The sequence below is a fragment of the Pogoniulus pusillus genome, chromosome 25 (genome assembly GCF_015220805.1).
Source record: "Pogoniulus pusillus isolate bPogPus1 chromosome 25, bPogPus1.pri, whole genome shotgun sequence".
In the NCBI taxonomy this organism is placed as follows: Eukaryota; Metazoa; Chordata; class Aves; order Piciformes; family Lybiidae; genus Pogoniulus; species Pogoniulus pusillus.
In genome coordinates, this window is record NC_087288.1 from 14,005,661 (window position 1) to 14,571,792 (window position 566,132).

General features: G+C 40.6%; 3 protein-coding genes and 2 long non-coding RNA genes across 20 annotated transcripts in view; 2 read left to right on the plus strand and 3 right to left on the minus strand.

Annotated features, from left to right (window-relative positions):
- Positions 1-85,123, minus strand: part of ESRRG (estrogen related receptor gamma) — a 414,670-nt gene extending 329,547 nt beyond the window's left edge. For 2 of the 4 annotated variants that reach the window (XM_064164517.1, XM_064164515.1), the window contains exon 1: positions 84,401-84,535. The gene's annotated coding sequence lies outside the window, so the exon portion shown is untranslated. Of the gene's footprint in view, positions 1-49,720; positions 49,767-84,400; positions 84,536-85,093 lie in introns of those variants that run through there. The other 2 variants (XM_064164516.1, XM_064164518.1) reach the window with 2 other exon arrangements.
- LOC135186628 (uncharacterized) lies at positions 84,675-89,720 on the plus strand. Of its 2 annotated transcripts, XR_010307065.1 has the most exons (3): positions 84,675-84,865; positions 85,100-85,842; positions 86,486-89,720. It is a non-coding gene; the product is annotated as an uncharacterized LOC135186628 (long non-coding RNA). The 2 variants fall into 2 exon arrangements; XR_010307064.1 differs by having other exon boundaries at positions 85,100-89,720.
- A 14,637-nt stretch (positions 89,721-104,357) lies between these two features.
- Positions 104,358-225,131, minus strand: LOC135186629 (uncharacterized). 4 transcript variants are annotated; one of them, XR_010307068.1, is made up of 5 exons: positions 224,953-225,131; positions 182,516-182,617; positions 176,422-176,525; positions 104,599-104,652; positions 104,358-104,493 (listed from the first exon to the last, which is right to left on the minus strand). It is a non-coding gene; the product is annotated as an uncharacterized LOC135186629 (long non-coding RNA). The 4 variants fall into 4 exon arrangements; XR_010307067.1 differs by lacking the exons at positions 104,358-104,493; positions 104,599-104,652 and adding exons at positions 108,651-109,046; positions 109,973-110,042; XR_010307069.1 differs by lacking the exons at positions 104,358-104,493; positions 104,599-104,652 and adding an exon at positions 108,651-109,046.
- A 14,910-nt stretch (positions 225,132-240,041) lies between these two features.
- Positions 240,042-378,296, minus strand: GPATCH2 (G-patch domain containing 2). 7 transcript variants are annotated; one of them, XM_064164520.1, is made up of 10 exons: positions 377,847-378,102; positions 368,006-368,719; positions 363,665-363,726; positions 356,357-356,539; positions 355,202-355,281; positions 285,581-285,645; positions 283,873-283,912; positions 280,681-280,751; positions 262,097-262,179; positions 240,042-243,828 (listed from the first exon to the last, which is right to left on the minus strand). In XM_064164520.1, the coding sequence occupies exons 1-10, from the start codon at positions 377,900-377,902 to the stop codon at positions 243,659-243,661; spliced, it is 1,524 nt and encodes a 507-aa protein (XP_064020590.1). In that variant the 5' UTR covers positions 377,903-378,102; the 3' UTR covers positions 240,042-243,658. The 7 variants fall into 7 exon arrangements, 6 of the variants coding, with proteins under 6 accessions (XP_064020590.1, XP_064020591.1, XP_064020594.1 ...); XM_064164521.1 differs by lacking the exons at positions 240,042-243,828; positions 262,097-262,179 and adding an exon at positions 274,783-275,353 and having other exon boundaries at positions 377,847-378,296; XR_010307070.1 differs by lacking the exons at positions 240,042-243,828; positions 262,097-262,179; positions 280,681-280,751; positions 283,873-283,912; positions 285,581-285,645 and adding exons at positions 348,935-349,060; positions 350,936-350,975; positions 351,082-351,161 and having other exon boundaries at positions 377,847-378,296.
- On the plus strand, positions 378,003-470,050 carry SPATA17 (spermatogenesis associated 17). Of its 3 annotated transcripts, none has more exons than XM_064164526.1 (10): positions 378,003-378,415; positions 383,214-383,303; positions 385,372-385,453; positions 390,636-390,686; positions 395,097-395,200; positions 414,065-414,188; positions 431,501-431,704; positions 437,063-437,214; positions 446,764-446,899; positions 469,553-470,050. In XM_064164526.1, the coding sequence occupies exons 1-10, from the start codon at positions 378,348-378,350 to the stop codon at positions 469,631-469,633; spliced, it is 1,092 nt and encodes a 363-aa protein (XP_064020596.1). In that variant the 5' UTR covers positions 378,003-378,347; the 3' UTR covers positions 469,634-470,050. The 3 variants fall into 3 exon arrangements, with proteins under 3 accessions (XP_064020596.1, XP_064020599.1, XP_064020597.1); XM_064164529.1 differs by lacking the exon at positions 469,553-470,050 and adding an exon at positions 450,277-451,109; XM_064164527.1 differs by lacking the exon at positions 469,553-470,050 and adding an exon at positions 447,216-447,285.
- The last annotated feature ends 96,082 nt before the right edge of the window (positions 470,051-566,132 follow it).

Here is a 566,132-nt window from a genome sequence, read left to right on the forward strand (position 1 = left end):
TGTTCAGGTGGGTATCAATCAGCACCCCCAGATTCCTTTCTGTTTGGCTGCTCTCCAGCTACTCCGACCCCAGCCTGTATCTCTTCATGGGGTTGTTGTGGCCAAAGTGCAACAAACCTGGCTATAACTCCCAGGAGTTTCAGAGACAGGAGGAGACCACTTCAGAAAATCCAGAAGACTCCAAAAAAAAGCCAACCAAGTAAAGAACAAAGCCAAAGACCACTGTGAATGATCACCCTCAACAACAGGTAACAAGCATTATGTATGCCTGTTTAACATTCTTATGCATAAAGCTAGCACTGGTATAACTAATAACATGTATCTAATAATGCATGCAAACGTTGGTTGTTAAATTGGAATATCTGGCAATGCCACTAAATATTTAAATACTCTTTAGCACAGGGGAATCTCAGCAATGAGAACTATGAAGTATTATTTGTATTCCCTGGTATGTATAAATACACTGTCAGCTCCCTGCATTTTCATTTAGCATCAGAAACAGCTTTCCAGGGAGTTAGATGTTGCTGTAAGTGTCAATATCAATGTTACTATTTATAGCACTATAAACTACGTTTTGAGTTATATTGGTAAAGTTAAGCTTAGGTAGCACTTCTGGCATTAACACCTTAATACAGAAATATTGCTCTAAACGTAGTTTACAATTTGGAACATAAACACAAATTCAGAGTTACTAATAAATCACCTTCTACATTGCATGGAAACACACTGCCAAAGTGTGTTTTATGCAATACACAATGGAGCAAAGTGCAATGATATAGATGTACTTCAGTTTCCCATTTTTATACTGTCACTCAAAAACTTTTCTTCTTCCTTTTTTTTCCCCCCTAGCTTATCGATCTCACTAGCTTGTGATAGCATTTCAGCTGCTTGGCTGAGCCATTTTTAGCTTTTGCTGCTTTTTTAAAAAGCTAAATCAGGGCTCAAATGCTTCAATCAATTTAGCTTCTTCAATTAGAAAAGAAAGTTAAAAGAAAGCTCTAGGACATGATAAACTACCAAATTTCACCCTCTGGGCTTTTTTTTCACTTAGGTTTTTTTTATTTGTTTGTTTGGGTTTTTTTTTTCTTAATATCAATAGCATCCTTTTACATAATGCTATCCCTGATGTCTATGGTTAGAATTTTACTCAGAGCAAAATGACTCCATTCATTTTTACCAAGAGCCACAGTATGAACTTACCAGAGATGATTCATCAGAAAGCAACATGCATGGATAGGCAGTAACTCTTTGCACCCTCATAGCTGTCAACTTTGGCACCACTCTGCAGCAGCTCTGAGATTGCAGTGGAGAAAGGTATGAAATGTATGACCTTTTGCAACACTGCATGATACAGAAGGTGTCCAAGACCTATGTGAGATCCAAGTAAGTCCAACCACAAAAAATAATGCCAGTCACAGTCCCAAATTAAGACTGATGTCCAGTATTTGAACAGACTAACGCTTTTAAAAGGGCACTTCAAAAAAGGCAGAAGCTGCTCCAATGCAAAGTCAGCAGCAACAGAAATGAATGAATGAATGAATGTCCCTCATCTAAGTGACTCAGATCACTTGCATCCTACTTAGCTATATAGACTACACACCTGGAAAAATTCAGAATACCCTTTGGATGATTTGATTAGTCAATGGTTCAGACACATTTGAGTGGTGCTTATCACATTGGGTTTAAGAAGATAAGCGGGCCCAGGCTGCTCCCTAGATGTTCTAGATGTTGCTCCAAGTGCACTAAAGGGTTACAGAGGAGCTTGGGAGAATTTAAGTCTGTGTCTTCACCTCCTGTTCTGATAATTCAGGCATTTTGCTTGGCTTCCTTTTTAGGTATTTTTTGGTACTTCAGGGGAAAAGAAGGCCTTCTTACTTTGGGCCAAATAACCTGAGGTAGCTAATGAGAGAAAATTGAGAAGTGAAACTAGCAGTGTGTGCTTCATTTTAGTCTTCTCTTCAGGTTTAATCCCAGTTGTTAATTTGATCAGCCATCCTCCAGATCATAGGATCATATTTAACCTGACTTAACTACATGTTTTGGTTTGAGTGTAGAAATAAACTGCACTTGAGTGTAGCCATCTGTAAAATAGGTATAAAAGAATACGTAAGTCCAAGGGAAATGTTTCACAATGATTAATATACTCATGCAAGAAAAGTATTTGGAGAATGTGACAGAAGATACTAAAACGTAGTGAAAACTCATTCTCTTAAATGCATTTTTTTTATTACCTTTTACTTGCTTTTCTTCAAATTTAAGCTATCTACATATATGTCTTTTGGTCCACAATAGGCAGTTGCTGCTAAAACAACTGGCAAGAGATAATCAGACCTGAATAGTTGGGGTGATACTCTAATTATTTAATCAAAACAGTTTTTAGGTACTTCATTAGGGTTTAAATGGCAAATGGCATCAAGAGATTAATTAGAAAAACCTGCAGACACTGGAAACCTTGTCCTGAAATACCTGTACCACCCTGTGCACAAGCAACTCTTCCAATCACACACCAAGAGGAAGCACAGGCTGTTGTGTTCTACTTGTGGCTATGAGGAAGCTCAACCTGCATCCTTTAGGAACTAGTGGATGCCATGACCAATTGTCAATGTTGCAAAGGATTGCACAGAAAGTAAGCAACAGTTACACCCAAGCATGATTTAATGTAGATATTCAGGTGATGAATGAGCAGCGTGGTCATGATCATGGATCTCAGAGTGGTTCTGAACCTTACCATCACATTTTTCTTTCAGTGCAGGGGTGAGTGGGGAGTCATCTTTTCAATACCACAGAGACTTAGTGTTAACAATAAGATTTTTCTTAACCTCTTTACTGCTACTCCTGTCATTGTAGTATTAACCAGCAATAGAGACAAAGGTAGGCAGCATGTGAGCTTTTTGAAACTGCTAGAAAGGAAAAAGATGACAATTCACTTCTGAAGAGAGGCCAAAACTAATTTGGGGTACCTTTGTATGTGCTTATTTTATTAGAAACTCATCTGCCATCTTTATATAGTCACAGAGATCCACATGAATGCAAAGCTAATGCAAGCTCTTTAGAAACAGGGTAAAGCACTTAAGGTTTGCACCCAGCAATAATTGGGTCTCTCAACTATTCCTCAAAACACTGAGGTTTTGCATAACCCATTCCTGTGCAGGTATGAGCGCTTATTATTATAAACATATATTTCAAGAACAATAAGAAAGTGATGAATTGGCCACTTGCAGTTTTCTTGACAGCAAGGTGAAATGGTATCTGCAGTGGCCAGGGGATGTCCTGGTTCCTCCTTGCAGAAAGGTATTCAGCGCACGTAATAATTATTCATCCATCTCGTTCACACTAAAGGCATCAGCAATGCAATTTTAGCCTGATAATCAAGACCATATGACAAAAACCAAGGCCATTAGGGACCAATTTCAAGTATTCTCTGCAAGACAATGATTTTCCAACTGCACTTACATATGCTGAATAGTTACTTCCGCACGACCGCACCTGCTCTCTTTTATGTAACCCTCCATCCTCTCCCCATTTTTCTACCTCTTCTCGTAATGCAAAGAATGAAAGTTTCAAAGGATTGCTGGATTCTTCCTAGAAACAGGTTTGATTTTATTTATATTTCTGGCCAGCCACATGCTGTGAACAAATAAGAATCCGGCAAATGTAAAAGTTAGTTTGTGCTAATGTCAGATCAAATTCTCCTCTCGACAGACTTTATGGAGCTGCAACAATGTAAACGAGGGCAGGATTTGGCCCACCACTTTCACTCACTCCCCATACATATTCAAATTAAATGCATATTTTTGAGAATCTCTTCCTCCCTCTACATACACATGCATAATTCTGTCGCAGATTCTAATCTCAGTTACAATGGTGACTTCATGTGAGCTTTTTTTCAGGGTTTATGCTTGGACTGCACATTTGAATGAGATGCAATAGGACTATTTTGTTCGAGTAAAGCAAGCAGGATATGGCCCTTGGTCTCTGGGTTAAGTCTGCTCTACTGTAATAATCTCATCCCTTAATTATTTTCTGCTTATTTCTTACATTACCATTTCAGTATCAGTGACATAATAATGTTGTCTTTGAAAAGACTGTGGTGTCACTTTAAATCAGAGTCCCATAAGGTTAAAGGCTTCAGTTGCCAGAGGGGAAAAATGCCAAAATTATTTTAAAATTATACAGAGTATATAACTCCAAGACTCAAGCATCTTTTAACTTCAACCCTCCTAAGGAAATGGATACATTTTCACATTTTTCAGATATAAATCAAATATTAAAAGCAATAATAACCTTCATTATTAATGATGGAACAACCTCTTCTGGCAAAATAATAAAACCTATCAAATTAGTGAGTAAGAAGCAAAAAAAAAAAAAACCAACCAAACCAAGACCATATAAGGAAATGGCCCTTTAATATCATATCCTAGATCCTCCTCCTGTGAAACCTTTATTTGCATGAGTGATCCTGTCTCACATAAGAAGTGCTATGGACAATTCGTACAAGTGAAAATTATTCATGAATTTGAATAAGAGACTACAGGATCAGCTCCCAGCCTTCTCTTCTCTGTCAGTGATCAATCTTCTTGCTACAGTCCCTCCCCTTCAGATTAAAAATAAATAAATAAATAGAATAAGAATCTTGCAAAACCCAAAATACAGTTGGATTTCTCAAAAGTGAAGATATGGTCTGCTTACTCATTATTAGAATGAGAAGACATACTCCTGGATCGTGTCCTTGCTCATATGTATTCTAGACTTGTTTTTTAGTTGCATCCTATAATAATTTAGGGCATGACATCAGAAAGATCAATGCAGCTGCATCCTAGTATTGAATTAATCTCACAGTACTACTGGTGTCTTCTGGAAACTACAGTACTGAATCCAAAGGAGGAGAATCTTGGTTTGCTAGAAATAGTCCCTAATTCTTGTTGGGCAGTTTTCATGGTGTCCAGAAAACAATGTCTGATTTTTCTTAAATGCTTAGCTACTGGCATGCCCTTCTTCTCTGCTGCTCATGCATGCTATCACTCAGCTCTTAGACTTTGCTGATACTCAGGAATAACACGAGAGCTGAGCAGCAAAAGAAAATTCAAGAGAAGGAATGCTACTGCTGTTTTTCACCCCCTGTACGAGTCCTCATAGACACACAAAACAACCAGCCATGTCTCAAAGCATCAAAAACTAGAAGATACTGAGGATTAACCAGAATAAGATCTAGCTTTCCAAATTTCAAGGGCCTTACTCAAATGCTAAAAACCCCTCTACCATTTGATTTCTAGCACTGCCTTCAAAACAAATTTTATGTAGGCAGCATTTCTGCAATATGTTTCACAACTTTCTACCTCCCAGCAAATACCAATATTGCTTAAACTTCATTTAAATGTCTTAATTCAATTGAACCCAGAGGTCATCGACACCTCAGTAATTTCTATTTAAAGCCATTCAGCCAAAAACAAACAAACAAAACCAAAACTGGAGCAGCATCTCCTCTGGAGATTATCCTCATTTTAAAAGAAATTACCCAGCCTGACTTTGTATAAGATAATTATTGCAATTGTTTTACCTAATTAATATTGTTTGAGTATTATAATGCCATTCTATGCATCTTGAATGAGGAACAATTAACAGAGCTTTGTTCTCTTGGCATTCCAGGACAAAGCTGAAAGGAAAGCTTGGCCCTAAAGATTTGTTTTTCTCACTAAAGAATGTCTCAGACATAGCAGAGGTAGGACTCAAAGACATTACTTGAAACGGTTAGAACCAGGGCTGTACTGCTCATAGATGAGCAGTGCCTTCCAGATGCATCTGACAGCTTCGCTCCCTAACGTCCTACAAGTCCAAAAGACACTGGTACAAAAGCTTTCACTGCCAAAGTTTTTGGGGCTTGATCAGAAAACAAGAGTTTTACATATGTCATTCTCCAGCCTTCAGTGCAATTACTCAATGTTTCTATCAGTGTAAGCAAGAAGAGATCAATTTGTGGTATTTCAGTTTTCAGTGAGGTAACAAAATTGATCTCTATCCGTTTTGATGTAGACTGCTGGGGCACAGTATTAATTGTAATTACACTGATGTATGTGGAAGGAAAATGCCCTTCTCTCATATTAAGGAAGCATCTATAACAAATGGGAACATCTTATCTTATTCTTCCTCTATCTCCATCCTTTGGAAACCTTGCTCCCGCTTATGGGCAGAGACAGCCATTTGCCTGACTGAGAAATAAAGGATGCCTGAAGAACTCAGATCAGTTTGCATTGTAATGACCACCTTCTGAAAGTTGTTACAGTTAAGGATGAGAGTATCCCTCAGCTACACCTCTAAAGCTTAAGCTCATTGCCAGGTCACAGGCACACGGCTGGGGGCACCATGGTGCTTTCCAACAGGGACGTTTATCTCCAGGTGTCCTACACTGGAAGGTGGAAGTTCTCAGCCAGCAGTAGAGACAGTAGGCCTCTGAAAAATCTCCTCACAAATTTCACTGTTGGCTCTTCATTATTACTTTAAATCAAGAATAATGTGATCTTTGGTGAACATCTGTCCACGACCACGTCTCACCTTACCACAATTTATGCCAACAGATCTGTCAGATTTACCCTTTCTAGGCTAGAAAATAATAGAAAGCTAAACCTGTCACTTTGTCACCATTTTCCAGCTCTACATTTGTAAAAGAAATAACATTGGCAGGGAAATAATACAAAAATGTATCACACACAGAGGCTGTAGGAAGATATAATGTTCCTTTACATATTTGATATAGAGCCTAAATTAAGCTGCAGAAAAGGGGCCATGAATCTTCACAGCCTCATTATCAAGCCTCCCTAAGCCTCAAACACAGGAAAATACATTTCATAAACAAAGATCCAATAGGATTTTAATAGTACAATAAATTTCACTGACATTCACCACTAATCACACTTCAAAATATATTTTTTAAAACTAAGTTCAGTCAACACAAAACCAGAACCAGAAAAGAGAGTAATGCCAGCATACATTGTCTCTATTACACTTAACTTCAGCCCATTTGGACCAAAATCACTGTCAATGCAGTCGGTTGTAATTCTGTAGCAGCAAACACAAACACTCTCCCTTGTCTCTCTTTTACTTTCTTGGGACATGGACTCTGACCATGACCCTATTCAAAGACACAATTTTTCTGTTTCCACAGTAAGCTGAGACAGAAAAGGAGATCAAATCCCATCACTACACAACAAAGCTATCTCCATGATCTTCCTCACTGTTGCCCCTCTTCTCACCAGCAACCAGGTGCTGCCTTTCCCATCTGAACACAATTCACTCATTGTCCACAGCCGAGAAAACCAGAGCTCCTTCACTCGTTCATGCATCTCCTAACAGAGAAAAGGTTTTAAGCAATGGTAGAGATTGTCAAAGTACTTTTAAAAGTGGATTTCTTTTCATGATTTGAGCAGTCTTTGAGATGGTGAACTTCTATGGTATTTCTAAGACCTGAAAGGAGTGGCAGTTTTGTCAGGCTTTCTGTTCTCTTCTTTTTTTTTAGGTTTCGAGGTAACTGAAACTTTGTGGAGGTGAAAGGCTGTCAGCCAGCCATGAAGGATGGAGTGCTTTGGAAGGAAACTAAAAACACGGATGGGACTCGGGTTTTGCCATACACATGGTGACCTCAAACTAACGAGCCTTAGCTCAGATCACTTCAAAGACTAGCAACGTAGTAAGGTTTTCATACAAAGCCTCAGTTGTGCCTTGCTAAAGGTACCTTTTCACTGCAATTCTTCCATCTGCTTTAACTGTTATACTGGCATCTGACATCAGAGCATCTAAGTGCTGTCAAAATTGGAATAAACTCACCAGCTCATCTGACTAAACCCATTGAGGGCCTTCAGACAGTAATACCATTATTGACCTGGGTTGAATTCAAATGCATTTGGAGTGCTTGATATTTATCCAAATTATGCCCATTGAAAAATTCCTGGCAGAATACAGATAACATCAGATTAAAATGTATCATTATAATTACTTCAAAGAGATGTCTGGTAGAGAAATAATTAGGTTAGTAAATATTTTTAATTATATTATGATTTTTTAAATCGTGTTAAAACTACAACTTGCATCTATGAACACTGCAACAAAACTAGGAATCCAAAGAATTTGGTGTCTGAATATGAGTATTTGCATTAATCTAATACAGTTATTATACCATTAACTTCAGTGATGTAATTCCAAATTTACACAAGCATAATTAGAGCCAGGTCCAAGATTCAACAGATCAATAAAAATCTTTCCATGGGCTGCAATAAAGCCCTGAGAAACATACTGGAGTTCTAGTACCATAACACCTCCTAAGACTTCTTCCAGCTTGACTTTTCCATCTCTAAAATAACATTTCTGCTAAGAACTGTAATTCACCTAGCAGTAAATATGAAAATGTGGCTATGGAGACAACTAAACATGAGAAAATAAAATTAACAATAGGCACAAATTCTAATGCCTTTGGTCAGAAATATTCAAAGAATTGAAGAGAATCTCCTGAAGTCTGTACCACTTCTGCCTGGCACTGAGATTTCATTGTCATTCGGCTGTGTAATACACAGACAAGGCAAAAAGTAAATAAACAGAAAAAAATTATGCTAGTAGTGTCTGGGATTTTTAAAACAACACATTCCTTGCTGATTAATTGAATGGAAGCTTTCTGCTAACATTGAAAAAGAAAAGTGCCTTAAATACCACACTGCTTTAGATTGTAATGTACTTTTATAATCCTCTGTTCTTTAAACAGTTTGACACACTGAACATAAAACTATGTTTTACAGATGCTCTCCTCTTTTAATTGAAATCACATCTCTGGTCAAGATCACCACTTTCCTTCTGCTTCTCTAACCTCTTCTTGCCCAAAGGCCTGTAACTTGTGAATTATTTAACAATCATATTTTCTGCTGAAAATTGATTTCTGAGAGAATCCATATTGATTGAGATATGTGAGACTAATGAGTTTGAGGTTAAGGTGTTTAGGTATCATTATCTCTGAGAGTCCTGAATTAGAATCTTCCTATTTTTGTGTCTGATGTCAATACTCAATTTTATTTTATGTATCTCATTTGAGCTGTGCTTATGTATTAAAATGAAGAGCTGGGATAAGCAAACATTTTATGCAGTGTCTGAAGTGTCTAGAGTAGTCTCCCAGACACATCTCTCCTGTCAAATGCCACTGTATGAAGAGGATGTAGGCAAAGCTTTGCCAGACTTTCATTTTACCCAGCAGCAAAACTAAATAGCTGGTATGAACATCACTTGAGCAAAAAAAATGCGTTATGTGAATTGAAGATCTGTCTCAATGGGTGAGACTTCTGCAAATGACAGAATGCTTATATTGCAGCAGATAACTTTAAACTAGTTAGGTCAGACCTAAAGCTCTTTTCAGGCTTCCAAGAGATGGGACACAGCTCTGCAGAGTGGCAGGAAGTGTACATAGCACCTTGCTTGCAGCTGTATGCACATGCACATCCACAGGTAATCCTCACCTACATCATCCCCCTTTCATTTTTTCTCCATTTGCAATCAAGGAGTGGCTGGTGAAACCCTGTTGGCAGCCCTGCCATCCTTCTGCTCCTCAGCCCGTTTTTGACTTCCTGAGTGATAATGAGCTGTGATGTGTACCTACACAGCATCCTAGGAACTTTGCTGCTAGCCTCCAGTTGACTTGCTGCCCTTGCCCAGCTTAAAAAAACACTTTCTCAATGCCCTCTCCACCCACACAAGAAAGAGGTACTTTTAAACTGTCATACTCCACAGAGCAAGGGAAAATAAACATAATCTAGAGAAACAAAACATTTCTGTGACTTCCTACTATATATCTATCTACGTATATATATGTGTGTGCATACATATATAAAAATATATATATAAATTTAAACAAAAAACCCTACCCTGATATAATAAAATCTGACTTCAATTGCAGTATCTCCAAAGGCAAATTTCAGGCAGCTTGAAGCTCAATGAATAGTTGAGTGTTTTCATGTCTCCCTCAAAATAAGCTAAAAAAAATAACTTGCCATACTATTGACCTGTGTCTTTATGATGACACTAAATTAGGTGCATAGTTTTACCATTCAGTTCCCCAAAGCCTTTAGTTTTCTTCTGTGAATGCAACTACTAACAAGTTTTGTTAAGTTAAGATATATGGGCCCCACACATCTGGATTTCTGTGCCAAATCAGTGCAGAGCCAGGTGGGGGTTGGTCTCTTCTGCCAGGCAAACAGCAGCAGAACAAGGAGACACAGTCTCAAGTTGTGCCAGGGGAGGTCTAGGCTGGATGTTTGGAGGAAGTTCTTGCCAGAGAGAGTGATTGGCATTGGAATGGGCTGCCCAGGGAGGTGGTGGAGTCACTGTCCCTGGAGGTGTTGAAGAAAAGCCTGGCAGAGGCACTTAGTACCGTGGTCTAGCTGATTGTCTAGGGCTGGGTGCTAGGCTGGACTGCATGACCTTGGAGGTCTCTTCCAACCTGGTTGATTCTATGATTCTATTCTATGATCATCGAGTCTGACTATTTTTTTAAGAGGTTTGCATTTGTGATTTTTAGTTAACCCAAAGAAATATCTGCTCATAAGAGGGCAACATTTCAAATTCAAATTTCATGTCATTGCAAAATTTGGTTTGAAAAAACCTTCCCTTTTCTCCCTCTTTAAGTGGAGTTTCTTGCAGAGGTGAATCTCAGAAAACACACTACAGCTGATTTACTGTTGGAAATTACCAGAGTGTGTTGGGTTTGGAAGTGACATGGCAGACACAGATGTGGCCAGGTGCTGGTCACAGCTTGATGAAAGCATGCTTGTGTACCTGACTTAAAGACTTTATTCCAGGATTTACATTTTCACAGATTGCTGTTGTTCACCCCATTCTTGCTCTCAAAAAAACCCAGGGAAAGCAAACAACAACAAAACCCTACAGAGTATATGACCTTAGAGTTAGACTCCTTTGTGGGGTAGTTTTGGATCCAGCTGTATGCATGATGGAAACAGAAAAAACAAACCAACATCAAAAAAAAAAAAAAGAAGATAGTTCTTTAAATGACCTAGCTGGAAAAGGATATTTTTGGTCAATGATCTATTTTTATTTCTGCTCTGCTGTTCCTCATGAAGCTTGATGACAAAGATCTGTCCTTCAAAGCTATGCTATGGTTTGTGAATTACCATTTTCAGTTACTGTCTCTAGGTGAAGTCCACTAAACTTTTGTTGTCAGGTTTATTTTTGCAGACGGGGGGCTCTACCACTCTAGTAGAGGAAGTTAAATACTTTCTAACTGAGTTTTGCTTTTCTTTTTGTGAGGAGAAAACTGCAACACAGATTTTCAGAAGTTCTTTTAAAAAAAAATTATCAATAAAGTTAAAATAAGAACTATGAACTACATTACAGCATTTAAGACACGTGTTTAAACTGTTGACTACATCCATTTTAGTTAACAAATTTATTTTATGTCACTCTTAATCAGTGGAGGTATATTTTTGTTACTATTATTGATTTTGCAACCATGCCAGTTAATGCTATTATCTTGGATAGTACACTCTGAACAGTTACCCTTACAGACATTTTAAATAAAAACAAACATCAATTGGAGACTCAAAATGAAATCAGATCACTTTATGAACCTGAAAGAACAACCTTCATATTCCACCACGGAGTCTTCTTTGAACGACCTACCTTTTTACCCAAGTTTGGTGACACGTAGAATAAGCTTGACAAACTACAGGGGAAGAGGGTTATGTATTCTTTTTTAGTCAGATAAAATTGGCATAAAGAATTATTTAATTATTCCTTTTTAAGTGAGAAGTTCTCACGATAGATAGTCAAAGACTCTCAGACATCACGACGCAAAACTCAATCTAAACTTGATGGGTTTACAGTTTTTTGTATATGTTAAGATAAATTAGCTATGCCTGGCCTAAATTCAACCCCTTTTCCCTCATCAAGATGAAACAATAAACAGATCCTCAGATAGAGCTTGTAGTCACTAAAGAGATGTTGAATAACTGATATCATAATGCTAGTCTTGTGGAAACACAGGGACTATGCAGGACCACATTTTTCTGGAGGGTGGGTATCGCTGCAATCGCCTACCTGCACTTGGATGCCATGCCATCAATCCCTACTTGTCCAGCTCCTCCAAACTGCTCTGTTCTCAGTGCAGACTCACAACAAGGTGGTCTGCATTCTCCTGGTGGTAGAAAACATTTAGGTAGTAGGAAAGTCCATCACTTTGATTTAATCCCTGCAACTCGGAGAGTGTTCACAAAAACTAAAGCCACTGATGACAGAAATTTTGATACTAGGTTAAACAGGTTTTACATGACTAGAAAATATCCAAATTATTATGTATTACTCTGGCCACTCAGAAAGCCTATCAGCATGAGTGATACCCTTTAAAAACCTCATCTTTAACAGGCCAGCACCCTCAAGATATTATAATTTTAAGGTACTTGGGGCCCTAGATGTTAGAAGCCTGTTAATTATGGGTTCAGATAACAAGCTTACACACAAGCCTTATCAGAAAAAGGGCTTATCTTATCTGAATAAGGACTAGAATAGCAATGGTAACTTGGTAGGTGAATCTGCTAGCTATCCAGACTCAATTTTAACTCAAGGAATTTTGAGTGTTTTTCTTGAAGAGTCCAATTTAGTGTTTCTTTCTTCATTATAGTTTTTCCTTCTTTTGACCAGAGAAAGAAGAATAATAAAATTTGCCAGCAATTTATTTTTGCCTTAAGTGCAGGAAATTTTATTTTACTATTTTTAAAATTAGCTTCCAGTCTTCTAATCTATTTTTTCCCCTAATATCAGTTTGATCACAGAGAAACACTATAGAGTAAATCACAGTTTAGTATTCTGGATTTACTAATTTTGTGTGAAAATATACATGTATGTATAGAATTATAGAATCAGTCAGGATTGGAAAGGACCGCAAAGACCATCTAGTTCCAAACCCCCTGCTGTGCCCAGGAACACCCTAACCCAGAGTAGGCTGGCCACAGCCTCATCCAGCCTGGCCTTAAACACCTCCAGGGATGGGGCCTCAACCACCTCCCTGGGCAACCCATTCCAGGCTCTCACCACTCTCATGCTGAACAACTTCCTCCTCACGTTCAGTCTGAACCTACGCACCTCCAGCTTTACTCCATTCCCCCCTAGTCCTGTCACATGTATGTGCACATGTCAATTCTTTCTTATATAGAAATAGAATCATCATAGAATCATAGAATCAACCAGGTTGGAAGAGACCTCCAAGATCATCCAGTCCAACCTATCACCCAGCCCTAACCAATCAACTAGACCATAATGTAAATCTGTAAATTCAGGAGCCTTACATGACAGCCATGCTCTCATAAAGAGCATAAGGAGTCTTCCTTTCTCCTAAGGTCAGAAAGAAAGTAACATCCTGCACTGTAGCACAAAGAACAAAGAATGGCTACTTTTTCAGTGCTCATTTCATAGTACTGTGGCACTAATTAACAGAGAGGAAAGCGAAAGTAGGCAGTGTTATATCTGTGGAGTTAATTAAGCTATGTTGCAGGGGAAAAAGAAAAACCCATGGACAGGCAATTTCTTGATTTTAAAGGTTCGTACAGCTAGACAGTTTTATTAGTCAACACTACGCCTTTTTTTATAGTCATCAGCTACATTTTTTGTGAGATATGGCTCCTCAATTAATCTTTCAAAGCCTGATTTTGATTTATCTCAGAGGGAGGTTGGGGGAAAAAACAGATGTGTATTTGAGAAAAAAAAACCCAAAACAAACAACACTACCAAAAAAAAAAAAACCCAAACCCAAACAACAAGCCAACAGCTTGTTCCCTTTAGGTTCTGGTTACAAAATAAGTGCATTGATTTTATCTTTTAAACATGCTTCTGTACCCTCTCCATTTTGTCTATTACTGAAGGAGGGGGGGAAGTGAATCTAAATGTCTGTTCCATTTGATTCCCCGCAGATTTAAAATGCAAAGGAATTCTCACAAAGAAAAAGCGTTGGTCTAAAAGATTTGCTCAGCAGCACGCAGGAAGTCTGTGGCAGGAGCCAAGAATAGAACTCAGCTCTTCCAAGCTCCTGTCCACTACATTAATCAGTGAGCACAACTACAACAAAACTTACCTACTCCGAGGAGACTTTCCTCAGTGTGATGATAGCAGGTTCCCAGAGACTGTTACTTTTACTTTCCCAGCCTAGCATCACTCAATTCAGCATCTTTCACAGAATGGTTTAGGTTGGAAGGGACCTCAAGGATCATCCAGTTCCAACCCCCTGCCATAGGCAGGGACACCTCCCACTAGAACAGGCCGCGCAAGGCCTCATCCAGCCTGGCCTACAACACCTCCAGGGAGGGAGCAGCCACAACCTCCCTGGGCAACCTGTGCCAGTGTCTCACCACCCTCACTGCAAAGAATCCTTGCCTAACATCTACTTTGAATCTCCCCTCTGCCACTTTAAACCCATTACCTCTTGTCCTGTCATTACAAGGCCTTGTCAATAGTCCCTTCCTAGCCTTCCTGTAGGCCTCATTCAGACCCTGGAAGGCCACTGCAAGGTCTCCTCAAAGCCTTCTCCTCTCCAGACTCAAGAGCCTCAACTTTCCTTTTTATATTAAAAAAAACCCAAACCAAACTAAACCAAACCACCAAATCCCACATGAACCAAAACCAAGCACCCCTAACCCAACCCACCAACCCAACCCAGGGGTTACATCTCAAACAAAAGCAGTGCCAAGACGTTTATGAATTTCCCAGCTAGTAAGGAGCATAAATTTCTTTAAAAGGCTGACACATTTCCTAAGACAGACTGCTCCAGATCTTGAAAAAACACTACTTGATCCCTGTATCTACAAAAATCAGCTCAAGACTCAAATGCCCAAGAAGCCTCTTAGATGTATCACAGTATCACAGTATCATCTGGGTTGGAAGAGACCTCGCAGACCATCAAGCCCAACCCTTTACCACAGAGCTCAAGGCTAGACCATGGCACCAAGTGCCACGTCCAATCCTGCCTTGAACAGCTCCAGGGACAGCGACTCCACCACCTCCCCGGGCAGCCCATTCCAGTGTCCAATGACTCTCTCAGTGAAGAACTTTCTCCTCACCTCCAGCCTAAATCTCCCCTGGCGCAGCCTGAGGCTGTGTCCTCTTGTTCTGGTGCTGGCCACCTGAGAGAAGAGAGCAACCTCCTCCTGGCCACAGCCACCCCTCAGGTAGTTGTAGATAGCAATAAGGTCACCCCTGAGCCTCCTCTTCTCCAGGCTAAACAATCCCAGCTCCCTCAGCCTCTCCTCGTAGGGCTGTGCTCAAGGCCTCTCCCCAGCCTCGTTGCCCTTCTCTGGACATGCTCAAGCATCTCAATGTCCCTCCCAAACTGGGGGGCCCAGAACTGAACACAGTACTCAAGGTGAGGTCTAACCAGTGCAGAGTACAGGGGCAGAATAACCTCCCTGCTCCTGCTGACCACACCATTCCTGATGCAGGCCAGGATGCCACTGGCTCTCTTGGCCACCTGGGCACACTGCTGGCTCATGTTCAGGTGGGTATCAATCAGCACCCCCAGATTCCTTTCTGTTTGGCTGCTCTCCAGCCACTCCGACCCCAGCCTGTATCTCTGCATGGGGTTGTTGTGGCCAAAGTGCAGTCTGTACACCCATGAGGTGACAAGTATTTCAAGAGCTGCTTGATGTAAATCTCGATCTATATGACAGAGAGGAATTTTATTAGCGTGGCTACAATACATCTAGCTGCTCATCTGGCAGGACAGTGTTGTGAAAGGACAGAAAGCTTTGCTAAAGCAGCCCACAATACAGTTTGTAAGAACACCTGAAGCAGAGGACAAACATCCAGCAATTTACTTCAATACTACCCTGCTCATTTTCATGTTCCTGCTACCTTGTGCTAAAATTAGTAAGTCCTGGTGCACAAACACACCTGAACTGCACAGCTCATTCCACCAAGACCACAACAGCACCACCTCTCATTATAAGCACCTGTCTAATTGCCACTACAGCTCAGTTTTGTCTGTCACCACCTCAGTCACATCCTACCAAAATCATTCCTTCATTGTTATGAGCCACTCTGGTCTACTCTGCAGCAGAAGCTTGACCATGCTGCCCGGCAGGCTCTTCCCCTGCTGAGAGAGCTGCTCTGGGCACAGGAATGCAAGGGAAAAGAGGGGAATGATCTCGGCTGTGGATGTTAAATAAACAATTTTTTCTTACAACAGACCCTGGCACCTGTTCTCACCATGTCATGGCCTGTGATGACTTACTGTCTACCAAGCATGACCAAACGATTAGTGGAGCCGTGTCAGTGTATCTCAACAGTAATGGGGGCTCTCTTTCCATTTGCCTTCTATTGAAATCTGAGCGCTCCATTGGCTTGTGCATTTTCAGCTTGATAAATTCATTATTCTCCACCTTTTTTTTCCTTCTTCTTCTTTTTTTTTTAATTTCCTTTCTGAGGCCAGAGTTTTTCCAAAAAGCCAAGAGACTATTTCTGGTTTTTTTTGCCTCTTTGTGAGGGTTTGTTTTTTTTTCTCTTTCTAGGCAGATGTCAGAAAATGTCTCACTGACTCATCTGTTTCAAACAACATTTCAGTATACATTTGGATCTACATGTATTAGACAGCAAACAATCATGACACTTGGCTTATTTATTTATTTATGTGGAGGGGGAAACATGCAGTTGTCTAACATCCTTCAGCTAATGATATCCAGGAAAATACATTTTCAAATTCAGTGGCAAGGAAAGCATTCAATTCGCATTCCACAGCAAACAAATGACACCACATAAATAAAATACAAAACTATTCAACTACCATTAAAAATGTGACACTCATTCAAAGCAGAAAATTCAACAATGTGGTTGCTGCATTTTGTCTTTAAATATTTACACAGTATGGAGACAGGATTAGGCTACCCTAAGTTTGAATATTCTTGGAGATGTTCTCTTTTACTCCTCAAAGTCGTGCCTAGCAAAACAGAAAGGACCTCAGCCATTTGTCTGCAATTTATAGACATTCAGAGCCTTTTAAAGAGCACAATAGGTCCAATGCACTCATGATAGCTATTGTCATAAATCCCATGAAGAATAAAGGCACATTATATATGAATCAAAGAATTAATTATTTTTAACATCCACAAGTTTAAGAATGCCTCTGCACTTCAGTCCGGTAGTCAAAGCAGCAAAGCAACATCTGTTCTACCTAGTTCTACTTCGGTGACACATTTTGCCTTTCTGCCTCCACTTCCTATGTAAAACAAGGATAAACTTTATCTATCTTAAAATAAAGCTATCATTATGTGTTTGAACTGTAGAAGAGCCTACAAAAGTCTCCTGGATGAGGTCCCTATTACAGTAGATACTCTACAAACACCGAAACACATGCTATTATAATGTGGGAGTGGCCTGCTTGCATCCAGTAGGAGATTTTGAAGCTATTAAGCAGAAGAATTATTTTTAAATGCCTATTCATTTCATCCATTTTTTTTTTCAACAAATAGGAAAGGAAGCTATTTGCAGAATGTTAAAACATTCTTCTGGCTCTGTGAATACACAAATGTTGTGTTGGTTGCTCTGCAGAGTGAAGGAGAAGTAACCTAACATCACGTTCTTTTACCTATTGTGCCACTTACTGACTTTAACCCTTTTCAAACCTGTTAATTCACTGTTAAACTTATTTATCACTCAGGTGGACACAGTGTATCATGGGGACATAATGTGGTTCAATTAAGAGAGACCCAGCCAAGACAGATTTTAACTGGGTTTGAGAGCAGGAGAGGTTATTGCACTTGATAGACTTGGGAATTGGGGGGGGGATTTATTATTTATGTGTAAATTTGACATTATTGTTAACATATAGTTAATATATATTCCCCTAGAGCCTTGGATGGACATATTTTGGAAAAATCAAATCAATAAGTGATTTAGTATCTGTCAAGTGCTTTGAGATCTTTATTTGAAGTAAGTGGTAGAAGAGCAATATCTTACTCCAACTCCTTAATGTGCAAGCATGCCTTCTATTAATACTAGAACCCTTTGGAACCATTAGAGTTTATCAGCTAAATACATATTTTGGCACATTAACTAATTTTTGATTACCCAATTAGACTTTAACAGCTCCATCTATCATGTAAATTTTTCTTAATGTGCAGATTATGGACCCAATAGAACTTAATGGAGCTCCTTACAGTGTTCTGAGTCAATGCAGCTGGCACATGGACACTGAAGGAAAGTATTTTCCTCCAAAGTCAGGATTGCACACCTGTCTTCCCACGTTGCTATAAGGTGTTACAGCCTAAATCATCCCCGGGCATTGAGACAACAAGCTGTGATTCAATTTATACCATTTTGTATGTTGGCTCTCATATACCTTCACTTCTGCCATTCCATATCAGAAGTCAATTCAGTCACGACTACTCAAATCAAAAACCAAAGCCATTCAATCTATGCCCACCCAGTAGTGAGCCATGATACAAATGGGTTGCCCAGTGGATGGGCACAGATGCAGGGAGCTGCTAGCAAGGTCTGCTTCCCCACAGCTACTGTTGGCATGCAGAGACATACTGGAGACAGTGCCTCCATGCCATGTGCTGCTGGGGCATGTTCTCTCATCTCACTGTCTCTTAGAAGATAATATGTGGGCTGAACTCGTGCTGGGTCAAGGCTTTCCCTCTCCCTCTTGCATAAGTACTATGCCTTTTATCTGGTTGGGTCTTTCTCAATATAGTGTCCCAGCTCATATCATGCTCCTCATGCTCTTTTCCGCTACCTGCCTATGGCATAGAATGAACTTCACATTTCCTGATGAAAACATGGATGCTTAAGAGCCACTGCAAGGCAGAAGATTACTCAGACCACAGGGACAATAGCCAGAACAAAGCAGTAGGCAAGCAGAATAAAACATATATGTAGTAAACCTGCATCACTTAGCCCAGAGGTTTAATTCGTGGTACATATTTAATGCTAACCATGTTTGGCACAAAACTAATACAGAACCTTTGCTCAGAACCAGCTGTTAGAAATGACATGCAGAGCTATAGTAGACATAGTGCTCTGCTGACTTTACACCTACATCTGCCAAATCCCCAGCGATGAATGTAACAAACATGGGTTCTTGGTGGGCTGTTTCCTCTGCTTAAAGCAGGTCAGATTACTGCCATCAGAAGGCAAGAAAAACTGAATTAAAAATAAAGGCAGGCTGCATTCACACACACAGAAACAAATATTCTCCATGTTAAAGTAAACACAGAGTTATCTAATGCACCATTAATTCAATTATTTACCTTTTTAATCTCTCCTTTTTCTTAGCCTGTACAGTGAGGACAGCTGGATTCGTTTTGTTAGTTTCACTTTCCCTCTCCTTCACAGGCTGCAAATGCAAGATTGGAATGCTTTTGTCTCACTAAAATCCTTCAGTTAGCATTCCTTTCCTACCAGAAGTGCATTTTCTATTGCTTCTGCAAGAAGTCAATTTCAAAAATCCTATTTGTTTCCTTACAATGCTCTCTTAATAAAGCCTGATCGCGCCTCTAAGCTTTCCTTTTTTTCTGCATGTGGTCTCACCCTGTCGGTGCTTTCATTATTTTCCTAAACAAAGTCCTTCCCTGATGTCTTACTTGGAGCAGCACTTATTGCTCAAAGGCAGTGCGTGTTCAGCCCTTCCTGCGGCGACCAACCTCTTTCATACGATCTCTCTTCTCTGTCTGGAATGGATTTTGGGAGACATCTACTTGGAAGATGGTAAAACATCTCTTTAAATAAACAAACTGAGGTACAGGCTAAGCACTGCCTGGCAAAATATTAATATTGCTGCTAAATGCAGAGACAGGCTTAATTTGTTTCTATACTCCACATCCTACCAAGTAGCCTACTGACTGTTGCTCAGAGAAGTTTTACTTCTTTTGAGAAGAGACAGTAAGCAATTCTCTCCTTAAGAAAAAGATTTACCCTGCACCATGGTTCTCAAATGAGGTCCTTTATCCTTGAGTACCAAATCTCGTTTCCTGTGACAGAGCTCAGCGAGATCGACATGAAGGTGGCCAGTCCCCACACCCTGGCATCAAGAGCTGCTGACCTACTCAAGGAGATCAGAGCTCTGCATGCTCTGCCTCCCTGAGGAACAGGCCTTGAGCAGGCATATTTACATCATCAACAACGTCAGTAGAGGGAGAAAAATGTGATTTTTGTGTAAACAATGCTTGCAAGAAGTCGTAACAACAAAAACCACACAGCAGCTACTGTTGAGAGAAGAAAATGAAACCATTTAAAATGATCTTTCTACACATTTAAACAGTGTCCTCTGCTGTGGTAACAACTTACTGCTTGTTGAATCCTGTGCTGAAAAAAAAGATCTCAGATGTTGATATCTCATTCTTGGCATTTTGTTACAAAGTTCATGGTTGGGTTTTTTTTTCCCCTTTCTATTTATTTGCACACACTGCAGGCTGTGCTAGGATCCTCTCTGTTATTCTTCCAGCTACAATTTGTGCCTATAAAATATGTGTGCGCTAACTTATCGGCCACAAATTGGACATCCATGCTGCCAGCTCTTGTTCTGCACAGCCAGACATCCAGCTCCAGGGACAAAACTAAGACTGAGCTTGCAGTTTTGCCAAACTGCCAGCACCAATTGTTACACATCAGTTGTCCCACAAAAAGGATGTTCCTCCTGAATATTCCATGTCCTGGAAATCCATTCCACTGTTACTTCAGCTCTAAAAGCAGCTGGAATATCTTTGGTGTACAGAAACTGTTAAGTTAAAATGACAGGAAACATTTCTGAAAGTTGCCTAATGCTTTAAGATTTGGTAATGAGCACTTCTCGGTCAACAGGTTAAATGCAGTTTCAGGGGAGATAACCAAAGATATGATGTCCTCTGGTAATTATGCCCACTTCAAAATATTCCCGCTCATCTAATGGAATCAAAAAGGAAAAACAAACAAAACACAAATACAGGCTGGGCAGTGACTGGCTGAAAAGCAACCCTGAGGAGAGGGACTTGGGGGAGCTGGTGGACGAGAAGCTCAACATGAGCCAGCAGTGTGCACTTGCAGTCCAGAAAGCCAACCAGAGTCTGGGCTGCATCAGAAGTGTGGCCAGCAGGTCGAGAGAGGTGATTCTCCCCCTCTCTGCTCTGGTGAGACCCTACCTGGAGTACTTCATCCAGTTCTGAAGCCCCTATTACAAGGATGTGGACACACTGGAGCATGTCCAGAGAAGGGTCACAAGGATGATCAGAGGGCTGGAGCAGCTCTGCTATGAGGACAGACTGAAAGAGTTGGGGCTGTTCACTGGAGAAGAGGAGGCTCCCAGGTGACCTTCTTGTGGATTTCAGTATCTGAAGGGGGCCTACAAAAAAGCTGGGGAGCGACTTTTTAGGCTCTCAGGGAGTGACAGGAGTGGGGGGAATGGAGCAAAGCTGGAGGTGGGGAGATTTAGACTGGACATGAGGAGGAAGTTGTTGAGCATGAGAGTGGCGAGAGGCTGGAATGGGTTGCCCAGGGAAGTGGTAGAAGCCCCATTCCTGGAGATGTTTAAGGCCAGGCTGGATGGGGCTCTGGCCAGCCTGATCTAGAGTAGGGCATCCCTACTCATGGCAGGGGGGTTGGAAATGAATGATCCTTGTGGCCCCTTCCAACCCTGACTGATTCTGTGATTCTAATTGTAATTTCAGTGTCTAAAGACTGAAACTTTTCAGTTGTAAGCATTATAGTATAAGTAACAGTATTTTTATTAATGAACTCAGAGCACCATCAACTGTACACCATCAACTAGTACCATTATTTCTGTTTGACAAGTAGCAAAATGAGACAGAGGAGAAGAAATAACTCTCAACACGGATACGGCCACTGTATAATTATAAGAATCAGATGTGAATAGACAGCAGGAATTTGTACTGAACAAGAAATGTAAAAAATGCTAGAGAATCCAGGAATCGAAATGTAATTCCCACAGAAATTAATATCATGCTTTTCTAATGATTCTGTCGGAAACAACATTTACCAAATTGCCTTTTCGGCCCTTTGGGAAAAGCCTTCAGGGGTTTTGTTTATTTAACAGCAAGGAAAACATTAAATGCAGAAATAGTAGTTGACACTGCTTCATCTAGAGGAGCTCCCAGAGGACTGGAAGAACATCTCATAGAATCATAGAATCAAGCAGGTTGGAAGAGACATCCAAGATCATGCAGTCCAACCTAGCACCAGCCCTAGCCAGTCAACTAGACCATGGCACTAAGTGCCTCATCCAGTCCTTTCTTCAACACCTCCAGGGACAGGGATGGTGACTCCACCACCTCCCTGCACAGCCCATTCCAATGCCAATCACTCTCTGGGAAGAACTTTCTCCTAACACCCAGCCTATACTTCTCCCAGCACAACTTGAGGCTGTGTCCCCTTGTTCTGTTGCTGGTTGCCTGGCAGAAGAGACCAACCCCCACCTGGCTACAACCTCCCTTCAGGTAGTTGTAGACAGCAATGAGGTCACCCCTGAGTCTCCTCTTCTCCAGGCTAAACAACCCCAGCTCCCTCAGCCTCTCCTCATAGGGTTTGTGTTCCAGGCCCTTCATCAGCCCTGTTGCCCTTCTCTGGACACATTCCAGCACCTCAGCAGAGGACCTCAGTGTCTCACTGTAACACATGCTCAATTCAAAGACAATGGCAAATCACAGAAAATGCCAAACTCACACAAAGTAACTCATTACATGCATTAGCAGCCAAACACTAGATGCAGAAATTCCGTTTTCCAGACTCTGCCTTGAGGTCCTAAAACACATTTTGCCTACCATCACCTCTAACAGAGTCCCATTCAAGGCTGACTTCACCAAAAAGGAGTACATACTTTTTAGAGTTCCTGCAAACATACACAAGACACCACTAACAAAAAAGGCAAAGAAGCACACAGAAGTGCTTCAAAAACACCCTGCTTAGGCGCCCTAGGGAGAGGGATGCACACATCTGTGGGCTATGCTGGGCTGCTCTGGCTTGGCTGACTCTTGCTACCCTTGGCTTTACAGAGCTTGGCTCCTCCTTTCCAGGCTTTGGAACGCACCCTGGGTTTTGCACTCTCCGTGGCCTTTGTCTTTTATCAGTATAATGAATGTGCATGGATGCAATTCCCACTTCTCCCCTCTTTGTGGTGAAATTGGTTGTTGCTTGTGTTGGACTTTGCAGCTTTTCATGAAGAGCTCTGCACTCTCTTCTCTCTCCTTTTATACATATAGTCATCCACACAATATTAGCAACTAAATGCTTAGTACTGAGTAGGAAATGTGACATGCATTTAGATGAAGAGGAGCAGCAGCAACTTTCCAAAACCATATCTTAGACTACACCAAGTAACCTAAAATATGCAGATGAGCTGCATCTCTACTCACAGCCCAGGTTGTATCTCTGCAAAGGACTGCAACACGGAGCATGCTATGTGCACCAAACCCCATCTAGGGGCCATAAACTACTTTTGCCTAAGTCCTTAAGCAGCAGTGTTCATAGTGCCAGGCCAAGGCGAGCACTGACAGAAGCATCAGAATTTGCACCCATGCAGAAAAGAACTCAGTACTGCTAGTGTCCAAAGGCATCCTCTTGTTCCTCCTGTGAGAACTTGTTTCAAGTAAAACAAAATTCACAAACAGTATCTTTCATCAGCCTGTCTTTTCCCCAAGGCAGGTGGGTGCTCCAGAGTCAGCACAGTCTGTTCCTAGATACCTGAATGCTCCTCTGTGAAATGCCAAACACGCACATAAATGCTAAGCACCATCACTGGTCTGACCTGTAAGGTCTTTACTACCTCTGGAGTAAGGGAGTTGGTCTAGTATTTCTGGGTGGCCCATAATTACTTTGGAAGTTATTCTCGTTACTGCAGCATCTGCTGTACTGTTTAAAATAAGTTTATGGGTAAAACACATAGAATGTCAATCTGAGTTTGATACTTTTCCATCTCATTTAAATATCTTCCAGCCTACCACATATCAGATATGATCCTCTTCAGATACACCTTTTATTTCTTGGCTTATCATGCAAAATTCTCAAGCAGTCAACATCTCCTTCACTTTTGTCACAGGACACCATACAGTCCTCAGGACATGAGGTGCTAACTACCGCACCGTGTACAATCACAGGCTCAGTGTGGAATGTCTTACTTTAATAGAGAAATAAAATGATATAAGGTCGTAAGCTAAGACTACCATAAAGTGCATTGCAGGCACCCTATACTTAAATACTCCCAAGCTACCTCTTAACTCCAAGTGAGGCAATTTGCCTAGTGCCCATAGAAGTGACACAATTAATTCTCCTCCCTTAAATAATCCTAACCTTTCCTCTCTAATGTGTCTCTGTGAAAAGAATGTTTTCTAAACCAAAAATCATTTAAAAATAAAACACCATACTCTTAAAATCCTTTAACAGTTGAAAAAACAGGAGTCTGAAAAGAAATTTAGAAAGTCCTTCTTTCATTGTGTTCTACAGTCACTGGAGACCCCTTCCTCTCTGAAATGGAAACCAAACCCCACAGCAGTATAATGAGCACTGTAAATATACTCAGTGGACTCCATGAAAGTGGCTTCAATCATAAACAGCAATCTCAGCATGTTTCCTGCTAAATACTTGCAAAGGAACCAACAACCTCCAAATTAGTCCTTAAGATCTAAACCTTTCTGCCCTGATAATGCAGCTCTTCATGATGAGTATTACTCATTTTGCACATCATTTGATAATAGGCTAGGTACAAGAAAAATCATGAGCATCACCTGCACCTAACAGGGAGTTATAATTTCAACACAACTCAGCTTGAAGCATTTCCCAGAGGCAAATCATCTGCAGGTTTAGAACTATCACTTAATGCAATATACTTTCCATGGTTCTCTGGTAGTACAGTTAGAAAGTTGCAAATACAGTACTGACTAGTCATATCTTTAAAAAAGAACCAAAGAAGGAAAACAAAAAGCTAGCTCTCTGTATGGAATCACACAAACCCAGCCTAAAAGAAACAGTACCATCATCTGCAGAGTGAAATGTGTTGTGTCAAGCAAATTGCTCTCCAAATGGATCATTGCTTCTCAGTGTTCTCTACAAATGTCAGCTATCATACAGTTAAACCCTGCATTTATTCTAGAAAACTAGATAGGAAAGCATTATATAGGTTACATGGGTAGCTCAGTGAGGGTTGTTCACTCATGAAAAACAAATCTGAGTTATTTCACCTGAAAATTAATTATGGAGTCCTCTAATCAACAAGTGTTGGGCACTGTATATTACCCAATGTTTTAGTCAAAAGAATTAGAGAAGGAAATTAAGAGCATGTGAAGTGAAAGCATTATACAAGTTATATGGGTAGCTCAAGCGAGGGTTGTTCACTCATGAAAAACAAATCTGAGTTATTTCACCTGAAAATTAATTATGGAGTCCTCTAATCAACAAGTATTGGGCACTGTATATATTACCCAAGGTTTTAGTCAAAAGAATGAGAAAAAGAAATTAAGAGCATGTGAAGTGTACATTCACACTTGCTATTTAGCTTCAGATATGGGAGCTTCATGGTAGCTACAAACAGTAACATGGTAGTTAACAGTAGGTTCACAGCTTTTCTCGGTGTGCAATTTATTATTCAAGTGTATAAACTATGCCTAGAAATCACAACCTCAAAAAGATGAGCAAAATACGAGGATCTTGCAACATAAATTAAAATTGGTTCCACCACTACCAGGGGTAGTTTTGCTTCCAGCTTCAGCTAGTGTACTGTCTGCCCTCAAATTCTGATAGAAACAAAATTTCTGTAGTTTACCAAACCCATGTAGATGCTGATTCTTTCCAAGGCCTTTTACTAGACTGTACTACACTGAAATAAAAACTAGAGTTTTCATTTCATATGAGCAATCTATCTGTTTTGCTTTTGACCTACTGTTTGGAAAACTGAGAACACACCAATATATCACAGCCACGATCCTTAAATAGGTGGTTACCAAGACACAGAAAATAGGGCTAGGAGTGCCTTTTGTCCTCTTCTGTATCTTCAGACAGAATCATCGAAATGCCACAACACCTCAAGTTGGCTTATTCTGGGGTTTTGTTTTATCCACCTTAGAAGGTCATTCCCAATATCTAATCTGAATTTTGTTTGCTCTTGTATAACTAATTACTCCTCATATCCTCCCATTTCTCAACATTGTGATAGAGAACATTACTTTCTTTTCCATCAGCCTTTTGCATTCTTACAGCTGGTTGCCACGTCCTCCCTCAGACATTTCTTTTTCAGGTCAAGCATGCCCCCCCCATATCATCTGTAATTACTGACAGGTCACATTTCTTCACTCTCTCATCACCTTCATTACTTTTCCTTTGGAATTTCTCCAAATCTCTGTACTTTATTTGGGGGGTGCTGCCCAAATCTGTGCTTAGAGGTAGAGCTGAGCTCCTATCAAAACTGTGAAGTTGCCCCACACTGCTTTTTATTACATTCTCAGCACTTGCTATCAAGAAAAGCTCTTCATTTCAATGTGAACATTTCTTCTGCCAGCTTCAGAACCATTCTTAATTAACTGGAACCTTTAACATTGTAAACAGCATTAAATTAGAAGAAGTCATACTTAATTAGCTATCTTCACTTAGCCTACACCCCAAAATCACAGAATATTTCAGGGTTACTACCAGAAATACATAAATGCAGGCATGCACACACAGCTCAAGTACAATTAACAGAGAATCTAATCTGTATTCTGATGCGGATGTACAGAGATAAATAATCTACAGATATAATATAAACACCCACACACTGAGTAGGTCTGTAACTGAGAGGTTTATCTAAGTGATTAAGAACCCCACAACTTTTCCAATGCCAAAAAGAGGGGGAAAAAATAAATTGGGTAGCTAAATATAACCACAGCTAAAATCTGACTTCCTTCTTTTATAATAGATAAATGCACATGTGGAGGAGCTCGTATTTATTTTGGCACATCACACTGCCTCTTCCTCCTCCTCTATGTAAACAGGTTCAACTCCTCTTAAGTCAGTCAAAATACATATATAATGTAAGTATGTATTTGCACGTGTGTGTGTGTGCACGTGTGTGTCAAACCAGAGTAAATGGGAGTAGAATAAGGCCCCTTTTTGACTCAGGTCTCACAGGTAGTTGTGATAATGGAAACTCAAGGAAACTAATACACAGTAGTTACCTACTATATAATAATTATAATGTAATTATATTGTAATTACAGTACCTGATTATTGATGTACTGTAAAATAAACTGTTATCAAGTTTTTTTACTGTTCACTTCTATTTACAGTCATCTCCGATAAAGACTAAGCCTCCCCAAAAATGCATGATAAAGCTTCTTATCACAGGTTTTAATGCCTCTAATAACTACTGTAATTCTGTGTGATTTAGTGCTTTGAATAATCCACCAGGATTTTTCTCTAGATCTTTAAAAGGATTGTAATGTGTACAGAGGTGTCATAGTGATTAAATTTACAGGACACTTACCAAAACAGTGATAAGAAGGAATGTTTAATTAACACATGTACACGTTGTTCAACTGTACTATCATGCAAAAATGGAAAGACCTGAATGAGACCCCTATTTTCCTTTCAAAATGCTAAAAAAAATTAAACAAAGGATTATCTATGCTATACAATACAGGAGCAGACATTCTGAGGGCAACAGCAAATCTAGGCAGCATCTGAGAGTGGTATCAGCCTAGTGCCGCATACTGGGTAGAGTAAAGGTTCTGTTACTAGTTGGACGCCCTAGAAAGAAAAGGAAAAGTCATTCCCATGTGCATGGGAATTTACCAGCTGAGTTTGGAGATGTTTCTCCTTTGACTAGTGGATAGTTCAAGGACATTGTAGTTCCCTTCAACAATAGTGCCTGGAAATATCAGTGCTTTTAGGACTCGTTGCTAAAAGGCATCGCACAAAGCCAGCTCAAGGTTACCTTATCAGATGTTATTGAACTCTGTGTCTCAGAAAGGCACACAAACTCTCTAGAAAATCCTTTCTCCTTCCATCAGTAGATTTACTTAATGGCTAAGGCTATCCCTTATTTATGTAACAGGTAAGTAAATTTAAGTTAGGCAGCAAATTGTCCCAGCTGATTAAACCCCAAGAGGAAAGATCACCAGAGTCAACCAAGTAGCAGGCTGCGGAAGACAACCTTTATCTTCTCTAAGGGTACTTTCCACTTTAACTTCTACTGACATTTTGTCCACTGTGATGCTGACAAAGCAAGTGATAGCAAGATCTAAAGGTGCTATCATATACAATCAAAAGACAGAAAAGGAAAGTCAAGAAGCTCATGCAACCCAGATTCCCACTGGGAAAAGAGTGTTTTTAATATTAGAATTGTTTGTGCTTTGAAATGGAAATCCTACCATTTGCAAGTGCATACAGCAGAAGCAGAGTTCACATCTGGATGGGCAAGTGCCAGATAGTAACAAGGCATGAGAACAGACTTTGGCTCCATGAACAGAAACATAAACCTCTCCTTTGTAAAAATTATTCTTAATCATCTCAAAGGTCTCCTGGTTTAGTATGGAAGAGGACTGAAAGAATGACAGTCTTTTCTTTAGAATGAATCCCACGTATTTTGTATCATAGTCCTGGCAGAGGGCTGCAAAGATGAAGTCATTCCTTGACCATCATTGTGGGCATGGCTGCTCTGATCTGCAGTGCTATGCAGGGGCCCACAAATACTGGAAATGGTGTAACTGCATTATTAGTGTGCTCTGCACAGGCTTTTATATGCTGGTTCTCAGCAAGACTAATTATTCTAAAAGGAGCCTCACACTACTGCAATTATCCTGCTCCCAAAACCTGAGTTAGATCATTTAGGACACTGTGCTTTGCTATTCAGGCACATTCGTGCAGATTTATTTTTTGCAACAAAGACCTTTACTGGGGGGTGGGGAAGGAAGTTAACAGGAATAAGCTCAGGTATCATGAAGAAGGCAGAACACTTAAATATTACAGGAAATGAGAGTAGCCACTAAGGGTTTCAAAAATCACAGGCTCCTGAGACTGACTCTATATATGTGGCATGCAGGACCGCTTATCTGCATACTTCTTTATCTGCAACAGGTGAAGGAACCTCCTTCTTCCTTTTCTGGTAGTTTTAACTGAGCAGTAAGGGGAGGGAGACTATGAGAGGAATTTATTTCTCATCTCTGCCATCAATATGTTAGGAAGGCAGCTTTCAGGACTTGCAGAAGGTGTCTGAAAAATACACCCCCTTAGTGGACTACTCACTGGATAGGCTTGCCCACACTTTGCTGTCCTGCATAAGGCTGCAGTCTTTCTACAGGAAAGAAGTGTTACCCGTCCCCCCCCCACACACACACGCACTTTGGAAATCACCCAGACTAGACTCAGCTGGCTCTGGAAATTGAATGAAGCTTATTCCTTACAGAGTAGCACCATATACAAGCAGGTATTTACAGTATAGACACTGATATACAGAAATATACAAGGTAAAAGGTAGTACAGAAACACAACAGCCCTCCCAGAAACCTGAGTACCCAGAGGGGCTCCCAACCACCCATCTACCTTGTCCCACCCCTCAACCTTACCCCAGACATTGCCTTGTGCCCAAGGAAGAATGGAGGGTTGGCCAGGGGGGTTAGGAAGCAAATGGATTAATCAGAGAGACAGAGGGTTAGGTTAGAGAGAAATGCAGCCCAGAGCCCAGGCAGTGCCTGAATGCCTTATCTATATTTTCACTCGTTCTTGTACATCTCAGCAAGCCTATAAGTGAAGTAGACATCACCACTGTTTCCCTTTCACACCCTGTAATCTAGTTCTTCTCACATAAACATTCTAGATAGTTCAAACTAGCACAGGGAGGAATTTATTTCTCATCTCTGCCATCAATACATTAGTAAGGCAACTTTCAGGACTTGCAGAATGTGTCTGAAAAATACACCTTCTTGGTGGACCACTCATTGGACAGGCTTGAACACACTTTGCTGTCCTGTATAAGGCTGCAGTCTTTCTACAGGAAAGAAGTGACTTGTCAAATCAATTATGTTAAGTTTCTTCTGTCATGCAGCCACTTATAGTGAACTCCAAAAAAAAAAGCAGCACACTATTTTACAGTCCAGAAGAAAAACTGTGGGTGTAAGAACACTTTCAATAACAGGATTATTACAAGCATAGAGCTTGTAGAGAGAGGCCAGAACTCCCAAAGAAATTAACTTATCAACCCCATTACACTTTGTGCTAAACATCTGAAGTAGATCGATAATGCATATAAAACTTGCTTGACCATAGGTCTGGCAATGAATCTGGAAATAAGTGAAAGTTCAAATATTTGGTGCATCATCCAGACCAACTTGTGCATGAAACTGAAATGGATTTAAATCCAATTCTTCACTTCCTGGGGAAAAAAAAATTACAGTAGCAAACATTATTTTATGTCCCTATTAATGGAGATATTGACAAATTCTAACAAAAACCAGCATCTGCTCAGTGACACAGAGATTAGCAGAGCAGCCTTAGTCATTCTCAGTATCTCTCGTGAGTTAATCAGATGTATTTCCAACATTTCCACATATGCCTGCTCTTTTCCTCTGCACCCAGCAAAATTACAAGCTACTTCTGAATGTGATGGTTAATCACGTTTTTGTTACATTCCAGCACTAGACAGAGAACAATTAGATTTGCAGCTGAGAAAAAGGAGGAGGGGGAGGAAGAAAAAGAGAGAAAGGGAGAGAGAGAGAAAGAAAAGCTGTCACCTCTTCAGACAGATGACTCAGAGATGGTGCATCATCATCTTCAGATCTCAGAAACCAAATTATTTGTGAAATCTTCAGAAACATTGATAATGTAGCTAACTGCATTGACAGTGGGTTTTATCTTGGGTGAAATGATTGGGTTTAACTACCCCTGAGTAATAAGTCATCCACCAGCTTGAAGTTTATAATTTAAAAAATCCAGTATTCATGTAAGCATATCCAGCTTGCTTTTCCCTAAAGAAACTTGCCTTAGCTTTCTAATCCTCTCTCTGGTCTTCACCTTGGTACACAGACAGATGTTAAAGAAGGCAATGGAACCTACTTCACTGGGATATGCAGGCCATACACTTCATTATTAAAGAAAACATGCTTGTTTTTTGAGATAACTACATGTGTTCAACGAATTGCCAGCAGAACAGAAAACAAAGCAGAGAGGTCTATATAAGATCTAGGTGTTCAGCTATTTTTACTGAAGATGCCATAGATTTCAATGTTAGTGCTGCATGCAGAATGGTGAAAGGAATAATAGAATCAGTCAGGGTTGGAAGGGACCACAAGGATCATCTAGTTCCAAACCCCTGCCATGGGCAGGGACACCCTACCCTAGATCACATTGGCCAGAGCCTCATCCAGCCTGGCCTTAAACATCTCCAGGGATGGGGCCTCAACCACATCCCTGGGCAACCCATTCCAGCCTCTCGCCACTCTCATAGTGAAGAACCCCTTCCTAACATCCAGTCTGAATTTACCCATTTCTAGCTTTGTTCCATTCCCCCTAGTCCTATCACTACCTGACAGCCTAAAAAGTCCCTTCCAAGCTTTCTTGTAGGCCCCCATAAGATACCAAAAGGTCACAATGAGGTCACCTTGGAGCCTTCTCCTCTCCAGACTGAACAGCCCCAACTCCCTCAGTCTCTCCTCACAGGAAAGGTCCTCCTCATGACCCTTCTCTGGACACGCTCCAGCACATCCATATCCCTCTTGTAATAGGGGCCCCAGAACTGGATGCAGTACTCCAGATGGGGTCTCACCAGTGCAGAGCAGAGGGGAAGGATCAGTTCCCTCACTCTGCTGGCCACAGTTCTCTTGATGCAGCCCAGGCTCTGGTTGGCTCACTGGGCTGCAAGAGCACACTGGTGGCTTATAATGAACTTCTTGTCCACCAACTGAATTGATGTTAACCTGGATTTGTGTACAAAGGCAAAGATGCTCACCCTGTGGAAGGCATATGCAAGCTGAATTGCGTATGTTAAATTAAAGACATTTGCACTTTGGCAGAATTTGGACAATGACTCACTTATATTTAATTATGTAAAAATTTCTAGCGGGGCAAACTCCACTGTAGTGACTCATATTAGTGCTACCACATGATCTTCTGATAACTACATCAGTATATAACTCATGTCTCTGCTGCACAGAGTTTCTACAGAGAGGATGACATATTACCTGACTAGCATTAAAAGGACTCCATGTTCCCAGCAATGACTGGTACATTAAGTAATGCTTCAGAAAGTAGCACATAGTACACTAAGGATTTTTTTTTCCCCTGGACACAAAACTACATATTCTCTACTGATGATAATTCACTGTCATTCAAAAAATCAATTTTCTGTTTGTGTTTTATATCTTTAAATTTATAGAGTCATGGGGAAAGATTCCAGAAGTAGAAACTTAGATCATTTCCGTTTCTCAAGAAGAATTATGGTGCTGCAGGCCTCCTTAGGCTTCCAGTCCGAGATGCTCGCATACTGTGTGGCAAACACCTCCTCAGTACTTTCAAGCACAAAAACTTCTCCTAGATCTGGCAAGTGAGGGTACCAGTCAGCTTCTCATGCTTTGCTTCGCAGTTGTACTTGAACTGTTCCCACATTTTTCAACACAGGTTTGGTTTGCTTGGTTTTGGTGTGGAAGGTCCTGCATCTGAGTCGAGGCAATCCCAGGCACAAACACAGGCTGGGCAGTGACTGGCTGAAAAGCAACCCTGAGGAGAGGGACTTGGGGGAGCTGGTGGACGAGAAGCTCAACAGGAGCCAGCAGTGTGCACTTGCAGCCCAGAAAGCCAACCAGATCCTGGGCTGCATCACAGGTGTGGCCAGAAGGTCGATGGAGGCAATTCTCCCTCTCTACTCTGCTCTGGTGAGACCCCACCTGGAGTACTGCATCCAGTTTTGGAGCCCCTATTACAAGAGGGATGTGGGGATGCTGGAGCATGTCCAGAGAAGGGTCACAAGGATGATCAGAGGGCTAGAGCAGTTTTCCTATGAGGACAGACTGAAAGAGTTGGGGCTGTTCAGTCTGGACAGGAGAAGGCTCCAAGATGACCTTATTGTGACCTTTCAATACCTTATGGGGACCTACAAGAAAGCTCAGAAGGGACTTTTTATGCTCTCAGTAAGTGACAGGAATAGGGGGAATGGAACAAAGCTGGAGATGGGTAGGGTCAGGCTGGACATGCGGAGGAAGTTGTTGAGCATGAGAGTAGTGAGAGCCTGGAATGGGTTGCCCAGGGAGGTGGTGGAAGCCCCATTCCTGGAGGTGTTTAAGGCCAGGTTGGATGAGGATCTGGTGAGCCTGATGTAGGGTTAGGTGTCCCTTCCCATGGCAGGGTAGTTGGAGCTAGATGATCCCTGTAGCCCCTTCCAACCCTGATTGATTCTATGATTCTATGACTATCAGAACGAACTGATATGCATCTTATGTCAGGCTAACAGGATTGATGACCTTGAAATGTCCACTGTGAAGAAAAGCTGTACTGCATTGCTTGCCTTTGATTTTAAAAGCATCAAAACACTGTATATACTTCAACATTGTTAAGAAAAGGGGGCGGGGGTGGGAGAGTGTCCTTTGCTCATTTATATCAGGTCCCTTTCCTGAGCTCAGAGATTTGCATTACACTCCCATTAAACATATGAAAAAAGGATGCCTGCCGTAAGGCTTTCTAAACACCACTTTCAGGCTTACTGAACATGCTGACAGGACCCTTAAGTAAAAAAGGGATATAGAAAAGGTGTTTTCACTACAAAAGGAATGTATTCATGTGACAAACACAGCCCTTGTTAATGCCAGATGCTGACTATAGGTGTGAATGAAGAGTATGATGAATGGGGTGATGAGGAGGAAGCAATCTTAATTGTGCAATTAGTTATATTATGTTTGTGCAATGTTTTGCATAACAATTATAGGCTAGTGATCCAAAATGACATCTTTCCAAAGGAGTTCAAACAGCTAGGAAAACCACAGTACCTTCTGAGCAACTACTTGAGAAGGCTAATGAAAAATGTAAATGATCTCAACTGACCTTTGTATGGCTTGAGTGTGATGTTGGGTTTGGACGATCAAGCACATTGTGCTTTCTCCAGCTGAGAGTGGCAAGAAGTAGCAAGTGTAGAGAATGCCCCATGGGAGGGAATGCCCTGAGCCAGTGCAGTGCTAAAAGGTATGAGAGTGGAGTCTGGCCTCTGAGTGACAGAGCTGGTGGGAAATGATTGAAGGTGTTGGCACTAAGTGTGTGCAATGGGATGGATCACAAAATAATGAGCAAAAGGAGAGGATCCATTGTATGTTCATTTCCCTTCTTAGCCTCTACCAATGAGAAAAAACACCAAAATATCTTCATCATTCTACACTCTCTCATTCTACCTTTCAGTTATTTTCTTTTTCAATGTAAAATATTTTTCCCCCTAGGGGTTCACACAAATCTTAGATTTAAAATTGCAATCTAGATTAAATCTTACTGTTACAATTGTTACTGGGGGTAAAGGTAAACTGCCCAGAAGGTGATAACAACATGGGTGTTGAGTGCTGATCTGCACATAATCAACACATCCATGCACACAAGAGTTCATTTCATCCTTGGTATCACCCCAGGGATCCATACCAGTCAGAGCTGGTGCAGAGAGGTATAAGACATACTGCCCTATTGGATCCATGATTATTCAATGTAAGGGTTGGCACTTCTGGGAAGCAAGAGAGATGCCCTCACATGCCCCTCAAAAGTGTTAAACTGGCACATGTCCTTAGAACACACTATTAACTAAGACAAAGTTTGCTACTGACATCTGAATAGTAGGCAAATGAACATGAAGGAAAAAAGATTGGCGAGACAAGACTTGTGCCTAAATTTACTTACACAAGACACCCTTAAGTCAGACTCTCTATTGCCTTTCAAACGTGACACCATGTTTTTAAAGAGTTCTCTCATTCCCAATAAATAGTAAGCATATAGTTTCAAGCTCTGCACAGAACCCTCTGCATAGAACCTCAGGGCATGAAGAAGATGGGGTAGAGACCATTTTCACCATGTCCCAGCAGACACATCCACCCAGTTCATTGGCTTTAATGTTTTGACTGGAAGTGGAAATAGTTTTTTAAAAGTTGTTTTATCCAATAAGAGAAGAAAAAAAGAGCACCACATGACTTTGTGCCCTGGATGCTGTTTGTAGAGAATCCCTAAGCCATAGCTGGACTTCCACAAATTATTTACTATTGCAGACTGATATTGATTATACAACTTGAGGCAGAATCACAGAAAGCTGGACTGCATTGTATGTACACAAAACTAAGCTTCGTGTTCAGCCACATCTCTTCCAACTGACTGCAAACATCTCCACAGCAAATAGCCAAGGCTGAAACACCCCTTGGAAATTCATTAGCAAGCACAGCAAACAGCAGTCCTGAAAATAGCATCTTCCCATTCAGTGCAACGAGACATACCCCACTATATTATATGTTCAAAGAAGGAAGGGCAATACTCTTCTAAACCTAGCTTCTCATGCACCTGAATCCAATTACACATTCCCTTTATAACAGACATCTCTCTTGGTGCTGCTCTACAAAATCTGCATTGTGTCATCACCACCTTAAAGGTCAGCTGTTATATTTCAATAAATAGAGAAACTGTGATTTCCTTAAGCCACCTGTATTCCTCTTGCCGCAGTCATTTTGGCTCTCTTCTCTTGCTTAGCTCACTTTCATATGAATGTCAGATTTTGCATTTGCTGTGTGCTGTCATACAGACTCCCGCTGTAAAACAGTTTGTTTTTCACCCAGTTGGTGCACCAGATTAGCATTCCCCATCTCTCCCCCCTCCAGAATAGAATGTAATTAAGATCATGGGAAAATAACACATACACTAGTCATAAAGTTAGAGAATTTCAGGTTTGGTTCTGCTTTACAATTTTACATGCTCTACTTCACTTCGGTATATCTAAAGAAATATAAATGCCTTTGGTCACTGGATATCTATTAACTCCTTATGCATCAGATCCTGTGAGGCAGAGACAACAGCAAGATCCACAGCAGCTTATGAGAAGAGGCTCATGCCTTGCAGAATCACACCCAGTTCACCAAAACCAAAGCCTTTTGTCTAAGTGGTTCTCTCTCCCCTTAGTGTGCAGTGGTTGTGAAACAGAAGCCAGAATTATCTTTATGTTCAGTGTACAGGAAATGTTCCACAATCTAGGTGGAATTTTTCATCTGAGAAGCCTGCCAGGATGCTTCCTGTGATAGCCTGGAAGCAGAAGAATCACTTCAGTCTGCAAAGGCCACCTCTGGAAGGGCAGTGGCAGAGCTGGCACAGTGGCAGAGGCTTTGTACAACTCTACCTCCGCAATGGCACCTCCACTTTGGGTTTTCTGGTGGAAGGACAGAAACAACTGAGACCTTACATTGTTTGGCTGTGAAACTGAATGTCACCAGATGAGAAATTGACTGCTTCTTAACTAATAAAAAAACAAAAACAAAAACAAAAACAAACTAACAACCAAAAAAACCTAACCCATCAAAACAACCACCCAAACAAAAACTTTAACTGCTTCTACAGCAGGAATAAAAATATCATCACAAGAGTAAGCATGAGGTTTGTCTTCAATGTCTCTTGACAGGTTATGGAAAGGAAAAAAAAACCAACCAGGTGGTCTTCCACCATGAACGTGGTGGAGAGGCAACTCAGGACCCCTATTTCATGCTTACCATGGCTAAATCATATTCCAGTTTGTCTCCTTTAAAAGAGGGGAGAAGGTAACAGTTGTCCCCAAGAAAGAAGACATTCACAGTGCATCATTTGACACACAGTATCACACAGACAGAATTTATGACTTGCCCAACCTGTACAACATTGTCTGTGGTGGGTTTCTAGGAAATAAAATGAGATACTGTGGTGCTTCTGTAACTGCAAAATTCCTTAGATAAGGAAGAAAGTAGATTTTCACCTTCACTGATGTGCCACTGTAATTATTTTTTATGGCAATTCTCCTCCATTAGTGAGAGATTCATAATGGAATAAATAGAGAAATGAGATGAAGCCTGAGTATTCTTCATTGGAATCTAAATTAAACTAGCGTTACAGATTTGTTTACATATCTCAGTTGAGCTATGCAGTTTCAAAAGTTACTTTCTGAACATAAACATGTCTTCTGATGCTACATTACCCACTGTATACAGTAAAATATATTCTAATGTAATACAATAAAACTGGAAAACCAATAAATGCTCCTTTTTTATTGAGAAATTGGACAAAAAATAGCTTATTGTCAGTTTTTAAAGACTGAAAATCAATAGATGATGAAAGGTTGTATTTTCTGTTACCATTAGACTGTTGACTCTAGCAATAAGATATGGATTACAACTGAGGGAGGAAAGAACATGCAAGACACATAATTTGGAGCTTCTTGGGGTTTTTAGAAACTTCATTTCCAGTATTTGAGCAGCAGCAGCCATCTTGGCACTGCTGTTAATGGGCCCCAAGAGCAAAGCTTCTCCATTCTATAGACAAAGACAGCTTCAAGTATCTTCCTGTCTCTAAGACAATTTCTAACTTAAGGAGACTCTTAATCAGACTTGTGTCTGCTAAGAATCATGAGTAAAGATCAGAGAATCACAGAGTCAACCAGGTTGGAAGAGACTTCCAAGATCATCCAGTCAAACCTAGCACCCAAATCTGTCCAATCAACTAGATCATGGCACTAAGTGCCTCAGCCAGGCTTTTCTTGAATACCTGCAGGAATGGCAACTCCATCACCTCCCAGGGCAGCCCATTCCAATGCCAACAACTTCCTCCTAACATCCAGCCTATACCTCCCCTGGCACAACTTGAGACTATGTCCCCTTGTTTTGTTGCTGGTTGCCTGGCAGAAGAGACCAACTTCCCCCACACTTGACTACAACCTCCCTTCAGGTAGTAGTAGACAGCAACGAGGTCAGCCCTGAGCCTCCTCTTCTCCAGGCTAAACACCCTGAGCCTCTCTTCACAGGGCTGTGCTCCTAGCTCCTCACCAGCTTCATCACCCTTCTCTGGACACATTCCAGTACCTCAACATCTCTCTTGAATTGTGGAGCCCAGAACTGGACACAGTAGCCAAGGTGTGGCCTGACCAGGGGAAGAATAACCTAGAGTTCACATAGATTTGCATCCAGCCAATAAAAAAATCAAAAACCCTAACATATCTTCAAACAACATAATGAAGCTATTGCATGTGCCTGGATGAAGTCCACCTAACTGAGCTCCAGAGTGGGTTCTCCATGTCTAGCTCCAATACCCTGCACAATTCTCACATAATAACAAACATAGTCCAATGCTGGATGCGAATGAGGTTAAGTCAACTGTTCAGCTTGAAAAGACCTTTGGCTCTCATGCGTGTCTGAGCCTGCTGTCCTTCCTCACACATGTAAGCTTTTCATCATCTCTGCCCTGAATACAGAGGTCCAATTGAGTCTGTCATCTATATGTGGTTCAGTTTTACCCTAAAGATATGGGTGGAGAGAGAGAGAGGTCTGGAAAACACAGATTTTAAGCATCTGTTTTCCCAATAGAATTTATGCGTGGGAATCAGTTTAAAACCTGAATTTCTGTATTTATTAAACAAAAAGTGCACAACCACACTGAGCCTGGGAAGGCATTCTTGTCTCACAGTGCAAATACATTGGAATGGAAAACAAAAAATATGGAGTGATTAAAAACAGTGAGTGAAACACAAACACTGCATCCAGAGTCCTTAAATAGTGCTCTATAGCAATGCTTTTTGAAGTGAACTAGTAGGTATGACCATCATGTATAAACCCAAATATAGCTGTTCTACCCTGACTATGTTTCTAAACTCTGGAATGGAGTTTGAAAGGATGCCAATTATAATAGGGAGATAGGTCTGCTTTTAGGATTTATATTCTCTTCATACATTTCATAATAATACAGCAGCTCAAAGCTTGCTAGATGGAGGGTAACACAGTAAAAGCCCATACTGCCTTCAGATGTACTTTCCTGTCAAAGGGAACAATCACCACAGGGCCTGAAATTGACAGAGAATGAGTAAAGCTGGCTGATGTGCTTGTGCAGTACCTGATTTTACACGTGCACAGAGATGTGTAATTGTAAATCTATGGGGAAAAAAACTGCCCCAAGACCTCAGATGAGCTGCTGGCATGCAGACACAGCCACCCTGTTGTTTGCCTTAGCCACGCACTTCCACAAGGTTCTTTACTATGAGGGTTGTGGAACACTGGAACAGGTTGCCCAGGGATGTGGTTGAGGCCTTATTCCCGGAGATACTCAGGCTTGACAGGGCTCTAGGCAGCCTGATCTAGTTGAGGATGCCCCTGCTTGCTGCAGAGGGGATTGGACTAGATGACCTTTGGAGGTCCCTTCCAACCCAGACCATTCTATGAAAATTGCTTCAAACTGAGTGTACTGGATTTGGCTGGGATAAAACTGATTTTCTTCACAGCAGTTAGTATAGGTCTATGTTTTGGACCTCTGATGAAAACAGTGAAGGTAACAGAGGGATGTTTTAGTTACTGCTTAGTAGTGCTTACACAGAGTCAAGGCCCTTTCTGCTTCTCACCCCACCCCACCAGTGTGTAGGCTGGGAATGCACAAGAAGTTGTGAGCGGACACAGCTGGAACGGCTGACTCCAACTAATCAAAGGGATATTCCATAACATATGACATCACATTCAGCATATAAAACTGAGGGAAGAACAAACAGGTGTGGAAAATCTGGAGTGGTGGCACATGTCTTCCCAAGTAACCATGAGTGACAGAGCTGAACACTTGCCTGCCAATGAGAAGTGGGATACTGATTCTTTGCTTTGTTTGTGCATATGTTTTTTACTTTACCTCTTAAACTGTCTTCATCTCAACCCACAAGCTGTCTCATGTTTACTCTTCTGATTCTCTCCACCAACCCACCAGGCAGGAGCAAGTGAGCAGCTCTGTGGGGCTTGGTTGCTGGCTGGGGTTAAACTAAGACAATGTGGAAAACACAAAGAACAGTGATTTCCATATCATGGTTTCTTCTGCTTTCCCAGGTAGACAGCTAGCTATTTGTATAAAGGAGGCTGCTAAAACATATGCATAATCACATACCAAAAAATGATTCATGTTGTTCCTGTAAGCTTTTGCTTGAGTTTACCATGGAAAGTAACTTTGATGAAATAATTTGCCCAGAGCGCTGCTTGTCTAGAAGATTTCTGTAATTTAACTGCAGTTCTGTAAATAATTTAGTGATAGACAGGCCTTCAGTGTAATTTGGTGCTAAACCTAGGCAACATTAAGGAAATGGCCACCAGGCCAGAACTTAACTCTGCTGGGTCCTAGAATGTACATTAAAATCCAGTTCAAAACTATTCTGTTTTGGAATCTTCATTCAGTTTAAAGAAAGACAATTAGTTTTGCTTTGGAAATGAACACACAGAAATGTCATGCTTCTCTTGCTAAGGAAACCCTGCAGACCTCCATTAAGAGGTACAGTATTTTTGCACAATAATATAGAATCATAGAATCATGGAGTCAACCAGGTTGGAAGAGACCTCCAAGATCATCCAGTCCAACCTACTGCCCAGCCCTGTCCAATCAATTAGACCAGACCACAGCTGTAGTAATTCCACAGCATGGCATTTTGTACTGCTGCTGAATTATCAGTGACTTTCACCAGTCTCTCAGATCTTCTGTGCTGTTACACTGTGAAATAGCAAAAGCTATTGCCTTGATTTTTAGTCAAGCCTTAACTTGACTCAAGTCAGAGACTTCAAGATAAGAGGTACAAAATTGTATGCATGGTACATTGCACCTTTAATCATCTACCTACCTGAAATACTCAAGCAAGTAGTTAGACATCTAAATGTTCCAACTACAGGCTTAAAATAAATGAGTTTTGCAGTACATGACTGTGTCCACATAATTTGAAAATTGGTGTTCACATCACCTCTCAATCTAACTATCATTTCAGCCACAGGCAGATTGGAAACTCAAAGTCAGCAGCAGAGCCAAGACCAGGTCTAAAATTTAGCACTTCAGCTGAAAAAAGAGAACCAATAACTGTAGGATGCTTCTCACCCATGCCTGGAAAAACATTTTTCTATCACAAACATCCACCATCAGCATCACCTTCCTGCATCATCAGACTGTAAATCAAGTTATCTTCTGGAAGCCTCTTATGATTGTTACCAAATGAGAAGGCAATGGCAGGGAATTATAATAAACAAGGCAACAAAACCATCCCTCTCAGCTCTGCTGAAAACGTGCCTTAAGAAGCAGACACATTTATACTTCTTTTTCAACAGAAAAACAGAGAAGGGGGTGAAGTAGATGGGTTAAAAGCCAGTAAAAAGTAATAGAGAAAAAGCCCACCAGGTAGTGTGGCAAGAACCTCTAGATAAGTATCTTAAATCAGGGTAAATTACACACCTCATGCTGGTGACTCGGTCATGGGAAATTATGAAGCTACGTGATGTCTCATTTGTTGTGCTGAAAACAAATGTAAATAAATTACTGAGAGAATCTCATTTACATTTAGAAATTCATCCCGATGCATGACATGACTGCTGATGTTTTTTCAAATGACACTTTGAGAAGTGCCACTATTAAAACCAGATCATAGCCACCTTAACGAGAGCCAGGGCACGTGTGCATGCACGTGCGTGTGCCTATGTGCATGAGCGTGTAAAGACTGATGTTCTAGAGAAATCTCTAGGACCACAGGGGAAAAAGGCTTTCTTTTACTGTTTCAGAACCAAAGTGGTGGTATCAGAAGATCAAACCATCAATCTGTATGCTTCTGTGCATTCTTCCTCCCTCCAGAGCGGGAAAGAGAAAGACAACATTATGGATTGGCTGTTGCCAGTACAACAGGAAGTGCAAATACTAAAAATCATAGGACAGAAAATAGTGTGGCATGTCTCTCCATCATCAAGTGTAATAAAACTTCCCCTTAAATACACACACAAAAAGCCTTTTGATAAGCTTTTATCTCCCCCCCCCTCCAAGCCTCACATTTTAAGCTGTCACTAAAACAATTGGAAAGGATATCCAGGAAGCTGTAAGATGGAGAGCAAGCTAAACCGTGGTTAGCTAAGCAGCATACATTCAGGCAAATATCCAAATGCTTTAGGAGCTGTCACTCTCCATCCCGCGTGGGAAGGCTGTGAAGAGACGGACTTGTTCGTATCATGATTGCTCTTATTATTACAGCAGTGAAAACACTGCATACTAATGGATGTGTTTTCAGAAAGACTGTTAGATGGCTTTTTAGACTCTCTGCCTGGCTGTCTGGGCTTCTGTATCCCATACCTTCTGTCCCTTTCTTTGCTTCCCAAACAAAACTCTAAAAAAAAAAAAAAGTGTTTGCAACATGAGAGTGAACTAAAACATATTTCCAAACGTGGACACGACAGTGTTCTACAACCCCACATACGGCAGCATATTTATATAAGCCTGCATAGGTCAGAGAGTTTATTTGTTAAGGGACAAATAAGCAGGCCATGAAATAATTATTTTTCATTGTGCCCTGCCAAACCTATCCAGCCAAAGGCTAAATTGAGCTGCTATTGTGATTATTTGAACTGTGGAGCCAAAAGTCTTCACTGCAAAGCATCCCAGCTGTCCTAAATTTTATTCTGATGGCTAGTTTTCACGCTAGCTTGAAACTTGCCAAAAATGCTCCACAAAATAGGCAGGCGGAAGGTTTGCTTTATCCAGACCTACATCAATTTCTGATTTAGAGCTGCTCTGAGAACTTGATTATTAACAAATCACTTCCCCAAATTGTTATGACAAGATTCACATATGCAAATGGCAAGCTGCTCATATGTACACAGCAAAAGAAATTAATACAAAGGTTCCTAGATTTATTTATGGTTATTTCCTGTTGTGCTTTACTGCAAATGAGCCACGTTGACATGGGAACACCCAGGCCATAACTGCTCAACATGCTTCTGCCTTCTCCTACCTCCCTGTGGAAATGACATTACCTTCTGGCATTAGAGAAAGCAAAACTACCACAGCAGTTCTCAAGCTGCAAATTTGGGAGGATTACCCCCAGAACAGCTCAGATCACAGGCTTGGGAGGATATTTCATACTTTAAACAAGATTGATGGCGGAGGAGGGGGACCAACAAATATATATTTTTTAAAAACCTCATGCTTCAAAGCTTAGATTAATCCCTAATAATGAAAGATTAGGATGAGATCGCGTAGGGAGAAGATTATCCCATGTCTGCCAATTGTGAGGCTCACAACTTTCCTTGAGGCGTCTGGGGTTGGTCATTGTTAGAGACAGAACAGGAGGCTAGAAGGATCTCAGGATTGATTCATTTCATACCTTCTACATTTCTCTTGAAATAACCAAGACACAAACAAAAGACAATAAAGCTAATTGTTTTGAAAGCAGCAGTCTTCTACCTAAATGAAACGCCCATCATTTGGTATCAGGCTCTATGCACCACAACCCTGACAAGACAACTGCGCCTCGCTGCAACTGCCCTCCTTCTCCTCCATGTCTCCTACTATTTTTTATCATGGTTGTAATTTCACTGTAATTTCCTCAGGGCAGCAACCACTCCACATTTACACATGAATTAAAACAACACCTCGCACAATAGCATACCAGTCCTGATTGGAACTTGGACTGCTCCTGGGAATGCTGCTAGGAACACTGCTATAAAAAGAGCTCATAAATGTCTAGAGTATGGCACAGTAACACACACATACCTTTTATCACAGTTAGCATTACCAAGTGTTCATTCTTTTTTTTCCCAGTAAAACTGTGGATGGCCTTGTTTATTTCCTAGCTCCAAGATGGCTGCATGGTGTGTAGCTAAGATCCAGCACACCTTCACCAGCATTCTCTGTCAAGTTAGGCATGTACTATGTATGTCTGTATTTATTCTTCAACAGAATGATAGAAATGTTACAATGTCTCACTACAGATACTGAATCTTGCTTAAAATTTGCATGGAAGCTGGTAACAAGCTGGGGACACTCAGGATAAGGAATCAAAGGAACCCCACATCAGTCTCAGCCACATAATCCCTGTGCACCTGTTACAGACCTACTGAGTCTTGACCTGATTAGCACAAATTCCCTTCAAATTTCTTTCCTTCACTCTGAGAGGCTTTTGACCTTTGAACTAATATTTTAATATATTCTGGAATTTGTAATGTTGCATATAGTAAATTAGTTATTTTCTGGTACTTCAAATATAGAGTTGGAAAGGACCTTAAAGACCATCTAGTTCCAACCTCCCTGCCATGGGCAGGGACATCTTCCAATAGACCATACTGCTCAAGACCCTGTTCAATCTGGTCTTGAACACATTCAGGGAGGGGACATCCACAACCTTCCTTGGCAACCTGTTACTGTGTCTCACCACTCTCACTGTAAAGATTTTCTTCCTAAAATTCAGTCTGAAACTAGCCTCTTCCAGCCAAAAAAACATTCTCCCTTGCCCGATCACTACAAGCCCTTGTAAAAAGTCCCTCCCCAGCTTTCTGGTAGGCCCCTTTAAGGTACTGGAAAGCTGCTCTAAGGTGTCCCTGAACCCTTCTCCAGGCTGAACAACCCCAACTCTTGCAGCCTGTCCCTGTAGGGGAGGTGCTCCAGACATATAAAAGACAAAATTCTAACTTAGTCTGATATTCAGTCACTTTATCTGGGAGTGGGTGCAGAGGAGGTGGCAAATAAATAAATTACTTGAGAATAGGCACTCTTTAAGGTCAAGTTCCATGTTGGAATCACTCATTCCAATATTTAACATCTAGGAAAAAAATGAAGAAATGGCCAAAAGGTAAAATATATTGAAAATCTTAATGAGAATAAGAGAGCCATTTTGCTAGGTTTGTATTCTATGTTTGCATGGCACCAGAAGTTCACCTTAAAAAATCTACCATGCAGCAGTTGTTAGCAATTGTGTTAATATCTCTCAAAGTAAAATTAAACATGTTCAAATGACTTTTTTGTCAACTACCAGTTGATGGACCTCTTATTTATTATATATATGAAAAATTTTACACAAGCAAATTTTGTGGCAAATCCAAGGTCAGGATTTCTTTTCCTCTGGCTCCTGATGGGTTAGAAGAATTACAAGGCCTTCATGCGTTTTTCCACACAAACTTACATTCAGTGAAAGTATCATCCATGACATAAATATGGAGAGTTGCCATCTCCCAGAAACATCACATTGTTGGACATTGCCAGTCTGAGCACTTCAGCTTCTCTATGAACTTCCCACAGCTTGCAACTTAACTCCTGTTTCTTTTGCCCAGTGCCCCCCACAGCTTTAACCAAAGCAAACTCTACCCAGCGTAACACTTCCACTCCAGGCAAAGCTCATTCAGGAATCAACTTCTCACGCCTACAAACAGAGTGAGACCATGGTCTATATGGAAGAGGCTACTGATAAACCTGCACACACTCAGATATGCAACAAAGTCCAATGGAATCCTATTAGGGAATAATACAAATGACAGAGCTTAAAGAATACAGTTAGCTCCTAATTAAACAGCCCATAAATCTGTTACAGAACTTGCAGAATTTATCACCAGAACAGGAATCTCAAGACCTTTCACAAAGTCTCATTTTAACAGACCTGTTGTCCACTGAACCAACAACTTTGTTGCTCACAGACAAGATATCTCACCAACTTAAGTACTATTAAAAGATGATTATGCAGTGAGCTTTCCTGAAATTGTATAACATTTGCATGGTATAACACATACTCTTACTTGTTCGCTGCAGTCTGATTCAAAGTGCTATAAATATGTTTGCCCTTTCTGCTAAGCCTGCCTAGGGGATTAGCAACCCCCCAAAAGTTCAGTTGAATATTAACTGCATTAACTTTGCAGACTGTAACATACTGTTACACTCAAACAGCCTACGGTGCAGTATGGATGACTTGCTTAATAAAAAAATGTTTTCATGCAAAGCCCTACTGCTAGGGAAAAAAAATTTTTGCTCTCCCAAAAGAGATGACCTCTTCCATTTAACTTCATAAAGCAAATAAATAAAAGGAAGATCTTTACAGGGATGTCCAGGAGAAATGCTTATCATTTTGTCTGTCAAACCAGATGGACTTCCCTTGTCAACACAACACTAGCGCCACTCTGTTAGCAGTTGAGTCAGTTTGCCACAAAACCCCAACAACCTACTGTGAAATACAGTAGCAAAGTGTCATTTACTGTAGTAGTGTGAAGTTAAAAGCTAGAAAAGAAGTATGACTGTTTGCTTACTTATTTTCTTAAGTAGTTCTTTGTGTGCCAACTCCCATAAAAAACACGTGCCAAAAGACTTTCCAGCACAAAGTTATACAGTGGCAAAGACAAACAAAAGGAACAAGAAATATTTAGAAGTTGGAAGAGAAAGAGTTGACAGGAGCGTAAAAAGGGAGCTGACTTGATAGCTAATGGCAAGAGTAAAGAAAGAATAAGTTCTTAAACTTCCTCAGTGAAGAGCTCCCAGGCAGAGGGTAACTGACAGTATGTGTTCAAAGGGAAAGAAAGGTAAGGGGAAAGAGGAGAACAAGAATGGCTGCATCAAGTTTCTGAAGGTTACATGGTATGAAGGGGACTAGTAGAATTGCTGGAAGTATCAAATGAATTGTTAAAATACCTTTAAGGATGAAAAAAAAATCTCCCTTATTATAATCACAGTAATACAAAAATGCAGAACATGTCTAATACTTGATGAGATAGAAATCACTTAATACATTTTCTTTGCCTTCATAAAACTAAACACATGAAACAAACCTTCTTTATGTTCCTGTGGGAACATGCAACGACTCTCACAGACCTTAACACTGAACACTTCAATGAAACCTTCTTCATTCAGTCTCAATTCATACAAACACACTGTCCCATACCAAAGTCTTGGGTGTAATCAGAAATTAAATCAAAAAAGTTAGAAAACATGTTTCTCCATAACGCTGTGCACTTGCTTGCTTATGCCATTCACCATCACAATTAGGTTCTCTACAAATGGAGACCAACAATAGATATTGGTAGTTAACACAAGAACTTAAATAGCAGAGAGCCTCAGACAATAGCATTAAACTGGAATGAAAGCTTTACAGAAAAAGAGAAATGCTGTGCTGCCTGCAATCACCTCCCTCCCTTACACACACACAGACTGCACACCTGCTACCCACCGGCCAGATGGGACTGAATTCTCCTGAATCAGATCTTGGATTTTTAAACTCAGCTTGAGTTCAATTGGATTTCAAGACATCCAAATATACTATCACTTCACATTTAAAAAGTAACATCAGTGTCCAGGAACTCCTCGTTTCAGTATCGTTCCCACAATGAGGTAAGTATCAAAGTGGGATTGTTGACCCAAATGTACTAATACAAATAACTGAAACATAGCCTTGCAGCAGCATTTAATTCAATTGCATATGCTCACTTCCTGCATGAAACCCCAAAACAACCTGATTTTATATTATCAGCATGTTAAAAGAGATCGAGAATTTAGCTAATCTGTAGTGACCGGCAGTGGTTTTTTCAGAAGTCCGTGAAGGCAATTTAGCAGCCCAAACTCACTTACAGCCTTGTAGGAACCAGCCTTTAATGCACAAGCATCATAAAATATTAACACATGTTAAGAAAAAAGCTGGGAAACATTATATTCCTAGAGAATTTGCTAAGCTTGCAAAATGCGACACTTATCATCAATAAAACTTTCTTTGGTTAAGAGACCCCTAGCCTGCTCTTCAGAAAAAGGTCCCTTTCATCCTCCCTCCACCAACTCTCTCTTTCCTGCACTTTAATGGGCTGCTCACAATGGGTAAAGCCACATTTTCAATTGGGACTGGCCTCCAAACTACTCTTGCTTCACCTTTTCCATTGATCCTGAAACCGATTTGAGACTTGCAGGGGGTTAAACAAGTCATTGGCCAGCAGTGAGGTGTTCTCTGCGGGGACCATGGGCATCTGGAAGCTACTGCCAGTGGTGTTCCGCCAGAGCCACGTCTGGCAAGCACCGAGGCACAGAAATGCAAGTCCTGCTTGCTTGGCCAGCCTTGGACTGACCTTTAGTCATAACAGAGAAGAGGAGTTTTGTTAGTGAACACCGAGTTCTGGTCTACACATTTTTTAAATTGATTGTTTTATTGATGTAAAGTGCCCAGGTGCCCTCATGACAGTCACTAATATAGATTTTCAAAATAAAATTAATTAAGGGCCAGTCTGGACCACCTTTACTGTCACCATGCAGTACCCTTTTCTACAAGTAACAATGCTATCAAGCAGCAAGCACAAGTACAGTGTTCATAGAGTATTTCATTACATCTCAAAACACTTGACTATGGAGGTCAAGATCGCTGTCACCTATCTACGCGCGCGCACACACACACACACAGATACACACACTCTCACTCACTCTTCTCTCCTACCTTCTGAAAGGGGAACTGAAGCACAGAAAACTTAACCAAAAAAAGTCCGTGCTGGGATGACAGCTGTATTGCAGAGAGCTCTGTCCCTCCAGACCGCAGTGAGAGCATGGCTCGGCGTGAGCCTGAGCAGAAGCAGAGCAGCCTGGCACGCAGGCTAATCTGAATTACACTCATCCAACCCTTGAAATGGTTCGTCATTAGCTCTGGGTTAATGGAGTCCCAATGAGTAGTGTTATTTTCATCCCCTGCCTACTGAACACAAAATTCATTTGCAAATATCCTGTAAAATACTGCAAAGCAAGCCAAAGAGATATGACAACATAAGAGGCATACTATTTATGGAATGCACTTACCGTCATTTAGAAAAGGAAGCTGACATGAGCAACAGCCTAAATTTAGCAGCACATTTAGTTTTTATTCACCAGTCACAATGACAACATTTTAGAAGGCTACCACACACCTTGTGCGCCAAAAGGTTCAAGTGAAATCAAGACAGACTTTGATCTGAAAGGAATTCAGGATCAGCTCCTTAATGAATACAACACTGAGTTAAATTAAGGCAATCACCATCTTGACTTTCTATTCCAAGTAGATATAAAATTACATTGATTGCAGGAAATGGTGGCATTCAAACAATATTGCAACGGCCAAAGCCTGAAAGCTAAATTCATTGTCGAGCTAAACTAGGCTTTCAGAGGGCACCATTTGATTTGAGGGAAAAAAGCTTCTACGAACCACATGTTTCCAATTAATAGTTTAAAAGGCAGAGTAAAAAAAGGGAAAAACATTAGTCAATATGCCACATGCCACTCAAACAACCAGAGTCTCTGCATGTAGGTACTGTACAAATACATATATAGAGAGAGGTAGATGTGTTATGAGTGTGTTGGGTTTTTTTAAGGCAGGCTGTGCTACAAAGGCCAAATTTGAGATTTAGAAAGACAAATGTATTTCAGAACAGCCTGAGAAAGCTTTCACCCACACTTCCTTTAATTCAACAGTAATTTTAAATCAACAGTGTGCAAAGTTAAACCCAGTTCTCTCGAAAACTCAGATAAAGAATTAATTCGAACCCTTACCTTTGGCACCTTAAAGACTTTTGGCCATGACTTACCTGTATAAATAGAAAGAACTAATTTACTACAGAAATGCCCATGGGCAAACATGTTCTGGCTAATGAAGTGTTCAGCTTTTGCATGATTAACCAGCTGGTGGGGGTGGTGTAAAAATCACAGGGCATAAAATAATAAGAAAAATTGATTAGCAGCTCTTTTTTAAAGCAGTCTATGAAAAAATTACGTATTTTTGCACAGCAGTTTGGAAAAGGACTGTACAGAAAGATAGAGTCAAATGACTTACCAAGGAGTCAGGCAGAGACTGTACCAGGAACTCACTCCTCCAAGACCTGCATCGCAGAGAGGTTCAAGTGAAAAGTGCGAAACCAACCAGCACCATGGCCGGACTACTTACACAACTGGTCCTGCCACTAGTCATAAAGGTAATTTTCTACTATATTGCAAAAGACATCACAGAAAGTTAAAAAAATATGACTGTGCTTTTGAGTCAGTTCAGTTTCTTCCCCAGTGCTCTATACTCACAAGTGCCTTAGCTGGCTACAGGTATTCCACAAGCCAACTCAAGAAGTGCCTCTGTATGAGCCAAGGGATTCATATGCTACGTAGAAATAATGCTCACATTCAGGTGGTGCTACATAAAGAAGATGGGGTTTGTACTCACGAGGGACAAAACTCCCCTTGCCCTTCCCATCTTGTATATGGGACTTCTTACAAGCTCACATGCTCTGCCCTCAAAATAGGACCCAATTAGTGTACAAATACTTGGCAGACAGGTCACGAAAATAAATGTATCATTAACTGTCCCCTGAACCAATGCAGGCTATGCTGAAGCAGTTTTACTTCATACAGATTTGCTCAAGGTCTCTTCAACTAGAGTACAAGTGGCACGTTACAGTTTCTTTAAAAAGGAAAACCAGATATTTTTATAGCCTTGGATTACTTCAGAAATACCAAGCAGCTGCTTATGTAAAGCATATGCACCAGTAACAAGAAACTGCAAAAAAATTAAGCTACAGATAATTTGCTCTAGGCCCCAGTAATAGTCACAGTCCTCTATCTCCCTTACTTCTATGGAAAATGCATGTTTTATGTCTATTTATGGACTTTTACTGGCTTACAGCTACGTACCATGGGAGAAACAGGCAAACGATTGGCATCTCAGGGATCTGCAATGTGTTCCAGCCTGGGGGATGCAGCTCTAACTTTAATGCTGGGACTTCATGGGTTGGGAACCTACTTTAAGTCCTTTTGGCAATATACAAGCAGTCACCTTACAGCCATGGCTAATTTCTAACTGTAACCAGACAACGAGTTTCCCCTCTCATGGTATATGATGTATCTTCATGTGCTCTGCTACCTGGATATGAATTCAATTCTTAAATCATGCTGGTATACTGTGCATCTGTGGCTCAAACTGTTCAATCATAACATGGGAGTTTTTGCAAGGAGTAACAATTTTACCTGAAACAGGAGCTAATGTAAGAAGCAAAGCAGGAGTTAACGCAAGAAGTAAAGCAGAACTCTGAAACCCTTTTGCCTTCTTTCTATAGCTCCTTCATTTATCTTTATTTCCACTTTTCTGAGGAAGAAAGTACCCCTTTAAATGCACCAAAAGTGAGATTTTCCCATGCTGTTTCTATATACAAGCCATGCAGGTTATCCTGAGAATGGTTCACTTCATGTAGACAACATACACTCTGCTTCACCCAAAGATTCACACCAAAGACCTGGTAGGGCTTGTGCAGGTTAGATAACTCTACAAATACTCCATGGTGGCTTTCCTTAGTTCTCACGTGCCTCTAGCAGTCACTTGACACTTCTGACATCAAAGAGGTTTCCGCATGTTCTCATGCATTTGCTGGATAGATGGCTCTTTCTACATAGTTCTTGCATTTGAGCCTCCTCTAACCTTGAGGAGACATTTCTACATATTAACACCTGTGAAAGTGGGCGCAGAACAGGCATAAACCAAAAGGAATAGAGGGAAAATTAAAAAGCTGCTATGCAGCAACATTTCCCTTAGTACATCAGATGAGGAAGACCTCTATCTCTAGATACAATTCACAATAAACCAGAAGTTTCCAGTTAAGCAAGAAGTGGCATTAAATTCCATTTGAGTCTAATTTCTATGGTCAAATTGAATCTTGAGCAAATTTTTAAATGTTAGGTATTTCTAACTCTGATCAACTGGGATCCTGACAACACTGGAGCTGGTAAACTGTGTTTGAAGCTATTTTCAAAGATGGTAACAGCTTAATATAGTTCCGACACAACATTTATTAACTGCAGCCATACTTGCTAAGAAATTATACAGTAGACTAAATAACATCATAATTTTGGCTAGCCCACTTGTCTTAAAAGTTGGGTTTTTTTTAATGCCATTTTTCACTACAGAAACTGAATGCTTGTTAAAATCACAGGGCTTTAAAGGAATTCAGAAATATGAGGCACAGCTGTTTTACAGATGGAAAAAATAATTCTTCAGACCTGTACATTGGACTGCATCAGCTTATTTATCTGTTTACTTAAAAGCAATTGTTTTGGAAGAGTCCCCCAATGAGCACGTGCTCTGTGCTTTGCAGAGGGGTCAAGCACAAGATACAGACTGCAGACTACAGGTTTAACTTCCAAGAACATGCATATACAAAGGTATTTGGGTGCCTAATTCCACCCATAACTCTCAGTGAAATAGATAGAGGGTAAGCACCTCTGAGGACACAATCCTTTGACACTACCACAGATTTTTCATCTGGATCCAGGTTCATGCTATTTTTGACAGCAAAACAGCAGAAAATTAAAAAACATTTTGCTTCATGGCCTCCTTATTCCCTCCTGTATTGGAGTTTCTCTAATTTTTAACACGGCTCCCAGTAGAGGACACAACAACCAAATGGGCTGGTCTTGTTACCAGTGTTTTGCACACTAATTAGTAACAATGAGAGCTTAAAGCAACCAGTAGGACATTTCATGCCACTACTGCTTAAGTCTGCGTTGACTACCTCTGCTTCAGCCATACCCATGAAGAATATTTGGAGGGTTCTTCCTGCCCATCAATTTTTAGCAAGGATATGGTTTCCTATAGTATTAGAAATTGATAAGTAATATTGTTAACCTATGTGTCACAGCTAAATATCAGGTGTTGAGAGTATATGAAAGAGCCAAAGGCCTTTTTTTTTCCAATAAAGTATTTTGATTACCTATAATGTGATTATATAGTTGACCAATGAGTAACACAGTATGAGATTCATCCTATAGCAAACAAGTTGGATACAGACTTTTACAGTGCACACACACATCCCACTCAGGCTGGAAGAGAACCATGCTCTGTTGCTTCACTGCATGTTCAGCAATTTACTTCTAACTTGGATGAAAAAAACAATGATTTATTCAAAAGTCATTTAAAACTCTTTCTGAATAACTTCTGAAGGACAGCTGTCAAGAAAGCAGCACATCTGAAGAAGAGATACATACAGAAAACCTGTAAACCATCTTCTCCAACTGAGAGACCAAACTGCTAAAATTAGTTCTTGGAATTTCTCCTTTAGGTGCCAGTTTGAGTCTTGTTCCAAATGATCATGACCTAACAATCCTTCTGACAATAATCCACAACTAGTCAATGAGATCTATTTGCTGATTAGATGCATGGAATCCCCGCACAAAACATCACATTTGAAACCTCACTTTTAAAACTACACTTTTGTTCTAGCACCCTGAAAGTAACTGTAGAAACACAAAGAACTCAGATGGCCTCTCAACCCCCATTGGAAGTGACAAGGGAGTCATTCTAAAATTGCAGGCATGCTGTCAAGTGCAGGTGTTTGTAAACAAGTTTGGAAATGTTTCTAATTATAAATTACAAGAGTTAAAATTAGAAGTCAAATCCTTTAGCTTTAAAAAAAGAACTTCCAAAAGGGTTCACCTAAATGAGAGCAACTAGTGATGTTTTAGTCACGAGAGCAGAATTTCTGTCCAGAGTGACATACTGCTCTTCATCAAACTTTCCACTATGACTTACAGTACATTTCTTTAAGAAAAGAAGTATTCAATAAGAATTTTAATTTGCTATCATACTATGACACTGAATATATGAATATGCTATCTAAAAATACTCTATGCACAGGTCTTCTGCATGTCATATAATTAAAAAGATGAGGGGGAAAAAGAATTATGTTCCCAAAAATTCTGAACCTGTCCTGCCTGCCAACAGAGTGGGGAACTTCCCACGCTGATCTTCTGAGAACTCAAACCAAACTCTCCTTGAAGCCTTACTCTTCTGCATAAAGTTCTCTCATAACCTCCCCTACTGAAGAAATAGGACTTTACCTCTGCAGAAGCTCTAGGAAAAAGCAAAGCTTTTACCAGACTCCAGGGAAGGTGTTTCTCTTTTTAGGGAAAAGAAAATAAAGGCTAATGCTGGAATCTCTTAGTCTTGACATTATTTCTTAAGGGAAATATAACAGCACATCTCAACACATTACAGAATCACAGAAGCAGCCACGGTTGGGAGGGGCCACAAGGATCATCTAGTTCCAACCTCCCTGCCATGCCCAGGGACACCCTACCCTAGATCAGGCTGCCCACAGCCTCATCCCGCCTGGCCTTAAACACCTCCAGGGACCGGGCCTCAACCACCTCCCTGGGCAACCCATTCCAGGCTCTCACCACTCTAGTGGCAAAGAACTTCCTCCACACGTCCAGCCTGACTCTCCCCATCTCCAGCTTTGCTCCATTCCCACCAGTCCTGTCACTCCCTGAGAGCCTAAAAAGTCCCTCCCCAGCTTTTTTGTAGGCCTCTTTCAGATACTGGAAGGCCACAAGAAGGTCACCTGGGAGCCTCCTCTTCTCCAGACTGCACAGCCCCAACTCTGCCCTCATAGGAGAACTTCTCCAGGCCTCTGATCATCCTCGTGGCCCTTCTCTGGACACACTCCAGCATGTCCACATCCCTCTTGTAACAGAGGCTCCAGAACTGGAAGCAGTACTCCTGGTGGAGTAGAATAGCTCTGACTGATTACAAGTGAACAAAAAAGAAACTATTTCAGAGAAACCTGACTGCAGCCTCACCTCAAGCAAGCAGCAGTCTTCTTCCTGCATGGTCCTGAAAAATCAATGGGAAATGGATAAAATAGTAAGGACTTGCTCCAGCACCAAAGTGGGATTGATCCTGTCCAGCAGACATCCCTCTACTGCCCACCTGAAGCACAGGCAGGTGCAGTGAGAAGAAAAGGAACAACAGCTCTTCAGCTTCTCCACAGACAGCTTCCTCCTCCCTCTTCACCATGACAGAGGAAAAGCTCAAACTCGTCCTCCTCAAAAACCATGACAGAGGTTGCCCTTGGCCTGTCAGACAGAGAGAGCTATTTCATGTAACAACCACTACTAAGCCCTTCCTTTTTCTTCCCTGCTTTTTCTTTATAGTATTTGCTGTACCAAAATAGCAGTTTCCATATTTTTTTCTGGACAGCATTTTGGAACTCGCTACCTTCCACAAACACAACTGTACCAGTTTAGTGCCTGTCTTGGAGTTAACAAGTACGGTGCTGCATCAGGATGAGAATACAAATGTGCTTTCAAACTGGGAGCCTTGCAGGTGGCACTTCCCTTGCTGCAAGCCATGGATATAACTCGGAATTGCTTATCACTTGAGCCAAACCTTTATCTTTTGCATTACTGATGCAAGTATGGGATGGAGAAGCCTAGTTTTCCACTTAGGTGAAGAGACCACAGCAGAATCAGAGAAGAGACCTCCGAGATCAGTCAGTCAAACCTATCACCCAGCCCTCTCCAATCAACTAGACCATGGCACCAAGCACCTCATCCGATCTTTTCTTGAACACCTCCAGGGATGGTGACTCCGCCACCTCCCTGGGCAGCCACTCGAATGCCAGTCACTCTCTCTGTGGAGAACTTTCTCCTAACATTCAGACTAGACCTTCCCTGGTGCAACTTGAGCCTGTGTCCCCTTGTTCTGTTGCTGGTTGTCTGGGAGAAGAGGCCAACCCCACCTGGCTACAGCCTCCCTTCAGGTAGTTGCAGACAGCAATGAGTTCTGCCCTGAGCCTCCTCTTCTGCAGGCCGCACCCCCCCAGCTCCCTCGGCCTTTCCTCACAGGGCTGTGCTCCAGGCCCCTCACCAGCTTTGGCGCCCTCCTGTGGACACCTTCCAGTATCTCAACATCTCTCTTGAATTGAGGAGCCCAGAACTGGACACAGTAAGTGGAAGCAGAGGGAGGACACATCTCACCTGCAGCTGGAGGTTGCTCCCCGACTTTTCCTTGGCTCGAGTACCTCGCTCTCCCCTTTCCTGGCTGGTGCAGTGAGAGCTCCCCCTCCTGTTCCAGTCTAACCAATGTTAGACTTTGCCCTACTGGAAGGGTGGCCTGGTTCAAAGAAGGTTCAAAAGCAGGCTCAGTCAGCTAGGTTTCCTCCTGGAAACTGACATCAAAATTAATTCCCAGAAGAGGAAATATTATAATCCTCCAATTAAAATCTAGGTAAAATGACTTATTTATTAAACATAGATATATGTGCACATGCACAGCTTTGAACATGTACTCTGACACACGCTGTGTGTGCATATCTGCTATATACATGTGCACACAGACACACAGCACTGCAGATTTTTAATGCCACTAATCTCATTACTCTTCTCACTCAACATAAGTATTTATCAGTTTCTACAAGCCCACCTAACTTCTGAAGCACCTATGCTTTTGCATGTACCTGCACTGTGTTCCTCTGGAACATTTTCTTCCTAAATTACTATATATTGGAGCTGTGTTTGAAAGTTAATAAAAACCCCATCCAACCCAAAAGCTTTTCACTGAGGGCATAAATATTTTAACAATATCTTTGTATTTAGGAGACTTTGCATCAAAGTCAAGATCAGATAGGGCAATTAACCCATTACAGGGTTTGGGTTTTTTTTAAGATGCTAGATAAAAGAAAACACATTTAGGAAATGCTTAATCAGACTTAAATTATGCATTTGAGAACTAAAATAATCTCTGAGATTTATTTCTAATATTTTCTGCATGCTGAAATGAAAGCATGAAGAGCTGCACAATTGAATATATCTTCTACCAAAAATAGCTGAAAAAAATACTATAGAAGAGTGCCTGCTGGGTTGGTTATAAAAGTAAAGTATAATCCATTAACTGCTAATTAGAAGCATCAGAAGCAGGCTTTGCTGCAACGAGAGCTGGCCCCTAAGTAGATGTTTCTGTAACCATTTAAAGGCACAGGGTTTCTCCAGTTGCTGAGAATGGAGCTTGGATGGTTTCAGCATAAAGGCCATGTGAAAAGAGACTGTGGCACTTGGCCATGTTACCCAGCTGTTTTCTAAATATGATGACAGGTGCCATTTTTTCCATTTGATCGTGGAACGTAATACATCTTCAAACAAATTTTCCCCAAATAGTCTGGTGCAGTTACATTTCAGAGATTCAAATAGAAGAATGTGTTTTTTCTCTCTGACAGACACACACTGCAGTCTTTGGCAGATAATGAAATAGCTGCTTTTTCCTCAAAGCTGATTTTTGTTATGTGTATTATTTTGCTTTTAACTGTTATTGTAGAAGGGAGAGAATAGGATTTGGGCAGAGGATTTAAAGCTGAAGGAATATGAAGAAAAATAAATAAAAAAGGGGAAAAAAGAAAACTAAAAAGCCATTCTTTATAACTAAACTTAATAAATTTGCCTTGCAGCAGGGAAGGAGTCTCCTTCTCTCTGTCCACTGCTCCATAATTTCTCCTATTCTTTATCTAACCACCTGGTCAAATCAAGCTCCTTTTCAACTACTGAAGGCCAAAAAGGTCTCTCGATCCAGGTGCTTATCCAAAGGCTTTAAGGTGTGAGAACAAAAAAAGATGAAGCTCAAAGAAATGCCAGTGCCACAACTCCCTGCAGAAGCAACAAAGACACAGAAAACAAATTATGGACACGTGCAACAAAGAGATGATGGCTTGAAATGGATGACAGGCTCCAAACCCAGCCATGCTAGATGTGAAGCCAAAACGGAGCTTGGCTTCCTCCAGGGCTTGAGTGGCTTCAAGCAGTGGATGATGACAGGACACAAGTCAGGCTGCATAACTTGAAGAATCAGGAAAAAAACAAGCAGATAGCTAACTTCCCTTGTTAAGAAAAGGGAAATAGCCAACACAAGGGGAAATAGTTCAGGTCAGTGTTTTGGGCTTTTAATCTACATGGATTGATAAAGGAAGAAAGTTTGTGTGGGACAGTAAAGTGAGGTTATTTAGGGTTGTTTTTTTCTCTCTGTTTCCTTTTTTAAATGGTCTTTCATTAAGAAAAACTAAGATGGCAAAGAATCATTTTCTGAAGTTAAACATGTACGAAAGAATAAAGCTATGACTGCGGTAGAAATAACAAAATGAAATTTAGCTTAAATCAAGGTCTTAAATATTTGTTGACCCTGGCAGCAGCTTCCACAAGGCAGATGGGTATATCTGTTTTTATTTTGCATGTAAGAAAACAAGCATAAAACGCCCCAATGCCGTGGAGGGAATCAGTGTCAAAGCCATGATTAGTAGTTCAGAAGTTATCTGATTCGGGTCACATGGTGTTCCAAAAACCATACCTAAATATAGCATGCAAGAGATCTGCACAAAGAGCAATCCCATCATGGAAGCAAACTAAACTCTCCACAAAATTAATTAGGGTTATTTTGAGTCAACCAAAAGAAAGCGTGAAGGAAAAATAATCAGCCCTTGCCCTGCCCAGTCCTGCAAGAGCAGATGTCGCTGGTGCAGGCAAGTCCCAGTTTCCAGCCTGGGCACATAGGGGGATGCTTCTCGAGGCAGAATTGGAAGAAGATTCTCTGCTGGAAGTTGTTACCTTGAAAAACCTTCATTAGGGTTGCCCCTCGTCAGGGCAGTGTATAACATGCAGCCTATAAAGCTAATTCTAAAAACCTTCTCTATCAACCTCCCTTTAGGCATCAGAAGTGCCCACACAGAAAAGTCTACAAAGATCCTCAAAAGGCAGTAAGAGCAGAAGAAAGGGAGGGGTACTTAGAGGCTCTCTTGAACTTTTCTTGGCCCTTCTCCTTCAAGTGGAAATGCCATTTCCTACCTTCCCTGCACATCCAATCACCAGTCACCACTGACTTAGAAGCTGATTTCAGCAAGTTCTCCCAAGTCACAATTTCCCTTTAAATCCTTTTAAAAAGTAAATAAAGTCTGATCGTGAATGCTATGGGTGCTCACAATGACTGATTTACCTTTGTATCACCTTCGTTCCCAGGTACCGAGGGAAACACCCTTCTTCACTCAAGCATTAGAACAAGCAAGACAGCATCGATGTTACCTCGAAGGCCAAGCTGAAGTATAGGCTGTGGTGAGCAGGAAAGAGAGCAGGACAAAGCTGAAGCGAGGCAGCGCTGTGAGGAGGGCTGCCGTCAGCAGACACAGAACAGACTTTCAAGCCCAAACCATGTAGCAGGTGCTCCAGAAGGCAGGTAACGAACAGTCTGAGTGCGTGCGGGACGAGAACTGCAGATTTCGGCTTAAACGCTTCGGGCCATTAGCAGGTGCTTCAGGCAGTCATCCAAATCAAAGTAAGGAAGTGGAAAGAGCCAAATGCTGGTTAAAGAGGTTTGCAAACGCGAAAATCCCAACGCGAGCAGATAAAACGTTCCCCTGGTCTAGGAGCAGGCTAGTAAGAAAAAAAGCATATGCATTTTTTGTTAAAAAAGGCTGTGTTGGGGATTTTACTACCACGTACTCAAGTCCCAAGATGCAAATGTTGGCTGGGATGCTGAGATCAGCAGTTATATGTCCTCAGGTGGTTAGAGACAAGACAGAAAAGAGCTGGCATTTGGGGAAAAGAGAGGGCCCATTTGATAACGGTTCACTTGAGCGTAAGATGGTTTCCCCTGTGGGTATTGTCCCAAAGAAAGCTCCAGGCAAGTTTAGACTGGTTCATTACTTGTCACATCCAGAAGGTGAGTCAGTTAATGATTATACTGACTCCCTTTTGACTTTGGTTTCACGTGTTTTCAACCCAAGAACTGTGCTCTCATCAACTCAAAACATCACTCACAACAAACAGAAACAGGGAGGATCTCTGCTATTCCGTTGCTCACAGCACATCTGGAGTTATTGGTCAGGATTTCACCGGCAGCTTGCAAACCACATTTTTGGTAGCTCACAGAGCACTTACAACTAGTGTGTGTGTGTGCCACTTTTGTACAGGAAAGTGCTGACCAGAGACCTGGCACTTCTTTTATTAGGACTAGCCTCCTAATCTTTGAAGGATTCCTCATAAAAGCTTACTTCTGCAAGGGTTCATTGCCCAGGGTCTCCTCAAGCTGGAACAACACTACTTGGTTTAATTTACCTTACACAAACAGAACTAAGAGGCCTGGCTACTCCAAACAGGTCAGTGATAATATATTTAAATCAGATGGTCACTTAACACTATTGGTAAAGTTCTCCTTGCTGAGGGTTGCATCTTTTGCCAGAGGCTAGCAGGCTTGACAGAAGGAGAGAAACAAATTCCTTTCATCAGAGTAACGTGAGTCAGTATGTGGAAAGATACTTCCATCTGCTCTGTTTCTGGTGACATGACATTACCATATCATTTGGTACATGTTTGTTACAGAATAGATAAAACAAGACATCGTGGCAAGCATTGTTTCTGTCCCACATCTATGGGAAGTTCTCTCAAACCATTTCCAACGTATGGCACTATAGGCACAGCTAAGACTTGCAGTAGAAACGCTGGAGGGAAAAACTCTTTGCTGATTACTTCAGAGTTAGGGCACACATAGACATCTATGGTGCACTTCTAAAAAGAAAACCTGCTGTATTTCTCCAAGTGCTCTCCAAAGAGGCACATTTGGCCAGATCTAGAAATCACCAAAGGAACCTGCTGTGTCCAGCAGCTCCCGGACACACACAACTTACTAGACATAACCCATCAGCAGCATGGCCTGTGCTGCTTCCACATTAATTTTGTGTTCCTGTATGTAAGCAGAGCCCTGGGACTTTCATGGTCTGTGGGCAGCAAATCAGCTGAGCCAAAAGGGAAGGTTCCACCTGACTAGGCCACTAGGAGCTATATTAAGCTTGTCTCAGCTGGAGGTCATTCTGCATATTTTAAGGGCTGCTTTCTTGGTAGTTGGTCAAGCAATTGGTGTCCAGATACTAAGAACCTGAGTTTTGTAACACCTGTAATATGAAGAACACTTTTGAAGCCCAGACCCTACATATGTTAAGGTTTTAACTTCTAAATTGTTCAACCAAAGTAATTTCTTTCAGGGTTATACAAGCTCTTGGGTTTGTTAAATTGTTGCTTCATGTCTCATTCCTAGTAGGCTGCTGGTAGCCCTGAAGCCAAGAATTCATTTTCACAATTTCAAAACCTTTTTTGATACTTCCTGACCAAATGGCTTTGCCACAGAAATTGGTTTGTGCCACCATTTGCTGTTAACATAGTTTGGAAGTGCTAGCACTTTCCTTTCAGAGGGATGAAGTCGGGGAGAACGTATGGCAAATCCCAATGGAACTGATATTCTTTTCCTTACTGTCACTTTATAGGGAAAGCTTGGCCTATTTCTCAGCAGCTGTGAAACTGTCATCAGCAGGATTCTCTACAAAGCTTGGTGGCATATGGAATATATTGCTCACTTCTTAATACTGTAAAAACAACCTTGCTACATAACTGAGCTAGGCAAAGAAAGCAGGTGCTTGATTAAAAAAAAAAGAAAATTATCAAGCACCAAGCTCCTATAGGCTTTCCAGAAACTCTAGACAAGGATATTCTGGAGATGACATGGGGTTTAAATTAAGTAAATATTGTTAAGAAGGTCCTAAGTTTCAGAGGTGGGACAGTCCCTTAAAAACGAGGAGGTGAAATCCCTGTGTCACAGGATAACATCATATTCTGCCATTTCACAAAGGCAACATTCACATTCCATACCAGAGATGTTATCTCCTCTCAGACACTGAAACTCTGAGGATTCAGACACCATTTATGATGCAAAAGGAGACTACTTGTTCAACTACAGTTTTGGATCATCTCTTTTAGTCACAGCCTAGCCTTATTTTTACAGCTGTGAATTAGGCAAGAAGTAAACTGAACAAAATAATGATAACAATGCAAATTTAATTCTGGTGACCATGCACATTGGATTACAAATAATACAGGGCCTGAATTGCAGGAGTTCAAGTTCTTGCTAAAGAAGAAACCCACAGAGCAACAAGAGAGAAACAAGCTTGTTGAACTTGCTAGACTCTTAAGCACAAAGTATGACAGCATTTTCATACACTGCCAGAAAAGTCAAAAAGTACCTGTCAAAAGTGGATTACAAAGAGCTGCAGTTAATGTCCCCACTGTATATAAGCCACAGTGAGTGTCCACTAAGATATTATCTACATGCATACACACACATACATACAAGTGGTGATCTGTGTTCTGCTGTATCTAGAGCAATGGTCACAGCAGGTGAAACCAAAGGGCCACTCATATGTATAGGCCTGTTTGGGACAACAGCTGCTTAGTGAAGGTCCTGAGGCAGGCATATAGTGACAGTTCTCCAGACTGCTCTTCCTGATAGCCACGTATTTGTGGCTCAGAGACTTCCTTTAACACAACACATGCAACTTTTCCAAGATAGTGAGCCACTTCTAGAAATCTTCACTTGCTGTTACAGACATGTTCTTAGAGCAAGGATCTCCAGCTACATTGGATGTTTCTTGTACTAAGTGAGCTATTATATTCCAATGTGGAGAAATCCAGCCTGCTGTCCTCACGCAGAGGAAAGAGTAAAATGAGTATCTGGGCAGCATGTGCTGCTAGAACTGCTGCTATACAGGTCTTTCTGTGCACAGTCCTGCAGACAAGAGGGGCCTAGTACAGCCATTACATGGTGCAGCAGAGAAGATTCTTCTCAGATGGTGGCTGTTTTGAAGTCCTGCCCTAGAGGTTATGTTTTTAAGTGTCACATAGATTAATAAATCCAGAAGTACAGTTCTATTGATGGCGGGGGTCAAAAGCCACCCATTAGTCCCTCGTTGCTGTTTAGAGAAGACTAGAGTGGCTTTTTAGCAGCACAGAATAGGGAGTGCAATGCAAGACACTGAAGAAATACCAGTTAGATGGACAATCACGGGACACTGTGTATATGTCATCTCCCCACAGTCACACACTGAGAGGACCAGTGCTCTTCCAGAAACATAAAAACAACAACAAACAAACAAAACAAACTAGTTGGTGATCATAATTCAGCATGTTTGCTATTTATGCACCTCCTTGTTGCACCAGTAGCTGCTGTATGCTCTACCACCCAATAACGTGATTAAACTGGAATAAGAGGATGAACACCCAGAGAGCAAGAACAAAAGGCTCTCCTTGTGGTTTGCATGCGACACACAATGCAGAAAATAACACAAACTAAAGCCCACTGTCTGTCTAAGTAGGCTTAAGTAACACTTAGCTCTTTTATAACACTTTTCATCCAGATATCTCAAAGTATTTTACATAATTGTGCAGACTAAGGAAGAGCTAGAATGCAACCCACCTCCAGACCCCCAGTCTCTTGCTCTTTTCATTAGACTACATTGCTATCTCCAGGTATGAACACACACAGGTGACATGCAACAATGCATGTATGCATTGAAGGAACAGTTTTCTCTTCATTTTCCAGACACTGCTTGGTACACTATGTTACTATTACACACATGAAGTACATCTCCATGTAGGATGCAATCCTTCTTTCAGTCATAGTAGTTCAGCAGTCAAAAATCAAACTATAAATGCCTCTTCTCAAAGCTTTTGTTCTCTTCTATTTATAAAAGAAAAAATCAGGTTGACTGATTTTCAAGACAAAGTAAATATGATGATGGGGGAAGGAGAGAAAACCACAAAGAGTTTGACAGAAATTGGGAAAAATCAGTGTTTTTCCTCCAAAAGAGTCAAGCATCCAAAAATTCTCTCATAAGCAGGGTTTTGTAAGAAAATTTAAATGGCCAACATGGATCAAGCACAAGTTTTATTTTGACTATGACCTGTAAAAACCCACATGGAGAGCAAAGTGAGTCAATAAAACATACCAACGTTCACCTGCATTCTCAAGTCAGAAAACTACTCTGTCAACGACTATCTTTTGACACTTGCTACAAAAACAGGAATCCACAATAACACTTTGAAAGGAAGTTCCAAGTTTACACCTAAGAAAAAACAATTCAGATGTCTTTGATAAACAAATTACGCTGGGCTACATCAATGCCAATGAGCTTCTGAGCAGAAGTAGCTAACACAAACTGTGTGTACAAAAGTACATGGCACACCTATTTATTTTTGTTTAAAGTTTGCAATGAAAACAGGACTGTTCAGAACAAAAATATATCAACAGTTTATCTCCATTCTCTACAGCTAGAATTGCTGACTAAGGAGTTTGTGTAAACTTGGTTCAAAGGAGACATAAATAGTATCTTTTAAAGCCATCAAAAAGAGGCATTAAGAGTGGCCCTAAAACAGATCTCCTCTGTGTTCACCTCAGTTCATTTATTTTTGTTTTGCTCCATTTTAGTGTATGTATACATCCTGTGTTTTCAGCTCCTTTTTTCAGCCCACTCCCATCCTCCACACTCCCAATCTGTCAGTTAGGCTCCAGGGACAGGAATTAAAAACGACCACATTTAGAAGCTCTACTTGCCTGCATAACAGGCTTTACAGAAGAAGAAAGACTAAAAAGCTGAGAAGTTTCCCACAGTCTTGGCCTACTAAAGCCCACAGCTTGCCAACAGCAGGCCATGTTTGAGTGTCAAGGAACAGGGCACTGGCTTGTGCTTCTGTGTGATGGGAAGTGCTGCGGTAATCCTGCCTCTTTACATTTCAGATCACACTGTTTGTGGAGAAAGTCAACACTGTACTGTGTCCAGTTCCTCAATTCAAGAGAGATGTTGAGATACTGGAATGTGTCCAGAGAAGGGTGATGAAGCTGGTGAGGGGCCTAGAACACAGCCCTGTGAGGAGAGGCTGAGGGAGCTGGGGGTGTTTAGCCTGGAGAAGAGAAGGCTCAGGGGAGACCTCATTGCTGTCTACATTCTACAACTACCTGAAGGGAGGCTGTAGCAAGGTAGGGGTTGATCTCTTCTGCCAGGCAACCAGCAACACAACAAGGGGACATAGTCTCAAGTTGTGCCAGGGGAGGTCTAGGCTGGATGCTAGGAGGAAGTTCTTCACAGAGAGAGTGACTGGCATTTGAGTGGGTTGCCCAGGGAGGTGGTGGAGTCGCCATCCCTGGAGGTGTTGAAGAAAAGACTGGATGAGGCACCTAGTACCATGGTCTAGTTGACTGGCTAGGGCTGGGTGCTAGGTTGGACTGGATGATCTTGGAGGTCTCTTCCAACCTGGTTGATTCTATGATTCTATGCCCAAAAACACCCTGTTGTAGTATTGCACGGAGGATACAACACGCTTGCTGAGAAATAGTGCTGACATTAGAATACATTTGATTCAGAATGAATGATAAAAGCTTATTTTTGGCTGGTTAAGGTAGTATTTGATTAAAATAGGATTAAATCCTCATCAGACTTGCTTTAAAATAGTTTTGCATCCATCTCATTAGTCTGAATCATTCCCATCTTACAATATTTTCCAGTATTAAAAAGAAAGAGGCAAGTTTCTGTTCATCAAATGAGCAAACAGGCCTGGAAAGTCCTTGAAAAGAGTAATGCAAGGAAGTAGAAGGAAGGATTCAGTCAACTGGCAACCAAACAGAATCCTTCTGCTATTTCCCACTGAGAAGTAACAGTATCTGGGCTATGGATATGTTTGTCAAACATATCTATAGCAGGGATAATTAGGTTAGTGCAGCAAACTAGGTGCATGCTTTGATGTGTTCATGCAGTTGCTATACTAACCTTTCTTTCACCTGGTAGGTTAAGCTCACCATCTCCTCACACGTATTTGCAGACTTATGATGTACCCTCTGTCCTCATTATCACGTAGTTTGATAGCTAAACATCTTGGAAATTATATTCAAAGGTGTTGTTATAAATAAAGGAGACTAAATTAAGACTATATACAGACTTCTCTCACAGAGAAATAGCCACCTCGAATTTCTCATGGCTCTTTTCTGTCAAGGAGTTTACATACTTTATAAACAAACAAATATTCCTACAAGGTAGCTATTGCTCCTTTACCAAGGCTGTTTATGAATACTATCCAAAATATAGCATCCTATAAGTGGAAAAACTGGTGAAAAAAAGAACACTCTTGCTCTGCTTTGCAAAACGCCTCAGAGACATTTCAATTTCTGTGCTGGCATCACTCACAATAACAGGTTTGAAATATAAAATAGAAAGCTTTAAACTCCCTGTCTTGGGCAGTATTTTTTAAATTATTATTCCACACTATTACCAGTGGTGATACCCTTCCTGTAAAGATAGAATCATGGAATCAGTCTGGGTTGGAAGGGACCACAAGGATCATCTAGTTCCAACCCCCCTGCCATGGGCAGGGACACCCTACCCTAGACCAGGCTGGCCACAGCCTCATCCAGCCTGGCCTTAAACACCTCCAGGGATGGGGCTTCCACCACCTCTCTGGGCAACACGTTCCAAAGTCTCCCCACCCTCATGCTGAAGAACTTGTTCCTAACATCCAGTCTGAGTCTACTGATTTCTAGATTTGTTCCGTTCCCCATAGTCCTATCACTACTTGACATCCTGAAAAGTCCCTCCCCAGCTTTCTTGTAGGGCTCCTTAAGATACTGAAAGGCCACAATAAGGTCACCTCAGAGCCTTCTCCTCTCCAGACTGAACAGCCTCAACTTCCTCAGTCTCTCCACATAGGAGAGATCAAACCCAAATCAATGGTAAGGATTCTGCTGAAGTCTGTACCAGAGTTTCTGTCACCAGAAAGAAGACCACTGCAGAGCATAAAGAATCTACTACAGTATTGAGACTGATTCCCACTGATCTCAGTGAAGCCATGACTTTACTCTGTATGACTTTTCATACAGCTAGAGAAAGATTTCATATGCAAAGATCCTTGCATGCCTACATCCTCCTATAAATCAGAGTTCTCTGCTGCCTGTTCTTCACTAAACTTGACAGGGGCCTATTAGTCTCACTTTTTCTACATCAGGTTTCTGCGGCAAAAAATTACTACCACCTTTACTTAAATTGGTGCATTTATAACTAGGGCAGGGCCCTGCACACACAAGACAGCTCCAAGACTGTGCCTTGTACCCACTGGAGTGGAGTGGAACCTACGCTCCTGAATTTCCCTGCGTACAGACGTAACTGGCACTTACTTCTGAGCAAGGGACACAACGATGACAAAGGCAGCATACTCCCTTGTGCCTCCTCTAGCACACAATTCCTACTTACTATGTCAGAAACCTCTGCATCTTGGGTATTTATGGATCTGAAACATTCTAGCTCAGATGAGAGCACTGTTGACAAGGCAAGACACTGCTCTAATTGTCCTTGTAGTGTCCGTCCTGTGGGACACGTGGGCCTTAATTTTCCAGCCATGTTAGCCAGACACATACATATTAACTAATTCATTCAGCAAAAAGAAAAAAATACCAAACAAACCAACACAACACTCTTGCTGCATTTGGTTGTTGTACCTTTGCCTTTACTTCCAAGATAATCCTCAGTTATGACATATTCATTTTGCAGGATGCTATCTGGCTGGCTGAAGTCATACCTCTGTTTTATACAAGGGCAAAAAATCCTCTCATCTGTAGTCCTTTACCTGTATCCACAAAACAACCCATAAGAATGCCTTAAAAGAGTCAAGCAGCAGACTTACCTCCTCTACCCCAGCTCTAAGCCCATCTCAGCAGCAGCATGTCAGCAGGGCTGATGTGAAGCCTGCTGCCTGAAGGTAGCCAGGAACCCCAGCTCACAGAGCCACTGTCAGTACTGGGAAACAATAGTGAGCAAGGGAGACCAAACTTCCTCCTATGTGCAAACTCAAGATTCAATTTTCTGCAAGGTTGCCCCCAGTAATTAAAAGGTTCTGTAATTTATCCTGAAAAGCCAGTCATGATGGGATCCATCAGAATTGATGTTATCTTTTACCTCTGCATGTACCAGGCATGTGGATTTCATATGGAATACGGTTTACAAGATGAATGCTGGCAAGACTTTCCACTAATTGCAAGAGTTACTAAACTGAACCTTCACTAAAATTAAGTTGACTATTAAAAGCTCAGTGAGTAACTCAGCAAATGGAAGCACTGTATATAGGATTTAGCAAGCACACAAGTGATCTGACAACCACCAAGACACAAGTCTTTACTGAACTTCCTTTACCTAAAATGGGTTCCATACAGCAGTCATAAATTCACTGCATCTAATGATTTAACATACACAACACCAGGTCCTTCCTGCAATCAGTCAGCAATGGGTTATTTTGTATACTTAGTATCTAAGTATTATATTAGGTACAAGTACATAAGCCTAACACACATGGTTATACATAATACTGTTCAGTTCTGTCACTGTATAAAATGTTAGTGTCTCCATGGAGGTCTAGGAGTCCATAGAGTCAGCCAGGTTGGAAGAGACATCTAAGATCATCCAGTCCAAGCTATCATCAGCCCTATCCAGTAAACTAGACCATGGCACTAGGTGCCTCAGTCAGGCTTTTACTCAACACCTCCAGGGGCGGCGACTCCACCACCTCCCTGGGCAGCCCATTCCAATGCCAGTCACCCTCTCTAGGAAGAGCTTCCTCCTAACATCCAGCCTAGACCTCCCCGGCACAACTTGAGAATGTGTCCCCTTGTTGTGTTGCTGGTTTCCTGGCAGAAGAGATCGACCCCCTCCTGGCTACAACCTCCCTTCAGGTAGTTGTAGACAGTAATCTTCCACAGTAAGAGGTAAAACATCAAGACAGGAACACTCACAAAACTGCCCCTAGCAGATTTTACAAAACTGTGCCTGAAATGCTCAGTGAGATTATTAAACACATAACTGAAACAAACAAAACTAGGAAGATGTGCTTAGGCGCCAATGTTTGTAGGTATTACAATACCAAAATAACTGTGTAATAATTTAAGCATGCTAGTCTGAAAACCTGAAGTTAGTGGATTGAAAGTTACAGCTTAATGTATAACACGTAGTCTCACTTAAAATAACAGATCTCCTAGCAGTGTTAAAAATACACAAATAACATTTTCAGCTGCTAAGATGTCACTATCGTAGACAGTTCTGCAAATTTTAGCTGCCTCAGTATAAACACAACCAGGCTTTGTAAGAAACACACATAGCATTTGTTATTATATATTAAATTTATTCACTGTATAAGAGTATCTCTTTTTTTTCCTGTGGGTTTATATAATTTCTGGGTTATGTCTCTATACAAACATGCTTTATGCTTTGAATTGTTGTCAAGATTGCACATGTATATAAATCAAAAGAAGCCATAAATAATATTCAGGTTGCACAGTCTAACTATCTTTGGCAAATCAGAAAACCAGGAATTCCCTGAGAAAAAGATCCCTCTTTCAGGGAAAGAAACAAAACAAAAAAGGAAAAAGGAAGGGGGGGGAAAAAAAGCTCAGTCTAAGAATGTGGAGGAAAAGTACAAACAAAGGTAGTCTTGCAAAAAAAGCAGATGATTCAGGAAAAAATCTAAGAGATTTCCTAAACACTCATGTATTTATATATATTTCTAAATACTAAAAACCAGAAGGTCAAATTGAATATATGCAGAGTTGTGTGAAAGAGTTAAAGTTATTGATGAAAGACTATTTGCTGATAAGGATGCATCTATTTGAAATAGGATAGCATTTGGGACTACTCGAACAAAAGTCTACAGAAAACTGATAAATCAAGGAACTGAGCAGGATTTAAACAAACAACAGACATGGCTGAGAACACACAAAATGTCACGAGTACAGCTGAGAAATAAGTGATGGCACAGGACCACTTACTCAGCTACTAACAAGACATTATTTGCTTTGGCCTCTGCAGAGTGAGACAACTATCAATCCAGCCACAGCTCCAGAAAGTCTTGAATGTGAAGCCCTAAAAAAGCCATTATAATTTCTGGTTATGCACAAAAACACCTCTCAAAAAAACAAAGTATCAGCTATATACAAGATAATCACAGGTAAAAGCCTAAGTGACTTCTTACAGAAAAGGGTTCTTCTCCACAAAACTGCTGTCACAAAACAGCAGGGTCTGGATTCTGCAAGAAAAAGCCTGGATGTGATAATAATTCTGCATGCTCTGCTCATGTCTACAACTACCTGACGGGAGGTTGTAGCCAGGTGGGGTTGATCTCTTCTGCCAGGCAACCAGCAGTGGAACAAGGGGACACAGTCTCAAGCTGTGCCAGGGTAGGTCTAGGCTGGATGTTAGGAGGAAGTTCTTGCCAGAGAGAGTGATTGGCATTGGAATGGGCTGCCCAGGGAGGTGGTGGAGTCACCATCCCTGTCCCTGACGGTGTTGAAGAATAGACTGGATGGGGCACTTAGTGCCCTGGTCTGGTTGATTGTCTAGGGCTGGGTGCTAGGTTGGACTGGATGATGTTGGAGGTCTCTTCCAACCTGGCTAATTCTATGCTTCTATGATAAAGCCTTCAGCCTTATTAGTTATCCCCATGTTTTGTGCAGTGACAGCAAATTCACAAGTGTCCATCACTAAGCAGACAGCAGATCAAGACAGCCAATAGGAGATGTCAAAGGCTACACACATCCACACTCCCACTTCTCAGCTAGGACCTATATATGTTTCAGCAATGAAACTCAAATTTCTTCATATTGCTATCTTTTTCTAGATCCCCAGGCTGCTTCTGAAAGAAACCTACCAGAGGGTCCTTTCCTTCAAGGACACAGATGGAGAAATCAAGATGCATCAAACATACAAATCCACCATTCTCCGAGATGAGCTTGTGCTCTCTGAGGTCTGTCAGGACATGAGGGGAAAGATGGGAGCATAGAGGCTCAGCCTTGTCAAGATGGAAGTGCTTGGGAATATCCAAAGCAGTTGGCCACCTGGGAAAGCTGGCTATTGAAAACGTAGGTACTCACACAGGTTAGGCAACTTCTAAGGTTAGGTGGCAGTTCAGTGGGGATATTGAGGATCTCAGTTTGGGCTTTCACTGCCTAAATCCCACTTAAGTCCCACTTAAACCATCTAATCCTTTTGTGGATCTGGGCCTAAAGCCTTGCCAGGAAGGAGAGAGTCTATGCATGCAAAAGCTGATGGTCAGTGACAGTCTGGTTCTGTTAAAACTAAAATACACAGAAAATGACCTTATTTTGAACAAAGGAATAATGCAGAATAATCAAAGACAAGTTCTAGCCACGGAAAGTTAATGGAAAGTTAATCCAGCTGATACAGATCACAGTTCCCATCCTTAGACCACATGACAGTTTTGCTGACCTGAAGAACATTATAACCCATAAATCACAGGTCTTCAATAGCCCATGGGAAGAAATACATTTTGAAATATTTAAAAGGCAAAATTACTAGAGGAGTACTCAAAAAAAATCCGTCACTGACCCACACCATCTAAGAGGTAAAACCAGAAAGGAGAAGAAATTTGTAAAACACTGTAATGCTTACATAGAGTTAATAATTCAAAGAACAATATCCTGTGACTCAGTGACCAACTAGTTTGCCATGCTCCATGAAATTAAGTAGTTTCAGTCCAGTTTATGACACCCAGGAGTCCACCTGACAAAAGCCACCGATTTATTTTTCACTTACCTGCAGTCCTGTTGGCTGTCTCACCCATGATGTACAGTGTGAGTAGATATGGGTGTCAGTTTACCCTATAGCTCCTGGTACTTCCATATCAAGATTGCTTTGGCTTTGTTTTTTGGGTTTTGGTTTTTTTTTCAAGGTGCCTGTGCTTACATCAGTTGAATTTTGTTGACAGGACTGCTGAGACAATGTTTTCATATACAAAACCTATGTAATTGACTGAAACAGTCTTTGCATAAAACTAGTAGATTAGAACCACAATAATAAAATACTATTTTTGTTATTATTCTATATATTATTGTGTTTCCAAGGGAAATATCACTAATTATTACTAGCTGTCTTAATGGTAAATATTTTTGCCAGTCCCCAAGTATACACTGCTTCATTTACCTGACTGAAATCTCTCCATAGGTAAAACAGTGAGGTTTCCATTTTGAGGATTCAAATACACCCTCAAAGAACATTCCTTGATGAGAATTCTTGCCTTAGTCACCTTCAGCTGCCCATCAGCCAGCACCTGAACTTTACAAACTAGGAGAGAAACAAAGGGATTTGCCTCCCAATTCCTGCCTGCAGAGAGGCAAAGGGTTCTAACAGCTCATTCACTAACTCCTGCATGCTTGGCATTACAAATTCACTATTTGGTGCAAAACATACCAGAGTAGGTAAGTATGTATGTCACTGATCATAATGATGCCAAAGATACTTTGAGGAAAGGAAAATTGCCCATTGTCCCATGGGATCATGCTGCACTCCTTCCTTAACACTGCAGGCTCTCTCCAGATTGAAACTTGGGTCTCTTTGACCAGGCATGACTCTTCAGATGTCCCCCACATGGTTTTCAAGGGGTGCAGGAGTTACTAACACTTCATGAAGAGCATGATGTCATGCTAAGGAGGCCAGTGTGGTTTCCTCAATTTACTTGGATATTTGCCTTGAGTCTCAGTGTGGTTTCACCTGCATTTTATTTGCAGTTCAGGATTTATCCCAGGATATGTACACAAAGTCAAGGAAGTATCTTTTCTGTCCAGCTACCTCCTCCCTTTTAGTAAACTGTTAATATATTTACAGGTCTGATTTACAGAAGTACCCCAATACACTCTTAACACTGACACAGATGAACAACAGAAAACATTTTGCAATTTGGCTTTTTTTTTCCCTTTTCCAAACACTCCTTTTTAAATGATTTCCTTTGACTTCTCCAAAGCATTTATTATCATTAGAAATCAGTCCTTCCAGCTGTTAAAGTATGCAAAAGCCAAATCTTACCTTCCCAACTTATAAAAGCAATCACCCCCCTTCATCTGGCAAGGCAGCTCAGAAGGACTGAGAAAGCAGAATTTATCCTGTATCTACCTAGACATTTTAGCTGCACCCTGTACTTGAGAGAGCCTGGTCAGCTCTAACAGATTGATGAGAAATTCTTTTAAATACCTCTGGATGAATAATATGTAAATCATAATTACTAATAAAGCCACACAGATGTACAAGACATCTATAGACTATAGAAATAATCTAGAAATCACCAAAATTCCAGTCTAGGACTCTTAAGATTTCCAGATAATAAAACCATCAAGACAAGTAAATGCACAAGACAGTAAGTCAGCATACTGCAATGGAGATAGTGCTGTCTATAGAACAGTAAGGGTTAATTTTTTTTAGACAGGTTTAGAGAGCCATGAAAGTTGTGAATTTCAACTCACGCTAATTGAATTGTTACATTAAATAATGCCAAAAGCTATCTTTGTTTGCATTTCTTACTGACTACTATTTCCATCCCAGGTTCCTCCTTACATAGCACAGACGCAGCAGCAAAGTAGCAACCAGGAACAAATTGAGGGAGAAACATTAGTGGAATGCAGCAGGCTTGGGGGAGAGACCCATTTATGCAAAGAAAGTGCTGAAGCAGGGACATTTGTGCCTGTGTCTCCATCTACATATGTAAGAGGTTTGGTAAGCGCATGCCCAGGGAGGAGGATTTGGTTATGGTTAGAATTTGTGAGTGACAGCCATGTGACAGCTGGGAGTCAGCAAAGATTTTGTAGGGATGGAAATTCCTGAGATAGGACACACAACTGCTCATGTGATCTGCATGTGCCTATCATCGTGCTGTATTATAACAGCTGACACTATGGTTTACCAGTTCTCCCAAAGAGAGGCTATAAACTGGAAGAGGATTTGTGGAATGGTGGATGAGAAATGAAAGTCATAACATTTAAAAAGGAACAGATAAATATAACTTGTTTTCACATTATCAAAACAAGCAAACAAAAATCTCCAACCAAACCACACCACAGTACTAAAACTTGCATTCCCATGATTTATCCTTAGTGACAGGTTATTGTTTCCTTAAAATATACTTTTTCCCCTGCTAACTTATCTAGAAAGTCCTCGATCCCACAAACGCTTCCAAATACTAAATTTTAAACACACGAATAATCCCACTGATTAGAGTTATTCCTACATCCTTGGGATCAGGGCCTAAGTCACAACATGCAATTAAGCAAAGGCATTTCCAAAGAACCGCTTCATTTTCCCCTCTGGGGGTCTTACACAAACATGAAGCCAGTGGAGATGTGCACTTTAAATCAAATCTGAAACACTGAAATACTTTCCCTTTAACACTGAATCCAAGCTGATCCAGTATCACATGACCTTTACCGTAATTTCTATTAAAATCATTTCATGTCTGGTTGCTTCTGCTATCCTGGCTCATTTGTATTGTTTACAACAAGTCATTGCTCTCGACAGTTAGTGGTGGCTGAATCCATGGTTACCAGTTTTTACATTCACTGGTTAAATGGAATGCAGCTCTTCGGTGGGGTTTCATGGAGAAAGCTCTTAAGAAACCACAATCCAGCTATCAATCAGGCTAACCTGGGAGAAATTAATCTGATCAACAGAAGTATTGTTGTGTATGAAAAATTTATTGAAAGGGAGCTCAAAGCTTGTATTAGTCGCAGTTGCAAAACCTGACACGTTCGGATCAGACTTGGTGCACAGAAGACTTAGGTTATGTGGTCTATGTCTGACATTGATCCATGTTGTGCCTTCTCTGATGCTCACTGCTAATAAAACCATACTCTTTTTAAAAAAAATTAAATCTCAAACACTTATTTTACCACAAATGTGCTTAGGATATAAATAGTGCTTAAATACAGGTTTAACCAGACTGCAGTCCCGGCAAAGTAACTTAAACAGACACAGACAAGATAGTAAAACACAAAACAGACAGCCTTGAGTAGAATTCAATTAAGACAAACAACACCCCAAACAGTGCAGCATTGTTAACAACTAAATTAAGCCTGCAAACAAATATATTTTATTGCTACCTAAGGACAATACACACTAATTCCATTTGTCCTCTTATTTATAGTTTGGCATAGGGTGGGGTTACCAAAAGCAAAAAGCAAAGCAAAAACTTATTTGCAAGGTGGACCCCCAAATCCTTTAAAATGCTTAAAAACGTAAGAGAAGTTCTCTACAGTTTGATGGCTACAATAATCGTCCCATAGGCTACATAAGAGCAACAAATAGTTAAATCAAACATATTACTACCAGCTCATCTACTGCAAAGTCACTGTATCAGAAGCCCGAATTGATTTGTTTCCTTAGAACAAACTGAAAATGAATGTAACAGAACATTAAAAAAATAAAAATCCCTTCTGCCCTGCTAATCAGACATTGTATAATGCTTGATCGCAGCTTTGCACCGTGCTATTGTTGCCTATATCATACATACTTACAGGTTCTGGGTTCTTCCAAGAGTTTGGTGCAGTTTCAAGGACAAATGTCTTAAGGAAGTCTTTCTACTGTGCAGCAGTGATCCTAGCTCTGATCTCATTACATGAGCAAAGTGCTACAGCTGACAATATAAAGGAAACTTCCTGCGTGAAGAAGAAATCTTGGAAAGTCTCAGGGTTAAAAAGGCTGCTTAAATGTGCTGCTTGATTTGCTCCCTAGTTGTGTATACACAGTAGCAGCTGATCTCTGTTTGCAGCCCTGCAGAAAGAAACCTTTGCTGAAAACCAATGGCATCACATTTCAGTGGAGCTACTGCCAGGCTCTGGAGAGCAAAGTAACCTTTGACAACTTCACCCAGTTCGAATCACCGGCGTTTTGCAGCATGTCCTGCAGGACTTTTGAAACTGTGTATTTTACTGTATTCTTTTTATTAATGCCACTCTGAAATCCTGCATCCCAGGCAGCTGTGACACAAGCAGAAGTCTCTCTCACTGTAATAGGAGGCTTTGACTGTGTCACGACTGTGGACTGCAGAATTCGCCACAATATATTTTGCTTTGTCTTGATGATGGCATTTGCAGATGAGAAGCTGCTAGCTGCACTCAAAAGCATTTTCTGCCTAAGAATTGCTAAATTAAGTGCAATAGGCATCCTGTTTATCCTAAATTCATCCCAAGCCTGCCTTGCATCACTCACACACTTCTCAGCATTTTTTTTTTCTGATACAAATCAAGATTTTGGAAGTGGGGGTGGGGGGAGGGCAGTGGTTCTTTCATTTAATATCTCATCTAGAGCCTTTTAGCATGGACATTGTTGCACTAAAACCGTGGAGCACAACATCTCAAATTTGGCAAAGTTTGATATTCTGACTGAAGTCCCAGTGTGACTAAATATCTGTTAGCTCCTACCTTGGCCCTCTAGAACCAACCAGGGATGGGCAGAACCTGCATCAGCTCCTGCAGTTCTTACAGCTGTCCAAGTAAACTAATTAGACTAGAAAAGCAACATTTAAACATAATCCTGCTGCTAGCATTATTTCAACTCTTAAACAGGGAAGCAATACTCAGAACACAATCTCACATTTGATGTTAAAGAATTATCAATAATTAATTTGGATTTAGTTGCTTCACCATTTAGCCTAGGGTGATTCTCTGATGGCTAATGGGGCCTATACATTCCTCTGGCACTCGGTCAGAATGTGACTGTAGAGCTTGCACCCTGCTTTCCAAACAGGACCTACTTCTCTCTCCAGGATAACCAGCAAATTTCAGAAACAAAATCTAGAAGAGTCCCTTATAAAAGTGCACCACTGCAGAGTTTGGTCAGGAGGAGTTAAAGGTTTTTTCCCCAAGCATTTGTAGGATAGATTATTCACCACCCTCTTCTCCCCTCAGGCACTATGACTATTCTAGCTACTAGTATATTGCGTGTTATTTCTTTAATATTTTGAACTTTATTTCAAAGGGCAGAAACCAAAACTGACAGTACATCAAGACAGCATGCTCTGTGATTCAAACAGCAAAATAATTGAGGTCCCGTGCACACACAACATCTGAGTGTGTGTATGCACGTTGCACACGCACACACACTCCGACTCATAAGCACAAGCAAGTATAGGGGTGTGTGGTTCAGAGGTATTCATAGTTCATGTTCTCATCTCCATTCAATTAAAAGCAGTAAGAAGCAGCAAAATCCGATTAGCACAACATCTGAAATAATTTTTATAACAGGTAGGCACCTTTTATAGCAAGGTAACCATACTGACTCAACGTGCACTTCCACCCATCTTTGACCAAATTTGCCTCTGTCCTCTGGAAGAAGGATCCTGCCCGCCCCTTGACAATGTCACATTAGAGAAATGAAAGCATGCGGTGGCACCAGCAGGATTAATCTCACTCTCATCCCTAGAGAGACAGTAGAAGGGAGAGAAATGAAATCCTGGCTAAGAGACTGGGCTCATTGACTGGCTCCATCACCTCCAACACTTCACCTCACCTTTCTGTGCCTCAACTGACACCATCACATTTCAGGTGTGTTGCAAAAGCACAGTCCCTGTGCCTCCATTGCTCAAGCTGCAGGGCCAGGATTGCATGTCAGAGAAAGGTAAAGGGCTAAAACCTCAGGTTGTGCATCCAGCTCCCAGCTCTGCCACAGAAAGGGCTGTGACCTTGGACTGCCTGCTCTCTGTGCTCCAGTGCCCAGCCTGCTGCCCAGACTCCACATACCTCCTTCTCAATGCTTGCCCACCTGGTCTCCTTTGACTGAAATATGGCAGGTGATGTTTTTTTTCTGTTCAGAATTCGGTGCACAGTAAAACAAGCTCTTTTTGTCTAGTGGAACTCAAGACATTAATTTAAGACAAGTAAAAAACAAATCCCAGTGGAAGCAGGAATTTCAGTGAATGAAGTTTCCTCCTCAGGAGCCTCTAAATACCCTAGTGTCTGTGTTGAAAGGCTGACTTCTGAATGCAGCACATGAGCAGTGTTCAGCAGCCCTACCTCACAAAGTCCAACTGGCACTTGCCAAAGCTGGAGGTAGACTCCATTTCCTCCTTACGTCCCCTCTATAATCATGTCCATTCATTACAGGGTCAGTATGAATCCAAGGACATAGCTCCTTCATCTCCCTTCTTTTGTGAAAGTACATGCAGATTTTGATGATGGGATACACAAGAATTGTCAAATCTTTCTCCTCCCAGTCTTCCCAACTATACCTCAGCATGTGACACACCACATTCCCTTTTACCTTCTTTCTCATTTTCTAATAGAATTTTGGTTTTGCAGGATTGCATCTGGCAGGGAGCATACTAACAATTCAAAGTCCATTTTCCAAACTTCAGAAGGCAGGGTAAAGTAGCCTGGCTACTAAGAAGATGCAAAAAAAAAAAAATGCTTGGAGAGGATGAAAGCAAGAGCTGGGTAGAAATTAAGAAGGCAAAGCCAATTTTGACCTTACCTGATATCAGAAGAAATGCGTCTCCATCCCTCCTCCACCTGGCCCTTAGAAGACTATACCATTGCCTGCTCTTCTGAAGTCTAAACTACTACTAGGTGGTCAAGATGGGCCATGCTCTGCCTTCCTGACATCCACCAGTCGTAACAATTTAGAAAGCTTCTTGTTTAATTCATGCAGGTCTTAAAATTCAAAGACATCATCAAGAGGAAGTAATTTAGTGCTAATACTATGAACAAGTAAAAGCAAGCAAAGTCTCAGCTTTAGCATCAGTCTCAGGGTATTTGATGCATATTTTAAAACCCTGTTGAGTAATAAAAGACCAGCTTTCTCTTTTAGAAAGATATTCCTGGCTCTTGTAATAATGGAGGAAACTAACCACAATAAAACAGAAGACCAGAAAAAGCACAGAGACACTTTTAAGAATCACACCCTTTTAGCTAGTCTCAACATTTTCCATAAGCAGTATCAGTTTTAATTAGCAATCTCTGACCCCAAGAGGAGTACAGAAAGTAACGAGAGCCACACCTGAAAGCACCTGGAAGGTCAGACTCCAAGAAACACATCCTATCTGTTTTGTTCATACACTTAAGATTTGCTAAAGTCTGAAACTCTTCATCGAGATCTCCCTGTATTCTACACAGATTGTACACGTGTCCTATCCCCAGTTCACACATATACACATTAACTGTGACTACTGGATCTTCTTTTTAGCATTTTAATACATTTGAACCCACACCAACGTATGGAACACCTTCCTCATCCTCCCACACTGAGTACCTATGCTGTCCCCATTAAAATTCCTCCCTAAGAGTCATTTCTCCTTTTTAATCTATTAACACTTTAAACCAAAACTAATACAATCATCAAGAAATTTATATGCCTAAGCTAGTTGTTGCTCCCATTAGCAGCTCCATACTACCCAATCACTCAGAATTCTCTTTCCTGTTGTATTTACTGTGCTTGCATTTTGTGCTATGTGTGCAAATGAAACTGTTTGGGTTTTCATAACGTTCTGGTCTTTTGTTTGTTCTCTGAAGTATCCAGAGTGTTTTGAAACCTATGTTGGTAAGTAATAACATAGATGTAAATATCACCGTGGAGGCATCAAAAGAAATTTGGAGTTTGGAATAATTCCTTCAAGGTGTCTAGGTCCAATTTAAATTCGCTTCCAATTTTAACTGAGGCTTCATAACCAGATGAACTTAAATGAAGGTGTACCACTTCATGCTACACTGGTAATCCACGCTAACTAGGAAATAAATTTTCAGTGATTAAGTCGGATTGTTCATACAAAATGCCAGCTTCAGCTTTTCACCGATACAAAATAGCTTGGAAAATATATACTGCATGTGTTTATTATAGCTACAGTTGCTATGAACATCTATAACTCTCCAACAATTTCTTTGATTTATGTTCAAAACCATACAGGGCATGAAATGATGCCTGCAACCTTACATTTCCCTCAAGAACATTGTGGGGAGAAGATGTATTCCGAAACATCATGTTAGATTCCTTGTTATGTCTCCTTTTTAAAATAAATGTATGATAATCAATTACACATGCTTCAAAGCAACTGCCACTAGATTCCCCAACAGAAAAGCTGTTGGAGGAAAGTTCCATTTTCTTTCCCCTAATGGTTCAGTTATAATAAGAGATCTTGCTCGGATATTTAAAAGGGAAAAAAATGTATTATAAAGGATAGGCTCTGCTCAACTTGTATATGCAGGCACAGGTCTGTGCTTGCCTAGACTTGACTCATAACAAGGTTTTCAGAGAAGTAGCATCTCCACTATCAACATGCTAACAACAGCATGTGCGTGTGAAGATCTTGCACCTAATCTCCTTGTCATGTATGCTTGTAGTAATCCAACCGATGTCAAGAGAATGACGCAGATGATAAACTAATGTATCAACCTCGACTTTTCTTTCAACCTCAATATGCAAAACACTCATTTAAGTAGTCCACTAAGCTGTAGCTTCCACTAGAAACAGAAACCTGCAGACGTTTACAGGAATATCAATTAAGCTGAATGGGAGCTCTGCCATTAACATTGGTGCATGTAAGTTCGGACTTTGCAAGTCTGCCTGAGTTCCATGAGGAGGAAGTTTTCTCCAAGGTACTGAGGACAATGGATTAATATGCCATTAATAGGTGAGCATAATATGGACAATGTCCCCACAATTTCATGGCTTTGGCACAGGCACATGGGCATCCTTGGGCAGCACCCTTGCCCACAGTGAGGAGACTGAAGTATCTGGGAATGCTTGCAGCATGCAAGTATCCAGCGTAGAAAAGGTCTATTGCTAGACTAGAAATATTTTGTTTCCCCTGCACCAGGAAATTCTGCCTGCATTCCAAACTTGGAACTCCTGTTCCTCTCATTCTCAGCTTTTAATACCTTGAATTATATCATAAGCTGGCATACCATATAGGAAATTGGATCAGATTGGACAAGCCCCTCTAAGGAGGACTGACACCTACTGGCACTGAGTTTCAAGTGAATAGGAAGTTATCTCGATCTCGAGCCTTGTTCCAAATAAAGCATATCCCTGTTCATCCCTCCAAGTGTGCGAAATTTGTGTGCCAGATTTGGAAACAGAAATAAATTCACTCATTCTGCCTGGTTGTGTCTTGCTTTGAATCAAACTCTCAAAGAGCAAAAATTCACAGGAAAGAAAATGTTGGCTTGCACCCTTTTTGAACTGCAGTGCTATTTTATCCATTACTAATGAAGCCTTGGAGGAGGAGGGGAGATTACAGGACATGCATGCCTATTGCCCAAGCAGTCCCAGCTAGATAGCATCAACAGTTGTTCTCCTATTTTCACAGTGGGAAATGAGCAGGTACTAGCTGTATAGGAATAATCAAGAGGAATCTAGGTCAAAAATCAAAGCAAGACTGCTTTGTCCATTTGACAAAACTCACATGCAAACACAATACCTATGTAAAAACAAGGATCTTACTGGTAACAGTTACCTCTCACAAGCTTGTTAAACGAGCATGCAAACATTGGCCTACCTTGAGTAAAAGACACAATTCCTTTCCTGCGACTTTTGAAATGGCATTCAAAATCAATATAAAATTGCAATATTAGGAAATTTTATAATCATTTTTTTCCAAAAGGCAGACTTGAAAGGGTCTATTGTTCATGGGTAAATCTTCAGTTAGTTTTTCTAGTACTGGTGGTTCAATCGAAAGATTTGCCAACTGCCCCCTGGAGAAAACTGAAGATCTGCATTTAAATGGAGATATAGTATTTCCAAATGCACAGTACCTGCAAGGCAGATACTGTCAAGGTGTCTTAGTGAGTGGATCTCAAATTGTATTAGATACATTTCAGTGCTGTAACTATCCTCATTTCATAGGACTAGGGCTATTTCCATATAATTTTTCTGTCTGCATGCTTTATAATGTTTGTCCTGCTATGTCAAAATTAAACTCCCATCCACAACGAAGCTCTCACAGACCAACAATAAGGAATTAGAACCTTCCATATAATTTTCTGATATGGACAATGAAGACTGTATTAGATAGCTTGACTAGAAATCTTAAATAATTGAAAACTCTGATGACTTAATAGAGTAGTAAGCTTGGTTTACAATGCAGTCAATTTAGAGCCATAAAAACACTGTGTAAAAATTTTATCTTGTGGTTGACCATTACGTCTCCTATTCATTATTCCAAAGTATTTCAACGGCATTTTTCTTCATCAGTGTGGCTGCTGGCATTTAGCACCCACTCACTAAATGCACGTGATTTTCCTGGAACAGCTTTAGGAAAAAAAAAAATAAATCAGTAGATCACTACAAAACTGTTCCTTGTTACAATATGCATCTTTTCACATTCTGACTTGAACTGACTTCATGTGCAGCAAAATACCTTCTAAACTGCCGAGACATAACTACAATAAATCAAAGCCATATATGTGAAGTTGAAAAGACCGGTGTAACTACTGATCCTGACACATCAGAGCACCAAAAGGAAAGAAATAAAAATCAAACCTCATGAATACTTCGTTGCTAATGTGCAGGAGTTCAAAGAGCAGTGTTCCTCTTAGGAAAACATCTCAATTTTCATATCAGAAAAATCATCCTAACCTTCCAGAAAACTTTGTGTGAGTATCCAAGGAAGGCAGAGAGAAGGTTCAGAGTGCTAAAGACACTCGTGATGGGTTTCAGACACGTAGGCGTTAGTCCAGGCAGCCTCTCACTGAAATGCATGTTGCAATTGAAATGTCCCTGTAAACAAGGTTACTGCGAACGGCCCAAGATATCCTTCTCAGCAACACCTTCACCAGGAGCCCTTCAGCTGTCTACTTAGTTTGTTATACCTTATCTCACAGCTCTGACATCCTAATGCTGATTCAAATTCAGGATTCAAAATGAAAGATGAAATATCTCTAAGATCACTTAATATTGAAATACCGTTGCAGTAATAAGTGGTGCCAGGCTTGAGATAGGGATATAGTGCTCTAGTGGTAACCTTTTAATTTCTGACAAAATACCATGGAATAACTGTGATGCTGCACACACAGTTAATGCAATTGATTTGTTTTCCTTATTTTGATAATGAGCACACTGAAATGTCATGTTTACCTTTTCCTGCCCGCAGCGCACTTTAAACTAAGTCCTCTAAAAGGAGACTTGCCAGATTCCTGCACAGGCATGAAATGCCTCACACAACAGACAACCTCCCCCTCCACCCAGCACACAGAACCATGGCTACTTTGATGGTATGAAGACAAGGAAGAGCATAGCCAAATGAGTCGCTTCGTCATTCTAAGTCTTCACATATTTTCAGTGGAAATGCAACCCATGCTCCTATGTATAATTTCACGTAGGTGATACTGTAAACTACTCCCATTCTGAAAGTGAGGGTAGGTATGCTACACCAGAACATTATGTCATCGGAAACAAAGCAGGGAAGTTAACACCAAAATGTACTGGACAAGTTTTACACTTTGTATTTGAGACAGGGTGGCTAATAAATGCCTAAAACTTTGGTGGCTTTACCCAAAGGGCATTCAGACTTCCCTCCAGGCCATAAATAAAGATAGGTTGAAGTATGAGTGTCATCTGTTTTTTTCTGTTGGTTTGTTTGCTGTTAAGACTCTCCTTAAGAGCAGAAAAAGAAAAGATGGGATGGGAGGGTAAATAGGGGAGGGAATTACAGGAGAAAAACCCAAGCTGCTCAGCGTCTACCTTCCCACACTACCATTCACCTTCATTTTCCTCTCTTTTATATTCTACTCATTTTCACTTGCCTCACCCATTATTTAGTCATCTCCTAAAATGCAGTCCTCTCCTCTTTGCCATCATGAGAAACATATTAACCAGAAGTACTCAGGAGCGCTTCCTCAGCAGCCCTTCAAAATGTACCTCCAGACCACTCTCTCCTTCACAGCATTAATGCCCATGGGAAAACAAAAATTATTTAAGGGGGGGGGGGGGGGGGGAAAGAGGGAAAAAAATATAAAAATCCTAGCACCTGGGGCCCATTCAGACTCCCATATGCACCCACTTCTCTAGCCCCCACCCCCGCCCTTTCGCCGGGTCTGGGAGGCTGAAGTGCCAGAATAAGCAGGCAGCACGCTGACTTTCCGCACTTTCCTTCACCCCTCCTGATTCTGGGTGCGAGCAGCTCCGCTGCTTTTGTGCGTGTGTCCCCGGCGTCAGCCCGCCCGGACATGGGTCCGGCCACCGGGGCAGGGGCAGAGCACAGTCCGGCTCGTCCCGCCGCCGCTCCGGCCCGCCGGGCATAGCCACAGGGAAACAGTCCGCAGCAGCGATGCCCTCCTGTCCGCTTCCAGCCGGGCCTGCTCGGCTCCCGCAAACCGCTCGCATAAGTGTTTCAGGCAGGAGAGAGATGCGAGGAAACGACGGGGGCGAGGACGGGCTCCTCCAACCCCCCAACCTCTTCCTGCCGGGGCGGGCGGGCCCCGCCGCTGCCCGGGCCGCGCCGCAACCGGGACACTTGGGGGCTACCGAAAGGGCAGCGCGGCGTGGGGGCGGGTGGGGAGGAGAGGGGGGGAAGGAGAAGGAGGGGTGCAGCGCGACACGGGCAGCCGTCACGACATTCTCACGCGCCCCGGCACCGGCTTTGAGTCTAGTCCCCGCTCCCAGCCGCCAAAGTCACCCCGGGACCCCGGCCCCAAACTCTTGCTGCCTTGTCACTTCCCCGGCACTCCTGACCCTGGGCAAGGGGGAGAAAGGCAAAACCCTACTGGGGTAAGATCTGCCAGCAGGGATTAAAAAAAAAAAAACAAACCAAACACAAATTAAAAAATTCATCTCCTCCCCCACCAAGGGCCAATAATTTTAGCTAATTGTCCGAGAGGCGAGAACCACAGAGCCGCGGGTGGCCGGTGCTGTTGTGCGGCTTTTCACGGAGCTGTTTTTCTTTAGGAGAATGACTCTGAGCAAGTGCAATTGGCAAGGTCTGAAGGTGGAATGGGGGGGTGGGGGGAACGCTTCTGGCAGCGGCTCGTCTCCAAGCAAAAACATGCCCCCGATGCAATGTCAGCTCGCAGAGGCGCGGGGTGGGGAGGGGGGGCTCGCTTTACCTGGTCAGCTCAGAACCGCAGGCAGGTTAATCAGGTGAGTCGTCGGGGATTTTAAAGAAGCCGAAGCCGGTTTCTTTGCTAGGAAAGTCTACAACACCATGCAGGGACATTGCAAAATCTTTACACACGCCTCCTTTAACTGGGCTCCCGCGACCTCCGCCGGCGAGGGGGGAGCCGCCAGCGGGCGGCAGGCCGCACGGCGCCGCGGCGGTGGGGCGGGGGGCGTAGGGGGCAGCGGTGGCGGCGGTCCCGGCCCGGCGGGCGGTGAGTGGCGGCGGGCGGGCGGTGGTGGCCCTGCCACCCGCGGCCCCGGCCTCGGCGGCGTACCCGGGCCTCCCTGCCGCCTTGGTAGCGCCGGTCCGCACTCGGCCTGACCCGGGACGTCACGCCGCCTGTCTGTTTTCTCAATGATAACTTGGCAGGAGAAGGGGGAAGCGGCCGGGTTTTTCCTGGGCTCGTTACCGGGTACGTGCACGTTTCTTTTGCATGCGGATTTTTCTCCCCCCACACCCCCCACCCTTTTTTTTTTTTTTCCTCCAAAGCCAAATAATCAAAAACCCGGGACAGGAAATCCGGGGCGCGGCGGGGGCTGCCGCCCCGCGATGGTGGCGGCCGCTTTGCCGGCGGGCGCGGGGGAGCGTCGGCGCGGCGAGGGGAGCAGGCATGCGTTCATCTTTGTGTCTTTCATTTTACCTTCAGGGTGACATTCAGTGCCAGGCGAGCCTCGCCGGTCACCGCCAAGTCCCACCTGGAAAAAAAAAAAAGAACCAACCAAAAAACCCCCACCAAACCTAACGGAATAAAGCCCCCACCCCAGCTACCGAAAACGGGAGTGCCACCCCCCTCGGCAGCCCCGATGCGGGTGGCCCAGGCTTGCCGGCGGCGGACGGGACAGCTCGCCCAGGGGACGCGGGGACACACACAGAGGCACGCAACACGCCGCCAACCGCCAGCAGGCCATTTGCCGGGCCTCCGCGGGCCAGTTCTGGGGGAGGGGGGCACCACAGAGATTTAAAATCAATTAAAAAAAAAAAGAGGGGGGGAGGGGAAGTCAGCAGCCGAAATGCAGGCGGAAAGCAGGCGAGGAGCAACGCTGCTGGCGGTTGCAGCCGCCGCACCGCCGCTGCCGTGCAGGCCCGGCGCCGCGCCCACCCCCCATCTGCTGCCAGCCTCTGCAGGGGAAGGCGGCGACGGGGGGCACCCCACATGCACAGGCTGTTGTGGCACCAAGATGAACTTGGGGTGCTCCCGGGGGCTGTGGGGCAGGAGTGAGACACGGCGGCAGTGTGACAGATCGCTAAACACAATGGCGTCCCTGCCGAGGAGAGCGCAAGAGTCCCGCAGACCCTGGCAGGATGTAATCACCGGTGTTTGAACCATCTTGCCCTGCCTCTGCTGCTAGGGCTGTGGAGCAGCTATTTCTGAAAGCTGGACGTTTTGAGGTAAAACAGACCGAGCTTAGTTCTACAGCATGCCCGAAGTCAGTGTGACCAATATGCGCACTATGAGCAACATTAGTAGTGGTAAGGGCTGGCAAACCACCTGCCTTTCTCTTTCCTTCATTTTTGTAATTCAAGGTAAAATCCCGAATGTCTGTATGAATAGTCCCCTGCCATTCAGGGGACTTTTTACATGTTGCACTTAACGCACGTGCCCAAGAGTTTCCAGGAATAGGCCTCGCTTTAAAAGAAACTACCCGTGGTAGCTCATACTGAAACACCTCTGTAGCTGAAGATCAGCTGTTACACACACACACACTGATAACATCGCACAACACCTTCACAGTGACCACAGAGCATCCCAGCAGTGCCCAAAGTCAAGTTTACCTCTTCTGCGTTGCTGTTCTGCACCACTTCTTACAATGTTACAACACAGTTCAAACACATGCAACTAACTACTGCAGTAGAGCTCCTGAAGGGACACATGTAGCAGGGCTGAAACTAAATTAGTTTCTGCAACTGCCTCTGTTCGGTCTTAATATTAGCATTAACGCATTCATTTTCCTCATTTAAATACAATACAAGGGAAAATTGCCTTTGCTTAATATTGCTACTAATCAGGTTTTGCTATTCCTGTTTTTATAAGGGAGAAGTTAGTGCACACCTTTTGTGTTGCTGGAGGACTCTGCTCTCATCAGCATCTTATTTTAAATGGTGAAGTCATCTGTTGCAACTGGAAAAAGGGAACAAAGGAAATCCTCAGAATATAATACTGTCCAAGCACCACTCTAAGGAGTCTTTGGTGGGTTTTGGTTTGGTTTGGGGATGTTTGTTTTTTGTTTGTTTGTCTGTTGGTTGGTTTGGTTTGGTTAGTTGGTTTGTTTGGGGATTTTTTTTGGTTGGTTGGTTTTGTTTTGGTTTTAACTCAAAAGCTACTCAAGATGCTTTCTGGCATGGCTAGAAAGATAAGTTTGTTTCATGTTCCTGTATTGGAATTGTTTTGATCTGCATTTATGCTAAAGTCTTACCTGTCTTTACTGTCTCAGCAGAGCATAGAGCTTACTGAAGCAGCTTTTTGGTAGACTTGAAAAGCACTGTGTACAGCTTGATTGTTGTCTGTATTTTGTCATTCATTTTTAAGTGAGGCTCTTCTGATTGATGTGGGGAATTTTTTTGACAGGATGAAGTGTATGACATAGCTACCTGAGATGCCACTTGTAATTATTCCGTACCTCAGCTAACAGGAAGATTTTTACTTGTGATTGTTACACTTTTCAAAGTGAATTAGTTAATCAAATTGCTATTTTTGGAATGCACTTAAAGGAACATTAAAATGTATTAATTTCATTAAAATAAATGAGCAAATAGGCAACAAAACAAGTATTAGTCAAATAAGCAACATCTCACCAATGGAGCCAGATTCAGCCCTAGTGAAATCAACCAACTTGCACATGTCTACAGCATGTTTAATTTGGCTTCCACAGCCACACACCTGACACTTTTATTTGGTTGTTGAAGGTGTGTGTATTGAAAATGTGTGTGAGCCATGCTGCTTCTTCACTGTGATGCACCTCTGAAGTTAAATTCTCCTGTTTTCCATTTAGCTCAGCTGCACAGTCCTGTCTCATACGCAGTTTTTGGTGTTGAATGTACACCACAGACAAGGGGAGGCATTCCCAACCCCAGTGTTTAGTCTAAGGGACATGACGTGTATCTGAAGTGAGGGTACAAAGAAAGGGATTTCAGCAAAGACTGTTCACAACCAATTGCATATATTCTTCAATTAATAGGCTGTACTGAAGTCTCTGCTACTATCTTTCATTACTGCTGTTACTCATGCCAGTGAGGGTAGAGGAAAGGTTGGTACGTCTATAATCACACATTAATTTGCTATGTAGATATATCCTAAGAGCCTCTCAGCTCAAGGAAATTATGCTGAAATAAGGTCAGATGTGAATGTAAAGCAGAACTGTGTTCAGATATCTTATTCATTCTGGAATGACCAAGTTGTTTCCTGGTTTCACTTAATCCACTTTCAAAGTGGATTAAGATAATTCAAGAAAGTGAATTCTGATGCTGGCATGAGATTTGTCTACACATGGTTTTAGTTGAATATAATTACTGCAGTGTACCTAAGTAAGTGTTTTGAAGTAATTTGATGTGTAGACAAATCCAAAGTCCCACAGGTGAAAACAAACATCTAGTCTTTCTGTATAACGTGAGGTTAACTTAGCCTAATGTTTGTCCTACTTCTTCTCTTGTGAAGCATATTTAATTCATTAAACCACAACAGCTACATGTTTATGGTCAATTTCAGGACAGCAATGCCACACACACTCCACTAAAAGAAACAATGTAACCAGGTTATACTCTGAGTACTCCTCAACTGCCTTAGAGTGGACAGTAGTTTCTTTACTGGATGAGATATCTGGTTTTCAACCATACAAATTCTGAGTAAGTTTTATAAACAAGAGGGAAACAAACACCAAAGTTCTTCTCTGTCTTCTTTAAACTCTCATGATCCATTTGAACTTTGTCTGTGTACCATTCAAAGCAATAGCACCCATGCTAATTCAGCAATATTAGTTCCTGAGTAAGAAACCTCTCAGATTTGCACAGAAGGGTTTGTAGAACAACGGGGCCTTCAGAAGGCACTTTAAAAACAGGGAGCTAATTTATAGTTTGCTTTCCAAGATCCAAGTTAGTAAGAACCTCCCTGAAACTCAGGCAGCTACAGTGCTTTGAATCAAGTGTGTTGTATCACTACTGGCCTACAAGAAACTTACCAAAATGATCAAAAGACACAATTTTCTTTGCAGCTTTATGCCAAGCAGAAAGTTTGTCAAATGTCATTTGGTCTCTTTCTGTGCTACAGATCTCCCTTAGAAGAGAGGTGACTCTGTCAGGAATTAATACTCCTAAACTTTAAGGTTATTTGTTGGGGATTCTTTTAGGACAAAACACACAACTAGATGAGAGAGAAATTATGTAAGCTCAGCTAGTGAAGCAGTCAGGTTTTCTGAAAGAACCACAAAACATAAAAGCTAGATGGTCCAAACTGCTGACCCTTTAAACACTAACAATGGAGAAGCCAGTAACAGCTCTATAGCAAAAAAATACCTGACTCCTACTTTGTGGGAAAGGCAGAGAGTACCCAGAGGACTTTCCTTGTGCAGATGAAGTATTCTTACTACTCCATGGAACATGGCAGTGATGCCTCATGTAGCATTCTCATCCCTAAGCTTGATTTGTGATTATGAGCATGGTTTTGCTCTCCTGTGCTGGTCTGGGTTGAGGGTATAGGGAATGGATTTCATACAAGTCTTATAAGTCTCTTTCACATCAACCTGCCTATTTTAAGAATGACAAAAAAAGTTAAAACATGGATAAACATCAAACAAAAAACCATGTTCTTGAATTCTGCCATGCTGGGTAACTTTGACCATGGGTTTAGACTTGATATTAAAGTTCAAACTAGACTAGATTAGAAAGCAGTGATTGTTTTGGACCTCAGAAAAACATGCTTCTTCTGAAATCCCACTCTTGTAAACAGTTCGAATAGATTGTTTTATACTCTGCTTCCACTGAGAGGTCTCTGAACATTGGAGGCACCTGCAGTGGTAGGATATCCCAGGTTTTCCCCACTCCTGGCATTACAGGGGAATTACTCATCCAGTGAGAAAGGTGTTTTTAAATGTCTGAGATGATGGCACAACAGGCACAAGAGGAAGTCTCAGCACACAGCCAATGCAATGAAATGAAGGATCCTCTATGGGAATTGGTTACTAGTGCCAGTGTTTTATATTTGTCATAACAACCACTGTCTGTTTTGTTTTTTGTTCTAACAATGTGAATTATGCATTAAACATTAATACAAGCAAGTGTACTTTTCTTTTGATCTTCAAGCATAATCATTTCTAATGAGAGTTTATACATGAGCATTGAAACAAATCCCTGAGTCATGTGAATTTACATTGGTTTTACTCTGTGGGAAAGATATCCCACATGGGTTACTCATGTCTGCAAACCATAGCATACTTGTAAATCAGAAGGAAAAAATGAGCGTGCATTTGGCTGTTGGAACAGAAGTACCTGCATGTAGACATTTGGCTTGTATGCTCATTGTAATGCAATGTTAAAAAGTTAATTTATCAGAGATCAGGATTTGGGGTGGGGCCCTCACCTAATATGAGATCCAAGTCTACTCAGAATTAGAAGGTTGCCTCTTAGCTTCTGCAGTCCGGCTTCTCGTAAGAACTGAGCCTAGCATCAGAGGAATTTCAACTAACTGAGAAGTAGTAAACCAATTAGAATTTGGCTCTCTTGATATAGACAAAAGTTGCCAAACTGCCATCAGCAAGTAATAATATCGCAAGTACATAGCAGACAAACTGTACAGTGCTAAGTGGCACCTTTCCAGGTGCCCTTGACAACCAGCTGCAGTGCAAGGCCGGCCCAGTCTGGACCAACTCTAGAACCTGCTTTGCCATATCTGATATCTGCTGCTGTCATTTTAACATCAGTCACAAACACTGCATTCCATGAAAATATAAACACTCTGGATTGTGTAACTCCCAAGACAGTTATTTAAAACACAAACAATTTAAGTCCTTACACAGATATGAAAATAACCAGCCATTAACAGCCTACACTTAAGCAACTGTGCTGTATGTGCAAAGTACATGCAACATACTTGGAAAAGCACAGGCAGAAAACAATGCGTGATGTGCCTGATTCCTGTGCATATGGGCACTGATGGGCATTTCCAAAATGCCTCTTGCCTTGCCAAAGGAGATCTCAAAGCCAAAGATTGTGGAAGAGGAATAGCTGCCAAGAACGTATTATGTTTAATGGCAGATCGTCTCTATCTATGATTCAGGTCATATCTCAGGAATTCTCAAAAGCCCATTAATGTGTTTTATTCTTAATGTATGTGCTAAAGTACTCCTGGAAGGCAGACATCCACAAGTACCCCACATAATTCAGTGTTCTCACAGGAGACTACAGTCACACGCCCTTTTCTCTGGCTTGACTAACCTTAAATGCTGATGGTAGACTTTCAAAAGAAGGAGTGGAAGAAGCCTTCATATAGAACAGTTTATAGATGGAAGAAGAGGAAACATGAAACCCTTTACCCCAAAACTTGAATTCTCTAATGGTGGTGTTTGATACAACAACTGACAAACTGATACAACTGCAGTTGAGAGCTGCTGTGAATCTTTGTTACAGAATCTCAATACCCTTTGGAATTTGAGTCTTCCCTGAAGTTGTAGAACTTGTGCATACTAAGTCAAAAACTGAAGAGGTCAATATCAAATCATAAAAAAGATTAATAGGTCAACATCAGATCTTAAATAATTTTGGACGGAAAGACATCAACTCCGTCCTTCCCCTTCTTGAAGCACATTGTCATTATCCAGCTCTAAAAGTTCAGTGAGTCGTCTGTCTTTTTGAAATGCATAAGTACATCCCTAGTCACACGCAGAAGGCTGTACTTGCAAAGATGTGATAGATAGAGGTAGAAAATGGTGTATGGAAGCGTGTAGGAAGGACTTTCTTAGCATCGGTAAGGGTGACAAAGCCTGTTGGACCATGAGTTCCCACATTGTGATCTCACTCTGGAATGCTTGTTAAAACACTCCTCTGCACTTTGGCTCATTTGGTGCCCAGTAAAGATGCTGGTTTCTAGAGCCCTAATTGAAATGTGCTGGTATGAATTCATCTCTCCTCTTATACCAGTGGGCCTCTAGCAGGAGGCCAAGAGGCCAATGGGAAGGAGAGGACATCCATTTTAATCCAGTTCATGATGGAAAGTTATGAGAAAAATGAAAATATCCCAGAGACTTATATTGAACTGCTTAATCTGAGTCAGAACCTTGAATTCCCTTACTATACATGAATGTCATGGTATGAGAAGTCTTCTTCAGTAATTAGCTGGTCAGAGCCACAAACTAGAAACAGGCAGATAGACAGGATCTCATGAAATCTGTGGATTTATACCAGTTTATACTATCTGGGGATCAGACCTTCTATTTCTAATTAAAAAATGGGAAATTGCCTTTTTTTTCCATGATACTTTGGTCATACTATACAGCAGTAGCAATAAACCAAGAAACTGTAAATATTTATGTAACTAAGAAGCAGAACCAATGTGAAATCTTTAGCAAGGAATTCCTACAGCCACATTATTATGTATTTCAGCATTGGAGCCATCTGGATTGCTGCTTAATTTCATGACAGCAATGTAAGCTCATTTTTTTGCTTCCATCTTTTCAGTTGCCATTAAGGCTGCAACCTTCCCATCCTCCTCATGAGCTAATCTCCCAGTACCACCCCAGGAAGAGTGAGTGAAATTACACCATGAGTGTTTTTCCATGGGCGGATATCTACATGTGAAGGGAAACAATTGAATTATAATTACAATTTTGAGACTCTTGAAGTTAATTTCTAGGCAGTGCAGAAATTAGTGGGACTTGTTGCTGCCAGGAGCTGTGTGCTCTCCTCTCCTTCTGATCTTAGCAGGATTATAGGATTACAGGTGCTCAACTTTTTGCAGAACTAAGTCCCAAAATACCAGGTCCTTCTCTTGTTCCATAGAAGGCAGCGTAAAAGACCTGCTGCCTTCAGGCCCAAGTGAGTTGTGCCTGTGTTGATGCAAAGCAATTTCTACAAAAATTAGGGTAACTGCTTTGGATTTGCACTAACAGAGATGTGTTCTCATTAGGTATTTATAGCATAATAGCATTGTTCAGGGTATGAAGGTAAATTTGTTAAGTGCTGTACAAAACATTTCATCTGATAAATTTCCTGCATCCAGAAGCTGTACAAAAATGATTGCGGAGGGAGGGTGGCAAACAACAGGATATCCTGGGAAGAAAGTACACCAGTAATTGCAGCAAAGGCAGCCAGCTACAGAGGCTTTTCCTTTGTGCAGGGTAATGCTAATTCTGCTAAGGAGGTGAGTTGTTTATTTCATTTTTAGCTATGATCTTTCCACTTCATTACTGAATCACAATTTGTTAATAGCTTACAAATAGCAACTTTATAAAGCTTTAGAAACCTTGTTGTATCTAAGACAGTATGTACCAATTTATCTAAATATCTATACAATAAATATCTATAAATCTAAACCTATAAAATCTAAATCTATAAATCTAAATAGTTATAAAATAAATATCTATAAATCTAAATATAAAATAAATGTCTATAAATCTCAAGGGATTTCCCATTGGAATGGGCTGCTCAGGGAGGTGGTGGAGGCACCGTCCCTGGAGGTCTTCAAGAAAAGACTGGATGAGGCACTTAGTGCCATGGTCTAGTTGACTGGATAGGGATAGGGGATAGGTTGGACTGGATCATCTTGGAGGTCTCTTCCAACCTGGTTGATTCTGTGATTCTATGAAATATAATAGTACATCATCTAGTAGGTTGGGGGGGGTTCTTTTGTGTTCAATTTTGCTGGGTTTTGTAAAAGAAGTTTAGTAAAGGAGGGATAATTTTTGTTTTTGCTTTTGTTTTCTTCAAAGATGCAGGAAGGGATATAAAGGATAGTCCCCAAGTATGTATATATCTACTTGTAGATAATGAAATAGAAAATAAAAGATGCTTCCAAATAGTGCCACTCATTTAATCTGCTGTGTAGTTGGATGTCAGAGTTTCAATCATCTACACCAAAACAAGGAGACCCACTGCAGAGTACCTGTCTTTTCAGTTTTGGGCTAGACAATCATAGCCCCAAAGAGATGAGGAGAACGATCAGACTTCCCTGTGTTGCCCCTCTGGTCAGATGGCAGCTCTACTCCAAAGAAGAAACAAAAAAAAAAAAAAAAAGACAAGGGAAAAATACAGACGTAGCCACCTGGTGTTGTCTTCTTGCACAGAAAGAAGGAGGCAGGGGAGGAGGGAGCCGGTGTCCAGCCAGGTGTGACAGGACTCACAAGCCAGGCTGTTGTGCTGTGTGTCCTCCAAACAGGCTTTTGTGAGGGAAGGCATGGGGAAACTAATATTAGGGAAATGTTTCTCTTGCAAACACCTCTGCATTCCCATTCGCCTTCTCCCATGAGAAGGCTAAGGATGCCTCCTATTTGGATGAAAGTTTTCAGCCTGGTGTTTAGGTTGGTGTCTGTGTCCACCACCATAACACAAGGCATATGTAAAACATCATTAGTGGACATGTTCTTGAAGTTCTCCTTCACTGAAGGCAGTTCTCATTTTAGTTACAGGAGAATTAAAGGAAATCAGTCAGAGAGGCTGATATTACTGGCTTGGTTATCAAACCAACATTTCCTAATACTGTTCTTTCTATGTTACCCAGAGTTTAATTGTACCCCCAATTTTCTCTAATCACTTATTTCAACACAGGTAATAATACTAGTATTGGATATCATTACATGAGAGCAATTTTACAAGCTGGAAGACTCCACCGTAATGTTTTGCTGCTAGGTATCTCCTGAGTAGTAGAGCCATTAGCTCATGAACACCCCTCCAAGTCCTTCTGGAGTCATTCTGAGAATTTCAGTGACCTCTGTTCTAGGCCTCCTAAGTTGATCAGGCTTGAAAGCAATTTGAACAGCCACAGTCAGCCCCTGCTCTGAGCCTCTGGGACATGGGTGATAGCTAAGACTACAGAAAAAACTTGTCCACAATCAGCAATCAATTATTTTAACAGATATAAAAGCATATTCCCAACCCTTATTTGTTGCAGCCATATGCACAGTAAGATACTGGATTTTGCCTAAACATTCCTCCTCCCTTCTTTTGTCAAATAGTGACTTTTAAAGAGACTAGTGTATTCATTTCTAGTTGTTAGAAGACTGCTACTCTACATGCCTACCTGTGTGGACAGGTTGTCTAAGTTACCAGGGCAGTATAATACCCAGGAACATCCAGGAACACTTTCTTCTGTTCCAGAAGTATATGCTGCTAGTTGGGACAATTCTTTAGGAAAAAGCCAAATGAAAAGGGCTTTTCACTATTTTCTACTGCACCTCATTTTTCCTCTCTTGACTTTGTGTTACTTCAGAGGATGTACAATGTGGGATGCCAGTTTTCCTCTCCGTGACTTCAGTGCTACAAACTGCCACACAAGAGCAATTCCAATTGGTTTCCAGTAATTCTACTGTTCTACTCACAAATACAAGAGTTAACATTCAAAAAGTTATTTAGGTGCTGAAAAGACAAACAGGTCTCATACAGGGGGAGGAGCTGTAGAGACATTTTAGGAGCTAAGTGTTGCTGCTAAATGGAACAGTGTCACAAAGCTCCTACCTAGTTTGTAACACTAAGTTTTAGTACTTTGTGAAGGCATCACACAGTGCATGCATTTTATGAGGCTACCACGTGTAGGTAGCAAGTGTCTGCATCCTTCATATTCCTAAATCCATCACCAACATATCACTGGGAACTCAGGGACTTCTCTCTCCGTGCCTCAGTTTCCTTATATCGAAGTAAGGGCTATGTCTTTGATACATCCCAGATGAATGGATCAAATTCACTCATTAAATATCAAGCATTACAATCAATCACAGGTTTACCCTGTCTGTTTTACCTAAATATCTTAAATTGTAATATCAAAATAAACCACTCCTAAAATTAGGTGTGGTTGCAGAAATTTCAGACCATGTAACATCAATCTTCGTAATTTCAATGGATCTGATGCCAAGATATTAGAATTCCAAATTATATGATATATGTTTTTTACTAGTTCAGGAAAGTCTCATTGTAGGCCCTCAATTATTTTCCCCCCACTTTGAATACTTTTGATATGAAAGCTGATAGCTACCAAGAAAACAAACAACCACAACTAAAACTCCAATCCCATAGCACTTAAAGGTTGAAAGTTCCACAATTTTTTTTCTCTTGAAAGATTTTGACTTTGACATATTGATGAAAATTTATTTCCTAGGTAATGAGTAAAGGAACTGAGGAATAATTCCATGACCATGGTTGCTCTCACTTATGTGGATCTGTTACTGGTGGTCCTTACGTAAAGAGGATTGTGTCTAAGAAAGGTAGGATGCTACACTTTTAATGATTTCTTCTTTCTGTGAAGACAGACAACTTCAGACCCATGAAGTTCCCCTTTTATGTGGCACTTCCTTTAAAGCAAGTTTGTCTTCTTGAGTAAAATTTTCCCTGTCTGTGAAGCAAGATAGCAAGATATATATATACACACACACATACACACGTCTATCTATATCTTCAACTATCTCACTTATTCCATTGGATAGATGTTATTACAGCTTAGAAGAATAAAAAGTACAGGTTTATCTGCTGAGTATATAAGAAATGTTGCTATCACCCAAGTCAGAAATGTAAGTTCACTTATTTCTGTTTTAACCTGAATACACCACCTACCCTATAAGTACCTGATGTTAGTAGCAGTGTATGTACCTGTACAGCTGCAAAGTCTGTCCATGTGTCAGTGGAAGACATCACTGAATCACTGGGGTTTTTTTGCTATATTTAGAAGATTCAATCAACATAAAAATATTTAACTCTTTCTACTGATGCAGAGATGCCATATGAACAGCTCCAAGTATATTTTGAACCTGAAGGAGTCTATTCTGTGTCCTACTAGCTGCTTCCAACATTTTTCACTTAGACAAGACAAATAGGGAGGGAGGAGGGAAGAGAAGTATTCAGCAAAAGCATAAATTAGAAACAGAAAAAAATTCTAATTTATCTCTAATTAAAAAATCTGCACTCATTTCTTTCATAGAATCATAGAATCAGTCAGAATTGGAAGGGACCACAAGGATCATCTAGTTCAAATCCCCCTGCCATGGGCAGGGACACCCTACCCTAGATCAAGATGCCCACAGCCTCATCCAGCCTGGCTTTAAACACCTCCAGAGATGGGACTTCCACCATCTCCCTGGGCAACCCATTCCAGGCTCTCACCACTCTCATGCTCAACAACTTCCTCCTCACATCCAATCTGAATATACCCACCTCCAGCTTTGCTCCATTCCCCCTAGTTCTGTCACTACCTGATAGCAAGTCCCTCCCCAGATACTGTGGCCCCCTTCAGATACTGGAAGGACACAATAAGGTCAACTTGGAGCCTTCTCCTCTCCAAACTGAACACCCCCAACTCCCTCAGTCTATCCTTATAGGAGAGGATAGACTCCAGCCCTCTGGTCATCCTCACGGCTCCAGGAGGATCTGCTCCATGATCTTAGAGGTAAGACTGACTAGCCTGTAGTTCCCCAGCTCCTCCTTCCTACCCTTTTTGAAAATGGGAGTTGTGTTTCCCTTTTTCCAGTCAGTGGGGACTTCAGCAGACTGCCATGACTTTTGGAATATAATAGAGAGAGGTTTAGCAACCTCATCTGCCAGTTCCCTCAGCACCCATAGGTATATCCCATTGGGTCCTGTGGACTTGAACACTTTCATGTTCTAAAGGTGATCACGAACCTGATCTTCACTGATGATGGACAGTATGATTCCTTGTTTAAAGATCTATATTATAAATTTCAAGCATATTTTAGATGCCTCATTCTTTTCTTGTGAATATAAAATTATTAAACCATAAGGTTAAAAAATAGTGATATGATTTGTTCAGAAAACATTGGCTGATAAACCTATGTATGAGAATACCTAGCTCACTTCCATTCAAATATTATCCTAACTAGAAGAAAATGTGTGAGTTCCTCACCCATTCTAACAGTCATCATTAAGAGATGTTAAACTTAGCAACAGTTCATAGGCAGCTTCTGAAGACTGGCACCAATGTAAGGATTTGGAATTGATAAATGTGAAATAAAGTAATTTAAAAATAAAGCATTGTTATCCTGTATTTGGATGGAGGTTTGAAATAGTTAAGCACAAAATACCAAGTATGCTGCTCAAGGATATGATAACAGTTTCTGGGTAGGAAGGGGAAGAGAGAGGAAGGCAAACTTTCTACTCCATTGTAAGAAATACAAAAATATTAAGTAGAAGCCTGTGAAAACATTGAGGTCTGGAAGCACAGATTTCAGCAAAGAAACTTATGTTACTTCTATGTATTTCTGCACAACAGAGCCAAAATACTGTCTGGCATTTCTGAGCATTTCCTCAACCCAAACAGTAAGAGGAAGCTATTCAAAGTCACGAGAGTTTTGGTGTGAACTGCAGTGGAAACAGAACAGAGTCTTAATCAGTTATTTAGAATGAACTTACTCATTTACTATCTTTTCTCCATATTTCGAGCCCTAGCCACTTATGCATTATTGATATGCATTCAACAAAAAAATACTATTCTTGCAAATACTTTGAGGGAAGGACATTGCATCTGTGATGCTAGTGCTGGATCTTGGAGCCATGAGTCACCAAGAAAATACAGATAAATACTTATTTTTGTGCTTTGACTAAAAAGTGGTTTGCGACAGAATATAAATATGGAGAAGTAACATCTAAGTTTGTTACTAGTACTCTATTTATTAGGAATGGCAGATTAAATATTTAGATGGAAACACCACATTAGCACCACTTGTGCCAGTTTGAAGTTAGCTGGAATGTTTTGGTGAGAAGAATTAGATTACAGGCTGCAAAAAGGAAACAATGGTGGTGTCTATTTCATTCATAGGCTTGCTGAGATGGCTAAGAACAAGAACATAAATATAGATAACAGAATAGCTCTCTGTCTCTCTGGAGCTGAACTCTCTCTAACCTAAGATGCCATCTGTGTGGCTAATCCATCTGCTTCCTAACCCCCCTGGACGACCTTCCAATCTACCTTGGACATAAGGCAAAGTCTTGGGTAAGGTAGAGGAGTGGGAGAAAGGTGGAAAGGTGGTTGAGAGCCACTCCTGAGGACTCAGGTTTCTGGGAGAGCTGTTGTGCTTCTGTATTACTTTGTAACTTGTATATTTCTGTATATATTGTGAATATCTGTTTGTATATTGCGCTAAGCTGTAAATATCAAGCTTCATTCAATTTCCAGAGCCACTGGGTCTGAGTGATTTTCCAAAGTGGGGGGGGTGGGGGGATGGGGGGGTGGGGGGAGGTGGGCCCGTGGGTAGAGCCCAAACCATCACACCACTTTTTTCTTGCAAGTGTATTTACTACATTCAGTCAATATCTCAAGCGTACTCCTGCACCTGCCTGGTGAAATGAGCTTCAGGTCTCTTCATACACATCATAACAGTAAAAAAAAAAAAAGAAAGAAAGTATAAATTACTATATAATCAGCAACTTAATCCTAGCTACCCTGCACTACTATCTGCCAGGTTAGTGGCAATTTTACACATGTGGTTAAGCACATAAGGCCCTTGAAACCTTTGAAAGCCTGAGATTTGCATTATTCCGAAGACTTAGTTTTACTGATAGAATAACACAAGGGCAATTACAAGAAAAACAAATAAATAATGTCTATTTTTGTTAAAACTGAAATAAACTAAGAAAACAAAAGAAATAAATTATTAAGATGGTTAACCCTGCATTCTCAATATGACACATATAGTCACATGCTCATCTTTCCTTTCTGTCAAGATCTCATTTTCTGCAGGAATATCAAGGAGATTGCTGCTCTCCATTTCCCTAAAGTTAGCACGGCAGCATCTGCTAAATGCAGTAAGACACCCTGTTTACCTTTGTTGTAAACTTAAGGCTTTTCCATTTAAGAACTGTATGAATGAATCAGAATTCATTCACAGCTATACCTAGAGGTATCTACTATAAAGCAGAGCATTCGTTGTTATTCTGATTTCATGCCATGTTCCTCTGCACTGACGGTGTTTGGAATGTCTTAGACATAATCGCAAGCGTAAGTGAAACAAAAGTGAAAGCAATGTATTTTTCCTCTCATGTACTGCAAGTATTTATCAACAGACAATGGTGATAAAAATTCAGATGTGAAAGGTCTTGCCTGATACCTCATTTAAACAACACAGTAGTTTAGCAAGCTACTACAATGAAGTGTCTTTCTCACCTGCTCCACAAACAAAAGCAAAAAAATCCCCAAAGCCTCTGTAAGTATTTAGGATTGCCCCCGAAATCCAGTGCAGTACTTAGTAACTTATATCAGAGATTCCAAGGGAAGTAGTAAGGATTTGGTTTGCTGGGGTTTTTGGGGGGTTATATATATATACGTATATATAAATTTCTCATCTATCAAAATGAAATTTACATATGTCAGTAAAAAAGTGTGAGCAAAAAGGGAAGATGAATTAACACGTGTATGAATGTGATCAGTCTTCCTTCAGTTGGCACTTCTGAGTCAGAAAATACTTTTTCTCACACTGCAGAAACACACTGTTCGAACAAGTACCCACTAACACCACGTGGCCCTCTAATCACCGTCATTACCAAGGCAGAAGCAACTGCTGTTGATCACCTACAGCATCCAGTAAGATCCATTTTTCCAATTAAATGTATATTCTCCTTCTTGAATGGCTGTTTTTATTTTGTTTTGAACACAATTACAGCTGTATCTTTGTTAACCCCCGTGGCAGTAAGTCATTTGCAGAAACTGTTGCTCTCAGTAGCAGTAGCTATTACTGATTATAGTATTGCTTAAGGCAGATTCCTTGTTGTAAATGGCATCGAACATTTTTACCTGCATATTGCAACAACACATTATGTTCATTGGAATATAAATAGAATAGAAAGTAATGCATCTGGTCTAGCAATAAACTAGTAGACTTGCATCCAGAGACATACTCTGATAGAAAGCCCAAGTATCATCAAAGCATCCAATACGAAGCCTCTCTCTCTCTCTCTCTCTCTCTCTCTCTCTCTCTATTTGCTAGTGACCAAAGATTACATTCAACTGTGAACTGTGGTCCTAATGAATAAAGGACAAAGTTTTCAAGGACAGCTTCTGAGTTTGAATGCCCAGCTTGAAATACCTGAAGCTGGATTTTCCTATTGCTAGGTTCCCAGATTTTTTTTACTGGGCTTGTATCCCACGCAATGTCAGGGAAAAAAACAAATCCAGAGGAACAGGCCCTGCATCACTTCAAATCAAAACCCATTTCATTTAAGAAATTGATCCTGGGGTTTAACATCTGCCAGAAGGATGGTATGATCCCTATTTGCATAGACAGATCAAAAATACAAATATAAACTGTTCATTTGGTCAGTTCTATTCTTAGCTCACCTCATTTCTAAAGTTTGATTTATTTGGCATCAGAATTCTGGAAATTTGACTCACTATAATATTAGCCTTCTTATTTGATACAAAAATACTGTGAAAACTACCTTTTTTTAAAAGATAGTTTTATAGAATCTCTACACATATGAAAATACCAAGTTTACACTATGCTACTATAAATATTTATGGACTTTCTTTTGTTACAAGAAATTATATTCCAGTAGCTTTTCAACAAATGTCAAAGTGCTGTGTTCAGCCATTATAGCCTTGCTTATAAAGGCAGGAGAACATTAAGGCTGTTAGGGAAGTCTGCTGGAGTTTGGGACTCAAATCTGGTTCTGTCCATAATCTGTCAGTGACCTAAACCAATGCACCAGATTAGAACTTCCCCTTAACATCAGCTTGTCCAATACTTAACTCACCCATGTAAAGTGTTTTTCAGCTCTAGTATGTCAGGGGGAGAAGGGAGGAATCCTGCCATAACTGATATTTGTAAAGTTATTGGTGAGTTCCTAGTGCAAGGGGAAAGAAGCTTGTGGTTCTCTGGCACATAATTATGATTAATAAAGACAAGGTAAGGCTATAACTGTACTGTACTTTGCAAAGATATTTTCCTCTTCCAAAGAAGTTCTATCATTATGGTCTGTACCAAACCACACTGTGTGATCTCCCAACAACCATGCTGAATCTACCTTCTCAGCTGCAATGTTGCTGTATGAGGCTGTTCCATCTGCTTCAAAAGTAAGTACCAGCCTATCTGACTCCTGGCAACACCCCACCATAGCCCTGCCAAGCAAGCAGAGACAACTAGCAAAACAGAGCCATGAGGCCAAATCCATCCTGGGCTTGTGCAGCTCAAACCAATGCACGTCCCCTAAAATTCAGTAATCAGAAATCCTTCTCAGTGACCTGCCAACTCATCTCATTACAGTATGTTCCACGCTTACTATTTTCCCCCTTTCACTAGGGTGGACAGTTGCCTACCAGAATACTTTCAAATGGAGAGAAAGAGGTGCCTGGTCCATAAAGACTGTGCTGTGGCCATGGCTGCCCCAGCTCTCCCTTCAGCCCCACTGTCAGGGCAAGAGCGGCCTGTCTCGGTGCGACACATAGATCCCTTGGGCCTGCCACACAAAGCGACAGAATTTAAGGAGTACCTTGTAGCCCCGGAAGGGAATTCCGCCTCTTTTCTCTGATCTGGCATCCACTTAGCATTGTAATTCTTCAGCTTTCACCAACTTTCGTCCGTGCCTCCAGCCCCCTGGAAGCTTCGGCCAAACGCCGAGGAGAGGGAGAACAAAGGGGCGAAGAACAAAGAGCCGGGGAGGGGAAGGGAGCAGAGGGAAGAGTACAACTACCCCCTTCCAGGTCAGTCCTAGGAGCCAGGGCTCAGGCCGCAGCCCCAGGGGGCACCCCTGCTCGCTCGGCCCGGAGCCCCAGCTTGGCGGTATCCTCGGCGGCTGCCGCCACATCGAGGGAGCCCTGCCGGTCGTCCTGCCCTCCCCCTGCTCGGGCTGCGAACCCCCACCGCGCATACACTAACACCCTGAGAGGGCGTACTTGGGGTCTGGCTCGTGCCCGACCGCGAAGGGCCCGCTCCTGCCGTGCCCTCAAGAGGGACGGTGAGAGACGTAGGTGGGAGGCTGTTCGGGTCCCCGCGGCGCGCAGCCATGCCTTTCTGCCTGCTCCTCAGCGACACTGCGGGGAGAGACCCCGGCAGAGCAACAAGTGTCAGGTCCCAAAACCACGGTCACCGCTTCCCAGAGCTGGAGCTACTTTGCTGGGGGAGAGAGAGCTGTCGGGGCTTTTAGGGACCCCAAGAAACCAGAGAGAAAGAGATCAAGGCGAAATAGCTTCTCCCTTCTGCTACGAAGGTCTTGTTCGCCTGACAGCAACGTTAAACTTTTGTTTAAGTGTCACTAAGCACCACTTCCAGAAGGCCCTCTCCTCCTGCACGCTCCCTTACCCGGTGAGACCCGTTCGCAAGCCTCTGCTCCCTCCAACAGCGGCTAAGCACGGTGCAAATCTGCAAGTGCCCTCGCTACCTGTTGCTACGAGACCCCTGCCCTCCGCTTCGGAGAGAGCAATTTTTTTCCTCTTTTTTTTCTGTAACTACGCGAAGTGTCGCCGCAGAAGACACCGCGATGTGAGAGCTCAGCCGAGGTGTAAACCTCCGGTGGCTGTGGGCGGGCAACGAGCCGAAGGGGTAAGGTTTGAACAGGACGGGCAGTAGCGATCGACAGCCCCTCGAAGCGGCGGCGTGCGCTCTGCGTTGTTGCCCTACTTCAGAGCGAAACGAAGAGGGTAGGGAGAGACAAACGACGGCTGCGAGGAGGCAGGGGAGTAGTTTTGTCATCAGGGGAATGCATGTCCTAAAAGCCATCCTGCAACTACCTCTTAGGAGTTATCATTATTCTTCTTGGGCAGGAATTTCCAAATTAAAGAGTTGATTGGCGCCGTTCTTCATTTGAGTAATAACTAAAGGGAATCCGAGCTTTAACTAAGAAACTTTTAAGAGAGTAGACTTTCCCCCACCGCGCTTTTTTTTTTTTTTTTTTTTTTTTTTTTTTTTTTTTAACTAGAAATGAGGTAACAGAACCTCACTGTCCTGAAAGCGAAATGAATCTAGTCCTTAGTTGGGAGCGGCAGCGAGCGCGACCGGGGTGCGGATTCCCACGGGAAGCGCTCCCGCAGCGGCTCGGGGTCCAGAGTGGGGCTGCACTCTCCCTCCACCGGCCCCTTCGCGACACTCTCATCCCCTCGGGGGAAGATCCCCCTCGTCCGACAAGCTTCTGTCATGAGCAACCCCCGTTAGTGAAATCGGAGGAAGATGGAGAACGAGACAAGCAATTAAAAAAGCTGCGATTTGGAGATGACGAGCGTGGGGTGCAGCTGTAACATGGTGCCCTGGGAACGGTAGTAAAACTTCAGCCCAGCTTGTGCCCTTAGTTAACTAAAGTCAATTACCTGCTCCCATATGAAAGGTTTCGCGTATGGTTACGTGTGAGGAAATACAAGAAGGTGATGAGTATGTTTTTGTTATGATTTAATCATATAAATTAAAGGAGAAGTGTAAGGATACGCCCAATTCAGGACTTAAAAACAAAAAAAAAAAAAAAACAAAAAAAAAAAAAAAAAAAAAGAAGGGGGAAAAAAAAAATAAAGCATTAATTTTGAAGGAGCTCTCTGTCCAAAGCCTTTTCTGCTGCATAGAGCAAATCGAGGCTCTCGGAGTCCACTCATCTCATTAGTGCTGGTTGTTTGGGGTTTCTCTTTTCTCTCTTTACTCTAATGGAGTAACCTTTCATATGCGACTGCAATTTCGAGGGGATAAAGGGTGAGTAGGTGCCAAAACAAGCTGGGAGTGGGTCAGAATTTTGCGTTTCAAGCAATTCTGCACAGAGCAATTCTGCTTACAGAGAGACACCGGGGTGTCCTACTTTAGTAATTCTAATTAAAACAAGGCTTAAAAGATGCAAAGAAAGAGAAGAAAGAGCAAGGTTCTTGCTTTATTTCCAATGGGCGTGGGGGATACCGTCAGGAACAAAGTGCTTCTAGCTTGTTCTAACGTGCACCTTTGTTTAACAGGGGAAAAAAAAAAGTCAAGCTAGTCCTCTGATTTCAACTAATGTATTTTTAACTGGATTTATTTTCCCTGCTTTGTGTGATCTGATACCTACCGTGTAGCCCTGGCCCACTTTCAGCCCTGCGGGTGCCCTGTATTGTGTGCGTGTCTGAAAAAAAAGGAAAAGTCTTCCATCTCGCACTCTTGTGCCGTGTACTTGTGCTTAGGAATTGAATCGTGTCCAAGCTAATGGTCAGCAAAATACGGATCCTATCTCTCTTCTCGCTGTCTAACAACGAGAGAAGCTGTGACTTTGCTGGGTCCAGCCTAGCTAGCACGACTGTGACCGTCCGGCACCTCGAATCAATAACGCAGCCAGTTTTCTGACGCTTCTTGTCCACGCTGCTTATTGAAAAGGAGGCTTTACTGCCACCTATAAATAGCGTTGAATCCAATCACTGATTTCCCCCCCCAAACCCCTACGTAAAGCAGCAAAGTTATAACCGAAGCTACTACAAGTTCTTGCTGTTTTGCGAGAGCTGCCGTGAGGGAGGTCCTGGCACCAAACGCGGCTGCACTGCAGCCTCTGAAGGGAGCAAGGGGCTCCCCGAACTCAGACACGCAGCAGCTGCCTTTGAACTTTGTTCACAAGCATGTGAGGGAGAGGAACAAATACCAATACTCACCGTGCTCTTTGGCTTTCCAGGTGTAACTCCGTCTCTCCCTCTTCTTTGTGTATAAATGAGCAGAGGTTACAGCCCGGGCACACGGTATAATGCCTTGGATAACCCCGACCCTGTTAATTTAATGCTACGCTAACCTGAGAGTGTGTGATTGGAGCTCAAGTATTGCTTCAGAAAAGCGCCTCTCCACGCTGGGAGCAAATTTACCTCCTCTGTCCACACCCCTCCTTTCCACGCGAAGTCTCCCAGCCCCGCATTCCTCTACAAACCAGGACACCTACCTTTCCGAGAGGCGTATTTGCTTACACAGATTGATTTTTTTTCTCCCTTCTCGAATCAACTATGCAATTTCTTAAGCCCACGTGCCAAGCCCTGCCTGCTGCGTGGGACTCGGTTCCACGCATTCTGCCACGCCGTGGTCTGGGGCTGCCTGGATAGCAGCCGAAATCCGGCGTGGAGGAAGGCAGAGCAGCACAGTGGTGCGGGGACGCGCTGAAGCTTCCCGCGAAGTCCGCACCGCGTTGCGGCCCCCGCCGGGAAAGGGACTGCGGGAGAGAGTGGCCAGGGGGCATCTCATCTCCCCAAAATCTCAGGCGCAGCCCCTGGGACAGGACACTCTACCTGCCTGCACAGGAGGGTGGGAGCTGGCAGACAGTGGTCACTGTACGCGGAGCGATCAAGCCCTCTTCTCTCCGCACTCTCTCTTCCCTCCCTCCCTCCCCCCTTTTTAAAAAAAAATACATTTATTTCCCTTTTAATTCCCTCTACATGGAGGTTGATGAATACAGCTCGTTACCCGCGCTGATGCCAGGGTAATAATTGTCAGGGGGTCTGAGCGCTCCAGGGAAAGGAAAGCGGAGGAATAGAGAGGGATACAACCTCCGTTATCTCGCTATTACTAATTCCCAGCCGACTCGGACTCAGGGGACACAGTGATCGCTTAACAAACCCTCCTCCTCTCCCTCCACCACTCCTTCCTTCCTTCCTTTTCCCCAGCACATTTTTCTCCCCCGCGCTCGCCCACGTTTTGTTCCTCCACTTCAGGAGGAATAAGCCGTGAAAACTCAAACTTAAAAGAAAAAGGAGAAAAAAAGAAAAAAGAAAAAAAGGCAAAAAATAAAGAAGAAAGGGTAGGTGAGAGACAGACATGAGGAAAATAAAAAAAAAGGAGAGGAGGGAGGAAGAAAAGGACAGAAAGTGTCTGTGCCTGATCGCTGACCATCTGTGCAAAAGGTGATCATTGTTAGGTACTCACATGGCTGGTGGCAGAGCAGCTCTTAGCAATTAATAAGTCTCTCAGCTTGAGCTCTTCTTTCCCCTTTTTGATGGCAGCGCTCTCTGTGTGTCTCTCTCACTCACTCACGCACACACACACACACACAAACCCGATCAGATGCTTCAAGACCGGCCACTTTGCGAGGGGAACAACACGGGAGGGTTTGTATTACTCCAGGTTCGTGTGTGTAGCCTATAAATAGCGAACTTTTTGATGGAATCAGCTAACAAATGAGAGGAGAAGGCGTAATTTTGCGCAGGGAGCCCCCCTTTCTCTTTGCAAGATTAAAACCCCCCAGGCAGCAGACAGAGCTAAAGTTGTGGGTGTGTAGAAAGGAATTTCGCTTTACTGTGATCGTGTGCGAAATTTTTGTTTGTTTGTTTATTTTGGGGGTTGTTTTTGTTCCTCCCCCTCTCTCCCAATCTATATGTTACATTCTCCCTCCCTGCTTTCCCATCCAGGGGCAGGAACTGACCCGGATTAGCACCGAAATACAAGTTGGAAATATGGTGCGTTTGCGTGGTTGTTGCTGTTTTGATTTTTGGTTTTGTTTTGGCTATTTTTTTGGGGGGGAGGGGGAGGGGGGGGGAGCGGGGCGGGGGATGGTGGGGGTGTGCGCACACGACTGTGGGGAGCTCCGTGAGATACCGGATAGAAGTGAAGCAGGCGGGCAGCCAGGCTTTCTTTCCATCCTGAGCCCTCACTTTGATAGCAAGTGGGGATCAGAAAGAAAACGGGTGGGAATCACTGGGCGGGGGTGTTACTTTGATGGGGTTGAAGTGTTTGCTCACAGCTTTGGGTCAGCCACGGACCGACCAGATAGACCCACTCGAGAGAAAGCCTCGTGAAACACCTATCCGTGGAGTTTCCGCGTTCCCGTGGCGCGCCCGCCCGGCCCATCCCAGCTCCTCTCTCCGAGGGGCGCAGTGCGGCCCCGGACACAGGTGGGCGCCGGGTCCATGGCTGGGCACGCGTGGATGTCAGGCCAGAGACTTGAGCGCGCCCGGCTGTGTGGAGACGAACAGGGGGGTCAAGTGTCCCCCACCCCAGCGCTCTCCTCGCCTCGGAGGGCAGCGCCTGGCCTGACCTTTTCAGGGTGCGCAGCAATCCCCCTCTCTGTGGGAGGCGGCGGCGGGGCCGGCCCGACGGCTCGACGGGGAGAGCAGCCCCCAGGTATGGGGCCGCACGGGGGCCAGCAGAGGGAAGCAGCCGGCTCCAGCGTCCAGCCTGGACTAACGCGAGCAGTACTTGGGAAAGTGACGGCCGGGTCGCCTCTGCCCTCCCCCTCTTGCTAACGGGCTGAGCGGTACCGGTGGTTTTGGCCTTCCCTCGTAACGACAGTCACCTGTCTCTGGAGGACAGTGATTTGCGGGAAGCTGAAGGCTGAGTCCCTGTCAGGGGCTTAGACCTGCCGCTGATAAGGATCCTACCACGGCAGCTATGAAGAGGTTTTCTCTCCTGACAGGTACCTGACAGGGCTGGCCGGGGAAGAACTGCTGACCTGTCTAAAGAAATATATCTGTGTCTGCCAGAATGGCAGGACAGATGGTACCAGTTCTCTCCGAGGCGACTTTTCTCGACGGCATACACTGAGCGGAGTTGACGAGTGTTTTGGGTTTTTTTTTTAGGGCAGGGAGGCAGCGATGCCGTTAGAGATCCTGTAGCACGGACTTTCTGTGAAATGTCCGCTGCCGTGAGCCCTTCCCCGTCCACGCACCCGTGACCTGCCGCAAAAGCGCCGAGAGGAAAGCGGCTCTCGGCACGTTGGCTAAAGCCAATGGCGGCAGCGTGCTCCTAGCAGCTCCCAAACCGGCCCTAACGGTCGTACCGAGCTCGCCTCCATTCCCCCTGCAGAGAAGCGGCCGTTGCTGAGCCCCTTCGCGGCGATGGGACGTTGCCAGGACCCCGGCTCAGCCCCGTGCACGACGCTCTGCTGCGGGAACGCGCACGGACCCCGGAGGGTGCAGGCAGGGGCGCTGCGGGCAGCGTGCGCACGCTTCGTGCGGTCTCTAAGCGCTGCTGTTCCTACACCTCCACCGAGGGAGACGTGTAGCTGCCATACGCGCGGCCGGGCGCCACCGCACCCGCCCCGTCCCCTCTGAGGGCTCCCGCTGCCGGGAGGAAGCAGCGAGAAGCGACCCTCTTTTACCCGTGGCGGGCGTGCAGTAGCCCTCAATACGCTCTCAAATGATGTTTAGTCTGGCGCACTTCTCTATCCATATACATTTTCAATCTCATGGGTCATAAACTATTAGCAAAGGGATTTCATTGTTCACCTTCGCTATCTTACAAAGGAGAAGGAGAAAGATACAATGCACGCTCCTAGGAAGAAGGAGACCCCGACAGGGTTTCAATCGCAGCCTTTTCCGCCGCCTCGGCGCGCAGCGCGGCGGGATGGCCGGTTCGGGGAGCCTACCGGAGCGACTCTGCTCGGGGCTGGCGCCTGGGTGGGGATCCAGTCAACCTCTCTGTGGGTGCTGCTCTCGGCGAGGTTGCTCTCTGCCCCAGGCGCTTGGCTCCGGCTCAGCTGCTGATTGTCCCATAGGGACCTGGGAGGTCAGCGGCGCACGGAGCAGCAGCAGCAACATCGCGAGTTGTGCTCTACTGGAAGCGGAGAAAATATTGCGGAGGAAAGAGTAAAATCTTGGGGCTGAAAGGATGAGGGGACGCCTGACGCAGTCTGATTTTCTCCCCCCCCTCCAAAAAAAAACAACAACCAAACCAAACAAAAACATTAGGAGTTTAGTTCTTCACTGAAACCTAACAAACGACACTCCAGGGGGTGAAGCATAAGCTCCCCGGTGCAATGCGGCGGGGGGGAATATATTACGACAAACTGAGGGTCGGAGCTCCGAGGAAGGGACCAGCCAGCCGAGGAGAGCAGCGGCAACGAGCCGCCGCACTAAGGCCTGCAAAGAGCCAGTGTCGAGCCGGCAGGCCGACGGGCAGGGTAGGTAGGCAGAGGCAAACTCACGCCTTGGCAGTTCGACTAGAGAAACGTAGGACCCAACCCCGGCAAAGCTGCTGAAAGCCTGGGCTTGAGACAAACACCAGTGTTATTATGGTGACAGCTAAGTTAGTTTCCTTCTTACTTCCCCCCCCCCCCCCACCTTCTTTAAGGAATGTAGTGCGACAAAATTTAGACCAAGAGGTGATTATAAAAACCAATATAGTGACTTTTAAAGAGAGACCCACTTTGCAATTTTACACCGAGGAGGAAAACGTTCCAGCAAAGTCTGGGGTCATCACCAACAATATAGCAGTGTTCCCTCCCTGTTTAATATACATGGTATGGGAAATGAAGGGAAAACGTAGCTAGCACTTGTAGTGCCAAAGGAAAAAAAAATCAAATTACTACATCATATTTTTGGGCTATTTTGCAGGACACCGTTCAAAAATAGACCTACATTTAATTATATCTGTAATGATTTTCTCTGCGCGGCTGCTAGTTAATAGTAGGGAGAAAATGAGGTTTCTATTAAGACTTTTACATTCTGATATCTTAAAAAAAAACCAAAACCACAACAAACCTTTTGTGTTAATCGCGCATCTGGGACTGCAAATCACCAATCTGGATCAACTTTTAATTAACACATTGACCTGCCGAAGAAGCAAACTCCCTTAAAAAAACAAAATAGACGCTATACCTATGCATGTATTGCTGGATCGGCGTGACCCTGGAAGCCCCAGGGCTCACCTCTCTCGGAAAGAGACGAGGAGATGCGTAAGCAACGCACCCGCTCGTCTCCCGAGGCTGCTTCCCTCCCCGCATCTTGCGCGGGGTTGCGCTGGCGACGATGGCCCCGGGAGGGCGGACGAGGGCCGGAGCCCCTCGGCAGCCTGTGAGAGTAAAAGGCCGTGACGGAAAGCGGAAGATTTGGTCTCTTCGTGGCTTGTGTGAAAAATACCAATTGGGGGGGGGGTGTGTGTGTGTGTGGGGTGTGAACACAGGCCCACGCGTGGGTGCTGCACCTCCAGAGCCATGTTTGGCAGCTCCCTCTCACCCACAAAGCACAAAGAATGCTCAGCGCCTTGAAATATGAACCCTTGTTTTCTCGGCTTTTACCTCACCAATACTTTATGGCTTTTTGTTTTGGTTTGTTTTTTCCCTTTTAAATAATTTTTCCCTCATTAATTTTGTTTCACTCCAATATAGACTTCAAGGAGGTTAGATGCGTGACTTCCTCCCTCCCTCTCCCTTTCTTTCCTCTCCCCCCCCACCCCCTAACTTATCCTTAACACAGGGACTGAAGTATGTTACTGCCAAGTTAAAGTATAAACTGCTCCACAGGTAATAATTAAAGAGCTTCTGTCTAAATCTCTTTCCCCCTCACCACCCACCAAACACAGAGGCTTTCTTTCACAACAGATTATATTGATCACACACAGAGGCATGCTCTCCTCAGAGGAGCTGCCTGCGAGATGCTCTCAATTTGATGTGCTCAGTGCACACTCTCCTGGACCTTCTTTCACCTTTTGTTAAGCCGAAAGGTTTCTGCAGGAGTGTATTTCTATGAACACTTCCAAATCCCATCGAAGAGGAAATTCCACAAACAAAAGGAGACTGACAGCTGCTTAGATTCAGACAACCAGGCTTTGGCCATACCTCACAATATTGTTCCATATTCACACGAGGAGTGAGTTTAGAAATAAGAGATATAGAAGGAACAAAGTAACTGACGTCAGTAAGGGAGTATGTTGATCAGGAAGACTTCCAACTTTTTCTAGTGCTGACACTTTCCAAAGAAAAATTTCAGCCTCATCCTAACAGCCACACTGAAAGTTTTAGGGGCTCTGACTTATTTGAGAACATACATTAACCTGACAGATAGGTGTGACATGCACCTGACATCAAGGCAGGGTCAAGAGCTGGCCAGTTTCAGCTGGTCTCATATTTGATTTAGTTCAGGTTGTATGCTGTGGTGTTTTGATAAGAAAAAAGAAGTCAGCAGTTTGATTTGTGGGTTTTTTTTTTTTTAATTAAATAAATAATTATTTTTTATTTCACTGAAGAGTGCCACAGTTTAAGTTAAGGAATTTGTTATTGCTGTTGGGCTGTTTTTTAGGAGAGGTTCTCAGTCTGCATGTGGCTATGTCATCACTTACTGTTAACACTTAACTGTGTTCCCCTTGAGTAAAAAAATGGGTAAAGGTACTAGGAGACCTGCATGGCTGAGCAAGGAGCTCCTGAAGGAAATCTCAGGGAAGAAAGAAACTTACAATTCATGGAAGAAGGGATTTGTCACTTGGGAGAACTATAGAGAAGTTGTTAGGGCATGTAGGAAGGCGAGGAAGGCCAAAGCCCTTTTGGAACTGAAACTGTCAAAGGAAGTAAACCAGAACAAGAAGGGCTTCTTCAAATCTATCAGCAGGAAAAGGAAGAACAGGGAAGGTGTGGGGCCACTGCTGAGCGAGGAGGGCAGAGAGGAGCCAAATTAGGTTCAACAAGGACAAGTGCAGACTCTTGCACCTGGGAAGGAATAAAAAACTGCACCACTGAAGGGTGGGAGGTGATCTGCTGGAGACCAGTCCTGTGGGGAGGGACCTGGGAGTCCAAGTGGATAACATCTATGGGACAGCAATGTGCCCTTGTGGCCAAGAAGGCCAATGGGATCCTGGGGGGCACTAAGAAGAGTGTGTCCAGCAGATCAAGGGAGGTTCTCCTTCCCCTCTACTCTGCCCTGGTGAGACCTCATCTTGAGTACTGTGCTCAATTTTGGGCTCTGCAGTTTAAGAGGGACAGGGATCTACTGGAGAGGGTCCAGCAGATGGCTAAGAGAATGATTAGGGGATTGGAGCACTGCCTGATGAGGTGAGGCTGAGATATCTGGGACTTTTTAGTCTGGAGAAGAGAAGACTGAGAAGGGATTTAATAAATGTTTATCAACATCTGAAGGCTGAGGGTCAGGAGAGGGGGGACAGGCTCTGCTCACTTGCTCTCTAGGATAGGACAAGGAGCAATGGATGTAAGCTGCAGCACAGGAGGTTGCACCTCAACACATGTGGGAACTTCTTTACTGTAAGGGTCACAGAGCACTGGAACAGGCTTCCCAGAGAGGTTGAGGAGTCTCCTTCTCTGGAGACTTTCAAGGCTTGTCTGGATGTGTTCTTCTGTGAACTGTGCTGAATTGTATGGTTCTGCTCTGGCAGGGGGGTTGGACTAAATGATTTCTTTGGATCCCTGGCAACCCCTGAGATCCTGTGATCCTGTGTTTCTTATTCTCCCAAGTGAGCCAGACACTGGCAAGAGCTTCTGTGCAGCTTGTCTACCTCAGGAATATGACATCTCAGTGTTGTGCCTTTGCTGGGCCTGACCCCAGCCAAGGTGCATGGAGTAACAGTGAAGGCTGCCCAACTGGACACAGCAGCAAACTGCTTCATTTCAGCAGAACCCCACCACTGCTCTCCCCCTCACACCTCTCTTTTCCATGGGGTCTTGTCCCTGAGTTGCTTCAGGTGCCTCATAAATATTTGAATTTTGCTTTTATACTGCACCAGTTCACTAACACAAGCGGAATGTGGGAAGCTGCTTGCTCTTTGCTGAGTTAAACTATTCTTTGCATATATTTGCTGCACATGCTGTGCCTTCTCATAGCCACCAAAACCTTCTGATCACAGAGGGTTAAATCACAGAAATTATACAGGAGATACTTTCTCTGATGTTTGTGTCCATGCAGTGTAAAGAATACTTGCAAAACTCCAGGCTAAGAGGACCACAGCACAAGTAACACCCCTCAGAGGTGACAGCAATGGATGCATAAATGGGGGACTAAGAATCAGATCAGGATTTAGGAATTCCATCCCTATTTTTTTCCCTCCTTTCCTCCTATTTTAGTTCCCCTGTCTGTAAGCTGGGCATGTAATAGACACTGGCCCTACTGGCTTTTCATGAGGCAACTGATGTTTGAAAAAGAATTGGAAATTCTGAAAGGACATAATCTGTGACAATATTCCAAGGTGGATATGCTGCCGGTCCCTCTATTAGAGTTGGCAAACATTTCTCAGCAGAGACCACATTTTCTGTTGCCTGTAGCTTTAGAAAAAACATCACCCCTTCGTCTGGAAACTGATATCCTGACTGTCTGTACCGAGCAGATTATTTTGAAAACACCTGCCAAAACAATTTGTCCATTTCCAAGAACAAGGTTATGGAAAAATAAACAGTTTTGCTCATACTCAAAAAAATGGAAACTTTTTCTCCTTTGATATGCTCTGCTGCCCTCAGGCTTTGAAGCACAGGCTCAAAATGTGATTTTTTTTTTTTTTTAAATTTAAGAGCATGCCTTTCTATCCCTGTCAAAAATTATTCAAATGTGGCTAATCTGTAAATATTAGAAATGTTGTCACGAACATACTCTAAGTAATGATTTCTTTTATTCTAGCAGTAAAATGCAATTGCTGAAGATTGGTCTTCTCTGAAAACAGAAGCTTAACGATAGAGTGGTGTAGTTAGATTCCCCCTTTAATCCCCACCTCCAAATTTTTCCCATGGGTCCAAGCTTTGGCTTAGGATCTAAGAGGTAGGAATCATATCTTTTCTAAGCTCTGAATGATTTGAAGGTTGTGTCAAGAAGAAAGGTCTATGCATGAATACATCAGGGATTAAAAAAAAATCCAGCCTGTGACATAGCAGGCGATAGAAGCAGCCAAATGGTCCAGAAAGAAAAGCTGGGGCTGGTATTTGGAGACAGGAGCCTGGGACTGATTAGGTAAGGAGACACAGAGGTTGTGCAGAGAAAGTGGAGAGAAACTCTTTGGTTGAGGAGCCTGGAGGGGAGATAGGAGGGCAAGGATAGCAAAACCAACTAGTGTTGACAGCCAAAAGTAAGAATGTGTAACTGCAGGATGTCCGGAGTAGCTGGGCTGAATTTAGTTTGAAATATGGTAAAAATTCTGAAAGTCAGAATGTTTTCTTTTACTATTTTTTAACTGCTGCAGTTCAGCTATATCATTAGTGCTTTTTATTTGGAATAGAGATTTCTTTCTAAGGCTAAAAAGATACTTAAATTACCTTTGAAGTAAGTATTTCAGAGCTGATCCAAAACATTTTAAAAGTAACTTTGTGTCTGTGTATCACCACTGAGCCAAGGAAATGTGTTATGTAGCCAACACTAGCATGACATGAGGCACTGGGATGTTAAGGAAATGACTATCCTAAGGGTTTCAGAGCACTTCATTTCAGTCACTGTACATTATGGTACACAACACACAGAGTTTATTCCACAAATAAGCAGAAACAAAACCCTGCAAGGAACACTCCATCCATGGGGATGGATCAGAACTTTGTAGTTTTTATTCACAAGACTCCTGTCCAATTTGTCATAGAGTTGGGTACAGTTTATATGTGAGGTAAAGAGTTGCAAGAACAGAGATCAGGAATTTGTGGCAATGTGATCGCTGAATTTTACCTGCTGAATTTCTTTCCTTTCCCCTTTCACCTCAAAACTTCTACAGTTTGGGGACAATTGCCTCAAGAAGTAACGATTAACAGAGATTTCTGTATTATAAGGGCCTGTCTTGAAATTTGGGGGTCTGGTAGGCTAAAATGAACCCCTCTCTACCTTGGATAAGATCATGGGACTGTGTATTGGTAAAGAGGTGCAGGATGTCAAGTTGAAAAAACACCAAGTAGTCAGTATCTCTAATTGGATACTCAAAATTAGCAGGCTTCTTTGTTTGTTTGTTTTCACTTTAATCTCATTTGTTTGGAATAATAAAAAAAACCCAAACATTTAAAATGATAGGAAGATCTCATTGCTTCAATTTCAGGTTGTTTACTAAGCATCCAGCTATTATTCTATGGCATGGTGGGGACAGAAGAAAGCCAAGAGTATTGGGTTCACATTAGATTTAAGTTGCATGCCCCAAATAAAACTTACGGAATCCCATTTAGGTAAGCTTAGCAGTAGAAACCATCTCCTGAAATAAGGCTTTGCCCAGGTACTATTCTGAATACCAGAGATGCTTGTGAAGAATATCAAGCAGAAAAAGCCTGCTGCCTTGTTAAATTGCACTCATGTGCCATTGAATAAGAGTGGATGAAACACAAGCTTTGTAAGGTTACTCATAAAAAGAGATGAGAGAGACAAAAGAAGGAGAACAAGCCTAGGGTATCAGAGAACATGGAAACAAGGTGCTAACCCAGAAGAGACCGAAGTGCATGTCTGTACCAGTGAAAGCATTCAATATCTAGGACACTTTGACTTCAGGTGTACACCACAGCCATTTACCTTTTGAGTATTACTCCCTTCCCTCATTTTTTTTCTTTCTTTTTGTTAAAGTACTTCCAGTTGCCTCAGAACTAACATTTTTTCTGTTACATAGTCTGAATTTTGAGGAAAACAGTTTTTCCTGGAAAATTCCTGATGATCTCTAAGTACATGGCGTTGTAATTAAAGGCTATATGATAAAGTGTCTGCACTAGGGATTGGTACTGAGCAATGTGATTAGCTTTCATTCTCTCACTTCCTACTGGGTTTAAATGTTTAAAGATTTTACAATACTCAATGCAAATGTGTGTGTGTCTGTGTAAAATATTACATAGCTGTGCAAGATTTGCCTCCAATCTAATTTATTTGCTTTAAAAAAAATCAATTTAAATGCAGCTTTTTTGTTCCTTGATTCTTTGTTTCTTAATCAACTTTCATTCCTTGATTCTTCAGTTCATTCAGCCCCATTTCAAATTTAAGGGTATTAGTGATATCTCACAGAAGCTTTTTATTTTTTAGGTTCTTGAGTACTTATGAAACATAGCAGACTGGTAGCTTTTAGACAGTATTTCAGTTCATCTGCTGATCAGGTACAAGACAGACAACAACTTTGTCCTACCAGACTTAAGTATAATAGCAAAAGCATGACTGAACTGGAGAGTCCAAACACCCTCCAGATTTTTTCTCAATTAGCACATATTTAATTGCTTATTTATTTGGTACCCTTGGCACCTATCCAGTGGGAACTGGACTAAAACTGTTTCCAAATGGTTTCAGGTGGGTAGATTTAGCATTAACAACCTGGGTTGCTCTACATAGGTCTGGATTTGAACATATAACAGGAAAAAAGCTGCTCTTGAATAATTAAAATCCTCTTTTCTGTATTAGGACACAGAAGAGCTCCAGAATCACACACTCATTTGAACAAGGAAGTGCCATCAGCAGGCCTGTGATCCTGACCTCAGTTGAAGGATCCTTGGCCTGGAGTCAAGCAGTCACTAAAACAGCCAAATTAACTATCTGCTAAGCCATGGATTAAAATTCACCCACTGATCCAAGCCAGTAAGTGAAACAATAATTTGCTACTCCTCCTCTATTCCACAACAGAGCACCATTCAGCATAAAGCTGCAGTTTAGCATGAGTTTTTAAACCTAGAAAAAACCATGGTTCATTGTAAATGTATGCCTTTAATAACTTGAACAAATATCATAAATAAATGCAGATGTAAAAAGAAGAAACCGATCTGGTATTTAGTAACAGAGAGGCTCTATGAGAGCAGAGTGAAAAGACAGCTTTAGGAGTTCTGATGCAGTCACCAGTCACCATTATTTTGAGTAGCAACTCATAACAAATAAAGTGCCATCTCCTCTGAGCACAGACCTCTTCAGCATCATTTTTACCATCACAGCCTAACTCTCTACTTCTTTAACAATCCATAGGCTTGATTGAAATGTTATAGAGCAAATTGGTTTATGCTTTCTGGAGACCTCAGAGATCTGAAGTAGTCAGTGTATAAAAGAAGCAGCTTATTTCAAACCCAGGGATAACAAAGCTGACCTACTACAGAACAGAGCCTTCTCCCATCAGTATTAGATGCAGTGCTTGGATTTAGTATCAAAGTATGTATGCTTCCAAGTCTATAATTTTTATGCCCACGTACAAGACAGCACAACTAATATAATCTCAGTTATGCAATGCAGGAGTGGCCATCTGGCCGGATAGGAACTAATTTTGACCCAGATAGCAGCAAATGCTTTTGTGTCAGGGACAGAATTTTTAGGTGTGATATCCACATCTCTGCTGAGCAAGATTAATAAAACCAAACCCAAGGAACTTGAAGATGTAGTACAAAAGTTGTGTTAACAGAAAATAGAATATTCACTATTGTATTTTTATAGCCTGCATTATCAGTCTCTTTGCAGAGCTAGATTCCTCTCACTAGTAAGACTAGAACAGGGGAAAAAAAAAGTGCTTTCCTTAGTGTATCTGACCAAGTCAAAGATCTAGCATTCATGTCAATAAAGCTTTACTATTGCTTGTGATGGTAATCCTGTATCATCTTGCCCCTGAGGTGGCTATATCTCAATCATGATCACTCTAAAAAGTATGTACCTGCTTTGATGTACAGTAATCTGACTATATCTCTGTTTACTTTGGAAGGCTCAAAAGCAACGATAGGGGTTGCAGTAGATCATTTACATATAAGGTTAATGCTCATTACAATGCCACTGCAATATTTCATGGGTACATGGTCAAAGATTTTGTTCATAAATGAACCAATGGTTAGACTTGCACACTTCTAACTTTTAACTATTTTTTAAAAGTTTATTCTAATTTTCTGGCTATGAGGATGCCTCTTCCTATTAGCAACAGCTGGTGCATCTTTTACACTCCTGTTCTTCAGAATCTCCCCACTCACTGTGCTAGTTTGAGCCTAGCTAGAATGTTTTGGTGAGAAGAACTAGATTACAGGCTGTGAAAGGAAAACAAGGGCGATGTCTACCTCACTCATAGGCACGCTGAGAGATACAGGAACAAGAATCCAAACATAGATAGGGCACTTCTGCTGGGGAGCTCTGAGCTACATTTCTCTCTCTGGCCTCTCTGCTGTTTCTTTGATTAATCCACTTTGCTTCCTAACCCCCTGGCCGAACCTCCATTCTTCCTTGGGACTGGGGTAAGGTTGAGAGAGGGGGGTTGGAGAAGGTGGAAGGGTGGTTGGAAGCCCCTCCTGGGGACTCAGGTTTCTGGGAGGGCTGTTGTGTTTCTGTATTACCTTTTACCTTGTATATTTCTGTCCATAACTGTATATACTGTAAATATCTGCTTGTACATTCTGCTAAGCTGTAAATATAAGCTTCATTCAATTTCCAGAGCTGGCTGAGTCTAGTCTGGGTGATTTCCAAAGTGTGGGGGGGCAGGGAACACCCAAACCATCACACTCACTGACCTGTGTCACTAATAGGTAGAAGGTGGAAGGCAGAGGTGATTAGGGAATTCAATTTAAGATGATGAAAATATTCTGGATGTACTGTACAGACTCAGTAGTTCACTCCTGGGGAAGGCTTTCAGGGCATAACCAGAAGTTAGCAAGACATCCAGTCTAAATTTGCACAGGCTCCTTAAAGGCAGGTGAACATCTGTTTCAATAGGTTTGAAGTGTGAAGAAGAGCTGTTTAAAGAGTGTTTAAAGCACTTTCAGGGGTTACATTTTGTCCCTCACATTTTCTTCTTTTGGTAATTTTTTTTGGTTGTTGGGGTTACTGCACATTTTTGTGGATGAGGAGTTTATACAGGCTTAGCTGTGACACTTGGCAGGGAAGTGGTAAGTGCTTGAGATCTGGTAGCTATAACTTGTGACTCAGATTAGTTTAGCTCTCCTAAAAAAAGTTTTTAGACTCAGTATGCAGGATAAAATATTTTGGCAATAATTAAAGTGAAAATTCTGTATATTTGAGCTCTAACTATTGAGTGAAAACTATTTCAAAAGATGTTGTATGCTTTTGTTACAACAGACATACTAATGTTCTGTCCTGTATAGAATATATGGGCGAGGACAACAGTGTGTGGAAAACTCTATAAACCTCCATCTTCTGCACAGAGAAAATGAGCAACAATGATGAATCATAGAATCATAGAATCAACCAGGTTGGAAGAGACCTCCAACATCATCCAGGCCAACCTATCACCTAACCCTAGACAATAAACTAGACCATGGCACTAAGTGCCTCAGCCAGGCTTTTTCTGAACACCTCCAAGGACAGTGACTCCACCACCTCGCTGGGCAGCCCATTTCAATGTCAAATCACTTTCTCTGGGAAGAACTTCCTCCTAATATCCTACCTTTGTACCTTCACCAGCACAACTTGAGAATGTGTCTCCTTATTCTGTTGCTGGTTGCCTGGCAGAAGAGACCGATGCAAGCTGGCTACAGCAGCAATGAGATCTCCCCTGAGATCTTCTCCAGGTTAAACAACCCTCAGCCTCTCCTCACAGGGCTGTGTTCCAGGCCCCTCACCAACTTTGTCGCCCTCCTGTGGACACCTTCCAGTACTTCAACCTCTCTCTTGAATTGAGGAGCCCAGAACTGGACACAGAAGAAGGTAAAGACTGTAGAAGAGCATGAAGGGGGCTGACACTGAAGATCAAACTCATTGATAACTAAGAGTGTTGGGATGAATAAAAATAGAAATTACTTCCCAGCCATTACTATCTTTTACTATCCTACTTTAATGATTTTATTACTGCTATCTACACCTGACAAAATATGTATTTTCTAGTAACCATTCATTTATTTCAGTACACTTTCCCAATAAATCAATGCACCCTGGATATGCAGGTGAGCTTTTCCTAAGTTTGTAAAGTTAGTGTTATAGTTTGAATTTTAAAACCCTAGAAAGAACATAAAAAAAAACCAGACTCCAAACCCAACCAAAACAAATACAACAGACCCAACAAAACCCCATAATACAAATTAAACTAATTTAGTGGAAGAATAAGTATTTACAGTATCCTGATTTAATTAGAGTCATAGATGTACCAACGTTCTTAACTGTACTTATGTTTTTAACTATGTGGCTGAACCAAGTGCTGAACTGGAACAATAAGTGTATTATTAGCAATGCTGTATTCAAAATCTGCTTGAAGATAAGCAGATGGGTAAGTCTGAACTCAGAAAAATAGATTTTTTTAAAACCAAATAAAGTTTCCTCCTGAGGTTTCTTTTTTTACTGTTTATCAAGTATGCTTTTTGTGGTGGGAGAGTTACAGCTATTAATGTGAAAGCTCAATGGGTCCTCTCTTCCGGAATAATTTTCTTGCCTGCATATTTATACCTTCCCCACCCTTGATTTAGAAACTCTCATTCATCTTGAAACAGTTGGATATCAAACCCAACTCTTTCTTCAGATTAGAATCTCTTGCAAGTTGCTCAGACATACCAGTGCCATAGATAAAAAGAGATTCAGACCTTTCCTACTTTACTTGGTTCCTCCTTGCAGAGATGTTACGACCTGTAAGCTTTGCTGGTGGTCAGGTTGCTAGAGCTGACTTCCCTAAACTTCACTCTGTAGTTACAGAGTTGTCATCTCCTGAGAGCAAGCTGGGGCAAAATTCTTGTGTTAGATGACCTGACTTGTCTTTTGGGGCAATCACAGCAATCACAGCTGCTGCACTCACACTCAGACTTCAGAGGTATTGACTATACCATCTATTTGAATAGGACATTTTAAACAAGGGAACGACTCCATTTCTGGACAAACATTTGCTGTGCTTCAGACATCACCATCAAATAAAACCAAACCAAAAACCAAGGCTGACCTTCTGAGTGTTCTTTCACAAGATATCAGAATGTTTTGCCCTGCTCAGAAGAAAACTTCTGGTTGATCAGGAGATACCAGGCCAGGAAGCTGACTAGGCTGAGCACTGGGGTCGTTCAGCCTGGAAAAGAGAAAGGGTCTAGAGAGACCTTATTGTGACTTTTCAGCATTTAAAAGAGGCCTATATAGAATATGAGGACAGACCTTTTATCAGGGACTGTAGCAACAGGACAAAGGGTAATGGTTTTAAACTAAAAGAGAGAAGATTTAGACTGGCTATAAGGAAGAGATTTTTACAATGAGGGTGATTAAACACTGGTACAGGTTGCCTGGGGAAGTGGTAGAAGCCTCATCCCTGGAAGCACTCCAGGTCAGGTTGGATGGAGCTCTGAGCTACCTGAGCTAGCTAAAGAGGTCCCTGCTTACTGCATTGGGGTTGGACTAGACAACTTCTAAGCATCCCTTCCACCTCAAACCATTCTATGATTCTACACTGTCCTGCACAGGAAAAATGTTGAAACTACACTGCAACCAAGTGGGAATTGCCTCCTGGTTTCTAAGAGTCAGTGACTCTTGCTTCATTCAGAGGAAAAGCTGATCAACTTTTCCTTACTGTTGGATGAGAAATGATGTATTCATATGAAGCTTCTCAGGAAAGAGTATTTATAGTGTCAACATCAAATTCAAAGAAGCCAAAAATCTCAAGGCTGGTGAATACAATGGCAGGATTCTCTTTCAGTTCATTTGTTCTTATAACCAACAACTTTTTATAGCAGCAATTGACACCAAGGTGCATTTCACATTAATCAAAAACAAGTGTATTTGGAAAAAAAAAGATCATAGGATCATAGCATGGTTTAGGATGGAAGGGACCTCAAAGATCATCCACTTCCAACCCCCTGCCATAGGCAGAGACACCTCCCACTAGAACAGGTTGCTCAAGGCCTCCTCCAACCTGCCCTTAAACACCTCCAGGGAGGGAGCAGCCACAACCTCCCTGAGCAACCTGTGCCAGTGTCTCACCATCCTCACTGCAAAGAACCCTTTCCTAATATCTGGTTTGAATCTCCCCTCTGCCAGTTTAAACCCATTCCCCTTTGTCCTCTCATTACAGGACCCTGTCAATAGTCCCTCCCTAGCCTTCCTGTAGGCTCCCTTCAGATACTGGCAGGCCACTATAAGGTCTCTTTGAAGCCTTCTCTTCTGCAGGCTGCAGAGCCCCAACTCTTGTAGCCTGTCATAGCAGAGGTGCTCCAGCCCTCTGATCATCCTCGTGCCCCTCCTCTGGACTCATTCTAACAGTTTGATGTCCTTTTTTGGGGGGGGGGGGGTGATGAAATGACAAAACTGTATTAGCTGTAATGCAAAGTATTTTGATTTGGAAGTCTTTATCATTTTATTCTGCAAATGAATTAAGAAGATGGCAAGATTAGCAGGTAGGAAAAATATCTGTGGAAATGCTACTCACTCGGTTTGATGAACATGATAGTTATGGAATAGATAAGGAGCCTTCCGAACTGGCACATAAAGATTTCCTATTTGCAAACACTTGGAGAAGTACCATTGATTTAACCAAACCTTGAATGTTGACATGACAAAGTAGTGCTAAAACCCCTAAAAGTTCTGCTCAGATATTCAATGCTGCTTACTTTGGGTCTGCAGTTAATTTTTAACATTGAGAGGACAAGCCAGTGACCCTGTGTTCTCACTCAGGAATGTCTGGTCCTTCACTGGCTGCCAGGTGCTACTGAATTCCCACTACACTGGAATATTTTGGTGTTTAAAGAAGCACCCAATTAAAACTTTTCTGTGTTGCTATTGACTTTTCATCAGGCACCAAGCTCCAAGGAAAATTCTTGCTTTAGAGAGAGAAGCATCAAGCTATGTGAAAAGTTTGTAAAAGCTAAGGATCACTCAAGGAGGAGTTAAATGGCTTTTGATTATAATTTCTCATCAGGTTTATGAAACTGCTTTAATGAAATCAAGGTAAAGCACTTCAAATGCAGTAAACTTATGAATTTAGCTTAAAATAAGTACGACAGCTGGGGGAGGTATAGGCTGGATGTTAAGAGAAAGTTCTTCCCAGAGAGAGTGATTGGCATCAGAATGGGCTGCCCAGGGAGGTGGTGAAGTCACCATCCCTGGAGCTGTTCAAAAAAAGACTGAATGGGGCACTTGGTGCCATGGTCTGTGTGCTAGGTTGGTCTGGATAATCTTGGAGGTCTCTTCCAACCTGGTTGATTCTATGATTCTATGACAGAAGTATGTAAGTAAATTAGGACACTGTAGAAAATGATTAAGACCTGTGCAGCTAGTAATGCTACTGAAAAGAGAGACATACTTATTCTGAATTTCATTTATTTGTGGCTAGCAAGTGACATCAACAATGACTCCTATTAGCTGCATCTTTACAACTTTATCATACCAAGACCATAAAGTGGAATTAGATTGTGTGAATGGTGGCTCTTTCTTTCTGCTTCAGTGTACACGACTAAATGATGAAGAGAAAATGAGAGCACTAGCAAAATCTAAAAACCTTATTTAAAACAAAAAGTGTAATTGTTCAGAAATAGACTATTGACTTTCACTGGGGTAAACAGCTCATGTACTGATTAGGCTTGAAGCCATAATTGTTCTTGTCACCCAAACTCTGCTCAGTCAATATCTTTTTATCATATACATTTTTAATCACATATTAATAAACAAGAAGGTGTGCTTTATTGATGGCTGGATTAGTTTATTGACCAACTCAACAACTCTATATATGGTTTCTGAACACAGAAACAAGGTCAGTGTATAACGATGAAGAGTAGTACATTTACCAGCTTTAATACTCTCCATTCTACCAGTCAACTTCCTTTCTTAGATGTGATAACTATATAGTTTCTCCAGCAGTCTCTAGAAATTACTTCATATTTGAAACAATCTCACTGTTCAAATGCATTTTGGGTTGAATTTCAGGAAACCAGAATGTCTATGAGCCCCTCTAACAGAATTTTGTTACCTTGACACCAAGCTGTGCAGTTTTCTAAATCTTCTAAGAATTCAGCTTTTCAGACACCTGTAGATTCTGACCAAGTATTCTTCAGTTACTCATATTTTGGAAAATACTTTGTTTTTTTAGATCATAGAATCACAGAATGGTTTAGGTTGGAACTCAAAGGTCATCCAATTCCAACCCCCTGCTGTAGGCAGGGACACCTCCCACTAGAACAGGTTGCTCAAGGCCTCATCCAACCTGGCCTTGAACACCTCCAGGGAGGGAGCAGCCACAACCTCCCTGGGCAACCTGTGCCAGTGTCTCACCATCCTCACTGTAAAGAACCCTTTCCTAACATCTAGATTGAATCTCCCCTCTGCCAGTTTAAACCCATTACCCCCTGTCCTCTCATTACAAGCCCTTGTCAATAGTCCCTCCCCAGTCTTTCTGTAGGTCCCCTTCAGATACTGGAAGGCCACTATAAGGTCTTCTCGCAGCCTTCTCTTCAGGCTGAAGAGCCTCAGTTCTCTTAGCCTGTCCTCATAGCAGAGGTGCTGCAGCCCTCTGAGCATCTTTGTGGCCCTCCTCTGTACTTGCTCTAACAGTTCCATGTCCTTCTTGTGTTGGGGACTCCCAACACAGTACTCCAGGTGGGGTCTAATGAGAGCAGAGTAAAGGTGGAGAATCCCCTCCCTTGCCCTGCTGGCCACACTTCTCTTGATGCAGCCCAGGACACGGCTGCTGTCTCCTAATGAGTTCAGATACTTCTAATGAGTTTCCACCTCAACAGGCAGAGTCACTTCTTTACAGTGAAGGTGACAGAGCACCAGAACCCACTACCCAGACAGCTTGTGGAGTCTCCTCTGGAGACTTTCAAAATCCACCTGAATGTGTTTCTATGTGTTCTGCTTTGGCAAGAGAGTTGGATTTGATGATCTCTGGGTGTCCCTCCCAACATTCTGTGCTTCTGTGAATTCTTTAATTTTTTTCTCAGTGAATTGTTACCATGAGTATTCCTCTCAAGTAATTCAGGTTTGGAATGATGGCCTCTAAGACAGCTGTATGATATTAACAATTAAGATAGTAATGGAACATGACAATACCTGTGTGTATTCTTTCCTGTCAGGCAAAATCTGTGCAGAGGAAGTCCCATTCTCCATACCCCCCTTTTTTCCCTCCTTTTTTCTTACTGCATTTATTTTTTCAAAGGTATGGAAAATAGAGTAGAAATAGATCTTTCCATCAGCATCTGCATTTTTACACGACACTGTTTTGCAATAGAGAAGTATTCAAATGAAAATATGTTGATGACCAACTCTGTCAGGCACTTATATGATCACCTAAAAGCAAAAGTAATGTGGAAAAACAGCTGCCTGTCAGCATGAGCAGAGTTGCATATCAGTGAGAAACAAAGGTGAGGTATGCTTCCAGTGTGAAGTTTGTAGTCTCTAAACTCCAAATGATTTTATCCATAAGGCAGAGACTTAAAATACTTTAAAATGATCAGCTGCTGCAGTATCTCTGTTTCTAACAGTGTCTTGTGCCCAAACCGTTCAGATGACCATGTATAAAAAAAATAAAATCAAAACTCCCAAGCCCCCTGACTTGACTCTCATATGCTGAGCTGCTATTGCTTTGCTTTCTCATAAGGTTCCTCAGATGCCTCACAAGTAAACTCCATTCCCCTTTACAAAGAGCTGCTCACAGGGGGTTCTCTAAAGAGGTGTCTCCTTTTCTTCTTCCCTGACCAAAAGCTGTATTTTGTCTTTGTCTCTCAAGTACAGTATTCATAGAATCATAGAATCAACCTGCTTGGAAGAGACCTCCAACATCATCCACTCCAACCTAGCACCCAGCCCTATCCAGTCATCTAGACCATGGCACTAAGTGCCTCAGCCAGGCTTTTCTTGAACACCTTCAGGGATGGTGCCTCCACCACCTCCCTGAACAGCTCATTCCAATGCCAATCACTCTCTCTGCCAACAACTTCCTCCTAACATCCAGCCTAGACCTCCCATGGCACAACTTGAGACTGTATCCCCTTGTTCTGTTGCTGGTTGCCTGGAAGAAGAGACCAACCTCCACCTGGCTACAACCTCCCTTCAGCTAGTTGTAGATAGCAGTGAGGTCATCCCTGAGCCTCCTCTTCTGCAGGCTGCACACCCCCAGCTCCCTCAGCCTCTCCTCACAGGGCTGTGCTCCAGGCCCCTCATCAGCTTTGTCACCCTTCTCTGGACACATTCCAGTATCTCAACATCTGTCTTGAATTGAGGAGCCCAGAACTGGACACAGTACTCAAGATGTGACCTGAACAGTGATGAGTACAGGGGCAAAATAACCTCCTTTGTCCTGCTGGCCACACTGTTCCTGATCCAGGCCAGGATGTCACTGGCTTTCCTGGCCACTTGGACACACTGCTGGCTCATCTTTGTTTTCCAGAGATGAATTCAATTATTATTTGACTAATTTTCCAACTTTTTAAAAGTGATTTTTATGCTATTGGTTGGATTTATAGTGTTTTTTAGAAATAGGGAAAAAAATCTCATTATGATCCAGTTTGCTGGTCAATGAAAATGCTTAAGAGTTGTATCTACTAAGGTAAAGCAAAGGTGGTGTAACAATGAAGAGACAAGTTCTCGTGTGAGTACTATTAAAAACCCACCAAGTCACTTCAGTTTTAAATGGGGAATTTGAGAGAGCAAGTATAGAGAGAGGATCCTTCACTCTGGTAATATTGGAAACTACTGCAAAAGACAAACTAAGGCAATAGCAGAGGGCCAGGATGAACTGCACATAACAAGGTCTTCTCAGGAAACAAAAAGTGATACATGAACACATCCAAACCAAGCACAGACTGCAATCCTGCAGATGACTAACATACTGGCAAAACCATTCATATTCACATGAGTATTATCCCTGTAAAAGTGCCAAGTGCACCAAGATATTGTGTAGAAGTTCTGGTCATGTAAGGTAAAGCTTCCCAGAGGCATCCTTTAATTGGTCTAATTTTCTCTGCCAAACATCATCAAAGTTTTATATGTTCAGGCCAGGTCTTGTCACTTTACTATTTCATCATTTTTTTGGATTGCCTATTCCCAGCATAAATGTTCTCAAGCATATTTACTACCTGGATGTTTCTCTCATTTTCATGTGGACATCTTCTTCCCCAAGATTCCTATCGAATCCTTCAAAAGTAGAGAAGGGGAAATTAAAGTGTGTGATCTTCAGTCCCACATGGTGAGGAAGGTAAATGGCTGTCCTGATACTTTTCAATTTCAAGGACAGGCACAGGAAATCTTTCCAGCACTTTAGGCACACAGTTGCCTCTACTTCTTAAGTTCTGGTCTTTTGAGAAAGCAACCCCCAAAACACAAGATAAAACAGTGACTATGCAAGCTGTAGCTTCCATGTGCTACTCTTTATGTAGATGTGTAGGAAGTATATAGAGTTAGGTAAGCAAAAGCATTTCTGGGAAAGTTGTTATTAAAGGGAAGGCAGCTGCTAAAGCCAGTTTGTGAAATGATTGAAATGAGTACTACACACAATGAATAGGCTGATTTCCATAGTAGGAACACACTAAATTATGCCAGCGTGGGCTGACTCACCACAAATAGGTGCGTTTTACTCTTGGCTCTGACACTGACATATTGCATGGCCCAAGGCAAATCCCTAAAACATTTGTTTTTACTTCTCCATTTATATGATTTGGATAATACTTACATACCTGAAGGGGATAGTTTAAGATACAATATGTTTAAGATACTACAAAGATTTTAAATGCTGTAACACAGCCTCATTAACACCATCAGACTAAAATAAACACCAGGATGATTTAGCTAATCTGGTACATGTTCCTGGAACTGAGGAACTTTGCTCAACAAAGAGCATAATCTTCAAAGAGCCAGAGGAAAAAGATGGTACAACCCACAGTGAAGCCAAAGTACTTTGCAAGGGTGAGGGAATTTGTAGAGGAGGAAGAACAAGTTTGTGTAATAGGTAAGAGTTCACTTTTAATTATTTAAGTGGTTGGGCAGAGCTGACAAGAAACATGTGCTCAGGAATGAGTAAAGAAAACAAAATCTGTAGGCTTGAGTTATCCCCTCGTATCAAAGATTCGGATGATCTTGCCAAGGTGAGACCTGAGGGCTTGTTTCTGTTTGCTGTAGAATGTTAAAACATGGGTGTCATAAAAGATCCTCATCATTCAAACCTTCCTCTCATGTCAGGAAGGGGAGATACCCTGCTCCAAAACAGGATGAGATGTTCTGAGGGCTCCTGAGGACTGGATCATGCGAAAACGATCACCACTTATTCTACTGAACTTACCAGCAGGGAAGGAGAAGTCCTAGCACGGTGAGAGAGAGGGTGGAAAACCTTCTGAAACAGAAGGGTCTCACTGATGTCACTGGGTAGACAGACAGTCCTACCTTGACTGTGCAGAGCTCATCTGCAGCAAGGACAGAAGCAAGAAGCCCTAGATCTCTGCTGGAGACTCTGGACCTGTTACTACTGTCCATCAATCCTTAAACCCTATTTACACTAGAAAGAATGCATTTCTGGACTACCCAGCGAGAGCAAATCCAACACACAGAATATCAGATAAGGTAATGCAGCAACATTAGCACTTCTAAAGCAGGTTTGCTTGCTCTTCTCTTCTCTTCTCTTCTCTTCTCTTCTCTTCTCTTCTCTTCTCTTCTCTTCTCTTCTCTTCTCTTCTCTTCTCTTCTCTTCTCTTCTCTTCCTCTATTAATTTTTTTCCCTTCTTCCTTCTCTAAAATATTTTTCCACACTTAGGGGCTTAGTGAAAATGCACATGCTTAAATGAAAGGAAGCCTGGCAACAAAGAAAGTGGTATAATAGGATGTGAAATCAGGTTAACTAGTGTAGAGGTAGAAGGGAGAAGCTGGAAGTGAATGAGGAACAAGTGAAAGTTCTTGGAGTGAGTGAGATACAGTCAAAGGGTAGAAAATGTGTTACTAAGCAGTGAAACAACAGCAGTCAGGTTTCAACTATTAAGAAATGAAGCCTGGGACAATTAGTACCTAGATGATTTTTTTATTATGTATATTTCTTTTGCTATTGTAGTAAACTTGAGAAAACAAGTTGACTGACCTAGCTCTGAGTGTGTGGTGATCTAGATAGAAACTCCAACTTCTGGGATAAACTTCTGACCTGTCTTCATTCCTGGTTGGAAAATGTCTTCTGCTATAGCTTAGTCCCACAGGAAAGAGTTCTGACTGTCATCTACGTGTGGTAAAGTCAGATAACAGTTGGACTCGATCTTAAAGGTCTTTTCCAACCAAAACAATTCTATGATTCTAAGATCCCCAAGATTGCCCAGCAATGAAAACCAAAGAGTGGGTAGGTGGTGAAATCTGGAAGAGTTTCCTCTAAAGACCACTTCTATTCCTAAACAAAGCACTCTCACAGTCACACTCAAACAGTATAGTTATGTATGAATAAGGTAGGCTGGATTTATCTCACATCCCATGAGAACATCAAGGTAACTTCTAAGTTGCTGGTATAGACTCCTTGGTAGATGGGACACTTTATGTACCTTATGTATTTCATTCATTTATTTGTCTTATTTACTGCTTATGATGACTCTAAGATGAGCACTGAATCCAGAGACACCAACCTATTGCTGGGTATAAAAGTGTCCCCCATATGAGAAAAGAGATCTTTTTATGAGCTGAAAATACTCTTGTTAAGTACTTAATACACATAATTTGAGAGACACAAAACCAGATTCATCCTAAGCTAATAAAGCTGATACATTTTTACTACATCTATAGACCACAGAGCACTTTACTTTCAAGAAAAGTTGACTAAATCACAGAGCTTTCTTAAGGAGACTTCTCTTGTCTTCAAAAAGTCCTTAATGTGACATCTGTCCCTGCACTGTCACCTCTTTTAAAACTAACAAATGCATGACATATAATACAAGAGTTATAAATTAAAGAAACCCACCCCTTTTAAGTAATATTCTTTAAATCTCACTTTCTGACAGTCCTCCTATTTGCTCAGTAACTGTAATAGGCGTATTTTTCAGAAAATAGTGAATAAAAACTGACAAGCTATCGGGAGAATCTGAATGCATAATTGATAGGAGCATAAATTAATATGATTAGGCCTTTACTGGGTGCCACTGCTGCCAAACCTACAAAAGGGGCATGGAATAAAACATGGCTATGTTCTCAGGGCTGATAGGCATCAATATGTAATGCATATTATCTCAAGCCTTCTCATGTAGCCTGCTTATGACAGCACTCAACCTAATTGAAATTTTTATCTTTCAGTTGCATACAGACAGTTTTGACTAGCTGCTTCCAGGGAAAAGAAAGAAATCCAAATGACCCAAACGAAGGTTTCTCTGTAGAGGTATATAGGCTTCTTGCAAATAACTTTAAAATGGCTTTCTGCTTTTATAAAGCTGCCTTCAGAAAGCTGCATTAAAGACAACCCAGGACTTGGTTTGCTGCTCTGCCTTTTAATTAAGATTCACAGTGCATTTCCCTAAAAGAAAGAAAAGATTCAAAAGATTTCATCTCAAAAAAAAAAAAAAAATCAATATGTTGTATGCTTCCTTCAACTTGAGGCTTTATTTTGCCACAGTCCTTTAGGCTCGTAAAGAGATATTTTTCTATTTATTATGACATTTTTAAGGTAAACCTCCCTCCAGACTTGTGAGGAAAAGGTCAAATTTTGTGTGGTAGTTTCATTTACCTGATGCTAAATTAAAAAGAAAAAAAAAAACCCTCTAATTTTCAGGACTTTTTAACTAGAAATTCACATGCTGTGAAACAAAAAAACCATGATGGCTATCAGTTATGAAATGTTTCAAACCATTTGAAATGGTGAGAACCATATGAAATGGTGAGAACGTAATCAATATTCACTTTTCATGAAGGGTTTTTTTGCCTTCATGAGTCAAAGCTGATTCCAAAGTGTCACATTTAGTATTTTCTCTTAACTGAAAAGTTCTGCATTGCATGAGTGTTCCTGAGAATGCATGCTACCATTACTAAATATTTTTGTTACAGTAGTGCTGGGTATTGTACAAATAAGATAAGGAGTCAGTTTCTACTCTGTTGTTTACAGGCTAGAAGAGGATTATCCCTGGAGTAAGACACATTTAACCTGTAAAAAAAGTAAAAATAAAACCCAGAGAGGGGCAGAAATGGATCCAAAATTCATTTGGGCTTTGCTGAAAGTAATTTCTTATGATATAGGAATAAATATCTTTTTTTTCCCTGAAATGTATTTTAAACACCATACATTTACTTAATCATGTTACTGGTTATATTCATACCATGACCTGAAGACAAAGGCAGTATAGCTAAAAAAAATTACTTTCTTCTGTTAATAGACAGTCTTTTTTTTTTCTTCTGACTTGTATCTCTCTTATCATAAATGGCAGGGCATCCATAAATATAAAGAGGCCACACATTTTGTAACTTAAAGAATGACACATTGCATTCTCAAAGATCCATGTTCCTGCACCTGTTATTTCAAGTAATTTATTTATTTCAGAGGCTATAAAGCACTTCCACTTTCATTTTATACCTGCCCTTGGTAGCTGCAAGTTCAAGACACGAAACAAACCTGCTATGATTTTGTTTCCATTTACGTATCACAAACAGAGAGGTCAGGGCAGCTGATAGAGAACAAGAGCTTATGAACTTCCCCTCGAGCACCATGGAGAAACTCCAAGTCTTATTTCACTCTAATGTGGATTTGTCATATGAATGAAGTCTTAATGAAACACATCCTGAAAGCCTAATGTTGCACGGTATTGATGCTCTTTGTTGTTACTTTGGTGCTCTATTGGAAAGGTATCTTCCCTCCCTCTGCAAGAAACCACAGTGATAACTGTGTAACTAGAGCATAATCTGTGCATGCTCTGCAGTGTTGTGCAGATTGACAGAGGGATAGGGGAGACTTAAGGCTGTAGAGATGTAAAGGTTGGATGCTTAACTTGTTTCAGTAGTTTGAGCCTGTGTAATTTTATTGAAATTATTTTTGCTACTAGGGAATGTAAATATTTACAATGTAGTGGTTATGAACAGAGAAAAGAGAGAGTAACAGGAAATCCCCAACTCCAGCAAACACATTGCTTGGAAGATAGTTTCAAAGAATGGCTCCTGATTTTGCTTCTTAAAATGATATTAAATTCCTGAAGGGCATCTCTCATCAGTGCATACCTTGGACTTGAAACTACTTAGAATCACAGAATCAACCAGGTTGGAAGAGACCTCCAAGATCATCCAGTCCAACCTAGCACCCAGCCCTAGCCAATCAACTAGACCATGGCACTAAGTACTTCAGGAGATTCTTAAGAAAGAAATAACTATAGCTCAGTACTTCCTTGAAGCAATAAGTGATGATGCTTGAGCCATTAAATGTTGATAGCAGCACAATTTCACAACAGCGCAACAGCACTAAGCATTGCAGGACAACAATCTAAAGTGAGTTTTAAAGGGTTGTGTCTTAACTCCCCCTGTTTCCCAGACAATTTGCATTTTCTTAGGAGCATGAATATGGACCAGTCCAACTAGTGGTAGAGTCTGCAGCTCAAGATAGTGTTTGGGGCACTAAGCTTCTTTGTTCTCTAACCTGGTAAGTTACTGAGTCCTTTTTTCTTTTAACCCCCTGTAATGCTGTCCTCTATGCATTTTGTTTCAGGCACCCAGAAACACTCATTCAGTCCTCTTGTACTGCTTGTTCTTTGGAGAATGGTGCACTGCACACTGGAGGAGGAGGCTGAAATAATATCCATTTCAGGCTTTCTCTTTTTTCAGCTGTCAGATACTGCTAACACCAGTACTGTGGATGGCACAGACAGGTATGGCAAGAACAAAAGGTATAGCAAGAATGGAGTGCAGAACACAATGCTTACAACACAATGCACAGATCTCTTGTAGCAGGTGTGAGGAGAGCATTGGTGCCCAGCTATTTGGTATCTCCAATTTAACCTTATAGCTGCACTGGTCTAGTTCATACTCCAGAAAAAAACCAATATATCACTGTTGGATTACATCACCTACTGAGTGAGAAAAGGGGCAGGTAACATTCTTACCATTCCTCTGTACAAGATATTTGTGACTTTGGAGGAATGGACATGCAACAGCTTGAGTAGACAATGAACTCTTGACCTTGGTAACTGGCACCGGTTCTGCTGTGCTGCATAATCTTATACCACAACTACATCCACAGAATTCAGTATAAGTAATGGTTTTAAAATACATCTTTAAGTTAAAAAATAATTCCTTATCACAGCATCACAGGATGTCAGAAGTTGGAAGGGACCCAAAGAGATCATCAAGTCCAACCCCCCCCTCCCCTGCTGTAGCAGGACCATAAACTAGCTCAGGTCACAGAGGAACACATCCAGATGGGCCTTGAAAGTCTCCAGAGGAGACTCCACAGCCTCTCTGGGGAGCCTGTTCCATAGGTATGAAAGTGCAAGACTGCACAGAAACAGAGGTTGCATCAGTTCCAGTCCTAAACCTCCACCAAACCTTGCAGGATGTTGACAGAAATGCTACTGTGCAAAATGCTGAAAGCCCAAATCTGCCAGATATCTATGGCTTTTCACGAGGCTAAACTTGCCTGAAGTTAGCAAAGTTAATCCCTTTTGAGGTGTTAATATTCCCTCTCCTCACTGCAAAGCCATTTGAGGAATTTCAGCATTGTGACGTTTTCAAATTGCCAAATTGAAACACTTTACATATCAGTAAAATGCATTGTGCCGACCCTGGTTTAACAAAGATCATTTATCACCTCTGGAAAGTTGCTGAGTAAATCCTTTTGACTTTGTGCTATCCCATTCATCCTTGTTTCAAATAATGCAATTCTAATGTCCTATTGATATTCTTTTAGACTTTTCCTCCCTTCTTCCATTTAAAAACTGCTTTCTAAATACACCTGATGCAACTAAGTTTTATATTTGTCTCCTTATGGAAGTATGCAGAAGACGAGCTCAGCTATATTGATCTCTGAGGAAATGTGGATGAGGTAGATAATGTGAAACCTTTTTGTCATTACTAACAGTTATATAGGTTCTGGAAAATTTCTGTGTTTGGCTGACTAGATAAGTGGATGCACTCACATTTATTTGATTGGAAAAATATGGAGACTAAACTGCGTCTCCCCAGTTTGTGTATGGAATTGATCTTTTGTGTATTAACACTTTTCTATTACAGCAAAGGAATTGGTGATTACGAGAACAGAAGCACTCCTTCCTTTCTGCTGGAATCTTTGGACACCAGTCTTAAAGAAAAGGGAAGGGATGTAAACAAGTTAAGAAGGGACAATGAAAGGGCACAAGGCAAAGTGCTGAACATTTCTCCATCTAACCTTCAGCAACTGAAGGAGAAAGAAGTTACTGTTCTTGACTTCATTAGCTCCTCACATCTCTCATACTTGTGACAGACCTACTCTTACTCTTCTTGATCTGGGGAGGCTGCATGTCGTGGGTACTTGTTAGGTTCTGGCTCGGTTGCACAAATCAAGGCTGGCTTTATGCTGCTAGTGGGAACATCAGCTAGAAGTTATTAATGTTTACATGCAAGTCCCATGACTTATGTAGAAGCTTGCATGAAAGGTGAGTAGAAACTGAATGAGGTTGCTTCCACTGGAAACTATCACTTAATGGATTTTGTTTTCCCTCTCTATTCTAATACTTCTGTAGTTGTTCAACATGCCTCAACACACTCCCTTTCTATGGCTTTCCAGACTGCATTCTACATCTGCTCAACCACAGACACTGAGACAACCTTTACAAACAAGTCCAGGCCATGAAATCTTAATTCTGAATCCAGGCCATACTTTTCTTTGGTGATAAAGAGATGTTTTGGTTCTCTCGTATCACTTATTCCCTTCTCACTTATGTTACTGCTTTCTTGTCTGAACTGATTCAAATTCTCTGCTTTGTGGAAACAATGGATTGATAAAGGGTTTGGGTTTTTTTTGTTATTAAAAGTGTATCTTTTTCTTTGTGTAGTTTACAGTGTAACCACAAAAGCCAGCTAGACAGGCTTCAATATGGCAGAAGCCCATTTTGGCAAAGGGAAAAGCAGCTGTGAACAGGAATCATGTAAGTGGAATCACCTCCATTACAACAGCAATGGCAAATTATAGGCTTAGTTGCTGGTATCCAGAAAATGTGAATAGCAGAAAGACCCTGGTGCTGCTTTCTTAATCTGATGGCTTTTGGGACCAAGGCTAATCAGGATGAGGTGGTCAAAGACAGCCACCCTCTTGAGAGCAGGAAAAAACAAAATTGCCCACAGTTCAAGTAAGTCTACAGCTGAGATTCAGTGTGACTGGGCACAGCTCTTGTGAATGTACTGATAGGGAGCCAATATGCTAGCTCCTGGATTGATACCTTCTCAGCCAGGATCTCCCTTCCTCCTCCTCTGCACTCCAGCACGCATTTTTATGATTATTTTTTTCCTTAATTTTTTCCCCCTGAGCCCTACAAGATTGCATGAGATATTTTATTGTGAGATCCATATACACCTGAGAAAAACCAATTCCCCCCTTCCCCCCCCATATAATCCTGCCTTGTCAAAATACGAATTCCTCAGGTTTACATGCATGTGGTCAATCTTCTTTTCAGGTTGATTCCTGACTCACAATACAATTTCTGATAATGATGGTGATTGGCATAAAGCTCTTCTAATTGCAATAAATCTTGTGCAGACCAAGCACTCTCTTCTGCTCTTGGTGACTCTCTTATGCATTTTAGCTTTTCACATGAATTTAGACTGGTACTTTTAAACTCCAGTCTTACTGAAAATTTATCAGTCATGGCAGATATTTGCTTACATTGGCAGATAGATACACACAAGGTACAGGCAAAATGAAAAGTGAACAAGTTTTGCAAATAGGCAGAATGATGCATGGTAGGAAAGAGATACAGCTCACAAAAGCTGGAATAGAACCATTGGCTTTAAGGAGCTGTACCAATTTCTGTTGTCCAAGCATCTAGCCTATTTCTTAAAAGAAATAAAATAATGTTTTGGATGTGTTAGGAAAAAAAAAAGGTCATATAAATTACAGCTGCCCCTATGACATTTTAAGTTGAATGACCAGTACTTATTCAGTCAACTACAGTAGGTCTCACTGTCCTTGGCAGGATTACAAGGGTAATATTTTTAACATGGATGAGCAGCCCTTGAACATTTCCTTCAATGTATTAAGCATGAACAAGCTTTTCTTCCGCATTGAGTGTACATGTCTTCTCCTCACACTTATTTTTCTCCACCACATATATTTATTGAAGCTGTTACACAGGGGGAAAACATCCTTTCCTATAAATGTTTGTCTTCTTGGTCCTTTTTATGGGAACATCACAAACCAATAGACTGATCTTGTTTCATATGCCAGTCATGATTTATTATTTATTTATTCTATTACTGTGTCCTGGGCTGTATCAAGAGAAGTGTGGCCAGAAGAGCAAGGGAGGAGATTCTTCACCTTTACATTTCTCCCATCAGACCCCACCTGGAGTACTGTGTACAGTTCTGGAGTCCCCAACACAAGGAAGACATTGAACTGTTGGAGCAAGTAGAGAGGAGGGCCACAAAGATGATCAGAGGGCTGCAGCACCTCTGCTATGAGGACAGGCTACAAGAGTTGGGGCTCTGCAGCCTATAGGGAAGAGAAGGCTTCGAGGAGACCTTATAGTGGCCTTCCAATACCTGAAGGGAACCTACAGGAAGGCTGGGGAGGGACTACTGACAAGGTCTTGTAGTGACAGGACAAAAGGTAATGGGTTTAAATTGGCAGAGGGGAGATTCAAAGAAGATGTTAGGAAAGGGTTCTTTGCAGTGAGGATGGTGAGACACTGGCACAGGTTGCCCAGGGAGGTTGTGGCTGCTCCCTCCCTGAAGGTGTTTGGCAGTTTGGATGGGGCCTCAAGCAACCTATTCTAGTAGGAGGTGTCCCTGCCTATGGTAGGGGGTTGGAACTGGATGATCTTTGAGGTCTCTTCCAATCTAAACTATTCTATGATTCTATAATCAAAGACCACATTCACTACTGTCAGAGTGTATTGCTATGGCTTCTTCTTCCTTGTTTGCAAAGGAACTTGTGGGCAAGTTGTGGTGAAGCTGTGGTAGACACATTGTTAAATACTTCCGTATTTTCTTATTGACAGGTCTCATTTGTTTGAAGTGAGTATATAGTACCCAAAAAAGATGGGGAAATGAACTAAAAAAAGTAAAATATTGTTGACTTCGCCTTTATAAAAACTTTTGGGAGCCTTGAAATATCATCTACTGGCAGCTGGACATGTAGGACTTCAAACTGATGAAATAAGAATATAAATATCTTCTACATAAGAATGATTGATAGAACAACATGACTGGTACACAGAAAGCACATATTATCTCAAACTCTGTCTCTCAGAGTATTCACTTTTAGAAAGAGAATTGCTACCAGTTAGGGCTTAAAAAGAGTATTCAAAAGCTTTACTAGCATGGGTTTCATACTTTCAGTATGAAAAAGCAGAGAATGCTTTTGGATTTGTTCCTGCAAACATACATTTTCTTAAGTGTTTATGAATTTACTAGAATATATTCTTTGCAAGTAATGCACTTTTTCTAGGCAATCTAGTGGCTGCTCTTGCATAGAATCATATAATCATCCAGGTTGGAAGAGACATCCAAGATCATCCACTCCAACTTAGCACCCAGCCCTAGACAATCAACTAGACCACAGCACTAAGTGCCTCATCCAGTCTTTTCTTGAAGACCTCCAGGGATGGTGACTCCACCACCTTCCTGGGCAGCCCATCCCAATGTCAACAACTTCTTCCTAACATCCAGCCTAGACCTCCCCCAGCACAACTTGAGATTGCATCCCCTTGTTCTGTTGCTAGTTGCCTGGCAGAAGAGACCAACCCCACCTGGCTACAGCCTCCCTTCAGGTAGTTGTAGACAGCAATGAAGTCACTCCTGAGCATCCTCTTCTCCAGGCTAAACAACCCCAGCTCCCTCAGCCTCTCCTCCCAGGGCTGTGTTCCAGGCCCCTCACCAGCTTTGTTGCCCTTCTCTGGACACATTCCAGTACCCCAACATCTCTTTTGAATTGAGGAGCCCAGAAGAAGAAGAGTTGTGTTAAGAACTTTAGGTATTGATAACTGGCAATCTAACTTTGAGGATGCAGACGAGGAGTTCTGTATTTAGCATTCAAGTCTACCATAGATTTATACAAAACAACAATACATGCAGGCTGAAGTGGAAATAAGATTCTTTATATTTCACATATCCTGAATAAAATTGTGTGGTTTAAATTATATATTTATTGCCTCTCCCAGAAAAAAACATAATTCTGCTGTTTTTCTAAATTTGAGAAGTCCAGTAGTATAAGACATATGGAAAGACTCTGCAAGCCTATGTGTAGTAGTATACTGAAAGAAAATGCCTTCATTTGCTTGGACAAATTCTCATTGTAATTATTTGAGACTCCCCACTTCCTTTTCCTTTAAGTGATATTCCTTAAAGTATGTCTTCTCAGCTCAAGTGTCAGATCAATTAATTTTTTCTCTCTTTGTTTGCTCTGGAGGAGACTTCTTTTATTACAAGAAAAGAAAAAAAAAGGTACATATGTGATAGTAACTTTAATTATTGAAGGTTTTTGACACCACCAATGAAAACGCTTCTCACAAAGTCAGCTTTGAGCATAGCCAGTGACAACACTGAAGGTCAGTGTTCAGATTTACATGCTTACTGTGAAAACAAATGGCAGATTTTTGCACAAATAGAAGATAAAAATATATATTAAACCCCAAACAACCAACCCTATATCCAGAGTAATTAGAAGCTCCTGATACTAAGCAACTAAACAAGATTCCTTGTAAAATGGAAGCCTAAAATTGATACCCTTTCCTGTTTCATCTAAGCTAAGGTGACTTTGGTTCCAGAAACATATTTTTAAAGTTTCTTCTGACACAGGTGCCTGGCAGAATTTTGAATGCTGGAACTAGCTACCCAGTATGTCCCCTAGTATCAAAGGCACTACGCACTGCATTCTGATTCATCTCACCTCTCAGGGAACCTTCATGGAAATCTGTGAATATGAGGCCCAAGAACTTCCAGTGTGTGATGGCATTAATTTTTGACTGGTCTTATAAGAGTCAATTTCTTATGAAATCACCCAGACTAGACTCAGCCAAGCTGAAAGTTATAGAATGAAGCTTTATATTTACATCTTAGCACAATATGCAAGCAGGTATTTGCAACATATACAGCTATAGACAGAAATAGACAAGTTAATTAAGTAATACTGAAACACAACAGCCCTCGCAGAAATCAGTCCCAAGGAGTGGCTCCCAACCACCCTTCCGCCTTCTTTCCACCTCTCTACCTTATCTCAGAGTTTGCCTTATGTGCAAGGTGAGGTTGGAGGAACGGCAAGGGGGGTTAGAAAGCAGAAGGATTAGTTACACAGACAGCAGGTTAGGGAGAAAAGTGCAGGCAGCCAGAGACACACAGCAACCGTGTTATCTATGTTTATGTTCTTGCTTTTATACATCTCAGCAAGCCTATGAGTGAAGTAGACATCACCATTGTTTCCTTTTCACAGCCTATAATCTAATTCTTCTTACTAAAATATTTCAGCTAGCTTCAAACTAGCACACAGAACAAGCCAAAACAACAGGAATTTAGGTATCTTTTAACAAACAACTCAACAGACAATTCCAGATGTCCTATAGCTTTGTCATTAGTCATGCTTCTAGTTGATAGACAACAAATAAGAAAGTGCTATGGGGTGAAGCTTGATGTGTTTTGCACATCTAGGTTATTTAGAGCAGTTTGGTTAAACGTGGCCAAAAAGCAAATCATAGAGGGCATTGGAGGAGGTAAAAAAAAAATAGAAATCTGTCCTTAAGCAGTAATAATTGGATTTGGGGCTCTCTCCAGCACAAATTAGCATTTATGGCATCTGGCCCATAGACCAGATGCTGCAGGACTATGGAGGTGTTCTGAAACGTCCAGTTAATGGCAGCAAATGGCTGCTAAGGGAAATATGGGAGACAGAGATCTGTAAGGAAGACAGTGCTATCACCAACCTCCACCTCAGAGTGTGATGGGCTGATGGGACCTAAGCCATTGCTCAGAATGGATGTAGATAGTCCTTCTCTGGAGAACTTGGGGTGGGGGTGGGGGAAGAAGCAGATTCTTCTCTAAATTTTTTCTCTGATTAAAGAAAAGCAATTTGACACTTTGTTCATGTGCACCTAATGTGGTTGAGTCAGTTCTTCCAAAAGTGAAAGGATATACTGCCTCCTACATAGCTCCTTTAAAAAGGCCATCTACCATTCCAACTACTCTTCCATTTCAGGAAATTTTACATTTTCCTTCAGCTATATGCCAACTTGGCAGACTAATTCTGGTATGCAGCAAACCAGAAGAGTCCAAAATGCCACTGAACATTTTGTTCCATGGGAAAAATCAAGGAAGGCAAGGAGAGAAATATTACAATCCAGAACATTCTTTCTAGGTCATAATTCTTGCAAAACCTTTAGCAAATTTTGTGTCTGTAGGAGATTTCAGGCTTGGTGAACTATTACTTTGTAAGACTTTCAGAACCCATGTGATAATTGCATACAAGCAGTAGCATTATTGGAGTCTTTACAGCAGATCAACAAAGAGATCCAACAATGTACCTGAACAATCTAGACTAAGAAGCACCAAAGGACAGACAATTGAAGTAAAGGAGCAGAAAAATACAGACCAGTAAAATTAAGCCAATGAGGTTTAGCAATCATCAGCTTCTCAGTGACACTTTTTGTTTTCCCTGCTAGATAGGCAAGATGCACAAAGTCTCATTTCAGTTCTGTCTTTTGAAGGAAAGACTGAAGGGGATTTGAAGATTCATTTTACCAGTCTGTCATTGTGACATGAAGTAGTACTGTTCTGGAAATTTTCCAGCAAAATGCTGTTTTGAAATGAAAAGTGAAATTCTGCTTGCCTGCTTATCTTTATGAAGAGAAACTGGATTTGTCTTTCATTGTCTTATCACACATTGCTGACACAAATTGTTCCTAACTATTAACAAGACCACAATGTACAAACATGTTCTATTAAAAAAAAAAAACCAATCTCTTCCTACCTACATGGGAACTTGGAAAGGGAGAAAAAAAAGTTCCATCCTGGTGAAAATCTGACAACATGTTTAATAAATTAAAAAGGATTTAATAAGAAAGAGTGATTTGCCATTGGAATGGGCTGCCCAGGAGGTGGTGGAGTCGCCGTCCCTGGAGGTCAGAGTTGGAAGGGACCACAAGGATCATCTAGTTCCAACCTCCCTGCCATGGGCAGGGACACCCTACCCTAGAGCAGGCTGGCCACAGCCTCATCCAGCCTGACCTTGAACACCTCCAGGGACGCAGCCTCAACTGTCTCCTTAGGCAACCCATTCCAGGCTCTTACCACTCTCATGCTGAACAACTTCCTCTTAACAGCCAGCCTGAACCTCCCCATCTCCAGCTTTGCTCCATTGCCCCTAGTCCTGTCATTCCCTTATATCCTGAAAAGTCCCTCTCCAGCTTATTTGTAGGCCCCCTTCAGATACTGAAAGGCCACAATAAGGTCACCTGGGAGCCTCCTCTTCTCCAGACTGAACAGCCCCAACTCTTTCAGTCTGTCCTCATAGCAGAGCTCCCTCAGCCCTTTGATCAACCCAGTGGCCCTTTACTGGACGCACTCCAGCATCTCCACATCCTTCTTGTAATGGGGGCTCCAGCACTGGATACTGGTGTTCAAGAAAAGACTGAATGAGGCACTTAGTGTCATGGTCTAGTTGCTTGGACAGGGCTGAATGATAGGTTGGATTGGATGATCTTGGACATCTCTTCCAACCTGGTTGATTCTACAATTCTAAAATTCCTTAATCAAATTTAATCTTGGGCAGCTGAAGATGAATTCCTCAGCATACTGCTTATGAGACACTGTGACATGTAAATGGTTTACAAGGGACCAGTATCATGAAAATTAAGAATCAGTCAGTTCACTTCCAAGAGAGGCTCTGGGTTTCTCTAAGCAGTACCAGTTGCATGCTTCCCTAAGTTGCTGTCTGTTAGTCGGAAATGCATTCTACAGAAGAGACTAAACAGAGAATTGTTAAGTATTTTTGGTTACTATTTGGTGTAAGTTTCTCCTTGCCAAGGACTCCCAAGGTGATTACAGCTGGACAGAATTGAGTTATAATGACATTAAAAAAATTAAGAGAGATGTAACAGCTCCTCCCTCCTATTTCCCCCATCTTCCCACTCCCTGAACAGATTGGCACTAATTGCACTTTCCACTCACCCGATTTTACTTTAAGGCTTTTCAAGAGGATTGGCATGTATAGCCTGCAATTCCAGGCTGTTATTCCCTTTGCAAAAGATTCAGCTATATTGAACTGAAAATCTCACCCTCTAACTATATATTAATATAGTTTTAAAGGAATTCTCAGATTTTTGTTGCTAACTGCTCACTTGGGTTGAAATGTGATGCACTTGTTGGCAGTGTTGCCCCAGAGGGACTGCAGTGAGACAGACTTACTCAAGCTTCACTTGAACACAGAAATGAAAATCAATAAACAATTTGAACTTCTCAGAAGAGAATTTTTCTCCTCTAATGAATATACAAGCTTGGTTACAGCTTAATTTAAAGAGTGAATTTAGTGTGTGTTTTTTCCCTGCACCAGGAGCATGACAAACACAAGCTTCAAGTGACATGTCCCAAAGGGAGACTTATTGTTAAGAAAAAAGTGAGGGAAAAAAGGGAAAAAGAAAAAGGCAAGCAAGTAAACAACAGTAACAACAACAACAACAACAAATCCCTGGCCCCATGACAGTGAGCAACCTTAAAAACAAAGAAACTAGAAGGCAGTTGCAAAACAGATCTGCTTTGTGCATGACCACACAGATCCCTAAACTTCAAGTTGCTGCATGGAAAACTATTTAATAGATGGATTTTTATTTGCTTTTAGGAAAAAAAAAAAAAAGGGCAAATAAGGTCAGACTGTATCTTAGGGATGTGGCTGCACATGCTCCAGTGGATGTTTGAGTGTAGGATAAGCATGTGTGTGTTTTGTGTGTTGGTTTTACAGAGACATGTATAAAAGCTTATTTATTTACAACTTTTGCTTTCAGTATTGGAATATATTAGTAGTACTACTGCCATGGAAATTAATCACATTAATTAAATCAAGAAAATGATGGTAGAATCAATGTTTCTGAAATAAGACAGGCTTGCACTCAGCTTCTGGAAGTGCTAGGACGGTATGAGCTACTGTGGGTTTGTTTTTCAGAATTTCTGCAGCTATCAAGCTTTTGCCATCTGATTGTCTTGGTAAAGTGGTTCATTGAAAGCCACAAAAAGTGATTGAGCAAAGCATTTTATTTTTCAGCTCATTAAGAAATAGACTTGAAGTGGAAACTTTGATCTCATCTGTGCAAATTGGAAACCAGATAAATCAAATCTTACACACGAAGTGCACATCAACTAGGTGACATAGTAAAATAAGAGAGATCTATTTCAAAATGAGCCTTAAAAATGCATGAGAAAAAAAAAAAAAAAAGGAGTGCAGATTTCAACCAGTTTGGTTATCTTGGTGCAGTTTCTATAAACATAAGCCCTCAGAGAACACATTTAAGGCATTCACACAGACAATAGGTAGCTTGACTTTCCAAACCAAACCACTTAGAGTTACATTTCTTGTTGCAATAAAAAAAAAAAGCTAAACTTCTTTAGCCCCTGAACTCTTTTTCATGTTTGTAATCTTAACACCCCACTCAAAGGAATCTCTAAAGCTTTTCATTTAAACTACAATTATTCTTTTGTCTACTGGGAACCCAGTGCAAAGATGATGTCCTGTGTGCAAGAAGCAAGCAAGCTGAATATTAATTAATGAACACTACTTAATATGCAGAAGAAGAGGAGCAACAATCAGTCGTGAGCCCTTCCATATTAACTGGTAGATCATTGTTATTCTGGGAGGCTTCATAAGGCCAAATGCAGGTTACAACTAGTTTAGAAAATCTCTTTAATTAAGAAACATGAAAGTTTAAGTCTCTCATTATAAATATCTTATTGTGACCATAAAAGCCATCATTAAATGGTGTGATGGTATAGCACTTTCATTGCAGTCTGAGGTGATGGTTTTGACTTAGGCTGTTAATTTTTTTGCAGTGGGATTCAATAACAAGTAAACTACCATATTATCACTATTTTACCTAAGATGCAAAGAAACAAGTTTTCATTTTCTTGAGGACCTGTGAACAAACAAATCTGCATAGGCAACCTCTTTCCAGGTATGTGGGCCAGGAATTTCACAGGAACAGGGGAGCCACAGAGCTGATCTCCTGTTGATCAATTGCCATGACTATTGGCAGCCTTGCAGAACAAAGAACACAAACAATGTCGTCCGATGCTTTTTGTTTTGCTAAATTAACTGAAGCAAGAAGACAGAACATGCTCGCCAGCATTGCTAAAGAAGACTGGCTGTTCCCATTTATCAGATGGGAAAGCAGAGCTGTAATAAGATGAAGTGTGACCTAAGGCTCCCCGTGAACCCAGCATCAGATGAAAATGAGTGAAACTGTGCATATTAAAACCACAAAAAGAATACATTTTTAGAAAATTTGTACTTGACATCTAGCCTGTCCAGTGACAGCTGTGTCAGGTGCTCCACAGTTATTGTTACTGCTGGGAACCATGCAACACATAAAGCTAAAACCAGCCAGTGCACTATAATGGAAAGAACACCATCCATTTGCAGATCTTTCCAATACACCTGACTGTGAAAAAACAGAGAAGCTATGGCAAGAATCATAGTCAGTTCTTAACTGTATAGAAGGTTAACAAATTATGACAACAGTTCTTTTAGCAAAGGACACAGCAGTGTACATTAGGATAGTATCATAGAATCAACCAGGTTGGAAGAGACCTCCAAGATCACCCAATCTATCAACCAGCCCTAGCCAGTCAACTAGACCATGGCATTAAGTGCCTCATCCAGTCTTTTCCTGAACACCTCCAAGGATGGCAACTCCACCACGTCCCTGGGCAGCTCATCCCAATGGGAAATCACTCTCTCTGTGAAGAACCTGATTCTTGGTTTTGTTCTGTAGACTGAGTGCTGAGACTTTCCTACGTTTGCTGCACACAACATATTCTCCTAATATGTTACATAAAAATATATTTCTGCTTGTTTGCAGTAAGAGGCTTCTCTGACAAATATGCAGTTTATCTCTGAACCATTATTCAAATAGCTTTTACCAGAAAAGTTTGGAGAGGCACCAAGATGTAGCTACACCTTACGGGGATTTAATGATAAGCTCTTTATTGTACATTACGTGAACATGTTCTTATGCACTATAGGCATGGTAAAAACCTTTATTGTTTTAGACAGTCTGTACAGTTTCAGTGCCTTGAATTGAGAAATATCACCACTGATTTGGAAGAAGTATACATTTGCATTTTGCTAATGTCCCTTCATTAATCTGAAAACACAGCAGCTCTTGTGGAATACTTACAGGTTCTCTCAGCAGAGCAAAGCAATGCCATGAAATCTGACTCAATTAAGGATTTTGGAGAGTTATTGCTCCTCATCACTACCTGGTGCTATTTAAAAAGTACCCTCCATTTCTGGAGATCAAGGCATGATGCAGTCTTGAAGAATCTGAATCAACCCCTTTTCTGTTTGACTACTTGTCTGAATACAACTAGCCCAGTGCAACTATACCACTTACTATACTGGAAGCCAAATGACACAAAACCCCCCTCCAACCAACACAACTCCAGCAAAATCCCACAAAACTCCCAAACTGTGGGATGACTGTGAGAAAGGATAATGTTTACAATGCATGGAAAACTAATGAGTCTGTGCTTCCAATAGCCTCCTCAAGCAGGGCAAAAACTTCCACTAAAAGTAAACTCCTGTTGACATGAGGAGAGCTGAAATTGGCAAAGAGCTGCCAATGATAGAAAACTCACCAGGCCACTGTTACATATTGTCATAAAAATTTGCCTCTTTTCAAAGTTTTGCATTTGCTGGGGAAAGCTTTGAGGAAGAAGTGTTGGCCAAGAAAAGGGCTGTGTTTCCTGCTGGTCTGTTTTGTCCCAGAATGGAGGCAGACCTTGCTATGAAGCTGCACCTGGAGAGAGGTGCTGGGAATGCTCTGTGCTTCTCTGGACCTTAACTTATGCAGGACAACCCATGGTATGTTCCTACATTGTGGAGCTTCCCATTTTCTGTATAAAGTCAAGCCATAAAACATGCTACAGTTTGGTAAAAGGATGAACCTATAAACCAGGAAGGAATACATTTTTCTATGAGAAAAACGAAGTTAGAAAAGCTGGACACAGGAAACACTGAAAGAGATGGGGAGATAGGGGGGGAAAGGAGAAGTTTTTTAGGACACAGCAAGCCAGAAGTCATTCTCAGGATTAGAAACATTGTTAAAAGAGTATACTAACAAGTGCAGTAAAGGAATAGAAACATAAAAATGGGTCAATCATGATCTGTTGCAGCTCACATCCAATTCCTTTTCCTCCCTTTCACTTTGCAAACACATTTATAATCATATTCTTTCCATCTACTGTAATTCTTATGCAGAAAAAATACCTCTGTCAGTTACAGTCATGGTTAGAAAGCTAGAGACAAGTGCTAAGTACAAAACGAAGAGCCCTTTTCTTTAATGCTACAATAATCAGGAGATTGTTTTGGTTTTGTTCGAGGGACAGCAGGCAACAAGCAAGTCAGTTTGTTTTGTTCAGAGACCAGAGAGATTTTCTAAAGATCTGATATCCTAAAACATATCCCATTTCATCTTGTAAGTTTCCTTTTCCTAAACTCAGTATCATATTTATACTCTCTACACTCAGATGTTTGCACACCATGCAGGTTGTCAGGATGCAGCATATGTTTAACCGAAAATAGCTTCTCTGAACTTAAAGGCAACATGAGCCACAGGCCATACCAATCACATTAGATTGCCCATTCCTAATGGGAAAACCTCTTCTTCTCTAGCTTTCCAAATTAATTAGTATCTGAATGTTCTAAATGATGTCAGTAACAGGAGAATGAACATAGCTTGTTTACTCTGAGACACCATCTGAAATCCAGTGCTGGGTAAGGCTATGCATTGTAAAGAAAATTTCACCTTCCTCACTAAAAAGATAGCTGTGACTGAACAGGTTTTCACAATTAACTGATTTTTCACAGCTAGAAAAAGGCTGTCATATGCAAAGGAGAACATACCAAGGAATCCCTGCAGGTCTGCGTTATAACATATAATGTCCTGATATACAACATACAATTACCTGAAAAAATCCCAATATATGGAACTTAGTGCTCCTAAAAGGATATTTTAAAGTACCAATTAATAACTCTGAAAAGTAATTAAAAAACAAGTCGAGAGCTTCCATGCCATATAGCCTTGGATCCACTATCTCCAGTAACAGTTTAAACTGCTTTTTCTACATTTGCTTTTTTTCTCTTTGGAAGCCTGAGCTGCATGGTGGATATCAGCACTTGATTAAAATAACATTGCCAAAAATAGCAATTTAGGCACTTTATGAAAGGATCATAATGTAGCAAATATCCTAGGTGTTACAGGCAGCAGAGTAGCCTGAGGTTCACTGTTCTAATACAGAAAGAGTTACATTTTGTTTACTAGACAGCCGTAATCTGCCATTGGAATTGAATTAATTCATTAGTTAAATCAGTGCTTAGCACTGTTTATTACCTTTAAGTAACATCACTGCAATTTAAATAAGAAGAATGTGTAAACAGTAAATAAGCTGAGAAAAGAAGAGTCCCATGAAAGATAGGATATATACTCTGCCACCTAACAGGGCTGAGGGTTTTTCCCTCCCTTTTTTTTTTCTCAGCACCTAATACTTCCAACCACGTCATGTTTGTTTTTGAGTTGCACTTGTGAGATTTGTCTTTACCTTACTCAAGCTCTCTTCACCTTTCAAAACATTCTCAACTAGAAATAATAGAGCAATAATGAAAATAAGAAAAGGAAACAAAAGGAGGTCTTAGGTGGGGGTTGGTCTCTTCTCCCAAGCAACCAGCAACAGAACAAGGGGACACAGTCTCAAGTTGTGCAGGGGGAAGTATAGGCTGGATATTAGGAGGAAGAGAGACTGATTGGCATTGGAATGGGCTGCCCAGGGAGGTGGTGGAGTCGCCATCCCTGGAGGTGTTCAAGAAAAGCCTGGATGAGGCACTTAGTGCCATGGTCTAGTTGACTGGCTAGGACTGGGTGCTAGGTTGGACTGGATGCTAGGTTGGACTGGATGATCTTGGAAGTCTTTTCCAACCTGGCTGATTCGATTCTATGATTCTTATATATGTATATTCCTAAATTATCTGTGAATCAGTGAATCAACAAATTTGTGAAGGAATAATTAAAAAAAATCAGATCAATATGAAAGAAGATTTCTCATATGCCCACATCTTAAAATTACTTAGCAAGCAATCACTGAAATCCCTACATATTTATGCCACTTACTACAGAATTTAGACAGAATGCATAGAGAAAAATTCCAGTGATACTTTTAGGCTGTTCTTTTTCAGTAAAAATGCACCACAAAGGGAATAAAGAGATTCTTTACCCAAATTAATGGTGAATTATTTTGTCATGAGAATAGAAGTTTATATTCATTTAAATGAAAGCACATAAATTGTTCTTGACAAGAAAAACAAAGCTAGCCTTAGGCAGTATTTTCATTATAGAAAAAGGCACATGTCCATGAATATCTAGTATAACATTAACAAAACCTGTTCAATTAGCTATGCATGTGCCATTGTTATGAATATTTATTTGCGTCGTGGCTAAGTAACATCGATCTCATTTTTTCAGCTTTGTATCATTCAGAGATACAAAATGAAATGAACATTACTGCCAGCCAGAGAGAAGTTCTGCAGAAAGCTGGTCAGATAAAACACTTATGAGGAGAAGCCTCTTTGCTACTACACATTTCAGTATTTTTCACATTGGAAATCTACTGGAGGAATTATAATCCATTTTAAAGTAATTTTGATTAAATTGACAGTCTAAGCTCATCTTTTCTGTAAAGAAAGGATACTTATGTAAAGACAGCTTAGTTCATTTTCTCTGGTTACTTCACTTGAATTGTGTTCTATTAAAGTAGAGGTCCCTTTTTCATCAAATAATAGAAATTCTGATAGAAAGCACTGGGAAATAGCAACTGTGAAACAAAGGTGTATACATACAAAAATTACTACACTTATGCTTGATAGATTTAAGAATCATTCAGAATAGTTATACTGGGGGGAATATAGACTCATAGAATGGTTTAGATTGGAAGACACCTCAAAGATCATACAGTTCCAACCCCCCACCATAGGCAGGGACACCTCCCACTAGAACAGGTTGCCCAAGGCCTCATCCAACCTGCCCTTGAACACCTCCAGGGAGAGAGCAGCCACAACCTTCCTGGGCAACTTGTGCCAGTCTCACCACTCTCCCTGGAAAGAGCCCTTTCCTAACACCTACTTTGAAGCTCCTCTCTGCCAGTTTAAACCCTTTCCCCCTTGTCCTGTCATTACAAGACTTTCTCAATAGTCTCTCCACAGCTTTCCTGTAGGTCCCCTTCAGATGCTGGAAGGCCACATAATGTCTCCTTGAGGCCTTCTCTTCTGCAGGCTGAAAAGCCCCAACTCTTGTAGCCTGTCCTCATAGCAGAGCTGCTGCAGCCCTCTGATCATCTTTGTGGCCCTCCTCTCTACTTGCTCCAACAGTTCAATGTCTTTCTTGTGTTGGGGACTCCAGAACTGTACACAGTACTCCAGGTGGGGTCTGATGGGAGAAATGTAAAGGTGAAGAATCTCCTCCCTTGCTCTTCTGGCCACACTTCTCTTGCTGCAGCCCAGCGCACAGTTGCTGTCTGGGCTGCACATGCACACTGCTGGCTCATGTTAAGCTTTTCATCAATCCAGACCCCAAATACATGATGCAACTGTTGTCCCATTAACAGTTTCAATTATACTTTAAGGTGGCTTGAAAGAAAACAAATGAGTGAATGTAAAATAAGGACAACAGTAGGTAAGAGTATAGGTGACTTGAACACCCAGAGAATGAAGGTGTCTAAATGAATTCACAAAATTCCCTTCCAAAGCAAGGCTTAAGTTGAGAGTAAGATACATTTTCTCTAGCTGATCTTGCAAGCATATACAGTCCATATTCCTCAATATATGGCACTTTGCCTAGTGACATTGAGAAAGAAAGGATAATAAAATTGCAATAAATTATTCCTTTAAGGAAGACTTTGATTTTAATGTGTCCAGAATGAAGATACTGAAAAAAAAAAAAGAGAACAGCTTGCAACTGATGAGCTGGGTAAATAAATAAATAAAATGAAGTGACATGATCTGGATAGCCTTCAAACCCAAAATCTTAACAGATCACAGTTTGGAGTCTACTGCCAAAAAGGATGCACATTTAAACTTTTGTTATCTATTAGAACATGAGCTGCTTGCATCTTCCACTGCTTTCCCTTTGCGTGTGTCACACCAAATGCATAGCACTGCCATCACTGAAGTGATAGGAGTTGTTATTGTAAATGGTATGTGTTGTGTGTTGGTGATGAAATAGGAAGAGACAAGCACCAGAGTAATTTTGCTGGTAATTTCTTTTGATGAGATACTTGCAAGTATAAGAGCAATAAAAAGACAAGATAATAAATGGTAGTGTTCTGGGAGAGTTAAAAGGAAGAGACTTCTGGTTAAACTAGATTTTTTTTCTTCTGCAGAATCCTGAATGCTACGTCTACCCAGCCAAATGATGTTGTGGTGCCAAAACTATGACAATAAATAAACAAATGAATAAATAAAGCTACAACAATAGCTGCAAAAATGCGACAGCACAGACCTGAGCATGAACCTTATGAGCCCTCTGGGGACCTGGCACATTGCTGCTGTTGCAGGCCCAGAAAGGATCTTTGTCTGCTGCATTTTCCCTGTTACCTGTAGTAGCTAAATTAAAGAAAGTGTGTATACACCCAGTTGTATTACAGTCACACAATCATTTGGCTGTGAGGGCACAGCAGTGAGTTAGGTGCTTAGTACTTGTATGATGCACATTGCACAGTAAGACAAAAAAAATGACCAAACCCAGACATAGGCTATGAAGTTTTTAAAAAGAGATTAGATCTGAAGCCCTGATGTGTGGTCTGGGTGATCAGGTAATGAGATGGATTGGGAACTGGTCAAAGGAAAGAAGCCAGAGAGTTATGATCAATGGGATAGAGTCTAGTTGGAGGCTTATGACTAGTAGGGTCTCACAGCGGTCAGTACCGGGACCAGTTTTGTTCAATATATTCATCAATGACCTGGATGAGGGCACAGAGAGCACTGTGAGCAAGTTTGCTGATGATACCAAACTGGGTGGAGTGGCTGCCACACCAAAAGGCTGTGCTGCCATTCAGCCAGATTTGGACAGGCTGGAGGGGTGGGCAGGGAGAAATTGAATGAAATCGAACAAGGACAAGTGCAGAGTCTTGCACTTGAGGAAGAACAACCCTAGGGATCACTTCGTGCACTTGTGGCCAGAAGGGGCAATGCCATTCTCGGGTGTATTAGAAGGGCTGTGGCTAGTAAAGAGAGGTTCCCCTGCCCCTCTATTCTGCCCTGATGAGGCCACATGTGGAGTACTGTGTTCAGTTCTGGGTCCCCCAGATCAAGAATGATGTAGAACTGCTTAAGAGCATCCAGTGCAGAGCCACCGGGATGGTGAAAGGAATGGAACAACTTACAAGGAGAGACTGAGGGAGCTGGGGCTCAGCTGTTTGGAGAAGAGGAGACTAAGAGGTGACCTCATCAATGTTTACAAATATGTAAAAGGTGAATGCCAGAAGGATGGAGCCAGGCTCTGCTCGGTGATGCCAAATGACAGGACAAGGGGCAATGGGTGGAAGCTGAGGCATAGGAAGTTTCACGTAAACATGAGGATGATTTTTTTCTCTGTGACAGTGACAGAACACTGGAACAGGCTGCCCAAGGAAGTTGTGGAGTCTCCCTCTCTGGAGATATTCAAAACCCTCCTGGAAGCACTCCTGTGTGATCTGATCTAGGTGATCTTGCTGTGGCAGGGTGGTTGCGCTGGATGAGCTTTTGAGTTTCTTCTAGCCCTTGACACTCTGTGATTCAATGTAGCCCAGTAAGGAAGAGTGGCCAGTGGGGCTAGATAAGCACCAACATGAGACAGTATTCTTCAGAATACCATGGCCTTTGGGGACAGAGGGTCTAGTAACAGCAAAAGAGTGTTAATCTGAATCAAGAACAAGAATTTTTCATATAAAGTTTCAAAATTTGGCATTTGTGAAGAAAAAGCCTGTAAAAGTGTGTTTATTAGTGTGGGAAGGGTTTAAGAACCAATTAAAAAAAAAGAAGAAAAAATAAGGAAGAAAAAAAAAGTAAAAGAAAAAAAGGGGAGGAAAGGGGAGGAAAGGGGAGGGAAGGGGAGGGAAGGGGAGGAAAGGGGAGGAAAGGGGAGGAAAGGGGAGGAAAGGGGAGGAAAGGGGAGGAAAGGGGAGGAAAGGGGAGGAAAGGGGAGGAAAGGGGAGGAAAGGGGAGGAAAGGGGAGGAAAGGGGAGGAAAGGGGAGGAAAGGGGAGGAAAGGGGAGGAAAGGGGAGGAAAGGGGAGGAAAGGGGAGGAAAGGGGAGGAAAGGGGAGGAAAGGGGAGGAAAGGGGAGGAAAGGGGAGGAAAGGGGAGGAAAGGGGAGGAAAGGGGAGGAAAGGGGAGGAAAGGGGAGGAAAGGGGAGGAAAGGGGAGGAAAGGGGAGGAAAGGGGAGGAAAGGGGAGGAAAGGGGAGGAAAGGGGAGGAAAGGGGAGGAAAGGGGAGGAAAGGGGAGGAAAGGGGAGGAAAGGGGAGGAAAGGGGAGGAAAGGGGAGGAAAGGGGAGGAAAGGGGAGGAAAGGGGAGGAAAGGGGAGGAAAGGGGAGGAAAGGGGAGGAAAGGGGAGGAAAGGGGAGGAAAGGGGAGGAAAGGGGAGGAAAGGGGAGGAAAGGGGAGGAAAGGGGAGGAAAGGGGAGGAAAGGGGAGGAAAGGGGAGGAAAGGGGAGGAAAGGGGAGGAAAGGGGAGGAAAGGGGAGGAAAGGGGAGGAAAGGGGAGGAAAGGGGAGGAAAGGGGAGGAAAGGGGAGGAAAGGGGAGGAAAGGAAAGGAAAGGGAAAGGAAAAGAAAAACTAAAAATAAAAGAAAAAAGAAAAGGAAAAGAAAAATTAAAAATAAAAGAAAAAAAGGAAAGGAAAGGAAAGGGGAAAGGGGAAAGGGGAAAGGAGCTGAGCAGGCAAACGTCAAGCTTAACTTCACTCCTCTGCAGCTTGGAGCTCAGGGGATCTCTCAAGTCACTTTAGTTTTATCGCATCTTGTCACTGCAGAATGGAAACTGTTACTCCATGAAGGGAGGAGAGGAAAGGAAGGTTGGAGGAGCTTTTTGTTTATCTTTTTATCCCTCAAACTATAACATTCTCTTATAAGTTTCTTTTTGCAGTCCCTTAGATGGAAAGGTGAGGTTTTGATTTGTTTGCAGTCTTCTCATAGACACCATTCTGTGATAGATAATTTGCTGCAAGATCCAGATTCTGCCCCTTGCCTTTCCCCAGCTGTCTACCAGAACGTTATCTGCTTCCTTGGGAACATGTGCCAAGAAAAGAACTATTTCTTGATGCATTAAAGCACTCTGGGAAGAGATGATTTTACAGTAATAGAAGCTTTGGTATGGAAGTTTTCAGAGGCCACATATTTTTTTAGCCAAGATATGTTATTTAAACATTTTGTACTAAAAGCTAAGATGGCATCAGTCTTGTTTGAAGATGATGAAAATGAGCTCTCTACAATTCTTACTTCTGGTATCTGAGACGCCCTCTGAGTGTCCTTTGAAATTTGTTTATTGAACACCCTGAATCTGGACATTCAGTTGATGTAGTATGGTGTTGAAAGCAGCCTGCGAATCCTGAAACCGAGTATAAGAGGTAGCGTGAAGCACGGCAGCATTAAGGTTGAAGGGCTTCAACTACAGCTCTCTGGAAGCATTAAATATTGTACAGCATCCCCAAAATCCAGTGCTCAACTGAGAGAAAATACTACAGTAATGATTTGTTCAGTCATCAGTGAAAAACAAGCTATACAGAGAGCTGGGTAGAAAAATTAAGAGTTATTTATTATGCACGTTAAAATCAAACAGGACACAGGAGAAATCTAACACACCAATCTGTTTTTTGGTATTCAGCTCTCACACAGAGAACCTTTAATCTGATTGAACCTGTGTGGTAACTGTTTGTTTTTCCTGACTGGGAGTGCACATATGTATATGATAGTACGATGGCAGCAGTCCAGGCTATTAAATGGAGCAACTACATTCAATAAGAAGCAAACAATGGCATTAAGCCTTCTATCATTTTTGCTATTAGACTGAACCTAAAGTTTTCCAAAGCACGTAAGTTAGGTGCTTAAGCACCAAATGTCAATACAACTTTCACTTCTCAATACCAGAGTCCTTTTCTTTGGCAGTTTATAAGCCTATGCCACTTTAAATTTTCAGGGAAAAACCCTCCTTTGTTGAATATTTCTCCCTCCCTTTCTGCCTTTCATTATAGTCCGAGATACTGAAAGATGAGGGCTTGCTTGAACAGCAATTTCCCTAGAACTCCACACACTGAAATACTGCAGCATTTTATGCAAAAAGAGAGAAGTGCACCAGCAGCACCCACCATGGCACTTGTATCACAAGCCATCAGAATGGATCTTAGCTGTGGTGTTCTGCTTTCTAACAGGCTTCCAAATGGCCTCAATCCTGGTCGTTCCATGTAGGGAACAAGAGACCTCCCAAACTCCACCGAGTAGAGAAATTATGGCAGTTACTCAGATTCAAGCACAGGAAACAATAGCTTACCAAATATATAAGAGTGCTAGGACTTGTGCAACATTCACCTTAGGCTTAAACAGTAAATAATCTGTTGCACACTTCTCTGTTCCACCTTTTTTTTTTTTTTTTACCAAAGGAAAAGGAGAACAAACAAATATTTGGACTGCCACAATGGCATTAATAAACATGAGAATGCAACAGCTAGTGTTATTCTACAGAAATGAATGAATAAATAAATAGACTATAAGCACTTTATTCTTCTCACATAATTTCTTCTCAGTGACATTATTGAACAGACTGTTGAAAACAAACATCGTTAAATGAGAAAAGAAGAGCAGGAGCCTGTCTAATTCCCCACTGCAACATTTTCCAATGACGAATGCTCCCTAAATGGATTTAGCTTTTTGAAAAGAAGTCAGAGAGAAATTTGATGTGGCCCCCTGACCCCTGGTAAGCACATGTATCTTCACCTGTCACATAACACACTGGCACTTGCTTACTTTTCAGCAAAGACTATTGATTTTGCTTATTGGCTGCAGGCTAGTCCATAAAGAACAAATTACAAAGTCAGAGGTCTACAGTTAGCAATTGCTTGCATGATAACAGGGAACTCAGCACAATTCCCACTACGCGGTATTAACATTCCCACAAATATGTGCAAACCTAACCCACACAATTCTGCTGTGAAGTTGTCTGTATTTTCAATGATACACAGCAAGTGAAACACAGACTACATCCCATAGCCTCGACGATGATCTAAAACTACAGGGATTTCCCCCTCCCTACCTAATATGCGCTTCTGGTTTAAACAACTTCTTTATAAAGAACAAAGAAAGAGAGGATTAAGCCCTGGTTACATTCTGCTATTGAAAAAGGAAAAAATGCTTGACACCAAGCTACTCTTACTACAAATATCTTCACAACTAAATTTAACACAAGGATATAAAAACCTGTGAATTTTCAGAAAGGTATCATTATGCTACTTTTCAGGAGTTACAACTTTATCTCACTAGGCAACCCTGGGCAAAACCAATTTGATTTTCTGAACCTTGCTTTCAGCTTCTGCAAAACAGTGTACAGTATTGTCCTCCATAGCTGAAGTGCTTTTGAAGCCCACTGCCAGAAAGTCCACACAAAAGACAATACAGCCCAGGTCTTATGGTTGAAATGAGACTGGCATAAACAATGAATTCCTGGTGAATATCAAAAGTGGGGAGCCTGACTTAGCTTCTGAAAGATCGCTTTAATTTTTGAACCTTGAATCACAGAATGGTTTAGGTTGGAAGGGACCTCAAAGATCATCCAGTTCCAATCTCCTGCCACAGGCAGGGACACCTCCCACTAGAACAGGTTGCTCAAGGCCTCCTCCAACCTGTCCTTAAACACCTCCAGGGAGGGAACAGTCACAACCTCCCTGGGCAATCTGTGCCAGTGTCTCACCACCCTCACTGCAAAGAACCCTTTCCTAACATCTAGTTTGAATCTCCCTTCTGCCAGTTTAAACCCCTTTCCCCTTGTCCTCTCATTACAAGACTTTGTCAGTAGTCCCTTGCCAGCCTTCCTGCAGGCCCCCTTCAGATACTGGAAGGCCATTATATAGTCTCCTTGAAGACTTCTCTTCTCTGCAGAGCCCCAACTCATGTAGCCTGTCCTCATAGCAGAGCTGCACCAGCTCTCTGAACATCTTCATGGCTCCCCTCTGGACTTGCTTCAGTAGTTCAATGCCTTTCTTGTGCTGGGGGCTACAGAACTGCACACAGTACTCCAGGGGGTGTACTTGCACAGTATCATGATTGCACTTGTCTTGAATACACTTTTTGTAGTAAAAGTAATGAGAACAACACAAAAAAGGCTGATTTTGACACAATTTCAATCTCAAGAAATTATTTATAATTTCCTGCATGAAATTGTAATAAATAATAAGCTCTGAACTACTGTTTCTGTTTACTTTCTTAGAAAAGGCAGTTTTCTTAAATTTTTAAAGGTGTTTTCCATTATAAAGTATTTGATTGTGAGAAAGAGACTGGAAATTGCCAAAGTGGGCTACAGCTCAGCATATTTGGAAATCATAACTCAGTTTTCCACTGAAATCAAAGAGTTTAGGATGAAAGAGCAGCAAACAACACTCTTGGAAACTCACAGTAAGTGTTGATTTAGTGTGGTTCTATACAAGACTATTTTGCTTTAAGTTAACTGATCACCAATTAACTAGAACTAGTGAGTGTATTTGTAAATGCAAGTGCCAAAGCTTCCTAAATGTTTCTGCTTTGTCCTAGGACTTACCATAGTAAGGGTCTAGAAGAATAAGCTACACAAAAAGCTAGCAGGACAAAGTAATCATGTGCAGTAATTTGTAGGGCAAACTCAGATTGATGGCTTCCTAAGACATGGGTCCTCTGTTGGGAATCCATGGTCACCTGTGTGGGTCAAATGACACTTGGAAACAGGCAGCAGTAATGGCTCATCAGGGAGCAACAGTCACAATATAAGGAAAGGCTCAGGGCAAGCCCTGGGAAATGTGGTTCCAAGGTTGGTAGGACTTAAGGGGTGGTGATAAACAGTTTTTAATTGCTAGGAGACAACTTGTGCTGTCTGGGGTAGATAAGGACTAGGCATCATTTTGAAAAGACATGGCTATCTGAAACTGAATTGACTGTCCTACTTTGAGCCCATACTTCAAATCTATCTCCTTTCTCATCTTTTGCCTACATGAGAGATATGCACATTACAACGGGAATACGTAAAACTACTCAGCCATGCTCTGCTGCTCTGGCATCTGGAAACCAAGCAGAAAGGTGCAAGTGCTCCGAAAACAGCACACAGTCTCATCAACAAACAGACTGATGATTGTAACACTGCAGAGGGAACACAACTTCTTCTACTGTGAAAGTGTCAACATGAAAAAAAGTAAGAAAATCCCTGGAGCATGTGCTCAGACTATTTGCTTGTTATGTAAACCGCTCTGAATAAGCCTCAATGTTTTGTCACTTTAAAAAGAAAAGCATGAAGTCTGCTCAGCTTACACATATAATCTCCCACCCTTCAGAGGAGATTCTAGATGGACCATGTGAGTCCTACTAGTTATCTGTGCTCCAGAAAGGGAAAACAGTCGGACACTCCTGTACTTCTCATTTCCTTCAGCATTTCATTTAAGATAGCTTACATTTAGCATCATAGAATCACGTAGGTTGAGGAAGATCTGTAAAATCATCAAGTCCAACTGTGAACCTAATGCTGCCAATTCCACTTTATGTCTGTAAAATGCAATGTCTGTAAGTGCAACATTTACATGTCTTATAAATAAATAAATACCTCCAAGGGATGGCAACATGACCACTTCCTTGGGCAGCCTGTTCCAATGTTTAGCATCTCTTCCAGTGAAGAATTTTTTTTCTAATATCCATGCCATGTCTGACCAATTTTGCTGTGACTTATCTGTAGTGCTAATGGTGATCATGTTTCTTTAGAAATCCAGGCTCTGAGCAGTCCCTTTACTCCACTCTCATCAGACCCCACCTGGAATACTGTATGCAGTTCTGGAGCCCCCAACACAAGAAGGACATCAAACTGTTGGAGCAAGTCCAGAGGAGGGCTACAAAGATGATAAGAGGTCTGCAGCAGCTCTGCTATGAGGACAGGTTGCAAGAGCTGGGGCTCTGCAGCCTGAAAAAGAGAAGACTTCAAGAAGACCTTATAGTGGCCTTCCAGTATCTGAAGGGGGCCTACAGGAAGGCTGGGGAGAGACTACTGACAAGGTCTTGTAATGACAAGACAAGAGATAATGGGTTTAAACTGGCAGCAGAGAGATTCAAACTAGATGTTAGGAAGAAGTTCTTTGCAGTGAGGGTGGTGAGACACACCACTGCTGGCTCAAGTTGCCCAGGGAGGTTGTGGCTGCTCCCTCCCTGGACATGTTCAAGGCCAGGTTGGATGAGGCATTGAGCAACCTGTTCTAGTGGGAGGTGTCCCTGCCTATGGGGGGGGGTGGGGTGGGGTGGATGGGTGTTGGAACTGGATGATCTTTGAGGTCCCTTCCAAACTAAATTGTTCTATGATAAACCCCAAATGAGAGACATACCACAGCTTTAGATGTCTTCATCAGAGTCTACAGGTAGAACAATTCAGCATTGTTGTGAACCCGAGATGGCTACAATTAACTATTTTGAACACTTAATGGTAAAGAAGTCCTGAATAAAGCTCATAAACTTACATGTTTTAAAAGATGACCTTTCCACTACCAAGTTAAACTTCCCCTTAATTTACTTCTCAGTTCACCCACTTTTCTTCTCTAATACCACAATCCAGACTCAAAAGTCAGTCACTTAACGAAAAACCAATATAATACTCCAGATTCCACTTCTGTTTCTATTCTGCAATTAAAAAAAAACCACCAAAACTAAACAAAAAAAACCCTCTCAACTGAATATGAAGGAGCTGGTAAAAGAGAAAGCAAATCTCCTTTACTGAAAGGCAATGCAAAAAACACATAAGGAGAGGCATGCAACTTCATGTGAAATTGTTGTGATATTGTCAATTAAGAGAGCAAAGAAGCCCAGCAAGTTGACCAAAATCTTTGTTTTAAAAAGTGAATTTTTCTGCTGCAGAGGGATTTTATGGCTTATGTCTTCAAGGGTTTGTAAAATGGAAAAAAAGAAAGAAAGAAAGAAAAAGGATTACACTACAAATATTGAAGATGAGATTATAGTTTTCTCAAATGAATACAGATAGTGGGGCTGTAAGAAGGCCCCCATTATTAGCAGATATGCAATGAAACAGCAACATGATGGTCTTTGATCCAACCAAAGGAGGAGATATGTCTGAGAAGAGAGGACACCACTTGATGTTTTAGCTCTCTGACCTCCCCATTAGGGCTTTATAAGGATCTGCCTGATTCTATGATACTATGATCTCTAGCTACAGTGAGCTGCTCCTTATGCTCAGCCAGGGATGCTTCCAATTAGATTAAAGAAGAAATGAGCCTCATGTGGTACATATTATTCCTCATAAGTGTTCTCTTTTTGACAAAGCTGAATATTACTTAAGTTCAGAATGTAAGAGGTGCAAGTTTACTGATACTCAGTAAATTGTTCTTTTAATTTTCTTAGCTCTATTACCTTTTGGTTTTGTTTAATGTTAGCATTTCATTGGAAAATTCTTGTTAATATCTCTGAAGAAAGAAGAACACTGCAACCCAAAAGAGAAGAAAGATGAAGAGTAACTGGAAATTACACCTTTCTTGTACTCTTGACTCAGAGAGCAAGACAAAACATCTTTATTATAATTGTCAAGCTTTTATGAATGGACATAGAATGAAAAGCTGAAGGACCTCCATGGATGACAGTTAACAAGCCTACTGGTCACATGAGAACTCCAAGAACTCAGCCTGCAGTCTGGGATGAAAAGCAGATGATACCTGTTCAGCTCAATGTCATCATGTATATTATTACTTCCCCCACAGAATTCTTTATCAGATTAGTATTTCTTTTTAAAGACAGAGAGGGGTTTTTCAACTCCTTCTTCTAATTGAGAATTTCCCTGCCTGGGGTGGAGGACTGGAACTAGATGATCTTTGAGGTCCCTTCCAATCTAAACCATTCTATGAAATGTGACTTAAAAAATTTAATACTGTTTGGGTGGAAGGAGAAGGCTTCTTCATAGAATCAAGCAGGTTGGAAGAGACCTCCAAGGTCATCCAGTCCAACCTGGCACCCAGCTCTGTTCAATCAACTAGACCATGGCACTAAGTGCCTCAGCCAGGCTTTTCTCAAAGACTTCCAGGGACGGTGACTCCACCACCTCCCTGGGCAGCCCATTCCAATGCCAATCACTCTCTCTGCCAACAACTTCCTCCTAACATCCAGCCTAGACCTCCTCCAGCACAACTTGAGACTGTGTCCCCTTGTTCTGTTGCTGGTTGCCTGGGAGAAGAGATTGACCCCCACCTGGCTACAGCCTCCCGTCAGGTAGCTGTAGAAAGCAGTCAGTGTAAAGAAAAGCAGATACAATTATTCAAGCAAGGCACCTTCACTTCGCAAGTAAAACAGAACTATTTTACCATCAAATGGTCAAACCATGACGCCACTACTCAAGTTACTTTTAATTTCTTACATGCATTGTCCTTTGTATCATCTTTATTGGGTTAGGTCAAAATGGAGTACGTATTTTACCCCTTAGGCTATCTGTCTTCTGCAGACTTTTAGTTTTGGCCTCTTTCAGCATCCAATGAGAATATGCTTCAGTGAATAATGTATGGAAATATTTAATGTGTCTAATATTGTGCACTTTCTGTTTCACACTAGTTCCATAAATCAAAGAAGCAAAAAGCAGTCTTTTTATGGGCAGTCATAAAACTAATAAGTCACCTAAAATACATAATTATTTAGAACATCCTGTCCTGGATCAAGAATAGTGTGGCCAGGAGGAGCAGGCAATTGATCATGACTCTGCTTGTGGCACTGGTAAGGCTGTACTTTGAGCACTGGGTTTAGTTTTGGGTTCCTCACTACAAGAAAGATAGAGGTGCTGGAGTGTGTCCAGTGAAGGGCAACAAAGCCAGTGAAAGGTCTGGAGAAAAAGTCTTATGAGGAGCAGCTGAGGGATTGTTTAGGCCAGAGGAGACTGAGCAGAGACCTCACTGCTCTCTACATCTACCTGAAAGGAGAAGTGAGGTGGGGAGTTAGTCTCATCTCTTCTCCCTACTATCAGATGACAGAATGAGAGTAAGTGGCCTAAAATAGTGTCAGGGAGGATTTAGACTGGATATGAGGAAAAATTTATTCACTGAAAGAGTGACCAGGCCTTGGAAGAGGTTGCCCAGGGAGGTGGTAGAGTTGCCATCCCTGGAGGTGTTTACAAATCATGCAGATATGGCACTTTGGGACACAGTTCAATGGCCATGGTGGTCCTAGGTTGACAGTTGGATTCTACTATCTTAGAGGTCTTTTCCATCTGAAAGCATTCTATGCTTCTATATGCTAAACCAATCATTAACATACTGGACAATCCTGGGGTTTATTTTCTTAACACCATTCTTTTGCAAGCCAAACCTGAGTGGAATGTGTGGAGGGCAACTAACAGACATTTTTGGATTTGCAGTTAGGTTTGATGAGACAGAGTGCACTAAAAATCAACTGTTCAGTTTATCTGCTTCCTCTAACAGAAACTTTGGGAAAACAGTATCTATGATTAAAGTATAATCTTCTCCTCTATCTGGGAACAAGATGTCTTAAGTAGAATTGTTATGTGTGAGATACCCAACTTATCTATCTTAGAAACTGTAATTTTAAGGACATTACTAGAAGTTATAAACAGTTACTGAGTCATTTTTCATTTCAGGTAAAAGAAAGCATTGCAAATTTATTTCAGACAGCACAAGTCAGTGCTACTGTTTAAAATTCATCAGGGAACACTTCACAAAGACTGCTTATCCATTCAAGCCACACATTTTAAGTGAACTCTTACTAAATTCTCTATGTACAGATCAGGAATACATGTCCTCTGTATAAAGAGAACTTCATTTGACAAATTAAAGAATGAGTGAGTGAAAGTACATGGGAGGCAGTAGAGTGCAAATGTGGAGTTCTACTGCACCTTGTAAAGCCTGACAGTGCAGCATGTCAGGCAGGGAAAGGCAAGTTTTGCTTGTTCCCATGATGTGAGTTAGTGCCTCAGAGCCATACAGTTTCATAGTGTGTGGACATCTTAACAGTGTCAAGTGAAAGGAACAGATCTGTCATCGTTTGCTGCCAGGAGTAGTCCCGACCAGGGACATTTTCAGTCCTCAGCAACGACTGCTGTTACTAATTCTATTGTGAAACGTGCAAGGTGTCTGCACAAGGACTTCAGCAAAGCACTGCTGGAACAGCTCTTGCTTTATGCTGTTGCTCCTGGTGCCTTGTGAAGGCAGTGAAAAGACAGATCATATGACTGAAGCCATTGCAAGACCTCATCACTTTTCATGGGAGAATGGAAAAGTGCTGATCCTGAGGCTTTTATGCTGAGGGAAAGCAGATAAAAATCTGCAGGTGTAACTTAAAAAAATTGGTATGAGAAGCATAAAATAAGGCTGAGTCTTTACAGAAAACAAATGAAGATGAAGCATGTGATGATAATTAAATGAAAATAAGAAGTCAGTGATATAAGCATAGAAGCCTGCATTTCTAATCAAAGCGGATGGCATTTTAATTCCCAGGGTATCTGTTAGTTTTGAGCTAAAACCAATATTGATACAAACAAGCACAAAGATGTATGGATGTAACCATTTACTTTTCTCCTTTTTCTAGTGAAAAAGAACTAGTGAGAATTGACTGTAACTCTGCCTAGCTCTATCTCTAGAGACACATATTCATTCTGGATATACAAAAATAGATTGATCATTCTAACGTACTATTGTTTTATACTCTTTGGGGTCCACTTCTCAGCTGGTGATAATCAATGTTACTAGTCATTGAAATACAAGGATTCAATTTCCTGTATTGAGGGTTCTGGCTCTGAACAATGCTCACATTCCCTATTTCTTTTTCTAGAAACAGCAAAGTTAACATTGACTGAACAAAGACTTGTCTTCTCTCATCTAGTGTGAGAGGGAAAGCTATACCTACACTGTTAAATCATACCAAGAACAGCTATGCAGTTGAGGTTATGACCCTAGGACCCTTAAACACTGGAGTTTTCACTTTGCAAGCTCTTCAGAAGTTGTGTGGGATGACGAGAAGGTGCTGTTTTAGAGCCAAGCCAAAACCAGTTTGGTTTTGTGTATAACCTCAAGCATTGACAAGATGTTCAGCTTTTTCCATGCCTGCATTTCCTTGGTATGAATTATGATGGCTGCTATTAAGAATCTCATAGAAGTATGTGGAGTTTATCTGGCCTTTTCTAATTTGGGTAGCAGAACAACTCAAAGAGAATAGCCTTTTTCCCTCCAGTATTAATTGGCCTCATCTTCCTTGAATTCAAAACCAAACCCTAGAAATTGGCTGCACTTAAGTGTTAGACAGCATTTTCAATCTAATCCCAAGTGTCTAAAGGCAGCATGAATTGGGTATGAATTCCACTATTTGGTCATAATGTTATTAGCAGAGGAGGAGCAAGGTTTATCACTTTGTCAGCACAATTATACAGCTTTCTCATTTGTCTTACCTTGGAGAACATACACAGCATGGTCTTGATCAGATTTGCAGTCTTCTCAATTCTTGGCCAACACGACAGTCAAAATGAATGAACAGATTGGCACTTCGAAGTGCTCATTGATATCTTGAGGTCAGATGTTTCTTGCATGTATTTGGAGCATTTCCAGACACATGGGAAGCAGCAAGAGCAACTGTAGCACAAATGTCTCTGCCAGTCTCTCAACTCTACCCTGCTCCTTCGGCGGATGGTCTGTCTGGTTAGCATGTACCACAAGGCAATGCATAAAATTGCTAGCTATTTTTTTTTCTTTACAGGTAATGAAGAGCTATTACATCAAAGCACTTCGGGGGCATTGCTTAAACTGTCTTGCTGAATCTGAACTAGCTATCAAGTTATTCCTCTCACACAGAGCAGAACAGCTTGGTCCTGCTGTTTAGGGGTCCTTGCCAGCTGCAGAGACAGGGAAAGATTTTTTTTCCTCTTTGCTTTTACTTGTTCTACTTTTTCCCCCTGATCTTTAACTGTGTGAGCTTGATAACATTTGCAGTTTGGATAAAATGTAATTCAAGAGAAGAGTCAAACGAAAGCAATAAAGATTTTAAATAAATAAGTAACCATCGATATGCATTATCAAGGCAGAGCTCTTGTCAATATGAATATTCAAGAAGAACAAACTCTGAAATCCTCAATCTGTTTCAATATTTATTTTTTCTAATTCCTGGGTTTAGTCAAGTAGGTATATCCCAGACCACAAAGAATAACATGCAGAAGAGCTGCAATTGTAAAGACATCACTGTTCTTGTTTGGAGTAACTCACACATGTTAGGAAGAGAAGTCAATGAGAAACTGCCCAAGGAATGTGCTGTGCCGGGATTAAAATAGTTTATAAAAATAATAGTAGCTGAATACAAATTCAGATGAAGCTTTTGGGTTTTCCCATCTCTTAGAAAGGGAATGACACTTGAGCAAACCCTTTTCAAATTCAGAGTTGGCAGTTAAAATCTTCTGATATGTGCTTTTTTTCCCTCCCTGCCATCAAAGGCTCCACAGACCAATATGTAAAACTGTCTTAACCACCAGCAAAAGCCATGGCTGGCACACTTTGGAACAGTTCCTGGGAACCAGTGTGGCTCCAGCAAGATGCCAAAAGGCGGTGTCATGCCTCAAGAAACAAAAGGTGTGCCACCAGTAAATAAGCACATCCAAAGAATGTTACTAATCAGCAAAGATTTTGTGCTATTTCCATAATGAAACTCCACTGCCGTGAAGAACTTTTCCCTCCTTAAAGCCTAGGGCTAGAATAGGTAAATTTTAAATCAACTCCTGAAGCATAGCCTTATGAGCACTGTGTGGGTTCTTCTTGCCATTGCTTCTTTCCACAGACTTCCAGTCCTAGGGTTGAGGAGTCACTTTCTGAGAAGTGGATGAGCCTTTTAGCTTTCAGCCAAGAATAAACTGTCTCAATTGAGCAACAGAAAAAAACCCACCCAACCCAACAAAACCCCACAACTAGAAACAGCCATCATGTATAATGCTGCTTGGCTTCCTAGCATATACTAACACATACTGCTGTCAATGTTCAGCTCAAATTGTCCATGAAAAAGGGTTGTATTTGAATGCCCAGTTAAAGATTTATGGTGACACTCCAAAGGAAGATTTCAAACCCCTTACAAACACCATGAGCCAGTGTAGTGCTACCTACTACATGATTACTGTTATTTACTTGATTAGTCCATTTACTCCTATTTAATGAGTCATAGGAAATGTTTTTGTATGTGTTGACAACAAAATGCAAAAGACTAACCAAAGCATCCCTCAAAATTAATCTAATATGAATACAGTCTTCAGTTCAATCAGACAAAAACATAACATAGCTCTTCTGGGTTTAGCTTTGCAGGAAAAGCTCTAATTATCCAGAAAGGTAGCATATTTTGAGGAAAGGTATTACACAGCCAAATGTAATTTACCATCAGTGCCTTGTCCTGTGGTGTAGAGTATAAGGCACAGTACCTCAAAAATTTCTAGGCATTTTGAACTCTTGAAACAAAACACAAAAGACAGGTAATTTCAGAGATATACAGGATCCAGTCCAAAAAGAGCTTTGTACACCAAAACCAGCACTTTGAAATGAACCCGTAAATAAAACGCAAGTCTGAAGTAGGTCAAGATACCATAAAGAAAGCAGGAAGTCACTAACCCATTCCAGGGGGGTCAGGGATACCTCCAAATGAACTGCAGTAGCAGGTGTGAGCTGCAGTTTTCACATCCAATAATTGCAATGCAAGAACAAGAAAGAACAGAACAAAGGGACACAGTTTCAAGTTGTGCCAGGGAAGGTATAGGCTGGATACTAGGAGGAAGTTCTTCAGAGAGAGTGATTTGCCATTGGAATGGGCTGCCTAGGGAGGTGGTGAAGTAACCTTCTCTGGAGGTGTTCAAGAAAAGACCAGATGAAGCACTTAGTGCCATGGTCTAGTTAATTGGCTAGGGCTGGGTGATAGGTTGGACTGGATGATGTTGGAGGTCTCTTCCAACCTGGTTTATTCTATGATTCTAAGAGAAATTACATCTTCCTGCCCCATCCCTAACGATAAGTGATTTATAGTTAATAGGACAGAAATGTGGCTTTCAAGATACACAATGCCAACTATTAGTTTGCACAGGTATATGGCATGATTCAATTATCAACACTACTCATCTCCAAGAAACCTAACTGCATCTTACGCTGTGCTTGGCCCTGTCATATCCCTGTTTCAACCTTCTTCCTGGCTCCTTTTCCTGGAGCAGGATGAGTGCAAAAGGCTTGTCAAGCCTGGGAGATTTTCAGGACCACCTTGTCCATGCCTTCATCCCAAAGCAGACTCAACTACTGCTGAACAGAGGTATGCCTAAAAGCTTGGTAATAGCATTCAGTAATGGAGGCATCACAGACTCTCACTGCCCAATTATTTTTGCCTTTAGGCAGCTTTTTCTTAAATCTTTTTGCACTTTGCCCACTGCCTCTCACTTGTAGACCTGAAAGAAACCCTGATAATTTACAGACTCAACCCTCTGCTGCAGGCTTTCAAAGGTTTGAAGATTGCTACCATGCCCTGCCCTTGCACCTCCATTTCTCTTTCTTTGCCATACTAAACAACTTGTCTCTTTTGCTCTTCTCATTTAGATTGTGTGGACTTTTAAAAAGCCTTCTGCCAGTCTTACTGTTCTCCTCTGGACTGTCACCAGGTGTTCTCAGAGGCAGAGGAAGGCCAAGAAGTGGGCACAGCCTGGGCTTGCATCTCTGTGTGTGCTAACAGAAGGTTCTGACAGAGCACGATAGGAACAAAGCAATTCATGGAGATGAGAAGGTTTCAATCCCCAAAGCAAAGGAGCAGCAGAGGAGCAAACAGAAGTCTGAGGTATAATCCATCTTCTTGTTTGCTCACATGCACTAGCTATCACAAGGGCATGACTAAAAGTGGTCTGTCAAGTTCAAATTCATCCTATGTCACCAAAGAACAGAGAACCACCTTTAATAGCTGTCTAACAAGGCTAATAACCAAAGCTATCTACCTTGGCACTGAAGTATAGTGCTTGTTATATGTATGGGGAGTCAGGGGGATATTGCAAGATGAATTCTGGACAGCTGGATGTGCTGGGTGTTTTCATGAAGGAATAACAAATCAAACAAAAACTCTTTTGAAAACCCAGTTTAGCCTAGAAGATAACACAACTTTTGCATAAGATGTAGGAGTCCAAATTCAGTCTAATCTACAGATGAATCAGTGGCTCAGCAGGTTGCTGCCATTTAAACTTGGTTTATCTGTATGAGGTTAGATTGTCACAGCTGTTGGATGGACTTGAGTGGTTAGTTTCAATAAGAGACTTCCCTGCCCATACTGTCCCACAACCAGTACACACACATTCACTTCTTTTAAACAATGTTCCTAGTGATATTTGAACATAGAATCAAACAGGTTGGAAGAGACCTCCAAGGTCATCCAGTCCAACCTAGCACCCAGCCCTGTCCAATCAACTAGACCATGGCACTAAGTGCCTCAGCCAGGCTTTGCTTGAACATCTCCAGGGATGCTGACTCCACCACCTCCCTGGGCAGCCCATTCCAATGCCAGTCACTCTATCTCGTAAGAAATTCTTTCTGACATCCAGCCTAGACCTCCCCTGGCACAGCTTGAGTCTGTGTCCCCTTGTTCTGTTGCTAGTTGCCTGGGAGAAGAGACCGGACCCCCACCTAGCTACAACCTCCCTTCAGGTAGTTGTAGACAGCAATGAGGTCACCTCTGAGTCTCCTCCAGGCTGCACATCCCCCAGCTCCCTCAACCTCTCCTCACAGGACTGTGTTTCAGGCCCCTCACCAGCTTTGTCACCCTTCTCTGGACACATTGCAGTACCTCAACATCTCTCTTGAATTGAGAAGCCCAGAACTGGACACAGGAATAGAATTCCTTCAAAACTCATCTGACTGTTTTTGCACTGGAAGAAAAGTATTCTTGGCCATATGATCAGAGGAAAGTATCTGATCTTCCATAAGAAGACATTTTCTGTTGTGGTTTTAATTTTTCCACTAAGATGTAAAATGCTTCTGTCAGAAACATTTGCACAACTTAGAAAAATATCATTGCCATTTCTCAATGCGAACATGTGTTTGAATGCATGCTTTGCCCTCCTCCTTTGCCCCCATAACATAAAGTTCTTATGCTCTCTCAGAATCTTTGTTCTGAGTCTTTTTTTCCCTCGTATTTTTTCTGTCTTACATTGCTCTCCCTCAAGTATACAAGGACTGAGCACCACAAAACAGAATAATTATTCACAAATGGGCAGAAAAATATTCCAGGTTCCAGTTCCAAGGTTGCATGGGATTAGATGCAGTTGCTAAAGAGACTGTTGTGCTCAGAAAGCTCCTCAGCCACCACTTCTAAGTCTGACAGAGATCGTGAATCAGAGCCCTCAGCTCCACCAGTTCACAGCCAGGGATATTTGTGTAAACTGAAATCAATAATGATTTAAACTGAGGTACCAGGCCCTCAGCTCTGGGCATGCCACCCAGTTGGCTGCCTCAACAAAGGAAGGATGAATCACTGGGACAGGAACATCTGACCCCACCTCTCCATGAATCATCAGACCTCTTGAGCCTGCATCCTTGGACATCTGCCTCATCCTGAGCTACTCCAATGCAAACATTGTAAAATTAAACCTGAAAGGACCTGCAGCATACTTAAATCATAGTTCTGCATCTTAAAGCAAAACACTCTCACACAAAAAAAACCCAAACAGACAAACATCCACCTCCCCTCTCCCCCCCCAAAAAAAAACAAACCCAAAACTCAACCCTCAAATCCAAGCCAAATTTCAATATATGAAATAGTACTTTCATTCTAAGCAGACTGTTGTTGTGTACATTTCCAATAGTTTGTGACTGTTCATAGAAAAATGGGATTAAAAAGTGTGACTCGGAATTATGAAAACATTACCATGAAAATACATCATATTAAAATTTTGATGTGTGAGAAGTGGCTTTAAACCACTTAAAACAGGCTAGGTCTAATAAAATTCCTTGTAATACTTTAATTACCACAAAGACAAGGTTTGATAACAGACCAAGGATTGTTAACAGAGTGGAAAACTTAGTGCACTGATGCTTAAGATGAGTTCTCATTCTTTTCCTCATTGGAAGAATACTTGACACACAAGTATGTGAAAGATCTACTGAAGTCTGCTGAACTTGCCACTTTTAGCAATTATCTTTCTTACTTTGCAGCTGTGAAGACAGTTGAAAGAGCATCTGATAGGTTTTGGAACTATTTTCTTCAAGCTGTAGACCCTCTCCCTGATGCCAGCGTCAGGAGGCATATGATTTGGTGGAAGCAACCATTTGAAACAGCCTCTGACTTAAGAAATCTGTAGTCTAAGATAAGGGGGGAGGTTTAACTTCTTGCTATGGATTTGGAAGATAAAGTTCAGAAATTTAGACAAAAGGTCAAATTCATCTTTTACTCATGTGCCAGTCAAAAACCTAATTCAGTACCAACAAAGTCAGACTCAACTTTTCTGTGAAGTCTTATTACACATATGTGGATGTTACTTTCAAGACAACTATTTCTGTACAATCCAAAGCACATTGTAACTATTTCAGACCTTATTCTGAGGTCACCTGAAGGCAATTAATCATTTATTCTACTGGACTTGTTAGAATTACAGAGAGACAAATGGGCTCTTCAGAATTACAGCCCCTTAGCTGCAATAAATAAAAGATATATTTAAATCTGTGTGTGCTTCCCTATTACTTAATCTTTCATTTTCATTTGCCCCCAGATTTTACCCAAATAGAAATTAAAGCACCGTGGCTGAAACTGAGAAGTTCATGAGTCCATAAAAAGCACAAGACTGATGTTCTCTACGTGATGGCAAATTACATTTCTTTGTGCGCACTACAATACTTTTACAAGAGTTGCTATGTAAAATGAAAATACTGATGATCATTTAACACAGTAAGAATTCACTTAAATGAACTACCAGAAGAACAGAACTCTTAAAATAATTGATTTTCCCCCACATCAGATGAAAAATGCGTAACACTGTGCAATGAAGTCTGTTTGAGCAAAAGTAATTTTCTGTCCATTAAAAGAAACATAAAATACATCGGGGTACTTAATTAAAAGGTCTTAGAAGAACTGATTTCCACACCATAAATTGACAAAACACAGAAAAATTTAAGTAAAATACCTCAATTAATGCTTTTGCTGAGTTTATGGGGCCTCCCAAATATTTTACAAGGGTAGAAAATTTATACCCACTGTACCACCAATCTCCAAAACCAAATAAATTCCTAACAGTTGCTGCCTCAGTGTTTCTGCCAGCATGCTGATGCCTTGCATTTGCTGAATGTATGGTGTGATTTGGAAATGACAGCTATCTTATGACAAGCAATACTAGCAGACAGCCTTTGAAAAAAATCTATACTGACCTCACCTCCATCCAACACCTATTGACAGTTGTCACTCAAACTGTGATATCACATAAACACTTTCCGATCTGCGGCTTAAGTTTCCATAGTAGGGCAAAATCCTGTTAACTTCTGACCCACCTCTCAGACATCCTTTCTGTTGTATTCACGTTTGCAAACCACTGACAGGTTTTTCAAGGCAGAGCATGTACAGCTTGTGGAACATCCACATTTCCTGCCCTCTAAGTTCCTCTTCTGAAATCCTAGACAGAAACTTGTTGCTAACTGAAGGTAAAGAAATTTGCATCTGAAAAAGACAGAGCAATCTAGAGGAAGAAAAAAAACGCTTAGAATACTATTTGAATGTGTTCCACAAAAGACCTGTGGCATTTTTCCTCTGTGGTCTCTTCTACCTCCTGTAGATAAGTTTTTCCTGATACCTATGTATTTTGGAACAGTTGCAGATAGTTCCAAAATGCTAAGATGAAATAATGATGAACCACATTGTGATTATCACCCAGATTATAAAGAGAAATGAGGAAGCATAAAAATAATCTACAATTAGGAAGACCTCTGCGTGAAGGCAGCAGAGAATGAAGTGTTCTCAGTGTTGTGAAAAAGGGAGATTTGTAGCTGCAGCAAAGAAAAAAAGTCAAGATATCGTAGCTGTTGATAAAATAGTATGATGAAAGAATTTAGAAGCACGGAGTGTGGATTTGTATTTATAACAATGTCCTTCTGCCCTATGCAAAACTTTTGGCCATTTACAACAAATTAAGAAAAGATATATTTCAGTCTCTGTCAAACACACAAAGGAAATTGAACCAATTTCTCTCTCTCCAACACTTCAATAACATACGCTTAAGGCTCAATATTTCATCAAATCTACTGATAACACAGATAGGGTGTTATACTCTAAGACCACAATGCCTTACTCTAGCCTTTGTTATATACTTTCTTCACCCTGAAAGACTACATCTTATTTAACTAAAAGAGATGGATCTCCTGGGCTATGTGCAAAGTATGCCTCTGGTTGAGTCATTTCATTGTCTTTTGCTATCCCACCCAAACTATGGGTACATTCCCCAGTCACATTTTGCATTCTGAGGCTAAATATAAAATCCAGAGGAAAAGCAAGGAACTTCCATCAGGTTTCTGAAGAAGATAGAAACTTAGTTTTGCAACTGAACTTTTGCAATACCTGTAATTCACAGGGACTGAGAAATAAGATCTGGTCTTTGTGAAACTGCAGTAGATATGGATCTAGAATGAAAGGCTGTCCTATAAAATTAGACAGAGTTTGGAGATACGGATTTATTCTTAAGGATATATTCCTTCCTGGATGTCAGGTGCCATTTGTCACACCTTGGATTTTGCTGTCCATCAGGATCTAGGTGAATTTTTTTTTTTAACTGCTTTATAGCTCAAGGAATTTAGTCAAGAGACATTTTTATACAGTAGATAAAGAAGTCACTATCCATTAACAAAGAATAAAAGAGCTGGGCAAATCTATATTAGTGTACATATGTGCAGTGGCAGGATGAACACCACCACACTTCTTGAAGAAGCACTGTTGCAGAGTATGCTGCATCATCACTAAAAGCATCATATACTTTTGGCCTGTCTAGTTTGATGTAAGGATAGAGAAATGCTTTTTGATTGCAGTATGGCTAGAGAAAGGCATAGCAGCAACTTCTGAATATTTAGGTATGCTTAGTTCATTAATTCAGTTACTTTCAAGTTTGAAATTGCATGAAAGATGTAAAATGATCTCTTTCCAGGCATCTGATACCAGATGGCTGAACTGGTGTTCATATCAAACCCAGTGGACTTCGCCATGGCTCCCAGCAGAGAGTTTCCTTATGAGGTGCAAGAGGAGAGCTTAAGGTCATTGATGTTATGGAGAGGTGCCATTAAATAAAACACACACAAGATCTGAACCGTGCACACACACACCCACCCCCCTTCTCCAAGAACAACTTAGAAAGAGGGAGAGTAGCTGCATGACGAGACTGTCATCCACTGACCCAATACTGAGCATCACAACTGACTTTGGGCCACCACCTGCTGCTGGCCCCAGACAGACACATTTCTTTCTTCTTATTCCACCCTGTGAGCTTCCCACAGCTAGAAGAGAGAATTTGGTGCCATTCTACTGCTGCTTTATTGCATGTATTCATGTGAACTTGGAAACCAAGATCATCTGAACTAATTTTATCTGCAAACAACCTCATCTATTGTGTCAGGCTGCATTCCTCTACATTCAGCTGACCTGAGATTCCAATGTTTGTGTGACTGGAAACACCAATCCATGGAAGTGCAATGGCCCTTAAAGCTTAGCTAGAAAAATAAGCTTGGTGTTTATCTATTTTAATGCTACTCTGGAGATCTATACCACTTGATTGGTACAACCTTCCTTAAATGTTGATGCTGAGCCATTAAAAACCCCAGAGGCTGAAGTGACAAACCTGCCTCATATGCTGCCTGTTGGCCCAACATTAGCACCTCTGAATTCTCCAAGGTGATGGTTATTACCTCATGGCATCTCCAGAAAATCTGCACAGATAACAGGGGTAGGTGGTCTGTGCCATTTGGTTTAAAGAATAGAATCACAGAATCCAGATTGGAAGAGACCATCTGAGATCATCCAGTCCAACCTATCACCCAGACCTAGCCAATCACCCAGACCATGGCACCAAGTGCTCCATTCAGTCTCTTCTTGAACACCTCCAGAGATGGTGACTCCACCACCTCCCTGGGCAGCCTATTCTAATACATAAAAGCTATATACAATATGGGATTTTTTTCCAGGAAAGTCATCATATTTTGAGAGATTGCAGGAAAGAAGAAGCCAAATTATAGGAAAGTAGAAGCCAGGCAACCAGCAACAGAATAAGGGGATATGTCTCAAGTTGTGCCAAGGGAGGTATAGCCTGGATATTAGAAGGAAGATCCTCACAGAGAGAGTGATTGTCATTGGATTGGGCTGCCTAGGGAGGTGGTGGAGTCACGGTCCCTGGAGGTGTTTAAGAAAAGACTGGATGAGGCACTTAGTGCCATGGTCTAGTTGATTGGACATGGCCAGGTGATAGGTTAGACTGGATGATCTTGGAGGCCTCTTCAACCTGGTTGACTCTATGTTTCTATGAAATGAGAAGAGACACAGAATGTGTCCTGTTTCTATTTTCTCGTCCCACCCAGTCTGGTGCTGTTAGTTTAATTTTCCTAATTTAGTGACCATTACAGATGCAAATCTGACAGGGTACAAAAATCAAAATTAAGAAGCAAATAGTAATAGTTGGGTTAGCACCAACATCAAATGGTCCCTTTAGCATCACATTTCATTTGCTATGCGAGAGGACTAACTCTGTGGGGAGAGACAGTCATGGTTCTCTTTGAAAGTAGGATGAAGATTCTCACTATCAGGGCATTTATCTGCTGGAAGTAAATTAAGAGATGAACTAGCTCCTTCCTCAGTACTGCAGGAGCCAGACATGAAATTAGGACGATGTGGTGACATCAGGCCAGGTGCTGCATGACTCCACAAACCTCTTACTCAGTTTTATACAGCAGGGACACACTTTGTGGGAATTAAAGGTCTTGGTACCTCCAGTAGAAACAGAGGGGACGTGGCAATTACCAACATGCCATTGTTACTAGACAACAGGGAGACAGAAGTATTACTTAAACTGGAGGATGGCATTCATATGTTAAGTAAAGAGTGTTTATTCCCCTTAGAAATTTAGTCTGAAATATGAAACTAAGTTTCTGACTCAGAAATCTAGAGCCCTAAGCTGTCTTCAAGTACCAATTTTCTTTCTGTCTTGGCATGGGGCTTTATGATATTTTTAAACAGAACAATGTGAAATAAGTGCCTGCAATAGCACAGGCATTACTTCAAAAGCCAAGTGCTTTCCTTTAGCCCTACCTCCCTATACAGACAGAAGGAGGAAGAGTGTGAAATAGTGCATGGGTATGACTTAACACAAGGAAACATGATTCTTGCTAAACAGCTTGACAAGAATATTGTGGTTTGGGAGAGAGAAGGGCAGCAAGGGGAAGGGTTGTTGAGGGTCACATTGCTTTGCAGTCCAAGGCATGTGGTGGCCTCAAGCTTTATGAACACTTACTACCACAGGGTCTATTATCTGCCAGGCACCACTGAAGCCTGAATTATTGTATTTCAATAAAAATTGTAGCTGTGGTACTTAACCCAATAACTAGATTGTTGCATTCCCTTCCCACACTGCAGCGGTATCAGCAAAACAAAAAGAATGGAAAGCAAGATATTTACCATCATCCTCTTCCCTCACTAAAGATGCATGTATGGCAGCTCTGTGCTCACACAGGCCAGGGACAGACCAAGTCAAACAGCTATGAACACTGCATAAGAGTGCAGAGTCAGAAACCACAGAAATCTCCATGCTAAACATGGTATAAAATGTACCCTGAATGTAGTCACAGTAGAGAGCAGAGACTTAATATCAGGGTTTCCTCTGACATTAAAAAGGAGAAAAGGGAGTTAATGAACCCTCAGAAATAAATTAAAACAAACAGACACATAAATTTGTAGAAAAACTAACAATGTGTTGTAAAAACCTTAATAAAGGTGAAAAGCATCCCACCAACCTGTGTCACTTACAAATGCTTCTATGAATGTAAACTCATTATTCATTTATATGTGAAGTAAAAATATATTGAGATAAATTACGCTATTTGCTGGCATGATGAACCTAACATCAAAACAGATGTGTAGTTTTAGTGTTGGGTGCATTAAACACATTATCCAACTCTCAAAATACAGTAAGTGATTTATGTTAGAGGCTGAATACACCCAAGTAGCAACTGAAAATGTAATCCAAAACCAAAACAGCAGACAAAAAAAACATGAAAACCTGAGTAGACTGGAGGAGATGAGAGACAAAGTCAGGAAGAAACCTCAAATTTAGCCAGAAAATTGGAAACCAAAGCTTAAATAAATCATTGCTCATGAATAGATTGCACAAATCAATTTTTGTTCGTAATTGTTAGCAGCATTTTCTAGAATTTAATCTGTAGTTCCGCTACTTCGAGACAGAAACATCTCTGCCAGCTAAGAAAAAAAGCCCTGGTTATAGCATTTGTACCTCATCAGAGGGTTCAGCACGAGAGACTATTTTCTGATCATTGCATCAGCCAAAGTTTGTGGAACTATGCAGAGCATTTTCCAACCTTAGAGTTTCCATAGCAAAATAGGCAGCACCGCCCCCCCCAACATGCCCCAAAGAGCACACATGACCAGGAAAAGGAAAGAAAATCAGTCTTTTAAATAAGGCTTTCTTAAATTTGACTACAAGATAAAGAGGGGAAAAAAAAAATAATCTACAGCCTTAATAAGCTTGTCAAAACAAAGACTTGCCATGCCCCAATTACTACAGCCTAGGTACAAGAGGTTATCATTGATGTGACGGCTCATTCTGAAGAGACTGGAAAAGGGCTTTGATTAGAAACTTACCTGCTTGTAGCAGAGCAGCTTCACCTCAGCTGTATGTCTCAATTTGATCAGAAGGGCTCTCCTTCCTCATTAAACAGTCCAGGCTTACATCTAATGGGCAGCTCCTGATCAGGATAGAGAAGCAGGTTGAAGTTTTTATGCATTTATCTCCCAATCAGTCTTGAAGAATCTCAAGTGATTTAGTTGGCACAACTCTCATTTACAGCCACCTGACAGCCAGATCAGTTAGCTGGCACATAAAGCATATGCTAAAAATTTAGATTGCCAGGGCTGCCATTTAATGCATGGAGAGAGATAACCTTATGGGTGAGCTCCCTCCATGTGAGAGGAGTGGGGTGGGAGCAGAGCAGAGAAGTGGGTCTGCCAAGCTCTGCCACAGGCTTATGCTGGTTGTTATGGGGATAATGGCTGCAGGGTAGGAGGTCTCTGTGCCTGCCTTCAGAGAACTTCAGAGAACAGAAAGGAATTCTCTTGGAAAGGGCTTAAACACTGTTTGTATACTGTGTGAAAGACATTGAGATAAACTAAGGGAGTTTAAAACAAACTAGAGGATTCCAGCATACTGCAGTGATTCAGTGAAAGCTCATCACAGCATAGAGCAATAGCACCATCACCTTTGACATGGAAGAGTTACCTTGAGTTTACAAACTCCATACTCAGTGATACTAAAACTCTGGGTTGTTTTTAAGATGTGAAGCAATGAGGCTGCCAACATTCAGCAAGCAGTTCCCAGAACGATTTCCCTTATTGGCCATGGATCTGAGGCCTCCTCTGAGAACACAGCATCACCTCAGGGGCAAGGAGAGGCCTAGAAAATATTCACCAGCTGGACCACCAAAACATGCAGCAGGTGGTTGGGAAGCAGCTTCTGCCAAATGCAAAGAGCCATCCCAGGAAGTCATGCTGGATAAAACCTCCTGCAGGAGGGCATTGCTGTGTGAGTGAGAGTTTAGGAGCACCAGCCAGGCCCAGGCTGGGCCTATCGCAGCTGGGATAGGGCATCAGGCTCTTCCTGGAGCATAGACTCACAGAATCAGTCAGGGTTGGAAGGGACCACAAGGATCATCTACTTCCAATCCCCCTGTCATGGGCAGGGACACCCTGATCTAGATCAGGCTGCCCACAGCCTCAGCCAGCTCGGCCTTAAACACCTCCAAGCATGGGGCCTTAAACACCTCCACAGATGGGGCCTCAACCACCTCCCTGGGCAACCCATTCCAGCCTCTCACTATCCTCATGCTCAACAACTTCCTCCTTGTGTCCAGCCTGAATCTCCACACCTCCAGTTTTGCTCCATTCCCCCCACTCCTGTCACTCCCTCATAGCCTAAAAAGTCTCTCCCCAGATTTTTTGCAGGCCCCTTTCAGATCCTGGCAGGCCACAAGAAGATTACCTCAGAGCCTCCTCTTCTCCAGATTGCACAGCCCCAACTCTTTCAGTCTGTGCTCACAGCAGAGCTGCTCCAGCCCTCTGAGCATCCTCATAGCCCTTTTCTGGACACTCTCCAGCATCTCCACATCGCTCTTGTAATGAGGGCTCCAGAACTGGATGCAGTACTCCAGGTGGGGTCTCAGCGGAGCAGAGCAGAGGGGGAGAATCCCCTCCCTCGGCCTGCTGGCCCAACCTCTCCCGACGCAGCCCAGGCTCTGGTTGGCCCTCTGGGTGCAAGTGCACACTGCTGGCTCACTTTGAGCCTCTCGTCCAGCAACACTCCCGAGTCTCTCCCCTCAGGGCTGCTTTCCAGCCAGCAAACCTGCTGAGGGTGCACTCAGTGCCTCTCTCCATGGCACCCAAAAAGATGTAAGATCGTAAGCCAGTTACTGTTTACACATTATCCTTCAATCAGACTCTTCTTCACCCCCATTCTCTCACAGCTGAGGGATTCTGTAATATCTCAGGAGGTTACCTGCCTACCAGGCATATGTGCTCTGAGAAAGCTCCTTCCTCTTGCTTCAGGAGAGGGGTAAATAAATTACTTCAGCCCCACATGATGTAATAAGCTTCCTAAGTATTCAGTCACTTGCACTTGGTAGGATGTAGGGCCTGATCTAGCTTCCCTCACTCTTGTTTTGCCTGTTTTCCAGGAGAATGCCTGGGATCAGAGCTGTGGTTTGTGCAGCGCTGCCTGGTGCTGTGGGAACATTTCCTGTGTGTGACTAAAGCAGCCCTAGATAAGTTGCACTCCCTTCATGATGCATTGCATTGCTTCAGTGTTCGGTCCCAGGGGCTGTAGGACATGTGGGGCTTTGGAAAACAAGTGACCTCCCTCTTTGGCGTGGCTTAGGAACTGATAATCACAGATATTTGTTTCCCAGTGCCCCTTCACAGCACAAATTCCCCTTCTCTTCATGGTGTCCTTAACCCTGAGTGGATGACAGGAAGCACAAGAGACAACACAAATTTTCTTGTCCCACAGAATAAGTACCAGCTTCAATTTCATTTGTTCTTCTGGGGATCACAGAATCAGAAGTGAACTAGGAAAACCTGTTCTTGAGGCTGCTGCCAGGTGAAAGAAAAGTCTCAGTTGCTGTTTCATGAACCTGCTGACCAGCATAGGATCTGAAGTTAGAGCTGATGATCTGAAGTTAGACTGGCCAAAATGGTTGAGCAGCTCTGATTGCTTCCTCACGAACATGTTCAAGTGTGCTTCCAGCAGTCCCCTTCAGCTCATTTCTCACAGAAAAGCATGAGGGGAAAAAACCCAAACAAAATGGTTCTAGCTGCTCTAGACATTGAAAGTCGGTTTTATGCGTGTCCATTCTAACTGTCAACTTTCAGAGGGCAATCAGATGTGAGAGTGCTGGAGGCCACACGAAATCTTTGGTGGTTACACAAGATAGAGGAAGTCTGAGCTAAACTTACAAGAGGTGACTAGCTGGAGACAAGGTTAGAGAGTATTATTTGCAGATGCTGCTGCTCTGTGTCAGTTCCATAGAATTGTTTAGGGTGGAAGTGATGTATAAGAGCACCACATCCAACCATAAACCACGCACTACCAAGTCCATCAGTAAACAATAGCTGTAAATGCCACATCGACATATAGAATCAGTCAGGGTTGGAAGGGATCATCTAGTTCCAAACCCCCTGCTGTGGGCAGGGACACCTCATACTAAATCTGGCTGTCTAGAACCTCATCCAGCCTGGCCACTCTGCTGAGACCCCACCTGGAGTACTGCATCCAGTTCTGGAGCCCCCATTACAAGAGGGATGTGGAGATGCTGGAGTGTATCCAGAGAAGGGCCACTGGGATGATCAGAGGGCTGCAGCAGCTCTGCTATGAGGATAGACTGAAAGAGTTGGGGCTGTGCAGTCTGGAGAAGAGGAGGCTCTGAGGCGACCTTCTTGTGGCCTTCCAGGATCTGAAAGGGGCCTGCAAAAAAGCTGAGGAAGGACTTTTTAGGCTACCAGGGAGTGGCAGGACTAGGGGGAATGGAGCAAAGCTGGAGGTGTGGAGATTCAGGCTGGCTGTGAGGAGGAAGTTGTTGAGCATGAGAGTGGTGAGAGCCTGGAATGGGTTGCCCAGGGAGGTGGTTGAAGCCCCATGCCTGGAAGTGTTTAAGGCCAGGCTGGATGAGGCTGTGGCCAGCCTGATCTAGCGTAGGGTGTTCCTGCCCATGGCAGGGGGATTGGAACTAGATAATTCTTGTGGTCCCTTCCAACCCTGACTGATTCTATGATTTATCTCTATCAAAGTCTTAGTGTGTTTTTTGGCATACTCCACAATCCCTATCCTTACCAACATTTAAACAGTCTTAGCTGCATGTACAAGTTCACACCACAGTGAGGAATAAGGTGAAACATGTAAAATTTCCATCTTTGCAGCTTCTCCTAGCTGACATGGCAGTAAGGCAGATATCAGTGGTACATCTGCTCCTCTGTTTATGGCAATGAACCAGACTGCCTCTGTAGTTCCAGCTTCCTTGTTCTGCTCATGTAGTTTGGAGGGATGATAATAAGGCCACAAGAAGCCAAAAAAGAATTAGTATTTTGGAAGGGAAAAGAAAAAAAATCAACACTCACCCAAGCATGCCAGATGAGTTAGCTTCATGTGGCTCCTTCTCTTATTTGTATTACATGGTAAAGGGTAAATGTTAGCAATAGTAATACACTGCTGCAACCATCCACTAATGGTCTATTCCAAAATTAGAGTTTAGCATAACTTGCTAATTACTATTGTTCACAGGAGCAAGTGAAATGCCTTTAAAATGGCTCCTAGAAGTATACTGAAGAGACCCCTTGCACAGGAAAATACTTAACAGCCAAAGCTTTGAAAAAGACAAAGCCTTTGATCTTGAGCATTTGCTATGGCCTGAGCTTAAAGCTCAGGGCAGAAATATTGGCCTCTGATATCTTCAGTGCCCGGGATGGCTGCATGCCAAGCAAGACCTCGGCAGTCCAAGCATAAGGATGTCTCTAAATAACACTGGCTACCAACATTCTAGAGGGCAAGAGTGCAAAAGCTGAGAATGAAGTGGGACAAGCAGTGCCTTTGCCATGTATTCTATTTTGGCAACAAACAGGGATGTTGATTTTGAGAATGCCATCTCTAAGTTGTCTCTCAAAATAATAATCCCCTTGCTTCCTGCTGCACCAGTTTTAAAGCCACTTTGGTCTTCTGGGTGAGTATAAAGCTGCGGTAACTCCACCAGGGAAAATCCTGGCTATTCCTCTTAGGACAAAGCTTGACTGTCTAAGATGTTGCAGAAAGGAACATGAATCTCAGTAACCCTTTGAAAGTGCAGTATTCACAAATAATCTTTGTGCCTGCAATTCCCTCCTGGCTGGGATGCTAAGGCCAGTTTTTAATGAGGATTTGGCTCTGAGTGCATGTTTCCATGAAACGCTTACAATCTTCTTTTCCAGCCCCCACAATAATACCTACATGTACACAAATAATAAAGTCCCATGTACAAATATGCAGAGCCCCATGCCAGTTCTTCAGCTTTCCAGCCTTTCGAAAGGCTCCAGCAGAGAGGCTTTAGAGAGGAGGCAGGAGGGGAGCTAAGATGCTGATACTCCTAGTGAGGAGCACAGAAAAGCATATTGCACTGCTTTGTCAGGTGGATCTTTACTCTGGCACTGAAGAGAGAGCTACAGACTGTCAGAAAGTGTTTATTACCCAGACAGCAAGAAGACAACAGTGAAAGGATCAAGGCCTGTTAAAGCAGGATACAGCTGTCCCTAGAGAACCTGATCCTGGCCAGCAGGCTTTGGCAAGGAATGGTTCACATGCAATAGCTGTGTTTTGCTGTGGATGGTTGCCTAAATCCCAGCTTAAAACAGTTAAGTGCTTTGCTCCCCCTCACATGATGATATTTCAGTACAAAAAGTCCAGGAGAGAGGGATGCAAAACTAATTGAAAATTAGACTTCAACTGTGGTTTTAAACATCTATTTTCATTATGAAAAGAAATATATAGGGAGCTAGACAAACATCACTTCTTTGCTTCTTTAAGGTTTGAACAAAATGTTGGCAGGAGGTGAGAGGATTAAAAAAAGCATGCTGGAGTGATGAAGAGGGGAACTGTAAGATGCAAGTTTGTAATGCTAAAATTAAGATGTCTAATGATAATAAAAGGAATACCCAGAGATCATACCACACTTCAATAAATAAATGGCATTCCCTGGCTTCTCAAAAACTGGCATTACCTTTAAGCAGAAATGAGAGGTGACAAATAGTTAAGGCAATGCTAGGAGGTTTTTGTGCATTTATGAGAAAACCAAAATGATACAATGTTTCTGTGCAGGAAAATACAACTTTCAAAATCGAGTGTTTGTCTCTTGGGGAGAAGCAAAATGCAAAGAAAGAGGATCAGGAAGCTGAAATGCCAAAATCGACAGAATGGACCATCACAGGCTAAAAACTACCTGAAAGGGGCCAAAAGGTAAAGGCTCTGTGAAGCTCAGTCACTTATTGGTGCAAAGTCCTTGTCACCAGAAAGCCCTTTGACATTAACAATTCTACTGGGCAGTGACAGTGACATCAAGTGGATACATTAGTGAATTAAACCAAGTTCCTCTGATACAGGAAATACTATATTTCAGAATGATTAATTGCAAAAGTGCTTATACCAGAAGACAGATTGACAAATTACCTGATTTTTGAGAGACTTTTTGTATGCGTATGTACAGCATCCCCCCTGGCTTCTTCATACAGAGGAAAACTTCCACTTTGAATAGGGGAATGGGGAAATTTTCTGAAATGGAAAAAAAAATAAAATGAGAAGCTTCATCCTTGCAGATACAAATAGCAACAGTTCATGAATGCAGAATTAGTTTGGGAAAACTCAGATGCATAAACCAGGGCTGCCCCAGGCTGTTTTAACTTCTTCACAGCAGTGCTATAGTAGCTATTTAGTTATCCAGTAATGCCAAGCAACTGCTGACGACTTCATTATCCAAAAGGTATGCATGCATGCACCCCAAATTAGTCCACTGCAAATGTACTCGCATCATTAAATTTAGAGTAAGGCACCAAAGCATTTTTAAAACACATTGGAACTCTCTAGTGAAAAAGACCTTTTCTTCCTTACATGGGTAAAAATATTCAAATGCAAAACCTTTGGCATAGCTTTATTCTAAGGGGAAAAAAAAACCATTTTTGCCATGAAAGTGGTGGCAGGGTCTCTTTTATCTTCATCTGCCAACATCCCTGTTTCAACCATATACTCCCATGTGACCAATACTCCCATTTCAGTGTAAGTGCCTGCCACTCACTAAGACTTTTCTTTATTAAGACATTTTGTTAGAGAGTTTGTACTGCTTACTCAGCAGTAGCGCCTTGCAAGTGAAATTAGCAGCGATGGTGAGGTGTGTAGTGGACTTTGGGAAATATTCACACTCTCTTTTGTCAGTTAAAAACAGGCTTGAATTTTGTCTTGGTTTTTCTTCAGTATCAGCCTTCTAAATGCAAGGAAGAACTAGGTGTTTTAAACCTAAATTAGCTGGTGACAGAACTTTTGATGGCATGGCCCAACAAAAGGTAGTCCAGATGTCAGTAAAACTTCTTTTGGGCCATTTTCATCACCTTTGTCTTTATTGCTTACTACTAGGCAGACTGTGTGAGAATCACTTTGAGCTAAGTGGATGGAAGTCTACAGAAATGCAAAATCTTGCATTAGAGCAAGGTTTCTCCGTGGTGCCCTTAAGGAAAGTATGGCAGTCAGCAGCTGCAATTCTGGAGACTGGCAATCTCCAGATATTAAATGAACATCTCCAGGGACATTTGCTTTTTTATAAGTAAGCCAGGATGATGCCCAGTATCTCCATCTAATACTTGCCAGAGCTGTCACCAAAACAAGGTTAGTTCTTTTGCACATGATAAGGGAGTTCAGGTCTTTCTTTTTACAACAAATCTTTTCTCCCCAGTCTTCTCCAACATACAAAACAAATACTCTTTGGAGACTTACTGGAGAAGAGGTTTTCTCCACTCATGTGTGTTGCCCTGTGCAGCTAGAGTGTTTCAGAACTTTGCTCCTTTTTTTGGATGAGAGCACATAATAAAGGATATCAGACAATCAAAGAAGGCATCTTCCAAGACAAGTCAATTTATGAAAGATATTTTCACCCAATCCACCTTTATAAATTATTGTGAATGTTATGTTGTAGATGTGTATGTGCTGGAGAAGATGTCCATAGAGAAGGACCTTGGAGTCCTGGTTGATAATGTTATCTCTGTGACAGCAATGTACCCTGGTAGCCAAAAAGGTCAATAGTATACTTGGGTGCGTTAAGGTGTGTCCAGCAGGTTGTGGGAGGTTCTCCTCCCTCTCTACTCAGCCCACAGTTAGACATCTGGAATATGGTGTACAGTTCTGGGTTCCCCACTTTAAGGACAGGGAACTATTGGAGACAGTTTACCAGATAGGTATGACCTTGGAACATCTCTCCTATGAAGAAAGACTGAGAGACTCAGGATTGTTTAGTCTGGGGAAGAGAAAGCTGAGAGAGGGCCTTATCAATACCTACAAACACCTGAAGGATGTCTGTCAGGAGGATGGAGTCAGCCTCTTTTCAGTGACAGTGATAGGATGAGGAGAAATGGATGTAAACTGAATCACAGGAAATTCCATCTCAACATGGGAAAAAAACGTTTTTACTGTGAGGGTGACAGAACACTGGACTCAGCTGCCCACGGTGGGGTTGTGGAGTCTCCATCCTAGATATCTTCAAAGCCCATCTGGATGTGTTCCTGTGTTACCCGTCCAAAGTGGTCCTGCTTTGCAGGGGAGGTGTTGGACTCAATAATCTCTGGAAGTCCCTTCCAACCACTAACATCCTTTGATTCTAAGAGAAAGTAGGAATTAGGAAGAGGAACGGTGGGAAGAGGAACAGCAGGAAGAGGGAAAGGAAGGGAAAGGAAAAGAGGAGAAACTATATTTTCTATTGTAGAATTGGAAACCATTTGCTTGAATGCATTAAAGAGCATTGTTACCTCTTCCATATTCCAATACAGATCAACAAGCTTTTCTCCCTACAAAACCATTGTAGTATACTCATGCATGGAAAACATTGAAAAGCCAAGACATTTGTACAGCTTCAATGTAACTGACAAATAATTAGTATGTAGGTAAATACTAATTCTAAGGAGTGTGCTAATGTAATGTAAACTTGCATGAGATCTGCATTTTGTAGTGCAGATTTCATGTCAATGTCAAAGAAAGAATAATGCCTAACAATTAGAGTTTGTGATGCTGTCACCAGGAAAAAAGGATTTCAGTGCATGTCTACAGGGATCAACTTATGAGGCCATTTGGATGCAAGATTGTGATGGCAAAACTATTCCACTGTATGTCTAGACCCTATGACTATTGCATTACAATGCTGTCAGGGTACTGGGGCATAAAGGTTTTACTACAATCATTCTGAAGCTAGCATGTCCAAATAGGATGATCTGAGTGTAGCTTCTTTTCCTGATAGATTTTTTAAAACCAGATAAAAAGAACTCAAAATCCAAAACCAATACTGAAGGTTGTTAAGTTTTGGGAAGAGAAATCCACTTCAGTAAAGCACATAAGCTCAAACTCTTCCATATTATAGTGCCACTTGGTTCATGAGACTGCAGGATACAGCACGTGCAGTTGAAATGGAGAATCCTGATTTGCAAGACGTCCTGAATCTTACCATTCTGAGATATATTGATATTTCAACTTAGGTAGCTCTACTACACCTAGACCTCCTGGAGGCAATATCACAGATATCCTTGAAATCTTTCTCAGCTGGCAAATGTTTAATCCTCTCTACCAGCTGCTTTAAAGCTCTATTCATACAGGGCTAAAGTTAACCGATGGGGTCACATACCCTTTCAGAATAGCCAATACATCCATATTTACATTTTTAAAGATAAAAGATGTGAATAAAGTACATATCATCCTTGCCTTAAAGTCCTAACTCTGCCCCCAGACTTAAGAGGCATGCGGCTAATAGGACTGCGTATGTATGCTGCAGCTGCAGCGCGCGTCTGACATACCATCCCCTTGGCAACCCCCCGTCTCATTTATCTTCTTGAATGCTCAGCTAACCTTCTCTATGTTATAGGCAGCTGCTCTGATTGGCACAGATGTTAATTAAACTAGGTAGTAACAGTACACTGAAAAGGCGGCCCTTGGAGCTAAAAGAGATCCTAGTCCTCACCACCACCCACTGCCAAGCTCAGTTAGGTCTGTTGTTCAAGGAATGAAGGAAGATGATCTTACTCATGTTCCTGAGATTTGTAACAGGCTATAACATATCTGGTGATGGCAGAAGTAGGGATAGGACAAACATCAACTGGTGGCATAGACAGTAGTAAATGAAGGGTACTGGAAAATGGGAGAGGTGGATGAAATAATATTAATCACTAATTCTGACCTAAATTTTATTTGTTTTCACTGGTCATAGTTAGAAAGTTTAATTTTCTACATTTGAGCAGAGTATCTTGTGATGTTCCATATTGTCAAATTGGTGGAGTATGAAAGTGACTCAAATTGGGTATGAGGTTAAAGACAGAATTAAAGCCACAAGAAATATGCTAATGCATACTTCAGCAATATTTGGTTTCCTTAAGTTATGCAACTGATACAGAATCATAGAATGGTTTAGATTAGGAACCTCAAGGATCATCCAGCTCCAACCCCCTGCCACAGGCAAGGACACCTCCACTAGAATAGGATGCTCGAGGCCTCATCTAACCTGGCCTTGAACACCTCCAAGGAGGGAGCAGCCACAACCTCCCTGGGCAACCTGTGCCAGTGTCTCACCACCCTCACTGCAAAGAATCCTTTGCTAACATCTAGTTTGAATCTTCCCTCTGCCAGTTTAAACCCACTACCCCTCATCCTGTCATTACAAGACCTTGTCAATAGTCCCTCCCCACCCTTCCTGTAGGCCCCCTTCAGATACTGGAAGGCCAATTCCATATTCTGGAAGGGTTTAAAGTATTTTTCCCCTAGAAATTTTCATAGTGACTTTCCTTGTTGAAGGAAATCACAGCTATGAGGTGGCCAAAACTGTAAGAAAGCCAAGAAGAAGGAAGCCAGCTTCCTCTGAAAATCCCATGGCCATTCTACTGTAACATCGATTCCCAGAATGATGCAAAGGGTAGGATGAATTCCCAAGACAGTGATGAAAGCATGAACCTAGCTGGACATAACCACTTTTAAAAGCCACATGCTTACTTCGGTAAAGCTGTAAGTCCTTGCCCAGGGCTCTGATCTGCAGTATAGCAGTGGCCAGCCTGCATTCTACGCTGGGCCACTTTGCATCCAACTTGAACCTTGACTTTTGAAAAGTCTGACTTCCCCAGAAAGCCAGATACTGCAAGAGAGCCACAGAAAACAGGTGGATGAGTTTGAAGTTGAATTTATCACTAAACTTCACGGTAGAGTTAAAAGAGAAAACAATTCTCATGTGTGACCTATTGTTTTGAGTATGGCATGAGAGCTCCTCCCTCTGAATAGTTACAAAGATTGTTCAGAACTGAGAGAAGCTGTGGATTGAGCATTTCAGTGAAAGCAGTTTTATATGAGACAGGGAATGTATTTGATATAATTTTCAGTAACTGCTTGAGATTCACTGGGTTCCAGATAAGGTTAAAAATAAGATCAGAAATTGGCCTGTTGACATTTAAGTAGGCACTCCAAGCTTGAGAGTGTCTCCAACAGGCTTTTCTGCAATCATGGCTATGTACTGCCTTGTGAGCAATGAACAAATATTCTCTGTACTAGCAGGTAAGAAATTACCTGCTGACAGCTCTGCAGCTGCTAGTCAGCCTTCCTTCTCATCACTCCTCTCAGTTCTGTGGGGCATCTCAGTTCCAGAAGTGCCCTCTTTCCCATGATGTACATCCTGAACGTTTAAGCTGTTAAAGGTCTCAGAGGATGTTACCGGACTGAAGTCATTACTCCTCTCCCCAGCCAACATGCTGCTTAAGAACTTTATGCTCTGTTTGCCTTAATCCTTCTTGCTGCTGCAGTTAGATGTGGTGTGCTTCCCTTTTCCTTTTCCTGCCAGTTGTAATTTCAAATATGATCCAGTTTTATTGTAGCAGTGTACTCACTACTGCAGACAGAGGAGGCAGGAAGCTCTTCTAAGCTCCCTGTCTTTTTGAATTACAGGTGTGATATAGTTAGTCTCACATATCCTGTACCAAGCTCATACAAACTAAACTTCCATCATTATAGAAAAGAAGCCAGTTCTGCCTTTAAAACATTTCAAATCAGGTCTTTGGTTTTGTGTGCCACTGAAGAGCCTGGTCTTGAAGTGCAAACATTATCTAGGTAGAATTGAGTATCAGATTCTTCTGCTTCCAAAAAATAATTAGGAGTAACTCCTCCTACCCACCTGAAACACTGCTTTGCCAAGACATTTGTGATCAATAACAGTCCTCCTATACTATTACTCTCTTTTGAGCTATCACCATACGCTTTCTGTAATTGCTGAGTTTCTGTTCAGCTTAATTTCAAGGTTTCACATTCTGCCAGCTGAATGCAGAAAAGGAAGACACTGGGAGCTGAAGTGAACAATGAAGCCCAGTCAGTACATATCAGAACTTCATAATTAATACATTTCAGCTTCAGCTGTAAAGTGCTTAAATCACTTCTCTCTATTTAGTTGCCAGAAAAATCTCAATGTTCTTATATTAAATATAATATATATGCATATCTATATACTTTTATTTTCCTGAATGGGTTCCAAAACCAGATCATCAGCTCTAGGAAGTACTTGTTAATAACACCATCGTATGACAGCATTTGGTTGAAATATTTGCATGCCATAGAGGTCAGAGTACCTTTTTTTTCCAGGCAACAGCTAAAATTTTGCTATGGCATTAAGAAATTTTAATCATTGTTAAAAGGTTCTCTAATGACTATAATAAAGGGCAATATTTAATTGATGTCAGCAACTAGCAGTTGACTTATGCATTACTACTTTTTAATCTTCTGGTTTGCTGTATTCTTCCTGGATATATTTGCTTCAATTATTAAGGTGAAACTTTCTGATGCAGCTTGGCTGTGACTTAATAGGTGTACTAATAGTGCTGAAGAATCACAGAGCCATAAAACGGTAGAGGTTACAAGGGACCTCTGGGGATCATTTAGTCCACCATCCTTGCTAAACCACGCTTGCCTAGATCAGGTTGCACAGGGATGTATCCCAGAGAGTTCTGAAAGAAGCGACTATGAGAATAGAATAGAATCATAGAGTCAACCAGGTTGGAAGAGAACTCCAAGATCATCCAGTCCAACCTGGCACCCAGCCCTAGCCAATCAACTAGACCATGGCACTAAGTGCCTCAGCCAGGCTTTTCTTCCACACCCCCAGGGATGGTGACTCCACCACCTCCCTGGGCAGCCCATTCCAATGGCAATTACTCTCTCTGCCAACAACTTCCTCCTAACATCCAGCCTAGACCTCCCCTGTCACAACTCGAGACTGTGTCCCCTTATTCTGTTGCTGGTTGCCTGGGAGAAGAGACCAACCCCCACCTGGCTACAAACTCTCTTCAAGTAGTTGTAGACAGCAATGAGGTCTGCCCTGAGCCTCCTCTTCTGCAGGCTGCACACTCCCAGCTCCCTCAGCCTCTCCTCATAGGGTTTGTGTTCCAGGCCCCTCACAGCTTTGGCGCCCTCCTGTGGACAACTTCCAGTACCTCAACATCTCTCTTGAATTGAGGAGCCCAGAACTGGACACAGCACTCAAGGTGTGGCCTGACCAGTGCTGAGAACAGGGGAAGAATAACCTCCCTTGTCCTACTGGCCACACTGTTCCTGATCTAGGCCAGCATGCCTGGATTGGCTCTCTTGGCCATCTGGGCACACTGCTGCCTCATGTTCAGCTACTATTTACCAGCACCTCCAGGTCCTTCTTCCTGGCTGCTCTCCAGCCACTCTGTCCCCAGCTTGTAATGCTGCCTGGGGTTGTTGTGGCCAAAGTGTAGAACCCTGCAACTGGCCTTGTTAAATTTCATCCCGTTGGCCTCTGCCCACCAATTCAGTCTGTCAAGGTCCCTCTGCAGGGCTCTTCTACTCTCCAACAGCTCCACACCTGCTCCTAGCTTGGTGTCATCTGCAAACTTACTGATGCTGGACTCAATCCCCAATTGATCTCATCAATGAAGATATTGAACAGGACTGGGCCCAGCACTGATCTTTGGGGCACAGCACTAGTGACAGCTGCCAATTGGATGTGGCACCATTCACCACCACTCTCTGGGCCCAGCCCTTCAGCCAGTTCTTGACCCATATCAGAGTGAATCTGTCCAAGCCTCAAGCTGCCAGCTATGCCAAGAGCTTGTTGTGGCAGACGGTGTCAAAGGCTTGATCTAGCAGCACATCCTGCAAAATTACAATGAGAAAACTAGAAAGATTTTGAAAAACTGCAGAAAGATAGAACCAGGTAAGGGATTTCTTTCCTGAACACATCCACATCAGAAACAAGATGTGGATGGGGTTCTGATATAGTTACATTTCTGATTTACTGTACGACTTCAGGCAACTTATTCATCCTTTTTGTGACTTTGTTTCTGTATCTGCACCACAGAAATAATAATTACATTTTCTGCTTCACACTGTTCTTCTGAAACTTACCCAGTGTTATCAATACACTGTGCTTCAAGAAACAGTGGAATTATTATAACAAATATGGCAATCTAGAATGAGTATGGCAGATAACAAATTCAGAACAAGTTCTTTTAGCTGTTCTTATTTCTGCCCCCACAAACCTAGCCATCTATCTGATAGAAAAAGCTCTTAAAGAGTTGTATTATCAGTGAAAGGCAGCAGTACAAAACCTCAGGGTTATTCTGGCCTCTAAATGCTATTGCAAGAACATAAAGGTGAAACAGATGCATGGATTGAGCAACCCTCATCAACTACAGAAGAGAGAAATAACAGTTTGGGAGAAAGTCACTGGCTCCCGTGGCTGGGCCAGTTGTAGAACAGCAGAGCCCATTTAAAACGGCTCTACCCTCTCACATTACTCCTTGCAAATGCTGGAATCCTGTTGGTTTTGATTAATTTGTTGCTTCCCCTGGCTGAAACCATGTTTGGAGGCATGGTTTTATGCATGGAGAGGACTTAGGCATGAAGGTTTCCTACATGCAAGTTGGGTCATTTCTTGCAGCTCATTAGCAGACCTCCCAGGTCCTTGCAGTGACTAGGAGACTGCAAATTAACAGGAGCCATTAATTAATCACATAAAAGCTGCTGGACTCAATCTGGGGGAATGGACAGGATGACAACCCACGAGGTCAGAATCAAGCCGTAATGAATCTTTGTGGCCTCAAACCCTGTGACTATTCAATTAGGCATGAGACCTTATTGTGTGCCAAAAGGCCTCTCGCCACAGTCTCCAGTGCCATAGCTCAGCACTGCTCTGCACAGCACTTCGTGCCAAGCCACAGACCTTGCCCTGGAAGTCTGTGCCTTCGTTAAACGCCGGGCAGTTGGGCTGCTCCGGATCTCAGCCTGAAATGAGGGCAAGCAAGTGACAGCCCAGCACTGCTCCAGCTACTCTTCACTTCAGTCTTGCCTTTAAGGGCATTTTGTTTTGTCGTCTTAAATTACAGTAAAATTGCAGTGGCTGGGTAAACCCAAAGGCTGGTGATGTTCTTCACTGGCTTCTGCCATTCACAGTTTTCTCTCACTGAATCTTGTGCTCACCTCTGGTTATAAAAAAATGCCTAAACACTACCACATTTGAATGAAAGGGGAGGATTTTGTGGTTTAAAAAAGAAAGAAAGAAAACAAAAGCTAATTGTTAAGTATGTGTTTGCTCTTCAACCTGCCTCACAAGTCTCCTTCAAAATGATCTCTTATTAAGGGATTAATTTTCCATGAGAAGATGCTAACACCAGGACAGTGAAAAATAAATATCAGAAAAGAGCAAGCAAAAGGGAATGTGTCACATATTGACTACAGGGAAACAGTGCAAAACATCTAATCATGGCAGTGCCAGGAAACTTGAACCTGTCCAAAAGGATCCAGTGCTCTCAATGTTTAATTGCTGTTGATGGCTGCTGGTCAGTCATGCATGACAATGTGTGTGTCACGCTGCTTCCTGCCTATGTTCATTCCTGTCAGCTTTCACTCCAGGTGATGAGTACTGCTTCTCTGACCAGGGGAGAGAGAGAGAGAGAGAGAGAGAGCGAACAACAACAACAAAAAAAAAAAGAAAAGAAGAGAGCCCTCACGGACACAAAGCAACATGTACCCAAATAACCCAAGCCATGGGAACAGGACAGCAAAAATGGACAGCAAAGGCCAGCTTTAATCAACCTCCCTACTCCTCTTCATGTATGCTAAAAAAGAAAAAAAAGAGGGAAAAAAGAGAAAAAAAAAGAAAAAAAAAAAAAGGCCTAGCATCTGTGATCAACAGTATTCCAACTGGCAACACTCTAGTCTCCTGTTTGCTTGATTATATGTTTGAACACATGCTTGGGGCTGCATGGAGCAATTTGAATTGCAATTGTGTAGCAAGGAACATTATCCTTTTTGGTGAACTGGAGCTTTAAAAACCTCCTCCTCCTTGAGCTAATAAGAAAGAGATGGTGGGAAATGTGGGAGATATGACTTAAAAGGTCTAGAAATTGTGCAACAGCTCTCCACCGTTTTCTTAAAATGACTGTTTAATGGTTTATGCATCTGGGCCCAGATTCAGCAAACCACTTAAGCATGCATTTAACTTTAAATATGTGAATGATCTCATCCTTATTCAGCAAAACCTTAAATAAATGCTTAATTTTAAGTCTTATGCTTAGCTGGTTGGCTGCAGCAGGGCCTCATCACACACTTCTGCATCCTGTAACATATTTGCATCCTGTGTTATATCTGTAACACAATTAGGAGTGCTCCTTTTTCACTTCCTCCATCATTGTCTTATTTTCAAAACAAAGATCATTATTCCCCCATTGTTTAATTTCATTTTGCTTTGGGCAAAACCCAGTCAATACATTTCTTTAACACCCAGGACACATCTGCTGGTTCACATTCCACTTCAGATCCACTTGCAGTTGAAGTCCCTGAGAGCCCTACCACTGTCTTCAGTGGAAGCCAGGTCAGGCTCTCAGTCTGGATTTGTTGCAGCAATGCATGAATTGAGTTGTGTAAGAATGGGAAAGCAAGTGCAGCAGAGAGATTTCCCTGCCACAAAAGCACAGTAACCAGGCTTCAGCTGTTTCAGAGTTGATCTGACTTCATCTGAAGTCAAGAAACTTCAAGGAAGGAACTAAAACATCACTTCTGAACCACTACATTTTAAGCAATTAGGACATGGAATATGGAGTCATGATGATGTAATTGTATTATAGTCATTTTGTTATGCTGCCTGTGCACTGCCTTCATTCATCTCTCCAAGAAGTTGGAAATGAAGGTAGAATACAAAACAGGGAAAAGAAATTGTTTCACACAACATTTCTGGCTCATTCGAAGAGGTTCCTCTTGCAGTTGCTACCCTTTCATCCCTCCACATACAGACACATGCATGTCAGGCAGGTCAGTTTCACTGATGTTAAGGAAGACAAGAAGAATCATGTATAATCATCAAATCAGCTAAGTTGGAAGAGACCTCCAAGATCAGCCAGTCCAACCTAGCACCCAGCCCTAGCCAATCAACTAGACCATGGCACTAAGTGCCTCAGCCAGGCTTTTCTTCAACACCTCCAGGGACAGAGACTCCACCATCTCCCTGGGCAGCCCATTCCAATGCCAATCACTCTGTGAAGAACTTCTTCCTAACATCCAGCCTAGACCTCCCCTGACACGAGACTGTCTCCCTTTGCTCTGTTGCTGGTTGCTTGGGAGAAGAGATTGACCCCCACCTGGCTACAACCTCCCTTTGGGTAGTTGTAGACAGCAATGAGCTCACACTCTGTTCTCCAGGCTGCACACCCCCAGCTCCCTCAGCTTCTCCTCATAGGGCTTGAGAAATGTTGTCTGAGGCAGGGGAGGTGGTTAGTCCACTTTGTTTTTCTGAATTAGCTTTTGCTACCTTTAGTATTTGGAGCAACTTTAATTCCTCTTACATCACTGAAGAGAATCTGTGGGGTTTAAAATTATTACTATCACTACAACTAAAGAGATGATATGGACTGAGAGAGTAATAGCTGCACAAGGAAAAAATAACTCTACTTATGTTATTCAACATATGTGCTCATTCTTTTTTATCAGAGATTGAAAATCAGTGGCACAGTAACTCTGTAAAGAAGTCTTGAGCTACATTCAAGTGTCACATTATCTATGTTTGGAAGTGCCATGGAAGGAAAACAAACCCATAAATAAGTAGTTTTGCAAGAACAGAACTAACGATGCTCTGTTGTCTGCTGCTCTGTGTCTCATAATTAATTGTGAGCTACAGTTGAAGCTTTTCCCATGGGTAGGGCACATATGGTCCATCTCCCACACTCTCTGAGAAATATATAGATACATATACATACACTGTGCAGATTCTCCATGGTTAATAATACACGAACTCACTCCATAGTCTTGTTAGACAGAGTCCTTATTGGATGTCTTTTCCTCACTGTCCTCCTCCATCTATCCATCCACAAAAAGTAGAGGACTTTTATTTATTTATTTTAATCTTAAAGATTTCTTTTCTGTCAAATTTGTTCTAAAGTCATCAAAGATATTATAACCTCATTAGGTTAAACTGCAGACATGCGTATACACAAACATGCAAACTGTGTGATTGAATAAGCCTTCCCTCTTTATGAAAGGTGATTCCAAACTGTACCAGTAGGCATTTTAAGAGCAAAAGACAAATACTACTATTTAATATTTTGCTCTTTTGAGGCACTTACTGTTATAAAAAAAGGAAGCATTGAAACTCATGAGAATTCTAATATGGGTAAGAAAAATGTGGTCACTAAGGTCTGACAAGCTCATAGAATCAACAAGCTTGGAAGAGACCTCCAAGATAATCCAGTCCAACCTAGCAGACAGCCCTATCCAATCAACCAGACCATGGCACTAAGTGCCTCAGCCAGGCTTTTCTTGAACACCTTCAGGGATGGTGACTCCACCACCTCCCTGGGCAGCTCATTCCAATGCCAATCACTCCCCCTGTCAAGAATGTCTTATTTACATCCAGCCTATATCTCCCCTGGCACAATTTGAGACTGTGTCCCCTCATTCTGTTGCTGGTTGCCTGGGAGAAGAGATCAACCCCCACCTGGCTACAACCTCCCTTCACATAGTTGTAGACAGCAACGAGGTCACCCCTGAGCATCCTCTTCTCCAGGCTGTACACCCCCAGCTCCCTCAGCTTCTCCTCACAGGGCTGTGCTCCAGGCCCCTCACCAGCTTCGTCACCCTTCTCTGGACATGTTCCAGTATCAGCAATAGAGATATTGCCGCACTGCCAGTGTGGGAGCATTTCATAGAAGTTTAGTCAATGAAGTTTGGGTTTTGAATGCATCATGGATCATAGACTCATAGAATCAACCAGGTTGGAAGAGATCTCCAAGATTATCCAGTCCAACCTATCCCCCAGCCCTATCCAGTCAACTAGACTATGGCACCAAGGATTCTGAAGAGTATCTCAGATCACAGTTGTGTACATGCTGGCACTGAAGAACTTTGTTGTACATGAGTCCTTTTCTTTCTCTTCCCTAGGGAATTTAATGCTTTAAAGTATTATAAACATTGTTCCTAATTATGGTGATTTCCAGGACTGTGAAAAGAGAATTCCCCAAACAGTGGACATTTAGAAACAGTTCTGAAGTTCTGGCTATGTAATGTCTGTGCACAGAGAAGGACGCAGGAAATTGCTTGGAAGTTGTCCCTGAACACAATAGCCAAAAATGCTCATGCATTTCATTTTAAGTGCCACCAAAGCCCAAATGCTGGAATAAATACATTCAGTATACAGACACAAATCAGCCATGCTTATCCATATCCTTTGTAACTATTAGCCAGACACTCTATTGAACATAATGTTTCCTAAGTTCCCAGGTGGATTCAGTATTAATCTGAACTCTGTGATTCTACTGTCAAGTTGAAATTACAGATCTGACCACAAACACATTAGAAAATGTACTGCTCTATTCTCTGCTTTGCCTTTCTTGATTTCCTATTTTCACCCCAAAAATTGCTGCTTGCTCATTCAAAAGACTGATCTCTACGATGAGGCAAAGTGCCCAATTTATTCTAGGAAGTGCTGGGAAAAAACGGAAATCTCTTCAGCTAATCCATAACTCTAATGTAAATTGGATAGTTGATGGTACATATTTATAATAATTACATTCCACTTCTATTTATTTGTGTATATTTTATGTAAAGAGTGAAAGCTTGATTCTCTTAAGTACTGGGGGGCAAGTATAATCTGTCCAGAGGAAAGCACAGTAAGGCCAGACAAAACGATATCTCTCTCACACTGCTCTGTCATTGCAACTAAACCCTGACATGAAAGCCTTAAGGGTGTGGTAAAAAGGACTGCCCTCCAGTGTGCTGAAAGGAAACTTCAGCATCCTTGCTCATTCGTTTTTGGTATAAAAACTGACAGATGTGTCAAAGGTGTGATAGTTTCATGACTAAGTAATAAGTCCTGACAAGTTGGACCTTCTCATTCCCTTCAGCCTAAGGTGAGGAAGGAGCCTGGGGTAATAGTAGGGGCAACTGAAAAGCCCTGGATGGGACTTGCAGGATGGCTTGCTTTGTTCATTTCTGCTCCTGCTGGTACAAAATGGATTCAATGACAAATTGGATCAAATTCACCCCTGGTGTAATTTCAGAGAGGTCAGTGGTGTTACACCAGGGAAAGCATTGGTCCCTAGTGTTTATTTAGGGAAGACAACAGAGGCTTTGGAGTAAGTGCAGCACACTGAGCTGTAAGCTTTCTCACCCTCAGCAGAGTGGTATGGATACTACACAAGAAGAGCAGTGGTTATCAGAATAAAGTACAAGTACTTTGTCAAAATCCCTGTTTCAGCGTGGCTCACTGAGGCAGGAAGGTGCAGTTAAGGGTCACAGTCAGCCACTGTGACCCTTAGATGTCTTGCCCAACACTGCTGGATCTGCCTGAAATCTCTTCCCAAACACAACCAAACAAAGATTCTTCCCTTTGTCGAGGGATACATGAGTCACACGATTTACATTCGAGTGGGATAGGAAGACTTGCATTTAAAACACAAACACTTGTGAAGAACACCAGGGCAAGGAGAAACACATGGTGAGGGCTTTTGAGAAACAGAAATTCCACAGGGAAGGGAATATATCCCAATGGGAAAGCAAGAGGTATTTTCAGTTTTTTTTATCAGTAAATACTTATGCCTTCAGCATATGAATTTCATTAAAATGTTTCATCAGAAGGAAGTAAACCAGTATGGAAATGGCAACAGCTGAGATACTTGGGGACACGATTAGCTCTCAGGCTTGATAAAACCAAAAGTGTTTGGGAAATTATAATGCTACTTAGTAGATTCAATTATTTTTATATACTTTTTTCCACTCAGAAATGCAACCAATCAGGAAAATCGAATACAACATTCCAGAGAGTGTGGAGAAGGAGCAAAGAAGACCAGGTTAACATAGTGTTGTTATATGTGCAGTGCAGGCCAAATAGCCAAAGGACGAGAGAAAAGGATAGGGCATAAGCTATGTGCTGTACAATGGCAGGCAAATGGCATTGACTTTGCAGGTGATCAATAGAAGGAAGACACACAAGCTCAGGGACAGAGGAAAATTGGGCTATGCAGAAAGTTAAAATTGCAGAAGCTTGAGGGGGGACTGCAGGAAAGGCATGGCAGTGAAGGACATCTCTGGAAGAAGTCAAGAGAAGGTTAAAGAAGAGAGCCAGACATCATAAGGAAAAAATTGGAGTCCATTTTCCTGAATGCAGGGTAGCTGGAAATGAGGGATGGTAAGGGTGTGGGGGTATAGAACAGATGTAATGGGGCACAGAGATCTGCAATACCCCTCAATGAAGCCAGATGAGTGCTGGCACGTGGGTTTGGGCTGGGGTAACATTCTGTTCCACATTTTCCAGACTAGTTCCAACTACTGTCCCCCACCTCTTTCTCTGTGTTTAAAATTGCTTCTGTGTTGTCTTCCCTTTTTTTTTTTTTCCTTTCTCCTAGGGCCTGAAATGTGATGCCTGCTATGAACACTGTCTTCTTTTGACATTTTCACTCCCTGATAGTGCTGCAAGCTAGCCTTGAATTTTAAAGAGTGGCATGCATGCACACACTCAAGCACTCCCACTCTGAGTCTGTCACTCTCATCAAACATCTGGAAGCCTGTTTGCCAGAGTGCTGCCGCCAAATGCTACTGCCTCATCCAGGCAGAACTGTGCTTCCCCTACAGGCTAAGCAAGAAGAGCTGAAGAGCAGATTTACATCTGTTGTTGTGGCAGCACTGAAGTCTCATGCTGCAGCTCAGAGCTCCTTATTTATGGGTTTAGCCCTCAGAGGAGTTTGGTTAGAGAACAGATTGGATGTGGACATCCAAAGTCTTCTTGCAGCGTGAAGAGTCCTTCTTTTTCCTTTTGTTTCTAACTTCATTACTGCCCAGCCCTTCATAACTCTGGCCAAACACAGATGGCTGTAATTCCCTCAGACACTGAAGACAGCATCAGTCCTTGTACTGAGACCTTGCCTATGTCAATTGCCATAAAATTCTGTCTTTTGAATTCAGGGTTGAAAAAAAGAGATGGAGGATCAGACTTCAAGGCATGTAAGTGCTAAATCCCACCACCTATTTAAGGACTCCTTAACCTAAAGGAAATTCTATTTCAGGCAGGACATGTGAAACTGCCAACAAAAATTGTTTGTCTTAGCTCAGGATGGAAGAATAAATCCTGTTCCTGTGTCCTCCTCTTGACACAAAATTCACTGGAGAAATGAGAGTGAGTGGTGACAAGGAGGCATTACAGCTGCGAGTTAAAGGAATGAGGAAAGACATGTGAGGCGAAGAGAGAAAAACTGACTGAATTCAGCCCATGAAGATGCTTCTATTCAGTTCTGGAGATTGAATGGAGAAGCAGAGAGAGCATGATGGCAAATGCAAGGAACCAAGGCAAAATAACAAGAAGCCACCTGCAGAGGCAGAGACGAACAGCAAATTAAAAGAAAAAAGCATTTCAGGAACTTCCTGCATCAGTATCAACACCCAGGAATAACACTGCAAACCTCAGACACAAATGCTACCTTCATAACCTAGATAACTTACTAGCAAATTTACATCCTGGCCACGATAATCATTGTGCTGGTGTACTGATCAGAAATACCTGGTTTCTAAAGGATTTCCCCCCAAAGGAGCAAAGCTTGCACACCAGGACACAGTGAAGCATTTGATAGCACAGCATGGAAGAGGGAACTGACTATTCTGCCCCTATTAGGACAGCTGGAAGTTATAGTAAATGGGCTATTGAGAACAATGGGTCGGAGCCAATGGAAAGGCAACTTCCAAATATTTCAATTTAAAGGTCTCTCAGCTATGGAAAATTATTACTGTGGGGCTTTGTTTCAAGTCAGGGCACTGGGGAAAGGACATTTAGAAAGCATGACAGTCTATTTAGCAAGCATACCTCAGCTACAGGCACAGTTCCTTCACCAAATGCTTGGCTGTACGTGCATGTAATCCTCATCCAACTTGTAGGAAAAAACACTGCTAAAAGGTAAAGACTTTTTAATGATATTTGAATAAAAAAGCTCCACACAGCATCGTCTCATAAGAAAAAAAGTTCGGAATAAGGCACAGCTATTAGTAACTGCTGCATTGTTTTATGGCTGATAGGCCAGCCTTTCTGCCATACCATGGAGACCTGTAGTGACTCCAGTCTTGGTGATGGCAAAACAGAAATACATTACATAAGCAGTATTATCTCAACTGCTGAACAAATAGAATAAAATGAAGGCATTTAGACCCTTTTTCTCCAATGGCTTATGAAAAGCTGCTGTATTCCAGTTATGCTTTGCTTTTCTCTTTAAGCAAAAGCATGAACAAACCCAGGCACACAGAAAACCTTAAGCAGAGTGAAAAAAACAGAATACTTCAGTGTTATCCTTGAATTTGGACAATCTCCTGATCTGCCTTAGCAATAAGCATCTAAACAAGATGGGGCTGAAGCTACATTTTTTGTAAGTCCCCACAAAAAATGCAATTCTGTGGCTCACTATGGCTCACGTGAATGAAGGCATAATTTCAAAGAAGGCTGAATAAGTCACTGACACAGAGAAAAGGTACTACTGTCCTTGTGACATCATATGTTTGGAAGAGCCCAGAGTAAAACCCAAGAAAAAAGTGGCCACAGGAAATACTATGTTTTGGGGTTTTAAGCCTTGCCTGTTGCTGTTTATTTGTGCCCTTTCAAAGAGCAGAAGTAGGGAGGCTGCAAAACAGTGAGCTAAGAGTTAACTGACAGACTCAGCACCGTTTTACATTTGCTGTCCTGCATCATCCTGCTTTTTATGCCTTCCTTTTTAATATCACACACCCTCTGTCATCTATGTCCTGCCTCATATTTCACACAAGTCTTTGTGTCTGGAGATTCGGGGTAGTGGCCCAGGTGTCAACATGTCATCTTCTTTTAAGCTCTAGAGTGAATCACTTTGGGTGCTAGATTACCCAAGAGCAGAGAGACTTATATGGGAATTCATTGCCCTCAACAGATGATTGGCTTATTCTACAAGTCTTATTGTATCTTGCTTGGGAAGAATTCGATTTAGGGGGAGTCTGAGTCATTCTAACAGAACAGATCATTGTGCCTGAATTGTGAGAGTAGGCTTGTTATGTTCATTACCTATCCCAGTTGGCAGAAGCACTGTTTACAAAGAAGTTTGAAGACCACCTGAGGCAGCTTAGGCTTTTGAACATGAAAGAGTAGCAATTTTGAGGTACTAAAGAATTAATGGTTTATTTCCCAGTCTTCCTACATATCAAATGTGCCCCATTGTAGAGTGAATATAGCATGTATAAAGTATAGCTCTCCTGGGAAGGGAAGCAATGAAGGCTCACCAGCACATTGGTTCAGAGGTACAGCAGCCTGGGATGTAGAAGAACATTTGGTCAGGAGTAATAAATTAAGTCTGCAAATATATGAAGTAGTCAAAAGAGGTTTTAAAAAAAAAAAAGAAATTATGTCCCCAGATTAATCTTTGGAGAGTAAATAAAACAAGGTGATGAATGGCTTCATTCCCAAAATCAAATGCATATACATTAACCCACCTTTTAGACATTCCATATAGCCAGAATTCAAGTGGGTACAAGGACATGAGTAGATTAGTAAGATCTTTATTTGCATCTTTCAGTGGTTCTATTAGATACCATTCTGTTGTTTCTTTGCTACCTGGAGAACACAGAAGTCTCATTCATTCCTTATGGAAAAGATTTCAGACACTTGAAAGACAATGGTGATTTGTGTCTATTAAATCTTACATGGACATCTGCCTGCTACATTTGTTTAGAGATCTTCCCATGCTATTGCATCATAAAACGATTCAATTGCTACTGAACCCAAGTGTAGATTTGCCTCTTGCAGGTTAGAATTTTCTGTCCCTCTTCTCTTCTGCAGTTTTTTTTCCCTCCTTCCTCATTTCAAGAGGACTCCACCATTTGGTATCTCTACTTTTTTTGCTTGTTTTGTTTCAGTCTAGCCAGTCTTATTATTTTATGTGTTTATGTGTTAAGGTGGTGACAGTTGATCTGGTTTTTATTGCATTTGCTTTTCTTCTTTTGCACACACTTCACCCACTTTGGCAGAAGACATCAGGAAATAAACCACCAACAAACAAAAATAGTAACAAAAAGGAGATAAAAAGAATGCAACAATACCTTTAATCAGCCTTGTTCTAATGTCAGCTTGCTCAACAGTTTCTGATATGCAAAGTGTCCTTCATATGGGTCTAATGAAAATGGTCATTTTGCTGAGAGTGTATGTATGTATCATCCAGGCAAGATCTGAATATGCCCAGCTGATTGTTCTGAAGCTCAGTGTGCCCTCTGGGTCGTTTCCTACTCTTTTTAAAACTACAGCAACTAAATGTGGTACTTGTGCCAATTCAAACATTTGTTTTCCCCTTGCTTGTTTCAGCTTTACGTTACTTAGTGCATTCCTCCCAAAATGCTTCTTTTTCTCTTTCTTCAGGCCTGTACTCACATCTATTAATCCAATATATCACACAAACTGCTCTGCTTTGAATCTCTGCTTTTGGCAGCCACAGTACTGTGGAAGGCAGTGATTTGTAGGCTGGGAGACGCAGAAACAATCCATGCCTGGGTCACTAGTAATTAAAGAATGTCAGTGGTCGAGAAGGAGAAAATTTAGCTCAAGCCAAACTGAAGCATTTAGATATTTTACAGCTGCATTCTTTTAGGCCTCTCTCAACTTATAAATATTAATTTAAAGACTACCAACAAGGACAGTAAAAGGATTTAGGCATAAAACTTCCTGTCAGCAATGATTTGCAACCAATAAAAAGAGAGCTGGATAGAGAAAGCCTGCTTCACTAAGTTTATGATAGACAGTGAATGACTGGCATCAAAATAAAAAGGGTTTCACTATGTAGTCTGTGGTATTGTGATCTTCTGTCCTAACAAGCATTGTACTGGTACTGTATTGTTTTATTACAGAAACATACTTGACTCACTAAGGGGAAAGTCTGGGGCAAGACTGATAGTGGTGGAGATCTCTGTACGGTCAGCATCATGGGAAGGGAACTTTCAGATCAGTGGCACCTTATAGTGAGCTCTGATAGACAAAGTTGACAAGAAGTCACTGCTTTCCCTCCTGATGCCCAGTCTGAAAGTACAAAGTAAGTCAGTAGGCCATGCATGCCCTTAGAATGAGACTACATTAGTTACCTTCTCCTGGTCTCCTTTCTGTAACCAGTGCAGGATACATTCACTCTAAGCTACAACCTATTTTGTTCTGTGAGAGAAATAAAACCCCATACATTTTCTCTTGAAAAAAAAAAGTGTCTCTGGAGAGCATAGTTTCTTTTTCTTTGACTGGTAAGTAAAGGTGATGCTGAGTTGCATGATCATGAAAATCATACAATCATAGAATCAACCAGGCTGGAAGAGACCTCCAAGATCATCCAGTCCAACCTGGCACCCAGCCCTAGCCAGTCAACTAGACCATGGCACTAAGTGCCTCAGCCAGGCCTTTCTTCCACACCTCCAGGGACGGTGACTCCACCACCTCCCTGGGCAGCCCATTCCAATGCCAATCACTCTCTCTGCCAACAACTTCCTCCTAACATCCAGCCTGTACCTCCCCCAGCACAACTTGAGACTGTGTCCCCTTATTCTGTTGCTGCTTGCCTGGGAGAAGAGACCAACCCCAACCTGGCTACAGCCTCCCTTTAGGTAGTTGTAGACAGCAATGAGGTCACCCCTAAGCCTCCTCTTCTCCAGGCTGCACACCCCCAGCTCCCTCAACCTCTCCTCATAGGGTTTGTGTTCCAGGCCTTTCACCAGCTTCATTACCCTTCTCTGGACATGTTCCAGCACCTCAACACCTCTCTTGAGAGATATCAACTTTTACATTAAGACCAATACTAACATTTATAATAAATTATAATTATTTTTTTTTTTTACAAACAGCAACCCTAAAAATGATTTTTAAGTTTTAATAACATTCTGAATTAATTTAACTTAGCACTTTACTCATACTTTAATGACCAATGCTGGCAGTTTATGATTTCCACAATTTCAGCCTTGCTTCCTTTGATACACGCTTGGCTCATGCTCTGTCCCTTAGCTAGATCCACGAGCAAGCACAAACCTCCTGTCTGACATCCTGTCCTATTTAGCCCATTTATTTACTCTCACATTTCATTTACTGCTAGAACTGCATTGGACTTTGTTTTGTGATGCCATATCCTTCTAGTTTGCCTTGTTCATCTCAGTCTTGCAGCTTTAATATTTTAGGAAGGTAAGCTAAAAGATATCATCTTCTCAATGAGTTTGTAAATCTCCAGTGGTCTCAGTAAGTTGAAATACTTATGTCCTTGCCTGAGGATGGTGGACACACATCATGCACAGAATGGCTGACCCCATATTGGAACAAAGGTCTTTCTCTGAAGGGTCTTCCTTATACTGAAGTTGGTCTTTACAACTCTTTGGTTCACTGTCAAGGATTGACCCATGGATGATCACTGAGGAGAAAGCATTGCTTGTGAAGACCTGCTGCCAAGTGGAAGGCAGCACGAGGAGGAAAAGAGGACATATATGTGGGGAAATACCATTCTGACAAAATGCTGAAAGACAGAGCTATTCTCTGTCAGTGAAATTAACGTGAAACAGGGGCCCTTAGAGAGGATCATTCTGAAAAGAAATGAAAAATACATAAAACTTTGTTTAATTTATGGAATTTATAGGCTGCTGACCAGTAAGTATAAAGTTCTGTTCCCCTGGTCCTCACTATCACTCATGTATTACTTGTCAGTAAATGTGGTGCACTCAGAACATAACAGCTACGGTAATATTTCTGTTCCCACTGCAGCTTTACTACACCCATGAAACTCTGTAATCTTTAAATTCCCTCACTGTTAACATCTGCTGAAACATTATTGGTCCCAGCATAGCCAAGCTGCTCTGAAATTACATTTAGCAGAGTAGTTAATGCTAACAGTATAATTCTAGAAGCAACCATGTTTTAAAAAGGCTTTATAGCTGGCACTGTGGCTGCACTTCCCTTTGCTTTCAGTCCTTGCTCACTCCTCTGCTTTTTGTCATTGTCTCACCAGCAGGTCAGAATTCATGCTTAAACATCATTTTACTTACTGTTTTGAATACAATACTACAATTTTGTTTCTTGTCCTTGGCTGCCAAACCTAACTTCAGAAAACACCTTTTAGTTCTAGTTAAAACATTGTATTTTAAGAGTACAAGATGTTGAAGTTGGAAATTGATAAAGCTTTAATAAAATTAACACCTTGCATCTATCACCTGTAAAGGATTTTCTTCATGACCTGACGTATTAGCAAAATAAGCTGATTGCCATTATTAATGGTTCTACCTCAATATATTCATCTGCAGTTCATAAACAGCTCTTGAGCTCAGAGCTTTGTCATGGTCTAATTGATTGGCCAGGGCTGGGTGCTAGGTTGGACTGGATGATCTTGGAGGTCTCTTCCAACCTGGTTGATTCTATGGTTCTATGAGGAAATGTTGGACAAGGAACATTTTTACCTTAATCAGCAAATGTTGTAAATATTACTCTAAAAAATAAAATGGACTTTATTCAATTTTGCTATGAATTTTTAAATCCTAATGTAATAGATGAAAAAAATATATATGTGCAACTGCATGATGCCATGTATAAAGCTTCACAGATCTGAATACACACAGATCTGAATTTCAAAGAGTGAATTCACACTGTGTGTATTCACAGATACTTGGCAAAATAATCACATTTCTTAGAGAAAACAAAATAATTTACAGGAGTTTTTTCTAAAAAAAAAAAACCAAGCTGAAAATTTCCACTTTTATTCTAGTGAATAAAAAAAAACAACCCAGCATCCAGTAGTTTCCCCTTCAGCTAGCAATCCTGATAGCTTACTTTCAACAAGTGCCCTTCAAACATACACATGCTAGAGCTGAAAGATTACCATCATTAAATGAATCATAGAATCAACCAGGCTGGAAGAGACCTCCAACATCATCCAGCCTAACCCAGCCCTAGCCAATCAACTAGACCATGGCACTAAGTGCCTCAGCCAGGCTTTTCTTGAACACCTACAGAGATGGTGGGCAGCCCATTCCAATGCAAATCACTCTGAGGAGAACTTCCTCCTTATATCCAGCCTAGACATCCCCCAGCATAACTTGAGACTGTGTCCCTTTGTTCTGTTGCTGCTTGCCTGGCAGAAGAGATTGACCCCCACCTGGCTACAATCTCTCTTCAAGTAGATGTAAACAGCAATGAGGTCACCCCTGAGACTCCTCTTCTCCAGGCTGCACACCCCCAGCTCCCTCAGCCTCTCCTCACAGGGCTTTATGCTCCAGGACCCTCACCAGCTTTGGCACCCTCCTCAACGTCTGTCTTGAATTGAGGAGCCCAGGACTGGACACAGGACTCAAAGTGTGGCCTGACCAGTGTTGAGTACAGGGGAAGCACAACCTCCCTTGTCCTACTGGCCACACTGTTCCTGATCCAGGCCAGAATGCCATTGCCTCTTGTGACTACCTAGGCACACTGGTGGCTCATGTTCAGCTACTATCTACCTTTACCCCCAGGTCCCTTTTCTTCCTGGCTGCTCTCCTGCCACTCTGTCCCCAGCCTGTAGTGCTGCTTGGGTTGATGTGGCCAAAGTGTAGAACCCTGCTTTTGGGTTCTATATTGAAATTCTGTAAGTTGTGTATTTAGAACAGCACCCTTAACCTAAAGCCTGTGCTAGCTAAAAAAAAAACAAACCAACAACACTAATGAAGAATTTCTGTTCACAAAATAACGAACTGTACAGTTGCAATTTTAAAGAATAGTTATTGTATTGCCTAGCATTGCACAAGGATAGACAGTCTGCTAAATTTAACTGGTTCCTGATTCAGGAACAGCAGTAAATGACATCTGTGCCAGATGGTAGTCAGCATTTGTGCATTGATACTCTGATTTTCTCTTCTCACATCCCATCTAGTTTCTGTTACTACTTGCTGCTTAAGTGGCGGTGTCCATCACGAGATCATTTAATGTAGATTAAAGCTGTGCCATTGAAGGAATTTCCCAGGAACACCACTCAGGTTTTTAATGCTATTCCAGTAAAAACAGTGTTACAGTCAAAGTATTTATTGAATATTTTCCCATCTGGTTTTACACTTCCTCCCACACATCTCTTCTAGAGACCCATTATTTAAGAGAGATCACTTCTATTATTGTCATACTATTTAGAACATGATAGCATGTCTCTTCAGCAAATGAGCTGTGCTGGTTTGAGGATAATTTTTACTGAGAAGAAGTAAATCCTTAGCTGTGAGAAGAAAGAAGAAAAACAACATGTGCCTTATATCACTCATTCTTCTGCTGAGAAATACAACTAGTCAAAATATAGATAAGATGGGTACTTCACACACACTGCTCAGCTCCCACTTCAGGCTGTGCCTTCTTTCTGGCAGTCTGGTCTCTGTGGCCGACTCTGCTTTTAACTCTCTAATCCAACTAACCCCATTTTCCTCTAACTGCCTTGTCATCTTTTTTTGACATCTCACCTCAGATCTCCAGATATCCATGTGAGATATACGTGGGTTCATCTGGTTATTTCTGAAGGGAGGGAAAGAGGGTTTGGGGCAGGAGCCCTCATGGGGACTCTGATAGTTTCTGGGAGCGGTAATGAGTTTCTATGTTACTTTTAATTTGTATATAACTGTGTATATATATGCCTGTATGTTATGCTAAGCTGTAAATATAGCTTCATTCTTGAACCTCCAGCCATTTGAGTCTAGTCTGGGTGATTTTCTTAAGTGTGGAGGGGCAGGGTATCTCCCAAACCATCACATGAGTAAACCAATGGTTTCTTCATAGCCATATAAAAAAGGATTTCTCAGTAGGATGCTATTTGGAGCAGTGTGAAATAATATCTTTTCAAACTCTGCATCAAAGTGTCCTGGAAATCTAATAGGCCTATTAGATGTCCTGGCTTGCCCCACCCTTCTGCTGATGGGGGAAGCAAGGGAGGGAGAAAAAACAAAGGCTTGGGCCATTATGTCTCCTCCCAGTGTGATAAACAGGTACCCACAGGTGTCTAAGTACTTGTTGGTGTCTTGCCCAAATAAGGGTGAGCAAGGCCTGGGTTCACCTAATATTGTCCAGTCTTGGACAATGCCATGCTGGCTGTGCAGGCCAATGGCATGCAGGCATTTAGAGCCTGCTCCTGGTAAACTCGAGGCAGTGGAGTTTCCAGGTAGTTCAGGATGCAATGAGGGAGCAGCAGGCAGCACCTTGTTACCTGCTCATCCCTTCTGATGAGTACAGCCTGAGACTAACGGGCCTTTGGACATAGATTAGCTGATCAGAATGGCACTTTGCCAAGCTTGACCATATTAGGTGAAGCCAGGGCTTTTGTTTTCCTTTCCTGCAGTTGCTTCCCCCAGCACAGAAGGAGGGGGAGCAGGGAAACAGGTCTGGGCAGGCCAGAGTCCTTAGACTCGGTAGTTCAGGTTCTTTGTCCTCTTTCCCACGGTTGCTTCTCCCCATAGCAGAAGGGTGGGGGGAGCAGAAAAACATGCCTGGACAAGCCAGGACACAGATAAACCCAGTTTTGGCCTATTTAGGCCTACCAAAATGCATGCACAACATTCTTCTCCTTTATTTTATATCTAAATCCCAATATCTTAAGAGAAAACACATGTGCTGCCTTTCAGAAAGGGAACAGTAGTCTCCTTAGGTCCTAAAGTTACTCATCCTTTGGCCACCTTCCCTATCGGACAGACCACTTCAGATGCAACATCCCTCTGGTTACATTGCTCCATCACATCGTGGCCTGGGTGGGGAAAAGGCAGCTCCTCAGCTAATAAGTATGATCATCTAGACTCCATAGTGCCTGAAATAAGTCTTATTATGCTGCTTTTGATGTATAGTTATAGTAAAATCATGTTGCATCTGCTTTTCAGGATGTTAGGACTGAATTAGGATTGTATAAGCTATAAATCTTAAGATCTGGGAGTCCTGACTATAAATAGTAATGGCCCACTCTTAAGTAATGCATGGTACTAAAATAATAATAAAATCTAAAATAGTATAAGAAATACACAATCCAATATCTAATAAATATATAGTATATAGAATCAGTCAGGGTTGGAAGGGACCATAAGGATTATATACTTCCAACCTCCCTGCCATGGGCAGGGACACCCTACCCTAGATCAGGCTGCCCACAGCCTCATCCAGCCTGGCCTTAAACGTCTCCAGGGATGGAGCCTCAATCACCTCCCTAAGCAACCCATTCCAGGCTCTCACCACTCTTGTGCTGAAAAACTTCCTCCTCAAGTCTAGTCTGAACCTACCCATCTCCAGCTTTGCTCCATTCCCCCCAGTCCTGTTACTATCTGCTATCCTAAAAAGTCCCTTTCTAGTTTTTTTGTAGGCCCCCTTCAGATCCAGAGCTTTGTGGGCAGAGGAGGAAAGCATGCATTAGTGTAGCTGTACATCTGTATATTTGCCCTGAGCTTGACTGGTCAGGCTTTTCCCCTAAAGACTGTCCTTTTTCCTCTCTTGCTCTTCCCTGCTTCTGATTTTTAACTCTCACTCTTCTCCTCACATAATCAGGCCCAGCATTACATCCCAGTCCTTATTCCATCACACCCTTGGAAAACCTGGAAGCAAAATGTGTGCTTTTTGCTTACTAATTACATCTACAGGATTTCCCACTCCATGCTCTCACTTTTTGGATGACAGTTCTGGAGCACATAATCTTTTACTTAAACTATAGAGGAGGATGAAATGATTAACAATGAATTAGATTAACTTCTGTCAGTCACAGGCTTATAAGTTAAACACTGCAGTGCCTAACTAACCCTGTCTCTAGATCTTGGTCTAAACTATGTATTTTCCTCTAATTGGATTAAATTACTTTAAGTCATTTGGAGATTACACACATATATAATTTCAACCTCAAAGAAAATCTGTGCCATGGTCCATTTCAGCACATGTGTAATTTGGAGGTATTTCTTTACAACTGGAAAATCTAATTACAAAGAAGGCTATGAAGCTATCCTGGAAGGCAAGTCAACAACACTGCCATACCTACTGATCAACACTACTAGACAGCACAGACACTATCAGCCTTGATAAGACCTAAATCATCATCCGTGGGTTTTGAATATGCAGGCTGTGTTTACAAGTAGGGTTATTAATAATAGCTTCTCTCCTTTGCATTTGCAGACATAGGAACTTAGTACTGAATCCCGGCAAATCCCTCTACTACCCCAAACAAGTGCCCCCTCATCCCTTTCACAAAAGCTTAACTGCACTCCCTGCCCCTGCCACGTCCCCTGCTCCAGTTCAAATCCATGTGGGGAAGGAAAAAGCTCTCAAATTGAATCAGTTGTTATAATGCTCTAGACCAGCAAATTATTTCCCTCAGTCAGATTCTAAGCTGACAGGCATCACAGCTCTCTCACAGACACAGCAGGAAGAGTACCAAAACCACACCATGTCCCACCAGTCATTCAGCCACGTATCTTTCCGGACCTTCTACCCATCAGTGAGGATTTACAGCTGAGGAGTTGATGCTCTGAGGTGGTGATGTTGCAGCTAAACCTGGCATTATTCTGGTGTTCCTCCTACAGCACCGTGAAGAAAAAATGCAGCTGAAGCAGTGCTGGTATTTACAAATTACAGCTCACTGTACTCAGGCACTCCAGAGGAGGAGTAATATGTAATAACAGTGTAATGCTATTATTATGATAATGATGATTAATACACAGCCCTAAGCAATGCTAGCTGGAATCTAGAGCTCCAGTGCAAATTTTTTGGTTGGAAAACTAATTCAGAAAGGGTTGAAGAATTTCCTTAAATAGTTTTAAGAAGGAAAAATGAAAAAAAAAAGGGGGGGAAGGCTTTTCTAACAAATGACAGTCTTTTTGGAACAATGAGCTGCACTGCTTCATTTCCAAATGACTGCTGGCTATAGCTACATCTGTGGTATGCAGCAATAAATAGAGGCAATACCCTGCATGTAACTTAAATTGACTTGAGGCAGTATTTTTGATCAGATGACAAATTTTCTTCTTTCAAAACACTTCCATTTAAAAAGAAACAAACAAAAATCTTCTCTGGTCAGGCTTAAGTATTTCCAAGCTTTTTATGCTGCTCTGGACTTCTAAACAAGACGGTGACAGGCATGGGAGGATAAAGTTTGTTCCACAGCTTGCAGTGTGTGTTCACACAGAGTTCAGTATGAACTCATGGATGATTGTTTGCTGTACTGGCATAATAAAAATAGTATTTTCTGTATTATTGGTACAGAACAGCAATAAAATAACAGTACTGAGTAATACTGAGTTAATTAAATCCAGATTTAGCTGTGAAACTGATGGGGTCAATTACATTTTACTGAATGTATGGAGAGTATGACCACCTGTGAAAGACCCAGTTTTCCTCTCACTAGACTTAGCTTTTCACTGAAAAACTTACTTGGCAAACTGCTTGGGTTTCTAGTTTTGCTTCTTTAACAGAAGTCCAAAGCTGCTTAAAAGTCTTACTCACCTAGAAACCTAGAAATGTCTACTGAAATTAGCAACCGAGTTAAGTAGTCTGGGGGGGAGATTTACATTTATGGCACTTTAAGGCTCCTTTACCTTTCCGAGCAGTGGAAAGGTAGGTCAGCAAAAATGAGAATCAGGCCTTAGGACTATGCTATTTATAAACCAATATAAAATCAAAAGAGAACATATTAAAATTACATCACCAAAAAAAAAAAATATTTGCATCCACCTCCCACTGTCTTCTAATTCTTATGTCACAAAAGAGCTTTCTTTTCTGAACAGGAGGCATTTCACAGTATAGATAAAACTGTATATTTCCAAGGAATTGTTTTACATGGAAGTTGAATTAAAATTTGCAGAGCCATACTGTAATAGCATCATGACACTCCTGGGCATGTTTTAATGGTCCATTAATACACAGCTCTGGTGGCTAAATGCATGAGGCTGCACATCTACAGCATTGTATTAGTGGACCTCCAAAACATGTCCTGTCATGTGTTAATGTTATATTACAATGGGAAGCCTCAGAAGGAACTTCCAAAAACATCAGAAGAATGCTTTTGATCCTTGGAAAATATTATGATTAATTGCTTGCCTGTGTCTGTTGTATTTTTCAGATATTCAATAAATGCCAAAATGTTATTAAAGCAAATAAACTCTGTAACCCCCATAGAAAATGATCTGCTTTTAAATATTATAATGCACTCTGAACCACATTAGGCCTCTCATATATATGCAGAATGATGAAAGCTTGTCCTAAAGAGCTTATAGGTAAATATAGTATAGCCTCAGAAAGGCTATAAATGAAACTTAATAAGAGATGCCCACACACTTCTGCTCTACTCTTTTCCTCCTCCGTTTTTATCTTTCCCTCTTAACCTATGCTTATTTCATTTAATATAATGCTATTTTATTCTTTCATAAAAAGGATTTAAAAATATGAGATGCAGTGAGCCTTGATTACCTTAAGCAGAATGCTATAGATCCTCACGAGAAAGAACTTCAGGTATTTTTATCTCGGAAGGGCCTTTCAAGAAGTCTTAAGCACGGATAAGCCTCTTCAGAAAAAAACTTGAGCATATACTAAAATGTGCTCCCACTCAGCAAAGCATTAAAGTTTCTCCATGAGCTTCAATTCCATTGAGCTCCAACAGACTTTACACAGTCCCAAAGATAAGAACAAGTGTGAGCTTCTTGCTGGAAGGAGATCCACTGGCAATGCTCAGCCAGAGCTGTCTGTGGAGCTGCCTTTTACATGATGCCACATAATGCTACACATGGAATTGCTGGGAAAACCAATATGATTACAACTAAGGAAGGGAGAGATTATTGAAAGGCAGTTTGTTTGCCTTAATAGGAGCATAAGATAAGAGTATTTCATAGGTATAAAAGTTTTTTCTTCATTTGGCATTTCTTGTTTTGACAACTAAAAATACAATTGAAGAGAAAATGAACAACTCTTGTACAGGTTTTTGTTCCTTCTCTCCTGACTTCTGTAAACATGGTATTTTATTTTACTGAGAGGCCTCTTAAATTAGACACATTAAAGAACTTGATTAAATTGATTGATTATTTAAAAAGAAACAAAGCATATATGTAAAAGATATGAGTTATTAGTAAGTAGATATGAGTTAATTACTGCAGGTTTCTTTTTTTAGCCCTTTACTGGCAGATTACACAGCTCCAGCATCACAGTGAATTGTCACCAAGTGGAGGTCTTTCCATTTCTTCTGGAGTGGCCTAGTCTACTTGTGGGTGTTTGTCTGAAAAGTATCTGAAAGGTTTAAATATAAAGGACAATGACACAAATGAAGATTGGGTGAGTTACTTTAGGAAGTTGTGCTTTACTCAAACCCAGGTCATCACAAGAGGTGCAGGAGAAATGTAAACCCCAGTGATATCCAGAAGGTCTTATGCAGCCTCCTGGCAATGAATTGACTTCCTGATTAGGAACTAATACTTTTTTTCTTCCAATTCAGCAAAGGCATGAGCTGTGGTGCTTTGCTACTACACTCACACTATGTGATAGATGCCTGTCCTGCATCCTCTTCTAGTGCTGGAATCCTCCAACAGATGAGGAGGAGCCTGATCGGTCTTCAGTACTCAGCAGACTGGGCCCTGAAATATTTTGTGTCAGACCTATACAGCAAATGGCTACTTGGAAAATCACTGTGTCTGTTGGGGTTTTGGATGCTCTGGGAGAGATGATTTTCCTAGTGTAATTAATAGCCTGTAAAATATGTGTTTCACCTAGACTCCAAATGTTAATGGAAACTAGATAGACAAAACTTGCAGGATCCATTTTCTGGCATTCATCACACAGTTAATTAGACATACTGAAATCCAGACAGAGTTTTAATTTTCCAAGCACTCTGATATGGCACAATCTGGACTACATTTCCCCTTTCATCATGCCTGGGAGGTGCAGGTCTATATTCACAAGGACCATGGCAGAAAGCCTCTACCTTTCCTGCCAGTGGTTTCATGGAAAGGCTCCAACTCTCAAGCAAATTTCTCAGCTCCATGAAATGGCCCTCAGCTCTTTGTTATGATCCCAATTTGTAAGTGGATGTGCACCTGGAACATCCATTAGCAGAGGAGCAGGAGTGCTGGTAGTCTCTCTGATCTCCTCTGTGGGTGAGTGCACTCTAGGTATGGTAAGGCTTTCAGAATGGGTCCATGTATTTGTGCTGCTGATTCAGAGAAATTTCTGTTTCTCCTTGACTGTAAAACACTCTTGATCTTCAGGTAATCTGCTCATTTCTGTATCAGAGGTCTTCACTCATCTCTTTCCTTCAGAATAAACTTTCCTCTTTGTTTTCTAAGCCTCTCACTTGTTGGACAGTTTTGCTCTCCATTGTTTTTTTCTCTAACTATTTGTAATTTTTCTCTTTGGAAGCATATTCCTGTTTCTGAAACCAGTGCTGGCCCCTTACCAAAAATAGCAGATGTCAGTGTCTAGTGATTTGGTTATCCATTAAAATAAAAGAACAGTTATATTGAGCCTGGTGACACAGCTCTCTTTCTGTAAATAGGATGCAAACCTTAAGGAAACTTGACCTATAATTTAAAGTGCAAGCCAAAAATGAGAAAGAAATATGTAGGTGGAATTTTTGCTTCAGAGTTATGAAATGGTGATCACAGGATGTTAAGAGTTGGAAGGGACCCAAGGAGATCATCAAGTCCAACCCCTCAGCCAGAGCAGGACAACACTAACACAGATCACAGAGGAACACATCCAGACAGGCCTTGAAAGTCTCCAGAGAAGGAGACTTCTATGATAGAAGTCTTCTATGACAAACTTCTGTGATAGAGAATCATGATACAGATACCTCCAAACTAGCATGGATAAGGAAATCTGAAGGAACTTAAGTAATTTTAGGGATATCTGAAGACCAATAGGAAGAAATACAGATAGAGAAAATTAAAGCTGCCAAGAAAAACTTCCTGACATTGAAATGCACTGAGCTTTCTGCCCATTTCTCAGGGGAACAGAAAGGCCCATCACTTGAAATGTTTAACACTAGGCTGGAGGAATCACTAGAAGAATATACTAGAGGGAACAACATGTTATTGGCAGAAAGATGGACTGAATGCTGTGAAAGGGATTTTCTATCTCTAATGTTTACTTTTTATGATAGTCGTTTATGTTTTTCCTTCATTACGAGTAGAGAAAAATCTATAAAAGTTATTTGCTTTGGCACAGCATATTTAATTTCTATACAGCAATGCATTTGAAGCACTCCAGCAAGCTTTAACTCTACTTCTGACTTTTCCCCATGTGCTTTTCCATGTACATTTGAAGTTCCTTTTAGCACAAAAGATAAAATCTTCCCAGCACAAAAGAACTATTTCCTCCTCTTCTCTGAAGCCTTCTTGTGTGTGTGCAAAGCAAGGAAAGCCCCATATAAACATCCCAGGTTTGCATACAGAATCATAGAATCAACCAGGTTGGAAGAGACATCCAAGATCATCCACTCCAACCTAGCACCCAGCCCTAACCAGTCAACTAGACCATGGCACCAAGTGCCTCATCCAGTCTTTTCTTCAACACCCCCATGGATGATGACTCCACCACCTCCCTTGGCAGCCCTTTCCAATGGTAAATCACTCTCTCTGTGAAGAACTTCCTCCTAACATCCAGCCTATATAGTTTAGGGAGTAAATGATATCAGAGCTTCTAGAAGATAAGTAAGCCAACAGAAGCATAAATGAAACATTCATAACTTCAGGTGATCATAGTCCAGGTGATACTACTCTAGCAGAGAAGTTGCAATACATTACTTTCAGAAGTCCCTTCCAGCTCCTACCATTCAGTAATAACACAAGGAAGGAAAGGAGGAAGACACTTAGATTTGGAAAAGTGGGAACTGCACATATTCACAATGGGAAATGGCTTGCAGAGCTTTGTAAACCTTCTCTTGGAGGTCTCTTCCAGCCTAGTTGGTTGCTCCTATGACTGTAGAGCCAAGCAGCCTGGGAGGCATCGTGGAACGGCATCAGGCGATGAGGATTTCTGCTTTAGCAGTTCCAGCTTTTGAAGAACATAATTTCCCATGTTCTGCATTTTGTATGTGAACATAATTGTTATGAGAACAGCATAAAACAAAGAAGGAAAAAGTCAGGGTGAAAATATACCTGGTGTAGTGTAGAGTAGCTGGTCATGCTTAAAGTGATGGGTGTCTTCAAATGAAAGCAAGCAAATACAAATCCTTCTATTCTTGGCACGTAAAAACCAGGCCCATTAATTACACCCAAATTCTTTTCCTCTGAGCAGTAAAGTCAAAACACCAACTTCGAATTGCAAATAAAGTAATGACACTGAATATGCTAAAGGTTATTCCTCCCCATTACACCCTGCCCCCTTATTCTCCTCACTGCAGATCACCAGGAGCCCAGGCTGGCTTTAGTGCAGTTATGCTACCAGAGGGATGCACAGAGGACAGAGTTGATGCTGTGTAGCTCCTTTGGGGACAATGCACCAACCCAGCCAAAAAGCATCTGTTGTACTGCGGAGAGAAGAGGGACAAGGAATGGTTTCCAAAGACACTGGACCCTTGACTTGCCAGGCAGCTTGAATCTCCCTGCCTGGCTGCTAAGCAAAGGATACAATTAATGAAAAGATGTCAGAGTGATAATCCTTACTATTAGGAAAGAGTGGACAGGATTTTTTTTTTTGCTTTGCAAGTTGGAGGGTGGTAGGAAGAGGGAGAAGAGAATAAGAAAGCAAAAAGAAAATGAGGAAAAAAAGAGCAACATTTTGAAGAAACAACCCAGTAATATATATAAAAAATATAACCTCCCCTCTGCCCACCCTCTTTAATGTTTCTCTGGTGGAGTAATAAGATACCTTCAGTGTTATAAATAGCAGCACAGATGTTGACAGAAAAATGCTCCCTTAATTACCATACAAACTGCTTTACTTGAGTGAACCGTTTAAAGCAGCCTCCAAAGGAAGTTCACTCAAGCAATTCCACAGATTACAGCTAATGAACAATATTTCCTCGCTCCTATTTAGTGCTCATTAAAATGTAAAAGCCTTTCATTTTCAACAGGCACACAATAAATAATTCCTCTCTCCCTGCTGCCTGGGAGCAGCCAGGATGGGAGCAGGGAGGGGAAGAGACTGCCAGGGAGTAGTGGGGCTGCAAAAGGCAAATAAGTGGGTTGGAGAACAGTGGCCAACTGGTTAAGATCTCTGGAAGTAGTGGTTGCTGCTGCTGCTGGTTGTGAAGGGTGATGCCTGTGTTTGGAGCTTAGCAGGCAGTTTTGGAGTCGAGTAGACAGCTTGTGCCTACCCTGGCCAAGCAGCAGACCACCATGCTCCTGAGGTAGCACAAATTATGCCTTTGCCCCCATAAAAGCAACACAGATAACTGGGAGATGACAAAAGATGACAATGCAGTGATGAGAACCTCAGCTCAGGCTTCAGCCTTGAAACTACCCACTGGACAGCATCCATTTTGGGCTTGTTTGCAGTCATACCAAGTTGAGCAAGATATTTGCATCACTGAAGCTTTGCTTAATTCTTCATCTACAGACATGGAACATCACACAGGGCCAGCCACACAGACTGTAGGGAGCTTTGTATGTTCAGGTGTCATGAAATGAAAGAATCATAGAATGGTTTAGATTGGAAGGAACCTCAAGGATCATCCAGCTCCAACCCCCCACCATAGGCAGGGACACCTCCCACCTGGCCTTGAACACTTCCAGGGAGGCAGCAGCCACAACCTCCCTGGGCAACCTGTACCAGTGTCTCACCACCCTCACTGGAAAGAACTTCCTCCTAACATTTAGTTTGAATCTCCCCTCTGCCAGTTTAAACCCATTTCCCCTTGTCCTGTCATTACAAGATCTTGTCAATAGTCCCTCCACAGCCTTCCTGTAGGCCCCCTTCAGATACTGGAAGGCCACTATAAGGCCTCCTCAAATCCTTCTCTTCTCCAGACTGAACAGCCCCAACTCTCCTAGTCTGTCCTCATAGCAGAGGTGCTCCAGCCCTCTGAGCATCTCTGTGGTCCTAAGAAGAGAGTTCATGATTATCTATTCCTCCATCTCCAACCTAGGACTCTAGCTTAAACTACAGAACAAAAGTTTCACAAGTCTGTCAAATCACGAACCTAAGCCTTAGAAAGGAAAGACAATAACAAAAGTCCATGAATCTGGAATTGTTTTGAGTGGAATTCCAGTTAGATGAATGAGTGGGAAATGCAGAGGTACCAGTTGGATTTAAGTTAGTTGCTGCATCTGCCTGCTTTCAGATGTGTGGTGAATTGAAACAATCTCCATCAATTTTCATGGGAATTGCTGAAGATTAGGAAGAAAAAGTCAGGCACTGAAATGGGATGTAGACAGCAGGAAATCTTATTCGCTCTCTCTTACCATTAACAGGCAAACCAGCAAGTTAATGAAACACAGCACTGGTGTTAAGCCAGGGTACATGGCAGAACATAGCTCACAGGATACAGAAACAGCTTTTAACAGGCTATAATTACAGATGGAAACATGACTCTTGCTTTCCTCATCTGCCAACCCCCCCCTCCAGTACCCTTCCCACTATTTTAGTTCACCGTTGCAGCATTTTAAAGTTACTTTTGAATTTAGTCTTTTATTTACTATGTTTTTACACACTTCTAAGGGCAGAGGGGATTCACAGCACCTTTCCATAGTCCCATGCCCACTGACAGAATTGTGATACCTTCTGGCCTCATGCCACCCCCTCCCCAGCTCTGCACAGGCAAACGGATAAGCAGCAGAGGTAGTTGTTCTATCAAAGGTGACGTATTCTTGAGAGATTGTGTATCTTAAGCTTGCCAGGGACTGCCCAAATAAAATCCCTGATATTAGCCTCCATGCACAGAGGAAACAATCAGAGTAGGATAAAAGCCATCAGAGGTTTCCCCTGTCTTTAATTTCAAAGCTTAAAAGATTGACAAGTGTATTTCTGGTGGTGATGCTGGTATACCCTGTACCTGAGCCATAAATGAGACTGGAGCAGTATTCAATCATCACCAAAGAAAAAAATGGAGTGGAGCACTAAGATATTATATTGACCTAAGCCTCAGACTTAGATAAACTCGTCAAGGATATCACTTTGTGATGACTTTATCTTTGTGAAACTTGTGCATAGGGAAGAGTAGTTCTCCCAGCTCGCAGCAGCTGCCGTGACCAGAGGAAACCCACTTGCTGCATTGCCACAATGCCACCCTCTTGCAGTAAAGTGAAAACTTGGCATATGGATGCAATGAAACTTCTACATCAAGATAATAGTTACAATGATGCATTTCCTTTGAGAAAAAGAATTGCAACTAATAATATCAAGAGGAGCACAGAGAAACTATAAGCCAGAGCACAGTCCTGCCTATGTTCCAAGTGCTTCCAAAAGAAGTGATGCTCCACTCTTTCTGTGGTCCCAACAACTAAACCATGCTAGGGGTTGTGCAGTCATGAGCCATATCTTGCCCTCATATCCTTCCTATAAGCAGGCAGCTGCAGTATAAAAGTTTACTATTTGTCCAATGCTATTGATGCCTTCAACACTCTATACTTGGCTTTTAACTAAGGTCATCCAAAAATGGTCTTCAACACCCATCTCATTTGCTTTTTTTATGTTTGCCAATTTAGTGCTGTATTCACAGTGATTAATTAGTTTGTGGTGAAGGTTTATTAGGTAATCTTTCTGCCAATCAAAAATCACAGGGCTTTCTGAGCAAAGAACACTCGGAGGCTTTATAAAGAACTGATATTGTTACTTCGGGGTACAAAAGTAAATGTATAGCCCTGACACAGGACCATGTACAAAAGACTTCCAAGCATGTTTCTTATTAATGTTCAACTACAAAAGCATTTCATTTCCTCAGGTTTTATTTCTATTTTTGAAAAGGACCCAAAAATCCCTCTATGTTCATAGAATCAACCAGCTTGGAAGAGACCTCCAACATCATCCAGGCCAATCTAGCACCCAGCCCTAGCCAGTCAGCTAGACCATGGCACTAGGTGCCTCATCCAGGCTTTTCTTGAACACCTCCAGGGATGGCTACTCCATCACCTCCCTGGGCAGCCCATTCCAATGCCACTCTCTCTGGCAAGAACTTCCTCCTAACATCCAGCCTAAACCTTCCCCAGCACAACTTGAGACTGTATCCCCTTGTTCTGTTGCTGGTTGCCTGGCAAAAGAGACTGGACCCCCACCTGGCTACAATCTCCCTTCAGGTAGTTGTAGACAGCAATGAGGTCCCCCTAAGCCTCCTCTTCTCCAGGCTGCACACCCCCTGCTCCCTCACAGCCTCTCCTCACAGGGCTGTGTTCCAGGCCCCTCACCAGCTTCATCACCCTTCTCTGGACATGTTGCAGTATCTCAATATCTCTCTTGAATTGAGGAGCCCAGAACTGGACACAGAACTCAAGATGTGGACTGACCAGTCTACAGCCCATGTGTACTGTCTGATGAACTTGCACATGACCAACTCCATTTGCAAGCACTAGATCCCAACAGAGGAAAAAACTGCTGTAGCACATCACCTGGACAATTTACTATGTAGTTCACTCATCTCAATATGAGCCAAATTTAAATTACACAATTTCATGACTTTCAAAGCATCTGCACCTGAAATAGTTTGAAATGTTCATATTTGGGAATACAATTTGTATACTGAAAACAAGAACAGTTATAGAAATTTCTGGTTTTATGTGTGGAATGATAACTGAAATTCCTTTTAGGGAGGGAGGAAAGATTACATCAAATTAACTGTTTCTAAAAACAAACAATCAGCAGCATACTGCATAAGAAATATAGACAGACTATCACCCACCTGCCTTCTTTATGCATGCTTTTATTCACCTTCTATATAGTTCTCTGGATTGTGTGAAAATTTACTGCAATCTGTACTGCACTATTTTCTCTTTATAAGCTTTTGTGTTGATGGACAAAAACCACCAATGAGAAAACTCAAAGCAAATGCAACAAAAACTCACTCCCCCCCCCAAAAAAACCCCAACAACACAACAAAACAAACCCAAACAAAAAAAAACACAAGACAAAAAAAAGGCAGCAGAAACCAGCAAGATTATTCTTCTTTTTAGACTGGTCACTTAACTAATCTACATGAACTTGGTGCTTTACAGAAGGCCTTGAACCTTGCTGTGAAAAACACAGTGAAGGTAAATGGCTTTCTTGACCAGAAAAGGTATTATACTGAAGAGGCTGGGAAGAGAGCTTGAAGATGGTAGCTGATTAAATTACACACTACATAAATGTGTGTCACATTATGATTTTTACAGTATTAAAGTAACACACAAAAAGACATGGATTATTACTAAGAATTTGACTAGCTTACCACTTTTCAGAGCCATTACTGTTTTAAATTACACCATTGCTGGTCTAAAAATGTAAAATGATATATACCACTGTGAGAATAAGTAGTAAGTTAACTGGATTCCTTCCTCCATCACCTCCTTTTGAAAGCTGCAGGTTATTTCTATCACTCAAGAGGTGATGAACAGGTTGCAACAAAATCAGATGACAAATTCAGATGAAATTACACAGATGGACCATTTCCACTCCCTCCCAGCTAAATTCAGCATTTCTTTTTGTGCTCTTTGAGATTAGAGATCTGGAGCTGAAACAGGAGAAGATAAAGGGCACATGGGGCCACAAATTGGATAACTCTGACATAAGGACAGACAATATAAAACTATAATCTGTTGAATATATAATCAGAGTATTTAAAAGCAGCTTTTACAAACAATAAGAAGAGGCAGGCAAGTATATGTCGGCAATAAAACAACTACCCCACGTGCTTTACAGTTGTGATAAACACATCCTCCCCACTCTCACATGCAAATCCAATATAGATTGACTCCAACCAATTAACATGAACATAGTTAGATACCAAGAGTTCATCCATGCACTGAGCTTGACTATGTGAATGAAGTAATGCTGGAGTGTATTAGTGTTACAAATCCAGCAGCTGTATGAAAACGTGTCAAAATTATTCTGGGAGCAGAGCAATGTATTTGCAGTACATCTTTGTTAATCACCAATTTTTATCTTATTATTTCTGCTTTAGACTGCATTTTATTGAACTGGCTTTGGAAAAAAGCTTTCATGGCTTTATCAGAAGTAGCAAGGCTCCATTCACAGGTTTGCTTTTCATGCCCGAGACATGAAATTAGAGCAACCAACAATTTGCACACATAATGACAGCATATCAAATGTGAGAGCAACCAGAGAAGCAAACTGTGCATCTGCTGCTTTCCTTGATCTTATTGCAGGAGACTACTGAAAAACAAACAAACAAGCAAACAAAAAACCCAAAGCAAATTAGCTGTTTTCTTGAGATTCCCCCAGAAAGCTGTATCACCAGCATTTTGTCTATGGGTATGCAGGAGATGCCACTATGCCTCACATGCCTGTGGTAGATGGATGATACTGATGGCAATCTAACTGGAACATCCTGCCTGAATATGAACAACAGATTTGTCAGTGTGTGACAGGCTGACAGCCCAGCTCCCAGCTGCTTGTCCACTGTTGTTAAATCAGTACCTTGTCTAAGTGTTCAGCAAAGAGGCAATCTGCTTTCTCCATTCGTACAGGCAGGTTGCCAGTTAAAAAACAAGTATTGGCTTTAGGCTGCAATGCCATAATGCATTGAAAAGATGCAAACTAAACCTTTGTATACTCCTTAGGCAACAAAGAGCAGGACTTGGAAGTGCAGGCTCAGACTTGAGACTATCCTTTTCAAAAAAACCAAGGATAACTCCACAGGGAAATCATGAAAGAAATGCATGAGGATTTTAAAGCTGTGGATGACTTAATAGAACTTAGTTATGCAGGAAAATATAGTTTATTTTGGTACCAGGGAAGCAAGCAAATGCACTCAAGAATGTGCCAGAATTTCCTTTATAACCCTATTTTTTAGCAGTTTAGAATTCACCAACAGTAACAATTAGCTCTAGGCTGAAATTTCATATCCAAAGATGCAATCCAGAAGGACTTTGCGGGGGTGGGAGGACTGGTGGCTTGAGAGAAAAAAAAAGGGAAAGGGGAAGAAAAAAAATCCCTGCTGATGTACACAGCAAGACTAAGTTACAGAACACAAAGAAACTGCTTACTGGTTTCAGGAACTTCTTCTTCTGTGAAAGAAGTCTCCAGTTGGTTTCAGTTTTTAAATTTGTTTTCCACTGGTTGAGTGTACAAAAGAGAAGCTTGAAGGCTGGGATGATAATGAAATGGACTAAGGAAATCAGCAATCCTAATATTAATACTAACATTTTCTTTGGGGTGTTGTGACATGAGGCAGCTCTGAGGTGATGCTCAGTTACCCAAGAACTGAGGAGAATTTATGTTGCCAAGGGCATTGCCTCTTTTGAAGCAGTTTCACCCTCTCACGTGATTCACAAGATATATTTAAGAGTCTCTTAAATTCAGTTCTACGTGGCAGATGTCTATGGGCTCAGAAAGGGCCACTATAGTCTATTGGATCAATAATCATCATAGTCTGATTCCAGCCCCACCATGAACTAGGCTGCCCAGTAGTGACATGGAGTAACGTAGACCTAGATCAGCCTCAGACAAACAGCCTGCTCTTGGCTGGGAGTCTTGCCTGGCCCTTCCAAACACTGCTCCTTCCTCTAGCAGAAATTTCACTGGCTGTTCCCTGAGCTACAAGCAGCCAGTTGCACCTTGCTGCCACCATTTCTACACTGGTTATCTTAGGACAAAAAAATCACACTGGTCCAGGGTTAAGGTGGATCCTTCCCCCAGTAGAATAAACTCACCAAAACACAGATGTGTTTTTGAAAGTCAGGGAAAGATGAAATTGTACTTCTTGTGTAAGTATAACAGTACAAAGAGAAATAAACTACTGAAGAAAAAAATATAATAACCCTAAGGAAGATGGGAAAGGGGTCAAGTGGCGGCGAAGCAGCAAAAGCAGCAGCAGCCAAAACAGCAGCCGGGGCAGATAGCAGACAGGCGCAGCTCAAGCAGCAGAAGCCAGCAAGGGGCAAAGTACAAGCTCTGCTTCTAGGCATAAAGCTCTTGATGCTCCAATGAAACTATATTAACTTATCCATTGTTGCCATTATATGGCCTATCCCTGGAATGTTCACCTCTCCCATATGTCTGAGCTAGAAAATCAGCTCAAACAGCCACAATACTCAGTCTGAAGCATGGAGTCTTATAAAAATACAAGGCCCTTTCATAAAGTCATAGAACCAAACAGGTTGGAAGAGACCTCCAACATCATCCAGGCCAACCTAGCACACTAGCACTAAATGCCTCATCCAGGCTTTTCTTCAACACCTCCAAGGACAGTGACTCCACCAGCTCCCCGGGCAGCCCATTCCAATGCCAATCACTCTCTCTGCCAGGAACTTCCTCCTCACATCCAGCCTAGACCTCCCCTGGCACAACTTGAGACTGTGTCCCCTTGTTCTGTTGCTGCTTGCCTGGCAGAAGAGATTGACCCCCACCTGGCTACAGTCTCCCTTCAGGTAGTTGTAGACAGCAATGAGGTCACCCCTGAGCCTCCTCTTCTCCAGCCTTAACACCCCAGCTCCCTCAGGCCCTCCTCATAGGGCTTTATGCACCTCTACCTGCTTAAATATCTTTTCCACCCTGTCCTAGGTTAGGTAAGTATTCCTGTTCAGAACAATGTTTACAAGTATACATCTCATCTGAAGTCATTGAGACTGAAACATGTGCTTGTTCTTGTCTTTCCTAATCACAGCCTATCTCTGTTTAAAAGTGTCTCCAAAAGCAAGAATAAGACACATGTATGTATTTACAGATATTGCTGAAAGTTATCCATTCCAAAATAATCATACAGACTTCCCAAACATATCACTTGCCAATTTATCTCCTTCAAAACCCACAATATGGCCTGTAGAATATCAAGCAAACTGGTGGACAAAGAGACATGGGAAAAAAAACCCCAAACCTCAAAAGTCCCCTAAACCAAAAGAAGACAACACTGCAACAGAACAATTTGCTTGCAGAACAGCATTTTGCAACCCATGGCCTACATGGAACCCACAATGGTTCAGAATAAAAGACAGGTGGCAGGTTTAAGTCTCTTCTTAGTAAGAAAACCATGAACGTTGAAAGAAACTTTAGGTCACATCACACCAGCAAGCAAATGTGTTGGAAATTAATACTTGGTTTGTGAATGATGATATTAATTTCTGTATGAATGTTAAATTTTAGTATTCATATTTTAAAAATTGGGGAAATTCCCAGAGATTCTTTGGATTTTTGGTCAACAGGAAGTAGTTGCACCAAGGGCATTGCTGAACATGGAATTAAACAGTTTAAACAGTCAGAACTTGGAAAAAATAGGAACATGAAAAGAGGAAAATTTTAACTCTGCTTATGGAGCCTTAGCATTAACTCCAGCAGATGTACTCACGATGCTTTGGTCCCTGAGTAAGTTTCCCGTACAAAGATGCTTCCAAAACTTGCAAAGATGATCTCGGGGTAAAATACAACCTATTCCAGGCAGAAGGAAGGAGAGAACTGAGTTGCTGCTGCTGAGCTGCTAGTGCAAACTACATACAGGTGGCTGTTATGATTCCCAGTTAATGAGCTGTGAATGAGGTGCTGCTGCCAGTGGAGGGCCAGTGCAGAAAGGCAGTTTCTAACTCACCCCCACCATGAAATACATCATTTGGAAAATAAAACTGGCCAATAGGCACCAGCACCCTTGTTCTGGCCAGTGAAGTCAAAGCTTTGTGCCTCCTGTGAGCATGCAGGCACGTTGAGGGGCAACACAAGACACCTGACACGTGGTGCTAAGCCCCTGGCCCCCAAGTCTTTGCTGGGGCCAAACCCTTATTGTTTGCTCATCTACTCAACTCTCTGCACCTGTAACAGGAGGGCAAGGGTTAAACTGTCCTGGCAGGTTCTATGCCCTACCAGGATAGCATGGTGGTAGGTAATGAAACAACTACATCTTATGAATAAAATGAGGAAAAAAAATGAAGCTAATACCCTATTATCATGTCCTCCTCCAATTCCCATATGATTATCAGGTAGGAAATGGGTTTGTATTGTGATGGTTCCCCTTTCTTTAGCTGAAAGGAAAGTGTGCTAGCTTGAAGCTAGCTAGAATGTTTTGGTGAGAAGAATTAGATTACAGGTTCTGAACAGGAAACAATGGTGATCTCTGCTGCACTCATAGGCTTGCTGAGATGCGTAAGAACAAGAACACAAGGATAGATAACGGAGTCTCTCTATGGCTTTTGGGCTGCATGAACTTCTCTCTCTAACCTAACTTGCTGCCTGACTAATCCATCTGCTTCCTAATCCCCCTGGCCAACACTCCAAACTCACCTTAAACATAAGACAAAGTCTGGGGTAAGGTAGAGGAGTGGGAAGAAGGTGGAAGGGTGGTTGGGAGCCCCTCCTGGGGACTCAGGTTTCTGGGAGTGCTGTCGTGTTTCTGTATTACTTTTTAACTTGTATATTTCTGTATATAGCTGTAAATATTGTCAGTATCTGCTTGTATATTCTGCTAAACTGTATATATAGCTTCATTCTCCAATTTCCAGTGACTGAGTCTAGTCTGGGTGATTTTTTTTAAGTGTGTGGGGGGGACGGGTAACACCTAAACCATGACAGTAAGTTATTCCAACAACAAGGTTTAAAGTGAGAGTACAATCTGTTTGTGGTTTCTAAGAGTACTGTAGCTGGAGTAACTTTTGCTGTTTGTGAAAAATCTAAAGGTAAAAGGGGCAAAACATTTATGTCAGAAATACCTGCTCCACATCTCGTGTCCTTGTGTTTAAGATGTCATTAAATGAAAACATAATTGTGTGACAATTCTCTTCACAATAATGTATTCAGAAATACAATGCTGGATCCTATGCCAGAAGCTCTTTTCTGCTTCAATGTGTTAGTATGTTCTATTTTAATAATAGTCAACTACTTTAAATCAAAGCTGCCTTACTTCTTTTTTTCCTCCATGGATCAGGAAAACACCAATGCACTTCCTTGCTATCCAGTAATATCTCTCCATTTCTAGAAAAAGAGTTGTATTACAAAAAAGAATCACCAAAGCACTGCTAAAAAGGTTAGTCTCTTCATACAACTCATGTTAGGACATTTAGAAAATAATATGCTTGTTTGTTTTAGCAGCCTTCTTGATGATTATCTTTAATTAAATCTGGAGTTTAATTATTTCCCCCCCTCATTTTATCTATGTTTGTAACTTGGCTAATGGCAGGGAACACCTAAATTGCACCTTTATTTACAGCTACTTTCATGTTTGTTTCTCAAGGATAATGAAATGAAGTGCCTTCAGCAGCTCCACTTATACACAAATTTTTAAAGCAGCTATGGAGGCATTAACATGGAGACATTTTCTTGCTTCTTTATCATGGCACTGATGCTCATGAAGAAGTTCCTGAGATGTCACTTGCTTGGCCAAAAAATAACAATGGGGAAAAAATTGAGTGAATATCAATCTGATACAATATTTACACAAGTCACTGGAAAACTTCCTTTGAATTTAAGGCAAATACTTTTCCTCTCCAATTTCCAATCACACACTAAAGCATTCATTTCAACAGCCTGAGACCAGACGAAAGGAAATGGAAGCTGGTGGGTCAGATCCCTATCTCCAGCAATACTGTGGCTCTGACTGTGGTCTCCTCTCTCCAAAGTCATGCATATTACACACATAATCAGAAATAACAATGTACACCCAGAAAAAGCATCCTCCCTCTCTCTCTGTTTTAAAATTCATAGTGAAGAGGGCTTTGTATTTGGATAACTATTTTTACCTTCATATTCCCCATTTCAAGATGATTTTCAGCCAGCGTGATATTATGAATCCTATTTAACTATGCTTAAGATCTCTCATTTAGAGTTAAGTGGAAGAAGAAAAGACAAAATTGTCTTTGCAGATATTAAGAAGAAATTCATGGGAAGCAATCATCATTTAATATCCAGTGCTGACTTCTTGAACAAGTGCTTTCTCTAAATAATAAATCAAATGAGTTGGCACTAACAATAATACCTTCGAATATGAATGAGGAAAACAAGAATATTAAAACAATAGAAACATTAACATATAAACCTCTGCTATTTACAGGAGGGAATGGCAAAGGATAGACTGAAAAATAGCTGTTGTCTTTACAGTTTTGCTGTGATCTGTCACCAGCAGTGATGACTGCTATTAGGGAAAGAGAACCAGATCCTTCAAGCAGCCAGGCACTGTGTCACTTAAGTTTGAACCTGCAACATTTACTCCTTATCATAGAAGCAATCAGATTGGAAGAGACCTCCAACATTATCCAGTCCAACCTATCACACAGCCCTAGCCCATCAACTACACCATGGCACTAAGTGCCTCAGCCAAGCTTTTCTTGAACACTTCCAAGGATGGCAACTCCACTCCAATGCCAATCACTCTCTCTGGGAAGAACTTCCTCCTAACATCCAGCCTATACTTCCCCCAGCACAACTTGAGATTGTGTCCTCTTGTTCTCTTGCTGCTTGCCTAGCAGAAGAGATTGACCCCCACCTGGCTACAGACTCCCTTCAGGTAGTTGTAAACAGCAATGAGGTCTGCCCTGAGCCTCCTCTTCTGCAGGCTGCACACCCCCAGCTCCCTCAGCCTCTCCTCACAGGGCTGTGCTCCAGGCCCCTCACAGCTTTGGCGCCCTCCTGTGGACACCTTCCAGTACCTCAACATCTCCCTTGAATTGAGGAGCCCAGAACTGGACACAGGACTCAAGGTGTGGCCTGACCAGTGCTGAGTACAGGGGAAGCATAACCTCCCTTGTCCTGCTGGCCACAATTCTGGGCAACACAGAATCCCAACTAGGCTGTTTTCCCCATCCTGTGTCCATTAGGATGTTCTCAGTCATGTAGCTGGGTGAGCTGACAGAACACTCCTCAGCTGAAGCACTGTTTTCCCTTTTGCTCCAGGAGGCTCACCCTGAACTCTGCCAGTGCTTGTATTTCTTTCTGACTGTCCCAGGCCCCTCTCTGCTGGAGCAGGCACAGGCGAGGAAGCTGACTGCTACCTACTCTATTACTAACTTGAAAATGGTGCAGTTTAAATTCCTATTGTTGAGCTCTGCTTTAGTGACCTTACACCACTTCCCAACATAAGAACTCATTTTTTTCCTTTTTCCAATCAACAAGTGATTTTTAAGGACCCTTGAGATAACTGCACTTCATCTTAATTATATATGAAGTGCATCCACATCTTTGCTAGGCTTTCAGCTTTATTGGAATTTGCTCCTTGCCTTCTTGGGGTACTGCCTACACAATCCCATCTATTATTGGATATGTCTAAAATTTTACATGTAAAATTAAAAAAAAAAAAAAAAAGAATGTGTGCTTATGTCATCATATTGAGTAATTGCTGAAGACTGAAATGAAACACTGCCCTAGATGGCATTCTAGTTCAAATGATGATGCTTCAGCATCTGCACACAGAGCAAAAGATACAACAAGTCCATTTTTGGAATGTTCCCTGCACCATTTCAAGACAGCTGAGACAACAGCCACTTTGTTGGTGAGTTGCAACAGAAAGGAGGGACAAAGCAGCCCTACCACAATGAACAGTGTAGGAGAGGTCAGTTTTCATACAGTAGATACTTGCATAGTCATAGCCCCAGGCACAAGTGACTGTTCACAGAAGAGGCTGGTAGTGCTGGATGGATGTGTTGCCATGTAGTCTGTGAGCATGCTCTTAACTCTGGGAAACATCGGCCACCAGAACTGGGATTTCCCAGTCTCACTCCATACCTATGAGGGCATTGGGTTGAATACTTGGACTAGTTGTACAGGGAATGGATTTCAGGCTGAGGGTGGTGCTCTCAGGAATGAGTGTTACTTATCTCTGCTGTTCACAATGTTCAGAAGGGATTAAGAAGGAAAATTAACAAAAAAGGAGAACATTCTTAACGCTCTGAGATTGAACTGTGCATTCAAAACTCTAGCAAAGGCTTTTACTCTATTTGAATGCCTTCGGCCAACAGCAGCAATTTATCTTACAGATATGCCTCCCAGGATATGTTTCTTGCCATAATTTTGCATGTTAGCCACTAGCTTACCCAGAAACATAAGAAAAAGCAGTTTAGGAGAAAAGTCAGTCAAATGCTAAAGTGCTAACAAAACTCAGCTAGAGGCAGAAAACTACTACAACGACTTCACAACAATAACATGGAAAGGGTATTTTAGATTCTTTCCCAATACCTGTGCTGTAAAACCACAGAGGGATGCAATTCAGATCATGTCATTCAGTTCCCTCTGAAATCTTGAACATCTCATCTACTCAACACCTCACTGAAAGTTATCACACAACTCACCAGACACCTCCATACGTGCATCCCTAATAAACATCCCCATCTTCAAACATTTGAAGGAAGAGTGAGTCTATCAGTGCCTCACAGAGAGCAGCCTTTTAATATAGTCCCTCTCCCACTAGCAGAAAGTTTGGCCCACAATAGTTGCCTTTTGAAATCTTTCATTGGTACCAGCCTTATTAATAGCTACATATAGACTCTGGACTTGCCAAGAAGGAGAAGTTAAACTATTTCAAATACAGAGTAAGGCTGAGGAATGATACTACTCATTTAAGTAATACTCATCTGTGATAACAGCAGACTTACTGTAGCCAGAAAGTGAACAGTAACATCTGATCCCAAACTAATCTTTGCCACAGGTAAACATTTCATAGGAGCCTAATAATATTCCTTTCAGGGATAATTTTGATTAACCACCTTCATAACTCTCTGCTCCAGAATATAATGTCTAAGATGAAGGCTGGCCTAGCACCAGATGACATCATACTTAGACATAACCAAAGATGAAGCTTTCAAATCTTTCCTCTCTCAGAGACAAATACAGTCTGTAGGTGGCCATTTCTGCAACCAAGCTCATTTAAGATGGGTTAGGCAGCCTGTGCCACATCTGTCAGGACTCCACAAGTTTGGCTTCCCTTTAGAGACTGAGGTATCTGCTCACCAGCAACAGAACAAGGGGACACAGTCTCAAGTTGTGCCAGGGGGAGGTCTAGGCTGGATGTTAGGAGGAAGTTGTTGCCAGAGAGAATGACTGGCATTGGAATGGGCTGCCCAGGGAGCTGGTGGAGTCACCGTCCCTGGAGGTGTTCAAGAAAATACTAGATGAGGCACTTAGTGCCATGGTCTAGTTGATTGGAAAGGGCTGGGTGCGAGGTTGGACTGGATGACCTTGGAGGTCTCTTCCAACCTGGTTGATTCTATAGGTAACAGAGCAAGAGGGGACTCAATGAAAACTACTGAGGTGCTCCCTTCTCTGCCATCCCCACTCTAGAAGCAATGGCAAACCCTCTCTAAAGCTGAGAAGACATCATCTTGGGAAGATAGTTTGGACTGCAAGGGTTTATAAAGCAGACAGCTTTACAACATGTTTTCTTCTCACCTAGGCAATGATCAGAAATCAATTGCACAGCTTTCTTCTGACGTGTATTTTCACTCCACTCCCTTTCCCATGCCTTCCCATGGAGGAATATGGAGCTTTTTGTATCTTAGATAATAATTCACACATGAAGGTTATCACCAACATTGCAGCTAGCTGGTGCTTTGTTAGAACTTGCTTCTTAAATTCATCACTTGCCCTGAAACTTTGTTTAAAACTGTTAAGAAGGTGTAACAATTACAATTCACAGTACATGAGCAATGCTGATGATTTTTTGCTTGTGATTACATTTAAAATATAGAAGTTACTGAACTATTTACTCTTTTTTTTTTTTTTTTTTTTTTTTTTTTTTTTTTGGGGTGGAAAACCTGTTTATTTAAGTACCCTGCACACACTGAATTTTCTGGTTATGGAAAAAAAAAGTGAAGGAAAAAAAAAACCCCACAACAAACCCACTATTTGCTTTTAGGTAATCAGATTCTGTGGGATCTAATCCTATATCCTATTTATGGCTGTGCTAGCTATTCAAAATTAAAATGAACCTTTCATCCATGTGTATCATAAATGGGCATTTATCAGGATTATATGATTTTGCAATCCATCTGAATATGTAACCAGAATTTGTTTTCTTTCCGTTTCACTATGTAATTACCATGCAACAATAACAAAAGTGACATGTTTGAAGAACAGATAAAATGCTGCAAATTGGCCAGTAATGGTGATATTTCCTCATCTTCTGAAAAACCCATTTATTCTCTCTCTCAACAAATCAAGGCATTGTCAGCCCATACTCATCTTGTGGCCAGAGGGGCCCTACCAATTTCTAGATGTAAGTGAATACTGGAATGCAGATGAGGGCTACTAACTAAAGCTTTCAACCCAGGCAGCTGGTCTTAGCTTGCCTCAATTTCTAAATCATCCATAATGGGGCCAGGACCTCCAAAGCACTAAAAAGAGCGAGCTGACATGCTGGACAAACTGTTAATTTTTTCCTGAAGAAGCTGCTATATTGCACATCTGTCACTGCTGTGCAGACAATTACTCACGGAGTGGAAAAAAATCTGCTGCTTGTTGCTAGTGCAGTTGTTAACAGGCGTAATGGAGAAACACAGGAGCAGGAGAGCTAAGAAGAGGAAGGCTCCTCAGCCTCCTTCCTCCCTTTGTAAAGCTGCATTTAGCAATTAAAACATCTGAAAGCATCCAGGCTGCACAGCAAGCAGTCTGAATTGCTACAATTGAACCCATGCCTTAGGTCACTTGACATTCTACAGCTCTATTTGAGGTGCAAGTTGAAAACATTTTTGTACTTCAGCTACTGACTACCCTGAAAATCTGCCTCTCTAAATTGTTGTGTTGCTCTGTTACACACATGGGTAAGATTCTCAGCAATGATCATTGCAAGGGGATAAACACTACATGCAAGGCAAATTAGAATAAACATATTGAAAGTGGTATTTTTCATGCTACATTTCTTCAATATCTACCAAAAATAACATGAAAAACATTATAAAACATCCATAAAGTTTGGCCTGAGAGGTTCTCAATCTATTGTTAATGATTCTTTCTGAAACAAGTGGAAAAAACAGTTGCCAGAGATCCAGCAGGGCCAGCCAAGCATCCTGTGCTTGGTCCTAGAGAGCAAAGAAAGCAGAGCATAGGACTCAAGGGATACGAAAACTAACCAGGTAGGGCCTCATTTCATAGTCATCCAAGTTGGCAACATAAAAGCATCCATAAAAGTGACAACCTTGAACTGCAATAGCCACACTACTGGCTATGAAATGTCCAGTGTAATATACTCACCAAAAGCAGACTGACCTATGGCCTAAGTTGACTCTCTTGATTATAAAATAGGCATACAAAATGGTGAAAACATAGAATCACTAGCACTGGAAAAGACTTCTCTGATGACTCTATGATCATCAAGTCCAGACACCAATAGTTAAAAAAAAAATCTACAAGCACTGCTCCAACTTTCCTGATGGCAGGAAAACCTTGGCACAATAACCTGCTCCTGGTCTACAGGCTTTGTTCTCCTGGTTTAAGAAGGCTCACAGAATCACAGAATTAACCAGGTTGGAAAAGACCTCTAGGGTCATCGAGTTCAACCTATCACCTAACCCTTCTAATTAACTAAACCATGGCATTAATTGCCTCAGCCAGCCTCCTCTTAAACACCCCCAGGGATGGTGACTCCACCACATCCCTGGGCAGCCCATTCCAATGCCAATCACTCTTTCTGTGAACAATTTCATCCTAACATCCAGCCTAAACCTGTGCTGGTGCAGTCTGAGATGGATTCCTCTTGTTCTGTCACTGGGTGCCTGGGAGAAGAGACCAACCCCACCTGGCTACAACCTCCCTTCAGGTAGTTATAGAGAGCAATGAAGTCACCTCTGAGCCTCCTCTTCTGCAGGCTGCACACCCCCAGCTCCCTCAGCCTTTCCTCACAGGGCTGTGCTCCAGGCCCCTCACAGCTTTGGCGCCCTCCTGTGGACACCTTCCAGTACCTCAACATCTCCCTTGAATTGAGGAGCCCAGAACTGGACACAGGACTCAAGGTGTGGCCTGACCAGTGTTGAGTACAGGGGAAGCATAACCTCCCTTGTCCTGCTGGCCACAATTCTGGACAACACAGAATCCCAACTAGGCTGTTTTCCCCATCCTGTGTCCATTAGGATGTTCTCAGTCATGTAGCTGAGTGAGCTGACAGAACACTCCTCAGCTGAAGCACTGTTTTCCCTTTTGCTCCAGGAGGCTCACCCTGAACTCTGCCAGTGCTTGTACTTCTTTCTGACTGTCCCAGGCCTCTCTCAGATGGAGCAGGCACAGGTGAGGAAGCTGCACACCCTCAGCTTCCTCAACCTCTCCTCACAGGGCTGTGCTCAAGCTCCCTCACCAGCCTTGGTGCCCTTCTCTGGACACATTCAAGCACCTCAACATCTGTCTTGAATTGAGAAGCCCAGAACTGGATACAGTACTCAAGGTGTGGCCTAGCCAGTGCTGAATGCATGTGCTGACCCAAGGAGGCACTTGGTTCTGCCAGCCCTCACCTTTCTGAAATGTCAAATTGGAAAGCCTCCTCCTCCACCAATGAATAATTTCAAATCAGGAAATGAATTAAGAAAACAACACAGTACCTGGCTGGAAAGCAACCCTGAGGAGAGGAACCTGGGGGTGCTGGTGGATGAGAAGCTCAGCAGGAGCCAGCAGTGTGCATTTGCACCCAGAGGGCCAGCCAGAGCTGGGCTGCTTCAGGAGAAGTGTAGCCAGCAGGCCGAGGGAGGTGATTCTCCCCCTCTGCTCTGCTCTGGTGAGACCCCAGCTGCAGTACTGCATCCAGTTCTGGAGCCCTCATTACAAGACGGATGTGGAGATGCTGGACAGTGTCCAGAGAAGGGTCACAAGGATGCTCAGAGGGCTGCAGCAGCTCTGCTGTGAGCACAGCCTGGGGCTGAAAAGTCTGGGGAAGAGGAGGCCCCGAGGTGACCTTCTTGTGGCCTTCCAGTATCTGAAGGGGACCTACAAAAAATCTGAGGAGGGACTTTTTAGGCTATCAGGGAGTGACAGGACTGGGGGGAATGGAGCAAAGCTGGAGGTGTGGAGATTCAGACTGGAGGTGAGGAGGAAGTTTTCAGCCTGAGTGGTGAGAGCCTGGAATGGGTTGCCCAGGGAGGTAGTTGAGGCCTGGTCCCTGGAGGTGTTCAAGGCCAGGCTGGGTGAGGCCCTCACCTAGAGCAGGGTGTCGATGGCCATGGCAGCAGGGTTGGAACTAGCTGATCCCTGTGGTCCCTTCCAACCCTGACTGATTCTACAGTATCTACAGTAGCTGAAGAGAAGCACAATTGATTTTGAGCAGCCAGAAGTTTCAGTCAAGATAACTCCCTGTGCTAGTTACAAGCAAGCTAGAATGTTTGGGTAAAAGAACTAGATAACAGGCAGTGAAATGAAAAACAATTGTGTCTCTTCGCTCACAGTCACACTGAGAGCTCTGGGAAGAAGAAGTAAACATTCTCCATTTTTGTCTTTTCCTTCTGCCTTTGCCTTCAGACCTGGTCACATCTCATTAACCCTGCTCCCACTAACCTTGCTCCCTAACCTCTTGGCTGCACCTCTCTTCTTCCTGAGAACTGGGGTAAGGTTGAGAGGGCTGGGGGAGGTGTTGGGGTGGTTTGAGAGCCCCTCCTGGGGACTCAGGTTTCTGGGAGGGGAGTTGTGCTTCTGTATTGTTTATCCTTTGTATATTTCTGTGTATAACTGTATATATTGTAAATAGCTGCTTGTATATTTGCTGCTTCATTTATATTCCCAGAGGCCGTCTGAGTTAGCCGAGGCAAATTCAAAAGTGGGGGGGGGGGGGGGGGGGGGCGGGTTAATGCCCAAACCATCACACTCCCCCTTCTACTTACCTTTGTGACCCTTACTTTCTCCTTCCCTTCGGCGTCTACCATGAGAAAGAGCTGCTGAATGTGGCCCCACGCGAACAAAAGGAGAGCTCTCATTCACCATGCTGCCTTTTACCCAGCAAAACGTCTTCAGATGATTCCTCTCTAAAGGTGTTTTTCAGGAACGATTAGGATCACAAAGGTAGTATATAAAGTGTCACAGAATTTTTCTATGGTTTGAAAAATAATTATCAGGTTATTTGCATTGTTAAACGTTAATTAGCTGCGACTGGTAATTTTTTTTTGTCTTTTTAACACTGCAATACTTCAATTTCTCATTACAAAATAATTTCAGCTCTATTAATTAGTTCTAACAGTAACTCATAGTAATGGATGACACCTTAAGTGAGCTATTAAATACAATTTACCACTGATTAGGAAGACAAGGGAAAAAAAACCTGGGCAGGTTTACATAAAGGCAGAATATGAAACAATACATGGCAGATTTATTCACTTTGGTAGAAGCATAGAATCATAGAATCATAGACTCAACCAGGTTGGAAGAGATCTCCAAGATCATCCAGTCCAACCTAGCACCCAGCCCTTCTTTGTGGGAGAATTTCTCCCGCAGCGGGGCATGAGCTGTAAACATGAGAACTTGTGATGGGAGAAAGTCCCCTCAATTCAAGAAACATGTTGAGGTGTTGGAACATGTCCAGAGAAGGGCAACAAAGCTGGTGAGGGGCCTGGAGCACAAATCCTATGAGGAGAGGTTGAGGGAGCTGGGCCTGTTTAGCCTGGAGGAGGCTCAGGGGTGATCTTATTACTGTCTACAACTACCTGAAGGGAGGTTGTAGCCAGGTGGGGGGTGGCCTCTTCTCCCAGGCAACCAGCAATAGAACAAGGGGACACAGTCTCAAGTTGTGCCAGGGTAGGTATAGGGTGGATATTAGGAAGAAGTTCTTCACAGAGAGAGTGAATTCCCATTGGAATGGGCTGCCCAGGGAGGTGGTGGAGGCACCGTCCCTGGGGGTCTTCAAGAAAAGCCTGGCTGAGGCACTTAGTGCCATGGTCTAGTTGATTGGTTAGGGCTGGGTGATAGGTTGGACTGGCTGAGCTTGGAGGTCTCTTCCAACCTGGTTGATTCTATGAAATTCCTTGAGCTGGAAGGCACTGTGAGCAACCCACCCACACCTGCTGGGGGCTGGAATCTGCCAGCCCCTGGGGTGGACACAGCTCCAGGGGGCTGACCCTGGCAACCCCCTGGGGTGGAACCACGGGCTGTTTTGATAAGGGTAACCTATCTGCACCCTGCACGTGGCTTGGGGCCAATCTGTACTGTCCACTTCTGTCAGCCCCAGACTGGCTGGGTACACCTCCTCTGAGCACTATATAAGACACTGCACTACCCTAATAAAGATGTACTGAAGCATAGAAGCTGCTGTCTCGAGTCATCAGTGCCCTGATCTCGCCTCGCGCCAGCCTCTGGACCCCGACACTTCTTTTTCAGTAATGTAGGCTCAGCAGAACCCAAGGTTTTGTCACACTTCTGTGAGGGATGTGGGGTGACCACTTTAACAAATGGCCTGGCATTGAAGCTCATCACTATGTATGACACCGTTCCCTGTAGAGATTTATACCTACATGCACATTTATATCTACACACACAGACCTGACTTAATTTACTCACCTACACACTAAAATGTAGTGTGTAGACATTTATTTGTTTGTGTATTTACATATCTATTTATTTGTATGTTTTGCCTTTTGGGTTTGCCAAAATGAGCACAGGGATGCGGATCTGGGCCCGGATTAGTCACACAGCCATTGTTCTGGATGACAAATGAGTGATAAAAATCACCACAGGATGCTTGCACTGCCATGGCATTGCAACATTTTTGTCATAGTTCAGTACAATTAGCCTCGTAGCAGTTCATTTGGAACAAGCTCTGTTCTCTAACACTACTTAAAAATGTGCTTCTGTAACTGGTCCTGCATGCCAAATGCAAAAACCTCACAGAACAACCAGATGCTCTGCTCCATAATAAACTTGCAGCCCATGCCAAGAATAAACACCCATGGTAGTGGCTATCAAACTCCATAAAGAGTGTATTTGACTCTTGTGGGAAGTTCAAGCCTTTACTTACCAGGATGCCCTCTCAGAAACTGGTGCAAACTCTTTACACCCAAAGTGGTTAGTCCAGCAGAGTTAAGATGTCACCAGTCTTCAGGGTGAGCTGTCAAAGAACACACTACAAAATAGCAGCTGACAAGCCACAGTGATTGAGAAGAACCACAACTCAAATTCTAACAGCAAAGATGACTGAACCTTTTAACTTGTAGTAACAGGAGAATGTCCTACTGGAGAGAGTGGAAGTTACCTTAGGTGCTGTCCTTCACAGGACATTTCAACAATTCCAACGAAGTTGTGGAGCAAGAATGCGTCTTTCAAAATGTACTTTGCTTTGCTGCATATTTGAAGTCTTTAGATTTGCCCATAAGCAGGTCTGTGGCAGAAGGCTTGGGCAGATCTGCTTCCCCAGCCTTCTGACACATGCAAACTTCCACCAGGGCAGCCTCCAGTGATTGAAGTATACCAGAACTTCAGGATTTCCACTTCTTTACTCTGTGATGAGGAACATGCAAGTTTGGAGATACTTTGTGAGACCTCCTCACCAGAGGGCCTGAAGACCAGGTTTCAAGGGCTGCAAAATGTCAAGGCTTCCAGGTTCTTTAATTTTCCAGAAGGAAGCTTGACTGTGGTTAGTGTACTGAGGGGGACCCAGTAAAGCCAGAGCTGAAGACTCTGGTGATCTGGCATATGAGTAACCATGGAATACATTGTAGTTTGGTCACAGCTCATTAGAAAAGGCACAATTTCACAAAACACATATATATGTGTATATATATACACACATATTTGATGAATAAACATTCTCTGACACAAAAAATCATCTGGGGTGAACATGCAGTTTAGATCACAGAGTAGAGAGTAGTTTACAAGCAGTGGGATTTTTTTTCCTGTGAAGACATGAATTTGTTACCTCACAGTGTAAATGCAGATTTTATCCTATTAAATCAGAGCCAGAGGTGGAAAGTCCCAATCAGAGGCAGCCTACCCACTGCAAAGTGGCTCTATCACCAGCTCTCCAGAAACCCTCAGCAGCATTCACTGCTCTGGATGTTCAAATGGGAACCCAGCTATGAGAGGGATACTTCTCAACAGCAGCAGTAGCAAGTGTCACAAGCAAATATCAAATGCTGAGACTACAATCTGCAGGTCTGAAACCCTACACCATTTTCCCATGAACATTGATCATGCCTAACGGTGAAACTGCAGGCAGGTGCAATGTAGAGGATGAAAGACAAGCAGTCTCTACAGGGTAAATCCATTTCTCTTCCAGCACTTTTGCAAGTGGCAGCATTCCTATCCAGTCTTTTTGTCCTACAAGCTCCTGGCCAGGAGCCACTGTTTAGCAGATGACCTATCTTTGTTGGTAATGGGCAGATATTGTCTAAATTCAGTTAGTAAGACCTGTAATTCAATAGCTCACTAATAAAAAGAAGAAGAAAAATACATCAACCTACTATCATGAATATAAAGGCAACCTGGTAATTACGTGACTTATTAAGAAAATGCTTAAAATCAGTACTGGCTCATTCACAAAATCTCTTGTTTCAGTAATAAGGCATATCATGGCAATCTCTAACAGGTTATTAAAGTGTTCTCTCAGATACTGGAATAACTCAAATTTAATACAAGTTAACATACAGCCAGCTGTGGTCCAGAGCTGCATCAAGAGCAGTGTGGCCAGCAGGGCAAGGAAGGGGATTCTCCCCTTTTACTCTGCTCTCGTCAGACCCCACCTGGAGTACTGTGTGCAGTTCTCAAACCTCCAACACAAGAAGGACATGGAACTGTTGGAGCGAGTCCAGAGGAGGCCATGAAGATGATCAGAGGGCTGGAGCAGCTCTGCTATAAGGACAGGCTACAAGAGTTGAGGATCTTCAGCCTGGAGAAGGCTTCGAGGAGACCTTATAGTGGCCTTCCAGTATCTGAACATATATATACACATTGCCCTTAGGTGTGGAGCTCAATTGTGGGTAGCTTAGTTATGCAATTGTTGTGTGCAAACTACACACAACTGCTGACAACTCTGTTAGGAATGAAAGTCTAATTAAGAAGTCTCTTGACTTTAAAGTAAGGGTGAATAGATCCCCATTTCTGATATGTCTTTACTGAAGCTGCCCTGAGAGCACATGAAGAGGAAAGGCAAAACAAACCAAATTTTGTGTGAGTTCTTCTTGGCAGAACAGTTTTGGAGAACTGTTTGTAGAGAAAGCACAAGGTCCTGTCACAGTTACCAAAGTAAATACATACTTAGGAGTGAAGAGAACTTGTATTTAAACATCTTAGAAAAATATGATAACAGAAGTACTGCAAATATGTTAAAAAAGGTATTTTCTGCTGTTGTGGTGTAACCTTTTCAGCTGGATAATAACACCCTAGGAAACAAGTCCTAGTAAAAAGGTACATATAAAGTTGTATAATAGATTTAGCATAATATGCATCTGCTTGGTACAAGATATTAGCAACCTTAATTATACTTTCAGAAGCAGTATGTTCTTGTACTTACCTGTACAATAATGCTGCTATTAAAAAGGGCAGATTAAAGAGAAGAACACACAAACCCCGTGCAGAACAGAATCTATTTTATTTTATCTCGCATTTGTGTGTTAAAGCAAAGCATTCTATACATATTATTTAGCTATTTACTGCCATTCTACACCCATTAATGACCTAATTGCAGAAAGACAAATGCAGAGACAAACTTGTTAAAATGAGCATACTGATAATGCTTCTCTGACTTTGAGAAATACTTACTTTAAAAGAAGCCACTGCTCATGAGTCTCTTTTGTCAACAGGTAATGGCTCAATTCACAAAACTCTGAGACACCGTGGAACATGTAGCAGAATGTAACGCTGATCATATGTAATGTCTCTTCCCAAGACATTCTGCAGAGGAAGGATATTATGGTAACAGCTGAGCTACTGATTAATCAAACATCTAAATGGAAGGAATCTGTCAAATGATGAATAGTAACTTTTAGATACTAGATGGTCCCACATTTTTTAATGTAGGCAAAAAACCCTTCAGTGTCACAGTCACTAAGAATTATTACCTGAAAATACTTGTATATGTGTTTTAAAATAATGTCAGCCAGCTTTATAGCAGGTATTACAGTAGGACTGCAAGTTAGATATGGGAAAAACCTGAAGAAAAAACCCAGCAATAAATCCAAGTACTTTGACCTGTTTCAAAGCCAACTTACACTGAGATGTCTTAGAAAGGAAAACCTGTATAACTTATTTTTGTTTTTTAGTTATAAATGTACAAAATCACACTACTGGAGTATATTTAAAACCACTTCAATGACATCTGGAAAAACAAATGAAATGATAACTGAATTTTACTGCAATTAAAAGAATCTCAAGACACTACATTAAAATATTTTAATGTATATTTTTTTTTCTAGCAGCTCCTAACAGATAAAGTTATTACAAGAGGGATGTGGAGATGCTGGAGCATGTCCAGAGAATGGCCACGAGGATGCTCAGAGGGATAGAGCACCTCTCCTATGAGGACAGACTTGAAGATAAAGTTGACTGTCAGCTGTGGAAAACAAAGTGTGTCTACTTCTATGGGAAAATAAATCTAATAGTTTCTCACTAATAAACTGATTTGAAACAAAAATCTCTAACTTTCCCAACCAAACTAAATAGTTCTCCTGTTATGGTTGTTTACCAGGTTGGCTGCTTCATTCCATCTGTAAGAATGGATGAATACAGAATTGAATGGGCTACAGAAGGTTTCTCTCCACACCTATGCATTGCTTCCCTCTCATTTTTTTTTTCAGTATGAAACATTTTCAAGTACTTTTGGAGCTGCAGACTGACTGCTGCAGTAAATTGTACAGAAATATTTCATACATGAAATATTTCATGTTACCTGTGCCATACTTACTTAGAATTTATAGCCTGAGATATGTGGGTATTGCAATCAAAGCAGAACAATGGAATTTTAACAGAGAATGAATATTCCTTTACATTTTTGCAAACAGAGCTAGAACAACTTGACCCTAAAGATTCACTCTGACAATTCACACTGTAGAAACAATTTTCAGGAGCTTTTGATTGTGGTGTACAATACAAAGAGGTCCTTAAAACTCACTTGCCCTCAGTAGCACACTGGATTGAAAGAATGGGAATGTGTCACATGCTTTCACTACTGTAAATAACATTTACACAGGTGGGCATCTTTGTTAGCTGCAGAATTTCAGGCTCTCAGCCCTTTGCAATTATGTGGCCCTGAAATTCTTTGGATGTGGAATGTACTGAACTCAGTTTAATTGTGCAAGAGACATCTGTAGTGGCAACGCACACTATGCTATGCCCCCAAACCCTTCCAATAAAAAGTATGTGTGTTGATTATAAATCCCAAGTTTAAAATTTCTTATAATAAAAGCAAAACCACACAATCATATCAAGTCTTTAAACAGCAATAAATAATTCTTCTGAAACTCAGAGAATATGTGCATTCAGCTATCATTAAAAACAGTATCAGGTACCAACCTTTTACTCTACACCATGTGTATGGTGAAACAATGCTCTCGAACCAGTGGTACTCTCACAGCAGAAAGCATAAACATTTCTTGCAAGCAAATTCAGTGCTATAATGTTGCTGCTACTTCTTTTCTTAGTGTTCTTTTCTGTAAAAGTATGTTAAGTTGAGGGAAAGTAAAAGTAATAAACTCACTTCCTAAACTGAATCCCTGTGTTTCACTCACATGAAGGAAGCTGTGCTCTTTTCAGTCTAAGGAAATATCTTTGCAAACATCTGGAAGCAGGAATTTTTCTCTACAGTTTGGGGAAGAGAGAAAGATTGGAGAATGAAAACCTGTACCCTCTGCAGTCACAGTATTTATTGCCAGCTGCTACAGGAGTGTGTGAGGAGGGGGGCAAGATTTTCTCCTTAGCCTGTCTGAACAACAGTTTCCTTCAGCCCTATCGCTTAATTTTAAAGTAGAATTTGTTTTATATTGCAGACCAATAAGTACCCTAGGAGCTTGATTGGTTGGTGCTTAATGAAATTGCTTCTGCTGACATTAGATACATTAGGATACTGATTAAAACACTTAATGATCTCTCTTGATTTTAAATTGCTAGCTTAGATTTGCGAGATGCCATCAAAGTATCTTTTCTTCCTTCCTTTCCTTCACCCTAATCCTGCTTCTCCTTGCCCTTTTTCTGTTCACAGTCTTTAAAGGTTGTGGCTCATTGGCACCAGCACGATCACAAACCAAATGATAACACCGTGTTGAACACTGCATTGTTTAAAATATGTCCAAACCCAGAATATAAACACTGAAAGACAGTCATCTTCAAAATACAATTTCCTGGTTCAAAGCCCAAACTGTTCTTAAATGTGGAGACACTGAGGATTATGAATATAAAAGGGAAATCCAAAGTCAGAATAAACTTTAACCTTTCAAAATACTTGCTGAAAAAGATAATCCTGTAAATGTAAAAACAAGTATAAAAGCTTAACTTTTGAGTCTGAACGTGGGAGACAGCGATGCATTGCCAGATAATGGTGTTGGAACAGCATTCCTATGACAACAAAACCATTTTTCATGCTCTTATACAAAATTGCATACCATATCACCTTCCAGTGGGGAAAACTGTATCTCTTATGGGCAAAATGACAGCTTATCCTCAAATACTGTTAAACACGAGAAATGCTAGGTTTGGAAACTTTGCCTGAAAAGAAAGAAAACAAAAGAGATGCAGAAAAGTACTATTTTCCTTGAGAAATCTTGCCAAGGCTCTCGAGATGAAATTATATTTAAACAAAAATAATTTGCTTGTATACTAAAACTTCCTATATTGGAAGCTTTTATGAACAAAACATCAACATACTGAATTTTACGCTTAATACAAACTTTAAGACCACAGAAAAATAATAATAATAATAAAAAAAAGACTCAAGAAGTTTTTGTACATTTTAGCACCATAATAAAGTTAGACTTGTATGCCAGTTCTATCACTGTGGTTGTACCTTACAGCTGGTGTAGCTAATGTGAAGCACATCGACTTGAGTGATCTTTGAGAGAAGAGTAACTGGACTTGCTGATCACAACAAATAATAGGGTTGATTTTTTTTCATTTCCTTTTCATTATGTTTTTTCCTCTTGTCTTTTTAAAACTAACGTTGAGCTTTATTTGTCTTGGGCAGCCAGAGTGCATTTCTGTCAGCTAAATCCAAGTCCGAGTCCTTTTGGTCTCTGGATGGCTCGTATTGGCTCTGCTATCCCTTTGCCGTCTGGTCCGAGGCCTGTGCCAGGGGTCCAGCCCATGCTCTGAAGCATTCTGTTTCCAATGTTGTTTTCTGGGATTGGTTGGGTGTTTTCACCTACAAACCCTGAGATTAAAGAAACACACAGCATTAATCAGCACTGCCTGCCATGTGGAGAAGAGCAGGATAATCTCCCTTAAAGCTTTGAACCTTATTCCCCTAATTCATCTAATAGGTTGCTAGAACAGGCTGTCTTTGCACATGTTGACCTTCTGACTGCATATGATTCTAAATACTCTCTTATGCTTTATACCTAATGTTTCTAGAGACTCAGATTTTTAAGGATGACAAATATTGCCACAGACCTTTTGTATCCAGTACAGTGGATTTTACCTCAGTCTCAAAGAACATCACTACTCTGCACAAGTCTACCAACGTATCAGCAAGATTACCTGAATTTCTTTGTCCTATAGTTTCTAAGTTGAGGTATATCATAGTAACATGACCATACTGTCATTCTTAGCAATATTCAAAGAATCATAGAATCAACCAGGTTGGAAGAGACCTCCAAAATCATCCAGTCCAACCTAGCACCCAGCCCTATCCAGTTAACTAGACCATGGCACTAAGTGCCTCATCCAGTCCCTTCCTGAACACCTCCAGGGACGGTGACTCCACCACCTCCCTGGGCAGCCCATTCCAATGGCAAATCACTCTCTCTGTGAAGAACTTCCTCATGCTCAAGATCTCTTTCAATAAGACTGCTAGTTTGAAGCTAGCTGGGATATTTTAGTGAGAGGAATTAGATTATAGGCTGTGAAAAAGAAACAATGGTGATGTCTACTTCACTCATAGGCTTGTTGAGATGTGTAAGAACAAGAATACAAACATAGATAACACAGTTGCTATTTGGCTTTGGCTGCCTCCCTTCTCTCTCTCTAACCTGCTGTATGTGTAACTAATCCATCTGCTTCCTAACTCCCCTCGCCGATTCTCCAAACTCACCTTGAATGTAAGGCAAAGTCTTGGATAAGGTAGAGGGGTAGAAAGGAGGTGGAAGGGTGGTTGGGAGCCCCTCCTGGGTACTCTGGTTTCTGGGAGGGCTGTTGTATTTCTTTTTAACTTGTATCTTTCTGTCTATAGCTGGAAATATTGTAAATATCTGGTTGTATATTGTGCTAAGCTGTGAATACAAAGCTTCGTTCTTTAATTTCCAGCTGCTGAGTCTAGTCTGGGTGATTTTCTTTGGGGGGGAGGACAGGTAACACCCAAACCATCACAAAGACACAATAAATAATTTCTGACTCAACAATTACAGGTGTTACAGCCCAGGCAAGTGGTCTACTATTCTGAAACTCAGTTATACCTTTACCCAGTTTGTGCTTTAGCTGAACACTCTAAGAGACATTTGATACATCCAAGTTTACTTCTGGTATTTTCAAAGCCACTGTAAGTGGTGTTTACATTTTTCTCCCTGCAACATCAGTACTTCCAAGAAAAGCTGCACACATACTGCAGAAAAGAGCATCAGAATTTCAAAGGTTAATATAACAGATTCAGTTTTTTTCATGAGATTTTTTCCCCCATGAAGGCATCATTAAAAAAAAAGAAACTAAGTAACAAAGTTGCTTATTCCACCTCATCCACCAAACTCCTCAAGCTGGAGTTTAGAGATGAGACATGGATAAGACAGTGGAGGTGAGACATAAGATGAGACATGTTCTATATGTTCCCATACAGAATAGAATCAACCTGCTAGGAAGAGACCAGATTTTTTGCTGTAACAGATGTACCTTTCTGTATGAATTTCAATTCTCAAGACATCCAGGGCAACCTCATAAAAAAGAAGGAACAATCCAAACCCTAATGTGTTATTTAATAAACTGATGTTTCTATTTTTTAGACTCTGAAGTAGGGCTGTGGGTCTTTTTTTCTATAACTGATGAGATAAGTGAAATAATCTTTGTCTTCAGATACATATAAGTACTTCTAGAATGCATAAAACCTTATAGTAGCCTTTCAGTATCTGAAGGGGGCCTACAGGAAGGCTAGGGTGGGACTATTTACAAGGGCTTGTAATGACAGGTCAAGGAGTAATGGGTTTGAACTGGCAGAGAGGTGACTGAAGTGGATGTTAGGAAAGGGTTCTTTGCAGTGAGACTGAGGAGACACTGACACAGGTTGCCCAGGAAAGTTGTGGCTGCTCCCTCCTTGGAGGCGTTCAAGGCTAGATTGGATGAGGCTTTGGGCAGCCTGTTCTAGTGGGAGGTGTCCCTGCCTATGGCAGGGGGTAGGAACTGGATGATCCTTGAGGTTCCTTCCAACCTAAACCATTCTATGTATGCTCTTTTTCCTTCCACTGCACACGCTTTTCTATCTCCTGTTAGAAGACTCAAACCACTTTCCTAGGATTCTTGCTTTATTCTCACACATCCTCAGATTAAAAAGAAACAACCTCAGATTAAAAAGAAACAACCCAACATAAAATCAAGCAGAAACCACCATAAACTTGTCTTCACAACCCCCTTTTGGGAAAGCAATCAAACAATATCTACTGTCCAAAGGATAACGTGTTTGGAGGCTTTGTATTGCAGCAAGAATAAGGCAAGACCAAAATCCCAAGCAACTTGGCTGTATTACTAATTGGTTAATTATTCCTTCTTGCAAATGAGGTGAAGATGGATAGCTTTTATTTTAATTGTAAAAAAATAGTTAATATATGCAAGCAATCATTAGCAGCAAAGCTTTTTTTATACAAACACTACCTATATCTGCCTACACATTTCATCCATCATTTCAAAAATGTATCTGTAAAGCAGTATAATTTTGCATCAGAAGAATATGGATAGCAGCCATTCCCTTTTCTTCCATTCCACAATAAATCACCAATTGGGAAAAAAAAACCCTTGCATTGCTGATTGACTGTATGATGGGAGAGCTCTTAAAAATCCTGCCTACACTGTGTGCTATTCCCCTGACTCCCATTCCTGTGCTTTGGGCATTTATTTTCTAATTAAAAGCTGTAATTGTCCTTGCAATATTCATCTTCAAGTTCAGTTTTTAATTCATGCCTCTGGCATTTTTTGGACTAGCTGGTAGGGCCTGTTAGATAGAATGGGCCAAGCACACTGGCCTTCAAAATGGCTGTGCTTCCTCTGGGATGTGTTCAGTCTTGACCCACCCAGAAGCAAGAGCAAAATCAACCCACCGATCCATCCCACTAAAGTCAGTTTTCCCAAGTGTAGTGCTGTGAGATTCTATAGGTTTATACAAGTTTCAATATTAATAACTTCAGAGGAGAATGTCAGGGGCTGGAAGGGACCTTGACAGCTCATCCAGTCCAACCCTCTTGCCAGAGCAGGGTCACCTACACCAGGTCACACAGGAACGCGTCCAGGCAGGTTTTTAACATTGTCAGAGATGGAGACTCCACAACCCCCCTGGGCAGCCTGTCCCAGTGTTCTGCCACTCTCACAATGAAAAAAAAAATTCCTCATATTTCCATGGAATTCCTATGCCTCAACTTCCACCCATTGCCCCTTGTCCTGACATTGGACACCACTGAGAAGAGCCTGGTTCCATCCTCTTGGCACTCACCCTTTACATATTTATTGTGCTAGTTGGAAGCTAATTGGAATATATTAGTGAGAAAAATTAGATGATAGGCTGTGAAAAGAAAAACAATGGTGATGACTACTGCACTCATAGGCTTGCTGAGATGTATAAAGCCATGAACACAAACCAGATAAGACAGAGCAGGGAGTCAGTGTGTGTGCATGTCTCTGTTGCAGTTGGTGCCCTGGGCTCCTTCTGTGTAACTAATCCTTCTGCTTTCTAACCTGCCTTGCTGACCTTCCAACCTCACCTTGCATGCAAGGCAAACTCTGGGATAAGGTAGAGGGGTGGAAAGGAGGTGGAAGGGTGGTTGGGAGCCCCTCCTGGAGACTCTGATTTCTGGAGGGGTGCTGTCATAGAGTCATAGCATGGAATGAGTTGGAAAGGATCTTAAAGATCATCTAGTTCCAACCTCCCTGCCATGGGCATTTCTGTATTACTTTTAACTTCTATATTTCTGTCTATAGCTGTAAATGTTGTAAATATCTGCTTGCATATTGTGCTAAGCTGTGAATAGAAAGCTTCATTCCTTAACTTCCAACCAGCTAAGTCTAGTCTGGGTGATTTCATAAGACTGGGAGGGGCAGCTAACTCCCAAACCATCACACATTTATAAACATTATGTAGATCACTCCTCAGACTCCTCCTCTCCAAACTTGAGACCCAGCTCCCTCAGTCTCTCACCATGAGGAATTTGTAGGAATCTCCTCTGCAGAGCCTTTTCTGTCTACAGAATGAAAATGTTTTTAGCAACTGTAGCAACGTGGTTCCTGATCCAGCAGATGAGTAATAAGTAAAAGTGGCTGCCATTACACAAGTGAGGAGCAGTGACTCACCTGAAAAGACAGCACTGTAAAAAACCCTCACTTATGTTCCTTCTCTTTGCAGTGCTGACAACTGAAATAAAGAAGAACCCAAACAGGCCATCCTCAAACCTTTGTATATACGAACCGACACACTTCGAAGTCTACACATATCATGCATATGACCTTACATAGAAGGAAGGTGGAACCTATGAATAGAAAGGGGCAAAAAAAAAAAGGAAGGCAAAACCAAAGAAAAAAAAATAATCACATTTGTTTAAATTTGGTATGATATTTATGATGGCATTAAAGGCAGATTTCAGTGAAAAATATGGGCATGTAATTTTTTCTTAACAGCTGTTGAGACAGGTATGTCCTGGTTAAACAGTACACTAGCATTCAGTGCCATACCCTTGATTTTACAGTGATTGCCATGAATTAATTTAATTCCATCTGTAAGCTAAAATCAGATCAGAGGTCTAATGCTGCTGCAGGCTCCACATCTGTTTAATCATTTTTGGATACAACAGCTTGCAAAAGTTCAGGTTTTAAATTTGCTTCGTATCTAAGAAACAATATTACACCAGTGTACCACATCTTCAGCAGGAAAAATAGGAGCCCAGGCACAGTTTTCATTCGACAGATCCATTTTATTTGCAAAATGCTTCTAATAAATTAAAAGCTCACCAATTAAGTTATCATTTATTAGAGAATAATAAAAGAACTGTGACTCTGTATACCACTATTGTAACAACTCTTATTTGCATGATCCAACTGCTGGATAAAACTAACATCAAGCATGTCTGGTTTATACCAGGGTGAATAAATTCACAATACAGAGGCTCAATGTGTTAAACAACCCTAAATTTCCCCCTCAGTTGTAAGAAACAAATGAAGGCATATTGAAGTAATTTCATCTCTGGCCACTGAACTATTTTTGATGTTAAGAAACATCAAAATAGGGTTTTTAAACAGTTCTGAGAAAATGATACTGTATATAAATACAGTTTTTGGCCTTTCATCTTTCTTTTATATGATTAAGACTCGTGAGCAGAACAGCGATGCCTTTGCAGTGCATACCACAACTATTATTTCCTCTTCTATCGCTCCCAGCAGCCATAAATCCTTTAAATCCTTTCCTAGAAGGATCTCTTTTTGCTTGGGTAATTTTTGCAATACATGGCCTGCTAACCCTTACCCCCTACCCTGGATCTCACTTATGTCTATCACAGCAGAGTCAGTCTTTCTACCTCAAATCTTCCAAGGAGCATTGTGGATGGTAATTCACTTGCGTAATTGGCTCAAGAGATGAAAATCTTGTATCTGCCTCTCTTAGCCACTAATCTATCCAGCTGACTGCAAGCCTAATTGGCAGCTTGTTTAGTAATTTGGATCCTAAAGTGTTGTATTGATGTTGGATAAACAGCCAATGGAAGGAGAAACGATACATGCTGCTTCACTTTAAAAGCCAGTGCACTTTCCCCCTCATTTTCTGCAAGCATTTAGTATTCCATCTCTTCTTTTTCTGACTCCTCAACAGCCAGATGAACAGTAGGGACTGATCCTGACACACAAGACAATTTTACAAGGATTGCTATCAGAAGAACACATTGCTGCAGCATATCCTTTTTATGCCAGCTCTCTCTTAACTAGCAGAATGGGAAATCAGGCTGCCTAAATGTTTATATTCTTTAAAGTGTTTTGGATAATTACACAGTCAGTATCATGAGCATAGCTGACAGCCATGCTGTGCGTACACAGCATACTATGGCTGCATATCCAAAAACCCCAACCACAAACCTGCTATGAAAACGCTGTATTTGAGACTGCATGCTCATACTAGACTTCCATATATCCCTCACACTGAGCTGCCCAAGACCCTGTCTACAGAATAACCTTAGAATGATTATAATTCAGGTGAGTCTGCTTGCACTGCGCTTTATTCTATCAAGCAGAGATATAAAACCAGCAAAGAGGACACAGACACAAACTTAAATGGGTGTTGGAAACCTCCATGGTTACTCAGTATTCATGGTACAGTTTTGTTAATACCTGCACTGCCACATTTTAAATGCCAAGGGGTATAAAAGGAAATGTTGCATAATTGTGGCATGGGTAAATGCATTCTTTCTCGTGGCACAGACCCTAGATTTAAATGATTTTTCAACTCTCCTGAACATATAAACATAAATCCACATACTGATGAAAATTGAGACACTGGACTTCAGGTTTGACTGGTCATCTGGTATCATGGGTCACTTGGAATTGGATTTGCAGGTGCTTTTCTCCTTCCATGCTTAACTGGACTACACTGTGTACAAAGTGTGACTTTGTTCAGTCTTTACTACTACTAAACTTGGTTGAGAAGAGTTGGAATCATTAGATCTATCCCACTCTAAGGGGCATCTCTTGAATATCTCCTGTGGAGAGGGACCTGGGGGTCCTGGTGGATAACAAGTTAACCATGGCACAGAAATGTGCCCTTGTGGCCAAGAAGGCCAACAGGATCTTGGGGAATATTAGAAGACTGTGTCCAGCAGATCAAGGGAGGTTCTCCTCCCCCTCTATTCTGCCCTGCTGAGACCTCATCTTGAATACGGTGTTCAGTTTTGGGCTCCCCAGTTTAAGAGGGACAGGGATCTGCTGGAGAGAGTCCAGCAGAGGGCTAGGAGGATGATTAAAGGACTGGAGGGCATAGCTTATGAGGAGAGGCTGAGGGACCTGGGGCTGTTTAGTCTGGAGAAAAGAAGACTTAGAGGGGATTTGATAAATGCTTCAACGTAACCGAAGGCTGCTAGGAGTGGGGGGACAGGCTCTGCTCACTTGCTTCCTGTGGCAGGACAAGGAGCAGTGGGTCTAAGTTGCAGAAAAAGAGGTTCCACCTCAACACAAAGGGGAAGTCCTTTACTGTAAGAGTTGCAGAGCACTGGAACAGGCTCCCCAGAGAGGTTGTGGAGTCTCCTTCTCTGAAGACTATGAAGGCCTGTCTGGATGTGTTCCTCTGTGATCTGTGTTAGATAGTATTGTCCTACTCTGGCAGGGGGGTTGGTCTCGATGATCTCCTTGAGGTCCCTTCCAGCCCAGACAGTTCTGTGGTTTTACATTAGAGGAATCATCAAGCTTCTACCCTACCTATCCGGGGGGCCACCAGGCCCCCCGGCCTTTAGATCCCTGCCACCAGTCACCCAGTGTGCACCACAGACTCACCGGTGATGATGGGAGGAGGATCCCTCTGCCCAGCTGGGCAAGCTTAGGGCTTGTCTGTCCTGGAGCTGATTATAAAGGGCAGTCTGCAGGGAGGTCTAAGTGGTCACACCTGGGGTGGGAGGGGACTCCAAAGAGCCCAGGTGCTGTGGGTTTAGGGCTGGGAAAGGGCCAAAATGGGGTGGGTGGGGTGGAAAGGGGGCAGGTATGGTGTTCCAGTGTGATCTGGTACAGGTGGTCCTGTTCTGGCAGGGGGGTTGGACTTGATGTTCTTTCAAGGCTTCTCAGAGTGATTGTGGAGTCTCCTTCTCTGGAGACTTTCAAGGCCTGTCTGGATGTGTTCCTCTGTGGTCTGTGTTAGTATTGTCCTGCTCTGGCAGGGGGGTTGGACTTGATCTCCTTAGGTCCCTTCCAACCCCTAATATCCTGTGATCCTGTGACTGTCTTTCCACTTGAGTCCAAAGGAGGTCGGTTTTATATCTCATATAAGCTGACAAAAAGACTGTCACAAACTAACATTTTGGAAGATGTATTCTCACTGGAGACTATTCCAAAGCATTGGTCAAATCCCTTGAACATCAGCAAAATTGTTCCCTTCTCATACGCATTCCCTGACTTAAAAAAAAAAAAAAAAAGACAGACTTGTAACCTTAGACTGAAAGCCAGAGGGAAGGGATTTAAATCACAGTAATACTCTCAAAACAGACAGTGTGGTTATTGCTAATTTCAGCAGAACGATCATGGATCAAATTGATATTAGGACTATGCACATAACTCTAGCTCTACATGATTCTAACTGAAATTGGGATGGATTGCCGAGATACTGGAGGTGAAGTTCCACTTCTATTGCTTATTCCATGGTTGGAGTGTTACCTTCCATCAAATTATTTTCATTTAAAAATTCATTAAAGTTAGGAAAATGCATCTGCCTATCTTTTACTACAGGCTAAATAACCATTTGCCTATTTATTTATGCAAACAATGCTCACTGTCATCTCTTTATCAGTGATGAAGGTACCAGAATGTAAGTCTTACCTACTACACTAGCATTGGTAGTTTCTGTAGACTGAAAAATAAACTTCTCTTACAATCAATAAATCAAAATTTTCCTTCACTGTAGGAGAAATCAAAAGCAAAAACTTCTTTATGACACTTGTTTAGCACACGTCTCTGCTATCCTTCAGGAAAACGTTGGCATAGCCTTTTCCTTCTTCCTTTTCATTCCCTCCTCCCTTCTTTTAATTTCTATAGCTGGACTTTTCCTTTTAAGTCTCCTTAATTTCTGTCATCAGTTTCAACCCTGAGGTTCTCACTTTCACAAGACAAGGAGCTGCTTTCACACGTGGAAGATGCTCTGCAAAGTGGAATCGCAGATGTCACATTTACATGTTTATGTTTGCTGTCTCTTTCTTTTTTTCCTTCTCTGTTTTTTTTTTTTCCTCCTTTTTAATGTTTTAAAATTTTTTTATTCAGTCTATCACTCATTTCAGCTCTCCAAGCCCAAAGTATTTCAGTGGAGTTGAGTCTTTCAGTTCCTCTGCCCAGACTACACAAGAGGTGTTTAAGGCCAGGTTGGATGGGACTCTGCCCGTAGCAGGGGTGTTGGATCTAGATGATCCTTGTGGTCCCTTCCAACCCTGACTGATTCTATGATTCTACACTAGCTTTTATCAGAAACTTTCCCAACAATTGTAAAGCTTTTATAGAAAGACAGAAACCAGAAATTCAGACTTGCCTGTGCTGGAAACTTGACCAATTAACTTTATATTCTCACATGATGCAAATATTTCCTCCTATCTTAAAAGCTATTTTTATACTTGGTAAGTGGCAAAAACCTTCTGCATAAAGCTATTCAGGTCTGTGCATTCAAAAAGTAAATGATATGTTAACAAACCTTTAAGAAAAGTGATTTCTTTGCATAATCTATAGCAAAGTCTATTTTCAGCAGCACTCCCTGTTCCCTCAGGAGAAAGAAAAACTAGTCACCATCAAATGAGTGGTTGTTGTGTAGAACTGGGCTAAGAAGGTACATTGACTGGGGAAAATGCACACTTATTTCCTCCTTGCCATGCCTGGCTTAGCCTTTTTAAAGCAGAAATTTCTTGTCTATTAAAGATACTCTCGTTAGTGATATGTTGATTTTCTTGAGAGTGAAGTCAATGGAATCGAGTGAAGTCACGGAATCATTGAGTATCTGGAGTTTTAAGTGGCCCATAAGGAGTATCATTGAGTCCAACTTTCAGTGCAGGCAATTTGAATGGTTTTCACAATCAGAAACAGCAACCATTGGAATAACCCCCACTGTAATATGGGGAAGTATTTTTGAACCTTCCACATTACAGAAGATGATAGCATTTTGAAAAGTGAGGTACAGCCATTTTCTATCCACCTGAAAGTTTCTTCTTGATTTTATATTGGCTGTGCATAGAGCCTGAAGAATATTGTCTTTTTGCTACATCACAAGACATCCATTAGCAACTGTGAGTTTAAGCCCAGTTCTTGTTGCTCTGCAGATCTCACTTTCTGAAGCTTGCTACTCAACTCTCCTTGTTACTCTGGTGTTTACATGTAAGGTGCCCAGCCTTAACTCAAGCTCAATGTGAAAAGTCTTTTACTCTGGAGGGACAGAAGTTTCCAGCACTGGGTGGCACTCTGTGATCTTATAGTTTTTGAACCGATTCAGTGAGAAAATGTCAGAAGAAAAAAAAAGAAACAAGAAAGGAGTCTCTAAACTTGAATGTTCTACAGAAACCAACCAGCTAACAAAAAGAGGATCCATAGGCTGGATAATGAAGCACCAGAAAGGACTTTGGAAAACTAAGCATAAGAAATGTAGGTGCATTCCCTACACAAGCCAGTGTCACACAGAATCACAGAATCAACCAGGTTGGAAGAGATCTCCAAGATCAACCAGTCCAACCTTGCACCTAGCCCTAGCCAATCAACTACACCATGGCACTAAGTGTCTCATTCATTTTTTTTCCTGAACACTTCCAGGGATGGTGACTCCATCACCTCCCTGGGCAGCCCATTCCAATGCCACTCTCTCTGGCAAGAACTTCCTCCTAACATCCAGGCTATACTTCCCCCAACACAACTTGAGACTGTGACCTCTTGTTCTCTTGCTGCTTGCCTGGCAGAAGAGATTGACCCCCACCTGGCTACAGCCTCCCTTCAGGTAGTTGTAGACAGCAATGAGATCACCCCTGAGCCTCCTCTTCTCTAGACTAAACACCCCCAGCTCCCTCAGCCTCTCCTCACAGGGCTGCGCTCCAGACCCCTCACCAGCTTTGGCGCCCTCTTGTGGACACCTTCCAGTACCTCAACATCTCTCTTGAATTGAGGAGCCCAGAACTGGAAACAGTATCATCCCATGACAAAGGATTTCTGTTTATGGAGCTATACATTAAGCATACAGAAGATCAGTGAATGAAACCAAAAATGAAGCAGGTGTAATAATAGATTGTCTAGAGTTTTAGAAATACATTGCCATCTCATACAAGTACACAAAAGTCTGCTCTTTCTCTCAACTACATCACTAAGTTGACCTTCACCACAAACTCAGCCTCGGCCACCTCTGTTATCACAGTGTAATTACAATCTTTTTCAAATCCTCATTTTGGTACTGTAGATATTCAGGTCTGATTTTTAATCACTGACATATTAAGCATCAGCAAAATAGTTTGCTTAGCTGTTCTGTTAGCAATTTTTAAAAAGGAATGAAAACATGTACCCTTTTGATTACCTTGTTAAAGTGAGTCATGATGGCATTACAGCAGTGCTCAGTACTTCTGCTCTAATTAAGAATCTGTCATATTTTTCATTAAAACACATTCTTTAAAATGAGACTTTTAACTTGGTCATTTCAAGCGGCACCAGCTTGAAGTGTGGCATGCAACTAGATAAAGAAAAATGACAACTGAAATTTGGTTTTGCAAATTATTAGCTGAAGTGCCTATAAGATTTAGAATAATTTATGCATTCTATTTATATTTATTTTATATAATTATATTCATACTGTTTGTATTTATTTTACATTTATATATTTATATTTCTTATATTTATATTAGGTACATTTATTTTATAGTTATATATTTATATTTATTTTATTTACATTGATTTTATTGATATTTATTTTATATTTATATAGTTACATTTATTTCATAGTTACATTTATATATTTATATTATTTACATTAATTTTATAGTTATATATTTATATTTATTTTACACGCATATATTTATTTTATTTACATTGATTTTATAGTTATATATTTATATTTATTTTATTTACATTGATTTTATTGATATTTATTTTATATTTATATAGTTACATTTATTTTATAGTTACATTTATATATTTATATTATTTACATTGATTTTATAGTTATATATTTATATTTATTTTACACGCATATATTTATTTTATTTACATTGATTTTATAGTTATATATTTATATTTATTTTATTTACATTGATTTTATTGATATTTATTTTATATTTATATAGTTACATTTATTTTATAGTTACATTTATATATTTATATTATTTACATTGATTTTATAGTTATATATTTATATTTATTTTACATGTATATATTTATTTTATTTACACTGATTTTATAGTTATATATTTATTTTTATTTTATATTTATATTTATTTATGTTTATCTAGAGTTATTTTACAGTTATATATTTATATTTATTCTATTTATATTTATCTCACAGTTATATATTTATTTTTATTTTATTTCCATTTATTCTATTTAGATTTATTTTACATTTATATATTTATATTTATTTCTTTAAATTTATTTTATTAATTTATTTTATTTATATATTTACATTTATCTTATTTACATTTATTTTAATTTTATTATTTTAAGTACACAACAGATTGATCTTTTTTTAAAAAAATATTTGTTGCAGGGTTCTGTGATGGTTTGGGAGTTCCCTACACCTCCCCACTCTTATGAAATCACCCAGACTAGACTCAGGCGGCTGAGAGTTAAGGAACGAAGCTTTACATTCACAGCTTAGCACAACATACAAGCAGATATTTACAATATTTACAGCTGTGTACAGAAATATACAAGTTAAAAGTAATACAGAAACACAGCAGCACTCCCAGAAACCAGAGTCCTCAGGAGGGGCTCCCAACCACCTTTTCACTTTCTTTCCATCCCTCTACCTTATCCCAGAGTTTTCTATACATTCAAGGTGAGGTTGGAGGATCGGCAAGAGGGGTTAGAAAGCAGAAGGATTAGTCACAACAGAAGCAGCCCAGGGCACCAACTGCAACAGAGGCACACTGACACTGTGCTATCTATGTTTTGTGTTCATGGTTTTATACATCTCAGCAAGCCTATGAGTGCAGCAGACATCACCATCGTTTCCTTTTCACAGCCTATCATATAATTTTTCTCATTAAAATATTCCAGTTAGCCTCAAACTTGCACAGGTTCTAATGCTGCTTCAAACTGTACACCATGCTATACAAACATCAGAGCAAAAAGTCTGCTTTCAGTAAGAATTAAATGGTTGTTTACAAGGTACACAAGTAAAACATTTCTTCTCCTGAATCAGACTTTCTGCATTTTGTAAATTAACAGCCCAACATTTCAGGTTTACAGGTTTCTTAGTAGAAAAAGAAAACAAAAATAAAGAAAAAGAAAAGGGATCTACAGGGTCTTGGAGATTTACAGGAGGTGACTAAGAAAAAAAGCTTGTACAGGCAAAGATGAGAGAGTCAACAGGAAGGAACTGGGGTAAATGTGTGTTCATAGAATGACAGAAGGGCTTAGGTTGGAAAGGATCTTAAAGATCATATACTTCAACCTCCACGCCACAGCCAGGGACACCTCTCAATTAGACTTGGCTAATCATAGCTTCATCCAACCTGGCCTTGAACACCCCCAGGGCAGAGGCATCCACAACCTCCCTAGGCAACCTATTCCAGACTACAACCAACCTCATATTGAAGAAGTTCTTCCCAAGATCCAGTCTAAACTGACTCTCCCTCAGCCTAAAACCACTGTCCTGTTGTTAGACACCCTTACGAAAAGTTCTTCCCCAGTCTTCTTGTGGGATTCTGCCAGGTATTGGAATGCAGTTATAAGTTTCCCCCAGAGTCTTCTCTTACCCAGGATGAACACCGCAAGTTCCTTCAGCCTATCCTCACAGCAGCCCTTGGATCACTTTTGTGCCCCTCTTCTGGACTTGCTCTAACACTTCTGTGTCCTTATGATGGGGACACCCGAATCGGACACATTATTTAGAGGTTTGATATGAGACTTAAATTAGGTAATGTAAAGCTGAGATTACTGTAAACATTTCCAATGTATGTGTTGCAAGTAGTAACAATTGTTTGCAGAAAATGTCCAGTATGGCATGCACTTTGTGTGTGTTTTGCTACTATTTTGCCACTGTTTTGTTGCAATTTTGCTACTATTTTCATGAATCCTGGAGCCAGTTTTGGTAGATCTATTTCTCTATGTATTGGTTGATGTATCACTTTTGAGACAAACTTTAGGGCACTGTTTTGCTGCAATGAAATATGTCAGGGTGTCATATGAAATAACTCTACCACTCAGGTAGTCAGAGAGAGCATAATGTCATTGAGAATGACCTGGTCCCAAATCTGACTAGAATCATCTGTGAAATAACGGTGCCATGGAAGAAGCTTTGCAGACAAGTAGATGCTTCTAATGTACAACACTTAATTCTTACAGAAACTACAGGAAGCAAACAATTTTTAATAGTAAATTATTCAGTTGATAAATTAATTAATTATATCTAAGTTCAGTAACACACAGATGGAGCTATATCAAGCACCCATGAACCAGAAAATGTCTCAGCAAAAAAAGTCAGAATAGGAATCATAGAATCAACCAGGTTGGAAGAGACCTCCAAGCTCAGCCAGTCAACTAGACCATGGCACTAAGTGCCTCAGCCAGGCTTTGCTTCAACACCTCTAGGGACAGTGACTCCACCACCTCCCTGGGCAGCCCATTCCAATGGGAAATCACTCTCTCTGTGAAGAACTTCCTCCTAACATCCAGCCTAGACCTCCCCCAGCACGACTTCAGACTGTGCCCCCTTGTTCTGTTGCTGGTTGCCTGGGAGAAGAGGCCACCCCCCACCTGGCTACAATGTCCTCCCTGCCTCAGAACTGTCAGCTCCCAACAACACATAGCTGTATTATCTCCCATTTTCTTCACTGCTTTTCAACACAGCTTTTCTTCACCTTTATAAATGACACTTTTGAAACTCAAGAATGCTGCATGCTGCTCAAAGTTTCTTGTTTCAATGGTTTCTCATTGCTGTACAAGTAAATCTACATCCTTTGTTACTAATATACACAAACCTACTGGTATGTGACTTTGACTCCAGACTGAGAACAGACTATAAATTTAGAAATCAATACCTAACTCTATCAATATTCATTTTACTTTTTCAATACAAAATACAAAGGTGAAAGAGCAGTAAATAAGCTGGAGTACTGAAATAAATTGGGTGTTCTTGTCACAATTAATAAATGTTTAACCAATAACACTGCTTGCTACAGAACTCCATGGCTTTGTAAGGTGTCTGAAAGTAGCAGGTGCTATCCTTGCGAGGCTCAAAACCAGAGAATGTGTTTTGATACTTTGTTAGGCTCATCAGTCATTTGCTCCAGTACTGCTATGCACAAATGGCATTTTCAACATTGCACAGTGCTACAAGCATTAATTTATGATATGATTTATTAAGAAAAATGCAGACAAGAATTCTGAAAATACTTTGAACTGGCTCACGTAAGGTGAAACTTTGTTAATTTGCAGCTCATATAATTCAAGAAAATACCTGCAGTTAATGAGTCATTTACAGACAGCCTTCAAGGTTTCAATATGCTATCCAATATAGACAATGATTTTCAATTTCTGGTCATGCAAATGCACAACTTTTGTCCTTCCTTTCAAAGAAACAAAAAGTGTACAAATTCTACTACATAAAATCTTCTGATTTTCAAATTCTGTTCATGCAAATGCACAACCTTTGTCCTTCTTTTCAAAAAAATTGCAAGTGTACAAATTCTCCTACATTAAAATCTAGACTTTCTATTCCTGTGTCCCAGTTCTAATTTAAATTCTCAGAGACTCAAATATATTTGATAGAACCAACAACAATTTTAAGAGTGCCCTTTCCTCTTCCCCCTTCTTTCCCAAAAGAAAGAAAATTAGATGTAGAGAGGAGGAAAAGGTAAGCACACTCAAATAAATAATCTTGTTCTGATTTGGAAGTTAAAAAGAAGAAAAGTTGAACAATAAATTAAAAAGGTATCTGTGGTGGGGAAGTTAAAAAGGTATAGGGAAGAGAAAAAAACAAACACAAAATGTGTAAATACAAGCAGATTTTAATGGTAAGGGCTTTGTCCGCCTTGTGGGTGATGGCCACATGGTAAAAAACAGAAACAGGATGGAGATGCTGGTAAGCAGGGAGGCAAGGAGTGTAGAGAGAGAGAGAACAGGAAGTCCCCCCTGCTTTTATAGACCTTTAGACAGGATAACCATGAATCACCTGGTGGTGTTCAGACCCACCCCTAGGGAGAGGTCAAGACCACCTAGCATCAGGTTCAAGGTCACTCCCCATGGAGGGTTAACCCTGTACATCCTGTACCTTAGCTAACTAAAACCACTGAAAGAATAATCCAAATGTGATCTCGGATGTTAATGCAAATCTCACTGTAAAAAGAAACTCTGTTTCTGTCATGAACAAACAAGGAAAGTTAGCTTTTGAGAACCATGGAATCATAGAAAGTTTAAAGATGGAAGGGACCTCAAGGATCATCCAGTTCCAACACCTTGCCATAGGCAGGGACACCTCCCACTAGAACAGGTTGCTCATGGCCTCATTCAACCTGATCTTGAACACCTCCAGGGAGGGAGCAGCCACAACCTTCCTGGGAAACCTGTGCCAGTGTCTCACCACCCTCACTGCAAAGAACCCTTTCCTAACATCTAGTTTAATCTCCCCTCTGCCAGTTTAAACCCATTCCCCTTGTCCTCTCATTACAGGACCATGTAAATAATCCCTCCCCATCCTTCCTGTAGGCCCCCTTCAGATAGTGAAAGGCCACTATAAGGTCTCCTTGAAGCCTTCTCTTCTGCAAGCTGCAGAGCCCCAACTCTTGTAGCCTGTCCTCATAGCAGAGATGCTGCAGCCCTCTGAGCATCTTTGTGGCTCTCCTCTGGACTCGCTCTAACAGTTCCATGTCCTTCAGATGTGATAATTTATAAATATATACTTGTTACCTACCTACCTACCTACCTGTATCTGCAACTTTATCTGCTTAAAAATTTAAAATTATGAAACATAGAAAAAAAAAATCATTATAAGAGCACAGCAAAAACCTCTCAATCCCCCAGCTCACATCAAAGTGGAGATTACCTTCAACTTGATAAGACAAAAAAAAAGACACCAGTTAAAAAGTACCTCACAGGATACCTTTATCCAACATCACTCTTTATTGTTCTCCACACAAAGGCAAATTTTTGGGGCAGAACAATCTCTAAAATTGAGATTATATAGATAGAGAACATAGTACAAGCACATAATATATTTGCTTTAGTATCAAAATATTGGCTTTGCAAAGTTAGGCAGAGGAGCCAGCTTGCAAAATAAAGCACTGAAAGCTAAAAGTTCAAGGTAAAATGAATAATAAAATTAAATTCATGATACTTCATACCCTCGGTACGAAATGACATCCTCTAGTACTTGAAAGTTGTGAAATGAATATCACCTTGTGAAAATAATTATATTATTCTCTCTTCAGCCATTAAGTACCTTTCTCTCTTACTTCACATATGTTCAGAGTCTTAGAAGCTGACCCACACATTGTCTTTTTCCATACTGCTGCCACTAAGGTGCTTTTATAACATTTTTAATATTATTCTTGATATGTTTCTGCCACTGAGGTTTGGAACAAAAGTTTCAGGAGAGGGAATTCAATCATAACACTAATATTAGGCTTTTCTAAAGACATCTAGCTAGAATATATTTGAAGAACCCTATGTGTTGCCTATATTGCTCTATTAATTGATATATGACTAGGACATGCAGCCCAGATTTCCCTATTAGCAATATATAAAAATCCTCACATAGGCACGCACACATCATTTAATCCTTCTAGTATGCACATATATAATTAATACAACAAACTGATGAGACTCCTATAAATCATTGCTGTGTATTGAAAAAGTCATTTCACAGCTGTGACATCAGCAAAATGCATCCAATGGTTGTGACCTCGCATCTGTACAAATCTTTCAGAAATGTGCTTGCAAGTGCTTCCTACTTAATCTACAGCACTAATTTTAAAGCTGGCTTTCACAGCCTCATCTTTGCATTCCTAACTGTTTGTCTTCATTGTGGAGCATGTTGATATCATTCACAGAAAAAAAGATACCTCCTTTCTTCTGCCACTTAATGCATGAACAGACCTAAGCTGTGATCTTTACTATCAATGATTCTCAATATATGAAAGAAAAAAGGATGCATTTTCTGTAAAGATGTGCTGTGTGATAAAGGAAGAGAAACTGGAAATGGTTAAGGGAGAACTAAGAAAACCTGTTTAGTTCTTAATCTCTATTAATAAATAAGGGTAGGACACCTCTGAAGTTATATGGGAAGTTACTGTGTTTATCAAGCATTTCCTCAGGTCACTGACCTACTGCTTTGTGTTTAGAGATTTAATATCTTGTGTTTTGTGCTCTGTCCCAGGGAAATTGGTTACCTGTGGGTCCTGGCAGGGGAGCAGCTTTCCTTCTCCGTTTGATGTCTCCCATGCACAACGATCCTAAATGTACGCTGGTTTGTCTGCAAGTAATTACAGGAGAGCACTATTAACAAAGGAAGAAACCCACCACATAAAATACACAGCTTGTATAATCTGAACCTATATCAAAACATTCTCAACCAAGATGAATCTGCACAGTCAAGCCACCAATCTTGTTTATATCGAAGCATAATTATGTTTGTTGACAAGCGCTCAGGATCTAAATGCAGCATCATAAATTGTTAGGGGAATGAATAATATAAAGGGAATGCTTTTTAATTTTCAAAACTGGCAATCTTTCTAGCTTGACATAAAACAAAAAACACTGTTGCTCCTGACAGGGAAACAGCTAAGATTAATTATCTAAAGAGATGACAATACTGTTGGTAGGTTATCAATTGGTTAGCAACGCCTGACTGTCAGGACAAAGATTTTATTACATGAAAAGTAGTATCAATTTTTTTTCTTAAAAGTAATATGAAGAATGAAAGAGAAAACATGAAACTGTAAGCTCTTCAAAGGCACATGAAATAAACTTGGAGCACAGCAATTTTTCCTCTTGTAATTCGCTGGCAAGTTGTGAGAATGAGAACATGGAAGCACAGGATCTGCTATACACATTTAACAATTATGGCTAGGCACTTGGAGCCTGGAAAAGTGGTGGCACTGCAGAGTGACAAGTAAATCTTACCGTTTGAAAGCAAACTACTCCAAGTCAGGTGCTACTGAAAAGGGTAAATTTTGAATTTCCCATTTCCTGGGTTTTGAAATATAGTGTCATAGAATGGTTTAGGTTGGAAGGGACCTCAAAGATCATCCACCATCCATCCATAGGCAGGGACACCTCCCACTACAACAGGCTGCCCAAAGCCTCATCCAACCTGGCCTTGAACACCTCCAGGCTGGGAGCAGCTACAACCTCCCTGGGCAACCTGTGCCAGTGTCTCACCATCCTCACTGCAAAGAACCCTTTCCTAACATCTGCTTTGAATCTCTCCTCTGCCAGTTTAAACCCATTACCCCTTGTCTTCTCATTACAGGATCTTGTCAATAGTCCCTCCCCAGCCTTCCTGTAGGCCCCCTCCAGATACTCCTCAAAGCCTTCTCTTCTGCAAGCTGAAGAGCCTCAACTCTTGCAAGTCTGTCCTCATAGCAGAGCTCCTCCAGCCCTCTGAGCATCCTCATGGCCCTCACCTGGACTCACTCTTAATAGTTTCATGTCCTTCTTGTGTTGGGGGCTCCAGAACTGCACTCAGTACTCCGGGTGGGGTCTGAGGAGAGCAGAGCAAAGGGGCAGAATCCCCTCCCTTGCCCTGCTGGCCACACTGCTCTTGCTGCAGCCCAGCACACAGTTGCTATCTAGGCTGCACTCACACTGCTGGCTCCTGTTGAGCTTTTCATCACTCCAGAATCCCCAGGTCCTTCTCCTCAGGGCTGCTCTCAGCCATTTGCCACCCAGCCTGGGTTTGTGCTTGGGATTGTGCCAAGCCTGGTGCAGGACCTTACACTTGGCCTTCTTGAATGTCATGAGATTGGCCTGGGCCCAGCTCTCCAGCCTGTCTATGTCCCTCTGGATGGATCCCTGCCCTCTAGCATGTTGACTGTGCCACACAGCTTGGTGCCATCTGCAAACTTGCTGAGGGTGCACTCAATTCCTCTGTCCATATCACTGACAAAGATGTTACACAGGACTGGTGCCTGCACTGACCCCTGAGAGATGCCACTTGGTACTGGTCTTCAGGTGGATATTGTACCCTTGATCACCACTCTCTGCATGCAACCATCCAGCCAATTCCTTATCCAGCAGTGCTCCACTCCTCAAGTCTGTGTTTTTCCAGTTTGGTGACCATGATGTGGTGTGGGACGACAGAGTCAAACTCAGATCCAGGTAGATGATGTCAGTTACCCTTCCCTTGTCCACTGTTGCTGTGACTCCATGATTTGCCCTTGGTGAAGCCATTGCTGCTTACCACCAATCACCTCTGCTTTGTTTTCCATTTGCCTTAGCAGAGCCTTTAGGAGGATCTGCTTCATGATCCATAATCTTAAAGGACAACTACAGTTACTATTTTTCTTAATAATAACCTGTAGAATGGAATATATGTGGATGGTGATTTTGGGGAAAGAACTAAAACAGAAGAGAAGAAAATGCAGTAATTTCTAAACTCCACAATTTTTATATGTCTCCATAAATGCTACTGAGAACTGTGATTCTTATCCCAAAGTATATAGAGTGAATAATTGCATCCGACAGTCCGCTGTAGCAAAGTAACACTGTCACTCACGGGATGTGGTTTCAGTGTGGATACATGACTTGTCCTTTACTGCATTTACCAAGTTTTTAAAGCTGTGCTGCTTCTAAATGAATAACAAATGCTCATATAACGTTGAGAGACCTCAGATCTGCTCAATAATGTAAAGAGTGACAACAATGCCTCGATGGAAAAAAGAAAAGCAATGTACAACCCTCTATGCACTTCTAAAAAGCTGCAGTGAAATAACAAGTACACAGTGTAAAAAACACAAGAAATTTAAGTTTCAATGAAAGTGTACTCCAGCTTCACCTGGTGAACTCCTGTTTCAACAGCTGTGTAATTCTTAGTTTTAAAACAGATGTTCTCCCTGTGAATTTTCTAAGTTGAAATGGCATCCTCCTTTAACACCCAGAAACTGAATACAGTTGAAGTAGTTCTAAATTAAGAAAGAAATCAGCGTAACCCTTTCATAACTGACTGTATAACAAAGGAAGTAAATACTGGAATACAATACTCCATCTAGAGTACTATGTGCAATTCTGGAGCCCCCAATACAACAAGGACATACAAATGTTAGAGAGAGTCCAGAGGAGGGACACAAAGATGATCAGAGGGCTGGAGCTTTGCTATGAGGACAGGCTACAAGAGTTGGGGCTCTTCAGCTTGCAGAAGAGAAGGCTTCAAGGAGACCTTATAGTGGTCTTTCACTATCTGAAGGGGGCCTACAGGAGGGCTGGGAAGGGACTATTGACAAGGTCCTGTAATGAGAGGACAAGGGGGAATGGGTTTAAACTGGCAGAGGAGAGATTCGAAGCAGATGTTAGGAAAGGGTTCTTTGCAGTGAGGGTGGTGAGACACTGGCACAGGTTGCCCAGAGAGGTTGTGGCTGCTCCCTTCCTGGAGGAGTTCAAGGCCAAGGCTGGGTGAGGCCTTGGGCAGCCTGTTCTAGTGGGAGGTGTCCCTGCCTATGGCAGGGAGTTGAATTGGATGATCCTTGAGGTCCCTTTCAGCCTAAACCATTCTATGATTCTGTGAATGTGGGTGTAATTATTAAGGAAAAAAACCCATCCAAACATTTAAGAGATGCTCAGTCATCAAGAGATCAATACCTAACACTAATATTAATGAAGCAGAACAAGTTGTGTTTCAAATGATACGCTAACCAGTGTGCAACTTGCTGTTTTCTCTTCCAAATGAAAAAAGGAGAAAGTCTCCAGGAATACTACTAGGATGAAAGATAAAAATTAATAAAGTCAGGCAATTGAACCTGAAGACCTGAGCCCCAGCACTAACAGCCAGCAGTGTTTGAGTTATTTTAGCCAGAATTGATTATCTGTTACACTACATTGAGATATCTAGATTATTGATCTGTATGATTATGGTGCTGGGGTCTCCCCACTTTTCCTCCAGGCACACCGAATGGAGTTGCAACAAATAACACTAAGTAAGGACTACTTTGTTATTGTTGTCACCCTTCATGTAGAACATAGCAGTTACTTTTTAATTTAAAATCAATGACCGTCTGAGAGGCAGCCTTGTTCCTTCAGCACAAATGAATCACTCGCCTTTGCCGAGCACAGCAACCCCCTCCCCAGCCAAGGTGAGAGTGGCTATTTCTTTGTTGGTGGTGAAAATTCCGTGCACCAGAAATAAACAACAATATGCCAGAGCATCAATTAAGCTTTGTGAAACCTGGTTTTGCATCCACGCGCATCAAGCATTAAGAGGACGCATAACTCTAAAGCAGCATTTGCTTTTGCCCAGGTCTTAGCTTTTTATGTGCACTGTCAGTGGTTGCAGGGTCAAAACAAAACACTTTGTTCAATTTGGGCTTTTTGTTTATGTGGTTTTTTTTTTTTAAGAGGAAGGGACAAGAACAATCACTGCTCTAGAACTGGCAGTTTGGACAAAACGAAGTAGCATTTGGAAGCTGAGCAGGACATTTTGAAATGCTTGTAATGGGGGTATTATGAAGTAGGGAGAACTCTGACCCTCAATCAGGCTAAGTTCAGCATTATGTTTCTTAGCATTAAATCAGAAGAGCATGGATTACAGAAAGGAATAAAGCTATTTGCCTGACTTCTCTCTACTTACCCCTAGCTTGCTTCCAGCTATCATTTATAAATAGTGCTCTGGAGGGAAGCTAGGCATTTTATTAGGGAAAAAAAAGAAACTTGTTAAGACCACCTTGCCTGAAAACTTGGCTTTTGATGTGCTGGTGACAGGGACTGGAGCAAGCAGTGTCAAATGGAATAATTTTTAAGGGAAGACAACAGGAACTTGTCGCCTCATTGTACGCATTTACAAATAGAGGCTTTTCAGAGTATTAGGCCTAGTTAAAGCTGCCCTCTGGATAAAAAGTGTTCCCAAGCAGCCTCAGACGAGCTTGGGAGACAAACAGATGTGACTATGGTCCCTGGCGTTTGGCAAGAACACTCACTGTCAATAAGAAAAATATGAGCATGGACAGGGCATCAGCTGCACCACGGCCGAGCAGGCCTGCGAGTGTCAGAGCAGCGGCAAAGTTGTGGCAGAGGGTAACGAGGGCTGCAAAAGCCAGGCTGGTGTGAACTTACACTAGAGTGCCAAGAATTTGTTGTTGTTGTTGTTGTTGTGTCATGCCTTGACATATTAAACAAAAGCACTGGAAAAGCCTCTGTCCATTTGTATTCATTTTACATCTTGCGCGCACAGCGTTTAGTATCTCCTGTCTACCTGGTACTTGAGAGCCCCCAAAATAGAGACAAACTGAGAAGGCAGTAACAACAACAACAACAAAACCTTATGGAAATTATAAGTAATAAGTAAAAAAACAGCTTTAATAGGATGAATCATTTTATAAAAGCAATGGCATGTAAAGCAATTAGTGAGCATCTATGCATTCCAGTGACGAGCATTGGCAGAAATGATATTGTTTTCCTCTTAAACAGTTGCAGGCAACCAGCAACAGAACAAGGGGACACAGTGTCAAGTTGCGCCGGGAGAAGTATAGGCTGGATGTTAGGAGGAAGTTCTTCCCAGAGAGAGTGATTGGCATTGGAATGGGCTGCCCGGGGAGGTGGTGGAGGCACCGTCCCTGGAGGTGTTCAAGAAAAGACTGTGTGAGGCACTTGGTGCCATGGACTAGTTGACTGGCTAGGGCTGGGGGATAGATTGTACTGGATGACCTTGGAGGTCTCTTCCAACCTGGTTGATTCTATGATTCTACAATTCTCTCTTCAAGGTAACCACCTTTACTATGGTAACATGCCTAAAGTTGTGCCTTTGAACTCCCCAAACATTTCTATCCACATAATCTCTTTCCCCATAGTTTTCAGAGTAAGAAAATATTTTCAAGCCCCTTTTCTACAGTTACACACATTTGCCTCTCCAAGACATCTGTAATAGGATATGTTAGATTTTTATCTACTTTGACCTCTGCAGTCAATGGACCCTTCGGTTACATTCTCCAAATAAACAACTAGGTGATCCTTAAAGTCCCTTCCCACCCAAACAATCCTATGATCTTCTTTTGTGGGGGAACCTGTAACTGCACTGCTTTAACTGCAATCTGCCTCCTGTGCAACTCAGCCCACAAAGCAGGTTCTTAACTCTTTGACTAGTAGCCATCATCACCTTTTGTGCTACTGCAGCTCTAAGTTTACCAGTCTAGTCACAGAGAAGGGTAACACAATAAATTCAGTGTGGGATAGCCAATACTCTTGAACATAAGCTCTAGGTCTCTGGTTTATTACATGCTCCTGTAATCACTATCAATCTCACACGTAACAACCACAAAACCAAAATGAGCTCCCCAACAGACTGCAAAAAAAGCCCTCTCCTCCAAATTAAAAAAGCCTATTCAAATGCAGTACTTGCTCCACAGTCCCTTCACAGAGAGATGCAGTGCGGTGTTACATAGCAGGTAGCTTCCTATGCATAGTACAATGACCTAAACTAGCAAGACTGGGGAGGAACTGAGAAGCAGTGTATTAAACATAAATCATTTGCACGTTTATTCCATATGTCCCACTCTAACAGCATTTCTGTCAATCACTTTGCTTTGTCTGCTGTTAGCAGCTGTGACTTCTGTTGCAAGCTGCAATGCTTGATTCGGTCTCAGTGCAGTTGCTCTTGGTGGTGGACTGTAATACTGCTGATAGAATCCTATGCAGCATATAATTATGACAGAATGTTTTTAAGAAGACTGATGTCTATTTCATGATGAGATGAATTGGTAATGATCAATACTTGCCTACCCATTATATTGCAATTAACATCTCTCTTACCTGAGGAACAAATCTACAGTAAACAGTGACACACTGCTCTGCCACAGTATCAATGCATTCCTGCAGATGGCTGTAGAACTCTTCAAGTTTATCATCACTAAATGCTTCAGCTAATGGAGTGGCTTGATAAAAGTGAGCTTCTTTTACAAGAGAGTATAAGGGAAGAGTTGATCAGTTTGCACAATAAAACGACTTTTAAAAGGGAAATCTAACTGAAACTGCCAGTTCTCAGTCTTAATATACAGTTGCAAAATAGGTATCAATACAGACATGACTGAAGAGAGAATGCAGTGAGGACCACAACTCATTTTAAGCTTGAGACACTGAATATTATAAACTGAAACTGAGTAGGGAGCATGGGAAGCTATGTTCACAGCAGCAGTTAAAAAAAACAACAAACAGAACTCAAAACTGCATAGCAGGGAAGCAAGTCAATAAAATCACTAAAAAGAATAATTGTATGGATCAGTTCAGCTTTATAAAAATCAAATAATGTTTACTTGGATTTTAAGTACTTCTTATAAAAAAAAAACAAACAAAAAAACAAAAAAACCCCATAGTAATGGTTCATATTACAGAATAGAATCACAGAATCAACCAGGTTGGAAGAGACCTCCGAGATCAGCCAGTCCAACCTAGCACCCAGCCCTAGCCAATCAACTAGACCATGGCACTATATGCCTCAGCCAGGCTTTGCTTCAACACCTCCAGGCATGGTGACTCCACCACCTCCCTGGGCACCCCATCCCAATGCTAATCACTCTCTCTGCCAACAACTTCCTCCTAACATCCAGCCTAGATCTCCCCTAGCACAACTTGAGACTGTCCCCTTGTTCTGGTGCTGGTTGCCTGGCAGAAGAGACCAACCCCCATCTGGCTACAACCTCCCTTCAGGTAGTTGTAGTCAGCAATGAGGTCACCTCTGAGCCTCCTGTTTTCCAGGCTGAACACCCCAGATCCCTCAGCCTTATCCGCTCACATACTTCATAACTCCTTATTAAAAAAGTTGCATGATTTCACTTTCATAATTTAACAAAATGCTCAGCTATATCAGGGATATTAAGGAAGACCAAGACTAAGGAAGACTTCTCCAGGCTGCACACTCCCAGCTCCCTCAGCCTTTCCTCATAGGGCTGTGTTCCAGGCCCCTCACCAGCTTTGTCGCCCTCCTCTGGACACGTTCCAGCACCTCAACATCTCTCTTGAGCTGAGGAGCCCAGAACTGGACACAGCACAGATTTTATATGATGATGATCTCAATTCTTACATAGCTTCCAATGTCCAGAGTGACAGATGTGGCAATGCATGTGCCTTGTGGATAACTAGAAATGGACAGCCCCATGTCCATCATGAAGAAGGTGCCCACGATCTTTAGCTTTCTAAAATAAGCAAAGGGCTTCTGTAATTCCAGTAGATGCAGAGGACACTACTTAGAGGTCAGCATTTCTGGCTAGCAGGTGACTACAAAGAAGAGTGATCAAATAGTTGCTTTAACAATGAAGATTTGACCTCCATGTCTTAGCATTCTGGTATAGGGCAATCTTGAAAAAGAATCCAGCAATCTTTTGTTAAGAACATTTCAGATAAACCTCCCTCAGTACAAACTTACCCATCTTTAGGTCAAATCAATGTCTGAAATCTGTTTTGTTATTTATTACAGAAACACATGCATGTGTGCCTGGTGGCAATCTGGGCAATAGTATATTAAATGCCAGAACACTCACAGCACTCCACACTGCTCCTGCTGTGACAGCTGCATTCTTGATGAACAGTTCCCCATCTGAGCCTTTTTTCCCAGAAAAAAAACAGACTTTTGCTAAGGAGAAACTGAGATTAAATGCTCAGACTCTATGTAAGGTCTACCTCTACTCTCAGTGAATTTGAAGGACTTCATGGCTTTTACAGAACCCATGAATTCAGCACTGCTGATATGCAGTATCAGGAGAGAAATTCCTAGAAATCAGAGACTTCAGCATTTCGTTCTCTGGTTTACTTGATTTTTGCTCTTAATGTGTGAAATAATTCAGAAATCCATAGGTGTTTCTTCAGGCTAACTTTCTGCAGGTTGTACTAAGAACCACTCCGACTTCATCTAACACTAGAATGCTGGCAGTATGAAAAGGAGTTCTCACTGGGCTAGGACAGGTAGACCGGTACTGCTGTAAATTAGTCTTGCCTACAAAATACATTGCTTGTACAGAAACTTTCACTCAGTGCTAAAGAATTGGCAATATGATGATGAAATACAATGCATATGCAACATGTGTATATTAACTTTTAATGATTACTGTACAGGGTTAACCCTCCAGAGGAAGTAACTTTGAACTTGAGCCTAGGTGGTCTTGACCCCTCCCCAGGGGTGGGTCTGAACACCACCAGGTGATGGTTAGCCTGCTCCCCCTTCCTGTCTAAAGATCCATAAAAGCAGGGGGACTTGCTGGTTTTCTCTCTCTCTGTGCTCCCTGTCTCCCTGCTTACTAGCATCACCATCCTGTTCCTCTTTGTTTTACCACGTGGCCATCACCCACAAGGCAGACAAAGCCATTACCATCAAAAATCTGGTTGTATTTACACATTTTGTATTTGTTTTCCCTTCCCTATACCTTTGTCACTTCCCTACCTCAGATAACTTTTCTAATTTATTGTTAAACTTTTCTTTTTAACTTCCAAATCCAGTGACATTTATTTATTTGAGTGTGCTTACCTTTCCTCTCTCTCTCTACATCAAATTCCTTTCTTTTGGGAAAGAAGAGGGAAGAGGGAAGGGCACTCTATAAATTGTTATTTGGTTCTATCAAATACATTTGAGTCTTTGGAAATTTAAATTAGAACCCAGACAATTATGAAAATTATTATATACATTTCTTCTTGGTACCACTATTCTCAAACACCATTCAGGTGAAATCAGTTCCATACTTGTTTGCTCCACATTCTAAATCAGCAGGAAGGCCTTTCTCCAGGCTTGTCTAAAGGATGACATGATCCATACAACAGATTCCTTCACTTGCCTCCATAAGTGTGAAAATCATTACAGTAACTCAAACACCAATGCACTTTATTTTCACATCAGCAAATCTTAAACAGATGTGATAAATCCATGCAACTCCATCAAACTCTTTTCATACTATGCCAACCTGTCTGCAATATAACTTTAAACAGAAGGGTGACATACCTCTTTTATTGAAAGTCCTACTGCAACCCTATAATGAGAAGAATAAAATCTTGCCCTGGTCCCATCAGATTACCTCATCACATAATACTACATCCTAATATGTTCCCTTCCTGTTATCTTTTCCAGCACTTTTTTTGTGTCATTCAGCCACAGAAGTCATCCAAAATTTACCTCTACTCTACACATTTGTATGTTCAACTCCACATTGGCATAATTTTAACAAATACAATGTAAAATAAACACTTACATCATTACATATGTTTTGACACTCAATCTCAAGTCACTTACTTTGCTGTGAATTGAGTCTCAAAAAAAGAGAGAATTCTGTAGTAGAGGCCCTACTGTCCTCAAAAAGGATAATGTATTGTTTTTTCTTGTTCCTAATTAGTAATTTAAGCATATGTTCAGCATTTAACTCTAAATGTTTGCCTTTTCCCCAAGCTCTAAGACAGCTGTCCAAGATGTGAATGCCAGAAAACATTTAAATATCAACATCTGTTGAATTATGTTAATTTAGTGTAGTATAATTGGGCATGAGTTGGAATTGATCAAAAGTATATGAATTACACAAAGGCAAATCCAAACCATTATCTTGGTGTACAAACAAGTCACCAAGGAACAGTTAGGGAATAAAATTAAACCAAAACAGACAAAAAAAATTCCACTTTTGTTGAAAATTAGATAGGTAAAACTTCAGAGTTTTTCTTTAGCAAATGACTTAATTTCACATTTTTAAGATAGGAAATGAATATTTTTGTAGTATTTCAGGATATAAGTTTTATACTAAGTAAAAAAGAAATTCTAGATAGTTTTGACAGTGAGTTCCACTACTGTTTTGTGTCAGGCAACACTTGCTAAAAATAATGCTTATGTTTGTGCAATGGTGTAGAACAGTTAGAAAATAGGTTGCAGTTACAGAATGCCAACCTGCTGCAGGAAAATGTTGCTTCACAAATTCTAAAGCAAGCAAATATTCTCAGTGGCTTTTTTTTCCTTCATCTTCCACCAACATTGTTGACAACCAGGAGATATGGTACTAGAAACTGTTCTAGTGGGAATCCTTGAGGTCCCTTCCAACCTAAATCGTTCTGTGATTCTATGGGCCATGATTCAGCTCTGAATTGATTTTGACAATATCTTTTCTACTTGATAGTAACCATGGTGCTGAAGAGAGACTTCAACAGAAGGATTTGATAGCTTACTCAATGATACTATTTCTTCCAGGTATTTCTGTATATGTATTTGTTGACTAAATATGACATTCACTAAATAACTCAGTACAGGACCAGTCTATTTTATCGAAAAGACTTTTAAAAACACCTCTTAAAGTTCTGGATCACAATCACATACAGTTAGGTTAAATTACTGCAAACATTAGCATCATACTGAAAAATCCTTTACTTCTAAACCAGGTGTGGAATAAAAAGCAATGGTAAAAATCAAAGTATCTAGTGTGGTAGTTCAAAAATGTAGGAAGGAAAATGCTGTGTCAGGCTGAAAGCATTCAACATCCAGTTGAAGGAAGCTCAAAAACAGAAGAAGGAATATGCCTTATCAGGTTGGAAGCATTCAACACTCAGTGCATGCCAATTGTTTTCTTCACCTCTGTGCTGGGATGGTGAGCAAGCATCACCAACTGGTATAAACTGGTCCACTATAAGAGACCAATTATTAATTAATGTAGGTGAGCAGCCAGCATAATGTATTTATTCTTAATCAGTCATTCAGACCCAGATCTGGACCAGCGATCCAGAGATTTTTGTTGTATTACTACCATTGTGGTCAATTCTTTACTGCCTTCCATCAGTTCCAAGAAAGTAATAGATCTGCAACTGGACTCCCTTTCACTCTGTGCTTGACAAACAACGCTTCAGAAATCTTATCATACAGTCAAGATACTACAGTTCTACTTCATCCCACAATCTAATAAACAAAGACATAATTGATGCAACTTGGCCTGAGAGAAAAAACAACCAACCACTAAAGTGATGACTGAATTTTAAGCAAGTTAGGCTCTCTAACACTATGCACCCACTTCCCTCAGTAACTGTCATGAAACTCCACTGAGTACAAGAGGAGTGTGAGTGTGCATGTAGGAGTGAATACAAAATTTGGCTTTATAATATAAAAAGAGAATTAGTAAGAGAAAGTTAAAGATACATCGACTATTTTTATGTCTTGTTAGATGCACAACTTTTTAACATAGTATTAGCAACACAAGAAGTTTTAAGAATATGCACAAAAAAGTAACCAATAGCAAAACTAAATCCAGAATCCCCAAATCACCATCCTGAACAGTCATTTGCTTCCTTTAGCTCAGACAGGTTGCCATAGTTTGAGGCAAATTGGAATATTTCAATGAGAAAAATCAGATGCTAGGCCATGAAAAGGAAACAATGGTGATGTCTACTTCACTCATAGGTTGGCTGAGATGTATAAAAACAAGAACATGAACATAGATAAGGCAGAGCAGGAGAGTCACTGTATGTGTGTCTCTGTCGTAGTTGGTGCCCTGGGCTGCTTCTGTGTAACTAATCCTTCTGCTTTCTAACCCCCCTTGCCGATCCTCCAACCTCACCTTGCACATAAGGCAAACTCTGGGGTAAGGTAGAGGAGTGGAAAGAAGGTGGAAAGGTGATAGGGAGCCCCTCCTGAGGACTCTGATTTCTAGGAGGGCTGTTGTGTTTCTGTATCACTTTTAACTTGTGTATTGTTGTATATAGCTGTAAATATTGTAAATACCTGCTTGTATAGTGCACTGAGCTGTGAATATAAAGCTTCATTCCTTAACTTCCAGTCAGTTGAGTGTAGTCTGGATGATTTCATAAGAGTGGGAGGGCAGGTAACTCCCAAACCATCACACACAGGTACTAAATGCTGGCTTCTAAATAGGTTGAATTGCATTTTAAAAATCTTTCAAACTACCAGCAACAAAAACGAACATGAAAGTTTGATGTGATTTGAAACAAACTATTTAAGTTTACTTCTAAAATCTCTCCTTACACAAAAATCACTGTCTGAATAGAAGTCTCTGTGCCTATGTCTCAGAACTTTAGTGAATGTGCACCAGTAGATGCTGCTTTATGTATCTGAGATTCAGAAATCCCTTCAAGGTTAGGAGCAACTTGATGTAAAAACTACTGGAACAGTTTAATTGCAACAAGAACAGAAAGAGGCAAACCCATCCTTCCTTCAAGTGTGGCTATTCATCCTTATGGTTGTGGTATGCAGCTTCCATGTGCTTGTGTGGTGATCCAGGCAAGAAAGTTACAGATTTGTTGTGACAGGGGAGATGGTGGGAAAAATGAGTGGTGGAAAACCAGACTGCAAAACAACCTCTTTTGACAGTAATGCTGCTTAACAAAAGGTTAAACGCTCAGTGGAACTACAGTACAGGTAACTGCACATAGTTCCTGTTCAGAACTTTAACAGCAGCAAGGGTCATCACACCTCTGAAGCCCAAATTAACTTTATCCTTATGCCATTAGCATTTTAACAGGAAAGCTGAGACAAGCTTGAGCTGTGGAGCGCAAATGTGAGAGGGAAAAAAAAAGAGAAAATCTTATGCAGCTGAGTGTGAGAAAGGAGCTATCAATCTAGATGGTGCATCAGTAGGATCCAGAAGCACACAATTACTAGAGACCAGCTGATGTTTTAAGTTTAGATATACATACACACACACACATACATATATTAAAATCAGGACTAAATGACTTTGTTAATCTGCTCAAGTGTATCTGGAATTCAGTTCTATGTGACAAAATCTGAGTGCCATTTATCAGCTTATTTATTATGAAGTGGATTAGATTTCAGTGCTATAACGACAAAATTTGGCTTGTGGTTTTGTAGTTAATTAGTTTTGCATTAAAGATAGAATCATAGAATCAACGAGGTTGGAAGAGACCTCCAAGATCATCCGGTCCAACCTAGCACCCAGCCCTAGCCAGTCAACCAGACCATGGCACTAAGTGCCTCATCCAGGCTTTGCTTCAACACCTCCAGGGATGGTGACTCCACCACCTCCCTGGGCAGCCAATGCCAATCACTCTCTCTAGCAAGAACTTCCTCCTAACATCCAGTCTAGACCTCCCCTGGTACAATTTGAAACTGTATCCCCCTTGTTCTGCAATGAAATTGCTCAAATCATATGGAAAAACTAATTTTCTTCAAAATTTCTGCTACTTTTGCAAATGTTCTCAAGTAGTTGAGTTAAAATATGATACTTCTAAGGCACTTAGTTGCTAATGTTCATTTAATAAATGGATACTTCACATCTCTTCATGAAGCAATACAGTGGCTTGAAGATTTCCATTGCATGTTGGCTACATTTTGAAATATTGAACTATTGTCCTCATCCACTTCTCCCAGACAAAAATCCTTTCTGGACCTTAACAATAAGGCTATGGTATGGGAAAGTCAATCAAGAATTTTTCTCTTCGAAAATGGACCCATCTTTTTTTTTTTTTATACTGTGCCCAGAGAAGAAAAATACCAAACTGATGGAATAATGTTGTCCCTGAGGGTGACAGAAAGGGAGGAAAGATGTTAAGAGGAAGTTCTTCAGCATGAGAGTGGTGAGAGCCTGGAATGGGTTGCCCAGGGAGGTGGTTGAGGCCCCATCCCTGGAAGTGTTTAAGCCCAGGCTGGGTGAGGCTGTGGCCAGTCTGATCTAGGGTAGGGTGTCCCTGGGCATGGCAGGGGGTTTGGAACTAGATGATCCTTGTGGTCCCTTCCGACCCTGACTGATTCTATGATTCTAAAGCAATGTGTCCTCAAACATTCACATAATTTAATCTGAAACTGCAAACATTATTAAACACCAATCATAACAGTACAGTTCCTGCTTCATAGCACTCTGAAGAGGAGATAAAACTGCTTAGCTGTTAATTTCTAATGATGTAAACACATTTGGATTTTTGATGTTATATCCATATCTCCTGCATTATTAGCTCTGGGTTTACAAGAAACTAATTTATTACCTTTAATCATTTTGCACTTGAATTAAAAGGTGAATTAAAGTATTTATTTTAAAGTACTTTTGTTGAGAAGATGTGTTCATGTGATGGCAGATGTAAATTAGCTGATAAAACACCTATGCATTCCTTAGCTTTACTGCAGTCTAAACTGTGTGCATGTTTTCATGTATAGTTGAAAAAAACCCCTGGCTGAATTTACTTCCTCTGGTATTGTAATTTCATTCCACAAAAAACACATTAACCAATTACTGTTCTTGTAATTAACCAGTAGTCTAATGTACAGTTTTCTTACCCCAGTCCATTAACAGCTGCTCAAAAAATGTAGTAATTAATGGTTTCATTTATTTTTGGCAAATCTGCAACTCGACAAATAGTTTTCTATCTGCTGCAAATTAGGACTCTTTCCCAAACAACAGATGACATGGTGGGAAAGATGAAGCAGGCAGAATCTTTGCACATCTTTGTCTCTTTAGAAGATCAAATAAAGAGCAGCTGTAATTCTGTTTGTCACATCTGTGTACAAAATTACTATGATCCTTATCATCAGATGAAAATGAACAAGTGTTGTACATTTGTACAAATGGAGGTTTCCCTTCCAAAGTGTGAAAGACAAAGTGGTATTTCTAACCAAAGCAACAGCACACTTCTGAAACACTGCCATCAAGTTTGGTGTTATTTTCTCTGAGGAACTTTCTTTGAATATTAATTCATAGAGAATATTGTCAGTTATAAAAAGTGAATGTACTTGAAAGTCATCCTCTAGCATCACCACAAGTCAGAACTTCAAATCAGACTAAGAAAAACTATGAAAAGACCAGAAAGAGTCAGTTGCAGAAAACAGTGAAGCTGCAACTAACACTCTGGGGTTTTGTTGACCCTTTCTTTGTATTTGATGTTGTTTAGTAACTTCTGATGTATTTCCTTTACATAATCCTTCTTGTACTACTTCCAGAGTTTACTTTCCTGAATATCTCCTCCAAATGTCCAAATACCCCTATTTCAGTCTGTGCTGCTCACCATGGCAGGTGAGGATCTTGAATACCTCTTGTCAGATAAAATAGAGTAGCAACAGGTGATGCATGGACTACTGGTACACAGGCCTCCTGTCACAGTGCAGTAATGTTTGAGTAGATGACTTTCGATGATTTAAAAAGAAAAAGAAACCTACTACATCTGCCTCAAACTATGGTCTATGAGAAGTGGACAACTGGTTCATACTGAGGTGCTGATACACTGACCAGACTGCTAACACAGCACTGGTTAGCTAGTTGAAACATAATCTGCTCCACCTTGAAATCACTTTTATGAGTTAATGTTTTTCCAAACCAAAAATGAACTGTATAAGAAGTAAAAACAGTTCTGGAGCTCCCGACACAAAAAAGACATGGAATTGTTAGAGTGAGTACAGAGGAGAGCCACAAAGATGCTTAGAGAGCTGCAGCAGCTCTGCTCTGAGGACAGGCTACAAGAGTTGGGGCTTTTCAGTCTGCAGAAGAGAAGGCTTTGAGGAGACCTTAGAGTGGCCTTACACTACCTGAAGGGGGCTACAGGAAGTCTGCGAAGGGACTACTGACAAGGTCTCATAATGACAGGTCAAGGGGGAATGGGTTTAAACTGGCAGAGGGGAGATTCAAACTAAATCTTAGGAAAGGGTTCTTTGCAGTGAGGGTGGTGAGACACTGGCACAGGTTGCCCAGGGAGGTTGTGGCTGCTCTCTCCCTGGAGGTGTTGAAGGCCAGGCTGGATGAGGCCTTGGGCAGCCTGTTGTAGTGGGAGGTGTCCCTGCCTATGGCAGGGGACTGGAACTGGATTATCCTTGAGGTCCCCTCCAACCTAAACCATTCTACAATTCTACGATTCCACCCCCATTTTAAAGAAGTCCTTTTCTCCCTATTAAAGATCTTTAAAGAGGCATTTGAGTACGGAAAGTCAACACAGTAAAGTTATCAAGATATGGCAAAAAGAAAAAGATAAGCAGCAAAACTTTGGGCACCTTCTTTGCATTTTTTTCAATTCAAGCACGTGTCATAAATTCTACTTACATAACAGTAAGAAAAAAAACCAGATGTGGATAAACCCATTAGTGATTCTTAACAGTAACACATCATAAAATAAGACACAAGACCATTAAGTGTAGAAAAGAAAACAATTACACAAGTTTAACTTATTCAATAATCTGCTGTTTTCCCAATCTACAATCCTGTTGTAACTAGATTACAGCATAATTTAACTAGTTATGGCATCATCTGTATGACTAGAGGCAAAATACTAAGTTGCTTCCTTATCTTGGTTATTCTGTCAAATAAGGATAAGATTAATTCCTAACTTCACCAAGGTATTGTAAGGAGAAATGTATTAAATACATAGAGACAGGCAGATGGTAGTACAATGAAGGTCTCATGTATTTGGCAATAAAATGATAAATTCAAAACTATGCTGTAGCAACTCAGAAAAATGCTGCCTCCATTGCTGACCAAATGAATCTCTTAGCTCTGGGGAATCTTCTTTAGGTAGAATTCATTTTAATAAAAAAAAGAAGTGGCTTAAGAAAATGTCTTTTACCTCATGATGGGCGCAGGCAAACTGTGAGCCCACAATCAGCTACGGCAGCTCAGCTGCCTAGCAGCAACTTGTTAACTCACCATAACTCAATCATGTTCAATTGTTTGCCCACAGCCTCAGGCTAAAGACAGACATTTGGTCTGCTAACAACTGCACCAGATGAAGACATTACTATCCCAAGCTATTTGTTATCACACATCTGCTGGAGATTATCATCTCCACAGCTCTGCTGAGGGAGAAATCACATGGTACAGTTTGTACAAAACCATGCAATTTAATTTAAATAGGTGAGTTGAGCTAACCAGGCTGGTTTTACCCACAGCATGTAAAAGACCAGACAAAAAACAAACCTTCACTGGCAAAAGAGCAGTGGAGTTGGATGAATGTACAATTTCAAGCAGGGTGACTGAACTGGGGAGGGAACTACTCCTCTCCTAATGCAGGGTGATAATGAAAATAGGTAACTTTTTAAAGGCTACACAGGTGTACAGTGTCAATGTTTAAGAGATAAAGATAACCACAATTTCTAAAGATAAAGGATCAGCGCCTACTGATCTCCCTCTCCAGGTATTCATTAAAGGAAGTATTTGACAACATTCAAAACTTACTTCAGAATAACCCGGTATATATACATACCAGAAGCCAACTGCCTCACAGAAAACCATAGTTTGGCATGATGATTTTCATCTATTATTATCAAAAATAAGTGATTTGAAGGCACACTGACATCTTAACAGAACAACATAAAAACTCTGTAAGATATTGTACACAAAAACCCCTCTAGGAACAGACACCTTAGACCAGTGCCCATCCATTCAGTGTTGAATCTTTTGCTTTTTGAAGGGGCAGAAAATAAGCCGGAGGGTAGAACTAGATTTCTTTTTAATAAGTCTTTGCAATGAAATTTTTCTTGTCAAAATATGATATAAGAACAATTTAAGTGTTGTAGCATATGAGTTATGTTCTTGATTTCAAAAGCATGTATGCATAATGGTAATTTTATACATTTTTCCACACTTAACTTAGATGCCAGAAGCACAAATCTTATTTTGGCATCCATTTAAAGCTGATGTTTACTAAAGAGATTAAGTTTAATAAATGTTGCTGGATAAAGCCACCAATAAAATCTAATCCTCATACTCAGGACTGTGCCATATAAAATAAATTCTTTAAAGTATATCACGAAAGAACCCAGAAGAGCTCTGAAAACATCCCAAAAGGATGGTGTCATTTCTTATATAAAAATGTGAGAGTTAAGAAATCAATAAATTCACAAAGAGTATTAATAAGAGCTGAAACATTAACTTACCTGCTAGCTGTTTTCACAGAGCTGCTCTTCTTGTGTCCTCTCTCTGAGCGGTTGTCGCGCAGGAGTTGAAGCTATTAAAAAAAGGTATGTTCAAAATTGTTTCACAAACAATGCCTTTATTTGCTTCCTAGAAATGTTATTCTGGCCGTGCCATTAATCATAAAATCATAGAATCAGTCAGGGTTGGAAGGGACCACAAGGATCATCTAGTTCCAACTGCCCTGCCATGGGCAGTGACACCATTTCCTAGATCAGGCTGGCGAGAGACCCATCCAGCCTGGCCTTAAACACCTCCAGGGATGCGGCCTCAACCACCTCCCTGGGCAACTCATTCCAGGCTCTCACCACTCTCATGCTGAACAACTTCCTCCTCAGATCCCATATGAATCTATCCACCTTTGTCCCATTCTCTCCTGTCTCAAGTAATCTTTTAATAGCTTTCACTCAAGGCTCAGTGACAGACATCCAACAGGATTTCACAGGGTTAGCTCATATTTTGAGATCTACCAATTTAAAATTCTTAAATAACTAAAAATGCAAAATTGAAAGCCTTCCCCAAGCTGGTTAGAAAGCCATGAAACTATCCTTACTATCCTACCTGTAAATTTCTCCAATTTTCAAAATTCCAAATAAACTTTTCAAAAGTGCATTAGAAAAAGTGTTGGAGAACACTTACATTATGAAAAAGTGTTCAGGTTGGCACTTGAAGCTAAGCAGTTATGAAACAGTTATTAAACTGTTCTAAGCCCCAGGAGCTTTTGTAATTTGAAAATTGCAGAAGCATCAAAACCACAGTATTAAAGCTTCCCATAAGAGAAGAGGAGGCTTAGGGACTGCACTGCTGCTTACAACTACCTGAAGGGAGGTTGTAGCCAGGTGGGGGTTGGTCTCTTCTGCCAGGTAACCAGCAACAGAACAAGGGGACACAGTCTCAAGTTGTGCCAGGGGGAGGTATAGGCTGGATGTTAGGAGGAAATTCCTCCCAGAGAGAGTGATTGGCATTGGAATGGGCTGCCCAAGGAGGTGGTGGAGTTGTCGTCCCCTGAGGTGTTCAAGGAAAGACTGGAAGAGGCACTTAGTGCCATGGTCTAGTTGACTGGCTAGGGCTGGGTGCTAGGTTGGACTGGATGATCTTGGAGGTCTCTTCCAACCTGGTTGATTCTATGACAATCATAGGGAAGTAGGAATAATGAAGGATTCGTTTAACTAAAACTGTGCCTCAGCTTTTGGAACAAGCTCTGATTTACTCTACTTTTAGACAAATAAAGAAAGATTTTTTTTTTTCCCCAAACTGTTTCCAATACTCAAAAGTCTATTCCCAGTTTTATGGTGAAGAGAAGGCTTCGAGGAGACCTTAGAGTGGCCTTACACTACCTGAAAGGGGCCCACAGGAAGGCTGGGGAGGGATTATTGACAAGGTCTTGTAATAACAGGACAAGGGGTAATGGGTTTGAAGTGGCAGAGGGGAGATTCAAACTAAATCTTAGGAAAGGGTTCTTTGCAGTGAGTGTGGTGAGACACTGGCACAGGTTGCCCAGGGAGGTTGTAGCTGCTCCCTCCCTGGAGGTGTTCAAGGCCAGGCTGGATGAGGCCCTGAGCAACCTGTTCTAATGGGAGGTATCCCTGCCTATGGCAGGGGGTTGGAACTGGATGATCCTTGAGGTCCTGTCCAACCTAAACCATTCTATGATTTGTCAGGATGAGTAAAGTGGCACTAACATTAAAAATACTGTTAAAAGTTTACTTAAAAAGTGGAAACAAGACAGCATGAAAACCCCAAATGTATCTTGAAACTAATCATATATCGAAGGAGGTATGACATAAAAGACTGTTTAGAAAAAGACTACAAGTAAAGTGGATCTAATAGTCACAGCATATGCACTTCAAAATCCCCTGGAAATGAGGAAATGCTGAACCTTATGACTTGGCTAACCACACCTTAATGTTGTATATGAGTATGAACTCCAAAAAATGACTCCTACCTATAGAGTTACACCTGATTAATTTTCCCCCAACTGTCTATAACATACTACTTATAGAAGAAATGCTTCTTGTCATTTCAGCTATCAAGTCCTCAGATGCAGTAAAAGAGTGCAGCATGAATTTAGAAGGAAATCTGAAGGATGTGTAAATGTTAAGACAACTTGTTCTGACGTCTCCTTGCAAAATAACTGTTTCATTTTCTTAACATCAACAAACCAAGGCCACTTTCAATTCATGTTTAAACATAGTGAACATGTGTTCAGTTCTGGGCCCGCCAGTTTAGGAGGGACATTGAGATGCTTGAGCGTGTCCAGAGAAGGGCAACGAGGCTGGTGAGAGGCCCTGAGCACAGCCCTACGAGGAGAAGCTGAGGGAGCTGGGATTGGTTAGCTTGGAGAAGAGGAGGCTCAGGGCAGACCTTACTGCTGTCTACAACTACCTGAAGGGTGGTTGTGGCTAGGAGGAGGTTGCTCTCTTCTCTCAGGTGGCCAGCACCAGAACGAGAGGACACAGCCTCAGGCTGCGCCAGGGGAAATTTAGGCTGGAGGTGAGGAGAAAGTTCTTCCCTGAGAGAGTCATTGGACACTGGAATGGGCTGCCCAGGGAGGTGGTGGAGTCGCCGTCCCTGGAGCTGTTCAAGGCAGGATTGGACGTGGCACTTGGTGCCACGGTCTAGCCTTGAGCTCTGTGGTAAAGGGTTGGACTCGATGATCTATGTGGTCTCTTCCAACCTTGGTGATACTGTGATACTGTGAAAATCAGTGAGATATTTTCACCAATACATGCACCATGATGGACATTTAACAGTTAATTTTTTACTGCTTTGGTCATTTTAACCAATGAAATGCATAAAAATGGAACTGAAGAGCCCCTTCACTTGTCACTGTTCCATATCTCCTAATTTTTTGAGTCAAATCTTTTGCTTTTCAGCATTTGGAGAAATGCAGCACTTGGAGAGACACAAAGATTTAAAGGAATGATTGGACTTTTCATTTAAGCTGTTAATAGTCAAAGATATTTAACTGGAGTCACTAATTAAAGATTTTTAATTAAGGGCCTGGTTGTTAATGTTTCCTTACAAGAAAACATGAAATCATATTTGCTTTGTTTATAACTTCTTATAACATTAGTCTACTATCTCTGGAGCAGAGGTAGTTAAATTCCTTTATATATTTCAAGTAAACTGTTCTTGATCAAAGCAGTTCTTACCTGGTTGTGCTCCTTCCTAGCCCCAGGGCTAAACCAGTGGCTGTGGGAGAAGAAGAAAAGACATGTTTAACAATATAAGTAACAAAGCACATGCTGTCATATGACCAGTCTGTACGTGCTTTTGGGTATTTTATTGTCTGCCAGGAAAAATACAGCCTTTGGCTATGCTTTATTGAACTCTCTCTCTCTGTAACAGTTCTGAAAGAATGCACCACAAACATAACTTCTGAGTAGCTACTGGCTTTACAGGTAATTATGTTTAGGTTTTATATGTTGTGGTATAAAATAGTAAATGATTGCATTTTAACATACTACAGTGCATGCACTATAAATAAAAAATAATTCCATATTTAATACTGATGTGTTATTATAGACGAAAAAAGTTTTAAAGTAGTGTGGAGTACCTGGTAATTGTTAATGTATTATTTCACAAACTGAGGTCTGAATTTGAATCTAAAGTGAAATTCAAAGTCCATGAATTCAGTGACTTCTGCTTCCGTACATATGTACAGTTTTGACTATTGGCAGCCTTACTTCATAGAGATGAAAATGTGGACTAAGACATGGAATATTGTGTCCAGTTCTGACAACCTCATCATAAGGAGACAGAGCTGTTGGAGAGCCACAAAAGTGATCCAAGGGCTGGAGGACCTCTGCTGTGAGCATAGACTGCAGGAACTGGGGTTTTTCAGCCTAGAGAAGCTGCCGAGGAACCTTATAGCTGCCTTCCAGTACCTGAAGGGATCCTACAGGAAGGCTGGAGAGGGACTTTTCATAAGGCTGTCCAACAATAGGACAAGTAGGAATGGCTTTAAGCTGAAGAAGAGTAGCTTTAGACTGGATCTTAGGAAGACGTTCATCAGTATGAGGGTGGTGCGACTCTGGAAAATGTTGCCCAGGGACGTTGTGGATGCCCTCTCCAATAGAGTGTTCAAGGATAGGTTGGATGAGGCCTTGAACAGCTTAGTCTAGTTGAGAGGTGTCCCTGCCCGTAGCATGGAGGTTGGAGAAGATGATCTCTTAAGGTGCCTTTCAACCTGAGCCAGTCTATAATTCTATGTCATGCAAAGATGAGAACTCACAATGAGACTTTTCCCTCAATAGCAGTTAAGTATATTAATATTGGTTCACAGCCACACTGTGATCACATAGAACTAAATTAACAGCCAAATCTATCTGTAGTGAGCATTATACAGACCTAGGACAAATCTTGACACTTGCAAAATGAAAAGGAGATGAAAAAAAATAAAACAAAGGAAATCGCATATAGTACCTACATACTACTCAGGTAAGAAACAGACTTTGGGCAAAGCATAAAATAATGCCATCCATAAGAGATAGGTTTTGGGCAAAGCATACAATAATGCCATTCATTATTGTATTGCACAGAAATTACATTATCAGCATCTATACTTGCAAGTTCTAGGAGTGTAACCAAAGATTTAAGCTTAACCCAGTCATGTATTTTCTGAAGTAGTTAAAATCCCTCTACAACTACCTTAAAGAACAATAGTGAGGGGTAAGTGCTGGTCTCTTCTCACAGGTAATTTGTGACAGAACAAGAGGGAATTATTAAATAAAGATCATCATGTAACTGAGGCTCTCTTATTACATGTTTTTACAGTTGTAAAATGTGGCTTTGGGGCACAGGCACTACCGTAAAGCAAATGACAACAAAAAGGCTGTAACTCTCATCACTGATGCTTACTCATGGTGAAGAGAATCCTGGGACAAGTGAACTGTTTTCCTGCTACTGCCTGCTCCTGGAGTTATCTAATGGAAAAAAAACAAAAAGTAGGAAAGAAAAGAGTTTTTGAACAATGGGTCAGCATTAATAAACAATCACAGTGTTTGTTTATTAAGAAAACATATCACAAATACTAAATACAAATTAGAGATACCAGGTAACAGTAGAAAATATAAGACACTAGATTCACTAAATGTGGTGTGCTAGTTTGAAGCAGGCTAGAATGTTTTGGTGAGCAGAATCAGATTACAGGCTGTAAACAGAAAACAATGTTGATGCCTACTTCCCTCATAGGCTTGCTGAGATGTATGAAAACATAAGTCAAAACATAGATAAGACACTCGGCACCACTCTCACTTGGGCTGCTGGCTGAGCTGCATCGCTCTAATCTCACCCTCCATTTTTGGGACTAATCCACTTTGCTTCCTAACCCCTGTATTGTTCCTTGGGACTGGGGTAAGGTTGAGAGGGGTAGGGGGAAAGTGAATGGGTGGCTGACAGCCCCTGCTGGGGATTGAGGTTTCTGGGAGGGGAGTTGTGTTTCTGTGTTACCTTTTTAACTTGTATATTTCTGTCTATAACTGTATATACTGTAAATTTCTGTTTGTATATTGTGCTAGCTGTAAATATAAGCTTCATTCATATTTCCAGAGCTAGCTGAACCTAGTCTGGGTGATTTCCAAAGTGTGGGGGGGCAGGGAACACCCAAACCATCACATGTAGTTAGCAGCGTCTGCAATTTTACAGTCAAGTTTGAGTGTGGAATGTGCTATGTAGCATCAACCAATGCTTTATGTCTGCTTCTGATTGAATGCCAGATCATGACATTTACACATCTTGGGGACCTAAGTCAGTTTTGAAAAGTCCACGAAGAACTTTAGCTCAAAAAAAATGAAAGCTGTTTTGAAAACAATCATATTTAACATACTATCCACATTTATACATAATACACCAATAAATTTACTCACAAAAACCTCCCCACCTTTGCACCACAACACTGAAATGCAAGGTTCAGGACAGTAGGATAGACAGCAAATATAAGGTAACTTTTACCAAAGTGTCCTCTAGTTTTTGTCTAATGTTTTATATATACGGAAACCAAAACCACATAGAATCATAAAATGCATCAGGTTGGAAGAGACCTCCAACATCATCCAGTCCAACCTAGCACCCAGCCCTAGCCAGTCAACTAGATCATGGCACTAAGTGCCTCATCCAAGTTTTCTTGAACACCTCCAGGGGCACCAACTCCACCACCTCCCTGGGCAGCCCATTCCAATCCCAATCACTCTCTCTGCCAAAAACTTCCTCCTAACAGACAGCCTATATTTCCCCCTGGCACAACTTTAGACTGTGTCCCCTTGTTCTAGTGCTGCTTGCCTGGCAAAAGAGACCAACTTCCACCTGGCTAGAACCTCTCTTCAAGTAGCTGCAGACAGCAATGAGCTCTGCCCTGAGCCTCCTCTTCTGCAGGCTGCACACCCCCAGCTCCCTCAGCCTCTCCTCACAGGGCTGTGCTCCAGGCCCCTCACCAGCTTTGGCGCCCTCCTGTGGACACATTCCAGTACCTCAACATCTCTCTTGAACTGAGGAGCCCAGAACTGGATACAGCACTCAAGATGTGGCCTGACCAGTGCACAGCACAGGGGCAGAATAACCTCCCTTGTCCTGCTGGCCACACTGTTCCTGATCCAGGCCAGGATGCCATTGGCTCTCTTGGCCACCTGAGCACACTGCTGCCTCATGTTCAGCTACTATGTACCACTACCCCCACGTCCCATTCTGCTGTGGCCAAAGTGTAGAATCCTGCACTTAGCCCTGTTAAATCTCATCCCATTGGCCTCTGCCCACCTACCCAGTCTATCAAGATCCCTCTGCAGGGCTCTCCTACCCTTCAACATCTGCAAACTTACTGCTAAACAATATACTCAGAGAAAGATTGATTTTAAGAATGCACATGCAGTCCTTTGCAGATTATAATATCCAATTACTTCTCAAGAATGCATTCAGCTTTATTTTTGAACCTGCTCAATTTATCCACACATGCAGATGGGTAAAACCAGAAGAGTAATAAATCACTTGATGAAACTGGTGCTTTTAGAATCAGAGAAGGTGGCAAACTCTTCCTGTTGTGAAAAAAAATGACAGGTCTACAGTTTACAGTCAGTAAATGACCAGAAGTGAGAATGAACTCAAATTTTCTGCCAGCTTTGAAAGGAGACCACAAAAACTTGATATCAATATATGGCTTGGCCTTGTCATAAGTACATAATCAGAAGGTTCACAAATAAAAGCAGGCTAATGTTTATTGAAAGAACAATGCATTCAACTTTTAGAGCGGGATATCCCCACTTTTCTGGTGTCATGATCGAGAAAAAACAGGGCAGTCTGAGCTCCAAGTCTGGAGAACCTCTAAAGAACACACTGAGTAACTTGAAAGCTCCATGTGGTTAAAATATTTGACCAAAATCTGTTTCTTCGATCTGAAGAATGATAACACTTGGGGCCAAACTAAAGCACTGTCATTTTTCTGGCTGATGGTGACTGAAAAGAGTTGGTATTACCTCATGGCAGTGGGATTGGAACTAGATGATCCTTGTGGTCCCTTCCAACCTTGACTGATTCTATGATTCTACCTTACCACAGAAAAATCTATGCAAACATAGAAAGCCTTCGTAGAGAAAAACATGGCATCTACATGGAAGAAGATCACCTACTCCTGCTTTACCTGCATCTGGAATTTACTCTTTTGCTACTTACTAAACTTACATAGCTACATGAGAATAATAAAATAGTGACCAAATGTTATTTCTGCAATACTGTAGTTCACCTAAGAATAAGAGTGAGAAGCACTGGTTCACAAAGAGAGACCTAGAAACATTAACAAGTGATTTTAATATGCAATTGCCAAACATTAATAACCAAACTGTTACTTTAACACTGTAGGCAAACACGGTAGAGATGTAGCTCAGCTCTTGAGAGTTACATCCTGCATTAATCTCAAAATGAGGTTTTCATGCTATTCCAGTGGGTATCCCTGGAATATAGTAATCCATTTTCTACACTGTGGCTATAAGAAAAGCCGACTGTGCCTATGTCATGCTTTGTTAGAGGTTCATGATCACATTATCTCATGGTGGACCTGACACTTTTATTCAGTTTACAGTATGTTCTGTGTACAGGCAACTTATTTCCTTTGCCAGGGCTGCTGACAACCTTTTCCACACTATATTAATCTTGTTTACAGACTTTATCTTGGTACAAATATCAGAAAACTGAACTTTTTATCTCAGGGAGAAAATAAAAAACATGTTGACAGAAGCAAAAGCTATTTTCTGGACTAAAATTGGTTGTTTACCTGCAGCCATACTCATGGAAACAAGTTTAAGTTGCCAGCTTACTGAAAATACATAATCTAAAATTTAATAAGCATAGCAATTTTAAGGGAAAATCACTCCAGAAATTGCAAGTTTAAAAATAACCAATATAAACCACAGAAATATATTTCCCCACTCATTTACAGGAGAACATGAACTTGTCTGGATTACAGTTACAACTGATCACAAACAACACTGCTCAGGTTTCTCTCGCACATCCCAAGTAACTTCAGTTACCAAACAGAATTACTTCTAAAACCAAACTCACAATCCATACATATTAGCTTCTTGCACAAAATTGAATGCTGATTATTGCAAGATTCACAATATGGTAATGCAAATAAATTCCTACTTGCAAAACCTATTTAAGGCAAAGAAAAACTAAACAAAACCTAACACCCATCCCCGTGTACCAACTCATCAAATCAACTCCAGAGATGTGCTGGATCATATAATCATAGAATCAACCAGGTTGGAAGAAACCTCCAAGATCATCCAGTCCAACCTATCCCCCAGCCCTATCCAGTCAACTAGACCATGGCACTAAGTGCCTCATCCAGGCTTTTCTTGAGACACTGAAATGCCTTGGAAATGCTCAATAACTTTTCAATCTTTTTAGCACTGTATTTAATAGTTTGTGTTTGCAGAAGTCACACTACCCCATAAACAAATACAATCACAGTCACATTGGAACTTTGGTAATTATAACTAATATACAGATTGAAAGTATTTCTAACTATTTTCTCTAGTTGAGAATAGTAGCTTTAATTAAAAAATACTAGATATAGCAAAAGATTAGGAATCATCTCAGAGAATAAAATTTCAACCTTCAAAAAGTGCAAAAGGAACATCATGAGTCTTCACACTGTCCAGTTGTGCTGCAATTTGTACTGTGACTTAGTAGCATAAAGAAGGCAAAATAAGCAGGAGTGTAAAGGGAAACTAGGGAAACCTTTGAGCCTTCTTGCTTGTCATCTTCCTCCCGTGCAAAGTCTCAACAGCAGCACATTACACAACAGATACTGCAATCTACACTTGTTACAGCTGTTTAAATATGAGTAAGGCTTAAAGTAATCTTTGAACTCAGTTTCTCCTGGCTACAAGTCCTTTTACCACTACCTAGAAACATAGAATCAGTCAGGGTTGGAAGGGACCACAAGGATCATCTAGTTCCATCCCCCCTGTCACGGGCAGGGATACCCTACCCTAGATCAGGCTGGCCAGAGACCCATCCAGCCTGGCCTTAAACACCTCCAGGGATGGGGCCTCAACCACCTCCCTGGGCAACCCATTCCAGCCTCTCACCACTTTACTGTTGAAGAACTTCCTTCCCATGTCCAGTCTGAATCTCCCCAGTTCCAGCTTCGCTCCATTCCCCCTAGTCCTGTCACTCCCTCATAGCCTAAGAAGTCCCTCCCTAGTTTTTTTGTAAGCCCCCTTCAGATACTGGAAGGCCACAAGAAAGTCACCTTGCAGCCTCCTCTTCTGCAGACTGAATAGCCCCCACTCCTTCTGCCTGTCCTCATAGGAGAGGTGGTCCAGCCCTCTGAGCACCCTCGTGGCCCTTCTCTGGACATGCTCTAGCACATCCACTTGAAGGAGATGACAAGGTGGTGGCTACATAATGTTTGTGCAGCCTCCCTGAAACACATGTACTCCAACTCAGAAAAAAAGCTCTATTTTGCAAAGATTGCTCTGAGCAATTATGACCTATACTAACAGACACAGCAACACAATAAAATATTAAAGACTAAGTGGTTTTGCCTCAAAAGACTTAACCCTGCACACTGCTTCCTGAGGTACTTTGTAGGACAAACTTCAGAAGTGATATATGGAAACATGGTGGGGTTAAACAGAAAAACAAGAGAGGATTTCACTCTGCAGAAATAAGGTTGAGCACAGTAAATGTTATTTGAAAATGCTAATAAATCAGAATATTTCAGTTGGAAGGGGCACACATAACAATTATTCAATCCCACCTCCTGACCATTTCAGAGCTGATCAGAATTTACAGCATGCTATTAAGGGCATTGTCCAAACACCTCCTCAACACTTACAAGTTTGGGTATCAATCAGCTCTCTATGAAATCTGTTCCAGCGTTTGACCACCCTCTTGGGAAAGAAGTATTTCCTAATGTCCAGTCTGAACCATCCTTGACTCAGCTTTCAACCATTCCCACACACCCTATCGTTGGATCCCAGGGAGATCAGCATCTCCCCTCTCTACCTCTGCTCTTCAGGAAGTTGTGAAAAGTAGTGAGATTGACACCCTCAGGTTCCTTTTCTCCAAACTAGGCAAGTCCAAAGTTCTCAGCTACTCAGCCTCCATCCCTGTCATCAGCTTTGCTGCCCTCTTCAAAACACCTTCATGGACCTTCACATTGTTCTTAAATCCTGGGGCACAGAATTACAGGATTAGCAAGGTAAGGTTGCAGCATTGCTGAATATAGTGGGACAATAACCTCTTCTGACTAGCTGGTCATGCTACATAGGAATGTGTTCCAGGGGAAGCAATAGAGAAAAATCTATTCTCTATACTTTACTGTGCTGACTAAGAGCAATTTCTATTTTCAGCATCACTATATTATCACTCATTTTATACCCCTTCTTCACTAGAAGCATAGGAAATCACCTATGCTACAAAGCTCTAGATTTAAAATGTCTTAAAAACACAGATGAAAATTCTTTGACTTGGAGCAATACAGAAAACAAAAAGCTTTCACAGCATACATTACTGAGTCACTGCCATAACCCCATCTTGACATTGCCGTTACATTTTTATTCCCCTTCTACAAACACAACATTGCTGAAGGGCCCAAACTGACCATTCCAGAGAAGCATCTCTTTAATGCACAGATTACCTTGAAGTAATGCTCAAACTCCTACAAAATCTTCATGAAAACATGGATCACTGGTAGAATCATTCTCTCTTAGTTTCTTGCTACTTTAAGTTATAATTCTGACCTCTTGCCTGCATAGCATTGTAAAAAAATCAATGGATCTTTGCCATCCTGCCTGCACAATATAGGCATGGGATAAGGAATTAGAAAAACCCCAAGAAAACCAGGTTGAAAGATGTTGACTTTAATCCCTTTATAGGCTTAATAAATAAAAGTAACACCAAAAAAAAAAAAAAAAACAAACCAAACTGAAAGAGTTACACACAGTAGATAAAAGGAGATTAATTGTATTTCTTGGAGTTTAAGAGTATGTCCCAGCTCCTCAGTCTCTCTAGTTATTTCACATGCTGTTAACACTCTTCTCTATATTTCTTTTCACACAACTGACCAAAATACCTCTCTTAGAATCATAGAGTCATAAAATCAACCAAGTTGGAAGAGACTTCTAAGATCATCAAGTCCAACCTAGCACCCAGCCCAAGACAATCAACTAGATCATGTCACTAACTGCCTCAGCCAGGCTTTTCTAGTGCCTCATTCAGTCTTTCCTTGAACATCTCCAGGGATGGTGACTCCACCACCTCCCTGGGCAGCCCATTACAATACATCCCTCAGCAAGACTGGAGGTTGTGTCCACTTGTTCTGTTGTTGGTTGCCTGGGAGAAGAGACCAACCCCTACCTGGCTACAACCTCCCTTCTGGTAGTTATAGACAGCAATGAGGTCACACCTGACCCCTGAGCCTCCTCTTCTGCAGGCTGCACACTGCAGCTCCCTCAGCCTCTCCTCACAGGGCTGTGTTCCAGGCCCCTCACCAGCTTCATTGCCCTTCTCTGGACATGTTCCAGTATCTCAACATCTCTCTTGAATTGGGAAGCCCAGAACTGTACTCAAGTTGTGGCCTCACCAGTGGTGAGTACAGGCAAAGAATAACCTGCCTTGTCCTACTGGCCACCCTGCTCCTGATCCAGGCCAGGATGCCAACTCATCTATAAATCTCAACTATAAAAGCAAAACAGGAATTTCTCTGGAAATCTTTGCTTTACATTTTCCTCTTTCTCTGTTGCTTTTGAACTTGATATTAAATCATTGCAAACTTTAAACAAAAAACACTTAAGCCTGGCTGTAAAGTTTTTTGTTTGTTTGTTTGCTTTAAATGGGAACACTTAGAGAAAAATATCACAGAACATGATTTCTCCTAAATCTTTGTCAAAGAGATAAGTTTAAAACAAATCATTTGGTCTACAGAGAGAGAATTAGGGGGAAATGAAAAGTGCAAGTGTCCTGTCTGCAAGGAATTCAGTAGGAGAGATTCTTTTGAGATTACTAACATTTAATATGAAATAGCACAATATGACACCACTGCTCCAACAGCAGCTCACAGCACTCATCTCTAAAACAGACTGACCACTTAAAACTCAAGAATAAAACATAAATCAGAACCTATTTTCATATGAAATTAATTCCTTCTTAGAAGGCAAAGCTCCTCAGGAAAGCATAAACACATCCCACAGCACCACTGTTTTAATTTTTTTTAGTTAGGGAAGGGAAAACCTTCAGGGCATCTGTCTGGATCATACTACATATAGCAACAATACAAAGGTTTTGTTTCCCAATTTTGCTACTTCATTGCTCTGTTAGTAGCTAAGTTAAACAAATTCTATTTAAATGAAACCAAATTTCCCTTAATACAAGGAGCTACTAATTCAATGCTGCAGTAATATGCTATGCACATTAAAGAAGATACATCTTGATATTTTATGTTAGATGCAAAACTTATTCTTAGGTGAAATCTTAACCTCACTAATTCAACAGGATTTTGCTTTCTGTAGTGCCCAGACTGTATCCTTATTAGCTAAGAATGATCTAAAATGCTGAGTGTTCTCACTTGTAAGACTGCCACCAACAAGCGTATGCCACACAGGAACACAGACAGCAGGAAAAAAGGAGCAGTGATAAGGGTATTAGCCTTGACTTAGGAGATGCAGGTTCAATTCCTTGCTCCACTGAAGGCCTCCTGTTCTGCAGAAAAAAACAACCCAAGAAAAACATAAAAATGAAACCTTCTCCCTCCAAGCAATCTGTAACAATAAAAATCGTACGTCAACAAAGTGTGTTACCAAAGAACTTGCTTTAATACTGCTTGAAGTATTGTACTGAGGGTGATTTTTATTCCTCCTTTGCTTTACAAGAGAAATGTCAGCACTAAATCCATTTGCATTTATAAGCAGAATTACTCAGAACTCTTTGCAGGTATAAGTCACACCACGATAGCTCATAGCAGCATAAGCTTGCTCAGAGCCATGCACACAAGAAACCCCCCACTTTCAAATCACCACCCAGCTTCAGTAGCAAGCTATGAGTGGCCTCTACTGGCTGACCAAAGGCTACAGAAGTCACTAAGCTGTTGCTGTGAGTTACAGCTGTGGTTATCAAGTGTGTGAAGAAATGCTAACAGGAAGAATATGCTCGTCTGTTCTAAATAATTCACTTAGGCTATGGCGAAAAATAAAAGGCAAAGACAAGATGGGTAGTAGAGTAGACAGTGGCAAAACAAAAATACCTTCAGTACTGGTGCTGCTGAGATTTGCCAGAACACATGCTGTAAATATATACATGCCTAAGTCCATTTCTCAAAAAATGGATAATGCAATTCATATAGTGTTAGCTGTAATGCTGGAAATGAGTCTGAAACTCAGGTAGTGTGTGATTTGTTCACAGATGTTGCATCTTTTGTTTGAAGATTATACTACAATCGTGCTATTAATGGTTTGATTTAGATGCACAATTAGAAAGCCTGTTGTATCAGCTGAGAAGGTAACAAAGAAAACCAGTGTGCTGGTTTGAGGCTCATTGGAATATTTTAATGAGAAAAATTAGATTATAGGCTGTGAAGAGAAAACAATGGTGATGTCTAATCACTCACAGGTTTGCTGAGATGTAGAAGAGCAAGGACACAAACACAGACAAGGGTCTGTCTGTCAGAGTCGGTCAGTGTCTGTGTTTTCTCCCTGAGCTCCTGATGTTCTGCTTGGATCTGGGTAACCCAACTAATCATTCTTCATCTTGCTGATCCTCCCAACTCACCTTGCACATAAGGCAGACTCTAGGATAAGGTAGAGGGGTGTAAAGAAGGTGGAAGGGCGGTTAAGAGCTCCTCCTGGGGACTCTGATTTCTGGGAGGGCAGTTGTGTTTCTGTATTACTTTTAACTTGTATATAGCTGTAAATATCCATAATATACTGTAAATATCGGCTTGTTTGTTGTGCTAAGCTGTAAATAAAAAGCTGTATTCCTTAACTTCCATCTGTCTGAGTCTAGCCTGAGTGAATTCACTGTGTGTGTGGGGCAGGTAATCCCAAAACATCATAACCAGAGACTACAAACCTATTCTTTGCATAGATGTGTATCTTTTCATCTATGTGAACATGGGGCTTTTTCCTTGGTCATAAAATTAAAACCAGCTAAATATGGAATAATACCCACTCCCTACAAAACCAACCAAAAAAGCCTTCCAAAAACCTCATACGAGAGCACATCTATTGTCATAAAGATTATCTACAATTTCTTCAAAGTACATAAAAATTGTGTTTTTAGTAAGCAAAAAAAAAAAAAAAAAAAAAAAAAGCAGCAATGATTAAAGAAACAAAACCAAACTCACAAGAATTGTGGACAACACAACTTGAAGAGAGGAGAGTAAGAGCTATCCAAAATACACCAAGCATGAATTATTCAGATTATCATGAAAAATCTGCATTCAAATTTAAAAAAAGGTAGAAAAGAAAGAAAGGATCAGTAGCAAGGGAGTAACTTTTTTAACTCCACCTTTCTTTTCTACAGCAATATGTACCTGATTTGCCATTCTCCCACAGTTTAATTGCACTCTATCAAGAAGGATTATTGTCAAACATAAGTGACCACCGATGGCAAAAGGTGATGCCTTCATAAACAGCTATGCCACGCTCACATGACACTGCTCTGTGCTATTTCCAGTTCCCTCTCTGAATTCTGCCCCATTTCAGAGTTCTGCCTCGTTTCAGAATTCAGCCCCATTATCTCCACTGCTCAAAATTGTTCACAGGGTTATCTAGCTGACACATAAGATAACCCCTCCATCTCACTAGACACCACTGGGATATGACATGCTGACCCACAGTAAGCCCTGATTATTAGCTTGAAACACACACCACATAAACGGAGCTTCAAGCCAAATAATTCATTTTAAAGTCTTCATTTTACTTGTATGTTAAACCTCATCTTAAACATGCTGACAGTGGTTTCAGTAACCTATACGGCCACAAACATATTTAAACATCTTAATGTTAGATTTTGACTAGGATCAGAAAGCAGATAAAAAATACTATGACTGAAAGCAGACTAAAAGTCTTTTTGAATTTCAAAAGAGAAAGGCATTACAGTTTAATAAATCATAACTTAATGAAAAACAAATGGTCAGCCACTCTTATTAACAGAATGCCTGGCATTGCACTGAAGCCCACATTCTTATTGCACTGTAATGAGGCTTTCTGTAGACAGAAGCACAGTAAGGTCCTGTTCTTTCTGTCCCACCTTTTCCATACTACTACACTTGCCGTGACTGAGAAATCAGTTGGAATTAGCAACGCCAGACAGAGAAGGACGTAACTGATCTACTAGGACAATCCTCCTTGCTGCAGAATGGTTCCTTGTCATAGCTCCCACAGTCCTGCACCATCTTAAGAGTCCTGAACCAGTCAAGTGCTATTTGCATGAAAACCTTGTTATCTTTTCTGTTTTAAAAAGGCATCCAATGAGTTATGTCACAGCCTGGACAAAAAAACAAACAAACAAACAGACAATACCTGAACTATTCCCAGGAAAATGAGACAGGAGGAAGACTTGGCACAAGAAAATGCTGGTAACACAGCAACTTAATAAATTTCCACATGTGAGAAGCTCTTAAGAAAATTTTTGTTTAAAGGATTCCACTTTGGTAAGATCTGGAATTAAATCCTTTGCAAATTTATAGAGTTTGATCAGACTGTATGAAATTTACACATTGGAACTGCTAAAATAAAAGCATGACCTTTTTGCCCTTTAAATGAGATGACATTTGAATAGCTAGTACCCACAAGATATTTTTTCTTCATTTTAAGTAAAATTCCCACCAGAAGATCACACATCAGTGTGGAAAAGAGCAAGACAAACGCTTTAGAGGAGTTTCAGGTACAAACTTGGTCAGTTTTGCTGTTGACAGTATTGGACCTAGATGATAATTTTTCACTGTTCGACTCTGCAAGCTTCCATGATTGGTAGATTCAAGAAATTTTTTCTGTATTTGCCACTTTGCTACCTGCACTTCTAAACCATAACTATAACCATTGTTTCAAATTGTAAATACCATCAGAGATGAACAGAAGCAGCCAGCAGGAAGCTCAAAAATCAGGTTTTCAACTGGGCACTTTTAATGTTGAGCTAAATTCAGGCTTCTTATTTTTGTCCCTAAGCAAAATGGTGCAGAAATAAATAAGTTTTAAAATACGTTATAATAAGTATTATTTTTTTTAGCAAGTCACACTCAAGCTTTTCCATCATCTTGTCCTCAAATATCAAATGTAAATAATTAATGACTTCTATTACAGAAGAAATGGAAACAAGTAGGTTCTAACAGGGAAAAAAAAGAAATCAAAAGTGGAATTCTATTCATACATTTTTAAAAGAAACTGTCAGCTTGTTAGCCTTAATAGCAGTCTGAGATATCAACACTTGGATAAAGCAGTATTGCATTTCAAAGTTGCCAACATAATGCAGATACCAACGATGTACCCTACCAAAAGCTCTGACTGGATTGTGCTAAGTCACCATTCACTTTGATTTGAAAACTAAACTCTATTATCTCACCCTCAAATCCCTCCTTATCAGTAAGAGTCCTCCGAGGTTCTCTTTAAATGATAGCAAGCTCTACACAATGGAATGCATCACAGTATGCTCTTAAGGGACAGCCTATAGCTCCTTATGGTAATTCAAGCTTGCAATGCATTAAAATGATGATAGCTATCCCAAAACGCTAGTTCATAAAGGGAGGTGAAGTCTGTATTCTAAGAGCAGAACACTGCTTCTATCTGCCACCCACGCCTCCAGCAGGATGAAATATCATTTCTATGCTTTGTCCTGTGTTTTTTGTGGCACACAACATGCATCCACTTGCTAATTGCATGCTATTTCATTAAAGCAGTGGATGTTCTTGGAATCGTGCTGTCAAGTGAAACTTCTACAGTGTTGCTGTCAAAAAGTTGTGTTTGCCATGTAGAAAACTTCTGTTCTTTTAACATTTACAACTATATACAGGAAACAGTTTAACCATTGGCTAGACAAGTATATGTGTGACTGAGGGCAGGAAAATGTGTCTGACTTACTGGCTGCCTCTGCTGCAAGCGAGAAATCAGGGCACTGCCCTCATTTACAGACTCTTCTGTTCCTGCAATTAACACGTCAGAAAGACAACTCCATTTCTCCTACCAGTGACAGCACTTGTACTTTTTTTGGCCAGTTCTATAAGAATAGCCTTTACTCCCCACACAACACAACGTCTGCCCTGGGCTTCTGAAATTCCCGATGAAATCATGCACAGGCAACTTCTGGCTACCAAAAGAATCTCCTCCACTTATGAAGCATCGCTGTAGAAATAATGGCAAGAAGAGTAACTGGGGTTTGGATCCTGACTACATAGAAAATCAAGTAAAGAACATTCTTCTCTCTGTTTCAAGTGTTTAATTTGTTGCAGGGCACAGAGAGCAATATTATTTTTCAGATATGAAGCTGTAAAGTACATTTTGCAGGGTCTTGGATAAAACTGACTTCCCACCCACCTTAGAGACCACACATCAGAGAATTACGAGCAATTCCCTGCAAAATGACAAGAGATTTCTGAATTACCTTGAGGAACAAGAAGATCTTCGTCCCCTGTACTCAGCACTGGTCAGGCCACACCTTGACTAGTGTCCAATTCTGGGCTCCTCAATTCAAGAGAGATGTTGAGGTACTGGAATGTGTCCAGAGAAGGGTGACAAAGCTTGTGAGAGGCCTGGAGCACAGCCCTGTGATGACAGGCTGAGGGAGCTGGGGGTGTGTAGCCTGGAGAAGAGGAGGCTCAGGGCAGAGCTCATTGCTGTCTGCAACTACCTGAAGGGAGGTTGTAGCCAGGTGGGGGCTGGTCTCTTCTGCCAGGCAACCAGCAACAGAACAAGGGGACACAGTCTCAAGTCGTGCCAGGGGAGGTCTAGGCTGGATGTTAGGAGGAAGTCATCTCTAGGTGAATAATACTTTCTCTTCAGTGTGCTTGATGATTCTGATCTACACAGGAGTAATCACCCTATTTTTCATCTTCACAAAAGGATATTTGTGGCTTGGGTTTCTGTTAAAGGATACCTATTTTTTAAACCAGGTATAATATAGTGAGAGAGCTGTGGCTGGGTTCCACAATTACTACTGATGAAACCAAGTGAAACACCAGAAGTATGGGACCTCAGTAAAGCAAGTGGAGACTTAGGGTCTGTGTTAGTCCTCCGTTACCTCCTGTTACATACAACCCTGGAAAAGCAGTTCCTAAAAGTTTGGGGTTTTCAGTTCCTCAGGAATCCTCATTAAGTAAATGACTAATAGAATCTGAACTGAAAAATCACACCCCTAATACAGCGGGAGCATTTCCTTTCAACTTTGGAATACACTTCTTCACAAAGGGAAAACGTAAACCTGAAGACAATGGTGCTGATAACAACACACATGTGGTAGGCTAAAAACAAACATAGTGAAACCAAACAGAAACCCCACTAATTCCCCTCAAAGCTGCAGCCATTCATTTTAATGGAGCACTTAGTTTGTCTAAAAATGGAATAAACACCGGAGATGAGACAATATCCCTCACAATTGTTTTGGAAGTTTGCTGACTTCAAAAACCCATAAAACTTTAGGCTGAGCAGAACAGGATGCATTTACCTTGCATGCATTAAAACAGCCTTCATCTATTATTGAGTCATCACTCAAATTCAGCACTTAGAAGGGAAGAATCAGAGATCAAAACATGAAGTTTTAAAGATGTCACACAGGAGCAGTGCAATAGGATGGGCAATCTTTAAGACGTTTGAAAATAGAAAGCCCTAAGAATTCTAAATCCCAATGACATTTTTAGTTAACATATGATATACACATCCTAAAATTACATATATATATATATATATATATAAAATTTTTAGTTAACATATGATATACACATCTTAAAATTACATATATATAATATCAACACATGATATACACATCCTAAAATTACTTTTATATATCATTTTTAGTTAACATATGATACATATGATATACACATCTTAAAATTATATATATATACCCATATCATTTTTAGTTAACATATGATATACACATCCTAACATTACATATATATATCATAGAACCATAGAATCAACCAGGTTGGAAGAGACCTCCAAGATCAGCCAATCTAACCTAGCACACAGCCCTAGTCAGTCATCTAGACCATGGCACTAAGTGCCTCAGCCAGTCTTTTCTTCAACACCTCCAGGGACGGTGACTCCCTCCCTGGGCAGCCCATTCCAATGCCAGTCACTCTCTCTGGGAAGAATTTCCTCCTAACATCCAGCCTATACTTCCCCTGGCACAACTTGAGACTGTGTCCCCTTGTTCTGTTGCTGGTTGCCTGGCAGAGGAGACCAACCCCTGCCTATCTACAATCTCCCTTCAAGTAGTTGCAGACAGCAATGAGCTCTGCCCTGAGCCTCCTCTTCTCCAGGCTATACATCATTTTTAGTTAACATATGATACACACATCCTAAAATTGCCTGTATAAATAGCATTCCCACTAGGAGTATTCAATTACTCAGCCATATGACTCAGATACATATATAAAAATGTCTCCATTGAACAGTAAGCTCCCAAACCAAACTTTGTTAGGTGTCTTACACTGAACTGCATGCAATTCCTCAGCAGTGAAACAAACAGTTTCTCAAACTTGCCCTTCCTGATGGCTGTCTGGAGTCACTTCAGTCCAAAATGTTACAACCCATGTGTCAAGCATAAGCCTATTTTCACACCAGAAGTGGCACTTCATCTCCAATTGTTTCTAATAGAATAATTTTTGGGATGCAGCAGTGACATCAACGCATTCCCAATATACCAAAGGTTCAACCAAAGCAGTTTCTGAGGAAATAATTCAGTACAATACATATTTTCCTTCACAGGAAACGAAAAGTCCAGTACAGCATTAGCACATGTATCAATGCATCACCACTGTGCTTAGTAAAAATACACACAAGTAAATCACAAATTATTTGTTTCACACACGTGAATAGTGTGCATCCTGGCACACTATTTGTAGACCTGCTATCACTACTTGATGAACAGATAAGGATGTGTGTTCTATTTGCATTTAATTACCTTAAGTTTACACTAAGTGTAACAGGTTTATTCCAAACCAGAGTGTAAATGTCTCTAAATGGTAAATTATATCCCAGACACTGAATCCTCAAGACTAAGCCTACTGAACTGCCGTTTCCCACACTTTAAAGTGCAATTACCACTTATTTGACAAAACCCTTATTTTTAGCATTTCAAAAGGAAGTGAATGCTGCTATAAAGACTCTGTATGGCTGTATTACTTTCAGCTTTATTAGTTTCTATTCCTTTTATTTACTTTTCTGAAGGGGCTAACCTTTCAGCTGGTTTAAATATGCACATTAAATGAGATACAATTAATTAATTGATAAAGCCACCATTCTTCTGCTAGCTGAGATGCCAGTTCTAAAATGTGCACTCATAAATATTTATGTTTCCAGGACAGTAAACATCAAATAGACTTGAAAAAGGAAAATGTTAAGATGCAAAGTAGTGCATGTTCTTCTCCCATCTTGTATACATTTGTATCTAACAGTTAATTATTTCATGGTGAGAAAAGGCTCATTGGCTTCTGTTTTCAAACAGCTATATATATACTTAAACTATAAATATCTTTTGGCTCTACAGCAAGTACAGACTGCTAGATATTTGAAAAGGGCAGCTGCCACATTGTTCCCTGGGTGCAACACAATTGCAGGTCAAACTTTTGTTCCTCTTGTCCTACAAACAATTTTCAAGCCCACGCTCAATAAATAAATTTGGTCTCAGCACTCCCAATCAGGGCTGCACAATCCCCTCAGTAGCAGACCTATGATAAATGGACTTATTTTCCCAAATCAAACACTTGAATTTAAATTCAGATGAGTTAATGCAAAGGTCAACATTGTAATCAGTTCTTTTGATCTTTATAGAATTTCTAGAGTAATACATAATAAATCTGAAACAAGGCAATTTGCAGCTCTGTATGTGTGGCTGGTAATAAAAATCTTAACGATTAGAGCCTTTATGTACTTAGGGAACGTTTTATAGTAATAGCTATAGTGAGAGCCTCAATGCATGGGGAATGATGGCAATAGATAACACTGAAAGACATGATTGCTTGATTCTTTGTATAGTTTATACAGTATGTATAGATTATACATTATAAATTAAAGCACAATGTAGACAAAAAGTCTCCCAATGTTTTTCTAATATTCTATTTTGGATTTCCATCCTTCACAAAATAAGGCCTTGATAAAAAACCCGTGCATTTAACTAAGAGCTCACATATTGAGATTGTTACTGCGTCACATCCTAGTATGTTGCTTCAGCTAATTGTGTTAAAAGGAAGAAATTACAATGTTTGTGCATACAAAAAGGAAGAAATTAAAGTGTTTGTGCACAAAAAAGGAAGAAATTAAAATGTTTGTGCATAAAAAAGGAAGAAATTGAAACGTTTGTGCATAAAAAAGGAAGAAATTAAAGTGGTTGGGCACACAAAAAGGAAAAAATTAAATTAATTGTGCACAAAAATGTTTGTGTGCATTTCTATCCTTCACAAAATAAGGCCTTGATAAAAAACTTGTGCATTTAACTAAGAGCTCATCTATTGAGAATATTACTGTTTCACATACTAGTTTGTTGCTTCAGCTAATTCTGTTAAAAAAAGGAAGAAATTAAAATGTTTGTGCACAAAAAAAGGGAAGACATTAAGACATTAAAATGTTTGTGCACATGTGTCCTGGTCTCCTTTTAAAGAAATAGGGATGTTCTACATGTCACATCTCTAATCAACAACAACAAATTGTGAGACTAAAGGTATTTTGCTTGAAAACTGGTACATGAAATACCAGAAGCAAACTAAAATGTCAGGAAATTCTCAAGACCAAAAGGGCAGAAGCTGATTTTTAAGTAATACTTTCAAGTTTTAATCACAATAATCAGGTAATTACCCATGCCTTAAAAGCAGTAACAACATCCTTCTTTCCAATATTCACAAAAGAAATGAGACCTTTAAGAACAGGTGTCAGAGAGCACCTTCCATAAACATACTATTATGTAGCAGAGTAAATATAGGGTATAATTTATGAATTGAAGAAAGACTACTTCTTTCAGGGAAACTAAGACTAAGCAACTGTCAGTGATGACTGCACAGTGAGGACCAAGAGTTCATGCCTGAAAACAGCAATTGAGTATCCCACTATCAGGACATATCAGTTGCCTGCATCTATTCAGTAAAGGTGAGATAAATAAAATTGATCATTTGTTTACTCACCCCACTCAAAAGCCTCCTATTCTCACAGAACACATACACATCTCTTCAGCAAAAATAACACTCTGCTTTATCTTACACCAAATTCACTTTGGTGTTAACTACACAAAGTCAGTAAACACATTATCGCACAGAAGTATTACTGATATTGAATGCTGTTTGTGGAGAATAAGAAATGCTTATTGCTTTGTTTTGGTGCAGGAGTAAATACCTTCTGTAATGAATACAGTATGTGACAGTGATCCCTCAGCATGCTTGGAAGAACATCTTAAGTCTCATCAGCTGAGATAACACAACTGTTTTAAGGTGAATACACTTGCTGCATCATATATGGGTTATGAAAGTACATCTAAGCCTAAGGCATTCTCTAAAGAATCTGACTTGATGCTGCATGGCAGGTCTATTAAAAGTTATCATTAGTTGAAAATCAATACACCACCTAGTGTATATATATAATGGATTAAAATCACAGCTGATCATCTTCAGAAATAATTACACATGGGGAATATTGTTCCTACAAACATATGCCTAGCAGCAGCACTTTACAACACTCTCAGAAAGACACTATCAAGAAGCTAAGAACGCAAACCTGGAACAAAAAAGCCCAAACGTGACAGTAAGTCACTGGAGCTAGCATGCATGCAAGTGCAAAAGTTGGCATTGTGTAACAAAAATCACAATGTGAGAGATTTCTAGCAGAAGTCCTTTTCTCTGTATAGACAAATCAGTTTCCACAGCTCTCGTGTTGTCCTTTTAAAGAGAGACTGATGGGTTTTCAGTGATTCCCACCTTCCCTCTCTCAGAAAATGAGCATCTTATTATAACTGTTCAACAGGATGGACTGACATTTGTAAAACTGTCACAGTGATGACCTTCTCCAGTCTTTCACTGCTGGTTCTTGTAAATTTCAGACGAAGCTGCATGCTATGAGCCAGCTGATAATCTCATGAAGAGGATGCCTTCTGCGAATACAGACTGGAGAAGACTTTGGTCCCTCATAATTTAACTTGCCTATCATACTGCTGGCTTAGTATGAAAAAAACAGAGGGAAAACATTGCCATTATATATATAAAAAAATTAGAGCAGTAAGTTCAAGATTGCAGAAGGTGGATTTAAAGAAGAGAAAACTAACTTTCCTAGGCTCACGAACCACTGGAGAAAAAATGTGTAGGCTCCAAGAATGAAGATCTTTCACCTTTACACAAAACACTCAAGAACTGACTTCGTGGTTTTGAAAGATAGGCGTAAGAAGAGAGGTGACAATACAAGCAAGTATGACTGAAGACCACACCATCATATTGGAGGAATTTCTTTTGGTGCTAAGGTGACAGTTTAACTGCCAGCACATTAGGGGTACTTGAAGAAACAAAAGGCATCAAGACCAAACCAGGATCTCAGTACCCTGTACACAGAGCTACATAGCCAAATTCCTCAAATGAAAGGTGTGAAACTTAAACCAAGATTTTAAAATCAGATATCTTGCAGCACTGGATTGCTGGCTATAACAACAAACCCAGAATCATAGAATCAAGCAGGTTGGAAGAGACCTCCAAGATCATCCAGTCCGACCTAGCACCCAGCCCTATCCAAGCAACTAGACCATGGCACTAAGTGCCTCAGCCAGTCTTTGCTTGAACACCTCCAGGGACGGCGACTCCACCACCTCCCTGGGTAGCCCTTTCCAATGGCATACTGTTCTGAGAAGAACTTCCTTCTAATATCAGAGGAGAAAACACCTTAAGTTTGAAAAAAAGTTGGGAAAGAGAAGGCAGTTGCAAAGACATTCAGCTAAGAAAGCAATCTTTGCAACCACATTCTAAATGGACATAAACAGTCCAGAATGATTTTGTCAAGGCTAGACAAGAAACTGCAACTGAAAACAGGGAAAGATGGAAGCCTGGGCAAAAGATTAAAACTGTGTAGAAAGACAGAAAAAGAAAGGCTGTTTCTCATCAAGACAGCCAAATAACATGATTTAGAAAGAAAGCTAAGTGAAAACTGACACATACTATTGACTGATATGACAAAGGCTGGGAACATTCTCCACAGCGATTAAACAAGGGTACTAAAAGTAGCAAACCAAACCAAACCAGAAGAAGTGATAGCCAGATAGGATACTGGAATGTTAAATGCAAGACTGGACAACACCTTGCTAGGGAGACTGTTTTTATCTGTGCTTTGTTACAACAATTAAACCCCAATACTGTTTTCTTTCTACTATTCCATCTGCTGGTATGCTCATGCTCTGCCTTCAGCTGCAGTCACCACAAACATCTTTCAGACAACCATTATGTTATTTCTGTTCAAACTGAGGCCACCAAAATAGTATATCATCATTTTAATGTTAAATACATTTCTTTTAAACAAAGCTATGTAGAATGCCAGTTACAAACTTGCTTTCAGCAGGCAGATTAGAGCCCCCTCGCCCGATACGCAACTCTAATTTAGTAATTAAATACTTTGGTAGCATAATTAGTGCAAACACATATAACTTGTCAAGTAAGAAATACAATAATTAAGATGTGCAATTATAGAATTATCATGTGTAATTACTCAAGCTTTCTAAAAACTTTGTCATGTAATCAAAAATATCAGTAATGATAACTAAGTTAAGAGCCTGAGCTTGATAATGAAACTGGTTTAGAGTTTCAAGATAGTTTCTGCTGTACAGATGCTCACAGACTAAAAGGTACTTTTAGCTCTGCTGTATTAAAGAAAAAACTAAGTTGAGCTGCAATACATCTGTATAAAAGAGGCCAAATGAAGCACTTCCATAACTGTTTCTACCCTTTCTTTGGTTAGAATTATTTGCTTTTTCAATTCAAGCACTACTGAAACAAAACCAACCAACCAAAGCTGGAGCACCTCTGTTTGAAGGTTGTTGGATTGGCATGATGCTTAAGATGTTTCAAAACACTAAGGAAGAGGTTTGAACAAGGAACAGTTGGAAAAATGGAACTAACTGCTATGAGTAAAAGTTGGAGGGTGTTTAAGGTACTGAATTAAATGTGTCATGTACTGCTGATAACAGACTAGAAGGACTCCTGTCAGGAACTGTTTCTGTTGTAACTTGTTAATGTAATAGGTTTCTATGAACAAAATTACAAATTCATATGATTTTCTTGTACAAATTCTTTACACACCAAAAGATCTGCTCTGTCAAAAAGACCCAGGAAACCCCAGCTATAGAAGAGAAACAGTACAGTATAAGAGGTGATAAACATATTAGCTTAATAACCAGTACTGGGTCCAAACTTTACACACAGGTTTTCAGAATCCATCTCTGCAATACCTCAAATCCACAACATTAACAAGAAAACTTCATCACAAACTAAGTGAGTTCAGTGACTGAATTAATAAACAGTATTATAGTTCATATTTCTGGTGCCAAATTAACTACAGTGTGTTACCAGAACTTTTTCTGTTTGTGGGGACTTCTTTAATTTAATTTTTTAAAAGAGCAAACCTAGCCAGGCAATCAAGTTGAAGAAGTTGCAGGGTTATCAGAGCACTAGCACAGGTTGGAAGAGACCTCCAAGATAACAGAATCAGCCAGGTTGGATGAGACCTCCGACATCATCCAGTCCAACCTAGCACCCAGCCCTAGCCAGTCAACTAGACCATGGCACTGAGTGCCTCATCCAGGCTTTTCTTCAACACCTCCAGTGATGGTGACTCCACCACCTCCCTGGGCAGCCCATTCCAATGGCAATCACTCTCTCTGCCAACAACTTCCTCCTAACATCCAGCCTAGACCTCCCTTGGCACAACTTGAGACTGTGTCCCCTTGTTCTGTTGCTGGTTGCCTGGGAGATTGCCTGCAGCCTCCACCTGGCTACAACCTCCCTTCAGGTAGTTATAAACAGCAATGAGATCACCCCCCTTCTCCAGGCTGCACACCCCCAGCTCCCTCAGCCTCTCCCCATAGGGCTTGTGTTCCAGGCCTCTCACCAGCTTCATAGAACTTCATAGAGCGTCACAGAACTCCGTATTTTTTTCCTGTCACCAAACTTCACACTTCCATGACCCTAAGCCAGGTCTTTTGCAGCTACACAGTTACATTCTATCTCTTGAATTGTGAAAAAATGCATTTAAAAAACTGTAATACTTTAATAAAAAATATATTTTTTCCACCAAAGGGTAAATGACAGTATGTATAAATAGTTCTATGTATAGATTCACTTGTTATAACACTCACTGAAGCAACTCTGGAAGGAACTGCAGAAGGCAAATCTATGATTTCAACCAACAGACTACTTTCTTGCTAGCTTTGGTTCTTGACCACAAGTCGACTTTCCATTCTGCTCAGTGATACATCAACAGCAAGAGAGAGTGGTGCTCACACACAGTACTGCCTGCTGGTTGTTACAGAGATTGTTGCCCGAGATGCAAGATGTGGATTAAAGAGCTTTGCTAGCAGAGACGGGCAGTGAACCTGGAGCTTGCATTTACCCTCTTCACTACGCTGAATGGTTAAGAGCTATGCAAAGAATGGATCCAGGACATCAAAGCAGCTTTACATACACTTCTCCTGAGGAGGCTCTGAAAGCTAAATTGTGTCAGGAAAGGAAACTACCACCCTGCCTCAAATACCCAAGCTCTGAAAGGAAAACTGTGCTTCAGCCATATCTCTACATTTGCTAATTCTCTATATTTCTGTGTTTGTCTTTTTTTTTTTTTTTTGGCCTGATGTTGAAATGTCCAATAGCCTACACATGCACTGAAGAGGACACCAGGGGATGGAACAAATGATTTAAAAAGAATTATTTCTATTTTTCTGTAGCAACCAGAAACAAATAAAAAAATATTGAAGTGCACTTTGTAGGTGTCCACATCTTTTGAATCTAAGTAGTAAATGAGTCAGTCATTAGTGGAAGAAAACCACCTTTTGGAGACATACTCCATACTTTATCTTATAAATAATGCAATTAAGATTTAGTAGATACAGAAATCATAGACACCAAAACACAACCACAACAAAAAGGAAACGAAGAGGACTATCCTTCTTTAAATGTCAGTTATTTTTAACATGTCAACACTTCAATGTGGTTGGACCCAGATTTTAAGAATAACAGGTATATAAATATTTTATAATCTTTTTATATTATTATTAGGTAACAGAAACACTACTTAGCTGCTATTCACAGTTCCCAGTTACTGTCACAAAACTCTTAATACCACATGCACACCATTTGTTACATCAGACCTCACAGAGAAGAAAACCAAAAGCACTTAAAACCAAATAAAATCCCTTTTCAGTTATATTAAATAATTTTTCTGCAAATTCTTCCTGTGCCTCCTTTTTTCTTCCCACTCCAGTTAACTTACTGTCTTCACTCTTCCTTCAATCCATGCTCTCATTCAAAAAGCAACCCAATCACACCAAAAAGCAACAGAAATAAAACATACTCATTACAAACAAAATATTGCTTGTGAGATAACAATTTTGCTTCCTGCCTTTAGTGCTCTGGTTGCTTGACATTGCAAAGGTCTAGGATTGCTTTGATGTTCTATTTCTGTATTGCCCAGCCCAACAACAATCTGAAGCTTTGGGGGTCTCATGATGCTCATGCTCATCAGTAATTAGTATATTCATCAAAAAAAACCCAACCAAACTCAAATTTAATTGACAATTTGCAGATAGAACGCTTAAAAGAAATACCTTACTACTGTTAAAAAGCATAGAACAACCCTGACACCATGCTAGACACACTGATGAATTCAGTGTACACCAAACTAAATAGTACTCTAAAATATCTGCCTTGGGAGCTTGTGTGTGTGGGGGTAGCATCCATGTCCAACAGAGGATTTCAGCTGGACAATGATGAAAAGTCCATATGTTACAGTGCCACCATAAATTATGTTAGAACGTATGGTCAGGCCACAGAGGGGCTCCAAAAATAGGTTAGAAACAGCTCTCTGACTGAAAACAAATTGCCTAAATTCCACTATGAGAAAACAGTGTTCTTGACATATTTTCATGTGGCTACTGCTGTTTTGAGCTAAGTCTATAGAGATGGAAAATAATATGCTGCTACCTTAAATTTGGAGGTTCTTACTCCATCAAGACACTAAAATGCAGGGAAATCTGCATGGGTCTGATGCCTCCAGGCTTCCAGGTTTATTACGAAATAAAGGAAAAAAAATGAATGATGGTATGTCAGTTAGCCTGGACATCGGCTACTGAACCTGCATTATGGAAGGAAAGGAATCTCAAAAGACTTTTAATCATCCTAGACATGAAAATGTTTATAAAATAACTATTACTGTGCAGCTGAGGCATGTATAAAACATAGTACTTCTGAAACAAGCAAAAGAACATGCAGACTGGAATAATATTCTCTCACTGCACTTAATACTCTTTAAAATTAAAAGAACACCTGACTCTACCTATCTATAATGCATCACTTTACAATTTTGAATCTTTTAAAGCCAGGATTAAGCTTTGTGAGAACCTACTCTGAATGCAAAATAAGACAGCTTTACAGAAGAAACTGCTGTTAAGCAGCCTGCAATCTAGCTACTATAAAATTCTAGCCTCTAATAAAATCACCTTTGTTTTCAAATGATGACATCTGATAGGGTTTGTTTTTTTTTTTCTCTTGCACCCAAGTATTTTAAAGCACAAGCAGAAAACAAATTTGCAAAGTGCAATTATATTGACTTCACAAATTAATGTTCAATAAATTCAATTGTCTTCTGCTGAAGAAGTGCTACGCTTCTAAGGGGAGGAAGAATCAATCTGGGATTCGCTGATTAACATGTTATGTTGATTAATTCTATGATCCCATTGAAAAGTCTAAAGATCAAACAAATATTAGATAAGCAGTGTTCAGTTTTCACATTTTATATCTGGTGTACAACATTTTCTGGAATAATCTCTCATGCCTGTTGATAAATACATTTGAGAGCTATGCACGTGATGCGAGCCCAGCAGAACTGCACTTGGTGGAGAAAAGCATCAGGTTAAGATACATTAAGGCATTTAGGATTTATAGTAATTACATGAAACTTGCCAGGGGCTGAGCAACCCTGCTACTTCTGTAAAGTATGATGCATTTATGATGCCTTACCATTTCCACTAATTTGTGCTCTATCTTGACATTTTCAGGTAAAAGCATGCTAATGGGAAAACAGACAAAAACCTCCATCGTGCCTGCATTTCTAAATCTGTTATTGCATTGCCACCTTAAAGTTTTCAGTAACTTATCAGGGACTGATCTAACTTGACTTCCTAACTCAAAGGGTTAAAAAAACTCTGTTAATGTGAAGATTGCTTCTTTGGATCATCTTTGGCTGAGGTAAAACAGAAGCTTGAAAGAAATGAAAAATTTAGATATTGTAATTGCCGTGCCTGTACCAAACAGCACAAAGCCATATTGTCCCACAGCATGAAGTGATCAGATATCTGCCCAAAATGATGGACAGCTCTGGCCCAGTGAACAGGCAAAAAATCCCATTTACTCTCTGCCAGATGGGACCTACTGGACGCTTCAGCGCAAACAACTCATCCTTCTTCAGACCTTCTTGTCCGACTCTTGAGCTAGCTCCAGCTGATAATGATGGATATCAAGGCTACAGTAAAGTGGGTGACAACAGCAGCCTTGTTATAACTGCCAGTCTTTCAGTCTTGTCATTATTACACATTGAAGATTTATTTGAGTTTATTGTTGTGCACTGGGTCTAGTCATTTACAATCCATCACCTACTACAGAAGGTTCAAGATAGTGGCCGTAGCTATAATTGCCACATCCACCTGCTTCTGGAAATTATGAGGTCACCATCTAGGGCAGTTCAACACTCACAGAGATTCACAAGTCCCCACAAGCACCCACACTGATGTTACTCCTGATGTATTTAGGATGTTTTGGAATGCCAGACTCTCTCTGTAGTTCCAGCATACATGTGATTTGGAGCGCTCCTGAAGTTCCAATTCTTTAGCAGCATAATAAAACCTGACATATGCTTCAGAATCCAATGAGTTGGTGTTGTGAGTCTTTTGTATTTGTAAATATTTATTTCATGTATCTATAAAGAATTAATGTTATCTGAAGTACAGTGGGAGTGTACTTTTCAGACAGGCTTTCTTGAGACTACAAAACAACACAAAGCGCGATGTGCTAATGTTAAACCAAAAATAAGCAGCTTAAGAAAATAATTCCATGCAAAGAATCATGCATTTTTTCCACGAGTTTCTTATTGCATAAGTATTTTAAAAGTGGTAATTGGTTACTTACTGCTGAAGTTTTTCCTCAGTACTCATAAATATTCAAGTAGATAAGTGCTGTTGTGAGAGAACAACACTGGTTCCTCATCAGCTCCTCCCTTCCCATTGCTTACTGAAACATTTCCTGGTTTTATTACAGCACTCTCAATACTCTCTTCTTTTTTTCATTATTAGAACAATTTCCTTTAGAAAAAGTGAAAATCATGGATTTACCTTCTATTGCCAATCCAGGATATATTACTTAAAAACCCTGTCAATCTTTTCTAATGTATCCAAAATTCTAACACTCCTAGAACACAATATATGGAAACCAAGAATGATGATTCTGCTGCTCATTACAGGGAGTCATTTAAGGCAGGAGGGAACAAACCAAGGTGTTAGTCAAGTGGCTTGATGAAGGAAAGACATTACAATTCTGTTCATGTTTAACCTAGGCTGAAGGTCATCAGTAAAGAGGGTTAACTAAGACCTCACAGTAAGTACTAAGTAAACACAGCAGAAACACTTCTAGCTAGAAGGTGCTAGAAAGGTGCAGCTTTCAAAAAAGAAAAAAAAATATAAATATACCCTGGCTAATGGTTACATATACTGCTTAAACATAAGAGAAAAAGTTAAGTGTTCTGGCATTGCTAGATCAGCAGTATCCTTTTCATTCCTAAGTTAGCTATATTGCATGAGGTAGAACTGTGGTGTATTTATGAAGAATATACTAAGCATCAACTTATATACAGTCAGATTCACAGAAGTACAGGGTATTAAAAAATAGTTCAGGATTCCAGTCAGTCATTAAAAAGGTATTTTCCAACAAAGTCTCATACAGAAGTGCAAACACACCCCAAATGATTAAATTATTCAGGACTCAACATGACCCAGCATTATTAAAATATCACTGATGGATTTGCACGTTTCACTTTCAAGTAGCTCCTTTCATCCAGGAGAAGCTCTCTGATTTTTGATTCCCCTTCCCTGATGTCAAACAAGCAAAAGACATACAGAATTGTCTTGGGTAATTTATTTTTTTTCCAGCAGCATCATTTAATTTTCAGAACCATCTAATAAAGCAAAATGATTTAAGGTCTCAGTCATGAATTTTCCAATAAGGAAGAGCATCTTTCCTACACCACCAGATACAAGTAGTCTGCAAAAGAGCACGAGTACAAGAAAACGCTGAAGCGCAGGTCAGGTTTTCATCTCAAAGCAAAGCTTTCTTCTGTTATTGCCTAGTATAAAGTAAAATAGGAGACTGTTTATTTAGACAGTCCTACAAACCATTATTTCCTGCATCTGGGTCTAGGCAACCTCAAGCACAAATACAGGCTAGGCAGTGACTGGCTGAAGAATAACCCTGAGGAGAGGGACTTGGGGGTGCTGGTGGATGAGAAGCTCAGCATGAGCCAGCAGTGTGCAATTGCAGCCTGGAGGGCCAACCAGATCCTGGGCTGCATCAGGAGAAGTGAGGCCAGCAGGTCAAGAGCAGTGATTCTCCCCCTCTATTCTGCTTTGGTGGGATGCCACCCAGAGTACTGCATCCAGTTCTGGAGCCCCTATTACAAGAGGGATGTGGACGTGATGGAAGGTGTCCAGAGAAAGGCCACAAAGATAAGAGGGCTGGAGCACCTCTCGTATGAGGAGAGACAGAGGTTGTTGGGGATGTTCAGTTTGGAGAGGAGAAGGCTCCAAGTTGACCTTATTGTGGCCTTCTAGTATCTGAAGGGGGCCTACAAAAAAAGCTGGGGAGGGACTTTTTAGGCTGTCAGAGAGTAAAAGGACTAGAGGGAATGGAGCAAAGCTGGAGGTGGTGAGAGTCAGACTGGACATGAGGAGGAAGTTGTTCAGCATGAGAGTGGTGAGAGCCTGGAATGGGTTGCCCAGGGAGGTGGTTGAGGTCCCATCCCTGGAGATGTTTAAGGCCAGGCTGGATGAGGCTGTGGCCAGCCTGATCTAGGGCAGGGTGTACCTGCCCATGGCAGGGGACTTGGAACCAGATGATTCTTGTGGTCCCTTCCAACCCTGACCGATTCTATAATTCTGTTATTTCATTTGTTTAATGATGAATTTTATCATGTTCCAAATGAAGTATATCTACCGAAATACATAAAAATAGCTACTTCAGTAAAATAAGAGATCTGAGAATGAAAGTGTGTATTTGCTTTGAATCCTGAATAGAAGTTTCGTAAACAAGAGGATCTCCTGTTATTAAACTTCAATCAGTTATAGGTTATGATGTTTTATTAAAGAAAATATTAATGCTGCACATACTGTTTGAGCCTATTTTTCCATTATTCATTTTAAAACATCTTCCTATTTTCTACTTAAGTTGTTTCTGCAATGTACTCAATACACTAAAATGATTTCAGACTACATTCCTTATCAAATACATCGTGTATAGATCATAAACAATATTCCTAAGCAAGGAATTTATCCACAGTTGGGAAAATTGGGCATTTTTCAGGATTAGTGCCAGAAAGTTGTTTTGCCAAGCATATCCTTAAGGTTCATCTTACACATTGCTTCTGCAGCTCAGCACTTTTGGGCCAGAACACGGAAATCTAGGCTGCTCCTAGATTTTGCATTAGTGGAATGCAAAATAGGCTGTTTAAATTTTAGGTTGTAAGTAGTTAAGAGTCAAAAAAACTTAAGAAATCTTAGAATGAGACTGCACTGCTTCTTTGGGTAAAGAAGAGACCAAGTGGACCAAGAAAAAGCACCAGGACAGACGGCCTTTAATTCTGCACTCACTAAGTGGCCGCTTAGCATTCACGAAGCCAACAAGTAAAGAGAGGCAATGGTGCTTCCATTTGACAGAGCCATTCTTGGGCTTCTTTGGGCATAAGGAAAGGCTTTAAATCAAGGTACCTTAAATCAGACATTTACAAAGAGAAATCACCCAACAAACAAGAAACTCAACAGAAAAGTTAAAGAAAACAATGTATTTGGGATTATATAATGCCCTTGCACTCAAGATGATGAAAAGGCATAAAAGACTGACTACTGCATCTGCCACTGTGCTATAAGTATAGGGAAGGCAAGTAAATGGATGTCAAGAATCTTGACGGAAGAATTAATTAGTGCTGAGAAACATAAATAAAATGGTGGCAGATGCAATGCTACAAATTACTAAAAATAGCTTTTAAAAGTTTTTTTTAATGCCTTAATTTGACACGTGATAAAAATCATCACTTAAAGATAACATTATTTGCAAATTGAGCAAGAGGACCTGATGATAGCCATATATAATCAGTTGTCACCTTGCAGCTCAATTAGCCCTCATGTAAAAATGAGGCATGTAAGGAGAAATGAGGTTTTGACATTATCTCTGCCAGCAAGATAATTACACAGCCTTCATTTAACAGTAGGGCAACACTACTGTAGCAACAAATTAACTCAGCTCCATTTGCAATTCATGGTGTGTTTTCTCATTTAATACCATTTGTCTTACCCCAAGTGAATGTTTCCATTAGTTTTCTCCAGTATAGCAAAATACTCTTTGACTTCACACATTACATCACCAACTACTTTAGTTCCAGTAACTTTCAGAAAGCTGTATAAATTTGATTAAGTGATACCCTCCTTCCAGTTTTAACTAAACCACTTTTTGGTTTACAGCCAAATAATAATACAGCAGGTGCTTTTGGGTTTAATGAGCAAGGAACCGATTCCATTCCACATCCATTTCATTCCTGCAGTTGACACCAAAAGCCCCTATCTCTTCATTTAATGAAAAATATGCCAGATGCAAGTGTACTGATGTAAGTGCACACAAAACTTTACCAGCATTGCTATGTAAAATTACACACAGGGCTTAATAGAGCATTATTAAACAGAAGCACATAAACATGCAGGTTGGCAAAGCCTCTCAGGAGCACCAAGGCCAACCTAGAACCCTACTCTACAACATCCACCTTAAACCATAGCCCCAAGCACCACATCCAAACCACCCTTAAACACATCCAGGGTGGGTGACTCCACCACCTCCTCGCACAGCTCATTCCAGTCCATGACCACTCTCACCAGGAAAAAAGTTGTTCCTAAGGTCCAATCTAAACCTCCCCAGCCTCAGCTTGAGGCCATTCCCCTTTGTTCTGTCTCAAATTCCAAGCAGCAGCCTCTTCACAATGTCCCTTCAGATAGCTATAGACAGCAATGAGGTTTCCCCTCAGCCTCCTCTTCCTCACACTAACCATCCCCAGCTCCCTCAGTTGCTCCTTATAAGATTTATTCTCCAAGCCCTTCACAGCTTCATTACCCTCCTTTGGACCTGCTCCTAAACTAATGAGTTTGTGCATAAGGCTGAGACTCAAAGACTGAAACCCAGATTGTCACGTCTGCTTTTTGCTGATGTTCAGAAAATGTGCAGGTATTTTTTAAAGCATTTATCTTCTTAAATGATACTAGACTACAGGCCAGAACCAACTTCTCAAGAACTTGGATGTATGCTAACTTCTGAATGCTTGCCAGCTCATGTCTGAATAGAGTGCTGAAGACCATGCTAGTGTATATATTAAGCATTGACATGCAAAACCTAGGAATGGCCTTCCTGGAAGTAATCAGCTACCTCTACATCTACTTTTTCTAGGTTTGAAGAATAATCAACAGTCAACTGGCTGCTGCCTTCACTGCCAACTAAGCAGAAGGTAGCATGAATGTCTGAAAATTACCATGCTTTCTGGCCTAGGAAAGTGTTTACACAATATCACATAGTTTTGTAAATATTTTAATTGCCCATCATCTTCATAACATATGCAATCACAAAACCCTTCTCTGAAAGCAACATCAATAGTTTAAAGTCTTTTCTACATCTTTAAAAATCCTTTTCTTCTAAAGGAAGGTCCAATCTACATGAAAAGGTTGACTACACTTGAATGAGAAACTAGAAAAGGAAGGTCCAATCCACATCAAAAGGTCAATTACACTTGAATGAGAAATTGCACAAGGACAAGCTGCCCTGTGTTATTCATAGAATCAAGCAGGTTGGAAGAGACCTCCAACATCATCCAGTCCAACCTAGCACCCAGCCCTAGCCAGTCAACTAGACCATGGCACTAAGTGCCTCATCCAGGCTTTTCTTCAACATCTCCAGGGACGGCGACTCCACCACCTCTCTGGGAAGCCCATTTGAAGAACAAATTGAACAACTTCCTACTTCAGCAGGAAATAAAGAAATAATTCCTTATTTCCAAAGCTGATTTCTCAGTACCTTCATTTTCCTCCTCATAACCACTCCTTCATTGTAATGTTTTTTTTTTTTTTTTTCCTTTAGTTATGCAAAACTCCAAGGTGATAACTTCCCAATGTTCCCAAGAATTCTTAATATCAAAAGCCTAAAAACTATTTTGAGTGACAAATACAGAGAGGAGGTAACATGGGATCATCCATCACAGTTGACAATCGATCACAAAAATAACCCACCCAGAACATGTAGGCCTAAGAACTTAAAATGGTCACTGCAGCGAGTACAAATTGTGCAGCTTGGAACAGGCAGATTTCCCTTAAGTAAGTTCTCTCTTTGTCTAGTTAGGAAACACAGGGCTATTCCTCCCCACATCAATAAGCAAATTTTGAAAAGAAGACATGCATTGGTTTTAATCACATACTGTAAAAGATTAGCTGTTTTCTGCACAAGTCATAGGGCTGTTATCATTCCCATCATATTAAAAGCTTATCCAGCAGATGCCCTCCTCTTACCCTCCAGTGGTTCTTTGTGCACTCAAGATTAACACGCTAACACAATGTTTTGCTGTATTAACCAGTGCAGGATGTTTGGAGGAGTCTTTGTTGACACAAAATAAAGAAAGTTGCATTAAAGGCATTCAAATTGTGTTCATCTGCTAGGAACAAGAGCAAAATACCATGCCAGCACTTTGTGCAAGCTATTCTATGCAAAAAAAAACCCCAACCTAATTAAAGGGGTTGAAAACCTGTATTATAGATACTCTTTTGAAACTTTACTTCATTTAAAATTGGCTACCAATGATATGTTGAATGTCACCTTTTTCCAGCAAAAATCAACAACCTCTCTGATAATAATCTAAACCACTTCAAAAACGATAACCAGTTAGGTGGGTTTTCTTTTTTTTTAAAGTATTTAACAAACATGAACTCTGTGCTTGCCAAAGGAAAGCAACAACTGTTTTGCAAATTAATTAAATAGAATAGCAGCCAGAACTGACACACTGATGGTTTATCCGACTGAAGTTCAAAAGATATATTTAGCCTATAGTAAAAGGGAAGGTGTCAGGTTTTGTTACATGATTCCAAGGTGACTGCTTGTATTTTGAACTGCTAGGCTAATTCTAGCCTGAGCACAAATCTGTCTTTTATTTCGTAATTAATTCTCAGTGTCAAAACCAGTAGATGTCTGTCTTTGTACCAACATACTCTGTCTGTTAATTATACCACCATAAAAATAAGGCTTGAAAAGAGAATGACGTTGTGACAGTCTGAAAGAACAGAATTTGAGGGAAATATGGAATTCAGGCTCAAGCAAGTACTGAGCTCCTAAACTCACTCAACAGAAGATGCAACTTCACAGAAGGTTTCTTTTAATATCAAAAAGACTGAGAAGGCAGCATTCAAAATAAAATTCATTTAGCTGGTATGTTAGTATGCATAGCAAATGGCATTGTTTTATATATGTAATGGTAATATTTCACATCATTACTCAAAACATTTGTGTCTGGAAGGTGGAACCTCTCACCAACACAGAAAAGTCTGTTAGGTGTCCAAAGAAGGGTGACAAAGCTAGTGAGAGGCCTGGAGCACAGCCTTGTGAGGAGAGGCTGAGGGAGGTGGGGGGGTGTATTCAGTACTAATGAGGTAACATGTTCAGCTTCTGGGCTCTCACTACAAGACAGACATTGAGGGGCTGGTGCAGGTCCAGAGAAGGGCATTAAGGATGGTGGAGAGTCCAGCGAGTTAAGTCTTCCAAGAAGCATCTGCTTCGCCTGGAGAAAAGGAGGCTGAGAAGACCTTATTACTCTCCACAACTTCCTAAAAATAGGTTGTAGCAAGGTGGGTGTTTGTGTCTTCTCCCTAGTAACCAGGGATAGAACCAAATTAAATGGCCTCAAGTTCTACCAGAGCTGTTTAAATTGGGTATGATAAGAAACTACTTCACTGAAAAGGTTTTCAAACACTGGAATAAGCTGCCCTGGGAGGTGGGTGAATCAACATTCTTGGAGATGTTTAAAAGACAGAGATGTGATGCTAAGGGTCCAGCATCAGACTCTGTAGAAATTGGTAACTGTCAGACTCTATGATCTTCAAGATCTCTTCCAACCAAAATAATTTTCTGATTCTGTGACAGAGAGCTCTAAATGTCCATTCTCCTTTGAGAAACATAATTCTTCCTGTGTTCAGCAGATTAGTCTTGGGCTCTGCTTGATTGAAATGGGAAGTCATTTCAATGACACACTCAGAATTACCTCTCAATAACATTTCAGCTAATTTTTGTTGCAGCAAAATCAAGTGGAGTGGGTCCTTGTTCAGCAACTACTCAAAGCATCTGTAGGGTTTACATCAAGCTTGGTCTGCACCCTAGAGGATGTTTAGCTCTGTGGTCTGAAAAACTGAAGCCAAGGTTCTGCAGCCCAGAGGATGTTTGTGATGGTTCTCAAACCTCCATTTGAGAGTTTTCATTTAACCTAGATCCCACTTCCTTTCTTGAAACCCCAACCAGACATCTCAAGGTCAGTGTACTATTCAGAGAATTCTAAAAGGACAAAACAAAGCCCAAACTGCCTGTTCCTTGTTCCTATTTCCAACACCTTTTAATAACCCTAAAGAACTGTGACCAGCAGTAATACTGATGGCCCAGTCTTCTCCTTTGCCTGCTATCCTCTCTTTAGACAAAAGCTTGGGTTTCAGACTCAAAAGTTACAGGACTATCTGAATTCTACCACCAATATCACAAAATCTAATTCAAGACATCATTTTTCATGTCCTCCCCACATTTTCCTCTATGCCATCTCCTTTTCCTTTGTCACAGAGACCAGAATCTGTTATATTTTTTTTTTTTTAAATGCTTCAAGCATTAGCATATCTTTGGTTTCCTCCTGTCTCTTGTGCACAGAACATTTTTCATGGACTCATATGTGCAGCTTTCAGCCTTTCTCCAGTTAATCTCACTTAGAAGACTCTCATATACCATACTGCCCATAAGAAATCCAGCTGACTTGTAAAGACAATAAAAAAAACCCAGTTTATTCTTATTTGCCACCCAACAGTCAAACACCCAGATGTATACACAGAAGAGACAGAGGGAAATATCTCTCCCTGTGGCAGTGGCAGTGTTTTCTGCATTTAGAAAATACCTGTTACTCCATAACAAGAAAAAAAGCACCTAAGAACAAGTGTGTGACACTCATAGAATCAGTCAGGGTTGGAAGGGACCACAAGGATCATCTAGTTCCAACCGCCCTGCTATGGACAGGGACACCCTACCATAGATCAGGCTGGGCAGAGCCTCATCCAGCCTGGCCTTAAACACCTCCAGGCATGGGGCCTCAGCCACCTCCCTGGGCAACCCATTCCAGGCTCTCACCACTCTCATGCTGAACAACTTCCTCCTCACCTCCAGTCTCAATCTCCCCACCTCGAGCTTTGCTCCATTCTCCTCTCCAAACTGAACAGCCCCAACTCCCTCAGTCTCTCCTCATAGGAAAGCTGCTCCAGCCCTCTGATCAGTCTCGTGGTCCTTCTCTGGACATACTCCAGAACATCCACATCCCTCTTGTAATAGGAGCTTCAGAACTGGATGCAGTACTCCAGGTGGGGTCTCACAAGAGTGAAGTAGAGGGGGAGAATCACTGCCCTCAACCTGCTGACCACAATTCTGATGCAGCCCAGGCTCTGGCTGTCCCTTTGGGCTGCAAGTGCACACTGCTGGCTCACATTGAGCTTCTCGTCCACCAGCACCCCCAAGTCCCTCCCTCTCCTTCAGCCAGTCACTGCTCAGCCTGGACTTGTGCTTGAGATTGCACTGACCCAGGTGCAGTACCTTACACTTGACCTTGTTGAATGTCATGAGTTTGGCTTGTGCCCACCTCTCCAGCCTATCCGTGTTGTCCCTCTGGAGGTATCCCGTCCCCTCAGCATATCTGCTGCACCACACAGCTTGGTGTCATCAGCAAACTTGCTGAGAGTTCACTCAATGCCTCTGTCCATGGCACTGACAAAGATGTTGAACAAGACTGGTCCCAGGACTGATCCCTGAAGGATTCTGCTTGTCACTGGCCTCCACTTGGATATGGACCCATTGACAGCCATTCTTTGGGTGCGGCCATGAAGCCAGTTCTTTATCAATCTAGTGGCCCATCCATCAAACCCAGCTTTCACCAGCTTGGAGACCAGGATGTGGTGTGGGACAGTGCCGAAGGCTTTGCTCAGGTCCGGGTAAATGACATCAGATCTTGAAACCCATGAGAAGATGGAGACTACAAACCCTTCAGAGCAACCTCTTCAGCTGCTGAACTGCCCTCATGAAGTGAAATAAGACAATACCTCAAATCTGAATTCTAGTTATAATTCTAGAATATCTAGTAGAGATAACCACTATGGTCTTCAGGCTCACAGACAAAGCAATTAGTAAGAAGTAACCATGAGACTGAAAAGAGATTGGTGAAAGAAGCTAATAAAACATATTTTAATTAAAACCTTACCACAGTTACACCCAGATTTTTGTTCTGAGTTTCAGGTTAATAACAGAAGTAATTTCAGGGTACTTTTGTTTACCATTAGTTGCCCTCTTAAAATCCCAGCCTGATTAATAGCTAGATTTTCATATATTAACGACTCAGTAAACAGTAACACTGAAGAACACATGCAAGGTTCAGAAAAATTAAATATTTCAGCTATTTCAAATTGCTCCTTAAACAGAGGAACTGAGTTCAGCTACTCCCTCCAAACCAGAAGATAATGTAGTCACTGTACCCATGCAATGATGCTTAAAATAATGCTCTGTTATTATACAGAAAGGCAGCATGTTTCCTTGATCCAACAATGGTCTATTAAAGCTAAACTTACACTGCTTATGAGAATTACCTTGCAGGGCCAAAGAATATAATCATATCTTTTATTGTGTAGACAAAAAACCCCTTGCTTGTACATTAAGTATTAATTGCTATTCCACAAACAAAAGCAAAGGAAAATATTTTGGTGTAAGAATTTATCATAGGATCAACTAGGATGGAAGAGATCTCCAAGATCATCCAGTCCAAGGTAGCACCCAGCCCTGTCCAATCAATTAGACCATTCTTGTGAGTTTAAATATTTAGACAGCTCATTTTTCTTAAGCTAGAGACTAATATCCTACTACTGTTTCCTCAGCTACAGTATCTGTAGCTTCAGTTACAGAACAGGGGAAAACGTAAAACATGTAGATTAAGTGTAGATTACCACTTCTATGCTTTCTGAGCGTTATTCTCTTTTTTCACTTGCAGCAAAACAATTTATGTTATTTTTTTAGACCAAAAGAATGTTTCTGTAAGAATATTTCAGGTACTGGGCCAGATTCCCAGAAAACATAACAATTTTGGGATTGACTCATACTTTGAAGTGGAAGACAAAGACCTGCACAGCTTGGCAGCATGAAACCTAGTATCACAGACAACATTCCTGCTAAACAGCAAATGCTTTGTTTTGGGGCTTTTATTCTCTATTCTGCCTCTTTCTGCTTGCTTTCTATCACTCATGCAGAAACATTAAGAGGACACACTAATACATTAGACAGAGAAGTGTTAATAGCTGACTTCACTGTAATTGGTCAATGATCTCATGAAGTGAAGGTCTGGACAGAGGATAGAAAGTGGGAGCTAAGATAAGGCAGTCAGCCAGGTTGTAGACTCTGGCTGGTTAACATTCCTTGCTGATTTAGCAGTGTAATTCCCAAGACAGGCATTGCTTCTGATGTAGGACTACCAAAGCACTTGAATTTAAATGTTTCCCTGTAAAATTTAAGCACTTGGTCAAGTGCATAAATCTCCATCAAGAGACTGCATGCACCCTTTCAATATTGAGTACTATTCAGTTAGCCAAAAGACTAAGTGAGATTAAGTCTCTGCCAAAACTGGTTCTTAACCACTCAATTAAATCTGACATGCTTTAAGAGACAAAAGGTGTTTAATCAGATGTTACAGCTTTTTCTGACAGCTTGAGCATATGCAGTCTAGTCTGTTCTTACTCAAGTCAATACCAAAAACTTCCAGAGTGTTGCTTCAGATCCATGGAATGCATATTTCCCACTTCCAGACAGGATACATATCAGTGCCAAAAATAAAGAGGATGCTTCAGGTAAGTTTGTATGGGAATGAGAAAGAAAATTACTAGCACATCAAACCTAGACAGGTTTTCAAACAACGTCATGGATTCTTATTTATCAATTTTAATTTATATAGCAGAAAACCAATGGTGAAGTACCACCAGAGCATCCAGGCAGAAAGAGACTTGGGGATACTGGTAGATAGTAGCTGAACAGGAGCCAGCAGGTGCCCAGGTGGCCAGGAGAGTTAACAGTATCCTGGCCTGGATCAGGAACAGCGTGGCCAGTAGGACAAGAGAGATTATTCTGCCCCTGTACTCACCACTGGTCAGGTCACACCTTGAGTCCTGTGTCCAATTCTAGGCTCCCCAATTCAAGAGAGATGTTGAGGCACTGGAACGTGTCCAGAGAAGGGCAACAATGCTGGTGAAAGGCCTGAAGCACAAACCCTATAAGGAGAGGCTGAGGGAGCTGGGGGTGTTTAGCCTGGAGAAGAGGAGGCTCAGGGGTGATCTCATTGCTGTCTACAACTGCCTGAAGGGAGGTTGTAGCGAGGTGGGGTTGGTCTCTTCTGCCAGGCAACCAGCAACACAAGAAGAGGACACAGTCTCAAGTTGTGCCAGGGGGAAGTATAGGCTGGATGTTAGGAGGAAGTTTTTGCCAGAGAGAGTGATTGGGAATGGAACGGGCTGCCTAGGAAGTGGTGGAGTTGCCGTCCCTGGAGGTGTTCAGGAAAGGACTGGATGAGGCACTTAGTGCCATGGTCTCATTGATTGGCTAGGGCTAGGTTGGACTGGATGATGTTAGAGGTCTCTTCCAACCTGATTGATTCTATGATATGACCCACAACTGTCAAAAAGGGGCTGCCCCACATCTCCCTCTACATCTTGCTTCACATTCCTGTCAGAGTTTATGTTTCTGCCCTTCTTTAGATCGCTTTCAGTTCACTAAAAAGATCAGAAAGCTAACCTCAAAACACAATCTGGCTTTTTTTTCTGTTTTACTGAATTGCAGCAGCTCAGAAATGGGTATTCTAATTTAGGGCTGGGGCAAATTTGAGGAGGAAACATAACCTGGAGCAGGTGAGAGACGGGGTTAAGAGCTAGATTAAAAAGGAAGAAACAAGAAGGTGAGCTTTTTTCCTCTAGTGGCAGGAAACAATGGGATCAATTCAGCCATTGCAGAGACCTTACATTTCTATTTCTCAGATATGTTTTCCTTACATATTAGAAACCAAAAACATCCATTTCAATTCTCATTAACTGAAAGGCTGAAATAACTTTGAAAATCTGAGCAAACAATTTTGTTTCTCTCAAGCTACCAACATAATTCAGAGAATGCATCACACCTAGAAAGAGGCTTATTGAGTTTGTGTGACCAACTACCATTCAGTAAACAATTCACATGCAGAACTGCCTCCCTTTGCATCAGACGAATTGTGTTATAATGGAATGAGTGTGATACTTGAAAGAATTGCTTACAATTGCACATATAAGAGAAAAAGATAGCTAAGTCTAAATTAAGATGTTGGCTATGAAGTTTCCAATAGGACCTTGACATGACTGTTGACCTACTCATGACATGATCACACCAGTAAGGATTTGGAATTCTATTAGTATTACCGGAGGAAAAAAGTCAAGGAGTCATCAGGAAAACAAATCTATATCTGCTACTCCATCAGCCAATTACTGTTGTTAAAGTGGAATTAGATGAGTATTGACAATGCGAAGGGGATAAGGATTAAGTAGATGACAGAGTATACAGCTAGCATTGCTGTTCTCTTTTTTTTTGCCCTGGAGAAAGCCTAAAATAAACCCCTCTGATGGAAAAGGAATATACCATACTGAATAAAGCATTATAACTCTGATAGTGTCCTGAAATAGCAGGTATATACATTTGTCTTCCAGCCAATCACAAAACCAAGCTAACCCCTAAACACAGAATTGAAGTGAAGTCCGCTAAGGCATGAGTATGACATGACTTTTAACTTGACAATTCAATTCAACCTCAATTATCTGAATGCCATAACAAAATGCAATTAAATTATGTCAGAGGCATTCTTCTTGGTTCTCAAGAACTTTTTTTGTTAATGCAGTGAAGTCATAAACATTTCTCAGTTAAATGTAGCAGTCAAGTCTGTAGACTTTTAGCATTTAAGAAATCAACTTTGTAAAGCTTCTTGTATACTGCAGGTAAAGTTAAAAAGGGTAAACCTAGAATCCTTAGAGTGATTATTTGTTTTGACTGACATAGTGTGGAGTACAATCACAATTAATTTCTTTTTAAGCACAGACTCCCCATGGTCAGAGTGTATTTCACAGGTAACAGCAGACACAAACTTAGCAAACAACTTTCTCCTGTGTTCCAGATTCATAGGCATAAAACTTCCTTGGCAAAAAAGACATAGGTCAATTGGTGTAAAGGAAGCTAATAAAGAAGTTGTAATCAATTAATAGAAATTTTTATCCTTTGCATTTCTTACTGAGGATGGCAATACTACTGAGAAGTATGGCAAATCTCCTGGACAGATGGTGTCAAGTTCTCTTTCAAATCAAGCATTTACTTCTCTTTTGAATCAAGCATTTAATACTTCAAAATTACTTTCAAGTAATGATTTTTAAACTTTTTTTTAAATAATGGAAAATATTTCTTTCAAAAACAAACAAACAAAAAAAATCCTGCAGGATTAGGCAGCAATGACTTTTTTTTTTCTCCAAGATCAGTAGCACTGAACCATGAACTTTGTCTCTATGCAAATCAAAGGTAGAAACTTCTCATGCTCAAGCCACTTAGCAGCACTGTATTATTCTGTTTACTTATATGATCCAAATAAACATCAAGAACAGCAGGAGACACAACACAGTGTAAATAAGAGGAAATCAAAAGGAATGAAATCATTGAATCTCTAGAAATTCAGATTCTAAGCAAGGGGTTTAAAAAAAAGCTATCAAAAAAGTGGAATGCACAACAGTATTTAGTTTTGTTTTATACTTACTGGTGCTGGTAGATGTAAATGTGCTTCACAGGCAGCCCAAATTCAAAGATTTAGTAGACTGCCTTTTCTGTTACGTGCTTCACTTGACTAAAGCTAGCACAGACCCAATTCTTATTCTGGGCTACCAGAAAACATGTCTGCTTCCTCCTTGACCCATCATTCTTAGAACTCAAGGGACCTGCCCTTTTTGAAAATTTGCCAGGAATTTTCTTGGCATTATCTTTCACCAGTACCTTAGGGAAACTTAACCTTAGACACTGTTAAAACAGGAAAACACAACATTTTTAGAATATTTAGCCAAAAGTTGAAGTAAGATTTAGAGGTCACTGCAGCCATAAATCTAACCACGCCAAAAAGAAATAAAGCAGTATGGATTCTACTGGCAAAAAAAAGCTTCATGTAGAATGAACTGAAATATACATAACATTTTCTAAAACAATTAAGGATAATAGAGGATAGTAATTACTAACCATAACTAAAATAGCCAGCAAATCAATAAAATCAGTGTTTCTATTGTTCATCATGCATCCTGGATGAAGGAAAGTGAAAACAAGACAAGCGACACCACTTGGCTTCTTATAGCTTTACACCTGACATTTACCTGACTTTTGATGTCTAATGAAGGCACAAACACCCATCAAATGCTGAAGCATTTCTAAAGGTGACTCCCACGTGGGCTTCTCTCATGCTAATCATCAAGTTTATGCCACAAGCCTTTCATCAAGGGAGTTAATAAATTTGTCAGCCTGGCTACTTCTTTCCAAGAAACTACAGTCATTTAATAACAATTTGTATCTGAATGACTGTCGAATTTAAGTGAATTGTCAAATGAACTAGGAATTTCTGAAGATACTAAAATGAGATAGGAAGGAAAACTCAGTTAAAAAAGGAAAATTCAGTTTAAAAAGGCAAGAAAAAAAAAGGCTTTCCACTAGAGAATGATAACGGATAACATACTTCTTCCCCTCTCCACAACAAAACAGATTCATTACACTGGAAAAAACAGAAGTACCAGCACCTCACAAAAGAAATTACACAATCTTGGTTATGCAGTTCAATTCATTACCATAAAAAAACCCTAAGATAAGGCACCTGGAATTCAAATTAATTTGATTTGGGGAGACAAAGAAAGCTGTAGTTCTGTTTTTTTTTTCCCTTTCTAAGTTATATTGACTCTACAGATACGAAGCATCTCTCATATACATAATTTTTCTTGCCTTTGTAAAGAACAAATATCACAGACCTCACAGCATGGTTAGACATTCCACTGCTATAAGGTTCTGGCAAGCACTATGAATTTATCCCTGAAGACAGAAACTACGTACCCAGTTTCCAGAAGTTTCTCCACAACTTTGCTGACAAATACCCCAAAGGCTTTCAACAGCCCATGAGAATGTTTCTAGTTTCCTTCTTCCTTTTTTAATATATATTACCATTAAAACTAAGTAGCTGCTGTCATTATCTCTTCAGCTTGCTGCAAATGTTCAGGTTAAAAATTAGTACAGTATTTAAGTAGATATTTGCTTTTTAAGCTTACCTAACAGAATGATTAATATCAAAACACACCACATTAAGAGACAATTGTAACCTTTTGAAAGTGAAAAGAAAATGATTGGCAGTTTATTTTTCAGAATGGAAAAGCTCCCTATCTCTACCTAACACTATCAAAGACAATCTCTTAGTCACTTTCTAGAGTTTAAGCAACAGGACTGACAGTATTAAAAGCCATGAAACACCACCATGGTTTTTAGGAAACTGGTCACTCCTCAGGCAGATCTGCCTGATATTTCATAAGATTTAGATGAACTTACTAGGTGTCATCTAAGTCTACATTTACAGACCAAAAAGAGGGCAAATTGCACAACAGTTTGTTGATTTGCACCAGACTTACACTCCAGTAGTGAATGCTATACCCATCTTTACATCTCAGCTGCCCTTCGGAACAGCAATCAGCAGAACAGGCTGAGCAAACACACAGGTATGGACAAAGTTTAAGATGGTAAGTCAGAGGATGCCCTTGTATTCACAGAATGCCTTGCACTAGGATCTTCAACAGTCCCACAGCCAGCTCCTCCTTTAGAGAATAGAATCCTGAGATGAACCTCTCCAGACCCAGCACTGTTGGGCTATCAGCCTGGGTGCTAGTTTGAAGCTAGCTGGAATAGTTTGGTGAGAACTATTAGATTATAGGCTGTGAAAAGGAAACAATGGTGATGTCTACTGCACTCATAGGCTTGCTGAGATGTATAAAAACAAGAACATAAAACACAGATAACAGTCTGGCTCTGGCTGCCTCTCTTCTCTCCCTAACCTGCTGTCTAATTAATCTGTCTGCTTCCTAACCCCCCTGGCCGTTCTCCAAACTCATCTCGAGCATAAGGCAAAGTCTGGGATAAGGTAAGGGGTGGAAAGGAGGTGGAAGGGTGGTTGGGAGCCTTTCCTGGGGACTCTGATTTCTGGGAGGGCTGCTGTGTTTCTGTATTACCTTTTTAACTTGTATATTTCTGTATATATTGCAAACACCTGCTTGTATATTGTGCTAAGCTGTGAATATAAAGCTCCATTCTATTTCCATCTCGGCTGAGTTTAGTCTGGGTGATGTTCTTAAGTGTGGGGAGGCAGGTAACACCCAAATCATCACAGCCTGTTTCTGAGTGAATGCAGCTTCATTACTTCAGCTTTCCAAGACAGAGAAGACTTAGAGCACTGCAGAGCCACATTCCAAACCACCTTCTCCTTGTACAGTTTTTGGGCTTACAGCACAGCTCTTCAGGCACAGCTGGAAGACTGGGAGTGATTCCTTTACTAGAAGATGGATATTCTAGCTTCTTATGACAGTGCAGAGATCACCATCAACTGCTACACACCTGTTCATTTGCTTAGGAGAAACGAACTAGTTCAGCATTCAGCTGCAAGAGAACAGAAAAGTCTGAGAAGCTTTGGTAACTCTTGCACACATATTCTAAAAGCAAAATGCTATTGCACATGCAGCTGGTTGATGACAAGTGGACAGAAGAAATAATGTTACTGCCACTTCAAACAAACAAAGTAACATTTTAGTCAAGAGCACTTATAGAAAAGCAGTAATTTTGGCAATTCTTTACTCTTACTCTGCTACCATTAAGCTTAAGAACATTTCAAGATTTTTTTAGGTGTTGAAATCCCTCCCAACCTTCAGTAGAATATTGAAGCACTCATTAGGAGTTGAAAACTCAGAAAGAAAACTTAGGAGGTGTCATGTTTGAATGACTGTAACTTTGTCCAAATTCAGTGCCACTGGGTGCATCTTTGATCAGTCAGGAGACATTACAAATACCTGTAACAGTGATTGAGAACAAAGGGCAAAAGAACAAGAACACACAAACAAGTGACACGCAGAAATATAAACTTAAACCAATCCACTGAATGTAACCTGCCTTGCCAATTCTTTTTTTAACTTATTGGAAAAGTTGCTCTACTTAATATTGACAAAGAGATGTATAAATCAATACATTTGGAACAAGTGATATATTTTAATTTAAAAAAAATCTTCAAACTGCAGCAGTAAATCTATGCACTTAGCAAACAAATCATCAGAGGGGTTTGCTTGTGTAGTTTTGACAGGGTTAAGACAAGCTGCAAAGCTCAGATGCAGGCCACACATAAAAAAACGAAAAAAAATAAACTGAAAAATAAACTAATTAAAAACAGGAACATGTTGAAATGAGCTGCATTACAATTGGCTTGAATCTACCTAATGAAGTAAAGGAAAGGACAGTATGGAAAAACTCTCAGTTTGCCTGTTCTGCCATCTGTTCTGCCTACTTGCTACTGTCCTAACAAGTAGACCTGGGCAGTTTTCAGTAAAATATAAGCCCAAAATGTTCAAAACCAGAAAAAAAAAAAAAAAAAAAAAGCAGCTCTCAAAGTCTAAAGTGTAAGTAAGGGCTCTGATTTGGACTGAGACAATTTCATTTTAAAGTATGTACAAGTTGTTATTGAGTTTCTTTCAGAAGGTTGATGTCACCTGAGAAGTCCCATTCCATGAGAAGAGTTGTGTCCAGGATGGACAGATGGGTTTGAAGCAAAGAACAGAACGATGCAAGATTTGGATGGCACTGTTCACTACATTGAGAGTCTGTTTCTAGTTAGATGAGTAGTGTGATGAGCAGGAATTACAGGATTGAATAAGGGCTGGAATGTCCCAGGTTGAGACTATAGGGTTAAAAAAAAAATCTTCAGGGGACTAAAAGATTGTTATTCAATCCCATAATTCTGCTATGTCTTCATAAATCACAAGAAGGTCAGCTTGTTCTCCTTTCCTCCTCCTCCTGCCCTATGCCTGGCAGGAAACACTTTATCGGGAAGAACATGTAAGCAGCAGGTTTGTTTTGGGGCCTTGAGAGGCATGGGGGGGAGGAGGATTGGAGCACTGTAGAGTGTTAGATTTAGGTTTTTTGGGTTGGGAGAAAAAATGCAAGGGGGTTTGCCAGGGAAGTGGTAATTGCTTTATAATATCTTTCTCTGTATCTCCCTCTAAATATAATTCTGTATTTGTTTTTTCCTCAGCTATCTTTAAAAAGCACAACTCCCTGTCAGACCTGGGCAGTTTTCAGTAAAATATATGTCCAAAATGTTCAAAACCAGAAAAAAAAACCCCAGCTCTAAAAGTCTAAAGTGTAAGTAAGGACTCCTCATTTCTTTCTTTTGGTATAATACTGCCCCACACATATTCCTCCCATGCTACTTCAAAACCACCTTCTTTCTGCCTTTCCTAACTTCCTCTGTTAGATGCATTCTATTTAATAACCTTTCAATTAAAAGAGACACATCTAAAATAATTTATCTCCATTTCACATTTCAGCAGGGGGTGCTAGTTTGAAGCTAGCTAGAATGTTTTGGTGAGAAGAACTAGATTACAGGCTGTGGAAAAAAACCCACAACAATGGTGATACCTACTTCACTCATAGGCTTGCTGAGAGACAAAAACAAGAATCCAAACATAGATAAGGGAGTCTGCTTCTTCTGCTGGGGAGCTCGAAGCTGCATTTTTTTCTCTCTCTGGCCTCGCTGCTGTTTCTCCTATTAATCCACTTTGTTTCCTAACCTCCTGGCCAGACCTCCAGTCTTCTTTGGGACTGGGGTAAGGTTGGGGGGGGGGGGGTGGGGGGGTGGGAGAAGGTGGAAGGGTGTTTGGAAGCCCCTCCTGGGGTCTCAGGTTTCTGGGAGGGCTGTTGTGTTTCTGTATTACCTCTTACCTTGGATATTTCTGTCTCTATATATATATATATATATATTTCTGTCTATATATATAACTGTATATACCTGCTTGTATATTCTGCTAAGCTGTAAATAATAAGCATCATTCAATTTCCAGTGCCAGCTTAGTCTAATTTGGGTGATTTCCAAAGTGTGTGGGGGGGGGGGGGGGCAGGGAACAACCAAACCATCACACAGGGACTACAGAATGGCCATACACAACAAGTTGTTGTTGGTTTAGATAGAAAGAAAAAACAAATGGTAAATTCAGAGTCTCTTTTTAAGTCAGTGGATTATACACTTAGCTAGTTTGAAAATACAAGCTTGGAAGCAAATCATTAATATAAACACACAAGGGAGGAATCTAAACTATTTACTGAAAAAGTAACCATTGGAGAACAAGGAGCAGGCAAGATAGGACAAGTCTTAAAAGGATTTCAAGCTAAAGAAGTTGTAAATTAATATATTTCATATAGAGTTCTTATTTTGCGTCCTTCCTTACCAAAGGGTAATTCTGACCTAATTTTGTGTCCTTTCTCACCGAGGGGTAATTCTGACAATGGGAGATAAACCATTCTTAAAAAGGAAAAAAAAAAAATCTGTAGAGGTTACTTCAGTAATGAAATTATTAGTCTTAAATTTCTAAAGTTTAAAAATAAAGCTGCTTATTGGAGAAACAATGATGGCATCTCCATTATGTATCACTTGTACAGACTAAAATTTTTCTTGGCAGTGCTACTGCTCTCCTTTGTGTTTGCCCTATTTGCTGTAGCCAAGCATATAATCAAAGTTTCTGCTCTTTCCAGAAATGAATTCAAGTTTGTAACAATTTGCAATTGGGCTACAACTTTGATCATAACAAATTAGCACTAATGAGGCCAACTGTTCATTTGTTATGGTGCTACACTAAATTTATGATTAATGCAAAATACTGATTATTATTTAACTTTTAAATACATTAGGAGAAGAGTAAAAACAAGAGCCAGTCCTAAATCATTCCATCTGGATTTCAGCAATTGATCAGAGGGCTGGAGCATCTCTGCTATGAGGACCGGCTACAAGAGTTGAGGCTCTGCAGCCTGAAGTAGAGAAGGCTTTGAGGAGACCTCATAGTGGCCTTCAAGTATCTGAAGGGGGCCTACAGGAAGGCTGGGGAGGGACTCTTGACAAGGTCTTGTAATGACAGGACAAGGGGAAAGGGGTTTAAACTGGCAGAGAAAGGATTCAAACTAAATGTTAGGAAAGGGTTCTTTCCACTGAGGGTGGTGAGACACTGGCACAGGCTGCCCTGGAGGTGCTGAAGGCCAGGTTGAATGAGGCCATGAGCAACCTGTTCTAGTGGGAGGTGTCCCTGCCTATGGCAGGGGGTTGGAACTGGATTGCCCTTGAGGTCCCTTCCAACCTAAACCATTCTGTGATTCCACGAATTGGGATCCTAAAAAGAGGAAGCACACAGAATTACATAATGTTAGGAGTTGGAAGGGATCTTCAAAGATCATCTAGTCCAACCCTCTTGCCAGAGTAGGACCACCTAGAGTAGGTCACACAGGAACACGTCCATGCAAGTTCTGAATGTCATAAGCAGCTATGGTGTTGAGCTCAGTGTTGATGCACTGCCAAGCAGGTTTTGCTGTTTCTTTTCAGTCTCTGATGCTAGCACTGTTTAATGGCAATGTGCAAGTAAACATTAAGCTTACTGTGACAAGTGGTTTTATGGAAGTTATTACCAAACCCAGTACAAACAATACTAGTAAGGAAGGAAATGATGATTATGAAGAATACTGAAGAAAAAATCAAAATAAAAAAATGTCATGAAATATTTGGAAAAGAAGAGTCCAGGAAACAACATATATGGCACTACAGCTCGTGGCTGTCCTCATTTCCTCTTCCAAACTGCTTTTGCAGCAATACTAAGTCACAGTTCAATAAAGGACTGATGCAAGAGAAAAAGGGGTTCTGGTTACAAGGCAACTAAGCAAGACACTTTTATCTCATATTTGGACAACACAGAATTCTTAACATTATCACCAAATATATGAAGCTTAATGGTCTGGGGTCACTCAATGTGGTCCTCCACACAATGAGTTCCATGACAGAAATAAAGCATGATGGAGGCTGCTGCCAGCAAGCTGGTACTTTATGCAGCACCTCCCCAATTATTTGCCTCAGATAATGTGTATGCCCACTGAGTTCTAAGGAACACCGTGCAGGTATTACATGGTTTCTGGAATTCATACATCTAAACCAGGCATATAGAAACCACATCTGACAATTCAGACAGGGTGCTAGGGATGAGACGAAAGCTTAGCATATTCCTAGAAACATGAATGATCCTGACACAAAGCATCAGACTCCTAGAAATAAAAGCCTCAAACGCTACAATTCAAGAAGGCTGTTCAATCTTTTGCAAGCTAAATACTCCAATATATTAATTTGCTTTAGCAAATCTAAGTGATACTTATCAAATAAAATACTGAAACGCATAGAGATGCTGTGCATTTTGGTGGCACAGGCTATCATATGAGTAACACATCAGCAAGAACAACCTTTTCTTTTACCAGACCCTCTTTAAAAAAAAACCAAAAACCTTTTATTTAATAAATATGCATCTTTCTGCTACATGCTCTACATCAAAGATCTTCCCTTGCTCTTCTTAAAGCCCACGCACTATAAACCCTATTCTGCGTCACCGATTTTAAATTTCATCTATAAAAGCCATTTTACATATACTACAAATAACAATACATGCCCTAGTTTGAATATTAAAGCTGTAATTCAATTTCAAGGTTCTTCTGACAGCATTCCAGTGTCACATTTTTCAAGATGCTACTCGAATCGTTTTCAGGAAATTCACAAACTACCACAAATCAGCAGCATAAAAGCAAATCTATTTCAGCGAGAACTTCATTAGGGCTTACTGCTACTCATTCAAACAGTACTAAGAAGTTGATCCTTTAGTGTAATAAAGGAAATTAACAGAAGTTGAGTGAATAACCCATACTCTGCACACATTCTTTACATTTTGCTATGTATTTTCTTTTTGCATTAATAGCTATTAGAGAGAAAAACATGAAAGAGCCCCAGACATGTACATTTGTATTTTAAGAGTGTAAACTCCATTCTAGTCTCTGTTCCTTAGATTTTATTAACTTTAACTGCTGAGAGATACCATGTAATAAACAATACTAGGCTCTGATTGGAATAAATGGGTGAAATTTAGCCTCTATGAGCCTGGATTAGTCACTCTCCCTTATAAAGCATGAGATTGTGTCAATACAGTCACTGCTGGAAAATTTTTCAATATACAATCACATGAGGTACAGTGAGCATATTTACTGTAACTATGGAGCTCTCTACACTTAAGAGAAATCACAGCTTTTTGAAAAGCTAATCACTGCTGTTTAAAATCTATTTACCACCTTCTTGTTAGGATGCAAACTGGTACCATAGAAGCATGATTAGTTCTAGTCAGCTATATACATGACATGGAGCTGTCAGACAGGTACACAAGATGTTTTCTATGTTATGTACTCAGTTTTCAGTTCTAGTTTTACCTTTGATGGTTTGAGCAGAACTGAAGTGAAAAGAGTAACTGAACAGACTTAGGTCATACAGATAAGGAGGCACAGCTGCAGAAAAGTGGCCTTGGGGGGCTGGTGGAGAAGCTGAGGGAGTTCTGAGCTGTGCAGAAAGACAGGCTGATCAGCCCTGGGAACAGGCAATGTTATGCCTAAGTTGTCGCAAAGAGAGATAAAGGGGGGTGGTTGGTCAGGTCTGCTTCTGTGTGTGTGGACAGCCCATCTCTGCTTTGCAAGCCTATCAAAAGTACAAGCCCCTCTACCGAACTCCACTATATAAGTATCACACTTAGCTTTAATAAACGGATTGACCATTATGCACCACCTTGGTGTAAGCTCGGTATCTCTCCCTCTGCTGAGTGGCCTAGAAGAGAGGCCAACTCCACACTTCTCCAAGGCACTGACTTAAGTAGTCTGTGTAACTAAACTCAGCAATAGGAAAATGAAAAAAAAACAAACAAACACAAACTTTACTTTTGAATGTGACTGTTCTTCCACCTCTCAATTTGCTTTTTGTGCTGCTGTAAGCATTCACGAGTACCTACACAAAACCAAACCAAAGCTATGATCTACCCTGCATTGGGCACAGCTAGTGGAGTTCGGGCAGCTGGAGGTAGGGACTGCAGGGGTGATTTGTGTTGGAGGTGGCCAGGGACCACTCTGTGCTAGTCACAGTTGGTACCAGTTGGCTGTGTGGTGGACAAAACAGATCTATCATGCACCAAAATTGAACCAGGAGTCCCTGATGCCTCTGTGAAAGAGTACTTGGGAATGAGAGGTAAAAGCCAGGAGATGCACACAGGAGGACAGAGCAAGATGCCAGAAGAGAAAGAACACTGAAGAGGGGAGATGCAAGAGCTGGTGCAGTGACAGAACAGATGCTCCAATAGGCACTTTGTTAAAACTTTAGCCCATTGAAAACTGAGTCTGTCATGTGAAATCCAGCAGAGTAAACATAAACATTTCAGTTTCTCAAAGTCATAAAAGCAGCACCCATGAAACCAAATCAGTGCTTCCAAATATAAACAAAAATACACAGTTAATTCAAAGATATCCACAGCCAGGAAAGCAGACCAGCTGATTAATACCCAGCCAGAATATCACCTGGCAAGAGAAAAGCACACAAAGAACACAAGCAACATACAGGGATAATCCATAGATCTTGGCTCAACTCACTTCACTTGAAAGAGACTAAACATAGTAAAAGAAAGTATGTGGCAAAACACCTGGACAATCTCAAAGGATTCTCCTCAGCCTCAACATCCCACAACCTACCATCCCACTGCACATGACAAAAATTTGTGGTAATGCCAGAAAAAAACAAACTAAGCATGCCAACCAAATATAATTTGTTTGACAGCTTTCAAATCAGCCATTGCTGCACAGTAGGCAAGACTCCTCCAAACTCTCAGGGGACCCTTGACCAGGTGCAATTGCCACTGAGAGAATCAATGAGGTTTTCACTATGGATTATCACTTTTGTCAGAGAAGGCTTAAAGTGTGTGGGATTTGCCAGCCTTCCCAAACTGTCCTTTGGAGACAAGTTAAGCGTATAGCTGCTCCTGCTGCTCAAACAACATAAAGCAATACTTTGCTGTCAGGCCACATAACATCTAGATGACACTGAACAACATGGGTCAGGCAGACCAAAAGGACTAATTTATACCAAGGATGTACTCAGGTAAACCTTAAGAAGAATGGTGTACAAATGCAGCCAAAACCCACCAGCTTCTTTAGAATGTTCAGAGTCAAGAAGTGCATTAAAGGAAGTACACAAAGCTTCAAAAAGTCTGCTCAGAGAATGTATGCCAGGCACTTTGCCAAGGGATAGATCATTAATGATTTCAACGATCTCCCCTTAGAGATGGGGGCTGCCAAGGCAAATCCTCTTAGTTATACTAGAAGGGTTAAGTGAGGTCAAAAAGTCCCACCTCTCCCCAGCTGTGGGCACTTCACCAGTTTGATGATTTTGATAAAGAAATAAACGTTTACATTTAATTAGTCTGATGCCAGTGGAGTTTCTAATAACCAGTATTATACTTGGGTTTGTGTCTGCTTTGATTAGCTCTCTTCACAGCCGATCATCTCTGCCACCCTACTGGAATAATCTGTTTTGCGTAAGTCAAGGCCATTTGAGATCTCTGGCCTGACAGCACGGCTGGCCACTTTCAGTTCCTCCAGCAAGACTGTGAAATAAAGGGAATACCAGATGTACCTGAATCTCCAGGCAGTTTTGTCTCCCTTTAGGTTAAGGTAGATGACACAGCCTGTTTATTTCCTTCTGAAGGCATAAGAAATAGCTGCACTTGGTAACACGCTTTGAAAGCCACAGACAGTACAGTGGACAATACCCCAAGGATACTATTTACCTTCCAAAGCAAAGTGTCTAAACATCCACCTGTTCCCTAAACATTTCTGTCTATACACAGGAGGTAAGAATTAATCTCAGATGTAGTATTTCTGCAGTTGAGCTTCATGGCAACAAAGATATAACTGAAAATTGAACAGTACCATAACAGACTGGAGAGCTGGGCACAGAGGAACAAGATGAGGTTCAACAAGGACAAGTGCAGAGTCCTGCACCTGGGGAGGAATAATAAACTGCACCAGTACAGGCTGGGAGGTGATCTGCTGGAGAGCAGTCCTGTGGAGAGGGACCTGGGTGTCCTGGGGGCTAACAAGTTCCCCATGGCATAGCAATATGCCCTTGTGGCCAAGAGGGCAAATGGGATCCTGGGGTGTATTAGGAGGAGTGTGTCCAGCAGATCAAGGGAGGTTCTCTTTCCCCTCTACTCTGCCCTGCTGAGACCTCATCTTGAATACTGTGTTAAGTTTTGGGCTCCCCAGTTGAAGAGGGACAGGGATCTGTTGGAGAGAGTCCAGCAGAGGGCTAGGAGGATGAGGGGACAGGAGGACATGGCTTATGAGGAGAGGCTGAGGGACCTGGGGCTGTTTAGTCTGGAGAAGAGAAGACTGAGAGGGGATTTGATAAATGCTTCTAAGTATCTGAAGGCTGCCAGGAGTTGGGTGACAGGCTCTGCTCACTGCTCCCTATGATAGGACAAGGAGCAATGGGTGTAAGTTGCAGCAAAAGAGGTTCCACCTCAACACAAGGGGGAACTTCTTTAATGTAAGGGTCACAGAGCACTGGAACAGGCTCCCTAGAGAGGTCATGGAGTCTCCTTCCCTGGAGACTTTCAAGGCCTGTCTGGATGTGTTCCTCTATGATCTGTGTTAGATAGGATTGTCCTGCTCTGGCAGGGGGGTTGGACTCGATCTCCTTGGGTTCCTTCCAACCCCTAACATCCTGTGATCCTGTGATTTAGCATCCTGTCAAAATAGTTGGCCACAACAGGTACTGAGAGCTTATCCAAACACATTCTTCACAATGTAATTTTCCTATTTCAATTGTTCTGAGATTAAATTTCTTTACCTTACCAACTAATGGAAGAACTCTAGAAGAAACATATCAAAAGAAATCCAGAGTTTTGGAGTACAAACAAACACAACAACATTAACTGAAAGGTCACAGTTTTGTCTCAAAGAACCAGTAACAAAAGACTACACCTGTAATCATAAAATAGACCAGGTTGGAAGAGACCTCCAAGCTCATCCAGTCCAACTTAACACTCAGCCCAACTTATCAATCAACTAGACCAATCAACTTGGCACTAAGTGCCTCATCCAGTCTTTTCTTCAACACCTCCAGGGATGGCAACTCTGCCACCTCCCTGGGCAGCCCATTCCAACACCAATCATTCTCTCTGTGAAGAAGTTCCTCCTAACATCCAGCCTGTACCTCCTCTAGCACAACTTGTTCCCCCTGTTCTGTTGCTGGTTCTCTGGAAGAAGAGATCGACCTCCACCTGGCTACAACCTCCCTTCAGGTAGTTGTAGACAGCAATGAGCTCATCCCTGAGCCTCCTCTTCTCCAGGCTGCACACCCTCAGCTCCCTCAGCCTCTCCTCACAGGGCTGTGCTCCAGGCCCCTCACCAGCTTTGGCGCCCTCTTGTGGACACCTTCCAGTACTTCAACATCTCTCTTGAACTGAGGAGCCCAGAACTGGACACAGGACCCAAGGTGTGGCCTGACCAGTGCTGAGAACAGGGGAAGCATGACCTCCCTTGTCCTGCTGGCCACACTGGTCCTGATACAGGCCAGGATGCCATTGGCTCTCTTGGCCACCTGAGCACACTGCTGGCTCATGTTCAGCTACTGTCTCCTAGTACTGCCAGGTCCCTTTCTTCCTGGCTGCTCTCAGCCACTCTGTCCCCAGCCTGTAGCACTGCCTGGGGTTGTTGTGGCCAAAGTGCAGAACCCTGCACTTGGCCTTGTTCAATCTCATCCCATTGGCCTTTGCCCACCCATCCAGCCTGTCCAGGTCCCTCTGCAGGGCTCTCCTACCCTCCAACAGATCCACACCTGCTCCTAGCTTGGTGTCATCTGCAAACTTACTGATGATGAACTCAATCCCCTGGTCTAGTGTTATGAAGGGGACTAGTTGAAATCTGAGTTTGGGGTAAAATGCAATGAGGCCGATTTAAAAGCTATTAAACAATTTATTCATATACATAAAATAATTCCCCCAAACTTATTTACAACTCTCCCTAGAAGTTCTTTGATGCAGTTACCAGGACTACTTTACAGAATGTCTCTAGAGAAAGGTTTCAGAAAGTCTCTTTAACAGAGAGTCTGGCAGCTTAATTCACCGCTTGTGAGGTTGACTAAAATCCTTTAGCAACTTGAACAAAGAATGAAGAGTACTCACTAGTCCTAATGTCTGTGGCCCAAAACATAGGCAGAAGAATATTCAACTGAAGTCCTGTGGCAAATTCCACCTGGGCTGCAAAGTGGAATCAGCTGCTGGCTGAGGCGAGGGCTGAGGCGAGGGCTGAGGCGAGGGCTGAGGCGAGGGCTGAGGCGAGGGCTGAGGCGAGGGCTGAGGCGAGGGCTGAGGCGAGGGCTGAGGCGAGGGCTGAGGCGAGGGCTGAGGCGAGGGCTGAGGCGAGGGCTGAGGCGAGGGCTGAGCAGCAGGTGAGTGAGGAACGAGCAAGCACGCAAGCCCCTCGTTCACCTGTGCACCCCCATTTATAGGCTAACGGCTGAGGCTAATGGCCTCATTGGCTACACAATCACCCAGTCACCTCTGGCAATCACCCAAGTAGACCCAAAAAAGGAAGAACCCACAGGCTGCTGTCTTCCAAAACTGGGGGCGCATAGGCCTTGAGTGCGGCAGGGGCGTGGCCCTTATGAAGCCTCCCTCAGGCAACCAGATCAAACCAGATTCGGTTGCCTGGGTTTCTTTGTCCTGTTTTCCCGACGCTGGCTGCAATGCAGACAGGCAGGTAAAATAAGACAGGACATGCTCAAGACCATTTTATGCCCTTTCATAGAATCATAGAATCAACCAGGTTGGAAGAGACCTCCAAGATCATCCAGTCCAACCTGGCACCCAGCCCTAGCCAAGCAACTACACCATGGCACTAAGTGCCTCATCCAGGCTGTGCTTCAACACCTTCAGGGACGGTGACTCCACCACCTCCCTGGGCAGCCCATTCCAATGCCAATCACTCTCTCTGTGAAGAACTTCCTCCTAACATCCAGCCTATACTTCCCCCAGCACAACTTGAGACTGTGTCCCCTTGTTCTCACCACATCTAGATCATTAAAAAATAGATGTTGAAGAGGACTGAGCCCAGCACTGACGCCTGGGGGACACCACCAGTGATATGCAATAATCTTGGATGATTTTGGTAGCATTTTAGTGAAAGCCCTCTTTGAAATAAAACTATCTTCTACTCTCAGTGTCACTACATGGTAAACTGGCAGACTACAAATGCAATCTAACACAACAAAATAGTTTCATATCTATTAAGCTAGCATTGGAAGAACACTAAGGTATTAAGGACCTACTTTTCCAAGTCCCAGGTCATCTTAAAAGCATCACTACAGCTAAATGCAGGTAGTCATATCGAAGCTTTCCATGTTCATGGCAGATTTCAGGTCTCATCTCAACAGCTCTGACCATACCACCTGCAGTACTAACATCCTCCTAAAAATATGCACAAACACCTCTCCACTGCAAAAATAACCACCCCTAACTGACATCTGACTGAGTCTCAGAAAGGATGGTACAATCGAATACTAGGAAAAACTGTTCTGAAGTTAGATTTTTACACAGATTTTAAATGATCAAATTTTTCTAATGTGACTATTGCTACTTCTGAGAGTTCATTTACAGCCTTGCATTAGTTTACTCCATCAAATACTCATACACCAACTCCTGACATACTGCTAGCTTCTTTCACCCTACTCATTTCTTTGAAGAACACAAAAACGTGGCTAACAGTTAATTCTTTGCACAATTCATGCATCCTGAGGCTGTTGGTGGCAAATGTTACTAACAAAGGTAATTCCTTTCTGCCTGGATCTTGCCAGTTACCAGCACTAGGCAGGTGATCTCCACTGCCCCATGTCAGGGACAGATATTGAAAGGAATTAAATCAGACAACATATTTAGCAGATTGTCGTCAAGGACAACATGAACACATATGACAACTGTTAAGTTCTTCCCCTAGTTCTGTGACAGCTTACTCTTAACTCTCCTCACACAAGCTGCATTCTCACAAAGTAAAACCTCGAGACATGAGTCCTACGGGGGGACTCCAAACCAGATTTATATAATTGCTGGAAACTCAGCTTTGTTGCAAGTGTTTGGCTATTTTTGTAATGCACACTACTCTAAGTCATAGAATGGTTTAGGTTGAAAGGGACCTTAAAGATCACTTAAGTTTCAATTGCCCTGTCAGGGGCAGTGTGCTGCTTTGAGGTTAATTGGAATATTATAATGAGAGAAATTAGGTCTTTGGTTGTGAAAGGAAAGTAATGAAGTCTATATCATTCATTGGTTTGCTGAGAGGGATAATAAGCCAAAACAAACAATTTGTCCCACACTCGTCTGTGACATAGCTTCTATTCACTTCCTCTCCACACTGCTCCAATCTCTCCACTAACAAATAACAACATAGGCAAACAAAAACAACCAGCAAAGCTTGTCTGGGAAAGTAGAGGGGGAAAGAGGGGGGAGTTTTGAGCCCTTCCAGGTAGTTTTCTTTATCTGAGAGGGAGTCTGAATTTCTGTATTATTTCTGATTTGTATACAATTGCAAATACTTGTAAATACATTGTGTACATATGCTTGTAAATTTTGCTTTCCTGTAAATATAGCTTCATCTTATGTCAAAGCTGTCTGAGATAGCTTGGTGAACTCCAACAGTGTGTGTGCAAAGTTTCTAACACACCACAGGCAGGAACACCTTCCACTAGACTGGCTTGCTCAAGGTCTCATCCAGCCCAGCCTTGAACACCTCTGGGAAGAGGGCATCTATGACCTCTCAGGCAACCTGTTCCAGTGTCTCACCAACCTCATCATAAAGATTTTTTTTCCTAATAGCCAGTCTAAACCTAACCCCAAGCTTTGATCCATTTTCTCTTATCCCACTGCAATCCCTTGTAAAAATTCTCTTCCTGGCTTTTTTGTAGGCTCCTTCAGGTACTGGAAGGCTGCTACACTTGTAGTACTGGGTAGTACTGATTTTGACATTATAAAGAGGCAATCTTTACCCAGCTTACTCTTCAAGAGTTCATTTTCTAAGTGAATGCATTATGAGCTGGTTATCCCTTAATAAGTACTTTGAACATTAGATCTGTATTTATACACCATTAGAGGAAGGCTTAACTAATGTGCAACAGAATCATACTTCCATATAAAAATAAGAAATTAACTTTGAGAGTCATGAACATATTGACACTATTTTTAGATGAGAAGACCTGTAATTAAAGCCTGATCTTTGCCTAAGAAAACATCTGTTTTCTTCACTGTGTAATTAGTGAAATTAATGAATTCCAATCCATCCACACAAATGATTTTTTTTAAACTCTGAAATCAATCACTTGAAAATCTGAGAGCCTTTCAGCTTACGCAAATTTGCCAATAAGTGATACTGTAAATCAAGTGAGCGACCTGTTCTAGTGGGAGGCATTCCTGCCTATGGCAGGTGGTTGGATCTGGATGATCTTTGAGGTCCCTACCAACCTAAACTATTCTATGATTTTAAGTTCAAATACTGAATGTATTTTTCCTCATAGTTGTTGTATACTGTGCTAGTTTGAAGCTAGAGTGTCTTGGTGAGAAGAATTAGATTACAGGCTGTGATGCTGACATGTATAAGAACAAGAACACAAACATAGGTAAGGGAGATACTCTTTGTCCAGGCTGTGGACTACATTTCTCTCTCTAACCTAACCTGCCACCTCTCTGACGAACCCATCTGCTTCCTAACCCCCTGGCTGACGCTCCAAGATACCTTAAGCACAAGGCAAAGTCTTGGGTAAGGTAGAGGGGTGGGAGGAAGGTGGAAGGGTGGTTGGGAGCCCCTCTCCTGGGGGCTCAGGTTGCTGGGAGGGGAGTTTTGTTTCTGTATTACCTTTTAACTTGTATATTTCTGTATATAACTGTATATACTGTAAATCTCTGGTTGTATATTTTCTAAGCTATAAATAATAAGCTTCATTCAATTTCCAGAGGCAGCTGACTCTGGTCTGGGTGATTTCTAAGGTGGTGGGGGGAGGAAGGGGGTAACACCCAAGCCATCACAGATACATTTTTCAGCCCATTCCCTCTATTCAGCCAGTGCTGACATTTATACCATAAACAAACCAGATTTGTGCATTAAGGAATTTGGTTACTAGACTGAACTTCTGATGAATAACTCTTGTCAGAAAACTGACTAAAAGATTGTGTTGTTTTAACTGGACCAGAAGAGGGAATATGCTTATTGGGACATGAAATAAATTAAGACAATCCCTCTCTGACACTTACTACATAAGGAAAACTGCTGAAGAGGTACCACGACTTTGCAACACAGATTAGAAGCTCAATCATTAAAAGAAGTTATGAAAATGGTCTTCTAAAATATTTTCAAGGTGTTATTTCTCAGACTGTTAAGTGGCAGATGACCACACTTGAAGAGGTTAAGACTGAATAACTGCAGACACAACAAATAATGAGAAACACACTGTATGCTTTAGTGGTCTTGGCACTGTCGTTACCTTGCTGCTATAAAGGGACACCAGAAGTAGATTCTATCATTCCCTGTTTGGTCACAGATGGATTCTAATTCAAAGGGCAATTTTGATTGTTCCTGCTAAAACTCTTTGGCCAAAACCTGCTTATCCGTTCATTTGCTTTAACTGTTCTAATCTTCCCCTTAGACTCAGGGATATGTGCAGGAGAAAGCCAGTCAACAATCTCAAAGTATTGTTTCACAAATCTGGCCCTCAGTTGAGAAGTTGCAGTGAAAAGTCTTTTAATCACCTTCTGATCAGAATTTACTGGATTGTATCTAAGTTCAAGGGTATTAAAATGTGCAAAGGAGGTTATGAAAAAATAGCTACGTTATAGATTTTAACTTCTTAACTAGAAAACTGACTCAAAATAGATTTTCTAATTTACAATGAATCAAAAGAAAAAAACATTAGACCATGGCAAAAGTGGCACAAATGTATCAAAAAGCAAATGAATAAACATTTGAAAAGATTTATTATCAGAAATTGTAATAAATTTTAGAAAGATGAATCGATTTTAGTTAAAAGGTATAACTGACAATTTATTGGGCGGGAAGATGCATTATTTTCCAATTGTTATCCACCTACAGTAAAACTGATTTGTGTCCTATTGTATTTTATGGAAAAGGAGAGAGCAACTTTCAGTGATTTAGATTAAATGTATTAATCATAACCAGGCACTGTGAACTATATATCTACTATTAAAGAAGATTTTTGACATTTAATTCTGTAGCAATATTTTGGCTCTGTACCGCTCTTCCTAAATCCAATTCCTGCTACAGTTGGCAGATTTCTCCCTTTTAATTTTATGGGGCTTAAAGTAGCATTTAACCACCCATGCGGTAAATACTGCAGGATTAGAAATATTTAGTGTTTTGTTTCGCTTTCAGGAGTACTAATCCATCAACCTCCAAATATTTTAAAAACATTTGCTACATTCTAGTAATATTTAATGTAAGATTCAGTAAAATATCCTAAGTCAATGAAATTGTTTTCCAGAAACAGAACAAAACCTCCATATGAAACCCTTAAAAAAAGCTTATACATCACTGATATAGGGGAATTAATTTTACAAATATATCAGCTCATATAGAAAGAAAACTTCAGTAAATCCTTCAGAGAGAGTTTTTAAATACTGTATCTGACTTTTGTCACTATTTATTCTCAATAAGCTGACAAATAGATATTTGAATGATAGAATCATAGAATCAGTCAGGGTTGGAAGGGACCACAAGGATCACCTAGTTTCAACCCTCCTGCCATGGCCAATGACACCCTACCCTACATCAGCCTGGCCACAGCCTCATCCAGCCTGGCCTTAAACACCTCCAGGCATGGGGCCTCCACAACCTCCCTGGGCAACCCATTCCAGCTTCTCACCACTCTCATGCTGAACAACTTCCTCCTCACGTCCAGGCTGAATCTCAGATACTTCAGATACTGGAAGGCCACAAGAAGGTCACCTCACAGCAGCCTCTTCTTCAGACTGCGCAGCCCCAATTCCTTCAGTCCACCCTCACAGCAGAGCTGCTCCAACCCTCTGATCGTCCTCAGGGCCCTTCTCTGAACACACTTCAGCATCTCCACATCCCTCTTGTCCCAGGGGCTCCAGAACTGGATGCAGTACTCCAGGTGGGGTCTCAGCAGAGCGCAGCAGATGGGGAGAATCACTGCCCTCGACCTGCTGGCCACAATTCTCCTGATGCAGCCCACGCTCTGGCTGGCCCTCTGGGCTGCAAGTGCACACTGCTGGCTCATGCTGAGCTTCTCATCCATCAGCTCCCCCAAGTCTCTCTCCTCAGGGTTGCTCTCCAGTCACTCACAGCCCAACTTGTAGTTGTCCTCGGGATTGCCTTGACTCAGCTGCAGGACCTTGCACTTAGTCTTGTCGAACCTCATGAGGCTGGCTTGTGCCCACCTCTTCAGCCTGTCAAGGTCCCTCTGGAGGGATCCCTTCCCTTCAGTGTATCTGCTGCACCACACAGCTTGGTGTCGTCATCAAACTTGCTGAGGCTGCACTCAATGCCTCTGTCCACAGCACCGACAAAGATGTTGAAATAGACTGGTCCCAGGACAGATATCCCTGAGGGGATCACTTCTTCTGAGCAAGGAACAACAATACACTTAAAGATATTTCTGCCACACTTTGCACTGAAATGCTACCTTTTATTCATGCAAAAAAAGTTCCACGTTGTTTTTAGACACTGGCTTTCTGTTTTTCACTTAAGTGCTATGGTTTACCCCATGGGGAAGCTTCCCTTATGGCAACTTCTAATAGGGGTACGTAGATGTAGGTAATGTTCTTACAGTTACTCTAGGTACTGCAAATTGTCTTAAGTTGCCTTAGATTTACACAAACTAATAAACTATGAAGAAAAGAGAGAAAGAAGTATAGTAATATAATCCAGTTGCCATATACATGCTCGATCTTTCCAAAACGTAACAGCATGACACAGGTGGTTTTCTTTTTCTACAGCCTGAATATGTAGAGAGAAAACAATTGCAAACCTACCATATGTCTGTTCAGTTCTTTGGAAATTAAGTCTTTCAAAACTAAGCAATCTAAGAAGAAGTGGTCTAGCAGAAGGGGAAATTTGGCACAATTTAAAGTGAATTTCACAAGTGTTTAAAAAAAAAAGAAAAGAAATATCCTTGAGGCCTTGAGCAACCTGTTCTAGTGGGAAGTGTCCCTGCCTATGGCAGAGGGTTGGAACTGGATGATCTTTGAGGTCCCTTCCAACCTAAACCATTCTATGATTCTATCCACGGCAAGACAGTTGCAACAGAGTTTGCCCGTTAGCAAGCAATAAGAAAATGACAGCCTAAATAAACAATTTTCAGTTCTTTGAAGTGAGGATAAGTCTCTTCTTTCACCCTTAAATCCACAATCTCCAGAAAGTGCTAAATCAAGTCTAAGAAACAACAGAAAGTTACTCTCATACCTCCAAATGCAGTTTTAAAAATCACCTTCCAAACCAGGGACTACCTAAAATGAATTCTCTTGAACTTGGGAGCCTAAAGCTGGACACAATACTCTCAATGTGGAATCAGGGCAGTATAGAGGGGAAGGAGAACACTTTTTTGGTCACACTCTTCTTAATGCACCCAAGGATACCACTGGCCTTCATGGCCACAAGGGCACATGGATGGCTCACAGGGTACTTGGCCACCAGGACTCCCAGGCCCTTCTCCACTGAGCTGCTTTCCAGCACATCAACCCCTAACCTGTATTGATGCACAGGGCTGTTCCTCCCCAGGTGCAGGACCTCACCCTTGCTGAACTTCATTTAGTTCCTCTCCACCCAATTCTCCAGGCTACCCAGGGTCTCACTGAATGGCTGCACAGCCTTACAGTGTACCAGCTATACCACCTTGTCTAAATGACCTCTAACCTGATTGTCTTTGACCAAGAAAGAGCCTTTCTTTCTCCAGGATTCTCCTATACCTCCAGAGTGGGAATCCTGGGATTCTATACATACTATAGCTAGGTAAGTGGACAAATCATTGACTGGTTGGAGCTGGAAGACACCTTAAAGACTGTCTAGTTCCAACCTTTCCATCATGGGCAGGGCAACCTTCCAGTAGACCAGGCTGTTTAAAACCCCATCCAGGATCGTTTCAAACACTTCAAGGGAAGAGATGTCCACAGCCCCTCTAAGCCACTTGTTCCATTATCTCACCACTCTCACAGTGAAGAGCTTCTTCCTTCTTGCTCCTGTCCTATCACTACATGTCCATGTGAAAAAAAAAACAACTGTCTTCAGAAGTCTCTCTTCAGCTGTCTTGCAGTCCATGTTATTTTTATGTTGAGGTCCCCAGAGCTCAGCATAGTACTTCAGGTGGGATCTCACGAAAGCACAGTAGAGGAAATCACATCCCTCAACCTGCTGGTTACTTCTTTTGATGTAGTCCAGTAGATGGGCAGCTTTCTGGGCTGCAACCACACATAACTGGGTCCTGTTGAGCTTCTTATCAATTCTCACACCCAAGTCCTCCTCCTCCTCAGGGTTGCTGAAGTGGACAGGTGTGAATGAGTTAAATAGTTGTTAAATAGTGCTGGTCCCAGTAGTGACCCCCAAGGAATGTCACTCATCACTGCTCTCCACTTGAACATTAATCTATGGCCCATAATTCTCAGTGTAACCAACCAACCAATTCCTTACCCACTGAGTGGTCCATCCATCAAATCCTTGTCTCTCCAATTTAGCGATGAGGATGTCATGTGGGCAGAGTGTCAAGTGCTTTGCACAAGTCCAGGTAGATGACATCAGTTACTCTTCCTTTATCCACCAACGTTGCAACTCTGTCAGACGGTCACCAAATTTGTCAGGCACTATCTCCCTTAGTGAAGGCATGACGGCTGTTGTCAGCTATCCTCTCATTATTCATGTACCTTAATACAGTTTCCAGGAGGACCTGCTCCGTGATCTTGCCAAGCACAGAGGCAAGACCAATTGGCCTGGAGCTCCCCAGGTCTTCCTTTCTTTCCCCATTTAAAAAAAACAGAGGTTATTTTCCCCCTTTTCCAGTTACTGGGAACTTCACCAGACTGCCACAACTTCTGAAATACAATTAATAGTGGCTCAGCCCCTCCTCAGAACTACACTCCATATGCACATTTGATTTCCCTGTTTCAAGAAACAAAATGGTAGCAAATGTCATTTTTCAGCTACATTACAGGTAAGTTAGGCTACAACCATTGTGGTTCACGCTACTTTATGGTTATTCTCAACAGGTTATAGAACATTGTCTCTAAATCTAACAAACTGAAGTCACAATAATCAAAGACTCTTCATTTTCATACTGTATTTCACATTACAAAAGTAGCAGAATAATTTTCCTGGATGATTCATGGTCTAATTGATTGGATAGGGCTGGATGATAGGTTGGACTGGATGATCTTGGAGGACTCTTCCAACCTGGCTGATTCTATGATTCAATTTCAACACCATGCATCATGTTTAATACTTTATTTTTTGTGCTGCATTTTGAAGTTATTTGATATATGCATCTCCATGACAAATTGCTGGACAGGATGCTAAAGATCCAGTTTAATTCACAGCTGCCTCAGTCTGGGTACAAGCCATATGAACTTGGACTGTATATAGGAAAGAAAACACCAACATTATTCATTGCATTTTGTATTTTTGATTTCATTATCAATCAAACAAGATTAAAGCCTCTTTGCCTCATAGTAACAGTTTTAGAGATAAGCTGCCAATTTTTACTGATCACTTCTCAGAGAAGATTTCTGGTTTAATATGTAGTCCATAAGGTAAAGCTAGAATAGAGCTAGCAAGCAAGTGTAATCTGAGTGAAAATTGTGTATCTTGGAACAAGTCCAGAAGACCACTATTAGTAGGCTTAATCTAGATACTTAGAGATAGGCAAAGTACTTCTGTAGAGTTAGGTGACAGTTGGACTTGATTTTAAAGATCTTTTCCAACTGAAACAGTTCTATGATTCAATTAGATATTCAAAGTGCCATTGTTTTCCCTACTGATGGCCACCACAAGAAATCCAGCTGAAAAAAACAGAAGAACTATTTTCAAGTAGTTCCAGCTGTCTGCAGATCTCACTCCCCCACACCCATTATTCTGGGCAAAAAGACAAAGTTTCCTATGGAGTGAAAAATGTACTTGTGTGAACGAGTTGTTATGGTTTGAATTTCCAAGAGATTTAAAGCAGTTTCAGAGTATTATCTGATACTGTACTTGCTTTCAGTTAAAAAGTGCTGAACAATCTGCTAGCTGAAATCACTGTCATCATTTACTTCACTTTCATGATGTTGCTACAGTATAAATGAGATGTTGCTCATCAGCTATGGCATGGCATCTGTGCTTGTGTTCCTTGCTCATCACATAGGACTTTCTGTCTATTCTCAGTTTTAAATGATAGATCAACTCCTCCATCATGCCTGATACAAGGAAACATGACCCCTAACTTGACTCTGGATATAAGATGCTGTCATTTTACCATTAATTCTTCAAAATGTTGCTATTGAGACATTAAGAAGTCTCTAGAGTGAACAAAACCAAGTGAAATTATTGCAGGAAAGATCTTAGAACCAAGTCCTTCTTTCCATTAGAGTTGTACTAAAATATAACATAACATAAGAACCAATATGGACTTAAGGAGTCACAACAAGGGAATTCCAAATACCTGCAGGATAAACATTTAATGCAGTCAGGCACCAGAAAGGTGCTTTTGTCATAAGCAGCAGAAAACAAGAGGAATAATTATGCTGCCTCATATTTTGAAGTGAAGAGATTTTGAGAAGTCACCATCTGTAATGAATGCTCCAAAAACGTTAAAAGTGCTTCCAAGAAAGGCAGTAACTGAAGAATACAAGTGACATCATTAGGGTATTTGGCCCCAATTTAAAAGTCAGCTTAAGTGAAATTGTAGGTGGCTATCACTGAACAGCTGAGGTGAGGTGAATTACAAGGAAGACTGCTTGGATTAACAGTTCATAGCACATGTCACCATGAATAAACCACAAAATGCATTTAAACAATAAGCAGCATATTTGGCATTTCTAAGACTAACGCTGGAGGGCAACTGTTTTGCTGAAGTGGGATGTTGGTTTTGACACTCTGCTTGAAGTGAGAGTCCAGGAAAAGAGACTAAGTCACCACATTCACTTTAGCTAGACAGAAATTAATCTTTGGTATTTAAAAGTTATGCTTGATCATCACAGCAGGTAACACATACCAAGAAATAAACCACTGAAAGCTCTGTGACACAGAGTGCATTGCCATAGTTACACCTAGAGATCTCAATTTTGTTGATCAAGTACAACCATTACTCTATAAGTAATTAATTGCCTGGGGCATTTTGACTATTTTTTTTCCTTGATAGGCATATATTCTCTTAGAATGAAACTGGGATACAATTCAAGAATATCTGCTCTAATTTACAAGATACACAACAGAAGAAAAAGAAGAAAAGAATAAGACAATCACATGCTCACCTTCAACAGTTAGTGCCTTCAGAGATCAGGATTTCTCTACCTGTTTTTGTTATGGCAGAGGAATTTTACATTTGGGTAAATCAACCAATAACAACACTGACTAACATCAGATTTGTTGAATTCTAAATATTTGCTGTTTGAGTTACCTGTAATTCCTTTTTGCTAATGAACTGCAGCTTCAAATGAGACAGACATGGTGTGGTATTATTTTTGCCTGTTTACTGGTCTGAGGAAACCAAGATGAACAAAGACTTTCATTAGATAACTACAAATGATAGGAAAATCACTGTTGGTGAAACATAGGTTGCAAGGCAGACTTCCTTAAACCATTCAGATCCCATAGAGGATGTGTAAGAAGTCGAAACACTGTTACAATCACAACTGTAGTGACAAACCTGATCTTATCTAACACTATTTCACTCAATTTCCAAAATACTTTGAGAAGACAAAAAGATTCTGAACACATCTGGCTGTTAAACAATTTAGAAGCATAAATATATTTATGTTTTGAGAACAGTTAAAAAAGCATGAGTGCTCAATACATCTTTTCTCCTCACACCAAGTGATTAGTAGCTATTCCAGACTAGACTCAGCCAGCTCTGGAAATTGAATGAAGCTTTATATTTACAGCTTAGCAAAGCATACAAGCAGATATTCACAATATATATAGAAATATACAAGTTAAAAAGGTAATACAGAAACACAACTCCCCTTCCAGAAACCTAAGTCCCCAGGAGGGGCTCTCAACTGCCCTTACACCTTTCTCCCACCCCTCTATCTTACCCAAGACTTTGCCTTGTGCCCAAGGAAGATTGGAGGGTCAGCCAGGGGGGTTAGGAAGCAGATGGATTAATCAGAGAGACGGCAGGTTAGGTTAGAGAGAGATGCAGCCCTAAGCCCAGACAGAGTGACTCTATTATCTATATTTATATTCTTCTTGTTATACATCTCAGCAAGCCTATGAGTGCAGCAGACATCACCATTTTTTCCCTTTCACAGCCTGTGATCTAATTCTTCTCACCAAAACATTCTAGCTAGCTTCAAACTAGTACACAACAATACTTGTAAATTGTAGAACTTTTGACTATCATGAAAGCATGTGGAGGTTGAGAAGCCCTGATCAGGTCATACACAGCTGCAGAATTCAACCAAGCACAGTAACGCTTGATGTGCCATACCTCCTAAAGACTACATTTAATACTGCTATGGTACAAAAGGATGTGTGTCATGTTTCTGATTACAAAATTGCTACTAGCAACTTGACACAGACATGAGAAAAGGCATGTTTTTTTCTATTTTCAAATGAAGTTCTGTTACAAATGAAGCTGCCACAAAACCAATGAAGACATGAGAAGTCAGCATTATAATTGCATGCCAGAATAAATGTTTGATAAAGCATTTAATTGCAAATTCCCTAAGACTTTGCCTGCCTTCAATAAATTAGACAATCCAAAGGATATATGCCAGTTGTGATGAATTAATTACTTTTATTACTCAGGTTTTGTCATCTTCTGTATGACAAATCATTCAAACTGCACATTGGATTAAATGATTTTTGTAGTATTTGCATGTTAAGTTTTTACTTCTCTCTTGCTTGTCTAGTGTCATACGATCGTTAAAAAGGTGCATTAACTCAAAGGCAGTGATGCCAGGAGTTTGTTCAAATTAGCAACTCAATGAAATGCAGGAATAGCACCTAGTGAGAATCTGAGTCTTAAAAAAAAAAGTTATTTTTAAGTTCACCAATTGATCCATAAAGAGCATCACTCTTCTTATGCTGTTCCCACAGCTTCTAAAAATGTGGTGGGAAAGTAATGTAAGCTGGCAGTTTCCTCTCCATATAGCTAATAATTACACTCTTAGCCTGATGATTCTCTTACAAGAAAACACCCAAACAGTTGAGTATTAAGTTCTTTGACAGAGGATGAGGTTATATCACAGTATTATCATAGCTACTCATTCTGCCTAAACCAGTAATCTCTTTGAGGCTTTTATAGCTGTTTTAGCTGTGAACACTCAACCAAACTCTCAGAAAAGATTCAACTCTTAATGTCAAGGGCTAACTATACACTCACATTCCTTAGATACAAACCATACAACCTTAGAATGAATTTAATGTGTCTCTCTCAGTAAGAAACTCCATTTTTCACTTTGTCTGCCTTTAAAGTCTGTGTCAAAGCAGTGATACAGACATCAGACTCCTTGCTGTTAAAAAAGAATTAAGCCACACCACAACCCTGTTCAATGAGTTGAGTCTGCAGTGTTCTTTCCTCAGGATATTAATCTTTCTAAAAGCATTCTTGCTCTTCTTCACTGTTACTATCTAATAGCAGTAATTACTTCTTGTTCTGTGTTATCAGATGTCACAGGTATTAAATGGCTTTTTTTTTTTTGGTCATTGAATTGAAGTATCTAAAAAGATGCTCTTTTAGAAGCAATCAGACAAAAGGGGGTACATGAGCTCTGGTTTATATAGCTGTTTGCAAAGACAGATGCAGCAGATGTGGCCACAAACATAAATAGTCATTGAGATGGTCAGAAAACTGCACCTGAAGAGCCAGCTGCATATACATTCTATATACACACTCCTGCCTGAAGAGTGGTTTAGAAGACACATTCACACGTCAACCTTGTTTTGGAGCACTATGTAAATGATATATTTAATAACTGGAGGCAACTGAATTATCAATCTTTAGTAAATCAGCGTGTAGTTTTGTTATAAAGGGAACTAGGATACCATCTTCATATATAATGTATCATGACTGGAAGACAAAATCAGTTCCTGAGGACAACCCAAAAAGCATAGCAGAAAATAAACACTAGGATATTTTTTACCATATAAACACATTCACAATATATCTTCATCAACTGAAATTTAATCACCTTTTTACAATTTAGAGGAAAAGGCAGTTTTTAGGGTAGTTAAGCCATGTATCATCAATACCATGAAGCTAACCTATCAGTTATAATAGCTCCTATAAAATACCAGAGTGAAATTGCAATAAGCCTAGAAAATGGGCTACAAATCCCAGATATGCTCAAGCAAGCACTGAACCAAAAATAAAAATAGGTAGATAGGAAACCAAGAACCAGATAGCATTCATCTAATTCATGACCACTAACAGCAGAGTGTACAGGCCAAGGTTTTAAAGCATCTTATTCGACTCTAAATGGTAGTTATTAGACAAGGACTTAAATTATAAAAACCTTTCCTCTTCAGAATGAGTTAAATTCCTAACAGTTCCTTTCTATTGTCTCTACATAGAACAGCTCTTACATTTCTCACAAGCACTTTATTTTGTTTAGGCAAATTAAAATTTGAAAACGTTTGTGCTCTCAAATAACAAAGAACATCAGCGTTGTGGTATTTATTGTGCTGGGATATATTTATTACATACTGATAAAATCTTCCACATTCTCCTCATTTTCCAAACACTACCCTGGTAAGAAAGGTGACTGCATTGCAAAAAAGTACATTTTAGCATTTTAGTTTAAAAAGTTCCTCTTCTTGCACTCTCCCACGAAGAACAAATGTTTAAAAATTCATTAGAATCTAATTTTAAGAAAAAAGACATGGGAAAATTCAAAGACCTAGATTATACAAAAATGCAAGGACAGAGAGAAAGTTTTTTTCTTCAATTCTAAGCATTGCTCTCAGAGCTGAAAGCACTAAAAGCCCACCAACATCTCTCATTTGTAGTCATAGCTTTAGAACAAAGTCCAAAAGAATTCATGAAGTTTGTGCCAGGTGCATCACTAACTTGCTTTAAGTTTTTGTACATACCCTTTCCCTGACCATGCAGAAGTCAGCTAAACAGAAAAGAACAAGGACAGATTCCCCAAAGCAAATTTTTGCAGAATAAGAAAGTAATAAAATAAATCAGAGTTGTACCACAGTCTTTCCAGTATCAGCAAGAAGACAACTTGAGTTTGATTTTCATTGTAAGAGGAGAGAAATATTTTCATACAGAAGTAAAATACATACTGAAAATGTTAAATAACCCCCTCCCCAACCCTTTTCCTTCACTTGTGTCAAGTGCTGAAAAACAGCATCAGGCTGTTTCTGCCATTCACTAAATATTCCACTCCAATAGAATTGTAGTGGGAAGAGTCTAGCTATTAAAAAAGCAAACATCATCAGTGGCACTTTAGTCTTACCATTCCATTACCTGTCTACAACATCAAGAAACAAGCATGAGAGGAATATACTTTAAGAAAAGCCTCTAAGTGCAGTGTACATTAGCTTACAATAATAAAAGCACCTACCATGGCATTCTGGTTTCCTGAAGCCTTTTTTATGTTTCTTGTTGGCATTCCATGAAGATGACTAAATCTGTTCTGGAAACCTATTAAAAAAAAAGAATTACAAATTGATTTAAGAGTATCTTCTTATATCATGTAACCAGTACAATTCATCATTACATGCCAATCTGTTAATCTGGCTTCACTTTTATATTAATATTTTCATACATTGTACTGGTGGAAATAAAGATCACAGAATTGGAAAAGTGAAACAAAGGCTATGCTGTCATGAAAATGAACATTGCTATAGATATTCTTACTGCCATCCTGGTTCTATGCACAGTTGGCTACATAAGCAGAGCATACTGAACTACAGCAGTAAAGTGATTTCATTAGTACTAGAAAATGTTAAATCTGGTGAACATGCAGCAACCAAGTCCTTAGAAACAATTCCAAGCATCTGGAAAATAAGCCTCATGAAAGTATTAAATATATTCAGAGTGCAGAGTAGAAGTGATTTGACCACAACTCATAAAAGATCTGTATTTGAGCATGAATGAGATCCTTGTCACAGAGGGAAGGATTAAGAAAATTATTTAGCAGTAAGCTGAGGTCTGATAATTTCAATTCTTAGACAAGAGCAGGTTCCTAGGTGTAAATGCAATCTAACATTGGTATAACCTACCACTGGTTACAATGGGTGCACAGTTGTCTCAAAGAAAAAAAAAGTTTGGTATTTTCTAAGCTACAATCACAATCCATGCTTTAAAGGAATCATTCTCTCTTCTCTACAAAAAATGTGGCCTGACCATAAAGCAAAGCAAAGCACAGGGCACACAAGTCTTTCCAGCCTTTGAAGCCATCAACCTCTATAAAATTACAAATATTATCACAGAAGCCAGGAACCAAATGGAACGTAAGATTCACTTCAAATAACACTTAACAATTCTCAATGCAAACACTGAGACAAGAAGTAAGAGCAGGATATCAAAATGAGCCAAGTTTTACTCTTTCCCACTTGTCTAATAATTGATTTTAAAGAAAGTATTCATAATTATGTCTAAAACAAACAGGTAATTCGAAACCTGTCAGCATTTTACACCCTTTGTATAATGTACAGACACCTTGCTCGTCTATCCAACTGATGCTACAGCTTGCATTTGCTTGATGGCTACTTACCTCTCCTCCCTGAGTGGGACATCAGAGGGAAAGTACCAGTTAAGATACTTTCAAAGACTGGATCAGGCAACTCTCTTTCCAGTTCAGTAGAGTCTTCTTGTTCCCACCATGGAATGACCCCTGTAATTCCACATGCTCCACCGGATTCATTTTCATGAAACCAATCGCTCTGCTCATCATCACCTGTGCGAGGGCAGTATCCCCCCAAGACCCCAAAACAGGAGGAGGAGCAGAGAAGATAAAAATCAGATGCTACCATCAAGAAACACTCTGACAGGACAATTATTTCTTCTGCTTTATAGCTGCATAACAATTACTCATTGACAGCAATTCTATTTAGAAAATGCTTCTCAAGAGCATGGCAAGCACTGCTATCAATGAAACCACATAAAATGTAATGTTTTAAAACCAATTTACAACAGTGAAAAACAATAATAAACTAGTTAATCCTCTGGCAATAACTGCAGGGAAAACCATTTAAAGTACTGCACTTTACATATTAACAAAAAAACAAGTCTTAATCTCATGCAGGGAATTAAAAGGTATAAAACTGTGAAACTAGTTCTTTGCAGCTGATAATGGTCTATAATTAGCTTAATTTCATGATTTGTATGGCTGGTAAAAGGCAAAAACAATCATGAACAGATGTGACTAAATGAAGTTAATCTGATTAAGTTCATTTAGAAATAAGTTTTGAAAAAGTTGATTTTAAATGAAAACTGACAGTATCATATGATTGAGGAATTATACTGCATTATACCACAAAGCTGGTCATATTTACTGACAATATTTATAGGTGTACTATTAAAATACCTGGATTTGAATTCCAAAGTAAAACCAGACTAAAAATATGATCTTAAACTAAGCTCATAAACATGCTGGCAACTAAAATTCAAATGGTTAGGGTTGTTTTAAAACATGTTCTTTTATACAAACCAGATATCTTTTGATCTCTTCTAAACTATCTTCATGTAAGACATGACAAATTTCCTTTCTTAGGCCCCAAAATTAGATTTCAAAGTATGTTGTGCATATTTCAATTCAACCTGAAAGTATCCAAACCATGCTACACTATTTCTGCATCTAAATTATTTGTTTGGCATTTCAATTTTTGATTAGGCAGAACCAAGCCAGACATAAATGCAAGCTTCATTAGATAGAACAAAAAGCATTTGTGCAAAATTTTATTGTCACTCAACCCTACAATAGGAAAATAAAAATAATGAAGATCCAAAACTAAATTTGAGGAAAAATAAAATTCAAACACATTTTATCCAAATTAACTGTTGCAATGAAAAGAATACTTCAAGATTAATCACAAGTGAAAATAGCTCTAAACATTCACTGGGACAGGTACTTTGAGAAAATAAACTAAAGCCTCTCAGTGGTTTGTTGCAGGTGTAATGTAATCCTTACACCTTTAATGATAACAACTAAAAGCAAAATTAGCAGAGACTAGAGAATAATAACTTTTGGTTGAAGGAAAGGGAAAACAGAAATGGAAAGAGATCCACAGGTCCAAATAAAGTCTAAGTTCCTTTGAGTTCCTGGAATGTTTTGGCTTACTCTCCATGTTTTTTGCAATCCTTACTTATAGCTATGCATTCACCATTAACTCTATCCCCTTTCATTACATGCCTCTGGAGATTATGTTAAAACAACAAACAGAGACAGCCATGGAAGGAGAAATACATCTTTTCATTAGACTGATCTGTGGTTCACAATTAAGTTTTAACTCTTCTGGTTTGATTTTTCCTTTTTTTTTCCTGAGTATTTTGTAGTAAGATGAGAGGCTCTAGACACCTTAACTAACAAGAAATACTATCAGGAACTGAAAAGAAGTCTTGTTAAACATAAGAGTAAATACAGATATTGGTATTGTGTAATAGCATATTACCATATGGTATTATGTAACACCATCATCTGCTCTGGAATACAACTGTACAGGTTTGATGTTAGTAAATTACACTGAAGACATCACATGATCTCATTTTTATGCTCGCCTCCATCACTGTGATCCACATACAATATTTAGGATTTTGACTATTCAGGTCAGACAACTTCATGTTATTTCTTTTTCACTTGGCAAAGACTATAAATAAGACAAAATAGTTCAAAGTCATACTTGAGACTGCAAATTCTTTCTTTGAGAATGACACCCTGACACCTACAGCTACTAACATGCTATACAAGCTCCAGATTAGTTTCTTGATAGAGAAGACAGAAGGATAGAATTCTCATACTGCATCATTAGGGGATCATCTTCATAAAAGATACAGTAATGAATATATATTTAATGATAAAATAGGGAACAGCTATCTTTAAAAGCTTAGCCAACTCCACAGTGGAACTCTGACATTCCCTGACCTTCTCCAATATTAAGAGTTTAAACACTTTATTGGTATAATTTTCTTTCCTACTTGCTTAGATCTTAAAGGACACTTCACAAGTGCTGCATGTCATGATTTAAGAGGGACTTAAGTCAACTGTGGATCTTCCCAAGTATACTTATAGGTGTAAACAGACTAGGGTTGCAGAATATATTTTATCTCTGATGCAATACATTAATATACTTGCAATTTGACTTTTTGGAATTTTGGTTATTCAAAACAGCAGTCATATCAAGGAGTGTTTTAGTAGCATTACAGTTTTGTTGACATTGTACTGGAAGCTTAACTTTAAAAGTGCCTCTTAACTTAACGTGCCTTTGCAAAGCAGACCTATAAAGGGCACTAAAACTACTAGCTAGGACTATAACAGAGGTCTGTTAATGTAAGATTAGACACTATTTCAGAACTCCTCTTGTAAAAGTTTTCTACATTGCCCATAACACCACTTATCATTGAAGTTTTTTAACAACTGCAAAACAGGCATGTACAAAAATGGTACTATGAACAAGGAAGGAACAGGAAGAGAAAGGAACTTCGTATGGATTTTTGATCTGTAAGTTTTAGACACAGTTCAGTTCTTTCAATTACTTTGTTGGCAGGCTCTCCCATCTCCATAAGCAAAGGCTCAAGGGCTTCATGTTTGCATAAGACTTTGGCTTTTTAATACCTATAGAAAATCATACCCCAAAGCTGACCAATTTACGTGGATTGAGTTAAACCTGCTGCTGTTATTCATACCACACTGCAGTCATGCCAGCTTCAAAAGCTTACAAGTGCTGACTGCAACAACATACTATGGGGCTTGAAGTTCAGATCTGCAACATAGGAGGCATCCTGTTCTGGTTGCTGCTTCTGGGTTCTGGGATTTTAGGCGTTGTCTCTTTTGTGCAGGCATGGTAGTGGAATAGGTGGGGAGTCAGGTAGCTGCTAGTTCGGGTTTTCTGTTCTATGCTAGGTTTTTTTTCCTCCTGTATTTCACTGTGCTTCTTCTGCAAATAGGCTAAGCTAAAGTAATCATGCATTGTATTATTAATTAGATTATTAGCTAAGGTAATTATGGATTGTGATTATGATATCTCATGTTATATTAAACTCTTATCTCACCTCCTTATATCAACCCTGAGTTGTGTGTGTTACTTTTCCCCTCATTTTTTGTGTTGAGGGAGCAGGGAGTTTAACCCTTGTGCTAAACTACCACATTCTGAAAAAGAGGCAAGAATTCACTTGTGGTTTGTTAATAGTTCAGTATCTATCTTCTGCATTGAGCACTTTCCTTGACCTTTATTCTTTTGCTGGCTAACTGCACAAGGTAGTACATTTGTCATATTGGGACTGAAAAACATGGGAATACCAATTACTTTAAGAAGAGACTTAATGCCATGGTCCAGTTGACTGGATAGGGCTGGGTGCTAGGTTGGACTGGATGATCTTGGAGGTCTCTTCCAACCTGGTTGACTCTATGATTCTATTCTAATGTAATTTGATAGTAGAAAACAGCACAGCAAAAAAGTTCCTTTTGCCCTCTCCCATGACTCAATGTAAGCACCTGGCTAACTTGGAAAAGGAGGACAGGCATAGGTGGGTTCAGGTGTGGACTTCATGGGTACAAAACAAATCAAACATACAAAAAAAGCTATCAGACTAGAAAAGAAGAAGGCTGGAATGAAAGAAGGAACAGAATTTGAAAAACCAAACCAAAACACACTGTTAGGTAGCACACCACATATAACAAGCTGAAGATTTTTCAAGTTTCAGCAATTTTATCTTAACTATTGATGGCAATTAAAGTATATTTAGCAGCTAATCCCTTACTACCCCCAATTACAGCTACACCTGGTGTTCTCAAATCAAATTATAGAAGATGAAACTTTCCAAGAGCCTGTGCACAGAAGTGTACAGTGACAGTGGTGGAATTTACTTCAGTTTGCTTTCTGAAATAATTTTTGGGAAACACTAAAAGGTGCAAGATTGGGCAACTCCAAAGTTCAGAATGAAATACCCAACTGTTTAACTGACTAGCCAACTGCTCAGAGAAACTGCTGCCTTGGATCACTCTTCTACAGTATCTGTCCTGTCAGATGAATACTCTTTGGGAATTAATTAGGGGTTTGTATACAGAGAGTATTTATCTGCAATAAAATGAGATACAGTTCTTCATCTCAGAGACACAAAATGAAAAAGTGCTGCACTGAAGAGCAAGATCTCCTTCTGCCCTGCTACCCAAATTTCTGAATGACAGCAGGGACATCATTTTAACCAAGTACTTCACCAGGCAGCATTAATCAGTCTCTGGTTCTCCACTTGACTTAGCAGAAACCTGAAGTCAGAAGTGCAGAAAATTTGAAGTACAAATGAGGTCAAGATGCTGATGTTCTGAACATATATCCTGTATAAGGGACATAGGAATCAGAATCTACCTTTAGAAATGAAAAAAAAAAAAGCCAATTCTTCCCTTAATATATTCTCACATCTAAGCTTTTCCTTTGCTTTTATCAGATTTATTCTCTTTCCTTCAGTCTTTCTAATTTTGTATGTCTCAGTTCAGCTATAAATTAATTTACAGAGATAAAATAACCTCCTCTTACTCCATACAGGGAGCACAAAGATTAAAATTACCAGCATTTTCTTGGGAAAAGAAATAATTATTTTTAGAAAATAAAGAATTCTGGGTTTGTAGTAGGATCTCTAATAGTACTTTCACAGAAGTCTTCACAAAACCAAAGCTTCAATGTCTGAGTTCAAGGGTGAAGTTAACAATCCTCTGATTATACCCACAAAATAGTTTCATCCTGACAATATCCTTCAAATTCAGTATTTGTTGTTCTTTTCATTTATATTTCAGAATACTTTTTCAGGTTTAATAACTTTCTGCTTGAAAATTACAGTCGAATTGATTGAAGGTTCTAAAATCAAGCATGCAAAAATAACATATATAGCTTTATTGTAAAGAATTAACATTAAAAATGGTGACATCACACCAGTGAAAAAACACTATTGTTCATCTATCCCTCCCTTTTTCTCCTCCCCCAAAATATGTAAGAAAACAGAGATGGTTTCAACCATATTATTGTAAGATTTCAATTATTTAGTTCAGGATTTAAGGATAAAAATATTGATACAAATACATCATATCTATGTAATTACAAAATATGATAGGTCACGTCACATACAAATACAGAGAACAAATGCTTTAAAAATTGCAAGTCAAAAGGGAAATTCATATAGGGGAGTAAAACCAAATCTTTTTCATCTGCCTTATATTGATACACTGAAAAGAACCAAAATATTGAAGTTTGTGCTAGTTTGAGCCTAGCGGAGATATTTTAGTGAGAAGAATTAGATTACAGGCTGTGAAAAGGAAGCAATGGTGATGTCTACTGCCTCAAGAACATGAACACAGATAACACAGTTGCTCTTCAGCTCTGACTGTATGCGCTTCTCTCCCTAACTCACTGTCTAACTATTCCATCTGCTTCCTAACCTCCTGGATGATTCTCCAAACTCACCTCGAACACAAGGCAAAGTCTGGGGTAAGGTAGAGGAGTGGAAAGGAGGTGGAAGGGTGATTTGGAGCCCCTCCAGGGGACTCTGATTTCTGGGAGGGCTGTTGTGTTTCTGTATTGCCTTTTCAACCTGTATATTTTTGTATAAAGCAGTATATATTGCAAATACCTGCTTGTATATTGTGCTAAGCTGTAAATATAAAGCTTCATTCTTTAATTTCCAGCTGCTGAGTCTAGTCTGGGTGATTTTCTTAAGTGTGGTGGAGCAGGTAACACCCAAACCATCACAAAGCTAAAAGACCAGTATGAACTTTCACACAGAACCTAAGTTAGCACAACTACAACCAGGTAGCATAAGTCTTGTAGCACAACTTACTGCTGAGCAAGGAAGGTAGCAAGAATGGCAACATCTGTTCTAAGTCTGAAAATCATCTCCTTAAAATAACAAATTATGACATTAAAAAAACAGAAGAGAATGGATTATGTATTAGAGAGAAAAGGAAAAAAGAAAAAAACACAAAGAAAAAGACTCTGAACATTCCTTTAACCTAGATCTGTGGAATGGGCCAAGATTTGTTTTCTCGTACACACTGAAGTAGGCTGTGGCAAAATGCTTCCAAAAAATCTCCATTATATTAGAACTGCCAACAGGAAGGAAAAAAAGAAGTCTTAATAACCTAGCAGACTACTCTGTTGCATCTTTGTATACTGTCAAAAACACTGAGTTCCTAGTCCATGAGCAGAGCACTAAGATGTTAGTGTAATACAGGTTAAACTTAGAAGATGGCAATAAACACTGAAATATATTAAAAATCTTACATTTACATTCTCAATCTATCACACAAAACATATATGAGAACATTATGTATACTACAGGAAAATTGTAAATTTTCACTGTATTTTAAAGAAAAAAATATCCACAGGAAAGACTTTGAACAGCATGTGCTTTCTAATCTCAATCTTAGACTGCTGAAGAAGTAGGCTGTTTGAAACTATTTCTCAAACTACTGAATAAAAATTAACTACAAAATCCTGCCAATATCAATCTGGAAGAAAAGAAAGAAAGAAGGCACCTCAAAAATAGTTTGTAAAGCAGAACTATGATCACAGAGTCCTGTCTGAAAATTTGAGCAACTGAAGAATTAAAACTTAAGAGATAATCCTTTGGAGATGCCCAAGCTGCAAGTTTATTATATTACAGAGACTGCTTCTCCAAACAGGTTTTGACTAAGTCATGGGTTCAGGACAGTCTCTGGTAACATTTCAAAAACCTAGAAAGCAAGCTATACTTCAACTCAGTAAAACAGTAATAGCAACTGCAATACAGCAATTAACCTATGAAATAACTTGTAACGCTTACAGAATCGCAACTGATGTGGTTTGAGGGGTGGAGAAGGGAAAGATTGTTTCAATACCTTGTCTTCCCTCATCATTGGTAAACAATCCAGCATCACTGCTGCTCAGACTGCTGGATTCACTGTAATAAGAGAAAGAAAGAAATAGATCAAAAGAACAATTGATCTTTCAGTCGTAAAATTTTAAGGAGACAAGGCGGTGCTCAGATTGAACTTAAGCCCAACAGAGATCAGAAAGAAAATAGGATGATTTTTTTTAATCAAACTGCAAATATCCTAGTTCCATTAACTACAAAGCATATTATTTTTGGCACATAAAACCACAGGAATCTAATGGTACCCTGACAGTAAGCCAGATGTGACTGCAACGAGGTGCTGACACAATTGATGCATTTTATTATCTGTTTCCATCAAATGCTCACTGTTCCCCTTCTTATGCTGTGCAATTCAGCTTGATCCTGGAACACCACTGCTCAATAAAATAGAAGTAGTCTCAATCAAAAGCAGCCTAAGCCTTCCTTCAGCACATGAAATAAGAGTCTGAAAAACAAATTACCTTTCTGACCATCGTTTGCAAATATTCTGGGAGAAGACAACACTTAAGGTTTCAGAACTTACTACTTGGGGAAAAAGAAACAAGTTTGAAACAAGAGTAGCCAATTAAATAAAAATATGGGTGATACTGAAGAGAAAAAATATGGCCAATGATCATAACATCAGTATGAGGCAAGGTACAGTTTAATTTTCTGTGACTTCCATCATGGCCTAAAAATTAGAACATGGATGTAAACCACTGAATTTAGAGAGAATTGTGTGCAAAGACATCAATAGGTATTTTGCTCTTTGCTATAAAAACATTTGCATGAACAATACTTTGTGTGTCTCCAAACAGTGAAGTAGACATGCCTTTTAATAACACAGCTGATGACTTGGGAAGTTGCACTCAAAAGGACTTTTTGTAAATTGTTTGCTTCATTTATTGCCAATAGAGTAGCTCTGCTAAGGAATTCATATTCTTAGCAAAATTTAAACACATTTTACTTATACTGAAATGTAGAACAATTTCAAAAACCCAAACAATCAGTTCACAACACAAATTCAAGCATAAGTTATAAATACTATGACTACTCTCAATGTTGTAAACAAGTTACTTGCAAGAACTTGAGGTCCATTTACCTTTCTACACTTACTCCTAGCAAAACATACACCAAGTCTTATACTTGAATAGAAACAAATCAAGACCAAACGAAAACACTGGCACAGCCACAGCATTCATTCATCTCATGATGCAGTCATATAGGGCAGGGATCACAGCCAAGATAATTGCTACATGGCAATCACTTCACTGAATAAATTCAAAGCCTCTGAAATCAATACCTTAATATCTAAGTACATGAAAGCTTTTGCAATGGAATTTATTTCCAGTTATAATAAAATTTTGCACTGTATATTGCTAATTCTTTTGCTTTTTTTTTGTGTTGAGAATTCTACTCAGAAAATGCTTCCAGGGAAAAGGAAAAAGTCACAGATCCCTTTCAGTTCTATAAAACAGTGTATTCAAGCAAAATATAAGGAACAGTTCCGCTAACCAAACAGCTTTCACAGTTTCATTTATACATTTGTGGAAACAAAGAAGAAATAGTTTATTATTATTAGTCATTACTAGTAAACTGTTCCGTATCTTGGCTTCATATGAGACTTGTAACCTTTATTTACTAACAAATCCTGTCAACCAGGACTGTACTGGCACTGACTAGCAGGACAGTGGGTGGGCATAACTGAGTTACACTGCTGCTCTCTTTCAAAAGAGGCAATTGAGATTTCTCTTGATTTGTCACTTAACTGCCAAAGCTTGCAGGCATTAAATACCATCAAGAAATCCATGCACTGCCAAACTTGGCTTAAACTGGTCAAGGAGTTTAAGCACTGAGGACAAGGGAGAACGAGCAAAGGACAGGTTGTGATGATGAAAAGCTCATTTCCAGGGCTCAAAATCAACGTCACAGGAATTCATCTCTGGGATCCTTTACATGCTGGCCTTTTATAAACTTGAGGGCTCCTTATCCTGTTCCTCAACCCTTAAAATCCCGTTACTGTTGTGTTTGAACACAAAACCTGCAAAGGAAGGGTCATGTAGCATTTTTAACGTGCATCTCAAATACCTTATTTTGAAGTAATTCCATCTATACACTGAAAGTAACTCATCAATTTTAGATAGGAGCAACAACTCCCACTAAAAGTTATTGGCTTTGTTTTCTTTTTAAAAACTGAACTTCTAAAAAATTAACCCTTCTGGGGATAATTACTAAACTGTAGATATACAAATGTACAAAATTAGAACAGTTTTGTATACATTTTATGTTTCCTCTTCAGTAAGCATTGCTGAGGCATGACTCATACCCAAGATGCTTTGTCAGTTCATGCCTTGCACAAACTTTGAAAAACTCACATTCCTTTTTAAACCTTCAGCTTTTACTTTTAGAACATATTCTTAGGAACAGATTTTGCCAATTGCTTCTGATTCTCCTAGCTAAATGATCTCAGACAGAGATACTACTGCACTTAAGTGAAGTTAGTTTAAAATTATTTAAAAATATTCAGATACAGTATGCACCCAAGAGGCTTAGATATGGTGAATTTAAATCACATTAGGGAAATTCTTCTAATTCAGCAGTTTCCAAATCTTTTGGTACAAGTGACCACTGCAAGAAATTCAGTACCATGACAGACCATCACTCAACCACGTGCAGAAACAGCAAACACTATGAGGATGAGAATAATCTGAAAGGCCATTTACTGGGTCCAGAGACAAACATTTGAGCTGTGATTTGAAAAGTGACAGCATTTGGTCTATCAAAGCATTAGGCATTTTGAAAAGGGATATTTTAAAACCAGTAATGTTTGTCTTGGGGGGAAAAAATAAAACAAATATATTCTGATTGACCTGGAAGTAGCAAAGCTTTGGGAGTTTACAAGGGGACTGACATATTGATCATTCTTCTCTCCACCCAAAAATTAGCACCAGAATGTTTGAGAACTGTTGCCCCTGTAGCATAACAAAAAATCTTCTATAAATAAGAAAGCAACAAGACTATGGGCATATAATGAACTATGTGATGGTTCCTGGATCCTAAGAATTTTTTAGCAATCTGTCTTTAGGTATCAAATTCGAGGGAACAGATTCTCAAAGGAAAGGGTAGTTTTCTACCCATTTCCTAACAAGACACTTTCCTGTTTTCCATGTCAAAGCAAGGTGTCTAACCTTACACACTGGCTGCCTTGAGGCACTGCTTCTGCTCTAGTCATTAAGACCTTAAGAACAATCTTTAAGAATCAGGATTCATTCAACCCTTTCAACTGCTTATTGTTCACAGGTGAAGGACAAGGCTGCAATGTAATCAAATAACTTAGAAGTACTTTTCTAACAATGACTGGAGTTAGTCACCAGTACTGCTCTTACTACAGTAACTGATGTCTGCTCTGGTCAAAATCCATGGGTAATTTGCTTCTCAGTTCCACCTCTTCACTACAGAACAGGCTTAACAATTCAGAGGTAAAATGTCTACAAAACACTCAGAGACACTAGTACAGTCAAGCAACTGACCAAAACTGTATTTCAATACAAGTCTTTGTTGTTGATGCTTCTGCATTCAGAACCAGGCACGTGGAATAAAAGCATAATCAAGCTTACCAGGCCCTCCAGGTAACATCCTTTGTGTATGGTGGAAAAATTACATGCACCTTACTCAATTGTAAAAATATTACTTCAGAAACAATTACCATTGTAATATGACTGCTTGTCTGGAATGAATGGATGAGGTGTACTGCCAAAGGGCCATCATTCTCTCATTTTTCTAATGGTAAGCTCAGGTGTTTCTGAACTGTAAATTGGTTTTTACATTACACAGATGATGTATATCCTTAACAACTTACAGTCTTTTTATGCCCATGACACATAAGAACATACTGTCTAAATGGTGACTCTGAACACTGACATTTCTGACATATAGAGATAACAGTCAAAGTAACAATGTCTGGAAATTGGAATAGCACTTAATTTTTGTCTGTGAACTGTCAGTAGTTGAAATACACAGAAAAAAACCCATATTGATCATTTGTCTATGTGGTCATTCTCAAAATTGAAACAACTAGAATGTATCAATTCAATCAACTGTTTCTTAGTTACTTCTCTGCTACATGACTCCATTTTATCTTGAATTCCTTAACTTGAGCAATTAATGTAGTGGATTTTTTGTTTAATTAAAATTCAACTTGTTAAAACACATAGCACTGATGTTACACTTTTAAGTCTGAAATTAAAGAAATGTCCAAAGATTCCCAGTACAAGCAATAAAAGAAATATTATCCAAAGTTTTTGTAAAGAGGAAGAAAAATAATAACCTGTCACTCATGTTCTCATCTGAGCCTTTTTGCTCCTCATACTCCATTTTGTCCTTATTTGCTTGGTTCACTTCTTCATTTTCTATAACCACTCCTTCATCCAAGATTTCTGGTCCTTGTCGAGCTGCAGCTACTTTTCTTTTTTTCACTTTGCTCTTGGAAAACTCTTGGTGTTGGTATGATTTATTATTATTGTCCATTTCTTGATCTCTGCTGTTATCCTGCTGTTGAGTTATTGCCAGTGCATTAGAGACTTCAGATGGCAGATCTATTGCCATCCGTTTTACCTTTCTTCTCCTGCGCAAAGTTCTGTTTCCCAAACTGTCCACAGCCAAATCTGGCTCATGCCACAGGGATCTTTTGCCTCTAATGTTGTTTAAGTTTGAGGAAGGCCGACGTTTAGCAACCAACAACTGGTCATCAGAGTCACTGTGGTCTTTCTTATTAGTATGATTCTCCCTGTAGTCTTTGTTTGACTCTTCTAAACTGGAATCAGAACCTTCACTTAAGCAGTGACCAGTCTCCCAAGGATGATGAGTGGTAAATGAACGTCTTTTTCGTCCCCTCCTTTTCCTTGCCTGTCGTTTCAAAAGACAAGAAACGCTTCGAGAATGATCTCCTGTATCAGCAAAACCTCCTCTGGCTTGCTCTGAACTTTCTTCCAGTGCTGAGACTAGATCATGAACCAGCTCCTCCATAGTCCTGCTGAAATGCCTGTATATTTCATCAGGAAAAACAAAACACAAAAGAAAACAACAAATTAGTATGAAGCATTAAGTACCAACTAACAATTTTACCTGCCAAAATCATTTCAGTCATTCAAGGCAGTTTTGATGACCATTCTATAAAAACTGTTGTATTTCTGCTGAGACAAGACACTGCCAATCAGTCCTATAAAATTTTTAACGCTTCAGCGTACATTGCTTTTAGCTTCCCACATTTCTGTCTTGAAAAGAAGGGGGTGTCTTTTCTAGAATACTCCTTGATAGTATATTAGGGAGTTCTGTCCAGGAGTTATTATAATGACAAAATGTTTTTAAGGATAATTATCTCTTGACATTACCCAAATGTCAAAATTAAGACATCAATTATTTGATAATATACAACTTTTGGGGGTTTAGTAGTGACTAATTTTGGATTTGCAAATGGTAATATCTGAATGATTTTTAATTTAAATATTGATTTGGTGGCATGATATTAAGCTCAGATAACACACTGCTACAGCATCCTAGTGTATTAAGTGTCAAGTTTCCCACCACACACGGGCATTTGCAATCACTGAATCACACAGCTTTAGGGAATTATATCCCTAAAGACACACAGTGTCTGGTTAAGGACTTATCCTGTCAAATGTTTTACTCTTTTTCTCTCAAATTTCTCTAGCATTTAGCATGTCTATAGCTCAGTATGCTTCAGTAAGTTCACCCATGCATTACATGAGCATAATTATGGAAAGAAGAGAAAACAGTAAGCGACTCCTGCCAAAATCTAATCCTCTGAAGGCTGTGAACCTCTTTGTACAGCAATTGGATTCTCACATCAAAGCATCACAAGAATCCTTTTATTGAGGCAAAGCAATGAATAAGGTTCATGCTCTTCACTACATTACACCAAGTGATAAATATGGAAGACATTCAGTAAACTATGAGGACTTTTAAAAGTAAGACTTCTCACTTTGTTTTACAATATAACTTGATGGAGAATTAACAAATACTTTTCTACCCACATCAGCAGAGCTGTGGATCTGAACACATAGCACACAGATTCCCTCTCTCAATTACTGCAAATTCCATTGTTAAAGGTACTTGATGGTTGTGGCTGGACAGTCATAATCATGCATATATTTTGAAATACTAATGTGGCAACTGAAGAAAATGTTTAAGAGGAATTCCAAGCTGGTCAAAAAATAGCTTAAGTACAGAAATTACATATTCCCATTTTAAGTCTTTTTTTCAGAAATACTTATTTCTAACCAAATGGCTTCAAACATTTAAATTGTAAGATCACCAAAAGCACAAAGAGTGGTAGAAAGACAACCTCACTTTGAATTTCTAAGACTGCTGTCACTTATTTCTCACACCTCTTTTTTTCCTCTACTGTAATCGCTAGTCCTGTTGCTTCCTCTTAACCTAATATTTTCTTTGGCTCTTTGTACAGTAGAATCATCATATTATTATGTAAGGACAAAGACAGCTCTTAAAGAATGATACACTTTCTTCTTAATTCATTTGGTTCACAAGAATCAAAAAATCAGAAGCAGAAGAAGCTACACAAAATGAAAAATCAATCCAAATGATGCAGTGATTTTCTGAAAATTCAGGGAGAAAATGTGGAAGTCATTTAGCCTAGAAATTACTTTTGAGACACATCATGGAAATTATTTCAAACTAAGTCTTACCTCAAAGTTTCAACCACTGTGGAGGGCTCTAGGGGGTGTGTAGGGTTGGTTGTTCTTGCCTTTTTTTTTTATTTTGCTTGTGTAGCAGGAATTTTTACCACCAACACAGGCAAATTCAAGTATATTTATACAAGTTTTCAGCACATGATGCTTAAATATATGAACTCCTGTTCATCAGAAGGTGTAACTGCACAGTGGATAGAGTGCTAGCCCCTTTAGCCTTATTGTTAAACATCTGTAAGGATGACTATCCCTGCAGGTGTGCATATCAGAAATAAGATATCATTGGATTTAGGGGGCTTTCTAATACTTCTACAGTACTATAACATGAGCCATGAGAATTAAACTCCAGTACATTAGTTTGGGTTAAGACAGCAATTCCCCAGGATGCCTGCCCAGCCCTTCTGGACAGGCTTCTGTGTTTACAGCAAACTGATATAAGTGAAGGTGCACCAAGAAATGAACTAGTTGGCTTAAGTCTACTTTTAGCTCCCAAAATGAACAGGTTACTGCTAACTTGCAATACAATCACCTGCAGCCCATTCTGCTAGTCTCTGTGCAGCACAAAGTAAAAACAAATGGAAACACAGGGACACTAATGTCTTACACCATAGTTTGCAATAAATCCACTCAATTCAGTATTCCTAATCCACAGGAATAACTGTATCAGTAAAATCAATGTAGCACCTACACTGGACATACTAATTTACTCCAGATAATGGTGTAAGCATAGTGGTAAAGTTGCCTTAGTTCTATTAAACACATCAAGATCAAACACATATAAATCTAAACTGGATGTATGACTTGACTTCAATCTGCCTTGCATTGTCCCCAAAACATTGGCAGTACCTGTGATGCCAGATCAAAAGACCAAGAACAATCCACATCCTATAGTGTTTTTGAAGCAAAGCATAAGAAGATTCTTAAAAGGCTCCAAGCAGTAAAGACACTCAATTTCCGCTAGATTACAACTTTGAATTTTATGTGCTTCTGCAATAAGTCTTTTCTAGGGAATAGCAAATCTTTTCTTTATAACCCCTGAATTAAGATCTGTACAAGGTGGTAACCTTGTTTACCATAAAAATTACAACCATGGTCTCATGCTGTGTCCCAGATGCACTACCTCTTAGACCTATCAGATGAACTAATCCTGTAGTCACTCCAACATGTTTCCTTCAGATGATTATGAGAATTACCTGATCAGTTTGAGACGGTGGAATCTCCTTTGCAATAGACTGAATATAAAAGACATACTACTACAACTTTTTATATGGCAACAACAACCAGATAAACCAGTTAATTTGAAACTTCTCCTCAAAATTCAGGGCCATATTTCTATTACAGTATTACTATTCAGACAAAAATCATTTTTCCAACTTCCTCCACTTCGCACAACCAGCTGTCAAGCTTGTTTTCCAAACCTATGAAGCAATTTTAGTAATCACTACAGATGTTACTGTAACAAAAATATTTGCATTTGAAATAGGTTGAAAAATAACTAGGAGTATTAAAACCACTACCAACTGCATTGAGTAAGACAAGAAATTTCAAAGATTGTAATAAGGAATGTAGAACAGCATAGGGATACATAAAATACTAAGTTGAGCCATAGTTTAGCTTGACTCATATAGGGCTATAAAAATGCTGTTACAGCAACAGCCCACAGCTAGCAATAAACTGTAATGTCTTCAGCAGAAGATTCTGCTTCACTATAAAGAAAATATAGTTTACCTACACTGACCTTTACATTTATTTGAAGCAATCCTAATGTATCCATCAAAGGCTGACCCATTTCCTCTCTAACCCTTACCAAATCAGACCATAAAAGTACTGTTGGAGGAAACACTGAAACTGCTTTCACCTACTCCAAAACATCTCACACAGCCTGTGGTCAACCTTAATATATCCTGAAGCTCCTAACTCAACTAATGGGCATTTGCCTTTTCAGTGAAAATCAAGTATATTTTTTGTTCACTTCCTACCTAAAGCATGTATCAAACGTTGAGCTCTGACTGCGCACAAAATACTTAACAAACACACACTGATGAGAAAGTGAATTTCGTTTCACAACTCATGAGGAAGGGCAGCATCTTTCACTAAACTGACAGCTGCATTTACATTTACTTCCTAGTTCTGTATCTTTTCCTGTTAAATGAGACAGGGTCTCTTGCAGCTGAAGTTATGTTGCATCTGTGGCTCACCAACTCTGAAAAGAGCTATGATTTTTGCTGCCTTCACAACCCACCATGATTGCAAAGTAAGAGCACAAGAAAAATGAAGTCATTCCTTGAACATCAGAATCATAAAATCTGACTTTCTATAATTTTTTCCTATATGGATTCTGTGATGGCTTATAACACAGCTGTACTCACAGCATACCTTTACCTTCAGAAAGGTACTAATTTGAATCCCATTTCTCTACCTCAGAAGTTACTTTCTCAAAGCCTTAGATTTCCATTTTATTGATGAATGTGAATTTCGATTTAACAGGTGCAAGTATTTGGGAGGAAGCTCAGTTGGATAACTCTGGAAAACAAACAAACAAAAACCCCTCAAAACAGAACACAAAAACAAACAAACAAAACACCAAACCAAACCAAACAAACCTCACAAACAAAACAAAATATATCAAACCAAATCCAAACTATCACAGTTCTTGGGATACACAAAACAGAAAGGAAAAACAGAATAGCATTAACTTAGCTGAAAGTATTAAAAAGCTAGCAAAAGACTACAGATGATCAGGAAATGATAAATCTATATTATGTAGAAGGTTATGCTATAAATTAGGAACAAAAATTGTATCTACATTAACTTGCCTCTCATCAAATGGTCATCACCAAGAGGACAACACAAAGCATCCAGTTCCACGTCCACCCTGCTGTGCATCAGGTTCACAAAGTTACAGCATGATCCAGTACTAACCATTGCTTGGGGGGTGTAACAGCTGGGTATCAAGCTATGAGGATCCTCAAAATCCTCCAGTTCTGAGGATCCTGCCCAGTGCTTCCCATAAAGACTAACACCCAATGCACTGACAACAGATTCAGAGTAAATCTCACATGCAGACTGAAGAAAATCCATATCAATGTAGCTGCCATATTAGAAATTTTTCAAGTGTACCAGTGTCAGAACACAAACTTACAGAAATTCTATGCTAGAAAACAATTATTTTTCAGCTTCATGTAATACAGTATAAACAGCTACAAGACCTGAGGACTCTTCAGACAAGTCATAGATTCACAGAATTGTTTGGGTTGCAAGAGACTTCAAAGATAATCTAGTTCTAACTCCCCCGCTGTGGGCAGTGATATCTCTCACTAGACCAGGTTGCTCAAGGTCCTGTCCAACCTGAACTTGAAGACTTCCAAGAGGATGCATCCAGAACTTCCCTGGGCAACCTGTTGCAGTGTCTCACCATCCTCACTGTAAAGAATTTCTTCCTAATAACCAGTCTAAATCTACCATCCCCTAGTTTGAAATCATTCTTCCTTGTCCTATCACTATGACCCCTTCTATTGAGTCCATGCAAAATGGCTTTCTTGTAGGCTCCCTATCAGAGACCGCTGTAAGGTCTCCCTGGACCCTTCTCCTCTCCAGGCTGAACAGTCCCAACTCAGGATACTATGTTAGAGCACATCTCTATCTGAAAAGGGAAAAGCAAACCCATAAAAGCCAGGTATTTCTCATCTTTAAGGTATTCCAACTCCCCTTTTTTAACTCAGGTCTGTAAACGAATTAGTAAAAGTACAGGATGTGTTAAAAGAAAAGTTATGAAAGTCATAATCAATACACCTGCTGGAAACATCCATAAATTCTTTTTTCTATCAAATATACAACTCCTATAAATTTAATTATATAGAATTACTAGCAACATTAATCACACACTACATGTCCACTCTTGGTACCAGTTTTATAGAAAAACCTCTTTAGACAAGCTTCAGGTTTTCCTTGTCCACACTAGTCCAAAATATTAGTATTTGAGGAATAACAGAATGTTATTAATTATACTACTAATGTCCCTGAAAATTAGGACCAAACTTGGAATAAGTACATTTGACTTCTCTACAACTACTGCCTATCGAAGAAGACACAATAAACACTAACCTACTCATATTGAAATGTGAAAGTATTCAGTAGAGAACAATGATACACAATCTGAAAGATGCTGACATGAACTGCATTGAACAAGGCTCTAACAAATTAATTGGTCACCCAGAAATGAGATTTGGAGCAATTTATCATGAGAGGTAGCAATTCTTGCAATCCCATTGCTGCCATTTACTGATATGTTTGCCCTTTTCAGAAGCATAACTTCATTAATTAATTGCCAAGGTGGAGAATCACAGAAACTGTCAAATGGTAATACACTACAGCACCAAAGTCACTATCAAGACAATTGGCATGCTTAATAAATCCACAAAAAGCAAACTATTCCTGAATTGTCACATGGCCAGTAGGACAAGAGAAGTTATTCTTCGCATGTACTCAACACTGGTCAGGCCACACCTTGAGTCCTGTGTCCAGTTCTGGGCTCCTCAATTCAAGAGAGATGTTGAGATACTAGAACGTGTCCAGAGAAGGGCAACAAAGATGGTGAGGGGCCTGGAACACAAACCCTGTGAGGAGGGGCTGAGAGAGCCGGAGGTGTGCAGCCTGGAGAAGAGAAGGCTCAGGGGTCACCTCACTGCTGTCTACAACTACCTGAAGGGAGGCTGTAGCCAGGTGGGGTTGGGCTCTTCTGCCAGGCAACCAGCACCAGAACAAGGGAACAGCGTCTCAAATTGTGCTGGGGGAGGTATAGGCTGGACATGAGGAGGAAGTTTTTCCCAGAGAGAGTGATATGCTATTGGGCTGCCTAGGGAGGTGGTGGAGTTGCCACCCCTGGAGGTGTTTAGGAAAAGCCCCTCTGCTGAGGGGCCTGGTCACACATGCTGGGTCATGCTTGAAACTGGTACCATCCAGTGTGTTCCCCAGAGAAATCTCACTCTGGCTGAAAAGGTCTAATCTCAGAGTCAATAACACAGCTTCATGTAATATAGTTACTGTATAATAGTTGTAAGTGGTTGTAAGTTTCTTTTCTAGTTACATAAGCAACATCACATCCAAAAGAACCCACACCACACAAGCAGCAATCCAGAGGAAGGCTACATCTCATCTGCACCTATCTCCCTGATGCCCTGCAGCGAAAGTCTGTTCCAGTTTTCCCTCAAGAGGAGAGACTGTTTCCTGACTTTTTCCTAAGAGAAAAGACTATTTTCATTTCCCTGATTCTTCTTCCATGTTCCTGCCCTGCTCACACCTCACCTGCAACAACCTGCACTGGAGAGGCACATCACCTTGGGATAAAGTCAGGGACCAAGAAGGACTTAAGAACCTCTAACATTTACCATATACATGGAAACGTTTTCCTATCTGTTGATCAGAAAACTGTTTGCAGCAAAGTCAAAATGGTCTAACCACAGGGTGGAATGTAAAGGGTTAAAGCCTCATGGGGTGGGTGGTCTGAACCTCACCCCAGGTGCAATGGTTAGCCCACTCCCACTTCCTCTGTTTTTATAGGGGTTCTAGACAGGAACTGTTGCATATGTGTGTGTATATATATATATATATATATAGTATCTTGTTTTCCCTTCCTATACCTTTTTGTAACTCCACTTACCTTAAATACCTTTTATGTATTGTTAAAGTTTTTCTTTCAACTTCCAAATCACAACAAGACTATTCTTTGGGTGTTTTGCTCCTTTTCACTTTCTACATCTAAATCCTTTCTTTCCAAAGAGGAGAGAGAGGAAGGCATCCTATTAGTGTATTGTTCTATTGGGCTTTGGGCTCTGGGAATCTTAAACTAGAACAAATACAGTAGACCAATACAGTAGTAAAATTTAAATATAAATGATAGGTTAAGTATATAATGCAAACTTTCTCAGAGTACAAGCACAAGTTTGGAATACCTTAGGCAATGTTTCTACTCTATGCAGCATTAGTAGTGAAATAAAAATACTTCTGCTACCAGAGTCTGTCTCTCCCTCTATGTTCTGAATCGGGCCAGAAGTTACATTTACACCAGACAAATCCAAATCTGCATTCCTAACAATATCCACAAAGTACTTCTAGTGAGTCTGTACCTCCTGGGCAAATATAATCCCTCTTAGAAAGATTTATCATTTAGAAAAAAGTAAATAAGTCATGAAATGACCCACAGGGGAAAAAAAAAGTGGTGTTGTCAGCAGAATTGGAGGAGAAAACAAGTTTCCTATGCAAGAAAACTACATGCTGAGCCTTCCTCTTCCTCTGCTTTCCTGTTCTCCGAAAATAAACAAAGAATGTAAATAAAAATCTATTTCAGATCTCGGAACTTTACCAGCAGGTATCTGTATACATAACAGAGCCTCTATAAAAAGCCTCAAGGCCTCAAATTACCAACAGACAAGAAGAAAAAACCCACCCAACAACAACAGCAAAAAAACCCAAACAAACACCAAACCAACCACATCCTGCTCCTATTATTAAAAGTAAACTGAAACAGCAGTTACACACATCAGCTGATCCCTAACAAATCAAGATATCTAACATCTGATGAAGGAAATGAAAGGCTTTCCAGGTGGTTGACTGGGACATGTGTCCAACAGCAGTCTTTACGTAGTCCCACTGCCTATTAACAAGTCACTTTTTTGTTCTGTTTCCCTTCTTCATAGTTCTACAATAAAAACAACGTGGCCTTTGGGCTTACTATGCTTATATATGGAATTACACACAATGGCAAATCTGTGAATTCTGCTGCAGTAAACTACTCGTATTTTTCTTGTTAATTGCCACAGCAGCACTTGTTGATTCTTTGTTTACAACAAAGTAGCCTCAGAGAGGCAAGAGAGCTAACTGGCACTTTCTGCAGTACACACTGCATAGAGTTTAAGCCTTAGAGGGTCTACCCTAATTAGAAAAGACCCAAACACGTACCGAAAGGAAAAAAAACCCCAACAACATATGACATAAAGCTCCGATTTACCGTTTGCCTGCTATCTTTTCTTAGCAATGAAGGGAAAGTTTCTTCTTCCAGCCTACTGCTCACTCACGGCAAGCCGTTGAGACGTGCTAGTGGCACCTGCCAACCTTTCAACCCCTCTTCCTCCGGAGGCTCTGGGCGGAAAGCACCAACGTCTCTCCCCCAACGAAATCAGCAGCGGCGGGGGCGCATGCTGGGACAGGCCTGGAACCCGCCGGACCGCGTGGAAGGCCACCCGGAGCAGGGATACCACTCGCCCCCACGTTTCAAGCCCCATACGCGGCGATGAGATGGGTGCCTCTGCTACCTTCCCGCAGACACCGGCACCGACTCCGCGGCCCTGCTATAGGGCAGGGGTCGGTGGAAAACTACTCCAGCCTACAGACAGCTCGTCCGTCCGACCGGCCAGCCACACTCCCCCCGGGGCCTGGGCTTACCAGCTCTTTCTCGCCGCCTGAGCTCGGGTCGGGGTAGGTTCAGCGACCCGGAACATGAACCCGGCGCCTCCCCCGGCCGCTCCCCGGGGAGGCTGGCGCCACTTCGCAGAGACTGGGCCGAGAGGAGACGGAGAGGTGGCCGACTGCAGCACTGGGGACTGACAGGCGAGGGTCGGGAAGGGAGGACGCAGGCGGCCAGCGCTGCTCCTCAGACCCCCATGATGAGAGCCCGGAAGCAGCTGCGCACCGGGAGGAAGCCGGGAGCGACCATTTCGCCTCTTAGCCTCCTTCTCCGGACAGTTACCCAGAGACGCCACATCCCTTCCGGCACTCCTCACCCTGTCTCTTCTTCCATCCCAGTGCAGCTCCGAGGGGCTCCTGCTGTCGCTGGTGCCCTGCGTCAGGGCTGCTCTGGGGCGCGCCACCCCCGCACCCACACCGAGTGGTTCGGTCCCGTTGCCATGGTGGCGGCGTCGGTAGGGCGGGAAGGAGGGAGAGAGTATGGCTGCTCTAGCCCAGCTCCAGGCCAGGCTATCGGTGCTGCGGGAGGAGTATTTCCGTAGGCACAGGTAACCGAATCGTGCCGGTAGTGGGGCGTAGATCCCCATGCCGGGCTGGGGCTGGCGGGGTGGGCAGTTCCTGGTCTCCTTCGGCAGCGAGATGGCGGCACTCCCGCTGAAAAACGGTTTAGCTTTGAAACCCCTCCCGCGAGTTTCCTGCCCCCAAATACTGCCAGAGTGATCCGGGGAGACCTGATGGCAGCGGCACCGTTTCTTTAGAGGGTCCATTTATGCACTGAAAACAGTGTCCTTCTGTTTCCGCCGCCCCCTACTAATTTTGAGGGGAAAGAAGCCTCTGGAAACTCCCAAGGGGCGCTGAGCTCCGCGGCTTCACCCCTCCCGTCCCGCTCCGCCGGCGCAGCTCTTCCCAGAGAGCTGCTCCTCCCGGGCTGCCGGCACTGGCACACAAACCGTGGGCCCTGCTCTCCTGGCTCAAATCTCTCCCTTTCCCTGGACGGTTAGTTTACCCTGTTGACAAGCACCAGGGGTTGGGGGTCCACTTGTGCGGGGTTTTGTGGGTTTTTTTGAAGTTAACTGGCAGAGAAGCCCCCAGCTGCGGAGTTGATGTTCATTATCTACGTTGTTTAAAACTGAGCATCACTTCTAGTTCAGGTTATACACCGTGAGTTTGTGGGCTTCATGAGAGCAGGTGTTTTCTCTTCACTGGTGAATGAATCATTTGTTTCAGAATCCAATTACAGCATCATTAGCACGAACAGGAAAGCTTCTGAACATAGCTGAAAGTTCGAGTCCTGTCTGCATATAAAGTCCTGTGTTTTCCTCTTCTTTCCCTGAACTTTAGCTCATACTCTTGTGGCAGTACACAGAGCAGTTCACTAAACGAGCATCAGTTACAGAAGACCATAGTATTTGTCATATTACAGGTTAGAAAGAGCAGGCTCCTGGAGATCCATTGGAGGGCAGCATGTTTGATGTTTGAGGATTTTGGTTTTGGCAGAACTTTCCCCAAAATGAGTTGTTTCTCTTTTAAGAATATGCTGTAGTCCATCAGCTTCTTGAAATTCAGATTTTCACCTGACAATTTAAATGAGAAGCTTCAAACAGTCCGGGTCAGCAGCTGAATGGGGCTGATCAGTAATCTGATTTTGTTCTTTAGAGTGAAAAAATTTGGACTACTTCAACACAGCTGTCAGCAAAATCCTGAAACAAATAATATCTTCTTCAGAGATTTTGGTAGTTTGTGAAAAACTTTTAATAAGTGAGGCTTTGCTATTAATGTGTGCCAAATTTGCGGTGACCTTTGGATTATTTTTGAAGCATTCGTATTTTGAAGCCAGACGGCAACAGTTTTAATTTCCCTCTCAGAAGTTTGCTTTATCTACATGATATAATAATACATTTGCTGAAACTGACAAATCTGGGGTGCTGTGAGCACCTGAGTCAGTGTAATCTATGGTGGCCAAGAGAGCCAGTGGCATCCTGGCCTGCATCAGGAATGGTGTGGTCAGCAGGAGCAGGGAGGTCATTCTGCCACTGTACTCTGCACTGGTTAGACCACACCTTGAGTCCTGTGTTCAGTTCTGGGCCCCCCAGTTTATGAGGGACATTGAGATGCTTGAGCGTGTCCAGAGAAGGGCGAGGAGGCTGGGGAGAGGCCTTGAGCACAGCCCTACGAGGAGAGGCTGAGGGAGCTGGGGGTGTGCAGCCTGGAGAAGAGGAGGCTCAGGGGAGACCTCATTTCTGTCTACAACTACCTGAGAGGAGGTTGTAGCCAGGAGCAGGTTGCTCTCTTCTCTCAGGTGGCCAGTGCCAGAACAAGAGGTCACAGCCTCAAGCTACGCCAGTGGAAATTTAGGCTTGAGGTGAGGAGAAAGTTCTTCCCTGAGAGAGTCATTGGACACTGGAATGGGCTGCCTGGGGAGGTGGTGGAGTCGCCGTCCCTGGAGCTGTTCAAGGCAGGATTGGACGTGGCACTTGGTGCCATGGTCTAGCCTCGAGCTCTGTGGTAAAGGGTTGGACTTGATGATCTGTGAGGTCTCTTCCAACTTTGGTGATACTGTGATACTTAGCAATCACAGGTAGTTTGAAAGCATTTAACAAACAATACTTAATACCATAAAAAAACCCAAAAGGTTAATTGTCAGTATTTTGCAGTGAAATACTGAATTACCCACAAGATGAGTATACAGATTACCCTGTATTTACTTTGGTTTTTGTATAATTTGCCCTATTTGCAAGTGCTTCCAGGGGTAAGACATGAAGCACTTGCTTCCATGTATGTCAAACACATTCTAAGACAGAAGATAGTTCTTTTTTCACCTATGTATCAAGACCTAAAACCAGAATTCTGTAGAACACCTAGAATACGCACACCCTCCAGAATATCATGATTTAAAGTAACCCTGGTGAAATCTAAGTACTCTTGCTAGCAATTGACACTGCAGGAGGAACATAGTAATTGAAGTGCCTTAAAGTAAATCCACAAATTAGAAAACTGTATCTTTTAAAGTTTGTTTGCCATTTTAGGACTTGTTGCTTTAAAACTTATGGCACATTGATGACTAATTTCATTCCAGTTAGTTATGGTTAGACAGGTCTACCTGATCTTAATGTTCTTCTGATCTTAATAACTTTTCTCTCATGCTTTATGCAGAACTTTTTTAATGTCAGACGTATGAGGGTTCTGAAGTGATTTTACTACTTATTCAAGAACCAACTTTTATATATTGTAACATCTGTATGTCAGGTGCTGACCTTGAGTATGCCTTTCTAACATTCAATAAAGTCATTGAGAAGTAGGTGACTCTAAAAGCTTTATTCAACCAGCATGGCAACCGTGTTATCTCATTGGAAGGACACATAACAGCTTGAGCAACTTACACCTCAAACCACTTCTCGTGGCTAGACCACTTTGAAACTTTTTGTGGGACTATGCTGTAAGAAAACCAAGTCTATTTATGGTCTGCTTCAATAGTTTATAAGGACTTCTAAACTGGTTTGGCCAGTGAAGATAGAATGCAAACTAAAAAATCTTACAGGGAATAATAGCATGGAATGCTTCTGGTCTTCCAGAAGCAGAATGTTGCCATTGCCAAGTGGGTGGGACTCGTTCTGAAGCTGTCACCTTTAACAGAGCCAGTCCCACATACTCCTCATTTCCAAGTTGCAATCATGTCTGCCTGTCCATATCCTTTTAATCAAAATAATTTGCCTCTAAGTAAAAGTATTTTGGAGGTGTCTGCTTCCTATGAAGTGTAGGAAGCTGCACAAGAAAGCAGCAAGGAAGCTCCTTAGCATAAATGCCAGCTTTGATATCAGGTTTTGTGGTTTTAGGTAATAGAAACTGTTTTCCACAATTTCCAGGTATGGACAGGTCTGTTGCATGTCAGATGGCCATGAAAATTTGTAACTGCTTAATGTGATTTGAGAGCACATGCTACACCAGATGATATAAAATGAATGGAGCTAATGCTTCTTGATCTCTGGTAGTAAATCTGTGTTTTATTTTTCAAGAACTGTAATGAGGATAATCCTAATTTATCAGATAAAAATTAATCTTATTGGTGTTTACCATGGCAATTAATTTTGACACAACTTCATGTTAGGAAGGCAGACTAATATGAACTAGTTAAGAAAACTACCCAGTAGTAACCTAGTTGTTCTTGTGCCAGTTGTAGAAAATTGAACTGTTTGATAAATATATTCCTAATAAAAATGGGATAGCAAAAAATCCATGAAAATGGAAATTAAAGTTAAAGTTTGAAACCTTAGTTACTGATATTCTGAAGCCAAAAAGTAAATAAAAGCTATCTGGATTCTACACCTCAGCACTGAAGCTCATAGTAGTAATGATTTCTTTCTCAAGTCTCTGGAAAGCTATTTCTTTCATCTCTTAGATCCACGGTTTTCCTTACCTGACTTTTAGCCTTGTCATAAACACTGGTTTCCTATCAGTCACATAAAGAAGGCAAGCAGCGACTCTCTGAAATTATTTTCTGACTTTCTGATTAACTCCTTTTACTTGTTCTTCTTTCCCACTTGTACTGTGTCATCTGACAGAAAGCTTTGGCAGTTAATAGTTCCTGGAGACCCCCTTGAGGTCATCGGTTGTCCACCTGCATCTATCTTGCACCTTCATCTGCCTCACCAGCATCTCTTTCTAGATAACCTTTCTTCTTGCAACACTTTCTCTACTTTCTTTTCATTAGTTCCTCTAACATCTATATTAATTAATGCTGCAACCCTGCTATGTTTTCTGATTCTTTTATTTCCTCTTGTTCCCTTCTTGCCTGTCTGCAGCACTTGCCAATATGCTGCCAGCTTCATTTCTGCATTATCTCCAAAATCCATGTCTTTGAATTCCCCATTGTGAGAAGCCCTGTCAAGATTCAAGAAGCTGTAGCGTGGACTGCTATATTTCCATGTAAAAGATCCCCATGGTACTCCCTTTGGAATCTATCCAAATCACTAACACCACTTGTTTCAAATTCCTTTTAAGCCACAATGATGCAGAATCTGAATTTTGTATCCTGACAGTCACAGCCTTCCAAAGTTTGGAAATTTCCTCATCTACTGTCTGTCCTATGCATTCATTGTTGTAATTAATTTTAAAAGTTTGAACTTTCATTTGTATCTGGCTTTCCTTCAGTCACCTCTTCCTATTAATACTTTTCTTCTTTAAATTCCTTCTTAAGAAACTGTTCTGCACTATTATTTAACCATATGACAAAGTGAAAAACCTGATGAAAACCATCACAAACTGCAACCATAAGACATCAATAAGAATTTTTCTTTTTTGACACTAAATTTCTGTGCTGACAAGTATGACTGCTTTTTATATTTTCAGATCTGCAGATGAAGACAGAAGAAGAGAGTACAAAGCAGCTGTCAAAATCCAGAGCTGGTTTCGAGGATGCAGAGTTCGAGCCTATCTAAGGTAGATGTTAAGCCTATTGTGCAATCCTGATGGTTTTTTTCCCAAAGTTTTTCAAGGTATCACTTGATTTCAATAAAATGGGAACATTTTTTTGGGGGGAAAAGCACCTTTAAATGGAACTAAAATTAATGTGCACTGTAAGAATTTGTTTTTTTCCAGAACTTCATACTATTACAATGGCATGATGCTAATATGTAGCATGGAAATAATCCAAATTACCCATCTTCAGAATAGATGCACAGTATTTTTAAAGAAATCTTGGCATGACAAAGCCCCTAAGAAGACTTGTTAGTGCTTCTCTCTTTCCATCACATGAGTAACAACAGCATGCTGCAAGAGAAAGTTGAAAACTGGTCTTTGCCACTCTGTTCCATAGGAAAATATACCTTCTTGTGCACATTCATATTTGTAATGACCAATGTATGAATCACTATTGAATTATACTGAGCATGTAAGAAGAGCTAAATCAGCTAACACAGAGGAAGCTTTATCTGCAACTGTGTACAGTGCTCCTGCTCAGTGTCCTTTTTCCAAAGTTGGATATGGCATCTGTTGAGTAGCCAGTAAGCTACACAACAGTGTAGCCAGTGAGCTACAAAGTTGGATATGGCATCTGTTGAGCTCAGTGTAGCCACTTGTAAGTACTCTAAATTATCTTCCCATTTAGACCCTCTGAACTACCTGCTGGAAAATACTGCTTCCACTGAGTGATTCTAGCTGTACTGCAAGGCTTCTAAATTTGATATCCATAGTTGGTAAAAATGCTGCCTTACAGAACTGTTTCTAGGCAGCCCTAAAGTAATGATTGCATTATTTTCTGCAAAATTGAAGTGAAACATCAATTACAGAACTTTTAGTAGCATAATAAAGTATGTACAATGAAGACATAGTAAAAATTTGCTTCAAGTCAGATAGGTGTAAGTTAATAAAAAGGGAAAAGTAATTCCTCAGCCTTCCAGTATCTGAAGGAGGCCTACAGGAAGGCTGGGGAGGGACTACTTACAAGGTCTTGTAATGACAGGATGAGGGGTAACGGGTTTAAACTGGCAGAGGGAAGATTCAAACAAGATGATAGCAAAGGATTCTTTGCAGTGAGGGTGGTGAGACACTGGCACAGGTTGCCCAGGGAGGTTGTGGCTGCTCTCTTCCTGGAGATGTTCAAGGCCAGGTTAGATGAGGCCTTGAGTGACCTGTTCTGGTGGGAGGTGTCCTTGCCTATGGCAGGGGGTTGGAACTGGATGATCTTTGAGGTCCTTTCCAACCTAAACCATTCTATGATGTTATGGTTCTATGAATCTAAGAAGTCATGGTATCTGTGAATTTTGTCAAATATTTTAAAACTGTAAAGCTGTGAAACTTTTTGCACTGAACTTGTCCCTTATGTTGGTTAAAAACATTCATGAAAATGCAATCAGGTATCTTACAAATTACATATGTTATTTCATTAAACTTTTGTAATGACAGCTGAAATAGCATGTAGGTAAGTTTGCAGAAGTTCCTGGTTTTTTTTCCAGAATGAAAGTGTATGGGTATGTATAAATCATAGAAGAGAATCAACCAGGTGGGAAGAGACCTCCAAGATCATTCAGTCCAACCTAGCACCCAGCCCTATCCAGTCATCTAGACCATGGCACTAAGTGCCTCACCCAGTCTTTCCTTCAACACCTCCAGGGATGGTGACTCCACCATCTCCCTGGGCAGCCCATTCCAATGCCAATCACTCTCTCTGGCAAGAACTTCCTCCTAACATCCAGTCTATACTTCTCTCAGCACAACTTGAGACTGTGTCCCCTTGTTCTGTTGCTGGTTGTCAGGGAGAAGAGATGTTGGTCTCTTCCCACCTGGCTACAACCTCCCTTCAGGTAGTTGTAGCCAGCAATGAGATTTTATTGTTGTATAAGTGTTGATGTGTGTGCATGTGTTTATACACGTATGAAATACATTTGTAGTGTCTGTGTTTGGAGTAAGTATGGGTATAGTATATGCTGTGTTATTTTTAATGTTAGGAAAAAAATAAAGTTATCTTGTGAAAGCTAAAAATAATCATTAATAATGTATTTCATTTTAGATATCTGACCAATATGGTGATCTTAATACAGAAGTGGTGGAGAGGCTATCAAAGCAGAAGACATTTCAGAAAAATTGTGAAGGTAAAAAACTAGTTTTGACAAATGTGTTTGTTTACTCATAGAATAGATTCAAAGTAATGTAGTATGTTCATTCACTTGTGTTGGAATTAAAAAGCTCAGCTTGCTTCTTTATACACACAGACACATAATTACCTTTACTGTGATGAAAAGCATTGTTAATTTCAGTAAGCCTACTCATAGCAGTCAAGTTAAGTCAGTATTTAAGTGTTTTCAGCTCTGGAGTATCAGTCTTCAAACCAGCAATGAGATCTGTTTGTGCAGGAGCCTGCCTGCATGATGCTAATTGCAGAACTGGAGCTTTACAAGATGCCTTTGTTTTTTTTTTGTCTGGCAGAACTTTTAATTCTGAAAATATATTAAGCCACTGTGTCTACACATTGCTCTGCTATGTTTTAGTGGTTTAAATTTCTTGCTTAATGAACCTTGAAGTATTTGAGGTTTTGCCTTAAGGCACACAGCAGATCACAGTCAATCTAATTCCCTTGATAGACTTGAAGATAGCAGAAGTCTATGATAGCACACAAGCTAAATCCTCTGTTAGCAGGTTTAGGAGATTAAGAAGAAACTGACTTGCCTTTAACATAAAACAATTTAAGTTTTTAAGATGCAGTTTATTTCACAAATTTAACAGTCTCTGTCAATATTTTACAATAGATTTAAACTTGTTGGTCATTTATTCTTGATTAATTTTGTTTAAGTTAAATTATTATGTTTCAATCAAAAGAGACAAGTGAAGAAAAAGCAAAAGAAATGAGCTGTAACAGCTTGTACATTACAAGCTAAAGTCCATACCTACTAAAGTGTATTTTCTGGTAGCAGGATTTGTGTGCCTGAAGGCTTATCAGTTTTTCCCCCAAGACTATCAGTAATCTAATTACTGCCATGGCAGGGAGGTTGGAACTAGATGATCTTTGTGGTCCCTTCCAACCCTGACTGATTCTATGATTGTCTTTACTCAGTTGATGACTGAATTTGAAATATTTTAAAGAGGAACAAAATCTCATCAGCTTAATGCATCTTCTAAGTTAAAGGATCAGTTAATGTTTGTTTTGAATTCTTGCTAGCAACTGTTTTAATGACTCTTGATTATGAAACACAAGAATACATTAAACACAATAGTTCTTTAAATACAAAAAGAATTAGTCACTTCAAAATTTGTCCACTGATAGTGATTGGATTGGTATCTGCTGCCAGCAAACAAGGCAAAGCATATGCACAAAATACCCATGATTACTTGATAATAAATCATTTTAATGATTATATTCAAAATTGTGAAGTGTGAGTGGTACTGATGCGGAAAATAACAAAGGCTGAGGCTCATCAGATTGGTTGTCCATATGTGCATCACTACTAGTATTTAATTTGTTACTCCTAGTGCTTCTTCCTTTGATTGTTAAATATGTTAAGGTAAAAAACCCTTTTGGTTGTGTTTATATGACTAACATTATATGACTTTCTATATTCTGAATAGAGCTACTTTGGTGTAAAGCTTTGTTTCCTAGCATTAATCTAAAGCTAAAATTAAGAACTGCACTCTGGTATCTTTTGTAATAACTCAGTTACAGAGATTGTACTGAATTCTGAAAGTCTTGAGTGATCTATACTGTGTGAATACTGTGTTCAGTTTTGAGCTCCCCAGTTGAAGATGATGCAGAGGGTCCAGCGGAAGGCTACGAGGATGATGAGAGGACAGGAGGGCATGGCTTATGAGGAGAGGCTGAGGGACCTGGGGCTTTTTAGTCTGGAGAAAAGAAGATTTAGAGGGGATTTGATAAACGTTTCTAAGTATCTGAAGGCTGCCAGGAGCAGGGGACAGGCTCTTCTCACTTAGTCCCTGTGGTAGGACAAGGAGCAATGGGTGTAAATTGCAGCAAAAGAGGTTCTGCCTCAACACAAGGGGGAACTTCTTTACTGTAAGGGTCACAGAGCACTGGAACAGGCTTCCCAGAGAGGCTGTGGGGTCTCCTTCTCTGGAGACTTTCAAGGCCTGTCTGCATGTGTTCCTATGTGATCTATGTTAGGTAGTATTGCCCTGCTCTGGCAAGGGCTTGGACTTGATCTCCTTGGGTCCCTTTCAACCCCTAACATCCTGTGATCCTGTGATCTAGAGGAAAGTATGAATTTTAAAACCAGGTGAGCACCAGAACACAAAACTATACATCACTGTTCCTTTTTACAATGTCTCTCCAAGTCAAGAAATCACTTGTTAAAGAAAAAGGAATTGTAACAGTTCATTGTATGAAGGTGGCATGCATCATAGCCTTATTTTCAGATTATTTTGGATGCAGATGAAGTTGAAAAAAAGGAATATTTTAAGTGATGTATTTTGAGACAGCTCTAAATAGTTCAGAGACACCACAGTAACCATTTTAAAGTAGTCCCAGACCACTATGAATTAGGCAAATGCATATTTGCTCTATTAGAAAAAAACAACAAATTTCCCATTCCCAACTTAGACCATGTCTTGGCTCCTTCTCTCAATCTGCTTGCAATAACATTTCATTCTCCTTTGAATTTGACGCATTGCAGTAACTGGCTACAGTAAAAAAAAAGCCAATCAGAATCAGATCACAGTTGTAGGTGATCCCTAAATATGTTTTTAAACAGGAGAAAGAAGTGCAACAGTTTATACACAAAAGGCTTCAGATATGTTTTGGAATCATAGACTTAAAGTAGACCAGAAGGAACCTCTGTGTGTTAACATCAGAGACTTCATCGTTTGGAAGTGGGTATGGTGCATGCATATGAGGTGGCAAATCATTCTTCCCAGAGAGTCAGCCTTACCGTGGGACCTTGGAACTTGCAGACTATGAAAGAATGAAAAGCAATGCAATGGGCACAAACTGAAATGCAGAAAATTCCACTTAGGCATAAGAAAGGAGACTTATGAACAAGAAGGCCCCAGTTCAGGAAAGAATCTTTTGTTTACTAGGAAAGCACATAAAATAGACTTGAGTTTAAGCACTAAAATAAGGCTATGCTTTTGTGGATAGGGATGAACACATTCCCCATCACTTGTAATAGCAGAATTACTGTATATTTGATTAGAATAGGATTAGAAAAGAGAGGACAAACTCACTTGCAAAACAACCTAGATAGTGATACAGGTTTTGGCCTTTGGTGCAAGACAGTTATACAAGCAATTCTGCATCTGGCCAACTTGTGATTTAGAACAACCTTGAGCCAAAGCAGGAACGTGCAATTTATTTTTTATTGTGAGCAGGCCTGGGTTTCTCACACCTAAGTGAGCTATGAAAGTCAGGACCTTATTTGCCACTATCTATGCAAATAGCAAGCAGAGATGCAGTTGCAGACTTCTTCAACAGTTTGCCAAGCTCAGAGTGAAAATGGTCCCACTGTCTTCCAGTGTCGATGACTCAAAGAGCATAATGGTGTCAGGTCTCTAGTTTAGGTTCTTCAGTGAAATGGGATGGATTCAGACCTAAGTGCTTACAGCCTACAACTGTGAGAAGAAGAAAGAAAGATTTGTGAGGTTCAGTTTAATCACTGAGGGACAGAAAACTGATGATAAAGCTTAGGAATGTCATTAAAAACATGTTTTATGTATTTGGTAGCGTGTCAGTTCTCGCATTCCCTTCCAAATAAATGAAAAATGAGCTGCAAAGTAAAAATGTATCAATTTAATCAAACAGTTTAGGAATATGCTTAAACCTGGCAACCACTATTTCATTCCAGCATTAGTTGTCTACAGTTAATACCACTCAGAAAACATTTATAGAGACAAAAAGAGAGATGAAGTCCATTATTTATCCTAATTCATACCTTTTGGGGTGAAGATTCCCTCAAGTATATATAAGCATAGATGTGTATACAGCTACATATGCATGTGAAACTTCTTGGAAATGCAGCAGTCCTGCATTTTTCTTTCATGTAAGAAATATCTTTTCTACTGTTTCCATTATTAGTAGAGTGGTATGATATTAAAGTGAGCATTTAAAATGCACCTTAATTAAACTGCAGGAATTATGCCTTGCTTAATGTAATGAAGAAAGAGAATTTAAAATGAAGTAGCATCATTGTGTTCATTTGTAAATAACATATTGCAGCCAACTGTTTCTTAATTGCCCAGACTGTTGATAAATAATCCAGTCCTGCTGCTCTCCACAGACAATTTGCTTTGGATCAGACTAGGCAATTCAAATAACACTAATTACAGTGAAACCCTTTTATAGTGAATTCCTGTTTGCCATGGGGGAGAAAATCACTATATCAGGGGAAAGCACTTTTGCCTTTGATTTGTGTCTAAAACACGAGAAACACATAAAAGCTGCACATTGTGCTAAATAAAGGACATACTCTTGCATTCAAAGTACTTATATTTTACTTTTTATGATACAATTGTGAATTATGTTCATTTTGCATTTGTAATTAGAGGGCGGAACAGATGTGAAAGCTTAGTTTAAAGTGATGTATCCATTAAAATAACCTATGCTGCCAAGTGATTGCTTAGTATAATAGGGGATTCGTTCACTATGAGAGGAATTCTACTTTATTGGAAGGAAACCAGGACTTCAGGAAATGTTTTCTATATCAGGGGATTCACTGTAACATAGTATCGTTGTATTTATGATTTTATGATGTTAAAATGAATATTAAATGAAACAAAATTCCCAAGGATTACTCGAGAGGCAGCTAAGTACATAACATTTAGTACAGATGGTTGGAAGGCACAATTTTGCTCCATCACTGCATCCGTATCCTTGAACGATTTCGACTGAAGACAGCATTTCTTTGAATTTTTCATTAAACCAGACGTCTTGAAATATGAATTCCTTTTATGTTTCTGTGAGTTTTGGCTAAAAGAACCCCAGTGAATAAATCATACAATACTACGTGTCACCAGCACTTGTGAATATTTCTGCTTTGTTATTCTACTCTCAGTAGAGCACCATTGATTATCAAACTCAGCGGAGAGCATTTTATGATCATATATCTCCATTAGCTCCTAGTTTGACTACCATAGATTTTTCTGGTTAAGCCTGCATTATGTATTAGGAAGCCTATCTCTTCAATACAAAGTTTGATTTTATTCTCTCTTAGCCTAGAACTCTTATTATGTATTATGTATAAAGATTCTTATCTTTTATATGTAAAAATAGGAGCACTGTCTTTGTGTAACTGAAATATATGCCATCTTTTTTTTTTCCCCCTTGATTCACAGACAGCATATTTTATTATGAAGATGAATTTCTACAATGAAATGGCTGTCAGGGTAAATATTTCTTCACTTGTTAAACAAATGAAAAGTCAATTGTGCTCCGAATTTGCTTTTAATAAAATGAGCAAACCAGAATAATATACACTTGATTGATATGCTGATGGCAACAGCAGGAAATAGTACATAGTTAAAAATTAAAGTTACACTCAGTATTCTGGGTTGTATTTGAAAACTGTAGCTGAATTTAAGGCATCTGCATGTGTCTTGACCCATTTGAATGTTCATTGTACCTTAGCATATACGGTGCTGATCAAAACCCTAAACATTTTATCTGCCATTATTATTGCAAATGTAGACATATAGTTACAACTCTGACAAATAATGGGGCTTTTATCTTTGCTGATGTGACTTGTGGCTGTGCTTTTTCTTTTGTTAGTACATGATGTTTGATGTCTCAAATGTCGAAAGAGTTACTCAGAAAGCACAGCGCAATCTCATTGTTTAAACTTAGAAGTGGAACTGCACTGATCTCGTGGATGATATTATGAGCAATTTTGCTAAATGAAGAAGTGTATGAACAGTCCTTAAACTTTAATAAATATACAACAAATGAGGTTTGTTATGGGGAAAATGCCAACATACATGTAATTAGAAATCAGCATTTTCCCCCCTGGACTTTGGAACTGCACTTACATATGTAAAAGAAACATGGGAAGGACATAAGATGATTCTTGGGATGAGGGACTTTTGCAAAGGGGTGTCTTACTAGGGGATGTAGTAATAGGACAAGAGGTAATAGCAGCAAACAGAAAGAGGGTAGATTTAAATTAGAGGTAAGGAAGAAATTCTTCACTGGAATGGTTGTGAGGCACTGGAACAGGTTGCCCAGAGAAATTGTGGATGCCTCGTTCCTGGAAGAGCTCAAGGCCAGGTTGGATGGGAAGCCTGGTCCAGTAGAAGGTGTCCCTGCTTACGGCAGGGAAGTTGAAACTAGATGGTCTTTAAGATGCCTTCCAATCCAAAGCATTCTATGATTCTGTGAAATATTTTTATTTGCAGGGAACTCCTGAAAAGTAGGAGGATTCTTAGAATGGTTTTTAATTGTGTGAACTTTCTGGTTCCTGAATAAATCAAATTCAAGAGATGTGTTCCCATTACATTTTTGACCTAGTGCTGGTTCTCTGAAAAGCACAAAATGTCATATTTGGTGCATTTTAAAGAGATGAAAGCAAAAAAAAAAGAATTGTCAGAAATGCACTTTTTTTGTTGTTGTTTTAGTGTACTCCTTACCTAGTTTAAAAGATTCCACAGTGGATCAATGCTCCAATCATAACTTCATGGATTCATAGAATGGTTTCAGTTGGAAGGGACCTTCAAGATCATCTAGTTTCAACCCCACTGCCACAGGCAAGGACACCTTCCAGTAGACTAGGCTTGAACACTGCCAAGAAGGAGATACTCACAGCCTCCCTGGGCAGCCTGTTGCAGTTTCTCATCAACCTCACTGCAAAAAATGTCTTCCTTATCTCCAGTCTAAAAATGCCCTCTGCAAGCTCAAAACCATTACCCTCCTTCCTATCATCACAAGTCCTTGTGAAAAGTTCCTTTCTGGCCTTTTTTTGTAGGCCCTCTTCAGGTACTGGAAGGCTGCTGTGAGGTTTCCCTGGAGCCTTCTTTTCTCCAGGCTGAACAGGGCCAGCTCTCAGCCTGTCCCCATAGGGAAGGTATTCAAATCAGTAAGAAAACATAAGATGCAAAGCATCTCTTTAAAAGTTGGCTGTGTACTTTTAGAAGACATTTGAAGACCAAATTTCAGAGGCAATTACATCTTCTAGTCAAATGAAGTTTTGCATTTGGTCTTTCATTTTAAAAAGAAATTGAATGTGTTCCCATTCATTTGTAATGGAAATATAATGTTGAATCATTAGGTGATATAAATCTTCAAAGTATCATTTTTTCAGTCATGTCCTTTTCTTTAATGGAAATTTAAATCAGTGGAAAAACAATAGAACAGATCTTTATTTAGTTGCAGATGTCAGAATCTGGTTCTTTATCTACATCTTTGTACAGCCATATCTGCAGAGCTAAAGATACTACCATTCTGGAACACTGCATGTTTGGTGTTTTTTACTGTCATCTGCTTTTTGAAGAAGTAACCAAGGTCTAGGGCAATAAAAAAATAAGGTCTATGGAGTTTCTGCACAGCTGATAAGTGCCCCAAATTTAGATTTCCTAAGTCAACAGTGCCTCATATTCACACACTGTGAGCTTGACTCAAGATTAATATACTTCAGTGTTCTGAAAATAATAATTATATTTATTTTCCTATTTAACCACTTTGTTTTGCTGTGTTAAAATATTTATTTCACTGTATAGGCACTGCTTAGAAAGGTACTTTGCCAATTGATATATACACCCATAGTTTAGAAGGCAGTCCAGATCTATGGCTTACTGGTTTGCATGTAGTTGTAACCAGAACATCAGTTTCACATTTTAAAATTAAATCAGAAGACTTGTTTTAATTGATTTCAGTTTTGAATACTAGGTCAGAATAGGATTCTCCCTTAAAAGATCTAAGGTTGCTGTGACTGCTCATCAACAAAAGTAATCCTATGGAAAGTATTTCCATGAGCAGATGGCTTTTGATATATCAAGGTTTTGCCATTTGTTTTAGTGCTTAAAATAAACATTATTTATAAGACCACTTACATTTTGATGTTACTTAATGAGGAATATGCATCATTGATTTGACTAGCTTAAGAGGTCATTTGGAACTTGCCCGTTAACAAGCTGTAATCTGCTGAGCACACAATGACTTTGTTTAAAATTATCTGTTCAGTGCTGATCAATGACAATAATTGTTTTGTACCAATCACTGTTGAAACTTGCTAATTACTTTGAAGGGCATATACACTTGTCTTTTTTCTCCAAGAATTTTTTAAGCATTCACCTTGGAATTAAACACAAGTAGTCATAATATATATTTGTCTTTATATGACAAATATTTAGAGCTTTCACACTGAAAATATGAACATCATCAGAAGCTTGTGTAAAGTGTTCTTTCCCAAAAGGTCTTCAGTTTTGTGATCTGACATACAGTATTAGGGAAACAGAACTCTAGCATAAAATAATTTGAGACACGTTGCAGTTCCTCTTACTTTTGTTTCATCCAGTTGAAATTGGTGAGGTCATTCTGAAGATAAAATGGTGTAAATAAAGGCTGATTCCAATATTTAATTAGTGCACAGAGCCCATTAGATGTAATCATAGCTTCATACGATTTGAGTCTTTTGTCTTTCAGTTTGGGTTTTGATCCTTTAACCGAGAAGTATCCAGTTCTGCATACATATCTGCGAAGTGATCACCATCAGAAAGAGTTTCAAAGGGACCATAATCCTTCCTTAATGAGCACACATCTACATAGGAGCCAAGTTACTCTTGCTGAGAAATTTTGAAGCCAAACAGAAAAAATAAGGCTAAGATTCTTATTCACATGCAAAGATTTTGCTTAATCCCAGACTTCTGAGGGCATACTCATTCCTCCCTTCCTCTATCCTTTTTTAACCCAGTAAGTTTGTGTAAGAGGAAGTGAAGCTGCAGACTATGAAATTTACTATCACCTAGTTCAAAGAAGCATGTCTAGTGCTTAAATTTGTGTTCCCATTTCAGCTGCTCACATTATTTATTTATATTATAACTATTTCTAGAGGTCCAAACTCCTTCTATTAAAAAAAAAACAAACAAGACTACATAGGGAGAAGAAAACACCAACATGAGTCTTATTTGAGAAGAGAAGAAAATACAGGGTGACACAAAGGGGAAATAGAAGAATGTATTAACACTAAAAATTAATATATTCTATTTCTTTCAGCTTGAGTGCAAAATGTAGTTTTCTTGGTGACACATCACTCATTCTTATTGAAAGCTTTTCTGTGATACACGTTCTCTTATTTAATAATCACAAAGAAATAATCAGAACTGCACCATAAGGTGCCATCAATCATGACTGAATGCTCGTTTGAAAAAAAACACCAAACCCAAAACATTTTGATTTTTGTGATTGCACAATAGTGCTAAAAAATGGTACCTGCCTTAGAAAATAATTTTATAGGTGGGATGGAAAAATTGCAGTAACTTCTATTGGTTGACACAGCAGCAAAGAACTGCAACAGAGCTGAAAGGAGTAAAGTTAGCCTATTATTGAAAAGCACTTTCAATACTTGAAAATACAGACCTTGAAGTCACTGGATGCAAAGGCCAGTTGACAGCACAAGTAGTGGACACCTTTTTTTCTTGTCACCTTCCTCAAACACACTAAAACATAGCACTTGTTTTTTTTTCCACCTGCTTCTTTGACATAAGAAAAAAAAAAACAATACCATATATGGATTGCACTCTGCTTACCAAGTCATTTGGAAATGGGGTTGATTTGAAATGTCCTAAGTAAATTTTTTCCCCCTCTAGATTCAGAAAAGATGGCGAGGCTACTATGTTCGGAAATACATCCATAACTACTATGCACTGAAGAAATACCTGGAAGCTGTCTCTTTAAATAATGAGATTGTCAGGTAAAGATAAAACTCTGTGTGGTAAAGCATTCTTTTCCTGGTTTTAGTTTGCAAAATGTTTAAAGCACTAATTATACTATTTATCTGAGTGTGGGTTCCTGTCTATTATCATAACTATATCTATATCATCTATGTCTATACCTATACATAATCACAGAACCACAGAATGTCAGGGTCTGGAAAGGACCTCAAAAGCTCATCCAGTCCAACTCCCCTGCCAGAGCAGGATCACATAGCAGATCACACAGGAATACATCCAGGTGGGTTTGGAATATCTCCAGAGAGGGAGACTCTACAACTCCCCTGCGCAGCCTGTTCCAGTGTTCTGTCACCCTCACAGGGAATAAAATCCTCCTTATGTTTGCATGAAACTTCCTATGCCTCAACTTCCACCCGTTGCCCCTTGTTCTGTCATTTGGCATCACCCAGCAAAGCCTGGCTCCAGCCTCCTGGCATTCACCCTTTACATATTTATAGACATTAATGAGGTCACTCCTCAGCCTCCTCTTCTCCAAGGTAAAAAACCTCAGCTCCCTATATACATTATATATATATATGTGTGTGTGTGTGTGTGTATCATTGTATGTATATATACACACACATTTGTATTTATATATATAAATATATATAATTATATACATGTATGTGCATATATACACATATATATATGTATATCTTAGTCATCATTCTCTTTATCCTAAGCCTATGCATGTTACACCACATTCCGTTCTTATTTACAATGTTAAGAATTAAGACTAATTTCTTTGAATTCATTAGACATATTCTGGGTTTATAGCAGTTTAATAAAATAAACTTTGGCTCTTCACCTGTGCTTAGAACTCACAGATTATTATGCCTTAAATACAGTTTGTTGAACTAATTTTTTTTTCCAGTATATACAAGCTAAAAAGAAAAAAAAGAACATATTTTATTTTCAAATTGACTATTGACAGTGAGTGAAAGTTCAGACTTGGATCTAAGTTGCATACATAAGCCATACTGAAGTGAATTCATAGTTATAGACAAGATTGATTCAAGTCTGTTAGATTTCTAGCTAGAATTGTTACTACCTGTTGCCACACTATTTCTCCTCTCCATCTCTTGTCTTTCACAGTACTTAAGCTGAAAGCTCTCTCAAATAGAGGCAATTATTTCCCTCTAGCACATTTGATGTCATGATCCACTACTATTTCTTCAGATGACAGTGGAAACTGATAAAACACTAAGTGACCATGATTGCCACTTTCTCATTGTTAACTGAAAGGTGTTGGACAAAATCCACTCAGTTTTTGCTGTTCAGAATGCCTGAGACATGTCTTTGCTTTCTGAAATGTAGAAGTATAAGGGAATCTAGTGAAAAAATGTATCTGGAAATCTTGCCTAGATCACATGGCAAAGGCAATTTAGCCAGAATACTGGTAGGGAATATATGCAAATTATATATGAGAATAAAATATATGCAAATTATATATGGAAAAAAAATTATCTGACTCCTTTGCATGCTGCCTATTAATTTGTATTATTTTCCACAATTATAGCTGATATTACATCCTCTTTGCCCTAGCATTGTAACTCACAGATTACATTGCTGCACATAATGAAACAACCTCTAATCTCTTACTGGTATTAACTTAAATATATTCTATGAAGAAAGTTAGGTCATAATACAGCAAAATCAGACTTGAAACATTTGTAATCTCTTCATTTATACCTTCTTGTTCTGAAATGCTTGAAATGTTTTCTCTTCTTGAAATGTAGAATCCTAAGAAGACTGAATTAAGTACTGAATTAAGTCTTGGAAAGCTAAGCCATAACTTTTCTGGTTTAAAATGCATATAGCTGGATGAACTACAGAGACACATCTTGCCTCTCTGTTCATAATAGTTCCATCAATCTTCTCCATTCTCTGTCTAAACCTGGACCAAGTCTTATAATCTGTCAGTTAGACTGACTTTGATGTGTGTGAGCAAAACAGTAAAGCAAATGGTATTCCTGCTGTACCAAACACAGATCAATTAGAGCTTTATATTTTATAATTTCCCACACCCACAATATATCCCTTCTGGGTACATCTAACTTTGGAGGTGTTTGGTTTCATCTGGAATAAAGCATTTAAACCACAACAGATGAACTACAAAAATATTTGTCTTTCAGTACTTTGACATGTTCATCAAATTCCCTGGTATTCATCCCAGTCCATTAAAACTCATAAAGCCTGTGCATTAGGTAGGTATTATAGTGAAGAAGTAATTTAGTACTGTTTTTTATTAAAAGGTAAGGTACATCAAAATGTGTCAAAGTTCTCTTAATGGCAAATGATATATTGATATTTGCTAATTTAAGTTGTCTTCTGGATTGCACAGAAATCTAGGCTGTGTAGGTTAAAAAAAGGCTGTATTTCACATTAAAGAAAAAAACTTAAGGGTTTGTGAGATAATTTGGTCAAATGGATCATAGAATTCAGTTTTTAGAATAGAATCATAGAAGCAACCAGGTTGCAAGAGACCTCCAAGCTCATCCAGTCCAACCTAGCACCCTGCCCTGTCCAATCAACTAGACCATGACACTAAGTGCCTCATCCAGGCTTTGTTTGAACACCTCCAGGGATGGTGACTTCACTACCTCCCTGGGCAGCCCATTCCCATGGCAAATCACTCCCTCTGTGAAGAACTTCCTCCTAAAATCCAGCCTAGACCTCCTCTCAAAACAATTTAAGACTGTGTCCCCTTATTCTATTACTGGTTGCCTGGGAGAAAAGAGCAACCCCCACCTGGCTCCAGCTTCCCTTCAGGTAGTTGTAGACAACAAAATGCATCAGTTAAAATGCATCAGTTCTCAAGTGCATTTGAGAATCACTGCAGTAATCTCTTTACTGGGGTACATTTGAAAACAATATGTATCATATTACTGCTTACTTGTTTCTGAAAGAAACTTCAGAGGAAGGTGCCATGAAACTTTGGGCATTTTGTTAGTTTCTTAAAAGAGTATCCTGTAAGAGCTATAGAATAAAATTTGTCTCCTTCTCTCTTCTCCTTCATCCTATTTTTTTCCAAATACAGGACCCTTCCCTTATTAAAGGGTTTTCTCAACCAGTAGCTGCATCTTTACCATTCAGCTTTAATACAAACCGTCCTTATTTAATAGCTGCCCTCATTTAGTAGCCAGACCTTTATCATTTGTCTTTACCATGAAAACCCCAGGAGAAAGTAAACTTAATAGAAGCTGCCCCAGTTTAAAGCCATGGAGGCATGTAATTAAGTTTAACAGAAATTGATTTAACAGAAATTGACCTAAAATATAATTAAATAATAATAGTCATATTATGTGTGAGTTTCCACTCGTTTAACAGACTGCTTATCACAACTTAAGTCCTTGTTTTTGTATAAGCCAAAGATGACTGTCAGCTCTAGCTCCCACACTGGCTGAAGAGTCTGGATTTTCCTCCAGCATTCCCATTACTTGATACTGCTACAGAGCCAATAGTTGTAATTACTGCTAGTGTCCTCACTACGTCCCTAATAAAGCTGAGAAGTGATGCAGAGTAGCATGACACATGGCAAAAGAATGAATTATGAACCCTGAACTCTGTCTGCATAGAATCATAGAATCAATGAGTTTGGAAGAGACCTCCAAGCTCATCCAGTCCAACCTCTCACCCAGCCCTGTCCAATCAACTAGACCATGGCACTAAGTGTCTCATCCAGGCTTTTTTTGAACACCTCCAGGGATGGCTACTCCACCACCTCCCTGGATAGACCATAAGTACATACTTAGATTTTCCTTAACTTTTTGTGCATTTTAGCCTCAGTGTAATGGTTCATCAGTCCTGAATTGTGTTTTGCCTACAAACTTTAGGAAGTTCTAAACAAACCATAAAAAACCTGTTCTGAAATATTTATTTTACAAAATGTTGTTATTTAGATTTTAGTAATAAGTTTTCATCCATAGGATTCATTTTTACTTAAATAAACACCATTGCATCTTGTGTTCCACAAGAAGGGCTGGATGGAGGAACAGGGAAATTACAGACCTGCCAGCCTGACCTCAGTGCCAGGCAAGGTCATGGAACAGGTTATCTTGAGTGCCATCACAAAGTACTTATAGGATGGCCAAGGGATCAGGCCCAGCCAGCATGGGTTTAGAAAGGGCAGGTACTGCCTGACCAACCTGATCTCCTTTTATGATCAGGTTACCTGCCTGGTGAATGTGGGGCAGGCTGTGGATGGAGTCTACCTGGACTTCAGCAAGGCCTTTGACACTGTCTGCCACAACAAGCTCCTGGCAAAGCTGGCAGCTCTTGGCTTGGACAGATTCACTCTGATATGGGTCAAGAACTGACTGGAAGGCTGGGCCCAGAGAATGGTGGTGAATCCAGTTGCCACCCAGTCACTGGTGGTGTCACCCAGGGATCAGTGCTGGGCCCAGTCTTGTTCAACATCTTTATTGATGATCTGCACCAGGTGGTTGAGTCAAGGAAGTGCAGGGTTCTACACTTTGACCACAACAACCCCAAGCAGCACTACAGGCTGGGAACAGAGTGGCTGGAGAGCAGCCAGGCAGAAAGGGACCGGGTAGATAGTAGCTGTGTGCCCAGGAGAGCCAAAGGCATCCTGGCCTGTATCAGGAACAGTGTGGCCAGTAGGACAAGGGAGGTTATTCCTCCCCTGTACTCAGCACTATTCAGGCCACACCTTGAGTCCTGTGTCCAGTTCTGGGCTCCTCAATTTAAGAGAGGTGTTGAGATACTGGAACATGTCCAGAGAAGGGCAACAAAGCTGATGAAGGGCCTGGAACACAAACCCTATGAGGAGAAGCTGAGGGAGCTGGGGGTGTGCAGCCTGCAGAAGAGGAGGCTCAGGGCTGACCTCATTGCTGTCTGCAACTACCTGAAGGGAGGCTGTAGCCAGGTGGGGGTCAGTCTCTTCTGCCAGGCACCCAGCAACAGAACAAGGGGACACAGTCTTAAGTTGTGGCAGGGGAGGTCTAGGCTGGATGTTAGGAGGAAGTTCTTCCCAGAGAGAGTGATTGGCATTGGAATGGGCTACCCAGAGAGGTGGTGAAGTCACCATCCCTGGAGGTGTTCAAGAAAAGCCTGGGTGAGGCACTTAGAGCCATGGTCTAGTTGGCTGGCTAGGGCTGGGTGCTAGGTTGGACTGGATAATGTTGGAATTCTCTTCCAACTTGGTTGATTCTATGATTCTATCTGAATGTGGATTACTTGGATGGTTGCACGTATAAATACATGCACTGAAATAAATTCCATTATTTCTCAATGAAGTTAGTGTATTGCATTTCAAGGGAAAACACCTACATTTGTATCATTCTTAAAGATAAATGTAGCACCTCTAAGTGTGGGTGAAATGGTTATGAGGGGAAATATGCCAGAAGCAATTAGTGCAGGCTGTAACTCCACATAATACTCTAGAATTTTGTTGTATGCGGTGTTAACATTTTCCAATCCATGGTAAGCAAATGGACATCACATAAATTAGCATGCTGGTGCCCTTGTATCAGAAGAATTTATGGATGATGTCAGTTGCCCAACTGTGTGATTAACTTGCAGTTCTTTGACTAAGGTTATCTACACACTGGCCTTTAAACTACAGTAAAGCAACTTCGCTATATGTCAGGTGTGCAACCAGAGATAAGATTTTGGGATGTTGTGCTCCATTTACTGATGAATGGCACTGTTTAAATTTTTCCTTAGGCACAGAACTCAGTAAGATAGTGGTATCAGAAAACTAACAAAGCGATGGCAAAGTACTGCCATTGGGGTTCTTCTGCAATTGAGACAGGTAGTTTAGCATTCTTGGTTGTTGAATAAGTACAGACTTAAGAGTAGCAAACCAAGACCTGATCCTAGCTTTAGCAAACATGACACTTTACACAACCACTTATGATTACAAATGGTGAATTTCACACACAAGTACGGAATGGATTATAAACTCTTTCTGTTGTTGACTTTAGTAGTGAAAAAGCCACAGGAGCAGCCATGACGAGAGGGGCTTTCATCCAAATTTGACTAGCTAGTCTATCAGCAGATTTCGTATCATCATTAAAGCTTTTTGATCTTCAAGAAGTGTCAGGGAAATAGATAATGCAAAGTGATAAAAATTGCTCCCCTAGCAATATGTATATTCACAAATCCTTTGTGCAGTCTGATTTTTTATGATCTTAATGAGCAGTGAAATACTCTTACCTGTTGCTGGTGATCTAATGCAATGCTCAACTTTCCTGCATGTGTGCCTGAGCATGTAGTGCTGAAAGAAGTAACAGTATCTCACTTCTTGATTACCAGAGCATTACTAAGGTCTGTTTACTTTTAACATGGCAAGTACTTTGCTTCTTAAAACTTCTGAGATCTTGCTATTTTCCATGAAGTGGGTTTGAAATAAATCAGCTGTTGCCATAGTATTATGAGAAGAATTGGCTCAATCTCTATCTGTGTGTTCATTTCTGATAAAGATAAGTCTAGCTGCTGGCCATTTTCTCAAGTGTCAAAGTGTTTTGAAGAATGTATATATTGTCTTATAATTCAATTAAAATGTTCCTCCTCATTGACTGCAGAAGCAATTGATTTTGTAGTCTATTTTCAATTAGTGCCAAAGCCTTTCAGACAGCTCCTTGGAATTCTTGCCACAATAAAAACCTCATTTTTGTAATGTTATCTTTCACTTGATGTTTAATTAAGTAATTTATCTTCAATTCATCTTCTTTTCCTTGTCTTCAAAGATATCTAGAGGAAATAAATTATGCTTTTTAACTTATTAACCTGTAGTTTGAGTTTTCTGAAGGTAAACTTACCCTGCCAGCTTTCCTTGCGAGCTGTAAAAATGGAGACAAGTGATAAATATGCTTTCCTTTATTTATTTAATACTCATTTTGAGTAGTAGGGCACATCATTTGAGACATCTGTGCCTTTTCCAGAGGATTTTAGGTATAATTTCTAGATCTCATAGGAAACTTAGAAGTGTAATCCATTGAGGATCCCACAGTGCTTCCACAGCTACAACAGCTGATGCTGTTTGGACGAGTGAGATATAAAAGATAAGTTATTTGCTTCTTCTCTGTGATTTCACCCAGCTTCCATCATACAATATTAAGATGCTCATATTCTCCTAAGTGGGCATTAGACCAGAAGAAAGCTTTAAAATGACAGAGAATTACCTGGTTGAAATATTCTCTACAGTTACTTTGTTCCTTCTTAAAAATGTGCATAAATCCAGCTCTCTGTACAGATTCTGAGCATAAAAACTGTCTTTGACAAGTCCATTTTTAGGTCTTTGCCTACTTTTATGCAGATTAACTTAGCACATATGGTTTTATAAAATACACATGATTCTATAACTATAGGGTTTCATTAATGCACCTGGCAAAACAAGACATTTTAGATGGGCTATTTTATTTTTAGTTCAATCATGAAATTGGAACAAAATGACTAAATCTATAGAGCAGGCAATATCCTGCTTTAAGTCAATGGGAAAGGACTTCCTCAAAACAGTGAAGTTTAGGTAGGAACACTTACGATTACTCAGTAAACTGAATTTCCACTGCAGGTTCAGCTAGACATACCTCATGTACCTGATTGTATTCATGACTCTCTTGAGCAAGTGATGAAAGCAGTCTTACAGGGTTTTTTAGCTAGTTCTGTGTAATATAGAGCAATCTTTGTGAATAAACATGAGTAACATAAGTAACACAAGTAACTGGTTAGACTGTAGTCTTTAGGAATAGAAAATTGTATTTCCTTATGTATTTTTGTGTGCATGGTGGTTTTTGCACCACATAGAACTGGGGATTTACCCCTGAAGAGTAAATTGTCATGCTTGCTCAGAATTTGGAAGACAAAAGAAATTATTCTTTACAAAAGTAAACTAAATATAAAATGTAATAAACAAATACACATATACATGTACAACTAGACAGCTGCCCCCTCTGGACACAAAAGCCCAGACTCCCTTGTACAGACCCCCCTGTATACCACAGCCTGAAGGCTACATTGCCTTACCTCCCACTGCAATAACCCAAACAATGGTTGGCAGAGAAGAGTAAAGCAAAGTTCAGAGGGAATGAACGAGGAAAACAAGAAAGAGAAACACACTGTAACTTCAGACTACAGAGAAGTTTTCAGACCAGTGGAATGGGATAAACATATCTCATGTTTTGTTGAGCCACTTTGAGAGTCCATCTCCCTGGATGTTTGGGTTCTAATTTAAATTTCTCAGAGACTCAAATATAGTTGATGGAACCAATGACAATTTGTAGGATGCTCTTCCCTCTTCCCCCTTCTTTCCCAAATGAAGAGGAATTAGATGGAGAGAGAGCAAAGGTATGCAGACCCAAAGAAATGATCTCACTGCGGTTTGGAAGTAAAAAGAAGAAAAATTTAACAATAAATAAAAGGTATATGAGGTAGGGAAGTTACAAAGGTGTAGAGAAGGGAATCCAAGGTACAAAATAGATTGATATACAACCAGATTTGATGGCAGTGGGTTTTGTCCACCTCGTGGTGATGATGGCCAGGTAGTAAGACAAAGAGTAGGAGGAAACAAGAAGGGTGATTCTGGCAGGCAGGGAGAGAAAGAGAGGACCTGGCTGTCTCCCTGCTTTTATGAATTTTTAGACACTAAGGGGAAGTGGGCTAACTGCCATCACCTGCTAGTGTTCAGACCCACCCCTGGGGAGGGGTCAAGACCACCTGAAATCAGGTTCAAGACCACTCCTCCCAAGAGGGTTAACCCTGTACACTGGACTTTATCAAATTCTCTAGAGAACTTTTATTTCCAATTTATAATTAAGACACCAATCTTAAAGCTGTAACAGCATAGCACTAAACACACCCTTAGCAGTTTGTAACAGATTAAGCATAAGGCTTTATTTTACTTGAATCCAAAGGAAATTTTGGAGTCTCACCGTGTAGAAGGGAATTTGAGATCCTTGCATTCACTCTTTGGACCAAATAGTCTGTGGTGTAGCTGATTATTTTTGGAGGAGGTTGAATAAACCAGTAGTGTTATACCTGTGAGCTTTGAAAGCACTGTGGTGCCTGGATGGATTTTTTTTGCTTTTAAAAAGCTCTGTTAAAATTGCTGACAGATCACAAAGCATCTTCTGTGCACAAAAACTGACTAACTGTAGAATTTTATGTTGTCTTATATAGACAGACTTGACAGCCTTATAGTTTGTCTGAAGTAGGGTATTCACTGTAAAATAAGTAGGAGAGGGGAAGAGGTGCAGTTTCATTAAGCTCTAACATATCATTGACTGTCAGGTAGGTCTTGTTATGCTGTCCATCCTCATTTAACTATCCCACAAGATCTCTTAATGAAGTTAAGCCCCAAGTTCACTCCAGTAATTCTGTGGCAAGAGTTTGTGCAATGTAACAATTCATCACTTGTCAGGAAGGCACTTTTAGTTTATACATTTAATAAGGGCATCCTCTAGCTTGGTTAATTAGAAGTGAACAGTTTGCATATTTACTAAATGCAGAGTGTCATTGCCACCACGGCCTATTGCCTACATGAATTATTTCTCTATCTGCAATAAACAGCTGGGTAATTATTACTGCCATAATCAGATAAATTCCCTCTGTAAGGCTTTTCTTACATGGTAATTCTTTGAACTCATCCAAAGCTGAACAAAATTTATGAACTCCAGCAGCTAGGCCACTTTTTCATAGTGTAGTGTCCCTGTACCCTATTTCAAGGACATGTAGAGTACCATAAATATTGTGTAAATTAGGAGAATAAATATGATTACCCAAAGATTACATATTAATAAACTTGATTTTCAAAATATAATTTTCAGGTTGTAACTGATTAAATTATAGCAGTTCTGGTTTTATCTAATTGTAGAGACATGACAGGCCATCTATATACAGGCTATACTAGGTTATCAGGGAAGAGCTCTACCAGTTCAAGACTAAAGGCTTATGAAAAAGTACATAAATATTTCTCAAGTGCCTTTTGGAGGACTACTCACTTCAGCCATTTAGGTCATTAGAAGGATGACAAACTTTATATGCCATTAACTCACTTAAAGCGGTTCGTTTCTTTCAGACCAGGTGATTTTATTTGTTTGTTTTATTTTTTGGTGTGCAATTAGCAACTTAATAAAGAAGCATAAAATTTAAATGCATGAATTTATGTGTAACATTATAAAATTTGATGTTTCCCTTTTTTGGAGAAGCAATTGGTATACAAATGATTATGTAACTAAGCTTGCTTTACGCTATCCAAATATTCCAGTTTTTACATGAGTGTGTCTACAGTCACACCAGTGAGTACTTCATTTACACAAACAGCTTTTCCAGAATGTGCTGCAGTGTGGCTAATTTTTGGGTTCTCAAAAAAACCCAAAAGAAAATCAAAAGACAGAAGTGTGAGTGCACAACATTGCATTTGATTTAACACCACAAACATTGCATTTGATTTAACACCACAAGTTGCTTTTTTAATTGCACTAAGGTACTGTGAGTGCAACTAGAAAATGGGCATTATCATAGAATCAATCAGGTTGGAAGAGACATCCAAGCTCACCCAGTCCAATCTATCACTCAGCTCTAGCCAATCAAATAGGCCATGGCACTGAGTGCCCCATCCAGGCTTTTCTTGAACATCTCCAGGGACGGCAACTCCACCACCTCCCTGGCAGCCCATTCCAGTAGCAGATCACTCTGTGAAGAACTTCCTCCTGACATCCAGCCTATACCTCCCCTGGCATAACTTGAGACTGTCTCCTTGTTCTATTGCTGGTTGCCTGGCAGGAGAGACCGACCCCCACCTGGCTACAACCTCCCTTCAGGTAGTCGTAGACAGCAATGAGGCCACCCCTGAGCCTCCTCTTCTCCAGGCTAAACAAGATTTAGTTCTCTGAAGCACTCAGAGGAGAAAATGGAAAAACTAGTTCCCTTCTACTTTTTTTTTTCCAGTCTAGAACAGTAATGGGTTGTTTATTTTGTTTGTTTGTGGTTCTGTTTGTACTAGTGATGTTCTGGATAATGTTATTCTGAATTCGATGGTCTACTCTGACTTAAGCTCTACGACCAGTAGTGTATCTTTCAATAAGAAACTTGTAATAATATTTGTAAAAATCCCATTAACCTTTGACTGAACAACCCAGTCTTCATTTAAGAAAGCCAAAAGATGGAAAGTACCCTTTGGTCTTCACTGTATGTCCCCTGTTTCCCTATTGAAATTGTTTTATCTCTGAACCATTGCTTCTTGTTACATCCTCCTTTACTACACTGAAAGCTCCTTTATTATTCAGTGTCTATACATTAATCTAGTTATCTTTTGGTGTTCTTTGTCCTAAATGGGAACAGTGGAGGTCATTGGAAGGTGTTGTAGTTCTGCCTAAAATAATTTTCATAACCATTTTTGGACAGACTTTCAAGCATCCTTTCAAGTACTGTCAGATTCAGAGCTCAGCACAGTTCTATTGCATAAGAAAATTAAACAATTTTCTTTCTAATATTTTGTCATATTATGCATTGATTTAAATAACTTTTCATCACAACATGATAAAACAGCTTCTTCATTTTTATGAATCCTACTCAACCCACCCCATTTGAAAGTTGTAGTTCCTCCTGCTGTAAGCATGATTTTTTTAATGTTGTGTGAAGCTTTTACTTGTTACTATCCCCCTTTCAATTCTTCAGACTATTCACCTTGTGGGGATAATTACATAAATCTATTAAGATGTTCATCCTTGACAGAGAAGCTAAATCCCAATGTTTTACCTTGAACTTCATAGTTCCTACTGCCTTCAAACCAAATCACACAACACAGCATTTTGTGACAGTTTAGGTGTTACCTGTCCCCCCACACTTACTAAAGTCACCAGACTAGACTCAGCTGAGCTGGAAATTGAGGAATGAAGCTTTATATTCACAGCTTAGCACAATATACAAGCAGGTATTTACAATATGTACAGCTATAGACAGAAATACACAAGTTTAAATAAGTAATACAGAAACACAACAGCCCTAGAGTCACACAGGGGCAGCTCAGCTATCAAAAGAATCCATTCTGAGCCACTTCAGCTTTGTTACTGCCAAATATTAAGCTCATTGGTTAAGCTAATCAACCAGGCTGATTGCATTGAGGTATCAATAAGAAACAACCATGGAATGAAAGCATTTTCCCTGTTATGGCTAGCTTTAGTACTATAGACCTGAGTGTAAATCCATTATACTGATGCTGTCCAGTTCCTCAGACAACAGAACCTTTGTTGTTGTAATTACACTAATACCACCCCCATAATAGGCAGGGTTTGCAATTCAGTGAAATGAAAATAAGCTAACAAAACATCATTATTTAAAATAATTAGCTTCATAGCATTACAAAGTAAATTCAGCTTGAGTATTTATACAGATGAGGAAAAAAAAAATCTTGTCCTCATCGATTTGTGTGTTTATAGAAACTAGAACCATTTGAAAAGATTTTGTATGGCCAAAAAAAAGGTAGGCTTTAAATAGGTGCGAGGAAAAAATTATGTCTGAGTTAATTAGAAGGTTCTGTAGAGTGGATTAGGAGAAAAATACTCCCTTTTATTTGTGAACTGCCTCTGCAATCAGGATTTTGAGAAGCTGTTGCACTCTCTTGAGTAACTGTGCAGCAGTGGAAATTGGAAGGATAAGAACGATACATCAGTCGGCTCTTCCCTATCGTCTGGTACACACTGTGTCCTGATCTCCTGATCTGCACCAGGTATTCATTCACTGTATGCCCTTCGCTGCTATGTTCATCGCGTTTCCTGCGCACTATATTGATCACATTGTGGACCTTGACAGTTGAACTAGTATGTCACTTAATTCTATTGGCAGTGTGCACTATGTGACGGAGGAAAGATGAGTAGAGTTTGTTCTACTATGCTCAAATTATAATGGGATTTTAAAGTGTTACGAATTTCTATCTGTAAAATCATTAATCATAGAAACTATAGGGTGTTTTTGCATGCCTACACATGAGCTTTATTTATTTGACTTTATTTTTCATCCTAAGGAGTCATATCAGTTTCCTGGTCACTGCACTGCAATGACTATTTCTCCAGATTCTGAAGACGATGTCATGATTAAGTTGTCAAATGAATTGATGTAAACACGTAAAATTAGGAAGAATTTTGGACACTTGTTTGTGGTGAGACTCCTAGGCAGTGACAAACCTTGTACCACTAATAACTGACTGTCGCTTTAAGCCTGTGTTTCACTGTAACTGGAGATCAAAGATTCTGGTTAAGGGATTCTGTCAAGATATATACAGGAGTATACATCATGATAAAGAGAAGTGCCATGGTCTAGTTGACTGGATAGGGCTGGGGGATAGGTTGGACTGGATGATCTTGAAGGTCTCTTCTAACTTGGTTGATTCTGTGATTCTATGAGAAAGAGGGTTGTAGACCAGCTGTATTCTAATCAGTAAATCTGAACAGGTTTACTCAAAATATCAGAAAAAGTTCAAGGGCAGTCAGGCTGTCTGTTGGTACAAACAGGTTGGTAAAGTAAGTACATGGTGTGTGTGTGGTGTTAAAACTTTGCCTTTCAAGAGCAACTACACTATTTTTGTATCCTAGGCATTTTTTTCCCCAATATCAAGTCAAATGATATTATCATGGCAAGTCATACTCCATTCTCACCTGCACCAATGTTAATGAGAAATCAAGTGGCATGCAGTGGCGTACCAAAAGCATTGTCCAACTAACTTCATTTACCTTCCATATTCTCTGTTCAAGCGGGGAGGATGATATATAGTCAGGAAAGTAAAATCAATTTAGATTATCTCCTTTTATGGCAAAGTTGCCTGCTGCCTGTGTTGCAGGATTTTTATGGTTTGGGGTTTGAACTGTTAGAAACCAAAGTAACTTGATACTCTTTCTGAGTACTCTAAGCAACTATATTCATTATTGATTTTCTCAGATGCCCTTTACTTTAGCTACTCTTATAATTTTATGGCTGGCTGGTGAAAGGTCTGAAGAATACCAGTGAAAATGCCAGAAGAATGCAATAGTTTGCTGAAGTTCAATAAATGTAGGGCAGTGTGAATTTGTAAAATGCAGTTTTATGCAGAATTATTAAAATCTGTATATTGCTGAAATCATCACTTGAAGACCTTTCCAAAAGTGCCAGGCACAATATTATATGTGTATTTTTAACCTTTATACAGACAGCAGGAGCACTGTCAACTGAATTTGCATCTCCTAGCTGGAACCAGCACCACTGCTTACTGCATAATGAAGTATCAGAATAACAATAAGTTACCTTGTCATATGAAAATGATTTCATTTCAAACTCTATAAAGCAAAGAATTTTATCATTAACAAATTAACCTCTGCTTCACAGATGTGTTGCACAACATTATTTTTAATTCTGAGCTTTGAGTGCATACTTTGATAATGGTATCCTGGTTTCCAGTTACACAAAAAAATTCCCTCTGCCAAGGAAAATATACTTTGTGTCACCCATTTTATTCACTCGTTTAACAAAAGATTCCTAAATTTGCACTAATAAATATTGATATTCTTCTAATTTATTGGCCAATTTTCAGATCATGATAAGAGGTTATATTTGTCAAAACTTACACATGTTTCCTCTACAAAGATATTCCATAAAAATCTATGTAGGAGAAACTCTAATTGGACTAAGTTTATATGAGAAGCCAGGAAGATGCAATAGATGCTGCTAAAATAAGCTTTATGCTAATGAAAAGATTATATGCTAAAAAAATTACCCACTTATTCAGTTTTAAGGGTTTTAATAAACAGAACTGTTCCAACTATGAGCCATGCAGCAGACAGATCATATATGAAAATATATATTGCAACCAGCGACCAGAATCAACCAGTTTGGAAGAGAACTCCAACATCATCCAGACCAACCTAGCAACCAGCCCTAGCCAGTCAACCAGACCATGGCACTAAGTGCCTCATCCAGGCTTTTCTTGAACACCTCCAGGGACGGTGACTCCACCACCTCCTGGGCTACCCATTCCAATAGCAAATCACTCTTTCTGGCAAGAACTTCCTCCTAACATCCAGCCTAGACCTCCCCTGGCACAACTTGAGACTGTGTATCCTTGTTCCATTACTGGTTGCCTGGGAGAAGAGACCAACCTCCACCTGGCTACAGCCTCCCTTCAGGTAGTTGTAGACAGCAAGGAGGTCACCTCTGAGCCTCCTCTTCTCCAAGCTAAACTCCCCCAGCTCCCTCAGCCTCTCCTCATAGGGTTTGTCTTCTAGGCCCCTCACCAGCTTTGTCGCCCTTCTCTGGACCCGTTCCAGCACCTCAACATCTCTCTTGAATTGAACTGGACACAGTATTCAAGGTGTGGCCTAAGCAGTGCTGAGTACAGGGTCTGAATAACCTCCCTTGTCCTACTGGCCACACTATGCCTGATCTGAGCCATGATGCCATTGGCTCTCCTTGCTACCTGGGCACATTGCTGGCTCATGTTCAGCCATTGTATCTACCAATACACCCAGTCATGCAATGTTTGAACTACTACATACCTCTTATTTTGTTCTGCCTTTCTGGAGAGAACCACCTTGGGAGCTATTATCCCCAAGACAGAATTGCCTGCTTGTTCTGTACAACTGTACAGAATGATGGAAATATTTTAGTGCAACTGAATATGGTGCATGATGGAAATATTTTAGCTCAACTGAACACAACATGTGTAGGCAGCAAAAGTAGGTAGAAAAATTGTGTTTAAAATTCAGAATTTTAGATGGATTGTGGTGCAGCATTAATGAGAACATGTGATAATCAGGAATAATCATGATGGCTTGGATTGTAGTAGTCTGAAAAGATCATGAATTACACTGAACTTCAAAAAGTATTTTAGACTTCATTTATTTTCAACAAATAATGATTATTAATCATTCATTCAAAGTAATCTGGTAAATTCAGATTAATGACAGTGGGAAACATTTTGCATCCCATTACCATTACAGCTGTAATACAAATTTATATTTTTATCATTATGTGGGGGTTTTAATCACCAATTGTGTTCTAAATATCAAAGCTTCCATAGCAACGGTTGGGAACTAGTGCTTGAGTGTATAAGAACATGAATAAACTGCAGTAATATGTTGCCAGACATTTGCTCAGTTATAGACAGAGATACTAAAGCTGAATAGAAAGCTCTGTAATCAAAAAGGAGCAAAAAATAGTACTAAATATGTAAAGCATGGATCATACAGTCCGATATTGAAGGTAAATTGGCACAAAAGAACAAAGCTGATACTATATGCATTGTCTATTTATTCATTTGTTTATGATTGATTGGTATAGAACAAAGAGTTTCCAAGTAAAAATGCTTATGCACCTACATGCAGTGACTCTGAAATCTGTACCTTAAGGACAAAGAAAGGTCGCCAATCTCTCCAACTCCTAGTTCTTTGTCAAAAATGGACACAGTTAATGAGGTTTGTTTGGTACAGCACAAATTCTCAGACACAGATAGAGATCCTTTCAATGGAAACAAATTTGTTTGGCTTTACCAGGTTACTTAGCGATTAATAATAGCCTTGAGATGCAGGTCAGAAAGGTCATCGTCCCTGCTTGCCAACACAATCTAAAATGTGCAGCTAGTCTGGCTCTGCAGGCTTTGAGGCCCCAAAATGCTATGCATAAAGTAAAACAGGCTATTTTCCAACTTCTTTTTTCATATTAATAAGCAATTTTCAAGAGAAGGGTGGCAAAATGGGGGCCATGCCACTCTAAGTAATTCATTTATTTTGCAATTTAATCTTATGTTGGGAAAAAAATTACACTGCTGCAAAAGCATAGCATGGTGATTTTTAAACGTCAGTGTGCTTCGTAAGTAACCTTGTATGAAATATTGTATTAGCAGCTTTAACAGTAAACTGCAACAAAAATTATTCCCATGGATTGAAACGGGCCTATGCATCTTTTCTTTCCTTTGCATTCTGGTTTTGTTCTTTTACATTTGAAATGACACACTTTTAATTACTTAACATCTTATTTTGGTTGATAAGAACTTGAAGGATAGCATGAAATGAATACAAGTTCAACACTGCAACTTGTATTGAGGAATGTAATTTTTCAGTGTTCATACTTATTAAGCAATTACTGTTCTTTCACATATTTTTGATGAACTAATTTCACATTATAGTAATTAAAACATTAATTCATAGAGTCATAGAATCAACCAGGTTGGAAGAGACCTCCAAGATCATCCAGTCCAACCTATCACACAGCCCTAGCCAATCAACTAGACCATGGCACTAAGTGCCTCATCCAGTCTTTTCTTGAACAGCTCCAGGGATGGCAACTCTACCACCTCCCTGGGCAGCCCATTCCAATGGGAAATCACTCTCTCTGTGAAGAACTTCTTCCTAATATCCAGCCTATACCTACCCTGGCACAACTTGAGACTGTGTCCCCTAAGAATAAGTCTGTGTCACAATCTTGAGAACACTTTCAGGAGCAATATGATTTTCCCATGGGATTATTCATATCAACAAACTTATTCATGGGCATATTCTGACAGGATTTGACCCTTATCCTAGAGTGTGTTATTTGGTACTCATTGAAATATCTAAGGCCATTAATTCAGGCCTCTCTAAATAATCTGTTTTGTGGGAATATTTGAATTATCTGGATATGTGAATAGTATATTTTGGCTTTTCATTTTATCATATACACACATGCTTACAGAAAAAAAAAAGGCAACTAGAATTTATGTACTTAATTAACTTTTAAACAATATAAATGCTTGACTGAATACGCTCGGTGTCTTTGGCACACAGGTTAATTTGAACTAGCCATTTCTTAATAACAAAAATAACAAGTGTTAATCAAACTAACCTTTTTCAACTGATTCAAAAATATTCCATACACGTGCACCATGCACAATAGCACAGAATTTCGTTTCTTATAGAACATTAATTCACTCCACTGTTTGCATAATTGATGGCAAGCCTGGCTCTGTGGAAAAAAAAAAAGCCATTGATGAGGAAAACTACACCCGTTTTCTGTTAAAGCTTTCTTCTAAACCTCCAGTTAAAATCATGGCTTTTCTCCATTCTTTGAGAGCTGGTGTTAGGTACAGTTCCTTATTTCTTTTGCAAAGAAGGGATATTCTGTATGCTATTGAGTACACAGACACAGAGCTATTATAGCTATGTGGTGGCGAATCTCAGTCATGCAGTGGCTCGTGAGGCAGCTATGTTCTTACTTCATGTGGTGGACTGAATAGTTGCTATCAGACCAGAGTAAAAGAAGTCTAATGCAATGGAAACACCATTTAAGGATGTTGCACACTTTAAATGTTTACATCCACTTCTTCTCTATGCCTTACATTCTCAACCTTGCAAAAGGCTCAAGGATCTAGCAATGAATTAGATCTCTTATCCTCTTTCTCCTATCTTCTCTCATTCCATAAGGTTTCCTCTCTTTGCAAGGCAGAATGTGGTGTTGCAAGGCACTAACTGAAACATCAAATGGGCAATATTTATTCTGAAACCAATTGAAAAACAAAAATCCTGAAATATAACAATTGCTGCTTAGAGAAATTAAAACTGGAGTGGCTTTTAAAGGCAAAAAAATTGACATCCTATGTGATCAAGCTGTGAAACACCAAGGTTGACATATTCTTCAAAATAGTAAACAATGTGGACTAATGCACTGCTCAGAGGTTTTATAAATTTAGTCCTATTTCTCCACAGTTATATCCATGTAGAATCCTGCTACTATAGAACTGAACAAAGTGTCATTTTGCATTCCAATGGTGTCAAGTATACTGCCAATGTATAGTAGCAGAAAACTGTAAAGGGTTAATCCAAATTAGAGCATTAGCACATCTTTTATTCTTCTGATTCATATATTTACTTATTTTATTACAGGACTGAACTCCAAGAGTACACAGAAATGAAAGAAAAGGAAGACAAAAAGAAAGACCTAGAAAGGAAAGAAAAGGAAAAGAAGTACCAAGCCCGAAAGATGCATTACCTCCTTAGCACTGAGCAGGTTGGTATACCTGTCCCTGGCAGCTCATGCAAACCACTTGGGCCCCAGCCTGACAGAGATAAACTAGCAGGCTGAATGGGACATGACTTGTTGAAAAGATATCACAAAGACACTACTTCGAGTTCAATTTAGTGCTTCTTTATAGGCAAGAGCAGGTACCATGACTATTCCGTGACAGCAGCTTCATAGAGGCAGCATCAGCACTGCTGGCAGAAAGAGTCCAAGTCAGCAGTTTGATCTGCCACTGTGATAACACAACACGAAGGGCATAACCTCGCTTTAAAAACTCATTTTGACTGGCTTATTGTTGTGTTGTTGTACTTGTCAAGAACTAACAAGTTATTAAACTGAGAAGGGATTTCATTTTCCCCCTTTTTTTTAATTGAGCTGTGTTCTGCTTGTTTTTAGAATAGATTGTAAATGCAGGTTTTCAGCTAAAGCTTTTCCTAGAACTGCCTGAATCAGCTTATTTATCATGATTCTTTTCACTTAGAAATGCCTCATAAATGTTAAATATTTACTACTTAATTTGTTTTGTAATGATAAAAGCTGTGTGCTTTTTTCAAGCTTTTCTGTGTAAGCTCCTTTACAGGCAGGTGAATATGGGAGTACATACAACTTACACAAAATTGATATGATTAGTAGAGCTTCAATGTTTGTCTTTGTTTAGTCCCCCTTTGTGAACTTCTGTTACACAAAAGTATATTATGTCCATAACTTTTTTGGTCAGTGGTTGTTGTTCTTATGAGTAAAGAATTAACATGCAGTCAAGGTATGCTAGTATGAACTCAATGCTTGCTTTTCATAGGTGGTTAATTATAATCTCTCTGCTAGTATGAACTCAATGCTTGCTTTTCATAGGTGGTTAATTATAATCTCAGTGTAAAAACTGTTAATCCTAAAGGACATAGGAAAAATATCATGTCACTAAGTGGCATAATTTTGAATGTTTCCCTCTGTTTGGCAATTATTTGTGATCTATCCAGGAAATGGAGCTATATATTTTAATAATCTGGATATCAGTTATGCAAACTCAACTTGTAAATCAAAGTAAGTTCATTTGCTAATAATATAGTATAGAAAAATATTAGAATAAAATAACACCAAAAGTTTTCTGAGTGGCTTTTAAACAGGAGTGTTAGCTAATAATTTTAATTAGCTCACAATACCTGATTTGTTCAGACAGAAATCTAGGGTACTAAGCATAACCTTTTAATTAAATTAAAACACTAAGCATACTGTTTTAATATTGTATTATACTATAGAAAATTTAGGATTCTTGTTTAGAACAGGATCTTTTATGCAAATCAAAACATAAATATTAATATTTTTACCTAGAGTATAAAAAATGTCCAGTTAGAGACATTGAGTGAGCTTTGATCTAAAAAGATTTCAGTGAATGTAGTTTACTTCTGATGATATTCCTTTAGCAAGTTGTAACACATTTTTGAGGAATGGTAAGGAGTGCCTTATTTCAGCCATATACCTAGAAGACTGCTGCTACAGGGCAATATCTGAAACATAAAGGAGTGTATGCTAATGCAACACATACAGACAACCTGAAGACCAGGTATAAAGTCAACTACTTCTGCAATTATTTCCACAAAGTATTGTACTGCACAGTTACACAGTTGTAGAATTTGATTTCTTGCTAAGATACAGGGCAATTTTTTTCAGTTCAAAATTTGCTGTTTTGATGCATTGGCTCATACATCTGATCCTAGGAAATTCTTCACAGAGAGAGTGATCTGCCTTTGGAATGGGCTGCCCAGGGAGGTGGTGAAGTTGCTGTCCCTGGAGGTGTTCAAGAAAAGCCTGGCTGAGGCACTTAGTGCCGTAGTCTAGTTGATTGTCTAGGGCTGGGTGCTAGGTTGGACTGGATGAGCTTGGAGGTCTCTTACAACCTGGTTGATTCTATGATTCTATGATCTTCTGATCTGACTACAGTTGCATCTTACTGGCTTCAAAGAATAGTTAATTGGATTATTGAGCAAGGCCCAGTCATGCCTCAGTAGAAACAGGGCACAAAGTGAGTTAAGGGGGAAAAAAATGTCAGCAATTTGTAAGAGCATAGCAAATGGAAAGAAGTTGATGAGCTGGATTTACTCTCTATAGCAATGTATTAATGAAATTCCAGTAAGCTGAAGAGATGAGCTGTCAAAGTTTGTCACAGTCTTCTCCCTTTTCTGCCATGCAAAACTTGGTGCAATGATGGCTCTAAGCCACCTCATGCATTAAGGCTGCAGATGCCCAGGCAGATTATATGGGCAATATTGCAAAATCTGTATTTGCAGTAGTTGTTTCAAATATATCCAATGATTTTTAATCTTTTTTTTTTTTGTTTTAATACAGGCAAAAAAGAGGAGAAAGGGTGTTTACTTATTAACAGGAGGGAATTAAGGAGCTGTTGCTCCTCAACTTTAGTAAAGAAAGGCATGTCAAATTCCTTCCTCCACTCCTTACAAGCTGAAGCCCAGAAACCCATCTCAGAAGTGTGTTATAGCTTAAATAGGGAGATGAACAAACACCATAGCATTGCACAACATAGCAGATGATACAGTGATCCTTCTGTGGCTTTAAAGTCTATGAATCCTTTAGTGATTGCAGAATTTACTCTTCTTACTTCACAGATTATATATATATATATGTAAGGTCATGCCCATTCCCAATCTCTAGCATTGTTTCACATTGCAAGAAGTAAAGCTTAAGCACACCAGTGTCATGAATGCACAGGGTGTCTAATATGTATATAATGGCATGGCCCATGATGAAGTCAACATATTTTGCCTTTTTCATGAATTAACTTACTATTCAAACATTTGTTTCTTCAATAAACTGTTACCTTTATAAAGAAAAAATAGAGAGGGAAAAAAAGATGGAAAAAAATGGATGTCAGGCTCTGAATTAGTATGCGTTATTTGTTGTTACTGGTGCCAGGTATATACACATAGTCTTATACAGACAGATGTGAGCTTGCTTTGATTACTTTCCAAGCCAATCTGGAGCTATAACATGGGGCTGAACCCAAACTAATTAGCCCTGTTGAGAGCCACGGTATATTAGCTCAAGAATTAATGCAGTTACACAGCTCCTGGTCAGCTCAAAACATGGGCAGAATAAGTGCGTGCATGCTTTCAACTCAGGAACAAGAAATTTGATCTGCCTACAAAATATTATATAGGCATACACACATTTAAGACTCTTTGTCTTAAGTTACTAATTTTCTGCAAGGGGAAGTGTGTGTGTTTAGTACCATTGCTATGAACTTGATGTACAGGAGGATCACTGGATGATTAAAAAAATATGCTATTATACTCTATAATTTTCCTACATTATTTGCAAGCAGTTGGTTGACTTTTTTTTCTCATAGAAGCTTAGTCAAATACAATTAGTTCCAACTGTTACTTTAAAAATATTCCAATTAGCCCCAAACCAGCAAAATACCTTGCATTGATACAGACATTTTAATCTGCAGAAAAACAAGCAGTTCATTTGAATAAAAGCAAAGCAGTTTAAAGAAAAGAAAGTTAAAATAGTTAGGATATTTGAATAATCAATAATTAATAACCAGTAATGTTGATTTGCCCTTAGTAATCATGTGTAATAATAATTTGCCCTTAGTAATAATGTGTAATAATAATTTATATTAATAATATGATTTATTTGCCATCTTTCTCAGCAAGTACAATATTATGCATAGTGCCAACTCCAAAACACAGCTTTTTGCTTCACTAAGAATTAGATAAATGTGTTTTTCTGTAGTATTTGTAATACCCATGCCACACAAATATAACCCTAGTTGTAGCCATAAAAGTGCACTTGAAAAGGGGAAGTAAATTTTAATTTTATTTAAATAAAGTCGTTATTAAACCAAATAATGTCTGGAGAAATAAAGCATGAGCTCTAAAACTTCATGATTATGAATCACTGAGCTTTTTAATTAACTTGCTATATACACCAGTAGTATCAATGAGCAGTCAAGTAACATCCTACATGCCTGAGCTGCTTTTCTTTGAAGGAAATTTCTTTGAAAGACAATTTTTTAATTCTCATAATGACCAAAAAAAAAACCAAAAAGCAAAAGTCAAGCTCATGCCCTCTTACCACATGGTAAGTTCAGGTAGTAACAGGACTTCCTGAAGCTGGAGATGGGTAGGTTCAGATTGGACGTGAGGAGGAAATTGTTCAACATGAGAGTGGTGAGAGGCTGGAATGGGTTGCCCAGGGAGGTGGTTGAGGCCCCATCCCTGGAGGTGTTTAAGGCCAGGCTGGATGAGGCTGTGGGCAGCCTGATCTAGAGTAGGGTGTCCCTGGGCATGGCAGGGAGGTTGGAACTAGATGCTCCTTGTGGTCCCTTCCAACTCTGACTGATTCTATGATCTATAATTCTATGATTCTAAGTTAGGGCATGGTACGGGTTGCCTGTTGCAAGAGATTCCTTTGTAAAATACACAAAGAAATAATTCTGTAACACATGTGGGGCTTCCAAACTAGATTCCATTTAAAAAAATAAGATTATCTGTATTTCAGAGCTTTAAAAATATATATATATATATAATTGTTTTCCTTGACTATTTTTACCTTAACAATCCAAACTATTCTGACTTCATGATGACCATGATAAAAATCTCAATACATATTTAACAAAACTTTGCCTTTTTAAAGAATCATTCTTGTGACTTCGGATTGGCAATACAATAAAAATAACAGTCCAGATGTATTTTTTCATTGTTTTTATCTGTTATGTCATGAACTGCATTGTAATTTCTGATTGAGATGTGAAACTTGTAATAATTAAGTTTTTCTTATTAGTCCCTAATCACAATATGCTATTTCCACTACAGTGGTAATCATAGAACCATAGAATGGTTTGGGTTGGAAGGGACCTCAAAGATCATCCAGTTCCAACTCCCTGCTATAATCAGGGACACCTCCCACTAGAACAGGTTGCTCAAGGCCTCATCCAACCTGGCCTTGAACACCTCCAGGGAGGGAGCAACCACAACCTCCCTGGGCAACCTGTGCCGATGTTTAACCACTCTCATTGTAAAGAACCCTTTCCTAACATCTAGTTTGAATATTTCCTCTGCCAGTTTAAACCCATTACCCCTCGTCTTGTCATTACAAGACCTTGTAAATAGTCCCTTTAAGTCCCCTTCAGATACTGGAAGGCCACTATAAGGTCTGCTTGAAGCCTTCTCTTCTGCAGGCTGAAGATCAACAAGTCTTGTAGCCTGTCCTCATAGCAGAGCTGCTGCAGCCCTCTGAGCATCCTCATGGTCTCCTCTGGACTCACTCCTACATTCCTCCTTGTACTGTGGGCTCTAGAATTGCACACAGTACTCCAGGTGGGGTCTGATGAGAGCAGATCCTTAATGGTCCTTATTTTTATTTGTCGTTAATAAATGAACTAGCTATTAAATGTGGTTTTCTATTATAAAAGTGTTTACCTATGTAGATTATCCTTCTATATTTACAAAATTCCCTATAACTGATTAGAATCTTACTTTTTGTATTTGCAAGTAGATATTTGCAGTAAGGGGCCATCCTTTGCAAAGGTCTGACAAACAGCCTTTATAGTCATTGAAAGATAGGATCACTGAGTGCATTGATGGCACTTGTACTGTCGATGGCACAAGAGGAAATGAAGAGGCCATGTTTGTTGAACCTGTGGTTATACAGCTCCTGACATTGATATTTCTAAATTTCCAAGAAATACTGCAGTTGATCTTTGTCTTACAATGATGTGATCTAGCTGATTGGATAGGGCTGGGTGCTAGGTTGGACTGAATGATCTTGGAGGTCTTTTCCAACCTGGTTGATTCTATGATTCTGATAAGAATTATGTATAGGATAAGCTAAATCCAAAGATCCAGTAACAAGCATTGTTTACGTATCTGCTAACAGAACAAGCATCAGTGGTGAGGTGAGTAGCAGCAAATTTGTCAGCTGTTGCTTACCAGGTAGAGGACTTACATGTTGGCAGTATGGTGTGGATGAGAAGGCAGTGGCAAGTGAAAGAAGCCAAAATGGGATGTATGGTGAAAGGTGCAGACTGATGTGTGTCTTGTAAAGACAGTGAGATCAGGAAAAGATTCCTGTTCAAGCCATCTTCAAAGTCTTCCAATAACCTTTTGGTATTATAGTTTCTCCTGTCACTAAGAAAAATATTGGTGAATCACCAGAGCAACAGATCCTTTCCCTTCACTCTATGATTTTTTCCCCCATACAGCAAACAGTACTGAGTGAGGTAAAAAAGAATTTTAATTGTTCCATCTATGCGTTTTCTTCTGTTTCTAAACAGATAAACCACATTTACCTTGTGTTAGAGAAAATGAATACATGAGTTGCTCAGAAAGCTGGCATTCTTTGTGGTTTGATGTCTACAAAAACTTAAGAGCTAGTGAAACTTTTTAGTCACACTTTTCTGTCAAAAGAGATGACAATTGATAAGCATCAGACTGACTGGAAGTCAGGAATCACTTCTACTGAACTTGCCATTGCACTAAAATAAGGTGCAAATATTCTAAGTGAGGAAGGAAAAAATAAAAAAGGCTACAAAATCGTTCCTGGAACAGGCTAATGAATATTCAGAAGGCACAGCTGATTAATATGCTTCTAGCCTAATGTGCTGTCCTGTAAGAACTTGAAAAACAATTGGTCTAAAATGACACTGTTTGACACCCACTTTATCTCTGGACACCTGGCAGTTTTATTCTTACAAAGGTGAGGACTCAGTGGATAAAGCTCTGGCCTTTGATCTTCAGATCTACAGTTTAAGAGACAAGGCTGCAAGTTTGGTCATTTGAGCTTAGTCCCGAGTGAACGCTCCACATCACAAAATGATTATACATAATTTGTTGCTATTGGCAGTGTCTCTTCAGCAAAGGCCAAGGACTGAGCTAGTATGAAGAATGAATTAGCTCTTACATTTTATTTCCTCCCTCTTCACTGTTATAATTTTATCATCCTGTCCTTAAAACATTCAAGGGATGAAATTATAATTCATTATAAGTTCTAATACTTCCTGAAGATGAACTAAAATTGTTAATTTTTTTTTTAATGTAGGTGCCCCAGTCACTGAACATCCCCACCCATCCATGGGTGTTTAATATCCACTCATCACTTCTGTGCCAAGAAATCAGATATATTTGAGTACTTTCCAAAGCTTGTACCAAGAAAAAAAATCCCATTTAAATTGAAGAGGAGAGAGAGAGCTTTCCTAGCTCTCAGGCAGGCTTACAGCTACATTTAAATACCATTAGTATATAAAGCACTTCATGCTGCACTGTTCTGTTTTTATAAAGTATCATTTCCAGAGGATTCTCAATTTACATTAAATGCTTCTTAGAAAACTTGTGACAGGGATGTTTGATCAGCAAGTCTTCTTCATGCATTCACTTCCACATTGGAAGTCAGATGGATGAGTCTATTCACAGTTATTCACTATAGGAAAATCATTCAAGTCTTGTGCCTCATGGGGCACTATACACACAATCTCAGTTCACTTAGAAGGGATCCTAGCTAAAGTTGCTTAATGTTTCTGTCAAAAAGAAGGACAAATTCAACTGAAAGCAGCCAGTAACTGAGCTGTTTGTGATTCTGGAAGACATTGTACCTGAAGAAAGAAAAATGTTTATGTCTAGAAGGTTAGTTCCACTAGGTTTGAATTCTGAAAATGACTTTTAAGTGTTTTGCACACTCAATCAAAAGGATTTAGTTCTCTTAGAATTTGAGTCCAGCTCTTGCACTTTGGGATTACACATCCTGGGAAAACTCAGGAGTGTAATTCTGCTATTTAACACAGTATTGTGGTGATACAAAAAGAAGGCAAGTCCTCAAAGCCAACATTTACTTCCAGAACCTATCTGGTGCACGTTCCACCAACACTACTTAGTGACAAATTTTACAGCTTACATAGGTTTCCCAGTTTTGCTCATATCATTTTCAATCAGCCTTTCTTTTTCTCTAAGAAGAAGGTTTTTTTTCTCTCTGGAGACTTCTCAGTTTCAGAGAGATGTTCAGATACAGGAATGTGTACAGAAAAGGGTGATGAAGCTGGTAAGAGGCCTGGAACACAGCCCTGTGGGGAGAGGCTGAGGGAGCTGGGGGTGTTTATCCTGGAGAAGAGGAGGCTCAGGGGTCTGAAGGGAGGCTGTAGCCAGGTGGGGATTGGTCTCTTCTCCCAGGCACCCAGCAACAGAACAAGGGGATACAGTCTCAAGTTGTGCCGAGGGATGTCTAGGCTGTATGTTAGAAGAAAGTTGTTGCCAGAGAGAGTGATTGGCATTGGAATGGGCTGCCCAGGGAGGTGGTGGAGTCACCATCCCTGGAGGTGTTCAAGCAAAGCCTGGCTGAGGCACTTAATTCCATGGTCTAGTTGATTGTCTAAGACTGGGTGATAGGCTGGACTGAATGATCTTTGAGGTCTCTTCCAATCTGGCTGATTCTATGATTTTGCAACAATATTACAAACTCCTTCTTTCCTAAGGTGTGCTTAATACAAAATCCTTTCAGTTTGTTTGATAACCACAAAAAAAAAAAAAAAAAAAGAGAGAGAATCATCTGTCACTAGAAAGAGCTTAACACAGAACAGAATGTAAAGTCTGAGTGCTATTTTATGACTGATTCCCTACACGCTCAGTTGTAAAGGCATATCCATGTAGACAGGGCAATATTTCTAAACAGCTTGTTACCAGCCATGTCACTCATGCTAAGTGTACCTTATTAAAGTGTAGTAGCATCTCTGTATCTACCATGTATTACAGCATTTAACATCTCTGCTTCTAGCATTAATCTTTAAAAAAACCACTAGCTAGAAGGCCCCTGTGCTTAAACTGTCCTTTTCAACATCTGAACTGCATAATCTCTACTTGTGTGGATTTTTTCGAGACAACAAACTTCTTGCTCAGCTCCTGTGGGTAGGATTAATGGCAGAGTTTAAAGGACAAGCTGTGTGATCTATCAAAAGTGTACATGCTGAGATCTTAGAAAAACATGGCCACATTTTGTCTATTACTGTCAGCTGGGGTGGCAAAAGGATTGGATTGCTGCAGGGTCAGAAAACTGTTAAGAGCAAGTTACATATTCAATGTTGGCTTTATGTCTGATGTGGTGCACACATTTGAGAAAGAATCTGTATGGCAAGGAAATGACAATGCAGTGCAAATGTCCATTAAGTAGCTCACACATTCACAGGTACTTGTTGCTGGGATAAATACAGTTAATGTGTAGTAGCCCGTCTGGTGTTTGTACAGTTTGATGTGATGTGTGGTCTTGCTCAGGTAATGTCTGAAACTAGTGTAAGAGAAGTACATGTAAGATAAGAGAGAAATACATATGAAGAGCTAGGTTAGGAATGGCAGAGGGAGGGAAGTCATCAAGATAAAATACCATACATTTCTCATCAGCAAACCTTGCTGTTGGTTTAGAAATGGCATTGATGGTATCCTTGCTTTGATGAGACTTCAAGATGAATGATGTTTCTGTTGTTTATCAGCTCTTAGGCAAGGGAACAGTACAATAGTAAATTTCTTTCATTAACTTGCAGAGTTTATTCAATATGCAGTGCTTTTGTTTAGTATCTAGTATATACAGATCATTTGGGAATTTTGTTGGTCCTGCAATAGTGCAGGACTGCAAAAGTGAAAACTTTATTAGCTTCCTCCTCCTCTTGTTTACTTTGCTTCCATTTTTTCTATTTCAACAATCTTTTTAATACCATTTACAATTTTTTCTTGTTATATCACCCTTTTCTACTGATCTCTGACTAACATGGCTCTGTTTGCTCTTCTTTACTCTTTCCTGTATACATAACAGTCCTATGACTTCACTAAAACTTCACCTTATTGTTTATTGGTCTCATTGAAAACAGCTTTGTTAAACATACTTTCTGAGTTTTCACTCATTGTCTGCTCCTGTAGGTTTACTACAGCAAATCCTTTGATAAATCTGTTAGAATATATATCTGTGAGGAAAGATTCACATGTAAGCATAATGCAACAGATGTAAGAAACCATGAAAAGCAATGAAATGTTACTTTGTTTAGGTTGGTATTGGAGAAGTAAATGAATTATCTGTTTAGCAATTGTTTTGTTGAAATTTGTGTAAGGTTCCCATCTCTCTCTGTTAAGAAGAGCAGATGTGACAAATGCAAAGTAAGTAACAAGTATGATTAGAAGAATTTTTACTATTACAAGGATTACAAAGAAAGAAATTAAGTGAATGCCAGGTTGGTTCTACAAAGCTAATCTTTTCCATTATGACAATAAGAGTAGATGAAATTTTCATTTGAAAGATGTAAATAAAATCACACGTTTAAAGAAATGTTTTAATGCTCTGAAAACTTCTCATAAGCATATAGTTTTAGCCTCTCAAAATAACCCTGTGAAGTAAGGAAATGCTGTCTGTGTGTTCACATGCAGTTATTGAGACATGGAAGAATAAAATCACCTTCAGAAATTATTCTTTCTACTAAGCTCTCAAATTCCCATTTATACAGGGTAGATGTAGAAATAGGTCAGTATTCAGAGATGCCTAGAATTCATACATGACCCTGCACACACCCCAACAGTTTTTAAAGAAAAAGTGGTAACATTAAGAGAATTTCTCATTCATATCTTTAAAATAAAAGACTTGATGTGGCCCTGAGGAGCCCAATCCAGTGGGAGGTGTCCCTGCTCACTGCAGGGTTGTTGGAGAAGATGACCTTTGAGGGTCCTTTCTAACCTGATGCAATCTGCGAATCTGTAAGCAAGTTAAAATGTATTTTTCTATTTGTTTTGAAACCAGCTAGAGGTCAAATGGGAAACTGGTAAGAGAACTTTAAATTCTCTCTCTCTGTTTTGTGTCTTTATCATAAGAATGTTGTGTCCCATGCCATCACTCGCTCATTCCGGTTATAATCCCTGATCTAGTCAAGTTATCAAGAGCCTGTTTAAGAATTAGACCTGACAGAATAAGCCTTGGTCAGAGAGAGAATCAATGAAAGGTGAATTCATTTTTACTCTACCTCTGCATTTGTTACCGTTTTGTTTCTTACCTACAACTTCAAGTCCATGCAGGTTTAGAGGCTGATTTTACAGTGTGTCCAGGATACCAGACTTGAATGTGTCCATAACACCTCATGCTATAATCCATAAACTGGAGCCTGGTTTACTTACAAAAGTACATTTAAAATGTGATTGCACCATTGTTTTGATATCAAGGAAAACAGCTGAAAAGGACTGAACCAAGCCTTACAATCTGAAGGCAGAATAACTATAATTAATGCTTCTGTTGCACTGTTTAAGCAGAATATGTATTGAGCAGAAGACAGGTAATTAATCCCACTTGAAAGAATATATGCTACTCATCACTCATTTATGAACTCCTCACTCTCTGTATAAAAGCAGTATTTCAAACAAAGCAAGAATATTGTAGGTACAATAACAGACTAGGTCCTCCAGTTTTTATTTAAGTTATTAAGTGCATCATTTGTAAGAATTACAGGATCAACCCTAAGGGGTAGTTTTAGCTGATTGAAAACTGAATCTACATTTACAAAACTTGATGACTCTTTTCCTGTTGTCAGCCACGGTAAAGAAATTTAATCTCTAACTGGAATGTTGTGCCACACTATGGTCTTTTTCTCGTGTCTGAGCAAAGTTTATACTGTGTTTCTAAATTGTTAATGTCAAAAATGTGTTTATAACAGTTGGAAATACACAGACTCTTCTTAGCAGACTACGTTCTAAACTGACTGAAATATTCTCATGTTTCTAATTTGAGTTCATGGATATAGTTTTATTATACTTGTTGCTAGAACAGCATTTACAACATTTTCATGGATGGCTCTTTCCCCAATCAGTTTCCCATTTCCTATCCTTTTATTTTTCACTACATATGGAATATTCTGAGAACCTGTAGTTATTTAGAAGTTTTAAATTCCTTCTCTTTTACAGACGGTTTCAGCATCATATAAACACTTTTTTTCCCCCCTTGTGAATCCTTAATGTTTTAAGGTATTTCTTTTACCTCCTAGAGAAACTACATCTGGGGATTAACAAGATTGTTCACTGGAATTCATGTGGAAGCATAACTGCAGTAGCTGAGAAATGATCATGTTTCCTTTTAGTTCTCAGCAAGAGTAATTGAATGTTGAATATCTTACTAAACGCTGGACTGTGACAGTGTGTTAACACTCCGACTATCTCCTAACAGCAGGGCAATTATTTGCTGAGTGGGATTTTTATAAATCCCCTGGCAGTAGTATGTCCTGATAATTATGATGAAGTGCACTGGTCAGTGTTGATTCAGCAATCCCATCTTTAGCAAATATTTCATTCACAGCTCTCCTTCATGCTTTTACTTTTATGGCTTTTAAAGATATCTTACTTCTCCTCGCAGCTTGCTTAGTTTTTTTGTCACAAATTACAATGGAGCAAAAAAAAAGATTTTCAAGTTAAGGCCTTATTTCATTGAAGTCTTTTCATTCTTGTTTAACTCCTCATTAAAAGACCAGAAGAAGAAAGTAGACATTTATTCAGGTACTTACTGTTATAACCCATTGCAAAGACTTCCTCCCTCAAAGCTATTGTTTTGGGTTTGGTTTTCTGTTCAGTATTACATGGCAGTTAAATGAAACATTTATATTCCTGATATGTGTTGATTATTTTGGACTTTCAGAGTTGCTGTGGGAAAACAATTAAAATAGAGCACAGCTTTATTATTGTTTAGTTAAATGACAGTAAAAATATTTTAAAGATATGGGGATATACTTCATATGCTTACATTTTATCTTCAGCTCAACTTTGGTTTTCTGTTTGGCATGTGTGTGATTCTTTGCAGTGCAGCAGCTGCATTATATCTATTAAGGCATATATTGTTTGAAATTTTATATGTAGATTTTAAAAGTAAATAAATAGGAAAGAAGAACAAGAAATAACAAGAAATAAGTTTTTTCTGTATCTAAAACTCTCCACATTTATCAGACTACTTGGCATCTCCAGTCTTTTCTGAGGAACTAACCAGCAAAACCAACACAGCCTTTCTTTCCCTTCCTACCTGCACATTTTAATTTCCATTTTTTCTTTCTATTTCTTTTGCTGGTCTCTGCTTTCATAGTTTAGCTCTTAAGACAAGCCCCTTAATAATTTCTTTGTTTTATTCTAGGAAAAAAACCCAACAGTTAAGTCTTTATCTCTTTATAGAAATGATAAACAAGACAAAAATAGAGCCTAAATATAGGATTAGAGGTGGAAGATATATAACGTACAATAAAAACCACCAACAAATCTTTTCTTTGCTAATGTTCATTAAATTAATATTTGTTTTCTTATGATTTTTTTTTCTTTCTTTAAGTGCCACCATTAATTACAAAGATAAGAAAATGATTGGGAGGAAACTAAATGATAGAGTGTTAGAAATGCAAAATGATTCAAAATATTAATGTAATGCTAAGGATGACTGGGTAACAAATGGTACATTTGCCAGTATGCTTGACCTGACACAATTAATATTCCAGGTCATGCTTGGGTTTCCATGATGGAAGGTCTGAGGCAGAGAATTCTAGGGGAAAAAATATATCTATTGTATATGTCATTTCTCTTTTTATTTTTTTTGTTTAAATTATTATTTTCCCTAACGAGTCAGAACCATAGCCTTAAAAAAATATATCAGTGCTTTCACACCTCATTTGCCATATCCACCACTGGGCCACTGTTCACCAGAAGGGCCTGATGCAAGGAGGTCAGTAGGAAGCTATTAACAGAGTCCCCTCCTGAGAGTTCTTTGGTCTTATAGAAGTGGAAGTTAGCAAGACAGTACTGCAAATAACTCAGTTGTAGGTTTTTTAACGGTTAGCACAGATTTCCCCATAGTGTTTGTCACTTTAGAAAATTGTTCCTGGAAATGAAGTCCCAGAAAACCTGACTTTGACAAGGCCCTTTCTTAGTTATGAGGAACACAGATATAGAAAAATGTGTGAGAGGTAGTTTTTGTAACCTATCATAATGTTCTGGAAGAGAACATATTTTGTTATACAGTAAAGGTGGGGGAAATATTGGAATCAAAGTATGAGGTAATTTCTACCTGAAGGGAGGCTGTAGCCAGGTAGGGGTTGGTCTCTTCTGCCAGGCAAGCAGCAACAGAACAAGGGGACACAGTCTCAAGTTGTGCCAGGGGAGGTCTAGGCTGGATGTTAGGAGGAAGTTTTTGCCATAGAGAGAGATTGGCATTGGAATGGGCTGCCCAGGGAGGTGGTGGAGTCACTGTCCCTGGAGGTGTTCAAGAAAAACCTGGCTGAGGCACTTAGTGCCATGATCTAGTTGATTGTCTACGGCTGGGTGCTAGGTTGGACTGGATGATGTTGGAGGTCTCTTCCAACCTGGTTGATTCTATGATTCCATGATCTCAAGACAGATACTTTCCTACCATTGAAAAAGTGGTGCTAGTTACAATGGTTTTATAGTTAAGAGAATGTTGTATAAAGTAAGGAGTTTAACACACTGTTCTGGTTTCAAGAAAGTAAGGAGTTTAACACACTGTTCTGGTTTCAAAATGATTATTTTAAAGCACTTTTACTTTGATCCTCCAGATTCTTAGACTTCTGCAAGCTGGCAGCCCACTGCAGAGTACAGTGTGAATAAGTCATCCGTCAGCACACAGCTTATGTGCAAGAAATGGCAAAACCAAGATTTTGACTTGCAAAGATATTTAAAAATGATTGAAAGAAAATTTGCCAGACATCAGTCTGAACTGGAAGGCAGAACTGAACTCATGTGCTTTTCTCTCACTAAACTTTGCCAGTTTTCACAGAATCATAGAATCAACCAGCTTGGAAGAGACTTCCAACATCATCCAGCCCTAGCCAGCCAACTGGACCATGGCACTAAGTGCCTCATCCAGTCTTTTCTTCAAATGCAAAATTGTAAACATTTACTCTTTTCCTTACCTTTCCCCATATCATGAAACCGATTTCTTATCCTACTATGTTTATTTGATACATTTGAGCGAATAAAATCATGATAAAGCAAAGGACAATCTTAGAAAACTTACTTTAAAAGTCTTAAGAGTAATCTGAGTCTGCTATTGTAGAAAATTTATCCTTAAAGCAACTCAGTATCTTTAATTTGTTGTCAGATGTGCTTTAAGCATATATAATCTGTTTTATGGGAAGCTGAGTGGCTTTGTGCAATGTGGAATAGAGTCTGTCAGGTTTAACAGTTTGTAATTAATTCAGGAAACTCACATATGTTGACTTGAGAATTGTTTATATACAGTTGATAAATCCTTACATTTATGGGAATGATTTGGGAGCAATCTGTTGTATGGTCTTGACTTCCTAGACAGTAACAGATTGTCAACAATGTAGATTACTAGTCCAGAATTTCAAAGGTATGCTTTATATTCAGGATTGTAATGCTAAGTTGTAGTGGTAATGCAATTCATGAGGTATGAATTTTTCTTCTTATTTTTTATGTTTCACAAGTTCACAGACTCACAGGATATTAGGGGTTAGAAGGGACCCAAGGAGATCATCAAGTCCAGCCCCCTATGCCAGAGCAGGGCCACACAATCTAGCAAAGATCACAGAGCAACACATCCAGACAGGCTTTCAAAGTCTCCAGGGAAGGAGACTTTACAACTTCTCTGGGGAGCCTGTTCCAGTGCTCTGTGCCCCTTACAGTAAAGAAGTTCCCCCTTGTGTTGAGGTGGAACCTCCTGTACTGCAGCTTACACCCATTGCTCCTTGTCCTATCTCAAGGAGCAAGTGCGCAGAGCCTGTCCCCCAGCTCCTGTCCCCCAGCACTCAGATGTTTATAAACATTTATTAAATCCCCTCTCAGTCTTCTCTTCTCCAGATTAAAAAGTCCAAGGTCCCTCAGCCTCTCCTCGAGTTGAGGAGAAAGTTCTTCACTGAGAGAGTCATTGGACACTGGAACGGGCTGCCCGGGGAGGTGGTGGAGTCGCCATCCCTGGAGCTGTTCAAGGCAGGACTGGACGTGGCACTTGGTGCCATGGTCTGGCCTTGAGCTCTGTGGTAAAGGGTTGGACTTGATGATCTGTCAGGTCTCTTCCAACCCTGATGATACTGTGACACTGTGTGATACTGTGATAGTAAATACATTTGAATAGTTGAAGAAACTTAATGTGGATATTTTGTTGGAAAAAAATAATTACTGGGTTTTGATAGTCCTTTTTTTTTTTATTTCTCCTTAATCACTCAGTTTTACTTTTTAAAATGCTGCAGCTGCCAGTGTGTTAGGCCATTTTGTGAATCAGCTAACACAAACTTTAAAGGACAAGAGATTCCCTTGCTTAAGCATTTCTTTTACTTTTTGAGTGTATTTTCAGAAATAATAGGTATTATATTTTTGTTCCTATTCTATATAGGAATTTAAATTGGAATTTAAATTAAGCTTTGAGTTTTAAACCAATGTTTTAAACTATTTTTTTAAATCTCATTTGCTTACAAAACTAGATGCAAATTTGTACACTTTTAGTTATTTTCAGGGGAAACTGGCATGTCCAACACAAGGAGGACATGGAACTGTTGCAGTGAGTCCAGAGGAGGGCCACAAAGATGATCAGAGGGCTGCAGCAGCTCTGCTATAAGGACAGGTTGCAAGAGTTGGGGATCTGCAGAAGGCTTCCAGGAGACCTCATAGTGGCCTTCCAGTATCTGGAGGGGACCTACAGAAAAGCTGGGGAGGGACTATTTACAAGGTCTTGTAATGAGAGGACAAGGGGTAATGGATTTAAACTGACAGAAGGGAGATTCAAAGTAGATGTCAGGAAAGGGTTCTTTGCAGTGAGGGTGGTGAGACACTGGCACAGGTTGCCCAGGGAGGTTGTGGCTGCTCCCTTCCTAGAGGTGTTTGAGGTCAGGTAAGATGAGGCCTTGAGCAACCTGTTCTAGTGGGAGGTGTCCTTGCCTATGGCAGGGGGTTGGAACTTGATGATCCTTGATGTCCCAGCCTAAACCATTCTATGATTCTATATTTCTTTGACTACTGTGTGAAAAGTCAAAGCTTAAATGTGACTGAAAAGTATGGGTTTGACATACAGAATATCCTTCCTTCCATAAAGTAAAAGTTATTCCCATCTGAAGGGCCAAGACACAGGTTACATATTACATTATCCTATTTCCTCCCTTTTGTAACTGTGTTGCATTGCCCAGAGATGTATTTAAATTATGCCAGCAGTTGTCAGAAACTTTGTGTAGAGATGTTTATGATATAATTATGTTTTTTTTAATTGTTTCAATTCATAGAGTAAATGCAAGAATGAGTTATTCAGTTAAGTGAAAGAGAACCCCAACCTTTGCTCAGATTGCAGGCATCTACAACTCACCATTCAGAAAATGCCCAGATCCAATGGAACTGCTCTTACGAAGCTCAAAGCCTTTGAGCCACAGCCGGCAGCAAATGAAGAGTCACTCTGCTTATGGATTCTATGACTGGCCAACTTGTAGAAGGCCTCCAGCTTTCTTCACAGAACAGTCATTGCCACCTATTGGCTGGCAGAAACCTCAGGTAACATTTTCAAACAGCTTTCAGTCATGTATATTATCATAATGATCATGGAATATCTCCATTTGGTTCATTGTATAGATTTTATGTAGAGATCTAATGCTTGCATTCAGGATATAAAGTGTTTGGAACTGATTTGTCCTAAAGAAAAAGAAACCTAGGTGGTATGTAAAAAACAGGATAATGTGGTTCTTTAGACTTTACTTATGTCCTTTTGGGGGAAAAAAGCCCCACAGCATTATTTCTGGTATTTCAAAGGGAAGATCTGATACGACCGAGTATCAGTATTAGGATTCATCAGAGGTAGAAGTTTTAAGCTCCAATTTAAAATCAACTAAAATTGGGAAAAGAAGTAAAGAGAATCAGATAAATTAAGCACTTGTGATAACTTTTCCCTATTTTTTCAGTTGTTTTCCATATGAAAGCCAAGGGACATCCTCTCAGTAGAGAACAGTTCCTACTCTTTTGTTTCCACTAGTTGTGTGTCAGCTGTAATTACAAAAAATTCTGCATTTTGTTCAGCATCATTGACCAAGTTGCCCAGCTCCCATTCTTAACTGCCATGATCTCAATTTCAATTTCAGTTGATGCCAACATATGTTGCAAGTAGAGTTTTTTGTCTCCTCTATAAAGCAGTGGAGATCTCTGAGATATTGCATTACTGTGAACATCCCACAAGATGACAAAACAGTTTTTGCCACCTTGTTATCAAAATCTGCTGTGAATGTGTCCAATATACAGGGCAGACAGGCTTTTGAGACCTTTATGCTCCTCACTGAATGGCAACACGGTGACATGTGGCTTTTGCCAGTGAATGCTTAATACAGTTACTTTGGGAATGGAAGTATTCTGTCTTTCCCTCTCTGTCCAACCTACTGAACCTTCTACTTACCTCAGACATACACTTTGACTTTGAATGAGCACAATGTCTTCAGAACCTCTTACAATTTTGATTTTCTTTGTATTTCACCCTATATTTAATGTTCTCATCTGTGGTTTGCTTACAAAGACATTTCTAAATGAATCCTTTTCAGTCACTTCAGTGATCATTTAGCTGCAGAATTTATACAACAGAAATGACCAAGAAACGATGTCTAGCATGTTTTTATTGGTACATTGCTCCTCTGAAGTGATATGATTTTTTTTCAACATATCATTGCAGCCTCTTTTAGAGGTGATCTGAGCACAGTTCTAAGTTGCAGCTACTGCAGGGTTCAACCTATGTGTACCCATGCTATCTGCCACAATTTGCCCGTGGTTTATTGATTGAATCCACATTGTTCTTCAGCAGGGACGTAAATGGGTATATTGGCTAACACACAGAACTGGCTTTTCTCACCTTTGTGTCATGACTAACTTGTCCATAGCAGGACAAGTCTGTATCATTGGTGAGACATGAAGGCAATAGCACCTGAGTTAGAGAACAAGAACATGCAGACCTCCAGAGAAGTAGAGGTGAGCAGCATAGAGATCCACACTGCTTGTAACAATAAAGACCAACTTCAAGGCAGTTCTCCACCTTTGTCCTTCCTTCCATATGTTCTCCCTGCCTTGGCTGATTCAGCTTCCTCATGTAATGAACTCATTGACTTACATTAGAATTGAGACAAAGTGTGAGCCAACAATTTGGGTGATCAGGGATTTTGGAGCTGAGTTAAATATGACATTATAGCTTTACCTTCTGGGGCCAAAAGTCCTTCAGCTGGATGTGACTGAATGCAATGTCTCTCAGGAGAAAGAGGTAGATTTTGCCCAGTGAATATGGTACAAGAACCATGCTTTTAAATAAAGAAGGTATTCAGAGGTTTTCAGTAGTTAAGTTGCTCTTGAAAAGCCACTTTACTTTATATGAAGTACCTTGCAAGCTTCTGTTTGGATTTGGAATATTTTATAGAGCTTTCTAAGTTCAGATGCACACACAGCAGTCATGCACAGATAGCCTTTTAAAACACACCAGAAGAGTTCTGTTTATTTTCTGCACCTCAAAGAGGGAATTTACTATATAATACTTTAATCCTTTCAGCACCCTGGGACGTACACTGTGGGGTAAATTTTCAAAGCACAGCGCGTGGATTTAGCTGCGCGACTCTTATTGATGTTAATGGGAGTCACACGGCTAAATCCCTGCACAACACTTTTGACAATTTAGGGTTGTATGTCTAGGAAAAGGACACTGGTTTGAGCTGATGAAACAGCTGGAAATGAAAATCCATCAGAATGCATCATCCTGAAAGTTGTCTGGTGTGAGAATAAGAAATTTAATTACTAGATACACTTGTGTCCTAGTTGTCTGTGGCAATACTCGTTCGGCACCAAGCTTCTTTTCCTGTTATCTCTCTGAGTCACTTGTTACTCCACTGTTCTTTCAGGTGTGTAAAATTGTTATTGCCCATAAAATTGGTTATTTTGCATGAGTATTTCAATTATAGTTGTTTAAAAGAACATTTTTTCCCTATCTATCTATCTATCTATCTATCTATCTATCTATCTATCTATCTATGTATCTATCTACCTATCATCTTTATTTAAGGGAAAAGAGCATTTCATAGCTACGTTCCGTGTGTATGAGGTAGTATATTTAAGAGAAAAGTTTTAGTGATGCTTACACATCCATTCTATCTATCATTTTTATTACAAGTTAACTAGAAATACAGTTTGATGGAAGCATAGATAATGCTAAAATTAGTAATCTGTTCATTAAAAGGCATCAATAATAGAAAATATATTGCCAGTTTTAGACTCTCTCTTGCATACCATTAGATCTCCTGGAATGGGGCAGTGAAGAGCATATGACTTCATAGAGATCATAATTTTTATCATGAGTTTCTGATTTTATGGTGAAGTAGTAAGAAGGCTGATCTGCTAACCTTTACTTGGCACTCCAGTTGGTAGTGAGATTTATGCCATGCAGTACAGATGCCAAACATGGAACACAGAGTTGCCTGAGTTGCTTTCAGGGTGAAAACAGTTGTTGACTCCTTCCCTTCCTTTCATAGCCTGACCTTCCCATGAAGATTTTCATTTTGAAGCAGGGTGCCTGAAATGTTTGCCTATTTTCAAACATTTGTAAGAACCATTTCTACCACAGATTTCACAAATCTTAAGGCTAACCTTGCGAAATGGAAATAAGTAAATGCAATTTATAAAGGTCTTGCCATCTTAGCTATTTCTTAGGTGGTTATTGCTATTAAAATGCAAAAACAAACATAGAATCATAGAATGGTCAGAGTTGGAGGGGACCTCTAGGGATCATTGATTCCAACCACCCTCACAAAGCAGGATCACCTAGGACAGGTCATACAGGAAGTTATTCAGACAGACCTTCAAAGTCTCTGGAGAAGGAGACTCCACAACCTGTCTGAGCAGCTTGTTCCAGTGCTCCAACACCCTCACAGTGAAGAAGGTTTTACCCACATTGAGGTGGAATTTCTGCTGTTCCAGTTTCTATTCTTTACCCCTCATCCTATGACAGGACACCACTAAAAAAAGACTATCAAGAGTGCACTTCTTTCTCCTTTGTTTTCCTTCTTCTTTGTTCCATATATCAACTTTATGCAAGCAGCTTAAAATGCAGAGTATTCACATTTAATAAATTGTCTCACAGTTGATAACACTTTTCATTCTGCTTTTAAAGACTTATTGTGTCTATAATAAATGAAAAGGTTATTTTGTAATATATACAAACTTGGAAAGTAGAAGCAAGAAAACATGTGCAAGAAGTGTAAATATTATGCCCACTTGCTTATTAAGACCTTTAAAAAGATCTCCACATCTTAATGCTGTGCCTTTAAAAAGTGAAGTTCCAATAAAAATCCATTAACTACTTTCAAATATAGCAATCCTCCTGTCCAGCTGTGAAAAGTACTAGATGATACTTATTTGCCATTTGTGTTATTTACGGTCCATGACTTTTATGGTAACTGGTTCCTATTATTGGTTTCTATTAATGTAAAACATAAGTGAACATAAATGAGGCGTGAATCATTTCTTTTTATTAGCCCCACAGTCTTCACTCAGCGCTTGCAGTAACTCCAGCTGTGACTTGTTAGTGATAACCTATTTAAAGAAGGGTATCTTTAAGACTAAAGGTTGTGATTAGGATTCTTTGTCTCTTCATCATTTCAGAAGGTTTCACTAGGTCTAGCAGGATCAACAATGATGAAAATAAAAGAAAAAAAATAATTAGTAGCACTTCTAAACCCCAGTTTAGTTACCACTAAACTATGCTGAGTGTAATATGGCACTAATTACACTCCAGATAAGTTCTTACTAGTTAGTATTAAAAGCAAGATACAGGGTATATCATGTAGACAATGCAGGAAAGGACTTCCTGCTGCTATTTATGTGTGTTTTTAAATGGTAGATGCTGACATGATCAGTTATTAGGGTTGGACTTGATGATCTGTGAGGTCTCTTCCAACCTTGGTGATACTGTGATACTGTGTGTGTGTATATATATATTTGTGTATACATACATATATATGTATGTATGTGTATTTATATACAAAATACAACTATATATAATATTTTATACACAATATAATAAGCAATAATAAACATAGGTAAGAATAAATATAAACAATAAAATATATAAGATAATAAAGAAATAAATATAAATGTGATAGTAAGATATATTCTATAAAATATATTTATTTAGCTGTATTTCTATTTTAGATGTATTTATTTTTATATATGTATAGATAATAAATATATATTAAATATATGCATATATATATATGTGTGTATATACAGAGAGAGGCCTGTGAAAGAATTATGGGCTTTCATTTTTGTAAGAAGAATGAAATTAATGTGAATTTAGACTTTTCCAAAATGGACTATACACTGTATTATTGAAGTCATTAGTTTGAATTGTATTATAAGAATTGTATCTTAAATTATGTATTAAGTTCTCTTCCAGATAGTTTTATAACTAAATTGAAAAGACCATGCTCTTTAAGGTGAACCATCATTTATCCTACGCAGAGGAAAAGACTTGAGCTTTCTGCTTAAGCAGAATTTAGATGCAGCTAATACTTATCTACCAGATTGTATTTCACCATATTTTAAAATATGGAAAATACAAGTTTTCCTAATCAGTTCTAAAAATACATTGTTTTACAATAATAAATATTTATTACTAGTTAAATCTTGAGTGCACACTTCTCATTCTCTTTTTGCATCTTTAAAGCATGGTATCAACCTTTGTGTTATTCATAACTCTCTATCAAAATCAAATCCACTAATTATTTTGGAAGAAAAATCTTGCTACACTTCCCTGTGTCCTCTTTCATCAGTGATGTGTCATAAATAAAAGAAGGCAGGAGAAGTGTAACCCTTTGATAAAACACCTACACCTTTCAGGGGCCTTTCCGCAATGCCGCTGAAGTGTTGCAGCAGCGCTACAAGCCTTTGGAGCCAACTTTGCGAGTGGCAGCGTCAGTCCATTCACCACTAGAGAAGGCCAAGGAAGACATGAAAAGAGAGAAGTGGAGAAACTATATACATGACAATGAGTAAGTTCTTTGGGGGGTTGTATATTGTTATGAGAATCTTTTCTTTATTCCACTGCCTTCAGAAACCTTTCATGTCTGACAAAATGAAATGTCAAACCTGACAGCTTACTAGTGAGCATTGTATGTACATACTTCCAGATTTTGTGTCCTTAGATTATAAACTATTCAGGGCAGAGACCTTATCATGTAATTGTGTGACATGTGCCATCCATATCTATGAATCTGTAGAGCAACTTGTAATAATAATGTGATGCAACAGATGGGCTTCATAGGAGATAAGAATCAGAGAATCACAGAATGGTAGGGGTTGGAAAGGACCTCCAAAGATCATCTAATTCAACCACCCTGCTAAAGAAGATTCATCTAGATCTGGCTGTACAGGAGTCTGTCCAGGCAGGTTTTGAAAGTGTCCTGAGAAGGAGACTCCACAACCTCTCTGGGCAGCCTGTCCCCCCCCATAGTAAAGATATTTTTCCTTATGTTTTAGAAAACAAATGCAAATTCTGTTTTGCCACATGCGTCTTGCCAAGTAAAAATTACTGTTTCACTCTTCATATTCAAGGGCCTAACAGACTATGGGAGGAAAAAACGGTGTTGCATGCCAATGAGATTTGCTTTCTCTCCCAGAAGGCTACCAAAGCTCACTTGGAAGGGAAGGGAGCATATGTTACACATGTTAGAACATGATGCAAAACCCGTAATTATCTTTGAAGCAGGTTGGTTTCCTAAGCCATAGCATCTGTAATAGTGTCAGATGGACCAGTTGTTTTCCATACAATCCCAAATATGGACGTAATCCACCCCAAAAGATTTTAGGCTTCTGTCCTAAAAGATTTAAGGCTACTGCAAGTATATTTCCAATTTTTTTCCTATCATGATAAAGCTCTTTTTTTCCAATCATAATAGAAGTCTGTTAAGTGTCTTGATCAGGCTTTGTAGGTAACTAGAAAAAAATAGGGGCTTTTATCAGCTTTTCCCTTGGATTCACTGATCTTGGCAATCCTTTCACACTTTCTTACCAGAATTCAGCACAGAAAGGAATCCCTTTTCCTCATGAGCCGCCTGTGATCCACTTATTCTCTAGGACACGATGTTTTGCTATCTTTGATCTCTTTCAAGCCTTTCTATCAGCTCCATGTTGCCATGTGTCAGCTTCAGGACTGGGACTTCTGAATGTCAGAATCAATTGCATTTGCATGGCTTGGCTTTTGTGGTATTTTTTTATTGTTGGATTGTTTTCCTTGCATTCTTCCTGATTTAATATTAGCAATGACTTTAAGAATTCTACTAAAAAACAATTTTGAAAGAAAAAATCTCTTAATTTGGCAACTTGTCCACTTTTAGGCAATGTTATTTTTTATATTTGGTGCCAAAAATGTGATATGATAATTTTTGTTCCTTTCATGTGAAAAAAAACATAACTGAGTTAAACTACAAGCAAAAATTAACTTATTTTCTGTTCCTGTCTGTATTTTTTCACTTTGTTTTCATTAACTTCCACATCTCAGCTTAAATCTTATTTTTAACTTCTGCCAGTGAACAAAAACCAACCTAACCAACCAAAAGCCACCAACAAATCCACTAGGTAACATATTTGGTTAATGTGTACTTTTCCTTGAGTGAGTTTTGACTGATGCATTCCAAGCAAGGATGGATGACGTCCTTCATTTATAGTCATGACTATATTGCCCAGTCTTTATTTGATGAGGTTTACTCCATTGCTCTATCAACAATTTCAGAAGGTCAGATCTTGTAATAAATATTTCACTGACTCTCTTCCATGAGTGAATTGTGAAGCTTTGGTCTTGTACAGCTTAAATTTGGAGTCTCCAGCTTTGATGGATATTAATTGATATAAGGTCTTTATTTACCTCATGGATAAGGAAGCATTTAGTGCCATACTTAATGCATGGAAGCACTGTCCTAACACCAATGATTCTCAGCTTCATGCACTCTGAATGCATAGTGCATTATACATTTTCAGGCTGTGATCATTCCATTTGTGCCTCATATCCAATCAACCATGCAAGGGTCACATCTGTAACCTTGAAAAGGTGATGACAGAGTTGCAGGTCATCATCAGGACTAACACTCACTCATAATGCTGCATCTGTTGTACGGGATGCTGGTCTCCTGGGAGGAGTCAACAAAGGGTTACTTAGATTCTGCACTAGTTTGTTTGGTTTTTTTTCTCAGCAGTGTCTATTATGAATTGACAAATTTCTGTCTCTTTCTATGTAATTGTGTACTTTGGGACTGTATTTCTTCCTGGTAGTGCCTCCTATGCTGATTATTCTTCTGTTTTAGAAAATAAGGAGAGAATGAACAGCAGAAACGTGTGGCAATTGTTGAGAAAGCTTATGTTTACATAAAATGACAATCTGAATTCTTGATCTGTGCATTTCCAGAGTGAGTATTGTGTGATATCTCTTCAGACAGAAAAATTGTTGGTGTATGCCTGCAATTTCCAACAACACAGAGTTCCTGACTACTTTTCACTTTCAGAGTTCTTTAGAGTGATGATATGCTTTCTCTAAGAGTTTCAAGCTCCCAGAAAGTTTTTGCTGCTGATAAAATGCAGAAACAACTGAGTAAGCTGTGGGAGAGTTTGAGGCAGGCAAAAGCAGTATGAATTAAAGCAAGAGAGAGCGTTGTGCTTAAAACAACTGCTGGAATTTCCTATTGTGTAATGAGAGAGCAACTGTGTAATCTAGCCTAATAAGAATTACTCTTTTTTTCTCATGTAATTGAAGCTGCTACTGCTTTATTGTGCAATTTTTCATACAAATTAAGTGCTTTGCCCCTCCACTTGAATAGAAATGACAATTGGACTCCTTTGGGATGGCCACTTAATAAACTAGTGTCTAGTTTGAGACACCAACTGCTGGATCCAGCAGATTTAGATCACTAAGCATGAAAAGTTCTTTACTCAGTTGCATGGAGCTGTATGCTGGCCTAATTTTCCAGAGAACAAAAATGTAAAATATTTTCATTAACTTTACTGAAATCTGTCATGTGTAATATGCTTCAAAGTATGCTACTAAACATCCTTAAAGCCAACACGCGTTAGAATCTGATGCCACATGGTGATAGAATAGGGATAAGCTAGCAATAGGTTGAAATCTCCTGATTTATTGTAGTCTGATGTGACACCAGGCAAAATCACCTCAACTTTTGGCTGTGTCTGTGCTCAGTGCCGTGCTGGAGACAGCCAAGCTGGTCCTGAACATGTTAATTCACTTGGGTGCAGCAGAGTGAAATGTTTGCACATCCTGCTTCTAACATGCTCAGCGATCATTGCAGCATCAGGCTCCTCATGGGCTTACTCTCAGCAAGATACCACTTTGCTTTAGAACCAACCAGCTTAGATTCTTCTGTGCTACATAGTGCTGTGCACAAAAGGTATGCTTACAGTATCACAGTATCACAGTATCACAGTATCACCAAGGTTGGAAGAGACCTCACAGATCATCAAGTCCAACCCTTTACCACAGTGCCCAAAGTTAGACCATGGCAGAGAAGGTAATGACATAAATAATCTCTCCACTTGGAAGGCATCAGTGCTATGAACTGCCTGGTATTAATGGCAATAAAATTTAGACAGCAAATCACCTCAATAAGATTTAAAAGTAAATATCTTTCCGTTTCAACACTTCTAAGATCTTTTCCTGTATTTCTGACTTGGCCACAGCAAAAAAAAAAAAAAAAGTGACTACTACATTTTATGTCCTACAAGACATCTGTAAACTTTTTTTCAAATTATGCCTAGTTTTTCATATGCTTTGCAACTTGAGCAATTTGCATATTTTCTGGACTGTTATTGTGTTATGATAAACAGGGATTATCATATATTTTCAGATAATGTTTTCTTAACAATTCAACTTCTATTTGTAACTCTTCCATTTATTTTAATTACTAGCACAGTGTGCAACATTTATTAATCAGCAGAGTCTTTTTAAGTTAAAATACTAAATTAGCTAACCCCATTAACACAGAATACTCCAAACAAGCAGTAATAGGAGAGGTAGTTACTGTGCAAATCGTATTATACATGCGGGTGCTCTAGGGCACAGTTAAGCATGATTACCCTCTTTTGATCCAGTATTCCTCTGCTTCTTCCAGCTAATTTCCACTGGAAATTTACAAAGTAGAGCCTTCATTTTTCCATCTTAATTTTTCTAATGAAGTTCTGGTACTTTATAACACTGGGGATGCAGATAATAAGTCTGTGTATAATTAAGAAGTTCCGGAATTTGCTGCAGAAGAGACCTCTTTTGCTTCCTACAAGGACCTGACTATGCTTTTCTTTGCCATTTTATGTTATTGCAGACAGGGGTTAAACCAAAACAGCCAGAGGATTCTTAATATTAACTGATGTTAGGATAAAGTGGTTGATAGATCATTGAAAAAGCATATATTTAGTGTACTACTGTAGACAGTATGTGTAATAATGCACCAAAATAAGGCTTTTATGACAATATTGTTGTTCTTAAGGTAATCTGATGAGATAGGTTATGTAAGATGTTCCCTCCCTTTTTTTTTTAAATAACACTTTTGATTTTTATATGCACTCATTGTGACCTGAGTAATGGCTACACTGCTGTAGTTGTTTTGCTGTGGAAAACGATTGTATTTCTTCCTTTGTTCCCTGAGTAAAAAGATAGATACTGTCAGACCTGATGAAGAAATTACTTTGGATATAGCCCAAATTTAAAGGCTTAAAAGTAATTTAATGTTTTATTTAAAGAAGAAGGGGGGGAAAGAAGATAGAAAACTTACAACTTCCCAGTAGGGAATCTGTGGATCTAATTGTTCATAGTCTTACTCAGAGTGAGATAAAATTGTTTTATTTGAATTAGATCAAGACAACAAGGAATTGAATTGCACAGAACTACTGCAGATAAAAATGTGATAACACTATAACACATCTGAAGTTCAGACTGGTAGTATTTTCACTACTGAATTACAAAACTGTACAATACATACAAGTACAAAAAGCTGAAAACCCATCTAAGCAGATATTCCTGCAGTTCTCTGGTTTTAATATTTCTTATTTGTTCCCTGATAATGCATCATATACAGTGGTCTGGAAGTCTCATCCTTCTTAGAAGCCTAGGTAAAGTTTAAAGTTGCATGCTTGCACAGGTAGACTGCTGGGATTTTGCCTCTTGGCCCAGAGAAAGTGCTGAAGGACCACTCTGGTGTTTTGCTACCATTTAAATTCAGCAAAAATTAATGCCTCAGAATTGGTTATCCTGGTAGGTACCATATAGCACAAGGACAAATGCTTATTCCTGTTTATGCTGCTGCTCACTCCTCTCACACCGTCATAGACACAAGCTGTGTACCTTCTGCTACTTCTATTGTCTCACTCAATCCATCTGTAAAGTCTTCACCATCTAAAAGGGCTCTTCCATCTCCTGTTGCAATAGTGAGAGATTTTACCATAGATGAGACAGAATAAAAGGTGAGCAATGCAGGAAGAAAGGAGACTAAGAGGAGGTAAGAATATGGGCAGAAAGGAGGATTAGAAAGATCAAATTACTAATAGCAGGAAGGTGCAAGACAGAACAATTGAAGGGCTGGGAAGCAATATTTATTTTTGTTAACCACAAATATGGAGAGCATATTTTGAAATTTACATACACTCCACTAACATCTGTCATGTCCAGGACTGGCAAACATGTTGAAGCTTCTAGGTCCTTTTACATTCATTAGGTTCACTGTAGTGTGGTCCTGGCAGCAGTGCAGCTGGCCTTCATTCCCAGTGTCACTGCCAGCTTTGGTCCTGCTCCTCTCTCAGATTGTGTATGTGTAATAAGGCTATTTGAAGAAGCTGATAGCATCCCAGTTTTGGTCCCGATTCTTTCTCTCTGTCTTGAATGTATTCTTTGGCATCTCTCTCATTCAAGTTTTTGTGGTGTGTGAAATGAAATATTTTTTCATTTTTAAATGTATTTCTTCAGGAAACATTCACCTCCCACTACATCATCACCTTTTGGAAAGGATCAGCTTATACCAATTACAATTTATAGCACCATATAGCATCAATATGGAATTTACTTCTTCTTTGATCCTGCTACTTCTTTCTCTGTCATATTTATGGAAAATCTTTTAAAATGTCTGAATTCACACTTAAATCACAAGGAAAAATGGAGAGCCTGATGCAAGGATCCTGAGAGCAAGCCTTTTGTGGAAGAAGGCTGTTGAGATCTCAACTCGTGCAATTGATAATGGCATCATAATATTGTCTGTATTTAATTTTCTTCTCCTTCCATCACTCTCTTCTGTCACATTCAGAGCACATGCTGTCATTAATTTGGGGAAAAGCTGTGTCAGGTGTATATAGAGAGCTACAGAGCACAATACCATTACCAAAGTGCTTTGCAATGCTATTGCTTTTTACTGTTATTATTGGTTGTGGGGGTATAATGACTTTTGTATGACTCCCATTAATTTGGTTACCCTGCTTAACACAAAAAAATGTTTTAATGTTCTTTTTAATCACTTTTTTTCACAGACTAATGAAAATTCTTACTGATTTTAAACAGACATTGAATTTTCCAGTTAGATCATTGTCACTGTAAGGTTCTGCCCACCTGGCTCTGACAGCAGATCTGCAGATAGAAATAAAAAAAATGAAAAAAGGAAAGTTTCTGCTTTAGGTTGCTTCATACAATTATACCCTACTGCATTTTTTAATGCTGTCTCACTTCAATTTTAATACTTCTTTTGATGTTCAATGTTCTTCCTCAAAAACCTGTAGTAGATTTGATTTTTTCTCCACTCAGCCTGTCTTTGTGTGACACACAGTCCTGTTAACAGTCTTAAAGGAGATACGTGGTAGAATGCAGAAGACCATGTTTGCGCTAAGCAAATATGGTAGAACACAGATTACTCTGGGTATTGGCTTGCCAAGAAGACAAAGATTAATTGATTCACAATAAAATCAAAACCTTTATGTAGGAAATTTCATAGGGAAAACTGTAATTTACCTTATCTTCTACTTTTCTCAAGATTTTAGGGGCCATCTTGTGTACAAATTTTACAGACCTAGTATTCATATTGAACCATGGATGCTATGGCTCAACTAAATTCTCTGCATATATGGGCAAATCCCTAAACTGCTAGTCTTGTCTTCTCAGCTCTACAGTCCCTCGAGAAAGCCAATTTTCTTTCATGTCTGAACAAAAGAAAAATGTACTATTAAAATGCAATTCAGAAGTGATAAAAACTGCAAGTGGAGCAGCCGGCTCACAGCACCTTCGATGTATTCTCTGGGACACTGGGGCCACATTAATTTTTGTGTGTGTGTGATGTCCATCCCATGTGCAAATTAGCATTACAAGTACCATAATCTGTCTTACGTGAGAGTGTCCTTTCCCATGAGTATACACATGCTACTACAGCTTTGTATAATTTAAAAGTCTGCTAACTCAGTGGTTTTCTTTCGCTAACTTTATATAGACATTTGTTTGTGGTACTTGCTGAAATAAATGTATACACCTGGCAAGACCCTTAAAGAATTTCTTTTTTATGAAATTGGAAGCAAGACATGCAATTTAAAAATGCAATATTCAAACAGTTGCTGATGGATCAGTTCATCCAAATAAATAATTATCTGAGGCTGCATCAGCTGAGAAAGTATTTTAATCCCCATCTTTACAAAAAAAAAGGTGTTTGAATAACTATGACAGACTCTAAGATCTGAAAAGCTTTCAACTGGGAAAAGATTTTGATTAACCAATCCTGTTCTCATGGCTGTTAAAGTGGTACTTTATATTTCTGGAGTATGCATTTCTAATTTAACTGCATAACATTTTTTCCCTTCACATGTAGAATAAGGAAGGCATACTGGCTTTTTCAGAACACCTGAAGTGATAAAAATACTTCACCAGGATATACTTTCTAATAAAATGTACCTGTTTAGTCTTATAATTGTCTAGCAAACTCAGCTAGATGGAACTAAGACATCTGTCTACAACTACTTGAAGGGAGGCTGTATCCAGGTGGGGGTTGGTCTCTTCTGCAGGCAACCAGCAACAGATCAAGAAGACACAGTCTCAAATTGTGCCAGGGGAGATACAGGCTTGATATTAGGAGAAAGTTGTTTCCAGAGAGAGTGATTTGCCATTGGAATGGGCTGCCCAGGGAGGTGGTGGAGTTGCCATCCCTGGAGCTGTTCAAGAAAAGACTGGATGAGGCACTTGGTGCCATGGTCTATTTGACTGGCTAGGGCTGGTTGCTAGGTTGAACTGGATGATCTTGGAGGTCTCTTCCAACCCAGTTGATTCTATGATTCTGCAGTCTTTCTGTCATCTCTTACAGATGCTTTGTAGGTCTTTCACTTTTTTCCATGTGGTTTGCTGTGGAACCTAACCAGAGAAGCTGTAGTTTTCTGTGAGAGTTAGGGACATTCACCTGAAAACCTCTTCCATGTCCTAAGTGGATAGGTGGAGTGTAAAGAATCAGTGGCGCAATGCAAGCAGGGAATCCACCATTAGTATAACCAAAGGTGAAAGAATCAATGTCCAAAATGTTGAATGTTTCCAATAAGGACATGATTATAATTTGAGTGTAAAGTACACAATTTGTGAATTCAGAAGAAATTATTTATTTGCTTTGTGGTCTGCCAATACATGGAAGTTACCAGTAATATTTGTATCAATTTCTATACTGCTAAATGAAATGATGGGTTATTTGTTAAGAGATCTCAAATTATGCGTTCATAATTTATGGTACACATTGAAATCTGCCTTGATTTATGTTTGTACTATCGGAATGCTTGAAATGTTTCCATCCTGATGGAATGATCAGGTTGAGGTAGGTGAATGCCTACCACTGACAGCTGGCACAGGCTGCATTGCCTGCTAAGACTTGAGGTGGCAACATGCAGACACCAACAAATTGAACCCTGCTCATTCTGTCTTCACATCACACCAGCTGGTAGTGCTGAAAGAGCCAAAGTAATAATCTAATAATGCAAGTGAAACAAGTTATATCTTCATGCAGAAAATCTTTATTTTATTCAGTTGGAACTCTATATCTCTTTGCTCCAAATTTAATTAAAAGCAGTTATAGGAGAAATTGCAGTAATCTCAAAATACCAGGAGGGGACACTAAGAAGATAGTGGAAAATAGCAGGAACGTGTAATCATGTCACCTCCTATAGCACTGCTTTGCTTGCTTGCTTATCTTCTTTCCTTCCTTCTTTCCTTCCTTCTTTCCTTCCTTCTTTCCTTCCTTCTTTCCTTCCTTCTTTCCTTCCTATCTGTCAATCCAGTTGCCATTGGAATGGACTGCCCAGTGAGGTAGTGTAATCACCCACCGTCCCTGGAACTGTTCAAGCAAAGCCTGGATGAGGCACTTAGTGCCATGGTCTAGTTGATTGTCTAGGGCTGGGTGCTAGGGTAGATTGGATGATCTTGGAGGTCTCTTCCAACCTGGTTGATTCTATGATATTCTCTCTCTCTCTATATATATATATATAAATCCTATGGCATCTATAGAGTACAGCATAACTGATTTTTAATTATTCTGGAATTTCAGATTTCTGCCTTTTTCTTCATATCATAAAAAGGAGAAGTATGAACCATCAATTCTTAGGACAGGCAAATATGGCCAAGGAACTTACGGATTTAAACACTTCCGAGAAGTACAGCCTAAGAAGTGGGTAGCAGACAAGGTAAGTCACTGCAAAATTAAATCTTTCTTTTTTATTATATTTAATTTTTACTGTTATTGTAGTAGAACTGTGTGAATTTGTACCTGATCCAGAGATCATAGAATCCAATGGGATTCTTTCTAGCATGGTATGCGCATAGAGCCAATGTGATGAGATATTAGACTTCCTTGACTCTCCTTGTGGTTAGTTCATTTTGAGGAAATCCACAACCTTTCCCACCTACAAGATAAAGATTTAAAATCCTGATTGAATACTGCTTTGGTTAAAGAAGTTTTGTGAGGTTTTGCCCTCTCTGCATTGCCTTTTCTTATTTCAGAGGGATTGCACATTCAGAAAAAAACTTCATAAAATTGTGCTAAAACCTGACTAAAGCCAACAAAATATTTTGCTGCTTATAAGCTTTGGAAAATTCTAGCAATACTTGAGTCACTTTATTTTAAGATAGCCTCATTAAAATTATTTTAAGATAGTCTCATTAAATTGCCTGCTTTGTCAGAAACATCTCATATTTCTGGATTTGCAGTGCTACAAGAGGTAATTTTCTTCAGAACATCAGTTCGTGCGATATTAGCATTACATCTATTTGGATTAGGTATCATAATTGTGTTAGAATTTCCCAGTACAAGAAGGATAATGGACTTAGTAGAGTGTGCATAAAGATACTTAAGAGTGTGGAGCATCTTGTGTGAGAAAAGGCTGAGAGCACTGGAACTCTTCAGTCTGAAATCACAGAATCACAGAATTAACTAGGTTAGGTCATTGAGTCCAACCTATCACCTAACCCTTCTAATTAACTCAACCATGGCACAACCTCATCCAGCCTCCTCTTAAACACCTCCTGGAATGGTGACTCCACCCATTCCAATGGGCAGTCACTCTTTCCTTTAAGAATTTCTTCCTAATGTCCAGCCTGAACCTGCCCTGGTGCAGTTTGTGTCCTCTTGTTTTGTCACTGGGTGCCTGGGAGAAGAGACCAACCCCCACTTGGCTACATCCTCCTTTCAAGTAGTTTAGAGAGCAATGAGGTCTCCCCTGAGCCTCCTCTTCTCCAGGCTGAACAACCCCAGCTCCCTGAGCTCCTCCTCGAAAGGCCTGTGCTCCAGCCCCCTCACCAGCTTTGTTTTCTTGAGAGCAACCTAAGCTTTATAAATCATAGAATCAACCAAGTTGGAAGAGACCTCGAAGATCATCCAGTCCAACCTATCCCCCAGCCCTATCCAGTCATATAGTGGCTTCCAAGAAATCTTAGTTTGAGAAGTAGCAATTTAAAAAGAATTGCTTCTCAAAACTTTAAGCTCAGACACAAATGAGCTTACGGAAAAAAAATTGGTACTAACATACATTCAGTGTCATTGCAAATATCAACTTTCAAACAAAAAGGTTTGAATTTGTCTTTCAAAAGAGATGAGTGGGGGATGTGACTGACTTAAGTTCCACAGATATGATATATAAAAAGGATCTGAAGGCCTTATTGGTGATACTTGTGCTGTAAAGGCTCTTCATTTTCCAATGCCTAGCATTTTTTTTGGCCAGGCTTAGGTGACAGTATCAAGCAATATGAAGTTATTCATATTGTGTATCATATCACACAAAAAGATGATTATCCAAATTACAGGCTTTGCTGAAATAACTAATCTCACTTTACTTGTGATATTGGTTAGATTTCAACCTAAGTCTCTGGAGGTGAATAGTCGTACACATTAACCCAACGTGACATACAGCCTTCCAACCCCAATGCTAAATCAATAAGAAGCTTCAATTAGGAGCCCCTTACCCAAACAGAGAGATAAGAGGAGAAAAGAGCTGTTTATGACCTACTTGGTGCTTTAATGGGTCATTATTACCAGAAAAAAAAAATAAATCTACCTCCTCACTATATTATAATGGAGAAAGTCTTACAGGCAGATGTGAGATCTGACTTCCATAACTGTTACATTTGAAAGAACTCTTCCCTTTCTTATTTCTAAACTGTATTAGAAATTTGTGTTTATCAGTGCTATGAACAAAACTGTCTTGTTCTGATGATCTGCATGCTAAAGGGCGTGATTCAAAGTACTACCAAAACCTCATAAATTTTCACTTAACACCTTTTTTGCTGAATATAACCCTCCTTTTAGTTTTCCATGAGGTGATGTCTTTGTGGTTGCAACTTGCATTGCAATCTGAATAGCTGATAACCCTGCCATGATGTATATTCAGGTTCTGACAGTATTATACCAGAGAAAATTCTCTTATCATTGCTGGCAAGATAAACTACTGCATAAGTTCTTCCAAGGAGTCAGGTCAGTGAATCAGTGACCCCTTTGAGCTGCTGAGGTATTATTTGATTTTAGCTGGCATTAGTTGGTGTTTTTTTTCCAAACTGCATACAAAAAAAGCTTTCCCTTTATATGTTCAAGAGCATGTCCTAGTTGTTTTTTCTTTTCCTGAGGTTTTCATGTGTTTATAAATGTGCAATTTAATTCAAGTCACAAAAAGATTAGTATGCAAATTACATAATTACTTTAGAAACAAAATGAACAACAATGGAAAAATATTGCCTTGTTATATTTCTTCTGGAAAATGAAAGGGCATTAGCATAGACTTTCTCTAAACATAATAATTACCATATCTATGTGGTGAAAAGTTAATAGTTCTTCTTTTCATATAGTTTTAATCTGAACATTTTTATCTGATTCTGTTTACATTTCAAAGGAGTTTCCAAGATAAGGGGAAAAAAAAAAACATTTGTATTCTAATTCTTCATTAAGACAAACAATACCCCTTGTGAAACTGACTGTAGTTAGTTTACCCAGTTATAAACCACTATAAAAATAAAAACACTTGCATATTTTAATTTTCATATCATCTGCCTAAATACTTTGAAATAACTTTGGCAGAATTTATGTGAGAAGTAGCAACGTGAAAAAATTTACCAGTCACTATGAATTTAATCTACAGCGATAGGTTCCGATGTAGCTGGACAGCCAAGGGATCAAATACACTAACTATAATCTTTCAGTTGTCAAAACACTCACATATGTTCGTATTTACTGAGGCAGAAATGATAGCTTGCAGTCTTTAATCAGCATTGGAAGAGTTTGCATATGCATTTTAAAAACCTGACTTTAATGGCAACATCTAATGTTCTCTTGTTTGCAAAATTCAGGAAGTGACATTCTAAGCTGCTCCTTCTTGATAGATTCTTCCCTCTGATGCCTTATTATAAGTGAATTACAGTACGACTGCATCACTGTTTCATTATTTTCACAGATATTTTGGCCCTAAACAGAATTTTATTATCTACAAAGCATAAAAACACCCAGTACTGCAAAGAATTAATTTAGAGAACCTAAGCATATTGCACAGAACATAAAGTTGACCTTTACCGTCTGCAGCTTTTGGAATGGAGTGGGATGTGGAACACATCATAGATTTAATGTGGCACAACACTGTCTGCAGAAACTTGGGTGGGACTGTGACTGCCTGCCCATTGCACCCGATGATTGAATCTGCTGTCACCAGCATCCTGATAATAATGAACATTCAGCTTAACGACCGTGATTATGATTATCATAATTGATGTGCAAGTGCAGTGTGTGGGGATCATTACAGCTGAACTGTACAGCAGAGAAACATGCCTTAGTTATGGATAATTTTACTTTTATGCATTGATTGGGATAAAATATGCCTTTCAAGTTCAACAAGCCAGCTTAATATAATTTTAGGAAGATTTCTACATGTATGAATTGATGATTATGGGCTTTCTGCAAAACAGTCATCCTAGCTGTTTGCTTTGAGTTATTCCATCCCATTAATAGTAGGAAATAATTAAATTATTAGATGTTGTTGAGTGGAGATAACTTATAGACTACTGGCAACATTAATCAAATATCAAGATCAAATATTTCTGGTCGCCATGGCCTTGCCTAGGCTAGGAAAAATAGACCTTGTAATTCACTAGCAATAGCATTCTATTTTTGGCATGCAGAAGAAATTGGGCTTTGGTCAACAATACTGTCATTTTCACATTGTATTGTGCAGCCATTAGGCAATAATTGTTCCTTATATAAATTATATCACTTCCAGCTTTGTTAAAGGAGGCAGAGAATTACAAACTCAAATTCAGCCAGTGGAGGAAAAGGCCCAATCGACAGCTTCAGGCAATTGTGGTGGACAGTGATTCCCTTCAACTTAGATTATGTGAAGTTGCTAAAGTATTTAATTAAATTATGGCATGTATAACAGATAAGCACCAGTGTGTAGACTTATTTTAAGCTACAGTTTTTATAAGGAATATGGCAACATAACTATGATGCAGAGTAGAGTCTTTTATTTATTTACAGTAGGCATAAATTTGGCTTCTTGTCTAAGAACAGGTAGAAATTTCCTGTCTGGGATAACAGACTATGGAATGAGTTCTTGATCTTTAACTTGCTTTCTACTACAATGAAGATTGGAATGTCTCAACTGTGTAGTTCATGACTTCAATATGTTTGGAATTTCTGTGATGAAGAAAGAGAACTTTCTGCATGTTCAAAGATCTCTCCTATTTTATATAGTCTTCTGCTGCAGAAAGTTTTATAGCCTCATGTGGTTTTCATTGTTGCTCATATTATGGACCAAGTGGAATTGGTATCATGTAGAGCCCTAGTTTCCAGATATGTGGGAAGAGACCCCCAAGGAGAACCTAATGTGGCTTGAAAATGCCAGCAGCTTAGAAAGTGAGTGTGACTCTTCTATGTGGCCATGACCAACCCATTTCCTTCCATACATTTATCCTTGTATAGTATCATTGTGTTGCTGGGGAAAATAGGGCAGGAGGTAGGAAGTGATGTGTCCTGTTTAAAATTTAGTTTCACCCATTGTAAGACCAATGATATACTCACAAAAATCACCTGTCTAGTAGATGATGTGATTATGCAGCAGAATTGTTTGATATACTGTGCATGCTTTCCAACTCTGCCTGTGCTGAGATGTATTTAAACTTCTCCTTAACTGCATTTCCCCTAACATTATAGCAATTGAGCTTCAGATAGCATGAATTTTGGAAAGTTGGGTTTTGTTTCTGAGGTTGTGACTCCATGAAAAATTTGAAAGGCCTGTGCTCATTTTCATTTTAGTTAGGAAAAAAGGAGCATCCTTGAGTACTGTGTCCAGTTCTGGGCCCCTCTATTCAAGAAGGATGTTGAGGTGCTGGAACATGTCCAGAGAAGGGCAATGAAGCTGGTGAGGGGCCTGGAGCACAAATCCTATGAGGAGAGGTTGAGGGAGCTGGGCCTGTTTAGCCTGGAGAAGAGGAGGCTCAGGGGTGATCTTATTACTGTCTACAACTACCTGAAAGGGCATTGTAGCCAGGTGGGGGGTGGCCTCTTCTCCCAGGTAACCAGCAATAGAACAAGGGGACACAGTCTCAAATTGTGCCAGAGGAGGTCTAGGCTGGGTTGTTTTCTTGGAGAAAATGCTTAAGGTCACTATTGCTGGAGTGCCTTCGAAAAAACCTGCTCCTGGTATATATAATGCAAATGATCATCAACTACAAGAGATCTCTCAAGTTATTTTTTTCAGGTGTAGAAGGAAGGTAATACAGCAAAACAAATTAAAATATATAAAAAGTATCTCTGGCTACTTTTTAACTCAATGCAGAAAAAAAATTATGTGGGTAACTGGAAGACTAAAAATCTAGGCTGGAAAATCTTTCTGGTGAAGATTACTGATGAGCTGCAGGGTCTGATTTTGAGGGAATACTACAAATTAGCAACAAGGAAGAGTCAAACTCTTCAGTTATTTGCATAAGAAAAGATAATGTCACTGCTTTTCTAATCAAACCATTCTAGTGGCTGTTTGTAAGGATTTGTCAGCAACTAGTTGAATATTTTCTAAAACCTGTTTTCTGGTTCTGTAATTTCTCAACGGGAAAACTCAGTCCCTTGATGATGATCCAAGGCTTTGAAGAATAAATTGATTCAAAAGAGAAAATTAGATGGTACTTATTATACTGTCTAACTAGCAATCCTGTGTCATTTGTCTGTTGGATGATAAATGACTTACTTTGCCCACCTTCCTCATTTAATAATATGTTAGTGACATAAAAGAAAACCTTGCTTTTTAGTAAGAGCTAACTTTAACCAGTATTTCTTTGATAGGGTTAGATGTACATTTTAACTTTCTAAGTAATTCCCATTGTATACAGTGTTTAAACATTTTAAAGCCTCTAGTTTAATCAGAAATACTTTAGAAAGGGAGCATCTTGATAGTTTCTTCAGTTCGTTACAGTAATTTGTGCAAAGCTTTTAATGGAAAAACAAAACAACTAGTTGGAAACACTAGAATTTGAAGTTACATCAGATTTAAGTTGTTTATATTGCTTTAAGGTGTTCACCATTTGGATATTATTTTGTTTTCCATAATAGAAAATCCTTGTATGAAAATGGGAAGTGCTTGGTTATACCTTTTCACAACAGTTTTGGATGGGTTGTTGAGCATTCTTGGAATTAAGCTGATTTGTTTACATATCTTCTAAACATAATGTATTTTGACTCAGTTCAGTTACATAGAATCATAGAATCAATCAGGTTGGAAGAGACCATCCTCCAAGATCATCCAGTCCAACCTAGCACCCAGCCCTAGCCAATCAACTAGACCATGGCACTAAGTGCCTCAGCCAGGCTTTTCTTGAACACCTTCAGGGATGGCAACTCCACCACCTCCCTGGGCCTGGAACACAGCTCTGTGAGGAGAGGCTGAGGGAGCTGGAATTGTTTAGCCTGGAGAAGAGGAGGCTCAGGGGGACCTCACTGCTCTCTACAGCTACCTGAAGAGAGGCTGTAACCAGGTGGGGTTGGTCTCTTCTCCCAGGTAACCAGCAACAGAACAAGGGGACACAGTCTCAAATTGTGCCAGAGGAGGTCTAGGCTGGATGTTAGGAAGAAGTTCTTGCCATAGAGAGTGATTGGCATTGGAATGGGCTGCCCAGGGGGGTCTCTTCCGACCTGCTTGATTCTATGAATTAGCATTTATATAAATAGTATTGATAAAGAACGTCCTAATGAGAGTGTTACCTATTTTCACAGAAAAACAGACACTGTTTTTTAAATCTCATCTTTAAACATACGTTGTTGGTGAGTTGGCAGATAGTAGTAAGATCTTGCTTACAAGAAGCACTTCTTGTAAGAGATACACTCAGGACTAGAGAATGTTGCATCTTGAAACGATGCCAGAATGACATATTTTGTGACACTGACCCGCTATGATTGAATAGTTGTATAATTTCTAGCATTATTAACACCTCTATCTGTTTTGGATGGATTCTAAGAAATTGTGTCAGGTATATGCCCAAGTTGAGAGAAAGACTTCAACTTTTTGTTGTTTTGATGAGCTCTCCAGAAAGCAAGAGCAGATTATTCTTAGAGCAGTAGAACTTCAGTGCCACAAAGTGGATTTTAGAGTAATCTACGTTCCCTAAATAGGACAAACCACATTATCAGGTACCTCTGTACACTTGTGTTAGGGTGAATAGAAAGCCTGTGAGTAATAGACAGGGCTCATTGCTTTAATGGGTTGATGTAAGTAGAGTCTGCTTCTTTTTTAAAAAATTCTATTGCAGATCAACTCTGAACTTATTTGCTGCATTTTAAATACTAATGAGATATTCACTTTGGCATACACTTCAATGTTTATTCATGTAATGCAATGAAAAACTGTTTCCAACATGCCCTTTATAAACTTAGGTTAAAATGATATTCCTCTGTGTTAGAGAATCTATACTCTTTCTTCTCTTACAGGGTTTTGTTGATCTCAGCATGAAATATGTAGGGAAACTGAAAGGCATATTCACATAAGGAGTTATTTATGAGTAGGTGTATGGCCATGTGTTAATATTCTAGAATGAGAGTTATGAAATTAATCAGGAATAGCCTTTGCACTTTGAATTCATACTTCACTTCCATTTAAATAACCTTAGAAGCTTTGATGAGTTAAGGTACAAAGGTAATAGCACCCAAAGGGGATGAGATATAAAGGCCATGATGCACACAATATCTGTCTCACAACTGTATTGTTTTTGTTTTCTAGGAGATTATTTGAGTGAGAAATTACCTTTTGACTGTGATAGCAGGAACTAATTGTATTGTGAGCCAGTAGCTTTGAGACATGTTAGGATCTCTCACCTGTAGTTCTGTGAAAGAGCGACAGCATAAGTTGTAAACGCTTATCATCAGCAACTGAGCACACTGCTCTTTTAAAGTGTGGCTTGTTAGGTATGAAAGTCTCAAACTTAGGGGATGTGGGGGAATAGAAAAACAGAAACAATGAAAACGTTGCTTATTAACAGACTTTGCACACTAATGCAAAGCTGCTTGATTGAGCAGTGTAGTGTCAACCATGTCTTTCTTCTAATGCTAAAAGTAATGTGCACAGACAGAGTGACAATCAGAGTACAGCCTCCCATCAGCTGTAATTAATCTTTTAGTTAACAGAGACTAGAAAAGCTTCTCATCAGCCTCTTCTGAAGTCTGAGGCACCCTGTTTTTTGATGTTTGCATTCTGAGTAAAATTGTCCCCACCAGTTCTAACAAATTGAAACACCAGGCTAATTATGGCAGCTAATGAAGTGTGTGGAATGGTCACAGCTTGTCGTGAAACTGTTCCTTCAGCTCAGATTAGAGTTTCATCAATCACTTTTTTAAACTGATCCAGAATTGCTTCTGCCCAGTGCTTGGCATTTTTAATGCTGTTTCTGTAATTGGTTTTTTCCCCAAAGCTTAGGCTGTTTTTTGAAATATTACATTCTCAGGACAGGACATACAAACTCCAGTTTATAAAAAAACATTTCATTATCACCTCTATCAGCTGATCAAGTGCTAGAAAGCCAATAAAAGAAGCAGAAGTATAAAATTTGATATATTGCTTTTAATCCAGCTAAAGGTAGCAATAAAGCATATACACATATATGTATATGAATCATTATTACTGTGGACTGGATGTATACTGCAATCTCATGAGATATGGTTTGTGGGCTGGATGGTTCAAATCCCATGGAAGAACCTAAATGAAATGAATGAGTTGGTCTTAGCTTATTTCCTGGTGGATTGTGGTCCTTCATATATCACTCAGTTTGGCATGATTTGTAGTTTTTTGCAGATACCCAAGCCTTTGGCAGAAGGAAGACCAAAATGTTTTGCTGTTTTAAGTATTTCCACATTTCAGGCCAAATCTAAAGCCCTCACAGAAGTGTAGAAAACTTTACAGTATAGCTTAGACTACTACTACACTGCCAATGAATAAATTAGCATATAAAGCACTGTAAAAAATTCCTAGTTCCTATTCATTTGTTAGATATAAAAGTACTCAGCTATACATTCAAAGTTGTGCATAGACATTAAAGACACAGATGTTAAAGAAAATTTAAGGCTAGTTTTTTTTCCTCAGCATGGACAACTGAGTGCAAAATTTAGTTAAGAAGTTATCCAGCTGAAAAATTATATCAAGCCTTCGCTTATGTACTTCCAGAGAATATGTTTGCACAAGTTGTCATGTTTAGTATATATAACACATGCTCCTACTGAATCAAGACAGCACAATTTTAGCTCTTGAGGTGTTCAATAACCTAAATTTTTAATGTGTGCTACCATGTGATTTAATTTTTCTGAACACCATTGAATCCAGCTATAAATATCAACTACTCTGCTCCCCAAAGTTTCTTAACCATCAGCAGTTCAGCAAGACTAGATCCAGGGCAATGACAAAAAACTGAAGTCTGTGGCACCCCAGTGAATAATCAGTGTTGCTCATCCTGCTCCTGAACTACGTCAAAGGAGTGTGTGCTATTTGTCCCTGTTAGCAGGGGAGGGAGGTTCTGCTTTTCTTCTTCTCTGCCCTGGTGAGGATGCATCTGGAATATTTTGCTCTGTGCCTCTCAGTTTAAAGAAAGACAGGAAACTGCTTGAAAGGGTCCAGCACAGAGCCACAAAGATGATTAAGGGAGTGAAACATCTCTTATGAAGGAAGGCTGAGACAGCTGGGTCTCTTTAGCTTGGAGAAGAGAAAAGAGACTGAGGGATGGCTTCATTAATGTTTATAAATATATGAAGGGCAAGTTGTAGTAGTTTAGGTGTTCCCTGCCCCCCCACACTTTGGAAATCACCCAGACTAGACTCAGCTGGCTCTGGAAATTTGAATGACGCTTATATTTACAGCTAGCTCCATATACAAGCAGATATTTACAGTATAGACAGTTATAGACAGAAATAGACAAGGTAAAAGGTAATACAGAAACACAACAGCCCTCCCAGAAACCTGAGTCCCCAGGAGGGGCTCCCAACTGCCCTTCCACCTTCTCCCACTCCCCTACCTTACCCCAGACGTTGCCTTGTGCCCCAAGGAAGAATGGAGGTTCAGCCAGGGGGTTAGGAAGCAAATGGATTAATCAGAGAGATGGAAGATGAGGTTAGAGATAAAATGTCCAGAGCAGAGATAAAATGCCCAGAGCCCGGACAAAGAGCGACTCCCTTATCTGTGTTTGGATTCTTGCTCTTACACCTCTCAGCAAGCCTATGAATGAAGTAGGCATCACCACTGTTTCTCTTTCACAGCCTGTAATCTAGTTCTTCTCACCAAAACATTCAAGCTAGCTTCAAACTAGCACGCAAGTGTCAGGAGGACAGAGACAGGCTCTTCTCAGTGACAGGACAAGGTGAAACGTGTGTGAGCTGGAGCACAGGAGGCTCCTTGTGAATGTAAGAACAAACTTTCCCACTGTGAGAGTAACAGATCAGTGGAAGAGGCTGCCCAGAGTGGTTGTGTAGTCTCCCAGATGCATTCCTATGTGACCTTTTTTTTTTTTAAAAAAAAAGCAACTTAACCTATATAAGATAAAAATAAATTCACTTAAGCATTTCAATTCAGATTTTTTTTCCTCCTTAACTCCCAGTGGCGTAATTTTGGCAAGTTAGAGATAGCTGATCTTGGCAGGTTAAACATTTTCTGGCTTTACTCCAGCAGGTTAAAAGTGGTGGAGTTTGTCTTGGCAGTCAGCATTGGGCACTGGCTTATTTTCAGCTGGAAAGAGAATGTTGTGGTTGAACAGATCAGACAATGAAAGGGTCATCTTATAAATGGAATAAGTCAAGATACTTACCCCTAAGTGCATGGTTTTCTAATACAGGTCCTGTTGCTAGCAGAATATGTGTGATGGACAGGGCAAGGAGTTGATTTAAACATACTGTGATAAAAATATGTCCTTTTTTCATCAGCTGCTTTTAAGACTCCCCATATTCTTCTCTACACAGAAATATAATGTTAGGCATAGCTTTAATAACTTCATAAAAGGATTATGGATTATCCATCAGTGTGTTTTCATACTTGACATCAAGTTATTTATACATCTTAAGCAAATTAAGATGTACATCTACCCTTTTCAAAAAGAGATTGTTAAAATACCCTGCAAAAGTAGACGTTTACCTGGCAATACAAAATAAACACCTCTTGGGATTCTGAATACCTACCACACTATTTCAAGTGCACATTTGTTTTTTAGCCCAGATTCAGTAAAGTTCAAGGGTATCCAAGTATGAAATAACTTGCAAAGAAATTCACATTAGTTTCTTAATTTAATTTACTTATATAAAAAAAGACTACATTACTTGGAAAAATAGAATATTATCTTTGGCAATTTTGATTCAAATACAGACATTCAGAATTTGGATGATGTTGTTTCATAACATTTGTAACACGGTACAGCATGAACTGTAACATTTTGTGCCATCAACTATGCTTTTAATCTTGATACTGGCAACCAAAAAGTGTCTACATAAAGGTGATCTGTTCTTCTTCAGTAGATTAGCTTTAAACACATAAATAAATCAATTATCTGAGCAGTTGTCTATAAAGGACAACATATTTCTTTCTAGAATCATAGAATCAACCAGGTAGGAAGAGACCTCCAACATCATCCAGTCTAACCTAGGAGCCAGTCAACTAGACCATGGCACTAAGTACCCCATCCAGTCTTTTCTTGAACACCTCCAGGGACAGTGACTCCACCACCTTCCTGGGCAGCCCATTCCAATGCAAATCACTCTTTCTGGCAAGAACTTCCTCCTAACATCCAGCCTAGACCTCCCCTGGCACAACTTGAGACTGCGTCCCCTTATTCTGTTTCTGGTTGCCTGGAAGATTGCCTGCAGCCCCCACCTGGCTACAACCTCCCTTCAGGTAGTTATAGACAGCAATGAGCTCTGCCCTGAGCCTCCTCTGCTGCAGGCTGCACACCCCCAGCTCCCTCAGTCTCTCCTCACAGGGCTGTGCTCCAGGCCCCTCGCCAGCTTTGGCGCCCTCCTGTGGACACCTTCCAGTACTTCAACATCTCTCTTGAATTGAGGAGCCCAGAACTGGACACAGCACTCAAGGTGTGGCCTGAGCAGTGCTGAGTCCAGGGGCAGAGTAACCTCCCTTGTCCTACTGGCCACATTATTCCTGATCCAGGCCAGGATGCCATTGGCTCTCTGGCCCACCTGAGCCCACTGCTGGCTCATGTTCAGCTAGTATCTACCAGCACCCTCAGGTCCCTTTCTTCCTGGCTGCTCTCCAGCCACTCTGTCCCCAGCCTGTCGCACTGCCTGGGGAGCTCTTTTAAAGCGTTGCAAAGCTCGTACATGTTTGGGAGGAAGGCTCAGACAGTGTCTGGCTTGCAGATCATCGATAAATGGAATAAATTAGCTTAAAGGGTACAGCTGGGAATTCCAACCTTCCTTCCCCTTGAGCAACCACAATGACTACCAAATACTAAGTAAATGTAACAAATGCAAATTTGGACCACAAATCTTCATAGCTGTTTATATTACACCTGAAAAAATGTCAGGCTAATTTCAGATCCCAGGTAAATTTTAAAGGAAATAGAATCATAGAATTCTAGAATCCTGGAAGGGACCATAAAGATCATTTACTTCCAACCCCCCTGCCACAGGCAGGGACACCCTACCCTAGATCAGGCTGGCCAGAGCCTCATCCAGTCTGGCCTTAAACACCTCCAGGGATGGGGCCTCAACCACCTCCCTGGGCAACCCATTCCAGGCTCTCACCACTCTCATATTTAGTAGAAAAATTCCCTGGACTGTAGCCTTCCCTTTCCCCCCTTTGTCCTTCCTTGCACAAACTCCCAGCAAAGCCAAGAGGTAATTCACCTTTGCTTCTAAGAGTTAACACATTTGTAACCCTTAATGATTTTTTTATTGCAAACCCATGTTATTTAGAAATATTTGTCCCTTCCTTGTACAGTGCTTCAAACTATTGCATTCTCCAAAGAATTGTTATTGCCTGTCACATTATAGCTTCATTTGTGCAGCTATGGAAGGGTAGAATGGGTTATGCTTTTGGTCCTTTGTCCAAGCTGTTTTTAGCCATGCTGGAGCAGACACAGGCTCTTTTCAGGGCACACATCCTCTCCTACCTTGCATAGGTGGGAACTTGGCTTGTATTAGCCAGTTATCTCCAGTTGTCTCTGGAGCACAGATTAGCAGAGCTTAGCTGCTGAGCCATGAGAGCAGACTTCAATGAGCACAGATTAGTAGCGGAACACTTCCTTCTCAAGATGTTAGAGAAAGGGAGAAATAGAGTTATAATTTTCATGTTGGACTCTCACAGAGGAGCACATGCTGCTGTGCTGCTTGTACTGGACACATCATGCAGGAGCTCTCTAAACCTGTGTGATTTCCTGTTTGACCTGCCCTAGGTGGTCCTGCAGGGAGATTGAACTAGATTTCTTTTGAGGTCTCTTGCAACCCCTAACATTCTGTGGTTCTGTGATGATCAGGTCCATGGTTTTTCAGATTCATGAACCATCACTAGAAACATTTTATCACTTCTAGCAAGCACTGTTTGAGCCTGTTTTCATCACTCATCATTTCAAAAGATGAGATGTGTAAGAGTCAGTGACAGTTATAAATCTCCCCCAAAAGTGTGTTATAATAATGAACTGTTTGTTACATAGATCAAATAGCAATTACTGTTTTTCTCTTTCTGTTTGGAAGTTAGGATATTAAAATAGTGTTGTTAGGTTTCCTACTGTGAACATAATTTCCCTTCTTTTATTTTTTTCTTCACAGCACATTATAATAATGTCAATAAAAGACCAAAATTAACAAGTAGAAAAAAAGTTGTCTTATGTAAGTGTAACACAGAAGGTTATAAAGTGGCCTTTTTTTTGATGGTTATACAATATCATTTTATTTTAAGATCTAATAGCAAGTTGATTCAAAGGGTTAAGACTTGCACTTGCAAAGTCATTAAAGTAAGTAGAAAATTGCCTTCTGCCACAGTAACCCAGTCTTTTTAAATCAAAGAGTTTTATTGTTGTTGATGATGTTTGCATTTGCAGGAGGTAATTAGCGAATGAGTTAGGCATCGCACTCAGAGCTTTCAAGCTTGTAAAGAAGAACCATAAACTTCATCTACCAAAAAGAAACCCCAAACCAAATAACCTCCCCCTGCCCCCTCCCAAAAGGAAAAAGCAGACAGTTAAAGAGGGAAATTGCAGACAATAGAGGGAAGTAGAATCATAGCATTTTAGATCAGTTTGACTACTGCTGTGTCGTTCCACAGCATGGAGTAGCTCATAAACTCCTCATGGAAGTGCAAGTTTTTTTCATTGCACTTAACCCAAAAGAACAAAATTTAGAATTAGTAATAGTTGAAGGAGAGGTTATGTGGATGGCTCCTTGTTCTCCTCCTCCACACTGTGCTGGAAAGCTGATTAGGAGAAGGTGCAATTCTATCCCTGTCATCACAGCAGTGGTCACTTGGCCACGGTAGTGCAGGGAACTCCGATTAGGCACGCTTTTCTGTGGAAGTCAATACCTCTGCACTGACACAATGAGCTCCGGTCCCTAAGGCATGATCCAGGCTTTTGTTATTATCTCTTATTTGAAGGGGCTAGTTGACCCAATTGGTTAACACATTAGCTTTTCAATTTTATAGCCTTAAGTCACACAAAACCTATTCCTTGGTTTTGGATATTTCTCCGCAGCGGAAAGCAAAATTGGCAGTCTGTGCCCACCAGCCACAAAAACAGAGTTATGCCAAACAACTGTGTCCTGAACTTTATGGCTAATTAGCTGTTGAAGCTGTGCCCAAGAAATAGGTTCTGTTGCCCATGGGAAGAAGCACATAGCCATTATTCATGCCCCAGCTCATATCTTTCAATAGGTCTTGTGAGCTGTGCTGCTTAAAGAGACTAAATGTACAACAGGGAATTAAAAATTATGGTACCCCTTTCACTGACTGAAATATTGTAAACTTGTTTCACTGGGGCCAGGATTGGTGTCAATGTACTTTGTGTGAAAAGTGCAATAGAAGCATTAGTATTTGACAGCCCCAGTTGAAATAAGTGAAATTAATGGAGCTCTTTTCATATACGACAAGGCCATGGCACCCCTTTCATGCTGCTTACAGACAGAGAAAAGTCAATACTTTTTTTATTACTTGATGCTGACCTACATTCTGCACTACAAGTGCCAGGCCCACTAATTGGTTTCAGTTGTGAGAAAAGTTTGCCCCAAAGAAACACTGGAGCAGATAAATCAATCTTTTTTAGGGTAGCTTAGTGGCTTTTGAGCACTTGAAACGACATTTGTGTTGTATTGACAGAATGGGTTGTTGCACTCATTTTGTCATGTCAGAGGACCCTGTACTAGTTGGAAGTATTGTTGACCAGTATTGATAAATTTGTAAAGAGTAAAAGTTAGCTGGATCCACGTTTTACTTGTATAATAGCTTGCCATTTCTGGTTTGCTTCCTTGTTAGAGACCTTCATGGCTATTAATAGGTCAGGAGGCTTGCTATGACAGCTCGATTTAAAACTCTGATTTTACTATCACGAGCATAAGGAGTCAAAGGAATACTTAAAGTTGATCTCTTAGTGTTAAACAGAGAGAGTTGTGGATCATGGCAGTGAGCACTTGGCATTTCTGCCTGCGTTTCCAAATTAGGTGTGCACAAGGTGTGTCCCAGCTTTGCAGCGAAGGCAAGACTGCTCAGTGAGCTTACTCTGCACTACAGACATGGAATAGCTCAGGCTGGAAGGGACCTTAAACATCATCTAATTCCAGCCCTCCTGTCATGGGCAGAGCCACCTTCCTCCAGACCAGGTTGCTCGAGGCCCCACCCAACTTGGCCTTGAACATCTCCAGGAAGGGACCTCCTTGGGCAGCCTATTCCAGTGTTTTACCACTCTTACTGTAAAGATCTCTTTCTAACATCCAGTCTAAATCTGCCTTCCTCAAGATTCAATCCATTCCCTCTTGTCCTGTCACAACAAACCCTTGCAAAAAGTCCCTTCCTGGCTTTCTTGTAGGCCCTGTCCAGATACTGGGATGCTGATATAAGGTCTCCCTGGAGCCTTCTGATCTCCAGGCTAAACAGCCCAACTCTTGCATCCTGTGCCCACAGGGGAGGTGCTCCAGCCCTCTGATCATCTTTGGCTCTCTTCTATAGCTGCTCCAGCAGTTCAATGTCTTTCTTATGCTGCATGGACATTTATGCACAATTTTCCCTTGTATCCTCTAAAGTCTTGATGTGTACCTGTGAGTGTTGATTTCAAGCTAAAGAAAAGTGAGTTTTATTTCTTATTTTTACTATTCAGTAGCATCAAGATATTAATCAGGGTTCTAGCAGCTGTGCCCATGTTTTGGTTATTCTTCCTGCCACACATTCTTGATGGAAGTTACTTGGAGTTGTAGGTCTAGGCTGGATGCTAGGAGGAAGTTGTTGCCAAAGAGAGTGACTGGCATTGGAATGGGCTGCCCAGGGAGGTGGTGGAGTCACCATCCCTGGAGGTGTTGAAGAAAAGCCTGGCTGAGGCACTTAGTGCCATGGTCTAGTTGACTGGCTAGGGCTGGGTGCTAGGTTGGACTGGATGATCTTGGAGGTGTCTTCCACCCTGATTGATTCTATGATCTTTGAAACATCTCCACATGTTACTTCTCCAAACTCATGAAGGAAATCTACATTCACACAACTTAATGCAACTTTAATCTCCACTTATGCAACCAAATCTCTGTTTATGCAACAAAATGAAATTCTGTCATTACAGAGAAAGATTATGCAAAGATGTGAATCAGGTATCATAAATGTACTGTAAGTTTGTCATGTGCTTAGCAGCTTCATAATTATTATGGACTTGACACAGGGAATTACTTGAAGTGCATGTGCAGGAGCTGAGAATAGATGGTCATAATATTACCTTCTGACCTTAAATTCTGAGTAGATATGCAACTCCTGTTTGCATGTTCTTGTCTTAGTATGAAGCAGCTGACTTTCTGCTTCACTAAATTTCCAAGAAGATACTTAATTGTAATTTCAGTGTTAATTTTAATACCACAGGCATTTGTACAGTACTCTGAAAACAGTTTGGAATGAAACTCTAGTGGTGCAAATTAATCACTGGAATATGAGGGAATGCATTTTCCAAGTTCTTCAAGCTGATGTGTAGGTCTCCAAGGTCTCACTGGTTTGTCAATGGTATTTATACATGATCTGTATTTGTCTCAGAATCACAGAATTGTCAGGGTTGGAAGGAACCTCAAGAATCATCTAGTTCCAACCCCTCTGCCATGGGCAGGGATGCTTCCCACTAGATCAGGTTGCCCAGAGCCACATCCAGCCTGGCTTTAAAAGCTTCCAGGGGTGGGGCTTCCACCATCTCCCTGGGCATCTCGCCACCCTTATGGTGAAGAACTTCTTCCTAATGTCTACCCTCCTCTAGCTTGGATCCATTCCCCCTAGTCCTTTGACTGCCTGACATCCTATAAAAAGTCCCTCACCATCTTTCCTGTGCTCCCCTCTTAAGATACTGAAAGGCCACAATAAGGACTCCTTGGAGCCTTCTCTTCAAATCAGCCTGTCCTCATAGGAGAGGTGCTCCAGCCCTCCGATCATCCTCTTGGCCCTTCTGTGGACATGTTCCAGCATGTCCATATCTTTCTTGTAATAGGGGTTCCAGAACTGGACACAGTACTCCAGGTGAGGTCTCACAGGAGCGGTGTAGAGAGAGAGAATCACCTCCCCAGACCTGCTGGCCACACTTCTCTTGAAGCAGCCCAGGATTCAACTGGATTTCTGGGCTGCAAGTGCACACTGGCAGCTCATATTGAGCTTCTCATCCACCAGCACTCCCAAGTCTTTTTCTTCAGGGCTGCTCTCAAGCCAGTCACTGCTCAACCTATATTAGTGCTTGGGATTGCCCCAGCCCAGATGCAGGACCCTGCACTTGGTCTTGTTGAATTTTATGATGGCTTCTGCCCACCTCTCCAGCCTGTCAAGGTCCCTCTGAATGGATCTCTTCCATCCAGCCTGTCAGCTACACCACACAGCTTGGTGTTGTCAGTGAACTTGCTGAGGGTGCACTCAATGCCATGTCACTGATGTTAAACAAGACTGGTCCCAGGACTGGTCCTTGAGGGACTCCACTTGTCTCTAGGCTCTACTTGGACATGTAGCCATTGACAGCCACTCTTTGGGTATGGCCATCAAGCCAGTTCTTTATGTACCAAGTGGTCCATCCATCAAACCCATATTTTAGCAGCTTGGAGATCAGGAAGTCATATGGGACAGTGTCAAAGGCTTTGCTCAGGTCTAGATAAATGACATCAGCTACTCTCCCCTTCTCTACTGATGTGTACCTGCATACTCAGATATAAAAGTATTTTATATTTTATTTTATAATTCTGTTTAATTTGCTTTAATATGCCAAAGATAAAAGATGTAAGCATTAAGCAAGTCTAATCTCTGACTTTGTGAGAGTGTGCTGACTGGGATCAGTCTTCAGTGACTTTATCTCACCTTTTTGAGTCCATCGTTTAGAACTGATGAGCACATGTGACAGTCAAATAGTAAACTATATCAAAAGGGTCTCTAGGTCTGGTTAAGAACTGTCATTTGAACTTGAGTCACAGTTTACTAGATTGAGAGGAGTCAAAGCTTGACAAGTTTAAAAAGGAAGTGATATATTAACTGGGGATTTAAAAACACATGTCAGTCCTGAGAATTACACACCTCTGATGCTGAGAGGTATGTGGCATGATCTAGTGTTATGGAAAATTCTGTTCAGCTCAGCTCCGTGCTCCTATGATCCTGAGACTGAAAAACTGTAGGTTCAATCTCATCAATATATGAGATTTGTACATTTGTACACTAACTGATTCCAGCCACCAGCCATGAGGAACTGATAGTGAAAAGAGCTTTGGAGAAGCTGGATTTTCTCCACTCACAACTTCTGTCCTTGCAGCTTTGAAAGGCTTATCAACACAACTTCATAACTTCCACGCTGTGTTGTAATCATGTTAAACTCAAGCTAATGCTGGCAGTCTACCAGTGACAACCAACAGTGCATTGCAATGTTTCACTACACAATCTGAACCTACGTTTCACCATCAAATTAGATAGACTATGAGAACCAGGCTTCCAATTCCTTTCTCTTTGTGCTGCCATGATAATACGGTGAGATAGATTTGCAAGACCAAGTGGTAGTCTCAGATCTTATTTTCTCACACTGTTGAAACCTGATTAAAATCTTTTATATTCTAATACAGAAATCACTGGGGTTCTTTTTCTAGAAAGATTTTTTTATTTGATAGGCATATTGGGCAACATTTATGCTATATACATTCTAAACTTCTTTAATTAGTCTCACTGTAAACCCAGCAACACTTGTATTTATCCATCAGACTGCCTGATATTTCCTAAATGTGGTCAAACATAACTGCTGCCATCATAATCAGAGCCAGTTGTTTAAATGCTCAGTTGTGAGCATCTAGTGAAATAGCTTTAAATAACAAGATAAACAGTACAGCTGCCAACCCAAAGTAATCTTACACTGAGGGGGTGTGTGGGCACAGAATATTTCCTCTTTGTCATTTTGATTTGAGTTTGAAGCTGGACCTGGGCTTAGTTCCAGCTCAAAAAACTGTTCACTTCAAAGGCTCCTAAATCGTCCCAAGGAGCTAATTTTGGCAGCCAATTGTTTTTGTTTGGCCAGGCATCCTAATAGCAGAAGCCGTCTGCTCCAACAAATGAAGGTTTCTTTGATGCTTAGAGTTAGCCATCCTGATTTTATCCTGATGTGGGAGGTGTCTGCTTTTATTGTTTTCCCTTTCTCCCCCAGCTTCACAGCTTTTCTTCAAAATAGAGGACATATATTCTACTCTGAGTTACTGTTGATCAGGAATCAAAGCTTTCTTGGTAACTAGAACTCTCCCCTCCCCCCATTCCTATCACCAATGTTAGCTTGGTGAATTTACTAAGTTAAATATAACTAGCTTCACATAGAAGGAAACTATTTGCAGTTATGCTGGAGTTAAAATAGTATTTATTATAAAAATAATTATATGGACAACTTTTCCTGCAGTAAGAAGATGCTTGTGATGCCAAACACACAATAGAAATTAAAATACTGTGCCAGTCTTCAAGTATAACATGAAAATATGCAAATAGGCTAAGTTGGTTAAGAAATTGAGTTATGCAAGGCACAGGGAAACTCTGAAAATGAACTCTTGTGAACAATTAAGACTGCTAGGGTCTCCCATCTGGGGGGTAGACAGCAGTTAACTACTAATAGGGTCTGAAAGAGGGTGGTCCAGCCAGGAGGAAACTTGTCCTTCACAGTGGCAGGGGACTCTCCAGATGGGAACTATCAAGGCAGGATGCACCCAAGGCCAGAAGAATGCTCTATTTATACTTTTCTCCTAGACAGAGTGTCCATTTACCATCACGAGGTGCAAAAACACAGCTAATGACCAGCCTGATTTCAGAGTGGGTATTTCCATCAGTCACCCCACATGCTGTAAGGACCCTCTGCTGCTCCCCTTCAAGCCCACAGGGTGAGGGGAGGTGGGGAGGGAGAAGTAGGTTTTTTGTGCCTTTGTCCCACAGAGAAGGAGAAGAGAGGAATTTGGGGTAATCATAACGGCCTGCTAAGCATTTTCTGTGAGCATTTAAAATCAAACGTTTAGCTTATTTTACTGCCTTGTTTCTTGCATGCATTAACATTGTACTTTTAAGGTATAGGTCCACCTGAATTTCTTGCTCAATTTAGATTTATCAGCATGTGCATTAAAATAACAAATGAATGTGACAACCACTAACTTTTTCCTGGAAAAAAAAATAATCACTCTACTTTTATTATTTTCTTCTGGAACTCCTAATCTGTTTGTTGGCAGTTATCATAGAATAGAATAGAATATCATAGAATATAGATCAACCAGGTTGGAAGAGACCTCCAAGATCATCCAGTCCAACCTAGCACCCAGCCCTAGCCAATCAACCAGACCATGGCACTAAGTGCCCCAGCCAGGCTTGGCTTCAACACCTCCAGGGACAGTGACTCCACCACCTCCCTGGGCAGCCCATTCCAATGCCAATCACTCTCTCTGCCAACAACTTCCTCCTAGCATCCAGCCTAGACCTCCCCTGGCACAATTTGAGACTGTGTCCCCTTGTTCTTTTGCTGCTTGCCTGGCACAAGAGACCAACCCCACCTGGCTACAGCCTCCCTTCAGGTAGACAGCAATGAAGTCTGCCCTGAGCCTCCTCTTCTGCAGGCTGCACACCCCCAACTCCCTCAGCCTCTCCTCACAGGGCTGTGCTCCAGGCTCCTCACCAGCTTTGTTGCCCTTCTCTGGACACCTTCCAGTATCTTAACTTCTCTCTTGAATTGAGGAGAGCAGAACTGGACACAGCACTCAAGGTGTAATACTTATTTCTCTGTTTCTCATGGAGCTGGTTGAATATCCACGTTTTGATCTTAACCAAGGTAGAAAACTTAACATACTGTAAGGATTTTTTGATGTCTTTGTCTTACCTAGTTGTCAGGGAGAAGAATGTTACTTTGTATACCATGATTTGCAAAAAGCCTGTAACATCTATTTTATCAAGCAGGGAAGTTTTGCAGTGCCTATTGTAGCTACTTAAAGTTTTACATACATATTTTCTTGTAATTAAATCAACAGATTCTTGTCCTCTGCTTTAAAGTAATGTACATAAAATGTAAAAATATATGTTTGTGCTAGTTTGAGGCTAACTGGAGTATTGTAATGGGAAAAAATAGATTATATGCTATGAAAAGGAAACAATGGTGATGTCTACTTCACTCATAGGCTTGCTGAGATGTATAAAAGCAAGAACACGAAACACAGATAACACAGTGTCAGTGTGTGTGTGTCTGTTGCAGTTGGTGCCCTGGTCTGCTTCTGTGTAATCCTTCTGCTTTCTAACCCTTCTTGCCAATCTTCCAACCTCACCTTGCACATAAGGCAAACTCTGGGGTCAGGTAGAGGGGTGGAAAGAAGGTGGAAAGGTAGTTGGGAGCCATTCCTGGGGACTCTGATTTTTGGGAGGGGTATTGTGTTTCTGTATCACTTTTAACTTGTACATTTCTGTCTATAGCTGTTTATATATTGTGCTGAGCTTCATTCCTTAACTTCCAGACCGCTGAGTCTAGTCTGGCTGAGTGTGTATGTGAGGGGGATAACTCCCAAACCATCACAATGTTTCATATACATTATTTTGGATAACTTGTATTCTAACTAGAAGACAATATTTAGAGCTCTAAAATCTCTTCCCCCCAAAAAAATGAAATCAGGAAAGGCAAACTTAAACCTTTTTTTCCTTCTTTTTTTTCTTTAGGACTTTCGCACAGTTTTACCATCGATCGTTCTCTTTGAAAAGTTTGGAAAGACTTATTCCAGAGCTGGGCAAATAGTCTAACTGTCCTGCAAACTGCATCCTATAAAACACCTGAGAAGTAACCAATAAACATGCTTCAGCACATGCACAGCAATCTTTTGACTGGAAGCTTCATAAAGTACTGTTGCTGTACAGTGGTATGTCTGAAGTAGCGTTAGTTGATTTTGCTTGATCTTTAAGCAATGCAGCTTACAAGACTTATAAAACATCCTTTTTTGTTCAGTTTTGGAACAAAAAAAAACAAACAAACAAACAACAACCCCAAACCAAAAACCCCAAAGTATTATCACACAAAAAATTATTTCTGAAAATATTTTCTTTAATGTAATTCCTCCAGGACACAAAACCAGAGTAGTCAAAGACTTGGAAGTGAATTGTGGTTTTTTTACAGATTTGGAAATGAGGTTAACACTGAAAAACAAGAACATTTGGAAATGGTATCTGTTGGTTTTTTTTCCCATAGAATCACAGAATCAACCAGGTTAGAAGAGACCTCCAACATTATCCAGTCCAACCTAGCACCCAGCCCTAGCCAGCCAAGTAGACCATGGCACTAAGTGCCTCATCCAGTCTTTTCTTGAACACCCCCAGGGATGGTGACTCCACCACCTCCCTGGGTGACAGTAAAAGTATCTGGTTTGTCATTGTCCATCATTTTCAGTCTTAATATGTGTTCTTTTTGGATACTGATCCATCACTTCTGAGGGACAAAGCAGACTATTTACATGGAAGATACTATTTTAAATCCTTTCAGCTCTTTCGTGGGATGATCATAGAATCAACCAGCTTGGAAGAGACCTCCAAGATCATCCAGTCCAACCTAGCACACAGTCATAACCAATGAACTAGATCATAGCACTAAGTGCCTCATCCAGTCTTTGCTTGAACACCTCCAGGGATGGTGACTCCACCACCTCCCTGGGCAGCCCATTCCAATGCCAATCACACTCACTGTGAAGAACTTCCTCCTAACATCCAGCCTAGACCTTCCCTGGCACAACTTGAGACTCTGTCCTCTTGTTCTGTTGCTGGTTGCCTGGCAGAAGAGACTGGCCCCCACCTAGCTACAACCTCCCTTCAGGTAGTTGATGATACAATGATACTGATGATACAACATCAGTATTGAAATAATAAGTTCTAACAACATATGCATCCTTACTATTAAATCAGTTGTTCTTTATTCACTTAATTTTCTTTATCAACAGCTGTATGTTTACTCCTGGTCCTGTGTTAAGCAGAGTGATATGTGGGTACATAATAATGTGACACTTGGCAAAGAACACTTTTGATCACACAGAACTGAGATTAGTTTGCTGTGTTTGCTATTTGTGCAGTCCTGCAAAAATATTGAGCATCTTCAGAGCCCACTAACTTCAGAAGACTCAAAGAACACAGCATCATGGGAAGACATCAACATTTCTTAAGAGCAAATCATAAGTTGATTCTTAAAGTCATGAAGGTGACTTGTGCCAGGAGTTTTGTGCTGGGTTCTCCAGGATACCATTTGCTTTTCTCATTATGTATATTTAAATCAAATTTATTTATCTGTTACTCGGGGGTCTGATTTTTATTACTGCATTTTGTTACACAATTCTTTTGTCATAGAAGCATAGAATCAACCAGGTTGGAAAAGACCTCTAAGATCATCCAGTCCAACCTAGCACCCAGCCCTCTCCAGTTAACTAGACCATGGCACTAAGTGCCTCATCCAGTCTTTTCCTAAACACCTCCAAGGATGGAGACTCCACCATCTCCCTGGGCAGCCCATTCCAATGCAAATCACTCTCTCTGGGAAGAACATGCAGAAACTCTCCATGGAAAGCCTGTGTGTATGAATACTTTCTGATCTCAAAGTCTCAAATTTCACTTCCTCAGGTTTTCAGCTGGCAGCCTGTGTGAAAAAGTTTTGCTGCCATCATATAGGAGACTAAAAGCACTTTCAATTCCATTGTAGTAGGTTATAATGCAAGCTCTGGGCTGTGCTATTGTTCCTTCTTGTAATTTTCAAGCTTTGAAAAGTTTATTCTTCTCTGTGACAATGAGAAACTAACTGGGAAGTACGACGCAGCCACCTCAGTGGCTGAGTCTCCTGATAAGATTTAATCTGATCAAATGTATCATTCATGGGAAGGATTGAACATGAGATGCTTGTGCAAAAGTGTTGATGAATAAAGATGCCACAGTAATTTTTATATGTGAAAGCTATCTATTTGATTACTTCAGCTTTAAGGTAGTTCATCACAGTAATTCACCCTCTGTTGCCTCTTTAAGTTCATACCACAGTTTCCCATCAGTCCGATTAGAAACGGCAGTACCTTTATCAGATTAATCTTTCTTTCTCTTTCTTCCTTTCAATGTCTCTGACCCTAGGACAAAACAAAGCTTACTGCACTGGCAGTAGGGCTCCTAACTAAAGATGTGGAGCACAGCTGGAGGTTAAACCCAACATTCCTAATTTAGGTGTCTGATACATACACACTTTTCCTCCTCTTTAGAAAAAGCCCCATCCTTTCAATTGCTAAGCAGTTAGCTACCTGCCAGAAACTTTCTTACACAAGATCAGATCTGTTCATTTTGTTAGATAAATAAACATCTACAACATTAATAAATTAGCAACCATATTACCTATCAGGCATTCTTTTGCCAATTATTTTTTCATAGGAAATCCAACACACTTCTTTACTTGCAGGTCATACAGAATTTATATCATTCATGGGCATATAAGATCCAAAATACTTTGTGGGGCCAAACTATAACTCCAGAATCCTTTAATTACTCATTAAGTACATTCAGCACTTATTCAATACATTTATACAAATGTATTGTCCAGAGAAAGGTGATGAAGCTGGTGAGGGGCCTGGAACACAAACCCTGTGAGGAGAGGCTGAGGGAGCTGGGGGTGTGCAGCCTGCAGAAGAGGAGCCTCAGGGGGGACCTCATTGCTGTCTACAACTACCTGAAGGGAGGTTGTAGCCAGGTGGGGGGTTGGTCTCTTCTGCCAGGCAGCCAGCAACAGAACAAGGGGGGACAGTCTCAAGCTGTGCAATCTGGGGAGGTCTAGGCTGGATGTTAGGAGGAAGTTGTTGGCAGAGAGAGTGATTGGCATTGGAATGGGCTGCCCAGGGAGGTGGGCACCCTCACTGAAGGTGTTCAAGCAAAGCCTGGCTGAGGCACTTAGTGCCATGGTCTAGTTGCTTGGCTAGGGCTGTGTGATAGGTTGCACTCGATGATCTTGGAGGTGTCTTCCAACCTGATTGATTCTATGATTCCATGTGATTCACTTTACTCTGATTTATCTCTCTTGTTGGTGTAGTTTATATGCCAATTTAAATTAACTAGTTACTTCTTACAATGTATTTCAATGAAGTGTTTTTAATATATTAGACACTCCAGGTTTTCCATATTGATAAAATTGTTGGTTTGTAACCTTCCAATACTGAATGGTGTGTACTTCAGGGAAGATTTTTCTGTTTTATTAGGGGATGTTGCAATCTCCTGTATTCTCACAGTACAGCATCTTAACACAGAGAATGAGTATAGACAGAGGCACTGGGATAGGAACACTGGAAATGTGAAATGGGCTCATAGATCTTGTGAACCTGCAACCTCTTAGTAATGTAGTAACAACACTTAGCAAACTCCTACTATCTAAAAATCAAAAAGAAGGACTGTGATGCCAGAAAAATAGGCAAATATCACTCTTCAGAAAAGGAATTATTTTAACTTCCCTGTTAAATATATTTCAGTCAATTGTGGTTGAGCTAATCTGAATAGTAAAATGCATTGCCAAACTCTACCAAAGCCACCTGGCTGCTGTTTTCTGCACTAACAAAATATACCCTCTGGCCTGCTGTTTTATGTGTATGATCCTTGCTTTTCAGCCACAGAAACACAAATGGCTTTTGTTATCTGGACTGATTTAGTCCATGTGTACAGAGGAAAAAAAATAGGTTTAGGGGGTTTTCATTCTGCATGGCTGAAAAAGCTTATCAAATACCTTTAGGAAGTAGCACTTACTGGGGAGAAGTTATCCTACCAGCTCACTAACAGAATATCTCTGGTATGTCATTGATGTATTGTTTTCCAACATATAAAAAGCCTGAAATGTAATACTGCAGTGTCCACTGATACCTGAATATTTTGTGTAGGTTAGAGATATTGAAAGAGTCAAATGGTAGCTTTATATTTGCTTCTAGACCAAGTATAGTGGCCTGCATGCAAGGTGCTAGAGAGTCAAAGGCTCTGTGCTAATGACCAATGATCTTTGGGTTTAGCCACCCCTGGGGATCACAGTGCTTGTAAAAAGAGTGCAGGCAAAGTCATTAAAATGGAACAGCAAGGTGCAAAAAGTTGCTCTCAGCATCTCAGACTATGAAAAGTTTCAGGAACGTTGGAAAATGTCTGGTAACACCTTTCCTTAACCAAATTCACCTGCTGTTACTCAATGTATTAAGGATACTTCAGTGTTGCCACCCAATAATCTCAACTGACTCCTGCACAGCTGATGTTGTAAACACAGAAAATCTCTTAATTTAGGAATTTAGGTAATCTCAATACTATCTTCTGGGCCAATCCAAGATGTTCTAGCCACTTGTCAAAGAAAACATTTAGCTTTTAATGCCCTCTAGAGGTAGAATTGGTGGTATAGTGTTGACCGCAGACTTAGCCATGTTTTTCTGGTCCAACTATGATGCTGTAGCTTTTAAGATACAGCATTCCCCCCTTCTCCTTCCCTGTTTCATTTTGTTTCTTTTAAATAAGCCACATTTCTATAAGATGGAAATGTTAGGGGCTCTGTGACAGAGCTAGATGATCTAGATGCCTCATTCTGCATTTGCACCGAAGTCGTCTCCAGCTAAGCTGTGGATGTGTTTAAAGTGCAAAGCAAAATGCTTGTAAACTGTAACAGAGCTTGACATACCAATGCTTGACATTGAAGTAAGCTCTGAAAGCACCAACAGTAAAAAAAAAAGGTATATCTAAGAGTTTCCTGTTGTTTCAAAAGATGGGCTTGCAGTGTGCCATTCCAGATTCCATAGTCCTCAATGCAATGGACTTAGAAGTTCTGCACAGTTGAGCTTGATGGAAAGATGAGCTCTCTATTTTACTTATAGCCATGGGCTCCTTCCCATGCTAAGAATGGCAGCAACTGAAAAACAGAGGATGTGCATTATTCCTCCACTTTAAAATCCATCAGAGGAGTTGTATCCATGTAATCAGAGAAATCATTTGAGTCTTGAAGCTTTTACTTTTCTTATCTGCATATTTTTTGGTTAGTTTTTCTTTCACATGGTGACAAAGATTTCTGGAAACTTTTAGGAGAGAAACAGACTCATACAATTACAGAATGGTAGAACTTGGAAAGGACCTCTAGAGATCATCAAGCCCAACCCACCTGCCAAGGCAGGAACACCTAGGGTAGGTCATGTCAGCAAAGAGTCTCAGGCAATGCAAAGCTGGCTTGATTTTGTGTTCTTCCATCTTTGAATAGCTGAGCTCATTAATGAGAAAATCATCTGGCTGCTGGCACAATCAGATACAGCCACTTATCAGTACAGTGAGTTCTGTTTATAGTACTCCAATTCATATTCATGATCAGAGGATGTGGTGGAGCAATTCATTAGCGTGCTGCTGCATTAAGCAATCACTGCCAAAACGTGACATATTGAGAGTTTGCATGAAACTACTTCCTTTGAGAGTGTTTTGGTTAAGGAATGCCTAAGTGCAGAAATCTGTTGAGATAAATCATTCAGGTTCTTCAAGAGAAACATTTAGAGTCCATGTATATAACATTAAGTTAAAAAGATAATCCATTCACTGGTGCTGTTTTATGTGTGACATGCTCACAACCTCAAATGTCAAGTTTAAACTACTCTAACAGCTAACAATATATATAAACCAGATTACAATTATCCCAAAATGAATCCTCTTTCTTATTCTTAATGACTTTACATTGTCTAATGTAAATTGAGGGGTTTTTTTTTGTTTAGGTTGAGATATTCAGCAACATCAAAACCTCAACCTTCTACATTCCACCTGTCTGCCTGTGGCACGAGAAAGGGACACATGCAGTCTGTACATGACCATTTCACAATGGCTCAGTTGTTAAAAGGGGACAGTACTTGTAGAGAAACGTGCTGCTTCTGTACTATTGCAAGAAGAAGGTGAGGGCAGGTTTAGTTACCTTTTCTCTCTTCAAGTTTGTAGCATGGTGTTGTGGTGATTCTTTGTCTGCATGCTTCATTTGATTCTGCCATATCATTTTCTACTGAAAATCATCCCAGTTTATTGTCTCTTCTTCAGATTTATTAAAAGCCAGAGCTACTCAATGGTAAGAAATGTGCTGAAAGAAAATAATAGAATTGTAAATTTGTCATCCTAGAATCATAGAATCAACCAGGTTGGGAGAGAACTCCAAGATCAGCCAGTCCAACCTATTACATAGCCCTAGCCATTCAACTAGACCATGGCACTAAGTGCCTCATCCAGTGTTTTCTTGAACACCTCCAGGGACAGTGACTCCGCCACCTCCCTGGGCAGCCCATTCCAATGCCAATCACTCTCTCTGCCAACAACTTCCTCCTAACATCCAGCCTAGACCTCCCCTGGCACAACTTGGACTGTGACCCCTTGTTCTATTCCTAGTTGCCTGGGAGAAGAGACCAACACACCCCCACAGCCCCGCCCCCCCCCCCGAGCTACAGCCTCCCTTCAGATAGCTGCAAACAGCAATGAGCTCTGCCCTGAGCCTCCTCTTCTGCAGGCTGCACACCCCCAGCTCCCTCAGTCTCTCTTCACAGGGCTGTGCTCCAGGCCCCTCACCAGCTTTGGCGCCCTCCTGTGGACGCATTCCAGTATCTCAACATCTCTCTTGAATGGAGGAGCCCAGAACTGGACACAGGACTCAAGGTGTGTCCTGGCCAGTGCTGAGTACAAGGGCAGATGATTTTGTACTTTGACATACAGAAGGAAGTCAGTTTGTACTCTAAAATACACAGAATGGTGTAGACATGTGCTAGTTTGAAGCTAGCTAGAATGTTTTGGTGAGAAGGATGAGATAACAGTGCTGATGTCTACTTCACTCATAGGCTTGCTGAGAGGTATAAGAACAAGAATCCAAACATAGATAAGGGAGTCGCTGTTTCTTCTGCCTGGGAGCTCTGAGCTGGGACTGGGGAAAGGTTGAGAAGTGGGGGGGGGGGAGCAGGTGGAAGGGTGGTTGGGAGCCCCTCCTGGGGACTCAGATTTCTGGGAGGGCTGCTGTGTTTCTGTGTTACCTTTTACTTTGTATATTTCTGTCTATAACTGTATATATATTGTAAATCTCTGCTTATATATTGAGCTAAGCTGTAAATATAAGCTTCATTCAAAATTTCCAGAGCCAGATGAAGCTAGTCTGGGTGATTTCTGGGTGTGGGGGCACAGAGAACACCCAAACCATCACAAGACAGAACAGCTCCATCTTTCAATATGCATTAGAATCTTAAGTCATCAGCTGGAATAATTAGAAGCTGGAAATAATCTATTCATTCTTCTGATCTTACTGATGCCACTTCTGATAACGAAACCCACTCCTGTTTGTGACTTAGTGATGGATCCTAAGGCAGGTACTATCTATATTTTCATGTGTCAAAGTAAATGATTGTGTTGATTTTTTTTCCAGAGTAGAAACAGCACTATTGGTGCCCAAGCAATCCATATCTTTATTTAGATACCTGAAGTGGAACCTAGCAGGAAAAAAAAAAGGGAAAGATGTGGAGTAGAGCATATTTCTGTGCAAATCTCTGTCTCTTCCATGTGAAAGTGTAGCAAGGAGCCTCAAGAGAAGAGTTAGTCTCCCCTTGGTGACCATTTATAACTTTCCTAGGGGAAAAAAAAGTGTAGGCAGGAAAAGTAGTGATGCATGTCTGATATTGATGGAAAGCAAGTATGTACCTCATCCATTGGAAACATTGATCAAGGCCACTTTGCTGCTTTTTAATGATGGACCCATAAATCTGCCAGTATCAATGAAAGTCACTGTTATCTGCTCGAGGTTCTAAATGGCTACACTAGGGAAGCTAAGTTGTAGCTAATGGTTTCTTGCATCCAGGAGCTAAATTGTCATACTTATCTCTTTCAAAAATCTCCTTCTGCTTTTCTCTCTCTCTCTCTCTGTCTCCCTCTCCTCCCTGTCCCGTCCCCCCTAGGCCCCCCACCCTGTAAACAGCACATAAATAAAACAACATTACAAACAGGGAGAGAAAGAAATTCCACATAGAATAGTTTAGTTTGGAAAGGACCTCAAAGATCACCCAGTTCCAACTCCCTGCCATAGGCAGGGACACCTCCCACTAGAACAGGCTGCCCAAGGTCTCTTCCAACCTGGCCTTGAACTCCTCCAGGGAGGGAGCAGCCACAACCTCCCTGGGCAACCTGTGCCAGTGTCTCACCACTCTCATTGTAAAGAATCCTTTCCTAACACCTAGTTTGAATCTTTCCTCTGCCAGTTTAAACCCATTCCCCCTTGTCCTGTCACTACAAGACCTTGTAAATAGTCCCTCCCCAGCCTTCCTGTAAGTCCCATTCAGATACTGGAAGGCCACTATAAGGTCTCCTCAAAGACTTCTCTTCTGCAGGATGAAGAGCCCCAACTCTTGTAGCCTGTCCTCATAGCAGAGCTGCTGCAGCCCTCTGAGCATTTTCATGGCCCTCCTCTGGACTGGCTCCAACAATTCCATGTCCTTCTTGTGCTGGGAACTCCAGAACTGCACACAGTGGGGTCTGACAAGGGCAGAGTGAAGGGGCAGAATCCCCTCCCTTGGTAATTTTTTATTTTGCACATCTTTTGTCTCTGTTGGTTTCAGTCAAGAAGGTAAGAACCCAGTAGGATGTGGCATTCTTCTGTGCATACAGTCTATGGACTATGGCAAACAAATCTGAATAAGAAAAAGGTCTGCAGAAGTGATATTCCTGTTAAATGTCAGTGTAGAGTTTGTGGTTCAAGGTCAGATCAGGTTGATTTAAATTCAACAGCAGTGAAATCTTACACATTGTTCTTATCAAAATGCTAAGGAAAACCTCCTGCTCACCCTGATCTTCACCCAGTGATGCACTCTGACTGACCCAAAATTTCGTGTGGACAATAATTCACAGGATCTTTCCAATGTTGCACAACCCAATGCTGAATAGAAAGATGGAGAGGAGCCTAAAATGGTACAAAAGGCATCTGTTGCCTGTTAGATGATGGAGTATGGCTGCTCCATAACAGTTTTATGTATTCTTTAAGTAATCTGATGAGGGCAGAGGCTAAGAGGAAGCATGTGCTATAGTTGGAGAAAACCCAAATCACAGGGGATTCAACTACAAAGTTGCTTCAAGTGTAGAGCAAGGTAAGAAAACTGGGAAATGTAGTCCTTTGGATCTATGGTCATTTTAAAAGTCACCTTATAACCACAGCTGGAGAAGTGTTACAACTGCCAAAATTCCCACTTGTAAAACATACTGTACTTTGTTTAGTAAATCAAGGCATTTGCTTTGCCTATTTAACAAAGCCAAGGAGGTGCCAGATACCATATGTAGAGTGCTAAGGCGACATGAATGAATGAACAAGCAGGTGGGACTGAGTTCATCCTAGCTCACAAACTGTGTTTAAATATGTGGGCTTGTTCTGCACTGCCATGCTGCCTGCCAGCAGCACAGTTCCGTAGCTTCCAGTGTTACACCTTTGTCAGGGACTCCTCTGCCATGCCCAGGATCTTTCTGGAGAATCCCAGTGTAAGGCAGGGATTAGCAATTTTGTACTGAATATGTTTAAGATTCAGATATATCCTCAGTGGAAGGCTTCACCTCACAAAATGGGAAGAGATAAACAACCCTTCTCCAAAGACATGCTGAAAACATTCTGAAAAGGAAATTTGCTTATTTTCTTGCCTCAAGACTACCAAAGAAGTCTCCAGGCAAATCTGACTGTAGCTCAGCTTAGCCTTGCCCCAACACACACTCCTGTGTTATATGTACACGAATCTCAGAAACAGATGGAGTACACTTTACCCAGAATCTAATCCTAGTGAGGTAGAGAGGCCAGATGGTCTCACTCTCCAAATGAAAACTTTCAGAGAGTCTTTAAACTAAGCAAAGATTTTATTAACATTGATGGCTGGATATAGCATAATACATGGAGAAGATTAATTAGAAACTCTAATTAAATGTAACAGCGTAAAAGAACCAGAGCGCTATTTGGCATCAAACAGCTCTTTAAGATCCTTCTTGAAACCTGGAGTCTTCAGCATGGCTGCAAAGCAAACAACAGGGGGAAAAAAAGCAGAAACAATGAGATTTCCTAAAAGGTGCCAAATTCAATTCTACATGCAATCATTTTGTGTATTTTTAATAGAACCACAGGACAAAAAAAAAGGGCTGAAAGGAACCTTTAGAGGTCGTCTAGTTCATCCCCCTACCCCAAGGCAAGATCAGCTATACCTAAATCATTCCTGACAGATGTTTGTCTAACCTGTTCTTATAAAGCTCCAATCACAGAGATTCCAAAACATCCCTAGGCAATCTGTTTCACTGTTTAACTATCCTTGTTGGTTGAAAGTTCTTCCTAATGTGTAACTCTGAATCACCCCTGCTCCACTTTAAACCTTCATCATTTTCGTTCTGTTGATCAAGGGCATGGAGGAAAGGAAGTTTGGGGAGTTTATTTCCAGGTGTCTTTTCCAAACAGGACAATCACCCCTATGTTTTCCTGCTGTATTTTTTGCTTTGGATGTATTCATTTCAGCTATTTAATTTTCTTCCTACTTAGACTTCTGATCATTTGCTGTCCCTCTATTATAGAATCATAGAATCATAGAATCAACCAGGTTGGAAGAGACCTCCAAGATCATCCAGTCCAACCTATCACCCTGCCCTATCCAATCAACTAAACCATGGCACTAAGTGCCTCATCCAGTCTTTTCTTGAAGACCCCCAGGGATGGTGCCTCCACCACCTCCCTGGGCAGCCCATTCCAATGGGAAGTCACATCTCTCTGAAAGATGCCATCACAAACTGAAGGGTGGCATCATAAACTGAATATGGAGCCATTGGAGCTAGATGATCCTTGGGATTCCCTCCAACCCTGACTGATTCCATGCTCTTAGCTATACCCATCAAGGTGAAAGGGCTGTATCCTATTTTGCAACCTGGTAGGAGACTTGAATGTTTACTAAGGTTTGACTTTGTTGAAGTGTGCTAAATTCATTTTCTTTTCCTATAGAACTCTTTCCTAGCCTCTTATTTCCAGCTTAGTTTTAATAAAAGCTGTCTGAATATACTGAGGGAGGGATTTCTTTGCTGTTTTTACCTGCAGACAACAGTATAAAAAGAATATTTATTTGCATAATAAGGCCATTATTCAGTCCCCCAAGCAAGAGAGGCAACAGCCAGGTTCCTCCAGCTTGTTAAAGGAACATACATTTGGATGTCATGTTTTAATTCTCAAGCATACAGAGTGGGTAGCTTGAGGATACAAGCAGTACACATTTCTTCTCTGTTTAAATCCTGTGCATGTATCTCTGGCTCACAGCAGGAATTCCTGTGGATCGTGGATAGTTACTAATAAATAAATCAATCCATTGAATTACAAAACCTGAAAATGCAGTGGCCAGCAGGGGCAGGGAGGTGGTTGTCCCCTTGCACTCCCCTACGGTGAGGCCACACTCCGAGTGTTGTGTTCAGTTTTGGACACCACAATACAGGACAGATGTGGAGGTGCCGGAGCAGGTCCAGAGGAGGGCAATGAAGCTGGGGAAGGGCCTAGAGAATAAATCTTATGAGGAGCGACTGAGGGAGCTGGGGATGGTTAGTTTGAAAAAGAGGAGGCTGAGGGCAGACCTCATTGCTGTCTGCAGCTATCTGAAGGGACATTGTGGAGAGGCTGCTGCTGGGCTCTTCTCACAGGTAATTGGAGACAGAAAAAGGGGGAATGACCTCAAGCTGAGATGGGGGAGGTTTAGATTGGACATTAGGAAAAGTTTTTTTCACAGAGAGAGTGGTCAGGCACTGGAATGAGCTGCCCAGGGAGGTGGTGGAGTCACCCACCCTGGATGTGTTTAAGGGTCATTTGGATGTGGTGCTTAGGCATATGGTTTAAAGTCAGTCTTCTAGAGTAGGGTTCTAGGTTGGGCTTGGTGATCCTGAAGGGCTTTTCCAACCTGGATGTTTCTGTGATTTCTGTGGAAATGTTGCCATGTTTCCATAACATCTGGACCTCTGGGCTGTCATTTAGTCAATTAGCTAGTAATGCAATGCTACAAGGTTGGACTATCTTACTAAAACCAGGTTGGAACTTTGAGAAGCAAACAGCATACATAAATAAAAACAACTGCAGCTGGTACAGAGAATTACTTGGAGGAGCCTTCTGCTGTTCCTACCCACTAAATGTGCTCCTACTCCAGCTCCCTAAGAAAATGCTGCGGTGAAGGGCTGTAGACAAGCACAGGTAGAAGCATCTGGACCCCAACTGTTCTGAAGGTTTGCTGTGATAAACACATTTCTAGTTCACAGAAAAAGGAACAGATGTGCAGATTCAAGAGATTTTATCCCCTCAAATGCTGCACTCACAGCTAAAGAATAAGTGAAAATAAATGTCATTGTGGGAGCAGCAGCAATGGCAAGGACTAATGCTAAAAGGGTGCAGAGAGGGAGGGAGAAGAGGATAACTTATCAAAAAAGCAAGGATAAACGAGGAGGGCATTAATTATGGACTAGTCCCATATAGTGAGAGCACCCAAACTGCCTCTCTTAACAAGTTTCCTCTTTTGTAGTTTCCTAGCATCAGCTGCATACCACCCTTTCCCACTACCAGTGTGCAGCACATATGGCTGCCTTGCAAGAACCACACAAATCATCCCATAAGTTCATTTTTATTAGTAGCTTCTGCTTAATTAAGGGATGCATCATGCTTCATCAATCAGCTTCCGTGTATGTGAGTTGATCTCAGCCACTCTGATTCAAACTTCAAGCAGATACAGTTCTTGTGCTGCAGGCAAGAGGGTGGTTAACTTGACTTTGGGGAGCCAAGGGCAAAACTTTTATTCCTTCCCTTTAATGAATAAAATGCCTTCTATTCATCAAAGGGAAGTTTCATACCACAGCTATGACAGTGGTGGATCCACAATGACTTTCTGCTTTCAAAAGATACAGACAAAAACCAAACTATTTCTGAGCTTCACTACTTAATTCTGCAAGTAGATTTTCTAATGGCTATGGGTTTTAGGCTGTTTCTAGATACTAGATACTAGAAGCAAACTGCTGTGAAACTTAACACAGTGGGTCTGTGAAAACAACCCTTGGGATTTGTTAGCAATCATCCCAAGTATAGCCAGGAATCTGAGAAGTAGTTGAAGTTAAAATGCCATCCAAAGACTTTCACAAAAGCTTATTCTGATCTTGCAGAAGTTTCTTGTGAGCCACAGGTTTGAGGAGTAGATCACAGGAAGGGAGATGATGCTGTGATCAAAGTATAGAACAGAAATTTGGGAAGGGTTGTTCTTACTCCTTGGAGTATTCCTCCTTGAATCTCCTATTGGTCACTTACATGATTTATTAAACCTGCAAATTCATCTTAAAATAAAAGGAATTCATTTTTTGACCAAGCTCTGGACCTGAAAGGTATCTCTCCTTTATCAACAAATAGATCAGTAGGTAAATACAGCAAAGGAATCATTCATAACTGCTTGATGTTAATGCACATTACAGCCTCTACTTCTAGGCTGTTTTTCACTATAGGGTGTGATTAGGCCTTTGTGCTGAAATACAGCTCATCAAATCCAGGAAAAAAGAGCAAGCCCCCACATCAAATACCTGCTCCCAGATGAGCAACTGTTGTGTTTTGCCAGAGAATTGTGCTTGATGTGTAGGGATTGAGAACAAGTCTCTGTAATCTATGACTTCCTAGCTGTTTCTTAAGTGTTTCTGGTTGTGTCAATATATTTGTTTACTGCTCTAATTGTGTTAATGAATTGAACATAATTAAACTTAGAGCACATCATGAGCTTCCTCTGGCACCTCTAGGAGGTTTCTTAAGTAACAGTTCATCAGCCACCATCAGTGCTGCTTAAACTACACTATGCCTTCTGTTGTAGTAAAGTTCCCACCAGTTAGTTAGCTGGGATGATAAATCACTTATTGTTCCTGTTCATCTATCTCGACTGGGGTTTTGGGAGTTATCTTCTTTGGCTTCTTTACTTCTTAAGTATGTAAAGAATTGTAATAATTTGTGCATTTTCTAAGCTATTTCACTATTCCTATCTTGGATATCTTTTTGGACAAACGTTAGACAATAAAAATCTTATATATTCTTCATCCTAGAACTTGAGTCTCCTCCTTGCTAAACACACAGGTAATATACAATCAATAATTAGTTGGTATTAGCAAATAGCAGGATATCATGAATTCTCTTCAAGCTATAATATGCCACGGGCTAAATGCCATAGGCAACAGAAGAGACAGGGAGATGCCTGATACAAGCAAATTCCAATCCATTTATTGCATTCCAAACATGTGTTTCTATACCTTTCATCAGAAGGCTACAAATTGTGCTAAACTGCAATTGGTTACATGTACTTGCATTAGAAATTACATACTAATTGGTGTAGACATTGATCATGTTCTCTCAACAACATGTGCTTTGTGTCTAAGCAAGCTAAGTCAGCAGAGATAGGTGGAAACCACAGGCTCCAGCCTTACATTTGTTTCTATTTGTTACACCATTCTCTAAGGTCATTCCAACCTTCTATTTTATCTCAACTCAACACTTCTGAGCTCGTGCACTCTTACCTGCCTGTGGCTTATGTTCCAGTGTATAACATTCAGACAATTCTATAGAATCACTGCATTTAATATTACTATTCCCAACATTAATAGCTTTTAAAAGTTGCCCTTAAACTTATATCTTATTTCCTTTTCTCATGCTTATACTAATGTCTTTACATGTACAGAATTGGTTCATTTTAGTTTAACACAGAAATGTTATTCACTCTCCACTAGTGACATCTTCATTTCTCGAAGGACCTATGGATGGTGCATGATCCCAGCTGAACAAAAATGATGGTATGTATGTGTTAATTTTTAAATCAGTAGATTCTTCCTATAAAAATGTTGACTCTGTTTCAGTGTTTTCAGAGCAGCACAACATGTTGTGGGAATCACTGATGGTGCAGAACATTGTCAGATGCGCGCAGCGTGACGCTGTGTTCACACGGCAGTTTTTAAAGCAGCTCCAGCAAGCTAAACCCTTCTGATGCAGCACTAGATAAAAATATGGAAGAAATAAAACCATCTAGGAGAAACATTGCCTCTAGCACAAATGACTGAATCTCATTAATATCCATGCAGTTATCTTCAGACCACAAAAAAGGTACATGTCTGTGTATTAGCTAGCACAGATACTGCTGTGCAGCACTGCATTTTGCACAGAATCACAGAGTGTTAAGGGATGGTAGGGACCTCAGAACATCATCCAGTCCAACCCCCATGCCAGAGTAGGATCACCTATACCAGATCACACTGGAGCACATCCAGGTAAGTTTTGCATATCTCCAGAGAGGGAGACTCCACAATCCCCTGGTCAGCCTGTTCCAGTGCTCTGTCACTTTCACAGGGAAAAAAAATTCCTCCTCACGTTTACATGGAACTTTCTATGCCTCAATTTCCACCTACTGCCCCTTGTCCTGACATTGGGTATCACTGAGCAAAGCCTGGCTCCATCCTCTTAGCACTCACCCTTTACATATTTATAATCATTGATGAGGTCACCCCTTAGTCTCCTCCAAACTCAGGAGCCCCAGCTCCCTCGGTCTCCTCATAAGGAAGATGTTTCACTCCCTTAATCATTTTTGTGGCTTTGTGCTGGACTCTCTCAAGCAGTTCTGTGTCCTTCTTAAACAGAGAGGCCCAGAACTGGACACAATATTCAAGATGAGGCCTTGCCAGGTCAGAGTAGAGGTGAAGGAGAACATCTCTCGACCTACTAACCACAGCCCTTCTAATACATGCCAGAATAGCATTGGCCTTCTTGGCCACAAGAGCACATTGCTGTCTCATGGTCAACCTTCCATCCACTAGGACTCACAGGTTCTTTTCCCTTTCACTGCTCTCCAGCAAGTCAGTCCCCAGCCTATACTGAGCCCTTTCTCAGTCCTGGTAGAAGGCTGCATAACACACACAACATAAATAAACACAACACAGTCAAACTTGTAGGAAATACACGTACCATGTGTGTGTCAGAGAGGTTTGTGTGATAAATTACACAGACCATGTGGTAAATTGCAGTGTGTGCTTTTGACTGCCTCATCTACTCTCTGCTTACTAATCCATCTCCACTGGGACCACTTCTATCATTTAAAAGATCTGATCAACATCAAATCGCTCCTTAAAACAACAACAACAACAAAAACCCCAACAAAACACAAAGCAACCTGCCACGATGCATAAAGCAGGTTTGGCTAACCATAGTAAATGCTGGATAAGTCAGCAACCTTCAGCTGACCCATTTCATGTCATTTTAAAGGGCCACAAATGGCAAAAAAAAAAGAGAAGGGAACAATATATGGAAAGACTTTACCATAGCTCTTAGCAATGATCTTACTGCCCCTGAAAAGATCTGTGTGACACCAAATGGGATGGAGTGGCTGACACACCAGAGGGTTGTGCTGCCATTCAGCAGGACTGGGACAGGCTGGAGAGTTGGGCAGGGAGAAATTTAATGACATTCAACAAGGGCAAGTGTAGAGTCTTGCACTTGGGAAAGAACAACCCCAGGGATCAGTATAGGTTGGGGATTGATCTGTTAGAAGGCTGCGAAAGGGAAAAGGACCTGGGGGTCCTAGTTAATAGGAGGTTGGCCATGAGCCATCAATGTGCTCTTGTGACCAGGAGGGCCAATGTCATTCTGCGGTGTATTGGAAGGGCTGTGGCTTGTAGGTTAAGAGAGGGTCTCCTGCCCCTCTACTCTGCCCTGGTGAGGCCACATCTGGAGTACTGTGTTCACTTCTGGGCTCCAGAACCTCCAGGTTCAAGAGGGACATAGAACTACTTGGGAGAGTTCAGTGCAGAGTCACAAAGATGATCAAGGGAGTGGAACATCTCTCTTACAAGGAGATACTGAGGGAGCTGGGGCTTGGAGAAGAGGAGATTGAGAGGTGACCTCATCATTGATTATAAATATGTGCAGGGTGAGTGCCAGGAGGCTGGAGCCAGGCTCTGTCCAAATGACAGGACAAGGGGCAATGGGTGGAAGCTGAGGCATAGGAAGTTTCATTTAAACATGAGGAAGAATTTTTTTCCCTGTGATGATGATAAAACACTGGAACAGGTTACCTAGGGGAGATGTGGAGTCTTCCTCTCTGGAGATATTCAAAACCCACCTGGACATGTTCCTGTGAGATCTGGTATAGGTGATCCTGCTCTGGCAGGAGGGTTGGACTGGATGAGCTTTTAATGTCCCTTCCAGCCCCTGACATTCTCTGATTTTATGATTCTGTGATGGAACTGTGAAGTGAGGTCAGGCTCCCAGCATAATCCAAGAATAGTAATTTGTACTAAAAAAAAAGAAAAAAAAACCAACCCCAACCTAACCAATCAACCAATAAAATACCCCCCAACCAACCAGCCAGCCAAACCAAAGACCCACAAAAAAACCCTACAACAAACCAAAACCCAGAAAAGACAAAACCAAAACCAACCAAAAAAAAAGATAATTAAAATAATTTTGGCCCCTCTGCCCTCTCTAAATCCATCCAGAACAGCTCCATAAATTCTCAAATTCCTTAAACCAGAAAAATAATCTGACATCTGATGCAAGATTGAGACTAATAGGCTAATTCCACATAGTTTGATTTATCCATTAATCATTGCTAAAAATAATTGTGTGTGTGCCTAAATTAGCTAAGTCTTTCTTTTGGGAAGCAAAGAAGAGTAAAAGGCTTTATAGCACTGAAAGTAATTCCTGTAGCTGTTAATTGGCATTGCACTCGAACACACTTTTTTTACACTCTTGCTTTCCCTTGAAAGAAGCAAAGCAACGTCCTTGCCTTTACTGAGCACAGTATTAGCACCTCAGAACTGTACTGCTGGAGCCCAAACTTAATTAAACAACAAGGTGAGGACCAGACAATATATCAAGGTTATAAACAGGAGCGTTAACCTTCTGGAGGGGAGAGATTCCCAGCTTTCCAAAGGGAACAGGACTTTGTACCTATATTTGGAAGGCCCTGAGAGGACAAACTTTAGCATCATCATAAATTAAGTACAGAGAAGGTAATTTAGGTACGGTTAGTGTCTTTTTCCATCTGTGCCTTGGTTCACATCTGCAATTCCTGAGCATACAGTGGTAGTTCTGCCACAGCTGATAACAGCAACAAAAATGAAAGCAGGTTGATTTCCTGGAGCTTTGGGTGGTATAGATGTAGCTTGTGGCTAGCCTTCAGGAAGGAACTTATCTGAGCTTCATCTTAAGGTCCTTCCTGCTTTCTTCTCTCTGCTCACTACTCAATCACATTCAGTGGAGCTGACAACCTCTGGCTCCAGAGATCACCCTGATACCAAGGACACCTCTAGATATTCTGTAGCTGCTCCAAAAGTGTGCATCTCCATAAGGAAAAAGGTGAACACAGGCCAATGCCTAGTAGTAGGGGCAGCTACCTTTTCTGGAAATTGCCTCTAATAGCAGCATGTTGTCCTTTAGAGCAGTGAGCTCTCCTCATACAGGAAGCTGCTGTATAAAGCACCCAGATACTTTCTGTGTGTGGACAGAGACTCCAAGGATTAGAGCGTAAGTGTTTAGTCAAAGGGAGGTTGTCTGGCATGCTAACCCTGTGTGTCTGGCAAAACCCAGAGAAATACTAAAAATTAGACAAGTAATCAGTAGCATTCAGATTTCCAAGAGAACAAAACAGAATAGAAACCTCAGACTCATTTAATTACATTGTTGAGAATTTTTCCTCTATTTCTGTGCTAGTTTGGAGCTAGCTAGAATGTTTTGGTGAGAAGGATTAGATCACAGGCTGTGAAAGAGAAACAGTGCTGATGTCTACTCATAGGCTTGCTGAGAGGTATAAGAACAAGAACCCAAACATAGATAAGGGAGTCATTCTTCTGCTTGGGAGCTCTGAGATGCATTTCTCTTTCTAGCCTCTCTGGCACCTCTCTGATTAATCCACTTTGCTTCCTAACCCCCTGGCTGAACCTCCATTCTTCCTTGGGACTGGGGTAAGGTTGAGAGGGGTGGGGAGAAGGTAGAAGGGTGGTTGTGAGCCCCTCCTGGGGACTCAGGTTTCTGGGAGGGCTGCTGTGTTTCTGTATTACCTTTTACCTTGTCTATTTCTGTCTATAACTGTATATACTGCAAATATCTGCTAGCATATTCTGCTAAGCTGTAAATATAAGCTTCATTCAAAATTCCAGAGCTGGCTGAGTCTAGTCTGGATGATTTCCAAAGTGTGTGTGGGGAACACCCAAACCACCATAATTTCAAATTACAAAAATGCTTGCTAGAATTACATAGTTTTATCTTCTACAACTATATAGTTCTATCTTATGTAAAAGATATCATGTGTTTTGTTGCTACTGTTTGTCTGAAAAGAAGATAAAACATTGTTATTTAATTTTCATGCAAAATGCTATGCATGGAGTAACTCATTATGAAACAATAAGTCAATACTTGAAAGGTTAATAGCACTTCATTCAAACAAAAATTAAAAGGTCTGAAGATACATAGCCAAAGCTTGGCTAAACAACAAACAGAGGAGGATGAGCTCATGATTTGCTGTGATCTGTAGGGTGGATGAGCCAGAAGGAATGGAGAGTTATAGAACAGTACAGTAAAGTGCAGCATGGGCTAATGGAATGAAAATTAGAGATAGAAAATTTAGGCTGAGCACATCAGGAAAAAGGTTCATAATGGAAAAAAAAAAATATTAGTTGGCCTCCCAAAAGCTATGATGGAATTGCTGAAATTCCCTGAAATCTACATGCAATGCAACAGATCATAGTGCTAAGAGCAATGTCAAGATGAGTCTTCATTGCATCGTCTTAAGACTGTAGTGGAAGTACCATAATGTAAGTGGGAAGAGCAGAAGTAGCTGATGTCAGAAAACAAAAAAAGAGTCTGATTCAAGAGAGAATCTTGCATGCAAGTTACAGAACAGGCAGAAGAGTCACCATCATTATTTGTTCAGCAAACTAATCTAATTCAAACAACAACCTGGAATTTAAAGCAAAACAAAGCAAAAGGAATTCAAAGGGGGATAGCAGTCCTGCTATCAGAGCTAGTTCTTCACAGCTATTCAAATCAGTGAAGAGGAAATGGCGATTGAATGACAACTTGCCAGTATGTATTGTCCCCAAATCTGCTTTCACACACAGGCTTGAGGCACCATCTAGTTACAGTGCATATGGGTATGGTTTATAGAACCATAGAATGATCTGGTTTGGAAGGGACCTCTGAAAGTCATCTGGTCCAACCCCCACTGCAGTAAGTAGGGGATTGCCCAGATCACCTTGAGTATGTCCAGGGATGGGGCCTCAACTACCTTCCTGGGCAACCTACTGCAGTGTTTCAATACCCTCATGGTTCTAATGTGCTTTATTGGCTAAGCTGAAAAGCCAATTCTTGTAAGACTGTAGTGTTTGTAAACAACATATGTGGACAACCCTGATTCTTCTTGGATGTGTTCATGCTTCACGTAGCTGGTTTGATTTCTGCTTCTACTGTGAAGTTAGACTGATGTGAGTTTGAACTGAAAACATATGGTCATCTGATGACTGGCCATTTTCATATCTGCCAAGAGGATTTTATGGTTAAATTGTTTTCTAACATTCCCTTCTTAGTTACTGAATCCCTGGTGCCATTGCTATTTTGGTATTAGGGTACTTAACCATCTGACATAGCAATAGAATCAGTCTGAAGTTAACAATTAAGTCTGGATTCTAACTCCTAATGTGCCCTGCTGCAGTCTATGGAGAGCTGTATAGTTCAGTTTGTCAGCAAAGGCCTGGAAAAATATTTGTATCACAGAATCAGAGAATGGCTTGGGTTGGAAGGGACTTTAGAGATTATCTACTCCAATTTCCCTTCCATGGGCATGGATGCCTCCAAAGTAGAATCATCTTCTCAAGGCCTTGAACATGCCTGGGGAGGAGGCATCCACAACCAACCTGGGCTACCTGTTCCAGAGTCTCACCACCCTCGTACCAAAGAACTTCATCCAGTCTAAACCTATTCACCCTCAGCTTGAAACCATTCCCCCTTGTCCTATCACTAGACACCCTTATGAGAAGTCCCTCTCCAGCACCTTCCTGTAGAATCTGTTTAGGTATTTTAAAGCAGTTATAAGGGGCTCTCAGAACTGTGTGTTCTCTAGGCTGACCAACCCCAGCTTGAGAGAGCCCTCTCTTGAACGTAGAAATCACCTTGGGAGGTGATGATTATATGAAGAGTTGAGGAATGTCTCAATAAAGCCATGTGCCCTAGTGGCCAAGAGAGCCAATGGCATCCTGGAGTGCATTTGGAAAAGTGTGGCCAGCAGGGCTAGGAAGGTTCTCTTCTCTGCCCTGGTGAGAACCACACCTGGAATACTGTGTCCAGTTTTGGGCTCCCCAGTTCAAGAGAGACAGGAACCTGCTGGACAGAGTCCAGTGGTGAGCCACGAAAAAGACTGGGGGACTTGAGCATCTCCCCTACAAAGGGAGACTGAGAAACTGGGAGCCAGTTAGTCTGGAGAAGAGAAGACTGAGAGAGGTTCTGATCAATGTGTACAAATATCTGAGGGGAGGGTGTCAAGCGGATGGGGCCAATCTCTTTTTGCTGATCAGTAGCAATAAGACAAGGAGCAATGGCTACAAATTGGAACACAGGTGGTTTCACCTCAACATGAGGAGAAACTTCTTTACAGTGAGGGCGACAGAGCACTGGAACAGGCTGCCCAGAGAGGTTGTGGAGCCTCCTTCTCTGGAGACTTTCAAAACCTACCTGGATGCATTCCTGTGCGAACTACCCTCGGGGACGCTGCCTTGGCAGAGAGGTTGGACTCTGATTTCTGAACATCCCTTCCAAAGTCTAAAGTGATAAGCACATCCTGGGTGCTAAAACAGCAGCTGCCTAGGGGGTATAGTGGAAAAACACACAAACACACCTCAGAATGTGCACCAAAGACAAGATTGTAGTGATTAGGGTGTGGGCTAGGTGGAGCTAGGATGAATGAACCAGGAACAGTACAAAAGCCCCTCGCTTGCTGGGGGAATATCACCATGGACATGTCAGCCTGGAAGTAGCAGTTATCCTTTATACTTCTCTTCAGGAAAGATCTTTTGATAGAGGCTGGAGATTATCCTTCTACTTAAAAATTATTATCCCTTACCTTTATGGAAGCTAACGCACATCAGAAATGAACCCGACACCACTCTGCTCTGGCATGATCTTTCCCAATTATTTTAAGAATGAAGCCTACCACCAGAAAAAATTATAAATGATGGAATTCTTCCACTCCCAGGTTTACTTTGATTCTGTGCAAATTTGCCAGAATGAAAAGATTACATCTTTCACGTAATCAGGTATATATATATATAAAAAAAAAAAAAAGAGTACATTGAGGTTTTTTAAATTAAAATATTTCTTTTGAGGAAGGGATTAGTCTAAGTTTGCACACTCAGTGTAATTAGTGCATATGGTCCAGCTGTGAAGAAATAGCTGAGGACTTCTAACTTATTATTAATTAGGCTCATTAAAATGCAAGTAAGAGAACGATGCCTAGATAAACAATACCTTATGTCATAAAGTCATTACTTGACAAGAGCTAGTCTTGCTAACAGAAGTCATTACTGATATTTTAAAGGAGCTTTTTTTTTTTAGGCTCCATGGGTGCCAGTTAACTACTTTTGACTGACATCAAGGACAGACATGCAAAGCTGTAAGGAGCCAGCCGTACAGCACAGCAATTCTTTTCACATCATTTCAAAATATGTCTGGCTGAGGTCAAAGGTTGACAACCAAATGACAGGCCTTCTTCAATTGCTGTGGTGTCACAGCAGGAGTGTGTCAGGGAAATTTTCCTAGGCCCCTCTGTGAATTTTTACATGTTCACATTTCTTTCCTTGTCTTGTAAGTGGGACAGGATTGGCAGATTTGTGATTAACACCTCAGAAGGAGAAGTGTAGACATCATCCCAGGTTGGGAGCTCATGGTAACTGCAGCTAATAATCAAAAGGTTCTCCTTCCACATTAGCACAGTACAAGAGACCAGCATTTTATTTGTGTTCATTTGTATAAGAAAAGGCATGTGAGATTAGCAAGGGCTTTGGCTGGGTACATCAGTAGGACTTACTGTGTTTCTCACTACCAGAACATCTCCCAGTGATGTTAGCATAAGGAAAATTGTCCTCCAGACAGGGAAGAAAAAAGAAATAGGTTTATTAGACACCTATAAAACAGACACCAAGATGCTGCCAGAGTTTTATAAGTTTCTATTTCTTTAAAGCCCGTGCATGTTCACTTACAAATAGCTGTGCTGATACAGCCTCCCTACTAAAGGCATCAAAAGCTGCTATTGACAGGTGTTGAAATGAGGGTCTGCTTTTAACACAGGGTCAATTGATAGATGCCTGACCTAGACTTTTGACTGACATGAAGAGCTGTCAGGCAAGGTGCATCATTATATGTGGTGAGCAAGCACTGAACAGGTCTGAGTCATTGCTGTGTTGGGTAAAATAACTTACTACAGAAAGAAGACATGAGAACCAGATTGCAGGAAAGTCAGAGTGCAGGGAATTTAGTTTTACTTGGATTTGGCTAATTAAAGATTGAAGTAATAAAGAATTCCAATTGTCTGTCTATCAGCCCATTAAATCATTCTGTCTGGTGAACAAATTAAAAAGGATATCTTGAGCATATCTGAGACCCACTGTAGATGCCCAAGTACTTCTTATCTTGCATCATCTCAGAAAATCTGCATACTTAGTGCAATTCTTGCTCCTCATTTTCATCAGGCTTAAACTTACCCCTGAAACAGGTAAGTTGGGGCCTTTGGGATTAGTTGTCATCATGTATTACACCTCTTACTTAGCAAATATATCAGTGGCTGGATGTAGGAAAAAAGGTATTTCACCACAGGAAATGATAAAGGATATGGAGCTGTAAGCAAGGACAGAAATGCCCAGGAGATACAATGAATGAAGCAGCTGAGACACATGGGTAAATCCACATACATATCTTCCACTGAAACGGAACCCAATTATCAACCCAAGGGTTTGAAACATCCTACAGATGGACAGGCAGTGTTGTCACACGAATCTGCCGTAAGAAAAGATAGCTATGTCTTCCTTAAGCAGATGTTGGAATGTCATGGAGGCCAGTTTCAGTCTTTGTTCACATCCAGAACTTGCAAGAGATGTGCTGTACTTCAGATAGCAAAATCAGATTTGCTGTAGCCACTGCAAACTCTCATGAACGTCACAATATCCTGTCCCAGTCTTACAACACCTGCTTTCATTGCAGAACAAAGGCCTCACTTCAAAAACTACACAAGACCATATTGACTTATTCTACATTTGTTTACTCTTGGAGAACAGGTGGAGAAAATTGGTGGGACAGAATATATAATGAAGTATAGTATGTATGAAGGTGAAAATAGAGTTAGAACTGAAGATACCAAAGGAGTTGACCTCTTCAGTTCTACCAAATTAGTGCAAATCACTAATCACTATCAAATTAGTGCAGATGGTGAAAAATTAGATTTAAATAATCTGATAGTTTTTTATTACTAATTTCTAAGCACACAAGGCAAAGTCTTACTCTCATCCACTGCAATTAGGTGTCTTCTCTCCAGTCTAACAGATGATCAACTAGGTACAGGTAAGGTATTAAGTACATACAGAGTAAAAAACACACTTTCATCCTCAAGAATCTAGACAAAGCTCACGAGCCTATGAGTCCCTGAAATACACCCTTTTCCAAGATAGCCCAATATATGGCCAGATGAGCCTTCCTGCTGTCTTTTGGACAAAGTAAATATCCAATATGATCATAGAATCATAGAATCAACCAGGTTGGAAGAGACCTCCAAGATCATCCAGTCCAACCTAGCACCCAGCCCTATCCAGTCAACTAGACCATGGCACTAAGTGCCCCATCCAGTCTTTTCTACAACACCTCCAGGGACAGTGACTTCACCACCTCCCTGGGCAGCCCATTCCAATGCAAATCACTCTCTCTGTGAAGAACTTCCTCCTAACATCCAGCCTATACTTCCCCTGGCACAATTTGAGACTGTGTCCCCTTGTTCTATTGCTGCTGCACATAGCATGTGGCTGCTGACAAAATCTGTAGTCCAAATGCTAAAGGTCTTTATAGATAGTTAGGCTCTGTATGCCAACAGAACACAAACAGTTGCTTGTGAAATTATTGCTTAATAGGTGCTTCTCAGCACCCATTAGACTACATGTAGAATACTCCCTCTTGTCTAGGGAACACCCAGCATGTGCCCCTGTGACCTGTGAACCAATCTCTTGGGTGGAAATGTGTGTGAAACAAAAGGCAAAAACACTTGATCTCTCCACATGGGCAAAAGGAAGTGCAGCTTGACAGGCTGCTTTTGAATCCATCACCAAACACTTGGTCTGGAGGTGTCATAGAATCATAGAATCATAGAATCAACCAGGTTGGAAGAGATGTCCAAGATCATCCAGTCCAACCTAGCACCCAGCCCTAGCCAGTCAACTAGACCATGGCACTAAGTGCCTCAGCCAGGCTTTTCTTGAAGACCCCCAGGGACGGTGCCTCCACCACCTCCCTGGGCAGCCCATTCCAATGGGAAATCACTCTCTCTGTGAAGAACTTCTTCCTAACATCCAGTCTATACCTACCCTGGCACAACTTGAGACTGTGTCCCCTTGTTCTCTTGCTGGTTGCCTGGGAGAAGAGGCCACCCCCCACCTGGATACAATGCCCTTTCAGGTAGTTGTAGACAGTAATAAGATCACCCCTGAGCCTGTCATGAGTGGCCGAAGCTGTTCCAGCAGCTCAGAGTTGGTATCATTACATGCATGTGCAGAGACAACTATTTATATGTGCAAAGATCACTTGTTACAGCAGGGCAAATAATTGCAGTGAGAAAGTAGATAATTTGAATTGTCTGTAATCTACTATATTCTTTAATCTAATGGTTGCTGAAACTAGGCCCTCTGAGGTTAGTTCATGATGCATAGCTAACCCTTTCTTCTCACAAATAGGTTAATGTGAGCATTTGCTAGCAAAATCGGAGTGTGTTGACGCGTGCTGGTCTAAGCCTGCTATAGAGTCCTGTTGTGAGAGAGCAGACTGATTTTTAGAGACAAAAATTCTGCTTTCTGTGACTATTTCAGTATATTTACCCCAAATAAGTTTCTTGCATGTGCAAATTAATTCATATGGTTATTTGTGCAAAAAGGTTGGTTGGGTTTTTTTTCCAAAACTGCTTTTTATCTAGCTACTTTAAGTGTTTCTCTAGGTGCAGGGTTACTCCCCTGTTATTCTTCTACAGATGGTGAGATGCTGGCACGGGTTGCCCAGGGAGGTTGTGGATGCTCTCTCCTTTGAGATGTTCAAGGCCAGGTTGTAGCGGGAGGTGTCCCTGCCTATGGCAGGGGGTTGGAACTGGATGATCCTTGAGGTCCCTTCCAGCCTAAGCCATTCTATGATTCTACATATATGTTAAAGTTTTAAAGTTCTCCAAAACCTCTTTGTTTTTATCACTGCAGAGCAACTAAGACAGAGACATTTCCAAATGCAAAAAGCTGACTTGGACACTTGATAAATACTTGCATATGATATGAAGAACATCTGTAATATATAAACTGTTTGTGCAAAGAGTAATGGTAAACCCAGAATTACTGTCCCCTGGTGCCACAAGAGCTTGCAAGGCATTGAATCTCAGCTGCTTCTCCTCCTTCAGCTGTGATAGAGCAGTACTTTTGCAAACACCTCGGCAGACATCTTCCTGTCAACTTTAGGTGACCAGAAGTATGATGCAGAGAAGAGAATTGCCACACAACAGCTGTGGAGACTCCTGGTCGAATAAATGCTGAAATCCTAGAATAGAATGGTTTAGCTTGGAAGGGACCTCAAGGATCATCCAGTTCCAACCCCCTGCCATAGGCAGGGACACCTCCCACTAGAACAGGTTGCTCAAGGCCTCATCCAACCTGGCCTTGAACACTTCTAGGGAGGGAGCAGCCACAACCCCCCTAGGCAATCTGTGCCAGTGTCTCACCACCCTCACTGCAAAGAACTCTTTCCTAACACCTCGTTTGAATCTAGTTTGAATCTCCCCTCTTCCAGTTTGAACCCATTACTCTTCATTCTGTCATTACAAGACCTTGTCAGTAGTCCCTCCTCAGCCTTCCTGTAGGTCCCCTTCAGACACTGGGAGGCCACCATAAGGTCTCCTCGAAGCCTTCTCTTCTTCAGGCTGCAGAGCCCCAACTCTCATAGCCTGTCCTCATAGCAGAGCTGTTGCAGCCCTCTGAGCATCTTTGTGGCCCTCCTCTGGACTCGCTCTAAAAGTTCCATTCCCTCCTTGTGTTGGGGGCTCCAGAGCTGCACACAGGACTCCGGGTGGGGTCTGAGGAGAGCAGAGTGAAAGGGGAGAATCCCCTCCCTTGCCCTGCTGCCCACACTGCTTGTGATGCAGCCCAGGACAAGGTTGGCTGCCTGGGCCAGCATTAATAGCAGCGACAATGCCGTGGAGAAGGTGTGATGGGAGGCCAGGCCACCCGTGTCAGAAAGCGCCATAACACAGCCAGGCGCAACTTAAAACGCCTCGGCTGGCCGCTGGCGGCTGGGTGTGTGGCGCAAGACGCGGCACCCCGCTCACGCTGGATCCCTGAGCTTTCAGGCAGGCAGAGCGGGCACTTGTGTCATACTTCAGAGGTAAGCGCTCGGGCTGAGGCTGGGGGAGAGGTGGTGTGCCACACACTGAGTCCCTCGCTGGGCCGCGGGGCCCTTTCAGCGGGCAGAAGATGTCTTGCCCTCCATTTCAATGCTGTGAGCATCCTCCCTGACCTTCCCTCTCCCTTCCCAGCGCACGCTGACACATCCAGCCTAAATCTGTGTCTCGCATCACCTCAGGATACTCATGGATAATTTCATTATTTTGGAGAGAAAATGCAAATGAAGCCAGACAGCTGGTGCTTTCCTCATGGCGAGGAGTGATGGAGGGGCCCGAGGCCTACCTCATCAGAGGCTCTCATACCCGTCTGCTCAGACAGGCCCTGGCGGGAGGAGAGCAGGGAGGCTGCGGGAGCAGCGGGAACAGATGGCAGGGAAGGTAGGAAGATGGAGAAACAGGAGGGGCTGGAGTCGTTCAGAGGAAGAGGTAGTGTCAGTTACCTGTGGGCTGATGCAGCCTTACAGGACAGTTCTGCATCTCTCAGCCCCTCCTGCTTTGCAGGGCTGTTTTAATTCACCAGGGACGCGAAGGGCAGTCACTGGGTAGGTGTTGCACTCTGGCCTGAAGTTCAGGACGTTTTGGAGTCTGCTAACACTGCTTTAAAGCAGCAAAGACCTCGTTTTGCTGTTAATGCTGGCCTTCCTAACTGCTGGTCCTCCTAAACCCAGTGTAGCTCTAACTCCAGCAGCTCTGGAAGTTGCTGTTTGAATTCCAAACCCAACTGCTTTTAAAGCAACTTTTCCTTTCAATACCCAAGAGAGGGGGAAGTTTGAAATCATTTTTTCCCCCTGGCTGTTTATGGAAGAAGGAAGATAAAACAAAATGACGCCTGAAAAGCAAACCTTTGAAAGCAGTGTCTGCCAAAACACCTTCACAAGAGATCTGCAAGAGTAACACCATACAGCGTAAACCAGCCAGCATTTCACAGTGGTTCAAACCAGCCTGGAAGAATCCATTTCATGAAGATGTCCATGGGAAGGAGTTTTTGTACTGATACTAATTTTCATTTTAGTTTTTTTATTTTTAATGAAGTTGTTTCTGGAGAACCAAATAGGGGATGTAGAACACATTGATTGGAGAAGTAGTCACTTTTAAGGAGGCAGACTGCTCTTTCTGTCTGGATGGTACAACGAGACCTTCTTAACAAAAGAATAGAAGTAAAAACAGACTTGTAGGTGTTAAGGCAAATAACTGTTAGCAAGCACCAAGCAGCAGCTAGAAAAAGGAAAGAAAACTTTCACCTTACCTCTCTAGCCCTGTATATCTTACATGCATAGCCTTATTCTCTGAAATTTTTAAACAAATCATCACAACTTCCTATCTATGTTATGTTAAAACCCATAAAAATCCCAACCCCAAAATAAACGACAGCCCTGCCCTCCAACAAAACCCAAAACCAACCAAACAAAAGCCATGCATTAAAAAACAACAACCCAAAACAAAACCCCAACAACAAAATAAACCAAAGAGGAAGCACAAAGTCCTCTCTATCTACAGTAGAGTTCTCTTAGATCCCTCCATTTAATAATTATTCAGCTCTGGCTAGAAATTGTAGTAATAGGAAAGTTGATTATAAAAGTTCATCTCCAATTCATTAGGCAAGTAGCAGAAGGTCATTATTATCACCAAAGCAGATTCAAAGACTTTAGAGGAGCTAACTGATGCTCTGCTAATAGTTATAATAAGTGGTGTCTGGCAACACAACTAATAACACAGGATTCAAGAGACTTACTTCCCAACACTTTTTAGATCAGATCTGAAGTTAAACAGCTACCATAAGTCTTGTGGCCATCAGTTCAGAAATATGCAGGTAAATACAAATTTAAACTATGTTTGGTACAGGACACAAAGGGTTGTTGAGGGCTGTTGCTGGAGAACTCTCCAACTTCTTTCCTCCCTCTTCTCCACCCCTCGCTGACATTCATGTAAAGCCAGCAAGCTTTCCATCCACCTAGTCTGTATTGTCCATCTCTTCCCTATGAGTATTGTCAATCCTGTGGGCTGTGCACTTCCTCTACTCCTCCAAGTTTCTTCTTTTATCTCTTTCCATACAAGATTATTCAGTACTTTCCTACTCTTCATTCAGTGCTTCTCTTTAGTGTTCCTCTCTGATTTTGCCTAATAACCTCATTTCTCCTTGTCATCTTTTCCCTGTGATACTTCAGTATTCATGATGAAGAGTCAGCTGAACATCGGGCTTGTTCCATTCTCTTATCATCTTCCATTTGCACATGTCCTGCAACCTCCTACCCTCTCTCCAAGAACAAATAAGGGTTCTTAATTTTACCTGTTCTATGCTAACTATTGTTACCATTTGGTGTCTTGCCACTAAAGCCCATCTCTCTGGCTCTATCCCTTTCAGTGCTGTCCATAAGCTTGCCATCTTGCCATCATTTTCAACTCACTGGCTTTGATATATTCTCCTCTCACTACCCTAAGCACACTGCTTGAGAGTTGTCTTAATATTATCTAACTTTGGCAGAGCTTTAGCTTTGGTTCTTGGTCAGCATGTTATTTTTCTCTATGCTTTTGCTCTAAATACTCTGCCAGTCTCCATGTTGAAACATTAAGTCTGTCACATATAGTCCAAATTAAGTCTTGGAGTCTGATTTACCTTTGTGTTTGTTTAATGATAGGTTAAGTTTACTGTGAAAAAAAACCCAAACTTTGCCATTTCTTCTGACTTATGACTTCCTACCCAGATTTGCTTTCTTTATCCTGTTTGCTATTATCAGTTGTTCTGCTGCATGTCTTGGGCGTTATCTTGAACACAGTCTAAGCCTTGGAGTTATTTAATGTGTAACATGTCCATGATAGAGATTTTCATGTCATTCCACATAAAGATAACTTCTGGATGATATCTGCTCACTCCACATCCTGATTATTGAAATATCCTTTTTTCCCCATTACTTTGAATTCATCACCTTATGATCATTTCCAGAATCTCTCCGAATTATTCACCATCTCCTAATATGTAGAAAGCAGATTCCCACATCTGATCAGTTTGGAGTGCTACCTTTTGTAATACACTCATATTTCACTGTCTTTACATTTCTCACTTGCAGCACCAACAGAAACACAATGAGCAGTTTTTAGATGTATGTACACAGTAAGCTCTCAGGGAGCTCCCAGTGAGGCCAAGGCATAGCTCAGAAAAGCCCTGTGTGAGAGACACTAGCTGAGGACTAAAAGTTTTTAATCTGATCTTCTCTACACTTCCAGCTGTGCAAATAACACTCACATAGGACCATGCTGGCAGATTTCCACTGCTTCTTGCTCGAAGATAACTTAACAGACTCACTGTATCTCTGCACAGCCTGATGTGGTAAGACGCAGGACAATACTGGGCACTGAAGATTACAGCTCCCTAAGGAGACATGATTTTTCTTCCCCCAAAAAAGACTCCAGAGTTAGAAAATATTTTCTCTCTAAATGCCCTACTTCAGGAATAAAGTCAAAGTCACACTTGATAATCAATCAGTTTTTTATTGCTTAAGCAAACAAATGATCTATTAACATCCCCAAGATACATAGCAGCTTCCTTTTTTTAATCAGAGGCACTGTTTAGCCATCAGCATTTACAAAAGCAGCAGCACAGACATGTCAAGTTCAACATGTTTTCATTCTGTGTTACTGAGCTCAGCAGTTAGACCATTCATTAATTTCCCTTTCTCCTCAATACACCGTCTGTGCACCTTATTTATATTCACCTGCTGCCAATTTAACACCCTGAAGAGGCACACCTGCAGTGGCAGCAGCTTCACATTGCTGCTGCTGGACTCCCATGTTTTAGTCCCTTTTAAGGTTATCTCTGCTATGGAGCTCTTTCTGTCTAATCTCTGACTTGCTTGAAACCCACACTGCAATTTTACTCAAGCCTGAGCTGGCTCCTTAGGTTTCTCCAGCACTGCACAGTATTTTACTTTCTGATTTTAGTTACCTGTGTTTAAGTCAGTAAATAAACTCTCTGATAGTGCCTGAAATGGTGTGGGCTGTGAAATGAATAACAAACCTTCTTTTGAACCTCAAAGCTGTTACTCTTTGATTTCAAATCATGCTTCTTGCAGCCCCTTCCCTCCACATAAGATCTGTGTAACCTAAAATATATGACCCAGTGCTAATCATGCTGGTTTTACTCTGCAAAGAGACTTAGGTTTTGAAGATAGAGAGGAAAAGTGGAAGTGATACACTCTTGATCTCAACACTACTCTTAATAAAACTCTTGTTCTCTGTCTTTAGAGCTCTAGCAGAAACCACAGCCTCTGGAAAGGTAGCCTGCCTACCTTCAGCTGAATCCAAGTTTTGATATTTTTAACACTATGTCTAGGCAGTGTCACCAAAAAAGAAAACAAGCTGATAATATATCTGCAAGTGTTATGTAGCAGCAGTCAGCCCTGCTATGAGTTGATGTGATTTCTAGTTAACAAATTCACAGGCCTGAATATCACATTAACCTTCCAAAATCTGCTTGTCATTATGTCATGATTTTGCTGGGACAGAATCTGAGGTCAGTAATGGGCTGCAGGTCTTCAGCAGCTCTGAGTGAGCCAGGACAGCTGACATATTGGCTCACAGGTGTGTCCCAGACCATAAGCATCACACTTTATAAGTATAAAGAAGGAAATTTGTTGAAGAGTGGAAGTTTTCTGCTTCTGGCAGAACTCCTTGCTCTGCTCCTTTTTCTTCTGCTTTGTGAGTACTGTGACTGTTGCTGTTTTGCTGGGCTGAGTATAATTTTATATAGTTTTTATTGATAGTGGTATTAATTTGTCTGCTTCATTGAATCTGTTTTCATTTCAGCTTGTAGGTCTTCTCTGCTTTTCCTGCTCTTCCTTCTCTGTTGGGGAGGGGTCGTCGGGTGACAGAGCAACTTCCAGGGTTTAGCCCCAGATACAGGATAAACTTAGACACATAATTTTTAAACATAATCTTTCTAGTCAATAAGCTCTGCTTACAACACATCATCATAGCTAGGAGTGAGATAGTTCTAGTTCAAAGTTCTGGGCTTTATACACAAGCCTACCCCATGTTCCTAGTTTACTGAAGAAGGAATTAAAAATAAATCTCAGTCTGTTAAATGAAATCACAGAAAGCAATATGTGATCAAGAGTTATTAAAAGTGATGTATCACAGAATCAGCCAGGTTGGAAGAGACCTCCAGCATCATCCAGTCCAACCTAGCACACAGTCAGTCAACTAGACCATGGCACTGTGACCCTGTATCCCCTTGTTCTGTTGCTGGGTGCCTGGCAGAAGAGACCAACCCCCACCTGGCTACAACCTCCCTTCAGGTAATTGTAGACAGCAATGAAGTCACCTCTGAGCCTCCTCTTCTGCAGGCTGCACACCCCCAGCTCCCTCAGCCTCTCCTCATAGGGTTTGTGCTCCAGACCCCTCACCAGCTTTGGCGCCCTCCTGTGGACACCTCCCAGTACTGCAACATCTCTCTTGAATTGAGGAGCCCAGAACTGGACACAGCACTCAAGCTGTAGCCTGACCAGTGTTGAGTACAGGGGCAGAATGACCTCCCTTGTCCTACTGGCCACACTGCTCCTGATCCAGGCCAGGATGCCATTGGCTTTCCTGGCCACCGGGCACACTGCTGGCTTCTGAAGCCCACAGCTTAACTTGCATAGGTCTCAGGGAAAAAAAAATCTACTTAAAGTGCTCACTGTTAAGAACCTGGCCTGAGTGTTGTATTCTTGGAAATACAATAGAAAATGATCTCTCCTGGCAAATAATTTTATAATAATTGAATTTCCTACCATACAATTTAAAGCAACACCAGACAGTGCTGAAAACACAGGCCAAAATGTTTAAATGCTTAGCTGTGACAGTTAGAAGAATAGAAGCCATCTCAGAACCTAAATTTGGAGACAAACTAATCTTCTTCATTTAAGGAAGGCTGCATGTACAGGTGAGAAATTTGGAAAGTAACCAATGCTGTATTGGTTCTGATTTCATTTAAGGCAAAGATTGCCTATTAATTTCTAGTTTAATTATTTCTTGTGAGCTACTTTTACAAGGAGGGTGTGAAACAGAGCAATAACTTTCTCAGTGTGGTTTTAACTTACCTACATAATGTGCCTGTGTATTTCACATCTACCAGGAAATGCATCAGGGTATTTAGACTACTTGAACTGCTTATTTCCTCACTCTAATTGTGCAGCACATGATACAGACACAATTTAGCAATGTGAACTCCATGCAAGAAATCCCACAGTTTGATGGAACTGCTTGTCTGCTTATCATTAAGCTATGTTTCAACACCTGTCTAATAAGAGGTATCACTTACACTCTTCTTCATACACAGGACTCAAGAAAGACATTTACTATTACATTACTTCATTTTCAGCTAAACTGAGAATTTCCAGTGTAAGATGCAAATGTTGTGTATGAGGACATGCAAATTTCCTTCAACTCTCCAGTTCAACACATATCTGCAGTCAAGACTGTGATAGTTTTAGACAGAGGAAAATGGTTGCTTACTTTGGACTTGATTTTGTCTGCTGAGATAATTTTCAGAGAGAAACCAAAGTTCTGCTGAGGGTAAATGAGAACTTCAAAAGGCTGGGGCTGCTTGGAAAGATGGAAAGATATGAAATGATGAAGAGAGCCCATGGGGAAGCAGAATAGGGGACGCATGACATCATTCACAGCAGATGATATGAAGTGGTGGGGTGAGATGAGCTAGATGAGTCATGGAAGGTAGTTCTGGATTTCATCCCTTGTCATCTCCAAGATAGCTTGTGTGACATTATAAGACTGATCTCTTTGAGCATTAGCCTAGGAGAAATGATCCTGACCAACGTGGACAGTCATTTCCATAAGGCATATAGTTGCTTTAATCTTGTGTGAGTATTTGCAACTGTGAATTATTGTGCTAGTTTGAGCTAGCTAGAATGTTTTGGTGAGAAGGATTAGATCACAGGCTGTGAAAGAGAAAAACAGTGGTGATGTCTACTTCACTCACAGGCTTGCTGAGAGGTATAAGAACAAGAATCCCAACATAGATAGGGTACTTCTTCTGGGGGAACTGGCTGAGCTGCATTTTCTCTCTAGCCTCTCTGGTGTCTCTCTGTTTAATCCACTTTGCTTCCTAACCCCCTGGCCAAACCTCCATTCTTCCTTGGGACTGGGGTAAAGCTGAGAGAAGGTAGAAGGGCAGTCGGGAGCCCCTCCTGGGGGCTCAGGTTTCTGGGAGGGCTGTTGTGTTTCTGCATTACATTTTCCCTTGTCTATTTCTGTCTATAACTGTATACACTGTAAATATCTGCTTGTATATTCTGCTAAGCTGTAAATATAAGCTTCATTCAAATTTCCAGAGCTGGCTGAGCCTAGTCTGGATGATTTCCAAAGTGTGTGTGTTGGGGGGGGGGAGGGGGTGGGAAGGGAACATCTAAACCACCACAATTATCCACTAGGGTGGGGTTGTTATTTTATCTTGTGCTCTATGTCCAATCTGCAGATGATTTAGGTAAAAGCTTTGCTAACTTGTCTAGGAGCACAACATTGAAAAATACCCAATTAAAATCGTTACCTTAAGCAGGCTTTTGCTTTTCCTTTTTAGTTGAAACCAGAAACAACATTCTCAGGTCTGCAGAGCTTAGTCTACATCTAGATCTGTTATAGTGGTGTCAACTGAACTCCATGAAAATCAGTTTATTTCGTGTTAAAACTATGTCAGAGCAGAATATAAGACAGTGTTTAGGCAGCCAGGATTAAACACTACTTCCACTTCTGCTCCTGATATTGTCACAGAACTAATCCACTTCTTAACTAATACACTTCTTAAATGTATAGCATATGAACATGGAAAAATAAAATAGCAGAGAATGAAAAAATATAGGGAATAAAGTATATCTTACAGTATAAAACAAAGCTTTCTTTGGAGCTGAAGGAAGCTTCAGCCGAAGTACTCAGTGAAAGACTAAAATAGCTTTTAATTTTTAAATTGATTCAAACTAATTATATTTAAGATACAACTGAGGCTGTAATCCAGAAAACACTCTGGCATTGCTCTGTGCTTAACAAACACTGCAATGCAAGAATATTAACATCTGCCTGAAATTAACTTTCTCTGATTTCTTTTCACCACGACTCTCTGGTCTCTAAAATCCACATTCTGTTTTGACTGCATGTGGAAACTGCGATTTGATATCTTATTCATAGCCCAGCTGTGTCTGAACTCAGTTAGTGCAAAGCTCTGCAAAAAAAAAAAAAGAAGAAGCAGGGGGGGAAAAAAACCACCTCTTATTTGACCATGAACTTTAGATGATCTAGTTAGCGTTACTGTCAAGTATCCCGCGGTCTTTTTGAAAAGCAGGACTTGTCCATGTTGCCCTCTGGCCAACTTCAGTGGGATTGAAGCACTAGCGAGAGCCATCAAACTGCCTGACAGCTTGTCACCAGTGAGACTCCATTAATTTACACACATTTTCCACTGCTTGGCATTTACCATGATAACTCTTTTCTTTCCAAGCAGCTCCTGTTTGCATTTAACACTCGGGTTAATTTTCATCAGAGTTTAAATTTAGCCATCAGTTATTTCAGAGAAGCTGTCAGCCAACATATGGAGGGAAAAAAATCCTACTGAATTTATAATAAAGTGGAATCTGTTGAATGTGAAACAAAAACCAACTGCAATATACTGCAAGGCCCCGATGGGGGGACCAGGGTCAGCAAAGAATAGCAGAGTGGATTAGTTGTTCTATTCACCAGAGTGGCATCTGAGCACCTCAGGAGCTTCTTGATATATCAAAAAATGATGGAAAGACACAGTTCAATTTGTCCCCCTTTTATAAAGGATAATTAACCTGTCAGTCTTGCTACTTTAACAACTTCATTAAATTGGAGTAGAAATGGGTGCAGGGAGCCCCTGTCTGTTTCCAAAATGAGCACCAGGCATTTGTTTAAATGGTTGAATATCCACCTTCTTCCATTCTCCCCCTCTCTAGGACAACATGATACTATTCAGTTATTTGTTTTCACTTTGGAATTGAATACCTTTCCTTAAAATATAGCATGAAGCTGCCTCTCATATGACCAAGACCAGGAGTCTTCTTAATTTTAAAGAATGAAAACAATCTGGCAGGCAAACAAGGAAAGAAAACTGAATCAGTTAAAGATGGAGCTTACAGGGCAACTGTAAAACTTCAAACACACTGTGGTGCATCTCAAAAATGAGGTCGCTGTCCCAGGTATGGCAGAAACAAAGAAAATTCCTGGCTTCTTCTGAATAAAATATAAACTTTAAAGTTTATGTTCTGAACTGGGTTAAAAAAAAACAAACAACCAAAGCTTTGACAGTCTTCAGGCAATTTTATAGTAAATAAAACCTCTGAATTATTGTGTGCAGCTCTGGAAGACATTTTTTATATATATATTTATATATATATATATAAAGAAGTGTTTATATATATATATATTTATATATATTTATATATATATATAAACACTTGTTATAAAAACACTTGTTATAAAAAATTAACTTGATATGGACTAAATTAGTGGCTGGCTCAAAAAGATTCATCTGGTAAATAAGTGTAATACTGTTAGGTAAGATGTTTTTTGCACATCATGAGATTTTCCTCTCCAGAGCAACTGTACACAGATGAAAGTATTAAAGATATGAGGAGAAAAAGTATTTCCCAGAATATTAACTCTGGTAACATCAGGAAGGCTGAATATCCACACTTGCTCATAGAATAGAATCACAGAATTAACCAGGTTGGAAAAGACCTCTAGGATCATCGAGTCCAACCTAATTCACATTTTAGAAGTTGAAGTTTTCTTTGTTATTACTCAGAGGAGCCTTCTGGTACTGCAACAAAGCATAAACTTTTGTGCCTAGTTCTATGTAAAGAATCTAATTTCTTTTTATCCAAAAACTGAACTTCCTGTAACATGCTCAAATCTTCAGATTAAAACAACAATGAAGGTTCACCCATTGCAATTGAGATTGCATTAAGCTATTTAAGTTATATACATATATATGTTTATAAATTATATTATTCAAGTTTAAGTAATTTCAGAGTTTGCTTGTTTGGTTGTTTTGAATGTTGGTATATGTTTCACCTCATGCACAGAACTCCACAGCACAAGAAGAGAATTTCATCTTCTTGAACTGAAATTATCATAGTTGAAAGTTATTGCCACCACAACTTCTCTTTAAGAACAATAAAGCTCACTCTAATTTATATTTATTATTTTTTATGGACTGTCTTGTTATCTTTTAATCACAGTCAACCTACTAATGACACAATGGCATTATTCTCTAATTCTGTGTCTACAGACACATGATTACATAAGAGTAGGTTTTCAAACTTCATTTCAATATTTCCTTTTTTGAACTGTTTATAGATTTGCAGCTAGATTTAAAAGTCACTTAAACTTTAGTTGTTTGTGTTACATTTGGAAGTTAAGGTACTGAGAGTGAAGATGTTTGTGTATTCTCTGCTCTCGCCAGACCCCACCTGGAGTACTGTGTGCAGTTCTGGAGTCCACAACACAAGAAGGACATTGAACTGTTAGAGTGAGTCCAGAGGAGTGCCATGAAGATACTCAAGAGGGCTGGAGCTGCTCTGCTATGAGGACAGGCTACAAGAGAAGGCAGAAGAGAAGGGTTCAAGGAGACCTTATAGTGGCCTTCCAGTATCTGAAAGGGACCTACAGGAAGGCTGAGGAGGAACTATTAACAAGGTCTTGTAATGACAGGACTAGGAGTAATGGGTTTAAACTGGCAGAGGGGAGATTCAAAGTAGATGTTAGGAAAGGATTCTTTGCAGTGAGGGTGGTGAGACAATGGCACAGGTTGCCCAGGGAGGTTGTGGCTGTTCCCTCTCTAGAGGTGTTGAAGGCCAGGTTGGATGAGGCCTTGAGCGTCTTGTATTGGGAGGTGTCCCTGCCTTTGATAGGGGTTTGGAACTGGATGATCCTTGAGATCCTTTCCAACCTAACCCATTCTGCGATTCTATGTACCAGAGCATTAATATGCCAAGCTTGACTTGTGTTTTAGCTACATAAATACGAGTTTGCCAAGCACATGAACAAAAACATAAACTAGTTTAAAATAAGATGTTAATATTCTATATCTTATGATAATAGGAAACAAATTCCTATCATTTTGAAGTTGTGGGAAACGTTCATCCACACAAGAAGATAAGGAAGGCATTTGTACTTTAAGTATTAGAGAAGCTTATTTCCCATAATCTGGTGAACTCTATTGCTCAGCAAAAGGCAGCTCTGTACAACTGAAGTGAGAATCTAAACACTGCAATGCCAGGAGCCACATTTCATAATCCATAAATTTGATTGTGCCTACGCTTGCAATTCATACACTTACAAATTAATGAAAGGCTAAAATCTTCCTTTACTCATCTGTTATCTTTTCTGGTTTCATTAACCAGGTTTTTCCTCTATTAAAGCATAGATCTGGTGGACTTCCAGCCTCCACTAGATAGATACAAAATATGCAGTCCTAATCTTAACACAGTAATTGATTTGGCATACTTTGCATCGTTCCAACATAGGCCACTGTCTACCTGCATTTGTAAACAGAAATTAAACCCTCCATAATCTCTTCCACAGTCTTACAGTGAGAGGCAGAGTGAAATTCAAAATGGCAACTGCTCTTGCCACTGGTGGTTTTCCAACTTGGGGTTGCAGACATGGAATGTCAGTATTTCACCAGACCACTGACATCCCACTTTTTTATACAACTTGGCAGGTTTGTTGGCTTTTTCTTTTAAAGAAAAGCCCAGGGGGCCAGAAAGAAAGGAAGAATCCTGTGCTCTGTTAGATGTGTAAGCTGGGCTAGCAGGAGAGCAATAGCACCCAGGAAGGAAAATTACTTAAATTCCTTGTGAAATAATGCTGGAAGGTTGGAAATGTTATGAAGGCAACAGAAGGGAAAAGCTATCAGTCAAGGTTTATTGGACATTTGCTAAAAGTAAATGAAGTACAGCAGGTGCAAAGTTTGAGAACCCATTAGCCAGATCTTGCTCTGTATTTGAAGCATGGAGGCGTGCATGGTGGTAAGTTTTCTATCATTAAAATGTATGAATTTGGTGCCTAATTAATCAAAAAAGTATGTAGATGTATGAATATATGGAGGTCTGTGTGTGCATGTGTGTATAAATCACTGCTTATATAATTAACTGCATTTCCCTTGCGTTCTGTAGCACATTTTTTACGTGCTCAGATTTGATGACTTAAGGTATTTTATGCTGTTTTTCAGATCATACTATTGTCTGATTATACTTCTATTTTCAATGAATCTCCTTTTAAAACTCCCCTCTAAGAAAACACTCTAATTGTGGTAGTTTAGCAGAGTGAGCTATTTTAGTCACTATGATTTTCTAGAGTAGGGGAATAACGACCACTGTGGCTGGTAGTAGGAAAACAGTAAAGCTCAGCTAGCTGCATGGCCCTTCATGTTTAATGGAATGCTTAATTTGACTTAGACTTAATCACTATAATTTATACACTTTAAAATCATGGGTCAGCTATTCAGTAGCTGCATTATCTTTATGAATGCTAGAAATGTATATTTTTAATGATTGTGTTTTAATTGACAATTGTTTGGTTTCAACACCCCAATGAGAAATGTAATTAAAAGCAAATAAGAAAATGTATCACTAGCAAACCTCTGTTTTGAATGGCTATTTGTGTTCACTAAACTCTAGCCACATAACCATTCAAAAATGACATCACATTAAGATGAGGGTGATTCAGAGTTATATGATCATGTCAGTTCTGGGTCAGAATTGAAGAAGTCTTAACTGATGTTATGTTTCTGGGGTTTCTGTGTTCCTCTTCACAGGATCACAGGTTATTAGGGATTGGAAGGGACTCGAGGAGGTCATCGAGTCCAATCCCTCTGCCAGAGCAGGGCCACACAATCTAGCACAGATCACAGAGGAACACATCCAGACAGGCCTTGAAAATCTCCAGAGAAGGAGACTCCACAAAGTCTTCGGGGAGCCTGTTCCAGTGCTCTGTGACCCTTACAGTCAAGAAGTTCCTCTTTGTATTGAGGTGGAACCTCCTGTGCTGCAACTTACATCCATTGCTCCTTGTCCTACCACAGTGTTACTCCAGTGTTCTGCACAGCAAGATAAATAGGTAGGAATACTGACTACAGCAAAGCTTGTAGAACAGAGCCTAGAATTACAGCAGTGCTTTGGCCATCACTCCTCCTTTGGAGAGAAAAAAAACCTACAACAAAACCAAAAGCAATTTATTCTTTTCTAATCTGAAACCAGATGGACAGTTCTGGTGGTGACTGCTAGCAGAAAATTCCAGTCCAGAGGAAAATTAGTGGGAAATCTACAGGGATATGGGGCATGTTTGGTAGCATTTAAACTTGTACCATAAAGAAGTTTTTTACAAAACAAATAGTAACCATTTCCCCCCCCCCCCCCCCCCCCCCCGACTTTTCCTCCATATAAATGACTCTTAGTGAAATTCTAGGTTTGAATATTGACTCTTGTTTGTCTTTTAGGGTTCTTCCATACTCCTGCTACAAGTTTCTAAGCTCCTTCCCAAAGTAAGTTGCATTTGATGAACTATTCAGCAGGGAATCAATCAAGTGTAATTCTAGTCATAAAACTGTCTATTGAATGCATGGAAGTGAGGACAAAATCAAGACCCACAACAAGTGCTGAGTAACCCATTCCACCATCACAAAGTAAAAATATTTCTCCTGGATTACCTTGAAAAACATATCACATGATTTTCACTGCTTCATTTTTATCTACTTGGACTAAACTTTCTCTCTCTTAATTGGTGCCTGTGATATTTACACCATCTTTAGCACGCTCTCATTCTTTTATCCTCTGCTTTCTTCCACTTTAGTTGCTGTGCATAGCTTCTGTTTGTAATCAATCAGAGTACTGATGTCTGACTTTGAGCGGTTAAGGTCTGAGTAAGGTTTAATCCTGTGAGGGACTGCAGAAGAGTGGAACAGAAGGATTACTTTGGACTTGGAATATCAAAAATCCCTGTTAATACTACTTTTTTGTTAGTATTCCACCACAGTCAGCCACAATTTTAGTTGTGATTGCTCTGGGCTGTCCTGTAGTTTTAATGTGAAGTATTTTCTCATCCTGTGGACAATTACAATTTGAACTGTCAAAGGTAAGAAAGAAGAAGTTGAAAGAGGAAAGAAAGATGATTTGAACACAAAAGAAATGGTGGTGCACCATGTGCCAGGACAAAGGAAAGACTAACAGACTGTTATCAAAATCCAGCTTGGGTTAGTTTCTGAATGAACTGTGATCCTTTCCATTATTCAGTATGCTTTTTATCAATGATCTTAATTTCCTTTGTAAGAAAAAAAAAACAGGCATTGCATTTTTTCCCACTGACTTTGCTTCTTCCATTCTTATACTCACAAGTATAATTACTTGAAAAATCTTCAGAGAAGTTATGTGTATGGGGAAGCACATTCTGGCTATATGAAAGAAAAAAATCCAGGCTGCATGTATGTAAGCCACTCCAGAACAAAGAATGAAATTTGCATTTAGACTAGTTGGTAAGTAAGATGCAATCACACATAAGAGAAGAAGGTATAAGTCTATCTCCAGATTTTGCTATTCTCAGGGAGCATTGAGTTTACTTGAAGAGTGCACCAAACCAAACACCTGGAAACCTGAGGGAGCTGACAACCTGCCATTGTTTAGAGAATGCAGTATGAGCATTTTTTGCAACAGATTTTTGACCTGATGTTTTTAGTGTGCAAAGGGCAAGTATTTGATCAGGTCATGGTCTTATGACCCTCTTACTTTCAATGTGCATAAGGTAGTTAGAACTAATTATTTGGTAATTGTCAGATTTTTGTCCACTGTAGCATGAAATCCTGTTGTGATGAGCATGTGATAACTGACAAAAAATAATCATCTGCTATCAAGCCTCAGGTTCTGCAGCTGCAAAAAAAAAAAAGAGCAGCCTCATGAAATGAGTAGTCCCATAAGATGTCAGTGGCGCTTCTCACTGGAGAAAGACTGCAGCATCACAACCTTCCACAGCTATCTAAAACAATAATCTGATGCTGTAACAAAACAGACAGTATAAATGGGAATGGCAGTCCTGGTGTAACTCCAACCCTTCACAAGTGTAAAACCAGGTTGGAAGAGACCTCCAAGATCATCCAGTCCAACCTAGCACCCAGCCCTAGCCAGTCATCTAGACCATGGCATTGAATGCCTCATCCAGTCTTTGCTTGAACACCTCCAGGGATGGTGATTCCACCACCTCCCTGGGCAGCCCATTCCAATGGGAAATCACTCTCTCTGTGAAGAACTTCCTCCTAACATCCAGCCTGTACTTCCCTCTACACAACTTGAGGCTGTGTCCCCTTCTTCTGTTGCTGGTTGCCTGGGAGAAGGGACCAACTCCCACCTGGCTACAGCCTCCCTTCAGGTAGTTGTAGATAGCAAAAAGTGGATGATCAAGCAATAATCAAACAATTAAATGCGTTTATTTCCTTTGTCAAACAATATTTGTGACCCCCATAATTTTATTGTCCACAATGAAGTCACCTCAAGTGAAAAAAAGTACATCAAAAAGTTGACAGTTTGTTCTTGGCTTTCATCACTGTGTTTTTCATGTAGGAATTAATACAGTATAGACAATTCACCAAAAATTTGCTTATTGCCTTACTATTATGCTTGTTAACACCACAAAGCAATATATATTTGATATATTTGTGTTCCACTACATCACATTTCTCTCTTCAGCATCTGCTACCTGGGTATTTGTGCTGTGCACTGATCTGTTACCTGCATAGAGTTGAATAAATGTTCATGGTATCAATGATTTTGTGCACACACACTGAACTGCAACTGTGTGTGCAGTCAAAGTTATTAATACTATTAAAATGTATTCAACTCCTGATATTTAAATGCAAGCCTATTAAAAATCTACCCCTGGCAAACAAAAGCTGTGTTGCAGGTAACATGATGCTTCATATATCCTGATACTGCTGTTGACTTCATGTCTTGACAGAAGTCATCTACACACAATAGATTAAGTCACATATTTCAGAAACCAGCTCTGCCTTTCTGAGTTTGCAACCCACTCTGCCTGTGTGTGGGGAGGCTCCAGGAAAGGCACCTGTGGTGAGGAATGAATATTCTAATGCTTCTGAACCTTTTGGTGAAGGTGAAGGGGGCTTGTTGAAAACATTGCTGTGAGCAGATGGACCCCTGAAACCATCTGCTATCGAAGCAACTAAATGTTCAATGATGCATTACGAAATTATTTAGCTCTCAAAGAGCCTGAAAGTAGTTAGTAATGATGGCATCTGTACTGAGAGCAAACAACCTATTTATATATGATCTATCACTTCATAAACCGTTTGGAGACAATCTTTCCTTAAAGCAGCAGTAGTCTTGTGGACTCCCAGAGTAAAACACTGAGTTGCAAGTGATAACTTGTAAAATGCCAACCAGTTCATTTTTCCTTCTTGTAAGGATGCACTCTTTCTTGGAATGTGTTGAAATGCAAGCCTTGGATTGGACAGCAGGGATTCCACTGTGGGCTAGAGTAGCAGTGAGCAAAGGTAAGAAAATGAACAAGACAGAAAAAAGGGAAGAAAAAAAAAGTGCAACATGCTAATTAGGTCTTAACAAAATGAACATGTTACCTTTTGCTTTCCTGTGAAACATTTCATCTCTTTTAGTAGTAACAGTAAAGTAACTGGCACGCAGGAATCAAAGCTTCCAAATATGAATTAATTTTTCCATCTACTTTGATTCTTGTACATTTTGTAGTTACCATGGGGACTGTTGAGACTTGTTTGCATGGATTTAGTTGTTCTGTGGATGTAGTCAACTGTAGTGACAAAGGTGAAGGGCCTGGAATACAAACCCTATGAGGAGAGGCTGAGGGAGCTGGGGGTGTGCAACCTGCAGAAGAGGAGGCTCAGGGGGGACCTCATTGCTGTCTACAACTACCTGAAGAGAGGTTGTAGCCAGGTGGGAGTTGGTTTCTTCTCCCAGGCAACCACCAATAGAACAAGGAGACACAGTCTCAGCACAGTTGTGCCAAGGGAGGTCTAAGGCTGGATGTTAGTAGGAAATTGTTGGCAGAGAGAGGTTGAAAGAGACCTCCAAGGTCATCCAGTTCAACCTAGCACACAGCCCTAGCCAAGCAACTAGACCATGGCACTAAGTGCCTCAGCCAGGCTTTTCTTCAACACCTCCAGGGATGGCAACTCCACCACCTCCCTGGGCAGCCCATTCCAATGCAAATCACTCTTTCTGCCAACAACTTCCTCCTAACATCCAGCCTAGACCTCCCCTGGCACAACTTGAGACTGTGTCCCCTTGTTCTGTTGCTGGTTGCCATACAGTCCCTGTAGAGACTGCACATGGACTCTTCATGATTCAGGTGTGCATAAAGACTTTGCTATGTGCTTGCACTTCCAGAAATCACTTTACCCTATGCATATTTTTACAAAGCAAACTTTGGTCAGCACAATTTCAGCCTCTGAATCTCAGGGTGGAACAAACACATCAGTCTCAAATATTTTGTTGAAGCACAGCCATTTGGACCATTTCAAGCTTCATGTGAATTTATTTTTATATGTTTGATATATTTATATTTTTATCAGCTGAGCTTCTGAGTTTTTAATTACAAACATTTAGAAAAGGTGTTATTAGAGGAGAAAGTTCTTCCCTGAGAGAGTCATTGGACACTGGAATGGGCTGCCCGGGGAGGTGGTGGAGTCGCCGTCCCTGGAGCTGTTCAAGGCAGGATTGGACGTGGCACTTGGTGCCATGGTCTGGCCTTGAGCTCTGTGGTAAAGGGTTGGACTTGATGATCTGTGAGGTCTCTTCCAACCCTGATGATACTGTGATATTAGACTTAAAGTGTTTAAGGTTGTTATAAATCAAATACAGCAGAGTGAAAATTCATCCCTTACAGCCTTTGGAAATGCATGTGAAAAAGACAGGACAAAAATGTATTATTTCAGTTGCAATTTAAATAGGAAAAAAGTATTTATTGGTTTTGTCACAGAACTAAACCATGAAGTTTTGCAAGAGCCTAATTATTTGGTCAAATACTTTTTTACACTCTCCTATTCATCTTTGCAGACTCCAGGTCTGCTCGACATGAAGACTGTGGTGTGAGTGGGACTGAAAAAAAAAGAAGTGCCCCCCCTGGTAGCTACATGCACCACAAAAATTATAGGACTGAAACAAAAGGCTGGCATGTCTGGCTGACATGCTGTATCCCTTTCCTCTCTACCACCTGTCAATCAATCACCAGTCCATCACAGAAAGCCACAATCAACCACTTAATGACAGCCAGATGGCATCTACTTCCCATGAACTATACTCCTGAAGTTGTACTTGGTCCCCATAACTAGGAGCATTTCCTATCCAGGGTAATAATGAGGTGTTTTTTGTATTCAGACGAAGCCATAATGCCTCACACCTCTGACAGCACGCCCCTGTGAGCAGAATACATGCTCTGCCAGCAGTGTTGTTTTGCTTCAGTGAAAGAATCAATGCCACTTTAGAAATGCTGAGGCTCCCCCCCCTGCCAGGGCTGCACACGTGTCCTGCAAACTTTGACGGGGGAGAGCTTCACTGGTTTGTGAATAAGAACTGCAAATAGCATGAAAATTTTAGTAGGCATTCATTCTGCCTCCCTTAATTTCTCTACAGTCCTGACACAGGGAAGCAATCCATATGGAGACCAATGTGATCTTCTTCACATCGGTTTACCAATGATTTCAACCTTGACCCAAAGGGAAGGCTTTTTCTGGAAGTGACAGGTAATTTAGCTTTCTTACTTAGTTCGGGGGCTCTCTTGTGGTGAATTATGTATAGTGCTTCTGTGATATGGACCTTTGTCCATGAAAGACCCAGCCTAGGCTGTTAAACTTCTTTTAACAGCATTTTATCCACAAAAAAACCCAAAAAAAAAACCCCACCAAGCATTCATGAGGATTCTTTGCAACAACAAAAAAAATTCTGCCTTGGGACCAAATGGCAAACTTCTATTTTGATGTGCTCAAGTTCAGGCCTGTCAAGAATGAAGCTGGATTCAGGCATTGCTTATGAGGCTTTTCACTGAACTGAGCAGTGGGTTTTTTTCTGTTGCCTGATGGCTAGCCTGTCACTGCAGCACAATGGGTACCTTTCAGGGACTTAGCTGAAATTGCAACTTTCCCTCCAAAGGAAAAAAAAGAAAAGAAAGTTTTATTATCACCATGCACACTCTGGGCAGTACTGTTTGTTTTCCTAGACACTTCTAATCCAGTCCAGTAGAAGAGGACTTATTTATGATAGAATTGGTGAAGCACAGCTCTGGTGTGTGAATTTTAGCCAGGGGTGGCCACTATTGGCTAGATCTTCAGCAACCTGCAGCACTTCTCTGCTTTGTTAAAAACTGCTTGGTACTGGTTCTGTACAGCTGAGGAAGCTGAGTTGTTTTCTCAGGGAGTTTTGGGTTGAGTTGGGTGACTTGTAAGCAGTGCATCCACCACATCCCATTTCATGGGACCTTTAGAAGTGTAAAAGTTCTTTACTCACAAGCTAAGTAACTATGTCTACTGCTTAACAACCCAAAATTAGTTTATTCAGAGTTCTTCCTGGCAATTCCAGCTTAGGCACATCCATTCAACACATTCTCCACCTGCTTCAGAATACCTCCCAGCGAGGCACAGGACTTTCCACAGGAAGCTTCCTCCCTTTAGTGCTCCTGTGCTTATGTCTGTTGCCATACCAAAGACACATCAGTGTTAAATGCATATATTTTTTTACTTGGCAATTTCAGAAGCTTCTCCCTCAAGAAATCTCAGAGGTGGATACCTTACAACTCAAGGACAGACAGATTTTATCCATTAAAGATGGGATGTAAATGGAGGCAACCTTCAACAACATCCCCCCCTCCCCACATATACATACATTTTCAGCCCTGTTTCTGGAGTGCAGACAGAGAATCTCATTAGGAATCTAATATAATAAGGGCATGTAGATACTGGGGTTGGGGGGTGGAAATCAGATTAGCTTCATTACTTTATTCTGCACCTCGCAGCGCTTCTGCCAGTGGACAATTGCATTAGATCAGAGAGGAGATCAAAAGGCAAAAACTCCCCAGAAATAGTGCTGCTCATTGTCTGAGACAGGGATGGGGAAAGTGCATGGTTGGAGGACACAGAGCCATGGTAGATATCAGACACTTTTGGGAAGGGCAGTAGATCTTTTTCACTGAGCATGCATCACACTTTCTCCTGTTGATCTTATGGTGATAGTAAGGCCAGTCTGGAGTCCCATACATAAACATGGAAACCAAGCAACTTGTTCAAGCATCTGTGAGTGGGCAACCAAAGAGCCAGCCAGGAGATGAAAGTGTGAGTGCCAGACATGTCTTACCTGCAGAGCCCTACAGTCTCAGTCACTGTTAACTCTCCCATAGGCAGACTTCCCAAGCACATTTCAATTTTGGACATTGGAGCAACAGCTCAGCTCAGTGCTTGGTTTCATCAATCATACACCTGAGAAAGGAACACAAGGGAATGCATGCCATATAAAACATTAAGAGCCTAGAGCAGTGTAGGACTCTGCTGTCAGCAGTCCTCCTGTACCAGTTTTGAAGGAGTACAATGATGACAGGCAAAGCTTAGCCACCTACCCAAAGTTACTTCAGTCTAGGTAGTGAAGATCTAAAATACCTTTTTCAGTCATGATAATGAAGCCCTGAATGACACCTTATCCCATATCACTCCTTGCCTGACAGCAATGAAAAGTGGGATGGGTAGGACCTTTTGGCACACAACCTGCCCTGTCTTCAGTGAAACATTTTACCATGAACCTGAGTTTCTCTTGAGAGACCAATCACTGCAGGTTGTTGCTGTTTTCAGCGGAGAACAGGGGAAATGGGTTTCAACACCTCCTACTCTACAATTTTTACTTTCCTTTAAAGAGGCAAATTCCAGATAACTGGATCTTTATCAGGCAGCAAATGAGAAAGACTGACTCAGACCAAAAGTATAATGCACCTGGAGCTCAGCCAGGCCAGGTAAGACATGCTGCTTGTATCCAAGCGTCCTTGATGGTTTGTGGAACCCTGAAGCATTCATAGTGTCCTATTCTTTTTGTTTGCTAACATTACACTGATTTCTTATGCACAATTGATGCTGGGTGTTTTTCCACTGCCATTTTCCTCTTCATTATTCCTTATGGAAGGCCTGTAATTAAAGTAAGAAAAAGAAATGCCACATGCTAACTGCTACTGCTATGACAAACAGGTTACTATTTAGGTATCAAAGAAAGGAAAATAAGAGGGAAAAGAAATTGGGACATAGGTGATTAAATCAGAAATGTGAAGTGGAATATAGAATCATAGAATTAGTAAGGGTTGGAAGGGACCACAAGGATCATAGAATCACAGAATCATAGAACCAGTCAGGGTTGAAGGGACCACAAGGATCATCTAGTTCCAACCCCCCTGCCATGGCCAATGACACCCTACCCTAGATCAGGCTGGCCAGAGCCTCATCCAGCCTGGCCTTAAACACCTCCAGGGATGGGGCCTCAACCACCTCCCTGGGCAACCCATTCCAGGCTCTCACCACTCTCATGCTGAACAATTTCCTCCTCATGTCCAGCCTGAACCTACCCATCTCCAGCTTTGCCCCATTCCCCCTAGTCCTGTCACTACCTGAAGATATGGTTTATATTAGAAACTAGCCATTACTTATGAAAACAGCATGCAAGCAGAAGCACTGCAAATACTCACAGGATCAGCTTACTGATATTGTCATATAGTTTGTGAAAACATTACAGGAGTCCTAAAGTCTATCATTATTATTGCTCTAATATTTAATAAAATGTCACATTTAGGGGGATTTGGCCTACAAATATTGATTTAATTTTTTTATATTCCAAGAAGTGATTAATAGAATCATAGAATCAAGCTGGTTGAAAGAGACCTCCAAGATATCCAATCCAACCTAGCACCCAGCCCTATCCAATCAACCAGACCATGGCACTAAGTGCCTCAGCCAGGCTTTTCTTGAACACCTCTAGGGACGGTGACTCCACCACCTCCCTGGGCAGCCCATTCCAATGCCAATCACTCTCTCTGGCATCTTTGGATGCTACTAACTTCTGCCTGTTGATGGCAATGGAGCAGCAGTGATTTAACTAAACTGACCACCTGCACCTTGATACTGACAAAGAGATTTCCTTTCTCAAAAGCTCAAGTCACTGGGCACCTTTAATTAAAAACTGTATTGATTTTTTTTGCCATTGCTTTTAATGACAGGCACTAGTCTGTGACTTACATTGTTAGCCATTGACAGTTTAAGTAGTGAAACAAAGGGCACTTATACAGCACTTAGTGCAAAATTATGACTGATTAAAAAGTCATTTGTCATGGTAACTGCATCTGCTTAGACTCTGCAAAATTTGAAGTGCGCTGTTGCAGGCAGCGTGGAGGAAGGTGTGGTACATGCAAGTCTTCATAGTTATGTCCCTCAACGATTTAAAGACATTATTAACGTGCCATGCAAATCACATCTTTAAAGCAGCTGCTGGTTTCTCACATTCCCTTGAAGAACTTTAGCTCTGCTAAAGCTTCGGTGTTTGAATACAGAGGGAAATGTGGTAGAAATATAGGTACCTGTGCTCAAGCCTTTTAAACATGCATGCACTTGCAGCCTGGAGAGCCAACCAGAGCCTGGGCTGCAGCAGGAGAAGTGTGGCCAGCAGATCAAGGGAGGAGATTCTTCCCCTCTACTTCACTCTGGTGAGACCCCACCTGGAGCACTGCATCCACTTCTGGAGCCCACATTACAAGAAGAATGCAGACATGCTGGAGCATGTCCAGAGAAGGGCCACAAGGATGATCAGAGGGCTGAAGCAGCTCTGCTATGAGGACAGACTGAAAAAGTTGGGGCTGTTGAGTCTGGAGAAGAGGATGCTCTCAGGTGACCTTCTTGTGGCCTTCCAGTATCTGAAGGGACCTATAAAAAAAGCTGAGGAGGGACTTTTTAGGCTATGAGGGAGTGACAGGACTAGGGGGAATGGAGCAAAGCTGGAGGTGTGTAGATTCAGGCTGGCTGTGAGGAGGAAGTTGTTGAGCATGAGAGTGGTGAGAGCCTGGAATGGGTTGTCCAGGGAGGTGGTTGAGGCTCCATCCCTGGAGGTGTTTAAGGCCAGGCTGGATGGGGCTCTGGCCAGCCTGATCTAGGGTAGGGCATTGTTGGCCATGGCAGGGGGGTTGGAACTGGATGATCCTTGTGGTCCCTTCCAACCCTGACTGATTCTATGATTCTAAACATATTACACATCTCCAGAACACTTATTTAACTGAGATTTACAAATACTAACTCACAGTTTTAGTACTTCTATTTTCCTAACTTTCCAAAGGCAGGGTCATGCCCCAAGATGTGTCAAGCATGCTTAGCATACCAAGGTGCACATGGTCAGTTTAGTTAAATCACTGTTGCTCCATTGCCATCAATAGGCAGAAGTTAGTAGCATCCAAAGATCGGCCCAATGCAGATACAGACAGAATATATATGTATATATATTTATGTTTAAAAATGCCTATATTAATTGGTAACACTTACCAAAACTAATAACAGTTCTATTATAATTCACATGCAAGTACCTACAGCAAGTGCACTCTTCACTGTGCAGGGGAAAGCTGAAAGTGATCTGAGAAACCTGAAGGACATTGAGCATAGAAATGACAGAGGGTAGAACTTGGACAATGTCCTTAGACAAGCACAAATTTCTGGGGCAAACAAGCAGTCTGGAGTCTCATCGTTCTGCATGAATACACAGAGGCTCTTACATTTGTTAATTCCTTTAAAAGAAGTTCCAATCACATATTCTAAACCATTTCCTTTGTGCTGTATGGTAGAAGATCACATAATTTCCTGCAGGCATCTGCCCAACATAAGCTGAGCCTAAAAATTATTTCTGGAGGTGGCTGGTATATTTTGAACCAATTCCTCTGCCTTTGTGTGCAAATAACTGAGAAACACTTTTCCAGAAGGATCCATTGCCATAAAAGCATCTGGGATTTTGAATATATTTTTTTGCTGCCCAGAATGTCCTTCTCTGACTACTGTTTCTATGCTGTCATTTTCAATGGACTTTAGATCAAGCTTCAGAGAAGCATTTTGCCCACAAATATATGTACTTTCATTTATTTCATAAATGTGTGCTTAGGTTACTTTTGCTATGGTAAAAGTGCTCTCTTTCTTCTATTTTCCTATTCTTTTCCTCTGGGTTTCACTTTCCCCTCTTCTCAGAGGACCACTGCACCACTGGACACTTTCTTGACTTTCCTTTGACCTCAGCTTCTCCAGCTGTGGTTTTGGGGAAGGAAAGATAGTCTTGTAGCTCAAGAATTTGCAAAGAGACAGTAAGAGAACCCTATTAGCCATAAAATACAATTACTCTTCTGCTGATAGTGAGATAGCAGAGTATGTACAGTCAGTGTAACCTCTGATAAGACAACATTAGTCCTTTAAAGTACTGTCAAAATGAATCTGAGCCACCTAAGAATACTTGTACTGAATCAGCATTTTATGCCCTGCTAACAATGAGGGTTTGATTTCTGGTCAATCACTGCAGAGTTACTTTTATTCTACAAACTTTTCATTCAGAATTCAAGTTTGTTAACAGGGACATACACAGGCCAAGAAGGAAGTGTTTTGTCACTGTACTCGAGGACCTTGGTCAGCATTATTTCTGAAAATATCACATTTCCCCTTCCTCATAGAGGTTGCAGCAAGGAATTCATTCCACGAAGTGCCTCATAGCAGTAGTAGTAGAATCACAGAATCATAGAGTAGTAGAATTGTCAGTGATCATCTAGTTCCAGCCCCTCTGCCATGGGCAGGGGCACTTTCCACTTGATTAGGTTGGCCAGAGCCCCATCAAACCTGGCCTTAAAAACTTCCAGGAATGGGGCTCCCACCACCTCCCTGGGCAACCTGTTCCAGTGTCTCACCTCCCTCATGGTAAAGAACTTCTTCCTAACAACCAGTCTGAATCTACCCACTCCTAGTTTTGCTCCATTTCCCCTTGCCCTATCACTACTTGATACCCTAAAAAGTCCTTCACCTTGGGAGGGACCCACTTGTAGACCTCCTTCAGACACTGAAAGGCCACAATGAGTTTTCCTCAGAACCTTCTCCTCTCCAGACTGGATAGCCCCAACTCTCTCAGTCTGTCTCCAAAGGAGAGGTGCTCCAGCCCTCTGAGCATCCTTGTGGCCCTTCTTTGGACACATTCCAGTACATCCATATATATATATATATATCTTGTAATAGAGGCTCCAGAACTGGATGCAGTACTCCAGGTGGGGTCTCACCATGATAGAGTAGAGGGGAAGTATCAGCTCCCTCAACCTGCTGGCCACACTTCTCCTGGTGGAGTCCAGGATATGGTTGGCTTTCTGGGCTGCAAGTGCACACTGATGGCTCATGTTAAGCTTCTTCTCCACCAGTACCCTGAAGTCCCAGCTACCACCGGTAGTCCCCACTTGGGATTGTCCCGATCCAAATCCAGGACCTTTCACTTGGTCTTGTTGAACTTCATGAGGTTGGCTTGTGCCCACCTCTCCATCCTGTCCAGGTCCCCTTGGGTGGATCCCTTCCCTCCATCACATCAGTTACACCACACAGCTTGGCATCATCAGTGAACTCACTGAGGGTGCACTTGATGTCACTGTCCATGTTTCTGACAAAGTTGTTAAACAAGATTGGTCCCAGGACTGTCCCCTGCGGGACTCTACTTGTCACTGGCCTCTGTTTGGACATGGAGCCATTGACAGCCCCTCTTTGGATGCAGCTGTCAAGCCACTTCTTTATCCACTAAGTTGTCCATTCATTGGTGATATATGGATATTACCAGTTTGGAGACCAGGATGTGGTGTGGGACAGTGTCAAAAGCTTTGCTCAGGTCTGGGTAAATGATATTGTTAACAACTCTGAATCCATATGAAGAGTGGGGATGAAAAGTCCAGATAGCCACTGGACACACATTCATTTGTTAGCAGGGAAGGCAAGGTCAGGCCCAGTAATACTTTTTCTCATTCTCACATCTGGAAATATTTTGTTACCAATTTTTCCCCTAAATCTGATTCCTGAGGATATTTTTATTTGGCTCCAGTCCTCCTACAATTTACTTGCTAAAGTGCCATGGTCTAGATGACTGGCTAGGGCTGGATGCTAGGTTGGACTGGATGATCTTGGAGGTCACTTCCAACCTGGTTGATTCTATGATTAGACAGGAACTGAAATTTTGCTGAAGTTTATAGCTCTCTTTAGAGTTGGTGCATTCCCATTCCTGCCAAAAACACAAGCAATCAAAAATTCCAGTTTAGGTAGAGCTTCTCAGTGCCATGCTTTTTAATGATGATTTCCAAGATACAGATTATTCCTCCCCCACCCCAGTTAATAGTAGTAGAAATAGCTGAGTTATTTTGACTGAAGCTTTCTGAAGTGTCTTCTGAGCTGTTGACACATATCAGAAATGGCAAATCTTAGTTGTTTGTAACCAAGTCAAACGTTACCATTTAATGCATAACAACTGTAACATCTGATGGAGTCATAAATCACAAAACACCACTGAGTTTTGGAAGGATTAGCAGCTGTAGCATCAGGCAGTCATAGCTGATTCCCCTGCAATCTGCCAGAGAGTGTTGCTTGGAAGTCCTCTAAAAATTTTGGCTTAGAATTTAACTTAATGGTAACTGACTTAGGTGCCAGAAAAAATTCACAAGATAGGGAAGGCAGCAAACGAATCCTTTGTTAAGTGAACTGTAATTATGTATACTTTGTATGTGGTGAAGAAACTAACCATGTAAATGATGACAGCTAATTATATACAGCTCTCCTGGGCATTAGTATCACTCTCCCTGACAGCATACTCCTCTTTAAGGTTTCTCCTTCTTTGTATATAGATTACTATTTCTGCACATTCCTTAAGGGAATGATGTTGTTACCTTTGCACTGGTTAAATGAAAACTAAATGTTTTTATCACAGAAATCCTTAGTGTAATCTAACTAATTTCTCCCTTATTGTGCTAATAAGTCAAATCTGGCTCTTCTTCTTACTGGTGTCAAGCCAAACTAATTCCACTGATTTCAATGAAGTTGCTATGGATTTACACATGCAAAGCTGTCAGCAGATATTTGGCTGCTGGTTTTGCTCCGCTGGGAGAGCTGGAGATTACAGCCTGCAGAAGGAACAGTGAATAGTACTGGGTCAGATCAAGGCCTATCATGGAGGGGGCTGGAGGAATGCCACATGAGAGGAATTTGGAGGAAGCAAACCCCTTACAATCTTCTCTGGAAGAACTCCTTTCAAATTCTTCCTCCTTGAAGGAGAGGGGAAGTGTGTGTGTGTAGAAATGGGAAGGAGGGCAATGTAGGGATGAAAATGCCTCTCCAACAACATAACATGCAAGAGGCTCTTAGGAAATTTGCCAGTATTTCAGACTGTCTGTGAAAGGTTTTCTAGAGACATTGTTATGGGTGACTGTAGCCATTTTGACATCTCTGGGACTTTGAAGTGCTCTTATTTTCCAAAGCTTCTCGAACTTTTCATCAGCCTACTTTCTCTAAACTCATTTTGGAAGGTATCCACAAAAGTCTGCTCTGTCAGAGATCACACAAGCACAAAGATAGTACCTGGTGCAGTACTTGCATATAGATTTGCCACGAGTTTCAAAGATAAAGCCTAAGATTTTTCCCACTCTCTCCTCTCAGTCCTCATGCTCTTTAATGTTTGGAACTGAATTGAGAGAAGTTAGATGGGGATGGGGCTCACCTGTATTTCTTGCCAAAAATTGCTCATGGCAGTGATACTCCTATGCTGATCCTGGTAGACAGCTTCCTTTCATTGTTGTTTTTATGATCCACAATGAAAAAGATCTACACTGAAGCATTTGCTAAACAGTCCTCACTGGAAATACACTGGGAACTTAGTGTATGGTTCAGTCCTTTGCATGACACTGAATCTTACATGATGAAGTAGCTATCACCTATTTGATATGACTTACACTAGTACTGTGTGAAGTACATGAAAATACATCTGAATGTAAATGTATGTAAAAAGACATCTCCTGGAGGCCATGAACTTCTGTGATCACTTGTCAGAGATGCTCCACCACTAGTACCTTTTCCTGTTTCTCTGATTCCTCTCCTTGAGTCTCAGAGCCATATGCAGAGCTCAGACACATTGCCATAGTCTTGCTAGAAAGGGCAATAAAATCCATTTTTCTTTTAACAAATTGCCCTGGTAAAACCAAAGCAGCAATTTTGCATATCTTCAACCAGCAAATTGCTTCACTATTTCTGTATTGTAAAGGACCAGTGATTTAGCTTCATTTTGTCCCCTCTTGCCAGAGCCACAGCCGAGCTGCCTAGGCAGCCTGTTTCCTTACATACACCATCAAATCTTACCTTGAGTGTGGTTCCAGTCAGAAATGCCTTCTGATCATGTTGTTTTCTAAAAGGCAGCTCTGATGGTGCAGATCTTCCATTTGCTCTCGTTTCTAGCTTTGATAATTTCAGACTTTGTATGTAAGAAGTAGCAAAACATTTTAAACCCCTGATCAATACACCTGCAGCTCTTCCAAGACATCTGTGTTCACAAGGTGTGCCACAGAGCCAACAGATCTTCTTTCACAGGAAACAAACTAAGATGCAGACATTAAAGAAAATTAATCTGAGACTTTGTTATACACAAACCAAAGCATTTACTGTGAGAATCATGCACCTCCCTCACTAATATTCTTTTACATACAAGAATTACTACATTTATTTCATTTACCTATACATCATGATTTACAGACTATAACTTCTCCATGGTTTATTTCAGCCTACACATGGAACAGCCTTTACCCCACATGATGAAAGTAGCTTCTTAATTTCTTAATTAAGCAATTATTTGCCTTGGAAACTCTTTATTCTTTTCATGCACACACATGTGTTCTTACCCTACATCCATACCCACATTTTTCAGAGTGGATTACCTCATTAAGCAGCCCTCAGTCCTGCGAGTCCTGAAGATGTTTGCCAAGGTCACACAGGTAGTGTTCAGCCGAGTCAGGAGTAGTTCCCATCTCCCAATTCCCAGCCCTATGCTCTGGCTACGCTGTCATTGGAGTGATTTGTACATATATGGACAAGCTATGTCTCTTGAAAAAATGGGCACAACTAATTTTGTTCAGTGGCAAAGACATTTATTGCATACATCTCTAAATCATGATTTACAGACTATAACTTCTCCATGCTTTATTCCAGCCTACACACGGAGCAGCCTTTCCTTCGTGTGATGGAAGCAGCTTCTTAATTTCAGAAGAAACATTCTAACTATGATTTCTCCTCCCTGTTACTATGTGAAACAGTGGAAAGGATATTTATTTTGTTATTATTTTTTAAATAAATAGAGAGATCCATCAATCTCAGCAGATGAAAATCAGCATTGTTTCTCAGGTACCAATGAGTTAACGCCAGATTATGTTGACTCAGACCTATTCAGAATGTTAATGCAGCAGTGTCTCTTGAAAAATTAGAAGTTTACTTAAAGATACTAATTAATCCTAGGCTTTAGGGAAGTTAGCAAAAGGTATTTAAAAACTGAAGGAAATCAGAATGGCTGCATGTAATAAAAGATTAGTGAGAGAGGTGCATGATTCTCACAGTAAATGTATAACAATATCTCAGATTAATTTTCTTTAATGTCTGCATCTTAGTTTGTTGCCTGTGAAAGAAGATTTGTTGGCTCTGTGGCATTCATTGCAAACACAGATGTCTTGGAAGAGCTGCAGGTGTTCAACCTCCTCAGCTTATTCTAGTCCCTATGGGTATGGGGGGAGGGAAGAGAACTTGCATCACCAGGAAAAATATTTTCTACATGACCTTGAAAATAACATCTAAAGCTCTGAAGCATGTGATTATGGCTTGGCACATGAGTAGTACTTGGCCAATATATGACCTAAATGTGTTTTTTAAGTACAGATACTGGGTCCTTCCTTTTGTGTTTATTTGCAATGTTGTTTGCTTTGCTTATGGTAAAAAAAGAGATTTGCACATGTATCAGGGTTCTCTGATATCTCACTCTCTAAGCATGGAAGATGTCCTACATCAGTGTTAATTTGTAGTGCTGTTTGCTTTGCTTATGGTAAAAAAGAGATTTGCACATGTATCAGGGTTCTCTGATATCTCACTCTGAGAATGGAAGATATCCTACATCAGTGTTAATTTGTAATGCTGGTTGCTTTGCTCCTGGTAAAAAAGAGATTTGCACACGTATCAGTGTCCTCTGATATCTCACTCTCTAAGCATGGAAGATGTCCTACATCAGTGTTAATTTGTAATGCTGTTTGCTTTGCTCCTGGTAAAGAAGAGATTTGCACATGTATCAGGGTTCTCTGATATCTCACTCTCTAAGCATGGAAGATGTCCTACATCAGTGTTAATTTGTAATGCTGTTTGCTTTGCTCCTGGTAAAGAAGAGATTTGCACATGTATCAGGGTTCTCTGATATCTCACTCTCTAAGCATGGAAGATATCCTACATCAGTGTTAATTTGTAGTGCTGGTTGCTTTGCTCCTGGTAAAGAAGAGATTTGCACACGTATCAGTGTTCCCTGCTATCTCACTCTCTAAGCATGGAAGATACCCTACATCAGCTCATTGCTTGAATATTACAGAACAATTTAATGCAGATATTGAAGAAGAAGCCTGGAAACTTGGCCTCTATTTTATTACCATTGCCACATCCTTATTTTGTCATAGAGGCCCTGTGCAGACAAAGCCAGAAGCTTTGAATGGGAAGAGAAAAAGCTTCCTTCCTCTTCTCCACTCATCAAAGCCCTTTGGCCAGGCAGAAACAGAACAGACAGTGCAGCTGCCAAAGCACTAAATTAGGATGATTTCTGAACTGAGAAGAAGGCTAACCCATGAAGTTGTGACAAAATTCAGATGATGCAACAGAAGACAAAGTCCATCTGATTTTTCTTGTAATGTCTCTCTTATACACTTTTCAATCAGGCACCAGGTCTTCCTCTGAGCACTTCATGTCTCAGAATGAGAGGTAGGTGCTGGGAGCAGGTGAGAAGCAGGGTCACAGAGAGCTGGGCAACTCGTGGGCTGTACAGACCCCAGAGAGCACTGCCCATTTTGGGGCAGAAAGAGGAAGATTCCTTTCGGAGCGTTACTAATGACCTGCAGAGGAGCTGCACAGCAGTCATTTCACAGATATGATGGCAGGTCACTGCGACAGATGTTCCCAACATATGTGGAGAATTAATTACCCACTAGTAAACAAAATCTGTGATGCAGAGAGTCATTTTGTCCAAATTTCTTTCGATTTTGCTGTTATTAGGAGCTTAATTTTTCTTGATCAGCCAGACTCTCTTGAATTAAAGTGTTCCTTAATAGGCTGTGCTGAACACTTTCTGAAGTGAAGTGCAGAGGGAAAGAGGCAAGGAGGGGGTCAGGGGAGATGAGTTTAGCTGGAGGAGTTGATGCTGAAGCTGTACTACAGTGAGTGATTAGTCAATTATTTGATTAAAAGGTTGGATGCCAGTCATATGGGGTTCTTTGAGGGGGGAAAAAAGAGTCTAATTGTTAACTTGCATTCAACAGCACTTATGCTTCATTTAAGAACATCCAGTAGAATATCTGGACCTTCTGGGGAAGAGATAATATTTGAAGAGAAAGAGCTTTTGCAAAAAGGCTTTCTTTTCCTTTTCCATCGATATCCTGAATGTGTTAATGTCTCAGGGCCATATTGTGCCATTGATTTTTAAGCAGGACTCCCCATTTAAATCAATGGCAAAATCTGTTAAAAAAAAAGAAAAAGAAAAATAATCAATGGCATGATATGGCTCCAGGACATTAGAATGAAATTCTTATATTCATGACCTAGATAACGAATCAGAAGGCCATAAATCCCCTGCTGTTTCTTAAAACTCACTCAGTGCATCAATACTTGTAAACTAAATAGTGCATGGAAATTCACATCCCCTAACAGAAGGATATTGAAGATCAAAATTTTTGGCTATTTTTGAACAGAAGGATGTTGAAGATCTAAATTTTTTACCTATTTTTGGTTGGTTGTACTTTCAAAATTAGTGAGAGGTCTGGAGCACAGCCCTATGAGGAGAGGCTGAGGGAGCTGAGGGTGTGCAGCCTGCAGAAGAGGAAGCTCAGGGGTGACCTCATTGCTGTCTACAACTACCTGAAGGGAGGTTGTAGCCAGGTGGGGTTGGTCTCTTCTCCCAGGCAACCAGCAACAGAACAAGGGGACACAGTCTCAAGTTGTGCTGGGGGAGGTCAAGGCTGGATGTTAGGAGGAAGTTGTTGGCAGAGAGAGTGATTGGCATTGGAATGGGCTGCACAGCGAGGTGGTGGAGTTGCTGCTCCTGGAGGTGTTGAAGAAAAGCCTGGATGAGGCACTTAGTGCCATGGTCTAGTTGACTGGCTAGGGCTGGGTACTAGGTTGGCCTGGATGATCTTGGAGGTCTCTTCCAACCTCATTGATTCTACGATTCTATAATTCAATGTTCCAATTCGTAAGATGTTGCTTAGGATTTGAGCTCACCTCTTTTAATCCATGAAAGATAAATTGAAATCACTGTCCTACTGCTTATTCTAAGACACTTAAGGACTCACCATTCTCCAGAAACAGAAATTTTATTTCTTCAGGCCCACAACATTTCATAGCACTGGTTTCCAAATGGAGATGATGAAGAAGGTCTCTCTGACTCACTGGAATGGCAAAATATTGGGTCCAAAAATAAAATATGTGGTTTAGCTACCTTTGTTATTGTCATCCAGATAAATTTAATCTCCATTTTACAGTCAGTTACAAACAAAAAAAAAAAACAACAAAAAACAACCCCAATGCCACTCCCTCCCCCCCTCCCCCAAAAAAAAAGTAACTTGTATTAAGGACAGTGCAATCCCTTCATTTTGGCAATAAGCATTCATACAATCTTTCAGAGCCATTTATTTCTCAATTTAGAAACTAGAAAGGTTTCTGAGAGACATGAACTGCTGCTGAATAGCCCAAGATGCCTGAATTTCTTAGCTTCAGGTGCAGAAAGAAGCTGAGGTTCCAGGTACCCTTACACAGCAATGGAGAAGTCAGATTGCCAGAAATTTGCCAGGACAGAATAAATGTTCAAGTGAAATTGAGGGGCACTAACAGCATTATCCAGAAAGACTAAAGGGTGACTGAAGTTCAATCATGTAGCAGCAGGTCTTGGCTCTGCTGTGAATTTCAGTTTATTTGACTGTTCTCCTATATCAACATTATTTGTCTTAAAAAAAAACAAACAAACACTTTTCTACCTCATTGCTATTTGCAAAGGACTTTGAGAAATTGCAGTAGAATTTCCCATAGAAATCTAAATTGTTTAGTAATTCAAAATAAATAAATCAGGCTATAATCTGTATCCACATTGTGCTTACAAACAGAATCACAGAATCACACAGAATCACAGAATCAACCAGGTTGGAAGAGACCTCCAACATCAGTTCAACCTATCCCCCAGCCCTATCCAGTCAACTAGACCATGGCACTAAGTGCCTCATCCAGTCTTTTCTTGAACACCTCCAGGGATGGCTACTCCACCACCTCATTAAGTGTGAATGTACTTGCATTTAAACTTAAACAGACAGTAATGCTGTTGAAGAAGTTGTTTTCTCAGAGGTTATCTCTACCAGAGTGTAAGATGAAGGTTTGAGACTTGTATTGTCAATAAGCTACTCCACACAAATACCTTCACACACATATCTGTTAAGTACAAGGTGCTGCAGATGTAGACTGAAGGTGAAGTGCTGCAGATAAGTCTACGATGCAGTGTCAGTTGAAGCTCTACATTTCCAGGATGGAGAGGAGAGCTCAGTTCAGCAGAGCTCACCAGTGTGCTGGACCACTTAGTTACTATGTTGGACTAGTTATGAGCTCACGGAATCATAGAATCACAGAATTAATCAGGTTGGAAAAGACCTCTGAGATCATCGAGTCTAACCCATCACCTAATCCTTTAAATTAACTCAACCATGGCACTAAGTGCCTCATCCAGCCTCCTCTTAAACACCTCAAGGGATGGTGACCTCCTCAGGCAGCCCATTCCAATACCAATCACACTTTCTGTGAAAGACTTCTTCCTAATGTCCAGCCTCAACTTGCCCTGGTGCAGTTTGACACTGTGTTCTCCTGTTCTGTTGCTGGTTGCCCGAGAGTAGAGACCAAGCCCCACCTGGCTACAACCTCCCTTCAGATAGTTGTAGAGAGCAATAAGATCTCCCTTGAGCCTTTTCTTCTCCAGACTGAACACCCCCAGCTTCTTCAGCCTCTCCTCGTAGGGCTGTGCTCCCGTCCCCTCACCTGCCTTGTTGCCCTTCTCTGGACAGGTTCAAGTATCTCAACATCTTTCTTCTATCAAGGACCCCAGAACTGAACACAGTACTCAAGATATGGCCTAACCAGTGCTGAGCACAGGAGAAGAAGGACTTCCCTGATCCTGCTGGCCACACTATTCATGACACAGGCCAGGAGGCCCCTGGCCTTCTTGGCCACCTGGGTACACTGCTGGATCATGTTTGGTTGGCTGTCGACCAGTACTCCAAGGTCATCAGCATGCTGTGTCAGATACTCCACATAGCCCAGCTTTTCACACCCTGGTTGCCACTGTGTTGCATTAGGACACTTGAAATAGAATAAAGGGACAATGAACAAAGTGAAGAGGCTCATTTAGCAGTTTGAGAGTTTAGTGTAGTGGTGAATTTCTCCTATGTGCAGTCAGGGATTTCAGCTGCATATCAGTTAAATGCATGGTTAAAAGTAGCTCAAATGGGTAATAGTGCTTGTGTCAGAAATTAATAGCAGAACATCCATGAGCTTCACTACTCCTCAAGTCTATGCAATCTGTAAATGCAACAGTTTTACTTTAGGTTATCCTAACATTCTGATCTTACATGTGAAAACTACACAAAACATCTCTGCAACATTATCAGTTCAGAATGGCCTGGCAGTGGGTTTTGTACATTACTTCCTCTTCTTGATCAGAAGTCTTCATATTTCATGCAGCAAATTTGCTCAGTAAGCAGCAGGCAGAGAGGTATAAGTCACAAAATTCTTATGTCAGTGATGAAGAGAGAAAACATCCTGCTTAAAAGAGGTCTACTTTTTATTTCATTTCTTACTCTACTTATTGATTTTCTGACTGTTTTTTCTACAGAGCTGACCCATCACAGGGAATGCAGAACTCTGCAGATAAAGGTACATGACATAGAACTGCAGTTGGTATTAGTTTTCTGAGACTAGTGCTCACATATAGGTAAAAGCTGTCCATGTTGCATCTTTTTCTTTCTTCAGTGTTATTTCCTTCTCAGAAGAACTGAAGTCCATCCATAGACAACTCTGCTAAGAGTAACAGAGAAATCTATTTCCTCTTTGAAAGTGCAGACCTGTTGTTTAAAAGTAAGAAAGAAACCAGTGGTAAATGACATTTTGATATGAAAGAGTAGTTCATAGAAACAGTAGGTCTAAGCTTGCCATTTGTGCCTGCACAAATCCAGGGGTCTGCTGGAGTGAGGAGGGTCTGCTCACTGGGCTATAGTTTATAGGTGTGATCTGCCAATAATTCATTTGATCTTAAGTCATCCTAAGAGAATTTTCAATGCAATTTGCATTCTTACACATCAGTAGAAAAGAAATGTTTTAAAAATACAAAAGCTCATTATTATTAGGACCCTTCCTAGCACAAAGTTAAGAGCTCAGAACTTACCAAACACCAGCATTGCCTCTGCTGGCAGAATCTTGTCTACCCCTGAAAATATTTCCTCAGGACAGGGTGTTTTTCTCTGATTCTTGGGTTTTCAGCTTGTCTTCTGCCTTATTTACTGTGTCCAGTTCTGGGCCCCTCAATTTAAGAGAGATGTTGAGATACTGGAATGTGTACAGAGAAGGTGACAAAGCTGGGGAGAGGCCTGGAACACAAACCCTATGAGAGGCTGAGGGAGCTGGGGGTGTGCAGCCTGCAGAAGAGAAGGCTCAGGGCTGACCTCATTGCTGTCTGCAACTACCTGAAGGGAGGTTGCAGCCAGGTGGGGTTGGTCTCTTCTACCAGGCAACCAGCAACAGAACAAGGGGACACAGTCTCAAGTTGTGCCAGAGGAGGTCTAGGCTGAGTGTTAGGAGGAAGTTGTTGGCAGAAAGAGTGATTGGCATTGGAATGGGCTGCCCAGGGAGGTGGTGGAGTCACTGTGCCTGGAGGTGTTGAAGCAAAGCCTGGCTGAGGCACTTAGTGCCATGGTCTGGTTGATTGGATAGGGCTGGGTGCTAGGTTGGCCTGGATGATCTTGGAGGTCTCTTCCAACCTGGTTGATTCTATGATTCTACGCTTGTATGATTTGGCATACAGTGAAGAAAGGTTCTGTAATTTATAATCAAGTTGTAAGCACATGGGTGACATTTAATCTAGAACAATGTTTCTAAAAGGGTGACCATGCAGGTGAAACCTTGTTTCTGTTGATATTTGTACTTGAAACAGCATAGCTTAACCTAGCCATGATAACTCCCAATATGTAATTATCAAATAATTCTTAAACCACTGGTTTCAGCATTATTATCTGAGTATAAAAGTCATAATATATTGGAATGAAGTTTGTAGACTATTAATTATCTTTGTCCAGAGTCCCTCTCTGCTGTGGCATTTGTTCATGACTCCATTATTCAAAATGTCAGCTAATAATATTAATATGCCTCGCCACATTAATTCCTAATATTTACTTACTGTCTGTGAACACAAGAAGAAATTACATGTTAGATACAACAGCAAACCCTCTGAAATACTTCAAACAGAGCAGTGATGGCTTACAGACCAAACATATGGATGAACATAGAGGTAGTTCCTCTGAATTCTCACAAATGTATCACAGTATCATCAAGGTTGGAAGAGACCTCATAGGTCATCAAGTCCAACCCTGTCTGTGGTAGAAGACTCACAGTTCAAGAGCCAGCAGTATGGACTTTATCTGCATTAATTTGGTTCTTCCTACCAACAAATGATTAAACCAATTTTCTGATTAATCAAAACCAGAGATTGTAACCATCCACATCAGATCAGAATTCTTTAATCAGTCATCAGAGCAAGATGGGGGAAAAAATGTTGTATAAGTAATATTTAGCAAATAAAATCTAAATCTCATTCAGAGCTAGCATCACTGTGGAGTATCAGTTATTCCATAACTGCATGCTTGAAGAACTTGAGACTGTGTCCCCTTATTCTGTTGCTGGTTGCCTGGCAGAAGAGACCAACCCCCACCTGGCTACAGCCTCCCTTCAGGTAGTTGCAGACAGCAATGAGGTCCCCCCTGAGCCTCCTCTTCTGCAGGCTGCACACCCCCAGCTCCCTCAGCCTCTCCTCATAGGCTTTGTGTTCCAGGCCCCTCACAGCTTTGGCGCCCTCCTGTGGACACATTCCAGTACTTCAACATCTCTTTTGAATTGAGGAGCCCAGAACTGGACACAGCACTGAAGGTGTGGCCTGAGCAGTGCTGAGTACAGGGGAAGAATAACCTCCCTTGTCCTACTGTCCACACTGCTCCTGATCCAGGCTAGGATGCCATTGGTTCTCCTGGCCACCTGGGCACATTGCTGGCTCAAGGTTGACTCACACTCAGCTCTCCTAGGTAGCAGGCATAATTTTGCTACTTTGGAAGAATTTTGGCAGTCACTCAGTTGTAAATATGGCCTAGAATATTTGGCTGGACTATGTAAATTGCTGTGCACATCTTTCAAGAGCACAATGAAAGTGATTGAGTGACCAGCCAACTCCTGGCTGACTTGGTTGCTGCAATGATGCTTTGAGAGCATTGGGGATCATCAATGCAAGACAAACCTGCTGTCTCCAAATAAAGTACTGGAAAGAGGACTATATGCATTCTGAAATGGTATGGGAAGTACAATGTTTAGGTGGATGCATTGAGAAATGGTTGGAGAATCAAGTAAGTTGAGAGTAATAGTTCTCATGCACCTCTTATAAAAGGGAAGATGTATTTCCTTCCACCTGAAAACATACAAGTGCTGCTACTGCAGCTCTTACTTCTCTAGCTAAGTACTGTATAATTAATATGTGAAAACCAAGAAGCTCTCATAAGTGCACTGAAGCTAACCCACTGTTCCTGCAGAAAGAGATAGCATTTAGTAGCATTAATGTGTTAATTTTCCTTGATAAGATTGAGCAGTTAAATTGCAATCAAAATTTCAGCTTGAATTGCATTGTTACTGTAAAAAATAATTCTTACAGAAACTCTTTCAAAATTCCATAGAGATATTCCAGGCAGAAGAGAGCCTCAAGTTGTGCTGGGGGAGGTCTAGGCTGGATGTTAGGAGGAAGTTCTTCACAGAGAGAGTGATTGGCATTGGAATGGGCTGCCCAGGGAGGTGGTGGAGCTGCCATGCCTGGAGGTGTTAAAGAAAAGCCTGGCTGAGGCACTTACTGCCATGGTCTAGATGACTGGATAGGGCTGGGGGATAGATTGGACTGGATGACCTTGGAGGTCTCTTCCAATCTGGCTGATTCTGTGATTCTGTGTCTTCTGCCCAGTACTGGATGGTCCTTTACAGTACTTGACCAGTGAAATTGCCTAGCCCTGCTTAAGATGGTAGAAGAAAAGGTTAGTCAGGAAAACACTTTGGAAAAAGCAAAAATCTGGAACCTTTACTCCCAGATTTTGCCTGCAGGTGTTTCATCTTTGGAACTTTTCTGCTATGGAAGAAGACACCATAACTTCATAAGTAACATATTTGCTCTTTATTTTCTACTTTCAGTTACTTTAGACTGTTTTAGCTTAGTCTATTTTATTTTCTTATTGCTGATCATTTTTTTTTGTTATAGAACAAAACCATAAAAAACCTGGAACTGGCAAACTTCAAAGGAGCTCATCTGGTTTTTTTTCTGTTCATGCTCAAAAACAAAAAGAGAAAAGTCTTGGGTTACCTGACAGAATGCTATCATTTACAGAACAAGCTACCTAATGGTACTACAATTTTCTAATTAGTCACAGGTTCAAATGATATCAGTATTGGTTTATGCTTCAGGGCATGAACAGCACTGAATTAACTGAATAAACTTATTATAATCTGGTAATTAATGCTAATTATAAAGCAGCAAGAAGAAGAGTGATACGATTGGCTAATAGGAGTTGCGAGGGCTGAAATTAATACAACATAATTTCCTGCTTGGTACATGCAAGCCTTGTAACCAAATTAACAGAAGTCATTTTAAAGCCTTTATAAGAAAACTTTATAATTGCAACAAGGCAGTATGGCATTAGTTCATGCCTAGCTGCACTGGTGGTCGTTATCTGCTATTAGTTTATGCTTCAAACATGGGTGGATTGTTGCTGATAAATCTAGATGTGGATGAATACACAACCAAATCATGTTTAGGGCACAAATATATATATATTTCCACCACTACCACATTTTACAAAGCTACAAATTTCAACTTGGCAATACCAATAGGCTTTCTGAGCTAGACAGCAGAGTAGGTAGCACCAGACTGATCAAGGTTATTAAATAAGTGGTCATTATCTGCTATTAGTTTATGCTTCAAATGTTGGTGGATTGCTGCTGATAAATCTAGATGTGGATAAATACACAACCAAATCATGTTTAGGGCACAAAGATATATATATATGTATATATATATATATATATATATATATGTATGTATATATATATATTTTTTTTTTTCCACCACTACCACATTTTACAAAGCTACAAATTTCAACCTTGCAATACCAACAGGCTTTCTGATCTAGACATCAGAGTAGGTAGCACCAGACTGATCAAGGTCATTAAATAAGTGGTCACTATCTGCTATTAGTTTATGCTTCAAACGTTGGTGGATTGCTGTTGATAAATCTAGATGTGGATGAATACACAACCAAATCATGTTTAGGGCACAAATATATACATACATACATATATATATATATATTTCCCCCTCCCCACCACCACATTTTTACAAAGCTGAAGTTTTCTATTTTACAATACCAATAGGTTTTCTGAGGTAGACATCAGAGTAGGTAGCACCAGACTAATCAAGTTCATTAAATAAGAGGTCATTATCTGCTATTTATGCTTCAAACGTTAGTGGATTGTTGTTGATAAATCTAGATGTGGATGAACACACAACCAAATCATGTTTAGGGCACACACACACACACACATATATGTATATATATATATATCTCCTCCTCACACATTTTACAAAGCTGAAAAATTCAACTTTGCAATACCAATAGGTTTTCTGAGGTAGACATGAGAGTAGGTAGCAGCAGACTGATCAAGGACATTAAATAAGTACCATGGCTCCACTAACTGAAACCTTTCAGCGCAGTGATGTTCCTGTCAAATCCTTTTAGAAGAGGAACAAAGTGGCAGGCACCCTTTTTGTCAGGACAGGAGAGTTACATACACGTTGAGGTTTAAAGTATGTATTTCAAACCATTCTTATAAAGCTGTGCATTTCAAGTACCAAGAGCAGGTATTTAATGAACTGTAAATGACTTATTTGATTATGCTTTTCAAAAGTATAAGGAGATCATTAACTTACTGCTGACCAGCCACCTGAGGTGAGTATGAGAGAGAGCTTAACTTGCTGGGTCACTGCATAGTTCTCATCAGAGTGGTTTTTTCCTTTACCACTTCATTGCAATATTGCCTTGAGTATGGGTTCAGCTTCCACTGTAGTGCTTGAGTCATGCATATCCTTCTATAGAACAAGAACAATTCAATTTGCTTCTGTGAATACTGTTCTTTCTCCTGTATTATTTCCTTGGTCTGGGGAATCTTGGGTAGAGCACAAGATTAGTCAGAACATTTTTCTGTACTGAAAGACACAGCTTCTATGTGCCAAAAACATTTTGTCAATTTGTACCCATTTCAGACAGTTGCTACTGCCAAAAACTAAAGATGAATAAAAAGCCCTCTTTAAAATGGACAAAGTAGTCTGCTTCAATATTCTCTGGATCAGTAACAGATGTTTCAAAGCACATAATTTCATTTCAGTGCCTTCTATATTAAACTCTTTCTCTTCTGTTTTTTTTAAGCACAGTTTCACCCAGAAATATATTTTAACTTCTTATTTTCTAGGCAAAAAAAATGGAAAGGAAAGGAAAGGAAAGGAAAGGAAAGGAAAGGAAAGGAAAGGAAAGGAAAGGAAAGGAAAGGAAAGGAAAGGAAAGGAAAGGAAAGGAAAGGAAAGGAAAGGAAAGGGAAGGAAAGGAAAGGAAAGGAAAGGAAAGGAAAGGAAAGGAAAGGAAAGGAAAGGAAAGGAAAGGAAAGGAAAGGAAAGGAAAGGAAAGGAAAGGAAAGGAAAGGAAAGGAAAGGAAAGGAAAGGAAAGGAAAGGAAAGGAAAGGAAAGGAAAGGAAAAGAGAAGAGGGAACAAAAGAAATAAAAAGGAAAAGAAATAAAAAAGGAAAGGAAAAGAGAAGAGTAGAAAAGAAAAGAAAAGAAAAGAAAAGAAAAGAAAAGAAAAGAAAAGAAAAGAGAGAAAAGAAAAGAAAAGAAAAAAAAAGAAAAGAAAAGAAAAGAAAAGAAAAGAAAAGAAAAGAAAAGAAAAGAAAAGAAAAGAAAAGAAAAGAAAAGAAAAGAAAAGAAAAGAAAAGAAAAGAAAAGAAAAGGAAAAGGAAAGAAAAGGAAAATGAAATAAAGGAAAAGGAAAGAAGGAAAGGAAAAGGAAAGGAAAAGGAAAGGAAAGGAAAGGAAAGGAAAGGAAAGGAAAGGAAAGGAAAGGAAAGGAAAGGAAAGGAAAGGAAAGGAAAGGAAAGGAGAAGAGGGGACAAAAGAAATAAAAAGGAAAAGAAATAAAAAAGGAAAGGAAAAGAGAAGAGTAGAAAAGAAAAGAAAAGAAAAGAAAAGAAAAGAAAAGAGAGAAAAGAAAAGAAAAGAAAAGAAAAGAAAAGAAAAGAAAAGAAAAGAAAAGAAAAGAAAAGAAAAGAAAAGAAAAGAAAAGAAAAGAAAAGAAAAGAAAAGAAAAGAAAAGAAAAGAAAAGAAAAGAAAAGGAAAAGGAAAGAAAAGGAAAATGAAATAAAGGAAAAGGAAAGAAGGAAAGGAAAAGGAAAGGAAAAGGAAAGGAAAGGAAAGGAAAGGAAAGGAAAGGAAAGGAAAGGAAAGGAAAGGAAAGGAAAGGAAAGGAAAGGAAAGGAAAGGAAAGGAAAGGAAAGGAAAGGAAAGGAAAGGAAAGGAAAGGAAAGGAAAGGAAAGGAAAGGAAAGGAAAGGAAAGGAAAGGAAAGGAAAGGAAAGGAAAGGAAAGGAAAGGAAAGGAAAGGAAAGGAAAGGAAAGGAAAGGAAAGGAAAGGGGGAAAATAAAATAAAAGGAAGAAAAAGAAAAAAATAAAATAAAAGGAAGAAAAAGAAAAGAAAAGAAAAGAAAAGAAAAGAAAAGAAAAGAAAAGAAAAGAAAAGAAAAGAAAAGAAAAGAAAAGAAAAGAAAGGAAGAAAGAAAAGAAGACATGAGAGAAGAATAGAAAAGAAGAAAGGAAAGCTAAAAGAAAACAGAAATTAAGCACAAACTGACAACTTCCCACTGCATAATTATTATTTTTAAGGGATTTTTTCCCTTCAAGCTACACAACTGATTATTTGCATAGCTCTAATTCTCACAGTGAGAGATGTAGAGAACAGCAACACTTTAGCTACAATTCATGATGCTCCTAATGTGGGTTTATTATCTCCACTATATTCAGGCACAGGACAGGTAAAGATATTAAAGATATTGTGCTTTTCCACTCTTTATCACCCTGACCTCCCATTCTCAAGGGGATTACTGAGAAATCAGTATATAAGTGCAAGCAACTTAACAAATACCTCGTAAGAAAACTTAAGAAACCTTCTGCCTTATTTCCCACACCTCCTGTGGTCTAGCTCTTCTGAAAAACAAAGCTGGCATTCTTCCATAAAAGGGCTCTTTCTTTACAACACCCTGATTCATCCCCAGAGCAGGTTTGCCCAAGTGCTGAACAAAGAAAAGAATCTGATGAAAAATTTATTGCACTAAATAATTAAATATTAGGGGCCATAAATAAAAGACACTAAAGTTAGAGTCTAAGTAATCTTATTTCTGCTGTTCTAAGTTTGAGTTCTTTGATGTACCATCTTCATGATGCATTTTTTGAATGGCTGGATATTGTGTTCCTTTGTGAAGTGTGCACCAAAGACCTACTCTTTCTCTCTCTGATGAACTTCCAAGCATCTCTGCAGATGTGTACCTAAATGGACAAAGCTCTGCAATGCTTTCTGTGTTTTACAGCGCATCCAATTGTGGATGTGCAAATCACACATGAACCATTTTAGAGACTGAGAACCTGAGCTCTTCTTTATGACTAATTTATCTCCTTGGGGGCTGTCACTGATGCACAAAATTGTGATTTCCAAGATTTTATTGCAAGTAAATGCACATTAAGACACTGAGACATCATGCTTTGAAAGACTTGTTGAAATCCGTTGCAGGAGGAAAGACACTTTGGGGTTGAGCAGTGAAAAAAGCAGCACTGAGAATATAGGTCAAGACATTAATATAAATTTGATCACTTCCTTTTTATTCACCAACATTCCTCACAATAAATCAGATCACCTCCTCACCTGCACCCCCCCACCCCCCCGACCCCCCCGCACAATTCACCCTTCCTGTCCTGATTTCGGCTCACCGAATGTAAATCTGTGACAAGGGTATCTATATATAATATTAATGGTGCTGAGGAGTGTTGGTGTGGAGCGTGAGCACTTGCCAAGTAAGGAGTGATCAAAGCGGAGCTGTTCATCCTCTGCCGCATGCTCTACATCATCTGCAGGACAAATGTAACATCATTAGGCAAAAAAAGGCAGCCATTCTGCGAGGAAATGGCTAAGTTGGAGGTACCAATCAATCTCGCCAAGCGAGGTTCCCTGTGATACTGTCAGAAGCAACAGACAAAACAGATTGCAGTGTGGATCGCAAGGTGGTTAAAAAGAAGAGGATAAAAAAGGCTGGGGTGGGTGTAGGAATAAATCCCCAGCAATTCCCTCTCCTCTGCTCCTTTCCCTATGCCTTCCCCCACTTCCTAAAATTAACCCATGTAGCGAGCTGTCACTGAGCTGAATCCATTTACCAGGTAGAACAAACTTGCCTGCTTTGTGCTTAAAAGCACAGGACCAAACACTGAGATTTAGCTGTTAATTTAGTAAGTAGCTGCTGAAGGCAGGGTCTGTCTGTATTGCACTGGGCTGTATTAAAGCCAACAGACATGAACTGTGCCCTTAAAAAGAGCCATTAATAGGCTCCTGAAAAGAAGTTACAATAAATAAACAGAAAGTAAGCTAAAGCAGTTCCAGTTATCATCATTATTTAAGCTCAAATTGCAATTAAATAATTTTCTCAGAAGTTTACAACTCTTATTGACTTTTTAGCTTGATAAATGTCTGCTTTCAAGTTACAGTTTTCTCATTTCTAGGGCCCACACTTATTGGAGTCAATGGGAATATTTGCACTGCCTGCAGTGCTGCAGTGGACAGGGAATGAGACCAACCATGAGACCAAAGCAAGGCAACGGTAGCCCTTTTGTATGATACACCTTCACCCTGCTTTGCTGCTGAATGGGAATTAAGTGCAGCTGTAGAGACAGCATAAAAAAATGTTCCCCCAGATCTTCTGCATTACCCACAACATTCTTTATTAGTAAAGAACCAGGGAGACAGAGGGCATTCATTTGGTTCCCATGGATAGCCTCAATAGCCTCATTAAAATATATATAAAAATAGAAAACTAATAATTAAACTTGTATTAATATGCACAGCCCAGCAGTTCTGCTGTTTGACCACTAATAATGGTTCTTTTAGGAGGAATGTCTTTTTGGAATCAGCAAGGGTTAAATCTACCATTTGCTCTTTCTGTTCTTGCATCAAGGTCAGAATGAGCAGGTAGCCCAGTTCACAGTTTGCAGGACTAATAAATCTTTCCAAAGGTCAGCATCTGCAGTCATTATCAACTAATCAGTTTTAATTTGGTTTTTAATATATAAACACTTGGGATCATGTAGGAAACATCATGCACGTTGTTTAAAGTTGATATTATTTCTGTTTAAACATTGTTTGGTTTAGCTAGTTCATTAATGTTTTAAATAAAGGAAATCAGTAGGTGCATTAAAGCTGCTGGCTTTCAGGTCTTTCTTGTTTTTACATAATATTAAAGATAATAATAAAGAGACTTTTTTCTTTCTCTTTTCTGGTGGCTTTCTTATGCAACTAATCAGATCAGCTGTGCTGTAAATCAGTACACATTGATCCGCTTGAGAACTGACTTGATCCAACTGACTTTCAGCTATTGCAAACACCCTGTTTACTGTTTAGGCTATTTAAATCTGGTGGAGTAAGAACAGCAATGTGAAATGTCAATGTACAAGATTTCCAAACATTGGGCTTAAAAGTCTTCTGAGAAATGTCTTTTTAAAGCACAGTGTTTGAAAATGTTAAATATTTCTACTCTTAGTTGTGCTTTCTCATCAGATCTAACCTCTAAGAGTGCAGCAGTGTCACAGTATGACTGCTTACAGACAACAGGGCTGCCAGTGTCCATTTGATAAAGCATATTGGTCTGAGATGCCATCTCATTGCTGTCTTATGCACCTAAATCCAAACCTTCAGGTTTCAGAAAAATCTGCTTAGGTTCTGAAGTCCTAGGGATTCTTAGATTTGACTATCCTCTGTCTTTTCATTTACAACAGTAGTGCCTGCAGTCACACAGCCCTCTCTAGCCTCAAGAGTAGGTAAGGGTGAGTAACGCAGATGATCTCAACTGCTGAAGACAGCAGAGGGAGAATTTTTTGCTATAGCAGTAGCAGATCTCACACTTTTCTGCACCTATTTTAAGTTATGTCATTTTGAGCTCTTTGCTTCCACGCCTCAGTATATGCAGCAGTTCTGCATGGACCACAAATGTCACCTGTCTGAGATCTCTTTTCTTACACCTGCCTTGCTGCTTTCATGTACACTTCCTCCTAGTGCAGCTAGTGCAAGTTGACAGTGCCATCTCACTGGAGGAATAGTTGGGGTTGCCAAGTGCCTTCTGTCTTCTGAAGCTGTAGCCTGATTTTTGAATGGGCAAACAGAACAGCAAATTACTTTCATGAGCACTGTCTCCTCTAAAGTATACTTTAAAGTCCTAATATTTTGAAGTTTGATAGCTACCAATTCAAACAGCCAGAACATTTTCTAGATCAGAATATTACTTTAAAAAGAAATCATGCACATTTGTCTATTTTCCAATTTTGCTTCAAGTAAAAAGAAAATAAAACTGGAATATAACATTTCGATCATTGTGATGGTTTGGGAGTCTTTTCTTGAATGGAGCACTTAGTGCCAGGGTCTAGGTGATTGGATAGGGCTGGGTGCTAGGTTGGACTGGATGACCTTGGCGGTCTCTTCCAACCTGGTTGATTCTATGATTCTATGATTCCTCCCTTCACAGCACTGAGGAGTGAAGTAAAGTTGAGCAAATTTGAAGTAAAGCAACATGTGGTCCACCTTAGGCTCTAGCAATCTATTATATAATAAGATATCAAGAAAAGACTGGATGAGGCACTTAGTGCCATGGTCTAGTTGATTGGTTGGGGCTGGGTGATAGGTTGGACTGGATGATCTTGGAGGTTTCTTCCAGCCTGGTTGATTCTATGATTCTATGATTCTATGATTTACCATGCACCTGATCTAAAATTACATTGAAAGTCAATAGACATTTTTCCTCTAATTTACCTGTGTTTTGTGTCTGGCCCAAGATCTGCACATTACATTTTAGAGAGGGCAGAGGCAGTGAGTTTGTCTCAGATTTGTAAACCCAACAATGTATTTTCACGTGTGACTTATGTTCAGCTCACTCAGAGAATGGCTGAGAACCTGCTACATACATCTGAGATGCTAAATATTGTCATAAAGTGTAAAAAAAAATTAAACAGAAAGCTTTAGTCTACAAGTGAGTTAATTTACAGGTGGATGTCTAAGCCTTCATCAATGTATGGGTAGAAAGCTTAAGGGAATATCGACCTAAGTACCCAATGAAACATTTCTATCATTGTGATGGTTTGGGAGTCTTTTCTTGAATGGAGCACTTAGTGCCAGGGTCTAAGTGATTGGATAGGGCTGGGTGATAGGTTAGACTGGATGATCTTGGAGGTCTCTTCCAACCTGGTAGATTTCCTTCCCCTCCAGGCCTGTGTCTGGCTGGAGCTGCTTTTATCGGGACAAGCATTTCTTGGGGGCTCCATAGGCTTATGCTTAGGCCTGTGGATGGCAGAGGCATTGAGGGGGGAAGATTGGAGCACTGGGGCATAGGGAATGGTTACACTGACTCCACAGATTTTCCAAGTGAAGACATTTATTTGCTCTACTGTTTTGCTTAAATACCTTTTTAGTTCTATTCACTAGAGAAAGTCTTCTGGTCACGCATCCCACTCCCCATGCATAGTGATTACACTGGCTGATTAAATCAAGACCTACACCCAAATTCCTTCAGTTCATAGCTTCACAGTTCCTCTTTATCTGCCATCTTTACCTAAAGGTATACCATTGTTTCTTCAATACTGAACATATCACTTCCCATACTGGGGTCTATAGATTTAGTTTTGGGTTGGGGGAAGATTCAAGGGGGTTGCTACGGATGTTGTATCTGCTTTGTCATTTCTTTCTGTATCACTCTCTTCAAATAGAATTCTGTTTTCCCTCCAATCCGTTTGATAGCTTCATGCTGTCACAGTATCACAGTATCATCAAGCTTGGAAGAGACCTCACAGATCATCAAGTGCAACCCTTTACCACAGAGCTCAAGGCTAGACCATGGCACCAAGTGCCACATCCAATCCTGCCTTGAACAGCCCCAGGGACGGTGACTCCACCACCTCCCCGGGCAGCCCATTCCAATGCCAATCACTCTCTCTGTGAGGAACTTCCTCCTAACATCCAGCCTGTACTTCCCCTGGCACAACTTGAGACTGTGTCCCCTTGTTCTGTTGCTGGTTGTCTGGGAGAAGAGACTAACCCGCACCTGGCTACAACCTCCCTTGAGGTAGTTGTAGACAGCAATGAGGTCACCTCTGAGCCTCCTCTTCTCCAGGCTGCACACCCCCAGCTCCCTCAGCCTCTCCTCATAGGGTTTGTGTTCCAGGCCCTTCACCAGCCTTGTTGGAACACCCTATCCTAGACCAGGTCGGCCAGCCTAGATGCTGGTAGTGGTAAAGCACTTTGTAACATGATCTTTAGACACTATGTGTCATGAATGTGTGGCAGATGAACACTCACTGAGGAACCTAGAACTCAGAAACTATATGTCTGTCACATCAAAAGCAAGCCTTAACTCTGGTGGCAAATTGTATACTCACTGGGCCCCTTAAACATCTAAGATATAAGGATGCAAAACTGGTAAATCTGAACAATAGATGAGTCAATAGGCTGTTGGATGAGCTGCATGGGTCACAGAAGTCATTAAAACCTTGAAGAGGTAATAGAGGAGGTTTTATCATGGTAGAAAAGTTAATAGAGGAACACATTATGAAAAGTTAGTAGGCAGGGAAACTGCTGTGCAACTTAGTCCTTATCTTCTTTCTGAAAATCAGCAAGAGCTGTAAGTGTACTTTATAAAGGGAGATATTTTCAAGGTTGATTTTAAATAATTTATTCAGAGGGATGGACTTAAATATATATTTTTTTTTCCAAAGTCATTGAAGGCAGAACACTTTGCTTTGAAGAACTATGAGCAAAGGCTAAAAGGAGTATAGGCCAAATCTTGCTCTCATTGAAACCAACAGGAAACTTTCTATTGGTTTGGGGGGGGATGGATCAAGCTCTGGATGTTAGGAGGAAGTTCTTGACAGAGAGAGAGAGTGATTTGCCATTGGAATGGGCTGCCCAGGGAGGTGGTGGAGTTGCCATCCCTGGAGGTGTTCAAGAAAAGAGTGGATGAGGCACTTAGTGCCATGGTCTAGTTAATTGGAAAGGGCTGGGTGCTAGGTTGGCCTGGATGATCTTGGAGGTCTCTTCCAACCTGTTTGATTCTATGATTCCATGATTTGTGTATGTGACCTTTCCCATAATGCTGTCTCATGAATTTGAATACCTGCAGAAGGGAAACCCTCAGTGCCTACTACAAGTGAGAGTTTCCATGTGCTGTTTTCACTGATTTTTCCCCCCCCCCCACTGTAATAATTCTGAATTTATTTAAATAGAGTCTTTCCCTATGTTGAATATGGCATTATAAGTCACTGCACTACTTAAGCTACTGAAACTGTACAACTATAGAAGTCCTTGAAAATGAACGCTACATTATGTGTAGAGGTTGTCTTATCACTTACTGTACACTTCAGAGATAATAAATCTAATTGATTCTCCCTTCTGTTATCTTAACATTAGAGTCCAGAGCAAACTGTACAGCAATATTTAAATGACCACAACACAAAGTCAACATGATGCCATGGAAAAGAATAGAGCAATATTCTTAATTCTGAAAACCTGTATTGGTAATCAATTGAAATGTAGAGGCAATTGAAGAGCTGTCCAATTTTCAATTGCAGTATAAGTTGGGAAACAATTTGAAAATAATGGCTCATACAAAGAGTTTTTGAAGCAGTCAATATGGTCTCCATGTGAAGGACAAATAAGAATTTGGCAGTCTATCCATTGTTTGGTCCCTGTGTCTTAGACATTATCTGCAGGACTCACCACGGTGGCCCAGCTGAGATCAGAGTTTGCAATCTTCCAGTGTGGCTCCCCTGGAAAGGTACTTAGTGGGATATTCATTCTGGAGGTGCAATCAATGAAGGTGTAGCAGCCTCACTTTGAGCATCACTACCAATATGCATTCATCAAACCCTTGTTTTAGTGAACTGATCCACATTTGAAATGTTTCCTACATGCTTTATGGGGTTTTTTTTCTTCTATTACTCAGTTGCATGGAATTAAAAGTAAAAGTAAGAGTTTTCCCAGAGTGTAGCTCACTAACACCAAGATACATCTTCTTGCAGACTAAATATTCTGGTTTGGATGCAATATTTATGTAACATTCCTTTGATAGAAATGAACACTTCCAAAGCTTGGCTCTTAACTTAAATGAAGTCACAAATCTGCCTTTCTGTCTTCTGAGAGGCTTTTAAAAGTCACTGAGATTTAGACACAAGGATTCTAGCCTGGGTTAGTTCCATGGGAACCTCTGGCTACAAGCTACCTATTTTTCACATCCTACAGATGCTTGTCTCTGGTGTGACTGAGGACTCGTTCAGCACCTTCAGCTTCTTCTTCTCTGAGAGTGCCAGTGGCCACCACCTCAAGAACCCTGCCTTAACAGGGAGATTCCAAAGGCAAGGACCAGCATGGCTAGGTAGAGAAAGCTGGAAATTGCAGCATGGGGCTAATACACTCATTAATCTCTCTCTCTGTTTTATTCAAAGGACATTTTTTTTATAGTGAGGATGAGGATCCAAGCTTTGACATCCAGCATTCTGACAGTCAGATATTTCCCTAATTTTCACTGCATGGTAGAGAAGGAAAATGCCAGGATCACTGCCTTGTGTTTTCCCATTGGAAAGAATCTAGAACAATACAATTTCAAAGAAAAAGGCCATGGAACTCCAGAGGAAAACTGTAATTGCTTTGGATTGGGGGAAAAAAATACTGGTCCAACTAAGAGTCTGGGAATTTATTTTTACAGAGATGCTATATGGTTGGGTAAATACACATTGCCTATAGATAGAAAGGGTGTGTGCTTTTACAGCAATAAATAAGAGCTAGGTAGGTGGTTTTGATAGTCACTATATGCAAGTTTCTAAGCCTGTGTCTATGAATTTGTATCATTTATGATTGTACTGTGTTCTGCTAGGGCATAAATCCTGCCAGGCTGATTTAACCCTTGCTCACCTCCTCCTGTTGCAGATCTGGGAAGTTGAGGCAGATAAGCAAAGCCTTGAGGGTTAGAGGCTTAGCACCACGTGTAAGGTGTCTTGTGCTGCCCCTCAATGTGCCTGCATGGTCACCTAAGGCACAAAGCTTTGAATTCATTGGCCAGAACAATGATGCCTATTCATCTTTGTGAGTTAGTTAGAGGATGGAATCATAGAATAGTTTAGGTTGGAAGGGACATGAAAAATCATCCAGTTCCAACCCTCTGCCATAGGCAGGGACACCTCCCACCAGAACAGGTTGCTCAAGGCCTCATCCAACCTGGCCTTGAACACCTCCAGGGAGGGAGCAGCCACAACCCCCCTGGGCAACCTGTGCCAGTCTCTCACCACCCTCACTGCAAAGAACCCTTTTCTAACATATGTTTTGAATCTCCCCTCTGCCAGTTTAAACCCATTCCTCTTTGTCTTGTCATTGCAAGACTTTGTCAATAGTCCCTCCTCAGCCTTCCTGTAGGCTCCCTTCAGGTACTGGAAGGCCACTATAAGGTATCCTTGAAGCCTTCTCTTCTCCAGGCTGAAAAGCCCCAACTCTTGTAGCCTGTCCTCATAGCAGAGCTGCTCCAGCCCTCTGAGCATCTTCCTCCTCATTCTTACAAGACACTAAAACTGGTAGTCTATGATTGGTGGCAGAGACTCTGCAAGCCTGTCAGGATGTCAGGGCACATTTAAAAGCTTTGCTAGATTGACTTTCATTTACCAACCTGTTATGGATATTCTTCAGACTATATTTACTCTGGCTACTGCACTTGAGTCAACTACATGTTTATGTTGCAAAAATCTTTTGCTTGCTACATCTCTGAAAAACTCATTTTATCTGAGATTAACTTTAAAACTACATTGCTTTTCCATGGGAGGTTGGAATGGACTTCCTTAGCAGACTGTTTATGACATAGTTATCTTTCAATATGGTATTAAGACATGCAAGAATCACACTTAAGGCAGCAAATTGTAGAGAAGTTAACCAAATGAGATTTGTACCTTTGAAACCTTTACTATTATGAGAACAACTCTCTTAACAAGCAAGCAAACAAACAAAACCCAAACCTGTTGTGATGTTAATCTTTTAAGCTAGATCAATTAAAATCATCCCACGTGCAGGGCAAGTATTTACTATTTCATTACTGTCCAGCTAAAAAGAACATGCTGAATAAAATGCAGCTGGACACATACAGCATATCTTTTGTTGCATGAGTGGAAGAGAAGCCTACAGGATCATAAGCCAGTGGTGTGTAAAATTAAAACAGGTCAATATATAAGATTCTTCACAGAGATACTTACAACATGTCTCAACAAGTAAAAGTAAGTCCAAGAACCTTTTAAGAGATTTTCATTCCTAATTATTTTACCTGCTTGATAGGCCAAAGCAGTACAATGGGATCAGATCAATACTAACTGATGGGAGCCGAGGAGAGGGATGCTGAGGGTGATTCAGTACCAGGGCATGGAGTTGTCCCAGGAGAAACACCTTCCTCACCTTCCCCAGGGCTGGTGCCACCCAAGAGAGGGCTGCTTTCTGTGAGCCAGCCCTGCTGCTCCAACTGCAGTCACAGCCTTCCAGTTTTTGGAGGACTAAATCCACTGCTCAGTTGCTGCCCTCTCATGTCCTGTGCAGCAGTTTGGTTTTTTCTCTCCTGTCTTGTCCTTTTTTATTTGTCTGTACCAATTTCTAAAGGGAGCCAGAGGGAGCAAGGAGGAAGAACATGTTAGTCCACAGCTGCCTATCAGTGGAGGACAGTGGGTTTGATTAAAGGGGAGCTCCCTCCTGGATTTCACACATCACATCAATCACATTGATCAGCCCCCAGAAAGGCAACATATTGTCTGGGAATAAGCCAAGGAAGGATATCAATTTCACAATAGCACTTATGTCTTTCAGCCAAGAACTGGTTTATTTTTGGCTACTGAAGGCTGAGACTCACTTAGGAGCTCCATTTATGTCCAAAGATTTTCACTGCTCACCTGCTATTTCACTAGCAAGTTATTACTAACTTTCCCCTGGAATTTATAGTCTTGTATGCAATTTCTACACAGAAAAATCAGCTTCAGCTTGCTGCCTGTATCTGGTGACAGGACTTCTGAGCTGTGCACCTGTGTTATTTCTTCTTGCCACTGCTACTCGAAAATGTAGACTCACATTTTTAATGCCCTTCTCTATAATAATCTTCAGAGAAGTGTTCAAGTCCCTAGGAAAAAAAAAATCATACTCAAAAAAATTATCTGTATGATACCTTCATCTATGAAACGTGGCAAGATGTGTGTCCATTGTTTTGATACAGCTTTTCTTAACCCCATCTGCAGAGAAATTCTGTGAAAGGTATCTTATTTTCCAGTAATGTTCTTTCTGGTTCCAAATATTCCACTTTAATGGATATGTTGCTTTGTCAGACAGAGTTTTGATTGATTATCTCTGCCTGTCATTTTAACAAAATCATTCTTACATATTGTTTTAGATCACAGTCCCAAGGATGTTTCATCTAGTTTGTTGACATAATGAATCCTGCACCCCATGATTAATTACTTGTATTATATTATTATATCCACCTACAGTTACCCTGGCTACTTCCTTAATAATTGCTGCTCTCTAAATGTATTTGAGACTGCTTCTGTGTGTGTGAGGGAGACAGAGAATCAGGACTGTGTTAAGCTGCAAACAGCTGTAGCAAAAGAGAAGTGTGGGAATTAACAAAATGATTCCTTCATCACTGAAAGTAAGGACTTGAAATAGAAAGAGAATTGTGAGGATGGCAAATCCTGATGACACCACTGGTTTTCTAAACCAGCCTGTATCTCAGGCTTTTTATGCAAGATATACAATATCTTTTAAGGCTGGTTAGCATTTAGTGCTCCAATTGTTATTCTGACCACTGGTTTTCTAAACCAGCCTGTATCTCAGGATTTAGATATAAGATATACAATATCTTATAAGGCTGGTTAGCATTTAGTGCTCCAATTGTTCTTCTGACCACTGGTTTTCTAAACCAGCCTGTATCAGAGGATTTATATGCAAGATATACAATATCTTTTAAGGCTGGTTAGCATTTAGTGTTCCAATTGTTCTTCTGACCACTAGTTTTCTAAACCAGCCTGTATCTCAGGATTTATACATAAGATATACAATATTTTATAAGGCCAGTTAGCATTTAGTGCTCCAATTGTTCTTCTGACCACTGGTTTTCTAAACCAGCCTGTATCTCAGGCTTTTTATGCAAGATATACAATATTTTATAAGGCTGGTTAGCATTTAGTGCTCCAATTGTTCTTCTGACCACTGGTTTTCTAAACCAGCCTGTATCTCAGGCTTTTTATGCAAGATACACAATATCTTATAAGGCCAGTTAGCATTTAGTGCTCCAAGTGTTATTCTGACCCTCACTACCATTGTTCACCAAATTATTTAGCTAGTGACAGGGTGACCACAAGAATCTTTAAAAAGGAAGGTACAGCCTGGCTGATCCTGTGGTATGCCAGAAAGCAGTAACTTTAAAGAAAGCCTGCTTTAATATTTGCAGTGAGGTAAACCTTACCAGCTCCACAGCACTTTGCAGATTTGCCTCCCCTGCTTTCATGTTTGTTAAAGAGTCAGGGAGACATTATCTCCATTGTTTGATAGAGACACTCAGCTAATTTTATCATTCAGGAAGCTATCTAGCTAGTTAGGACATATTCTGGAAGATCACAAAATACCTTGTTATGTTTCTTACAGCCACTTCAATATAACCCAATCTCAACATACTGCTGTCATAATATCTCTAAAGACATAGATACCAGAAATTAGGATACATGCAAATCTTAATTACATTTTGCAGCAGAAGAACCCAGACTGTCTGCTCAAAGTTTTCCATAGCAAAGAGAAGAAGTTTGCCTTAAGTGCTGTGATTAAAAAATACCATCAGAACACTATTATTTCTTGAGAGTAATCAGGAGGACATAACCCTGTTTCCAATTATTTGAGCAGTCATCTATGAAAAGATGTTATTACCTTGCATTCATGAAATTGGTATAGCTATGCCTGCCTATTCTCCCTCTGAAAGTATTACAATACTACAGACACAGCAAGAAGCAGTTGTTGGTGCAATCTTACTTTTTCTTTAGAGTTAAAATATAAAGAGTTAAAGTATAAAGTGGTCAACTTGCTGGTGCTGTGATCCTTAATTACTTGTGGGTGTTTTAGGAACATTTGTCTTTCTCTCCTCTAAGCATACAAATCCCTCATATAATCTTGAGGCTTGCATTTCAAATTATTCAATGTTTAGAGGGCTTTGGGACCAGGTTTTTTTTCCATGTTAAAACTTTTAACTATATAATTGTTATTAAAAGTGACACAATGGCATGCACAAAATGTATCAGCTCATTATTAACTCTGTTAAACAACCCTGAGCATTGCATTTTCAGCTTCGGGAGTAAGATCTAAGACACTTTAGGGCTACATTTCAGGATGTTAAAGTTTCATTTTCCTTTCCCAGCACTCCAAATCTGGTATCACAGTATCACAGTATCATCAGGGTTGGAAGAGACCTCACAGATCATCAAGTCCAACCCTTTACCACAGAGCTCAAGGCTAGACCATGGTACCAAGTGCCACGTCCAACCTTGCCTTGAACAGCTCCAGGGACGGCGACTCCACCACCTCCCCGGGCAGCCCATTCCAGTGTCCAAGAACTGTATTACTTTTCCATGGTGTATTATGTGAACAGCATTACCTTTTGAAAACTCCTGTATAGATTGCCTGATATTGTATTTATTTTCACATTATTGTTGTGGAGGCAGGGAATTAACGTGGCCGAGTCAGAAATATATATAAAAATAGAGTTTTTTGATTTTCCTGAACCCTGGCCCCAAAACTAGATACAGAAATTAATTTAGTTTTAATTAGCAGATTCAGTTTGATTGAGAAGATCTTACAAGGATACCACAGAAAAAAATGACTATTTTAGAAGACAGGAGATGGAAAAGGCTAAGCAAATAAACACAGCATTCCCCACTATTAACCAGGCTGAGCCAAAGATTTACTCACAGGTGAGTTAGGCTGTCTGAGAGAAAGGGTAGTCCAGATGCTTGTCAGCTCACTCTCTTTCAAAAGACATCTGAGGCTTGTTAGGCCTATCAAGCTTGCATAAAGGGGGTGCATTATGGTGGGAAGCTGCCCAAAGCAGGGACAGGATGGTCCTGTCCTGTCCTGTCCTGTCCTGTCCCGTCCTGTCCCTCAGGAGCTTGTCCTTTGGAGCGCCAGGGGACTCTTTCTGCAGGAACTGTCCAGGTGGGGGAGAACTCTAAGGTGGGAACTCCAAGGTGGGAAGCACCCCAATATTTACACCTTTGCTAGACAAAGAGCCAAATTACCACTTCCCAGGCACGAAGACCACAGCCAATCCCCAGCCCGATCCCAGTGCAAGCATCTGCACGGGGCACCCCTCATGCCAGAAGGGCCCTTTACTCTCCCTCTTCACACCTGCAGGGCAGGGGAGGGGGGAACAGGTTCTTCACACCTTTCCTATCCCATTCAAACCACAGAGGAAGAAGAATTTTAGGGTATCCAGGACTCCAGGACAGTTATAAAAACCTGCTTGTGAATACATCTTCAGAGTGTTAGGATTTTCATGAAATAGTTACAGAAAAAAAAAACCAAGAAAGAAGTTTAGATATAGGAATATGAATTAATTGCATCTGGAAAACTACAACACGTTCATGCTGCATGCAGTAAGCTAAGAATATGAATTAATTGCATCTGGAAAACTACAACACGTTGATGCTGCATGCAGTAAGCTAGGAATATGAATTCATTGCATCTGGAAAACTACAACATGTTGATGCTGCATGCAGTAAGCTAAGAATATGAATTAATTGCATCTGGAAAACTACAACACGTTGATGCTGCATGCAGCAAGCTAGGAATATGAATTGATTGCATCTGGAAAACTACAACACGTTCATGCTGCATGCAGTAAGCTAGGAATATGAATTAATTGCATCTGGAAAACTACAACACGTTGATGCCGCATGCAGTAAGCTAGGAATATGAATTAATTGCATCTGGAAAACTACAACATGTTGATGCTGCATGCAGTAAGCTAGGAATATGAATTCATTGCATCTGGAAAACTACAACACGTTGATGCTGCATGCAGCAAGCTAGGAATATGAATTAATTGCATCTGGGAAACTACAACACGTTGATGCTGCATGCAGCAAGCTAGGAATATGAATTGATTGCATCTGGAAAACTACAACATGTTGATGCTGCATGCAGTAAGCTAAGAATATGAATTAATTGCATCTGGGAAACTACAACATGTTGATGCTGCATGCAGCAAGCTAGGAATATGAATTAATTGCATCTGGAAAAGTACAACATGTTGATGCTGCATGCAGTAAGCTAGGAATATGAATTCATTGCATCTGGGAAACTACAACACATTGATGCTGCATGCAGTAAGCTAGGAATATAAATTAATTGCATCTGGGAAACTACAACATGTTGATGCTGCATGCAGTAAGCTAGGAATATGAATTAATTGCATCTGGAAAAGTACAACATGTTGATGCTGCATGCAGTAAGCTCTCCCATGGGTTTTTCTTTTTCCCATCCTAAATATCTTCTTCACATAAATAACCTGAACACTCAGAACAAAACAAAACAAAGCCAACAAAACCCCAGCCCCGTAGTATCAGAAAACGTGAAGTAAAGCTATTATTTGCTTAAATGATTTTCAGAGCCTTTGATAATTTATCATCAATCTCCCTGAGTTCTTTGACTTTCTTTGCCTTGCTCTCTCCCGTTCTATATATCCACCGTTTCGATATGCAGCCAATATTATCATACCCCGAACCAAGTCAGCAGTTTTGACATCTTCATTTCAATGTCCTTTTCTGTACCTTCAGCAATGTTAATGTTACAAATTACAGGAGGGTGTATTAATAGCCATACCCAAGAAGCAGAAAGAAAAGTGCATTTTTTTAGACTAAGTACTAACTTGGGATTTCCCGGGCCCATTGCGGAGCCAGCGGAGCCCCAGCTCCTCCGTTGTGATGATAATGGATTCCGTGTTGTTGGCTCAAAGGTCGAAGGGTCACCGTAAGCTCCTTAATGGACTGTGAAATAACTTTAACTGCATTAACCTCTCCGGATCACATGGGTGGCACCAACATCCACTCCTGAAATTCTCATTCGCTTATAGAGACAATACCATTAGATTATTATATTTTCCTTTTGGAATAGCAATAGGCTCAAGGCAATTATGCAGCTAAGCGTTTCCATTAAGCGAATAGGGCCTTAAAGAAGATTAACTGGAGCTTCTCCGGCGTTCGCTAGAAAGGTGGGATAAGTCTAAAGATTTTGACTGAATTCAAATCTCCTAAAACCCCCTAGCTGTGATATCGTGGTGCTCTAAGGTATGAAGTCATTAGCTGAGATAGAAATGTTGCGGCTGTGCTTGTGGAGGCAGGTGTGCTTGGGTGACTGCCCAAACGGAGCACCCGCACTTACACCGCATTTACTGAGTGCTTGCTCGTATCAAAGGCTGTGAAAAACTTGGCACTGTGAAAACCAGGAAGAAGACTGGCTCCCCACAGCCATCAGCAAATTATTTTCACTTGCCAGCTAGATCCCATACTTTCTGAGAGTCGAAGAGTGCAGCAGCCAATCAAGGCAAGTGGATTCACCAAACCCTAGGAGGCAAGACTGAGAGAGCTGTGGGGCCAAACTATAACTCCAGAATCCTTTAATTACTCATTAAGTACATTCAGCACTTATTCAATACATTTATACAAATGTATTGTCCAGAGAAGGGCGATGAAGCTGGTGAGGGGCCTGGAACACAATCCCTGTGAGGAGAGGCTGAGGGAGCTGGGGGTGTGCAGCCTGGAGAAGAGAAGCCTCAGGGAGGACCTCATTGCTGTCTACAACTACTTGAATGGAGGTTGTAGCCAGGTGGGCTTTGGTCTCTTCTCCCAGACAACCAGCAATAGAACGAGTTGTGCCAGGGGGAAGTATAGGCTGGATGTTAGGAAGTTCTTCCCTGAGAGAGTGATTGGCATTGGAATGGGCTGCCCAGGGAGGTGGTGGAGTCACTGTCCCTGGAGGTATTCAAGAAAAGCCTGGCTGAGGCATTTAGTGCCATGGTCTAATTGACTGGATAGGGACAGGGCTGAGTGCTAGGTTGCACTGGATGATCCTGGAGGTCTCTTCCAACCTGGTTGATTCTATGATTCTTTAGATAGTTTTGCTTTCTTTTCTTTTTTTTTTCCTTCCTTGAAATGCAATTCATTTTCTGTGGAAAAATAAAACAAACAACCCATTTCTCTGTCCAGTAGTTCAGGTTCATAGAATCATAGAATGGTTTAGGTTGGAAGTGACCTCAAAGATCATCCAGTTCCTACTCTGGATTTGCTCCAACAGTTCCATGTCCTTTTTGTGTTGGGGGCTCCAGAACTGCACACAGGACTCCAGGTGGGGTCTGAGGAGAGCAGAGCAAAGGGGCAGAATCTCCTCCCTCACCCTGCTGGCCACACTGCTCTTGCTGCAGCCCAGCACACAGTTGCTGTCTGGGCTGCACATGCAAACTGCAGGCTGCTGTTGAGCTTTTCATCACTCCAGACCCCCAGGTCCTTTTCCTCAAGGCTGCTCTCAGCCATTTGCCACTCAGTCTGGATTTGTGCTTGGGATTGCACTGACCCAGGTGCAGGACCTTACACTTGGCCTTGCTGAATGTCATGAGATTGGTCTGGGCCCAGCTCTCCACCCTGTCCAGGTCCCTCTGGAGGGATCTCTGCCCTCTAGCAAGTCGACTGTGCCACACAGCTTGGTGCCATCTGCAAACTTGCTGAGGGTGCACTCGATTCCTCTATCCATATCACTGACAAAGATGTTCAACAGCACTGGTGCCTGCACTGACCCCTGGGAGATGCCACTTGGCACTGGTCTCCAGGTGGACATGGTGCCCTGGATCACTGCTCTCTGCATGCCACCATCCAGCCAATTCCTTATCCAGCAGTGCTCCACTCATCAGTCTGTGTTTTTCCAGTTTAGTGACCAGGATGTCCTGTGGGAAAGAGCCAAATGCCTTACTCAGATCCAGGTAGATGATGTCAGTTGCCCTTTCTCTTGTCCACTCTTGCTGTGACTCCATCATAAAAAGCCACTAATTTTGTTATCAGGTTATCAGTGAAAATATTTTTGTGATTTTCATGGATTTCATATTTTGGTTTTCTCCCTTGAGCTTCATACCAATAATGGGAAAAAAAACAGATTACACATTTTAAATACTATTTGCCTCAGCAGCAACCACTGTGTTTATGCCACTATGCTACATGCAGATTCTCTACAATGTAGTCATTATTTGGCAGGAGAGAAGGTCCAAGTGGTGAGTTAGAGTTTAGAACAGGGAAAGATAACAGAAGAACAGGCTTGTTTTTAACATCAGTCTTAATGGGAAAGGTTTATGATATAGGAAAAGTACTTTGAAAGTTAAATGCTAACCTGTGAATGCAGATGCATTCAAGTGCACAGGCACAAATGCACCTAAAATATTAGTCTCAGTTTTTAATAAATGATATCAACAGAAGGAAGAGGTAGCTACAGTGTGTCAGATGCTGGTGAAGTAAGGAGAGCAATGGGAAAGAGGTTTTATAGATGAACAAGCAGAAGGAAGGCTGAGGGAATGCTGCTTTCCCCAGCCCAGAGGAAGAAAGGCAGCTCTCCACAACAGAGATGCCTTCACCCATTTTCACTGAGGTGTTGCCTGAGCAGACAAAACCTTTAATAACTCTGCCTTTACTTGTTCCTCACCTCTGCTTTCCAACCAGCTGTTCAGACTTTTGCTGCTCAAAGGCTCATTTTTCCCCCTTTTCTATCCCACAGACTTCAAGGGTGCCTCATATTAAGTACTGCTTGACTTCTTTCAGCCCAGTCTTCTTCACTTACTTAATTTCACTTCTCCCACCACCCATATTACTGATGGCTCCTTCAATCTGGCATTAAGTCTTACAAGGTGCTGTCTATGGAAAGAAAGGTTTCTCATTGCATTTTAACTCTCTTGGTGATTGAGTTTTGGTCTTTCCCAATTCTGCGAGCCCAGAGTTGGGCCCAAAGCAATTTGGGCTTTAGCAAGCCAAGATATCTATCACCTTGTCCTGTCTGTTTCTCTCCCATTTCTCAGTTCCACGACACTGTCTGTATTTTCCTGTGATCCCAACAGCCCCCCGTGACCAGGCAGCTGCCAGCAGACTTGTCAACTCTTACATGCTGCATGTGAAACTCAATATTTTTTTGCACCTCTAACATACCTGCTGTGCCTTTTTTCTCCCCTCATGGGCACAAATCACACCATTCTCATTTAATTCAAGTGACATTTTAACCAATACTAAGGCTTTTCCCTGCCTTTTTTCCCCCCCATTTTTATTTCGAGGGAGGGTGGATGACTTTTAGTATTTGTCATGCTGAGATAGAGATGTCAGGCAAAATCTAATGCATATCTCCACATATTTGGCAGATGCAGCATGTAGACTGATTTGCTGGATGGGACCTTATTCTGAGCTCCTACAAGTCTCCTGGAAATTGAAGGAAACAACTTAGGAACAGGTCTTGAGAAAAGAAGCTAGAAGATTGTTGTACTTAATTTACCCTGGCACCTTTTGCCCACAGCAAGCTTAAAGCAATGACATTTAATAATAACCTGAAAACTTGGACCTGTCAAGAAATTGTAGTGGCCCAGCTATACTGCATTTTGGCCTCACTGCTTACAAAACAAGGTACAAGTGCAATAGTAATAAGTCCTCAGAACTACTTTATGATTTTGCACTTTTAAGGGAATTGGATGGTTCCTGTTTTCAATAATGTGAGCTAAAAAATAACTCCACTGTGGACAGGATTGGGGAACTTGGCTGATTTTTAAAAAGACATTAGGGTTTTGGTTTTTTTTTGTTGTGCTCCTTAATTTCATTTACTTTGCACTGCTTAGTATGTTGTACTAGCAGGAGAAAATGAGTGTGAGCAGATCAGGGAAGAGGGCAGAACAGCATCTTGCTGCCAAAAGTAACTCCAGTAACAGTCTAAGGCTGAAGACAGATGAAGTTACTCAGCTTCACTTTTGAAGTGTAAACGATTTGATTGACTAGAAGAAAGATTTCTGAAGCAGAAAAAAATTCTGAGGATAAAAATCCTTCACAAGAGGACTGTTAAGACTAGGCAAGTTACCATGGAATCATAGACTGCATCAGGTTGGAAGGGTTCTGTAGAGGTCATCTAGTCCAATGCTCCTGTAACCAGCAGCATCATTTACAAGATCACAGTATCACAGTATCATCAGGGTTGGAAGAGACCTCACAGATCATCAAGTCCAACCCTTTACCACAGAGCTCAAGGCTAGACCATGGCACCAAGTGCCACGTCCAACCTTGCCTTGAAGTGCCCCAGGGACGGCGACTCCACCACCTCCCCAGGCAGCCCATTCCAGTGTCCAATGACTCTCTCAGTGAAGATCATCCACATCAAGTTTGACTTTGAAGGTCTCCAGGGATAGGACCTCCACCACCTGCCTGGTCAACCTGTTCTAATGATCCACTACCCTCATAGTAAAGAATTTCTTCCTAATGTCCAATCTAAATCTACCCTCTAGTTTAAGCCCATTGCTCCTTGTCTTAAGTGCTACATGTCTTTGTAAATAGTCCCTCCCTAGCTTCCTTGTCAGCCTTCTTCAGGTACTGGAAGGCTGTTATAAGGTCTTCTTGGAGCCTTCTCTTCTCTGGGCTGACCACGACACCTCATTTGTTGTGATTCTGATGACTGGAAGGCCAATATAAGGTGTTCTCAAAGCCTTCTCTTCTGCAGGCTGGGAGCCCCAAGTCTTGTAGCCTGTCCTCATAGCAGAGCTGCTCCAGCCCTCTGAGCATCTTCATGACCCTCCTCTAGACTCAGTCCAACAGTTCAATATTCTTCTTGTGCTGGGGGCTCCAGAACTGCACACACTACTCCAGGTGGGGTCTGAAGTTCTATCACAAAGAAGTTTCTTCAGAAAAAGTTTCAATTTGGTAGTTCTGTGATGTGTTGTTGGACTATAGAAGATGTTATTTATCCAAAAGGTGCTCAAAAATGGCCTGTTTTGTGAGAGAGTTTCCACTGTAACTTTATGAAACGAGCTTGTGACTTCTGGCATGCATCTAGAGCCAAATAACTACATCCCAAATCCACTACAGTGTTACCATTACCACTTGACTGCCAACTTTTCCCAGACCAGTGGCCTGAATGAGTGCAAACATCCTCAGAAGTGTTTCCAGGGGCTGGCAGTGGAAGAGTTTGATTGCACTATTAGAAAACTGACATGGTGGTGTATCACTGAAATCAATGGAGCCTTAAACTCCTTTTGCTGTCACGAGAAGGAAAATATTGTGGACAATGAGTAAATACTTCACTGAAGTAAGGCCCATGTATATATATATATATATATATATATATATATATATATATATATATATATATATAACTTCAATGGAACATGTCCCAGAGAATAAGGATGAATTCTCTAAAATATTTCATGTGTGAGATGTATCAATGCTGGAGCTCCAACATGAGTTGTGTATTATATATTGCATTACAGAAATGGGCTGAGAGATGGACAATATTGTTCGTCACTTGCTGACACTAGAACATGGCAATTGACTATATTTATGGTATCTATAGCTTACCTTGTTCACTACTGGCTTTGAAATATGAACTGCTGCAATATCCAGATATGTCAGTATTTAACAGTAGTGAGCTAATCTTACCATATCTAGTGCAGGACATCTGAACCCGTAATTATGTATTTGATGGGAAAAAGAGAGATGTTTTTTCCCTGACTGAAATCTATTCAAATCTTCCTTGGAACTACCAGAAAAGGTTTTTTTCCAGTATGATGATGGGATTCAAGCAGACCTGCAGTTGCCTGGCTGTAGCCAGGTAGGGGTTGGTCTCTTCTCCCAGGCAACCAGCAACAGAACAAGGGGATAGAGTCTCAAGTTGTGCTGGGGAGGTATAGGCTGGATGTTAGGAGGAAGTTCCTGACAGAGAGAGTGATTGGCATTGGGATGGGCTGCCCAGGGAGGTGGTGGAGTCACCATCCCTGAAGGTATTCAAGCAAAGCCTGTCTGAGGCACTTAGTGCCATGGTCTAGTTGACTGGCTAGGGCTGGGTGCTAGGTTGGACTGGATGATCTTGGAGGTCCCTTGAACACCCCCAGGGATGGTGACTCCACCACCTCCCTGGGCAGCCCATTCCAATGCCAGTCACTCTCTCTGGGAAGAACTTCCTAACATCCAGCCTGTACTTCCCCTGGCACAACTTGAGACTGTGTCCCTTGTTCTGTTGCTGGTTGTCTGGCAGAAGAGACCAACCCCACCTGGCTACAACCTCCCTTCAGGTAGTTGTAGACAGCAATGAGGTCACCCCTGAGCCTCCTCTTCTCCAGGCCAAACAACAGCAGTGTGTTCAAGCACACATATGCTCCTGAATGGTCGTATTCAGAGACAAACTTCAGCAGAAGCATATTTCTTATCCATTGCTGCTTTTGCTGATCTTGAACATTCTAAAACTCATGCTTCAGGGTTTCAGCCTGTCCTGAACAATTAGGAATCAAGCTGGCCCTTAGTCCAAGGCAGCCAATGAGACCATTTCACACCTTCATATTTAATCTTTCCGCTAGCCACTGTCAAAGGCACAAAAATGGACCAGACACACCTTAGGCTTGAGCCAGCAGGACAGCTTCTACAGTGTCTCCTTAATATTCCATTTTTCATTCTATTACAGTGTAAACTGTATTCTCTTATAGCTGGTATTTTCAAGGCAGCAGCTGCTACTGCTACTGAAATCAAACATCTCATTTCCAAGGGCATTATGGGTCTGGGGAAAAAAAAAGGCAAAGGAAAAGCAAATATTCAACTCTCCTCCTGGCTATGGGGAAAGGAGAACTGGGTGATGCTTTACACCATCTCCCAGAAGGAGGAAGTGACTTCTACCTGAAGTGCATGTTGCCAGCACCAGTTAACCCCCCCTAGGCAGAATTAGATAACATGCAGCTGTAGCTGTCCCAGCTGCACAGTTCCCTTTTGGCATTAAACACATGGGCATCTAGTACAGTGAGTTTACCAGGCTGCAAGGTGGATAAAGTGGAGATAAAGAGGAAAGGATAAATAAAATCAGTGCTCAGCAGCAAGCATTGCAATAGTACTACACTCTCCATAAGAGGGGACCTCTTAAGAATACAAAAGAGTTGCATTATTGAAGTCTTGAGAAGCTTGTCTGTGCAAGGAAAGGTCAGTCCTACCTGTCTTCTCTTTCAACTCTGTCCAGCTTTATGAATAGTCTTTTATTTGTTCTCAAAAGGAAGGAAGGAAGGAAGGAAGGAAGGAAGGAAGGAAGGAAGGAAGGAAGGAAGGAAGGAAGGGAGGGAGAAAAAGTTTACGTGCTGCAGAAAAGAAAGTGTGGGCCTTTGTTATTAATGTTGTAGAAATACAAATATGTCCACCTAAGAAAGGAGTCTTCATTAACTCCCACAGCCCAGAAAATTAAGGCACGGCTCATCAGGATCTGCACTTGCTGTTGGCTAAATTGCAAGGGACTAGTTGAGTTGCTGGGGTTCATAATGCTGATAGAGCGGTTTCCACGTGAGTGAAGGATAAACAGCGATTAATTTCAGCCAATAAATAATGGTTTGAGGCCCACATTGAAAGAGGAACAATTACTTTTCCATTTTTCCTGCCAAATGAGCTGATAAGAGAAAACAGGGGAGTTGGCCACGTAAATCAGTCTTAATTTTATCTTCCCCATTAAAAAGCAGCCATTAAGACCATCTTCGGCTCATTTCATCCTCTTCTTGTTTCACTTTTTCAATTTGCACAAAAGGGGGGAGTTTGCTCGTCATAAAATTTCACTTTGGCCAACCTATCATTTGCATCTGAGCCAATAAATAGCAATTAGCATAAACATTTAAATCAGGAAGTGGAACAAATTCTTGTTCCCCCAGCAAGCTGTTAAATTACTGTATTTCACTATATAGAAGAAGCGTTAGAAACAAGATCTGCTGGGCACAATTATCCCTTTCAACAAGACATGCTTGAAATAAAAGAGGGGGGGGGAGAAAAAAAGCAGCAGAAAAAGCAGCTTGCTGGGCAACCTCCTTGCTCACAGCCAATGAGCTTAATCAGTGCAGAGAGAAGCTGTACCATTAATGATGTTCAACAAAGCCTTATTTCAGGCTTTCCATCTAAAGGGATTTATTTGATCTTTATCCAAAATATATTCCCCAGGGATTAATTTAATTTGCAATGATGTTAAATCATCAGAATTAATTTTTTTGTTTCTTCTTGTACATTTTTCTCACTTTGCTAAAACATGCAGATCTCTACTGGTGAGCCTGAGATTTGCAGGTGTTGCTTTCTTGCAGCAGGTTAACTCCAGCAACATGCATTCAGTGAGCATGAATCTGGTTTGCTTACAACGTGGTAAATCAGCAATAACTCTGTAAACCCCTAAATAACTCCAGTAGGTGAAGACATAACCCCAGTAGGTGCAGAAATAACTCCAGCAGGTGCAGAACACCAGAAATAACATAAGAAAGAGGATCAAGCAGATTATTTTTCTTTTACATGCACTCTTCTTGACTTGAAAGAAGATTTTAACTCGTGAAAGACTTTTTGTTCTTGTAGACTCTGATGGAAAGTTAGGGAAGTTATTTCCATTTTACAGTCTGGGGAGACAGAGCACAGACATTAAATGCCTTGCCAAAGGTCTTACAGGAACTCTGACATGCAGCCATGGCTAATATTTGGGCCTCGAATATACACCTAGGTTTAACTCATTCTAACATATGTACTGACTGAGAAAATTGATGACACATATAAATCAATTCTCTCTTAAGGTTATCATAAAATCATAGAATGATGGAATCAGCCAGGTTGGAGGAGACCTCCAACATCATGCAGTCCAACCTAGCACACAGCCCTAGCCAGACCATGGAACTAAGTGCCTCATTCAGTTGTTTTTTTTAACACCTCCAGGGACAGCGACTCCACCACCTCCCTGGGCAGCCCATTCCAATGCCAATCACTCTCTCTGCCAACAACTTCCTCCTAACACCCAGCCTACATTCTCCCCTGGCACAACTTGAGACTGTGTCCCCTTGTTCTATTGCTGGGTGCGTGGCAAAAGAGACCAACCCCCACCTGGCTACAGCCTCCCTTCAGGTAGTTGTAGAGAGCAATGAGGTCCCCCCTGAGCCTCCTCTTCTGCAGGCTGCACACCCCCAGCTCCCTCAGCCTTTCCTCACAGGGCTGTGCTCCAGGCCCCTCACCAGCTTTGGCGCCCTCCTGTGGACACCTTCCAGTACTTCAACATCTCTCTTGAATTGAGGAGCCCAGAACTGGACACAGTACTCAAGGTGTGGCCTGACCAGTGCTGAGTCCAGGGGCAGAGACTATGATTCTGTATGTTGATTTCACATTAAAATCATAGAGTAATGTTGGAATATTTAATGAAGGGTCAGTTGAAGTAGTGGTAAAGACACCCATCTCTTCATAGACACATTGAATGGAAGAATATCCTCAAAAGCTGAGGCAGGTAGGCAATATCTTACAGGTTTTGAGGATGGACAGTAGAAAATCTTTGTCTTGGAACATAAAAAAAAGTGCTATTAAGGGTATCATTTGAAAACTCCCTAAGTTTTATATCCTTTTTTTCCCCAAGACATTTGGAAACCTTGGGGTTTCCAACAATATGCAGAAGTAGATTTTTAAATCTTATAGGCATTATAAAAAACAATAATATCAGCCTTGAGCTCTGTGGTAAAAGGTTGGACTTGATGATCTGTGAGGTCTCTTCCAACCCTGATGATACTGTGATAGTGTGTGAAATATCCTTGGAAAATAAAGATGTTACCTCATCTGCATTGCAGAATATGACAGTTAAGGTAGAATTACACCAGTGTAAAAAGTATTCATTGTTCTGTGCTATAAGTACTACTATGGAAAGCCATTTTCACATATTCTATCAGTTTGTGGACTTTCCTTTATCAAAGTTCCAGCTACATTCCCAGCATTAAGCTGTTAGTCTGATCCTATTCTGTACAAAAGCAGTAAGGGGAAAATTTTGGCCATCCTTCCCTTCAAAAACAAAAGCAGCTTTCACAAAATGACAGTCACATGTAAAGCATGAAGGTAAGGTCAGAAATGATTCAGAAGTGGTCTGGACCTGGCAGGAGACCTAGTCCTTGTGTGAGCAGCAATGGATCTAGGACCGACTGCAACAATTAGGGAAGTGACACAAAAATGAGACGAGTAACATCCACGGAGTGTTTGCCACACATAAATGAGGCACAAGTTCCCTCTTTATGGGCTGAGAGCTTACTGATTAATTTTTATTAGCCCTCCTATTCAGGATGGAAAAAATGCACTTAAATCCCTCTACTGAAGCTGGTGCAGCTGACGTGCGCCAAGAGCAAAAAAACTATGAGCAGTATGAGTATGAATTAACTGATTGATTATCAATTAAGGCACTCTTCTGAGTATGAAAAGCCCCAGATCTGTGAAGTGGCTAGAGAGGTCAAATATC

What these genes read in the sequence shown, in the direction of transcription:
- GPATCH2 (XM_064164520.1), bottom strand. Translation starts at nt 377,902, where the DNA reads ATGTTCCGGGTCGCTGAACCTACCCCGACCCGAGCTCAGGCGGCGAGA. An exon ending in CAGGCGGCGAGAAAGAGCTG is followed by an intron (nt 368,720 to 377,846) that starts GTAAGCCCAGGC and finishes TGAAATATACAG; the next exon opens with GCATTTCAGCAGGACTATGG. An exon ending in TCCCCTGCCAGGACCCACAG is followed by an intron (nt 243,829 to 262,096) that starts GTAACCAATTTC and finishes CTTTAATCTCAG; the next exon opens with GGTTTGTAGGTGAAAACACC.
- SPATA17 (XM_064164526.1), top strand. Translation starts at nt 378,348, where the DNA reads ATGGCTGCTCTAGCCCAGCTCCAGGCCAGGCTATCGGTGCTGCGGGAG. An exon ending in ACAATGAAATGGCTGTCAGG is followed by an intron (nt 390,687 to 395,096) that starts GTAAATATTTCT and finishes TTCCCCCTCTAG; the next exon opens with ATTCAGAAAAGATGGCGAGG. An exon ending in AACTATATACATGACAATGA is followed by an intron (nt 437,215 to 446,763) that starts GTAAGTTCTTTG and finishes CTGGAATTTCAG; the next exon opens with ATTTCTGCCTTTTTCTTCAT.